General features: G+C 46.9%; 1 protein-coding gene across 1 annotated transcript; it reads left to right on the top strand.

The window, feature by feature from the left end:
• The first annotated feature begins 143,268 nt into the window (after positions 1–143,268).
• On the top strand, positions 143,269–514,800 carry LOC138497352 (protein THEMIS3-like). The gene is made up of 4 exons (XM_069620751.1): positions 143,269–143,559; positions 200,049–200,186; positions 423,730–424,182; positions 512,385–514,800. Exons 1-4 carry the CDS (start codon positions 143,469–143,471, stop codon positions 513,461–513,463), a joined length of 1,761 nt encoding a protein of 586 aa, XP_069476852.1. The 5' UTR covers positions 143,269–143,468; the 3' UTR covers positions 513,464–514,800.
• Positions 514,801–576,716: the final 61,916 nt, after the last annotated feature.

The following is a 576,716-nucleotide window of genomic DNA, read 5'->3' as shown; positions in this document are numbered from 1 at the left end:
TGAGGGTTCTTAACCTCTTAGGATACTGGGAAGGGGTCTTCCCGAGCCTAGCTATCAAAGCTAGTTTCACACTTTCGTAATCCTTCTTATCCACCTCCCCCAACTCCATTACCACATCAGTCGCAACAGGGGGAAGCCTAGAGAACAACCAGGGAAGTAACTCATTCCCTCTGATGTCCTGGAGCCCATGATTATATCCAAACAGTTTTAACTAATCCAACACATCCAATCTAGGTTCATACATACCCACTAATTCCTTAGGCATCCGGGGTCTTTTGGGACTGGAACTTCTAGAGGAACCAGAGGAGAGAGAAGCATTTTCCACAGATAACTTTTTCATCTCTAACTCATGATTAAGTTCTATTTCTCTGAGCCTTAATTCAGCTTGCTTCTGCTCAGCCTGGGCATTCATCCGTCTGAACTCTAGCTCTTGGTTTCTTTCAGATTGGGCTAAAAAACGCTTGTATTCTAATTCGAGCTTCATTTTTTCAAGTTCAAAATAAGCAGGGTTAAATGTGGGACCTGGTATGAGCCCCGTAGGTACAGTAGGTAAGGCAGACAGAGGCTCAGAGTGGCTAACTTCATTAGGTTCACTTTCCTCTTCTGACTCATTATCAAGACTTTGATTCAGATCAATACCATCACTGTTTTCTACATTCACTGGAGAAGTTGGTTCCTCTGAACCAGTACCCAGACTTTGGTTTTCCAGCAGTCTCGCTATCAGTTGTACTTTTTTGCCCCTTACAGAAAGATTCTCTTGTCTACAGAGAGATCTCAAACTCTCAGTGTTTTCACCTGACAAGGACTTTTGACTGTAAACTTCCATAGTAGACATGTTTTTGAAAGTTGCTTTTTAGTGCTAAGCTTTGTGGTTAGTTATCCTAAAGTGTTGAAAAGCACTATAAACTGTATACTCGATACAAATTCCACCGGTGTACACCAGTGTTAAGCGGAAACCTGTGCAGTTCCCTCTGGGACCACTGCAAAAGATTTAGGCCTACAGGTGTTTGGCAGTAAACCCACTTGGTAGCAGTCTGTACCACACAGATTCACTTGTTAGCTGATTAAGACACCTCACGCTAACCGTCACAAGGGAAGCCAGGCGGACACGGTACCTTGTATGTGGAGAGACAGCTCCGGCGGGGGCAGCTGTTCCTGGTGGTGGATGCAAGTCGGGGCTTTGCCAAGAGATGAGATGATCTCGTCGTCGAAGGAAAGTTGAAGACCGTTGCACCACCAGGGAAGAGACCAGCCGCGGAGTGCTCCATCACAAGGCACCACCTTTTGGTTGCGGTACGGGCTAGTGGCTATCCGGTTGCCGGGGTGCTCAGCACGGGCAATTCCACCACTACGCCCTGGAAGCGAAGAAAAAGCAAAGGGACTGGTTGTTCCCACCAGTCAGGGGAAGAAGACTCTCCAGCCGGGAGATCTCCTCTGTCGTTGGGAAGTGGTGAGACGGTTCAGCTGGGCTCCACCGGAGGTGTCGTCGTTGCAGGTCGGCTCAGCTTTACCCTCTTCGGATTCTTAGGTCCTGTGGCGACTTCTGAAGATCCAGTCCCAAAAGCCCTGCTTTTATGCACGAAACCCCCATTCATTCAGCCTAGCTGTCAATCAAAACATGCTAAGTGGTGAGCGGGTAGGCTCACCACTTGGGCCAATCACACCAGAGTGTGACTTGAGTTGGCAAGGCAACTCAGTCCAGGGTGCCTAAACCCCCTCCCACACCCCCTGTGGTACCCAGACAGAATGGCACCACTTTGGAGGGCTTCTGTGTAGAAGCCTGCCAAAAGTGGAACAAAGGGCTCAACCTTTGGTTCGGAGTTACAGAGCGAACACAGATGCCATTTTAAAAACCGAGTACTGGCAGAAAATACCAACCGGCAGATTTATTTAAGACAAATAAACCGGCGGTATGTTAGAGACTAACAGGAAAACGTATTAGCCTCCAACATTGGGAAGAATCCCATAGAATTATATTCAGGGTCGAATATAAGAAGTAGTTTCCACTGCCACCAGCCAAAACTCGACGAGGGGGGACGGGACAGTGCCCCCTCGAATAACAGACCCAGGGGTAATCGAATTACCCCTACTAGTACGTCCACAATAGGATGATTTGTATTAGTTCTGTTAGTAAATTTAGGTCTAGTAAAGCCAATGGTGACTTCACATGCCCTGGGAGACAGTAGTCAGTCCCAGGGTATGGAGTCTATGGTGGGGATCCTCTAGGACGCCCCAGTGTTACGGCATGGAGGGTGCGGTGTAACACACATAGTAAAACATATGAGACCCTATGGAGTAAAAGACCCCATAGCCCATAGAACACATTGACATTCAAAGGAATTAACCACATTCATGTCCAAGAGTGGGAGAAAAAGAGTCTCACTCTTGGCAGGATGGACAAAAACAAACTCCAGAAATACAGCAAAGCTGCTGGGGGACTCACTAGGTTAGGAAATTCAGCCTAAACAGAGAATTCTCCCTAACACTTTGTTCCCCCCCTTGCCTCGTCGCTCCTTGAATTACTTGTGTATAGGCGCATTATAAATGCCATATCATATCAGAAACACTGTGGACAATATCCTGTTAAAATAAGAAATCCAGCAATCCACAAAGCGATATAAGGATTTTGGAATCCGAAAGACAACACAACCAAGGGGGCTGGGAAGAAGAAAGGCCCAATGGATTTGTTTACCAGCGCCCAAGCAAACCAGATACAGGGAGAAAACTCGAACACTATAACAGGAGAGACACGTGAAGGCCAGCTGATGGTAGCAATGGTAGCAATGCAGAGTGGCTTCATGTCCATTAACGTTAAGCTGGATGATATTGTGGCAACAATTAGGTCCCTCAAATCCAAATTGGAAAAGGAGACGGCTCGTATAAACGGAGCAGAAACCAGAATCGGTGAGGTGGAGGACAAGGTGGGCCACCACACTCGTGACATTGCAGAACTCAAAACCGAACTCACTAAAGTACGTGGCAAGTGTGATGATCTTGAGTCTCGCTCGAGACAAAACAACCTACGTATCGTTGGTATGCCGGAGGTGGCATGCAAAGGACACATGGAGATGTTTATCGAAAGTCTACTGATATCCATGTTTGGATCTTACAAATTCTCCACACATTTCTTGGTTGAACAAGCCCACCGTACTCTAGCTCCATTGCCGAGAATAGGAGCCCCTCTGTGGACGATCATAGTGCGACTACTTAATTACAGAGACAGGGACCTCATCCTAAAACTCTCCAGGGAACAACGCACACTCGATACGAATCAGCAATGTCCATATTTACCCTGACTTTGCTGCCAGAGTACAGGCTCTAAGACGTTCATACGATCCTGTGAAGAAATGACTAAGAGGCTGACGTGTTCCATATGCCCTTATATTCCCTGCTAAGCTACATATTCAGCATGGGGCAGGCCGCACTTCTTTGAAAATCCTTCAGCGGCCATAGCCTATCCGGAGGGGATGATCCCTCTCCCACCCAGTGACCAAGGGTGCGATCAAAATCCTGGTCCAGAAGCAGAAGCTGTTTAGAATGATATGGGTGACTGAAAGGGAAACCCCGGATGACCTCAAGATGACGATATTTGACTCAGACATGTTGATTGGTTACTTAAAGCCGGGCACACGGCTGTAGAATGGACTGTTGCAAGGGATGGCTGCTTATGGCGGTCCCCGGGAAAGTTCAACGGATGTACAAGGGAAACATCATTGAGTTGGGGTGGATGGCGAGGGCGGGAGGAGGAGGGCATGGTAGGATGACCTCAATACGGTAGTTATCTAGAGAGGTGGAAGGGATGGGAGTTCAGGGATATTTAAAGTTAAAAAAGGTTGACTGACAGGTTGGCAAAACAAAGATGGTTCCTACGAGAATTATCTTTACTTTGAACAACACACAGATGTATTAAATCAATGGTCAAATAATAAATGGGCAAAGCAATAGGATTAATTTAATGGAACGTTAGGGGCCTTAACAACCCCATTAAAGCCAGGAAGATACTTACATATATTGACCGACACTCACTCAAAATAATGATGCTACAAGAAACTCATGCTCTCGGGCCGCTTCATGAGAGCTTTGCCACTAAATCGGGAAAACAAAGATTCTACACCTCTTACTCATAACAGGCAATGGGGGTGTTGACATTGGTACACCGGTCACTGCCCTTTCAGTCCAAAGAAGTCGAAATAGACCCAGAGGGAAGATACATAAAAGTAACGGGAGAGATAATATTGGTAACCACGTATGGGGCCAATGTAGATGATCCAGGCTTCTACTATGGGATTTTTGAGAAACTGGTGAGGTAGGAGGAGGTACCAATCATTTGGGGGTGAGGGGGTGGAGGGTTTAACACAGTCCTGGACGTGGTAAGAGATAAATCCAAGACTAGACACACAACAACCAACCAATGCAGCTGAGATGATCAAATAAATTATGGATCAAATTGGGTTGATAGATGTATTGAGAAACGAACATCTACAGAAGGCCAAATATACATATTACTCAATGGTATACAATGCTAGGTCTCGAATGGATCTCTGGCTGATATCAGCTGAATGGGCATATAGACTTCAGAGTAGCAAAATACTGCCACGTACCTTTTCAGACCACTCACCAGTGGCAATGACCCTACTATTGAAGGAAAAACGGAGACCCCGCTCCATAAGGAGAATAACAACACTGAAGCTACAAGATGAATTACTGGTCACGTTCTTACAAGAAAAAATAGAACGGTTCTTTAAGGAGAACGAGGGAACAGTACCATGATATGCCACAATATGGGAAAAGTTTAAAGAATGGCTACGGGGCACAATGCCTTCTACGACCATAAGGGTATTGAAAGCATGAGACGAGATATATGGGAAATTGAGAGGGGGCTCTGAGACCTAGAGAACCAATAAAGCATAACTAAGGACATGACTCTTTTGGGAATCATTAAAGGAAACCTGATAAAGTTCTGCGAATTGGCGGACCAGGAAGTGTGATATATTGCTACACCGGTCCAAGCTCGAAGATATGGTGAGGGAGACCATCCTGGGAAACTACTGGCAGGAGTGGTTAGGGGCGAGAGGGGAGAACAAATTATCACTGGTATCATGGGGACCTCAAGCCAGTTCATAACATCATCGGAGGCAATAAATTAAGAATTTCGGAAATCATACATGGCATTATACGCAGATGCTGATGCCAGTACAAATGAAGGGATAGAACAATATCTAAATGAATGCCCTTCCACAAACCTCCCATCAGGAAAAATGGAGGACCTTAACAGGCCAGTTAAGCTAGAAGAAATAGAAGAAGCAATCAAATCATAGACTTTTGGTAAGGCCACAGGGCCTGATGGACTTGGTATATAATTGTATAAGGTATATAATGAAATTTTGGCCCCGCGGCTCATTCGAGTCTGGGAGGAGGCTCTCGAGAACGGACAGCTCCCTCCTTCGCTGTCGGAGGCCGTCATTACAATATTGTGATAACCAGGTAGATCCCCGAACAAAATGGCCTCCTACCGCCTGCTATCTTTAATTAACACAGGCACCAAAGTATTCGCCAAAGTAATGGCGAATATATTTTTACCACGTATGCAGTGATTAGTGCACCCAGACCAATCGGGTCTCATCCCTACACGATCAACATCCCTGAATTTATGATGCCTATTTGGCATTCTTTCACAAATTAACCCAAAGGCAGAGGCAGAAGCAGCGTCTTTAGATGCCGAGAAGGCCTTTGATTTGGTTTCATGGAAATTTCTGTTTGGGGTTCTTAAACACTGTGTGCTGGGGGACAACTTCAACAGATGCGTCTGGCTACCATACACTAACCTGACTGCCAGAGTCTGCACCAACGGGATGCTGTTCCAGGACTTTGCATTATGCCGGAGTACGTGACAGGGGTGCCCCCACATTATTTGCACTAATGATAGAACCTTTTTCCTGTAGAATGCGCAAGCGTCTTGCACATAGAGGTATACATATAACAGGAGCCCCTCAGATAATCTCTTTATATGCAGACGAAGCACTGTTATATTTACAAAATCGTGGGGTAAACCTTACACCGGTGATGGAGGAAGTGGCCGTATTCACAACACACTCTGGATACAAAATAAATAATGTAAAATCTGAATTTTTCCCGTTGCCTGACAACACAACTGCACCCACTGATTTAATGGGATTCAAATGCGTCCAAACTAACCTTAAATACTTGGGTATGATAGTCTCCCGTAAACATCAGATGCTATATGAGGACAACCACGAGACCTTTTCTCAATGCGTTGGCGACCACACTGTCAACATGGACTCGACTCCTGCTATCCTTTTACGGGAGGCTAGTGGTACCCAAATGACTATATAATTTTACCACAATCCTGATATGGCCTGGACGCAAGTTCTTCACTAGGCTCAGATCCATGGTAATACAATATACATGGGGAAACGGAGTGCTCAGTATGAGTTGGGAGGGACTGACAGAACCATATCAATGTAGGGGATTGGCCACACCAGATTTTGAGCTGTATTACATAGTAGCACAAGCACAATATGCGGGACATTGGTATGCACAGACCCCGGGCCCAGCCCACCTGGCACTGGAACATTATGGTGCAGCCCCCTCGGATCTCAGGGCAGTAATCCTGGAAGATAGATACACAGAATCATGTGCATTTGACACAGTACACACGACAGTCCACGCATGGGCACAGGCGTTCAGGCGCCTGAATGTAAACACACCATACAATGGCAAAATAATACTATCGAATTTCCGGGGCTCTCCTGACATATGATCCAGATTTAAAGATGGCCTGGGATCCCGAGTGGGAGATGCGGCTGAGCGACTCATTTTCGAGAGGGACATTAGTGACTCAAGAGTAGTTTATAGAGAAACTGGGTAACATCCCTGTTAGACTACTGCAATACGTTCAAATGAGAGCAGCAGTACGCGGTAGATGGCCCTCATTCCCACAGGAACCGGAGTCAGACAGATGCGTAGATACTATAATAGCAGAAGAGATACTGAGGGGGATAGTTTCCAAATTATATAGGATAATACAGGCAGGTCAGACACAGCAGAACATAGCTATGGTTAAATGGGAAAGAGATTTAGCAGTAAAGATTGATGAAACCAAATGGCAAAGGTATTGTTTATTGACGAGGGAAGTTTCGCTCAACACACGTCTGCCACTCATAGGGCCTCATTACGACCCAGGCGGTAAGGGGTTTACGGCGGCGTAAACAGCGCCGACCCTTACCGCCTAATTCCGAGGTCCCTTAGCGCCATGGAGGATTTAACACCTGCTTCTAGCAGGTGTTAAAATCCATGGCGCTAAGGGACCTTGTTGTTAATTACGCCACCGTAATTTACGGTGGCGTAATTAACGCCTTCCCCACTCCCATTATGCCCTATGGGGCAAAAATGGGAATGGGGAAGGGTAAATGGGGATTGGGGACTTACCGCCCCGCCAACCTCGGAATGGGGCGGTAAGTCCGCCAACCACGTTTACGCCATGGTGGTAAAGGTACGACCCAGGCGGTAACTTACCGCCTGGGTCGTAATGAGGCCCATACAGTTTAAAATAAAATACTGAACCACCTGCACTATACACCGGCAAGAATCTCGCGGTTCTTGGCTGGGTCATCCGATGAGTGCATAAAATGTGGCAGCAAGGAGGCAGACCTAATGCACATGTATTGGAATTGCCCAGCAACAATACAATCCTGGCAGGATGTGGCGGAGATACTACATGATATAACTGGAATTCCTCTGGCACTCTCGCCATTGAAATATCTATTGGGGGACAAAGGCAAAGTATCCACGAAGGTGCGCAGACTATTCAATATGGGATGTATACATGCCAAGAAATGTATCACGATGAAATGTAAATCCAAAGGCGCACCAACTAGTCAGGAATGGCTGAGAGAGATGACTTTTGTGAATGAGATGGAAGAGAAATAGATATATAACAACAGTCAATGCAACGAATAAGCCCAAAGACATATGTACCCCCTTTAGAGATTACCACGATAAAAGACGATCGGAAAATGTTTACTGATATACAGTACAAAGCATATTACTGGCGTGCTAAATGCACCACAGGCGATATTTAATTGCTGATCGTACTGTATGAACCTAGCGCCGAATGTAGCCTGCTGACTTGTTGTTTAAATAACGTTTTTAAAAAAAGAAATAGAAATACCTGCATCGTTTTAGTCTCGAAAACAAAAAAACAAAGCAACAGAAATGGCTTTCCAACCCCACAGATGGCATTTTGTCACAACATCCTCATAATAAAATCTTTATTTTTGAGACAAGCGCCATAAAAGTACTTGATGCATAACATTGAAATATGAATCTTAAGCACCTTCGGACTAATCATGCATACAAAAATGAGTCATCATTTATGAAATCATTAACAGTACGCATAACGAAAATGGGTGCATACAAATAGTTTACAAATGTGTCTTTCATGTGTAACACTGATCAAGTACACAAATCTATAGTGGCAAAATCTTTGCGCGTTTGAGTAATGCAATGGTGAAAATCTTGCTGCGCAAAAACATGAGCACATCGGTCAAAAACAGAAAGAAGATCATTATGTAATAAATGCAAATTGCATTCAGGGCACTGGCAACCTTAGCACATAGGTGCTGTTGCTTTCCCTGCATGCAATTTTGACCATTTACAAAGCAGAGTGTAATTGCGAAAAGTAAATCAAGGCAAAATTACCTTTACTCTTCACTTTTAAGTCGGATTTTGTCCAAAAATGAGATGCTACCTATAAATTACACTTTGCAGGCAGTGTTTTATAATGGATTCCTATGGAATCCGACTTCTATTTACTAGGTGTAAATGCGAGGCGCATTCCATTGGATCCATTTGTTTTATGCCTGCCTGATAATCTCATGCAGGCATAGATGCAGGAGGAAATGAAAGTAGAAATGCAAACTCTGCTTTGTGCCCCTCCTACACCTTGGAAGGGAATGAATATGAGCTGGAGTACACAATGGAAGTGGTAAAGCAATACGCCTTGCTTTTACGCTTTCATTTTACAAGCCAAAAAGACTCCTAAATGTTATAAAGCAGGTCTGGGCTATCTAAGGTCTCTCTCCTTAAGCATTGGAAGCAAGTAGTTTAGTTTAGTTTAGTTTATTATTTCATAATGCGCTCCAAACCCAGGGGTAGCCGGGCGCAGCAGTCACAAGAATACTTAAGCTTAGGTTACATACATACCAAGGATATATACAGAAGATGCATTATATGTGTTATTAACATATATACAATACAAATATACAAATATACAAGAGATACATACAAGATATGTGTCCCTCACATCTTGAGGGCAATGAGATAGTTTGTAGTCCTGTATTGGAAGAGTCAAAGTAGTTAGTTGTCATTGATCCAAAGCCAACTTTTCACATTACATCTGAATCTAGAGTAAGGTAGATTAGCTCTCAGTGCAGTAGGGAGTGCATTCCAGGCACAGGCAGCTCTAACAGGGAAGCTTGCTCCACCCCCCGCTTTAGTTAGTCTAAATCTGGGAGTTTCAAGTAGGGAGTGGTTGGAGGCTCTAGTGTGGTGAGTAGAGGATTTTCTGGTCAGTCAAGCCGAGATGTATGGGGGCGCAGTGTTGTTCAGTCCTTTGTGTGTGAGCGATAGCGTTTTAAGGAGAACTCTGTCACTGATTTTTAACCAATGATGGTCTTTCCTGATGTTGGATATGTGAGCTCTGCGGGGTATGTCCAAGGCTGCTCTAAGAGCATTATTCTGCAGTATTTGCAATTTGTTTATGACAGTTTTATTAGCGCCCGCATATAGGGCGTTACAGTAGTCCAATTTGGACATTACTAAGGCATTGGCTAGTTTGATACAATTGGTTTTGGACAAGTAAGGTCTGCAGGCTCTGATTAATTTGCAGGTATAGGCTGTGGAGGAAGCCAGGGAATTAACTTGTTTTTTGAGGGATAAAGTGGAATCGAGGTAGAAACCTAGAGTTTTTACCTCGGTTGCCACTTTGATTATATTGCCATCTATATTGAAGGCGAGATAATTAGGGCTGAGTTTTTTGAGGTTAGAGTCGGAACCCAGGATCACTATCTCAGTTTTGTTGTCGTTCAGGCAGTGGGAGGCCATCCATGCCTGAATGAGGAGGTAAATCTTGTTTACTAGAGCTGTGTCTTCAACAAAGTTGCCATAAGGGTATGAGGATCTGTGTATCGTCCGCATAATTGGTATAGGTTACCCCAATCTGTCAAGTTTGTCGAAGAGTGGCTTAGTAAAGATGTTGTACATTGTGGGGGAGATACATGAACCTTGTGGGATGCCACATGTGATATGTATTCGGTCCGCTGAAGCTAATGGGGAGAACACTCTCATCGTACGGTTGGCTAGGAAGGATTGTACCCAGGCTATAGCTTCACTTGAGAAATGGGCGGCAGACGCTAGATGGTTGCATAACACTGCATGGTCCACTAGGTCGAAGGCCACCGATAAGTCAAGGAGGAGGAGCATGGCTGTTTTAAGTTTATCCTTCAACTCGTCGATTTGTGTCTTAAGGTCGATTAGGGCCGTTTGAGTACCATGTAGTGGTCTGAAGCCAGATTGGCGTGATCCTAGTAGTTGGTTTGTCTCCAGATAATTTTGGATCTGGAGGTAAGCTACTCTGTCGATGATTTTAAGGAGAAATGGGACTGTGGTGATGGGCCTATAATTGGTTGGGATGGCTGGGTCAAGGGTCTGTTTTTTAAGGAGAGGAAGTACCCAAGATTTTTTGAGGTTGGTAGGTACAGTGCTGGATCTGAAGGAGAAATTTATTAATTTAGAAATGAAGGGTGCTAGGTCTTTAGCTGCATCCTAAATAACTTGTGCTGGGCAGCTGTCACCTTGGCAGTTGGACGGTTTCAAAGATAATATTGCCTTTTCAGTTTCCAATATGGATATGTTGGTAAATCTGAATGGTTTGCAGTTGCTTTGAGTGACTGTTCTGGGTGTATCTGTCATGTGGGAAGTATCGGTTCCAGTGGGGTTCAGGGATGCTTTCTTCTTTGCAATTTTGGATTGGAGGGTTGTGATTTTATTAGTTAAGGCGTTTTGGATGCTGGTGCACCATTGTTTCTCCTTGGGGACATTATCTGTGGGAGCAATCGGGTTTTCCATTTCCCAGAGGATGGAAAAAAGTTCTTTGGAATTAGAGTTGGCTTTACTAATACTCTCATTAAATGTGTTCTTTTTAGTTTGGATTATTTCCTTCTTATATTTTTTAGCAAGGTTGTCAAGTAGAGTTTTATTCTCAACTGAAGGTGTATGCCTCCAAATAGCTTGGAGTTTACGTTTTTGGATCCGTAATTCTTTGAGGTGAGGGGTGAACCATGAGTTGAGATGAGATTCTCGATTGCTTTTGCGCAGTTTGATAGGGGCAATTGTATCCAGGGCTTTGGACATAGTGTTGTTAAATGTCTCAACTAGCATATTAGGGTCAGAATTAAAAGCGCTAACAGTGAGAGCTGGTAGGAGGAGTGTGAGTTGTTTTTCAGCCGTTATTTCTTTTTTGCTTCTGGTAGGCATAGGTGGTACTGTTTCTAGCTTATCTAATATAGGAGGCTCTATGGTGGATGAGAAGCAGATGAGGTGGTGGTCGGTGCATGTTTGTGGTAAAATATTAGAGATTGTGAGTGGCACAGTTTCGATTAGCTATCCAATCTAATGTCCATCCTTTTATATGTGTCGGGGCTAAGACTTTTTGGGTAAGGCCATGATCGACTAAGATTGATTGGATGGAGTGGGCCTGTTTGTCTTCATCGTCATTGAATCCCAGATTAAAGTCAATTAGTAGAAGGAGCTGGGTGGAGTCCTTGATGATATTCGTGAGGAGGCTAGATAGGTCTTCCTCAAAGTTACCTAGTGGGCCTGGTGGTCTGTACACCAGAAGGACAGTTAGTGTACTGTTATTGGAGATAGCTATTTTAGCATAAAGAAGTTCGCAAGATGTGATGGCTGGGTGTGGCGTAAATCTTACAGCTAACTTAATTTTGGCGATGATGGCCAGGCCACCTCCTCTAGAGTTGGGCCGATCGACTCTTAGTATATGTAATTATCTTGTATAGCAATCATGAGTGCGGGGCCAGCGCATCATGGAGCCAAGTCTCAGTAATAGCTAGGAGATCAAGGTTGTCCATGGCTAGTATGTCAGCAATTTCCGTGTTGTGTGCTATGAGGGACCTCGCATTGATGAGGGCTCCTGATAAGGTAGGGGGAGTGAATTTTTTGGGGCGAGTGTAGGATTTGGAAGGGTGGGTCTGTTCTGGTTGTGAAAGAGGTCAGTGTGTATTTTAGGGCACCTTTCTGCAGCTAGGGCAAAAGGGTTAGGGTCAGAGGCAGTTAGAGTTAATGTAGAACCAGGGGGTCTAGTTCTTTTATTTTTGAGATCGTATAGACATGGCAGTCTCGCTCTAAGTCGCATATTTCTCTCGTGCAGGTTGCAAGGTGTTGCGTTGGTGTGGGCCATTATTGAGGTGATAGTGAGGATAGTCCAGAGTAGGGAACAGAGTATGTATATAAGGCCAGTCTTAGTAGTGCACATGTTGGGAGACAGGTAGCAATGGCACCTGCGTGTGACAATCCCAGCAGTGACTAAAATGCGTGGAACACAGAGGCACCTAAATACAACAATCCCAGCAATGACTAGAATGCATACAACAAAGAGGCACCTAAGTGCGACAGTCCCAGCAGTGACTAAAATGCATAGAATAAGGAGGCACTTGAATGCAACAATCAAAGCAGTGACTAAAATGCATAGAATGAGAGACACCTAAATGCGACAATCACAGCAATGACTAAAATGCATCGAATAAGAGGCACCTAAGTGCAATAGTCCCAGCAATGACTAAAATGCATAGAATAAGGCAGCACCTGAGTGTGACAATGAAAGCAGTGACTAAAATGCAAAGAATAAAAGGCACCTAAATGCGACAATCACAGCAATGACTAAAATGCATAGAATAAGAGGCACCTAAGTGCAACAGTCCCAGAAATGACTAAAATGCATAGAATAAGGAGGCACCTGAGTGCGACAATGAAAGCAGTGACTAAGATGCATAGAATAAGAGGCACCTAAATGCGACAATCACAGCAATGACTAAAATGCATAGAATACGAGGCACCTAAGTGCGACAGTCCCAGCAATGACTAGAATGCATAGAATAAGGAGGCACCTGAATGAGACAATTAAAGCAGTGACTAAAATGCATAGTATAAGAGGCACCTAAATGTGACAATCACAGCAATGACTAAAATGCATAGAATAAGAGGCACCTAAGTGCAACAGTCCCAGCAATGACTAAAATGCATAGAATAAGAGGCACCTAAGTGCAACAGTCCCAGCAATGACTAGAATGCATAGAATAAGGAGGCACCTGAGTGTGACAATCAAAGCAGTGACTAAAATGCATAGAGTAAGAGGCACCTAAATGTGACACTCCCAGCAATGACTAAAATGCATAGTATAGCTACCTTGAGGAAAGATATGTAGTGGTGCATATAAAGGCAAGTGGGTGCATTTACAGTATATTTACAATGTGAGTAGACGTCTAGTCAGCAGTACGAGCAGCATGCTAGGTATCATGTTCTATCAGTGCACGACACAGAGGCATACAGTCTATTGTGTCTCAGTGCATGACTATGGTAAAGCATGTAGTTAAGCGAGTCAGAGTGGGTGTTCTTAAGCACTGGTGATAGTGGACTTGGGCTTCGATGCGCCCGATGGCTCAAATAAGATATACCATATCGGTAATTGATCAGGGCGATAAGTAATGAACATGGCAGAGTGTCAGAGGTTGAAAGCATGAGACCAGGAGGCGGCAGGGAATTTGGATCACTGTCTATATCTGGTAATTAAGTGGTGAAGGAGGGACAAAGTACTCACATGGATCCGGGCTCAAATCAGGCAGGGGATCTGGCCGACGGCACATACGGCCGCGGACAGGCCAGACAGGCCCTTTGGCTTGCCCTTCGGCTACCGCCTATCGGTGAGCTGGAGGGCGGGTAATTGTCTGTAGAGTAGCAGAGCTACCTTATATTCACCCATGGGTGCAGAATAATATAAAATGCATTAGAGATACTATCGCACCTGACCCACAAGGCCACGTTTGAGATATCTCAGTCAGCTCAGATGCTCAAAACGGTATCCAGTCATTGCATCGAATACAAAACATTGAATGCCAAAAGCATCGAAAAAATGCATCGAAAAAAACCCACCAAATGCATTTATTTCAAAGGTAAAGGTTTTATTTTAAGTACAACAGGTTTTAAGGGGTAAAAAACAGGGGTTGAGGGGGACCCCATTGAAAAAAGATGCATTCGATGCTTTTTTTCGTTGCTTTTTTTTAGATGCTGAGGCTTTCGATGCAATCACTATAAACCGCTCAAAACAGACTACAAAGGACGCGTTTAGCATATTATAATGAGTCTGCCACCTTCAGATATGAAGCAATAGGCCAAAACTGAAATGTCCTCTTTCTTTTCGGAGTTACATCCTCTCTCTTGGTGCTTTAAGCCCCCGCTGTATTCATAAAAAGCATGGGACTTTGTTAGTAAAAGAACACTGGAGGTTATCTTTTACTATGGCCGTCGTCCAACTTGCTTTAGAGTCTTTTGCAAATGGAAGCTCAAAGATTCACAGACTAATGGCCAGTGATGTCTGTCAAGAAAGGCAAGTTCACTTCTGTGTGCACATTGAAGGAAGACGTCATCCGGGATACCTCTAGGATTCGGGACAGGAAATGATTTTCCAGCGCTTGTGATCCGTCGCCCCAAGTAGCTCCCTAATCCATGCCAGACGCAGCTCTTGTGATTGACTTTGTTCCTGTAACAGGTCAGTGGAGGAATAGGTGACCCCGTTGGCCTGCTTGAGGATTCCACCATTCACAGAGGACATGGTCAACGTCTGTTTGTGGAGGTAGGTTTGCCGGGAAGAACACCTGTTCAACCTCATACATACGTAATCGTAGCAATTTGATAATTCCAGCTTTGTTCCACTTAGCAAGATATCCCTACATGATTTACTCCGTGAGACAACTATCACGTGTGTTTCGCTAACGTTTTGCTCATATATTTGGAATAACAGTCATTAATATTTGCAGAGAAGCTGGAGGTCTTGCCATTAGAACTGCGTCATAGAGTCCAAACCACATTGTTCACGGTACCTCTGAAGTTGTGAGGTCCAAACTTTCACAGGTTGAGTTCACATACAGATTCAAAAGGAGGGCGACCAAGACACACCCCGGGTGCAGCCCTTTAGCAACCCCAAACATTCTAAGTATTCAGCTGTCTGCCCTCCACCCTTTTTCTAAAGTTGGCTGATGCCAGTGGGAAGTGGCTGACAGATCATGGGATTTTAGAAGGGCTTTGCTTGATGATTTTCTGTTGAAGGTACTTGGCACCTACTCCCTAATAGACACATAGAATGGTGGATAAGGTTTCAAAAGCAAATCGCCTTTCTGCCAAAAGCCAATACAAGAACTGAAGGGCCCCAGTGACATCATCTCTGGGTTTCACGCCCAGTATTTGCCTGCAGGCCTTGTTTCGATTACTTGTCATTGATGAACCGGGCTTTTTGGGAGACCAATTTAAGAGAGGACGAAAGCCGTTGGTACCCCCTATTTTGTGGGACATGTGTAGATTGGGGAGGTGCAATCGTGAGTTCCTAGTAATGCCCTGTATTTGAGAGGCAAAGAAAAGGAGGCATCAAAGGTTATGCCGAAGCTTTTTGCAGCGGTCACAAGAGTAGGGCCATCACCCACGGCAACAGGCCAAGTGAAGGGCGGAACAGGTGGAATGGGATAACCAAAGTAAATTATCTCTGTTTTTGAAGGACTGAAACACAAAGAAATGTCGATCATTTGGTTGTTAATACTTGCATGACAGACTGAAATAGTGAAAGCGATTTCAATTAAAGCAATCCGGTTATCATTGGCATAGGTCTGGAAGGATGTAAACTAGGAAACCACCAGGTCTGGGAAAGGCTTGAGCCAGGCCTTAAACAGCCACAGTGCGAGGACAGAGGGATGGGGCACCCCACAAATGTGGACAGCAATACTGGAGAGGAAAGACACTTTCCTTAAGGGTTCTCCTAGCAATTCTAGCAGCATCTTTGAGATGCCTGAGTAGGGTGGTGGGATTTACAGTGTCTGACGCTGCAGACAAATCCAGGAGAATGAGGATCTCATGAGTACTATTGCCCAGTGAGTGCAAGAACTCATTATAAATAGAGATGGTTCCACCCCTCTGGCCGTATGAAAGCCTGATTGATGGGCATGTAGTACGTTTATAAACTCACTGTAGCTTAACAGTTGTCGCATGGCAATCTTCTCTATAATTTTCCCAAGGAGCCTCGTTAATGGATTTTGGCTTCTAATTGGACATTGTATTTTGGTCTTCTGATGCCTAGTTTAGGAGGGGGCTGATGAGAGTTTTCTTTAGGGCCTGAGAGAAGCATCAGAGCTGAATGAGCTATTGGCTAACTAAGCCAAGTGAGGGGCCAGACTGTCAAGGTTCTCTTCAATAATAGTAGGTGGGCAGGGAAAATGCTTTTCCGAGGAGCCCCTCAGCTTCTTCACAGTTTTGACAATCTCTGCAGGGGGACATAGTCAAGTGAGTCGAAGATGGAATTTGGGTGGCCATAAGGGGCATTAAGGCAGTAGAGAGGAGGTGGGTGACAATACTTTTTTAGATGGCCAATATTTTTTAGTGAAAGAAGGCTGATAGGTTTCAGCATGAGCAAAAGCCTTCTGCAGATGGTGGCAACTCTTTACATATTTTAAGCAGTATCCCTCAAAAGAGAAAATCGAGTGTGAGAAAATGCCGAATTCGGCACCGAAAAAAACAAAAATGTCGAGTAAGGCGAGCGGGGGTTTCAGGGGTGTCCCCCCACTCTCCTTATTCAACAATAATGGATGGCATGGGTGTCCCCTGCTTCCCTAAAAATGAATGCTGGGGACAAAATAAAGTTTTAAAAAAAAGAAAAAATAGCACCCTGCAGCGAAAGTTCTGCTTCTCCATGGGGATGCGGAACTCGTGTTGCAGGTATAGAGCCGTGCAGAGGAGCAGCAGATAAGTTGGCCACAGAGGTAAGTATGGATGGTAGGGAGTTGAAGGGTGGGGGATAGCGGGTGGAAGTGATGTGTGTTATTATTTCAATGCTGCCATGTCAAATTCGTGATTTTCGAATTCGACATTTTCGTTTACGGAATAATCTTGTACATCAACATGTATTTTAAGCACTTTGGCTGTCATGTTTGAATCCTACCCCACCCCTATACTTACCTTGCCTAGATTTGTGGATTTGAAAATGTTCCATTTTCACCTTGTGTTTGTCACAGGTCCCCTTGCCCACGAGTAAATGGTGAAAGCCACCAAGCAACATAAATGCAATTGAATTGAGACAAATATTTCCACTAGGTTTCCTTTGTTGGTTGATTCATTGCTATCAAAATGAACATGGTCACTCTACTTACCACTGTCATCCTGTTTAAACTACTCCACCATGCTATGCCTCATTCTGAAGCGGCCTGTGTGAAACCTCATAGAACCTTAAAATCCCATTTAATAAAGGAGGATAGGCTTTACCCAGCTTCAAAAGAAGTGGTTTCAAATCCTTCGCTCCCCTGGTATTTATAATGATCCTTTACCTATTTTCTTATTTAGATATTTATTTAGTTTGTTCGTTAAATGTCTGGTTAGCTTGTTCATTGTTCATTAGTCTCATTTGGTGATATGATATAACATGATATTTTATTTATAGCGCGCCTATGCACAAGTGTTTCAAGGCGCGAGTGAGGAAGGATAGCTCTGGGGTAACGCGTTTGTCTTGGAAGCAAGACAACGCGATGCAACACAGGTTCGAATCCCGATCCCGTGCTTAGAAACCACTCGCTGGTATTAAGTGTGTTAGAAATGAACAATAAAAAAATGAGAAATATTTATTTTAGGTATATACATATCATGGACCTAAGCGGTAGCAAACTGCTTCACAGTGTGTCACATATCTTCAATGGCAAGGGAAAACACATAAAACACTAAAAAAGTCAACGTGCAGATTCTGGAGAAGATAAAGCAAACCATAAATTTGCAATGTGATGGAGAGAGTTGAGGGTTATAAAATGATATGATAGGTGAGGAGCAAGAAGGCTTTCAAGCGTCTAGGGAAAGTGTCTGAAGAGCATTTTCTCCAGTCTCTTCTCAAGATTAGCAATGAAAAGGAGAACCTTATTTGAAGTAGCAACTGTCACAGAGGTCACAAAAATCACTTCAAGTTGCAGAGATGGTACACTGGTTGTAATTGTTGTCTTTGTGAGGTCTATAGTCGTCCCACTTTCTCTTGTCTTGTTATGTCCCTCTTTACTAAAACCAGGTGTCTATAAACCATGGTTAGTGCTATCGAATGTTGATCCATATTGACTAAACGCTGGCTTGTGCTAGAGATGATGCTCTAAACACCTTTAGGGACTTCCTAACTGTTCCTACTCTATCCAGATGTTAGTGATCTAATGCTTTACAAATACTGATTGATTCCGGCTTTGTCTAACATGCTCACTCTTGCCTCTCTCTTTACTGCACTTTCCTCTTGTCCATTCTGCTTCACTCCTCCACCAACTCTTCTGTCTCTTTCAATGTTCTCACTACTACTAGATCTTGCATCGACCCTAGGATGTTAGTCCTTCCTCCACTATTACTAATACCTCCTCCTATGCTTTTCTCTCCTCCACACTACTACCCATTCCGCCATTCTACTGCTCCTCCTTCCAAACTATTACCACTCCTCCAACCCACAGATTCTCCCTTCAAACGTCTACTGCTGCTCCCTCCACTACTCAAACTCCCCCCTTTCACTCAGTAACAATCGCTTCACAATCACTCTGTGTTCTTGTCTACCCACTTGCCATACAACCATACACAGTCACATTGCAGAACCACTTTCATGCCTTAGCCAATATCTCACCTGCCCCCAAATTGTCTCCCAGCTCTGCTGCTCCTTCCTTCCTCCTGCTGGTCTCTTGGTCATCTTCCACCTCCACCTCGGACCTCACCCAAATAGCCCAAACTTCTTGCTTGGTGTCCCCGATTTATATCCCCCTTTCTCCTTCAGGATTGTATTGCTCTCCTTGGCCAATCTGGCCCTAATATCCCTATCCAAGGCATGTGTGTATCAAAAAGTCATAAGAATGGAGCTAAGCCCCAACCATTTTCTCAACATCGGCTTGCTACATAACAAAGTTGCCGGCCCCAGAAGTCAAATGTTTGTTTGTGCTCTGGGACCCAGTCCCATGGATCTCCTAGTAAGTCTGTTTGGGGAGTATGGATCATACACCGCGTTGTGGCCCTACGGTATTGCTACACATGGAATTGGAGTCTCTCTTCCTGTCACGGGTTATGGATTTCCTGTCGGCAGCACTGCAGTATATTTGTCTCTCCTATGGGCAGTGTTCTCCCTCTGTGCGGATGGTCACAATTTTGCTTGAATGGTCTTTCTGCTCTCTTCTCATAGATTAGGTCCTTATGGTGCTTCTCCCTTCCTTGCATAGATGTGGGGTTTCTGAAAGAGATAAGAGAAGATTGGCAAGCAACTTGAAGAGGCATGACATGATTTGGCAGTGGTCTGAGCACAACACAAGAGGGGGCAGAAATTGGGCTCTCTCTGCTGCCACCATCCACCTTAGGGGTAGGACTTGCTCTGTATTTCTCACTGGTAGGCCTCCCACCCCTGAATGAGAGAGGTTAATGTCCCCTCTTGATAAGGCCAGATTGTTGGCCTTGTCATGCCAACTCAATCCATAGTCCTGCATTTGTCTTTTAGAAAGGGATCATTGTGGACTATCCCCTAATGTTTGGGTCTCCAACATACTGCAAATCTGTCTGCCCTAAAACAATTCAGTAGGCATGGTTTGTCTGGTCCAATATCTGCAAATGTGTTAATGTGTCCACATTCATTGTGCGGGGCGACCACATTATAAGAAACCTTTAGTTATATGAAGTAATCAGTAATGTACGTAAGAGCATATAAGATGCAATAGGGATCAACACACCTGGTCAGTTTTGGGGCAAGTGTCATCCTCAATCATTTGAAGTCATAAAACAAATCATGAGTTTGGGCAAAGGCAATTTGTGAAATATATACAAGTGCGGGATTTGTCATCAAGGACAACCTGTGGATGATATTGGCAGTTATCAATTTGATACTGTAGAGATTTTGACCCAACTATCCCTTGTTATGTAGCCAAGTGTGGGGCACAAAGGGACTCAATACAAAAATATCACACATGAAAAATAATGCATGAAATATCAGGATGGTCTCTTCCCAGGGTCACTCCCTGGGTTCTTAGTCCCAGGCTTAAGGGCTTTCCGTGCCCTTCTCCCCCTACCAATGGTTTTTCCAAGGGTTCGTAAACTCAGGTTTACTGAAGTTACTGCACTCTGCTTCTCCAATGTCCTTCCCCAGGTTACCAGTTATTGGCCCGCATTCCGAGCTAGAAGGTAAGTACCGGTACTTTCCGGCATGGCGGAAAGTACGACACCGCCCTGGCGTCAGACCGCTAATTGCGGCCCATTCCGACCTCGCGTGTAATGGACGGTTGTGACATGCCATGCCGGAAAAGTACGGAGCGGCATTCCGCTAAACGACCCGCAAAACCCCCTACCGGCATGCTGCGACACGTACATAACAACACCGCCTTGGAAGCAGCAGTGTCTGTAAATAACGGTGACCGTAATTTACAGATCCCGTAAATTACGGTCACCGCAAAACAACGGAACTGGAAATTTCGTCATCGCACAGGAACAGGAAGGAGTGCGGCGGCCATCTTTAAAAACACAATCCATTGCCATCCTCATCAGCCAGCACCCTTGGGAGCAAACTGAAGTCGGGGAAAGGACCACACAACAAGGAACAATGCAAAAAGCCCCAAAGAAGACTGCGGACCGGCTCCGCAAGAAGAAATTCAGCCCTGAAGAACTGCAGGCCATGGTGGACTACCTGGCAGAGCATGCTGATGTTGTGTTCAGCCCCGACATGCGGAGAGAGTCCATCATCCGCAAAAAAAACATCTGGGCATTCATCGGCCAGAGGGTGAGCGCTGTAGGCACCACCCCCCGCACCCCTAAGGACTGCAGCAAGCGGTGGGATGACTTGCGGGTGCGGGGCCTCCTCTCCGCCAACCGGGGTCAGGCGATGCAGACCGGAGGGGGCCCAAGTTCCCCTGTGAGACTTGAGCCATGGGAGGAGACATGTGCTGCATTGATTGGTACGGAATCAATTGAGGGTGTCGGCAAGATGGAGTGTGGGGCAACATCGTCTGCCGAAGGAGGTGAGTGTCCAAAGTCTACACTGCCAATGGCCATTGCATGATTTAAACTCCCCCAAGGACCATCAAAGGCACCTTCTCATGTTGCCTTCCCCCCATCCAACTAATGCAGAGCCAACTGCCACGCAATCAAGGGCCAAGTGCAAGTACATAACGCACATCAACCATAGTGCATTAACTTGCACATCCCATCATGCACACTGTGCAGCCGGTTCGGCAGTGTGCCAGCCAGACTGCACATTACCAGGCCAGGATGAGTCACTCCAAAACCTGCATACATGTCATACTCATGCACATATACCACTGTTGTTGCTACACCCAAAAGGCCACAAACCCCAATTGACGGAAATGTGAATGCAGCCATGCATGCTATTAGGACATCATACAATCACTCATGTTGGCCCTCTCTTCTACCCCCACAGGCACTGATCATGACAGCGGTGAGCCACAGACAAGCCGGCCAACCACCTCCTTGGGCAGTGGCAGGGTCCGGCGTATTCCAGCACCAAAAAGAACACCCAGCCCGGCTCCTGAAAGGTCAGTGGAGGCTGCACCACCCCAATCCCTCCCAGCATCGGCGCCTGCCACAATGCCCACCCCAACGTCGGCACAGTCCATCATTTCTGTGGAGGTTGCAGGTACAGGCCCCGAGGAGAATGTGGACAGCCCTTCATCCATTTGTGGGGCGTCCGAGGAGTTCCATCCCACAGTCCACACCCCGGAGCCCAGCAATGTCCCCCTGGCCTCGTGCAGTGACTCTGGAGATCCACAAACACCTGCCCGCAGTGCTCCTACAGACACGCAGGGGTATGATGATCGTGGGCCAAGTTCACCAGTACAGTCCTCGCCAGAGCACGTAGGGCCAAGTCGCTTCAGTGATGGATTCCCATCATTTGGCAGACATTGTGCAAATCAGCTCACTGATCTAATCACTGAGTTCATGGAGGTCAACCGCCGGGAAATGCGCCAGACAGTCACTGACAGCACCAACAGGTTGTGTGAGACAGTTACTGACAGCACTAACCGTTTGTGTCACGTCCTAGGACGCATAGCCAATGCCCCTGAGGCTGCACAATCAAATCCGCAGCATCATCTGGAGGACACGCCCTCATCCAGTGGGGCCACACCAGCAAGCCCACCAAGACGCACTCTGCGTTCCAAGCGGCGCAGGGACATGCCTCCCCCGGGCCCCGGGAGCATGAATTAATCATCAATGCTGCCACATGTGGCCTTAACGTACTACATGGGACTACTGCTGTGGAGTTGGGGGGGAGGGGGTTGGGGGGTGAGGGTTTGTTGTGGAGTTGGGGCGGAGGGGGTGGGGGATGGTTTGTTGTGGAGTTGGGGTGGTGGGTGGGGTGAGGGATTGTTGTGGAGTTGGGGGGAGGGGGGTGGGTGGAGGAAATGTTCACGCTCATCCCTTTTTTTGAATACACTATTGGTGTTGCAAAGTTTAAACGTTGTGGACATTCATCATAGAGCATGTGTATTATGACGTCTGACAGTGCATGGTCTACAAGTATACACACACCCAGTGCCCTGTGTGCCCATGTAATGCCACCCTCTGCTGACTTGTGTTCTGGTTATTATGTCCAATCATTGTTTGGCACACGACATGTCCCTCAAGTGCACCGCCTCTGAGGTCACTCTCAATTATCCCAAAGTCAGGACAGCCAAATTTGGAGGCACAACACTGGATGCTCAGGGTCCCCTTTTGTGGAACACACTTCCAGCAGGTATACGGCAGATCCAGAGTTACACCGCGTTCAAACGTGCCGTAAAGACTCATTTATTCAACTTGGAATAATGCCCTGACTCATTTCTCCTCTTCCACTTTCTTGTTTGTCCTCGTCTTGTTTGTTCTATGTGCGCCCTGAGGCCCACGGGCATGTTGGCGCGTTACAAAAATTCAAATAAATAAATAAATCAATATAAATGGTGTCAAGGGACAGCCACCAACACCTCATGTCTAGCCAATTAAGGTAAGTGTTTGAACTGTCACGGTGGAGAACTGAACTTGGCTGACATGGCAGCGTGTTACTGATAGGCATACGCTCATGTCCATGGATGCATTTCGCCCATTCATGGCCACAATATGTGTCCACTTCAATGGAATGTTGTAGGGGGGTGCGTCTACAAGATGGTCCATGAACAATGGCACGGACATCTCGTGGTACATGCTTTGTTGATGCATGCAGCAGTCCTGATGTTATATCCATGTAGTGCTGTGTACTGTGTGAATCTGTAGTTGGGTGTGTTGGAAGTAGTCAGTGGCTCATAATCATCATACTGCTCTGATCCATACTATGGTGAATTCCAACACTCCTATGGGTGTGCCAAACCGGTGACCTGGTGTGGTATCCCTGCTGCCCTCAGTTCAATCCACTCCCAGGGATGAGTCTCCGGTGTGGTGCCATGCTGGGGGCAGCAGATGTTGGGAATATTGTGTTTTGTGTGTGCCTTACTCCATTGATGTGGGAATCTGTACTCATGTGCTGTTGCACTGGTTCTGTGGCAGGGTGGTTGGTGGGGTGAACATCGTGCACTGGCTTCATCATTTCGACCCAGTTTGTTCATGCAGGCACCCACCTCATGGCACCAATGCATTGGCATGACACAGTCAGACGACTCACCAGGCAGCCAGGCACGTCATCCTGCATGTCGCCCCATGCGGCACGGTAGTGTGGTGATCAGCTGGCCCATTGAGTCATGAGTTGTTCCTTGATGTCGGGCCCACCCATGTGTGATGTTCTTGGTTGCGTTGCATTCCATCTGCACGTAGGGGGAGTGGTATTGCTTGCAGTTGCTATCCGCCACCTGCATGCCATGCTGGTGCACCTAGGACATGTGGGTGCTGTCAGGGGCACCCATGTCATTTGGCATGCCTGCCAATGCATGGGGGCCAAATTTAGTGTTGTATATCTCCTGGGTAGTCCATGTTAGGGATTTGTAGCCCCTTGTGTGCTTGGGGACGTGAACCAGCACCAGTCACAGTCAAGCTGGTAGGGGGTGTGTATCTGCTCAGGGGTTTCCTTGAGGGACCGGACATGTTGCGTGGGAATGGGGGCTGCTGGGTGGTGACTGAGGCTGCACTGGTGCTGCATGCTGGGCCTGTCTCCCCCTCCTTCTCCCCCTGTGTCTTCTCAATGGGGGGGGGGGCTGGTGTTGTTGGTGTAGTTATTGTGGTTGTGCCCTTGCTGGCACTATTGGTCTCATCTTGGTGTGGGAGGGGGTGTGGTGTGTGGGTGTGTTCCTTTTCTGCTGTGGCAGACTCCATTGCCTCCACCTGTGCTGATTGTGCGCACCTGTGGCTCTGGGAACCACTGCTCAGGGTTCTTAACTCCTTCTCTGAGATGCCTGTATGTACTCCATGCCGGTAAGGTACTTTACGGCCTTAAGGAGGCCGTTATTTATGTGTGCTCCTTACTTGTGATCAGCACCGGTTTACGCCATGCCGCTAATTACGGCATGGTGGGGCGCGCGCGCGACCCAAGACCGGTATTTACAGCATCGTAGATTACGGTGCCGTAAATAGCGGTCTGACCGGTCGAATGGCCCGTAGCGGTAAGCGATGCTGGTAATCCTTTACCGGCATCGTTTTTCCCTTTACTCCAACCTCGGAATAACCCCCATTGTCTCAGATGAGATATATACACCTGTGGTTCTCCTTCCACCTACTGTACATATCGCTCAGTCTCCGCCACAAGCTATATGTCAAACCCGGGATTCTCTTCAATGCCCCGAGTCAACTAGGTTTGACTTTCCCAGTCTTCCCTGCATGCTTAAGAGGGCTTTATCACCTGTGTCCAAAAGTTGTGATCACTTCCTTCTGCACCACCTCTCTACTCCCGCACTGGTCATGATCTTACTTGATGCCACACTAAGTGCTTGTTCCCCCTTCCTTCATAGCTTCAAGACTTAATATTGCCTATCTTTGACCACTTTTACCCTCTTATTCCTTCCTGCTGCTGCTATCTACCACCTTGCTAGCATTCTGTGCTCCTTTGGGATTCTTCCTTACAACCTCCTTCTGTGGCTCCTATCACCTCCTGATGTTCGTCTCCTCTAATCTCCTGAAGTTCACCTCTGACAACTTACTGGAGTTCACCTCCTACAACCTCTGGATGGTCACCCCAACCACCTCCCGAAGTTCACCTCCTACAACTTCCTTCTGCTCACCTCCTCTTATCTCCTTTCGCTCTTGTCTCAAACCACTTCTTCGATCTCCTCCTGACTTTCCAAACCCCTTACACCACCCACTTAAAATGTTACCAATTCTCTCTGACCACGTACCACAACCTCCTTCTCCAAATACTGACAACTGACATTGCCTGACGGGGACACAGGAGTTATATAGCCCTCTAATCCCACAAGCTTGGGATAGGCTTTCTGTGAAGGTCTGCAGCTGTGCAGGTAAATTGGAGAGGGGCTGTGATTGGCTATCTTTAATTAGTTCACCTGTTCCTCAGTTGGGCTTCTGAGGCTAGACCCTGCCTTTAAAGGTCTGGTCTGTCATTGTGAATTGTACTTTCCTTACCTGAGCAGCGCCTGTCTGTCCACATGTGTCTTGGAACATGTGTTTATAATATATTGAATTAGTTAGTGAAGGTGAACATAGGAAAACATTTTTGATTTTGCCACTTGTTCCATGAATGAGTGCTGGCGGCTTGTGCTGCAGGCAAATGAATGCAGCATCATAGTGTCCAGCAGGCTTGTGGTGTGAGAGCCACTGAAAATTGTAACATTTTTGTGAAGTCTACAAAGACTCAAGCTGCAAGTTGTGTTGAAAAATTCAGAAATTCAGAGTGTCACTGATGTTTGCACGTAGACCCATAACCAGTGTTGGGGAACAATTATTTGTACGCTACATGTTTTCCATCCCATTTAAGGGGCTGCGTCAACAATTGTATCAAGAGCCTGATTGCACAAAATGCTTAAGCTTAAGGAAAGGTGAAACTTTGTATCAGTGCCTTCATTCATTTACAGATGCCCCATTGCATCTTTAGTCTCTCTTAAGCATGCAGAGTCCTCAAAGGGTTTCTTGTCACATTCCCTTGCCTTATTACTGTGATTAATTTGGGGTGACCATAGACACTTCCTCATACCACCAAACGGCCAATCATCTGTTCGCTTGGGGAGGCACCTGAGCCTCTTGGTCACCCCACAAAATATCTCCAGAGTCAGGCAGGGAACTTCATCACACCGTGTGGTATCTCTGTCCTTGGAAGGGGGCACTGGTTGCCCAGGCTGCTTGGAACGCAGGCTTGTACCATACAGCACAGCCCTCATTCTGAGACTCTTGATTGGCCAGCGCCCCCACCCAGGGGTGTAATGAGGTGCTATGGTCTGAGGATATGCTCCGATGCAGCAGGCCTACCATGTCTGTAATGGCCTGCTGCCCAAGTTAAAGGCACGAGCAAAGCGAGGGTCCCTAAACGAGGGCAGCAGTGCCGTTACTGGGAGGATTGAGGACCAAGCGATATATTACCATTAGCACATGTGTAGTTCACTACACAATGGTGTCTTTTAATAAAAAAGTACCTTTATCCCGTGGCTCGATTCTGAGTAGTGCTGCTTGTCAGTGAAGTCCATTTTCAATGTTGATGACTTTGATGTCATCAACATGAAAAAGGACTTCAATGACAAGCAGCACTGCGCGGCACCAGTCAACGGGATAAAGGTATATATTTTTTAAAAGACACCACTAGCACCCGTGTAGGAAACTACATGGGTGCTAAGTGGTAAAGGGGAAGTGGAGAAAGGAAGGGGACACTGGCTGTCCAGGAAGCTCAGGAACGTGGGTTTGTACCATGCTGTACAGCCAATATTCTGTGCTTCCTGACTGGCTCACACCACCAACCAGGGTGCTAATGTTTCATGATAAATGCATTCTAAGAAATAGCTGTATTGTAGGTGCTAATGAGCAAACTGATAACCCTGTTCAGAGTGTACATTGTATGTAAATGTTCAAAGCAGTAAAATTGCATCCAAATATAAATTGCAAAATTCCAAACCCTCATATGGTTTATACTATAGCCCACAGAAATGATATAACTGGATGCTGGCTATGGACGCTTGAGGCCTCAGATCCTTTAAGGATGGCAGTAATAGTAAACATATATTAACGGACAATAGAAATGTGCAGAGTTACCAGTCAGATACCCTCAATGTGTTGGAGAAAATGTACTATTCTTTACAGAGTTGGGATGCATATGTAAATGAATGAGCCTCATCATCCAGCAAACCAAGCACACTCACACTTGAATTTCATGTTGTTGAGAGGCAGGAGAATACATCATCTATAGCTACTGCCCCATCCCCAGCCCAATGTCACACAGGTGAGACACGTTACCCACTAAGACAACCGTACCACCCTTATACCAGGCAGGTACACCAGAAGATGGGCATGTGCATGCATTCTACACAAAGCAAATGTGACTTCAACATGAAGAACGCACACACTAGGTAATACATGCATTTATACATGAAGAATATTAACATGGCATCCATAAAACATGAAGAATACTAATATAAGCAATGTTTAAGCTGAATGCAACATGAATTACACATGAATATAGCTCACTAACATAGAAATGCAACAGTAATGAGCAGCCATCTTTCCAAAATGGAAGCGACAACATGCTTCTAAGTAAACAAAAGGTCTTAAGGCTTCAAAAGAATTCAAGATGCTGAAATAACAAAATACAGATCTGTGCAGAGCCCAGGCAGTAGCTGGTAATCAGAGCCAAGGTTACTGAGAAATTAGGGAGGGTTGGAACGTTGCAGTGAAAGCACGAGGCAGCAATTCCCAGGACATAAGAACAATATTCCCCATCTAATTAAAGTCTGGAAGAGCACATCCGACCATTGTGAGCCAGTTGCAAGCAAGCCATAAACCTAAGAAGACCCCACAATAAATAACACACGAGTGTCCCCAGTGGGAAAAGGAACCATAACACTTGCACTGAAATTAGCTAAAATCCCAATAAATGCAGGGTGAATTATTTCCAAATGTGATCTCATTACATGTGACCCATAATTGAAGAACCCTGTCTATTCATTAGCAACTAACACAGATAGGACACCTGCCTCACTCCTCACACATATCCCTGGACACGACATGTCACACAAAGCCAACTACAAAGGGATTGCCCTGGCTCATAGCCTAGAAGTGAGGGATGGTATTTTCTTTAATTGAAGGGAAAGCAGCCCATGGACCTCTATCCCCCTACTCCTGTCTGGCTTATGCCTTGATGACCAGTCAGTTGCCCAAAGTTGGGTAATACGAAGCTAACCAATGAAAACCTCTGTTGCTAGTCTGTCCAGTACGTATTATGCCAACCAATAGCTTATTGTAGAGATTATGTCTTTTTACTCTTATCAATTTAGAGGTGGTCTCAGGAGGAGCCCTTAGATCGTTATAGCCAAATTCAATATTTTACACGTATAGAATGTATAAGTAGTCAATTCCCTTAACCAATCCCTAGTCCTCATAAGTGTTGAATTCAGAGATTATATTGTGATGTCAGCAGGGACGATTTTTGAGTATTTAATCCATTGTTTGTATTGAATTGAGAGCAACAACATTCTATGCTTGTATGCTGTCCCTGCTATATTTGGATGTTAATAAAGCTGGGATTTTCCTTGAACTTTCTCTTTTACCGTCATTGAGTCTGGCTTGATTTGGCTCCAGAACCTCCGTGCAATTTTGGTACTTTCCAGATGGCAGCAGAGGATGGTTTGCTTGAGTCCTCGGATTGTCGAGGGTTCTCTGCCAGGGCCGGAAGTCTACAGAGGGGACCTGTGGAAAGCAGAGTATTGCACGTGACAGAGGTCGACAGGAGCCCCCTTGGATAAAAATCCTGTTTGGTCCCCGCAGAATGCCCCGTAGAGCAGACGGCAGCTGGCAGTTGAGGGAGACTCGATACCGAAGACCCTCAGTGGATCAATGGATGTAAGTATGATATAGTCCTGGCAAAACGAGGGGGAGGGATTGTTTTGTATACTGGGCGATTGTAATGAGATAAAGAGATCAGAGATAAAGAGATATTGAGGTCGGGAAAGAGCATGTGGTACATCTAATTACAGGGTAATAATAAGAGAAGGATAACCTCACCAGGAGTTGGGAAGATGGTCGTAGTGTATTTATTTGTGTAGTAGTTGCTGGGCTCAGCCTCATATTGTAAGGCAGGTTAGGTTTTGTGACAAGTTAACTTTTTGTACATATTGGTATATATTGCAGAGGACGTGAAGTTGTGATGTGGACGGAGGAGTGTGGCTCGATGTGAGCAGCAAGGTGGGGCTGCTCAGAGTGTGAATGACAGTTGTGGTGTCACTCAGAAGGATTGGAGGGAACAGTCTGGTCAGAGCGGATAAAATTTGTGGTGCTGATCGAAAGAATTGGGTGAAAAAGGAGGCATAATCTAGCTGAGAGACATATAAATATTAAGTACAAGAGAAATATTATTGGGAAAATGTGTGAAAGAGAGGTAAAAGAGAGTGAGCAAGAATTGAGATAAAATTTGATAAGTTTTGGTAAGTTAAACTGTGAAGTGTTATCATGGGAGACACTCCCTTCATTCATCTCTGGAAAGCATTAACCCGGTACAAGGGAAAAATCATTAAGTACCACACTCAGTGAGGCACACTGCGGGCAAAGTGTTGATACCCTGTCCGCAAGAGGGCACTCATTCAAAGTCAGTACTGCAACACATGTGCACATACTTACATGCTGCATACGAGGGGCAATAGTTGCAGAATCGACTAGCCATTCTGGAACTGTGGAAAATGTATGGGGAAGAGATAGAGGAGCCACCGGTGAAAGAATGGATGCTCAATCAGTATGACGAAGGGGACATAGCACCCACAGCTCCTCTGCCTCCTCTTCCCCAGAATAGTGATCCACCTTCGAAAGCACAGAGAATGTATACATTACGAGGGTTACAATATACAGTGGTGGGGTAAATTAATCCCATGTATGCACCACCCGCATAAAGCAGTGACGACATTATAAGTGAAAAAAAATAAGTAAGGAAAGACCTGTGTCCACACATGTGGAATGTGACGAGCACCACGATTTACAGGTAACATTAACCGAAGCCGAGGAGGACCTTCAGAGAGAAAGAGGAAGGCAGTGCCATAAAAATGAGATGAGGATCGTGTCGAATGAATGTGTAGGACAGATAAAGCTCAAATTAGATGGAATGGGCATGGATGATTTTAAAGAAAGAGAAAGGGAAGTTAGAGAAAGGCAGGAGAAAAAAAAGAAAAAGGAACAGGAGTGGAAAAGAGATGAGAGAGAGAAAGAAATAAGAAATTAAAAAGAACAAGAATGAGAAAAGAAGTGGGAGGCAGATAAAGGGAGAAGAGACGAGAAGAAGAACGAGAAAGGGACAGACAGAGAGATGTAGAAAGAAAAAAATAAAAGCAAAAGGAGGAAGAGAGGGACAGTGAAAAACAACGAGAGACAGAAGTAAGCAGGGAAAGGTGAAGAAAAGAAGTTGATGATATTATTAGCGGATGTGTACTCCCAGACAAAGAGAGAGACCGAAGACAAGAACAGAGAGAAAGCGAGAGGCGCATAGAAAGACACCACAAGGAAGTAGATGAGATTCTTAGAAAACATACTCTTCCAGATGAAGGAGAGGAAGGGGCCATACGAAGAAGGGTTGGTAACCTGTATACAAGCAGGATGGATGGCCCTAGCAGCATGATGGAGAGTTGAAGAGGGTCTCTGCAGGATGGAGAAAGAATGTATTGGAGGAAGTGGTGAGTGGAACGTACAGAACGAGTCCCCTTAGGGGACTAGATTTTGAAGACAGCGAAGGCGATGAAGGGGAAAAAGTGATGATACTATGTTAAAAGATGAAGAGAGGTGGCCACTAGGGGGCACAGACATAATGGCAACCTGATCACTTCGCTCCGTCCCCTGCCCTGATTGCAAGCAGAGAATTTGCAGAGTTGTGCGATCGAGACCCACAGCAAACGGGTCTCTGATCGGGGGAGATACTCGGGCACCAGTGGTCCGACAGCGACACCCACCCCCTGTTCCTGAAATCGGGGAGAAAAATCAACTAGTTGGCAGGGGGCCACCGCTGGGCCGTTGGTGCTGAGACATTACGAAACCACATCAGGGCGGATCCACAGTGCGGCCTCCCCAGGGACAGTCCAGCACCCCTGTCGGCGAGCGAGCAGAGGCCCCTGCTGGGCCATGACTGGAGGTGTAGGAGAACCAGGAGTGGATCCGGCCGACCTGTGACTTGGGCTTGCGGCTGCCCTGCATCAGGAGACAGAAAGACCCCAAGTACCACACAGGATGGCGCAGTGCTTGCAGGAGGAGCGGCTGTGAGGGCTCCCCCTCCCTATAGGAGAGAAGAGGTGAAGAGAGCGGGGCTGCAACACAGCAGGGGACCCTGCGGAACCCCAGGGGCTGGGCTGGCTGTGGCAGGGAAGATACCACGGGAGCGGGAAGAAGACCCTGAGGCGCACACCCAGAGCCCGGTAGAGTGCACGATGGAGGACTGCGGCTGGGTGCATCTGCCAGCCACCGCTCTTACAAAAGCTTTTGCACATTCAGTGAGGCCTAAATGGTCTGCAGGACTTAAATGGTCACGTCTCACAGTGTTTTGGAACTTGCCAGGTGGAGACACTGAAGGAGGCACTGTGAACCCTAGATGGAGGTGGCCCTTCTCCAGGTGGTGATACAAGGTCTTATGTTTTGAAGACACTGGATGGGTTGGAAAGGGAGCAGAGCAGCACGACCCAGAGAATAGATCGAAGTGGTCTGAGGTGTAGAACAGCCCACTGGTGTGACGTAGTAGGAGTGGGAGGACTGGCCCAAGACTGAGAGTTCTGAGACCCTGCACAGATAGTGCAGTAGGGGGGCTGGGGAACCCTGTGGCCTTGAGTGGTTAGGAGCCTTGCAAAGGAAACTGGGGTGCAGCGACAGGGGTGAAGAGGCCCCCATTGGAAGTGCAATTGGAAAGTTGTAGAGGAACAACACGACTGGGGGTACAGGCCAGGCGGATGAGTTAGAAAGTGGGGCTGTCGCAGTTTCAATTCCCCGGCGTAGGCGACATGGCGTAGGCTAAGGGAGACAGAGGGCAGCACCCCAGCTCTGCAGAGATTTGCACCATCCAAAGCAATATGCAAATGATCCTGGAGGAAATTTCGGGAATGCAAAATGACATTGGGGCTAAAGTGGCAAATCTGAGAGCAAAGATGGACACTTAGGAGCAAACCAAGCCTCCTCATGGTGATGGAATCACAGGTTGAGATCCGTCTCCGGGAATTTGAGCGGAAGGAGGAGGAAATAGCCCTGAAAATGGACGATATGGAAAACAGAGTGAGGTGCAATAACCTCTGTTTCTTTGGCCTAAAAGAGAAGGAGGGGTTATCAATGACTGGACTGGAGAGGAAAATCCAGGAGATCATTGGGATGGCCCTAAGGTCAAAGGAAGGTTAGCAAGTGGCCCTGGCCCGGGTGTAGTGGGTGGACCTTGTGGGTGGAGGAAACAACGGGCCCGCTCGGTACTGGCCAGGCTGCACTACTACCGTAACAAGGCCAACATCCTGGAGAAGGCAAGGCAAATGGGGACTATGGACTATGGAGACTCTAAAGTGGCAATATTCCAAGACCTTTCGGCCCAGATCCTCATGAGGAGCAAGAAGTGTGACGCCCTTACTAGGTGGCTTCAGGAGAAGGGGGTGTGATATAGGTGCAGATCCCCTTTTGTGAACCTATTTGAATGGGGAGGATAGATATATCATTTGGTCTCGGAGGAGGACATTAAATGGGCCACGGAAGACCTTACAGGCCCCCACCAGGACCACCACGGAGGGAAGGGCCCAGTGGAAGGGTGAGAGCTTCGGGCCCGTAGACTGAGCACAGAAGACACAAATTGACAGGGGACAGGAAATTTCAGAAACGTAATACCCCCTCTGCAGGAAAGGGGGTACATGAAGAGGGGAGGAAGGGCCAGGCCAAGGGCTGAAATGTTATTTGTGTTATAGGGGTCATTGGACCTCGAGCCCGGTATTCGGTTGGACATATTTAGTGGTACTATGGGGATAAGGAGAGGAGAACATGGGAGATGCAGAATGATTGAGTTTGGGGGGGACCGTTCCCTAGTTGCTATTAATCTGAGCTTTACAGGGTGTGTGTTGGGTAAAAAGGGAGAGGTTTGGTGAATTGGTGGGAGGGGGAAGACCCACCAAGGCCCCCGAAAGAGGAATGAGATGGAGGGGGGATAGTGGGACGTCACAGGTCAAGGGGGATGCAGGGTATCCAATTGGGATGGGGTAGAGACCAATACCTCGATGATATGATTGACAAGTTTGAAAGTCGGATCTGGGGGTAGCTGATTTGGGTTGGAGGGACAGAAGGGCTGGTAGCTTGGGACCACAGGTGGGAGCGAGGGGGTGAGCGGAAAGAGGGGATACTAAACAAGGTAATCAGGGCAGGGGCAACATCCCTCATGGTTCAACACTCAAGGCCAGTATGGCTGGGATGCATGGATGGGCACCTCAGCTGCGGGTGGGGGGGCAGGGAGGGATCGAGGGGGCATCAGGGGGAAATCCATGCAGTGGCTTTGGAGGACGGGACAGATGAGGTACCAGTGGAGACATGAGAATGGCATTTTGGGGAAAGGTGAGGAAGGAGTAGGGCTGAGGTGAAGATAGCCACCCAGAATGTCAAGGGACTAAACTCTCCAAATAAGAGATCACTGACCAGCAACATGTTCCGCAAGCAGCAATTTGCAATCCTCTTTTTGCAGGAGACCCACTACAAGCAGGGGGCGGAATCTGTAATAAAGGGTAAAGATGTTGGCATGAACTTCTGGGCTTCCCACAGGGACCGCAGGAAGGAAGGGGTGTATATTCTACTAGCGAAAGCCTTTAGGTTGACGGATTCCTGGGGATAAAGGGATTTTTGAGGGAGTGCGAATCACATTGGCTACCCTATATGCACCCAACGTGGGACAGTTGGAGTGTCTTTACCAGAGATTTGAAATGCTGAGAGTCTGGGCATGGGTGCCACAATTCTGGGGGGAGACTTCAACCTGGTTGCGGACCCACCGTTAGATTGGTGGTCAGCAAAGGGGGAGGGCCAAGAGTGGTGGGTCTATAAAACATCGCTTTCCGGAATCTCCTGCAGGACTATTATTGGCCTGATGTCTGGCAGGGTTACTTTCTGTGATCAGGGGTTTATACATTTTTCTCCACCCCACACCAGACCTATAGCATATTTACCTGCTGCTACTCCTGCTAGACAGGGAACGAGAGGTGGGGGCACCCAGAATTGAGGTGGTCACCTGGTCAGACCACGAGTTGGTGGTGGCAAGGTGGAGGGTATCAAAGCGTCGGCGGCATTTCCGCTGGAGCTGTAACGACACCTTATTGAGGGACCAAGTATTCCGGGATTTCCTGGGGAAGGGGTGCAGTCCTATTTTGACATCAATGATAACAGGGAGACAGGCTTGGCAATGATGTGGGAGGCAGCTAACACCACGTTTAGGGGACTCCTCATTGCTGAAGGTTCACAAAAGAAGAAGGAAAGGCAGATGATTGAGGCCAGTATCTGTGGGGAGTTGGCAGCATTGCGTACCCAACTGGCTCAGCAGGGAGCTGATCGAGAACAAATTCTGGGTGAGATGAGGGACAAAAGGCAGGAACTAAACACGGCACTGATAGGGGAGTTGGTAAAGAGGCTAAGGTTTGCACGACAGAGGTATCATGAAGCGGAGACACCGCAGGGGCGGTTCTGGGAAACAGGGTAAAGGGCTGCAGGATGGAGCGAAGAGTGGATGGTGTGCGGGGCACCGACAGAGGTATGGTGGATAGACGAGATGATATTGCGGCCCGGTTTGCAGGTTACTATCGGGAGCTATGCATCAAACCAGCAGAGGTGGGAGTAGAGAAGATGCAGGATTGTTTTGCCAATCAACAACTCCCTAAGCTTACTGGGGTGTAGAGGGAGGCCCTCGAAGGGGAGGTGTTGCGAGTGATCCAACCACTAAGTCGGAAAGGCCCCAGGGGAGGCCGGATTTACCGCATACTTTTACAAGTAGTATCATTCCCTATTTTTGACTTCCCTGGCAATGTTATTTAACTCTATTGTGAGGGAGGTCATGTTGCCACCAACGTTTCTCCTTTCTTTGATAACGGTTATCCCGAAGCCAGGGAAATATATGGCCGAGTGTGGCTCATACAGGCCAATCTCCCTGCTCAATGTATCCAAAAGGTTTTGCTAGGGGAGGGGCGTGGCTAACTGGCCATGGAGTAGGTCGTGTCTAAGGAGCTGCTCCTAGAGATCCGACATTGATCCGGCGATCGCACGCAGAAAAACAATCCACGGCACTCACAAATGGAGGCAAGGATGTCGGAATGTGAGCTCTGCACTGGCTAGAAATTACACAGCAATTGGAGCGATCAAACAAGGAATAATAAGCTTTCGGATGGTGGCCGTACTGCGCTATTAGGACACAAAATGGCGCTAACAAAGGACTTGTGCCCAGCAGAGAGGAAGCTCCCATTCTGAGCTGAGCGGCAGGCTGCGGAGGCTGGCAAAGCAGACCGGAACGTTCGGAGGTGGCTGCTCTTTGAGCTGCGCTCCCGCTGCAGTGCACATTGTAATATTGCGAGCAGGACGCTCGGCGCCGCGGACAAGATGCTCGCGGAGCGAGGGTGCCTGAGACCAGCATCTGGAGGGACCGGAGTGCTCCGAGCAACAGCAGTGGGGAGGTGTCCGGCCTGATCGGCACTCCGCAGGGTCCTGGCGAACCCAGTGCGGTCTGCATGAGGCGCCTCAGCTGTGGACGCGAACAGCTGATAAGCGGGAGCTGAGAAGACAGATACATTGTTGCAAATGCAACGAAGGATCCACGCTGTGCGAAGGAGCCGGCGCGGACCCACCATTGATGATTGCCTGAACCCGGCGAACTGGAAAGAATGAAACTTACACTGCAGCCAGTCTGGGGAAAGGAAACGTAGCCCTTATGAACAAAGGGCAATGAAAACAGGGGAGCATGGTGCGCATCATATCTAAGCTGCATGTTAATAATGGAGAGGCCAGGCACATTATGAGCCCTGTGTTCCTGACAGCACAACAGAGGTGATCACTGCCCCGGAGTGACTAACGAACAGGAAGGGAGTACCCTGGTGATTCCCCTAGATACAGAAGCACGAGAGGAGGCGCTGGCCGGGGGCAAAGTGAGGTGCATGCACTAAAGGGGGTCACGTAAAACCACAACGCTGCACTGCACGCATAAGACAGTGCCCGGAAAACTGCACCTGGCCCATCTTGAGCAGCAAAAGGACAGTGGCATATATTGAATAAAGGTGCCTGTTTAGTGGGACACGGACATTGCTGATAAACCCACGCCGTGGGGGATGGTAAACTCTATGACCCAGTGGAAGAAAGCCTAAGCCACTGGTTGCCACTGTGGTGAAACTAATAGAAGCAAGGTGTGCAACAACACTGAGGATATCAGATACATGGGAGGACGCAACCCATTTGAGACACAACTTCACTCACGGCGCCGCCTGGCTGGGAGTAGTGCACGGGTGGCACAGCAGGTCAACGAAGCAGAAGTGCCACGCAAAGGACCAAGTGACCTAAGGTAGATAACTAAGATCTTGTGATGACGGGAAGAGGAGCCAAATGCAAAAGCAACAACCCACGATGGAGGTGTTTGCCAGGTCGCAGCATTCTCCGGCGGTGTCGACGCAGTAGGGAGCGACCGCACCCATGGAAAGCATATCGGCGACTGAAAATCACCAGACATTGACAGCTATAACAGAGTTGCGGGACTCTTGGGGAATAGCAATGGCGGACCTGCGAACCTCCTTGGAGGCTAAAATAGACGCTGTGGGCATAGACGTCACCCTGCTGCGACAAGATGTCAGGGCGTTGGCAGATAGAACAAGTAGCCTGGAGAGTGCAGTGAAAACCAACACAGACACTAGCACCACTAATGCAATGGAGGTCCACATATTAAAGCAACAGATGGCTAACCTGGAGAAGCGTGCGGAGGAAGCTGAAGGGAGGGCGAGAAGAAATAACATCCGTGTGGTCGGCCTGCCGGAGGGAGAAGAAGGCCAGGACCCTACGGATTATGTGGAGAACATGATCCTACAAGAAATAGGGGCTGATAAACTCTCGCAGGGATTCACAGTGGAGAGAGCACATAGAGCCCTCATGAGGAAGTCGAGGCCTGGGACCCCTCCCTGTGCGATAATTGCAAAGATATTGAACTATAAAGATCGCAAGAAGATCTTGGAGTACTTCCGTAAAGGCGGAATGACTGAAAGAGCTTCATCCACCATCACGGCGTATCCTGATTATACAATGTTCGTCCAGAGGCAACGGTATAGCTACGTGGCTGTTAAGAGGAGGCTACGCACAGCAGGAATCAAATACATGCTTCTGTATCCTGTGAAACTGAAAGTGTTGCATAAAAGCAGAATGTTCTTTTTTGACACCCCAGAGGAAGCAGCAACATGGCTGGACCTACAGGGCTGCCCGGAACGAGATGCAGACCAGGCCCAGGAGGAACACGATAAGTGATGGGGAGGTTATGTATATTGAAGTGACACAGTGCGGCACACCCTGGTAGAGACTAATATAGAGATAATGATGGTGGGGTGTGGATGGACAATGCTGATATTGAACTGTGATATCCTTGGGTTTGTTGAACTTAATGGACTGGAATATAGAATGCCGACTACATAAGTAAATTGAGTAGCAATGCGTGGTCGAATTGAAGTGGATTGGAGCGGCAGGACAAAGACACCCTGCCCCCCCCCGAGTAGAAGTAGTAGTAGTAGGAGAGCCACTAGGGCGACCTCACCCTGCTGAGCTGCGAGTACAGGCTATTGCCAGAAAGAGCTAGATGGAGGGGTGACTGAGATCCAGGGATGAGCTGGGCAACAGTTGGAGGTGGGGGTGATGTTGGGGATGGGTAGGGAGGTGGGTGGGAGGAAGGTTGGGGAGTTTGATGTGTTTTTAGTTAAGGGGAGTTTAAATTGGGAAACAAGCCTATATAGTCTGAGATGGAACCTGGAGCTGGCCTGCACTGATGGGGGGCGGAGGGGAACTCTAACAAGCCATGGGGGACCTTAAGGTAGTTACCTGGAACGTTAGGGGCCTTAATAGCTATTTAAAGAGGAACAAGGTCATGTTGTACCTGCATAAGCAAAAGATAGACATTGCTCTGCTGCAGGAGACCCACCTAACACGCGATAAGATGGAGACGATTGCTAAGAAATGGAAGGGGGTGATGGTGGGATCGTCATACTCTGCCGATGCCAGGGGAGCGCTTATATGGGTGGCGCTGCATGTCCCTTTTCAGGGGTTGCAGGAGATAGTTGAGAAGGATGGGAGGATGGTCATACTGAGGGGATTAGCGGAAAATAGGGAGATAAGCATTGTAAACACGTACGCCCCGAATCAGAATACAGCAGCGTACTTTAGAACGTTATGTACTGATCTTAGCAGGTGCATGGGGAGCGCAGTGATCTGGGGAGGGGACTTCAACTGTGTACTAAACCCTAGGGTAGTTAGATCAGACGGGAAAATGGATAGACCCGCCCCAGCTGCTAAAGTGTTGCAGACTTTGCTAGATGACCTTGGTTTGGGAGATGTGTGGAGGATGAGACACCCTCAGGAAAGGAAATACTCGCATTATTCCAACCCACAGCAGTTACATACGAGGCTGGACTATGTTTTTGCTACACCAGAGGTAATAACAGAAGTTACACAAGTATAATATAAAGCAGGAGTCCTGTCGGACCACTCGCCCTTGATCCTCGGATGGCAATACTGCCCCCCAAGAGCAAGGATCCCGACGTGGTGCCTCCAAGCGGAAACATTGAGAGACCACTTTTTAGGGAGGATATGAGGGAGGAGATTATAGCCTATTTTGAGACGGATACCGGCAGTGTGGACTCAGCGGGCACACTGTGGGAAGCTTTTAAGGTTGTGATGCGGGGGGTGGCCATAGCAAAATCAAAGGGTCTGCAAAAGGGGATCCTGGCTGACCTACGGGAGACAGAAGGGGAACTGAAAAAGGCATTGAGAGGAAGAAATACCACTGAGGAAGAAATGGAACAGATACTCGAGCTACAGCAGAAATGCGCAGTTCATTGGGAAAGACTATGCAACCTAAACTATAAGAAATATATAGAGAGACAGCACATGGGGGGGGATAAACCAGGAAGAATTTTGGCGTGGCTATATAAGAGCGAAACCCCTAGACCCACGATTAGAACAATAACAAGGCAAGACGGTAGTGTAGCTGACACTCAGGAGGGAGTGAATCAGGAGTTTGCAGACTATTATAGGCAACTATATGGAGATGATGGGGAGAGTAGTCGCAAGACGACATTGGAAACACTGGAGGATATAGGATTGCCAAAGATAAGCGCGGAGGAAAGAGAGGAGTTGGATGCACCGATTACACTGGAGGAGCTGGAAGAGGTGGTGCAACAGTTGCCCACTAGTAAGACCCCTGGAGCTGATGGACTCCCAATTGAATTTTATAAAGTCCATAAAGAAGAGGTGCTTCCCCCATTGCTAGAAATGCTGAATGAAGCATTCAAGCTGGGAAGATTGCCAGAGTCACTTAGAGAAGCGATTGTAATACCGCTTCCCAAACCTAACAAACCAGGGCATAGCTGCGGTTCCTATAGACCCTTGTCGATGTTGAACCAAGATAGCAAGATATTGATGGTGGTTTTGGCAAATAGACTGAAACGGGTTATTGTTAAATTGATACACCCTGATCAGACCGGTTATGTCCCGAATAGGAATATATCCCATAATCACAGGTGACTCCAACGGGTCATTGAGTTCGGGGGCGAGAACGAGGGTGAAATGGCAATTGTATCTTTGGACGCGATAAAAGCCTTCGATTCGGTCAGGTGGCCATGGCTGTTGGCGTCTCTGTGGGCTATGGGATGAGGCCTGGATATATACGTTGGGCGAAAATGCTATACAGTGAACCGCTGGCTAGAGTTAAAACTGGAGCAGTGATATCGGAAAGATGGCAGCTTCAGAGAGGCACTAGACAAGGATGTCCGTGGTCTCCAATGCTCTACATATTGGCTCTCGAACCCCTAGCAATATACTTGAGACAACAATATGACATCATAGGCATCGAGGTGGGAGGGGAACGGCATCTGATCTCCTTATATGCGGATGATACGCTGCTGTACTTGCGGCACCCGGAAGAAAATCTCCAGTATATTTTAGAAGTAATGGAGAGATATGGGTTGTCTGCTATAGCGTGAACCCCCAGAAGTCCAGCATGTTTCCACTGGGAGGATATAAAGGGATCCTAAAGGAACAATTACCGGTGTTACAAGTACCATGGGTAATTAGCACATTTCATTACTTAGGAGTATATGTATACCACACAGCAGAAGAGGAGCATAGGCACAACACGGAGGTAGCCATTAAAAAAATTGAAAAATGCATGAGATTCTTGGAGAAGTTGCCTTTGGCAATGATGGGACGGGGGCAATGCTAAAGATGGTGGTCCTTCCTAGGCTCCTGCACTTTTTTTGGAATATACCACATTTGATTCCCAAGACGTTTTTCATTAAACTGAACAGTATGTGTAGGGATTTCCGGTGGCATGACATGCGAAACACAGTGGCACTATGGAAGCTACAGAATTTTTATGAGAAAGGGGGGATAAAACTGCCTAATTATGAGGTCTATTATTTAGCCAGCCAACTGCAGTATGTTGCCAAGTGGCTTTTGGATGAAGTGACCTCCGAATCCAGGTTGTTTGGACACGACTGTGCCCCATTTTACCTGAAAGAGATGGTGTGGCTGTCCAAGACAGAAATGGAAGGGCACCCCAAGATGATGTTACTTGGGTGGAAGATGTGGCATAGGGCATGCCAGATGATGGAGAGCCCATCCCCATGTTCCCCGCAGATACCATTAGTTGCACTAACCGGGGGAGATAAGCAGCTAAGGATGATCATTAGGAATCACTGGAAACCGGTTGGGTTGGCAACGATGGGTGATATCTGGCGAGAGGGCTCCATCGTAGATTTTGAGGTGTTGGGTGAGGAAACTGGGTTACACACAGGCCAGTATATTACGTATCATAGACTGGTGCAGAGAATTAAGAGAACATGGCCCGAAATTGTATTGGACGAAGAACCAGATGTCACCATAGATATAATATACGATATAACGGAGGGAGGACATGAGATATCCAGAATCTATGAGATGATGATGTCTAAGGTTGGGAAGGAGGTAACACAATTGAATAAAGAGAAGGGGTACCTGTTTTAACGTCCCTAGTTCTACAGGTCAAACTAACAGAAATACCACAGGGTTTGAACTAGTAGACCAATACAAAGATGACGGCGTACACAAGTAGTTGGAGCTCGGTTTACAGTTCCCAAGCTTATTTTCTTTTATTCAAGCAAATATGCTGTATCAAAAAATATATTAAACAATTCATATAACTCTATGGCCCATGCTCTTAATTCATTCGTTCACATTTATACTTTCCTCATCAATCACTCATTCTACACTTCATTCTTTGAAAAAATGGTCTGTATATAAAAAACAGTAAAAACATCTGTTATCTCTAAATATGTTTACAATCCATTGTGAAAACATCCCCACCAATTTGGGGTATCACACAAGTCTGTGTTCTGTTATTCCCACAGTTCTCATGTCGACACGTGTTTCAGTTGCTCTCAGCGAGCATCATCATTAATACTCTCTCTGTACGGCAACCTTCTTCAGGACAAAACAACCCTTATTCAGGCACATATATTGACATGGGCCACACCATCTCCTATCCGATGGGGTCAGGAGGAACAGTTGGAATCTGGAGGCAAATTGTCCTCTGGTTCAGGGTAGCAACAGCCGCAGCTTCCAAAGCGGATTCGTGGGAGACGTGATGTTCGATGGACAAAATATGTGTAAAGAAGGCTTTTAATTCCAAAGCTACCCTTCTTTCATCACCTTCCTTCTGGTTCATGAATCCGATTATCGGCGTCTCCGATTTTTCTTTCCTGCCTGCACCACAATAACGCGCAATGCAGCCGGCGGGGTCGCGGATACCGTCAACGCGAATCCTCGGATACCAACGGAGAGGTTCCAAGGGACTCATTGCGAGGCTGTAAAGGTCGATTCTATTGGCGGAACCCAGGGACCCACTCCCAGTCAGGGTCAAATGGGGTCATGATTTGGGGAAAGGACATTGATGATGCATTATGGGTGCTGATGTGCAGAAAGGTTGCGCGCTCTACGATCTCCCTGTAATACAGACATCAGGCCTTGAAGCTGTTACACAGATGGCATTACCCGCCAGCTGTAATAGCCAGGATGTGCAAGGGCTATGACCCTCATTGCTGGAAATGCCACAGGGGAAAAGGGGACTATATTCACATGTGGTGAGGCTGCCCAGAAGTACAGCTATACTGGAGGGGAGTTTTATCGTGGATAAAAGGGGTATGGACCCAGAGGGAGCTCTCACCATGGCCCCTCCTCTTTGGGGTATAGCTGGTGGAGGAAATGGAGCCGGAAGAGGGGCACAGGTTGCAGAACATGCTGGTGGCAGCTAGATGTTGCCTAGCCCAACAATGGAAAAATCCACGCATGCTGGTGGGAAGGGAATGGGTGGCGAAGATCAGCGCAATTTATGGTATGGAATATCTCACGCACCTTCTGCATGAGTATCGGTCCAACACTGATTGTCTATGGCTTTCCTTTTTTGAGAAGTATGGAAGATGAGGGGTAAGTGGGGAGGAGACCCCGAGGTGAGCGGTTCGTGATGATCTTATTGGTTATGACAAACCATGTTCTACTTGACATTCTGGGAGTTTACAGGGGAAATGTGACCCATTGAGAAATGGTTTTAATGCAGGCTTCATGGCCCTCAAAATGTCGAACCAGAGAAGGGGTGATACCCCTGGCGTGTAACTTTGGGAGTTTACTAGTGCTCACTGCATGGGGAGGTGTAGGGGGGTGGTTGGGTGTGGGATGGAAACAGACAGGAGGAGGGTAGTTAAGGGGATTTGGCCTTGGAGAAAAGGTTTCACAATGGTTTGTAATGCAATATTTGAAATGCCAATAAAGTTTAACTTTGAAAAAAAGAGTTGGAGAGAAGGAAACAGAGAGGTGACCACCACAAGAGCCCCTTCTACAAACATATGCATAAGAAACGAGATAGCATGGTTAGATTTGGAAGTACCAGTGATAGGGCCAGACCCTGTTGAATTTCCCAGACACCCAAAGATGCTATCAAATAATTTAGAAGAGAAAATGCAGTACACAATCAGACTAAGGGATTTACCAGGATGGAAGAGAATTAGTATGACAGATGCTCTGACAAAGACAGAGGGTGCCGCTGCACTCGGAGAGGGCGCAGGATTCACATAATTCCCCTTATTAGAGAAAGGAAGGACTGCTGCAATATATTCGTGGTCACAAATGGCCAAAAATAATGTAATTTGTAAATTGCCATCACTGGCATCAGTGGCAGGTAAATGGATTTATGAATTAGAGAGAAGGACAGCTGGGATGACCTTAGCAGTAGGTGACATGAAAAGCTTGTACCCAGACTTGTCAAACATGAGCACCATTATGACTCATAAAATGAGAGCGGACAAAGAGCCGACAGCGAATATACAGGATAGTCAGGAGAAATGGGGGTTAGAAACCAGAGAACCATGGGACAAAAACATAACTATTTTTTACCACATTTTATACCAGGGACTTCCTAAGGAAGTGGAAAGACCATTGCAAAAGATTGTGGAAATGGAAGCGAAGCTGTGGGCGGAAATTCAACTGTTCACTATTGTCGGTTAAAGAAAGGGAAAGACAGAAAGAAAATTGAGGAAAGGATTGACTGAGGAAGCAAGATTAGTTCTGAAAAAACTGTCAAAATTCTCAGTGGAACCGGCAGTATTGATAAGCGAAGGGGAAGGTTTTAACACGCAAGGGGCACAGCAGGTACAGCCAGCAGTGAATGGAAATTTTGCAGGAAGGGGAGAATATAATTATTCCCCACGAGGATGAGGGTTCACAGCCAGGGGCAGAGGGTTTGGATTTCAAGCTCCGCAAAGAAGAGATTTTAATGGGGGGCAACCTAGATTTGGGGGACAGACACAGCAATGTTGGCCATGTGGGAAGATGGAGCACATTTCATGCCAAGGCAGAAGCAGGGGAGGAATACAACAGAACTGACAAGCAGCTGATCCAAGAGGGGGGACCACATACCCCCACTATATAGCGCAGAGCCACCTGAATATTATGTCCAAGATCACACACAGTATCAGACACAAGTGCCAACAACACAGCCGATACAAAAAGGGATGCCACCCCAAACTCAGCAAGCACCAATGCATACACAACAAGCCTAGATGAAGATACAACAAGCACCAATACAGACACAGGTACCACCACAACAGAATGCAGTGACACCAGGGAATGCAAACATATTGCCACAGGCATCTAGACCTACAATAGGGAGTGTGACAGTAGTGGGAGTGAACCCGTTCACTGGCACAGGACTGGTCATGTATCCACAATAGAACAACCTACAGAAAGACTTGATGTGTTCCATCCTATCGATTACACCAGACCCACGAGAGGAACGGAGGATCGGAGTGGCCATTGGTGACAAAACATTCTCCTTCCTAGTTGATACGGGGGCAACTCCATCCTGTGTTAAAGAACACAAATTCCCAATGTCTGGAATTGCCATGAACGCACACAGATTTTCTGGGGTGACATCTACAGTTCCTTTTACAGACACTTTACCTATTATCATTGGAGAGCACAATATGTTCATGCCATTATTATATGCCCGCAAGACACGAGTAAAGATATTAGGGAGAGATTTGATAAGCAAGTTGAACATGACAATATCATTTAGGGAACAGGGGATAATATGTACTACACCAGGGATTCAATATGTAAATGCACAAGAATTCATAACCGCAATTTATGGCCAGGAAGCGTAAAGAGGGGTGCCATTAATTCCAGATGTGTTCTCCTCACGGAGGCCATAGCCACCTTAAAAGAACTACACACAGAAATGGTGGAGGGGTGGAAGAAAATGAAAATGAGGCCTGGTTTAGCTACCTGTTTTCATGTATACCCACATGGTTGGCTAACGCATTCAAATTTGTACTGCCCTTTCTAGTACTATTTACCATCTGCATTTTAAGAATTGCAATAAACGGCTGCAAAAAGGCTACCAAAGGGGCAGTTGGAATGAAAAAAGTAATACATTTGGATGCTCACATGTATCAGCACACCCAAACAGATAACCTACCTTGTAGCCAGGCATTGGACAGTGCTATCACCCTTCCAGGATCAATGTTTAAGTAAACCCTCACACTTACAAAGACCATTGGGAATATTTTGATTCTAATGAGGAATACTGCTGTATGACCTGGAGTGTGGACGAACATGTCAGACACATTGGCACCCTGAGGGGGTGAATAAAGTATGGCTAACCAAAGAGCACTTCATGGGGTAGGGTATGAAATGGGATGTGGTTGAGGACTCGACCAGAGAGGTCAATGTTAAGATGCAGATGAATACGTCGTCCATAGCTACTACCACTACCACAACATCGCACAGGCTAGAAACATTACTCACTAAGACAACCATTCCCCCCAAGGCAGGTACAGCAGGAGATGGAAACGATCTAAGATGAAGATGGCACAAGTAAAATCAAGCTAATATTGTGACAATAAATGTGCATGCATTGGACACGAAGCAAATGTGCACTCAATATGAAGAACGCAAACACTAGGTAATACATGCATTTACACATGAAGAATATTAACATGGCATCCATAAGACATGAAGAATACTAACATAAGCAATGTATAAGCTGAATGCAACATGAATGACACAAGAATATAGCTCACAAACCTAGAAATGCAACAGTTATGAGCAGCCATCTTTTCCAAAATGGAAGCCATAATGGAAGCCAGTATTTAAGAACTCAGCAATATCAATACCACAAACATTGTTTAGGCAAGAGGGGACTATTAGGGAACCCAAGGCTTGCTACTCATATGGTAAAACCATATGTCACATAATACTGCCTGATAATGAACATTGGCCTAAGCACATTCGCATTGCACTGAAAACCACATCCGAGTGAACTTGAATCAAAGCGGACTACGCCACCATTTTAGAATCATCCGCCATTTTAATGAAACTCCTGTTTTCTGTCTCATGTTGAACTTTTTTCGGTTCGAGCTGAGGAAAAATTAACTTTGCACTGTGTAAACATGTTGTGACTGCTGAGAGCAGAATGTTTGTCCAGCACCAAGAAACCTTGGAGCTGAACTGAACCTCAATCTAGTTGTTGTCTGCACCAATAGCTTCATCCTTGTTCAAATAGTGCAGCTGAATGCTGAATAGCTGAAACTGTGTGCCTTTGCAGAAATCCATTGTGGTCATTCTTGAAACTGGACTTACTTTAAGTCGGAAGACAAATGTCACCATTGTATTCTGTGTACAGACAAATATGTTGAATGTTTGAAGACAACATCGAACATTGTATAAGTTATTTGATTCTGTATTAGCAATGTGAACTGGGTATGAGCCCTAGCCAAACGGTAACCTGGAGAAGGGCTGGACGATGTAACCGGGATTGTGTATAAAAGATGCATGCTTCGTAATGTCCAGCACTCTCTCTCCTCACGGTGTCTGCTGGTACACACTGCGTGGTGCTGAGAGCCACATAGCTATCTGTATTTGCATATTAAAGAATACACTTATCTCTGAATTCGAGATTGGCGTATTTCATTTTTGGTGGAACTAAGCCTCGATATTTCGTTTGGTATTTCAGATGGCGCCCGAATAGGGACACTCAAGATTGATGTTGCATCGCTGAAAAAGAGACACAGCTACCGGACTAGGATCGAAGAGTGAAGGGGCCCCTGCAAAGCGAGACGCAACTCTTCAGCGGACTGCGCGATCCGATCCCTGGACGTGAGTAAGCGGTTCAGGAGGACATCTTGATGAGGGTCCCCATATCGAGGCAGTCTCTTTACCGAAATCGCCAGCCATGACGATCCTTTGTAATCCGATCGGACCCTTAGTATCTTTGAAATCAGGTGAGTCGTGCCCCGATTCCTAAGAATCCTGATATCGATTGCAGATTTGTAATCGCAAATACAAATGACGCCAGGTAACACCAGTAATCTGACATGCCTGGGAAATTGTCACAGACTAGACATGTTTCTGACCTTTAGTGGCCAGTCTATGGCAGTTTTGAAATTGCCCGCCTAGAGTAATTAGAATCTATATTGTTGAGGAAAAATGCTAGGCCTGCAGCATTTGATGCAATTAAAGTTTGGAGAAAGGAAGCTATGCAGCAACTTAAAAGTAAAGAAAAGCATGCACTTAGACACATGACAAATACTGAAAAATACTGAAAAAGCATTATTGCATGATTAGCAGAAACAGTCTGAATCTATCAGAAGTATGCATAGGGCTATCTCACTTGATGTGCAAAAGATATATCCGTCTCAGGATTTTCATACATCAGATGAACTAATTAACAAATTGTTGAATGAACTTAGAACTGTGGCAACTGCACATCCTCCCTATGTGCCTGCCCCCATTGTTGTGGTTCCTCCTGTTGTAGTTCCTCCTCTTCCTTTCGTTGTTTCTCCTCCTGCACCTCCACCCTTACCGACAGCTGTTGTCCCCTTAATTCCATCTCCACCACCAGCGGTAGTGTCTCTGCTACCTATTGAACAAGATTTGTCTGAACTTCCTTTACCAAGTGGTTCTGCTCCACTTGTAGTAGTTGAAGGGACAGGTGCTGATTCAAGAATAGTGACTCGTGGTACAGTATCTAAGGCTAGAAAAAGAGAATTGCATACGTCTTCTAAAAAGTACATAGAGGAAGGTGATGAATCGGCTGTTTTAGTTGCAATTTCTGTCCAAGAAAGTATTCCTGAACAGACTATTTTGATAGATGGAATGGGGACGCATTTAGCTGAGATATGGAGTGATTTGACGTACATGAATGTCCCACAGAGGTTGAGGGATTTGAATGTCCTAGCCCCCTCAAGGGACACTGCGGAGAAAGTACATGAGCATGCTGAGAAGGTATTTGAGTTTAAGAGGGAGCTAGATCGATTACAGAAAAATGACATGGATGGTAATGGACGGGAAGCCTCCTATGTGCAGAAGCGATTTCTTCCTCCATTGAAACTGATGATTGAAGAAATGCGCATTTGCACAAGAGAAGCTCTTAGATGGATTTCGGATGTTTCAATTTCTCCCATTGAAGTGCATGACACGTTTAGTCAGCTTGCTCCGGCAATGCAAAGGAAAGTGTTACAGGTGATGGTAGAGTATCTACAAAATGAGTTTATGAAGAGAGAGGTGTGTTGTCCTGCAGATTTGATGGTCAAGAGAGCATTTCCGCCCAATACTGCTTTAACTACTTTGTCAATTGATTTAGCATTGTTGCTTAATAAGGGTTCAGATTTGCCTATTTTACAATTTCCAATGAGGGAGGTTCCTCCAACATTTGTTCCGAAAGTAGAAATTCCAGCTGATACCGCTGCAGGAACGTCTGCTACTACTATTGAAGCACATTATGTTTCTCAGTTTGTTCATGTTCCATTTTCTAGACAGGAAGTGAACACCATTATACAAACAATTCCAGATATTAGGAAGAATCCAACAGGATTTTATAAAGAAATTGAATCTGTTTTGCATTTATCAGTTTTCATACTGGGTGATATAGATTTGTTGTTTCCCGTGAACCTTCCTGCTGATTTATGGAAGCAGATTAGAACTGTAGATGATCAGTCAGGGATGGGTGACACATAGGTTAACTTAGTACGAATAGATGGGGAAAGGAATGCTGGTGAGAAACCGCCACAAGTGATACTGATGTTGCCAGACAGAATAGTAGCCAAATTGAAAACTTTGGTTCCTGAGAAAATAATCATATGGGATAAACATACTTTTTTTATTTTATTTTTTAATTATTTGTATATGGTTCAGCCGTGAACCTTTACAAAAACATCGACAAAGAAATTATAACAATATAATAATGCCAAACAAAAAATAATACATCCAACTTGCACCAAGCAAAAAATTACAACTAGGAAAAGAAAAGAACACACTTGACATATTACAACCATAAATTAATCTTAAAAATAGAAGAGCACTAAAACTTAGGCCAATGTGAAGTCATTATTCCATTATTATGTGAAGTTTTAAAACACAAACTACTGAAGCTGTTAAAGCAACATTATATCCAGAAACTAAATTGTCCCAAAAATAATCTGCCATAAACCCTTCCTCACAAGGCACAAATCTCCTAAACTGCATAATTCAAACTGCCCAGGTTCCCTCACACTCCGTCAATAGGTGCCTTAATGTTTGGTTTGATGGAGTATCACAAACATTACACAATCTTATAGCTTTGTCTCCCTGTTGACGTCTTACCAACACTTCTCCGGTCTGTACCAGATTCTACCCAATCCTTAAGAAATTATTCCTTACTGCCCTGTCGGGAAACTTCAAAAGGTAACGAGAAAGACAACCAAGTTATTTTTCTACCAAAAGAAACGAGTTTATACTAGAGGACTCCCTTACCTTTACGATTGTTTCTATCCAATCACAGATTTCAAGCTTTTGCTTGACTTTGAGTGGGTTTGTTAAAAGAATGCCGACATCTAAGTCCACGTTCTCCAACAGCACTCTCACTCTTCTCTCTAGGTCAGTCAGCATGGGAGATTTAGCTTTTTCTAGATGACATCTACACCAAAATTCATAGAATCCAGCGCACAAGTGACGCACGCGGCTGGCGCACAGTGTGCGCGTGCGACAGTCTGCGCCAGCCGCGTGCGCTAAAATCCATTTCCGCGCATAGCGTATTCATGGATTTTAACATCCAAAGCCAGCCGTGGCACAGAGTGGCGCATCGACCCTGCAGCAGCGCCAGTTACGCCCCCAACCCCTTCCCGTGCACCATGCACAGCGCCCAAATCCCGTACATGGCGCACAGGCCCCCAACCACGAAAACGCCTGTAAACCTCCCCGCGCACCCCTCTGAATACATGTACACCCCGGCGCGGGGAGTTTCACAAGCGATTGACCCTGTGCGAGCGGGAGACGTGTATTACTGGGGTTCGTGGGAAGTTTCACACGCGATTGGCCCTGTGCGAGCGGGGTACATGCATTACTGGGGTTCGCGGGAAGTTTCACACGTGATTGGCCCTGTGCGAGCAGGGTACGTGTATTACTGGGGTTTGCGGGAAGTTGCACATGCGATTGGCCCTGTGCGAGCGGGGTACGTGTATTACTGGGGTTCGTGGGAAGTTTCACACGCGATTGGCCCTGTGTGAGAGGGGTACGTGTATAACTGGGGTTCACGGGAAGTTTCACACGCGATTGGCCCTGTGCGAGCTGGTACATGTATTACTGGGGTTTGCGGGAGTGTCACATGCGATTTTGCTGTCAGAGCAGGGTACGTGTATTTCGGGTGTGCGCGTGAAGTTTCACACGCGATTTTGCTGTCAGAGCGGGGTACGTGTATCCAGTGTGGTGTGTGGGGAGTCCTACACATGAATTGGCAGTGTGGGTCCTCCCAGGTGTCCCCTCTACCCTCTCCACAGCCCCTGCAGGCAGCCCACACCACAGGGGACTACCCTGCACCCCTGGGCATGCCCCCAGCCAAGCAACATGTCACATTGCAATATGATCACCAACTCATATCCCCCTGCACCCCCACCCCCCAGCAGTGAGGGGCACCTGCCAGCAGGCCCCCACTCATGTCCCCCTGCACCCCCAACCCCCAGCAGTGAGGGGCACCTGCCAGCAGGCCCCCACTCATGTCCCACTCATGTCCCCCAGCACCCCCAACCCCCAGCAGAGAGGGGCACCTGCCAGCAGGCCCCCACTCATGTCCCACTCATGTCCCCCTGCACCCCCACCCCCCAGCAGTGAGGGTCACCTGCCAGCAGGCCCCCACTCATGTCCCACTCATGTCCTCCAGCACCCCCAACCCCCAGCAGGGAGGGGCACCTGCCAGCAGGCCCCACTCATGTCCCCCAGCACCCCCAACCCCCAGGAGTGAGGGGCACCTGCCAGCAGGCCCCCACTCATGTCCCCCAGCACCCCCACCCCCCAGCAGTGAGGGGTACCTGCCAGCAGGCCCCCACTCATGTCCCCCACCACCCCCAACACCCAGCAGTGAGGGGCACCTGCCAGCAGGCCCCCACTCATGTCCCCCAGCACCCCCACCCCCCAGCAGTGAGGGGTACCTGCCAGCAGGCCCCCACTCATGTCCCCCACTACCCCCAACACCCAGCAGTGAGGGGCACCTGCCAGCAGGCCCCCACTCATGTCCCCCAGCACCCTTAACCCACAGCAGTGAGGGGCACCGGCCAGCAGGCCCCCACTCATGTCCCACTGCACCCCCACCCCCCAGCAGTGAGGGGCACCTGCCAGCAGGCCCCCACTCATGTCCCACTCATGTCCCCCTGCACCACCAACCCCAGCAATGAGGGGCACCTGCCAGCAGGCCCCCACTCATGTCCCCCAGCACCTCCAACCCCCAGCAGTGTGGGGCACCTGCCAGCAAGCCCCCACTCATGTCCCTCAGCACCCCCAACCCCCAGCAGTGAGGGGCACCTGCCAGCAGGCCCCCACTCATGTCCCCCAGGACCCCCAACCCCCAGCAGTTTGGGACACCTGCCAACAGGCCCACACTCATGTCCCCCCTACATGAAATAAAGATGCACAATCATGGCCCACTTCTACACCAAAATACCACAGCAAGCCACCCCATTCTTGAGACGCAATGATTTCCCAATCCACCCCACACTGACATGCCTATCTCAAGACACAAACCAAAAGTCAACTATGTACATCAACACATGTCCGTCACACACACACGCTGGTTGGCATTGATTGTGTAAACCCACATTTTCACATGCATTAACCCAATGAGCGAATCCCACACATGGAACTAAAATATGAAAATGTATTATGTACAAAAATAAAGCAATGAAATGAAAGCATAACAAAATAGCAAACATGAAATGTGCAGAAGATGAGTAAATGAAAAGTATAACCAATCCAAAGAAATCCGACAGAAAAATAGTCCAAACTCTCCCTCTACCAACGCAAATCCAAAGGAAACGTAAAAAGAAAAATCCATTGATCCATGGTGAAATCAAAAGAAAAAGTTCAAATAAATCCATTGTCCAACTATGTACAATCCATTGTCAAGGGTTCATGAGCCCAACGAAAGAAATGAAACCTACCTAAGAAACTACCTAATAAAACAACTATATACAAATGTGTGTGGCATAGTCCATTCACCACAAATCAAAGGAAAAGGAAACCTAACTCTAAAAACTATTTACAATGGCAGCGGGCTAGTCCGATGGCTCACTTCCCGATTTCCCAGGCCAGGGCATCATCGAACTCCTGCGCGATGTCCCGGAGGCGGTCCTCTTCCATGGCCCCGAAGGTTCTCAGGGATGATGACATGTGGACCTCCAACTCCCTGCGAATTGCCTCTAGGCACTTGGCCCGCCTCAGAGCCCTCCGCATGGAGTTCTCCGCCCTGACCATTGTGAGCCGTGCCTCTTCCACCCGCTGCGGCTTCGCATCTATGGCCAGGCCCAACCGCTGCCACAGAGAAGACACTTCCAATCCTTGGTCCACCTGCCCTCTGGCCGATGCCTGCCCCTCCGATGTTGAAGGCCCCGAGCCATCATGGCTCCCACCTTGTTGCTGCTGCTGCTGCTGTGCCTCTGCCTGTGCCCTGGCTCTTGCTGCCTGCATGTCCCCTTCCGGTTGGGGTGCAGTTGTTGAGGTGGCCACCCCTGTTGGATGTCCGACTCCCGACTGTGGCAGGGATGTGTCCTCCACCAGCAGGGCCGCAGGGTCAGAGGCAGTTCTACAGGGTACCCAGGTGATACATGGGTGGGAAGATGGCATGGATGACGACTGGCGCATAGGGGGTTCAGGGGAGCAGGGGGTTGGAACCAGGTCCAGCAAACTGAGGAATCTGGCCCTGGTGACCCGTCCCAGTAGGTCAACGCGGTCAATGAAGCATTCGAGATGACGTGCAGTGTCCTCACGAAAACACTGCAGGTCACCTCGCATGCCCCATTGACGCAACGCCATCCCACTCAGGACAGGCTCAACCCGGTCCCGGATAGCCACGTCCGCATGGAGAGGAAGGCCAGTTGTTGTAAGCGGATCCCCTCCCTGAAAATGGGTCTGGACGTAGGCATCCGTGCTGGTGCGGGATGATGCAGTCACAGGATCGGGGACAGGATTACACACAGGCACCTCCGCGGCGGGCAGTGCTGCCTCCTGTCCCTGCCCCTGCACTGCACCACTAGCACCAGTGGAATCCCCACCTCCAGACCCCGTGTCTGTCCCTTCCACTGCCTCCTCCTCCACCAAACCCCCCACCCACCTGGATGACTCCATGCCATCTTCCTCCGTCGGACCCTGTGGGGTCTCAGTTGCCCCTTCTGCTGCCGAGGAGTCCATCTCCAACCTCCGCCTCTTGGACCTACCCTCGGCAGCTGCGGCCTGGGATGTGGCACCAGACTCCTCACTCCCTGACGAGATGACAATCTGAGAGGGGAGCCGGGCCTTGCGTCTCCGGCTGGTGGTGCGATCCCTGCCGCTTTCCTCCACAGCACCCTCTCCACCGTCAGTTGACGCTGCAGACAGGGAGAGATAGAACACAGGCATCAGGGCACTGTACAATGGACTGATACACACATGACAGTTGTACATGAGTGGCAGTGACAGACTTCAGACATGGCATCACACTCCCCAACACACATGTCATTTCAACTCACACACATGAGCAATTCAACAGCAATGTTGCACCAGGCAGCACCATCCATACACAAACAACAGCACCAGCAGCCGAAGGTGAGCCTGACGTCACATGAAACACAGGGAGTGCACAACACATGCACACACGCCACCAGACTTACATGCATGTGTACCTCTCCACCAACTGTCGCAGTGATGAGATCGCCATTCATGTCACATCTGGCATTCAGCCTTCTACATGTCAGTGTCACATACATCCATGTTGCATCACAGTTGCACACTTGTCAAATACACACACATGCACATGTTCACAGTGCGGATACATGCAGCAGGAACCACCATCCATGTGTGACACCACAACCATGCCAACGTACATACACAGAAATTCAAACATGTGTGCTCCCACACCTGCATTTGCCCCGCATGCTTACCAACACATACACCATCGATGTGTCCCACACCTGAGAGGACTCACATGTGGCAGCCACACGCCCCTGTTCATACACATTCCTACATGGCCCTACAAAACACTTGTGCAACCTGCACACTACTGGGACACCACAACACGCACATCGTCCAATCAGTATGCATGTACACTTACCGCTCGACTCCAGAGGGGTCTGCCTCTCAAGGACCTGGACGTGGAGCGCTGGACATATGCGTTCCAGGACCCTCATTTGGTGGTCGGACAGGTGGCCCCGGTGCCCCTTGGCATCCGCTGCCTTCAAGAGGTGCTGGGCCTTGTTAAGGGTCCTGGACCTGAAGTCCTCCCAGCGCTTCTTGACATGTTGTAAGTCGCGGACTGCCACCCCCTCCGCATTGATGGCAGTCACGATGTCCATCGAGATCCTGGTCCGTCCTTCATAGTCGGCGCGCAAACTTCCAAAGAGGGCATCATACTGCCCCAGGACTTGCTCCACCAGGACACCAACTTCCCTGGCAGTGAAGCTGGTGGCCTTCTGCCTCTCTGGCTGGGGGTTGCCAGTGGTGCCAGATGGTGTTGTGTCCGACATGACAACCCCAGAGGCAGGAGTGGGTGGGCAACTGGGTCCTGGGGCTGGGCTGTGGAGCGATGGTATCCCAGTCGGGAGTCTTTGGTTCCAGCAGGGGTGGTCACAGCAACTGCACCCCTGGCTGACGTGCAGGCAGCAAATAGCAGGGCACGTGGGCAGCAGGCAGTCAGGCAGCAGCAGATGGCAGGTGGGAGCGTGCTCGGGGCTCTGGGGGGCAGTAATTCGGCCTTCTGGGCAGGAGCGTGGTCTTCCGTATGTTGTTGCGTGGCCAGCTTGATACGGAGTTATTTGGCACGTGAAAAAATTGCACGTCAGCGTGTAATTGGAGGAAAGGCCCTTAGCGCGTAAGCACGCCAGCACACGTACGCGATTTCATTGGACCAAAGGCCCTTAGCGCGTAAGCGCTTCTGTGACGTTACGCGCGTGGACGTTTCCCTCGTGACGTGGGCATAGTGGTTCAGCACGTGTGAAAAATCTGCAAGTCCGCATGTGAATGCGTGTAATCTGAGGAAAGGGCCTACGCGTGTAAGTGACGTGACGCGCACGGGCGTTTCCCTCAGCACGGGTTAAAGGTGAATGGGGCCAGCAGGTCGCTGTACTGCCTTTCGTGGAGACCGACGTGTGTTGCTGCTTCGTATTGTTTCGCGTGCCATCACAACTTCACAGCTATCAAGGATGTATCTCTTCTTTTGGCGGGGGTATTGGCTACACGTTTTTTTCTGCATTGCGCTAGTCAGACGGTGAGTCGCGCACGCTATTTTTCCCACTGCGCGTGCCCCTGTGTATTGCATCCGTTTTCGAGGTCATAGTAGCCTGCGTGTCCCACACGTACGTGTATTTCGTATTACTGGGTGCCACTGCGTACTGCGGGAGGTTGATTCCACGCACGTAGGCTGCAGGGTTGCGTGCACGGTTTTACTGCAGTTTTGGGGTGCCTGAGCATTGCGTGACCCGTCACTACATCACCGGGGTCACATACAGCCTTGCAGGTGCAGGGGGGCTGTTAACATCTTGCATCCCACCCCCTTCACCCCAATTGCCCAGGTCAATTGTGGTGTACACCTCCATCTGTGCGGCACTACTACATCTGTGCCATGGTTGGGAGGCCACCAAAGGGGAGGGGTGCCTCAGCTGGGCATCCTCCTCGTGGTGGGTGTGGTCAGGGACATTGCCAGGGTGACCAGGGAGTAGGGGGACTCCAGGGTGTCCAGGATGGCCGCAGAGGGGGAAAAGGCAGGGGTGCGCCACTTGAGCACGATGTTGTGCCACGTGTCAGTGCAGTCATGCCACCACCCCCTGTGGTTCCGGGAGATGCAGCTTCTGCATCTGGCACTGGCGCCCGTGTGATCCGGCAGTCCGTTTCATCGACTGCCACGGGCCAAGGGTAGTGGTAACTGCAGGTGCAGCTGTGGACACCACCACCCAGGCTCAAGGTCTGCCAGCACAGGCTGCGTTGGCACTTGAAGAGCCCTTGGAAGATTTCCAACAGGCCAGGAGGGAAACCGTAGGGGCACTCAGGGCTGCCCTGACCAAGACAGACACGTGTCCCTGGGGCAGTTATGTCATCTGCTGCCCCGAACAGCCGGGTGTTGGCAAGTGCAGGGGCAGATGCACCCAACAACACCCCGGTTGTCAGTCTGCCAACCAGGACAGTTGCGGTCAATGACCCTGCCACAGCGGATGTTGCTGCGCAGGGTCCATTAGAGGGCACCCAGCTGCCACTGACACAAGTCAGGCCTTTGGTCGTCCATCTACCTGCCACTCCCTTGGCTGAATTCACTGAACCCACTGGCCATACTGATCAGGGCAGCATTAGCCAGCCAGGTTCTGCGCCACAATCCAAGAGGAGGAAGGTTGCACCTGCAGCACAGGCTGGGACCCCACACACAGCCACGACCTCCTGCACCTCGAGGAAGAAGCTTTTCTGCAACCAGGAACTGGACTTCCTCGTGGACTACGTGCAGGACCACAGCCATGACATGCTAGTGGGTGCTAATTGTCAGACTACGGCTGCCCACCGTGATCCCCACTGGAAGCAAGTTGCGGAACATGTGAGTGCATTAGGCCATGAGGTGTGCACGGCGCAAGAGTGCAAAAAGCATTGGAATTACCTCAAACACAGCGCTAAGGCTAAGCGTGCCTCAAATTACAACTTGACTCTGGTGACTGGCAGTGGGCCTGCACCAGAGGAAGAAGACCTCACTCCGCATGAGTCACTCGTTGCGGAGTTCATACCATCTGAATAGGTCAAAGGAGTAGGAGAGATGCCGGACTTTGATGCCCAATCCAGTGAGTGTTGATGCGTGTTTGTTGAGGACGTGTGTGTTTTACTTGTGTGATGTGTTGTGCATGACTGCCACTACATGTCACGTGTACATGGTTCTGATGTGCAAGTAATGCAATGCTTCCCTGATGCATGTCTGCTCTGCTGGATGGTGGACATGTGGAGCAGACGGGGACTGTCCGCATCACCACTATTGCACCCTACTCACATGCTGGTTACCAGTATGCCCCTCCGGTCCATGTTCCAGCTCACTGGCCCTTCTGCATGTAGCATGGGGTGACCGTCCTCTCAGCCCAGGGACAATGTCATAGCATGACTGACATGCATGTGTCCTCTGCCTGCATGCGGGTACTCCATGTAGGCATGCTCCCTTACCCCTCCACCCCCCGCTCTGCACCCCAATTCCACCTTTGCACTGGTCTGCTTCAATATTGCCTTTGGGTACTTCCCTGTTCATGCGTCCTGTGTACATGCTAACTTCCAGCGGCCAATCTGGCAGACATATGCTATGTGGTACATCCTTAGTACTTGATGCAGGGTATCTCACTTGTACTGTGCAGAGGTCAGATGCCCCGCAGGGACATGAGTGCCCATTCATGCTCCATGTGCATTCCATGCATGCCCCTATGTGTCCTTGACTGGATGATCACTGTAATACAAGTCCTGGGTGACATACATTGCATGGCATTTCATCAACCTTCCCATGTCCACTGTGGCTCAGTACTGCGTTGCACACATGTTTAGGGCCTGACAGTCTGTGTGGGTCACAGGCCTCAGCCTGTTTAATGGCCAATCACTCTGTCCAACTGGTGTAGTGTCTTCTTCACAAGTGGGTGTACTCCAGAGGTTTCATCATGTGTCCTGCTTACTGTCCCATCATCATTTGCTGTGTTGTCACTTGATTCACATGATGCTGTTGATGCTAGTTAACACTGTCTGTCAATACACAGTTCTATGTTCGGCCTTTTGATACCATGCTAGGCATCCCCACATTTGCACTTGGGGGGGAGGGGTGGTTTGCTTGTAGACATGCTACCCATTGAATGCACATTGCACGTGATGCCTGAAGTTGACCTTGCCTGCACTGCCTTCACATTTTATGACACACATCATGAAGTTCTTGTACATGTAGATAGTGAGTAACGTACATATTTGCTGCACTGCATTGACCCACTTCAGTGCAAACTGACACCTTTTGACATGCCTAATCACAGAAGCAATTTCAAGTTGACCCAGCATGCATGGCAAGTTCTATTTTATGTGTGACATGCCTGCTTGATGTGCTTGGTGTCTGTGTGTGTGTGTTGTGTGCTTCTAACATGTGTAGTGACCTTATTTCTCTCTACTTTTCAGATGATGACGCAATGGAGCCAGAGGATGGTGTTGTCATGCCAGGCACAGGGTTGTTATCACTACAGCAACCCAGCACAAGTGGGGGTCGTGGGGTGGTAGGCCACGAAAACCCACATGTGCTACAGTCCATCTTGTCTCTGGCTGGCAATGAGTCCAGCCCTGATGACCACTCTGACGTCCATGTCGAGTTGGACGAGCATCAGGTCCATATGTCAGGGATGAGTGATTCTGATGTGGGCACTCCTCTGTCCGCGACACCTGCACTGAGGGGTCAGACAGTCTTGGAACCTACGCCTGTGGTGGATTGGGACGCAGGGTCACCCTCCACACCAGTCACTGATGTGCCTGGGCAATCACGTCGACGGGGGCATGTAGTCGTGCAGCCGTGGGCGGTGCCAACACAATGAGGACACCAAGTCCTTGGGTCCCGCAGGACTCAAGACCAGCAACGCGGTCGCTGTGCGCAACCGCAGTATACTGAGTGGGAGCAAGACATGACTGCCAATTCTGAACGGCAGGGGGCAGCAATGGAGAATATCACTGAGAGCATGTAGCGTGTGTTCCAATCCGTGCTCCCCCCTGCTAGGCAGGTGCTTCCCCAGCAGCAGGTGACACGGTCCACGGCCCGCTCGCTCAGGCTGGGCATGGCAGCCTCAGACAGGGCACGCCAGGCTGAAATGTTGTCTCTGCGTAAAGCAATTGCTGCTCACGCAGAGGCACACATGGAGGCCCTGAGGCAAGAGTATGCTTCCCTCAGATCCACTCTGGGTGTCCTTATGATGTCCCAGAGGGAGCGGGCAGAGGAGAGGTTTGCGCAGCTTGAGTGTACCATCTCGGCTGAGCTACATGCTTGCTGGGAGGTGCAGCAGTTGTCCAGCCAGGGCTTGCAGGAGTAACTCCGTGTTACACGTGCTACCTTGCAAGAGGAAGCACGTGTATCACGGGAGGTTCTGCATGCAGACCTACGTGTGATCGCCGCACAGAACCAGGCTCACCCGTCTGGCAGACTTGCTGCCGACGAGGGGCAAGCTGTGGCTAGGTGTGGTCAGGCTTCTGTGCCACGTCCTCCTTTCCAGGAAGAGCCAGACTCGGACGACTGTCTATCTCCCACATAGGTCGGGCTGTGCAGGCGTTGAGCCATGGAGGTTTTTTTTTTCTCAACATCATCGCATGTGGGTGTTGAGCAGCACCCTGTACCTCTCCCCTCCTGGGTGCCCCTCCACCCCCCAGGTCGTATGTGAACATTTTTGATTTTTCTTTTAGTTTAGTTAGTTTAGTTTCAATTTGATAGTTAGTTTAAATAGGTAATGTAGGTTTTTCATAGTTAGCGTAATTCGCTAATATAGTTTGAAATTGTTTGTCTATTGTGCTTTCATGTGACGGTGTGGTGCTTTGTGGCTTTTGAGAACATCCACTGTCTGTTCCAGCTGGGCCCTTCAAGCTTGTCTTGTGTATGTGTTTGCAGCTTGGGGTCCTTGACTCACATATGCCACTCCTGCTTCCCTTATCCATGGGCTTGCAAGGATGGTTCGGTGTAACAGCCTATTACACAAGGGCTCTGGACTGTCATATCTGTGGCATGTCTGCTGCTGTGAAACTTGTGTTAACACCCCTAGTGGGGATGATAGGGGTGTTATTGACCACTGTTCTTCATTCGCTAGATGGGGGTTTCATGATTGATGTGTACATTCATTGCTATTCATTGTGTAGTATGTTTATTATCTATACTGTACATGTGCTTGTTGCAATTCATGGCGTAGATGGTGTGATCAACAGTTTGCCTGTGAAAGACGGACTGATGGTGTGATTTGTAATGTACGTCTCTGACATGGTCCAGTCATGTAATGCCTGAAGAGACACACACAGATGATTTTAAAACATTAATCATGTGTTTCATGCACTTTCTGCAGGGAGATGAGCCTCCAGACCACCTTTGCCAGCAGACATGGGCCATAGGACATCTGGAAGCTGGACATGTTTGGTGGTGCCGACATGTGCATGTGTGCGGAAGCAGAGGCACAGGGATTGCGCTCATGCATCCGAAAACAGCTGATGTGTTTCAAGGGACTCCAGGCAAGGTGAGCAGCACAGGGGGGCCACAACGCCGCAGACCTTCCACCTGGCCAGTTGCACATGCATGCTTAGTAGCAGCACTGACGGTGGGCTTGGACAAATATTGGTGTTGAAGCGCACAATACAGCTGAGATGCGTTGGTGGACCAATGGCTAGTTGATGGGTAAGGTGTCTGGGGGACCTGCAGGGCCAGTGGCACATACCCTCCGGTCCACCATGGTCCATTGAGGGACTTGTATTAGCCATGTAGCATTGCAAGACATGGAAAGAAGCAGCTCACAGGGACAGACAGCAAGGGACAGACTCATGTGCAGTGCATTTCATTACCATGTAGAATTTGACACATGCACTACCTACTTTATTTGGGTCATGGTGGAACACAACTTGTTCTGAAGTCATACCTTGCTATTTGCGTCTGGCTGCTTACCCAGGGAACATTGCATGTTGTGTGATTGGTGACACATTGGTCTTCCATTTGCAATGCACCCAGCGACGCATGACTTACTGCATTGACTGTGTATGAACCATCACAGGGGTGATGTTACGTAGGGGTTCGAAGCATCCACACCAGATTGTTTGTTTGTAGAGTATTTTGTTACTTTGGGGCATATATGGTGGTGTGTTTGTGTGTTATGGGCACGCACAGATTAGTAACTGTGGCTCTCTCTGCAGCATTAAACTGCTCCTATTAGCAGACCTGAGAGTGCACAGGCAGGAGGCCAGCACTCACCCCAGAGATAGATTTCTCTTTGTCTTCCGTTTGAGTAATTTGTTACTATGTGCATGATGATCAGGTTTGGTGTACTTGTGTATGTGTAAATGTGAGGAGTACAGTTGTGTGCATTTCCTACTTTCCTGTGTGAATCCTACTCCCCTCTCCTGCCCCTCATTCCGGTTATCCAGTATAGCAATGCCTGTCCCGACTGCATATCCCTGACCCTCCTTCCCCACCAGGGTCTCAGAGGCCTGTGTGAGTTTGACCTTGCAGGCACCCCGACCACGGTGGGGGTGGTTGGTTCGTGCCACTCCTGCACCTGTACAAGGGAGCTGTGACAGTACACATCAGTTTGTGGTGCATTATTCTGTGTTGTGTACCACACATGGTACACATCCTGTTGTGACATTGTTTTACTGTGCTACCTTGGTTGTTACGTCATTGTGGTATTACTTCGGCTTTGTGACGTAATGCTACTTCAAGTCATCTACTGGAGGCTCTTCTAGTTTGTTTTGCTGCCTGCAGGCTTTTTGCTTGGCTTCTGTGTTGGCCTGCTTTCAGTTCTCTTTGATTTGGTGTTTTTGCAAGTCAAGGTGGCCTCTGAGGGTGCTGGACACTTTTTGTACACAAGGTGGGAGATGTTGACAAAGGGGAAGGGTGATCCTGTGGCCAGGTGAACTTCAAGGATGAAGGCTACATAACACAGGTGCTATTGTTCAGTGGGTCATGGTGATTTGTGAGGGAGGAAGGGGTGTTTTGTTGTTGACAGTTGCCTTGCCCTACAGTGTGATGCGCACCCTGACATTGTAATTGCGGTATCCTATGTGCATGATGTATTCTGCTGATCAATGCCTGTTCATGTGTTGTGTTTAGCTTTCAGGTGTGAGGTAATAGTTGTGGCTTGACATTCTGGGGTGTACACATGGTGAATGTTCACATGTGATGTGTACAGGACACTGATGGTCACTTGATTGCACATGCATATATTGCGTGCATGCCCCTACTGACCCACACACTCGCACTATGATCCACTACATGTACAACCACCCTTCCATGTCCACATGTACACTCTGTTTGCCTTCTGGTTCCCACTGTGTCCCTGCAGCACATGATCTATGACCAATTGTGGATCCTGTACATGCGTATTTTGCTTTTTGATGTAGTTTGTCGCTTAGATCTGATGCTTAGGGTGTGCGTCACACACAATGGCTGTTCACTATGCTGTGCGCTGAGCAGTGTGTTGCATGAGGTGGACACGGCACACAGAAGGTGCAGTGTTGATTTTGCTATGCACAATGTGCATGTAGGCAGTCATTCATTGTTATGTTACAACTACAACTGTTGGAATGCATTTGGGTATGAGTTTTTTTGTGTGGGAGGTTGTTGGTCCGTCATTTCATCTGATTCCTTGTCAGGCATCATTGTCTGATGCCACTTTACATTTTTCACATGTCAATGTGCACCTTATTGGTACTGTGTTGGTCTATAGCTATTGCTTGCCATGTCCTGTTGGGGTTTGAGAGGGTTTGGGTGACATAACAGTGATAGTCATGGCCTGTTTTGCAGGTCTGTGTGATTCACAACTTGCATGTGTGCCTTGTGGTCATACAGGATTGCTTATGTTTAAGTTGCTAGGGATGCACACAATGTGGCCCTTCCATGGCAACATTCTCAGGGTGGTAAGGTTGTGACAGCTGACTGTCTCTTTGTCATCGATTGTCACCTGGTATGTGCCAGGCCTGTGTGCACTCCGCAGGGGTGGGAGTTTAGGTGAAAAATGTGGCCACAAGCTGGGTCCGGGCTTCCTATCCACGTGCCCTATCCCCTCCCATGGACAGCGTGTGTGCCTGTGGTTGGGGATGTGGGGGCACCACCATGTCCACCCGTACGCCCTGCCGTGTTGCAACATTTCGCAGGACATATGCTGCCATAATGATCCTGTACACTACTGGGGGTGCATAGAGTAGCTGCCCGCCAGAGCGGTCACGGGAGCGGAAACGTGACTTGAGCACTCCGCATGTGCGCTCCACTATGGCCCTGGTTGCAATATGGGCCGCGTTGTATCTTACCTGGGGTGGTGTGATGGGATTCCGTATTGGTGTCATCATGTGGTTGCTCAAAGGGTAGGCACTGTCCCCTGGAGAGGTGATGATGGTTGTGATTATTGGGGTTTGTGTATTTGTGTGCGTGTGACATGCATGCATGTGCACGGGCATTTGTACTCACCTAGGAGCCATGTGTCGCCATGCTGCCCAGCTTCCAGGGCCCGGCTCAGGGCGGACATTCTGTATATGAAACTGTCATGGGTGGAGCCAGGGTAGTTTGCATAGACAGAGGTGATGATTCCCTTTGCATCGCATGCCACCTGCACGTTGATGGAATGCCAGTGCTTACTGTTTCGGTAGATGTGCTCAGTGGCCCGAGGTGGACGTAGGGCCACATGGGTGCAATCTATGGCACCGAGCACTTTGGGGAAGTGTGCCACCCTGTAAAAGTCATGTATATGTGCCTTCGGACTTAGGGGCGTGCAGTGATGATTGCCAACACCTGATGTAGGCAGTGTGACGCGTGGCCTGTGAGAGCCCCCCCACTATGGCAGTAGTCCGCTGAAATGACCCAGTGGCCAAAAAATGTAGGACATTGAGCACCTTCTCCAAGGGGCTCAATATTTGGGAGCAGAGCGTGGGGATGTAAGGTCATCTTCCCACTCCCTGACCAGGTCTAGGATGATACGAGGTGGAAACCTATACCCGCCGTAGGCCTGGTCGTCAGGCATCCCAAAAAGGCTTGTCCGGTGTGAAAATATGCGGGCCCTGGCTATTCTCCTCCTCCTGCGGTGTCCCACGATCAGTGCTGCAACAAATGGGGCATTCATCGTAGCTGTATATATGTGTTTGTTGTTTGCACGCCCTTTTATACTGTGCGCGGGATGCTTCGGCCTGCCTTCGTGTGGCGGACGCGTTGATGCCTGTGCGCGTCTTTTGATGTGCGCGGGTTTCCCGTATTCGAATCCATGAATACAGGTTGTTCGCGTGCATGTGGGCGTTCCGTGTAGTTCCCTGCAGTACTTCCTGCAGTACGCCTTCTTTTTCACGCGTTATTCCTCATTCCACGTGTTACGCCCACTGTTCCGACCACTTTTGTTGGTGCGCCACGCTATGTGCGCTTTCCCTGTGCGCGTAGCGCACGCTCTTTGATGACGTGTGCGCCCGCATGCGCCATGCACGGATTTGGCGCACAACCAGTGGAAAACACTCGCAGCGCCTTCCTTGAATCGCACACGTGCGCGTACGCTTGCTTTCTCACGCTTGCGCCAGCTTGCGCTCGTATTTTCGGCGCACATTTGTTCCATGAATCGGCCCCCTAATATCTCCATAAAGCGTCAATCTCTGATCGGAGATGATTTCCCAATGAAGTGAGACCAGTTTGACAATTTGCCATGCATTCAAATGATTTTAGACCTAGCTCAAATCTGAGGCTCCAACCCGGAGTGCAAGAAGGGAGTCGACCCTCCACTTCACTCCAGTCCATGGGCCAGATATGGGACTTTGCCTCCAAACCATAAAGAATTATAGTTACCGCTTTTGCCAGATAAAATTTTATAAGCGGTAAAATTGAAAACATGCAATTTAATTTAAGCATTTGTGATGCAATCTGTGAAACTTTTGCAGCCACATCTGCTTCCGCTTTATAACAAGCCGGAGAGGCATTGACTAAGGAGGTCATTCTGAGGTTGGAAGTAAGGGATAAACGATGCCGGCACTTGCATCGCTTACCGCTCCGGGCTATTCCGACCAGCCAAACCGCTATTAGCGGCATCGTAAATAACAGTGCCTCTAATAGCGGCATGGGCACGCGAGCCATCATACCGGCGATAGCGGCATGCCGTAAACTGGAGGAGATCACAAGTGAAGCAGACATGCAGATACCGGCATCATGAAGGTGTTAAAAGTGGTTTCCAGCAGGCCGTAAATACCGGCATCTCTGACCAACCGTAAAATGTCATGTGCAGTGTTCCCAACTGCCATAGGTGCACACCATCAGCACAGGTAGAGGCAATGGAGTCTGGGCCTGACCAAAAGGAGCACACCCACACACCACACCCCTTTCCACACCAAGATCAACCCAATAGTAGCATCAACAATTCAGCTGGAGGACATGCACCCATTGCAACACCAGCAACAACACCAACAGCAGGCACCACACATGAGACACAGCAGGAGAAGGAGGGGGAGAGAGGCCCAGCACGCCCCACCAGTGCAGCCAGAGTAACCACGCATGCAGCCCCCAATCCCAAACATCAGAGCCAGTCCCTCCAACCCAACCCCGCAGCACGACACCCTGTACCGTCTGGACCGGGACACCATCAACACCATTGTGGACATGTTACACGATTGTCACCCTCATTGAAATACGTACAGCCATCACCCCTCTACTGAAGGTAGTGTCGGTGCTCCATTTCCTTTCCACAGCCACCTACCAGCACACAGTGTGGTACATGCATGCAAATCACCACCCTCATTCACTTGCATCCTGAATCAAGTGCTGGATGCCCTCCTCAAGCACACAATGGAATACATATCCCTACCACGGACTCCCCAGGAGATTCTTTAAACAAAAGGTGGCCTCCATGCCATGGAGGTTGTTTACCGCAATCACAAACTATACCACTACAAACAGGTGCAGATGGAAGGCAACGCAAGCAAGATCATTACACATTGTTGTGCCCGATATCCCGGATCAACCACAGGAATGCTGCATGTCACCATGGGTAAAATCAGCACAGAATGCCTAACATTGCAGAGCCTACTGCCAATGCTCCCCATCAGAAAATCCTACAGAACACAACACATCACTAAATGTACACAAACACAGCTGTATGCGGACACACTGCATGAGCTACAATACGGCAGAGCATACCGTGTATCATCTTGAAGATGCAACCCACACCATTATTCCGTGGCACAGGACACATTGAGGGCCTAAAAAATGGCGTCCATACAACCAGGGACATGTGCATGTGACCAACGATAATTTGCCAACATGTGTGACTAGTACAGCTGTCCATCATAAATCGACTCGCATATAGCTTTTAATGCCTCACATGTAGGTGACAGTGGCTATCCCTTGATGCTGTGGCTCATCACCCCTGTCCGAAACACACAGAACAGGCATGAGGAGGGCTACAATCGATCCCACATCCTTACACGTGTGGTCATTGACCAGACCTTTGGCCTGTTGAAGGCATGGTTTTGCTGCCTTAGGCTGTCAGGTGGGGCACTCCTCTACAGGCATGAGAAGGTGGCCAAGACCATCATGGCATGTGTTATGCTGCCCAACATGTTTATCTGACGCAACGTGCCCCTGACCCCTGACATTGAACTGCTACCACCTGGTGATGATGAAGGGGATGAAGAAGTGGCTGCACATCATTGCGGTGCCGATGCACAGGAGGGACGTGCTGTGCGTCAGTCAGTGATTGCACAATATTACTGACAGACATGGCTGCAGAGGGTGACATGATATTCTTACAGAGGCCGCTGGGTGTGTGGGTACATGCACACTATGCACTGTATATGAATAAATGACACATGAGCAATGATGAATGTCCACTCAGGTCTTGCTTTTGACACAACGGGTGTATTAAATATAACAATGATAACGATAGTGCAAAAACCCTCCACCACCCTCACCCCCCTCCGCCTCCCCCCACAACTCCCCCACACACCCTCACCCCCTCCCCTCCCCCAAAACTCCCCCACACACCCTCCACCCCCTCCCCCCACAACTCCCCCGCATATGTTCCATCAAGTCTCCAATGCCTACATGAGGCTGCCCAGACTGTCAATACGCACTCCCTGGACCAGGTGGTGGCATGTCTTGCCGGCGCAGTGTGTGTGCTGACCTGCGGAGCAGGCTCGTCTGGGTCAAGCTAGACGATGACTGTGTGGCCGCTTGCTCGAATTGGGTAGCCGGACGCCCTGCCTCCATGGCATCGGCTATGCGGCCTAGTACCTGGCGGAGGGCAGAGACCTCCTCGCAGAGGCGGCTAGTGTTTTCAGCAAATATTTTGCCCATGAAGGCGATGTTCTCAGAGATGGACCTGCCTAGAGAGGCGATGTTCTCCCACCACTCCTGCCTAGCCAGTGTATTGTCCTCAACGAACTGCCGCACAAGGGCAGTCAGCTGTTCTTCACACTGCGGCCCTGCGGGTGCACCTGTGGAGGTTGATGGTTCCTGGCTGTCCTGCTCAGCCTGCTCAGCCTCAATATTCGGCCTATAGGACTGAAGTGCCTTTCCATTTGCTCCTGACCAGACTGCTCCGGGGTGGTGGCGTCGTCTGTTTCAAGGGATGATATTTGGGGGAATGCCGGTGGACTGGGCGTGCGGAGCGGTTCTAATGCATCGTCCTCAACGGGCAACCATACCTCATCCTAGTGGTCCTCCACAGCCTGGGGTGCTGTGGCTGCCACCTCCCCAGCCAAACTAGACTCCTCAGAGTGTGGTGCCTTGGCTGATTCCTCAGGCTGGACAATGGGTGTTGGTAATTCGGCCTCTACGGCCCTTGGCGGCACCAGTGTACTGGCAACCTGGGGTGTACTACCTGGTGGTGCACAGTGGCGGCTGGGTTGTCCCTTCGAGGTCGAAGGGCGGTTGGCGTCATCCTGGGACCTCTTCCGGGGTGTGGCCTTCGCGGGGGTTGCGTCCTGCCCATTGCTGTCATGGTCAGAACCTGTGGGGGTCGAAGAGAGGGACGGCATGAGTGATGTTTTGATAGGCATCATACATACATTTGGACAATTGATCATCCAGACAATTGAGGGTAATAGGCATTTGAATTTGGATGAGCACGTTGTTTGATACATGGGTGGGTAATGCAGGCATACATCGCGGTCACTCATGTTGGCCAAGAGCTATGCTATCTGACATGCATATTTGTTGGGAACTGCATGTTGTGTGACTTATGGCATTTACATCTTTGTGTGGTATGTGTCAGGTATGCCATTGCCTTGCTGCAGGCATCTGCATGTGTCTGTGATGCGTCCGCCTACTTTGCTGGGAGTGTGTGTGCGTTGGACCATGGCTTGCCTCTTTGGACTGACATATTGGTTGACTTTCTTCAGACTCTGCATTACAGTGTTTTGTTAGGACACTCACCTCCATCGGCCGATGTTGTGGTGCCACATTCCATCTCGCCGACACCTTCTATCCCCTCCATTCCGATCATGCTGGCGCAGATGTCCTCTCATGGGGTCAGCTTGATGGGTGAGCTGGGACCTCCTCCTGTTGCCATTGCCGGGCTCCTGTTGACGGAGAGTATGTTTCTCACTCTGAGTCGCAAGTCGTCCCAGCGCTTACGGCAGTCTTTGGTGGTGCATGGGCTGTTTCCAACAGCACTAACCTTCTGTGCAACAAGTGCCCAGATCTCCTTTTTTTTTAAGATGGACTCCCTCTTCATGCTGTTGGCAAAGACAATCCCAGCATGCTCCTGCAGTGTCCCGGCTAGCATCTCCAACTCATCCTCGTTGAATCTCTCCTTGCGCTAGCGGGCAGCTCCCTTTTTAAGGGCCTTGGGCATTGTGGTGTGTTTGGAGAAGGTTTTCTGACAAACAGCAGAGTCCCACAGGTCCTGTGTGGTGAGGATGGCAATGGATTGTGTTTTTAAAGATGGCCGCCGTGCTCCTTCTCATTCCTGTGCGATGATGCTACTTCCGTTTCCGCTTATTTACGGTGACCGTTATTAGCTGCTAATGCCGCATTGGTTCATGCCGGTAGTGCTATCTGCGCTATGCATGATGCTGCTAAGGGCATTTTTCGGGCCTTTAACGACATGGCGGTAATGCCCTTACCGGCATGGTGCAAAGCTCGTGCCCGCAAAGTCGTAATAGTCCTCTATTACTGGACTAATGACTGCACGGACACGCTATTTACGCCATGCCGTTAAGGACCGTTACTTACCTCCAACCTCGGAATGACCCCTAAGTATCCTAAATACTTCACCTCCTCGACCCTGTGAATCAATTGCCCCTCTAGGGACTAGTTCGAAAAATTGAGTTTCTTCTGTGGAGGCTTGAAGACCACAATCCTTCACTTAAGAGGGTTTATGGTGAGATCATTTAGTTCTGCATATTCACCCAACCTTGACAAGAGAGGCTGCAGACCAATAGCTGTTCTGTCCAGCAAAACAATGTCATCTGCATAGGCCAACCAATGGACCCTCTTTCCATTTATCATTGGGCTGGCCACTGCAGACGACTCCAGAAAGATGCCCAGGTCTGCCAGAAAAAGATTGAAGAATAATGGAGCCCCCAGGCAACCCTGCCTGAACCCCCCTCTCCACCCTAGTAGACTCCGATAGATGACCCTGCTCATCTAACCTGACTCTTATAGAGGTGTCTCTATGTAATTCCATTAGCATGGATAGTAGCATAACCCAATTCTTAAGTTTATTCAACAATAGGGTTCTGTTGACTTGGTTGAATGCTTTTGACAAGTTCACCCACGCTCCATATAATGGGATCGCCCCCATGGTCATTGTATGTTCACTAGCCAAGTTCAGTACTAAACCATTTAAGGTTTTTGACAGACCTCGTCTGAAGCCAGTCTGATGGGAAAACAGGATCATCTGATGGTCAACCCAGGCTGAGATTTCATTTAGCAAAAGCTTCATGAAAATCTTGCTCTCAATGTCGAGCAGAGCAATTAGGCAATAGTTTGCTGCTGCTCGACGATCGCCTCCTTTAAAGAGAGGTATAATCAGGGCTGTTTTCCAAGAGGGTAGAAAAGTGTGACTCGCCAAGATCTCTTCAAAAATAGAGAGTAAGCAGGACCATAATAAAGGCTCACTTTTGAGAACGTGATACGTGGGGCCATTTGGTCCCGCTGCTTTGGATACAGAAGACTTAAGGATTATTTCTTTTATATCCCCCTCATTGAAGGTTAATGTCCAAGGAATACTTGAGCTTTGACTGGAATTGAAACACTTTGGGTCTCTGAAGATCTCCGTTAAATGCTCTACCCACCCCGACTCAGGGACTAAATGGCAGTGGGAGCTATTGGCACCAGATTCTGATTGGCCCACTATTGACCAGAAGTTCCCAGTGTTCTTTTCTCTTAGGAGCTCCAGCATATATTCCCCATCTCTTTGCATCCTGGATGCTCTATGGGATAAACTTATGGCTTGCTTACAATTGAAGTCAGAGGGCGCAACAGAGTTTTTTAACAGATTTGAGCAAGTATTTTTTAGATTTCAGTGGTCAAGACTTAAGTACAGAGTGAGGAAAAAGGCTATTTGTAGACAAGTTTGTACGCGGATTGTTGCCTGAAATCGAATCACAGATTATGGCTTCCGAGAGTGCTTGGCAAGTGAAATTACAATATCAAGTATTACATATGGCCAAGTACTATGAAAATAGGGTTAATACAAAGAACAAGACAGAAAAGAAGAAGGGAGACTTGAAAACTAAAGTATTATTGCAGCAGATCGCTAGAGGAGCCAGAGGTGGGAATACACAGTTTAGAGGCCAATTTACATCACAGGGTAATGCACAACTGGGTCCTGCACACATTAACCAATGTGCATATTGTCAACAGGAAGGTCATTGGCGACCACAATGCCCAATCCTTCAGCAGAGATCGAATAGCACATATGGTGCCATGGGTAGATGATCCAGAGGCTGTCCTGGGATAGGGGGTCTTGGTAGAAGTCAGTTTGCACAGAATCAACAGCCACCTTCACAAGATAATCAGCAACAAATTGTTAATAGGGGAACATTTTCGATAATCCTTTGACTGTTTATTTTTCTGAGGATCTTGCATTTGATGATATACTGTTCCGTTAGGATAGCCCGAAGCAGAGTCTGGAACCAATACCTATTCCCGTCGCTCAGAAAGGGCCCCACGTTGAAATGAAGGTGGGAAGTAGGGAGTATCTATTTTTGATAGACACAGGAGCACAGAAGTGTTCTATTGATCATCCACGGGTTCCAGATATTCCACTGCCAGGGCAGAACAACATTTCTGTATGGTTTTCTGGTATGCCAGTGGTTAGTCCGGTCTCTCTGCCGGTACCGATTTCACTGGGGCCATGCACTGATTAATGTCCATTTCTTTTGATGACAAATTGTTGCAAAAATGTGCTGGGATTAAATTTACTAATAGAATTGAATGCTGTAATTTACTGTTCTCTGGATGGCATGCACTTAATGATTTCGCCTCAACAAACTTCCATTCCACAATTTTTGTCTTTGACCTTTACCGCCTGAATTGAATAAGGTTCTGACATGTCTATGGGCAGTTAATGATAATGACATTGGCATTTTACAAATTGAAGCAGTTAAAATAGTGTTGAAACCATGTGTTAAATTGCTGCATATTCCACAGTATAATATTTCGGTTGAAGGTGATCAGGCTTTGAAAAGTATTGTTTCTGATTTTATACACATTGGCGTGATTGAGGAAATTGCAGGGAGCATGTGTAATAGTCCGATCCTACCAGTTTAAAAGAAAGGGGATAATGCGATTCCTTTTCATTTTTATTATTGACTTGCGCGCCATTTGCTCCACAGTTTCCGATTGTACCAGATGGTCCTACAATATTGACCATGATTCCAGCTACGGCTACACATTTTAGTGTTGTGAATTTGAAAAACGCTTTTTTCAGTATTCCTGTACATGTTGAAAGTAGATATTTGTTCGCAATCACCCTAGGGGACGCTCATTTACATTCACTTGTGTGCCACAAGGGTACACTGAGAGTCCAAGCATCTATATTAGAGCAGTGAAAGAACAGCTTGATACGCTTGAGTTACCTTCTACTTGCACGTTGTTGCAGTACGCAGACGATTTGCTTCAAGCTGCAGATTCTGAAGTTGCTTGCAAGGAAAGCACTGTGTTGCTACTTATTCATTTAGCTGAACATGGGCATAAGGCTTCATTGAAGAAGTTTCAATATTGTCAACAGGAGGTCGCCTATTTAGGCTATCTCCTGTCGAAGGAGGAAAGAAGATTGACACCTGAACGGATACAAAGCATCTCTAGCATGTCGGTCCCAAATACACAGAAAGAGGTCAGAGCTTTAATAGGCATGGCTTCATACTGTAGACTGTGGATCCCAATTTTTTCATTAATGATAAAACCTATGTTGGCATTGACAAAGAAGGGAATTTCTTAGCCTTTACCGTGGAACATGGATTGCCAGAATGCTTTTGATCTGCTCAAGGCTGCGTTGTGTTCAGCACCAGTTTTGGGCACACCAAATTACGAAAAGATCTTTGTGTTGTATGTGCATGAATGTGATGGATGCGCTTTGGCTGTTTTGACACAGGAATATGGGAGCAAGAATAGACTGTGCGGTTATTTTTCCTCCACGTTAGACCCTGTTGCATGCGCTTTGCCGAGATGTTTGAGAGCTGTAGCTGCTGCCGCTGCATCTGTGAAGCAATATGAGGGTATTGTTTTAGGTAATTCTTTAACCATGATGGTACCCCACTCCGTAGACATTCTATTAAACAGAATGCAGATGCAACATCTCACATCAGCATGACTAACAAGGTACAAGCTGATTCTATTTGCTCCGCATATCCAAATTAAGAGATGTTGCTCATTAAATCCAGCCAAACTATTGCCTCTTCCGCAAGGAACTGATTGTAGTGACAAGAAGTCACATGACTGCCTCCACACCCCAGAACAAGAAACTAAGGGCAGAATTGATCTAAGTTATACACCTCTAAAGAAGCCACAAGGGGAGCTGTTTTGTGATGGCTCCTGCTTTAAACTCCCAGATGGTACATCTACCGCTGCTTACGCAATAATCACATTAAGCACTATTGTGGAAACCAAACGAATTCCGCATAACTCTGCGCAGGCCGCAGAGATTATTGCGTTGACTAGAGCTTGTGAAATATCTGAAGGGCTTAGTGTAAATATATTCACAGACAGCGAATATGCGTTCGGAGTGGTGCACAACTTTGGTTGACTATGGGCTGAGAGAGGTTTCTTGACCTCTCATTGGAACAAAGATTCAGCATGGTACTTTAATAGTTCGGTTACTTTCAGCACTTGTGCTTCCTACGCGGTTAGCAATAATGAATTGCACCGCGCATCAGAAGGTGATAATGACGTAGGAAAAGGAAACGCTTTTGCTGACAGAATAGCCAAACATACCGCCACTGATTTACATTAAAAAATGTATGTGTTCAACCCAACAAAAGGGGTCACTGATATTTGTATGATATATGAAGGAATTGGTTGTATAAAAGAAATTCAGGTTGACGCTACTTCAGATGAAATCAAACAGTGGGCTGAGGGTCCAGCGAGTTTGGATGATGAGGGTTGTTGGGTAGACAGTGAAAAGCAAAGATGGATGCTACCCAAGGACTATGTTACCGCTATGGTGTCAATGGCTCATGGTCCAACACACATATGTGCCAAAACGATTTGCAAACTGTTAGATCCTGTCTGGTATAATACTAATATTCAAAAGACTGCTGATAGAGTTGTCCAAAGTTGCATGATATGCTTGCATCATAATATTGGAAAAGGAACACACCAAAGGGTAGTTTTGCCCCCCCTCCATGCCTTTTGAGGTTATACACTTTGATTTTATTGAAATGGAGCTTTATCAGAACTATAAGTATGTTTTAGTTGTCATCTGTGCCTTCAGTAAATGGGTTGAAGCTTTTCCGCTAAAAGATGCCACAGCAATGTCAACGGCGAAAACCATGCTGAAGGAATATTTTCCTAGGTTTGGTTTGCCGTGAGTCATTTGGTCAGATAATGGTCCACATTTTATCGCTGCTGTCATCCTGCAAGTATGCGCGGGATTACAGATTGATAAACGGTTCCATTCGGCCAGGCTCGCTCAGAGTGCCGGACTAGTTGAATGCCATAACGGAATATTAAAGAACAATATAGTAAAGGTCTGTGCACATAGCAATTTGAAATGGCCTGACGCCTTACCAATAGCCTTATGTGAACGACCGCTCAATCAAAGACAGGGCTCTCCCCCTATGAAATTGTCATGGGGATGCCACCCAATATATGGAACATACTAAAACCCAAACTGTTGAAGAATGCCGAATATTCGCTTCTTTTTGACTACTGTGACCAGTTAACTCAAAGCTAGTATTTGATTCATCAACAGGTGCGAGAAGCCCACCCAGTAAAATGCAAGGGTCCAGGTCATTGACTCCGACCTGGCCAAAGGGTCTTGATCAAGAATTTTGAAAGAGCCTCCTGTCTCGCACCTCGCTGGAAGGGACCGCACCAAGTCCTTTTGGCCACGCAGACCGCTGTACGAGTGGCAGGCAAGAAGAACTGGATCCATGCAACGCATGTGGAGAGGATTCCTTTTCCTCTGCCTTATGACAAAGGAGAGGAGAAGGGAATTGGTGATCTTGACGCTCACAATGAGCCTGTTCTCATCGACACCGAGGGTGTCACAGAAATCCTTCCTGAGCCCGTGGGGCCTGGGCAGATTGTTGCTTCTTCTTCAAATTCTTCTTCACCATTGCTCAATCCTGCTTCTGCTTCTTCATTGTCTTCAGGAAACAATGACACTTTGTTCACGGATCACACCTTACCTGAAGTTTCAAGGTACGATCTGCGACCTCAGAATCGGATTTAGATTTAGAGTTGCTGACATTTACGTTAATGTAAATAGGTTAGGGAAGTGCAACAAGAGACCACTGTTGAGCCAGTCCCTCATCATTCCTCTGCTGCATCAAATAAGAGGCAGGGACTGGCAAAGTTACATTCAATCAACATGGGCCACGTGGTCAGGTGCCACCGACGGATGAACTAAAAAAGCCTAACAGTGAGGCTTCTTAACGGACGCTGAGAAACAATGCCCATTTTGAAAGCCACTAGTACTAAAAAGGATTTTGGTCACTTGTTTGATGATGAATCTGCCCATCAAGGGTCATTGTCACCAAGGACCAAATGGTTACTGGTTACAATAGCAGTATTTTTTATAATTATATTGACATTTGGGTTCTGGTATCTAGAAAATGTACATACGCTTGATCTCTTGTTACCGACTGCAAGTATTTCCACTGTGTCTCCACCTTATGTGCATCTGCACACTCTTCCTCCTCAAGACCTCCAACACAGAGGGGGTTATCATAATAACACTCTTTTAATGATCATGAACGCTACCCATGCCATTCTAAATAAGACGAACTGCTGGATCTGTTCACATTTGCCGCAACATGGGGAAAAGGGAATGGGGTGGTACATACATCCTCTTCCTTTAACTACTACCTCTTATGCCTCGCTTAGGGCATTTTTCTTTGGCCGTTGGAATGATAGTGTCACTGGGAATTTTGACGGGACTAATCTTAATGAATTTGAAAAGCGAGTTTTAACACCTTTAGGGTGTTCTTTGTTTGCAAATAGGTGCAAGCTGACTATTGCTTCTATTAGGCCTTCTGACAGACTCTCTAGACCTTTTCAATCATTGATTTCCTTCAAGAGGGCTCCCGTAGGCAATAGGGATGCCATGCCTCCTTCCTATATTATCAACCATAGTCCAAACTCTGTTCCATTCTGCATACAAAGGGAAGGTTCTCAACCAATGGGTACATTTGAGGGATGTACAAATATTGCAGATTTAACTACTGAGGATAGACCCTTGTATGTAGGAGATCCTGTTTGCTTTGTTTGCGGCAATGAGGCCTAACCGTGGTTACCCAGAGATTGGGAGGTTACTTGTTATTTGGGTATACTGCTGCCAGGAGTAGATGTCGCCACCACTGCCGAAGTCTCTAAAATCCGTCACAGGCGGGATGAGAATGGTGATACTCCTTCACAAGTCTTGGGTGATGTTGCCAAATCCTTCGTGTCATTCTGGGGACAGATAATGAATTCCGAAGATATTAGGAGATTGGTAAGAGTATTGGAAAAAAACATGAATAGAACCCCTGACATTTTGTATAGCATGGCGTTAGAACTGAAGGCAATTAGATTAGTGGCTCTCCAAAATAGGATGGTGCTAGATATCATTCTAGCTGAGTGTGGTGGGGTATGCAAAATGGTGGGATATGTATGTTGGGCTTTTGTACCCGACTCCTCCCCCACCATATTTAAGGCAATTCAGAATCTATATACCCTAAGTACTGAAGTATTTATTTATTTATTTATTCATATTTTTAAAGCACACAACAGCCCAGAGGCATTGTGGCGCTGTTACATATATACATTGCTGGTTACAAAGGAAGGGTTTAGTAGTTACATTGATATTTGCATTTACTGTTCATCTTGGAGTAGTTACATTGATATTTGCATTTACGGTTCATCTTCGAGTAGTTACAATGCTATTTGCATTTAGGGTTCATATTGGAGATACATAGGTCAGGCAGGTAGCAAAAATGTGCATACAGGTTCATCATGGGGATATAGGGGGTTAGCAGGGCAGAGAGGGTTTGGGTGCCCTGGTGTAGTGAGGGTTATATGAATAGTATGGTTTTGAGGGATTTGCGAAATGCGAGTAATGAGGGTTCCTCTCTTAGTGCATTGGGGAGGGAATTCCAAAGTTTTGGTGCTGTGTGTGGGAAGCCAATGCCGCCGGCATTGGCTCTTTTTATGGGGGGTACGCAGAGTTGGTTGGCAAGGTGGCTTCTTGTGGGGCGGGAAGAGATGTTTTTGGATATCGTTTCTGATAGGTAGGAAGGGGCGGAGAGATTGATGCATCTGTGTGTAAGGGTGAGGATTTTGAAGTTGATCCTTTCCTTGACTGGGAGCCAGTGGGCTTCGCGTCTGGCTTGGGATATGTGGTCACTTCTAGGAATCAGAAGAGTTGCGCGGAGCGCGTTGTTCTGTGTTATTTGCAGTCTATTGATGTTTTTAGTAGAGGTACCTGCCAGAAGAGCATTGCAGTAGTCTAGGCTGGCTCCTAATGTGGCTGTGGCTATTGATAGACAATTTTGAGTGGTTAGAAAGGGTTTTATTGCACTTAGGAGTTTAGTGGTGTGGGCAGAGGCAGAAGAGATGGTGCTGACCTGTCTTGCCATTGAAAGTGTAGAGTCTAAGTAGACTCCATATTAGTGTGGTCAATTGTGAAGTAAGTGTATTTCGTGTTGCGTTTGGAAAGAATTTCCTTGGGGCCTAGGATGATAATCTCAGTTTTGTCCCCGTTAAGGCAGAAACCATTGAGTGCCGTCCATGTTTGGATGGTGGCATATATCTGGAGGAGAGCTTCTGAGTCGTGGTCATAGTCTCCAGTAAGGGGGAGAAGGACTTGGGTGTCTTCGGCATAGTTTGTGTAAGCCATGCCGAGCACATCCAACATGTCGAATAGAGGTTTGGTGAACAGGTTGTAATGGGTGGGTGCCGTACAGGAGCCCTGTGGGACTCCAAAGTTGATGGTAGTTGGGGCTGCATTGGCTTGGTCAGAGTAGACCTTCATGGCCCTTCCTTCTAGGAAGGATGTTATCCAAGAGGTGGCTTTGTCAGAGAAGTGGAAAGCGTTGGAGAGGTGGGAGGTGAGGATATCGTGGTCAACAAGATCAAACGCGGCGGAGAGATCGAGGAGCAGGAGGGAAGGTTTGCCAGTATCCATTATTTTGGTGATTTGGTTTTTAAGATCTAGGAGGGTGGTTTCTGTGCCATGGCCTTTGCGGAAGCCTGATTGTCTTCTGCCTAGGATAGCATTGCATTCCAGATATTGTTGGATTTGGATGCGGGCAGCTTTATCCAGGATTTTGAGGAGGAATGTAACGGCCGTTATGGGGCGATAGTTGTCGGGCAAGTGGGGTCTAGGGTGTTTTTTTAATGAGTGGGCGAACCCAGGCTTCTTTTAGGCTTTGTGGTATGATACCTGAGGCGAAAGATGCATTAATGAATCCTGTGATGATGGGGGTGAGTGGGTCTGTGCATTCTTTGATGATGGTAGGGGGCAGATGTCCCCTTTACAAGTAGAGGGTTTGATATTTTTAAGAAGATTGGTTACTTCTGACTCAGTGATGTCTTTGAAGACGAAGAGAGGTATTGGTGAAAGAGGTTTAGGAGGGTGGGGCGGTTGTGGTATGTCCAGATTGCGAGGGCTTTACGCTGAGCTATTATTTTTTCTCTGGGACAAGTAAATGTCCCAGAGAGAAACTTGGATATTAGCACATGGTCCTGGGACTTATTGGGATCCTGGGGTTGGAAAATCTTTGCAGTTCCTATGATAATCCTTGGAGTTATACTGTTCTGCTGTTGTTGCATACAATGTCTGCTGTCATTTGTTCTGTGATAGGAGGGAGTTGCGCACAGGCAATAGGTACACTAGGGCCCAAGATATATATGCCTGAAAAAGCTACCAATGTCTTAGTAATGAAGATATTACCATCAAGGAATTAATGTCGATTGATATTTCTGAAACCAGTGACTCAGGTTGCTCTGACAATGACACATGGTCTTTATATAGTGAAAATGTTTGAGAAATGCTCTTGGCTTAGGCCAAAAGGAGGGTTTGTAAAACCATATTTCACATAATACCGCCTGATAATGAACATTGGCCTAAGCACATTCGCATTGCACTGAAAACCACATTCAAATGAACCTGAATCAAAGCTGACTACGCCACCATTTTAGAATCATCTGCCATTTTAATGAAACTCCTGTTTTCTGTCTCATGTTGAACTTTTTTCGGTTCGAGCTGAGGAAAAATGAACTTTTCACTGTGTAAACATGTTGCGGCTGCTGAGAGCAGAATGTTTGTCCTCCACTAAGAAACCTTGGAGCTGAACTGAACCTCAATTTAGTTGTTGTCTGCACCAATAGCTTCATTCTTGTTCAAATAGTGGAACTGAAAGCTGAATAGCTGAAACTGTATGCCTTTGCAGAAATCCATTGTGGTCATTCTTGAAACTGGACTTACTTTAAGTCGGAAGACAAATGTCACCATTGTAGTCTGTGTACAGACAAATATGTTGAATGTTTGAAGACAACATCGAACATTGTATGAGTTATTTGATTCTGTATTAGCAATGTGAACTGGGTATGAACCCTAGCCAATCGGTAACCTGGAGAAGGGCTGGGCGATGTAACCAGGATTGTGTTAAAAGATGCATGCTTCATAATATCCAGCACTCTCTCCCCTCACGGTGTCTGCTGGTACACACTGCGTGGTGCTGGGAGCCAGATAGCTATCTGTATTTGCATATTAAATAATACATGTATCTCTGAACTCGTGATTGGCGTATTTCATTTTTGGTGGTACTAAGCCTTGATATTTCCTTTGGTCTTTCAATATTTTGTGAAATGCAGATCACCAGTTGATATAAACATACATTGCCAAAAGCAAAGATATAAGCAGAGTGATACTATATCCTAGTAACTATTTGGTTGTTGGTGCAGAATGGAAAGGAAGGTGGCAAACAGGATGCCCTACTGGAGAAGATTATGCAGAGGGTGAAGAGCATAGATGCCAAGGAGTCCTAAAGAGCTCTAATGTGAATCTTTGTTTCCCCAAAAACGGTTTAATGTTAAATGCCAAAGAAATCTTGTGAAGTTGGCGTTGTTCTGAGTTGGAAGTTACCACTGAAGCACACTTAGTTCTTTTGTGAAGCATTGCACAGGCAGGCAAGTATACCTGTATGACAAGTTATGGAAGTAGAAGGCCTGGTATAGGCATCAACGGGTAGTTGTCGATAAGTGCTGAACTGTGGTTCAACAAAGACAACTCAAGTTAATTGTAACATTGAAAGAAGGATTGTGTAAACCTATGGTGGAGGAGTTACACTTCTTCAGAAGCAATTGTTGATTTGGAGAAGATAAACGTGAAACGTGTTCTCACTCCAGGAGAAGCTAGAACATACTATTTCTTTTGGAACATTTCAGAAACCAAAACTTGTACTCATCCCAACCAAGACAATTGTTAGTGGTTACGTGAAGAAGCCAATGTGAAGCGTGTTCTTACTCTAGGAGGAGTTGGAACATACTATTTCTTTTGGTACATTATTGAGTCAACAGAACCTTTTGTTATCAAGTTTAAAATCCTCAAAGACTGTGTTTGAACTTTGTGGCAAACCAGGATTTCTTTATTTTCTTTTGAACTGTGAAACAAAACTTTGCTCAAATCTATGGAACCGGAATTCACCAAGATTATGAGAAGAGATGATGGTCATATTGTGAATTTGATTACATACTTTATATATTTGCTGAATTGAACTGCCATGCATTTCCTTATTCCTTAATTGAATGTACAAGTGTGAGGGACAGATATCCTTTCATTACAGTGTTTCCTTTAGTTTATTTTAGGCAGGGAAATCCTCATCAGGGTAGGGATATTGAGGTGTCTATCCAACCTTTTTATTTAATAAAATGGCTAATTTTGAAAATGCTACAAAGTTGTCTGCCTCACATTTCTGATCCCTCACAGTCCCCGTGGTAAAAGGAACCATAACATGTGTACTCAAATTAGCTAAAATCCCAATAAATGCAGGGTGAATTAATTCCAAACGCAGTCTCCTTACACGTGACCCATAATTGAAGAACACTGTCTATTCATTAGCAAGAACACAGATAGGCCACCTGCTCACTCCTCAACCATACCCCTGGACACGAGACACCACACAAGGCAAACTACAAAGGGATCGCCCTGGCTCATGGCCTAGAAGTGAGGTGTGGTAGTTTCTGTAATTGAAGGGAAAGCACTCCATGGACATCTCTCCCCCTACTCCTGTCTGGCTCATGTCTTGACGACCTTGTCAGTTGCCCAAGGTTGGGTAGTACGAAGCTACCCAATGAAAACCCCTAATGATAGGCCGCCCAGTACGTATTATGCCAACCAATAGCTTATTGTAGAGATGATGTCTTTTTACTGTTATCAATTTAAGAGGTTGTCTCAGGAGGAGCCATCAGATCCTTATAACCCAATGACATTTTTTACACTTATAGAATGTATATGTAGTCAGTCTCCTTAACAAATCCCTAGTCCCAGCAGGTTTTGTATTGAGAGACTATATAGTGATGTCAGCAGTGATGATTTTTGAGTATTTAATCCATTGTTTGTTATGAATTAATTGAGAGTGACAACATTCTAGGAGTGTATGCTGTCCCTGCTTTATTTGGATGTTATTAAACCTGGGGTTTGGCTTGCACTTTGTCTATTTCCGCCATTGAGTCTGGTTTGATCTGGATACAGAACCTCTGTGTAATTTTGGTAATTTCCAGGCTGATTTAACAATGTTAATAAAGAATAACCAGGATACATATTTCAAACTCATAGATGGATGAGTACGCTCAGAGCGCAATAGCCTGCAAACGTGGGAACTTTATCATTATTGTTTTCTAAATGAGGAACTAAACAGTGGCCACAGATGGCCAGAGACATTTCCGACACTATGGGGCAGGTTAGAGGGCTACAACTGGGCATGCCTAACTAAGGTTTTGTGATTATCTCCACTCCTTACCCATATTTGAAGCACAGTGTTGTTTGAGGTTCACTTTTGGTTATATATTGCTTTGTCAAATACTCACAAACATGATGTCTATTGATCAGTGTTTAGCCTGTCAAGATTGTCAGCAGTGTATGAGCACCCTTTCTGCCATCAATAGGCCTGAGGGCTACCACAAATCCAACTAATCCATTAGTAGTCACATTTTGGACAGAAATCAGTGGGAACAGTGCTCTGGGCCTTGCAAACCTGCTTGCTCACAAAGAAGCCAGAGCATTGCTTATGTATTTTACAAACTGTTCCCTCAAATGATTTATCAGGTGCTTGTGAAAGCCTTCTCACACATCCCCCCTTCACCTCCACAAAAGGCAGCCACAGGCTGGTATCCTAGCCCTCATCTGAGATGCGGGAGCACACCCAAAACAGCTTGGCTACTGATGGGGGTGCAGAGCACCTGATAGGAGGCACAGTCATACAGCTGTTTGTGAACATATGGGAAGCCCCTCAATTCTGGTCCAGAAGCCACGTGACCAAACCCCACTAACTCCCTGGGTCACATCCTGAAAAGGGGGACACTGCAAGATAATAGAACTGCTGAGGACACTCCCAGAAGGATAACAGTAAAGTCCGGAGCTGATGTGCTGGACAAAGAGACTGTGTACCGCCTGCAGGGCTTCCTTAACCACCCATGGTGCGCAAGGTGGTGGCTAAGCACGCACAGTTACAGTGATAAATATGACTCTATGGACATATTTGCCTTTTTTTTAATTGCATGTGCATGGAGTCAAATGCTCTTTCAATTTTAGTTCATTTCAGAAAAATAGTTTTTTGTGAAAACCAGGATGTTGCATGGTCTCATTGCTACTCAGTGAGTGAGCTTAGATAGCTGTTGTGTTGGTGTCCACCTCACTCACGCTTGCTTTTATGGAGCTGGGGTCTACAGGCCCCCATGTGGTGAGGATGGCCAGTCGTGCAGGGCAGCCTAGTAGGCCCATGCTCTGTGCGCAGCGCCGCAATGACTGCACATACACAGCTCCTGGTGGTGACTGCCGAGCGGCAGCCCATTCAGCACCTTTATTGGTGCCGGTCACATGCATTGCATGAGAACCATAAGATGTGACTTGGCACGTGCCCTGTGGCTCGTAGCCCGTGTCGCAACATCCCATGCCAAGGGTAAACACAAACATTTCACAGCATAGCAATAACTTCACACGGCAGACATTACAGTGACCGCTGCAACTCACATTGCACTCTGGGTCATTTAAGCACACTGCTATACACACTCTTTACAGGGAGTTCAGTATCAACACTTGGGCTGCTCAGTTTATTATCACGCAAGTGATGGTGCCAATTACTCGACCCATTTGCAGTTCCGTCTAGCACCGATGACAAGCTACTTTACTAGGCATGCAAGAGACAGGAAAGCCATACGCAGGATCACAGCTTCAGTACCCATTACTACAGAGACCACTTTAAGCGTAGCACTTGGTGGTATCACTGCATTGTCAACATGTCTCGCTGTCAGGATAACAATTCACACACATATACACATTGGCGTACAACACACACCTTTGAAACTCCAAGACCCCCAAATATTATTAATCCGACAAGAGAGTGGGGATCACTCCACTGGCCGGAAAAGCCGCACCGGGGATACCGGGGCCACATCGGCAGATGATTGTCGCAGGGCAGTCCCTCTTTGTCCGTTTACCCAAGGTGGAATGAGCTCCACTAGCCGGCAAAGTCACACCCAGGGATACCGGGGGCCCCATCGGCTGCGGCCTCACAAGCAAGTCACTACACTGTCGGTGTGGAGTATGCAGGCCGCCGCTACAGAGCCGGTGGAAGTTTCTCGCTGCTCCCGATGCTGCAGGATGGACCTTCCGGCCGGACCTGGGAGGTCCTTCTTCCTTAAAGCAGACAGTTTAGAGTCTTTTGAGCTCCCTCTCCCCCATGAGGATAAGGGCAAGGGGAGGATGCTTTTCTTGAGTCCCCCACCAGGTGGGGACCAGCTGGCCGCAGCAGGCAGGGTCGCACTGGGGTACCCCCATGTGGGAGTTCTTTCTCACTACTGCATTGGCGGCAGCCACACCGCATTGAAGTTGTCTGCTGCAGGAGCAGTCACAGGCGGCAGGCAGGGCACGGCACATCTTCTCTCTCTCTTTGGCGGCCACACTCACATTGATGCGGCAGCGGCAACGGCCTTGCTGTGGCCATGCTCCTTCAGACAGGAGTTGATGGCAGTGCACTTGGGCTGCCCCGTCTTTCCTGGCTCGCCTTTTGCCTGGCCGCACAAGCCCCCTCTCAGCGGAGAGCTGCGGCCGGGCCATGTCCGTTGTATCGTTAGTTGCCTCCCCCAGGCAGGAGTGCCTCTACTTGAGACAGTGCACTTCTTCCCCAGACTGGAGTGCCTGTTTTAAGTGTCCAGAGGGCCAGGGTGGTCCTCTGTCTTCTGCCCCTGGCAGGGGTCTTTTCGTTCCAGAACAGCTAAGTCGGTCGTTGCTGCAACTCCATCGTCGACTTGAGTGGCATCGTGTGACTTGAGTGGCAGCGTGCCACTTCTTCTCTCCTCCAGTCGGGAGTTCTACTATTCACTACATGTGGTGGTTGCGGCAAGGGCCGCACCACTCACTCTCCCCCTGGCAGGAGCACTGAAAGCTACTGCAGCGTCATGGGCCACCTGCTCTCCCCTTAGGCAGAAGTACTGAAAGTTACTGTACCAGCATGGGCCTCCTGCTCTCGCCCAGGCAGGAATACTTAGAGTTTCTGTAGCGGCATGGGCCACTTGCTCTGGCCCGGGCAGGAGTACCTTGGCTGCATGCTGACAGGACAGACTGTCTCTCTGTCCTTCTCTCCCAGTCAGGAACTTACCCAAACAATGTGGCGGCAGGAGAGGCCTGTACTAGGTGTATTGTCCTGCCCCTCCCTGGGCGGAAGACTTGAATGTCCCTTATTTGTTTTTCCTGTTGGCAGCGAGCGTGCTACCCTCTCTCTCCCCTAAGTTGGAGCTTGTTATAAATGTTTTTCTTCATGGCAAGGTGCCCACCACTTTCTCTCCCCTCCAAGCAGGAACATGTATTCATAAAACCTTGTTTTCCCCCTCTGCAGCACTGGCAGAGGCCGTGCCACCGCTCTCTTCCCCAGAGAGGAGATTCACATCACTGTGGCAGCAACCCTAACTCCACCGCTCACCCTGGAGGGCAGTCCAAACCTAATTTTGTCATTTTAAGATGCGGCGGGGGCTGCGCACACCATATCTCCCTCAGGCGGGAGTTCTTCCCCTCCATATGGGAGACCTGGTTCCACTTTGGCGATGCATCCCGCAGTGAGGGGGCGGGCGCTGCTTCGCTCCCCTTTTGGGACCATTACTTTTTTCTTTTCTTGCATTTGGGTGCAGCGCACATCTGCTTTGCCCATCCCTGTGTGGTGGACTACAGTGGCCTGATGCCGGCGCTACAGAGGGCTCCCTAGGGTGCCGGGTACCGTACCCAACAAGCTGATCTGAGCCTGCACTGTGCAGGCTCGGCTCCCCCCATCCCCCATCAGAGTGTCATCGATCTGACTTTTATTTTCCGTGCTTGTCCTTTAATTTTTGGTCCCCTACCAGGGGCAAGAGAACCTCGCCGCCATTTGTTAGGGGTGCAGGGTCCCTGTCCCCCATGTGGGGAGGATGCCCTGTCATGAGGATGGCCTAGTAGGCCCATGGTCTGTGCACCGTGCAGTGTGACAAATACTGCGCAGACACAGCTTCCGGTGATGACTGCTGTTGCATGGCACCCCTGTGAGGGGCCATGGTACATTCCACGGAGTTGTGTGGTCACATGGTTACCCATGTGACCAACCTAATAAAAGGTCCGAGCCGCTTCCGGCTCGGCAGTCACGAGTGAAACTGACTCCGCGTGTGTGTGCTGTGTTGGTGCCAGGATGGTGCCTCGCCACGTGTGCTGGGCCCAATGACGGGGCCCAGCTTGAGGACGGTGCCCCTGCCGGGCAACGCCGTCCGGACGGTGCCCCTGCCGGGCAGCGCCATCCCTGTGGGTCCCCCAGCCATGTGAGGCGGGTTGGGGATGCGACCCCGGCCTGGGTGCCCCCAGAGCCAGGGCCGTGGTGGCCAGGTGGACCTGGCCACGTGTGCGGAGCTCCGGTGCTCTGGAGCGGGGCGGGCAGAACCCCCACCTCTGGGTATGCGGCATGGGCGCCGCCGAAGTGTGTATGTTGTCGGGTGCCACCCGACCCGAACACGGGGCTGCCCGGTGATCCGGAGCAGCCCCCAACAATGGCGACGAGGGCTGGAGCCCTGCGTGCGAGGCGGCGCCAGCCGCATGTGGGGAAACGTCTGCTTCCACCACCACCAGGAAGGAGGGAACTCCCCCCCCTTCCCCGCGAGGGAGCGAGAGTGTCCCGCGGCGGCGGCCGCACAGACGAGGTGCGGAAAACATCGCCGCAAGAAATCAGAGGATGCGGGCCCAGTTGGAAAGGAAAATGGTGAGGCGGGCCCAACGCCAACTGGAGGCGGAACAAGTCGGCGGCTGCCCCACGAAGAAATGAGGTGGCACTCGGCAGAGGTGCTGCTGCCCACCCGTGTGGAGGAGGACCAGCGGCGGCGGCCACGCGAGCGGATGCCTTACCCTCTTCCATCTGAGGGAGATTGCTCTGCGGCCTCAGCCGCAACAAAAAAAAAAAAGAGGCCACACGAAGAAGTGCTGGCGGCTGGAGCCGAAAGGAATACCCGGCCCCCCCGTGGCCGCCACAATAGGGTGGGCCCAACAACAGCTGGGCCCGCAAGAAGGAAATGGAAGGGGAGCGGCGTCGCCGCATGAGCAAAACGAATGCGGCCGCGGGAGCGCCCCCATGGCTGCAGCATGGTGAGACCCTTTTCCCCCCCTGCAGCCAAACAACGGGCGCGGCCCGAGCGTGGACAGCATCCGCCAATCCAGGAGTGTGAGGCGGGCCCACTTTCACCTAGGCCCGCGATGGAAAAAAAAAAAAAAGAATGTGATGAAGCGGGCCCACCACCAACGGGGCCCGCAAGGACAATGGGGCGCTCGCTCCGAGGAGCGGGCAGAGTGGATGCCCGGCGTCCCTTCCCGAAACACAGAGTTGAGCTGCCTGCCCCTCCCCCACGTGCAAGCTGCCGGAAAGTAAATGAAAACACTGGAGCCCCTGCTACGGCCTGCTGCATTGGCCGCGTGAGCTGCGGCTGCCCCCATTGGCCCACGACAGAGGAACACATGAGGCGGGCCAAAAAAAAAAAAAGACCAGCTGGGCCCGCTCGAAAAAAAAAAAAGGAGAAAAGGCGATGATGCAGGCCCAAACCAAACGGGGTTTGCCAATGGAACAAAGGAGACGCTGCCCTACCTCAACCGCGACACGGAGGGGAGCTGCCTGCCCTCACCCCAACAGAAGCCGGGCCCATCCCAATCCGGGCCCACAATGGAAAAGAGGGGAGTGGATGCTGGCCCACCACGGACTGGGCCTGCAATGGGAAAGGGAACAAAGGCAGCGGGCCCAACACCAGCTGTGCTCGCAAGGACACGGCAGAGGAGGCGCCCGAAGGGGTGTTGCCCCCATACAAATGGACCTAGCCGATGTGGCCCCTGGGCCTCCCCAGGTGCGGCTTTGCCGGCCCCTCTTTGTCTCTGGTGAACGGGAGGCAGGACACAGACGGTGTCCAGACACGGAGATGCAGAAGACGGACGTCATCATCACCGTCCTCGATGAATACTTGGGAGGGGCCTGCAGATAGGGCACCCTACCACCGGTGTTTGCCTGCCGCCTGCCCCTGGAGAGGAAAGGAGGCGTACGGAGGGGGCCTCCCCCCGAAGACTGTGGACTTGGCCGATGTGGCCCCTGGGCCTACCCAGGTGCGGCTTTGCCGGTTTGTTTGCTGTGAATGTCCTGACCGAACTCTGGTGAGGGTGCGAGCTGGTTTCCGGTGACTCCATGCGCACGGTGGACATTATAATTGCCATTCCCCCGGAAGACTGTGAGCCTGCAGACACGGACTTGCTTAAAATGGTCCAGTTAGTGGGCAATGTTGTGTGGTGCGCACCTGTAGACTCCGAGTGCTTTATGTGGTGCCAGTAGCCCTCACTGGTGCCGTTCAGGGACGTGAGAGCCACTCACCCAGGTTAATAAAGGGTGTGTAAAGTAGTAGAGTGGCTCCAGTAGTAGTAGTGGTAGTTATGGTGGGATTTTGGAGTTTTGTATTTTGTTATGAAAAAGGAGGAGTGTTGCATGGCACCCCTGTGAGGGGCCATGGTACATTCCACGGAGTTGTGTGGTCACATGGTTACCCATGTGACCAACCTAATAAAAGGTCCGAGCCGCTTCCGGCTCGGCAGTCACGAGTGAAACTGACTCCGCGTGTGTGTGCTGTGTTGGTGCCAGGATTGTGCCTCGCCACGTGTGCTGGGCCCAATGACGGGGCCCAGCTTGAGGACGGTGCCCCTGCCGGGCAACGCCGTCCAGACGGTGCCCCTGCCGGGCAACGCCGTCCCTGTGGGTCCCCCAGCCATGTGAGGCAGGTTGGGGATGCGACCCCGGCCTGGGTGCCCGCAGAGCCGGGGCCGTGGTGGCCAGGTGGACCTGGCCACGTGTGCGGAGCTCTCTTGCATGTGACCCATAACATGTGATTAGGCACGGGCCCTGTGGCTCATAGCCTATGTCACAACACTTGTTGTGTGGCACTGTGAGGCCCTGTGATGTCCCGTGAGACCCCTCCCTCTACAGACTCACACCAGAGCCGTCTGCTCGGTTCGGGCTCCCCGGTTGCTCTGCCTGCCGGGACACGCCCCCTTTATTTAAAGGCACGCTGCGGAGTGCAACGTCACTCCACCGTGTGCTGAAGCCCTTAAAGGGGCAGCACCACACTCCTACTTTTTCATGAGGACAAACAATAAACGATATAAACATACTACTCCGATAACATAACCATCACATCAACGCAGAACCCTACTGGACCCCTTTAATCACAGCCACCCGGGGCCCCTTACCGCTAGCGCACCCCACCGGGGTCCCTCGGACTCACTGTTCCAACACATAGGGCCTCATTACACGGTAGGAGGTAACCATGGCGCTATTAGCGCCATGGCTACCCCTTACCGCCTTCTGGGTCCGGGTAGGCGGTATGGGGACTTACCGGGACATTCCGACCCTGGAGGACCCGGTAAGTCCCCATGCCAATTACCATACCCCATTCCCAATCGAGCGCCCATAGGGCTCGATGGGAATGGGGAAGGAGCTAATAACGGTACTGCTATTACTGGTACCGTTATTAGCTCTGAAGTCCCCAGCGGGTCCCGTCCTTAACGTGTGGTCTGACCACACGTTAAGGACGGGCCCCGTTGAGGGACCTCCTAGTAGGGCGCTAAGGGATTACCGGCACAGGTGCCCTTACCGGTGTCGGTAATCCCTTACTGCCTACCATGTAATGAGGCCCATAGTCACTGAGGCAAACAGGTTTCCCTCGCCCTGTCCTCAGGGTGTACCTCCTGCTCGCCTCCTGGAGCGGGGATCCCTCGACGGCCGTCACACTAACCGGAGAGCAAGGGAGAGGGGCCACACCCCCGCTCTCATCAGGAACCTGCATGAAGTCCTTGTCCGGGGTCACCTCCGCCCGAGGTTCCCCCTGTCTTTTGAAGAAGCTCACGTTTCTAGTGGCCAATGCCTTGCCATCCGAGGCCGTCACCATGGACCCATTTACAGCCACTATGTCCAATGGCTGAGGTTCGTACATCAGGGATAACTTCCCATGTGGGTGCCTGTTTCTGATAAGCACCTCATCACCAGGCACGAGTTGCTGAGGTCTGAGCCCTCTCCTCTGATTCTCTTATTCAGTCCTCAGCCTGCGGTCATGCTCCACCTGTTGATCTTCAATGACCGCAGGCTCCTTTTCCCCGACCTCTGGTATCAGTCCTCTCGGGCAGCATTTGAATAGGGCTTCCGCCGGGCCACTCCCGTGGATGTGTGGGGGGGTGGCCCAGTAGATACGTAGAAACTGGTAGAGCGCCCTTTCCAGGCACCGGCCTTGCTCTTGCGTGATGCCGAACACTTTGTTTAGGGTTCGCATAAGTCTCTCCTCCTCCCCGTTTTCCCTGGGCCACAGTGGGGTGATTTTCCTGTGCTGAACCCTGTAGTCCTCCATCAGGGCCGCGAACCTCTCGCCCTGAAATGGTGCCCCATTGTCCGAACACAGAATCCTGGGGAGTCCATGAGCCGCGAAGATCTTTTCCATGGCCACCACCACATACACGAAGGCCATCGACTCAATGAACCCAATATCAGGGTATCTGGACCATTCATCAACCACCACCAGGAAGTGGGTGCCCTGCGTTGTGGAGCTATGTCGGCATGCACCACTTCCGTTGGTTGTGTGCCTCAGGGCATGGCTTTGATGGAAGTCTCTCTCTGCGCTGGGGACACCGCCTGGCACCACACACACAACGCCACAAACTCCTTCATGCGTTTCTCCAGCTCAGGAAACCACACCCTGAGGCGCAGGCGGGCTTTGGTCTTAGCAGCCCCTTGATGACCTTGGTGGGCCAACCCGATGACCACCTGGACCTTTGCCTGAGGGACCACGATCCGGTCGCCCCTAAGTAGGAGGCTGGACCCGGAGAATGACAGTTCATCCCTCACCTTCCACAACTTCTCAAGTGCCACCTTTGCGTCCTGCGTTCGCATCGCCAGAGAATCCAGCACCATCTTCCAGGATCCCTGTTGCATCGCCGATTTCAGGATGCGAAAACACTCGTCCTTGGCCGCAGCCGCCTCCAGGTAGTCCAACGGCAATGCGTTCAAGGTCGCCACCTCTACTACCAACCAAACATGGGCCTCCGCTTCCTCTGCACAGACATCGACCTCACCCTCCAGGTCCCCTCTGGGATGGCGAGACCGGTAGTCAGCCGCATTGTTGCTGCCCGGTCGATAGACCAGCGAGACCAGCGAGACCCCATATTCGAGCTGCTCCAGCATTCACCATTCGATCCTCACCGGTGGTTTCGAGGAAGAACCTGCCAAGATGGGCAGCAAAGGCTTGGGGTCGGTCACGACCGTCACAGGTCGACCCAGAATGTACAACCGGAAGTGCCTGCACCCCCACAGAACAGCCAGGGCCTCTCACTCGATTCTCAGACAGCGCCTTGCTGGTATACGCCACCGGCCTGACACTGGAATCGGTGCCGATCTGTGTCAACACTGCCCCCAGACCAAACGGACAGGCATCCACTATGATTTACGACTGGAGGGCAGGATCAAAAATTGCCATGGTGTCCTCGGCCGTGAGGGCGCTCTTGATGTCCTCAAAAGCCGCCTGTTTAAGTGGACCCCACTGCCACGCTGTCTCTTTGTGAGGGCTCGCAGGGGTTCTGACCGAGAGGCCAAGTTCTTTATGAAGCTGCCACAGTAGGTCACCATGCCCAAGAAGCTCCTTACCTCCGACACATTCTCCGGTGGGCGAGCATCCTTGATGTCCTTGACTTTCCAGGGGTCGGGGGCACACCTCCCTCCTTGAACATGAACCCGAAAAACTCAATGGTAGGTTTCAGAAATTCACATTTCTCAAGGTGGATCATCAGACCCAGGGACTGAAGCTGTTCAAAAGTCTTAGCGAGCTTGTGCAGATGTTCCGACTCCGACTTTGCGAACACAAGGATATCGTCACTTAAGTTCAAGACGCCGTCGAGGTCCACCAGGGCACCACGAATTATATTTTGAAATACCTCTGTTGCATGGGACACCCCAAAACTCAGTCTCTTGTACCGATACAGCCCTCTGTGAGTGGTGAACGTCATAATGTAGCGGGATTCAGGGTGCAACACGACCTGGTGGTACCCGGCCCTAAGGTCCAATTTTGAAAAGAATCGGGCCACCTGCAGCTCAGTGATGATGTCATTTATGGTCAGTGTCAAATGCCGCTCTCTCCGTATTGCCTTATTGGGGAGCTGCATATCAACACAGATTCTCACAGAGTCTGGTTGCTTTGGTTTTCGTGCAACTACAATTTTGGACACCCGCGGTGTTGGGCCTTCAACCTTCTCGATGATATCAAGTATCAAGGTGGACGAGATTGTCCAGTTCTTAGTCCACTAACTCCCATAAGTGGAAATGCACCCGGCGGTGTTTGAGAGCGACTGCCTGCACCGAGTCATCGATATGCAACATCACCGGACTGCCTGCCATCTGCCCAATCCCTTGGAATAAACGGGAGTACTTTTACAATAATGTGTGAATGTCTTCCACATACACTGAGTACCCGAAACTCACAATCCCTAGGGCTTTCGCCGCAGCACAGCTCAACAACGTGTTGGTGCTAACAGGTGTTACATAGAAGCAGGCCCTTATTTTTGAATCACCATGCCCGACCTCGGCTACAAGGCACCGTCTAGGGGGAAATGGCTGGGATCCCCAAAAGTCAAGATGCGGGCCCTGGGGGCAACCAGTTTCGGGGGGGACTCAATGGCATCGTAGTGTTGCCTGGACATCATGTTGACAGAGGACCCTGTGTCCACTAGCACCGGGACAGATGATTTGTTGTTGCCGTCTGTTCTTTGATTTGAGGGCCTCGACGCTGGATACAAAGAAAATGTTCTCCTCTTCCTCTTCCTCCTCCTCGTCCAGTTGTGCACCTTCATCACCCTGATCGACCTGGGCGACATTGACCGAACAGGACCCCTCGGCACCATCACTGATAGGGATGCCCTGAAAACCCGGGCGAAGTGGTGGGCTAGGCCACATTGACCACATGCTTTCCCCGCTGCTGAGCACTCAGCAGGGTGGGGCAGGTCATACCCGTACTTCAGGCATGCCTCCCCTGGCTTTCCGCCCCTGTCACAGAAACTACCTGCTGGCCTCCTGGCACCTCTGCCACCACGGCCCATGGCACAGACCATCCTGGACGCACATACCTCAGACACTTCTTGGCAGCGACCCAATTCGAGTATACGAGGCAAGGTGATTCCAGGCTCCCGCAGCACCTGTCTGCGTAGTTTCCCCGATGAGCAACCTTGTATCAGCTGATTCCTGACCTTTGCATCAGTATTGTCCCAGGCACACGCCACTGATAGCTGCTGGAGACGGCATAGAAGGTGTCAAGATTTTCATCCACTTTCTGACGGGTGGAAAGCATCACAAAGCGTTCATAGTCCGCATTCGCTAAAGGAAGGAAGTTGTCATGAAGAGCCGTCTACGCTGCACCATAGGAGGCCTCTGTTGGTTGGAGAGAGTCAAAGATTTAATGTACCGGAGGCCCCGCAGAGTACAATAGGGTCGCCAATTTGCTGTCCTCATTGGTCTCCATCGTGTCCCTGAAGTAAATGTCGAGGTGATCAATCCACCGCTTCCACCTAAGCCCCAGGCTGGACAGGGGGCCAGAGACATCAAACTCAGGGATTGGCTGTAATGCCCTGGGTGGTCTCATCTGGGCCATAGCTTGAGGCGCAAGTAGGGGTAGAAGCTGGATCACAGGTGGGGGCTGGACCTGGGGCAGCGGCTGGGCTATTGGCTGGGCCCCAGCTTGATCGACCTGATCATTTATGGGTTAGGCGCACAAGCACCCCTCCTTGGATGATGATGGGGCCGCAACTCACCCAGAAAGTCTGCTTCACAAAGGAGGAAGAATTCTGCAGGCCTTCTTGATCTTCAAATTCACCACACCAGTCCAAAATACAGTACAGGCCACACTCATGCTCCAGTCTCTAGCAGCCAGCCAGTATGAGGTAGTATGGACTACAGGCAAAAGCAGGAAGTGTCCAAAAATTGAGCCAGGGGGGTCTAGGGGACCAACAAAAAAACAGCAGGCCTCCTCCAGGACCTCACCTCAACTCGACGAAATGCTCATCAAAATCGAAATTTCCACCATCTGATGGGCTGCGCATGCAGAAACAGCTGCACGCTGTCAATATATCAAAAAATTGGACCTGGATGGCGTGTAGGAGCCCCTCCAGAACGTCCTACCCATCCTAGGCCTTATCAACCAAATGGCCCCCAGCCGCGTGGTCCACACCCTCTCCGTGGCATAGAACGAGATATTCCAACACCTCGTCGAATTGAAAAATTAATGTTGCTTTCACCACCGGGCCCGGGCGTGACTCTTGTCTCGTCACCACTGTTGTGTAGCACTGTGAGGCCCTGCAATGTCCTTTGAGCCCCCTCCTTCCACAGACTCACTCCAGAGACGTCTGCTCGGTTCGGGCTCCCTGGTCACTCTGCCGGTCGGGACATGCCCCCTTTATTTAAAGGCACGCAGCGGAGTGCAACGTCACTCTGCTGCGTGCTGAAGCCCCCAAAGGGGCAGCACCACAACACTCACCATGCATAGACATTATAAAAACTCAGCAACATAAGGAATGTCTATCTTGCATCCATTTTAAATGGGGACTGTTTCTCTCCTTGTGATGGTTAATTATTTTAGAAATGCTAATTTACATGAATTGCACACCACAGGAAGAGAAATAATCTCATTAACATTTGATGTTTTAAAAACCTGACCACAGATTTTTGGTACCGAACAACCATTAAAGTCTGGTAAAGGAGTGCCACTTGAATTGAATAGACATCTTTATTTTTTACAAAAAATGTGAAAATCCCTCTACTGAGAACAAACATGGCCAAATAACCTTTTCTGTGGGATGGTGCCTACTCAGAAGGGCTAACAATCTTGTTTTAGCTCAATGCGCTTTAACAGAGGAGAAATTTCAATTTGCACATCAGTCTGGTCCTGCGCTCAAGAATAGTCCAGCAAGGCTAGGCAATTCTAAAATTGAGAGTACAAACAGCAGCCCAGACACATGTTTCTGCCTCGGTCCCCACCTATAAATAACCTATCATATCATATCATAACATATCATATCACCCCATAGAATAGGTTATTTGGACATCTTTCTTCTCACTAGAGGCACATTTCTGGCAAATGTTGAAACACTCAGGCTTTCCCCCTAGATTAGTATAGGTAATCCGGATGTCAATCGTTTTCTCACTGTGCCTAGAGGGACGCTACACCCTAGCTGTACGACGTCCTCCATTAAAGCAGAAACCCCTCGGGTTGCTGTTGGTATTCTTGTTCTGAAGAGAATTGCCTAACATTTCATTGCTGGACTGTTTTATGGGTAGGACTAGATGGATATGAAACGGTATCCCCCCCACCCACATTTCGCTGCAGCCATTTCACTGAGGATCCATTTTACTCCTTTTACCTTGGAGGATATACGGCAGATAGAGTGATAGAGAGTGGTAAGAAATGGGGTATGGTGGTGTGTGGCAAATGGGGTTGGAAGGAGGTAGGATAGGGCTATGGATGGTTGGCCCGCTCTATAAGGGCCAATGTAAACTGCGGTAATTAGGGGTGAGAGGTCCCAATACCCTAGAACAAGTTATTAAGTTATTTGGCCTTTTTCATTCCCAATAGGGCACGCTCACATTTATGGCTTATCTTTATGTTTTTATGAGATGTGAATGTTAATGTTAAAAGACATTAGTACCGCGCACTATCACCACCGGAGTGGTCCCCGGGTGCTCTGGCGTCTCTGAAAAGGGAAGGGGGAGGGTTAGTGGGAGTAAGTGGGAAACGTGCAAGAGAGCAGTGATGTGCCGTTGGCAGCCTCAACCCAGTTAACTCTGTTGGCTGGGCTTGGTGTGTTCTCCGGTCGGTAGACGTTGTGTGCTGTTGTGTGAGTCCATGTGTGGTTTGTTTTGTTGTTGCGGTGTAGTGACGTTGGTGCGGTTTGTTGTGGTATAAGGTTGTGGTTGTGTTTGGTTAAAGTTTGAGAGGTGTAGGGAGAGGGGTGAAATTGTTAGTGGATTGGTAATTGGCATTGCTCTCTATAAGCGATGTGCTGAATTTCCAAGTTCTTTCTCGGGGTGGCGCGCGAACATCACTGCATGTATGTCTAGCTCCGGCATCAGCCGAGATATTAATATACACTTATATACCAAGGGAGGGGTAATTGCGGGGTAATGATTGCAACCAAGTTATGGCTCCCGGTGAAGACGAGGGCCATAAGTCGAGAAAAGGGTCATTATCCAAAGTGATAATGACCCCTGTCGAAGCCTATAAGTGTTTTAGAATAGTGATTGTAGCAATACATGTTTTGATGGCGAAGTAAAACCCTTACTTTAATACGAAGTAAGGTGTTAGACAGTTGAATTAGTAAAGTTAGATAAACGTGGTATTATTTTATAGTGTTTAAATAACAAGTTAGTCTTCATCAGTTGAGCAGCCATGCGTTGAGGCCGCAGACACAGTGAGCTCCTGCACGGATCCTAAATTGCTTTGCCTTTTACAGTGACCAGGCTGACATTGTAATCACGTACTTGCTGTGTAAAACTGCAGGGAAACAGCAGAAGTGGCCGGTGGACAAAGTCCTTGTTGCACGGAGTGCCTTTGATCCCAAGTCGGAAGACCCAGCAAAATGGCAGGCGCCTCTGCGATGCCTAAGTAGGTGTCTACACCCCTCGGAGATACGTTGCCATGGGCGGCAGCAGGAAGAGGCAGCAGGAAGAGGCAGCCTGCGGACAAACAGTGGTGCGCTGCCGGGAAGAAGACTAGTGCTGGCCCGCTTGAAGCACCAACGAGACAGGAGTTCGTGCTTGTGGCCTGTGCTGAGGTGCAGTGTGAGCAGACGACACCGGCCCAGCTGCTGAGAGAACATGCCTGCCTGTGGGGTGTGCTGTGGCTGCGGCAGCCTTGCCTGGGCTGCAGAGGCTGACGGAGCGACATTGGGATTTGTCGGTAAGAGGAGTGGAGAAGGGTGTGGCCATCCATCTGGAGCCTGCTCTGCCGCAGCGAGCAGAAGGCCCATTTCATTGCAGACCCACCTCAACAACAATAAGGTTTGCTGCTTCTGTCCCACTTTAATAAGGAGTGAAGAGAACACCAGGTGGCAATTATCAGCTGGGGGAAGACTACACCAGTGACGCTAAAGTGACTTGCTATGCCATTGTGTGGGCAATTCTGAATACTATAACCCTGCAATGTGGCATTTTGCTTTCGGGTTGTCCACTTTGTGAGCCACAGGCTACAGATTGTATGGCTTGCCCCATTTCCAGTAGCCGTGCTGGCAACAAAGACTGAAGTGTTCCCACCGCCTGACTCTCACAAATGCTCAGGCATACGCGTATACCTCCTATAGTTCTGCAAATATCACATACGGGTGGGCATCACCCTCAGGAACTCGAGGGCATCACCCTGTGTAAAAGCAAAAGAAATATTGAGGCTGAGTACCACAAAGGAAATACACCAAACACGGGCTATAAAGATTCACAGATCTTTTATTCTGCACAGTTTACAAAGAAACATAGGTACAGATAGCTATCTGGCTCTCAACACCCCACAATGTGTACCAGCCTGTCAAAGAGAGGGGAGAGAGTGCTGGACATCTAAACATTTGCACTTTTATGCAGTTCTTAGAAATATTGTCTAGCCCCTCTACATGTTAATAATTCGTGGTCTAGAGTTCGTGCCTAGTTCACATACAGCTTATACAATAATATGCAGACGGATTACATGAGTTTGCATTTCCATCAAGTCACAATGGTGATGTATATTCTCAGATCCCGCCGTAAGCCTTAGTCTATATCCCTTCACAATGTAGTTCAGCCTGTGTCCACGCTTGAGATTTACTCTGTATTGTCCCAGATGTGTATTCGAGAATGAGGCTTGTTAGCGTAGACAATGCTAGGACAACAGTTCATGTGTAGTACAAGACCTCATTACTTAGTCTAAACAGTCGGCTCTTGGACATCCTAAACATTAACAGAACTCAAAGGTCGGGAGGCTTGGTTACAAGTTGAAAACACAGTCCACCATTTTAGAACAGAGAATCATACGAACAGCAATCAAAATGGCAGATGACTCTAAAATGGCGGCAAAGTCGATCCAAAATTGGAACTTTGCAATGCGGTTTTCCCCATAGAGCAACTAGGCTTAGGCCAATATAAATCAAAAGGAGGCACTATATGATTTCCGTTTAACAAACCCTCCTTTTGGCCTTTGCCAAATGCTAAACTAGAAATTAGTTGCTTCACGAGTAACTCCACGTTTCAATATCCATAGATCCTGAATCACATTCATCAGATATATCAATTGCCATAAGATCTGCGGTGGAAATTTCCTTCATTACAAATTCGTTGGTCTTTCTTCCTAACTGGTGTGTGTACCTTTGGTCCTAACGTTCCCATAGTCTGTGCACAACATCCTCCTAACATTGAACATATGGCAGGAAGACATTGTATACAGCAACAGCAAAACAACAGAATACCCAGAATTATCAACAAGACCGAGAGAAGCTTCCATCCCCAAGATCATAAGAAGTCCCAGAACCAAGTACTAAGATCCCAATTCCCCTCGGGAACGTGTACTTCAGAATTTAGGACATGCAGATTTTGTATTGCCTTAAAGATGGTCGGGGAGGAATCTGGTACGAAAACGCAGCAAGCGGATCCCACTAATTTGCATACTCCACCACGCTCAGCCAAGATGACATCTAATACCATCCGGTTTTGTAGCGCCACTTATCCAATTGTATTCTGCTCTAGAGTCATGTTATAGAGTATGTCAATGGTCCAGTTGATGGTTTTCTCCAGTACTCTCGCTAGTCTTCTAATGTTCTCGGAATCCATAATCTGCCCCCAAAATGGTACAAAAGATTTTGCTACATCACCCAGAATTTGTGGAGGAGTATCACCGCTCTCGTCCCGCCTTGGACGAGCCCTAGAGATTTCAGTGGTACTGCTACATATACCCCTGGTAGCAGAATCCCCAAATAACAAGTTCCCTGCCAATCCCTAGGTAGCCATGGAAAAGCTTCATTTCTGCAAACGAAGTAGACAGGTTCGCTTACATACAAAGGTCTGTCCTCACTGGTCAAGTTTGCAACATTGGTGCAACCCTTGAAATCGCCCATTGACTGAGTACCATTCCTCTGTATGCAGAAAGAAACAGAGTTGGGGCTATGGTTAACAGTATAAGAAGGTGCTGTGGCATCCCTATTACCTATAGGAGCCATTTTAAAAGAAATCAGAGATTGAAAAGGTCAGGACAGTCTATCAGAAGGCCTAATAGAAGCAACATTAAGCTTGCTCCTATTTGCAAAGAGTGAGCATCCCAGAGGCGTTAAAACATCGCCTTTCAAATTCATTCAAATTCGTCCCGTCAAAATTCCCTGAGATACTATCATTCCACCGGCCAAAGAATAGTGCCTTTAGAGAAGCATAACATGCAGTAGTTAAAAGCAAAGGATGACTATACCAGCCCAACCCTTTTTCCCCATGTTGTGGTAAATGAGAGCAAACCCAGCAGTTTGTCGTATTCAAAATGGCATGGGTTGCGTTCATTATTAACAGCAATGTATTATTATGATAGCTCTGTCTATGTTGAGAGTGTCTAGGAGATAGAGTGTGCAGGTGCACGAAAGGTGTAGATACAGTAGGAACATTCTCAGTAGGCAAGAATGTTTCAAGTGGGCGTACTTCTTCCATATACCAAAATCCTAAGGCAACTAATACTGTGAGACTGGTTAACGTAATTACAAGAAAACAACACATTTTAAAAGACCATGGGCCTCATTACAAATCGCCCGGTATGGAAACAACGGTGGCGGTAAACCCGCCGCCACTGTTGTTTCCATGCCGGGCGATCACAACTCCTGCAGGCGGGAGGTCTGACCTGGCGGGTTTAACACCGCCCGCCTGCAGGCGGACGAGGAAACACCGGCAGCATTACGAGATGCTGCCGGTGTTTCCATGATCCTCATTCCCATTGAGTCCCAGGGGACTCAATGGGAATGGGGATTAACACCATTCCGCCTCCGTGATTCCCGGAAAACCGGGGTTGTAATGCCCCGGTAATTCTGGGAATCACGGAGGCGGAATGGTAATACGAGTCCGGCGGTAACCAGGCGGTTTTACCGCTCGTAATGAGGCCCCATGTATTTGATCATCCATTGTCACTGTTGGCCACACAGTCACTTGTTTGTTCCGCACGAGTAGAGACAATAACAGGCATTGTTCCTTTGAAGCTGTCTCTCCTTTTCGAAAAGATTCCTGTGAAAACTCCATAGTCTATTTGCTGGTGATCTACTAATCACACGTTTTCTTAGTCTTTCCCTATCCCCCACCTACTTTCCTTCAGATGCAAAAGATGTGGCAAAGGACAAGCCCTTCAGTTGTTCCCCTGTAGGCACAGCCGAACCGTGCAGTAAGTCTAGCTCCGTGGATGCAGATTGTACCTTGTGACTCCTGGTACAGTGTGATCTGTGAACAGTGTGTCATTGCTTCCTGATGGAAGTGATGAATTTCCAGCAAGACCAGACAAAGGTGCAAAATGATCTGTAGAAGAGTGTGGAGACGAAGCAGCAATTTCCCTAGGTCCCGCGGGCTCAGGGAGTGTCTCCAGAACACCCTTGGTGTTGCTCAATGCTGATCGATCGTTGGGAACAGAGCAAGTACGTTTCTCCTTATCTTCTTCGTCGTGTGGCAAAGGGAAAGGTATCCTCCTGACATGCGTTGCATGCACCCAGTGTTTCTTTCCAGCTACTCGTTTGGCAGTCTGTGTGGCCATTAGGGCCTGAAAGGGACCTCTCCACTGCGGTGCGAGACAGGATGCTCTCTCAAAAGCTTTCGTGAGCACCCATTCTCCAGGTCGGATGCTGTGACCTGGCCCCTCGTATTTGGCTGGGAGGGCTTCTCGCACCTGTTGATGAATCAAATACAGATTTTGAGTTAACCGCTCACAATATTCAGAAAGAAGTAAATGCTCTATATCCCTCAAAGCCCTAGGTTTAGGAAGATTCCAAATGTTAGCTGGCCTACCCTTGGCCACCTCATATGGGGAGAGCCCAGTCCTAGTCTGCAGGATTGTGCGCATAGAGAGTAACACTATCAGTAAGGCGTCCGGCCATTTCAAATAGGTGCCGGCACACGTCTTAGCGAGTTTGTTCTTTAAAATTCCATTGTGACGCTCTACCAATCCAGCACTCTGAGCATGTATGGCCGAATGGAACCGTTTATCGATCTGTAATCCCGAACATATTTGTAGGATCACAGCAGCGATAAAATGTGGATCATTATCCGACCAGATGACCCTCGGTAAACCAAACCTAGGAAAATATTCCTTGAGCATGGTTTTCGCCGTTGTCATTGCTGTGGCATCTTTTACAGGGAAAGCTTCAACCCATTTACTGAAAGCACACATGACTACCAAGACGTATTTGAGGTTATTGCAATGCTCCATTTCAATAAAATCAAAGTGGATTGCTTCAAAAGGTACAGATGGTGGACCAAAACTACCCCTTGGTGTTGATGTACCCTTCCCCACATTGTGCTGTAGACAGACCATGCAACTCTGGACAAAACGCTCTGCAGTTTTCGGGATATTAGCATTTACCCGGACAGTTTCTAACATATGTGGGTGGGACCATGAGCCATTGAAACCATCATAGTGATCTACGCACCTGGCAACATCCATTTTCCTTCTAAGTTATCCACCCAACACCCATCATCATCCAACCTCGCCAAGCTTAGTTTCCTCTAGAGTGGCATTGGCTTGAATATTCTTTATGGAATTAATTCCCTCATCTATAGTACAGATGTTTGTGGCTTCCCTTGTAGTGTACATATCTGAATAGAGATCAGTAGCAGTCTGTTTGGCTATGTGGTCAGCGAAAGCGTTCCTTTTTCCTACATCATCTATGATTTTCTGATGTGCCGCGCATTTCATAATTGCTAGCTGAGTGGGAAGTGCAAGCGCTGAGAGTAGCTGAACTGTCAAGGTGCCATATTGAATCTTCGTTCCATGTGAGGTCAAGAAACATCGTTCTGCCCAAAGTCTACCGAAGTTGTGAACCACCCCAAAAGCATACTGACTATCAGTATATATATTCACTCTAAGCCCTTCGGAAAGTTCACAAGCTCAGGTCAATGCAATAATCTCTGCGACCTGCGTGGAGTTATGCGAAATTCTTTTGGTTTCCACAATCGTGCTTAATGTAGTGACAGCATAAGCAGCAGTGGATGTACCATCCGGAAGTTTAAAACAAGAGCCATCACAAAACAGCTGTCCTTGTGGATCGCTTAGAGGTGTATCTTTCAAATCAATCCTGCCTTTAGTTTCTTATAAAGGCAGTCATGTGACATTTCGTCACTGCAAGCGATATCTTGCGGAAGAGGTAATAATTCAGCCGGATTCAATACACAACGGCCCCCATTACAAGTCAGGCGGTGGACCATGGTGCTATTAGCACCATGGTCCATGCCGGATTCCGCCATGGTGGATGGTGGAATTACCGCCCCATTCCAAGGTGAGTGGGGCGGTAATTCCCCATTCACCATTTGCCCTTCCCCATTCCCATTTTTGCCCCATAGGGCATAATGGGGATGGGGAAGGTGCTAATTACGGCACCGTAAATTACGGTGCCGTAATTAGCACCAAGGTCGCTTAGCGCCTTGGACTTTAACGCCTGCAAAAAGCAGGCGTTAAAGTGTGAATCAGGCGTTAAGGGTTTAACGGCGCCAACGCTCTTTACGGCGCCGTTAACCCCTTAACGCCTGACTTGTAATGAGGGCAAACATCTTTGAATGTTAATATGCAGTGAAAACAAGATTAATTCATATCTCGTTAATCATGCGGAGGTAAGATGTTGTGTTTGTGTTCTGTTTAATAGAACGTCTACAGAGTGAGGTGCCAACAAGGTTAGAGCATGGCCTAGGACCATTCTCTCGCTCTGTTTTACAGACGCAGCAGCAGCAGCGACAGCTCTCAAACATCTCGGCAAAGCGCATGCAACAAGATCAAGGGGGGAGGAAAAGTAACCGGACGGCCTATTCTTCCTCCCATGTTCCTGCATTAATGCAGCCAAAGCACATCCATCACGTTCATGCACATACAACTCAAAGGCCTTTTTATAATTATGTGTGCCCATAAATGGTGCTGAACACAGTGCTGTCTTGAGCAAATCAAAAGTTTTCTGGTGTTCCAAGTTCCATGGCAATGGCAAAGAAATGCCCTTCTTTGTCAAAGCCAACATTGGTTTGATCACTAGTGAGACGTTTGGGATCCCCTGCCTACAGTAAGAAGCCATTCCTATCAAGGATCTGACTTTCTTCTGCGTATTTGGGACAGACATGCCAGAAATTATTTTAATTCGTTCAGGTGTCAACCTTCTTCCCTCCTTTGACAGGAGGTAGCCTAAATAGGCGACCTCCTGTCGACAATATTGAAACTTTTTCAGTGAGGCTTTATGTCCATGTTTTGCTAGATGAATAAGCAATAACACAGTGCCTTCTTTACAAGCACTTTCTGATTCTGCACCCAAAAGAAGATCGTCAACATATTGAAGCAATATACAAGTAGTAGGCAACTCAAGTGTGTCGAGCTGTTCTTTCAAAGCCCTACTGTAAATGCTCGGACTTTCCATGTACCCTTGTGGCACACGGGTGAATGTAAACAAGCGTCCCCCTAGGGTGAACGCGAACAGGTATCTGCTATCCTTGTGTATAGGAATGCTGAAGAAGGCATTCTTAAGATCTATGACACTAAAATGAGTAGCAGAAGCTGGGATCATTGTTAATATCATTTTCACATCAGGCACAATAAGAAATTGTGGAGCGACGATCTTATTGATAGTGCGTAAATCGATAATGAAATGGAAAGGAATTGCATTATCCCCTTTCTTGTACACTGGTAAAATCAGACTATTGCACAAACTACCTGCAATTTCTTCAATTACCCCATGGTGTGCAAAATCAGAAACTGCACACTTCAAAGCTTGCTCACCATAAATCGAAATCTTATATTGAGGAATACGTGGCAACTTTACTCCATGTTTAAAAAACAATTTTAACAAGCTCAATTTCTAAAATACCAACATCGTTGTCGTCAATTGCCCATACAGATTCCGGAACGTCACTAAATTCCGGCGGCAAAGGTCTAGTCAGAAACTGTGAGGTAGAAAATTGTTGTGGTGAAATCGTCAAACGCACTCCATCCGAAGAACAATGAATTACTTTATTTAATTCCTTCAACAGATGCAACCCCAACAAATTCTCACCGCAGTTTGATGTCAAAAGAAACGGACAGTGATTCGTGAATGGACCCAATGAAATTGGTACCGGCAAAGAAACCGGACTAACCACTGGCGTACCAGAAAACCCTACAGAAACATTAGTTTGCCCTGACAGTGGAATGTCTGGAACCCGTGAATGGTCAATGGAACACTTCTGTGCTCCTTTATCTATCAAGAATAGATGTTTCCTATTTTCCACCATCATCTCAACGTAGGGACCTTTCTGATTAACGGGAATAGGTGTAGGTTCCAAACCCTGCTTTGGGCAATCCTAGCGAAACAATATATCATCGAAGGGAATGTCTTCAGAAAGATAAGCAGTAGAAGGATGATCAAAAATATATCTATTGTCCACACTCAGTGGCTGATTGTCTTGCGAAAAGGACTGAGAATTCTGAGAAAACTTGCTTCTACCAGGACCCCCTGCCCCAGGGCGGCCTCTGGATCGTCTACCCATGCTACCATATGTATTATTCGACCTCTGCTGGAGGATCAGGCATTGTGCTCACCAATGACCCTATTGTCTGCAATAAGCACATTGGTTCACGTGTTTAGGACCCAACGGTACGTGACCTTGTGGAACATACTGTCCCCGAAACTGTGTACTACCCCCTCTAGGTCCTCTAACAATCTGTTGCAACAATACCTTGGTTTTCAAGTCTCCCTTCCTTTTCTCAATCCTTTCCTTCTCATTATTTACTCGGTTTTCATAATAATGAGCCATATGCAACACTTCAGACTGAGACTTTGCTTGCCAATGAACTCTCAGAGGTCATAATTTGTGACTGGATGTCAGGTAACAATCCATGCACAAATGTATCCACAAATAATCTTTTTCCAGACTCTGTGCTTAAATCCTGTCTGCCAAAATCTGAAAATACTTGTTCAAACCGATTAAAGAATTCGGTAGCACCCTCAGACTTTCCTTGGATACAAGCAGTGAACTTATCCCAAACTATCTTTCTTTCGGGAATTAAGGCTTTCAATTTTGTCACTATTCTATCAGGCAAAGTCAGTATTACCTGCGGTGGTCTTTCACCAGCTGGCCTATCTTTATCTTGTCTAGTCAAATTATCCCATGTGTCCCCTAACCCTGGCACAGGAAATAACAAATCTATATCACCCAGGGTGAATACTGATGACTGTAAGACAGATTCTATCTCTTTATAGAATCCTGGCAGATTCTTCCTAATATCTGGAATAGATTGACTAATGGTATTCACTTCCTGTCTTGAGAACGGGATGTGAACAAACTGCGATACATAATGTGCATCAATATCATAGGCGGCAACGCCTGTTGCGGCATTAGCCGGAACTTCGACTTTAGGGACGAATGTCGGAGGAACCTCTCTCATAGGTAACTGAGTAACAGGTAACTCCGAACGCTTATTGAGCAACAAAGCTAAATCGAGCGCTAAAGCAGCTGAAGGAGTGTCAGACGAAAAAGCTCTCTCATAGATATTCAATAATTCTGTGGGACAACAAATCTTTCTTTGTATACATTCATCCTGTAGGTACTCTACCATTACCTGTATCGCTTTCCTCTGCATTTCTGGCGTATACTGACTATATATGTCATATATTTCTACGGGAGATATCGACATGTCTGAAATCCATCTAAGTGCATCTCTTGTGAAAATTCGCGTTTCTTCACTCATCGACTTACTAAGAGGAAGGAACCGTTTCTGTACAAAAATAGCACCCAAACTATCACCATCTATTTCATAATTCTGTAACTTTTCCAACTCCCTTTTTAAACTCAAATACCCTCTTGACGTGCTGATATACTTTCTCCGCAGTATCTCTTGAATATGCTAAAATATTTAGGTCCCTTATCCCTTGAGGGATATCTACATCATTCAGTCTGTTCCACATTACGGATAAATGGATTCCCATCCCTTCAATAAAAAAAGTTTTCTCAGGAAAACTTTCCAGATTAGAGAGTGTAGCAAACACATCAGATTGTTCACCCTTCTCCATGCACTGTCTAGCCCATGCCTTTAGATCTCGCTTTCTTTCTTTAGAAACTGTATTGCGAGTTACAATCTTCGATTCCGCTCTCTTATCAACTACAAGTGGAGCAGAACCACTTGGAAGAGAAAAAATAGACAAATCTTGCACATTAGGTAATGAAGGTGCTATCACCGAGGTAAAAGATGAATCTACCGGACCCATGGCAGCAGGCAAAGGTGGGGTACAGGTGGAGGAGCGACAATAGGAAGTAGAGCAATAGCTAGTAGCGGAGGAGCAATAGGAGGAGTAATAAGAGGTACAGGAATTACTGCAGGAGGAGGAACAACAGCAGGAAGAGGTAAAGCAGCAGGAATAGGTACATAAGGAGGTGGCGCAGTGGCACCAGGCCTTCGTTCATTTAAAAGCTTATTAATTAGTTCATCTGATGCATGAAAATCTTTAGACGGGTATATTTTCTGAATGCCAAGTTGAAAAGCCCTATCCATGTTTCTGGCTGACTCTGACTGTTTTTGTTGAGCGTACAATAACGCTTTCTCGGCGTTCGACATATGTCGGCGTGCATGTTTCTCTCTGCTTTTAAGTTGCTGCATAGCTTCTTTTTTCCAATTTTGCAACATATCAAATGCTGCAGGTCTAGCTTTTTTCTTTAATAATATAGATTCTAAATATTCTATACGAGAAATTTCAAAGCTACCATTGACTGGCCACTGAAGTTCGGAAGCATGTCTGGTTTGTCTGTGCCATGTATCGTTAAACACTATACTACCAATGCCGTACTTACAGTACATAGTATATGCCGGCGACCCCTCCTGTGGTGCCAGACGGCCAAATTCCAAAGATAGTCTGTCTCTGCAGAATAACGCCCTGAAACAGGCAGACAATTTCTCAGGCATGTCAGATTACTGGTGTTACCTGGTCAATAATTGTACTCGCGAGAACAATGCGCCAAATCAAATATCAGGATACTTAGGAATTGGGGCACGACTCACCTGATCAAAGGACAAAGGGAGGTCCGTTCGGATAACTAAGGACAACAAAGGACCCTCTTGGTTGGTGATTTCGGCAAAACTGCCCGCCTCGATATGTGGACCCTCGTCAAGATGCCGTCTCGTATCACGTGCTCACCATCTGGGGATCGGGCCGTGCAGTACTGTTGAGGTGTCGCGTCTCATCCAAGAAGGGGCCCCCTTTCTCACCATCTGATCCCGGTCCGATAGCCGCCTCAACTCTTCAACGAGATGGCATCGATCTTGAGGGTCCCTATTCGGGAGCCATCTGTAAAAGCAAAAGAAATATTGAGGCTGAGTATCACAAAGGAAATACACCAAACACGGGCTATAAAGATTCACAGATCTTTTATTCTGCGCAGTTTACAAAGAAATATAATTACAGATAGCTATCTGGCTCTCAACACATGAGTACCAGCCCGTCAAAGAGAGGAGAAAGAGTGCTGGACATCTAAACATTCGCACTTTTATGCAGTTCTTAGAAATATTGTCCAGCCCCTCTACTTGTTAATAATTCGTGGTCTAGAGTTTGTGCCTAGTTCATATACAGCTTATACAATAATATGCAGACGGATTACATGAGTTTGCATTTCCATCAAGTTACAATGGTGATGTATATTCTCGGATCCCGCGGTAAGCCTTAGTCTATATCCCTTCACAATGTAGTTCAGCCTGTGTCCACGCTTGAGATTTACTCTGTTTTGTCCCAGATGTGTTTTCGAGGATGAGGCTTGTTAGCGTAGACAATGCTAGGACAACAGTTCATGTGTAGTACAAGACCTCATTACTTAGTCTAAACAGTCGGCTCTTGGACAGCCTAAACATTAACAGAACTCAAGGTCGGGAGGCTTGGTTACAAGTTGAAAACACAGTCCACCATTTTAGAACAGAGAATCATATGAACAGAAATCAAAATGGCGGATGACTCTAAAATGGCGGTGAAGTCGATTCAAAATCGGAACTTTGCAACGTGGTTTTCCCCATAGAGCAACTAGGCTTAGGCCAATATAAATCAAAAGGAGGCACTATAAGATTTCGGTTTAACACCTGTTTACTGCAAAAGCCCACACACTATTGTTTGCATCCTACACTTAGGCCCTTTAACTCTTTTACTTTATCACTATAGAGTTAGGGTGGTGATAACAGCTTTCCGGGCCTTGTCCGTCAGCGGTACCAAGCTTTCTGACTGGAAGAGCAGCACTGTATCACGGGTGACTGGGGCACCGCAGGAACTCACAGGGGGCCTGTGTGACCCCACGCTGGAAAGCACAGGACTGCCCTGCATACTGATAACAGGGGCAGTGCAGTGGCTGAGACCTAAAGGTGCTGGAAGACAGAGACCTCCATAAGAAATATAGCGGGGTGTACCCTGGAGAGTGGACAGTTCACATGTCTGGTAGGGGCAGTAAGAATTAAAGCAAGCAAACCAGAATGGAAGCCTGCACCAGCAAGGATGTTGGCAAGTCTATGCCTGCAGTGGGGGAGCGGGCACCGCAGGCACATGCCTCGTCGGAGAGAAGGGTCAGATACTGGCGGCCATGGCTACATTGCAAGCATCTGTAGAAAGGAAGATAGACATTGTTAGGCTGTATGTTGGCCTCCTCAGACAAGAGGTGTGAGCATTAGCTGACAGGATGGGCACCATAGAACACAGGTCAACGAAAAGAAGACGTGAATCAAAACCGTGCAGACAGACACGCAGGAGCTGCTGGCGAGAGTGTGAGTTCTGGGAAATCGGGCTAAAGATGCAGAGGGCAGAGCAAGAAGGAATAACATAAGGATACTGGGTCTGCCAGAAGGAGAGAAGGGAAGCGACCCCACTGCCTGCATAGAAAATATTCTGCTGCAGGAGGTGGGCGCGGGCATGCTGACACAGGGCTTCACAGTCGAACGAGCACAGAGATCCTTAACCAAAAAACCTCCACCAGGGCCCCCCTGCCGCACGACCTATCACCCCCAGGATTATGAACTATAAAGACAGAGATTGCATATTAGCTTATTCCAGAGAGGGGCGGTGGTCATCCAGAGAGCGTCTGCAAGACTGGCTGTGTACCTTGATTACACTTTACAGATCCAGCGATGGAGGGCTCAGTTTTGGGCACACTAAAGAGAGGTTGCGGTAGGGGGACTACGATATATATGCTCATCTACCCAGCCTGAGTTAGAGTTGTGCACAAGGGTAAATCGCTCTTTTGTGATAGCACAGAAGAAGCAAACTCACACATGGACATGTCATAAGTGCCCCTGCTCAGAGATACGTAGGATCAAAGAATGCAGAAGTCATAAGGGCTGGCTATCCAGAAGGTGTCTTGCTCGTCCTGTTTTGTAAAAGGATACAATGACAAGCTTTGTGGCGGGAGACCGCGAAATAACAAAGGAAGAGAGTCATTACTTGAGTATATAAGGCTGCGGTAACCCCCATGGAAGTTACTATTGGGGCACCAGTTGTTTTTCTTTTCTTTTTAAGATGACTGGCTGCTGCATACTGCACAGGAGAATTGGGAGGTAGGGTGGGAGGGAGAAGCAGTGAAAGCCGAACATGTCATGTGCTATTGGGCTGTTATGCATTTTAAGTTATGTTTGGGTTATGTTGTTTGCTATACTGTTACACTGACGTGATTATGACTGTAAAGGCTGGTGCCCTGCTATTCATGAAAGTTACTATAGAGATGTAGCAAATGGGTTAGAAAATGGGGCGGGTGCAGGCAGTGCCCACTATCAGGATGACGGAGCCAGGTATATCGAGATGGCAGGAGACCTGAAAATTGCAACCTGGAACATAAGGAGGCTTAATACCTTCATCAAATGCAAAAGAGTACACACTTACCTGTGCATGAAGGGGGCTGGGTTAGCTATGCTGCAGAAAACGCATCTCACAGCAGACAGACAGACCACTATGGCTAATAAGTGGGGCGGAAAAGGTTATGGCCCCATCTATTCACAGTATGCCCGAGGGTTTTCACATGTATTGCTCCGTCTGTGCCTTTCCAATTGATAGAAACAAAACAGGATGATGAAGGACAGATGGTTATATTTCATGGCTTTCTGGAAAGCAAGGAGATATGCATCATTAATGTTTATGCACCGAATCATGATGCCACTGTCTTCTTTAAATCACTATACCCTAGACTGTCGCTGCACAGGGGTGCCATGTGGCTATGGGGGGCAGGGATTTCAACTGTACGAATGATCCAAAAATAAACAGGTCCGACACCAAACATAAGAGGGCAGCCCCATCGGCCAAGTTGCTGGGATCCTTACTTTTGAACCTCAGACTGAGAGATGTGTGGAGAACGATACATGGGGAAAACAGGGGCTATTTGCATTATTCACACCCACAGGGCGTGTACACACGCATAGATTACTTATTCACTGGGGAACAGAGCATAGGAGAATTCATTGATGCAGACTATGGGGTTCGAATCCTTTTGGAGCATGCACTGTTGAGGGTGACATGGTATAGGAAGTTGAGCAGGCAGTCGATTCCGACCTGGAGGTTGCGAGTGGAAGCACTCCTGGATGGTCCAGTTAGGAACCACATAGGGGAAAAGATAGAAGAATTCTTTGAGTTTAATAATGGTAGTGTCAACAGTATTGGAAACACATGAGAGGCTTTCAAAGTGGTCATACGGGGGAGGCAAGTGGCCAGATGGGTGGTGTCAGGAGGGATTTGATCGATAGGATTGGTAAGACTGAAGAAAAGATATGACTGGTTGAGGGATCCCAGGCACGGAAGGGGAGGGAACACAAGAGGCTCATGGTATTGAGGCAAGAATGTACCGCTGACTGGGACAGGTTGGGCAAGTACGACTACACCAAGTACACCGAGAAATTACATGAAGGTGGGGGTAAGCCTGGCAGGATGCTAGCATGGCTGTGCAGAGGGGACATGAGAAGGGCAATGATTACGGCCATTAAGGATGAATGCAGTGAAACTGTAAGGGCACAGAGTGCGATAAATGATAAGTTCAGCAGGTATTATGAACTGCTGTACGGCATGAAACCGGAGGGAAATGCACAGGATATAGAGGAGGCCCTGTCCCAGATTGCATTGCCCCAATTAGAGAGGGAGCAAATGGAACATCTGGATGACCCCTTTACGGAGGATGAGCTGAAGGCATTCATAAGGTCACTACCATTTGGTAAAAAGCAGGGTATGGATGGTCTCCTAGCGGAGATCTACAAGGAACACGTTGCAGATGTGACACCAAGATTATTGGAGATGCTGACAGAGGCATATGAATTGGAAGTGCTTGCCAACAGCATAAGAGAATCCCTTATTGTGCCAATAATAAAGGCAAACAATCCCCCACTCCACTAGAGTGCGGCTCGTATAGGGCGCTCTCTATGGTGAATCAGGACTGCAAGATCTTGATAGAGCTACTTACGAACAGGAGAGTGATTGATACCCTAGTCCACACAGATCAAACAGGTTGTGTCCCAGGCAGTTCTACCTCCTGGAATCTGTGGAGGCTACATAAAAGCATAGATAGGACCAGAGCGAACTAAGAATACTATGTTGTGGCCTCCCTGGATGTCATAAAAGCCTTCCACTTGGTCCGATGGGACTGGTTATATGCCGCAGTGCAGCACTTTGCTATTGGGGATGGGTTTCTGAGGTGGGTTAGGCTAATCTATACAAACTCGGCAACAAGAGTGAAAACTGACAAGCAGGTATCGGACAAATGGGAATTGAGGAGGGGGACTAAACAGGGATGCCCACTCTCTCCCTTGCTGTTTATATTGGCCCTGGAGCCCCTAGCTTCTTTCCTGAGAACAGAATACGCAGATGCAGCTGTACCTGCGAACGGGACGGTGTATGTGGTCTCGGTATATGCTGACGACATGCTGCTTTATGTGCAAAACTCGAAGGTAAATGTTCTGTATATACTTGAGAGCTTTGACAACTGCGCAAAACCTTCGGGCATCACTGTCAACTGAGACAAATCATGCTTGTTCCGATTAGCTGGGCTGGAGGGCATGAATCATGCACTTTTGCCTGGCATGGAGTTAAGTTGGGCCACTGACACGTTTTGTTACCTTGGTGTCAATGTGTGGCATGATTTTAGAGCTTCACATGGGAAGAAGACATTGGAAGCGCATAAGGGGGTCATAAAGTCAATTGACTTTTGGTCTAGATTGCCTCTGTCTGCTATAGGAAGGGTGGCCCTTCTCAAGATGGTGGTTCTCAAGATAGGGGTACTCCCTTGCCTGTTGTACTACTTTACGAACATACCCTACGAGGTTCCCAGAGCGTTCTTTCACACATTGGATTCCACGGTGAAGGGATTCAGATGGGGTGGGAAAAGAAGCAGGATAGCGCAGAGCAAGCCATGCAGAGATTATAAAAATGGGGGCATAAAGCTGCCACATTTTGAGTTATATTACCTGGTGCGGCAACTGCAGTTTGTATTGCAATGGCTGGCAGATGAGGCAATGTTTGATACTACCCTCTTGCAAGCTGCGGTCGACCATATCACTTGAAATAATTATTGTGAGTAGACGGGGGCCTGGCCACAGAAAAGCCTCACTTGGTAACGTTGGACGTGAGGTTATGAAAGAGAGCCTGGAAGTCACTGGGCACTGCAGACCCCTATTCCTAGGAGATACCGAAGTGATGTGGGTGCGATCAGGAAGCATTGGGAGAGTAACGAGGGTGATCACACTGGGTAATTTGCTAACAGCGGGTAAGCTGGTAGAGTTCTCAGTACTGGTGTCCGAACAGGATATACCCAAGGGCCAATTCCGCACATCCATGTGCATAGTGAAGGCAGTTGGAAGGCGGTAGCCGGTAAGTTGTGAGAGCGCAGAAGATGATCCTAGGCTGGAACTCATGTATAGTGTGTTGGAGGGGGGTCATGCAGTATTCAGACTGTACGAGATACTGCTGAGCAAAGTGAACAATGACAATCTTAGAGTTAGAGCGCAATGGGAGTCTGAACTGGGCAAGGCATTTACGGATGTGGAATGGCCTAAAGCACTACACTACATGAAGAAAGTGTTGAGGAACGCTAGATTCAAACTTTTTTTTTTAACTTCTTTTTATTGGTTTTACAACAAAGAGAAAGAAGAACCAAGAAAGAAAAGGCAAAAAAGGAAAAGAACCATTACCCAACACCCCCCCCCCGCACCCCCTCTCCCTCCCTCGAAGGCAGCAGCAGTATGTCTGTGGTCCATCACCTCTTAGGACCGGTTCACAACAGTTGTCAAGTTTATGGTGGAGAAACAGCCCTCGAAGCTACCCCCTTCTCTTCCCTGGGGGTGTCTTCTCCTTTGTCCATGAGTGTATGTGCTGGCACTTCCAAGTAAAATCTGCGTTGTCCATTGTCCGCGCTGGTCACGGCCAGGCCTTCTCCTTTCCGGTTGTTTGCCCTTCTCTGGTCTATATATTTCCCCCAGGCGCGAGCGGGTCAACTTCTTCTTTTCCTGAGTCGTCTGGGTTGCTCGCGTTGTCTTCGTCTCTGTTTCGGAACAGGTCTTGCACCAGGGTGTTCCATGCCAATGGTCTGGCCCCGCTGTTGCCTTCTCCCCTCTGCGTGGCTCTCGTCCAGACTGCTGTTTCTGCTATCGCCCATTTTTGCAGGTCGGCCCACCAGCCCTCCTTCGAGGGGCCTTCGCTCTTGTTCCATGCCATCGCTATGCGGCGCTTCGCTAATATTGTCATCAAGTCTTTCATCTTTGCCACGTGCGACATCTGCTGGTCTCCCCTCGGGAACAGGCCCAGAATATAAGACGCCGGCGACCCAGCTGGCATGTGAAATTCTGCTGTCATCGCCCTTTCCTTTACCATGTTCCAGAAGTCTATTATCTTCGGGCACGACCAGAACATGTGCAGCATGTCGGCTTGTTCTTCTTTGCAGCGCGGGCAGCACCGGGTCTGTCCATCTCCCATCCTCGACATTCTCTTGGGAGTTAGATATGCTCTATGTACTATATAGATTTGCAGTTGCCTGAACCTAGCGTTCCTGGAGACTTTTTTCGTGTACTGGAGGATCCTGTTCCATTCCCCATCTTTGAAGGGTTGTCTAAGTTCCTCCTCCCATTTCGCTCGTGCTTTCAGTGTCTTTTTGTTGGTGGTTCCCAGTAGTTGCTCATAGAGTCTGGACACGGTGTGTCCCCCTTCAGAAACATCGTACCATGCATCCAACGCTCCTTTGGTGTCCTCTGTCTCTGGCATGGTGTCCCACCTTTTCTTTATTGCTTGCACTAGGCTATTGTTCAGGATGAATTGGCCTTTGTGTACATCCTGTTCGTCCACCAGGGACTGGAATTCGACCCACTGTCCTTCATGCCACAAGTCCCCTATTTGGGCTACTCATTTGTCTTCCCATTGTGTTCTATACGTGGTCAGGCTCGCCACTCGGGTATCAACTAATCCCGCCAGGGGGATCTGTCTTGAGCAAGGGTCCTGCGTGCCTTGTGTCTTCCAGGCTCTTTTCCACAATGTTCGGCCTAACTGGGCCATGTTGGGAAGGTCTTTGGCTTGGGCGGCTTTTAACCATAGGAGTTCTCTCAGGTAGTATTGCTGGAGTGTTGGCCGGAAAAGTATTGCATCTATGGAAATCTCTTCCCCCAGCCATCGTACCACAAATTGGAGCTGTGCTGCTAAGTAATATTACTCAAAGTCCGGGACCTTGATGCCCCCCCACTCATTGCCCCTTTGTAGTGTGTTTAGTGCCACCCTGTTTCTCCCCCCTCCCCACAAGAAGGTTCTCACCATGGTGTGCAGGTGTTTAAAGAAGGCCCCTGGTATGTTGTAAGGGATGTTTGTGAAGTAATATAGGAGTCGGGGCAGGACCGTCATCTTTAATAAGGCTGCTCGGCCTATCATACCCAACGGTAAAGTCTGCCAGAATTTCATGGCGTTCCCGATTTTGTCCAGGGCTGCTTGCGTGTTGCCTATATGTGTTTCCGTGGTGTCGTGATAAATATCCACTCCCAGGTATTTGAAGGTGGTCGGGGTCCATTTGATGCTCAGGCGTGGCGATTGGTCTGCCGGCATTGTGCGCAGGCCGGCCAGGGGGAACAGTGAGGATTTTTCTCTGTTAACCACAATTCCTGATAACCTACCAAACGCACTCAGCGCCTCTAGCAGGTCCTGCAGGTGGGTGCGTGGGTCTTGTACGTAAAGCAATATATCGTCCGCGTATATCGATATCTGGTGTGTTTCCCCGTCTATCTCTATGCCCGTGTCTTTGTAGTTCATTCTTAGGAAGGCCCCGAATGGCTCCAGAGCCAAAATATATAGCATTGGGTACAGGGGGCACCCCTGCTTCGTACCTCTCTCTATGCCCCATTCCCTGGAAACATGTCTACCTGTCTTGACCCTTGCTCTCGGGTCTTTGTAATGTATCTTTATCCATCGTAGAAACCCCTTACCTATCCCAAAATGGGCGAGCGCCCCCAGGAGCCATTCCCAACCCACCGAATCGAATGCTTTAATTGCATCTAGTGAGGCTACAGCGCACTCCCCCTTCTCCTGGTTCGTCCTATCGATGACATAGTGGAGTCTTCGAAGGTTCCATGACGTATTTCGTTCCGGTACATACCCTGTCTGGTCCGTATGGATCAGGGTGGGTATCACCCTCTTAAGGCGGTTAGCTAACGCCGCTGTCAGGATCTTGGAGTCCTGATTTATCAGGGAGATCGGTCTATAAGACCCACATTCGAGAGGTGGTTTACCTGGTTTAAGGATCGGGACTATTATAGATTCCGACATACTGTTCGGGAGCCTTCCCGTCTCATATGCCTCCTCCAATGTTTCCAGCAGCCTCGGGGCCAGGACATCCCTGTACTGTTTAAAAAATTCCCCCGGCAACCCGTCGGGCCCCGGAGACTTCCCTGTCGGCAGTTGGGTGATCACTTCCGCCAATTCCTCCACAGTAAGGGGAGCGTCCAGCATTCGGGCCCACTCCTCCGTTAGTTGTGGGAGCCTAATTTCCGCAAGGGCATCCTCCAGGTCCCCCTCCTCTGCTTCCTGGACTCTGGAGTATAAGTCCTCGTAAAATTGCGAGAACACCTCATTTATACCCTCCTGGGTCCTTATCACCTCCCCTTCACTGTTCTGAATCGCATTGATCGGTTCCCGCGTGGTCTCCTGTTTGGTTAGCCAGGCCAGGAGTCTACTAGGCTTATCCCCCTCTGCGTGCAGCTTCTGTATATATTTCCCATAGTCAAAACGCCCTAGTCTTTCCCAGGTCGCTGCACATTGTTGTCGCAGAGTGGTAAGGTTGCCCTGTTCTGCCCCTCTCTCCCCCGCCTGCCCCTCGGCCTTCTCAATCTTCCTTTCTAGCTTGTCCAGTTGTGCTAGGGTTTCCCGCCTGAGTCCTCCCATCTTCCCCATTGCCTCTCCCCTGCCCACCACCTTGAAGGCCTCCCAGACCGTCCCCGTGCTATCCACACTACCCATGTAATGCTCGAAGTAATCATCTATTGTGTTTTGGATGTGTTCCTGGAAGTCCCCGTCAAGTAGTGCTTCTGCCCTTAGCCTCCACGTGGGTATGGGTGCTCCCCTGTGTGTATGTGCCCATGTAACTCTCAAGGGGGCGTGGTCAGATAGGGTTCGAGCGTGTATATGTGCCTCAGTGAATTCCCCCAGTGTTTCTTTGCCCGTAAGAAGGTAATCTATCCTTGTGAATGTCCTGTGTGGAGCACTGTAATGCGTGTATCCCCTTTCTTCCCCATGTACCTTTCTCCAGATGTCCTCGACCTCGAGCTGGTCCAGCAACTGCCGTAGCGCCCTTGCTGGTGGCGCTGCTCTTTTATGCTTGTCGTCCGACCTGTCCAGCCGAGGGTCCAATGTGCAATTGTGATCTCCGGCCCAGATTATTGTAGCGTTCCTGTACGGGGCCAGCGGGGGTGGGAGCGACCTATGGGAGTTCGCCCAGTAGCCTTGCTATGAAAAATTTAATTTAGAAGTTCGCCCAGTACCCTCTCTGGGAAAGTTGCATTTAGAAGTGTGCTCATTGAAAGAGCATATAACCCATCATATCACACCACCACGCTTACTCTCTCCTTACATCACCACTCAACTAGAACACAGAGATACTATGACACCATTCGGTATAACTGTTCTCATACCAACATCCGCCGCTTACTCCACATCATTCTATGTAAACACTGCTGGTATCACACCCCCAGCCAGGCATTTTCCTCAGGCCTAACGCAGCCACATCCGTTCCGGATAAATCCTGCCAGAACGAACACATTCTCCTGATCTCTAAACCACCACATCTACCGCTAAGAAGCAGCTATTACACGAGTACCGCACGAGCTGCACACATACCCGGTGCTCACACGCACCTTTTTGACTCTCCGTTCTCTCTCTACTGATCTGAACTTCGGTTCCCAAGGGCGTTCAACCTACCAGCGCCTTCAGACCATACCAATGGTATATAAGGCGCTATATAAGTGCAAAATAACATAACATAACATAACATAAAGAAGGCTGTCGCGTCATGGTTGGGGGCGTAGGTGTTCACCAGGCACACCTCCCGATTCTCCAACATCCCATGGACAATCAGGACCCGACCCTCGGCGTCCTTTTCTTGATTGATGAGTTGGAATGGGATGCCAGGGGCAATCCAGGTCATCACTCCTCTTGCGTAATTGGAGTATGTTGAACTATACATCTGACCTCCCCATTTTTTTGTAACCTTGGCTTGTTTTTCAGCCGTCAGGTGTGTCTCTTGCAACATTGCAATGTGGGTTCTCGCTTTGTTCAACCAGGTATAAATCCTCAGCCTCTTGACATATGTGTTCAGCCCTCTTACATTCCACGTGACGATCCTCAGGTCATCTCGGTCTTTGTGGAGGTTAGCGCTAGCGGCCTGCTCTTTCCCATGGGCTCGCTTACTGTCATATTCTCCTGGTATATCGCTGTCGGGGATTTATATCCCGTCCCCTGCTTGCCGAATTTTAAATGATTAGTTTGTCCTCCTTCCCAAGTTGCTCTTGCTGCTATTGGCTTCATTTCGCTGTTGACAGTCTTTCCCCGTGCTCTCCGCCAGTCCCCTGCGTTTGGGTACTGCCCCATGTGATTATCTGTCGTGCCATCTCCCTGTTTACGCCAACTGTTATGTCCGCTTCCTCCTGTGCCTTCTTCCTGCAAGCTTAACCTTAACCTTCGAACTGCTTCAACTGTTAACCACAACAACAACAAACGTCCAGCCTCCCTCCCCCCGCTCGGGCTCCGCCGCACTCCAGGTACCGCCTTCCTCTCCTCCGGCGTACTTGTCGCGGCGTAGTGTCTCAAAACTGACAGTGCAAACATTGTCTCTACTGGGGTTTTTACTGTGGGTCTTGGCGGTTCCGCTTCCCAAAGTCTTGTGCTCCCATTTCAAGTCTCTAGTTTAGGCCTTTGAACTTTTCGGCTGTTGATTATCCTGCTCCGTCACGTCTCAGCAGGGTGTCTCTGTTGTCTTATTGCTGCGGTTTCGGGCATGCGTATCGTGCTTAGTCTCACTCTCTACCACGCCGGGGGGCGTTCCTGTTCCGCTCATTCCCCTCCCTCAGCTGCGGGATCCCCCGTTGGTCCATCCACTCTTGGGCATCAGTCGTTGTCTCAAAGATCTGTGTCCTCCCGTCTTGCAGGACTTTAAGTTTGGCTGGGTACAGCAGCATAAATTTCACACCTGCAGCCCAAAGGCGCTCTTTGGTCTGCCAGAACTGGGCTCTCTGTCTTTGCACAAGTGCCGTGTAGTCTGTATATATTGTTATCCTGGCCCCATTTCGCGTTATGTTTCCACCTTCTCTTGAAAACGTCAGGATTTTTTCCCTGTCTTTAAAGTTCATGATCTTTGCGATCATTGGTCTCGGTGGTGCCCCCGGGCGGGGCTTCTTAGTTAGCGCTCGGTGTGCCCTCTCTACTGTGAAACTCTGAGACAGGGTCCCTGCTCTGACCTCTTGGATCAGGAGGTTCTCTACATAGTTCGTGGGGTCTCTGCCTTCCTCCCCTTCCGGCAGCCCCACTATACGTACATTGTTGCGCCGAGCCCTGCCTTCCGCGTCCTCGGCTCTGCGTTCTAGTGTACTGATTCTCTCCAGCGCCTCTGACATTTGCGATCGAGAGGTGGTCATGTCCGCTGTATTGCTCTGTACTTGTTGTTCCACCGTTGTTATCCTCTCCGCCAAGTTCCTCGTGTCCTGTATGAGGAGCCCCACATCCACAATCACTGCGTCCAGCTTGCCTTCAATCGACGTCTTCAGTGCTTCTATGGCCTCTTGTATACTGCCTTCCACCTGTCTGATCTCTCCTTGCGTGGCGTATGGCTCTGGTGCATCCTTCTCGCCTGCCCCAGGCTGCTGATCATCACATTTGCGGGCGAATGACTCCATGACTGTCTGCCTCCCCCTGCCTCCTTTTTGCTTGTCTGGCATATCGACGCCGGCTGCTCCGTGCCTGCGTGTGGATCTTGCTCGTTCTGGGTCTACTTTGCACTGCAGTGGGTTTGTTCGCAGGTTTACCCTTTTGGTTGTGCTCCCTCTCACAGTTTCCTGCTTGTGCTGGCCCCTGATGGGCGGTCTCTCCCCGTCCTCTCTCAGCGTTATTCAACCGCCGTGTCTCTGCAGTACTGCTTTCACACGTACCCGTGGGTGCGTTGCTGCCTGTCTCACCGTGGGGTAATATTCCCCCCGGGCTATTGCTCCTGCCTTGATGTTGTAGGAGGGGGCTAGCCGCCCATGGGAGCCCTTTCCTCGATCGTGTTACAGCCTAGTTGTGTGGTTCGTGGCGTCTATAGGAGGCCTTTTACTAACGACCTGGGTGCTGCTTGAGTGGGTTATTTTCTCCCATTGATTGTCCTTTGATCCCCGGAGCAGCTGACTGGGCTGGGGTCAGACTCCGTGTATGCCTCCACTGGCCCCCTCTCCAGCCGCTCTGTTGATGACCGCCACCTGTCGTATTTTCAAGGAGGAGGCTGGCCACCCATGGGGCAGTGTCACCCCCCGCGGTGCAGTCCGTGTATTCCCGCTTCCCTTGCTTGGCGGTCGGCGCTGGCCGTCCGGGCGCTGCCCTGGTTAGATTGTGTCTCACCTCCCAAGCTCGGTAGTCCTCCGTTTTGCCTCCGGGTCTGGGGCCTAATGCCTCTCGGTCTCGGGTTCCCCCGCTGCTCCGCTGCGTCCTCGTGATGCTCTGGTCGTTGGCCTCCGTTCCGGTGCAGCTTCTCTCGGTCGCACTGGTGGGAGGGGGGCTCCCGGGCTCCCGCGGGCCCCTCTCCGGTCTGGTCCGCGGACCGCCTCCCGTTCCTCACGGCCGCGGGTCACCACGTCGTCACCCGCCTCGGCTCAGCGCCCTGGCTCAGCGCGGCGGCGCGTAATGCTGTTCGCGGGCATCTCTCCTCTTCCGCTGGAGCCGGTACCCCACACCTCCGCCTCCAGGGTGGTTTCCTAGCCTTGCCTGGATGCTGGTCGTCAGTCCCTCCAAGCTCTGCCTCCCGCCGTCAGCGCTTCTTCGCGTCGCAGGGTGCGGGCGGTGGTTTCAGTGAGACGCGCCCGCCATTTTGTTGACGGCTCCGCGAGTCTCGCGCACTTCACTTTCTCTGTTTTCGCCCTTCCGGCTTCCGATTTTTTTCGGGTCTTCCCCCGTACGTGCTCTGGGCTCTCCGGTGCCTCTTCCCAGTGTTTGTTCGGCCTATCAACGATTATTTCAGTCTTATATCAGGATCAGTTGTCGGATCGAGTGGGAGCTCCTCTGAATCAGCTCACGCTTGCATGGCCGCCAAGCCACGCCCCCCAACGCTAGATTCAAACTTATGCAACTTAAAGGAATGGTTCGGTCAGAAATATTTATTGGCCCTACGGGTCGGCCATGTGTTTTTAAGCCTAAGTCGCTCGATATTAGAAAAATTTCCTATGGACCTTACCCGAGTTTTCATCCATTAAACGCACGCGAAAGCAGGCAGCAGGGCGCAGCCATTTTGTGATAATCCTATCACTTGCCCCATCACCGTGGGTGACCTGCTTTTGCGGCACTAAATCATATCCCCCACCCCTGAGCCTAACATTATCAAAACATTCATATTCCCTGCCTCTGTCCGTGACGTTACTGTGCTGCGTAGGCAAACGCGCCCAGTCGTCTTCTACGCGACTTCACACAGAACCCGGAAACCAACACAGATCAACTCACAACACAGCACGCCACAATTCGGAATATGAAACTGTACTTTAAAATCAAACAGCAATACGTTACATTTGGTAAAGTACATTTACTTGACATTAAATGTTTAGAGAATATTCAGCAATTGGCATATTAAATCGGAATGGAATTTATTTTCTTTGCTCTCGATCCGCAAATCCTCTAAAGTTTATCGTGAGTCACGCGCTGTTCCTTTATGGTACACAGGGTGTTGATTTTCGTTAAAAGAAGCACTTTGGTCACACGGTGAATCGCAAGGCTGTTCCATCAACTAGGCACTAGGCCACCGTAAAGGTTGATATGTTGCTTCTAGCCGCTAGTACTGCGTAAGGGCATATGGGCCCTTGGCGATCGTCCCATAAGATAGTCAATGGAGTGCAGTTGTTTACAAGAAGCTGCAGCTGGCGATTGAAGAAACCATCGGCCGGGGTCTGGAATAGGTGGAAGTCGCAGTACGGTAGGATGTACCTGTTTTGAAAACATAAAAATTGAAATTAGTCTCTCCAGCCAATCTTTATTACTATTATTAATTTTATTTATTAGGGCAGAGGTGAAACTATTTGCTTGCGAGGATAGTGCAATGGAGTATGTTCGGCTCTAAAAGCAATGCAAAAACTGACAAAAGAAATCAAGGTTAACACACAAAAGGCCTCATTACACGGATGGCGGTAAGGATTTACCGGTACCGGTAAAATACCGGTACCGGTAAATCCTTACCGCCTTACTACGAGGTCCCTTTGCGGGGTGGGGGATTTAATGCCTGCTTTTTGCAGGCGTTAAAAACCAACCCGCAAAGGGACCCAGGGAGCAATTTGCGGTACCGTAATTAGCGCCTTCCCCATTCCCATTGAGCCCTATGGGGCAAAAATGGGAATGGGGAAGGGCAATGGTGGAAGGGGGAATTACCGCCCCGCCAACCTTGGAATGGGGCGGTAATTCCCCTTTCCGCCAAGGCGGTGCCGGTATTTTACCGGCATGAACCATGGCGCTAATAGCGCCATGGTTCTCCGACATCCGTGTAATGAGGCCCAAAGTAATGATTTATTAACATTGAACCACTGAGAAACGACTATTTGTCTACATGCATGTCAAATGGGCAAATGCATGCCCATGTGCCCGGTAGAAAGACGATCCCACAAATGTTTTACTTGCTCTTCATTTTAATATGCCACACAGAACGAACAAGTACAACTTAACCTGTCTTTAACTGAACGCTATTGTTATTATATTCCGGTATAACATTGTCTAAAAAATTACTTACATTATATTTGCCATTTCTATTGTCTGAGTAATGCAGTCCATAAATTGCACTCTGTTTGTGGCAACGATTTTTCATATACTGAACTAACATGAAACTCTGTGTAGTTTCAGAATTTTCAGCCTTATCGTCTCTTACGTTTTTGCACCCCTCCTTCAAATGAAGTCCTTTCGGCATGGTCCCTGTCTCTCAAGGTCAAAAAACAATAGAACCTTATACTGCCAGTGCGAGTCGTCGGCCTCTTCAGCCCGCGAGCAAAAAATCAAAGCCGCTGACCTTCACTCTGCATGAGCATACATTCTTACTTTGCAACATCCCGTGTAAAGCCATCTGTGAGAACTTGAATTTTCGACTCCATCTTTCTACTAGGCCTCAATGTGCTAATGCAAACTGGCTTCTCTCCCATCTGCAACGCCTCGCTTGGCACGTTCTAAGGCCCCCAATTTTGTCCTCGTTGTCCGCGAGCTTTGCAGCCCAGGAGAACCATAACTATGGAGACATTGACTTTTTGGGGGAAGGTCGGGAAAAGTATAAAGTACCCGAGGAGTTGAGTTGAAAGTGAGATTTATTGTTTGTTTGTTTTATTATTTGCAATGCGCAAGCCTCCCCTCAGTTAACAGTACGCAGCATTTACATGAGATTGTGAAGCTTAGTTAAAGCAACAAAAATATATACATACACATATTGACAAGGTCAGCAATATGAGGTGAATAGAGAGATAAGTCAAAGATGATACTCAGGTTGTTCGCCACCCAGGATGGTGAAGGGAGGGGTTAGGGTTAGCATACTTTGTATGTACACTGGACAATAACATTTTTTTCAAAAAGACAATCAGATTACAATGATTTAAACCGGGATTTGTACTTCTCAACGAGCTCTGCTTTGGCTGGACATGGCACAGTGGCAATGTTTGGTGGCAATGCATCAGTGCTCTGCACAGAATCGCTCGAAATTCCATGTCTGTGCTTCTCTAGTACATTAACAATAAGGACTTTAACAAAGTCGAACTCCATTTCCTCATATACTGGTTTCACCACCCATTTCTTACTTCTTTTTGCAAAGGCCGTAGTGTAGCTAAGCATCCCTACATTTGTTACACTCACGAAGCGCTGGTCCCTTTGGTCTAGAAGCCGGCTCTGCGGTTCCGTTCGGAATGGTACCTCCAAGATGGTGGATCGCAGTACGAACGGTTCCGCTATTGCCGTTCCAGTCCTCTCACGTTCGCCAGAGGTACGGCGTACCGCTCACGTGACTCTTCATAGGCCATGGAGACTTCCAGCTCTTCGCGTCGCTACTGTGCTAGCGGATGCTCCGTGAGTTCGCAACTAGGCAATCTCAATCCTTCGTAAAGCCTCTACCTCTACCATTACTAACCCCTCTTCTCTTGACCTTCCAGATCCTCTATCCAGCATTCTTGGCAGATACATATTCCCCGGATTCATCTAGCGTCTCATTCTGAAACGCTGCCTCAGAGTTCTCGAGTTACTGCATTCTGGGTATTAACAAAAACTCTCGTCCAAGTCCCTTCCTTCTTCGAGTATTTTAGGATCTGATTCTACTTACCTTTACTTTCTTCTTACAGACTAGTGTTCCAGTTACCACTCTCTGTGTCCCGTATTCTCGGCTTCTCTCCTGGTATTTCTAATCCGGCTGGTTAAGAGGTCAGGGAAATCAGTCTCCTGCCTGTTTTTACCCATTTCCCTTCCTGTACTGCTACTATTCATCTCTTCGCTTCTCATCTCTCCCCTCTCCAGAAGCAGTCTTCCGATACTCAACGCCATGATCGAATAGGAGTCATCAGCCTGCGAACCACACTCAAACCACACTCCAATCTTCGGATCCTGCGCTCGACCAGGGTTTTCTTCCCCAGAGGGTTTCCCTGACTGGTGCGTACCTCTCACGCTGAGTTTCCCTACCGGTTGAGAGGTTGACGCATTGGTCGGGGAGATTCTTGAGCTCAGCATTTGCTTTCCCGTTGAACATATCAGTCTGCTCAGGTAAGACCTCCAAACCTATTCAATCGGGAGTTATTGTAACTAGCCTAAGGTTCTAGTATTGCATAACAGTTAGCGACGCCAAAAATAAAAATATAAAATAAGGCTACGGCAGACTGTGATTCAATGGAACAGCAAATGCAACAACTAATTGCCGCCATGCAATCAATGTCCCTAGAGATACAAGCTCTTAAACAGGATAATGCCCAATTACGACAACAGGTTACTCGTGCCTTCTCAGACTCTCCTCCAGTATGTTTGAATACAGGCAAGTTTGACGGAGACCCACACAAACTCAAGGAGTTTCTTGATAGCTGCACTGTGCAATTTACCTTCAAGTCCCGCTTCTTTCCAACAGACAAAGATAAGATTGGCTTTGTGATTTCTCATTTGGCCGGACCTGCTTTGGCCTGGGCTACACCTTTAGTGACCTCTAATAATGTGATCTTGGACTCTTATTCTGCTTTCACCAACAGTTTGAAAGCAATGTTTAGTAGACAAGAGATCTCGGTATCCACGCAAGAAAGACTGTTAGATCTTAGACAAGGTAACAAAGACCTACTTACCTATATCACTCTCTTCAAACAGCTTTCCTCTGAGTCAGGATGGCCAGACGATGGGTTGCTCACCTTATTCCGACGAGGACTTTCAGACGAATTAAAGGATGAGGTAGCTAAGGTTCCGCGTCCGGCAAATCTAGCGGATATGATCACACTCATCATGCAAATCGATTACCGCTTACATGAACGTTCTTTTGAAAAGAAGAAAACTAGAGGCATACGATCTCAACTCGATTATCCCCCCGTAACAAATAAAGCTATCACTTCAGACGAGCCTATGCAAATAGGAACAGTGAGAGGGCCCCTTTCGATAGGTGAGAAAGAGAGAAGGAAGAGTATGGGACTATGCATGTATTGCGGAGCTTCGTCTCATAAGTTACGAGATTGTCCTTTAGTTCCCCCCCGACGCACTCCAGCCAAGGGGTCGGGAAACTTCAAAGCCCTACCGCAGGGGGAACAACGGTAGGGGCGCAAGATTCTGATTCCCCGAAGAGAATCCCTGTAAATCTGGACTCAGTAGCAACCACTCAAAACATGGTTATTATTTCTGTTACTCTTGTTTTTCACACTCAGATGGTACAGAACATACCTGCTCTGATAGATTGCGGTGCTGCAGGGAATTTCATTGATGACCAATGGGCCAATAAACATGGAATTAACTGTATACCCAAAGCGATGGTCACTCCTATTCAAGGAGTGGACGGACATCCACTAAGTTCTGGTCCTATCCGAGAACAGACAGAACCTGTTGTCTGTCAAATTGCCTCTCATAAAGAGACCTTATCTTTCGATTTAATCAAGGCAGCCCATTTCCCCATTATATTGGGTCTCCCCTGGTTAAGGAGACATAACCCCTTTATAAATTGGACAGCAGGTACTCTTTTCCTCGGCTCGGAATACTGTGTCAGCCATTGTTTAGCCAAGGAATCAGTTGGCATCTACATCCCGACTGAAAACTCGATCCCTTCACCAGTATCCTCAATAAACAACTTGGAGATTGTTCCGGAATGCTATTCTAAGTATCAGTCTGTCTTTTCCAATCCCCAGTTCCCTACTCTACCGCCTCATAGAAGAGATGACTGTCACATTGAACTTCTTCCGGACAAACCTATCCCGTTTGGGAGGATGTATGTCCTTTCCCAACAAGAAAAGGTAGTCCTCAAAGAATATCTCCAAACCAATTTAAGGAACGGGCTCATTACTGAGTCGGTTTCCCCGGCCGGAGCCTCTCTCTTCTTCATTCCAAAGAAGGAGACTAATGAACTTCGACCTTGTATTGACTACAGGGGTCTTAACAAAATCACAGTGGCAGATAAATATCCTATGCCTTTAATCCCTGACATCTTGGAGGCAGTCCGAGGAGCTTCCTTTTATACTAAACTGGACCTTCGCGGAGCATACCATCTCATCCGGATTGCCCCTGGAGACGAATGGAAGACAGCATTTCGAACCCCATTTGGGCATTTTGAGTATCACGTCATGCCTTTTGGATTGGTGAACGCACCTGCTGTGTTCCAGCGTTTCATGGACCATCTGTTCGCAGATATTCTATTCCATTTTGTAATCATCTACTTAGACGACATCTTAGTATACTCCTACTCTCAAGAAGAACACCTGATACATGTAGAAACTGTACTCAAACGACTGCAGTCAAATCAGCTGTACTGTAAAGCATCTAAATGTGAATTTCACCAAAGACAGGTAACCTATCTCGGGTTTGTGATGTCAGCCCAAGGCATTTCCATGGATCCAAAAAAGATCTCCGCTGTGGTTGATTGGCCCATACCTTCTAACGTTAAGGAGATCCAACGGTTTTTAGGTTTTGCTAATTTCTATAGGAAATTCATCCCTAACTTTTCGGATATTATTCTGCCCCTGACTCGACTGTTAAAGAAGGGAATTCCGTTTGTTTGGGATAAATCCACCGATTCTGCATTTCAAACACTTAAATCCTTGTTCACTTCTGCATCCTGTTTGATTACCCCCGACCAGAATAAACAGTTTTTTGTGGAAACTGATGCATCTCATCATGCTCTGGGCGCGGTCTTACTCCAACAAACCGACCAAAGAGATGAAAGACCAGTTGCATATCTTTCTAAAACCTTCAATGCTTCGGAACAGAACTACTCTGTGCTCGAAAAAGAATTGTTGGCTATAAAAAGGGCGTTTGAAGAGTGGAGACACTTGTTACTAGGTTCACCCTTTCCTGTAGTGGTACGAACAGATCATCAAAATCTCAGGGTCCTACAGAATGCACATACAACCAACAGCCGACAAGCACGTTGGGCGTATTTCTTCCTTCCATTCCGGATCGAATTCACTATTCTTCCAGGAAAACAAAACCAGAGGGCGGATGCTCTCTCTCGTAAGGACGTTCCTGTCTCCCAATTCAGCTCTGAACAATTGTTCCCCAAAGCAAGATTCATCGCTGTCATCACCGACTTCTTAAGCGAATTGAGGACTGCATCGGTTTCTAACCTTGACGCCTGCAAGAAGACAGCCAGTACTTACCATCTTTCCCAGGACGATTCCTTTTTCTTTCACAAATCGCAAGTCTTCATCCCTACTTCAGAGTTGCAGCATGAAGTATTACGAATGTGTCACGACTCTCGGGCCGCTGGGCATCGAGGCGTTCAAGGCACTTTGACCCTAGTGCTAAGATATTTTTGGTGGCCGGAAGTCCGCAAGGATGTACAGGACTATGTAGCAGCCTGCATCGTTTGTTCCCAATCCAAGAATCCCAGAACTCCACCTTTGGGGCTGCTCACCCGGATGCCGATTCCAGAGAAACCTTGGCAAGTGATCTCTACCGACTTTATAGTAGATCTTCCTCCCTCACGCAACAAGACCGCCATAATGGTCACCATTGATTATCTTACGAAATTGGCACATTTCACTCCCATGAACAAGCTGCCTGGGGCTGGGGAAATGTCTAAGATTTTCCTTTCTGAAATTTTCTCCAGACATGGCCTACCGGACACAGTGGTCTCCGATAGGGGCCCTCAATACACCTCCAAGTTTTGGGAAAAGGTTTGCCAAGTCTTAGAAATCAAGCGGGCTCTCAGCTCGGGATATCACCCACAGACGAACGGACAGACGGAACGCCTTAACCAAACCTTGGAGGCCTATCTACGGTGTTTCACATCAGCCGCCCAAGACAATTGGTTGGACTTGTTGCCTTTAGCCGAATTTGCATATAACAATGCCCTTCATTCGGCCCTTCATACTAGCCCTTTCCATTGTACTTATGGATTCCATCCTTCCTTTGTTCCTTCTGTCCCTTTATCCCCTTCTAGTTGTCCAGGAGTGGATGGCCTTATTTCCGAAATACAAGAAGGACATAAATCGGCTAGAGTCTCATTACGAATGGCTCAAGATAGGGCCAAGCGGACTGCTGATAAACATCGCCAAGACGTCCCACCTTTGAGCCCGGGAGATACTGTTTGGTTGGCTTCTCGCTTTCTTCCCCGGCATCTGGTCCCTTCCAAGTTATCCCCTAGGTTCTTCGGTCCATTCAGGATCTTATCGATGGTGGGTTCTGCGGCAGTCAAGCTCGATTTGCCCTCGTCATGGTCCCGGATTCATCCTGTTTTTCACCTCTCCCAGATTCGGTTGACAGTACCGGATCGATTTCACCGGTCGGATTGTACCCCTCCTCCTCCTATCTCTACCGATACTGGTCCAGAATATGAAGTCGCCAGTATCTGTGATTCCCGTTATCGGAGGGGGAGGCTACAGTTCTTGGTGGACTGGAAGGGGTACTCCCCTGCAGAAAGAACGTGGGAGCCGGCCTCTGGAGTTCATGCTCCACGTCTGGTCCGACGATTCTTTAGGTTGCATCCAGGGAAACCAGGGTCGCCCCCCAGGAGAAGGGGGCATACTGTTACACTCACGAAGCGCTGGTCCCTTTGGTCTAGAAGCCGGCTCTGCGGTTCCGTTCGGAATGGTACCTCCAAGATGGTGGATCGCAGTACGAACGGTTCCGCTATTGCCGTTCCAGTCCTCTCACGTTCGCCAGAGGTACGGCGTACCGCTCACGTGACTCTTCATAGGCCATGGAGACTTCCAGCTCTTCGCGTCGCTACTGTGCTAGCGGATGCTCCGTGAGTTCGCAACTAGGCAATCTCAATCCTTCGTAAAGCCTCTACCTCTACCATTACTAACCCCTCTTCTCTTGACCTTCCAGATCCTCTATCCAGCATTCTTGGCAGATACATATTCCCCGGATTCATCTAGCGTCTCATTCTGAAACGCTGCCTCAGAGTTCTCGAGTTACTGCATTCTGGGTATTAACAAAAACTCTCGTCCAAGTCCCTTCCTTCTTCGAGTATTTTAGGATCTGATTCTACTTACCTTTACTTTCTTCTTACAGACTAGTGTTCCAGTTACCACTCTCTGTGTCCCGTATTCTCGGCTTCTCTCCTGGTATTTCTAATCCGGCTGGTTAAGAGGTCAGGGAAATCAGTCTCCTGCCTGTTTTTACCCATTTCCCTTCCTGTACTGCTACTATTCATCTCTTCGCTTCTCATCTCTCCCCTCTCCAGAAGCAGTCTTCCGATACTCAACGCCATGATCGAATAGGAGTCATCAGCCTGCGAACCACACTCAAACCACACTCCAATCTTCGGATCCTGCGCTCGACCAGGGTTTTCTTCCCCAGAGGGTTTCCCTGACTGGTGCGTACCTCTCACGCTGAGTTTCCCTACCGGTTGAGAGGTTGACGCATTGGTCGGGGAGATTCTTGAGCTCAGCATTTGCTTTCCCGTTGAACATATCAGTCTGCTCAGGTAAGACCTCCAAACCTATTCAATCGGGAGTTATTGTAACTAGCCTAAGGTTCTAGTATTGCATAACAACATTTCCCGTAGTCCTAGATTGTTCACGGCACACATTCTCGTTATGCGCCAAGACCGCTAGTAGAGTCCTATGTTTCATGCCCTGTATGCCGAAATGCAATCACTTTGGCCTGTACTTTAGGCACATATTGTGGAACACCTCCAAACCTCCTGTGTGACAGAATTCTGTCAGTCCCCTAAAATCTCTTGATAGAGTTTTATCAAAAACAATCTTCTCAATGGCTTTGTGTGTAGGTGAAGATGGAATCAACCACTTCTTCCGTGCCTCCTCTGGGGACAAGGGGCCATGTTCACATTGGTGGAAATGGTGCATCAGTAACCGCCATTTTTCAAGTAGGATTTCCACTGACCCTTCACAAGTTTTGGAGCTCCACCAAAGATGGTTGCTGATAGACTGGGACCACTGTGAAATACTTTCCAAACCTTTTTTTTTCCCTACAGCCGAGATTTTCTTATTGATTGATTTAGCAAGATGCCATACGTCAAATTGATGTTTAATATGTGGGAACTGCTCTCTCATTGTCTTGGCTATTGAAACGTGTCTGTCCGTGGCTATCAGGTCGATGCGCATTCCCCTCGATTGTAGATATTCCAATGATTTTATAAATCCTAGTTTCTCCATGGCCACTGAGGATTTACATTGGGACACCTGCACGACCATCAAACTCACAATTTTCTTACTATCCATGTCCTGAAAGTGGTAGGTGCAGTACTTGGCAGAAAATCCAGGGCTGTCGCACTGTCCATCGCCAGCTAGCCTGAATCGTTTGCCTTTGAATGTACTTTCTAGAGACAATTGTTCAATTTTCCAAGCATCACTAATGGCCGGAAATAGATAATCATGTTGGAATTTGTAGTACTGCGTTTTAGAAATGAAATGGAGTCCCACAAACTGAAAGAAAGACTCTAACTTTCTAAAACTGGTCCCACTAAAAAGTGAGGAACTGCACACAGTAAATTGCCTGCTGGCAGTTTCCCCAGCATTGGTTGTGCAGACCATGAGAACGTATGATGTAAGGTACAGGCGGCATGTATTTTGACATTACTGCCTTGTGTTTGACGAGTCACATGAATCAATGGCTTCCCACATACTTCCCCTCTAACAGAATGCCCACATTTCAGCATACTTATAATATCCATCAAACAACTGTTGAATACTATGTATTTGCCCTCTTTCATTAGACTGTCATCCTGCATCACAGTTGTTTCGGACTGCATCGTTGCGGACATATCACCAGAATTGAAACTAATATCGCTGATATCAGGTTTTGATGCGTCGGTGAATAGTGCTGCTGGTTCATTCTCTGTCATTTCAACATCTGTTACTTGAACATTGATGGGAGAACACAACAATGTCGACAGCTTTTTGGGTGCCATTTTTTTTGCTGGTGTAGATTGTGTCAATTGATCTGCGACAACTTCAGAGCTATCTTCAATACATACAGTATCATCTTCTTGTGATGGTGCAGTCGGACTGTAGCAATGGTCCAATAAAACTTTACTGGATTCTCCGAACACATTCAATTCACGTTCTGGCCATTGGGCATGAGCATCTCGAGTCTGAACACGCCGCACCTGAATTAATAGTTCCTCCATAGTGTAAATGGTCTGGTAAGCAACATGTCTCCTTTGCTTCACTGTCTGTGTATGTATAGTTTGTACATCCACGGGTAACTAGAGGGCAGATTGGAAAAGGGATGTTCAGTTTAAACACAAGATAAAGTATAGTACAATTGACAGAAAAAAAACATAATATAGTCCACAGCACAAAATGATTTCTAAAAATATGACCTGTTTGTAACTAACCTTATTTTTGTTTCTTTTCTTTGCAACTTTCTTGACTCGAACTTCAACATCTGCACGCTGTTGCTCCGATTAGTTTCTGCATGTCTTCCCTTCCTCTTGCGCTGCAACGACTATATTTTCTGGATCCACATAGACAGCACGGAATGACGCTCCATCGACTCCCTGAAACATAGTACTTTCATTAGTATGTATCACAATATTGAAAACATAAAACACATGTGAGGACGACCACACAGGTACATCTCAATAGCTAAACACGAATTCAACATTGTGTAGAACAATCAAACGACAAGCATTCAAGCTCTGATGATCTAGTTCGATGGAACTGGCAGTATCCATACCTCTGGCTCTGCATAGACTGCCATGAATGATTTTATTGGAGAGGGCGCCTCAGCAACTCCCTGAAACACAGTACTTGCATTAGTATGGTTTTCAATATTGTAAACATAACACACACTTGGTGTCGACGGCACAGGTACATATAAAGAGATAACCACAAATGACGCATTGTCTAAAAGAATCAATGGTTATCTAAATATGATCCGATTTAATCGACTTATTTCTCCGATTTCTTTACATCTGCATCATCTACAAGGGATGTTGTGATTGTAGAGGAAGCTCCGTCGTCTCCCTGAAACACAGTACTTGCATTAGTATGGTTTTCAATATTGGAAACATAACACACACTTGCTGTCGACGGCACAGGTACATATAAAGAGATAACCACAAATGATGCATTGTCTAAAAGAATCAATGGATATCTAAATATGATCCGATTTAATCGACTTATTTCTCCGATTTTTTTACATCTGCATCATCTAAATGGGATGTTGTGATTGTAGAGGAAGCTCCGTCGTCTCCTTGAAACACAGTACTTGCGTTAATAAGGAAGAAAGTATAGCAAATGGAATCACGTTATATGATCACGCTCGATGGAGCTGTCAGTATCCATAGCTCGTGCTGCTGAAGAATATCTATGGATGTTGTAAATGTAGTGCACACTTCCGAAAGCTGTTACGCCAATTCGTATACGCATGATCCCGCTTCCACTTCCCCTGGAATTACTTGAATGTCAGGCTCCGCATCAAGTGCAAGGGTTGACGCCCCATCTACTGCCTGAAACATAGTACTTGCATTAGTAAGGATTACAATATTGAAAACATAACACACACTTGGGGTCGACCGCACAGGTACATATCAATGGCTAAACACGAATGAAACATTGTGTAGAACAATCAAACGACAAGTATTCCAGCTCTGATGATCTAGTACGATGGAGCTGTCAGTATCCATACCTCGTGCTGCTGACGAATATCTATGGATGTTGTCAATGTGGTGGACGCTTCAGCATCTCCCTGAAAGACAGTACTTGCATTAGTATGGATAACACTAATTATAACTGAAAACAAACACCAGGGGACGACAACTAAGGTGTATATCAATTGGAAAGCACTAACCAAACATTCGGTAAAATAATTACACGATACATAAAAACTATTACTTGACATGCATAAAACAAGTCTGTAGCGGAATAGCTAAGTAAGATTACCTGATATGCGCTAGAAGTGGTTGATAACTGCGGGCACGTCACGGATGTAGAATGTTCTTGCTTCAGATTCAGTGGATAGTCAAGCAGTTGTAAAGGTAAATTATTGTTTGATAATGAAATGCCAATATTAAAAATTGCCATGTAAGCCAACAGAATACTTGAGAATAATGCTATTGAAAATGCGCAATATAGCACAGTTCCCTGTGCCCATAAATAGATTTCCTTTGGGGGTTATAAAATCGAAAAATAATTTATTGATAAATGTCATTATTCAAAAAGCTATACACTCATATCAATATCGAAAGTATTACAAGGGACACAACACCTAAATATCAATTAATCCATTTGGCTAGCTACACACTACCGCAAGGCCTAAAGCTAAATCCGGACACTTGACTCACCAGTGGCGGAATGTGGACGAATAGAGTTGGAATAGCGTTTGCGAGCAATTTTCGGGTCGTTCGCGGTTTATTCTTCTTCTTTGTTACCCAAGATGTGGCATACATGTCCGAGGAAAAGTGCCGGCTGCAGATGCGGTATCGATCACCCCTCTTGTCTTGTTGGACTCTACATTCAAGCTCATCCAGTGGATATCCGCAATGTCTGACCCATTCTCTTATTCGATCAACAGTTTTAGGGAATACATGCATTGTACTGCCTTCAGATTTAGCATGAATCTTCGAAGGGCAACCGCTTATCGAACAGGCAGGCATTGTTGAAAATTCTGAAAAGTAAATATCAAGATTATTACAAAACCTTGATGAATAAAAACGTCATAAAAAAGTAAATGAACCATACCATGTTCAATGCAAGGTTTGTTTTGGTCGCCGGAACTATACCAGTTCATCAAGTGCGGCTTAGTATTTGCATTACTATCACAAATTAAAAAACGATGGAACTAAACTCTGAACATGTGACTCGTCCCTTGGATGCACTGTCTTGCACGAGAAGGAAACATGCTTACATTATAGACACGACCCGCGAAGGATGTAATTCGATGACAATTTACACAGATGCAAATAAATAGATCTATTGATAGCATAAAAATTGAAACTCACATCAATAGCAATGAGACCAATGAACATAGCACTATTGAGTACTCTACTCGTAAATAGATAGAAATTTAAAAATGACCGAAATATGACTGTGATACATGGCCTTACCTTGACCAACAAACAGTTAGATTCAGCAAGCCCAGTAGCTTGTGGCAGGAGAACAGGTAGATGGCCGCAGCTAGCACACTGACGAGTTTGCTCGAAGCGCTCACAGAAGTTCACAGATAGCACAACGACGAGCAGATTAGCATCGATCTCAGTGGTTCTCAGGTAGCACGTTCAGGAGTTGACTTGCAAAGCACAAAGATGTTCTCATGAGACATATCAAGTGGTTTATAAAGTATTAGAAACAGGGGTGTGTTTGTGAATGAATGGCGTGTATATGTCATGGTATTATGTGGTTTGCCGGGGGGCGGCCAGCGTGAGAGGGGGATCCTGGCCGGAGACACGGGGTCTGAGGAGGCCATGTGAGCAGTGGCCCCTGGGCGTGGGATACCTTTTGAAGTGTACATGGTGTTTGGCACCTTGGCCGTTTGCGCCCCTGACAGCCCCCCATGGCAGCGCGCATCCACTGGCACGAACCGCCTTTGATAGAGGGGGGGTGGTATGGATGGGCCTGGGGCGTGCAGATAAGGCACAGGAAGACTGCTGAATGGAGCCACACTTATGTGGATTGCAGGGGGGCGGCCAGCGTCAGGCGAGACCTGCCTGGAGACACGGGGTCTGAGGAGGCCATGTGAGTGATGGCCCCTGGGTGTGGGATACCTTCAAAATACATTTTGAAGTGTACATGCTGTTTGACACCTTGGCTGTTTGCGCCCCTGACAGCCCCCCATGGCAGCGCGCATCCACTGGCGCGAACCGCCTTTTATAGGGGGAGTGGATGGGCCGGTGGGCATGCAGGCAGGGCAGAGGAAGACTGCTGAATGGAGACACACTTATGTGGATTGCAGGGGGCGGCCAGCATGAGGGGGCATCCTGGCCAGAGACACGGGGTCTGAAGGTGGACATGGGAACAATCACCCATGAACGATAGACAGCTTTGAAGTGTACATGGTGTTTGGCACCTTGGCCGTTATCGCCCCTGACAGCACACCATGGCAGCGCTCATCCCCGGGTGCGAACTGCCTTTGATAGGGGGGTGGATGGGCCGGTGGGCGTGCAGGCAAGGCACAAGAAGACTCTTGAATGGAGACACACTTGATTCATTTAAAAAATCGAAATAACCATTGTTAAAATATATGTGGTGTTTTATTTTGTTTCTTATTTTGATGGCACAAAAATACAAAACTTTACACATTGTACAGGTCAGGTTGCAGCACAGCGAGGGAAAATCCCCTGTACTGACCGCTGTCACTGGGGAAAGTTTGTCTTATGGCAGCAACGGCACAGGTGGGTATTACTCTTCGAACGCGGTGTCCAAGCTTCCCGTGAAGCCACCATGTAAAGGAACGATAGGCCACCAGCCTGTACCACCTGTGAAAAAGAATGATACAAACTGTTTTTAAATGAACAAGATAAGTTTATTAAACCTTTGTTGTCAATAGGCCTCATTACGAGGTTTGCCGGTAAGGCAAAAACGATGCCGGTATGGGTATGCTAATATCGGCATCGTTTACCGTCGCGTTGCATTCCGACCCGCAAACCCGGTATTAGCGGCACCCTAAATAACGGTGCCGCTAATAGCGGCATAGGCGCGTACACGCACCCAAGAAGGGAGCAAATACTGGCATGCCGGTAATAGGGGGAAATCCCAACCTACGCAGACATGCAAATACCGGCATTGCGAAGCCGGTAATCACGGGCTGCACGATGCCGGCCATACAGGCATCGCGGACCACCCACAAACAGCAATCAGGATACAAGGCAGCTGCCACAGGTGCACACAATCCCCACATGTGGAGTCAATGGAGGCTGTGCGAGTATAAACTGTGCACGCCCCCCCACCACCCCCCCCACACACAGGTGGAGGCAATGTAGACTTGCCCAGTACAAAAGGTGCACACCTACACACCACACCCCTTCCTACACCAAAATGCTACCACTAGCAGTTGCAATCATGGCTCTGGAGGACATGCCTAAACTGCTACAACTACAGCAACAACAGCAACAACAACAACAAAAACTACAGCAGCAACAACAGGCAGCACAGAGGAGACTCAGGAGGAAAAGGAGGGTGAGACAGGCCCAGCAATTACCACCAGCGCAGCCACCAGTGCCTCGTAGGCAGCCACCAATCCCTCGCACCAGACCCAGCCCATTCAACCTAACCCCTGAGCAGATCCACACCCTGTACCAGTTGGACCGTGACACCATCACCACCATAGTGGACATGATACAGAATGACTTTGCCAGCCACATAGAAATACGCACTGCCATCCCCCCACTACTAAAGGTGGTGTCTGTGCTACACTTCCTGGCCACAGGCACCTACCAACACACAGTGGGCCAGCTGCATGGCATTTCACAACCACTATTTTCACGCATGCTGAACCAAGTGCTGGATGCACTCACATATTCCTACCACGGACTGCCCAGGAGATAGCTGAAACCAAAGTAGGCTTCCATGCACTGGCAGGCATGCCCAATTGTGTTGGTGCCATCGACTGCACCCATGTGGAATTAGTAGTCCCCCATGCCATTGAGGCGGTGTACCGCAATCGCAAGCAATACCAATCCATCAATGTGCAAATGGTATGTGACTCCAGAAAGATCATCACCCATTGCTGCACCCGATTTCCTGGATCCACACATGATGCCATGGTACTGCGCAACTCCATGCTACCCCGTCACATGGAGCGACATGCTGGACCACATGCCTGGCTGCTTGGTGAGTTGCACAACTCTCCCAAGGCCATGCTGTGGGGTACTGATGTGTGCGGATGCAGAAGCGGGGGGCTACTGCACCTGGGTGGGAAAGTGGGCGGGATAGTTCACCAGGGTGGGAAAGGGGGGGAATAGTGCACCTGGGTGGCAATAGCCAGTGAGCGGAGAATGCATGCAGAGCTAAACACAGCTCACCTGAACCAGCCAAACGGAACATGACACATCACTGGGCCACATTTCGCAAATAATGCATATGGATAACAAGTAAGAGGCACAACCAGGCCACCATGGTGATGGCAAGCAATGCATGACTGAATAGGATGGCAACTGTGGCAATGCGGCTAGTGTGACTATGCATAGTAAAGAATATACAGCATTAATTAGAGGCTAAACATAGTCGCACTACCACAGCACATCTGCCTCAGCATGCATGATTACACCCTGCATCATCTATTAAACCCTATCCAGTGTACCACACCTCATCACAGTATACATTGCATCTAGGTGACTATTTTGTACACGTACAGGGACATGTGCATGCCCACACCAAATAGCTGCTGCCAGGACTGTGCTCCCTGAAGGTGGCAGTTCAGAGTGACACACACCTATTTGTATCTGCTTGCAGGTGATGGAGGATATCCCTTGAGGCCGTGGCTACTTACCCCTGTGCGGAACCCACAGAACAGCCATGAAGAGGAGTACAATCGTGTGCACACTCGTACCCGTGTTGTGATTGAGCAGACCTTTGGCCTGTTGAAGGTGCGGTTCTGCTGCCTAAGCAGGTCTGGTGGGGCACTCCTATATAGGCCTGAGAAGGTGGCAAAGATCACCATGGCCTGTGTCATGCTGCACAACATGTGCGTCCGGAGGAATGTACCACTGCCACCTGACATTGACATGCATGGGCCGGGTGAGGATGAAGGGGATGGAGACGGAGGCGAAGGAGACCCCCTGCCAGTACACGATGCACGGGATGGCCATGCTGTACGCCAAGCACTAATTGATGAATATTTGTGAAACGCAGGGACCATGAAAGTAATGTGCCAGTTACACACTGGCTGCATGTGGACATGCACACTTGTTTAGTTAGAAGTTCCCCACTGTACACCATCACACATTAAATGTACATGCACAAAAAGAAGTATGTCCAGCCAATGATTTTCTTGCACACAACGGGTGTATTTTCCAGACACGTGAAAATGTAAACATATTCCCCTCACAACCCCCAGTGAACTCCCTCACCCATCCTACAAACCCCAAAAATACCCCAGTGAACTCCCTCACCCACCCTACAAACCCCAAAAATACCCCAGTGAACTCCCTCACCCACCATACAAACCCCAAAAATACCCCAGTGAACTCCCTCACCCACCCTACAAACCTCAAATGTCCCCATATGTACAACAAACACTGTTCCCTTGACCAACGTCCATTTGTCCAATGGCATTGTCTGCCCACTCTACTTCTTTGGTATTTTGGGATCGGGGGTGCCATGTCCAAGCGCCGTGCACTCCTCCGCGTCATCCGCATGGGGCTCGATTGGGCTGAGGTCGAAGGGGTTGTGGCAGTGGAGGTGTCGGTGGCCGGTCCCATTCCTGCCCCAAGGTGTGGACACTGCATTTGAGGCAGGTTTGCAAGCAGGGCTTGCGTAAGTGCCCCCAGACACTCCCTCATGGCACTTGTGGATGCCTCAACAGCAGCAGTGTTGGCAGCGATGGCTGTGGCAATGGCCCTCATGGAGTCATTACCATCGGCTATTTGTTGCCGCGTTAGTTCAAGCATCGACTCCTGTCGTGCCTCAACCCTTGACAGGCGAGTGTCGAAGGAGTCGTTGGCTGCAGAAGTGCTGGTGGCCAGGGTGGTGGTAGGCAGGGTGGTGGTAGGCAGGGTGGTGGATGGCACTTGTGTGGGACCCACGTCCAGGGCACAGTCCTCCTCAAAGAGGCATATGTCTGACTCTCCAAGGTCCGAGTCATGGAGGCAGGGATTGTCGATGCTCTCTGCCTCTGTAGGGGGGGGGCTGGTAATGGGGCTTGGGGTGGGTGTGGCGGACATGACCGTGTCACCCTCATTCTCCACTTCAGCATCCACAACGTCTGCAGTGCTTTGCAGAGCGGGAATGGAAACGCCTCCCACTGTTGTGGGTGGCTGCTGCTGGACTGTGGCTGCATGTGTTTCCTGCTGGGTTACTGCCCTGTGTAGCACACTGTCTGTTGCTCTGGGCAGTTTCTGTGGCTGGGGGTGGCCCTGGTCCCTTTCCGTGAAGTGGATGCACTTGCACCCCTGTCCTGCCTGCCATCTTCCTCATCGGTGCCTAGGGAATAGAAGAGATGCAGGTCATCAGTGATGGTGTCACATGGCAGTGATAATCTATTGCGCTGTGATATGTTCATACATTCATGCATCAAATTATTACAGGGGTGTGGAATTTGGTGTTCTGAGGGGGCATGTGGGCAATCAATGCATGACTGATGGCATGGCATTGGTATGGTGTCTGTGTGGTGAGTTACATGGGCACGGTTGAGTCATGTTGCACTTGTGTTGGGATTGGGATTGGCACTCAGCATGCATTTGTGTGTGGCAGGGTGTGGCACACATTCTTGACTGGATATGTTGATGTGGGCCTGGGACATGCATTGCCTTGCCTAGTCTCACTTCAACATCACTTGTGCCGCATCAAGGTTTAGCCTACAGGGATGTGATGGGTCACTCACCTTCTTCTGTGGATGATGCGGTGCCCACCTCCTGGTCTCCAATTCCCTCTATGGACTCAGGATCTATAAAGGTACTGGCTGTCTCCTCCCATGGCGTCAACTTCACTGGGGAGTGTGGGCCCCTGCCTGTTACCATGGCGGCCCTCCTGTTCTCTGCCAGAATCTTCCTCACCCTGAGCCGCAGGTCATCCCACCGCTTGCGACAGTCGCGCACACTCCTTGGGGTGGTTCCCACTGCCAACACCCTCTGTGCGACCTCCTGTCAGACTTCCTTCTTTTTGGTCTGGGCCGCATGCTTCATGTCGGTGCTCCTGATGGTGTCCGCATTCTGGGCTAGGGTGTCAGCGAGCATACTTAGCTCAGCATCTGATAAACGCTATTTGCGCTTCCTGGAGGTCGCCTTCCTGGTAGCCTTGGACATCCTGGTTCTTTTCTGCCACTGCACAACACAAAAGGACTGGTGGTTGGGGAGGATGGCAATGGATTGTGTTTTTAAAGATGGCCGCCGGCCCATTTCCCGTTCCTGCGCGATGACGTAATTTCCCGGTCCGTTTTTTGCGAACACATTATTACCATGCCGGTATTACCGTGCCGGTATTTAGGGGTTGTTATGAGGCGGTACCGCTATGGGCGGGTCCCGCAAAGCCGGTATAGGGGAGTTGGAGGCCCTTTAGCGGCATGGCGGTATTGCTACTACCGGCATGGGGGAACGCGTGTGCTCATATGAGCACGGACCCGCTCATTCCGGCATGCCTGTAATGAACCCGCTTTTACCGGGCTACTCGTAATGAGGCCCAATGACAATTCTTGTAACTAATGGCATTCTGCTTGGACCAATGCTATCTAGACACTGCACACTATTAAACGACTTTCATGCGTTACAAGGAAATGTAGGTGTAATTTTGAATATAGGAGACGACCATGAAATAGTAGCGGCATCACAACCAGAGTATACTTACTCGTTACTCGGATTACGAGGACGAACAGTTGCGCGAAGTTCGTGCATAAGCACCATCATTATCCTCAACACGGACCGCGTAAGGCAGGCTGCCCTCAAGTCTGGCAGCTCGGTGATGCTTTGCGGCCGTGGCTCACCTTCCGAAATGTAGGCCACGCATCCCAAGTTTTCACAGCAGCAGCAGTTCTCGTCCTCGGTTGGCATTAGCTCGCACCGATTGCATGTGCACCAGGTGGAAACACTGTCCATGCGACTAGGTCCAGTGTCTTCATCCGTTGATTCGTCCTGCCAACTGCCGTCCGAAGCCCCATCGTTTTCGCATTTTTCCCTTTCCAGTAGTTCCTTCTCTGAATACTCGGGCTCGTAAATGTAGGGCATTATTGTAGCCATTGTGTGGTAAACAAACTAAAATAATTTATAGCGATGGTACAGGTGTTCACACGGGCTACAAGCGGCGAAGGTAGCTGACCAGAGCACAGAAACGAGTCACAGAATACTCAAAGTAACACAGAGAGAGGAATGGAATCGAAAATCTGCTGCTGTGTGTTGTCAAACGGTCTGTTTATACTTATTGAGTAAAGCCATTTCCATGGCGACACGTCATTAGCTGAAGTGCAGCGAATGTTGACACGATACGTGCTTTGGCGTTGTGAAATGGGCGGTACGCGTCTGCTGATGACAGGCTCAGGGGCGGGGGATATGATTTAGTGCCGCAAAAGCAGGTCACCCAGGGCGATGGGGCAAGTGATAGGATAATCACAAAATGGCTGCGCCCTGCTGCCTGTTTTTCGCGTGTGTTTAATGGACGAAACCTCGGGTAAGGTCCATAGGAAATTTTTCTGATATCGAGCAACTTAAAAACACATGGCCGACCCGTAGGGCCAATAAAAATTTCTGACCGAACCATTCCTTTAATGTGATACACAGAGTGTACCTGACACCATACAGAATATCTCACTTCAAGGGTGCAAAGTGCACAAAGGTGCACTAGGTGTGACGATCTTCAGGCTGACATGCTGCATATGTTCTGGTCCTGCCCGGTGATTAGGGGGGATTAGGGCTTTTTGGTCTGGGATAGCGGATAAGGTTGCCCGGGCAGGCATACAAGGCATGCCTGCTGGGGATGTTCCTGCGCAGTCAGTCGACAGCCCACCTGACTAGAATGAAGAACCTAATTTGTATACTGGCCAAGCGGAGAATAGCAATGGCGTGGACGAAGGCGACAGGCCCAAGACTGGAGGGATGGTGGGGAGATCTGGAAAGGTGGTCAGTAGTCTGGCACAGAGCAGTGTATAGGGGTCAGAAAGAGGCAAGGGTGGAGATAATGTCCCGGAACACTTTGACGCTCGCAATGTTAGCGCCCTCGGACACAATGCCCGCCTGAACGGAGGTATGTGAGGATTCCCCACTTGGAGAAGCCGGCCATAGGCAATGTGCTAGAGACAATTGTCCACAATGATGCAGGGGTGCCAAGCGGCCTAGTAGGAGATGCAGAAGTAGTATTAGCACAGCTGCAGAGGTTCAATGTGTTTGTGTTCTTGTCAGGACTATTGACGCAGATATTTCAAATGGGCGAGCATTAAAACTATTTTGTTTGATTGTGGTCCTGTTTGTTGTGATAACATGGAAATTAAATAAAAAAGGTTTTTAAAAAAAAGTTTGTCTTCATAAGTTACGTATTATAATTGTAAACGTGGTTAAACTGGAGTGGGTTTAACATGGGCAATCATTAGTCCTCATGTAAAAGTAAACGTTTTACCTATCAGAAACTGAAAGCATATTCCCATGTTTTAGCTTTTTCTCTGGTGAGGTAAATAGGATGTTGCTGCCAAATTGCATTGTTATGGTTTCCCTATCTGCTTTTGAAGTTGGAATGTTCAAAATGAAGTCAATATCAGTAGTTATCGACTGCCCTCCGGACATTCTGATTGGTTGAGAGTGTCACTAACGCTCCTGGTGCTAATATTACTGAATAAGCATTTCTTGGTTTCTCAGCACAGAGGTAGCCATTTTGTTTCTGTGGGGGTGTAAAGAGGTGGGTATATGGATCATAACCCAAACTTTACGTATGTTCTATCTAGTGTCCAAACTGTTTTGCATATGTGTACTGAACATATTTCTTTCTGCTCATCAGTAGAAAAAGGAGTAATCACCACACACTTAGACACCACATGTGGCTGAAGAGTGTGTGGATCAGTGTGTAGAAACCAGAAAAGTGGCTCGATATGGGCCCTAAGACTAGCATAAACTTTGTTCATTGCGTTATAAAACCATATCACAAAGAATGATATAGCCCTGCCCAGGACATTGTGTTTTTATGATCTAATCTGTTTAGAGCAATGTTGACCTACACCAAAGTGAGATGTGTTAAATACAAGTTAATCAGTAATAAGTAAACACTGAACTTTAAATTCAGACCAGAAAAATATGCTTTTACTTCCTCATAGGCAGCATCATAAAGACATCAACACAACAGTACTAGATCATTCCGCCCTGCAGGAGCCACAGAGAGGATAGAACTGCAGGACACCGTTGCCAATTGCTTTCTGAAATTTCGCTCCTCGTATTGGATCATTCCAACTGCAAGATTCAAAGGCACAGATGCTTGAACCCTTGATCTTTACTGATTTGTCATCCAAGCGATTGTTCTCTACTTATCCTGTGGATTTGTGCTTTCTTTGAAGAAACGGAAACGCGGAATCGGAAGTGACATGGAGCAGCCGTGGGATACGTTTATAAACTCTTTGAGCCCGAACTTTGTAAAACGCACTGTGCAGGTCACCAGTGGAAACTACATCTCAGGTAAATTGGTGTGACAGAAATTTCGATGTGCTGCAAACACAAAAGAAGGACAGGAAAAAAATGTGATTGATGCGCTCTGAATGGGGGGCCCAGACGGGAAGGCACCATTTCCTGCATGCCCAGGCAGGTTGGAACGAGCTGAGCACATGATGAGTGGTGTCAGATGTATGTGATGCTAAGTGTAAACCCAATCTACCTAATTGCCAGCCAGAGTCCCTTAACAATCCGGTTTTAAGCTACTTTGCCATTTCTATGATATGGAGAAATCCGAGCTGGTAGCTGGAGGGATTGGATTGCATTGCAGGCGGGTCATCTTGCTCAGACACTATATAGGGCCTGGTTATGAAGTTGGTGGTAAAGGTAAACCGTGCAGCATTTCGAAATTACAAACACTTTACCTGTCCACCAAAATACGAGTTCTGTTACTGAAATACGCCTTTACGGCCTGCTTTTGTGTGGTGGTAAATACATAAAAGCAGAAAGTCATGCGATATTACGGCATGTGGTAATGTGGTAATCCTCCATGCAGTAATGTGGCATTTCCCAATTGAGCCCTAATTCCCTAATTCCCTCCACCCTATAGACCCCAAGCAACTTTGCTGGATTTTGAGGACGTGATTTATTTAACTTGGAGAGAGTGTGACCCTTTTTCCCACTCTCATGTATTTTTGTGTGAATTTTACCTCTGTGTTTCTTTTGGTTGTGGAGGCTGACAAACTCCACAGGCATCATATTTAACAATTGTGTCAAACAGCACCTTCAGTGCAGTGACACAAGGAAGTCTTTTAGATTTCCCAAGGTTTAAATACCTTCTCTGGGATAAACTACTGTTTCCCAGAGCAGTAAAGTGAAATTGACTTTACTTAGCACTGTACTTGCTAGACCCAGCACACCCTATCTTACAATATAGTGCTGGAGGGGTTACTTAGTATTCCATAGTTACCCCTTTCCTCAGAGAATGGCTGGTGGTAGTGGTTTCTTTCCGAATTACCATGGTTTGCATTTACTGCGGCTGTTCCCAGCTCCGGTAATGCTAACCGCAGGAACCATCTTTTTCAAAATGGCGCAGAGACATCTTTGACAAAATTGTCCGCAGTCTTCTTTTTTCGCCATTTCTTTGTGGAAAGGTCCTTCCGGAGAGTTTCTCTGCGCGCCAAACCAGGTTTGGTCTCTTTGTTCATTTTGCCTTTGGCGGGCTTCAGGAGTGAAACCTGGCTCTGGCTCCAGAGTGTCTGGGGTAGGCAGGAAGTGAGGGAAGTGCCCGAAACTCCCTGTTCTTAGTCTCCTAGAGGACCCGAATGCACTCTGTGGTGATTGGCTGGGTGACTGTAAGCTGGCCTAAAGCTTTTGGAAGATCCTCCGGACTCCCACAAAGCAGGACTGACCAAGCCTGAGGCCCCTCAGCAGAGTGCGGGACCCCAGAAGCAGGGACAGTCCACCTTGACAGCCAGGAACCGCGTTGTTGCTATTTTTGATAGCTGAAACGCGAAACAGCCACTGAAAGTGAAGTTTGCCGGTTGCAGGTTTTGACAGTCCCAGTGTATTGCAGGAGTCCCCCGACATCCTCCCTCTTGTCCCCACGACTGAGGCCCAGGAACAGCGAGATTTGCAGAGGTGCACAGGAACAGAGGTCATCACCTGCATCTTTTCTTCTTTACCAAGGTACTGTAAAAAAAGTCTAAGAGAACTTACCCCTTACTGTAGAAGTGCTTGTAACTTCCACAACTCACAAGTCTAATCAGCTTGTGGCCCTACATTTGATTCTTCTTTTCATCAAAGACTCCTAAGAACTTGTGCAAAGACTTTTCCATTGATTTACCAGAAGTGCTTTATCCTATCCAAGACTTTTGCCCATTGACTTTGGCTTAGCCCATTGAATTGAATGACTCTTCTAGTGAACTCTAAAAGTTCCTGCACTGCTTAAGAATATTTGTGGTCTAATAACTAACCTTTGCCTTTTACCAACTTTTTAAGAGTGTTCTGAATGCCAACAGTAAGATATTGATTCCCCCAGTACCCTTGTTACTGAAGTCACCTGTGGGTGTAGGTTGTGTCTGTGGGCCATCCCAAAAGGGTCTTGTCTGATTCAGAAACTCAAAGTGTACAGTATTGAAGTATATTTGTGTGTTACTATTCTATTGCTCCCTTCTGAAGAAGGCTTTATAACTGACTGATAAATAAATGAATAATTGTTTATGCAAGAAACTTTGAGTGTAAGAGTTTATTTGAATACCTGTAACTGAATCTTTGTGTAACTCCACTACAGCTCACATTTCCCTTCTTGAGCTAAGCCTGGCTGCTCAACACGCTACCAAAACTGTGCAGTACAAGCTTATACCAAAGGTTGGGTGGCCTATACCTGTAGTCATAGTTGTTTGTAGTGTTCCCAGAGGGTACTGCATTCAAACTTTGCCCAACACTAGCCCCATGAGACTCCAAAATGGGAAACAACGGAAGGGTCTGCAAGACTCTGAATCATGCAGACTCTTCAAGTTACCACATGCTTACCACATGCAGTAATGGTAATTAGGTTTGGCTTGTTATCAGATCCCATATTGTTTGGAAGGATGTTTTACATTCATCTTTGGAAAGTGCAATATAGGAAGTGTGGCTGGAGCCCCTACCCTAGGTACGCATATCTGCATGTTTTAGGTAACTCCTTGTCAGTATTGTCTATTGGAGTCAGTGAATCATGTCTCTATGCTTGTGCATGCGTTCACAAAGGTGTGCAATTACTGTGGGAAATGAGGACGTAGACTGGTCCCAGCAAGAACCAAAATAAGAACCAAATGTAGCTCCTGACACACGTACGCTAGCGCCTAAATGCAAGTCAACCACACCAGCTACATGGACATTGAATGTGAATGCCCTCTGCAAGTGCATCCTTGTGATCAAAGATTCAGTTCACTTCCTGGTAGAGCAGGGGTCTGTAGTCATTGGTTCTACAGGTGTTTTGGACTGCAGATCCCATCAGCCGTAGCCAGCATAGTCAATGGTGAAGGATCATCAGAGATGTAGTCCGAAACATCTGGAGAGCCACATGTTGCAGGCCTCTATGCTAGAGGAAGTTAAAGAATTTCATGCTTAGAAATGCAGCAATTATTCAATGTTTATGGAATTCAAAATACTCCCATTCACAATTTTAGAAGGTTGGGAGCAAATGGCTTCGATGGTTAAAAAAGTGAAGTGTATAATCGCTCTGCCGCTCTTTATCAATTTCGAGAGCAAAATGGAAGACAAATTAGCAACTAGATTTGCGAAAGTCGCTATCTGGCCACAAGGTGTGGAGGAAGGAGCTCCAGGAGACGTGCAAGGATAAAAATAAGAAAAAAACATCAGCAAATTTAAATATACTTCTCAGGCTCCACAACTGTAAGATGCGTTTTGAACACACTTCAATACATAGAAGTCTTTGGCTACCTGAGTCCTAGTTTATAGATTTAGTTTGCCTTTTCATGGACTGAATCACTGTGGTGTTTCCAATTGCATGTGATAAACGCATGTTGCCACTTTATTTATTTCTTTTTTATTGGACATTTTTATGATGCCTATAAACAAGGGTTTCCAGGCGCCCCAAGACAAGAAGGGGGGAGGCGGGAGCATGGGATATCATAAAAAAACAGCAACAAGAAAAAAGGGACGGTTATATTGGCCTTGTGACAATACTACTGTGCAAGTGTTTGAGGAGATAAGTGCAAGGGGGAGTGTGTAGAGGGAGAAGTCAATAGTGGGGGGACTGCATGGGGGGGGGCAAGTGCTGCAAAGGCCAAGGCGGCAAGTGCCAGGGGAAAGAGGGGTGAGGGGAGGCACAGTGCAGTGGGCAGGCGGACTGGGTGGGGGTAGTCCGGGAAAGGGGGCCCAAGGGCAAGTGCTGGTGATGGATGTTGGGAGGGACTGGTAGGGGGTGTGGTCTGGTCCCTGAATTACTCAGAAAGGACCAGACCCCAGTTGTAGCTGCAAGTGCAGAGCTTAGCAAAGGAGGGGGAGATGGAAGGCAGAGGAGAAAAGGAAGGTCTTGAGAAGTTTCCAGAACTTAAAAAGATCCGGCTCAAGTCTGACAGGGAGAGGGAGGCTGTTCCAGAGGGAGGAATGTAACGATACAAGCAATACAAACCAGAAATGTCCATTATAACATCAACAACAAATAAAAGAGTAAGGACACGAGTGCTTGAGGTGAAATTAACACACATGCACAGTTTGTAGAAGAAGGAGGGACCTTTTTAATGGTTGCCTTCATGCAGGAATCACAAATACAACAGGGGCCCTGACAATATGAAGAGAAGGGGAAGATGAAATAAAAGAAACTCAAAACTTCATATTGCAATCAAATAATGACCACATTAATTTAAAACACATAATTCCTCAGTCAGTGGCAATAAGCCTACTTAATTAATTAACAATGTCCAGCGGCTGGTGTCCACATCGCATTGTTTATTCATTAGAGAAATGGTGAGACACATGATACTACTACGCAAATGAAACAATAAACACACATGTATAAAGTGCCAAAAGTGAATAGCAAATTACATAATGCAAATATGATTAGCATGAAAACAGATGGCCCATACCAGCATGCAATCGCGAGGATGGCACAACTGTATGGTCATCAACCGGCTAACTAGTTGCCCATAGACCAAAGATAAGAGTCAAACATATCTAGAGATACGACCACAATAACCGTAACTTTGTGAACAACGCTCTAGAATGACTATGGGCCTCTTCAGGGGTTGGGCGGAGCGGTAAAAATTTGACTGTATTAAGTTACCGCTGCATTACCGCTCTGCACAATCCCAAGTCTTGGCGGAAAGTTGGAGATTTACCTCCAGCTCTGAGCTGGAGGTAACTCTGGCCACTTTCCACCCATTTATGGTGCTATTACCACAGCAATATTAGCGCTGCGCTAATAGTGCCTGAAATGCCCCATTGGGTCCAACAAACCCAAATGGGAATGTGGACTTACTGTTCGCTCTGCAATTCAGGATCTGGCCCTAATAGCTCCGGACCGAGTTGCAATAACGCAATTTGCATTGGGCGATATCCCGGCACATTTACTGCCAGGAAACCACCCAACATCTGAGGCCCTATGACCCAGACTACTGAAAATGAAAAAGATGTTGCATGATGGAGTTAGAATTTAGTGGGGGGGGGATCCTAGTTTCGACAGGGAGGGGGGCATAACTACGTCCATGTCTTCACCTGGGCCGTAGTAGTGGTACACTGAATTATAACATAAAAAATATGTGTCAACATTGGAGAATTGGACAGGCAATCTGTGATGAATCAACTTCCTGGGAACAAGTGGTCCAGGGATGAATATCAGTTTTTAAACCATCAAACATCCCCACACCTGTAGAACACCAGAAGGGATCAGAACAGATTGGAAACACAAGCAAATTATAAACCTCCTTGTCCAATTTTGGGGTATCAGGTAATAATGTCCACATACATAATGGTCACCATGCATAATGTCACCGGAAAAAGGTTGTGGCGACATAATATATGGTGACCATATATATGGGGTCAACAGGAGCGGGTGTTGCAGGGGTGGCCCCGGTTCTCTTGAAAAAAAGGGGGTGTCCCCCGCTTGTTAACTGGAATAATGTCCCCTGCAAAAAAACGGCAATTTTTTGTGACTTTTTTGCCAGGTGACATTTTTGCAGGGACAGTATTACATGGAACCAATTTTGGTAACTTGGACGGAACTGCATGCTTATCTCCGAAAGGTTGTGGATTGAGGAGTGTGTTGCAGGCATCTACCTTGTCCTTGGTTTCGCGTTCAGAGACTCTCTGCCACTTCCCACCTAGGAAGCTTGCTGCAGAGCCTAGCAGGGCATGCTGTGTGCTGGCTGGGTGCTGGTTCTGGAGCTGCTGGAGGGTCCTCTGGTTTCGATATCTCCCTCTGTTCCCTGGGATATGTTTAGGGGAGGGATCTTGCCTCCCTCTTGGAGATCCTGGCCTTCCTTCACTGGTGGAAGATGTAAGGCAGTCTGTACCTTCAGCTAGGTGAAGCCTTCAGATGATCTGCCAAAAGAGGGTCTCGGCCCTCTTTTAAGGCCAAATGGACTGCAGGGATTGGTGTAGGTTAATTGTACCTTAAGTAACCAATCCTGGGTCCCCACCAACAATCTCCTGTATGTGTGAGGTCAAAACCAGAGTGCTTTGGAACAGAAAAGGTAAAGGGGTGAAAACATGTAATACCAAGTCCGACCCATCTTCCTGTCTGTTGTAGATCAAAGGGTCCCTCTGGTTAGTGGAGCTCTCTGTGGTTCCTGATTAAAGTGGCAGGTCTCCCTTGAAGCTGCAGCGAGACCATACTTTCTGGCTCCGTCAAACCACATACTTGTACCTTCTGAATGGGGTCCCCCTGCGGGGATGACTACTGTAAACACGCAGTCCCAGACATGACATTTCACTGTCAAATGATACTGAGGGCAGGAGCTGGCTTCAGGTTGACACAGTGCATATGAAAGGGTGTTTGGGTTTCCTGTCTCCTTTGTTAGACTCTGCAGCCAGGCCCTATTTGGGCCTGTTTGAATAACTTTCTGATTAGTATGCAAATTGCTCAACAAAAGGACTGGGCAGAGCCTTGGTTAGGTAATTAGGCTGGCCATGGCAGGGTGAGGGTCTGGCCCTCTCCCTTCTCGAGATGCATTGTGTACTCCTCCTGTCATATCCCAACTAAGTATAACAGGGGGGACTGGGGCTGTAAACTGTGTCCACCCAGATTACACAGGTCTATGCGTATGCTGTGCCGTAAGCATAGGAAAATGTGTGTGGATTAGCCCCACACATTTTCCGGAGGTTGGTCTACCATCGTTCAATTTCATTTAAAATTTTTAAAAAAGCCCAGGTGAGCAAACACCCACTGTGCGGATGGTCAAGTTCCTCACACCATCTCTGGGCAAAAATAATGTATCTAATTTTATTCAATTCAAATAACCTGCAAAGTGCCATGTTAAATGAACTAGAACTGTGAATGGATTCGTCGTACAGGCATACATTGCCTTCGGAAAAAAAGGGGAACTAAATTACCCTCTACAGCTTTACTTACAAATTCTATGAGAGGTATGTCAAAAACAGAAAGAGACAGAAACAGTGGTCATACATTTGTAAGCTTTTACAGGTACGAGCTCATAAGCACATGCATTGATCAAGGACTACATATCTTGATTTAGAAGCATGTAGAAGCGCGTAGAACGCTGCTAGAAAAAAAATACATTCCGTTCAGGATAGTAATGTCCCTCATACCAGGAACTGTTAGCCATGAGTTAATTAAGCCAATTGCTCCAACAATTATAGTACCTGAATTCGCTGCACTTCGTGGGTTATGTGAGGATCTGCTATTCTGAAGACAGGAAGCAGGAGTAGTGTAACCGTATACAGTTAAATCTGCCGGCGTCTTCGTTCAGGCCTGGCTCCAGGAGGGGCGGCAGTGGGGCCAGCCCCCCCGAGGCCAGCCTCTGCCCCCCCCTAGAAAGCAGGTCCAGACTGGGAACCAAAAGAGGCCTGGGAAAATTTGATCAAAGTGGTCCCATATTCCGCTGCACGAGCGAACAATATTAGTGCACAGGAAAATATTACTACACCAAGAGGTACTAATGCAAAATAGGACTGGTTGATTCCATCATATTGAAAACAAGCATAGGCATGGGAAGAGCACTTTCCAAGCACCGCTGTATTGGTATTAAACGGCTATTAATGGTAGCAAGTGCAAAACGGTGTGAGTACCTGCACACCTATTAGCAGTGCCTGGCAAAATGCCTAATACTTATACACAAGCCAAAACCGTTGGCTTTATCAATGTTTATTTTTAACAGCACTTAAGTGAAGGGCAGGCATAGTGCTTATAAATCGAGTGGCTAAAAGCAGACCTCATGAAGACATTTGTATTACACCAGTAGTGGGTTTACGACTCCAATTAAGTTATTAACTCTCAGAAGGCTGCTTCGACAAAACACTGGCAGGCACTTTGAGTGCAAAGTTTGATGGTAAGGCTTGATTAAAGCAAAGTAAAATAGTTCTCTGGAGGAGGTGTTTTTGGCAGGGAAGGGACAAGAACTGGGTGCGAATAGCCATAGGCATTGCCATGGGCAGTCAATGGGTGGGCAAGTAAACAAACAACACCTACACACTGGGTGTCCCTCCTCATAGCCAATTTCTCCCTATCCATACTTTAATGCGATAGTTTTGGTTTATACCTGGTGCAATCACCATCTGGAAGCCCGAACTAATAAACAAACAGCACAGAGATGAGGATAAGAGAGTGAGTAGTGAATATTACAGCAGAGGAATCTCACAGCGTGGAGGTGTGATGGCAAATGTGATTGTTAAAGCAGAGGGTGACATATTACAGCACAAGGCTGGAGGATTTTGGCGCAAATACATATTATGTCATGGGTAGGCCATGCTACAGCACAGGGCTGGCTTTATGCAGGGCTATGGGATTACATAATATGGAAGGGGATTTTTTTAATGTGGGAGAAATATTACAGCATGGGGCTGGGGATTTACACACCAGGGGAACCATCGAGCAGTAGTGGGCTGGAGGATTACACAGCATGCACAAGCTGTGGGGTGGGGTGCTCAGAGCAGTGAGAAGACAACTGCACAGGCAGGCAGGCATCCATGAATCAGCCAGGCAGATATGAAATTACCATCGGAGTCCGGAGGATTGGGGAGGTGGAGAGGAGGACAGAGAGTGTGTGGAGCAAGGGGGTGGGCAGGGCATAATGTACTAGTCAGCAATTGCTGAGGAAGGAGAGATTTAGTGCACATGTTTTTGGGAAATCACACCACACTGATATATTATCACACACAGGGTGGGACATTAGAGTGCAGGAAGAGAGGTGCACACCACACAGAGCGACTGTACCAGCAGAAGAGGCCAATGTTACAGCGGGAAGTGGATGGTGCAGCAGCCAGTGAGAATATTACAGCACGTGACTGGAAGAGTACAGCACTGGGAGAGCACACTACCCCCACTGAGAATGTACAGCACAAGGGGGTAAGCACCTTGCTAAGTGCCACCTGCGGGCCCGAGCTGTCATATGCACGCTTGCTGGTAAATATGTCAACCCTGGTCCTAACAACCTTGGTTTGAATCCAGGCTTCTGCACCTTATAAAGCAGTCTAAGAGACTAAAGAAGTTAAGGGCAAATTAAGAGCAAATGGATTTTTTAGATCCAGGAAGACATTTTTTGCTAGACCACGAATCTGAGAAAAGTTTGGCCCCCCTGATCACAAACCTGGCCCACCCAGATAAAAATTCCCAGAGCCGGGCCTGTCTCCGATGCAAGGCTGACATACAATGACCACTAAGAAATGACTAGCGTGAGAGGAAAGCTGTAGGTGAGGTTACTCTGACCATACTATCATGACAATCCATTCAAATTAATGAGTAATACAGTATTAAAAAGCTCAATGCAGAAAATTTGTACTCCAGAATTAAACCAATCGAATGAAACCTCAAACATATGAGACTATTTTCAAAAAACATTAGTTCCTTTAAACAAATTGGTTAAGAAATTAATATAACGTGAGGCATATGAATCACACAGATCAATAACATTCATGAAAATACATGCACTCAAGTTGGACACAGTGCAAATCTTTTCCAAATAAAGCACCTTATTGGTGGGTCACAGACACTTCATGTTCAACAATTTAATCATATTGTCATCAAAACACATCGGAAAAGAGTGTCCCAAACAACTGTCTTCATGTATGACATACAGCAATTTTTAATTTGGCATATCAGATTTTGTGACATGAATACATTGACTATATCCGACTTTAAGATTTACTATGAGATCCAGCCAAATTGAAACCCTTTTGTGGATGTCTTGATCCATGTAGTGAATGGATCCCGTGAGGTGACCCTCTTCCTCAAGACCAGAGATAGAAATACCACATTACATTATACTAGCCAGCATTCTGTGAGTCTGAAAAGAAATGTGCCCTTGAATCAGTTTCAAACAGAGCTGCGGGGTGCAAGTCAGACCACCTAGACGAATTGTAGTTTACCTCGGCTTTACCCAGTTAGCGACCCGGTTTTGACTCACACAAGTCGATAATGGTCTCACACTTAGAAGGCCAGAGCTCTGTCTCGCCTGAATATACAATTGCAGCAAAGCAGTGGGGAGGTGAGGGAGTGAAGTGTGCATAGGAGAGTGTGTCACAACAGCAATAAGGTAGAGGGCAGGACAAGAGAAGAAGGAGATAGAGGGAATCAGAGGAGAGGTGAAACAGGAGAGAGAGTGGGGAGGAGGAAGACAGGAGCAAATAGAGATCCGAGACTAGAGTTGGCGATACCTAGAGCCTAAACTGGGAAGGCTGTGTGACTAAGTAGGAAGGAAAGAGGAGAAGTACCCCAGGGCCCACGTGAGTAGGCTGTATTTGGCTTCTGATCTCCTTCAAATAACCTAAGTTTGGCATCTGGAGCTCAGTCTGAGAGGACCAGCGTGAAAGCCAGATGACCTACACAACCATGAAGGACGCAAGACAAAAACGAAGAGCTTGGCATCACCTTAAAAACCCCAAACACTGTGAGTGACTATTTGTACCGCTTTGGAGGTGACGTTGAATGAAGTGGACAGAGAAGGACTGAGGACCAAAGTTCTAAAGAACTCTTCCACGCCTGATATAAGGAATCAGTAACTGGAAGACACAGAGGATCGTGTTAGCTCAACTTGATCTTTATTTCTCTCTGCTTCTTCCTCCATGAGGCTCCTCCTCTTCCTTCTCTCTCTACATGCCTCTTAAAGAGGCACTGTCACATTTCCCTCACAACAGCGGCAGAGAACCCCACTGCCCAATGACACCTCACTAATTATACAATCCGCATAAATACGTAGGTATTCAAAATGCAATCGCTCACGTTAATGATGAGTGATACATTGTAAGACTTGACTAAATAATTTGAAACGCAATTTACATTAAATTGTTTTAAACACAAAGAAAAACAAAAGACTCTCTTTTTTCCTTCATCTATAGTGTGAGTTCGAAGCATGAAGGATGTTTTGTACAGTGACAATACAACATTATCCAGTAGGCATTCCAAGGACTGTACTTGATTACGTACTGTAGGGGAGGCATGGTACGACAAGTATGACACAATGGCTACAGCTTGTTAAACCTTTATTGGAGTTGTTGGGGCTGGATAAGCTCCTACTTTACTCTATAAGTAAGATGGGAGTAGTCTCAATCATCAAACGATAAACAAAAAAGTCAGAGTGGGGTCCATTAAATCAAAAATGTCCTATGCTACCAAAACCTAATGCCTGCCCTATCTCTGGTACAAAAAGTATATGTAGGAGAAATGTATGCAAAGGAAAAATCAGTATTCAAAAGAATATATGTGGTTGAACCAACTCTCCTCCCGAGTTAGAACTTAAGGAGTAAGGCTGTCCTTGTAGACAGGATGACACATTCTGGCTTGGTTTTCAACACAATAAACAGTTCAACAACGTGGATCGAGACCCGCTTGGCTTTCCACATTAAAGTCTCTTTTCCTGACTTCCAAATAATGTTTCAACAAAAGTTCACATAGGCCCCCCTCTGTTGGGCTCAGACTTTTCACGACTAAGTTCAACAAAAACTGGCAAGGGGGCTCCCTTCCCCAAGCTTATTACACTTTGGGTCTCCCTTTGTCGGGCTCAGACCACTTTCGGATGTCGAAGATTTTCGAATGTGCATGGCTTTCTTTACAGACCACTGCAGAACCACTTCAACGCAAGGTTCAAGGGTAAACCTTTACTCACCCTTCTTTAGGCGTTAATTTTTGCCAGTCATTCTGTTTATCGCTTCAAACAATGTACCTTTCACAGAGACATTTGGGTGGGCTACTTCCTTTTGCTGGACCACTCTGTTACTTAGTATTGCTGATTTCACAGCTGTCCTTACTTAAATATTCATTCACAGGTCAGCCTTTCTTTGCTTCTCTCAACACACGTGTGCAACCTTCACTTGCGATTTATTGTTGCTACTTCAAACTTTAACACACACAGGTCTCTCAAGTTGCTTGCCAACTCACCAGCTGTGTGTGCTTCTTTCTTGGTTTTACGATTTCCAATTTATGAGTCAAGGTAAGTGCCCCAGGCTTGACCTTGCCTTCCCAACTCTGCCGTTCACCTGGAGGGTCGCTGGCGTCCTCGAAACACAATGCAGCCTTTTGATGTGGGATCTGGCCTTCTCCACATGTCTTTCACAGCATATCGTAGGCAACGACCTCCAGTAGGGAACTCTTGGGGATTGGGACCCGCTGCTCTCGTCGCTCTGCTCCAGTAGGTTAAACTTTTCCCTGGAAGTTCTGCTTGTATTCGTGTTCCGTCTTGCACAAAGTTTGTCTTTAGAGTCTGCCCTTTATTCGTGTGAGAAGAGCTAATTGGTATCAGGTGAATGCACTTGGAGTCAAGTGCCTGACTTTGCCTAACCCGATTAGTGGGACATGTCCAGTACGATGTGTGAAAGTTAATTTGTTACTCTCAGTCACCCTCTTCCTCAATCCAGTGTTAGTGTAAAAAGGGGGTGGGGGGAGAGGGGACTTCGGAGAATCCTAAAAAATAGGATGGGTCAGGTAAACAATATAGTGGGGAATACCGCGTCTCACCATCGGCTGCCTCACCCCTACTCCCTTGAGACCCCACACCCAGGTGATCCTCCCGCACAGGTCCATCGCCAGGGTCTGGATCCAAAGGCGATGGCTGGGCCCTTACCCCCTGAGAGAGAGATCCCCGGGGACTAGTGGGTGAGACACCCTCTGGTTCCTCACAGTATGAAAATAATAATTTGGAGCCAAGTAATCACGCTGTACACAGGGGTGGAATTCATTAACAAGGCTAAATTTGCCAGCCTCTCACATGGCTGTCGTGGGAAGCAGGAAATATGTTTACCTGTTCAGGAATTTTTACAATATAGCTGCTGCTTCAAATTTCATTTAAAACACTCCCTTATTTACTCTGGCTATGTAATCTGGTCATGCACACAGAATTCATAAAGATCTCCAAACCTTTGAGCAATATCATGTGATGTTTCATTTATCTGGATTGTCTCCAGAAGCAGTGGTCTCTGAAGTGTTATATTGCAAACTCATCCCCATAGCCTTAGGGTTAACGCACATTATTATTATTATTAATATTATTATTATTATTATTGTATTTATTAAGCACAGCCCTAGCTTTGAGAAGCAACCGGGTGCTGTTCATAGGTATATAAAAATACAGATATATAACGGGGCGCTTTACAGAGGTGTTCAACGTTACAGATATACAGGGGGGTAGGATACACAGGGGCACAGAGGAGGGGTTACAGCTGTCGGGGTGGCAAGGCAGAGAGGGCGGGTTGCGTCTAGCATGGTAGGTGGCACGAGGGGCGATGTGATGGCCTAGGTGTTGAGGAGAAGAAACTCTGTGAATAGGTCTTGAGTTCTTTTCAGAATTGTAGGAGCGTGGGGGCGAGTCTTGCATGTCCCAGCGGGCTTGGAGGTGCACATCTCTACTTGAAGTCAGCATCCACCCTCACAGGCGGGACCCTGTTCAGCCCCAAAACTGGCTAGGATCCTTCTGGGTCATGAAGTATTTCGGATCTTATAAATCAATGAATTGCACCTGGTTTGGGATGATTCCCTTTTTGCTAGTATGAAGGGCATCCTTCTCTGGATTGCTTTTTCATGTTGGACCTGATCTGCTGGTGCTCGGCCCTCTTTTGCTATGTGCAAGAGTTTATGCGAATCACTTGACTTGTGTGGATTCTAGGTGGCAAGATCCTACTGCATATCAGAAATATAGTTATTATATATCTTTATCATTCTTCCCTCTTATCACATGATGGCCTCTGCAGGATTTCAGCTACCCCTAGGTTTCCATGGGTAGAGAGCGGTGTAATCCCATTATATAGGCAATCCTACAAATCTCCAGACCCTACTTCCATCCCTCTGAGAGAACCTATAAGATCATTTAGGCTTGTGTCCATGCCCACCCTTTCAATGTAACATCAAAAAATAATTTTTGATCACTAGTGTTTATGTGCACACACACACACTCGTACATCATTTAATTTGAATCAACCATAGCATCTGTGTAACATGGCATCAGCTAATTGTATGCACAAATTAAAATATTGTCCACTCTTTACAAAATTAATTTCAAAGCACAGTGCTTAAAGAGCAGCCATGGAAAAGTGTCTGTGGATTTGGTTGAATGCTCTTAGTTTCTGAACTACAATCTTTACAACCTATGCATCTGTTGGCTCTAAAATGTGCACTCACATTTAGCATTTACACAAACATTTTTGCATTAAGTGATTTTCCTTATATATAATACCTGTGAATTACCCTTATAGTTCCATGCATGAATTTGATAATCTCACTCTACCATCAGTTGGTATGCAGTGATATTCAAACTGTATCTGCTTGCCATTTGAGAGCACTGGCTAGGTTTGCAGGTGTAATTTCCCTCACCGCCCAGCTATAAGTTAGGTGGAAAGCTGGAGTATTCACATCCAGCTATGAGCTGGAGGCAAATCCGTCAACTTTACCCACAATTCCACCAAAATCCCCCATTGAGTCCAGTGGACTCAAATAAATGGCGACTAACACAGGCTACCGCCACTTGTAATCCGGCGGTAATACTGCCAGATCAAGTGACAGTAACGGTAATACCATTTGGTGGTATCTGGGCAGATTTTTCACCCAGATACCATCAAACTCGTAATGAGGCCCATGTCTTTCTGCATCAGAATTGCAATTTCATGTACGTTTCCGGCTCTTCTTTGCACAAGAGGATACAAGAGCCTCAGCTCACCAATCTCCTGAAAATTCAATATATAATTGCCAATCCAGCCGATGGATGTTTGATGTACGAGTAAGATACTGTTGGCCTTGACAGTACACTTTAATGTACCGCCCAGTCATTCGATCTCTCCCAGATCAAGCATTAGAAAGAAGGCCATTGTCGTATTCTGTCAGAACTCTGGCCTGGAGTCTACATCAATCCAACCCCCAAGAAGGTAGCAAGACTTCCTTCCGGCTGATCCCCAAAAGAGAAGCTAATATAACCCCTGTGAGGAGGGAACAGACAAAAAGGTGGGCGAAAAGTTGCAGTCCTCTAGTCCTGGCTGCAAAGAAACAAATGACAACTGGTTAATGCAATCCTAATGCAGATCCTCCTCAACATGCTCTATTATACTCGAACCCCTCAAGGAGTCAGCAATATACTTTTGAGAGAGCAAATTTAATCTGTGAACCTAAGCTTGCAAAATTCTCCATGGTGAGAAGCCAGAGTCCATAGATCAGGGAATCCCACCTCTCGAAGGTTGACAACCAACAGCAAATCTATGCAGGGGGCATAACCTGAATGGCACAACGATTGGTTGAAGGAGGAGCAGAAAATCTAGGGAGTGATGTCCAAACAAATCGCAAAACAAAATAAGAAAATCCCAACAGGCAGTGTGGAAAAATAGATGAAAGTGATTGGACGCAGAATTCACACAGGACGGATGCTCTGAGGCTTCCCTAATCAAGCATTAGAGTGTCCAAGAGTTTTACCTCAGGCCAGGCACAGAAAGGGACCGATCAAGAGCCGTATCAGAGCATACCAAATTTCAGCATATCGAATGCCAGACAGCAAACTCTGAATGGACGATCCAGAAGCAGAGTGAGAGTAAAATGAGGTTCTAGTACCAGCAGGCAGTGGTTCATTAAAAGGGCAATGCAGAAGCAAGGTAAGTCCCAGGCACAGGTTAGGGATTGAAGATAGACAAAGGGCAGAGAAGAACGCTACTCGATATAGGACAGGCCGAAATGAGAGAATTGGAAAGCTCTGCGGGAAACACTGCAGGTGTACTTATTTCCAGGTTGTGAGTAATTGCCTTATTGTTGCATGCGCTGTGATGATGTAATTGTGGGCTGATGTTGCCAGGAAATGAAGTTCCTCACAGAATGGGCCGCACCTGGGAAATTACAAGTCTGTATAAACAAACTAAAGGCATTTTGGAACTGCAGATCCATTACAGCCACAGTCCTAGAGGCCTAACATGACATTCAAGTGGAAACCTAATTATTCTGGCTCTTGCATACACAGGCATTTAACCTGAAATTGAGTCTAAACAAAATGGAGTTTACTCCATTTTACAACAAGAGTGGGTGCCTTAACACTTATATTTCACCTTATGTCTGGTCCTGGGCATTCTGTGCATGACTATTCATTGAGCAGTAATATCTTGTGCTTGAAAATCTCTTGATCAGTATTTAACCATGATCTGTTAGATTACAACTGTATGCGTCCTGTCAGAATCCATTTCTACACACATGGGTTGCAAAAGGATGCGCTTAGAGTTTCTGCAGTGCACTTTTTTTGCCTCTGCCCACTTTAAAACAGTCTGATATTTTCTTTTTGTGTAAACCCTGTGCACCATCTGAGGGTCCTGCCTACAAAACAAAGCTCCATGGGCCTACAATACCCAGGACTCTGCCTGCAAGTGTGGAAGCCATCTGCAACACTGTGGCTGGCTCCCAGCAGGACATATGACACATTGCCTCCCTTATTCAGCATCCCCTGTGCGTCCAGCCCGGGTTTCTGCATCAAAAGGCCAAAAGCAGCAAAGGGCAGCTCCTGTTGGGGCCTGATTCGGCGTAGGGTCAGAACCCCTGCTCAAGTCAGGACTTCACCAACCTCCCACTTGTACATGCACAACATTTGAAGAAGAACACTGTTGGGCTTGCTGCCCGTGAGTGAACATTTTAGATGTGGCAACTGTCCAGGGTGCCCACTTACTAAGAATATGAAAACAATAGATTTTAATGGTGTGAGTTGGGAACTGGGACAATACACGAACTGTAAAAGTTCAAATGTAATTTATGGCATCAAGTGCCCCTGCAATTTGCTCTATGTGAGAAAAACCAAAAGAGAAGTCTGTCAGAGGATATGTGAACACAGATCCTGTATTTCAAACAAAGTACACCACAAACTATTGATTGAGCACTTTATGGAGCATAATCATGATGTCAGAGATATATTCTGGTTTGTGATACAATCTGTCGCAATCAACAAAAGACAGAGAGATGTAGACGCCAGCCTTGGCAAGGAAGAACAGCAATGGATCAGGTGGCTCAATACAGTTTACAGCGGTTTGAAAGTGTATACTGAATGGAACATGCTTCCCCCAGAGTATAAAATAAGAAGTATTTTTTCTTTTAAATCTTGCGTGGCACAAATCAGCAGGTCTTAGATATAAAAAATCTTGCATAAAGGACTGGTCCTTAGAACAAGATCATGAGGCAGCATTGTATCCAGAGTGGATTTATACTAGATCTCCTTTTGGGATCTTGGTTCTGTACAGTATGCGTGTTGACACTTGTGTTAATGACTGTATTAGAGCAGTATTGCTGTAGTGCAAATCTGTTCATTTACAATAAGGAGAATAGCGCCGAATAAGATGCTAACATTCTAGTGGTTGTAGACGTGATGCATCCATTTGACTACACAATGGACCCACTGCACGCCGAAACACCACGTTATTAAAAACACTGGAATTCGCGCCCGATAAGGCATTCCTCCTAGTCCTTAGATGGGAGCAGCTACGAAAACCTCTACGAGTTTTCCTGCTTAAGATGAAGGGTGCAAGACTGGGTTTATATGAAATGTGATGAGGTCATATTCGGGGCTCGCCTCTTGATTGATGTGCGTATAATGTGCGAGAACATGGTTTGAAGTGTGATGGGGGTTTTGCACTTTTGTCACAATAGTAGGTACTTAGATGGAATAATGGCAACTTGTTACAAGTCATATTGAGTTAGCTGCAGTTTACTGTTCTCTGGACCCATTGACAAGTGGCGGTCAGTCATATAGGGTTACGCTGTGCCCATTTAATTGATAATTGAAGCCCTCTCTGGTCTAGTTTTGCTTTAGGAGGGTATGCCCCTTTGAATGAATTAGCATACCAATTTCAGAGAAGAGAAACAGACCGCACGCTGGCACAGGGTAGTTAGCAGTCTTGAATTGACTTACTCATATCATACGCCAAGCGGGGCAGATGAGTCAGTTAGCGATTTTATCAATTGTAATATATCATGAATGTATCTGAAGTGAGTTTCCTTGAGTAGTGAGAGACGATTGTTCCCTGAGACTTGTTTTGTCTAAATCCACGCAGTTGTGGAGACACAACTTACTGTCAGGATTTGGTCCATCTGCGTGATTTAATTGATGCAAAGCAAAACATCTTTAAGGTCTTGCAAACAGAATTAATGAAGCACAAGCAAGGGCAAAGTGAATGCCTATATAATTGTAAATATGTTTTCTTACCTCTTGGGGTACAAAGAAAATATTAATGACTGATATGTTATGGATATTTTTACAGATTTCTAAGCACAATACATGTTTAAAACAAAGGGGGTGCATTTGGTGGTGCAAGAATAAGCCTGCCCTCTTGGTGGCCGTGTTGAGGAAATGATGGCACAGAATTTGTCTTGCTGTACCCTGAACGGTGCCCGAAACACAGTGTGTCGACAGATGATGATGTTGTTTTGAGAATGTTCTGAACTGACATTGAGATCGAGTATACCCCAACGGGTGCAGATTATTGTTACGTTCACCTGGTATCCACGGGGGTGCCACACGATACTGGGTGGAGGTCCAAGCGATATCCCTATCTGCTTTGTTATGTGCTAGACGTTGGGTTGTGCCTATAACAGGAGAATGGAGGGTTAAGATACTGGTTCTGTGATGGGTGGACTCCCACCTACCTCTGGTCCAAATCCCCTCCCTTGGGGTTATTGCTCACCTTAGGTTTTTGTGCATTGAACTCTCTGTCCTCCGTCTCTGTGCAGGGGCGCGTAGTTGGTGCAGGCGTTCCGTGGACCTAGTTGCTTCACTGGTCAATGTGCCCTTATGTCAGGTCCAGACCGGCTGTGACTCCGACTCTGCTTACTGCCTTCCAGGTGAGTTATAATGTCTTTTCCGTCTTTATTCTATTTCTTTCCCTCTGTTTTCTCTGTCTTCTCGGCATCTTGCTCCACTACGCTGTTCACTAACAATGTCTCTTTTATTTTCACAGGGATGATTGCGATCTCGGAGTTGCTGCGCCGATGGCAAAGACCACTGTGAGTTATTGATGCGCGGAGCGCTGTGCTGTTTATTGGTGTTAATTGCTAACCTGTGTTCTCTTCTCTTCTTTGTACAGGTTGTGGTGATGTTCCGGAGTGATGAGCGATCGAAGCGCTGCTTGCCCAGGTAAGTGCTTTGTTAATGCTGACCTTATTCCTTCTCCCTTGCAGGTTGGTTGCGGTGAAATCCGGAGATGGGCGAGGTAAGAGCAGCTCAGGGTGTTGCCAGGACTCGCTGCTTTCCCGGGTAGGAATTGTTATTATTGCTGTCCTTGTTTCTTTACCTTTGTAGGTTGCGGCAAACTCCAGAGATGGGCGAGGTAAGCAAAGCGCAGGATGGATTCAAAGCCGGTTACTTCACAGGTAAGTGTTCTCGCTCGCTAATGCTGTTCTTGTTCTTCCAGGTTATTAATGGAATCCGTATCTAGGGCTTCAGGATCGGGCCGCCGGAGAAGCAGATGAGCAGGAGCTGGACACGGTGAGAGTTACGGTGCAGGAGTGCAGAATAACGCGAAGCGTGTTCTGCTGCTTGGGTGTGGTTTAAATAGCCCAGGTAAAGTAATTCCAGGCCAAGTAGTTCCAGGCCCAGCCACACCCAAAACACTAGACTGCATGGCTTGGTTCTAAAGAACTGAGCTGTGTAATAGGCCTCCATGTTGGATTAAGGTCCAAAACTGGTATTACTTTATTCCTGATAATGAGCCTGGTGCCAAATGCGCCAGGACTTACTCCATGTATGTTTCTGATGGAGTTTTAAGACCCTTGGGGCCAGTGTGAAGGGCTTTAGCCCCACTGCTGCCAGGGGGTTGTTATACCTGGGGGATCAGGGGCATGGATCGTGACAATTATTGGTCTGTGCATGCTGAGAAATCAAGTTGATGCAATAACTATGTCATTTTAATGTTAGACATAACTGGTTGTACAACAAGCGTGAACCAATAGGGAGACCAATCTTTGAGTGTTTTATAACAAAACAAGTTTTATTTTTTCATAACAACTTTTAGGTAGAAAAAGATATGTATAAAATTGTGCACTTCCTAACCGCTGGAACACTATTATGATGAATCAAGCGTGTTTGTTTTGATTTATATACCTTTGTATTGAATAAAAGAATATAAAGAGGCTAGTGTGTGTTTGTGACCCCAAGACAACAAAGATCAATCACAAAGATAGATGTTTTAAGTAATGCTCCTCTTTGGTGCACATTTTTGGAGGGCCTGCTCGGACCAGAAAGGCTTGGAACTTCTGCTCAAGCCAGCACTCCACCAAGCTCACCCTTGACCTGACTTCTGCTCCCATGTATAAAGATCCATCCACCCATTTACTATGCATGAACAGCAGAGCTTCTGTTGCCTCCAAGGAGCTTTGCAGTTTTGGGTCTTTTAACTGTCATTTGGTTACCTACAACCTAATTCTACCCAAACCAACTCAAAACACCCACCTGCTTCTTCTCAGCCAATCACCCACCTATTCCCTTTCTGCTCCCCCACCTCCCCTCCATCTCTATTGGGGTACGCCCTTTCTTCACTATCTTCACTTGCCTATTTCTTCTACCCTCCATCATGCACCCTTTCCCCTTCTACTCTCTCTTCTCTTTCCCTTCTCTCATAGACTTCAGAGTCAACTAGGTGTAACATCTGCATCAATCTCCAGCCTCCCCATCTTCATCCTTGCCCCTTGCACCACACCCCTCAAATTTGACACTCCCAGGATCTCCAGCCTCATTTAACCCCCCGCCTACCGCACAACATATGCTCATCTCCCCCACCTACTGACACTCTTTCACTTTCTTTCTGGAATGCACAGTCCCTCTGAAGCAAGTCTTGATACATTGCTGACCACTTTGACTCTTATCACCCTCAACTTTCCCTTCTTGCTATCAAAGAAACCTGTATCTCCCCTCATGACTCTGCGACGCCAGCAGCTCTAAACACTGGCGCTGCTACCTTCTCTCATTATTCCAGACATGTTGTGAAGGGCAGCTGTGTGTTCTTCCTTATCAATAAATTCTCTGCACTGGCCCTCTAGTCCCCTCTGACATCAACTCTTCCTCCATTGAATATGCCACAATTCCACTTCTCCCTCCTACTCCTCTCACTGTTCTGGCTCTCTATCGACTCACCTGGTCCTCTCAACTCCTTCTTCCCTGATCTGACACTTCTTCTTGAGTCACTTCCTACCGACATCCGCATTGTCACGCAGGGGGACTTTAACCTTCTGAAGCCCTTTGCAGCTACCTGTCTTGAACTTAAATCCCTCCTTCCTGACCACTGCCTCTAGTTCCTCCAAGAACACCTTAACCACTCTGACTGGAACTCTCTTGACCATGCCCTTCTCTCTAATTCACTCTTCTCTGACCCCTCAATTGACCTCTCTCCCTCTGATTACTCCATTGTTCACTTTAATATCTGTCCCTCCACCTACTACTCCTCATCTCCCATCTTCAGTGACAAAGAGGACATTCAGACAAGACTCCTTTGACTCTTATATTGATTATGTGAGGACCTCTCTCCTGTCTATTTCCCCTGTTCATGTCTTTTCCATTGCCTGTGTTTCTCTAAACCTTCACTAAGCACTCATGACTCCATTTGACCAATACCATCCGGCTGACACTTGCACACCTTCCCGTCCTCAGCCTTGGATCACCACTGAAATTCAGACCCTCAAAACAAACATGCGCCGTGACTTATGACGGCGCAAATTATAGACACCTTCCCTACTCCTAGCCTACAGAATTTCCCTTGCTGCGCTAACCTCTGCACTGGACTCTGCTAAATCCTCCTATTTCACAAACCTAATTTCCTCCCTTTGTAATCACCCCTGCTAACTTTAATCTACCGTCTAATCTCTGCTCACACCTCCCAAGACAATATCCATTGCCTCCAATCTTTCTGCTGATAACTTTGCTCACTACTTTTAATCTCGAAATTGTGTCACACTCTCACAACTCTGCTCTCTCTCATTCCTCAACCCTCTTTCTGTACACCACCTCTCCCCTACCTCTTTATGCACTCAGACACTTCTCTCCTGTAACTCTTATTGAATTAGGCCCCATACTTCGCAGTGCCAGCACATCCTGCACTCGCATCAACCCATTTGCTCCCCAAATGGTCAAATATTTAATCTCAGTCACTTGCCCATATCTTTCTGAGCTCTTTAATCCCTCTCTCTCTCTCTCTCTCTCTCTCTCTCTCTCTCTCTCTCTCTCTCTCTCTCTCTCTCTCTCTTCTCTCTCTCTTTCTCTTTCTCTTTCTCTCTCCTGGACTCTTCCCTGCCTCCCTCAAAACTGCAACTGTCTTACCCCTATCAAAGAAACCCTCTGCAGACTCAAACATCCCAGCAAACTATCACCCTTTTTCTGACCTTCCTCATTATTCAAAAGTCCTTGAGCGGTTGGTCTTTGACCGGATCACTAAGTACTTTGAGGATAATGGTCTTGGAGGTCCACTTCAATCTAGTTTCATTAGGAAACACTCACCCGAGACTGCACTCATTCATGTCTCCAACTTTCTCTCTAATGCTCACCTTTCCAAGCTCTTTTCTATACTCATCCTATTGGATCTTTCTGGCACATTCGACACTGTCGACCACTCCTCTCTCCTCCTTAGTATCCAGCACCTTGGGATTTGCAAATCTGCTGTTGCCTGTATCTCCTCCTACCTGTAAGGGTGATCCTTTAACATCTCTTAGAACTTGCAAACCTCTGGCCCGACCCCTCTCCCTGTCCATGTCCCCAAAGGATCAGCCCTTGTACCTCTGCTCTTCACCCTCTATGCCTCTGCCCTAAGAAGACTCATATCATCCTTTGGCTTTAACTATCACCTTTTTGCTAATGACACTCAAATATTTTTCTCCCTTCCCACCTTTGCCCCTCCTTCGCCCCAGCCATCTCGGAACAGATTACAAACTGTTTCACTGCAATTCATCACTGGAAGTCATCTTTCTCCCAGCTTCCAATGGCATTCTTCCCCTCTTCTATCTCCTATTTCCTTGCCGACTCACCGTCTTGGCCCCTCACCCAAGGCTCGCTATATTGGTGTCCTCTAAGATAACAACCTGCAACTGCGACAATTCATCACATCCATGCCTGTACTGCTTGTATTAACCTCCCCAACATTAAGAAAATCCATCCTTTTCTTAATAACCACTCTACAAAAACTCCACTCTTTTGCTCAGCAAACTGAACTACTGCTTAAACCTACTCCTTCTCCTTCCTCTCTACTACTTCTTCCCTCTAGACAAAATCCTCAACTTTGCTACCCACACTTTCTACAACCTACCCAGATCCACCTTCACTTCTACCCACTGACAACATGCTGGTCAGCTCTACATGCCCAACCCCTCTCTTGTTAAGTTCCTTCTCCTAGTCTAAAATGCTATCGATGGTCTTGCTCCTCAGTACCATTGTCTCTGAGTTTACTCACCATCTGGTTCCCTCTGATCCTTCTCTGCACTCAACCTCACCATCCCATGCCCTCCCTGTGCCTCCTCTTGCGTCCACTCTTTCCCCCTACTTGCACACTTCCCTGGAACCCACTGACCAGAACAATCACAGCCAGTCCAACTGTGGATCTCTTCAAAGCTTGACTTAAACTTCACTTACTTGCTAAAGAAGGCGCTCCCTCTGCCATCTCCCACATCTTCCCTACCTTACCCCGCCACTGCAACCATAGATGCTTATTAATGTAAATTTGTATATTTAATTAATACTCCTCTGTAGTTTGAAGCACTTGCCACCTTAAGATAATGCTACCTTTGTTAGACACCTTGTTAATATACATTTTGTTTCTGCTTGTTTTATTTTTTCCCTGATATATGTCCTAATATTTGTACACCCTCATAAACTGGCTCACTACTTGTTCTCATCTATGTGATATTGTACAGGCATCCCTCGTGGAAAGGCTTCCACCGTCTGTATATCTGTTATTGTAAGTCATTTCTTTTTCGAAACTGACAACCTTGTTCTTCACATAAATACAAATACAAAATTTAAATGTGCTGTCCCATTTCAAATGATGTTTTGTGCATGCTAGTATGCCTCTTTATAGTATTTCCATTGCTGTTGCATTCATTGAACCTAAATTGCTACAGCTCGAAAGGCTTAGATAACTAATGGCATGTTTCCTCCAGGCTTTGGAAACGCTGGCGTGCAGGAGGGATGCCGTTGACGCAGAAGTTGCTTTCACCAGCAACCGTTGGAATATTATGTCCACCTGGACGATGACAATAGAGTTCAGGAAGAGGTAGTGTGCAAGGGGACAGGAGGTCAGGGTGTAAGGTGGTGAAATAACAGCATGGGGGTCAATCAGAATGTTAGTAGTATCCTTTGTGTCTAAATGTTTAGAATGAGGGTCCAGTTCTCTTTCATGTCCCAGGGACCACTGCTTCTCCAAAGAGTGAAACAAACACGGGCACATACATATAACTGAAGATTCTTCAAATAAAAAGGAGGGCTGAGCAGTGAGTGCTGTTCAGCTTTTAAACGTCATTTGTACCCTTCACGTTTGTGGTTGTTGTGTTCTGCACTGTAAAATAAGGCACTGGAAAGCAGGGTTGAGACACAGCTTTTTATTTTTAGACTGTATTGAAAGGCATACTTTACTTAATAAAGCATTGTTATAAGCATACGATTTGATTTATTGTATAGCTGTCCTGCAGTTGAAAGGAGTGTTCACCCGCTCCATGCTCCCCTGAGTGAATGGTGGCAAGTGCCCCGCTCCTCCCGTGCTGCCTCTGTCTCTCAATTCCACGGGACGGGCCATGCCTGCTCTCGTGAGATACCGCATTTCTAATTACCTCCTTTTCTTGAGCGAGATGACATGGTTCACTCCATCACAAAATCTTTGTATCACACAGATGTTTTCCTTTCTCTACTAGGGTGAATGCTTTTGGATATCTCCGTTGCTCTGGTGTTTTCATCTTCATGTCTTTGTTCCTCAGTTCTGTTTTGACTGCCTCTGTGCAGTTGTGTGTGTAGTTCATTGTTATCTCCCTCAAGGTTACTTTCTAGTTCCTGAGACCTCATCAGAACTGTCCATATGTCTGTGCTGCCATCCATCCTCTGTATCTCTGTGCTTGGTTATACAAGACTGTCATTGCACTGCACCCCCGTCCTTTTTCTTTGAAAAGATTGCAACTGTTCCCAGTTCTGCATCCCACCATCTTGTGTGCAAATCTGATTAGTCACTGCCTTCGTTACACTTATCAGTTGACTTCACGTGTATCCTACAATATTCTGCTTGTGTGGCATTTCATCTTCACCTTATCTCCTTCCTTCACTCAGTCTTGTTCTACACACTGTCCTGCATTGATTGTACCAGGTCTTCATTGATCTTTATTTTTATTTACTCTCCACACTAGATTTTTTATGCCTGTGATCAGGCATTCCCCTACTGAGAATGCGAAAGGAGGATATGCCCGAGACTGAATTCGGTGTTAGTCAATGTGCTCTAATTGCTTCCAAGGTGATCTTGTATTGGTCCATGCCTGAGGCCGTTGCCAGTTGTAAGGCTCCTTTTATAAAGCAATTAGCCATTTCAACTAGCACATTGGCTTGGGGGTGATATAGTGGAGCCTTTGTCTAATGTTGTGCATCTCGAAGAACATTTCCTTCTGCAATGAGGTAAGTCGCACTCCGTTGTCAGTTACCATGTCTCGTGGTAGTCCTTCTCTTTGGAATATTGTTTTTAAAGCTCTCATCACTGTCTTCATGGTGATGTCTGGCATGAATATTGCTTCAGTTTTTTTTGATGAATAATCCACCGACACTATGCCGTATTTATTCTCTTGTCACATGAAAACCACAGGGCCAATAAAGTCCATTCCAATTCTTTCCCATGGTGCTGATAATGTTACAGGAGGCATTATTAGAGCCTGTCTTACTCATAGACATGTATTGACAGTTTTCTATTGCAGAGTTCACTTCTATGTCCATGCGTGGCCACCAGTATGACTCTGATTCTTCTCTTGGTAACAGTAGCGCACAGATTGCCTGAATGCACTCTTCCTATTATCGTGTTTCTCATGGTTTGGCTTGGGCCCACTATGTTGTTCCTGAACATCAACCCATTTTCTGTCTATAATTCATCTACCACTTTCCAAAACAGCTGTAAACTCTCTGGCATTGATCTTTCATCTGGCCATCCATTAATTATCCAACTGGTTAGGTGTGGCATTGTGCTATCCTACGCCATCTCCTCCATCCAGTGTTGTTCGCTCATCTCCATTTATTCATGCCATCTATGCAGAAAGTATTGTCTTCTGCATCCTTCACTGGCATCCGTGAAATGCAGTCCTCTTGGGAGTTTCTCAGTCCTGGTGTGTGCATGATGTTGCATCCTTTCTATGCAGTGAAAATGTTGCCAACAAAAATGTAGTGAAAAGATTGTGGTGGAAATAACTCTGCTGTGAAAAAGACGCCTAGCAAAATGTTGTCTAAAGAATGCAGATGAAAAGTAGCCAAAAATGCAGTGTTTCTAGGTTTTACTGGGTTTGTTGTTGCCTGGTTTAGGGTTACAATAGGTGCTAGGATAAAGATAGGGGTTACAGTTAGGATAGGGATTTCGGTTAGAATTAGGGTAAGGGTTACAGTGAGGGTAGTTGTCGGAGGGCTGGTGATGTTGGGGTAGATTAAGTATCAGGATACGTTTTAGCGTAGGAGTTATGGTAAGGCTAGTGCTAATAGAGTAATGGTTTTGAGTACGTGTTAAAGAGATAGGTGGGCTGGTGATGTCATAGAGGATGGGGCTAGGATAAAGCTAGTGGTTAGGGTAGAGTAAGGATTAGGGTAATAATAATATATTGTCATTTAGATAGCGCTTTTATCCATAGTGCTTTACACAGAACATTTTATATACATGTAGTATTACCCAATCAAAATGTGTACTAATTTTATTGACCTTGGACAATGAAACGCTGAGTCGACTTTGCTGTAATTCAAACCTGCAACATAAAGATCACACACAAATTGCTGCAGCGAGCACTTAACCCACCAAGCTATCTTACCTGCTACAAGTAAGTGTTAGATCTGTGGTTAGGCTAAATTTAAGATTAGGAATAGAACAAGGGTTTGGGTTATGGCAAGGGTTATGTAATGTGTGGATAGCTGGTAATGGGGGTACGGTTAGGTTCACTGCTCATTTTCTATTTATTTAGTGTTTGTATTGAGGCCCATGCAAATAAAATGCTTAAGCGCACTGAAGGGTTAGTGTTCGGTAAGGGTTCAGGTTGGAATAACGGTTGTAATTAGAATTAGGGTACGGTTTAGGAATGGAGTTAGGGTGATTGTGGAGGTTTCATTAGAGGATTGAGTCATTGTTACGGTTACAACCTTGTATTGTTGTATATTTAAAAATAGCTTTTTTGGCGACCTTATTACTGGCAGCATTGTCACACTTTGCATTGCTTATATTGAATGACTAAATTTTTTAAAACAACTTTATACTGGCTACTTTTTCACATGACTACATTTTCCTGGGGACATTTTCACATAGAACCAAACTGGTATCCTCAAGCTATTCCTTAAGCTTTGCTGCAATGTGGACCGATCTGGGTTTGGAGGTTTTTGTTCCTCCCAGACTCAACATCTGTATCAATAGTTTACGGTCGATGATCAAGTTAGATTTCGTTCACCATACATAAGTTCTCAAATATTCCACAGCTCAAGCACAGGCTAGCATTTCCTTTTCGCTGGTGGAGTATGTTAAGGATACCACTCATATCACACTCATATCACACCCGTCTCAAAATACTCCTCAGGTCACAGTGGACCAGAAATCCGGCGAGTTGGTAAAAGTAAATATATGTTTATTTATTTAATATTCAAATCACACATAAGTTTTAATGGGCGGCAATCACCAAGTGGTGACAATACAATTCAAAAAATAAGTAAATCAATTGAATTCACTTATAGTAATGTAGAATAGAAAACACAGGGAAAAGAACAGTTTTGGTTTGTGAACAGATAGCGTTTAGGATAATATTTCCCCTTGCAAAGTTCTTAAGGCACAAATGAGCAATCCTACACAGATGTCATTAAGCGGCAGGTATTCAGGAATGAAAGACAGTGTCTAGAGTTTGAATACAATATTCCCTCCCCAAACAATTGACACTTTTAAAATGACAGGTGAAAATGGCTTTGTGAAACAATGCAAAAGGGTGCAAAAATGCTTAAATTGATCAAAATTCTTATGGGAGCAACACTTAACAGGTCCTAAAATGCATGAGCTACAAGATAAACAACAGTACACACTTTAGATCAGGATGGGAGTTTAAGAAACACTTTGAATGGGAAAAAGAAACATGATAAACCTTCGAAAAATGTAAATTCGTGGCAAAATTTCACTATGTGATTTTTGATAAAAATGGGTCAAATACACTGTTTTTAGTTGTGGATGTAGTTAAGGGTCTTAGGTGTAACTGAGAGTTGAAATTCCGTTTCTATCTATAAAATTGAAGAAGAAATGGAAGTTTTAGTGGGAGGCTTTTTGAAAAAAATAGAGCAGAGAAAAGCAGAAATTCGGTTTTAAAAATGACAGATTGGGTTTAATTAAACTATATTAATGACTATGAAAAAGAGAATACCACCCGTGAACCTCCACAGTTACGCACGGCCGCTTGTAACTCTTCACGTGTGATACTCTGGTTTCCGTTCAGTATAGGAATTACTTTGTTTAATCCAAATCACTAATGGGTTATGGTTTAAAGAAACAAAATGGGAAAAATCAGCGCAAGAATTGTTCTGACAATTTTAGAGTTCTGAAGTTAAAGATGGGATAGGTTGAGATTGGGATAAGACAAGACAATATACTATGGGGTTATTATTATTCCTGTTGATACTTACAGTCCACTGTAATTAAGATTAGACTGTCAGGGTTCTGGTCATCAGATCGGGCCTACCGGAAGTGGGGCACCTCTGGCAGGATGATCAGCGGGCGGTTCTGGTCAATTGGAGTGGCACCTCAACTGGATCTGGAATGGATTTGCCCTTCTGGTCACTGGACATGGTAGATTAGCATGATGGCAAGTTTCAGCAGGCAAGCATGATGGTAGCAAGCCAGACTGGATCAGAATTAAATTCACTTAAGTTTGGGATGATTGAATTTGGGCCTAGCTAAAAAGAGTTCAGCAAATGCTGGGCCTTGGTTTTTGCAAAGAAGTCTGGAATCAGGACAAGATGAAGAAGTCAGGAACAAGATGAAGAAGTCAGGAACAAAGCGCTGCGCGGAAATCAGGATGTGGTCAGGAAACAGCGTGTCCCTATGTGTGGTGAAGTTCCTATATTTATCCTACCAAGTGACATCACAAAATGTATGGTATGGGCAGAATTTCAAACTACCCCCCCACCCAAGGCTGTGAGTGGCCTTGTTCTGGTTGGAAGTCAGAAAGAGCTGCCATCTTTATGATGGGATTTAGGAACTCTCACATTGATTTTGACCGAAACTTAACTTTTGCACAAATGTACATTTCTAAAATTATGTCCCCTAATAAAATCAGACACATACATTACATATTTGAAGGGTTATTTTTACATTCAATCCCCATCTCTGTGGGAGCTGTCTTTGTCATTATGTGGAATTTTATCATTTTTAATCATAACAGTTTGGACTAATGATTTCTAATTCAGTACATATCTGGGCGATTATCACTAGAACATGGGTATAGTATCAGACTTGCAGCATTAATAGTTTTGCTACAATTAGGGCTTTCCTGTAACGTTGGTTCCTTAGGTAGTACAGGGTTCATTAATGTCTTCAAAGCAAGGGCCTAAAATTAGATTAACATCTACCAATATTTAGATTTGTCCTCCTTCAGGTTGCACAGTTAAAGAGTTTCAAACTTAATCACAAATAAGTATTTAAACACCAAACGTTATGGGCAGTTTTTTTGTAACTTTCCTTTCAACAGCTGTCCCATCCCTTTGATCAGGGAGGTGTGTCCTCTTCCTTGAGAGGGAAGCTCCCCTGTAGAGATCAGTAGGCAGCCTGCCATTGTCCTGGACTAGGCCAAAGACGAAAGTCTGCTGAGCTCTTTTTTGTCAATATTCGGGAGCCTCCAGCATCCATTAAGGCTTCCTGTAGCAATGGAGTGGCAACTGAAGTGTCATTTTTCCCAGGCTGGGCACTGTCAAGTCAGAATTAAGTATTTACTTAACTCCAAACTGGGTTACTTTAAAATTCACTTTAAGGTCTTTCATTTAAAACATATAAAAATAAGCACAGTTTAGAAGGGATTTGGACATTTACAGAATTAAGCCATTCACAAACATGCTGTTAAATAGGTGAATTTTGCAATTTCTTCAGCGAAAAGAAACACATTTAAACTGGGTTTTTACATCTCATTTTCTTATGCAGCACACACACATTCAACTCAGCATTATTCTGTCTTTGAGTGCTGAAAAGTGTTTGCAATCTGGAAGTAAGTATTCAGTTTATGCTTTCAGTTTTCTCTGCACGGCTGAAATTGATATGTTCCCACTTTTAGCCACATTTTTTCTGTGTAACTGAAAACAAACTGTTGCTGGACTGGTGTTTCATAAAATACATTTCTTCACTAGATGATCTGTAGTTTCAGCACACTTTTCATTTCAATGGTTCACTTGGAAAATGACTGAATTTAGCATAAAAACAGCACTTTGAAGGTTGCAATGGATTGGGAATCTGCACTTTGAAGGGCATTTTCAGTTTTTAGCCCACTTCTGTGGTCTTGCTTCATGTGACATGTAAACAGCACCCACTGGCATTCTCCTGCAGTGAGTTCTGTATTGACACCAACTTTGACTGTGTGTGGCAGGGGTGTGCAGCCTTTTGTGATTTATGAACCATGCACAGTTTTGCAGATTTGGCATGCACAGGGGTTAGCGCATCCATTTTTGGCAGATTCGTCCCTCATTGGCAAAGGGGTGCAGTGGGACACATTGGCATGGGTAAAAATATCCCACAAAGCCCACCCCGACTTCGGCGTGACTTCCAGTCATGGGGAAGTCAAGCACGTGGGATTTTTCTTTCTGTCCATGTGAAGAAATCCGGTTGCTTCTCCCGTCAGCGATTGATGTGACACGCTCTCCTTGCTGGTTCTGGTTGGAAGTGTGGAGCGACACTAAGGATCTCTTGGGTTTTTTTTCCTCCCGGTCCCCGAGGAGGTCCTCCTTGTGATTAGGTGTACTTGGTTCAATACTAGAAAACAGACATAGCACGGTTATGAAAATGTTCCCACTACTGTTCTCTGGGGGATTTCAGCAGTGGGATAGATGCATGCATTTAATAACAATTGTCAATATTACCCGCATATATTCAATGATAATTTACCAATTTCCTCACATGTAATCAATGAACATTTAATAATTTTCTAGAGGTCCAGATTTCCCCCCTCTGGGTTTCTGGTAGGCTCTTCTATTTGCTGCAAAGTATGCCCGTGATGGCAACTCTTTAGCTGGTTTATCTGGACCCTCTTGTCTTCCCCTTCTGTCAAATTTCCGTTGGGGATGCAGATTCTGTAGGCGACTGGGGATTTTCTGTCCACAATTTCAAAAGGATCCCACCAGCTTGGCAGGAATTTGTGCTCCTTGGCTTGGTTCCTTTGGAAATTGTACAAGTAGACCCTTTCTCCTACTTGATATTCCTTTTTAGTTGTCTTAAGGTCATAATGTGTCTTCATACTGTCTGCAGATCTTTCTAGATTCTGCTGAGCATAAGTAAAAGCATGTTGAAGGTGTTTTCTCAGATTCTCAACATACTCATGAGTTGTGGAGGCATTTATCAAGGTCTGCTCTTGGGTTCTGTAGAGCAGATGCTGGGGTAGCACCATCCTTCATCCAGCCATCAACTCAAATGGAGACATTTTTGTTGCAGAAGAAGGGGTAGATCTGATGGCATCAGGACAAGGGGTAATTGAGTATCCCAACTTGGCCCAGAGTCTGCCACAAACATTTTTAATATGCTCACAATGGTTCATTTGTAACGTTCTACTGCACCAGAAGAGGCTGGCCGGTAAGTAATATGTAGCTTCCTTTTTACCCCAAGTATCTCCCACATCTTTGTCATCACTTCTCTGGTGAAGTGACTACCTTGGTCTGACTCAATCCTTTGGGGTAGTCCAAAACGTGAGAAGATGTGATTGATCATCAGGGCAGCTTCTGTTTCTGCCTTGCAATTTGGAGCCAGGAGACATTCCACCCATTTGGTAAACAAGCATGTTACGGTTAACATGTACTTGTTCTCCCTAGAGGAGCGAATCACGGGCCCAATGAAATTGACTTGCAAATCTGAGCAAGGCAGTGTCATCCCCCTCTTTTGGAGGGGAGCACGGTGTGTGAGTGATGTTGGCTGAAATTGTGCACACACGAGATACCCCTTCAAGTATTGGCCGAGGTCCTGCCCCATGTGTGGCCAGTATGCAACCTCTCGCAAGATTTCTAATGTCGTATGAAACCCCTGATGACCGGCTGTGGCCGCATCATGGGTGTGACTTAGCATTAGGCTCCCGAATGAGGTGGGGACCACCCACTGGTCACAGCCAGATATGGATCTCTTCACCAACAAACCATCTTAGATTCGGAAAATTTTTGGACATTTCATCAACACTCTGAGGTCCTCTTTCCCAATGCAGTCGTTATCCATCAGGGGAAAGTTCTCAGGGTCCTCAGTGTGTTGATAAAACTTACCAATTATTGGATCCCCCTTTTGAGCCATGATTAAATCAGCATCTGGGGTCTCCTTACTCCACTGAGCAGTTGAGAGTTCATTGTGAGCATTTGTCTGGGACCTAGTGATAGCAGTGACATGGATTTCCCCCAACAGGGACTCGATCTCAAGTAGATCCCCTTGGAGAGCTCTGGTTTTGGCCAGCTGATCAGCTAAGTAATTTCCAATTGTGTCTGTTCCCTCTACTTTAGAATGACCCTTGATCTTTTTTCAGTAGATGGTCATCCCACTAGAGCTGGCCAGATCATCAATATTCTCTATTAGTTTTCCATGTTTTAGTGGTTTATTGTTAGCACATAGCATGTCTCGGGTTTTCCAATTAACCAGGTGCTCCACGAACCCATTCCGGACATAATCCGAATCAGTGATTATGACCAGTTCGTGGAGTTAGTGTTGGACAGCAGCGAGGATGGCTTGATGCACAGCCATCAGCTCTGCCACTTGACTACTACGGGGACCGATTTTGTACCCAGCGGAGGGTTCTGGGGCATCCTTCACCCAGGCATTACCCACGCTGGCCACAAGTTCTTTTTCCCCGTTGTCAGCATGGTAGGAGCACCCATCCACATAGACAGTGCGCATTCCCTCACACTTGTCTTGTTCATAGACTTTTTCTGTTGGGAATTGAGGTACGCCTCCATGTTGTCCTTGATATTAAGACTTTCGTCCTCGAGACAGTTTTCTCTGGCACAATCATGCAAGTCATCCAGACCTTGCGCTAGGGGGCTCTTCTTGTTTTGGCCATATCTGACCTCCACAGGAAAGCCTTGCATTGACAGAATCCAGGAAGTAATTCGGGAATTACTCACATTTCTGGCCCGGATTCTGTCACTTTGAAGATATTGCAGAGGCTGGTGTGGAGTCTCCACTATGATGTGTTCCCCCTGGATGAACGGGCAGTAATTCTTCAATGCCCACACCGTTGCCAGAAGTGCCTTCTCACAATTGTTGAATTTTTCCTCCACAGAGGATAAAGTCTTACTCGCATAGGAGATTAATTTATTGACCTTGTCATGCTTTTGGTATAATACTGCAGTCAAGCATGTATTTGAGAACCCTGTCTCCAAGAAGAACTCCTTGTTTTTAACAGAGTAAGTTAGGCAAGGCGCTTGTGAGAGGCTTCTTTTGAGTTGTCTTACTGCCTCGGCTTGTTCTGGACCCCACTCCCACTTGATCCCCCTTCAACAGATGGATCAGTGGTCTTGTGATCTCTGCGTAGACCTCAATGAACTTTCTACTGCAATTAGTCAGTCCAAGGAGGCTCCTTAGCTCCCACAGAGTTGTGGGGTCTTTTAGTTTCAGAAGTGCTTCTACTTTTTTTCCTGGGGACAGAGACCCTCAGGAGTTATCTCATGCCCCAAGAAATTGACACGGGTCCTGCACCACTGTGCCTTTTGGAAAGATAGTTTTGCTCCAGCAGCCCTCAACTATGTCAGAACATAACGGATCTCTGCGATGTGTTCCTCCACAGTTGAGATTTTGATCAGAACATCATCTACATAGGACAGGTTACCCCTTTCACCCAAGTCGGCATGGCCTTATGCAAGAAGATATTAAACTCATTGCCGGAGTTGATGTATCCAAAGGGAGTCTGGGTCCAAGTGTACTGCTACCCCCCAAAGGTAAAGGCCAGCTTGTATTGGTCCTCCCTACTGACCAGTACGGTCCAGTACCTATTGGTCAGGTCAATGGCAGTGTATACCTTTGACCCCTGGATCTGGGCCACCCCTTGGTCAATGTAGGGAAGAGACCATTGGGAAGTGTGGACCCGTTTGCTTAGCTCCCTCAGGTCAACACAGAGTCTTCACTGGCCGTTTGGTTTCAAAATCCCCAGCACCGGATTATTAAAGGTGCTGTGGATTGGACGAATTATCCCACGGGACTCAAGGTTTTTAATTATTTCTTTGAGGGACTCCATGGATGCGAGAGGCAAGCAGTATTGCTTCACAAACACTGGAGTCATACTAGGGTCCGTGGGAGTTGTTCTATGGATTTCGGTGCGACCACAGTCATATGAGTCCACCGCAAAAAGATCCTGAAAATCTAAGAAAACTTGTTTGATCTTTATCTTTTGCTCCAGAGTCTCATAGGCATCAGCTAGGTTGACTCTCTCTTCAACCATTTGCCTGAGGCCCGGAAAGACTTCTCGTTTGGCTGTCTCAGCAGCCTCCTCCAGCTGGGTTGAGAAGTCCCTGGTTAAAGTACTGACTTGGACTGAGGGCTGCAGGTGGGGAAGGCAGTCCTGGTGGACTTGAAAGATCACCTCATCCCTCCTGAAGTCACAGGTCACCTCTTCCTTACCATAAGGGCAGGAAGAGAGCACCAGAAAATTCCCCCCATGCCAGGTGAAGATCCTGTCTGGTGTTGTGTCCTTGTCTCTATCACTGTCAAAACAGTCATTGCGGATGGGTCCGATCAGTTCATTACCTAAATCAATGGAAAAATGTCAGCCATCGACTGCCATTCCAATAATGGTGCTTGTGCCCAGAGTGATACTCCTAAGGTCGCTGTTATCCACCACTATTGGAATGGTGTTGTGTTCTGTTTTGACTAATGGTGTTGGGTTTAACCCCAACCCTTGCTGTTGGAGATGGGCGTTGAGGTGAACATATGTGTCAGGATTTTGCAGTTTCTGTCCTCTTTTAATTTTTACTTCAAGTGGGAATAGTCCGGTCCGTTCTGGGATGGTGACTTCCTCTTCACTCTGAACTTCAACTGCATATGGCAGCAGTTGAGCTGACCAAACTGCTTTCTCTGGATCATCAAAGTCCATGGGATTACCCGCTAATCGGAACCAGGCTTTGAAGTTTATCAGGTCCAAACAAATGGCAAAGCGATTGAGAATGTCACTGCCTAAATAAAATGCAGCAGGGACATCTCGCACGACCCAACAGTTATGAACTATACATTTGTTGCCTATGGAAATTCTGAGCATACACCTGCTAGGCAGGAGGTGTTTGGAATTGGGAGTTTCCAGGTCCATTTGCCATTTGTCTATAAATTTAAAGGTGGGAATGGCTGGATCTTTTGGGAGTTTTCGGAACATGGCTTCGCTGATGAGGCTCTTACCGTTGTTCACACACACTCGGGTGAGAACAGAGTCCTTCCCCTCATTTAACTGAATAGGGATGAACAACTGTTCTCCAATTTTCTGAATGTCAGCTAAACTTTGAGCTGGTTTCTCATCATTCTGGACTATGGAAGTGGGATTTTCTGATTGTAAATTGGTATAGAATTTCAGAGTGTTTCCCTCCAGTGTGGAATGCCACTTGAGACTGGAAGGAAGGTTGATTTTCAGAAATGGAGAGGAATTCCCATCACCAGTTTGTTGTCCTAATGCAATTACTGTCACGTCAGGGATTTTGTTTTGAAAATGGAATTCAATATGATCCGGTTTTTATTCAACCATGTAGCATCTGCCATTTAAACTAACATGGTTGACACTAGGTTTTAATTTTATTGGTCGGTTAGTCTGGGTCCAGACGTCCTTGTTTACACAATCTATTAGGGGAGACAATCTATGCAGGATGTCATTCCCCAGTAAACATGGTGTGCCCTCCGGAGTCACAACTATGACCGGGTGTTTCACTTTGTGTCGCCCAATTTTAATTTCCAAATCCGCAGTCCCCTCGACAGGAATTTCATTGCCATCGAAGTTCTGAAGTTGTCCAGGAAGAGGGGTGAGAGGGATCTGGTATCTCTCCCCCTTCCTGCATTCAGCTGATTAAAGGCCCTCTTTGACAGAAGGGTGGCTTGGGATCGAGTGGCTTGGGATCCAGTGTCCACCAGTGCCAAAAATGTACATTGTCCTTGTATTTGGACCGGGGCACAAAATCTTCCCTCCTTCTCCTAAAGGAGGCAAAGATAATGTGCATTTTGGGCCAATTGGTAGGTTAATTTCTTGACTCTTGATTCTGACACAAGGGTAGTTTGGGCAGGATTCTATGTGGAACCTTGGGAATCTGTAAGAAAAATATAGCAGTTGGATATTGGGGGAGTTTTGGGCTCCCCTGGTTCTGATTCTGGGTCACCCACCCTTTTTGGAGGCAGTCCCCAGAATATGTTTGAGCAAGGTAGTTTTCTGGCTGATCATTCTGGGGTTCAATGATGGGCGGTTTTAACTCAGTCCCGACATTTAACCAGTCTTGATTAGGGTCTCTCGGGTCCCATTTTTCTTTGGGAGGAGCTCCCCCATCCCAGAAGGAGATGATCCTTTTCCCAGAGTCCTCTGAGGACCCCTCACCTTCAAATTGGAGGACACTAACCTCCTCCACAAAATGGGTCTTTTTAGGTCCTTTATTTCTCCTACCCGCCCTCTGTTCCTTAGGTTGCAGACTTTCAGGAGCAGGAGATTTTGGTTCTGGTTCTGATGTTTCCAGGGGCTTTTCTCAAGTGGGGAAGGAAGCTTCCTCTAAGGCTTTACACCCTCCTTCCCCCGTGCCTCCTCCTTTGGAACCGGTGAGTTATCAGGGTTCTCTACTCGTCATTGCACTGGAGTACCAGACCCTTGATTTGTGGAGTTCTGAGCCGCCATGTTCATCCGAGGGTTCTGCTGAGCCCTCAACATGCGACCCAGATTCTGTGAAACGTTCTGGACCTGGCGCTCCAGTTGTTACACCCGCTTTGGCTGGTACGGGAGTCTCTGGTCCATCCTAGGAGGATCATGGGAAGGGTAACTGTCCCTCCTCCCATAATAACCTTGGTTGGGATAGTTCTGGTAACCCTACACCCTTGGCCTTCCCTGCCCCTGATTGGGTTGTCTGGGCTAAGGAAAGTGGGGAAAGACAGGAGGATTGTTCTGTGGGTTGAAGTTTGGCAACTATTGAGGAGAGAAGCTCATCCCGGCATTTGGAGATTAATGCCCCCCTGGGGAAAGTTAGGAGGGAAGTTTCCCAGGGTGGTGCCTACCTGGTTGGATCCCCCCCTTCCGCTGGGGTAGTCCACACATACCCCAGGATGGGTTTGTTGTCCTTGTAACGGGGGCTAATATAATCAGGGGATTTAGGGGTTCCATTTGTGGGATTACCTCCCTGACTACCTGTTTGCGATTGGCCTGAGGGCCTTCTGATTCTTTGGTTGGAAGATGGATTCTGTACAGGAATATTTGTAGGCCCCCCCATCTCCAGATCTAAATTGGGGGCAACCTTCACCTCTGCCACCTTTGCAGCAGCAGGGGTGTTGGCTGGTTTGGGGTTTTTATTTGTATTTATATTTTCTACTGGTTTCTGCACTTCATAAATACGGTTGCCTGTTCAATGGGCCAGTCTAGTGATCTCTTCTCGTGAAAGTCCCTCACCAGCTGGGTCATGATGTATTTAGGGAGTGCATGGAAGAAAGTATTAATGAACTCCCTACTGTCTGTGCGCACTCTCCTGGTGGTCTGCGCAAAGGCATGTTTTAGTTCTTGCACAAATTTTGTGGGGCCTGGTCTTCCCCACACTGCAGATTGTAGGCAGCCTTGCGGGCCTCTTGGGGGTTCCCATGTACAGAAAAATGTTTTAAGATGGCCGCCCTGTAGGCGGACCATCTTGAGTGGTTCTGATCCTCCAGCCCCGCAAAGAAGCTGGAGTACTCAGGGGAAAATGTCCATTTGACATATGGGATGCAACTCTGGCTATCTTTCAGGTGGTAAGTATCCATCATTTGCTCGTATAACTCAAGGTGCTCCCAGACTGAATACTTGGCATTTTTGTGATAGGGAGTTATGACACTCCTAATGGCCTTGATCTATTTTGGGGATCTTTTACTAGAGCCCTCTTAATTTTGTTGGCCTTTTTGTCTAAGTCACCCATGTCCACTTATCCTCCGCCTCAGAGGCACTAGTACTGCAGGTGGCTATCTGATCCTCTAGGCTCTTCCTGATTCTGCGAGCCTGAGAATGGCTTGCAGAATGTGGGGGCCTAGTTTCTTGATGCTTGTGGCACTCAGAAGAGCCTTCTGACTCTCCCCTGCTCCCAGGATTGGCTGAGTACCCCCCTCCCACTGCCCTGGCTGGGAAGAGGTATTTAGGATACTCTTTGTGGGCATGCTTTCCTGGAGTTCCCCACCAAATTTGACAGACTGGTCCTTTTGTAGGCGGTATTTTTGAGGATCCAATTTCCAATTCCCTGATTCTCCCCTCACAGGAGTCTTCTTGATCAGAGAGGATAGCCCTAAAATTTGGGAATCTGTACTGAGACGCCCATCCATCCATTTCTGGGAGGCGCTGATCTGTCAGTCCCATGTTGCCAATTCTGCTGAAGTCTACCATCCCCATGGCCCTTGGTTCATATGAGCCAGTGGACATGATGCTGGCAGAGTCTGTGGTACTGAAGGGGTTAGAGTCCCTTTTTGCAGGTGTCCTGATGTTATGCTCAGGGGTTTCTCTGTCCCTTCCTACCTCTTCTCTTTCAGCCCCTATTCCCTGGCAACATGCCAAAATGTGACTCTTTTGCTCCTCTATTAAGGCCTACTGGTCTCAATGATTTTCTCTTGTATGGCTATTTGTGGAGCCTATCATTCTTTTCACAGAGGGCCTCATTGTCTCTCTGTGCTTCCTGCCTGGATTGGAAATACTGGGCCAATTTCTGCTGCAGTATACTCACCTCCCGAGTTTTATCATTATTGGTTTGGGTGTTCTTTTCCAGAGCATCCTCCACCCGCTTGGTGTGCTCTAGTAGCTTCTCATATTCGGTTTTAACTTCACTAAGCTCCTGGAGGGCCAGCTTTCTTTCCTCTAACTTAGTTTTTAATTGGCTGACTTCCTGGTCTAAGGCGTCCCTTTCCTGACTTAGAGTGCCCCTCTGTGCAGCCAGGTCGTCCATCTGTTTTTTAAATGCGCCAGACTTCTGGCACTCCTCATCAAATTAAGCTTGAGATTCTAGGTCTTTAATGATACATTTATTATTTTCCTCTTTCAAGGATTCTATGTGGTTCGGTAAGGTGACTATCTGTTCTGCGCAGACTCTATTGTAATTTAATTGGTGCACCAGTTTCGGTTGACTCTGTTGTAAGAGTCAACCCTTTCCTGACATTCCTCTTGCAGTATCTATATTTGGGTGTCTAGCTCTGCCTACTCTTGCTGTAGGAGAGCCAGATCTTCCTTTTTTTGTCAAGTACTGCCTAGCTTCTGTCTCTGATTCTTGGCTCTTCTGAAGCCTTTGCTTAGCAGAGTCCAGATTAGTTTGGATTTTCTCTAGTGTTTCCACTTGCTTCTTTGCCACATCTATGTTTTCTGCATGCTTTTCCTGTATTATTCCTATGTGGAGGTACAGGTAGGCCGCTACTTTGGCAATTTTACACTGCTCCTCTTTTAGTTTTGGGGCCATGTACAGTTCACTAATCGCTTGGTGTAATGGGCCCTTGTCCTGCCATTTATCTAGGTCTATGGCAGTGACCTGTTCTTTGATTTCCTGCAGCCATACCTGTTCGTTTTGTTCGGGCCACTCACCCCTGACAAACAGTTTGTGCAGCAGGTGTTCCCTAGCCATATTAATCTCTACTGGGATTGCCATTTTGGAAATATCAATTTCCTTATGTCTTATTTCAGGGTTAATTTACTTTTATAAACAAGCCCGATTTTTTGAGTATTTATTTTGAGAGGTGCTTGTACAGTGTAGCAGAGTACATCAACCCAGCAAGGTATTTGTACCCTGCAGGCTAGTATGCTGTGTTAGACGGTCACAGGTGGTATCTCGAACTCAGAATCACGGCATTAGCCCCCAACATCTGTTAAGGATTTCAATCAGGCACACACCCGTGTCTCGCCTAGCATGTAGTGTGCAATGAAATACTTATTTATTATGTCTAAAGGTTCAATATTCTGAGTGGCATACCACTCATATCACACCCGTCTCAAAATACCCCCAGGTTACAGTGGACCAGGAATCAGGCTAGTTGGTAAAAGTAAATATTTGTTTATTTATTTAATATTCAAATCACACATACATTTAGAAAACACTGGGTAAAGAACAGTTTTGGTTTGTGTACCGATAGCATTTAGGTTAATATTTCCCCCTGCAAAGTTCTTCAGGCACAAATGAGCAATCCTACACAGATGTCATTAAGCGGCAGGTATTCAGGAATGAAAGACTCTGGGCCTCATCACGAGTTGGGCTGTATTCCCGGCTGTAATACAGCCGACTGTAATAGCCCTAACACCGAGCAGTCCGGTGGTATTACCACCGGATCACGAGTTGGGCCTTAACGGTAAATCCCCATTCCTGATTGGGTCCATTGGATCCAATGGGGAATTTTCGGCGCTAATTATGCAGGCTAATACAGCCGGCTGTAATACAGCCAAAAACAGGGATTTTCACCTCCAGAAAAAAGCTGGAGGTAAAACAGTCGATTTAGCGCCCACTCGTGATAGGACCAGCTCTTAAATGCGTCTGTAATACGTTTACCACCGCATTTAAGGGCTACAGCCCAACTCGTGATGAGGCCCTTTGAATGCAATCTTCCCTCGCCAAACAAGAGAGGAAACCGTTTTGGAAATTGACACTTTTAAAATGACAGGTGAAAATGGCTTTGTGAAACAATGCAAAAGTGTGGAAAAATGCTTAAATTAATCAAAATTCTTATGGGAGCAACACTAAACAGGTCCTAACACACATGGGCTACAAGATAAACAACAGTACACACTTTAGATCAGGATGGGAGTTTAAGAAACACTTTGAATGGGACAAAGACATGTGAGAAACTTTTGAAAAATGTAAATTCGTGGCAAAATTTCACTATGCGTTTTTTGATAAAAAAATGGGTCAAATACACTGTTCCATGATGCGTGATGATGTTTATTTGTGTGGATGTAGCTAAGGGTCTTAGGTGTAACTGAGAGTTGAAATTACGTTTCTATCTATAAAACTGAAGAAGTTATGGAAGTTTTAGTGAGAGGTGTTTTTGAAAAGAATTGAGCAGAGAAAAGCAGAAATTCGGTTTTAAAAATGATAGATTAAGTAAACTATATTAATGACTATGAAAAAGAGAATGCCACCCGTGAATCTCCACAGTTACGCACGGCCGCTTGTTACTGTTCACGTGTGATACTTTGGTTTCCGTTCGGTATGGGAATTACTTTATTTAATCCAAATCCCTAATGGTTTATGGTTTAATTGAAAAAAATGGGAAAAATCAGCACAAGAATGGTTCTGACAATGTTAGGGTTCTGAAGTTAAAGATGGGATAGGTTGAGATTGGGATAAGACAAGACAATGTAATATGGGTTACTATTATTCCTGTTGATACTTACAGTCCACCGTAATTAAGATTGGACCATCAGGGTTCTGGTCATCGGATCGGGTCTACCGGCAGCGGGGCACCTCTGGCAGGATGATCAGTGGCGGTTCAGGTCAATTGGAGTGGCACCACTACTGGATTTGGAATGGATTGGCCCTTCTGGTCACTGGACATGGTAGATTAGCGTGATGGTAGCAAGCCAGGCTGGATCAGAATTAAATTCCCTTAAGTTTGAGATGATTGAATTTGGGCCTAGCTAAAAAGAGTTCAGCAAATACGTGGCCTTGGTTTTTGCAAAGAAGTCTGGAACAAGATGAAGAAGTCAGGAACAAGATGAAGTCAGGAACAAAGTGCTGCGGGGAAATTAGGATGTGGTAAGGAAGCAGTGTGTCCCTATGTGTGGTGAAATTCCTATATTTATCTTACCAAGTGACATCACAAAGTTTATCACAAAGTTTATGGTATGGGCAGAATTTCAAACCACTCGCCCACGGCTGTGAGTGGCAAAAGGCACTTGCCTTGTTCTGGTTGGCAGTTAGAAAGAGCTGTCATCTTTATGATGGGATTTAGGAACTCCCACATTGATTTTGACCAAAACTTAACTTTTGCACAAATGTACATTTCTAAAATTATGTCCCCTAATAAAATTGGACACATACATTACATATTTGAAGGGTTATTTTTACATTCATTCCCCATCTCTGTGGGTGCTGACTTTGTCATTCTGTGGAATTTTATCATTTTTAATCATAACAGTTTGGACTAATGATTTCTAATTCAGTACATATCTGCACAATCATCACTAGCACATGGGTATATAATATCAGACTTGCAGCATTAATAGTTTTGCTACAATTAGGGTTTTCCTGTAACTTAGGTTCCTTAGGTAGTACAGTGTTCATTAATGTCTTCAAAGCAAGGGCCTAAATTAGATTACCATCTACCAATTTTTAGATTTGTCCTCCTTCAGGTTGCACAGTTAAAGAGTTTCAAACTTAATCACAAATAAGTATGTAAACACCAAAGGTTCTGGGCAGTTTTTTTTGTAACTTTCCTTTCAACAGGCAATAGCTGTCCCATCCCTTTGCTCAGGGAGGTGTGTCCTCTTCCTTGAGAGGGAAGCTCCCCTGTAAAGATCAGTAGGCAGCCTGCCGTTGTCGTTGACTAGGCCAGAGATGAAAGTCTGATGAGCTCTTTGTTGTCAATATGCGGGAGCCTCCAGCATCCATTAAGGCTTCCTGTAGCAAGGGAGTGGCAACTGAAGTGTCATTTTTCCCAGGCTGGGCACTGTCAAGTCAGAATTAGGTATTTACTTAACTCCAAACTGGGTTATTTTAAAATGCACTTTAGGTCTTTCATTTAAAACATATAAAAATAAGCACAGTTTAGAAGGGATTTGGACATTTACAGAATTAAGCCCTTCACAAACATGCTGTTAAATAGGCAAATTTTGCAATTTCTTCAGGGAAAAGAAATACATTTAAACTGGGTTTTTACATATCATTTTCTTATGCAGCACACACACATTCAACTCAGCATTATTCTGTCTTTGAGTGCTGGAAATTGTTTTCAATCTGGAAGTAAGTATTCAGCTTATGCTTGGAGTTTTCTCTGCCCAGCTCAAATTGATATGTTGCCACTTTTATCCAGATTTTTCCTGTGTAACTGAAAACAAACTGTTGCTGGACTGGTGTTTCATTTCTTAGCTGCTGTTAGTCAGTGAGGCCTGGGTTCTTCTGACTGCACTGGATAATCTGTGGTTTCAGCACACTTTTCATTTCAAGGTTCACTTGGAAAATGACTGAATTTAGCATCAAAACAGCACTTTGAAGGTTGCAATTGGTTGGGAAGCTACATTTTAAAGGGCATTTTCGGTTTTTAGCCCACTTCTGCAACCTTGCTTCATGTGACATGTAACAGCACCCATTGGCATTCTCCTGCAGTGAGTTCTGTTTTGACACCAACTTTGACTGTGTGTGGCAGGGGTATGCAGCATTTTGTGATTTATGAACCAATGCGCAGTTTTGCAGATATGGCGCGCACACGGGTTAGCGCATCCATTTTTGGCTGATTCTTCCCCCATTGGCAAAGGGGAGCAGTGGGGCGCATTGGCATGGGTAAAATATCCCACAAGTAGTTTCTCTCCAAATCAGACAAGGATTTCAATGCAAAGGCCACTATATGTTCTGTGTCCCCTTACTTCTGTGTTCATGTTGCCCCTATTCCATATGCACTGGCATCAGTTATGAGGTAGGTCTTCCACTTTGAATGAAATGGTTTGAGGCATGGCACATCTACTATCTTATTTTTTACTCCTTTGACTTTTACTTCCTGACTGACCATGTGAAGTTTGCTCCCTTTTTCAACAAGCTTCTCATATTCACAGTAGAGATTGAGAATTGGAGAACAAACTTGGGATAGTATTCCACCATACCAAGAAAAGAAAATTGTTCATCTGTATTTTTCAGTGCTGTATAATTGATAATGCCACGCAGCAGATTCTCCTTCGTTCTGATCCCTTTGGGTGAAATGGTATATCCCAGATACTCTGCTTCTTTTTGTTTTGATTTTGTATTTTTAGTGTTTTAATTTCATTCCTACACTCTGTAGTTTCTCCAAGACTTCTCTCAAAACTCTGTCATGTGTTTTAGTCCTCAGCATACACCAGGACATCATCCTGAAAAGACAATATGCTCCCAATGCCACTCGATTCCCAGTAGAGAATCGATCATTCTTTCAAACAAGGTGGCTGCCGATGATAGGCTAAATGGCATGCGTGTAAACTGGTATGTCCCTAATGGAGTGTTAAATTCCATAAATGGTCTCGACTGTTTGTGCAGTTCAGTACAGGGATATGTTTTTCTTATACCTAGTTGAGAAAATCATTTGGTGTCTTTCATCATTAATATCAATTTGTTGAAACTGGGAAGGTGATAACTATCTGTGGTAACCTCTTGCTTCCGGAAGCAAAGGTCATCGGAGATTCTCTGGTACTCTGAGTGCAGTTCCTTAATGAGGACCAATGGGCTTAGCCATTCAAAAGATTTTACTGGTTTTATGATGACTCCATATAACTTTCTTCAACTGCTCATGTAATGCTCATCAGGCTGTCTCTGGTACTGGGCAAACTCTGTGTTCACGGATCCGCATCTGATTTCATCTGAATTCTGTGTGCATACTGTTTAACACAGCCCAGCGATTCAGAAAATAGTTCTGAAAATTAATTGTTGGAAAAGATGTTTCTTTCACTCTTTATTGCCAATACTCGATCCACTGTCTTTGGGGGCCAACTGTATGTCTAATATCGCATTGTTGTCCCATCCCAATACCACAGGACCTGTTTTTGAAAAGTATACCTTTGTTCTGGCTTTTCTCTCCTTGTATTCTCACCAGCATCTTGTGCAACTTAGCAGGCTCACACTGCTGCCACCAAAATGTTGGTAACTATTTGTTCTTACAGTGATATCTTGTTTCCCTAACATCTGTTTGTATGTGTCCACTGGGACTGTGGTTAGCTGCAATCCTGAATCAGACATTACTCTTCTTTCGCCACAGTCACTCTTTGTCATACAGTGACGCTTTTCTCTTGTCTGTTTTTCTGGGCTCACCATCAATATTCTGGGGTGATCTTCTTCTGACGGACCATCAGTAGTCCTTTTACTACAGACATCTACTGCTAATATCTTGTTTCATTCCATCCTGTAATCTTGGCGAAGTAGTCTATCCAACCACAGTTCATACATTTTCTACCTCTGGTAGCAAAATGTCTGTCATTGACCAGGTGTTATAGGCTAGCACATCAGAGACATCTCTGCGTTTGTTTCCTTCTTTCTGCGCCTTCTCTACTGTCATTGTACGCTCTTGTTCTTCTTTTGATTTGTAATGCATGAACGTAACATCCCAGCTGGGTTTCTGAGATTTCTTTGTGCCTTATGTGCTTTCATTTGCTGACATAGCTATTTGAATCGCATTATCCAATGTGTTTGTTTGCCACTATCAATTTGTCCTGTATCGTTTTGCTGTTAGTGTGTACCGTCTGCATGTTTCTGATCATATTCTCAGTGCTGGTACCAAACTCACATAAGGCAACCATTTTCTCCTAAACTGATGACATGAGAGGTGAGGCTGCTCCAGGAGTTAGTAATTTTAAAGCCACTCTACTTGTGTGTCTGTGATCTTATTTCTGCTGCTTGAAATTGCGTTTTAAACCATGTTTTAACAGTGCTTATTAAGTGACTGCTGTGTTGCTACTAAATTTATTTACTCTCCCTCGTGGAGCTGCTCTTCAGGACACCGCTCGTACGGACAGTCCTCTTTCTGTATCTCTGAGGAGGCAGGCCTTAGCCTCCCCTCCCTCCACACTCCATTTATGTGCAGAGCCTACCGTCAGCGCAGCGGGCACGCCGTCAGCACGCCAAAGGCATGCTTAAGGCAAGCCCGTCTGTGCCTGTCCGTGCGAAGGGTGTGCAGGGGGTTCCTTCTGGCATGTTTGATCGCCAAGCTCTCCTATCCATGGCAACCCCTGATACTAACTGGCACACAGGTTTTCTTAAAGCCTCCATTACATCCTCTTCATCTAGAACCAATAAAGACCAATCTGTTTCTTCTACATCTAGCTCAGGGTTGCTCCACTGTGGCCTGCTTATTATTCATTCCTTGGTCGCGCACGCCCCAGACTGCCATGACCTCATGACCACTTCCCAGCTGGACCTTTTGTTTCAAACTGAGACCTGGCTGAGCGACTCCTCTGGCCCTTCCATTGTGAAAGCTCTTCCATCCAGCTACAGGAATCATGTATAAATCATCCTATAAAGTCATATGCTCTGTACCAGAGTACTTATTGAAGATGGAATGTCTACTAGCCACTGTCTCCATTTCTGCTATATACACAGTCTCTGTCCTATTGGTCTATCGCCCCCTGGAGGTGATGCTTCCTTCCACACTGCCTTTCCTGATTTTGCATCTGCACTTCAGGTTACCCATCCCAGTCTTTGGGTGGTAGCCGATTTCAATCTACCTGCTAACTCTAATACTGCTAGTCAGGTTGAAAACGTTCACTCTTTAATGTTGGACCTTGACCTCCCAAAATGTATCCATGAACCTACACATCAGTTGGGTAACATGTTAGACTTTTTCTATGCCCCTAAGTCAGTGATCACTATTACTTCTATTTTGCCAGTCATCTGGTCCGATCACTTTTTGATTTCTTTTAATATCTCCACCCCAGGGCCCGCTAAGTGCCCCCCTAAGCTAACCAGTCTGAAAAGGGACTGGCGCAAGATGGAAAATCCTGTGTTGTCAGCTTCTCTTCTCTCACATTGTGCTCGTCACATAATGCTGCACACTAGAGACATTAGGCACGTCCTTCCTGGTGGTGGCTTATCAGTTAGCGCCAGCCAAAACTGTGTAAGCCAAACTATGTAAGGAAGGTTACATGGCTGCCAATAGAACTGTTTTTCGCCATGCTCTAACTGTCTATCAAAAAGCAATCTTGATGACAAACAAACCTTTTTGTATTGAAAAAAGTGAGCATGCGGTGAATAGGCCCAAAGCACTTTTTGAGCTAGTGCAATCCCTCTCTACCCAGACTAAGACAGGGGTCTCTATTGAGCCCTTACAAGCTCTTTGCGATTCCCTTTCTTCCTTCTTTCACTCGAAAATTGCTGCTATCTGCAAGGACATCAGAGATAACCCTGCCTGGGCTGTGTCCAAGCACACTACCTCCGAGCCGCCTATTGTAAAAACTCCATGGCTCTCCTTTCCTGTCTTTTCTGATCAGGACACCTCCAAAGTTATCCATGGTCTTAAATCAGCGTCGCCTGCAGATTCTATTCCATTGGATGTGCTTAAAAATATCTCTACAGATCTGATCACCCATATCACCTTGGCAGTGAATCTATCCTTCAAAGAGGGGTTCATTCCTTGCTCCCTGAAGCATGCCTGTGTGCTTCGTTAGTGAAGAAGCATTCTCTGGACTCTGGCAACTTTTCGTCCCATTTCCCTTCTTACATCTTTGATGAAGGTCCTTGAGGCTTTGGTCTCTCCCCTCCTGTCATCCTTTATGGAAACGTCTGGGGTTTTTGATATCTTTCAGTCTGGTTTCAGACAAGGGAGCGGAAACGAATCTGTTCTGAACTCTGTTTTTGATGACCTCACCCGCCTAGTTGGGCGCGTTCGACACAGAAGATCCTCCTATCCTGATCTCCCCTCTGTTGAGCGTGGGCCTTGGAGGGCAGGTGCTGAACTGGTTCACAGCCTTACTGGTTGACCGGTCCCAGTCAGTTTTCCTGCCACCTTTCTGCTCTGAACCCATTTCACTGTTCTGTGAAGTTCCACAGGGATCTGCACTCTCGCCAATTCTTTTTAACATCTATATTCGCCCTCTTCTTCTTCTTGTCATGTCCCATCGTTTCCGTTTTTATTCCTATGCAGACGATACACAGATCCTGGTCCACCTAGATCTCTCTCGACCTGAGACGGCAATTCGGCTGAAGAGCTGCCGAGAGGACTTGGGCGCCTGGATGGCAAATAACTCTATAAAACTCAATGGCAGCAAAACAGAGGTCCTTGTGGTGGGAACAACTAGTCCGCTCATTTACTGCACCCCCGATTTTTGGCCTGTTTCTTTTGGCCTCTTCCCCTCTCTGTCCCCCGTAGTGAGAAACCTGGGGGTAAAGTTCTCATCGCCCTTGGCTATAACCAAGCAGGTGGGTGCAGCTGCAAATCTGCCCACTTTAAGTTGCGCATCCTGCGGAAGGTTCTTCCCTTCATTCCTGGTCACTTTCATGCCCCAGTGGTAGCAGTGTTGGTTCTCAGGACAGTTGATTACTGTAACTCATTATACCTCGGCCAACCATGCTACCTAATCTACTGCATTCAAATGCTTCAGAATGCGGCGGCCAGAGTGGTCCTGCGCCCCCCAGGATGCACGCATATGTCTCCGCTCCTGAAACAACTGCACTGGCTGCCGATTGAAAAGCGAATTTTGTTTAAATCCATGTGCCTGGTGCATCATGCTTTCTATAAACTACGAGCTGAATATTTTCAAGAATAATTTGTCCCTTATGTTCCTGCTCGCCCCCTCCAGTCCCAGGCTGCCTTACTATTATCTGTGCCCCATGTTAGACGGAGCGGGACTGGCGGCCGTGACTTCTCTGTGGCTGCCGCCACTGCCTGGAACCTATTGCCTTGGGCACTGTGTGTGACCTCCAACCATCTGGCCTTCCGGCGTGCCCTGAAGACCCTTTTCTTCTGATGATCTCCCTTCAATTTATCTGTTCCGGGCCTCCCACCTCTGCTCAGTGCCAAGATGCCCTAGGGAATACGTGCACTTTATAAGAACATATAACATAACATAACATCAACTGGTTCTGTGATTTCTTGATTTCTTGAATAGAACCTTATTCTGTGCAATATTATGTTTTCTTAGTTGGAAAAACTCTTCTCTACACTCCTTATCGCTATTGTATATCCATCATCTTACCCATCCTCATTTGGTTCTGGATTCAACCAGCCTGTGAAGATTCTTTGTCCTTCTACATCAATGGCATCGAATAACATCTCCTTCTTTCTCCCTGACGTGTAGTCTAATCTGTCCACTGCTTCGACATATGGGGCCACAATATTTCTGGCCTAACTGGCATCAGCAGAAAAAGTGGTAGAGGTGTTGCTCCTTGCATTATGTTCTTGTTACAAAGTGTAGGGTATCCTGTCCCTAATCGCCAATTATATTGTGTTCTGCACTTTAAAAGAAGCACTGATAAAGAGGTTTGATGCACAGATCTTTATTGTTAGACTCCATCAAAAGGCATACAGTACTTAATAAAGCATTGTAATATGCATGAGTCTTGATTTATTGTATAGCTGTCCTGGAGCTGGAGTGAGCCCCCCCCCTTCCCCATGTTCCCCTCAGTGAATGCCACAAGTGCACCACTCTTCGCATGGGCTGCCTTTCTCAATCTCGCGAGATCGGGCCGTGCCTGCTCTTGCGAGATTACGCGTCTCCACGGTGGTGTAATTAGCGTGAGAAACACTCATCCACAAGGTCTAAGAGCCAAGTGTCAGGAGTGGGGGATTTGAATGGATTTTGAACACTGGAATGGCACAGAAACTCCCAGGTGTATTCAGCGGAATCATTTACTCGGTAAGGGACAGATGGCTGATCAAGCAGAAACAGGGGAAAGCAAGGGATGTCTTAGAAGATGCGACTCACCGATTTAAAATCCATTCATTTCCTAATTAGGATTTTGACATATAGTGCATGAATCAGTGGTGCTAAAGAATTCCCTCTCTCAGATGTGATATTTCACTTGAAGTGCCACCCGGAGGCAATGGCTCCGAGGTTTAGACTTTTGGAGGCCAACCACTCCAGGAGAAACGATGACTCAATGCTGTTTTCGCGCTCAGAGCGGAAACGTAATAGAAGTAAATCCAATAATTCACTGGGGAAGTAGCTTCATGGACAGCAGATGCAGCACAGATGTTGCTCATGCCTGAAAGAGTGTTGCATGCGGAGAATGTTACTGTAATGAAAACCTGTTGCATTGTTAACCAATGAGGTTGCTATAGGCTTTCCTGGGTTTACTTCACCAGAAAAGGGTTCGAAATATGTGGTACGTTACAAGTGCATGCGGTAAGTCTGAGGAATAACAAGTCATTGCATAATGCAGAGTACATACTTTTTGGGGTGCAGGCTTACCATGGCACAAGATCGCCTCCTGAACTGCGCTCACATTTTCAGTTCCTTACCTTTGCCCATCACGGGGAAATGCAAGAGGTTGGTGACATTGAAAGGGAAAGGGAGGTTCTCCATGAGATCCGAATGGGCCCAATGAGGACAGCCACTCAGGAGCATATGTGGCTACAGCCTCAATCAAAGTGCTGCGAGGAAACACTAAAACATGTGACCCTGTAGGCCCACGTACCCACCCTCTCCTGGCTCGGTTGCAGAAGTGAATCCTGAGGCATTTCCAGGGGTGGTGGGAAGTTGGGACCTGCCCAGTACCTAGATTTGCAGGCAGCGGATCTTGGGTAAAGATAGATTGTTGGTTAATCTATTCTATTCTAGTCTGTACAAAATACGGGTAGTTGGCAGGCACAACGACCTGACGGGTTCTCAGTGCTCCGAAGACCATCCGAAATTAACAGAAAGTAATACAAATAGGAATACACATTAACACAGTAAGGTTGTGAGTCAAAGAGAAATGTTTTTACTTTTTTCCGAAAGAGAAAAGATTATAAATTTCTCTAAGAGGGGGGGGGACTATTCCACGAGGTATCACCCAAAACAGTGCTATATCCTCCAAAAGCTCTAACATTCTGGAATATGGGAATGTACAACTTCAATTGTTAGAGGATCACAAAACTCTTGAAGTTGCCAACTGAATTAATATATATTTTTTTTTACATAGCTCGTGGTAGAGCCATGTATTGCTCTATAGACCATCACCAGTAGTTTGAACGCTATCATGGCATTAACAGGAAGATAGTGAAGATGCTTTCAAACTGGGAATATATGATCCTATCTTTGTCTCTTAGCAAGTATACAAGCTGCTGTGTTTTTAAGGACCTGGGGCCCCAATATGAGTTTTGCGGTATTTCGGCAGTATAACTGCCGAAATAACACCAACTTGATTACTACCCCACTTGATCCTGCGGATTTACCACAGTATTTCAAGTCATGGCAGGGCGGTGTAAATACCCATTTTTAGGATCCAAGGAGATTTTGGCAGAATTACCGCAAGCAGTAATTCTGCTGCAGCAATTCCACCAATTTGTGGAGATTAAGTGGAGGATTTACCGCCAGTTTACTGCTGCAGGTAAATCTTCCACTTCTCTGCCGAACTCGGAATTTGGCGATGCAGTAAAAACAGCAATAATTCTGTTACTGCCAAAAAAAGTGGTGGTAATGGAATTATCACCACTTTTTTACCACACTGCTGAACTCATCTTGAGGCCCCAGGAGTCGTTGGATCTCTTGTTTAGTTCAGCCAATGTAGACACTTGCAATAATCAATCTTAGATGCAATGATGGCTCTGACCAGCGTGGCACAATGGTTTTTCTGACAATAACGGGCTGAGTTGTGTAAGGACCATTGGATTATAATTAGTAGAGCTAATAAAAGTACTAATTTGGCAGCGTCTTATCCAGAATTAAGCCTAACGGTTTCACTTCATCTGCAATTTTGATAGGAGAGTTAGCCAGACATAATTCCAAGGGAGGGCATTTCTTTCCATTTCATGGGTTTGGGAGGAATCTTAGTTAGCAGCCATCCAGTTTGAGATGCTTTGAAAAGTATGTTGGATAAGACTAACACTATCCTGTGTGGATCCCTTCAAGTGAAATACTATTTGGGTATTGTTGGCGTAATTTTGAAAATCCAAGTCTAAATCCACCAGAAGGTCATGCAAAGGTTTACATTGATGTTGACTAACAAAGGATAAATGCACAATCCTTAAATTATAGCACAGCACTGGTGAAAGTCGCAGGGTATAAATATAGGGCTGTACGACAGGTCCTATCAGCCTATGAGGCTTTGAACCAGAGGCCCACCAGATCCAAGACTGAAGCAACCTCCTTCAGGATTTTTATTAAAACCTGCTGATCAAGTGTGTGGACTGTTGCTGACAAATCCACCAACATCAAGATCCCTATGTCCCCCTCATCATATATTTCCAAGAAAGTATTCTTGATGTCGAGTAGCGCCCCTTCTGAATTTCTCCCTCAGTGGAAGTCAGATTGCGTATCTCCCAGTATGAGATTAGATTCAAGATATTCTTGGAGCTGTATTTTTGCCGCCTTATCCATGATTTTTAAGCGAAAAGGGACGTTTCTGATGGGTCCATAATTGCTGAAGACATTCTGGTCCAGTGAGGGCTTCTTCGAGAGGGTTGTGATCCATGAATCTTTTAGACATTTGGGAATTCATAATATGCAACACTTTACTAGACAATACCTCTGCACAGTCCTTTACTATTTGAGATTGGCATGGATGCCCTGGACAATTAGCAGGGTTTAAGCTCAGGATTTCTTTTGCATCTGTCGGAGACAACTCTTTAAATAAAAATAGGGGGGAGGAAGCTTTCTGACTATGCTTGGAAGCATTATGTAGCAAATTAGTTGTTTATGAAAATGGATTGTAAATCATTGCACCATTCAGTAGTAGCATGGTCATTATTAACTTTGTGGGACAGGTTTCTGTGTTCCTCTAAAATTGTGAACAGAGCCTTTGATGAATTAGCTGCTTGGTCAATTCTTTTGGCTGAGTATTTATGTTTAGCCTCCAGAGTCGCTCTTTTATGTTTAGCACATGCACCTTTTCGGGAATGACAGTTATCCAGGCAGGGATTTCACCTCCAGCTGTGTACCAACCTTCTTATATAGGTCTTTTAAATGAAGAGCTCTTCATTGAACCATAACATTACCTATATGTTTGGCGTTAAAAGTCTTGATTTTCAAAAGCAGAATTATATCTTTTATTTGGCTGCTAATATTATTATATAGGTGCACCAAAGCATTAACCGAATCATAGTTCGTATTTAATTCTTGAAATGGTATTATTATTTTTTACTCTGAGAGAATTGGAATAAATGTATTAGGTTATTATAAGATATGTAACCTAACTATTTATTGCTGTGTCATCAGAGGGTTCACCAGCCTTTATAAAAATGGTTTAATTACAGGAATATTACATGAGGCGGAATGTTTTGTTGTGAGTCAATCACTGTAGCAGGACCACTTTCCAATGTGTTGGGTGTAACGTGCGGATCACATACACCACCCTATGTCTAATATGAATACTATCAGTGGAGTAACTTTGCGAAAATGTTGGGGGGGGGACATAACATCTGAAAAAAAGGTGCCCCAGCCAAATGAATGGGGACAAAAGGGTGTGCCATGAAAGTTGGGGGGGGACAAACCCCCATGTGCCCCCTACAATTACACCCATGAATACTATCCTCCAAATTCCAAACTATTCTCCTTCCATCCTTCAATTCCATCTTCCAGTTGGTACACTGTCTCCCTCAAACTTCTTCAATCTTCCACCTCCAACCTCCAGGTCTCTCCTGCCATATTCCCAGTACACCTCAAATTTGACAGTCTTCACTAAAAGCCTCCCTCCACCTCCTTCTCAAACATCCCGCCTTGGCAGACTGAACTGGCTGCTTTCTAATAGGGTGGTCCCCCTCCCCCTCAGTGGTCCCTAAGGGTATTGGTTGCAACTGAGCTCAGTTGGATTGGCCGTTTTTTGATTGGGTAATGTGATTAGAGTCATGTGGGCTGTAAGGGAGATCGTCCAACCTTATTTCAAGTTCTGTTGTTATTTTGAATTTTTGAACAGTGCACGGTATGGACGAGGACGCCATTCCTCCAGCAGGAAGCTGTTCCCAGTGCCTGATTCGCCCTAGGCTCTTCTGTTGTTGAGCATGTGAATTACAAGTCAGAAAGAGCTCTAGAAAAGGCAGTGAGCCTGCCTTGTGAATTTCTGACTTCATAGTAGCATGAGAGTTGCAACCTTGAAATTCTCGCGACGTTACCTGGAGCGGGAACATTTGATTTGTTGATTATCCCTTCATCAAGTACAATGCAAGACATTTTCATTTTGTTTACATGCAATTTGGAATCTGTGCAATACCCCCGACCACCCTGCTCAGCGTGAGCATGACTCCTAATTGCAAATGTTTCTATCAGCGTTGTTGCGGAGTTAAAAAAAAAATATTTCCCCACTTGCTGCTGGCTTTGATGCGTTCCAGGTTTATGTGATTGCTACCTGCCTTGGTCTGTGGAGCTAGTTGGAGTGGTTTGTGGAGACCCTGTATACATCCTCTGGGTCCAGTATCAAATAGTTTGGGGCCGCCCCTTTTTTGATCAGCCCACTGTTGATCCCCAAGGAATGGCAGGGGTCTTTAAACGGCATCATTATAAGTTGGTGGTATCTCAGCAGTAAATCCTCCAAGATACCACGAAACGGAATTACAGTTACTGCCACTTGGTCCGGCAGTATTACTGCCGTATAGCAAATTACTGACATACTGCAAGTGGTGGTAAGCAGTGTTAGTCCCTATTAATTGTAGTCCATAGGACTCCAGGGGGGATTTTGGTGGCATTACCGCTTGCTGTAATTTCTCCTCCGGTAATACAGCCGATTTGGCCAAATCTGGGCAGGAAGACGGAGGAATTACCTCCAGCTTCTTGCTGGAGGTTTTTCCTCCACCTTGTCACCAAACTCATAGTTGGGTGGTGGGGTAATGTGACCGTATACGGTATTACTGCTGTATTACTGCCACTTTTTATCGCACTGCCCAACTCGTAATGAGAGACTTTGTCACAGTATGTATGTATCATGTACAATGAAAAGGTGTGCAATGAAAGCCACAAAGGCCAAAGAATCGCACAACTCCACAAAAGCACATCAAATAGGCTTTCTTGAGTAGCGAGATTGCAAGGAAAGCACAGGTTGCCTCATTCGCAAATGTGACCTGCACATTTTTCAGGGCAGATGTGCCAGTGCAAAACGTGTGCTGGCGGCCTCTTGAATACATTAATGTTGGTTAAACCTAATATTGGGCGAGTAATTTGCGCCATGGCAATTAATAAATCTAAAACGTTGCACTCTTCCTTCAAAAGGATTTAAACTCCTGATTACATTTTAATATATTATTCGGAACGTAGGCACTTGGAGCTAAATATACAGGGTAATGCCAAGTCCAAAGTCTGTGGCTAACTACTAATACCTAAATACTCTTATATTGTACAACGCTCCTGTCATATCTAAGTAATTATTGTCAATCTTTGCATAGTTACTGGAAACTAACAAAATGTTTTACTTCTCAAAATATACTTTGTTATAAAACCTTTGTCTTATAAATGACCTTTGCAAATGCTTTTCGACGTGTAACAATGACATATACAAATGCTCTTAGGTATCTGCCTGTTGATTTAAGGCGTCTGCTGATACATGGCACTTGTTTCGCACCTGTGTGCTTTATCAAGGCTACAATATTTTCTGGATAGTTTAAAGTAAAACCTTCATAGTGGCAGTTGGCTTAATTTTCATCTTTCTAGTTTACCATATTCTTCAGCAATTCCAGTTAGCATATAGCCTTCAGGTGAGATTTATCTGGTAATGTTTTAGATTTCATCTGAGTTCTTGTGGTCAGTCCAAATGCTTGTAAGAATATTGGTGTACCCTGATGCTTGATTATTTAATGGGTATGAATTTCTTTCAATAAGGCTACCTAAACTAGCAAGCTCCAAAATTAATCCAACTGGCTGCTTGAGGATGTCCCGGTAAGTCGTACTAAAATTGCATTGCCTTGATAAAGTGCCAAGTGAGTGAAACATTGCCAATAATGACATTAGGGTTTTCTTCTCAAGCAAACATGGGTTGTGTGAATCCTGTGGGAGTAGTGCAGCTATCTGATGGTAGAACAAAGTGAAGGCAGCATTTGTAAAATTGCCATTTACTGTCTTTCAGAGTCATTGAGTGACCTGTCATTCTCCAATGGTGATATTATCACCATAGTCGATCTGGTAACAGAAATCAAGGCTGATGTGTACGAGCTTGGAAGTGAGAAAAAGACGAAAACCACCACTATACCACCAACCTATAAAGGTACATCCATCAGTCATACATATGCAAACGAGCAGTGTTATCGCACAGGATTTGTGTAACACTTTGTATGGAATAATGTACCCTCAACTATACATTAGAAGGATGTTAGACGTCACCCAGGAGTTATGTTTCATAGCAATGACTGGGCCACATCTAGGAGACCTTTAATCAGGATTTTAACTCTGAGGTGGCTTTTAACATCATTATGGTGTCCTTTTTGGGGGTGGGTTTTTCTTATTAATGCAAACAAATGTTAAAGTATTAGTGTCGAAAATAGCAATGTAGCATTTTACCTGTTTCCCAATTCGGTGCCCAGTGAGGGGCAGCAATGGACCTTGATTAGAAATGAGCTTTGGGGAAGATATGGGCTTTGAGCAGTGATGGGCCTTGGTCGGAAAATGGATTATGGAGTGAGTGGGTATTGGCCTCATAGCCTGAATGGGCATTGGGGTTGGACAAGCCTCGGAGTGGGTATAGATCACGGTGAAAGCATGGATTTTGCAGCACGGATGAGCCACACATCAAGCTTGCGTCTTGGGCTGGGGATGGAATTCCTAGAAGGGACGGGCCTTGGAGAGGTTATGGTCCTCAGAACAGGGATTAGTCTCAAAGTGAGAATGGGTATCATAGCACAATGGGCCTTCACTCCTAAACCAAGATGGGTCTCAGGGAAGAGAACAGCTTCAGGGGGTAGAGGGGTGGGCTTTAGGCCAGGGCTATACCTTGCACTGGGGATGTTCCACAGAGAAGGGATAGGCATTGAAGCTGGGATGAACCTCAGTTTAAGAATGGCCTCGAAGCAAGAATGGGTCATCTAGCATGGATGAGCCTTAGGGCAGTACAGGGATTGACTTCAGGTGATGAGCAGGATGGTTTTGGGGTGAGGTGCATGAACAGTCTTAAGAAGGATGTTTGGCAAGTTTAAGATTAACTTTGAGTAGGAAAAACAGAGAATCAGTGAATCGGCTTACTCTGACGTGATTGCTAGTTAATTATATGATCATCCTGAGCTGCAAATTATATAGGCTTGGGGGCAGGGTTGCACTTCATATAAGGAACAGAATGGTTATCGGGTGAGGTACAAGTACACCTTTAAAAATAACTTTTGGTAAGTTTAAGATTAACTTTTTCTGGGAAGGACAGTGAGATAGTGTATTGGCTAGTTGGCGCCATTACTACTTAGCTATAAGATTATGTGTAACTACAAATTGTAGGTCTATTATGTTACATTGGGCCTCATTACGAGAATGGCGCTAAAAATCTCCCATTACCGCATACCGGTAATAACATGTCCGTGTAGGATTGATCCCGCAAACAGCGGTTGATCATGAATGTGCGAGCACGCGCACCCCTACATGCCGGTAATGGCCGTACCGGCATGTCGATAACGACCCTCAAACCCCCAGATAGCGGCATCATCAAATGCGTACATAACAACTCTGCCATCGGCAACCCCCAAATAGCAGTACCAGTATTAACATAGTGGTATGAATGGTCCCGTTATTACCGGACCCGGAAGTAACTTTATCACGCCGGAACGGGAAATGCATTGGCGGCCATCTTTTAAAACACAATCCATTGCCATCTTCCACAGACTGGACCTTCACAGGCAAAACTCCAAGCAGACCACAGACAAAATGTCAAAGGCTACCCAGAAAGGCACTGCCCGTCTGCGGAAACCACGATTTAAGGACGAGGAGCAGAACATGCTTGCCAATACCTTGTAGGGAATGCAGATGTGGTTTTCTACAGTGACCTCGGGCATCCAGCACAGCTCAGAAAGAAGGCCATCTGGGAGGAAGTGGCAAGGAAAGTAAATGCAGTTGGCACCACCGCACGCACAGTGCACAGTTGCAAAAAGCACTGGGATGACCTGAGGCTGAGAGTGAGGAATATCTTGTCGGCCAATCAGAGCCAGGGGCTGGCAACAGGTGGCGGACCTCAGTCACCCATCAAATTGGCTTGATGGGAGGAAACTTGCAGCACATTAATAGATGTGGAGTCCATTGAAGGAGTCAGTGGAGCAGAGTTTGGACTGCCATCATCGGCAGATGAAGGTGAGTGTCCCTACAAACACCTGACAACCAATCATCACAGTTGACCACCAAATGTAACAGCGATGAAAGCCAAGACATGGCCCATCATACACACATAGACATATCCCTGTCCACATGCTGGACCCACCACTATCACATCCAAATGCATGCTGCATGCCGCTCCCATACACAAATACACACCCGACACACAGATGACCTGCACGTGTCACACAGCACGCAAGACACAATACACCTGTAGGCTCCACAGCAGACACAATGGTGAAAATGTGAACACCTGGGGGATTGCAATACTCACCTCCTAACCTTGCACGTACCCAGCCCAAAAAGCAGTCAGGCAACTGATCACATTGCGCCAACTGCACAAAGACCAATGCATGCATGATGCAAGCACCACCATCACTGATGCCCTGCCACTCTCTGTCCTCCACAGGTACGGATGTAGACACAAAGAACCTGATGGAAGTGCACAAGCCATGACACCAGCCAAAAGGCCCAGGGGCCAAGATGATGACACCAGGCCATCAACATCGAGGGGAACAAGGATGGTCCAATCGGCACGCAAGACAGCAACCAGTGCCCAACCACCCACGCAGCCACCTACACAGGACCAGCAGACACCTGCCCCTGCACCCCTGGAGACACACCCCACACAGTGTGAGTACACATATGCTGATATGGAGAATGAGGGCACACAGTCCGCTGCCACAAGCTCAATAGGGGAGACGGCTGCATGGGCACAGCATAGTGGCGATGAGGAAGGGGTCCTGAAGACAACACCAATGCAGGAGTCCTCCACTCAGAGGTTGTAGGTCGAACCCCAAGCCCACAGGTCACCCCACAGGGCACCTCTCACCAGGATTCAGTAGGACAGGGCAGCCATGGAGAATGGTCTCCAACATTGCACAGCCCCGTATTGGCTGCAGACACACCATCAAACCCAGCATCCACCACCAACACTGCAATATGGGACCTTGAAGGATGTCTGTCCAGGATGGAGGGCCGGCAGGAGGAGATGCATGGCTATGTAAAACAGTACCTTGCAGAAGACGAGGTAACACGCCGTGTAATCTGTGACAGCACTGCAGCCGTTATCAAGGCCATCAACCGTAATGCTAAGCAAGTCCATGATGGAGTCACTGCTTTGGGCCAGATCCTCACCAGGATTGCAGACAGTATGGAGCAGCTGCAAACAGCGGCTTTGGGGACACAACCATCTACCTCATCTGCATCTACCACACCAGCAAGTTCCACACAGACCAGCCCCGTGCGCAGGTCCCTGCGAAGCGCACGGCACTCAGAGATGCAACCCCCACCTCCGATGGGGGGTCCACAGTAGCAGGGCCACCCTGCACATTTTGATTTGCACCGCATCCGGACACATGTTGTGCCATTGATGTCTTGTGGTGTTAGAGGGAGGGTGGAGGGGAGGTGTAGTACTGGGAGTGTGTGGGGGGTAGGGGGGTGGGGGTCTGTAGGGGGTGTTAGGGGGAGGGTGGAGGGGGTGCAGTACTGGGGGGCGGGGGCATGGGTGTGTGGGGTTGTGTCAAGGGGAGGGAGGAGCGGTGTTTGGGGGTGAGGAGTGTTAAATCATATTGTACAACCATCACTTGAATACACCTGTTGTGTAAAAAACCTCACATAAGTGTACATTGCTTCTTTGGTGTGTGTCAATGTATTGCTTCATAGTGCACTATGCCCATATACCCCCACACCCAGTACCCAGAGTCCCACATACACGGCACCCTCTGCATCCTAGTACATCAGAATGATAGGTCTATGACCGATTGGCGCACTGCGCGTCCCTCAAGTGTATCTCATCCTGGCCGATGTCCAACATCTACTCCTTCCTCTCCTTCTACTTCACTGGGTGGGGGCAGCTCCATGTCAGGTGGCCGGGGTATGTTCCGCCGGATGCACATGTTATGCAGCATTGCACATACCATGATGATCTTGCCCACCTTCTCAGGCCCATAAATGAGGGCGCCACCCGAACTGCTGAGGCAGCGAAACCGTGTCTTCAACAGGCCAAAGGTCTGCTTAATGACCACACACGTGCGTGTATGTGCACAATTGAAGTCCTCTTCGTGCCGTTCTGAGGATTCCTGACAGGGGTGAGGAGCCACGCCTTCAGGGGATAGCCAGCATCACCTGCATGGGAGCAGAAGGAGGTATGTGTAAGGATACTGCAGTTACCATAGGAGCTCAGCCTCTACATCGTTCATGTTCACATGCACTATCCCGTCGATGGCAGCCACATCTACACAACTATCTGCCCTGTACAGTGCTTGCCAATCCATGGTGCTAGCCTTGGGTGATGTACATGACTTAGGGGCCTTGACATTGGAAACACCAGCCACCCCGAAGCATTGACCAGGTCCATTATGGCCCCCCCAACCCTCTCCACCTGTGCTGATTGTGTGCATGCTACACATGTGTATGCATGTAGGCCCCCCCAACCCTCTCCTCCCATGGCCCAGAAGGCATTCCCCTTGCGTATGCATGTAGGCCCCCCCAACGTCTCCTCCCATGGCCCAGAGGTCATTCCCCTTGTGTATGCATGGTGCCCCCCAAACCCTCTCCGCCCATGACCCAGAGGGCAGACTCACCCAACAGCCAGCCACATCTTACAACGTCTCCTTCCATGTAGCGGGGTAGTGAGGAGTTCTTCAGCACCATGGCATCATGCACGGATCCTGAGTATCTGGTACAGCAATGTGTTATGATCTGGCTGGCATCACACACCATTTGCACATTGATGGAGTGGTATAGCTTTCGATTGCAGTACACCACCTCCATGGCATATGGGACTACCAACTCTATGTGGGTGCAGTCGAGGGCACCAATTACATTGGGCATGTCTTCCAGTGCATGAAATGCTATTTTGGTGGCATTCTCCTCCTGTGGTGTCCGTGGTAGGGATATGTAGGCCCTTGCGTGCTTTAGTAGTGCATCCAGCACTTGGTTTAGCACACCAGAGAAGCATTGTTGCAACATGCCATGCATTTGGCCCACTGTGTGCTGGTAGGTGCCTGTGGCCAGGAAGTGGAGCACAAATGCCACCTTCAGTAGAGGGGGGATGGCTGTGCAGATGTTGATCAGGCTGACCAGGTCTTCCTGTATCAATTCCACTATGGTGGTGATGGTGTTCCTGTCCAGGATGTACAGGGTGTGGATCTGTGCTGGGGTTAAGTCGAATGGATTGGCCCTTATACGTGGAATTGATGGCTGTCTGCGGGGAACAAATGCCTGCACTGGTGGCATATGCTGGGCCGGTCTCACCGTCCTTCTCCTCCTGCGTCGCCTGTTGTTCTGCCTGCTCAAAGAGTAGCAGCTCCAGCTCCAGTATGGCAAGGGCAAGTGGTATCATTTTGGTCTTGGAAGGGGTGTGGTGTGTGGGTGTGCTCCTTTTGTGCAGGGCCTGGCTCCATTGCCCCCACCTGTGCTGATTGTGTGCACTTGTGGCAGTTGGGTGCACAGCAGTTTCCGTTAATGTGTGATCTGCAATGCAGGTATTGAGGGCATCATGGTGGCTTTTTCTTACTGGTATGTGCATGTCCGTGCGACTCGTGATGTCCTCTTCCTCGCAGCATGCCGGTATTACGGGCACGGCGCCCGCAGACGCGCGCGCATGAGGGTACGGTGGTGCACGGCCATAGCGGGTCCTTGTCGATGTCGGTAGGACTGGCGTATAGGGTCGTAATACTACGGCCCGGTAATGGATGCCGGTATTGCCTTACTGGCTCCATTATTACCGGACTGCCAACCTCATAATGAGGTCCGTTGGGTATTATATATATGTATATATTCCAGACATGTACACAGAATACAAAAAAGCATATGCCTAGACCCTTACCGCCTCTTGGCCTTCTGTGGACCCCTGCAGCCCGCGATGGAGGTCTGCACCCACTTTTCAGGGACCCTTATTCTACCCACACCTTTTGTGTGTCTCTTGTAAACAGGACTCTCAAGGGCCCCTCACAAAATTTTGAAGGAGACCGTGTGATGGTGTGTTACACTACTGACAGCCCCCTCAAATAAAGAATCCTGGCACCCATATAGAACCATTTTTTGGAAGGCAGGGAAGGAGGCCAGTGTCCCACGAGGGCATGGCAGACTTGCGTAAGAGCCTGGTCGTGCTCTAGCTGTGTGCGCCCAAAGACCAAAATGTCATCGCTATAGTTGAAAGATTGTCTAATGGGGAGCAGGATACGCCAGATTGTTTCCTGGAAGATTTCTGCGGTAGAGGAGATACCAAAGTTCAGACGCTTGTACCTGAAAAGATCCTGGTGAGTAGCAGATGTCGTAATGGGTCTAGAGTGAGGGTGGAGGGGCAGCTGGTGGCAGTCTTGATTCATATCTAAAATGGTGTTTTCCCTGGTTAACTCGCGATTCCGTTTTGGGTGAAAATAATTTTAATTTTCCACACGGTTTTTGTGTTTTGTGCTGTTGCAAGATTTTTAATTTGTCTTGTATTATAGTGTGGACTCTTAGTCTCAATAAAAGGTCAGCCTACGCGTGTTTCGACCCGTGGGTCTTTTTCAAGGCTATGAAGTTGGGTTTCTTGTCCCCTGTGGGGTCCTGTTGGCTTGGTGCGGCCAGTCCTGTAATTTTACAGCTGGGCTCTTGTTGGGCCTTTGTTTGATGTGAAATTACGGCATGGCTACGTCCTGCTCCCGGGAACCCAGGACAGGGTACAAGAAACCCAACTTCATAGCCTTGAAAAAGACCAATGGGTCGAAACATGTGTCGGCTGACCTTTTTTTGAGACTAAGGCCCTCATTACGACCCTGGCGCTAAGTAACGTACATTACCGCCATGGCGTAATTAACGTTTCCGTGCTGGGTTGAAGCCGTAAAAAGCGGGACATTACGACCCATCGGGCACGAGCATTGCGTCATGGCGGTAATGTAAACAGGGCCATGGCGTTAATGCCCCCAAAACGGCACCTACCGGCATCGCATGCCGCGTAAGGTGCACTACCGCTATCCCGGCCACCGATCTTAGCACTGACCGTAATTAGCGGTCACCGTAATTAGCGGTGACCGCTAGTAAGCGGAACCGGAAGTAGCGTCATCGCGGCGGAACGGGAAAGAGCACGGCGGCCATCTTTAAAAACACAATCCATTGTAATCCTCCACTACCACTGCACATCTGACCCCGAGTCCTTGCAGAAAGCTACAGCCACATCCACGCATCCCCACAATGCCAAAAGTTGTTAAAAAAGCCTGCGATCGGCAGCGGCAGGACCGCTTCAGCAGGGAGGAACTAACAATGTTGGCTGAAACGCTACAGGAAAAGGCGGACATCGTCTTCTGCGCAGAAATGACAAGACCAGCCATAGCCCGCAAAAAGGCCGTATGGGAACTCGCAGCACAACGGGTCAGCGCTGTAGGAACCACCCCACGCACCTCAAAACAGTGCTGCAAAAGGTGGGAAGATCTCCGGCTCCGAGTAAGGAGCATACTGTCGGCCAACCGCAACATGAGCATGGCAACTGGCAGAGGAGCAGACTCCCCAATTAAGATGCAGCCATGGGAGGAGATATGTGCCTCGAGGATCGGCATGGAGAGCATCGAGGGGTTCGGTGGAATGGAGAGAGGAGCCCCGACATCAGGAGACACAGGTAGGTGCCTCTAATTTAGCCATGCGAAACCCCCTGAATTCCACTTACATGTGCATCGCAATGTTGCCCTATAGGGTTAACGCAACACATCAGCAGAAGACCTACACCCTGCACACATGCAGCATGCACACTCCACAGCAGGCAGCCACATTCCTGCATGTTCAACCCACCCAAAAGGGAGACAACTTATATGTCACAGCCTACAAAGTGCACCATCTATCCATCAAATTCATGGCAGTCATCACAATGCCTGCTCAATGTCCGCTGACCCATCAATAACACTTTCCCTCCTCTGCTCCACCACAGGCTCCCAATCGGACACCAGCAGGGACGAGAGTGGCACCACACCTGCCAAGAAGGCCAGGCCAGAGGCAAGAGCACACCAACCCTCCACCTCTGCTGGACCCAAAGACAAACCACAGCAGCCAAAATTGCCTGTCGCAAAACAGCCCAGGGCCGCAATGATCCCCGAGGCAAGCAGCATGGCACCACCCACAGAAGACACACAACAACTTCTGCCCACTGAGGGGAATGTGTCTGCGGGGAGCAGTACAATTGGGGAGACTGCTGCCATCAGCCTGCTCCGACAGCGATGTGGGGAATGAGGAGGATGACACAGAAGGTCCCCCCACTGCCCACCTTCATTTCCCCCACCTGTCCCTAAGTAGCCTGCACGGAGACGGCACATAGGGGCTATCCCCTGAAGAGTCATGGCCAGCCACTCCCAGCCCAGTGGGAGGAGGGGAGGAGGGGAGTAGCCCAATTACCCCGGCAATTGCAACATCCAATGCCCCAAATTTCCAACAGTCGCTGGGCCAAATAATGACGAGGCAACAACAACTGTCCTCACTACTCACGCAGCATGTGGCTGATTGTGGAGGTGCCAGTGCAGACATGGAAAGATGTGCTGAGACTGTCAAGGCAGTCATCCAATCCGCAAGCAAAGACATATGTGCGGAACTAGCCGCGGTGCGAAATGTGCTCGGTGAGCTTGTACAGACAATAAGGGACACGCGGCGTACCGAGCAGCCCAGTACCTCCTCCGCTGCCAGTTCTGCGTCAAGCAGCCCCGTCCGCAGGTCAGCCAGGAACCTGCGGAATACAGGCAGGGGGGCCCCAGGGGCCAGGAGAGGGGGATGCCAATAGTGGCCGCCCAGTGGACGAATGGAACATTACCCACTTCATCACGGGCACCGTCACACCTTTGCAGGGGGTTCAGGGGGAGGGGGAGGGGGGATTGGGTGTGTTGGGGAGTTCAGGGGGGAGGGGGGATTGGGTGTGTTGGGGAGTTCAGGGAGGAGCGGGAGGGGAGGATTGGGTGTGTTGGGGAGTTCAGGGGGGAGGGGGGATTGGGTGTGTCAAACCTATTCACATTCATAATACACTTTTTCCTTTTGCACAAATCAAATGTGTGGACATTGCTCATTTTGTATGTGTGCTTTATTGGTGTACAGTCCACAGTGTGCATGTCCCAGACACACACAGTGCCCCAAGTGCCGTCTCCATGTTACACACACCAGCCGTGTGTGCTAGAAGCATTGGTCAATGATATTTTTACGCATTTCACGGCCCTCCTGTGCATCGCTGCCTCCATGAGGTGCTGCCCCATCCACACCCTCCTCATCCTCATCGTCAGGTGGTTGCAGTTCAGCGTCAGGCGGCAGGGCCACATTTCGTCTGACGCACATATTGTGTGGCATGACACATGCCATGACGATCTTTGCCACCTTCTCATGGCGGAACAGGAGTGCCCCACCAGACCTGCTGAGGCAGCGAAACCGTGCCTTTAATAGGCCAAATGCCTGCTCAATCACCACACGGGTACGTGTATGTGCACGGTTGAAGTCATCCTCATGCTGGTTATGTGGGTTCCGGACTGGTGTAAGTAGCCACCTCTTCAGGGGATAGCCTGCATCACCTGTATGTGGGCGAGAATGTATGTGTCAGTCATGACGTCAAACTCAAAACTTGACGTGCCACCATGGCTTGCATCCAACTGTTACTTCGGACCACTTTGAAATGCACTAATTGATTCACACTATGCGACAGGAATATGCTCATGGCTCTTATGGACTGTTGTGCATGCCATCAACCAATGTATGCAGGGGGGTCATGTGCCTCCTTCGTGCGCAGTTATGGGGGACAGGCCTTTCAGTTGATGGTGTTTGGTGACGTGCATGTAGATGCATTTTGTTGAAGTCATTGTGGTCTGAATTGGTTCAATGCACTTGCAGATGGTTGTGTTATGGTTGGGGCACACCTTCATTCACATGGTAGGGCTGCATACATCAGGCCTTAGGTTTACTGGTGTCAGCTGAGGTTTGTGATGCATTAGGGTATGATCTGGCTCCGTTGTCTTTGCTACTCACAGCCAGGTGGAGTATGCATTGGTACGTCGTTCGCCTACCCACTTCGCAATTCCATGGTCATGACATTAGACTCACCGAGTAGCCAGGATCTTGGGCCTGCATGTTGCTCCATGTAGCGTGGTATTGTGGAGTTCCTCAGGACCATTGAATCATGGGTTGCTCCAGGGAATCGGGTACAACAATGTGTGAAGATCCTGTTGGAGTCACAAACCATTTGCACGTTGATTGAGTGAAATAGTTTACGGTTGCGGTACGGTGCCTCCATGGCATGTGGGACCACCAATTCCACATGGGTGCAGTCGATGGCACAAATGCAACCAGGTATGCCGGCTAGTGCATGGAAACCCACTTTGGTGTTTGCAATCTCCTGGGCAGTCCGTGGTAATGAGATGTGGTTGTCTGTGTGCTTGAGGAGGGCATCGAGCACTTGGATCAGTGTACGAGAGAATAATGGTTGTGAAATGCCATGCAAGTGCCCCACTGTGTGCTGGTAGGTGCCTGTGGCCAGGAAGTGGAGTACAGACACTACTTTCAGTAGGGGTGGGATGGCGGTTGGTGTTTCTATCATGCTGACGATGTCGTTGTGTGTCATGTCTACGATGGCGGTGATGGTGTCCCGGTCCAAACGGTACAGGGTGTGGATCTGCTCAGCGGTGAGGTTGAATGGACTGGCTCTGACGCGTGGGATTGTGGGCTGCCTGCGTGGTGCCACTGGCTGTGCTGGTGGGGCTTGCTGGCCCTGCCTTGCCCTCCTTCTCCTCCTGCGTCTCCTCTGTGCAGCCTGTTGTTGTTGTCGTAGCACTTGCATTGCTATCAGGTCCTCTAGCCCCAACATTGCTAGTCCTATTGGTATCTTTGTGGAGTGTGACTGGGTGTGGGAAGGGGTGGGGTGTGCTCTTTTTGTACTTCCTGAGTCTGTATTGCCTCCACCTGTGCTGATTCTGTGCACCTGTGGCAGCTGGATTCACTGCACATGGCCATTTACGGTTGGTTCGCGATGGCGTAATTAGCACCATGGCGGTAAGGTACTTAACGGGCTTAGTGATGGCGTTAGGTGCATGTCCGCTTGGGTCGTGATCCGCGCACCTTTGCACCATGCCGGTATTTACGGCGTGGCGGGTCACGTGCACGTGACCTTGTTGCAGTTAGCGGCAGCGTTAACTACGATGCCGCTAATGGCATCGTAGTTAACGGTCACGGGTCATGATAGGACCTAGCGGAAAACGATGCTGGTAATCATTTACCGCCATCGTTTTTCGCTTACCGCGAGGGTCGTAATGAGGGCCTAAGAGTCCACACTATGAATACAATACAAATTAAAAATCTTGCACCAGCACAAAACGTAAAAACCGTGTGGAAAATTAAAACTTATTTTCACCCAAAACCGAATTGCGAGGTAACGGACTGCATTGTTAAGTCTAATGATCATATCTTCTATGCTCTAACCCAGGTGGCGATCTCTTTCAGTCACGGTATTGGGCACAGTTTCATGTCCACAGACAGCCTAATCCTTCCTCCTTTGTGTACCACCATGATCGGTGACACCAAGGGGGTGGGTCCTGTGGCCGACTCAATGATGTCATCCTTCAATGACCTTTGTATTTCCTCCTCAACTTTCCCTTGTAGGTGAAAACCAACCCTCCTGGGGTGTTGAGGGATGGGTCACACATCGGGCCTCATTCCGAGTATGGCGGTAAGGGATAGCGGCCACCGCTAACGAGACCGGTGGCGGTAATCCCTTACCGCCATACTCCGAGGTTCCCTTTGCGCCCTCGCCCTTAACGCCTGCTTTGAGCAGGTGTTAAAGTCGAGGGCGCAAAGGGGCCTCCAAGCCAATAACGGTGACCGTAATGAACGGTCACCGTTATTTGCATCTTCCCCATTCCCATTGAGCCCTATGGGGGCTCATTTGGGAATGGGGAAGAGCCTTGGTGAATGGGGAATTACCGCCCCGCCAACCTTGGAATGGGGCGGTAATTCCGCCATCCACCAAGGCGCTGCCGGTCCGGGTACGGCGTCAACCAAGGCGTTAATAGCGCCATTGGTTAGCGCCGTACTCGGAATGAGGCCCATCCTCTTTGATGTGGAGCTTCACTGTGGGCCTTATTAATTTTCCCAGGCTTTGAGCAATATCGGGGAACATCTGCTGGATGTCGTCTTTGGATCGGAGTGGTACTACTGGGGTCATCTGCATTTCTGTCGTCATACTGTATGTTAGATATATGAGTCCTAGTTTTGTCGCTGAGGTGAGACTGAGAAGGCACCAACTGACCTTGGATGTTGAGAACATAGATGATGGCTAAGAGTGTGTTGTTTTTATGGTGGAGCCTATGCATGGCAGGAGTTGTGATGCGCCCCACTGGTAGATCCAATCTTTGGCCAGCTGTAGGCTTGGGGTGGTGCCAATTTGTGGAAATGCTGTGCATCCATGATGTTGACTGTGGATCCTGTGTCAATCACAAATTCTACTACTTGTTGGTATATTTCAAGCTGGATTTTTGGGGAAGGGGCCACTGAGATTCATCGGTTATGGGGCGTAAATATTCGTCTCGTGTTTTGTCTGTGTTGGCTCCAATTGATATACGGCCTTGGAGTTTGGGCGGGTAGTTCACCTCTTCCATCAATCACACATCTCAGCATTGGACTTCTTTCCCTTCCCCGGGTCGGGTGGAAACGTCTGGGTGCTCCAGCACACAAATTGGAACTTTCCTGTCCGCTTGCACTTTTTGCAGGCTTGATTGGGTGCCAGACATTTGTCTCTAGTGGAATGAGAATCCACAGCAGTAGCACAACCAAACTACTCTACCGCCAGAGCTCCAGTGGTCTGCTCTGCCTCTTTTGGTAGTTGTCTGTCTCTTCCTGGCATCACCCTTCAGCTGTCATCCTTGAGTGGCTGTGGTGGCTGCAATCATACCTCCACTGACCTTTGGTGATTCAATTACAGCTATCTGCATGTCCACCCTCTCGTAGATCTTCTGTTGCTCCAACAGCTCTGAGAGAGGCAGAGGGTTTTTGAGCAAATGCTTACCCATCGATTACTCTTAGTCTAATGGCCTGTTCCTCTGAAAATCGGTCAAATAGGCAGCACGTGGCCTGTTTCTGTAGTCACAGCACGTATTCATCAACTGTCTTGTTAACCTGTTGGTTGCACTGGTTGAATGTGTACCTTTCAAAGTCTCTGTTACTCTGGGCAACAAACGGGTTCTTTAACGCTGCGACAAGCATGTTGTATGTGCCTTTTTATGCTTGTGCCAGGGTTTAATGACTTCCCCCACCTCTGTCCCGGCCAGGTTGGTAAAAATCTGGATTTTCCCTTCAGTGTCATAGTCTTCCATGGCCTGGATAAAGTGGTGAAATTCTTCAAGCCACTCTGTGCAACCTGCTCCTCTGTTGATGCTAATGGGTAAGCTCAAAGGATTGTGGCTTTTGGAGGAAAATGGCCCAGTGGCTGTGAGCCCCTCCCTCTAGGGTCATCTCATTGCATTATGGTATTCCCAGTGGCCAACTGGGTGCTGACAGTAGATTATCCTCTTTCACCCTTGTATTGTGTGCACATGGTGCTGTATGTCACTTCCTGGTTGTGCCCAAACTGTACGTGGTACTGTATCTACTCGTTATAGTGTGGGCCAATTCTTCTTAGCAATGATTTATGTCGTAATGTGTTTCCCTTCTTTGGGACTGGTAACATGTTCCAGGCACTGCAGGCTTTTCACCCTGCCCTGTCGATGTGTGCGTCTGCCTGAGGATCTTCGCGCCTGTTTACGTAAGTGTGCCACTTTTCACAGCTGGCCGTCGCTTGTGTGCTTTTGGCTAGACCTAGGATGAGTGGGTATCTGTTGGGCCCAGGCTGTATATGGTTGACTCTGGGCCATTCTGGGTCCCGCTGGTATGTACCTTTATATGGGATCCACGCTGCGTTGTTTGCGTGGGCTCATGTAGCTCCCTTTTGGTCTCTTTGCATAGGAGGTGGGTGCCAGTTGCCCATTCATGACCATAATTCCTGACGCTTGGTCACCCTCGGGCATTGGCTGCCTTGACGGTGTATTTGCTAGTAGCCCTGGAGTTGGGTCGATGCTACTTCGCTATATGCAGCCAATCGCCGCTGAGTCTGTTTTTTTCCATATGCGCACGCACATGTGGCGATGCACCTCGCTATTCGCCGATTGTTGTGTACACGACTCTCCTCTGTGCAGGGCTGACAGCCGCTTCAAATACCTTAGACACACACAGACCCAAGTGATGATACGACTCGCTTGGAAAATACAACCTTCTTTATTTAACTCCAAACTGGAACTAACTGTAATCCCCTTCCCCTACCCTCCTAGGTTCATCCCGCCACAAAGGCTCTTCACTGTCTTTGCCACGCCCCCTTAAAGGGGTGATGCCTGTGTGGGGACACAACAGGCAAGATGAGCAATTATAGAAATAGGTTTGCCTTATGAAATAATGAGGTCCTTAAAGTATCAACAAGTTGAGTGTTTTGTTCCTTGAACCTCTAAAAATAAGATGAGCCCATCTGTTTCTGTTATTTTGCGTTCCTTGTGAGACACATGGTTTCCACAATGCCCATTTAGTTGAGAAAGTGTGTCTGTCACTCTGGGGTTCAGTGTTTACCCGAGTGAGTGAGTGAGTGAGTGAGTGAGTGAGTGAGTGAGTGAGTGAGTGAGTGAGTGAGTGAGTGAGTGAGTGAGTGAGTGAGAAGATGTATATTCTACCTTGCACCACAAGGTGTCTGTGCAGTTGTCCAAGACTAGAAGGAAATGTGCACCTGTAATGCAATATAGGGGACAGATGCACAGACACACAGTATGAATGCATAGGAAATGTATTGAAGGTAACAGGTCTTAGTTACTTTCTCTTTCCAAACATCTACGTTAGGGGTGGTACCTTTTACATTGGTTCCTCTTCAAAAGTGCAGCGGTTGGGCCGGTGTACGAATGCCCATCTGTAGGTGTCTGGATTCTCCTCAGTACTTACGGGAATCAAGAACAACTACGTGAGGAGTCTGCTTTATAGCCCACTATGTCCCCTGGGTTGGGTTTCCATTGGTCTCCTGTACAGGTCCCTCTTTTATTGGCCTTCCTCAAAACCCGATGCTGAGTGCCCCCCTTATCCCCCCGTTCTGTAATGGTGTTCCCTGTTCCTCTGTGGTCCCTTTTGATTTGTAGCAAATCACAAGAGGTGATGGCTGGAAGGTTTAGAATGTACCTTGACCTCTGGCATTGCTGTGGGCAACGCTCCAGGCCATCGTTCCTCATCTGCTGAGCCATTACAAAAGGGAAAGACAAAAAAGGTCCATCCAGTCCAGACTGCTAGCTCACATGCCTTCTACACAAGACCACAAGCATCACCAGACATGTTTTGGCCTTGTTGGGCCTAATCAGTGAGGAGTAGCTTGGATTTCGAGGCCCAGCAGGCACGGGACCCATGTCTGGGCATACCAGTACCACTCGGGGGGTGGGGGGATTATAGCAAAACATAAAAGGCATTAACACAGGCATTGCTCTCGGCAACCCTCCAGACCATCATTCTTCACCTGTCAAGCCATTACAGAAGAAGAAAGACATTCTGAAACATGTCTGGAGATGCTTGTGGTCTTGTGCAGAAGGGGTGTGACCTAGCAGTTTGGGCTGGACTGCCCATTTAAGGGTGAAAGCAAGCCTGATTTGCAGGTGGTATTTCCCTTTTTGTAATGGCTTTGCAGGTGAAGAATGATGGTCTGGAGGGTTGCTCAGAGCAATTCCAGAGATTGACTGGTTTGGGTGTCTCCAATCGTCACATCTGCCAGCTCGGCTCTGATGTTTATAGGGTGCATTACTGCATACTCCTTCCATTCTGGTACTAGTAGGATAATAAAAGCAAATTGCCCATGCCTTTTTTTTGCAGGTTGATGTGATAGGTCTGCTTTAGGCCTTTTATATCTACTTGTAGGTCCTGGGGACAGGTGTCCCCATACAGTATATGGTCTGCAACCACCTGGTCTCCTAGTTGGCAATCCTCAGGTGCATTCCATGTTTGTAATACTGCTATTCTATTTTCTGGGTCTTATTGAGATTGTGGGATGCAATGTGTCTGTATGTAGTTATGCGAATTGGCAACATATTCCAGAAGTGGTTTCTCGGTTTCCGGACTGTTGATCCCATTGTTCTTAAATCATGTCTTGTATGATCATCAGTTTACAGACTAAAAATAGTTTGAATGGTTTGAACCCTGTGGCGGATTGTGGCATCCCCCTTAAATCGAAGACTATCAATAGATAGATTGTTTTCCTAAGCATTTTCTTTTGTTTGATGTTATTGTCCTACTAAACCATCGGTTTGTGGATGGTAAATGCTGCTTTGTACATGTCATGTCTGCAGGGAGTGGCACACCTGCTTCATCACCCGGGACATGAAATGTGTACCTTGGATGGTGACTATCTCAGCTGGGAAGCTCACTCTAGCAAACGAGGGAATGAGCAGATCACACATTTATCTTGCTGACTTTCCTCTCATGGGCAAATCTTCAGGGTAGCGGGTGGCAATAAAAAGAATGTGGCAATGTCCACTTCTGGACAATATCAAGTGCCATATGACATACATCCCTATTCATTGGAATGGTACCTTGAGGCAGGCTTTGTAGGGTGCTCTGGGGACTGTTGACTTGTTTTTTAATTGGTAGGCGGTGCCTTGGTGGTGCTGGTGGGCTACTTCACCTTATTTTCCCATCCAGTAAAACCATGGATACTTACTGTGTTTTCTCTGTGCCTAAGCTACCTCTTCCCACGTGGTTGTGGGCCTATTTTTACAACAAGGACTGATGTACAGAGAAGACTAGAAGCTGGTATTTATCCTGATATGCATTGACCTGGGTGATATAATAGTATAGGCACGCCTTATTGCAAAACCATGATCGACTCAGGGAGGTGGACGAAATCCCTCAGTCTGCTTGCTCCTGAGCATTTCCTGGAGCCCCGTCTGTCAACTGGGTGGTTCCGAAACTTTATTCCCATGTCACTAGCTTCCAATCAATTAATGAAGATTGGCCTGCCCCCATCAACAATCCTTTCTGGGCCTCTCATTTTTCCTTTTGCATTTTGGTGGGTCGAGTCGGGGTGAATGGTTTTCGGATTTGTACAACCAACAGCAGCCAGTTCCAACCACTTCAGTTGAGCCATTTTTATCAAGTTTTTCAAAGTGAGGCATATCAGTTCCAATGACTACCAGGGCAGGAAGAGAGAGGGGTGTAGCAACCCTTACCGTTGTCGTCTTGTTTGAAATCATAGTTGCTATCTTTATTTGGGTTAGTCTTGACTTCCTCACGTGTACAACAAATCTGAATTAGTGATGAACAGGGCTCCTGTGGCATGCTGAACCGAGTACTCACAGCGGTTTGTTGGCTCCCACTGTCCAGTAGAGCTTGGGCAGGTTCCACATCCACCAACGCACGTGTAGGATATGGGTGGGATCTGCTGGAGGCTGTGTCGTCTGGTCTTTCCGGGGGAGGGGAGATGATGTCTTTTGCTTCTTCTGGCTTCTTCTTTGAGCAGAGTCCTGCAATTTCCATTCTCAACATTCAAAACATTGATACGTTTTTTGAGTTGCCCTGCGGATTTCATTTAGTGTTCCCCATTGGAATTGCTCTTCATCTCCCAAGGGCACCGTAGTGAGGAACGGCACATTCCACCTGAAGGGTGTCTGTGTTATACCGGCACCTCTGATGCCACGGCCATTCATCAGCAAACTTCCTGTTACACCTTTCTGATAGGTCAGGACTATATTGATGGCTTAATTGGGGGTAGGTGGGTGGTCATGCCGGACATACCTCTGAATCTTATCCATGATGTTGTGGATAGTGGTTATGGCTGGTTATTTTTTTTATTTTTTCATTTGTATTTGTAGAGCGCACTACAGCCCACAGGCATTGAGGTGCTTTGCATGAAAATGTAAGGAATTAATTGTGATTACAGTGATACAGTCTTAGTTACAGGCATGTTACAGAGAACAAATGATAACATGGAATTTAGGATTAACAATTCAGACAAATAGCCTGGTTTTGATGGCTTTGCGGAATGCCAAATGGGAGTCAATCATCCTAAGGTGCACAGGAAGGGAATTCCAGAATTAGGCAGCCATGGATGGGAAGCTAGTGCCACCTGCCCGCACTTTCCTACTTTTGGAAGTGGAGATCAGGTTGGTGTAGGCCACCCTAGTAGGCCTTAGAGAGGAGAGTTTCTGAATTTGGGTGGCCAGGTAGGGGTGTGCTAGATCATGGAGGCATTTATGCACGAGTGAGAGAGTTTTGAAGATGATCCTTTCTTTAACTGGCAGCCAGTGCACCTGCCTCCTTGTTTTGGAGCTATGATCCTTCCTGGAAATCCCAGTAGCAGCCCTGAGGGCATTGTTCTGGACCACCTGTAGTTTGGCAATGTTTTTGCTGGAGGACCCTACCAGGAATGCATTGCAATAGTCCAGTCTTGATCCGATGATTGCCCTGGCAATGGTGAGGCAATTGGGAAAGGAGAGGCAGACGAGGAGACAATGGCGCTGATTTGTCTATCCATGGTCAGGTCTGAATCAGGGTAGACGCCAAGTGTTTTGAACGTTTGGGAGACCGCGATGGGGATGTTATCGACAGCGAAAGAGCAATATTGATTGTCCAATTTGCCGTGGATGGAGGGGGACCCAATCAACAGAAGTTCTGTTTTTTCACTGTTAAGGCATAACCAGTTTTGTGCCATCCATGACTGGATCTTGGAGTAAATTGAGTTGAGGGTGATGCTGTCAGCCTGGTAATCACCTGAGAGGGGATAAGCACCTGTGTGTCATCTCCATAATTCGTATATGAGATGCCGAGGGCATCCAGTAATTTGAACAGGGGCCTGGTGAACAGGTTGTACAGGGTGGGTTCAATGCAGGACCCCTATGGGACTCCGCATTTGATATGACTCTGGGTGGCGCAGGCTGAGTCGGAGAAGACTTTCATGGCCCTATCTTGTAGGAACGAAGTGATCCAGTCACATGCCTTAGGGGAGAAATTGGCCAATTTGGCAAGGTGGTGACAGAGTGTGTTGTGGTCAACCAAGTCAAATGCTGCCGATAGATCAAGGAGAAGGAGGAGCGCTGGTTTGCCTCCATCTCTAAGGTCGTCCATTTGATTCTTTAAGTCAAGTAGAGCCGTTTCAGTGCTGTGGTGAGGACGGAATCTAGACTGCCGAAGGCCCAGAAGGCAGTTGTCCTCAAGGTGTTTCTGAACTTGCAGGTAGGCTGCTTTGTCCAGAATTTTCAGGAGGAAGGGGACCGTAGTGATGGACCTATGGTTCCCTGGGACCAGTGGGTCGAGGGACGGTTTCTTAAGGAGCGGGCGGACCCAAGCTTCCTTAAGTCCAGTTGGGACATGGCCGGATTGGAAAGAGGCATTAATGAATGCTGTGAAGAAAGGGACCAGGGTGGAGGCACAGTCTTTAATGAGCTGTGCTGGACACGCATCACCTTTGCAATTAGAGGGTTTAATCGTTTTGAGGAGGGCAGCGACTTCAGTTTCACTCATTTCCTTAAACTCAAAAGGGTTCTGCCTGACTGCCTGATAAGTGGCTTGCATTGCTCCTGTTACGAGGGGCTCGGTATACTAGCTCCATCTCTCCTCCGGCCACCAGGCATTCCTGGCTACCCTTTTGAAATTAATGAAAAAAACACTGGGTCCCCCTCTGGGGGAAATTTCTGCAGGACCGATGAAGCAACGGTGGAGTGGGCTCAGGTCAAAGCGATAACTTTTGGCAGCTGCACCAAGACTTCATGGTGCTTGTCCTGCTCTGCGGCTTGTCATGTCGCTTGAAGCTGGATAGCCTGCTGGCTCTGCAACTGGAGGAGTTGTTGCGGTGTTGGGATTTTGTTACTGCTTACAACAGGCCCTCCATTGCTTGTATATCCCACCCCTGTCACCACTCTAATGCTGCTGATGGGAAAAACGCACAGTATGAATACTGGGAAAATGTATTGAAGTTAAGGTCTAAGTTCCTTTCCCTTTCCGTAAATCTAGGATATGGGGTGGTGCTTTCTCTACTGGTTCTTCTCATATGCATTGGTTGGGCCAGTGTCAGCATGCTCATGTGTATGTGCCTGGGTCCTCCTAAGAAAAGCATGGTATCTACGGGAATCACAGACAACCTTGTGAGGAGCGAGCTTCTGCTATATTGCATCTTTCACCCCCTGGTTTGGGTTCCATTGGTCTCTTGATTAGTCCCCCTTTCATTGGCCTTCCCTAGGGCGCAATGCTGATGTAGCATCACCTTTCTGTACTGGTGTTCCCTGTTCCCCTGTGGTCCCATTAATTGTGCCATATCTATGTATGTTTTTCCAGAAAGATGAACCAATATTCACAGGTTGGCTCCCCCTGGAGAATTGTAATGTAAGGTTGTGAGTCGTTGGTTAGTGTCCTCTCTTAATGACAGAGATATCGGCCAGTGAAGCATCTGACGAGGCAATAATCTCGGGAACCTAGATGAGGCACACTCTATTCTCTCTTAATCTAGCCCACCAAGGAGTAGAACGCTTGATTGGGGAGTTCCCAGAATCCAGGAGCGCTAATGGGCACATATCCTATTTGATGGATCATATACAAGTCCGCAAGTTGTAGGAAATAGAAAGAAAAATATTATTAAGGATTGATGAGTTCTTTCCAAAAACCCTCCCTGCAATATAAAATGGAATGCCCTTTACCTGTATCGCATGAGGACTCTTCTGGAGACCTAATTATGGTGTAGTATATATCACTGACCACTCTCTAAACAGGTATGAAACCTAGAAAACACAATAGACAAGACAACATAGCTAAATACCTAGAAGGCTTGCCACATAACCTTCTGCTTCTATAGTGTGGCAGAGAGACTCCAGCGTCCTCGCGCTGAGGAAGTACTCAAGGAATTAACCCTCTGCCGTGACTGACATCCTCCCACATTCTGCAGATGTCAGGGAGAATGTCCATGAAAAGGACCTGCATCAGTGTCAACATGTGTTTAGGTTACCCAAAATCAGAGAAGCAATTGAGGCTAAGACTCTTGCCAGCCGCTCTGAATCACAATTTAAAATTGTGACAAACTCTGCAGCTATAGAACATGCTTCTATTTCCAAACTTTAATTTACATCAGTTTCACCAGTTGAAGTGGTAGATTTTTTAAGAGGGATGAAGAGAACATTGTGCGACTGATATGTGCCATGGAAAAGTTATAAAAGACTGTGCCAATGCTATCTCTAATATTGTTAATGAATCCTTTGCCACCAGCATCATTTCAGACTCCATCGAGAGCACTTGCATTACACCTATTATTAAAAGAAAGGTCTCACTAGACCCAGGCGATCCTGCAAACTCCCAGCCAATCACAAACATAAGTTTCATGTTGAATATATTGAACAAAATTGCTCACTCACAACTACAGAAATGTGTGGTTTCCCATAACCTCCCAGGGAAATACCAATCAGGTTTTCATCCAGCCCATCAATGTTGGACGTCAAATCTGATATATTTGACATTCTTGACAAAGGCAAGCTCAGACCTTTGATGTTTCTAGAGCTTCCCACTGCCTTTGACGTTTTGGACCATAACATCATACTAGCAAGACTGTCAAAAACTCTTAACTTGAATCAAGAATCCTTTGATTGGATCGATTCTTTTTTACGGAATAGGACAGCTAGGGTAGTGCTGGGCCAAGCATCATCGTACATATATTCCATTACACAAGGAGTCCCACAGGGAGCATGTTCATTGCCTCTATAGTTCAATCTATACATCAAGCCACTACACAATTTGTTGGTTGACAGCAGTATTCTTTTTCAAAATTATGCTGATGATAATCAGCTATTGCTTACTCTATCTGGGAATAAAGATGCTGACACTGACACCTTGTTGATTAATGAGCTCTTTGACATGGTCAGTGTCTCGATGTGAGACAATGAAGATTACTCAGGCGTACAGCGCAGGTAGTCTTTATTCTATTAAAGACACGGAGGCGAGCATTATGCTTTCACTTCTTTAATGCTACTATCCAGCAGCCTTCAAATCTCAAATACAATTTTTATAAACAAATGTTTAAACACCTTTCCAACACATTTTTCTTTTTTTAATAAACTAAAAACTATTCCTGAAAAAAATAAATTTCCCATTAATCCTTTCTTGCTATAGAAGTTTCTTCTCTGAGTTCCAACCAATCAGTACCTTGCATGTTCTCCCATGTTTTGTCCTGCCTGGATCTCTTCCTCTTCCTTTTGATGAGTTAAGTCCAATGTCAAACCAAGCAAGCCAAACAAACAATCCACATCACTGTAACAAACATTCCGGAACGGGCAACCACAACCTCGCTACTCCCTAGTAGCACAAAAACCAATCCCGCCACTTCTGCGGACACCTCCACATCGCCACACTCCTGGCTCATGCAAACTCACAGTGGCATCTCCTGCAACAGGGAACATATCATTAGGGTGGGGAAATACGCCAGAAAATGTAGCACACCTGTGATATATCCCACACTTGCTTTCCTCACTGTAATCATTCCACCCCTTTGCATATTTAACTGGGCTGGATAATGCTTGCCTCTGTGTCCTTAATAGAAGGGAACAAGCTGGTAATAACACAACCCCCCTGCAGGTGTCTGATCTTTAGCTTCTTGATAGCCCTGAAGTGCAAAAGGCCTGGGGAGATCACGTGTATTAAAGATGCTAGTAGGCCCACTACTCTGCCTAGATTCTGAAGCGATAAATCTGCTTCCGTAGCACCACCTCAAATCACCCTGAGTTTGGTAGCTGGAAGTTCCAGCATGGCCTTGGCAGTGTCTATGACGAACCCTGGGAACTCCATACACCTGCTGGGGATGAGATCTGACTTCTCTTGGTTTATCAAGAAACCCAGAGATGAAAGGAGACTGCTTGCCCACTGTACTTTTTCTAGCAGATGAGTCTTGTTTTTTTTTTTTAACTTCTTTTTATTAGGTTTTTCCAACAAGAAAACAGCACAGGTACACATTCATGATCAGCAATAGGAGACTCAACAGCAGGAACATAGCACGTGACATTGCAGTTAGTAGTGAGTCCCTCAACAGGAGGGAGAAGGTTGGTTCAATACACCCTGAGGCGGTTTGAAGTGTGTCCAGGCTCTTCCCGGTTCCTGGTACTGTTCCTATTCCTCCCACTTCCCCCATATTTTCTGGAACTTCTGGGGGCACTGCCTTGCCATGTAAATTCGCCTTTCCAGGGAAGCGCACCTGTCTGTTTCATTGGTCAACCGGTCAATGCTTATCCTGTCCGCAGAGCACCAGATGCTTGCCATTAATCTTTTCCCCAGCCCTAGTATCACGCTCAGGAATGTTTTTTGCATATTTGTTAAGGTCTGTTTCTCCCCCTATTCCCAATAGAATAAGTTTGGGGTCCTTTGGGATTGGGGCGCCCAACACTCTGGAGAGGCGCGATAGGCACGTTATCCAAAAGTCTTGCAGTACCCCACATTCACAGATCATGTCGTAGAAGGTGCCCTCAGCCCTTTTGCAGCGGAGGCAGGTCGTATCGTCGTCTCCCCCCCATCTAGATATTTGTGTTCTGGGGTAATAGGATCTATGTAGGATTCGGAGTTGTATCAGTCTGATTTTTGCGTCTATGCCAATCTCTCGCTGGGACATTAATGCCTCAGACCATTCTTCTGCTTCTAATGCCCCCAGGTCTTGCTCCCATTTTCATCTGAGGAGTACGAGTTCCCCGGAGCCAAAGGAATTGATCACTTGGTAGAGGGTGGAAGTAACCTTGGAGGGAATCTGGTTTGGGAGGGTATTTGTCTCCAGGGGTGAGCATGCAGGTATGTCGGTGAGGCTCTGAAATTGGGCACTGATAGCATGTGTGAGTTGGAGATACCTGAAACGGTCCATAGGCATTAGTCTGTGTGTTGTGTTCAGCACATCGAAGTCTCTCAGTCGACCCTCGTGAACAATATCTGCCAGTGTGGATATCCCTCTGCTCTCCAGGTGTCAAAGTGGCCCATTCACAGGATTTCGGGGACGTGTATGTTGTGCCATAAGGGTTGGATCAGGGTTGGTTTGCCCTCCCAGCCAATGTGAGTATGTATTTCCTTCCAAATTCGACGGATATGCAGGGACCCCTTGGGGACCCCCTTCAGATTTTTATTGTCGTCATAGAGTATTTGTAGGGGGGGCGGGAGGCCGGTGTCTTTTTATTTCGACCCGGATGTGTGGGAGTGTTGGGTCACCATGCAGCCATTCATTTGTCACCCCTGCTTGTGCAGCCCAATAATAAATACAGATATCGGGTAGTCCTATGCCTCCCTCCCAAACCGATCGGCAGAGTGTTTTGTGGGCAATGGGGCCTGTTTCCCTCCCCAGAGCAGCGTGCGTAGGGACTTGTCGATATATTTGAATGTGGCTGCCGGAATTGGGAGTGGGGCATTCTGGAGGACGTATAGAAATCTCGGGAGTGCCAACATCTTAAATAGTGCCGCCCTGGCCAGTAGTGAGAGTGGGAGAGTTTGCCAGTGAGAGACTTCATTCTCGAATCTTTCCACTATTGGGCGTAGATTAAATTCGAGAAAGTCACCTGGTGCTGCAGTTATGTGTATACCCAAGTAGTTAAAGCCTTGGATTGCGACTGAATACATGTATGGCTCTGGGTTCGCTTTGTCTCCTCCTTGGACAGGGAAGTATATCGTTTTTTGTGTGTTAACGCGAAGGCCCATGAAGTGTTGGTATTCCTCCAGGGTCCTGGTTACTATCGGGCAGGAGGTTACTGGCTTGCTCAGGTAAATCAGGAGATCATCTGCATATAGTGAGACGCGTTCCTCACCCCCCTTTGGCCAGGCGAACCCCGTCCATCGTGTATCTGTACGTAGTCTGATTGCCAGAGGCTCGATTGCTAGAAGGAATAGCAGGGACGAGAAGGGGCAGCCCTGTCTGGTCCCCCGGCCCAGCGGGAATGACCTGGATGATTTACCATTCACCCGCACCGATGCTACGGGGAGGGTGTAGAGAAGTTTGACCCATGACATGAAGTAGCTGCCAAATCTCATACGCTCCATTATATCCCATAGGGCGTCCCACCCCACCGAATCGAAGGCCTTTTCAAAATCCACCGCCAGGAGGGCCAGCAGGTCTTGGATCTCAGCCACTCGGTCTAGGGCCACCCGGATTCTGCGGGGCTTCATTCGTGTAGACTTGTCTGGCATGAAACCACACTCGTCCGGGTGGACCAGAGACCCGATCACCGTGAGCAGCCTGTTTGCCAGGACTCTAGCTAGTATTTTACCTTCCCTGTTAATTAATGATATGGGCCTGTACGAGGCACAGCACTCTCGGGTTTCCCTGCTTTGGGGATGACTACTATATTTGTTCTCCTGAGGTCCGGGAGGAGAAAGCCCTGTTCTCTGCTGCGGAGGAACATGTTATGCATGTATTTCGTCGTCGTTCCGCTTAATCGTTTCCAGGTTTCCACAGGGTAGCCATTGGGGCCAGGGGTCTTCCCCATCTGTAGCTGTGATAGGGCTTCCCCGATTTCTTCTTCGGTGATGTCAATGTCTAGTTGTTCTGTTTGTGGTCTGGAGAGTTGGGGGATCGTGATCATCTCAAGGAAGTGTGGGGCGCTTGGTGTGGGATCCTCTGTTGGTGGGGAGTATGGTTCTTAATAATTGGCAAAGGCCTCCACGATATCGGAGTTGCCCGTTAGCATTTCCCCCTACTGGGTTCGGATGGCCCGTACTTGCCCTTTACTCTGTTCCCGTCTTTCTAGCCAGGCCATGGTCTTGCCTGCCTTGTCTCCCCATTCATATATATGGCTTCGAGTTTGCCACTGGGCGGTTCGGGCGGTGTCTAGGGCCCTGTCCTTCAGGATTGCCTGGACTGTCATTAGGACGTCTTGTGCCTCACGGGTTTCTGCTGCCAGCAGTTGTTCGTCCCGCCGGGTTACTTGGGCCTCTGCTTCAGTGATTGCCTCATTGTGCCGTTTTCTGTGGGCAGTTACCAAGGAGATTGCCTGTCCTCGCAGGACAGTTTTGTATGCTTCCCAGTGCACGGTTGGGCAGGCAACCGCTTCTTCATTTAGGTCGAGGTATTCTGATGTTTTATTAGCGAGTCCTTCCATTATTTCCGGTATTCCCAGGTAGCAGGCACTAAGGCGCCAGGTGGGATCCTGCTTATGTTGTATCCCTTTAAGTTTGATCAGTAGGGGGGGAGTGATCTGAGATCCCTCTTGCCAGGAATTCTGCAGATATTAGTTGGTGGGCCATGTTCTTTGGGGTGAAGAAATAATCAAGCCTAGAGAGGGATTTATGCACGTTATAATAGAACGAGTAGCCGTTCTCTGATGTGTGGATTGTCCTTCACATGTCAGATAGTCCAATTGCGTCCGTGAAGGTGTGCAGCTTAGTCGGGGTATCTGCGACCCTGTTTCCCCGTGTGATCTATCATGCGCTATTTCCATAACCTCGTTAAAGTCCCCCCCAATTGCCCATGAGTCCACCCGTTCCTCTAGCATTATGGCTTGGAGCTTGGTGAGGAGCTCCGCCGTCAGCGTGGGTGGTGCGTACACTGCAATAAAGCCCCAGGTCTCCCCCCACATTTCCCTGAGTACCATCACAAACCTGCCCTGAGGGTCTGTTTTCACTTTGTTGGTGTTAAATGGGACCCGCTTATGCAGGAGGATCATAACTTCCCTGGAACCTCTGGAGAAACCTGCTAGGTATGTCAGTAGGTAGATAGATTTCCTGAAGAAGCTGCTGGTGGTACCTATTAGGTGAGTTTCAGTGATAAATGCGACATCCGGGGAGTGCGGGTTGAGGTATTGGAGCACCAGTTTCCATTTTATTCCCGTCCCCAAACCGTTCACATTCCAGGTCAGTAGGGAGATCTGCCTCCTTTGTACTACGTCTGCGTGTATTCCATTTTATGCTGTTTCTGAAGGATGTGATGCGTCTTCCGTGTTCCTGACATGTGCATTGTTTTGTTCCATTCCGGGCTCTGGTGTCCCTTCTCGTTGTGCTTTCGTTTTGGTGTACTTCATGTGCAAACCTTGAAACTTTTAACTGTGAACTTAAGGCCGGCTCAGTTTGAGTATGAGTAAAGATGCATGGGCCCCAAGGAGTGGCATACCTATTCCCTTTATTTCTGCAACGGGAATGGTTCCGGTTTGTTATATCACTGGCCTGGGGTGTCTTTTTTGTCTTTGAGATGTGTCTCTTAATAACTAGAACTCCGGAACTCCCCCCACCCTGCACTTCCCCCCAACTAGAAGCACCTGTCACCCAAACCAAACAAACCATAAAGCTAAATTGTGTGGGTGGTCTGAAAGACCACCTGCACCAACTTGTGCAACTTGTGTCTACCCTGAGTTCAGGTAGAAGAGGGGGGGAGGCGCTGCGTTCGGCTCCTCTCCGCCTGGACCGCCCGGCCTTAGAGTTTCTTCTTGATTCCTATGAGTCTCGTTTCTGTAAAGCTGGGTTCTCATGTGGGCCCCTTTTTGGCCGTTCTCCCGGTCATCTCGTCTGTCCCCCTTGGAGGTGTAGACTGCTTGGGGGGTTGGTGGTTGCCCTCGTCGTTCCTGCGGGGTGTGTCTCCTTTCGGGCTGGGTGGGTGTGGGTCAGATAGAACCTGTGTTTAGAGCCAATCCCAGGTCTCCCGGGGGTTGTGGAACACCTGCACCACCTCTTTGTGGTACACTTTGAAGGTTGCCGGGAAGAATAGTGCATATTTAATGTTTAGGGACGCCAGCTTCTTTTTTACGGAGTCATAAAATTGCTGTGATTTCTGGACATCCCTTTGTAGTCAGGGAAGAGGCCGATCCGGTTGCCATTATAGGTGACTGGGCCCGTTGCCCTCGCCATCTGGAGGAGTTTGTCCCGGTCTCTATAATTCATGAGTTGGCGATCACTGTGCGCGGGGGGGGGGGCCCGGGATCCAGTCCGCCCGTCGGGACTCTGTGCGCTCTTTCAATGGAAAATAATTTTGAGAGTTTTTTAGGGGCCATCAGGTCTGCTAACCAGTCTTCCAAGAAGAGTTCCATAGAGGGTCCCTCTTCTTTCTCGGACAGGCCAAGAATATGAAGGTTGTTGTTGCGGGTTCTTCCCTCATTGTCCTCTGCTCTGTCTTCCAGGAGGGTGATTTATCATTCCATTTGTTCCAGCCGGTCCCCTAGGTTTTTAACAGTGTACTCAGTATCGGATATTCTTTGTTCTGTGTCTCCTACCCTAGAGGTTAGGTTCCTCAGGTCCTGTCTCAGGAATGACACCTCAGAGGCCAGACCATCAATTTGTGCCTCCACTGAGGTCCGGGAGTCGCTGATAGCTGCCATGATGTCTGTGAGTGACAGTGCCAGGCCCGTAACCCCACTCCTGTCATCGTCTTCCCCCTTGTTTATTGGTCCGGGGAGCCTTGCTGGGGTACATGTTGTATATGTATCTATCTTGTGCTGCGTCGCCCCTCTACGGGGTAGGTCCTTCCCCATATTTAGTTCCTTCGTGGTTTCTCTCTCGGGGTTTTCCCCTGGATCGTGGGCCGTTGTGTGCCAGGTCTTCTTTGCGGTATGGTCTCTGCTTATCTTCCGTGTCTGAAGGGTTTCTTGTGCAGGGTGTGCGCCTTTTCCGTGGGTTTGATTTGCTGGTGCACCCCCCTCCGGATTATTTGCAGGGCTGTGGGTCTTTATGTCCTAGATCCCCGGTTGGGGGTGGGGAGTCTGTGCAGCTGGTGCGTCTCCCTCCGAGTTGTTCGATGGGCTCCGGGCCGCTATGTATTGCGTTGCTGCCTGGCTTCCGTGTCTGGAGGGTTCCCCGCCCCTGCCTACCAGACTATTCTGCTAGTGTTCGTGCGCATTTGGGGTGATGGCCGCCGGTCTTCTTCTGTAAGGCTGGGGTCCCTCCGGGCAAGGGGTAGTGCGCCAGACAAGTTTTGTCAGCCCGGGTCCCCAGTGGTTCCAGTGTGGGTTTCTTTCTCCCAGGTCAGCGTGGCGGATGCCTCAAGTTCTATGCCTGTCTGGGGTGCCGGTCCGGTGTTTTGCTGGGGTGGGGTGGCCACTGTCTTCGTGGGATGCAGCAGTGTCTAACCGCCAGGGTTGTGGGACCGGCCCACCCCCTTCTCTGCTGCCCGCAGGTGTACCCTGCCCCTGTACTCACCTCCACCAGTGTATGTACTGTCAGTTGGGCACCTCTCAACCCGGGTGCCCACCCGCTCGCTCACAGCACACACGGGTGGTGCCGGGGAGGGGGAGCCCCACGTATCAGCTGCCTGCCAGGGTTCAGGTTGTCAAAGCTGCTGTCCATTTGTTGTGGGTTTTGGTCAGTTGTGCCCCCACCGCAGTGTTTTTAGTCACTGGATGGCCCCTGTTGGTCCAATATGGGCCTCCAACCGCCGGTCGGGGATGGGTGGCGTGGCCCAGAGGCTCAGTGCTCCCCGTTGCGTCTTGTGGGAGGGAGTGGGGAGGGTTGCACCGGCAGGTATGGGAAGCCCCCGCTCCTATCTCCACCGGCGCTGGCACCGCCCATGGGGCACCCCTCGACCCGAGCGCCCAGCCACTCACACACAGCGTGCACGGCGGGCGCCGGGGAGGGCCCCTGAAGTGGCAGCGGTATATCGGGACTTGCCGAGTCAGAGGAGGGGGGAAGAGTTGGGGTGTGCAGCGCACCCAGCCCCGGCGGGTAGGAGAGGCCTGGGGTCCTGTCTCTGCTGCTGCTGGATGTGCCCGCAGGGCACCCTTCAACCCGAGTGCCCAGCCACTTGCACACAGCGCACACGGTGGGTGCCAGGGAGGGGGGGGACCCTTGCAGCAGGGGTGTGTCGGGGCACAACGAGTCGGAGGAGGGGTGGGGGAGCCCCTTGTGTCGCTGGCTCAGTGGATCCCCGGCACGGCGGCCATTTTCTCACGGCGGGTCTCACAGTCAGCCGCAGTGGATCTTGAGGAGGGCGAAGCGGGCCTTAGACGGCTCCGATTTTTGTCGGGCTTTGGAGGGGGCGGTCGTGGACACCGTCCCCTTCATGATTATAGTGTTTTCAACGATGTGTGCTCCAGGAATACCGCAGGATTTCGCAGGATGCGGGTGGCCCCGGCGGAGAGACGGGGAGTTAGACCAGCGTCCGACGCCCTCTGGTGGCTCCTCAGATGAGTCTTGTTTTGACCTAGGAATAGAATGTCGTCCCGATACACTATCATTGTCACACCTCTCTCTCTCGGATTGCTGTAGTGACTGGTCTCATGAGCTTGGTATAGGCTCAAGGAGCTGAAGACAGCCCGAAAGCCAGAAATTTGAATTGCCAAGCTTGTCCCTGCCAGAGAAAACATAAAAAGGGGCAGTGCTTGTCCGCGACTGGTACAGTGAGATATCCGTCCTTGAGATCCAACCTAACTAGCCAGTCTCCTTCCCTGAGAATGTCCCTCAGGAGATGGATCCCATCCATCTTGAAATGGTGGTATATAAGCCAGCTGTAGGGGCGCTTTAGATTTATCACTGGTCTGACTTTTCCCTTTCAGTGGACTAGGGAACATAGTGCTGTAAAACTTCTACTTTTGGGGGCATCCTCTCTATATTACGCCCTTCAATCTGAGTTGTCCCAGCTCTACCTCTAACAACTGCGCTTTTGCTTTGGAAGATTGCACTGGCCGCGGGCGCTGCGCTTGCTGTGGGAAGCCCAAAATTCTAGCCTGAATGCTACTACCGTCTGCAAGACCCAGGCATCGACCGATAGTCTGTCCCAATTCCCAAAATATTGGTGTGTTCTTCCCACTCACTGAAGAGTATACATGTAGGACTGTGCACCTTGGTGTCGGTAGGAGCCTCTGCGACCTCTGGAATCTCTTCCTCAGAATGGAAAGTAGGTGTCCTGCCGCCTTGTTTCCGAATATTGGGCTGTAGGCACCCGAGGCCATCTCTGCTCTTGGAATTGACCGGCCGGTCAACCTCTGTAGCGACCGGCCCCGACAAAAACACAACCAGGGAAAACCTTCCTTATAGAGGATTGCGCTTTCTCGAGCAGCGTAAAGGTCCCAACAAATTTATTCATCTCTTTTGCTAATATTTCTCCGAACAGTAGGCTTTGTGCAGTCTTGCCTGCCTCATAGGGGGCCAAGCAACACGCTCCTCCTCCTTTCTGAAGACAAGGCACAATTTGCCTTGCCCAGCATGTAAACTACTCTTTCACCTAGTTCGTGAGTGTTTGAACATCGATAGGCTCCTCCGTGCCGGTAGTTCGGGTCTGGGGCACTGTGCTTTCATTCAGTATTTTGCCTCCTTATCCAGAGACTTCCTCACTTGCTGGGCCACCTAAGTGGTCACATTTGGGGATGGAGACCACACCGAGGATGTAGGGTGCCTAATGGCCTCCGGATCAAGCATGTTGGGGATCTCCTCCTCCTGCTCCACATGCTTCTTAGGCCTTTTGGAGGTACCTGCTTCTAATGATTGGCTGCATCCAGGGCCTGTGGCCTCATCCCCTATATTTTTCACCCCTGGGGTAGGGGGTAAGAGGCTGGGCTTTCCCGATTTCAGTAGGAAAGCTTCCTTAAGCTTTTGAAATGTGTTGGCTGCCTCCTGGGCTTCTCTCTCATCTCTTTGTCATGACCTAGGGGAGTAGAAGAGCCCTTCCTCTTCCAGGTCGTATTACTCCCATGTTGTTCAACCCTACCTTGCATGTGTAAATGGGATGGTTCTTCTCCTGGACTCTTGTCTCCCTTCTCTCTGCCCATCTTGTGCCTGGACTGGCCTTAACTGGCCTTTACTGCCCCCAATCTTTAACCCCTTGTGAAACTGCTTGCTCCAGCGAGTCTCCTAGGACCCTTTTAAAACTGAGGGCTAGATCATCATCATCTTCCTCACAGAGGAACTCCTCTACTTCCTCTGGGGCCTTGAAAATCACCTCACCCTCTTCTTGGCTCTCCTCTTCCTGGGTGCCCTCACTCCTGGAGTCTGCCATAATCCAGCCAGGCACTGTGCCCTCAACCTTGTGATGACACTAATTCACAGTGACAGGCTGTTCTACATGTACACTGACTTAACTGTTGTAATACTAAATATATATTATTAATTTGTTCTTTTTGCTTTTCGCCTTATGTTATTTGCAACAGTTTGTCAGGCAGGTGTGGCAGTTTGCAGTTAATTTGGGTGCTGGCCAATACGTAGTAGCACTTGTATAGCCTCTGTAGATGCTTCTGTGAAAGCTGCGCTGCTCTGTGTGATGAGGAGCACGAATGCCGGCTTGCGTATGAGATTGCACACAAAATGAATGGTGCTTTCCTTTAATAACGCGTGTCGGTGTGCCGAGCCACATCATTGCGATGTCGCACTCGGGCACGCCGAACACGTCTCAGTCAATGTGGCTTCTGTCTTTAGTTGGGAAGGGTCGCGTCTCCTGTCCCTAATACTCACATGATTGATTGATTGATTAATAGTTTATTTGTATAGTGCCTATACACACATGTGTTTCACATGCACACGTTGTGTCAGCCGGTCCAACTGTGTGAACCAGCGCTGAAATGCTACAATGAAAAAACATGAATAGCGACGAGAGTTAATAAATAATGAACTCGCACTGGCATGCTGCCACCAATGAGTTCTAATAAATGATGAGCCTGCACTGCCGTGTTGCCAAAAACAAACGTATAGATGAATCAACGTGCAAGCAGACAGTAATGCGACAAAACAACATTAGGTGCTACAACATGCATTTAACAGCAAACAAATTATGGAGCAAAATTAAAAGGAACATATCTGCTGGAAAGCAGCAAAAAGAAGAGGAAGGGACCCATGCAGAACATAACGTAGAAGAGCCTGGAAGGCCCTGATTGGTTGGAAATTAGAGGAGAAGAAAATACTATCGCAGGAAAGGGCACATGGACAATTTAGTTTTTCCTAGAATAGTTTCTACTTTCTTTTTTTTAAAATTGTTGGTAAAGTGTTTAAAAGTTTGTTATACAATTTTTACTTGAGATGTGAAGGCTACTGGATAGTAGCATTAAGCAAGCAAAAAACAGAGCTACTAGTACTAGCTACGCCGGCCATGTCAAAAAAGATTGGGAATACTTATGATATACCAACATTGGGCACACACGTTATCACGATCTCAAGGAAAGCTAAATCATTAGGCATTACTGTCAACTCAAATGTGAACATGATTGATCACATTTCATCTGCAGTCAGTGCCTTTCACTACTATATTAGATTGCTCAGGCAGATTATGCCATTCATCACCAGTTCTAATGCTGTAATTATTGCCAGAGCAATCATAGGAAGCAAACTGGATTATGGCAATGCATTGCTATTGGGGACCCCAGCATATGGAATAAAATGTTGCAGCTAGAATAATGTCCAATATGGGTCGTCGTGAGCACATCTGACATCTGACCAGTGCTAAAATAACTGCATAGGTTCCCAATCTCCCAATGGATTAAATTAAAAATATTAACAATAACACACAAATGCCTATATGGCAATGTGCCGGTATATTCCAAAGAGCGTCTCAAGTGGCACAAACCAACCCGTGAATTGTGCTCGGGATTCCAACATCTTATGTTCTGCAAACGCACCAAATGCACTAAACACACCAGTGTGAGTGGTAAGTCATTTCAGGCATTAGCACCTGCATTGTGGAACTCTCTTTCCACTTCCATGAGGTTTGAATCTTCCCTCCTATCCTTCAGGGAAAAAATTGAAAACTCTCTCATTCTCTGAAATCTTTACCTTAAGCAACCCTTTGATTAGTGACGGATTTATATGTTCTGCTCTGAATTTTACGCATTGCTCTTCAATTTCGGTCTTGCCTTTCCCTTGTCTGTTTTGATGCTCTGGAATTGCACACAATAAATAATTAAATAAAATGAACATGGAGCTGATGCTGTGCAGGACAGGACCTCGGTTTGCCTGCCCCAAGCGCCAAGGAAAAAGGTGAGTGCCTGCATAATATGCCGAGAAGGGCTGCAAGGTCCTAACAGTATGCACCCGCTCAAGTCCCCCTACAGGATTAGGGGCCCACATGAGTACAGGACCAAGCTTATTGGGATTTCTAGAATGGAATTTCCTAACCAATTTTACCCAAGATCTATCCTCTGGTCTATACCCTTTCCAGTGTACTAAATGTTGTAAGGTAATCCTCAGGATTCTAGAATCGAGGATTTTTTGGATCTCAAACTCTTCCCGAGAGCCTACCACTTAGTCTCTGAAGGCTAGATGGTAGAGAATCAGCAGATTTTTGTAGGGAAAGATGAAAGACCGGGTGAATCTTATAACTGGATGGGAGATGACGTTCCACTGTGACAGGGCTGATGATTCGGGAATCACAATAAGTCCCATTATATTAAGGTTTGAATTTACAAGAACATGCAGGAAGGTCTATGTAGGTTGTGGACAACCAAACCTTGTCATTAATTTGGTATTATGGAGCAGGAACCCTTCTTTTGTTGACAAAATACCTCATTTGTTCTGTAGCAGTTTCCAGATACTTTTAAGTGGACCTGACACCCACCTGGATATTTGGGAGCATATCTGCAGCAGCAGGAACCCTGGATTGTACATCCATAACAGGAATGGATTTTGGATGTCTTCCTAAAGATAGGTGAAAGGGTGTATCTTGCAGGGTGGTATGAGAGGAATCATTGTAAGCAAATACTGCTAACGTTAAATAATACTACCCAATCTGTTCTTGTTCCGTCATGTAATAATGGAGTTACTGGCCGATAGTTTGGTTTACATGTTCTCTTTGACCATCACTCTGAGGATGGTAAGCTGTGGGAAATTTCATCCAAACATCTAAAAATCAACTGATCTCCCTCCAGAAGGTGGATACTAATTAGGAGCATCTATCCGTTACAATGATCTTGGGCAGTCTGTGCAGTCGGAAGGAATGTAGCAAGAAATGACAATCAAGAATGACAGATGTAGGTACCGTTTTTTAAGGGTCTGAAATTAGCCAGTTTTGAGAGGTTATCAACTATGGTCGAAATTACTGTGTTACCCTGTACTTAGGAAGATCAGTGATAAAGTTCATGGAACAGTTTTGCCAGCGGTGGTCAGGAACAGGACGCGGGTGCTATATTCCCATTGTTTGACACCAAGGTGTTTTAGCTCTATCACATGTGTTACAACCTTGGATGTAATCAGTTAATCCTTTGTCTTAGTGCTTCACCAGGCATATCACATTATCTTACTTAATGCTTTCCATATACCAAATGACCTGCACTGGGAATATCATGGCACCATCACAGAAGGGTGTGTTGACTTTCTCTCATAGGGAGCAATAATTTGTAATGATGGGAAACAGTCCTTTTTTCTTATATGAAGTGTTTTTCTTGTGTTGGGGCACGCATCCTTTTAAGGATTTCTTCATAAGTAAACATAAGGGATTGAGTCACGAGGATAATTTTCTCTGGTGGAATAAATGGCATACCTTCAGTGCCTTCCATATCAGGTTTGTTTGCTCTTGAGAGAGGATCTGCCTTAGTTCTACCTTAGTGTTCTGAGGTCCAGGTTTGAATGTGACTATAAAATCAAAATGAGAAAATAAGTGGCTCCATCTATTCTGCTCTGATTTACTGCTGTGGCTGTTTTAGGAATCTCCCATTTCTGTGGTGCTTGAACACTGTAATAGTATGTCATGCTCATTCCAAGATGGTTGTCTCCGGGTAACCGACGTGTCTTTGATTGCTAGTAATTACTTTTCGAATATACTATTACTCCTTTTCGGCTAGAGTAAAAGTAAGTGAATGATATGCCAATGGATGAGGTTTCCTGGTGTCAGGATCTGTTTGCAAAAGTAGGGATCCCAAGGCTTGGTTGGGTGCAGCTGCTTCTATGGTATATGGTAAACTATGATCAGGAATGCACAAGATGGGGGCTATAGTGCATACTTATTTGGGGTGCTGGAAGGCTGTTTCCGTGGACATGGTCCATTCATAGATAACCCCTTTTTTGAGAAGACGTGTAAAAGGAAGGAGTACCTCGGAGCATTCTAAAATTAAGCACCTGAGAATCTGAGGAAGCTCTGGAGTTCTATAATGGAACAGGGGGCAGGCCATTCTAGGACAGCTGAGATCTTCCGGGGATCCATTTCCATCTTCTTTGGTGTCAAAGTTTACCCAAGATAGAATATCTTGGGTACATTTTGATTACAATTTTATTTAATTTGATTTAATTTAAAAATAAAAATTCAATTATTAATTTGCTTGCATTTAAGTTGATGAAATTTAATTTTATTAAACAAGCACTTAGAGGCTTTAGCGAATAGACGATTGGTTCATAATCTCTGAAGTATTTCTCTAGCATTTTGTACATGTTCATTATTGGTCAGAGAGAAGATTAGGATGTTGTGCAAATAAATCACAACAAAAATATACAAAATATCCTAGAATACGTCATGAAGGAAATACTTGAAAGCAGCAGGAGCATTGCAAAGCCCAAAAGGCATCACCAAATACTCACAGTGTCCAAATCTTGTACTGAAACCAGTTTTCCATTTGTCTCCCAGCGCAATCCGAAATAAATTATAGGTCCCTTTAAGTCCAATTTGGTGTAGATACAGCTGGTTCCTGCCTGGTCTATTAAAACTTGGATGAGAGGAAGAGGATATTGATTCTTGACAGTAATGGCATTGAGTCTCCTATAGTCCACACAAGGCTGGAGTTCACACTCGTCCTTTTTGGAGATCAAGAAAATAGAAGCCCCAGCTGGTGATGTACAATGCCTGATAAAACCTTTAGCGAGATTCTCGTCAATGTATTTCTTTAGTATGGTGTTTTCTTTTTCCCAAAAAGTGTATGGTCTTCCAGAGGAATTTGTGCTCCAGTTATTAGCTCGATTTCGACAATCATACTCCCTATGGGGGGTAGTTTGTCAGCTTGTTTAGGTTCGAACACATCGGCGTAGTCTCGATTTTCTTTGAGAATTTGGTCCTTTACCAAAAGGATTCTTTGGTGTGATTCCCCTGGTTCAGGTGTAAGAAGAATACATTTGGTACAGGAGGAAGGACTTTGTGTACCTTAAAATGAAAGTCTATTTTCTTCCCAATCAATTGTAGGATTGTGGAATCTTAGCCAATGGATTTCCAAGATTATCTGGAAATGAGGAACTGCAAGGGCATCAAAAGAGTTGAGCTCATGATGCATCTTGGCACAGATCATCACTAAGGGTTTGGGCTGTACAGCTATTGGGGCAGAAACAAGAGTGGCAACATTTCCTGATAATACAGGTTCAAGATTAGGTTTCAAAATAAGAGGGATCCCTTCCTTGTGAGCAAAAACAATGTCTACAAAATGTCCTGTGGCACCACTACCTATCAAGGCCACAACCCTTTCCCAGTGATGGTTGATCATGGAAAGATCTACCTGGATGAACACATGAGAAGCATGACTAGGAACAATATGGCAAATCATCATTTGGGAAGGATGGGGATCTATGCTCACCTGTAGCCTCCATACTGGTGGTGAGCAGTGGCATTTCCAACTGGATTTGGTGACCGACAAGGACAAAAGCACACAGAGGGCTCATTATCTCCACAATAGTAACCTAAATTGAGGTTCCTCTTCCTTTCTTGTTCTTCAAAGGGGGGGGGGACCACAAGTACTTCCTAATTGGGAGGGTTCCAACGCTGAAGTCGGGAGTGGTTCTTTGTATATGCATATACTAGCTCTTCAGGGTTCATGCTGTCTCCTTTCACCTCTTCATTATTACATTATTACATAATTATTCACCTCCTAGCACTATCTGGTACCTACGACATAGACGTCTGCCGGATCAAGGAAGTCTACACCATCATTCAGGCATGGATGGCCACCCATGGCCTTTGTCTGAATGATGATAAGACTGAGCTGCTCATAGTCGGATCACCCAACAACATACTAAAACTAAGCCCAACTACACCAGTATCCATATAGACGGGAACAACATACCTATAGCTAAAGTGGTAAAAACCTTAGGGTTCTACCTCAATGCCAATTGCAACCTTACTAAACAAGTTAATATGACTGCCTCAGCCACTGCCTATACAGGTAAGTTGATCAGGGCTTGCAGACCCTTACTGTCTGCAAGCCCTTGAGTCACCTTTCTTGGCTTTTTTCACTGTCCCATGTTTTTTTGTCCTCCTCCCACTTGACTTCCTCTGTACCAGTCTGTTACTTCGTAAATGTTTCAAATTGTTCAATCTCCTTTTCTTTCTTTTTACCTCACTCTTTTTCTGCCCCCATCTTTTCTACTCAGAATGTTCCACTGCCCACTTCCTCCACTTCTTATCCCCCTCTCCAGGGCTTTCGACTGAGGAAATTTGGCTCTACTTGAAACCATTAGATCAACATTAACTTACATACCCATAAACCTCTGCCATGACTCGAGAGTATCCCTGCGGTTCCTTGATATCTGCACATTTCTACACAATGCACTGAGTATGAAGGGAGCTGTTAGAGACCAGCGCTAGAGACCGGTGGTTGGTGGGGAAAGGACCCTCAGGAACTTGTACAATCCTCTGGCCGCCAGCCCTGGGGTGAACAATGCAGGATGCCGGAGCAGCACTTACCATGCTCAGTCCGTCCTGGTAAACACTTCAGCAGAGCAGCGAGGTTGTGCAAAGTAAATCTAAGACATTGCTAGGACCCTGCTGCCGTATTATGCCAGCTGTTTCTGTGTAGCCTGAGGCAGGCAACGCGAGATCTGGTCCCACTAGCAGCGGCTCCATGGGCATGTTGACATGGACGCAGTGTCCTTTTCATGGACATTCTCCCGAAACATCTGCAGAACGTGGGAGGATATCAGTCATGCTAGAGGGTTCTTTCCTCAAACCCTCCCTCCCTCAGCACGAGGATGCTCACATGTTTCTTCTGCACTATAAAAGGAGGATGTTATCTAGCAACAATGCATTCTCACAACGGTCCTCTTAACACAGAACTACTTGCCACACCACAGATGTCTCCCTTTTTTGAAGCCATCTAGGTATTTAACTTTGTTTATTTTATTTTAATGTTTTTTTATAACGTGCCTAATACCGTACCTGAGTTTGGTTTCTAAGCACGGATCCAGGATTCAAACCTCTCTCGGTCTACGTGGTCATGCTTCCTAGACCAGAGCGTTGCCCCTGTGCTATCCTCAATTCCTACCTGTTGTTTTGTCTTTTTTGTTTTCTCGGTTTCATTCCTGCTCACAGTGTAGTCATTGACATCTACTACACAACAATCATGTTTCAAGGACAGTCCTTATGTGTTACAGGTAAAGGGCAAACCGTTTTATATTTACCAGAAGTGATCTGGAGGGAACTAATCAATTCTTAATAATATTTTTCTTTCTATTCCTTAAAGCTTGGGGACTCGTATATGATACATCGATAGGGTGTGTGTCCAGTAGCGCTCCTGACTTCTGGGAACTCCCCTACCAAGCATAGATTCTGGAGAGTAGTGAGTGTACCTCATGCTGGTTTCCCAGAGTATTGGCTCGCCAAATGCCATCGCTGACATATTGAGAGAACCTTTTATTCTCCTGGGCCATGGATGTGGTAGTCAATAATTTGGCCTTAGCAGTTCAGAAATTGCAAGTTGAGATGGCTACCACTAATCAAGACAATGCAGCTTTTTTGCATTCTATGATGTTCCTACAGGGAGCCGTGGAACACTTATCCAAGAAAGCCCCGACCACCAGTACCTTGTCGGCAAATGTAATAGGGTCAAGTAACCCAATAGGGGTTTGTGAGCCTCTTCAGGTACTGAATCATGTCCTCTCCTTACACCTACTACTTTACCAGCTCCCGACCAAAACCACAGTGTTCCTTTCCCACCTATGCCTTCTAAGTTTGGGGGAGAACCAAAGGAGTTAAAGCCTTTCATTAACCAGTGGCAGGTTCTTTCTTTGTGTCAACCACAAATCTATGCTTTGATCATGCCAAGGTTGCTTTTATCATATTTAATTTGGACAAGACCGCCTTAGCTTGGGCAGCCCCACACATTGATAGCAATAGTCCACTCCTAAGTGATTATGATGGGTTTTTACGAAGAATTCCAAGCCATGTTTAGCTGTCAACATGCAGTGCAATCAGTTAGGAATGAGTTGATTGAAATAAGTCAGGGTGCTTGCAACCTCTTTTCATACGTAGCTCATTTCCGTGGTGTAGTGACTCAGGCCACATGGCCTGACGATGCTCAATTGATCATTTTTTATCAAGGCTTAAAAGACGATTTGAAAGATGTCTTAAACCATGTTGTCTAACTGCCTGAAACACTTACAGAGTATATCGCTTTAGTAGTAAGAATTGACCAATGTTTGTTTGTTTGTTTGTTTATTTTGCTTATATAGCGCACCATGACCCAGGGGTATCTGGGCGCTTGCAGTACAAATATTAGTTACATATGGTTACAGGTGGGCAACAGAAACATAGTACAACCGGCCCTATACATATACATATACATATACATATAATACAGATATGAACATAATACAGAGGTATTAGGTCGCAAGACAAATGCGTAAGTACAATATACAAGTGATCAGTACGGGGTGTGACAATGATCTGCAGGCGTCATAGAGTTAGACAGTTTTAGGTTTTTTTTGTTTAGTAACCATGAGATGACATGACTTCTGAATTCTTTAGGCGATTGTGTGGATTTGATGTTCTGTGGAAGTGTGTTCCATAATTGGGCGGTGAGGACCGGGAAACTAGTTCCGCCTGCCTTTTTAAGGTTGTATCTGGGCACCACAAGGAAGGAAGTGTTGGTGGATCTGGTGGTTCTAGCTGACGATTTGTGGGTAAATTTATCTGTAATATACGGTGGGGCTCGATGGTTCAGAGCTTTGTAGGTAAGGCAGAGTGTTTTAAGGTCAATTTTTTCTCGAATGGACAGCCACTTACAGTGTTTTCGAATAGCCGAGATGTGCTCTCTTTTCGGAATGTTTAGTGCTGCCCTTAGGGCATTATTTTGCAGAATCTGCAGCTCATTGGTTATTGATTTGTTGGCACCTAGGTATGAACTATTGCAGTAGTCCAACTTGGATTGTATAAGTGCTCTGGCCAATGTAAGGCAGCTGTAAGAGGCAAACCAAGATGATGCGAATTAAGGGGAACTAAGAGATGAAATGACGAGGAACTGAATGTTATGGGGCATAGAGGAGGAAACAAGATAAGACAAAAAAGTTTAAATAGAGTAGACAAGATTTTTTAATTTTATTTATTGGGTATTTATAAAGCGCCTTTACAGCAAATGGTGTTTCAAGGCGCCACAAGACAAAAGGGGGCGGGGGGGGGCAGGGATGTGAGTAACAAAAACAGTCCTACTGGGCCTTGTGACATCCGATCGTGCAAGTGCAGTAACAGGATGTGCCTAGGTGGGAAAGGAAGTGCAGGTGTATGTGGAGAGATGCAAGTGCTGGGGGGTGCCTGGGCTAGGCGAGTGCTAGGGAAGGCCAGGAGGACAAGTGCCAGGGGAATGCAGGGAGTGCACATAAGGGAGGTCCACATGCTAAGTGCGAGGACAGGGCGGCCCAAGCTCAGTAAGGGTGCAGACCCCGCCAGGCTAGTACAGGGGGAGGGAGCCAGGAAGGGCAAGTGCAGAAATGGCGGGGATCAGGTCAGAACGAGGTGAGGAGGTTGACAGCGAGGCAGGCCTAGTGTTGCGTAAGACTCAGATGGAACCAGACAACCAGTCAATGCAGCAGATATGGACATTAGCAGGGGAGGGGAGAGGAAAGGAAGAAGAGAAAAGGAGGGTCTTGAGAAGCTTCTGGAACTTAAGGAGATCCGGCTCAAGCCTCAGAGGGGCAGGGAGGCCATTCCTGAGGGAGGCTCCTGCGGAAGAGAGATATTCCCCCCCACTCTCTGCTTGGAAAAGCATCTGATCTGCAGAGAATTGGACCAAGAAGACCAAAGGGCTCTAGCAGGGGGGTTTTGGGGGAGAGAGAGTTGGATGTAGTGGTGTCCCAGGCATTAGAAAGATGTGTGTATAATGCAGAGGGTCTTGAACTTGATCTTTGCAACACCCAGGAGCCAGTAGGGGGATTTTAGGGCTGGAGAGATACGGTCCCTGGGCTTGAGGCCAAGGATAAACCTTGCAGTCCTATTCTGGATTAGTTGAAGGGAGCAAAGGGAGGATTTGGGCAGATTGAGGAATATGCTGTTACAGTAGTCCAGCCTAGCAAGGGCCGGAGCTCTGGAGACATTGGGTTTCTTGGGGGACAGTGAGGAAAGGGAGAATACCTCTGTGGGGGTGCAGCTGAAACATGGCCTTCTTGGCAAGGTCCATGATATGAGGAGAGAAAGAGAGAGAGGACTCGACCATGACACCAAGGTTTTTTGCCTCACAATATGGTGAGGGGAGCAGACCCATGGAGTGGGGCCAGAGAGGAGGAGGGAAGGAGGGAGGTGGGATCTCAATGAGATGGATCTCAGTTTTACTGGCATAAAGGCAGAGATCGTTCACAGTGCACCATGCCTGAATAGCAGACAGACAGTCAGGAATGAGAGAGGAAGAAAAGGAGGCAGTGGAGGGAAGCTTGAAGCAGATCTATGTGTCATCAGCATAACACTGGAAGAGAGGAGAGAAGGCAGAGATCAAATGGGCCAGAGGGGCAAGGTAGATGTTGAAGAGCCACGGCGAGAGGATAGAGTCTTAAGGAAAGCAACAGGTGGAGTGGAGATTTATAAGGGTGGCATGGTTGACTGTGTCAAAGGCAGAGGAAATATCAATAAGGATGTGAAAGGAAGGAGAGCTGGAGTTCGGATTAGGGAGCAAGTCTTCATGGTGTTCAGGAGTGCAGTTTCCGTGTCTCTGACTGCTCTGAACTCAGACTGATGGCCGTGGAGACAACCAACAGATTCAGTGTGGTGGATCAACTAGGAGATGACCAGCTTCTTCAAGAGTTTGCCCAAGAAGCGGGTATTGCAGATAGGGTGGTAGTTAGCTGGGCAGGAGGGGTCGACAGAAGGCTTTTTGAGGAGTGGGTGCACAAGGGAGAGCTTGAGGGGGAGCGGTAAGGAGCTAGTGGCAAAGGAGTGATTGCAGGAATCAGCCACGGCTGGTGCAAGGGAGGCAATGTTGTCCTTGATAGTTCTGCAGAGCAGGAGGCACCTGTTCGGAGGAGACGTTCATAGAGAGGACATGTCTAGACACCTCATCTGGTGCTACAGGCGAGAAAGAAGCGAGTAGGATGGAGGTGGGAGGGGGCCAGGGGAGGCCTGAGAGTGGGTGAGGGTGAAGGGAGGGGTGTAGAGAAGAGTGAGGACAGGATATCCTGAGTTTTGGTATAAAGTGAGAGACCAGTGCAATGCAGAGGGTTAGGGAAGACAGAGGAGACGTTGAGACTGCTGCAGGATTGTCAAGTTCCTTGCAGATTTTGAACAGTTCAGTCGTGTTGTTAGTGGCCCCAGAGATGCGGGTTTGGATATAGGCCTTCTTCTTCGAGTGGATGGAGAATTTGTATTGCTTTTGGAGCAGGAGGCAGGCCAGTCTGTCAGAGGATGTGCTCGCAGCCTGCCACTTCTGCTCAGCAACTCTGCACTTGTGCTTCACAGAGGCTAGATCGGAATCATACCAGGTGTTGCACTTGCAGGCAGGCTTCATGCTGATCCTCATGACAGGGGCAAGGGTGTCAAGGGTGTTGGAGATGGAGTGGTGAAGGTTAGCAAGGGCTGTGTCAGTGTGAGAGTCAGTGGCCAGAGTGGGAGGGGGACTGAAAGTGTCAACAAAGGCATCAACTGACACTGGCTTCATCGGTCGAATGTCAGAGATGCGGGCATAGGATTAGCCGGGAGACCCTAGAAACCCAGGTGAGAGGACAGGACAGCATGGTCAGACCAGGAGAAAGGTGTAGTGAGAGGGTTGGAGATGGGGATGTCTGAGATGAGAGCATCCAAGGTGCGTCCGGCTGAGTGTGTCGGACCAGATGGAAGAATGGTTAGGAAAAGAGAGTCACTGAGGCTGCAGAAGAGACCAGAGGCTGCATCGGGAAAGTCAAGGTGAATAGTGAAGTCTCAGAGGAAGAGAAACTTGGAGGTGGAAGCCAGAAGAGAAGAGTTGAGGCCAGACCACTCTGAGAGGAAGAGGAAGACCAGACCAAGGGTTCCTATAGATGGTGGTAAGAGTCAGCAAGAGGATTGGAGAGACACCAAGCTTGTAGACGAGGCAATCGAAGGAAGAGTAGGTCTGAGGGGGTATTATAGTAGCAGGGACCCATTGAGGGGAAATCCAGACCCACTCTGCCCCCAGCCCGGTTAGACACGGATTTAGAGAGGTTCTTGAGGATCTTGAAGCCCCCCAGGAGGAGTGTGTCAAAAGCATTGACAGAGCTGGCAGTGAACCATGTCTCAGTGAGAGTGAGGACGTCAAGGTCTAAGTCTTCAAGGGGGTGACAGATGTCAGAGGAGTGTTTAACGGCAGAGCGAGTGTTGATGATAGCTAAGTGAAGCCGGTTCCCTCCTTTAAAGATCTTCCAAGGAGGGTTACAGAATTGTGGTACTCCCATTCGTGGTGTCGAAGGAGCCAGAGGGGAGGAAGAAGGAGGAGTGGAAGGAGAAGGGAGGGAGTTGATGAGAGACAGAAGACACCTATCAAGAAGGGGGAGGTTGGGCTGAGAGCCCTGGACCATGACAGTGCCATTCTGGTAGACATTAATGATGCCCCTTGAGGATGGGAAGTGTGCCAAGAGTACTTCCCATTTGGTTCCACCATTAATGGGCAAAGAGGAGAAAGGGGAGAGGACTGAGACCATATGGGGGGTCCGGAGAGGGAACGACAAAGAGGATGTCAGTGACAGTCTGTCTGGAAGAAGCTTTGACGTAGGTGTCAGCGATTGACAGACCTGGATTGGAGACCACGAGATCTTTCTTGAACCTTTTCCTACCAGACTTAGAAAGAGATATAAGATGGTTGATAGAGTAGCAGTTAGAGAAGATAGGGGAGATGAAAAGTACCATGGAGGGAGAGAGCAGGTAGATGGAAAGGGAGTGAGAGAGAGAGAGAGGGACGGAGAAACTGCACAATGCATGACAAACTCACCAGGTGGCCTCGCAGAAAGACAGGCGCAGACGAACCAGGTACACAAGGGGGAAGTCCAGCCCAGTGAAGAGAGTCCAGCGGCAGGCAGGGCCGGACTCTGCGAGGAGGCTGAGAGACTTGATCCTTTGCCAGGTGATACGGGTGGCCAATCAGGCTGTGATGTGTATAATCCAGTATGCCAATGCAAGCATCTCTAGCAGCAACACAGACGGGCAAGCCAGAATCACAGAGGTAATGGAAGCACAGGCAAATATACCAGGCCATAGATCAAAGACCCACCTTCTCCAGACTGGCGCAAATATAAATCCAGACTACCGCTGCAATGTAAAAAAAAAGCAGACACCAATTGCTGCCAGGACCAGCCTCCAATCAGCCATAAACAGCGGCCCAATCCAGGACCACAGCTCAGCAATGAATCCCAGCCAGGATGGGCTCATGGGGCCAAGAACTGCACCAAGCATCCTATGCAGCAGGCAAAGCCTCTGATCGCTTCAGCACTGCAGCAATCACTGCCACATTAGAAAACTCAGGTGGCCTGTGTACATCTCCCGATTACAGCCGCACACAGTACAAGAATTACTTTCTTGGCCACCTTCAGTACAGCGAGATTGTGACCCCAACAACAGTTACCCATGCTTATGTGCTCCCCTATCCCCTCTGGCAGACCACGGGGGACTGAAGTCAGAGCCACACAGCAGTCCTATCGTAAGGCAGAGGGGGGTGATAAGAAGGTGGCAAAAGTGGGTCTGTTGTGGCCAGTGTTGCCGCCGGGATCAGAAGCTGCCAGGCATGGTGCGTGTCCTCAACAGCCTTCTCACCTCTACTATTGCGACTTGATGGGTCGCGTCAGGCAAGGGCGGGCTACGGCGCGTTTCAAGACTTCATGGACCTAAAATGGCAGACCACTGCATCTGCCAGGATCAGCCATGTCGTATTAACCAGGGCAGATGTTGCAGTCAGGCACCTGACCTGGAGTCGCGTGTTGCAACAGGCGAGTTGTAGTGAGTTTTTTCCTGGAGCTCCGAGTTTCAACAGTTTCACAGGAAAACTGCCAGGGCTATTACCGATTCTACGGCAGGAGCCGAAAGATGGCTGGAGATGATGCAGTGACTCAGGCCGTCGGAACGCACATGATGGATTTCTCAGGAATTCGAGGTCTGAGCAATCTGCAGCTCGGTCACCCTCCACTATGCCTCTTCATAAGCCATCAGATATGAACAGCTTCTCAGTTCTCAGCTTCACAGTCAGGCAAGGGCGGACTACTGCATGGTCCAAGACTCCATGAACCTAAAATGGCAGACCACTGCGTCTGCTGGGATCAGCTTTGTCATATCACTGGGTCAGTCATTGCAGTCAAGAAACCCAGGTTCCGTGTTGTAGCAGGCGGGTTGAGTTAGTTTCTGGAGCTCCAGGTTTCATGGGACGGCTATCAGGGCTATTACCGTCTCTACGGCAGGAACCGACTGATGGCTAGAGACGATGCAGTGACTCAGGCTGCTGGAGCGTATCTGATTTCTCGGGCATCCAAGATCTGAGCAATCTGAAACTCGGTCAACCTCTGCTATGCCTCTTCATAAGCCGTCCGGTGTGAACAGCTTCTCAGTTCCATCACTCAGAATGGGTTAAAAGCAGGCACCAAGGGGGGCGTAGCCAGGCAGCGTGTGGAGCAGATGCAGCTGCTGTGAGCTCCTGCTGCCTGGGGCCTAAATCCCCTTTTCCCCTACGAAGAAACGTATCCCCAATGAGGAAGGAGAAAGACTGGTGACCCACCCGGGACCCTGAAAATCCACCCAGAACAAAAGGCAACCCTTGAAATCTTCCCTGATGTGGCACCCCTAAAGGCCCACACAGATTGTGTGACAGATATGGCGGATAGTGGAGCATCCGCAGCACTGGAGCAGCTCTGGCTTCCCCCTCCCATCTGGGGGAACTGTGGCACAACAGCGAACCGGGGGGCCGAGAGATCCAACCTGGCCCGCGACCGGGCAGCAGAAGTGTCAGCCACATGATGCCTCTGATTGCCCAGACTCTCAGATGAGGAAACAACTGAATTAGACAGACCAATCACGGCTCTTGAGATGGACACTGTCATCAGAAACCTCCCAAGTGATAAAGCCCCAGGACTGGACGGGTTTCCCAACGCCTTTTACAAAAGCTTCCAGGCTCAATTGGCATCCCAGTTGGTGAAGATTTTCTACGCATTTGGGAAAAGTGGAAAGATCTCAGGGACGATTGTGGAATCTAGGATGATTCCAACAACAAGGAGGATGGGGGAAAATATTTATACTGCTCACCCAAACTGGCCGCTTGGCTTAGGTAAACCTATATACAATATACATCGGGTTTGGTGATCAGTGTATTGTCACAGGTGAGACATCTACCTCCCACTGCAAAATGCCACAGTGGAGAGTTACAACAATCTTAAATGTTATTTGCTGAATCAATTTAGACAGTGAGCTTACCACTATATCATACACCATGGGCAAAGTATTGCCATATACATTTTATGTTTACAATTAACAATAATTAATAGTCACTGGTTAACAGGACAGAGCACCTTCAAACTTTATTACAATTCATCGACAAGTTACGATAAAAGTTGCAAAAACAGAGAAAACACAAGAAAAAGCACACAGGGATATAAAGTGTAAATAAACCAAAACATCTAAGGTTTAAAAACAAAAGAAAGTAAAAAAGTCACTATCTAGAGTCAGACTGAAATAAATGGAGTTGACCGATTTCAAACTATACAGTACTCAATTCAACACTAAATCTCACACTCCTTCACTCCCATTCAACCCAACATGTTTCATTCCTCACTCATTCAAAACACACAGTAAAGATAAATTCATCAGGTGCATGCACTTATATCTAAAAACAATTCAGACAAATATTATTTGTACATTTTTGAAGGGCTGTGAAAAATACTCAACCCAACCACACGCTATTGTTGTCGAGTGGGGGTTAAACACTGAAGTACAAGAGCAACTCTTTTCCTGCTCTGGCAATCAGCTTGGTGTACACTCCAGCAGGGGGTGGAAAGAACACACCTGTGAACAAACGAAAAATCAAAAGATTCATAAATAATTCTTCTACATATACAGACTGTAAAATTACATAGTCCGTGGAGCTCACAAATAACTCCTAGTTCACGCATCAAAAAGGCTCACTGGTACAAAGAGCTCATATTAAAAAAAGGGTTACAATGATCAAAGAGGTTTATGTGATAGAACACAATTGCTCTTTCTACTAGTTCAAAGGCCATCGTACAGAGATTGCTCACCTTGGGGGAGAGCAACCAATCACGCTAGCTAGCCCCTATTGCCAGATATTAAGTTAGCACTGATGGAATTGAGGGGAAAAAGGAAAGGCGAGCCACATAATGATATCATTGCGCTCAATTTTCTTACCTAAGTGGGTTGTTTGCACCGCCTGAGCACACAGGGGTGGGAGACTTAAGCGGGCGTGTCACTCAAAAAGGAGAATAACAGCCAAAAGAAGAATCACTGTAAAGATCCTCCCTCGCCGGTCAGTTGTGAAACCTGTTTTCAAAACACAGTATATGCCGTTAACAGAGCTTAAAACATCAGGGGGCTTCAAAGTATGCATTAACTAGTACAACACCCGTCCCTGGACCGGCGGGTGGGACTCCACAGTTCATATCTTGTTCTAAGTTTCAGACAGATGATCTATGCTGATCCTCTACGGAGGCGGTCACCTTCAGTTGTCAATCACTGAGTTTACAATGGATAGACGTCAGAATTTGCTAATAAAATGATACAGATGCAGATTAGTCCTATCTTTGCAGGACTGGGTACACTTCACAGCACAGGATTTAGTTAAAAGCTCAGTTTGGTATGTACCTGTAGATGTGGCTGTGTCCAGTCTGCATCTCGCTGTATCACGCGGTTCACGGTGTCCGTTATATGGTCTCGCTCTTCGCCTGTTAGTTCCACAATTCACTGGCTAGTCCATCGAAGAACCGAACATAGTGCCTGTCAAATCATAGAAGTGCACATGCTGCAATTACATCCCCTTAACTAAACCATGCCGCCAGTTGCGCCATCAAGTAACAATTGCCACATTTTAATTATCAAGCACTTGGAGGGCTTGAACAGGTAAGCGTTAAAAATGTCACGAGCTAATGATACGCTGCTTAACGAAAAGTAATGTTGGGTGAACCTGGCGCGGGGTTGGGTATCCGTGACTCCTCCTCTTGTCCGTCTAGACTGAGCGTGCTAGCCAACTTACTCCTAGTGTTGGAAGGGAAGAGTGAACCTGTCATTCTGCCTCCAGGTAGATAAAGGGTAGCCTCTCAATTACATAGCTGTACAAGGGGCAGCACTCAAAGGCTAAGGGAATTGTGAACAGGTGTTCAAAGTATCGCCAATGTTCACGGTAGTTGAAGTCTGCGATAGTAAGTTGGTGAAACAAAGTGTATATTACACGTTCCGACTAAACGCGGCACTCAAAGCTAAACGAACAATACTGGTCTGCAGGCGCAGGATGCATCCATAAACGTAGTGAATAATCTAGTGATAATCTCGCACTTGATACCGGCAGTCAATAACTCACCAGGCCACATATCAGTGAAAAGAATCTTCACCACTAGAAATAGGGAGCCAATTGGAAATGCTCTCCATTCGGTCATCCATACGGAAAGGTCAGGGATAGGGAATCTACCCTCAGCTGACATTATATACTGAATATTCCTATGGCAGCAACATTAAGCACTGTAATGCAGCACCCTATCAATTGTTCAAGCATCCAAAAGAGGGTATTTAGTTTAAAGGTGTAACTGGGATCTAAGTGATCATGAGAGCTGGTAGACTCGCTATGACCGAGATATGGGTGTAGACTATCCCATAATCTGGATCAGGGAGAAGAATCAAGGGAACCATAAGGGTGGACCTGATGGTCTATACACAAAGAGCCAGGAGTAGTGGACGTATGGCCGGAATCTAAAGAATCTTCAGAACCTGCAGGTACATCCTTGTGGGAATAATGATGTAAGCTAGCCCGTCTGGCAAAAAGAGTTGAGAAAGAGAGGTTACCATGGGCCTGGAGCTTGCAGTCTAAACACAGAAAGCCAGGGGTGGTATCTAGTGGGCGTCTATCAATTAGGAAGCAATTAGATCGCCCACTCTAATTTGGCATTAAGTCCAATATCTGAACTTTTAGTTAGAAATATTAGACGTTGTTCCTTCCGTGGGAGCTTGATCCTGCCTCGGATATTGTCACCAGATGGACTGATTTTACAAATGATACTCCAATGTAGGTCCTCAATTTTATGTACGAATTCAACCCAATGGTCTACCAAGGGGGCATTCTGTGTCCTATTTTGAATGCAGCTCTTATGTTCACCAAGCCGTATTTTCACCTTGCGTTCGGTTTTACCAATGTATAGCCGGTCGCACGGGCACCAAATTCCATACACCAACATGCTCGAATTACAATTACTGAATTGATGTTGACGCCACATAGTGTTTAGACCCAAGTTCAGTTCAGTGCTTTTAGATGTTGAACTGCAGCACAAACAGTGTCCACACGCTGAATGGCCTATGAGTCTACAGAAACCCCATTTTTCAGGGAAGGTATTCTGTTTCAAAGGTCTCAAATTCACGTCATTTTGTGAGATAAGCTCTTTCAAATTGTGACTTCTTTTAAACGCCACAATAGGTTCGTCACATGGTTTGAGGCTTTGTTCTAAGATATTCCAATTCTTGAGCATGATTTTTTTGATTTTATTTGATATATGGCTGAAGGTGTTAACAAACACCATTTTCTTGTCATCTCGTCATTGTTGGTCTTAGGATGAGTTCTATACTCCAGTAAAGCTTGCCTGTTGTTGTTATGGGCACGTTTCTTCGCCAGATGTGTGAGTTTCTCAGGATAACCTCTGTCAAGCACTCTCTTACTCAAAACGTCTGCTTCTTTCTTGAAATCTTGTGTGAAAGTGCTATTTCTTTTCAAACGCAAAAATTGACCTAATGGCAGGTTATCCCTCACATGCCTGGGATGAAAACTCTTGTTGACCCCTATTCTGAAACCAGAGAAGGACCTGACCGAATGCTCTTCTTACAGACCTTCAGCACTACTTAATACTGATGTAAAGATTTTTACAAAAATACTGGCGAATAGGCTAGCAGATATTCTACCCAAGCTAATTGATGAAGACCAGACAGGGTTTATACAGGGCAGATCTACATTTGACAACATCAGACGGGCATTGAATTTAATAGAGGTGGCGAGACGTACCAAACAGAAGGCGGCTGTCTTGTCTCTACATGCGAATAGGGCCTTTGTTAGGGTAGCTTGGACTTATTTACGGGAAGTACTAGGCGAGTTCGGATTTGGCCACAATACTGCAGATGGATGTGTCGAAACTCCGACTTGCCCACCTGTATGTGGACTCGACCCCCCTGACCTTCGAAGAGGGTAAAAACAGATTTCAAGTAGAGGAAAGAGAACGGTTCAGGTACGGCCAAATCCACAAACATAGAAGTGAAGAATAAGGTTGTGCAGTTATAATGTCGACTGCAAAAAGTCGAATGACAAAAATGTTGAAAAAAAATTGCTGACATTTTTTTTTTCAAATATGTCATTTTTTATTTTACTTGTTTTTTTTGGCTTTCGTGCGTTTAAAAAAAGGTTTTTAAAAAAGGGGGGGTGGTAGGGGAACACCCCCATTTCGAACAGAACATTTTGAAAAAAGGACATTCGAAAAAAAAATTCGGACATTTTTTTTTCGACATTTTGACTTTCGACATTTTGTAATTCGACATTATCACTATAAACCAAGAATAAGGGGAGGAGGGACTCTAAGGGGATAGAGCCAACTTTGGTGGAGGGCCTTAAATTAAAACGCACAGCAACATTCTACAGGTTGCTTGATCCAGTGAACGAATCGGAGATGATAACCTACATGGTAAAGTGGCAGGCCAAGCTGGCAACAGATATCCAACCGGAAGCATGGTCACATATATGGGAAAGGGCTCATAAAGCATTGCAGTGTACAGCTATGAAGGAATGTGGGTATACAATTCTGTGTAGATGCTAGATGTCCCCCAGTCGCTTACATGCTATCAACCCTGAGTTCTCCGATAGATGCTGGAGGGGATGTGAGGAGAAAAGAACGTTGGGTCACATATAGTGGACCTGCCCCCGATCGCAATTATACTGGAAAGAGATCCTCTTACACATTAGAGAACTCACAGGAATGAATCTCCCATGGAATCACAAGATAGTGATTTTGGGGAACTCTGCCGAGGAGGAGGGATATGCACTGCATGGTCCACTGGCAAGGGGCGTGACACAACTCCTAATTGCCGCCAGACTCACTGTGGCCATGTCTTGGAAACAGGCGGAAGGCCTGATAATCACTCAGTGGTATGTCAGAGTTTGGACTCTAGTCGCATTAGAAAAAATGACTGCGATCCTCACTGATTCATATCAAAACCTTTATGCAGCCTTGCTCCATATTATACAGTACCTGGGTTCCAAGGCACATTGTACCCATAAACCGCAAGTTCTTTGGCATTATGAATTGTTATAATGAAATTACAATGTACTATCCGCTTTGACACTGATGGCACTTTATTAAGGTTGTGTTTAGTTGTTCACAGAAAATAATTAAGTAATTGATTTATTATCTAATTGATGACCAGCCATTTTCTTTAACTGGTGATTAAAAAATGAAAAAATGACAAATAAAGCTTGTTAAAAAAAAAAAGCAGGCGCCAAGCTTGTCAGTGCAGGAGCTCAGTCACCCCTGCAGCCACCCTGCCGCCATCTTCCCATCAGGAGGTTAAGGACACTCCTGACAAGGAAGCACTTGAACACCTAGTGGTGTCAGTGGAATGTGGTGGAGGTCAACATCATCACCATTGGACTCACACCAGAGGCTTCCCAGGCCCAGTGAGATCTATCAAAGCTTTACACAGGCATGGCACAATATGAAGCAAGCCGCGGCCGCTCGAGACAGGCATTAGCACCCAGATACTCCGCATTCTGATCAAGATGAAAACAGAGGAAAGAATAAACCCATGCCATGATAGAAGTGCAGCGATCATTAGACGACCCACAGCCCAAGGGCACTGATAAACAAACTAAAACTAACAGACTATATATGGGCTCAATACAAGTTGGGAGTTTCGGGCAAAATACGGCGGTATTACTGTAAACTGCCACATTACCACACCGCCCAACTATGCGTTTGATGGAAAGTTGGAGGGTTCACCTCCAGCTATAAACTGGAGGTAAATCTGAAGATTTTCTGCCACATTTTGGCAGAATCACTGCAGGCAGAATTACTGCCATGATAATTCCGCCAAAATCCCCCATTGAGTCCTATGGACTCAAAATAAATGGGGATGTATGCCACCTACCGCCAATTGTAATCCGGCGGTAATAAAGTCATACGAAGTGGTGGTAACGGTAATAAGTATTTTAGTGGATTTACCGTTGAGATACCACCAAACTGATAATGAGCCCCAATCCTTAAAAAACTTGGAATTGCTTTTTTTTAAAAAAAATGTTATTTTAAAAAAACGAATTCATTTACTGTGCTCATCCCGAGCCCTCAGCTTATTTCTGCAGTAAGATACGCCTTTGTGTGCCCTGCTTTAGGAGTCTCGTGTTGTCTGTTGACCCCGGCGCCAGGCACGGACAGAAAACGTCATTGACTCCAAACTACCAGAGTATGCCGGCGTGATATTCTGGAAGGTAATGTTGAAATGGTATCTCCCAGCAGGGAACAGCTACTTTGAACGCTTCCCACAGAGCTTGGCTACTGCCCGAGAGTCCTTGCCGGGCAATCCTGTCGCCATTCCGAACACGCCCTTTGAATAATCATCAGATACATGTGCCTATATTGGATCTAAATGGGTCGTTGTTCGTCATTATTCAGAAAATCTGACTCTGTGAGGTACTGGAGAACCATCAGGAGGTACTCGGCCTAAAGAGACGCCTCCCTTGTAAACCTAATGCCCAAAAGGAGACTGGGAAGTGTATCCCTTCGCAGCCTATTAATATGTTCCGTTGGTCCCACTCTAGCAGTCGATTGGTCAAATATGACATTCAAAAACTCGTGCAGATAGACTCTCCATTCGGGGCTCACTGCAACACCGAGGAATGGCCAATCAATATAGGCTCTCTGTGTTTCGATTGGAAGGCAGTTATCTGTCGTCAGTTTGCCTCTGGTGATCTACGTCCCCTCACCTCAGACTAGACCAGAAAGTGGACCTAAGCCTGATGGGAAATCCGGTAGCCTTCCATTCCAAGGCCAAATGCAGTACAATAATAAAAAAAAAATGAAATCACGTCAGATATCTGCATAGCTCATGTTCTTGGAGGCCTAACATGAGTTTCATTTCGATTGGGAACACTGCTTACCACGCGCTTGCATGTCGGGGAGAGTTTAATTTCAAATGGGAGCATGCAAGCAGGCTTCCAATGAAAAGTAAATGTTTGTTCAGCGAAGGGGGCAGGCCAGCAGGGAACATAGTTCCACCACTTGTGTAAGGCTTTCACGAATTTTGCTTATGATGGGCAACATTTTAATTCATTTGTATGGCAGAGGGGAGGGGTGGAACGCAACTTGTGTTTCCGCTACCCTCCTTCCTCTCTTCCATACAAATGCTCCTGCATTAGCACTGGCATGCATTTTCATGCCAGCGCAAATGTTGGAGATCCCTGTGGGATCCGCCAGCTCTATGCACCAGCATAAAGCAGGCAGACCACATAGGCATGCATTGTAGACAGCGTTCACAAGTAAAATGAAATGCTGTCTGACATGCTTGCATGTTGGGCAACGTTTAATTGTATGTGTGAACTCTGCTTACCATGCACGCTTAATAAGCAGAATTCAGAATGAAAAGTAATCACTGCCTGGCATGCGAACATGCCAGGCAGCTACTCGTGTGCAGGGTGGAGTGCAAATGTGCAGTGCAAAAGGCAACGTGCACGCATGTATGCTGCCTTTTACCCTGCACATTTTTATCCAACCATGTTAATGGAGAACGTTTGGCGGCAGGGACCTGACTACGCCTGAGTGCAAACGTACCAGGACCCTGCTGTCAAAATTATGATTCGAAGCAAAATGAGCTCTATTAGACATGTATTGAGGTTGTTAATGTCTTGAAGGCCTGAACCGAGTATGTCGTGACTTCCAACCAACCAATCCGTGCTTCGTGAAAGCTCTAGTACAGTGCAATAAGCCGTTACTGCTACCTTCCAGCTCTTACCTGTCCTCTACGTCTACCAAGCAAAAAATAAGCCTAGCCTTCTGTGCGACATAACATGGTCAGCACAGGATAACTGCCCAGGGAGGTCACTGTCATTCGCACCTCCAACTCAGTGGAGATTTGGTGGGTCAAGTTGATGCTATAAGAGGTCACGGCCGACACCTGTTCCCCTATTGTGACAAGACCACACAGACCAAGAAGAATACAAACCCACGTCTACACACTCAACCCGAGAAGATGGAGTAATGAGGCTCAAGCCTCGGTATCCAAAAATCACTGCTGACGATAAAAGTCTATCAGCAAGAAGAAGAACAAGCACTGTGGTACACATCAAGGCAGAGGTTGTGCGACAAGTATTCCTTAAAGTGGTTTTCTTTGAAACAATGGAGCTCGTGTTGCAGGTTGGGTAATGTGAGCAAGATGCGTAAAAGGCTTGCGTAAGGCTTTTACGCATTTTGCGGACGCTATGCAAAATGTTCATTCATTTATTACGGTTCGGGGCAAAACTAGCCCCATTGTGTTGTTTCTACGACAGGCGGCAGATGGTGCTGTGGTAGAAGAAATGCTTATCCGATCAAATTTCATTAGAAATGTCATTAATTAAAGAGAGAGAGAGCGCCCGTGTCAGTTCGTGTGTGTGTGCGCGCATGCACAATCTCAATGAGTTATTTTCTGTAGCCTTTTACCAATGACTGCCCTGCCTTAGGTTTGACGGTTTGGCTGTGTATTGACCGGTCTCTGGAATTATGAGTGCGACTTGGGGCCAGTAACTTAGTTGGAAAAAAGTGTAGTTACTTCCTCTGCACTGCATTAAAGCATGCACTCTGTGTGTTCCTTGTTAAAGTTCCCGGTTAGGAGCTGAACAATATGTTACATTATGGTATAAATGCTTACCAGGCTTGAATTCATAGTTCCAAATGAAGTTTCCAATCACTGTGATAACATCCAGTACCAGTGCTTAATTTGTAAATAAATAAGTGACAGGGCCTAAACAATTTCTAGAACGTTTATGCAACATTATGGCAGCAACTTGTCCTCCACTGTCCCACACCGCACTCACAATGTCACATTTGGAGTTGCAGCTGCAAGTCCCACCAGCTCATTGCGGGGTGATGTACGCACCACCCATGCCAGATGTATGATTTATAAACACAAATTAAAATAACACAACGAAGCAATGTAACGCATTAGTTATATCTTACAAAAATCTTGGGCAGAAGTGGAACTTTATCTGCAAAAAAGGTCTCTGTGACCCAACCTAGCGGCTCTGCCCAGCTCCACAGTCCAGCCATCCTCTCTGTGGGCCAACCTAGCGGCTCTGCCCAGCTCCACAGTCCAGCCATCCTCTCTGTGGGCCAACCTGGCGGCTCTGCCCAGCTCCACAGTCCAGCCATCCTCTCTGTGGGCCAACCTGGCGGCTCTGCCCAGCTCCACAGTCCAGCCATCCTCTCTGTGGGCCAACCTGGCGGCTCTGCCCAGCTCCACAGTCCAGCCATGCTCTCTGTGGGCCAACCTGGCGGCTCTGCCCAGCTCCACAGTTCAGCCATCCGCATGTATTCACGCACTGAATACACTCATTGCGCATAAACAGTGATGTTATGGACAGTGCACCGAAAATGTCTTAGCGCCAGTATTTAGCTGGAGTGAAATGAAAGAGAAACATCTAAACTGCATGTGGAATGATACAGAGGTCTCCTGTGGTGGTGATAGGGTAAGAGCATAGGCCCCTGTCTCCTATTGCTGATGTGAGCACTAAGAGCTGAGGAGTGCAGCCATCATAACATGCAGCCATCATAACACACGGTGGCAGAGACAGCAGAATGGGAAAAGATGCTTTCTGCAAACATGCAGCCAGTTCCACTTCATGGGGAAAGAGACAGAGAAAATGGTAGGCCACATGTTAAAATGGGGACAGTCACCTAAGGCTGTGAGGAGAAAAGCGGTTAGCATTGAGCCGGTGAAAGGAATGCAGTGGGGAGGCGCCATTTCGGTGTAAGCCTAGAAGGAATGATAGGGTGAATCATACAAAAATATAATGGCTGTCGCTAAGGGAAAGGATTATACAAAAACACCAGAGGAAAAAAAGGAAACAAAATAAGAAAAAATGTATGAAAAAATGAGTCTGGCAAAAGGGTGAAATGTAAGGGCTAAACAAGAGATTAGATGGGGCAATACATGTGACCCAGCCACCAGCCTGGCATGTGCCTGTGTATTGCTGCATGTTATGTTATGTTTATTATTTATAATGCGCGAGCGTACCCGAAGGTATCAGGGCGCAACATTTACAAGAATTTTCAAAGCTTAGTTGCAGTCATCATATAAAATACATAGGGTAAAACAGTGTTATGTACAAAGCAGATAGGCATTATATACATGTAAGCAGGTAAGCACACGTGGTTACAGTGTGTGCGGGTAGTGCGGCATCTAGTTGTCCTAGTGGGTCTCCGTTTGCAGCCAAGAAACTACCTTGGAGCGGAAGTTCTGGTAGGGCAGGTCCATTCTGAGGTTAGGGGGCAGGGAGTTCCACAGTTTGGCTGCTTTTACCGGGAAACTGTTTCCCCCTATGGTAGCTCGTTTGTAATTGGGAACTGATAGGCAATCTTTATATGCAGTTCTGACGGGTCTTAAGGAGTACTGTCTGTGAAATCTGTTGATCAGGTATGTTGGGGCAGCGTTGTTAAGAGATTTGTGGGTGAGTGATGCCGTTTTCAAAAGAATTTTGTCTTTAGTGGGAAGCCAGTTGTTCTTTTGGCTGATTCCTGTTATATGCTCTCTTCTGGAGATACCCAGAGCTGCTCTAAGAACATTGTTCTGGAGAGTTTGTATCTTGCTCATGGTGGCCTTGGACGATCCCAGGAATAGGGCGTTAAAGTAATCAAGGCGGGACAGTATGAGGGCTCTAGCGAGTGTAAGGCACCTAGTGTCCGATAGAAATGGTTTGGCTGCTCAGATTAATTTGCATGTGTATGCCGTGGAAGATGCAAGGGAGCTCACTTGCCTTTTGGAGGAGAAATTGGAGTCCAAGTAGAATCCCAATGTTTTGACATCCTGACTGACTGAGATGTTGTTCCCGTCAATCATAAAGGAATTGTAGGCCGGGAACAGTTTCCTTAGGCTGGATGTGGTGCCTAGGATGAAAGCTTTGTTTTATCATCATTCAGGCATAGTCTGTGAGTGGCCATCCATGCCTGGATGATGATGTATACCCTATTTAGCAAGGCCAAATCCTTTTGATAATCTCCAGAAAGCGGAAGGAGGATCTGGGTATCATCTGCATAGTTAGTGTAGGTGATACCGAGATGATCCAAATCATCGAAAAGGGGCTTGGTAAATATGTTATATAATGTGGGGGAGACACAGGTGCCCTGTGGTACACCACATGTGATGGGCACGGGGTCTGCTGCAGCTGTAGGGGAGAAGACCCTCATAGTTCTGCCATTAAGGAATGATGTGATCCAGGTGATGGCTTCAGTAGAGAAGTGTGCTGAGGAGTGGAGGTGTGAACATAGGACAGAATGGTCGACCAGATCGAAAGCTGCAGATAGGTCGAGGAGGAGGAGTAGGGCAGCTTGTCCATTGTCTCTAAGCGTGTCGATCTGAGCTTTCAAGTCAATGAGTGCGGTTTCAGTCCCGTGTTGAGGACGGAACCCTGATTGTCTGGATCCTAGGACGTGGTGATCTTCCAAGTGCTTCTGTATTTGTACATAGGCGACCTTGTCCAGGATTTTTTGTAGGAAAGGGGCAGTTGTTATGGGCTGATAATTTGTAGGTGTGGCTGGGTCAAGTGTAGGTTTTTTCAGTAACGGACGTACCCATGACTGTTTTAAGTTGGTGGGGATGGATCCAGTAGCGAAGGAGGCATTGATCAGTTTTGTAATGAAAGGGGAGAGGTCACGTGCAGCGTCTCTGATAAGCTGTGCTGGGCACAGATCTCCCTGGCAGTTGGATGGTTTCAATGACAGGATGATTTTTTCAACTTCAAGTGTATTGACTTTGGAGAACTTCAAGCAGGTAGTATCTGTGGGCGTAAGCTTGTCTGGGATTTTTGGAGGGACAGTGACATTGAGGGAGGCTTTTTTGCTGGAGATTTTACTTTGGAGGGTCGCTATCTTATTTGCATCGCAAGCTGGCTGCATAACAGATGAAAAAGGGGAAATGGCAAGCTCAAAAAGGTCCTCCATGTGTCGGCTGAGTAACCCATCTGCAGAGGCACAGCAAAGAATACATCATACTGATAATGGCATATATACACGGGAGAGCCCCCCTGCCTGATGAAGTAGTGACCACATGCCCGCGTCACCTACACTGCTGCTGAAGTGCTGCCAATTATTAAAGTAACAAAGCAGTACCAAGGTCCTGTAGGTTGAGTATGTGGAACCACAAGCACAAGCGGCCTGCACTGTTCCCTTCTTGTTCATTGTTAATCATGAAACTGGATAACTAGTTCAGCAGCCCATACGTGTCAAACACTGGTGTTGCTTGTTGTGTGACTAGCACTCATTGACAGTGCAATTGTGATGTTGTGTTATTGCAACATCACTTTTATATTAATAAGTCTCAGACAATAAGTGTTGGTGCCAAGAAATAAGTGCTGGGACTCAGCCTTGCCAAATATCCCAACACAATAAGCACTGTCCAATACAATAGTTAAACATGGCTCAGTCCTAAGCCTTTATGTTAGTTTTACCAAAATTGTTCACATTCCCCAAAACAGTGTTATGTTCCAATGAGTCCCCATTCTCTGCTTGGTAACATGAATTGTGAGCTTCACATTACAATCTTCTCTTTATGAGTGTGGTGGTGACAGTAGAAAATGGTGTCATTTGCAAATACTCTGTTTTACCCCCTGCCATAATATACCTATGGGCAGTGCTTAATTTGTAATAAAAATAAGTGTTGGGGATCAAATATTTTCTAGCAAGTACATGACACGTCGGGATGGGCAGCTCCCCACCCACTGTTGCCACCATCCACGGATGGTCCCCATGCTGTCAACATATATGCAGTTAAAGCTGCAACTCCCACCAGCTTATTGTAGTTGACAGATGTATTCACTGCGGCAGAAGTGTGATTTACAAATGCCAATCAACATACACATAAAATAACATACACGTCGTGGCTTGACATGACTCACGTTTACGTGTGTCTTTAAACACAATCATCATTTACTTTTTGTTCTGATTCTACAGGTGTTTGTTATGTGACTGGTAGTTAAAATAATAAAGTTGCCAAAACATCACATTATAATCAAACTATGCCTGAGACAATAAGTACCGGGGTTCAGAAATAAGTGGCACGGCTGAGCCCTTGCAAGCACCCCCACAAATTAAGCACTGCTGCTATTTCATAGGAATACCTCACGGGGTAAGTACTGCCAGGTTATGGGAGGTAACAGCTCATATTCTTCCAATTGTTACCTCCATCCTGTAAACTTCCCCTGAGGTTTATAAAAGTTGTTTTCATTCAGTGTTCAAAAGCACAAGCGCAAGCCCTTTCCTTTGCTGCAGGAAAACGATGGGCCAGATTCATGGAATTATTTGTGCATTAATTGGGGAATTAGCAAGACAAACTGTGTGCAAATTCCCATTTGTCGATTCATGGAATTGACTGTGTAGCACTTTTTCGTACCTTGCGGGAACTTTGCGCAGGCTTGGCACGTCTCTGTGAGCGGCCGAGTGCCTTGCGCGAGAAAGCGCGCAGAGCATAGGCGTGGCTTGCACAGAGGGATGAGAAGGGGGCGTAAAGGGTAAAATGAGGAAGAACAAGGGAAAATGTGGGCGTTACGAGGGATGGCCCGCAGGCAGTCCATCGCACGCCGACTGTTGCACAGAACGATACAGTAGAGGTGGAGTCAAGTACCCCCACCAAAAGCTCCGCCCCCATGTTACCTATATGTTGGGAGCCAGAAACTAAGACATGTGCAGTACCATTGAGGATACCTATACCGCAGAAAATCTTGGAGCCAGGGTATACATTGAGAAAACCCTATATGCATTCACAAAGAAGTGATAGCCTTTTGGACAAAGTCCCGGAAGAAGTGTGAAAATAAAGGAAAATGAAGACTGATGAAGTCATGCGCAGTAGAGCTGACGCACCTAGAAAAGATGCACGAGGTAAAGGAACATAGGCATTCTATAAGAACTGAAGAGGAGGTGTCAAAGATGAGCAACATTTCAGGCTCAAGATGAAGATGCTCATGCTACAAAAATGCTGAAGAAAATGCAAATCATTTTACACTTGTACAGATGCAGTAAAGAAAGTAGACAAAGTGATCTTAAGGCTGAATACGTAGTGAATAGTTGTGGCGATGCGCCAATGTACATGCATAGGAATGTATAGAACCTGGATATTCCACAATGCACTTTAGCAGGGCCTGAAACTCTGTGATTGGAAAGAGTTTTCAGTTTGGCGGAGTTGGAAAATAACTGATGGCAGAGGAGAAATTCAAGAAGGGCTTGGCTGGCCCAGCACCAAGAAGTCAAGGCCACCGTGGGCCTGGGTGTCCATCCAGTAGTAACATGAATGTGAGAAAGAAACAAACTTCTGTTTGAGGTGGAATGGAAAAACACTGAAGGCGTCAAAAGTTCATCATGTATTAGAATTAAATGCAGCAATAAGCACAAAAACGCAGTCTCCAGTCACATGGTCAGATCAAAATAGACATTGGGTCGAGCTACACCGAAACCACGAAGATACTCCCTTTTATTCTCAGGCACAGAGAACCTCTGCAAGGCCAAGTTCAAAAGTCTTAATTGACTAGCAGACTGCAAGAGTGTTGATTGATGTTGGGCTAATTGGGTGGGGAGGCATGATCACGCCGACCCTCCCTGCACCTGGAGTGGTAGCCTGCGTGCTGCTAGCGTGTGGAATATCCCAGAAGGTTACAAGGGTGCCAAACCAAATGGTAGAGGACCATGTATCAAAGAGCCCTATAGTTTGTGTAACCAATAAACTGTCAACTATTAGTATGACATGGAAGATGACTTGGACTTGGGATGGGCTTAGTTGCCCACCTGACAGTAGAGACCCAATCACTTCCCCCGGCAGTATGGAACGTATACCTAGAAGTTCCCTGAAAACCTATCACATCCCCAAGTAGGTTTTTGTAGTTTGCCAAGTAGTGTGACGTCGCTAATGACGAGTTTTGACTATAAGAGATGTGGTTTTTATAATATGCGCTGAGAGAAATCGAGCACGTGTCCGTTGATGTCCATTGTAACACCCTATTTTAAATAACTGCAAATAAAACAGACCAAATGTTGCCAACTTCCTGAGTTGGTTTGAGTATTGATGTTTGAGTAAATTCTTCATTGCCATCTATCTCTAAGTAATGCTACCTCGTCTTAAAGGGCCTTAGGTCTATGGGTTCAATACGTATTCATGGATCCAATCGCGCAAACCCTCGGCAGGGAAATGGCCAAGCAAAGACCTCATCCGATCTGCTGCCCAAAGGCAGGCATACAGACACTTGCATGGAGGTAAGAACGGGTGTCGGATTCAGGGGTGCGTATATGCAGCCGGGGTTCCGAACTAACATAGGGGTGTGCGTACGCAGTGTAATGTGGTGCAGCAACAGTTTACAGGGGTTCACAGACAGATTTTACCCAAGTTACGATAAATCGTACACACGTTGTCGTGGTGCTAGTAACAGTTACGGGGGACACCGCGAAGGGTCCCCGAGATGGAGGGCTGCTTGCGGGGGGACCCCCTGCACTGTTTGAAGGGTGCGTGTATTCACGGCTGTGGGAGCACACAAATGTAGCTGTTCTGGCCGTTTTTGCTTTGCATGGGGGCGTGTCGGGGTCCTTCCGGCTGCGACTTGCATATACGGTTACTTTGCACAGGAAATGGCATGAATATGCAGGGGGCGCATCTTTTATTCTGCACGCAAGCTCGCACAGTGTTGTTCCCGGCAGGCAGGCTTTGCGGGATAAATGCGCACTGTTCCATGAATCAGGCCCTAAATATGCATTTGGAAACATCACATGGACATCTTTGGGAGGTGCTTGCGCACTTGAAAATGTCCGAATGCTGAGAAACATGAAACATTTACAGGTAATGGAGGCTATGTTGCAGCATGTGCTCGAATTCATTGCTTTTCTCGCTTAATGCATGAGTGAATGCTGGCAAAGCCAACACATAGCAGGTTTTCCAAATATTGTGGGTGGCAACAATAAAGGGGCAGGTGAACTGCAACACCCACATCTGTCAAACCCACGGCTGTGACCATATGCTGGATTTGAAGCATAACTCCAAGGTCCTGTGCAACTGCACTTTACCACATCGTGTGTTGTCAAACAAGAGTAGACCGTCCTGGTTTCTCAGTTTAGAGTGGCATACCACTATTGACTCACATTTAGTGCTCCCTCTATAATTATTGCCCACCCCTGGTACCTGCACAGCTCTCATCATTCTATCTTCACAACCAGCCTCATCCGGTGAGTGACAAAATATGACACAAGTGGCATCCATGCGCACTGAAGTGCCCATGTTTTTGGGGAGATGTGATGCCAAGAATGCCTGTATTGTATATCCTTTGCCCCGGCAAGTGCTAATATGATGTATGTGTGTTGCATGGCAGCTTGCACGGCCGAACTCACATTTCATAGATGACATGACTCATAATATCTGATACTGCTGTGACTGCTGACAACCCCACAGGAAGTGCAACACAACACAACCGGATCAAGACTTGCAGCACTGTTAAGCACGCATTTCATTGTCAGCAAAGGAACGTTGGAGACGGTTGGGAAGTGAAGGCCTTTGTTGTGCCGCATGCTGTTTGTGTCAATTGTGTCCTTTCCAGAAAAGGAGGATGTGGGAAAGGACAATAATGATGATAAAGATGAAGCAGAAAAGTACCCATCTGCCCATCCATTGTTGTTGAGGGAATACTCAGCATAGAGAGTATATTAATCAAGTAACTTTATTAAGAACATATATGCATGCCTGATCAGTCACACCACTTCACTAACCAAAACACACCCATCTGTATCCCCAGCAATTCCTCCCCCTGCAGGCGTCTGTCACCTGTGGCTTTGTGTTGTTTTGGACTACAACCCCCATGATCCCTCATCGTTGACTATGCTAGATAGAGCCAATGGGAGTTGTAGTTCAAAACATCCGGAGGGCCAAAGGTTGCAGATCCATGCGCCTAACAAAACATATCCACCAGTATCCCGAGCAAGCCTTTGCCATCAGTAACAAAACACATTCACCCATGTCCCCAGCGATCCGCCCTCATTACCCCAACAACCATCACTAGCCCCAGCAACGCGAATCCCCATCTCATGATCTTTGGGTGGTATACTGGACCTTGAAGCTCTTTTTAAACATATGTACATCACACTAGCCCCCCACCTTACGATGTGGGGGAAGCAGCTCCAGGAGCAGGGTCAACTGCGGTTACAACCATTATCTATTTATTTATGTACAGGAGGAACAATGCTCTTTTAATCACAAAAGAACCTAAAATAGATAAGAAATCAGAATTGATGGGAAGCAGTGAGCTGCTTACAAGGGGGTGAGTTTGAGGAACATACTGACCAGGTTGTGGAGGGGAGTAAATGAAACAATCACAGAGACAATACATAAGTGGACATACATAGAGTAGGGACAACCAACATTGGACATTTTTAAGAGCAGGTAGTCGGTATGGCCAGCTGTGTTCGGGATGTGACCATGATGAGTGTAGACAGAGGAAGATAGGGACAGAGGCAGGTTAGAAAATGTTAGCTAGCAGTGTCATGACCACTGTGAGGGGGCACAAGTTGTGCAACAAGCAGGCTCCCATCAGAACCCTGAGGGTCTTAAAACCACTGCAAAAGGGCTCCTGGAGCCAGTCCTGGCACTTTTGGCACCTGGCTCATATGTAGGAAGGAAGAGCTGTTCAAACTAGGTCCCATGTATGTACATGGGCCTTTAAATCCAACATGGAAGCACCCACACAGTCTAGTTCTAAGAAGCAAGCCATGCGGTCTAGAGTTTTGGGTGCGGCAGGCAGGGAACTACTTTCCCTGGTTCTACTTTACCTGGGTTATATAAACCACACCCTGACTGCCGAACATGCTTCCTGTTATTCTGCAACCAGCAGGGTGACGGTCACCGTGTCCAGCTCCTGGTCTTCAGCACCTTCCTGTATTCCTGCAAGTACAAGAACAAGATTATTCTGTTTTATCTGAGAAAATACCATCCAGCACTCAGCATCTCAACTGGGCTGCAATCTGTGGAAACCGAGAAGAAGAAACATCACTTACCTGTGAGTACTATCTTAAGGACTTCTGGCGAACCGCTACCACAGCTGCTGTTCGTACATTGCGACCTGTAATAACGAGAAAGGGAAAAACAACACATCGAATTCCATCAGTCTTACCTGAATTCCATCGCGCTATGCCACGCTTCCATCCGGAGCACCACAACAACATCTGCAAAGGAAAAGAGACATATTCAGGTTTGCTTTCAATATTAAACAACCGCACAGCGCTGTACTACATTAACGGATTCCGGGGGCCTGTTTTTCATCGCACTCTCATCCACTAGCAGCACCACAGCAACCTGCGAGGAGAAGAAGAAGAAGACACAGGTTAGCTTCAAAAGACAATAAAGGCGCTGCACTTCGTGCTTTCTCTTACCTAGAAACGTGTCTCTCCATCCAGCACGCCAGCATCAAGACCTTCGCACCCGAGAAGAAGGAGATAAAGACATAAACGAATTCCCACCATAAACAGAACAAAGACTTACGATTAACAAACCTAGCTGCCTACCAGCAGATTCGGGGTCACAGCAGGCCTGGGCCCAAGGAAGGCGTACTGCACTAGTGAAGCAACTCGGGCAGCTCGCCAACAAATGTTAAGTACCCCTGCACAAGAAACGCAGGATGAATAGCTTACCCTACAAATAACTAAGGTGAGAAAAGAACCCAGTTGGAAGGGAATCGGTTAGAGGGAGGTGGGAGATTCACCCATTAGAGACAGTTATCACAAATCCTCCCTTCTGTAATTGCAGATTCATTATTCAGCACTGGGCAACTACGCATCCAGGGTTCCAGATCTCAGAGCCTTCCAGACACCCCAGGGATATCAGGTGAGCGTAACAAGCAGGCAGATGAGAGGTAGGTTAAGAGGATAATTCGGAGGCGAGGAGGAAGGCTTTTAGTTTGGTTTTGAACAAATCTGTGTGGGCTGTTTCTCAGATGTCCGGGGGATGAGAATTCCATGCAAGTGGAGCAATAGTTGTTGTTGTTGTTCTTTGTACTAAGTTGTTCCATTGTACAGCGCCTTGGTGTAAGGCGCTCCATAAATAAGTAAATCAAATCAAATCAAATCAAAATAGGAGAGAAAGGCCCTCATTACACGTGAGCCGGTCCGAAAATAAGGTGTCAGTACCTTTTCCAGACCGACTCACTCCATTTATGCCGGTAGGGGCAGTGAACCAGGTGTAGACCTGACCTACCGGTAGTTTAGGCCCCTACTGGCAGTAAATTCACTGAAGCACTGGCACCGTTCACAATGGTGCTGGTGCTTCAGTGTTCCCATTCCCATGGAGTCCTGTTGGACTCCATGGGAATGGGAACTTACTGTTCTGCCACTGCCCGCAACATCCTGGTTATATTACTGGGATATCAGGCAGTGGAAATGGTAAGCCGAGGCTCCCGCTAGGCCACTGGTACTACCGGGGGCCTATCAGCAACCTCGTAATTAGGCCAAAGAAAGGAAGCGGGAGGAAGCACAGGGAGGGAGGGTAGTCGAGGAGGCGATGCAGAGATTACGAGAAGGCTTGTAGAGTTGGAAAGAGGAGGATAGATACAGTGTTGCTTTACTGTGGATAGATTTGTGAACCTGGTGAAGAAATGTACATCTGGCCATGTTTTGCATGGTCAGCCATCCACCCTGGTGATGGTGCGAGGAAGTAGGTGTGAAATGAGGGAGTTTGAAGAGAGTCATGGTAGCAAAGTTATTGATCTTGTCGAGAGGACAGAAAGCATGGTTGGGGAGACCAAAGAGCATGCTGGCATAATAGTCCAGTTTAGAGAAGACAAGAGTGGTTAAGAGATGCTTGGTGGTGTTGAAGGGAAGGAGGTGCCTGAGTGTCCTAATATTTAGGAGGTCATCTTTCCTAGCATCACCTCACATCACTCAGCAGGAGAGTTGATTGTACAGTACTGCTGCATCAAAGGCACAGCACCAAGTAAATGAATAATTCTATTAACATCTAATGAATTACTGCTTTAAAAACCTTAACACAAATTCCTAATTTTTAATGCAATTAATTCATGCAACATGAGCAGTAATACATTTCAAACTTCCAAGAACAAAGAAGTCATTGCATCATAAAATTATACAGGCCATGAAAACGTAATACGAAACATTAAACATTAAACATACTGCAATCTATATTGGCTCAATCACTTGCCAGTAATCTTCATTACACCTAGTCCCACACCTAGTCCCACTCTTCCTCGTCCCAATACTTAAGTCGTGACAGCCAGCTGCCTTCCCATAGAGATTCACAACTATACATTCCAGTTTTTACTTTTAGCCCAATACCCTGATAAGGAGGCTGCTTACCTCCAAACATCCCTGCATACCAAATTTGTCTAGGCGACTCCCTCCGTGCTGCGAGTTGCAAAGGAGTACGTAATCAGGTGATAACCCCTACTTCCCTCTTCCTTGTCCCAGCCCTTGCGTCTTGAAGCATACCCAAGAAGGAGCACATTTGAAGTGAAATTTAATGACAAAGAAAGTGCATGTACATTGACACAGCTTCCAAAACAGCCTGGACAAAAACCCCATCCATTTAACCATCACCAGTAATGATGAGTGTATGTCAGAGGGGAGGCCCACGTGGCTTCCCGACAGATGTCCAAGATAGAGGGGCCCCTGGCCTCTGCCAAAGAAGCCAATATCCCCGTATTAGAGCATCCGTGAGAAGACAGGGCAGGTGGAAGCCTTTCAGGGATTACGCCAGAGAGAAAGTGCGCCATGACCATCAGCTGATGGTGAAAGAGAAAACTAGATGAGCTAGGGCAAGTGTCTCATCAGGAGGGAAGTCCCTGGGAAGCGAGGGAACAACAATTTTTAGGGACATATTAAAGGTTGAGACAACCTTCGGTCTGAAGGTCAGGTCACAATGAAGTGTAATTGACTCTGGAGAAACAATTAGATCTGGGGAGAGCCTAGAAGGGTGCAAGCTGATTAATCTGCCTTACAGAGGATTGGCGATCGTTTTCCAGCTGAGAAACTGTATTTCTGTTGACTCCAAGGGGACAAACAGGGATGTCTGTAGTGCCTTCAGAACCTTGGCCAACTCCCAGGCAGGAGAAACAGATCTGACACTTCGACAGGCTGTTGCAAAGCTTTTCAAGATTCTGGACATGATGAACTAGTGTCCCCAAAACCCCACTCCAAGGGTGTTGTTAGCTTTCATAGCCCCCCACTGAGCCTGCAGGGAAGAAGGAGCTAGGCCCAAATGGAGCCCATCCTGTAGGAGCTGGGCAAAATCAAGACAACTGCAATCCAAGAACCTCATGAACTCTACACCAAGAGATGAAAGACCTGCAGTGGCACACATAAGAGCGAAGGATTGAGCCCTTAGGGGAGGCTTGCAAGGATAAGGAGATCACGCTGTCCAATCATTTCCACAAAAGCTCTTGCCTTTCAATAGTCAGGCGACCCAATTCAACTGTTTTCGAGCTGAGGGGTGCTGGGGGGAGAAGGCAGGGGGAGGAATCAGAAGGAGGACTAATGGAGGTGCTAGTGACTAGTTTTTGGATAGGGGAACAAGGCCTTCCTGGGCCACCAAAGAGTGACCATAATCATGTTGGACCCGCTGCAAGAGATCAACTGGATAATCCTAAGAATCAGAGGGACATAGGGAAAGGCGTAAGGTAAATCCCCTGGCCAAAGAAGTGACAGAGCATCTACCCATTTTGACCCATCCTCCTTGGTTCGGGATCAAAAGAGTGGCAGGAGGGCATTCCCCCTGGATGTGAACATGTCTATTCTGGGAAGGCTCCAGGTTTACATTATCATGGAAAATACTTAGGTGAGAGCCTCCAGTTTGCTGATGATGCAAAAGATCGACTGAGAGCAATCCACCTGCCTGCTGTCCATTCACCTCAGGTGCTCCTTCCTGAGGGACAGAATATTGGCTTCTGCCCAAGAGGCCCAGGTTCATGCAATAGCTTCCAGATGATGGGATCTCCTGCCTCCTCTCTGCTCACGTAGGGAACAGCTGAGGAATTGTCCATCATGACCAGGGCTGCCCTCCTGTAGAAGTCCTACTGGAAGATACATAGAGCTCTGGAGATGGCTTCCAACTCCTTGCAATTTTAGCACAGTCTCTTCTCTGCTGGTCACCACCTACCCTGGCAAGACCTGGACTCCATCAGGGTCGCCACCCCAAAACACTGGCCTCCGTGGTGAGGATCATAAGGAGAAGGGTCCAGAGGAAACCTCTCATAAGGTGTTCTGGGACCAACCACTATTGTAGCAAGGTGGTGAGATTGTCTGACACAGGGATCTGTGTTTTGAAATTCTTGGAACGAGAAAGTCACCTGCTGCGGAGATGGGACAACAGGGGGAGAAGATGAAGCTGAGCCCATGGGGCGATGATGACTGTGGCTGCCATAGAACCCAGGACTCTCAGGATGGATCTGGCTTCGGGGAGCTGGCAAAGATGGGAGATCACTGACCTGAGCAAAGTCACCTTGTCGCTCAAAAGATGAACCAAGCCATCATTGGTGAGAAATACAGCTACGATAAACTGTAACTTCTGCATCAAAGCCAATAGGTCACAGGTCTGTATGATTAAAACCTCCACCTTTTGCTGGGAGATCACCTGGATCAGCCAGTTGTCTCAGTACAGATAGTCACGCCCCTGCCTCGCAAAGCAAACCCTCAAGAGGGGCTGTAGCCTTGACAAATACCTAAGGCGCTGATCGGAGGCCAAAGGGGAAGGCCACAAACTGGAGGTGCCTGGACCTACCACAATTCGAAGGAAGTTATGGAATACCAGGTGGATCCGGCTATGCACGTAAGCGCCCATCATGTCCAATGATGCAAGCAAGTCCCTTTGGATATCAGAGGGATGATTCATGAAAAGGTTTCCCTCTTGAATGGTATTTGTTAATTCACTCTTTTCAAGTCTATCACCAGTCTGAACCTCCCAAGGTTTTTGACACCAAAATAATAATGGAGTGGCATGATATCCCCACTTCTTCCAGCGGAACCTCTTGAACGGCTCCCTTCAGATGAATAAGCTTCATTTCCTCCAGAAATGCAAGATGTTTCACCATGTCCTGATAAATAGGGGTGATCACAGGACCAGTTTCTGAAAGGAATTCGAAATCTATATCTGGTATCCCAATCAGACCACCAATAGAACACACTGGTGAGAGACACCTTTTGATTGAGACAATCTTGCCCCAACTTTGGGGAGGCAGCTCCAGTCAGGACTGCTATGGCTTTGAAGGGGCCGCCGGATTGGTTTGTGGTGGCAGGCGCTACGTCTCCCCTTAAAAGCAAGATGACCTTCACCAGCCAAGGCCCGGTAGCAAAGCCTACATTTATTGTCCAACTGCACCTTCTGGAGATGGAAGCAAGTCTTGAGTGGTAGAGTATCCTACTTGGGGACCATATCCACTCTATTTTCCAGATTTGTCCTAAAGAGTTCGGCCACCAGGAAAGGAAGGTGTAAAGCCACTGATTTCGGAGCACTGTCAGTCTTCCAGTCATAGTCATGACCCTGGAAGCTGGCTGGACGCCATCAAAAGCCAGGTCTAATAAGAAGTCTTCATGGAGATGCATTGCTTTGATTTGACCAGAGCAGTCTTCTCCAGCCTCCATTGTATCATACAGACATTGGAAGTCTTCAAGGAGTGACTTTGCAGAACGGAGTGTAGAACCTATAGGCACACCTATGTAGGATAAGAGTGAAGAATAGTATATGATTGAATGAAAGTACAGGAAATAAGAGGTAAACTTAAGGTGCGGGGGGGGGAGAAAAATTCAACCTTGGCAACTAGGTTGGAAACAACAAGACAAAAAATGGTTGTTCCGAAAGATTTTGGGAACTCCCGTCCCATGCACACTATCGATCATCTGTGACAACAGAACAGTAATTTGTTTGCAATTTTATAATTAGTTCCATAGATCATGTGCGCATCATTTTAGAATCATTTGTTATTACAAAAAAACATTTCTTTAGACAAAGAATTTTTCCAAAATTTGAACTAATTTATTGTACATAATATATATTAAAAAAAAGTGCCCAATGCGTTTCGAGTTATGCACTCTTTTTCAGGGGCAATAACACAATTTCTTACATTTCTAGAGAAAAACAGAAAACATGATAATCATAACTTAGTAATATGATCCATAATTGACTCAGATAAGCAAATTTTTTAGCAACATGTTAAGTAAAAGCCGGATAAGGGGACTTTTTTTCGACCTACGTAGCCCATAGAGATTAGTGTTGTAGCTAAAGCTGAAGCCCATTTATTGTACATGCTAGTCAATCATTATTAAATTCAGAAAAAGTATTCAAGAAATATGCATCATAGGGATGTTAACAGAACTCACCATCTAAAGGTATGTAGAAGTTGAAATTATGCAAGTGGAGAATCATTCATTCAGTCTCCCTTTTTGAGGTGGCTTTGCAGAATCAGATCCATAAATGCAGGACATTTTGGTCTAGTGTGCGCTAGCGAAACTCTTCTTTCGTGCCATTTCCACCGTGTGATACATTGGATCACTCACTGCAACCTCTTCTGCAAACATAGAATGCCTTTCTCTCAGACTAGATCTCAAAGAGTCAACTTCTATCACAAATGAGAGCCACTTTTGTTCAGGATCCACCCATTCTTTTAGCAGCTTACTCCTGATTGCTGAAATAATAGGTAGACCCCTCTTTATTTCTTCCTCGAATTGATGAACTGTGAATCCTCCATTTCCTTCAATTTCATCCATCTGCTACATTAGAGAGGACCTTTGACACCGTCTTTTGATCCAGCAGCTTCCCCCATAGGTTTGAACGGTTCACTTAACCCATAGTTATATCAGGGACGGCAATTCATCAAAATGCCAGGGGTAGCAGAAGTGACATCACACAAATCAATGACATCACAAGAAGTTTTGTCACATAACCTTTAACCCCAACTACATCACCCCCAATTACCTAACATGAAATAACATCACATATGTTACCCTGATGACATCACCTGAAGTGACTGGGGACTTATCGTACATAAGCTTACATTTCATAAAATACCAAACAGGGACTAAAGCAGACATACGATCTTTTAAGATACCAACCAGACTTTAAGTAGGCCTCTGCCTTGATATGCCATGGGGGAGGTCAATGTATGACAGGGTTAGACCCAGTAGAACCAACATTTGCCAGGGGAACTGCTGTGCACATGCCACTACAGCCTCATATGGGTATTTTCTGCTATCTTATACCAATGTAGGTTCACATGTCAGATCTAGTAATCGTATGGCAAGTAAAGCCACACATTCCCAAGTGCTGCCATAATATCATGTGCCAAATGTGTAGCCTCCATTTGTGGATGCTGCAATCTTATGTCTGTTATAGCCTTACAGCCTAGGTACGTTACACATGTGTAAGTTACAATTTTATAAATCCAGTTTCCTCTTTCATATGCCAAGTACATCCGTAAATGTCCAGTAATGCATCATATACATGGCATGGTCATCATATGTAAGGGAGAACCTCACATGTCTAAATGCTGCCATCATATGTGTAGTCACCTCAAATGCCCAGCAATGCAATTCAATGCATTTTATGGATGTATACGGTGCCATATTTACAGTCGCAGGCGTAAATAATTCCATCATGTGCCGAACCTGGCCTACAATTATCCAAAAAAGCCACATAGTTACTTAAATCCATGGTATCTTTACCATGGGTGATGTGCAGCCTCCAATGTCAATGAAAGCCCCATGCAAATGGCACATGTAACGTGCAGCCTCATTCCCAGTTGCTTCGGCCAAATGCAGCTTCCGTATATTCATGCAATCTTTACCATCAGGGGTCTGCAGCCTGTAGCTAATCAGGGGTGTTGGCCTATAGCTCCCATGACCACTTACAGTTGACTATGCTGTATAAGGCTGATGAGTTATGTAGTCTAAAACATCAGGAGAGGCAAAGGTGACAGGCCACTGCAATAGATGATGTACAGCCACATATGTCCATTTGCTGCCACAAAAACCGAAAACATACCGACTTCCTCACAGCTAATCCAGCATCACCCGACCCCGCCCTCACCTGTCAATCCTTATGTTACTATCATGTCCTGAAATAATTTAGTAACTTCCTTCTCATCCCCACCATTTGAACTTTTAAGCCTTGTAAGGCGCTCTAGGTCGCTCTGCTTATGTTAGGTGTAGAAAGCATGGACAAGATACCATATGGGCTGGGGGGCAGAAGCGGACAGTGGTGTGTCCAGGAGTTATATTTAGGGATGCTAACAATAACAGCACGTTTGCTTTATATATATTTGTTCCATTGCATTCATACCCCAGTTTCATTCAGCTTCAGACATGACAGTGTTAAATAAGATTTACACATACCTCATGGAAGCCAAGAAAAACCTTTAAAAGTGACACTGATTTGTCCCTAGTGTCTCATTACGAGTTGGGCGGTATTCTGGCAGTAAATCCACCAGAATATCACCCAGCTGAATTACCGTTACAACCACTTAGTCCGGTGGAATTACCGGCGTATTACAAGGGGCAGTGACATTGTAAATCCCCATTTTTTTAGTCCATTGGACTCAATAGGTCTTTTTTGGTGGAATTACCGTGGAGGAATTTCCGCTGCAGTAATTCCACCGAGTATGCTGATTTTTCTACAGTGAGTGGCAGTATTTACCTACAGGATTTTCCAGCAGGTAAATCTTCCACTCCATGGCCCGACCTTATAATTTGGTGTAGTGGTAAAATTGATAGTAACTCTGTTACCGCCAATTTTACCACTTACTGCCATACTTGTAATGAGGCCCATTATTGTGAACCTATGCTTGGATTAATTGATGCTAATGCTTAGGCATTTATAATAATCTTTTATTTATGTAGCGCTTTTGCCAAAGCACTTTACATAAACCACTCTTCTATAAAAATGTGTTCCCCTTCAACCGGAATTAATACTCATTTGTTGATCTCAGAAGGATGAAAGGTTGAGTTGACCATACAAGGACGTACACCTCTGACGTGCAGAACACGTGATCACAGCAGCTTAACCTGCTGAGCTATTTTACCAGTTTTATCTGCTTAAATATGAATATGAGTGTTTGGTAATGCATTGGCTCTGGATGTTACATTTCTTTTTAACATAACCCATATTAATACAGTGCTAAGAAGCAGGAGGAGTATGTCATTTCCCACTAGTAAACATAAAAATAGTACTGTTACCTTTTTTTTTAAGGCCTGGTGTGCACAGGATAGGGTGGTTGGTAGATATCCCAATAAATATTTCTTTTTAACTGCACAATTGATTAAAAAGCATACTGTGCTACAATTGGATGTCTCAGCAAATTAAAAGCTCAACTCTGACATGTGCCAGTCTCCAATGACGCAGTCCTTTATCCTTCGGAGGTTGATACATTGGGTACTAGTACATTTCGTAGTGATGCTGCCTATTTTTCCCAGCACTTCGGAAGGGAGGAATCGGGAATTAAATATGAAGGACTGTGCATAAATATATGATATAATGCCAACTATTTTACCTAGGTAGGAAATCTAGGTCACAGGAATATCAAAATGTGAAGCATTTTTGCACAAATGACAGACCTGAGAAACATGAAACTCTTAACAAGAAGCTCTGGGTATGGGGCATCCAGTCTGCCTGGCCTACATCAATAATCACCAATCTCCAGCTGCACCTTTGCGCAGAAAGTACATTAGAAAGCCAACACTTCACGGGGTGTTTTCCGAAAAGTAAACAGGTTTCTGGAAATCGCTTTATTTCTGTTTTACACACTGCCTCTGCATTCCTTGACCAGGGGTCGCAGAGGCAGTGCCACAGGTCGGAGGAGAGTCAACAGGGGTCGCAGCTGCTATCCCTGGCAACCCCCAAATGATATCCATGAGTTCTGTCTTTTAGTAGCCCCACAAGGAACAACAGGGGGTGGCAATGAACTTCTCATTTAAATAGTTCCTGTTAGCATGGAAATTCAGCCGTGGAAGGCACCATTCAGGCCCAAGATGCCTGCCCCGGACACACCCCATCGAATTCTCCACTGAGAAAATTGGAGGGTATGGAGATTTGACCCTGTTAACAAGGTGTCTAAACCACTCCTGTACTCTATACGTCATGCCCTGGTGCCTGAAAACACAACAGGATGTTTTGGAGGTAAGCGGGCTGCAGGGGGAGGGGCAAAAGTATAAGAATGGAATGGATTGTGGCTTACCTCTGCTTGAACGCGGAGACCTTCATGACGTGAAGGACTGGGATGAGGAAGAGGGACAGGGATGCTGTGCCTATGGACCTGTGCCCGTATCTAACACATCACGTACAAATGACTGATCTTTAACGTCGGCCCTTCCTTATGGCATTGCCCCTCACTTTCCAACACCCTATCTCACACTTCAGAGGGACCTCCAAAATATCTAAATATGACAAAGGGCCTATCTAATAATTTTGCATTCATCCTGCAAGGGTCCTTGATCATGAGGTTGTGGGGAGTAACACAAGTTGTATGGTGTGCTATGTGCACATTCGGAGGTTTTGCTGATTGTTGTATGGCCAACAAACAGGCTATGTTTGTTGATCAATGTCTTCCTCCAGTCCTCCCTCTTTTTCGGACAGCCCGGTAGTTGTGAGAGTTCAGGCCAGCAAGAGAGCGCTGTACAGGTGAGGAGTGAGAATGCATTGCGGAAAGAAGGGAAAAGGGTGACGTAGTAGCTGGGGAAAGAGTCAATTCTTTGAGCTTGGGGGTAGGAAAGGGAAGGTGCATGTGGCGGGGTGGCTGGCCATAACATCACATGGTGTCTGTGGGGGAGGGTCCAGAGTGACAGAGCATATTGATACATTGTTGATTTCATTCCCAGCCACAGTTAGAGGTTTTCCAACTCAGGGTTCTTAGTGTCAGAGGAAGCTCGGGTTTCGCTCTAGTTATTTATTGCACATTTGGAATGATAGAGTGCCCCAAATGCAAACATTTGGCAGCAATGGAGGACAGCAGCACAACCAGGAGCAGGTCATTGGGCACTAGGTGCATGACGTGGAGAGGCGTCAGAGTTCATGGACAATGATGCGGCAAGAGTGCACGACTTGGACACACATGTGCCTGCACTTGCGAGGTAGTGTGCCAGGAAACCAGAAGCAAGAGAGGCGACCAAGAGGTCGGGGCTGGGACCATGATTGAGGGTGTGCCAAGAGATTTAGGGTGGTCCTTAAAGAGCAGAGCCTTCATCTCCCTCCTGAGAGTTACCTTCTGTGGTGTGTGCATGAGTTGTTCCGGAGACCGGGTGCACAGCGTGAAAAGGCCTGTCTCCTGATTGTTCATGTTTTACATTTGTGGTCGTCATTCTAGCAATGGTGTGGCTTCTGGTGCTGTGCTGTTCCCCAGAGATCCTGAGTTTCTCACTCAGGTAGGAGCAAGTATATCGTTGAAAGATATCCTAGGGGCACATCCCTAGAGGTATCCTCCAGCAGCTAAAGGTACCAACTGGTAATCGGAGCATTCGGGCTACCTGTGTGTGTGCCTTCGGATGCCAATGATGGCAGCACCCATTCTGATGATTCCTAAAATCCTTAAAATCAGTGAGATCACTTATTTGGAGACCCAGATTAGTTTGTTCCTGCACCCTGTTAAAGCTCCTTCTCCAACAAGTGTAGATCGTTTAACATTGTACTTCGTCAGTCATTTTTTGTATTTTTATTTCTCCCAAAAACATTTCACGAAAAAACTAATTGAAAAATATTTAATGAAAAAACTCATTGAATAATATTGGGGGGTGTGTAAGGCTATTTAGGGATAGGGGGTGGGAAGAGGTAAAAAAAACAATTAGGATGGGGTACCCCCAAATTAAAATTTAAAACATTCAAGTTTAAAAAAAAACATTTTTGGGAACAAACCCATCGAAAAAAAGACTGGCGATGCAACAACATAGAACCGTGAAGATTTAATAAAGGGCTGCGATGCAGTGGAAATGTTTGATCTGTTGTCCACCAGACACCTGCTTTCTCAGGATTATTCACTGTAATTCATCTTCATGGAGCCTAAATATTTGTGAGTGGTTCGCCCACCATAAGATTATGGGACTTCATTGGTAGTCCTTATGAGATATTTGCCCAAAGAAATAATCATCTTCATTAATTAATGTGCACTACTAAAGAGGTCTGCATGTTAGCAGCTTCCTTTTTGCACAAATTGCTCTCTTTGAGCACCTTAGGTAGGCGCACACCTTAAATGATATTGATATCTATAAACTTGCAGACTAACCTTGGTGTGAAAGGTGGTTTAACGCAAGCAGGAAAGATGCCATACAGAGGGTTCATACAGGCTTCCTCAAGGGGTCTCATACAGAGAGTTCACACAGGCTTCCTCAAAGGGCCACATACTGAGAGTTCACATAGGCTTCCCCAAGGGATCTCATACTGAGAGTTCACAAAGGCTTCCTCAAAGGGTCTCATACTGAGAGTTCACAAAGGCTTCCTTAAAGGGTCTCATACAGAGAGTTCACATAGGCTTCCTCAAAGGGCCTCATACTGAGAGTTCACATAGGCTTCCTCAAGGGATCTCATACTGAGAGTTCACAAAGGCTTCCTTAAAGGGTCTCATACTGAGAGTTCACACAGGCTTCCTCAAGGGATCTCATATTGAGAGTTCACACAGGCTTCCTCAAAGGGCCTCATACTGAGAGTTCACACAGGGTTCCTCAAGGGGTCTCATACAGTGAGTTCACACAGGCGTCCTCAAAGGGCCTTATACTGAGAGTTCACACAGGCTTCCTCCAAGGGTCTCATACTGAGACTTCACACAGGCTTCCTCAAAGGGCCTCATACTGAGAGTTCACACAGGGTTCCTCAAGGGGTCTCATACAGTGAGTTCACACAGGCGTCCTCAAAGGGCCTTATACTGAGAGTTCACACAGGCTTCCTCCAAGGGTCTCATACTGAGACTTCACACAGGCTTCCTCAAAGGGTCTCATAGTGAGAGTTCACACAGGCTTCCTCAAAGGGCCTCATACTGAGACTTCACACAGGCTTCCTCAAAGGGTCTCATAGTGAGAGTTCACACAGGCTTCCTCAAAGGGCCTCATATTGAGAGTTCACACAGCCTTCCTCAAGGGATATCATACTGAGAGTTCACACAGGCTTCCTCAAAGGGTCTCATACTGAGAGTTCACACAGGCTTCCACAAGGGCCTCATACTGAGAGTTCACACAGGCTTCCTCAAGGGATCTCATACTAAGAGTTCACACAGGCTTCCTCAAATGGTCTTACTGAGAGTTCAGGATCTCATACTGAGAGTTCACACAGGCTTCTTCAAGGGATCTCATACTGAGAGTTCACACATGCTTCCTGTAGTAATGGCGCGCTCGCGCCTATCTGTGTGTTAGTGATTGAGGTGACGGGAAGGGGTGTGGGGAACGCAGTGTCCGGCGTCCTATCTGTGTCATTTGTCTTCCCCTGGAGGTGCTGAACTGTGGACAATAAAGCAGGAAGTGTTTACCTACATGATAACGGCGTCCCTGCTTTAATTACCACACTGGCTATGTGGATTGTAATGGGCTGTACGGGTGCCATCCCTGCTGCGGGGGGTGAAGCTTGTTGGACACCGTCCCCCCATGGTGGTGTTCCCCACACCCCGAGGCTAATGGAGGCTACTCGTCGGCTTTGCTAGCCGGCCAGACAGCGCTGCTCTCCCCTGTTCGTGCTGTTTCCCCTGTCCTTAGGGGAGAGGCGGAGACTGGGAGTTACGGTTGATGTGCTGCTGTTAATCGTTGCTTAGAGACAGCAAGCAATTGTTCCCCACCCAGTTGTGATCTATTTTGGGGAGGGAAAAAAGCAGCGGAAGTCTGGTGTCTTCGCTGTCAGTTGGAGGAGAATCAAGCGTGGGCCGTACAGAGACGTGTGGCTCAGGGTAGCGTAGTTCCTGCTTCTGGGAGTTGTTTTTTCCCAGTGAGCTCTGGGACTTGAAGTAGGGAGGATATATTGCCCCGAAGTGGATTGAGAGATGGGTCTGGAGACCCTGCGACTTGTGGAAGACCCGCGTTTAACTGTAACTTTGAAGGAAAGGGAAGTTGCGGTGAACTTTTGGATTTGGGGCATGGAGGCTACGTCCGGAGGCGGCCTGCACATTGGGCAGGGGGACTCCGTGACTTGTTGATCAGTCTGCGGGGAACTGAAATTGAAGTATTAAAGAGCTATGAGGTAAATCACAGGGTGCAGCACCCGGTGTTGGTGATGTCAGCCATGAAAGAAAGAATCAACAGGTGCAGTGGAGGTGATTCACATGGTGGTTTGGGTCGTAAGCTTTTGGTCCAATGGTGCCCTGAAGATCCTTGGTTTTGGAACAGTTTCGGTGACATACAAGTGTGGCGTGGGATCCTGGAGGAGGCATTATCGGTATATGACTCCTCAAGTGACTTCAGGGAGGTAGGTGTTGTTCGGGCCTTGGTTATGTTGGTATGCTTGGTCTGTATTACTGTGTGTGTGTTTATGTTCGTGTGTGGCCCGGTTGTTTAGGGGTTAGGCATTTCGGTCCTGGGGTTCGGGGGGGGCTAGTTGTGGCAGCTGTTGTCGTGTCTGGATGCCATGTCTATGTTGTAGCCGCGGGGGGTTTAGGTCCTGTGTTATAAAATAAAACGCATACTGTATGTAATGTTCATTTTTCAGGTTTGGGGTCGGGTGAGGACTTTACCTGAATTTCGGATGAGTTTATGACTGTTTATCCGGTTTGGGTTCCAAAATTTGGAATAATTTTGTTTATGCATTTTGGGGGGGGAGCTTCACTAAGGAGGCCAGGGTTTGCCGAGGCTGCAGTCGGCGCTGGGGTTCCTGGAGGGGGAAACACACTGGGGATCGGTGACAGTGTTGTATTGGTCTCTGTCAACATTAAGGATTAATGTGCAGAAGTAATGCATTTTCCGTGGTATGAGAGTCACGGTTTTGGGTCAGATATTGGACATGTGGTCGGGGGGAGGGTTCACGATCATATGCATTTTCATGGGGGATTGTGTTGAATACATATTCCTAGCCTGTTGTGCGGCGTGCAGGTCAGCGTGGAGCAGCTTGTTGGTCAATGTATGAGTGCTCAGCTTTACGGGGTATGCTGCATTTTTGGTATGGCTGGTGCAAGGGGTGTGCCAGGTCATGTGGTGGTTGGCAGGTTAGAAAGTGTTTGCTGAGGTGTTCGCCATTAAGGTTTTTTGGTTTGAGCAACTGTGGGTTCGAGTTATGCTACCCAGGTGTTTTTATTTTTGTTTTGGGTTTGTGGTGGAGTACAGTGGTGGTGGTTTGCTGTTTCAGGTGTAGGGGCTACTTGGCAATGGTTCTGATTTCGCGTTGTGGCATCTTGTTGTTTGCTGGAAATGGTTGGTTATTATTATTGTTGTTAACAGTTCCTGTGGTAACGGGAAGTTTTGTCATTACTGCGAGTTGGCTAGTAGTATTGTGTATTTTGATTTGGTGGGTGGATTGTGAAGGTGTGTCATGCTACTCTTATGGGAAGGTGTGCGGATATCGTATTCCTTTATGGTGTCTGGACTGGTTACCGGGGTCTTAAGTGAATGGCGACTCCAGGGGTTGGTAGTTTGAAGCCTGGTTCCCGGTTTGACGTGGTGGGAAGTGCTGGGTATGCTCGAGGCAAGCTGGTTTGTGCTTGGGCGTGGCAAGCCTGAGGCCCTGGCGGGCAGACTAGGGCGGAAGGAGCAAGGTGCTTTGATGGGTTAGGTTGTTAGTTTGGTGCCCTGTGTGGGGTTGTGGAGCGTGGCAGGCCTGGGGTCTTGAGGTAGAGCTTGAGACCGGTGGTTGTTCTTTGTTTTTTTTGTTTTGGTTCTTGAGGGTCCATGTGGTCCGGGACAGATTGGGGGATATCTAGGTCCTTTCTTCAATTCGGTTGGTCTTATCCCTGTTTAAACTTTATGGTTGGCATGGTCAAGGGTTGTGTTTGGCTTATTGTGGAGGTTGGCACGGTGTGTTTCAGTTAGTTGGTTGAGTATTGTGTTAGTTAGCTTATCAGTGGTCTGTTTGTGTGCCCAGTGGATTTTTGGGGAACGATGTTGCAGTTTGTATACTGTGATACCGTTTTGTGGTGGGTTGTGTGAGGTCTGGGGTTGGTTCAATGAGGGTTGTCTGTTCTTCCTTTGTGCTTTAGGTCTATTACCTGGTTGGCCACTTAGTGATAGGTCTGGTGTGTTTTGTGTTGTCGTGCTTTTTGGTGCATTGCTGGACAGTGTCCCTCACATCTGTTGTGTTGGTGTGTATAAGGGAGGAAGATGTGTCATAATCATATGCGTGGTGTTGGGCTTGTGTTTGATTTGTGCGCAGGCGGTTGTGAGGTCCTTGGGGCTGGAGCACGATACGTCAGTGTGACAGTTGGAGCTGGGAGTGAGCGGAGGTGGCTTCAGGGGTGTGGGGAGCAGGTGTCTTTGTCGCCCTGTATATCTTGTCTTTGACCTGGAGTGTCGGCGGAATCAAGAACAATAAAACGTATCAACTGGGTCCGGGAGTACTTCTTTGGTTACGTGACTTCCTCAAAGGATCAGAAGAGCATTCGTTTTGGAGGGCGCATCAGGGTTTATTCCATCTTGGTTTGCTTAAGAAAATAATCTGTGGATTTCGTTCATTTTTTGATCGAAAAAGAGTAGCTTTTTTCTAAGGCAAGACAAGTTATTAAAACAATGAGTGAAGCATGATTACTACATAAGCGACAGCCTTATGCGGCGAAGTCAATGCCAGTCATATTTGGCCATGCTACAAGCGCAATGAATGAGAAGTGTGTATGTGACTGATTGGTTGTTATTGGTTAATGAACAATTGTGGATTGAGTAGGGAATGAAAAAAGTCACTGGGCCTCATTACGAGCATGGCCGTAGCCATTCCTGTATGGCAGGCACGGCTACCGCCATGCTTGCTACCAGCACTGCCTCCCGCGATTGGCCAATAACCGGCCCATTACGAGATGAGTGGGCCAGTTATTGGAGGCGGTAATGCCGGGCTCCCGATCTCCATTCTGCCCTGTAGGGCAGAATGGGGGTGGGGAGCATTGATGCACCGTTAATAACTGTGCCAGCGGCATTACGAGTTCTGCTTGCGGGTGCCGCACAGCCCACCAGGTAAGACCTTACTGGCACCGTTCATACCGCGGCCAACAGCCTCATAATGAGGCCCACGGTGTTCTCTGCGCTTCCATGCCCCACACCTTTCCACAAAATAGGATGACGGTAGGTGAGGAGTGATGTAGGAGTAGTGGGGACCAAAGGATGCTTGGTGGACAAACAATGCAATTTAAAAAACCACGGGTTCCTAGGCAACATCACAGTGTAATTTAAAACAATCACTTGATCCTAGGCAACCAAACAGTGAAATGTACAAATATCACAGAGTCCTTGTCGACCAAAAAGTGCAATTAAATAAATTCACAGTATGCTAGGCAAACAAACGGTGATATTTTGAGTTCCTATGTGTTTTGAAAGGTGCTGTTGATACATGCATTGCTGGAATTTTATAACAGCGATCGCACAGGTTTAGAAAATGAAACTCGCGTGGTAGTTCTGAGTTGATGGGAAGCTTCCCCACAGCAGCTCCTCGCATCTGAAACTCACTCCCCACCCACCTTAGCAACAAATCCTCCTTCCCGTAGTTCAAGAAGCTACTAAAAACCTGGTTGTTTAACAAACACTAACAGCGCAAGCCTGTCCCATTATATCTCCTCATTCAGTATGATTCCTAACCTGCTTGTACCCCGCTTTTTTGTGGAACCCACCTATACTGTTTTATCCCTATGCAACTGTGCAAGACGCCCTAGACACTATGTAACTGATCAAGATGCCCAAGATGTTATGTTACTGCACAAGATGCCCAAGATGCGTGACACCGTGACACCCAAGGAGTTGGTTGTATAATTAAATGCAATAAATAAATAAATAAATAAATGGATGGACTGGGAAATAGGACGTAATGGGTAATCAAAAGACTGTCCAGGCTCTAACAGAAGCTTCCCTTGTCTGTCTAGGGCTGAGAGGATTGCTCAGGGGTAACACGCTCGCCTTGGAAGCAAGACGACGAAGCTCAGCAACACAGGTCCGATCCCCGGGTCCGCGTTTAGAAAACTCTGGGTATTATATAAATAACCATTTGAAAAATAACTGTCTGTGGATGGCAGGGATGGATTTGGTGGAAAGCACTTGGGTGGAAGGGTGGGCCAATGAGAGAGCTGCCTGATTCCAAAATGTCACTCAGCTGTGTCAGAGATCAGTCACAAAGGTAATCCGAATGTAGAGGTCTTCTTCAGCTGAACTCCATTAACAAAAGCGAGGGAACAGGGGCTGTTATTGCTAACAGCAGGCTTGTGGGTTTTCAGCGCAATGACTGCTTCAAGGCCAATGCTGATGAAACTAGACCAGCAGGCATAGAATCACACGGGAACTGCCATTCCCACATTAATGTTGCAGTGCGTTAGGCAATTGGTCAGTAGATGCAATACCAAACTATCGGCGTGCGTGTGGTGTGCGTGTGGTATGTGTGTGTGTGTGTGTAACATTGGAAAACATTGTAAGATGTTGGGTCTCATCTGCCCACTTGCCTCTCCCACTTTTCCCTGCATGATTCCTTATTCCCCCATTCTTGCTTGACCTCATAGTGTTTGTCTGTCAGTCTGTTGTTGGTGAAGGACCTTTCCACCACCCTAGGGACCGTGACAATTTTAATTTGTGTAAAATAAATGTATGAATCCTATGTCTGGCTCCTGTCATTTAGTGGCACACTCTGGGTAACCCTAATATTGGCAACCAGGAACTGCTTACCATGCATGGCCCCAGTTATTGTTATTGTTATTGTTATTTTGCACTTATATAGCGCCTTATATACCATTGGTATGGTCTGAAGGCGCTGGTAGGTTGAACACCCTTGGGAACCGAAGTTCAGATCAGTAGAGAGAGTAGAGAGAGTCAAAAGGTGCGTGTGAGCACCGGGTATGTGTGCAGCTAGTGCGGTACTCGTGTAATAGCTGCTTCTTAGCGGTAGGTGTGGTGGTTGAGAGATCAGGAGAATGTGTTCGTTCTGGCAGGATTTATCCGGAACGGATGTGGCTGCGTTAGGCCTGAGGAAAACGCCTGGCTGGGGGTGTGAGACCAGCAGTGTTTACATAGAATGATGTGGAGTAAGCGGCGGAATGTTGGTATGAGAACAGTTATACCGAATGGTGTCATAGTATCTCTGTGTTCTAGTTGAGTGGTGATGTATAGGAGAGAGTAAGCGTGGTGGTGTGATATGATGGGTTATATGTTCTTTCAATGAGCACACTTCTAAATGCAGCTTTCCCAGAGAGGGTGCTGGGCGAACTTCTTAATACAATTTTCCAGAGAGGTTACTGGGCACACTTCTAAATTCAATTTACCAGAGAGGCTATTGGGCAGAGGGCTATTGGGTACACTACCAAATGCAAATTGGTAACACAAATCCATGCATTCTTGACCTGTGCAGTGTGTAAATGCCTTGACCCCCTCTTCTAATTGTCAGAGAGAAGCAAAGATCACTTCTGCTGAAAGCATCCCTTTCATGTTAGAAGTGGCTACCAGAGCATGGTGAGTGATTCCCCAAGGCCAACCCCCGAGCCACTCACCAGGTATGCAGGGCTGCAAATACTAGTGATAGCCGCAGCAATCAGTAGTGTTATGTCAGAGGAAGGAAGATGGGAGACACACACCGCGTGAATGAACACTGATTGCATCACACAACAATGCTTCCAGCATTGCTTCAATTGAGAGTCCTACCCACCAATCAGAATTCACTAAGAGACCCTGCGAGCCAACCACCTCATTACCCGGGAGTCGCCAAGAGACCGCGGCAAGTCAGATACTGCATTATCTTATAGGGGACTTATAGGGGACAACATTGCAATGAAGACTGTTTGAATCTAAAGTGAGAGGTGCCAAAATGAGGATGGAAGTTTCAGCAGGTGATAACAATGACTCACACACAGGAGCTAATGTTAAAGGAGGGGTGCAATATACAATCGTACAAATAACCTGGTTTTAATAGCTTTACGGAAGGCTACATGAGAGTAAATCATCCTGATGTGCGCAGTTAGAGTGTTCCAACGTGAGGCGGCCATAGTGGGGAAACTGGTACTGCCTGCTCAAACTCTATGGGTCTTGGGAGTGGCAATCCTGTTGGAATAAGCCGTTCTAGTGAGCCTGGAGGAAGAATTCTTGGTTATTCTTTGGACGAGGTACGGGGGTGCCTGGTCATGTATGCATTTGTGCGTAAGGGTGAGTGTTTTAAATATAATTCTTTCTCTAACGGGAAGCCAGTGACCTTTCTCCTCACCTCAGAGATGTGGTCCCTTTTAGAGATCCCTGCGGCGGCTCTGAGGGCATTGTTTTGGACCAGTTGGAGTTTGGCTATATTATTGCCAGAGGTCCTCACAAAAAAGGCATTGCAATCGTCCAATCTGGATCCCATGTTTGCGCTTGCAATGGTAAGGGAATTTTTTTGAGATAGGAAGGGTCTAGCTCCGTTAAGTAGTTTGGAGTAGTATGCTGCGGAAGAGGCAATAGCACTCACCTGTCTGTTCATGGTCAGATTAGAGTCAAGGTAAACACCCTGGGTCTTGACTGTTTGAGACACCATGATAGGTATGTTATCAATGGTGAAGGACCTATGCTGACAGTCTAGTTTACTCAGAGAGGCAGGGAATCCAATTAACCGTCCAGCATGTTAAACAAGGGCCTCGTGAAAAGGTTATAGAGGGTGGGCGCAATGCACGAGCCCTGTGAACTCCGCATTTGATGTGACTAGGCATAGCACAGGCTAAGTCAGAAAAGACTTTCACAGCCCTTTCCTGTAGAAACAAGGTGATCTATGCACATGCCGTAGGGGAGAAGTTAGCCACAGTGGCGAGGTAGTGGCATAGTGTCTTATGACCCACAAGGTCAAATGCAGACAATAAATCAAGGAGCAGAAGGAGCGCAGGTTTGCCTACGCCTCTGAAATCGTCTATTTGATTGTTTAGGTCTAGAAGGGCCGTTTTGTTACCATGTCATCGGCGGAATCCCGACTGCGGAAGGCCAAGAAGCCGGTTATCTTCAAGGAATTTTTGGACTTGCAGATAAGCTGCCTTGTCCAGGATTTTCAGTAAAAAAGGGATGCTAGTGATGGGTCTATAGTTCCCTGGAACCGTTGGGTGAAGGGAAGGTTTCTTAAGGAACGGGTGTACCCAGGCTTCCTTAAGGCCAGTAGGGACATGGCCAGACTGAAACAAGGAGTTGATGAAGGCCGTGAGGAAAGGGGAAAGGGTAGGGGCACAGTTTTTAATGTGCTGAGCCGGGCAGATATCCCCTTTACAGTTGGAAGGTTTAATGGAATTAAGAAGGGAGATGACTTCAGATTCGCTCATTTCCTTGAAGTCAAAGGGCAGGGAGTCAGCAGGCGTGGTAGCTGGAGGCGGGTTGCTGTGAGTGTCAGCTATTAAGTGAGTCAGGGCCTTTTGATGAGCTATGAATTTGGCTTGAAGAGTGTTAAGTTTATCAAGCATGGCAATTTGAATGTTATTACACCACTTTTCATCCTTACAGAGGGTAGAAGGCGGCGTGGAAGGATTTTCCAGCTCTGTAAAGATGGCGAAAATGTCTCTGGTCCCTGATTTTGCCTTTGCTATCCTTGAGTTAATGGAGGCGGATTTAGCCCTAGTTATAGCAGTTTTATATTCTTTAGAGATGTCCTTGAACGATGCCTTTGAGGCGCCATTAGGATACTCTTTCCAGGATGAAAGTGCTGCTCTTTTCTTAGAGCGTAGTTGCAGGAGCACCTGGTCAAACCATGTATTAGAGTGTTTAGCTCTCTTAGCTTTTCTCAAGGTGAGTGTGGCTATGGCCTCAACAGCTTGTGTAATGGTGAGTTTAAATGCACTGGCGAGTGCTTCAGGGTCATTGGAGAAGATGGGCTAAGGGCAGGCACCATCAGGTGGGGCGAGGTATTCTCCTTGGTAAGCTGACAGGCACTCCTGGATAGAGATGCAGGCAGCGGGATGACAGTCTTAGTGGGCCCTTTAGATGTATTAAGGTCAAATCGAATGTAGTGCTGGTCAGACAACGGAATTGCGGCAATGTCAGTGACCCAAATAGAGCAGTTATGATGTGCCACCCAGTCCAGAGTGCACCTTTTAACATGGGTTGACTCTGAGATGGCTTGAGAGAAGCCTAATATTCAGGGCAGCTGCATGGGCATCGTTAGGGTCATAGAGTCCAAGATAGAATTCTCCCAAGAGCAGAACTTTAGAAGTCTTTTTCAGATTGCCTTAGAGGGAGTGAATCAAAGCGTCATGGAAGTCTGTGACTGGGCCGGGGGTGTCGATAAACGATATGAATAGAGATGGTGCAGTTAGCAGTGAGACTGATTTTAAGACGAAGGTAGTCACAATTCTGGTCAAGTGTCCCTTCAATCTTCTTAATTGCGAGTGTCTCTTTGGAGATGAGAGCAACCCCTCCACCTCTCTGGAGGGTGCGGTCTTGCCTATAGATTGTGTAGCCTGATGGAATGGTGAGGGTGAGGGCTGAATCAGACGTTTCATTTAGCCAGGTTTTACTGAGTATAAAAAGGTCTATGTTATCCTTGATAATGGGGTCATGTACATCTAGGGCATGGGCAGGGAGGGACCGAGCATTGCGCAAGGCACACTTAAGGAGGCTGCTGGGGAAAGGTGGACTGGTGGACGTGGGACAGGGGATGGTCACCTGTGAGACACCTGTAGCACCTATGGCAGAATGAAGTAAGTTTGAAACAGCGTTAACAGCTAAATTAACCCTGTACAGATAATTAATCAAAGCGTGAAGTGCCCAAAGGCCAATTGTGAGATGTGCCGCAGTGTTGGGTTTATGGGCATGGGGTCCGGTACGGTGGCAGGGTGGCAGTGGCGAGTAGCCAGTAGTACAGCAGGAAGTTGGCAATGGTGCTAATATAGTGCATCTTGAGCAAGTTCGGAGTTGGCAGGTAGGTGGTTGTAGTCCGGGGACCTCGTTGGCCTGGGTTGTGTCATGACCCCTGGTCCCGAGTAGTGTCAGGAGTGGGTGCTTGAGATGGATAAGCACCAACCTGGGGAGTAAAAATTAAACCAGGATGTGTTGCGCAGCCATGTATGGTGTATGGCTCAAGGTGCCAGGTGGTACACAGGTTAATATAACAAAAATATGAGTAGGCGATTGCTAGGCAGTGTACTAATACTCTGAACAGAATGGTAGTCCAGGGCGCAAAGGGGATTTGCCCGGGCCGTAACACCCATGTTTTTAAATACACAACAGAATGGGGGGCATCCAGGCTGCATCCAAGGTAATTGCAGATTTGTTAGGGTGACCAGGGCATGATAGGCAGTAGGCATAAGAGGGGAGAAAAGTCAGGGAAAACCACGTCAGAGGAAAACATTGAGTTCATGGTCAGTGTTAAGGCCCAGGCTATATTTGCAAATCAATTTTGCCTCGCGTTGTCTGAGTCTCAATTCTCTGTCTCCTCCCCTCGGGTCACTTTTGATGAGTTCTAGCCCAATTAATTGGATGTCTTCCTTTCTCTCTGTCTGATGTTTTTGCTGCTAGAGCAGTGCCAGGGGGTATCTTGCGTCCTGTGATTTCAGTAGTTCCAGGTGTTCTCTGATCCTTGTTCTTAGCTCTCTAATCGTGCTTCCTATGTACCCAACTATACAATGGTTGCGATTGCCCATTAACACAATAGATTTGGCATTCTTAGCATGCGGGCACATGGAGCAAGTACCACATTTGTAGAAGCCCATTGGTTTTGTTGACGATAGCCAGTTGTCTCTTGTGCATCTCTCAGGAGACATGTAAGAGGGGCTCAGGAGTGTACGCATGGCGGGTGCCTTGCTATATGACATCTGAGGTTTGTTGGTTATCCATGGTCGTATATCCTCGTCAATGTTAAGTAGGTGCCAGTCTTTGCCTAGAATTTTCTGGACCCTATGGCTGTCCTGGTGATACCTGGTAACATTTCTGATGGTATCATCCTTAGGCCTCAATCTGGTTTTGGGAGTCAGTAGTGTTTCACGTGCAGTATGTTTAGCAAGACTGAGCGCTGATCCAATTATTTTCTTATTGTAAGCCCTCTTGAAGAATCTGTTGCATAGAAGGTCACATTCTGCTTCGAATGCTTCTGCACCGCTGCAATTTCTCCCTGCTTTTATACATTCACACTTTTGGATGTTGTCGATAACAGATCTACAGTTACAACTGGTTACAAATAGAACAGAGTTCACTTCCGTGTGTTTCCTGTATGTGGTGGTTCCCAGGGTTTGGTTGTCCACTGTGATTTTGATATCCAAGAAGAAAATCGTATGGTGGCTGTGTATCCCATTTAGTTCTATGCCGAACTGGTTAGTATTCATATATGCTTTGAAGGATGATAGTTCCTGTGGGGTTCTTGACCAAATCATGAGCACATCGTCAATGTAACAAAACCATTGTGTATCAGATTTGTAAAGTAAATGTTAGTAAAGCATGAACCTGTTCATAGTGGTTCAATAGATTAGCAAGCGAAGGGGCATAGTTTCTCTGTTCCCTCTTTGCTAACTTGATTTCTTTTGCTCTGCTATCTCTCTCTGCCTCTCCGCCTTCTCTATTTCTCTCTCCCTCTTTTCCCTCATCTGCCTAACCACTCTCTTCCTTTCCTTGAGATCCCTTTCTATTCTTTCCTCACGCTCCTTTTCCAGCTGCTCTTTCTCCTCCTCCCTCCTTCGCTCCCGGTCCTCACACTCCAGTTTCTCCTCTGTCCTCCTCTCTCTGTTCTCACATTCTAGCCTTACTTCTGTCTCCTTCCCCCGTCTGTCCTCCTTCTCCAATAGGTCTGCCCAGTCAGATGTTTCGCCGGTTGTCTTCGTCTGTGCCTTTGCCGTCAAACTCTGCCTTCGCGTGCTGCTGTGACTCGCTGCTTGGCCTTGCATCACTGAGTGGTGAGTGGCTGTCCTGTGCCCTTTGGCTTGTCCTCTCTGGTGTATGGTGGTGGTTTGTAGGTCAGATTTGAATACCCCTCAGCTTCCCTAAGTTCCCTGACAGGGTATGTCCCTTTTTCATCATCTGTGTCATCAAATATCAGACTTAGAGCGGGAGATGGAGGTCCGGAAGGGTGAGACCCCTCTTCCTACACCTCATGCAGGTTCAGCATCCACTGACGCTTTGCTGTTCCCCCTCTCCCTCCTGAAACATGCGCCAAAACTCAAAAATAGCCATTTATTTGGTCAATTTCTTCCCCTTACAAGTGCCCTTTGTGTTTCTATAGTGATTGCTGCATATCTTTGGAGAAACTGCTGCAAGGCGGCCATGGCTTTGTTAGTTTGCCTTCCGTGTTTTTGGACCACTCTATGCTGTACTTGCAAATCTTCTCTTTGTAAGGAGGCAATGACTTGCACAAATGATGAAGGGGAGTAGGTCCCCCACTAGTTCCCTGATACATGTTGATACCCTTTTACCTGACCTCAAGTCGAGGCTTTTGATAATCTGCTCTTCAGGGGATAAAAGTCACTATGCAATGTTAATACGTTTCAGTTTCTACGAGCCTCTTTGGCTCTGTAGCTTATCTAGCGTGCTCCGCGCACAGCCCCTCCTTCACAATCACTGCCTCATCAGGCACACCCCCACAATCCTGCGCATGCGCCTTTCATGCACTGCCACTGGTTCACCTTGTCTGCCAATCCCAAGTTCTCAACAGTAGCTCCTCACCGTCAAAACGCTGTGTCCTATGTTGAAACCTAAGGGTGGCGTCACCAAGCTAACAATGCAATATAGGTAAATTGGAAATTACATGCACCACAAGTAACCCGTTACTTCCAACCCCACACAAAACTCCCGCTCTCCAGGGCAGAGTATACTAATATTCTTTTTTGATCGAACTGCACTCGTTGCGTCGCCTAACGTGTGAAACTCCTCTCTCCAGGAGACTTAATCAGTCAATTCACGTTCCGCAATCTAGGATAGCTCCAGCTAACCCTCACGGGAATACCATCATCTATGACCCGAGCTAAAATGCCCAATTCACAGGAATACTTTCATTACAAATCTTCTGTCATCCAAGCCTTCTAAGACCGAATATGACCTACACATAGAAAAGGGCACTCCTACCTCCGCTCCAGTCCCTACTCACAACAACGATACTAGACAACACTAAGACACACTGCAAGACAATACTTCACTAGTATTTAACAATACTCACTGCTATACTGCACAATACTCAGTACCCTCCCTTACCCCACAATTATTGTCAGTTTGGATCAATACTTAAGTTCTGTGCTCCACTGGCGCTGCTCGGCTGCCGGTTCCACCATCAAGGCACTTGCCGCCCGCTGTGGTCTGCCTGGACACTCACTGATTCTGGGCGGGATGATTTCCAAATGGCTCCTGGTGGCCTTTCAAACGGGTATGCATTTCCCGTTCTTCTCAAAATACACGCAAGGGTCCCACAGCCTCTCAGGTAGAGAGGCGAAGGGGTCGGCTTGGTGCCGGGCTAGCGCAGGCAACCATCCCTCTGCTACGAACTTGTTGAGATAAAACTCCCAGTTAAGTTAGGGGCTACTTGGAGTTCGCGAACCCAGAACTCATGGAAGGCTCAACTCCTTCCCTTCCCAAATGGAACGTAGGCCCAGACAGACAGCAAGTTCAAACTGCGGTTTATTACAGCCAAAACCAACAGGGATCAGTAAACGGATAGAAGAAACCAGGAACTTCTCAGTGAGCTCTGGCTCGCAGGACAGTTTTGTCCTAAAGTTGTGTCATAGTGACATCACAACCTGGGCCCCTCTCCAAAAACCTATCACACTACTGGATTGGGTACTGAGTAATAGTCCACCTATAGTGGACACTATACATGTTAGTCTACTGGCTCTCCCATGTCAGATGACAGGCCTGGCCTATCCCAATATTGCTGTTACTAAACAATGTTTCAGTGTGAGGGTCTGATCATTGGCTCTTGCCCGTTGCTACCCATGCCTATGGTCCTGAACTGTGATTGGCTAGAGCAGATGTCCGCAGGCCTGGTACTTGAATCGGTTCTCAGCTTGAGGTTTACCTTGTCAAGGTAATAGGAACACTATGTGTCTGCGTTGTAACATGAGTACACCACCAAAGACTATGAGAGTGCCCGCTCATATCATGCAGCATTCGGCCTCTTCTGTAACGACTTTGTTGCGAGCCATTGTCTGGCGGCGTGAGATAGCTCCTCTTTCCCAGCTGCTACTTACGGTTCGTCATCTGCTCGGCCGGGTCACGTGTCCAGAGACCATGTTTTCGAGCTATAAAGCTCTGAATTAAGGGTAATTATTTGCATTTACTGTAGCTGGTGTTAGTGCAGTTCAGGGAATGGAATGTCACTTGTATCTTAGTGGCCTTGGGAGCAGGCCCTGTCCGACACATAATCTCCTCTGTGCAGCCTGAATTCGCTCAGCTCAGCTCCTGACGAGGGTCTGTGGTCTCTTGTAATTTTCCTAAACCACAGCATGGTTTCTACATTATGCTATTCGAAGGCATTGTGTCCTCCGACGTATTCCTCATCTTAGATATCTCCTTCCAGCTCTGCTGGCCTCGGAAAATTTTTTCTCTCTAGAGGGCGCTGCGCGTCGACGTCCTCCGAGTCGATGTCCCTCGACAGCCCCCGTATCGACGTCGACGTCATCCTGCCTATAAAGGCCGCGCGCAGCGTCCGTTGCTCAGTTCCATTTTTCCGCGCTTACTCAGTGCCTCGGAATACCGTTGCTCAGTTCTTAGTCAGATTAATCCTATTTACCTCGAGTCATTCGATCCGTACTCGATGGCTTCCTCGTTGGAACCGACAACTCCTCGATCCGGCTTCAAAAAATGCCAAGATTGTGGGAAAAAGATGTCGTTGACTGACCCTCACAGAGTTTGTCTGTGGTCTTTGGGAGCTGAACACCATTGTTCAGAATGCGAGGACTGTATTTCCATGACAGCTAAGGCCCTGAAGGAGCTTAGGGGGAAGCTGGAGAAAGGTAAGACTTTTAAAGCTTCTTCTTCATCGACGAAGTCGAGACACTCGTCTCCTCGTCACCATTCGCGCTCCAGGTCTCGGAGTGGGTCCCATCACTCGAGATCGAAGCACTCGAAGAGGAGACGTCGAAGATCCCCTTCTCCGTCTTCCTCTTCCTCTGTTTCGCCAAAAAGAATCCCTTGCCCCACGAAACATAGTTCCCGGGCTGAATGGGAGGAATTCCGCAAAAATATGATGAGCGTCTTCGAGAAAGCGGTCTTGACCCCCTCGAAGACTGCCGAGAGCGATGCTCTGGTCGAAAGACCCGAAGGTCAAAAACGCAGCGAGTCGCAGTACCCGGCGAAGGAAACCTCTCGAGTGCGTCTCGAACCCTCGAGTAGGACTATGACCCCCAAACCTTTCTCGAAGGTTCCGTCAACGCCGTCGACGAGGGTTCCGTCGACGCCGAGGTCGGTGTCTTCGACGCCATTGTCGAAGGGACCTTCGACACATGGGTCTGTCGACTCGACGCCAGCTTCGACACCTGCGTCGACGCCAAGAAAAGTCACGGTTACGACACACCCAGTGACTATCCCCAGGTCCTCGACGTCGATGGCTACGAGATTGTCGAGTAGAATTCCAATTCTGTCGAGGTCTTCGAGGCCTCCGCCTTTGTTTTCGACGCCACGTTCGAAGCCTTCGACGTCGGCGTCGACGACATCGACGTTTTCGAGGCCGATAATGACAAGTTCGTCACCCTCTGCCTTGGAAATGGGATTTACTCCCTTTATGAGTTCAGAACAATTGAGAACTATGCCCTCAATTTTGGAAGAGGGTGAATTGTCTGAACAGGAAGACACCTTTGAGTTGCAGGGACCTGTAACCCCAATTAGAGAGGAATTTTCCTCTGAATAACGCAGGTTAAAGGATCTTCATGATTCCTTACATGAGGCAAGTGGGTTAGACATTTCCCCTGAGGTGGAGTTTGCTAGGCCAGACCCGGGGGAGCATGCTGAAACCCCGTATAGAGCCTTAATGGCCAGGATCACAGAGTTCATGGGGTGGTCTGCACCTTCACAATCTTTCCAACAAGATGACCTCACGGATATTCTTGACAAAGGCCCACAGGAGGATCCTGTGGTGCCTTTCATAAAGCTCTTCAGAGGAAGATCATGACAAACTGGGAAACCCCAGATGTAGTACCAGCAGTAAATAAAAAACTGTCTACAAAGTACAGGGTATCTTCTACAGACCCGGAGTTTTTGTCTAAACACCCATCCCCAGAAAGTCTGGTGGTACAGGCAGCATCCTCTACCGATGTCAAGACGGCTTATCCTACCGTCCCACAGGACAGGGACGATAAAAAATATGATGCTATGGCAAAGAAAGTCTTTTCAGCATGTAGCATGGCGTTAAAATCTGTTAATGCTACTTGCACCCTTGCTAGGTTCAGCCATACACTTTGGGAGTGTGCTTCTACAGCGGCTGACTGCATCCCGGAGGGAGAAGAAAGGGATGCGTTCCTGAATATTATACAGGACGGTAAAGACGCTATGTGCGAATCCCTCCAGACGGGCATTGATTCGGCTGACAGTATCAGCAGAGCAATGGCGGCAAGTACATCAACTAGGAGATTCGCTTGGTTGAGAAAGTCTGGTTTTGCCCCAGATGTGCAAGCCAGACTCTTGAACATGCCATTCGATGGCTCTTCTTTGTTCGGGAAAAAGGCAGATGACAGTTTAGAGAAACTGCAAACTTCAAAAGCAGCAGCAAAATCCCTAGGAGCTGCAATCCGTCAGACTCCCTTTCGTCCCACAGGAACCTCTGCGAGGGGCAAGTCCTTTCGCTTCTACTCCGCATTCGGAAGAGGTAGAGGACGACCGGCTCAAAGGGGACAAAGAAGATCTACCCGAGGTGGACGGGGTAGATATTCAAAAGCCGCAGCAACAGCAGGTGCCTCTTTACCATCGGCATCTGCATCAGCCGCCCCAAAACCACTTTGAGGACTTCCCTCACAGGACACCTGTAGGAGGCAGGTTGACTCAACATCTGGCGGTATGGCAGGCTATCACGTCAGATGCTTGGGCATTGGAAACAGTTGCCCAAGGTTACTGCCTGCCTTTCCTACGTATACCTCAGAGTCATCCACCGGGGATCAGCTCTCAGAAAGCTCCAGATCCGCTCCTCTTGCAGGAAATTTTGGACCTGCTAGAGAAAGGTGCCATAGAACCGGTACCTGTAGCGGAGAGGAACAAGGGCTGGTACTCCCCTTACTTTCTCATTCCAAAGAAAGACGGAGGACAGAGACCCATCTTGGACTTGCGAGAATTGAACAAATTCCTCAGAAAAGACAAATTCAAGATGGTCACTCTTTCTCAGATCCTCCAGGCCCTTCAGTTCCAGGACTGGTTGGTATCTCTGGACCTTCAGGACGCTTATTTCCATGTGCCTATCCATCTCAAACACAGGAAATACCTGAGGTTCGCAATTGGCAACTCTCACTATCAATTTCGAGTGCTGCCATTTGGGCTGACCTCTGCCCCGAGGGTCTTCACCAAGTTAATGTCAGTAGTGGCTGCAATTCTAAGGAGGGAAGGCATTCACGTCTACCCCTACCTGGACGATTGGTTGATCAGGGCTGTTTCTTCGGAACAAGCTCAGATCCAGCTAAATCACGTGTGCCACTCCCTTCACAGACTGGGCTTCTCCCTCAATTTAAAGAAGTCACAAATGATACCATCGCAGAGACTCCAGTTCATAGGAGCGATCCTGGACACTTCCCTGGGAAAAGCCTCGCCACCAGAGGTGAGGGCTCAAGATATTCTACAGATGGTTACCAAGTTCCAACATGCCCAACGTCTCCCAGCCTTCGACTTTTTGAGGTAGCTAGGCCTCATGGCATCCTGCATTTTCCTAGTGCCAGAGGCTCGCCTGAGAATGAGATCCTCCAGTGGGCACTGAGGACTCAGTGGTCACAATTCTCAGGGAGAATGACAGATCTTCTTCAGGTTACCGGCAGGGTGGCTCGAGACCTTCAGTGGTGGGCCTGTCAGGAGAACATTCTGAAAGGAGAACAGTTTTGGCAACCCTGGCCGGAGATAACAGTAGTCACGGATGCCTCACTCACGGGGTGGGGAGCCCACGCCAACGACTTGACCATCAGCGGTCGTTGGTCTCCATCGGAGTCCAGACTACATATCAACCTGTTAGAGCTGAGAGCCATCAGACTTGCGCTGAAGGCGTTCCTGCCAGCTGTACAAGGGAAGAACGTCCTGATAATGACGGACAACACGGTGGCCATGCATTACCTCAACAAAAGAGGAGGCGTAGGATCACTACCCCTGTGCAGAGAGGCGATGCAGCTCTGGTTTTGGGCAATCCAAGAAGGAATCTCTCTATCGGCAGTTCACCTTGCCGGAGAGAAGAACTTGACAGCGGACGCTCTGAGCAGGCAGAACACAGTCTCCCACGAGTGGGAGCTAGCTCAGGAAGTCCTTCAAGAGATCTTCGCCCTTTGGGGAACCCCTCAGGTAGATCTGTTCGCCACCAGCCTAAACAGGAAATGCGACCTGTTCTGCTCAAGGGAATTTCCCTCGAGAGGAGCTCTGGGAGACGCGTTCATAGTGGACTGGGAGTTTCCGCTTCTGTACGCGTTCCCACCGGTCCCTGTCATTCCTCAAATGATCAGGAGGTTGAGAAGATTCCGGAGAAACATGATCCTAATTGCCCCGGATTGGGCCAGGAGAACGTGGTGCCCGGACCTTCTAGACTTGTCCATCTGCCCTCCAATTCGACTTCCACTCAGAGAGAACCTACTCTCACAGAAGGGAGGTCAGGTTCTCCATCCAGACATCAAAACCCTCAACCTTCACGCTTGGCTTCTGAAAGGCTGAGGTACAAGGATTGGGACCTCCCTGATGATGTTATGGAGGTGTTGCTTTCGGCAAGGAGGCCAGCAACAAAGTCTTTATACCGCTGCCGTTGGAACAGATTCTGCAGCTGGTGTAGAGAACAGAATATCGACCCTTTTTCATGTGGTACACCAATGGTTTTGTCCTTCTTACTATATTTGGCAAATTCAGGCCTTCAAGTTGGCACCATCAAGGGCTATCTCGCAGCGCTATCCATCTTTAAGCGTACTGCGGAAGAACCATCCTTTTTCAAATTACCCTTTGTAATACAGTTTCTAAAGGGGTTAACCAATGTTTATCCCCCAAGACCATTCCAAGTTCCCCTATGGGATTTAAACTTAGTACTAACTTTCCTGATGGGCACACCTTTCGAACCTCTCCATTCTTGTTCATTAAGATTCCTTACCCTTAAAACTATTTTATTAATAGCACTTACATCTGCTAGAAGGGTGAGCGAATTACAAGCTCTTTCTTGTAAACCCCCTCACACAATATTTCACAAAGACAAAGTTGTCCTGCAAGTGAAGCCTAATTTCCTCGCAAAGGTGGTTTCTGAATTCCATATCACTCAGAAGATTACTCTACCATCTTTCTATCCTCCTCCTCACCCGGGGAAAGAGGAAGAGAGGTTACACAGGCTAGACCCTAGGAGGGCTTTAAGTTTTTACATCAGTAGACTAGCCAGGATAAGACAGGCAGACCAGCTGTTTGTAGGTTATGCAGGTCACAAGCTGGGGTTACCAATAACTAAGCAGACCATTTCCAGATGGATCATTCTAGCCATTCTGGAATGTTATAAACTGGCAGGGAAAGAGCCCCCTCAAAACCTTAGGGCTCATTCGACCAGAGGTATTGCAGCTTCATCGGCCCTCAAAAGAGGCGTGCCGGTTAAAGACATCTGTGCGGCCGCTACATGGTCGTCTGTCCATACCTTTACAAGTTTTTACAATTTGGATTCCTCCTCCAGTCAAGAGACTTGGTTTGGAAGGGCTGTACTGCATTCTATTCATCAATAGAAGACAGCGTGAAGTCAGTACTCCCTCCTCCGATAATAGAATACTGCTATGGGAGCCTATCTAAGATGAGGAATACGTCGGAGGACACAATCCCTTCGAAGAACAAGTTACTTCTTACCTTGTAACGTTCTTTCGACGGGATGTTCCTCCGACGTATTCCTCATCGACCCTCCCATCCATCCCCGCAGTTCTACTTCCCTTGTTGTTGCAGCTTACGCTCCTTCAGGGTGATTAGTTTAGTCCAGAAAGTATTATTGTGGGCTACAAAACGGAACTGAGCAACGGATGCTGCGCGCGGCCTTTATAGGCAGGATGACGTCGACGTCGATACGGCGGCTGTCGAGGGACATCGACTCGGAGGACGTCGACGCGCAGCGCCCTCTAGAGAGAAAAAATTTTCTGAGGCCAGCAGAGCTGGAAGGAGATATCTAAGATGAGGAATACGTCGGAGGAACATCCCGTCGAAAGAACGTTACAAGGTAAGAAGTAACTTGTTCTTCTATATCGTCCATAAGTTAGTTGTATATGGCTCTGTCAGGTCCCATGGGCGCTCCTGCAGTTCCATAGGGTTAAGTGCATAGAAGCATCTGCAAGCTTGCTCAGGATCTCTTGCTTCTTGCGGTTTCACCGTTACTGCGGTAAAGCTAATGGCACAATAATAAAGGCAAGGACAGTATGTAGGTGTGTCTGTCCTCTAGCTTATAGAACTGTACGCATGTGTTCTTCCTGTATTCGGGTGAGTGATCGTGTCCCGATATGCGGATGGCACGTGTGCTTCATGTCTAATGCTGCTATGTCATGGTGGCTCTGATGACGTCATGCATGGCTTCTTGGTGCTTTAGTCGAGACTGTCAACGGAAGTATCCTTAGTTGCATCCTGGGGTTTCTCATCCAATCTGGGCAATGTTTGCAATGCTCCTGAGCTGTAGGGTTGGCTGAGTGTGTACCTTTCAACGTACTTGTCTATCATAGGAGCACTGGGAATCGGTCCAAAATGGTTTGGGTGATCATGGTGCCTTTGGTTCTTCTTCCGGGCCAGGTGCCTTGTGGGAGGGGGAGCAGGGGTGGAATTTAACCAGCCCTCTTCAGTCCTCCCTCTGGTCGACTTGTCGACCACATCCCAAAATGTGCAATTCTTTTCGCTGGGCCACCATATCTTCTTTATTCCTCCGACGTGGCCATAATAGTTTGGGTGATCATTAAAGGACCAGTATATGTATCAGCACACTCCTTCGGGGGTTGCGCCAAACCCACTTCCCTTCTTACGTCCTTCGATCACAAGGATTGTCCAGCTTTATTGTCCCTTGCGGAAATATGTCACACAGTGTAATTCTCTCCCTTAGTTGGCCTCTCGCTCTCACAATTTTATCTGTTGCTCCCCATATGTTCACATCCATCATTATGTGCATTCTGATAGCTTCTTCTGCCGTTTTCTTGCACCTTCCAATGCATATCTTTATCCCACATACTGACACTGATCCTAATATGAGTGCTACAGCAATCACCTTCTGCCCATCAAACAGCCATGATGGCATCCATGACGATAGATAGGCTATCCAACTCTTGTCCTTTCCCCTTCCACATGCTTCATCTTCCATCTTTGCATGCATGTGTGCCAATTGTGCAACTGCGTCTGAGAGAGTTCCATTATCTTCATCATTAGCAGGTATGAATGTGCAAAATGAGCTCACTGTTTTGGCGCAAACTCCTCCTTCCATTGCTGTGAGGAGATCCAGAATGTACCTGTTCTGGAGCACCACCAACCTTATTGCTCTGAGCATTTCTTTTATGGCGTTGAACCCATTCACTGTTGAGTTCATCGCTACCATCAGCTCCCAGCGAGTGATCTATTACCATTTGGTGTTTACATATGTCTGTACTCCAGGAATTAGCGATGCAAAGAACATTTGTGTTCTGCTAAACAGTCAGTGCTATGTTGGCATTTTGTTCAATGCCGCTTCTGATTTGCCTGAGAAGTAATTCCCCCATCTTTTCACCCTTCTCAATCCAGCCGGCTCTTCTGTTTTATTCGTCTCAGCAGTTGGTGCTCCCTCAACCAATCTCTTCTTCTGTCTGTTATTCTCCATCTTCTGAAACTCATCGAGCTTCAAATCCTTCATGGGTGCCACCAAAGAAGGCAGGTTGATGTGTACCAGGCAGCATACCCCTCCACAATCTGGTGGTAGTTTTTTGTACGCCTTCGATCCGCATACCCAGTAGTGTTCCATCAGTATTGCCATTCCCACGTTTATGGCTGGAATTTGTTCAATTGACTTACATCCTACATTCTCACCAACTTTGACATCACCATTGTTCTGGTAGCATATGGCTGGTGTCTTCAAGGGAATTATTGGCATCGGTCCAGCTTTGTTCTCCACCCATGTCAACAAATTTGCGCTAGTGCTCCAGTCCTTCAGGCACTTGTCGTTTTCTTCCTGCACCTTGTTCACTGCTGACTGGGCTAATGTCAGTGCCTTGCTTCCCACCACTCCATCTTCCCATCCGTTGTTGGTGTAAACTCATCCATAGATCAATATCTGTGGCCTTTCCCAGCATCCAAGTTCTCTTCCTATCTCCTCTACCCTCGTCCAAGGACATGGTATCTGATTCAGTGTGATTGTCTTTGTTTCTTGCTTTTCTGGACCCGTCAGTTATGTACTGCAATCCCTCATCTAGATGCCAATAGTTGTGTTCCTTTAGACATCTATCTCAATGTTGCTGTGTTCCCTTGGAATCTTCCTTGCGCCTGAACCATTGTGAGATACATCAAACATTGTGCTCTTGCTGCGGGTATTTCAATTGCGATTAACGTTCTAGCAGCACTCATGGCATAGGGGATTAAAGAGCATACGTAGCAGCTCTCCCCGGTGGTTTCCATACCCACTTTGGACATGTGCTTATACCACATGTGGTTTGTGACCCATGCTGTGTCTGTGAGACACATATCAACTCCCTTCATGTCTGTATCAACACTGCGCTTACCTCTCCTTACCTTATCAGCAGTGTCTCCTCCTCCATCTGACATGGTAGTTCCTCCTGCTTGAGTTAGGGGACTGTTAATAGGAGGTACAGCAATAATTATAAACATTAAATAGAGCTGTCAAAAGACCACACCTAGTATACCACTGACAATCAATAGATACACCACAACAAGTGTAATTTTTATTATCTCGGCCTGACCACTTACGCTGCTGTATCTTTACAGCTGAAGACGTGATAAAGTTGCCCGCCAGAAACTCGTGAAGAAAAGTGTTAGTGTATTAATATGTGTCAGTACCTCCAAGCTCTGCTGATCCCTGATGGCAAAAATAAAGATCTCATCCCAGACCTTTCTTACTGAGGGGTCTCTCAATGTGGGTAGGACTGGGAAAGCACTGTGTTCAAGTTCTGGAAATGCTTGTGCTAGGTATTCAATGAAAACAAGGAAGTATACTTCGGAGGGATTGGGCTCTAAATCGTCTGGGTCTCCTTATATAGCGCACACATTGATTAGAGAAACTCTGTGGGTCTTCAATGGGAGGTAACATCAGTACAATTCCCTAGGCGATTCTAACAACGTTCGCATCAACCTGCATGTGCGGAGGAAAAGAGAAACAAACAGACAATGGTTCAGATATCAATGGGCACAAGTAGTCCAGTTGCTACTTCAGCTGCTTGGGGGCGTTGCACCATAGGATGGCCAGGTTTCCCTAATTCAGTAAGATCTGCACGCACTTCAAGCTCATCAAGATCTGCAAAGTTGGCCCTATTGATTACTGCTACTCTGTTGCCAGGCGAGGCCACCGCTTTGTAGGGCTTGATGTCCTGGATGTGGTTCCAAACACTTTTCCCTTCAAGCCGCACAGCTCTGTCTCTGAGGCTGTGGAGAGCTGAGAATCTGAGTGAGTTCCATTTATGGTGAAAGTTCTTAAAAGAGGAATAGGTCCCCCACCTTCGCTGAATGTTCATTTACAGTGTTTGGTACTGTGTCATTAGAGTCTGTTGCTTCATTGTATTCAGACCTGCCCTAGGTCCGCTGTATCTGGCGAGAGATAAAAGAAATGCTAGAAACCAAGGAATTTATATATTCAAACATTTCTTGACCCAATACTTCTGCACTTTTTTCACAATCCTTTAATGCCCTTGTGGGAGGAGCCAGGGGAAGGTGCATGCGCCGGCCTGTCACCACTTTGTGGGGTGTTAAATGGTGGTCGGGCCCTGGCTTGTTGCGGCAAACAGTGAAGCCAGTTTTTCTTGGTGCTCTGCTGAGTTTTGGCAATGCACTCCTTCAGGAGGCCATTGATGCGCTCACACACTACCTTTGCTTGTGGGTGGTACACACAGGTGAATTTGTGGCTAATGCCTAGCAGGGTTGTGATGTGTTGGAACAGCCCACTGACGAAGTGAGGGGCATTGTCAGACCGCAGGACCTCATGCACGCCCCATCTTAACTTCCCAGACCAGAAATTTAGCTGCCCTAAGGGCGTCAGCATGTGAACAGGGTCCAGCCTCTATCCATCTTGAGAATGGGCAGACAGCCACTATCATGTAGCGGTATCCTTGACACACCTGGATCATGTCTACATAATCCACATGGAGGTGCAGAAATGGGCCTATGGGTCTTGGTATGGCTCCTCTCACAACTCTCAAAGTATGTCCTGCTGTGAACTGCTGACTATTCAAACAGTTGCTGATGAAGTTAGCTACATGTTCATTCTAATTCGGGCAAAACCACGTTTCTCCAATGTGTGCATCAATGACATCCTTCCCTAACTGTGTGTAGGATAGTGCAATTGTGCCAATGCTGTTTTCAGTAGTGCCAGTGGCATGACTACTTTCCCTTTATTTTTCTGTCACTATAAGACGTCTGTGGGAGACATGGAGCTTCCTCTTTTCACCCAGAGTTCCCTCTCTTGCGGTGGTTCAGCTCCCTGCAGTTCCATAATCTGAGTTTCTGGTAGGCAGTTGTAGCCTTCCCTCATTACCATGTTTCTCACCCCTCCCTGAGCCTTTGGTCTCTCTTCTAGCTCCCAGAGTTGTTCAAATACACTGCACACATAGCCTCATCGTCTGCTGCCTCATTCCCCCTTGGAATTGGGTCCTCCCCATTCATGTGGGCCTGGCACTACATCAACGTCAGTTCCCTTGGGTATGCAATCACTTCAATCAATTTGCCTAGCAATAACGCATGCTGCACTGGGGTCCCATCTGCTCTTGTGAACCCTCTCCTGAGCCATCGCGTCAATCCTGAATGTACTGTTGATGTGAAGTAAGCACTATCAGAATATATCATCACGCTTTTGTCCACACTATGGTCTAGTACTATTATAAGAGCCACTAGTTCAGCTGCTTGTGCTGAGTAATGAGATGGTAATCGTGCATTCACAACCACCTCACTTGTCCAGTCCTCCTTCAGTCTGATTACAGCAGTCCCAGTCCTTCTGATCCCATCCGTCTGGTCAATAGTTGATGAACCATCAATGTACAGCACGTCTCCCCCCTCAAGTGCAGCGTCCTCAACCCTGCGTGTGTTACTAAACAATTCTATGTTCTTTGTACACTTGTGTACGTAGTGTCCTGGTTGGCAGCCATCTCTTAGGAATAGCGCTGGGTTAACTGTCCTGGATCTTACTATCTTCAGCCCCACATTCGATAGTAACACTTTGTATCCTGATGCCCTCTTTGTAGTCAGTGTACTCTTGGGCTTGTTTAGTATTGCAAAGAGGACATGCTCCATGTAAAGAGTGGTGATGCACTCCATTGTCACTGCTGATGACATTTCCACTGAGAAGGCTGTTTCAGCCAATGACTGTTTGCATGGATAATGCCCTCTCATCACTGGGTTAAGCTGTCCACTGTAGTAGGCAATTAGCTTATGGCCAATGCTTATTTTCTGTGTCAGTATTGCCTTCATCACTACACCGTCAGTATGTGAGAACAAGAAGAACTCCCTTTTGTAGTCTGGGGTCCCTAACACTGAAGCGGTACATATTGCCTGCTTCAATTCCTCGAAAGCAATCGTCATTTCTCTGGTCCATGTCAGTGTCTTTGTTCCCCTTTGAGCCTCTTTCAGTGCAGTCAAGAGTGGCCTGGTGTATGTGCCGTAGTCAAAGACCCATGCCCTACAATAATTGCACAACTCCAGGAACAGCTGAATTTCCCCTCACTGTCTTGGGCTGTGGTGTGTGGAGTATTGTCTGTGCTCTCTTTTGGGCAATGTGTTTCCTGTCCTTAGATATCATCTGTGCAATGTACAACACCTCCTTTTGACAGTACTGGAGCATGGCCTTGTCCACTTTGAACCCCTTGTCTGCTAACACTGTCAGCATGTGCACTGAGTCTGTCCTGCATTGGTCCTCTGTCTGACTGCAAATCAGGATGTCATCTACATACTGTAGAACTGTGCTCTCTGTCTCAATATTGCCTAGATCCATCTGGCTCAATCTGTTAAAGATAGGTGGTGACTCACAGTACCCTTGTGGCAAAAAAGTATGTTTCCACTTCTGGTTGCGGTACATAAAGCTGGTCAAGTCCTGTGAGTCTGGGTGTAGTGGTACTGAAAATGCGTTTTTTAGATCAATGACTCTGAAGCATGTGGCTTCCACCGGAATGCCGCACAAGATTGTCGCAGGAATTACTGCTACTGGATACTCTGCTTCTACAATGTAAGTCAGAGGTCTTAAATCGTGAATAACACGCTATGACCCCTCATTGGCTTTGCGCACGGGGTACACTGCGGTGTTACATGGAGATTCTGATGGTCCCAAAATGCCTCTCTCAATGAGGGTGTTGATTGTTTCATAAATGTTCTCATCTGCCTCCTTGGTCAGGGGATAGTGTTTTACTCGTGGCAGAATTGCTCCTGGTTTCAATTTGATCTTCACTACCCCTATGCTTTTTATGCAGCTCACATCATAAGGACTGATGGTCCACAAGCTGTCAGGTATCTTGGACATGTCTTCCTCCCAGAATGAAGGTGGCGCCTCCAGCACCATCGCCATTCTCTGTGGCACCTCTCTGTAATGAATCTGTAACCAGAATGTTACACTCATTTCGAACATCATCTCCACTTCCAGTCTCTCTTCCCCAAAAAGTTCCTCATCTGTCACCGTTGTTAGCCTGCACCCTTCTGCAACTGCAATGATTGATCTTCACGCCCTTCCTGTGTCATCTGTTGCGTGCACTGCAATCCAATCCTTTCTTGCCAATACTGCCCCGATCTCTATGGACACTATTGTTCCCTCTGGCTCATCCAATGGTGTGTCTGGTCTGAAAAGGTATTTGTTTGGTACTCGCCAAACCTTCCCTGCAATACCTGGCATCCATGCTATGGCAATGTCTGTCCCATAATGAAACATCTCTGGGTCCAATGGCACCCCCTCTGTACTGTGCTCCCACAATATGCTTGAACAATCTGTTTTACATTCAACATGCACATGCCTGGTGTTGAGCATATTATGCCTTTGTCTGTGAATGATATGGTCATGTTTAGTCTGCTCATGATGCCATGTCCCAATATATTTACAGGTGTCTGTCGAGAGTAAAGTAAAGGTAGTGATAAGTTGTGATCTATAGATAGTGAGATGTTATAAGTAAAAGGAGCCACTTCCCGAGTCCCAGAGAATCCTTAAGTGTTCATGGCATCGCCTAACAACGCAAATGTCCCTTCCCGGATGCATGACCTAGTCGTCTCAGTGTCAACAAGAAAGTAAACGTTTTGTCGCCTATCACCACCCCATGCGAGGTTCCTCCGCAGGTTTGGGTGTGATAGACAGGATGGGACACATCAAATTTGTCTGTGGGCTGTCCTATTGCTGGTACAAAGATAACCTGTTCCCTGTGAGGGGGTTGTTACCCACCATAGTAACCCCTCCAAGTCATCTGACTGGTACTGTCGCCACTGTTTCCATGTGTTCCGCTGGGTCACCGTCCTGTATTTGTGCTAACTTTTGTGTATTCCCTCTGATTTGTGATGCTTGTAAAGTACTGTGGTAACAGTGCTGTCATTTGTGGTGTTTGTGTCTGTACCTGGGATGGTGCTGTTGCTTGTGTTTATGCCTGTGGCATCTGCTGATAGGTGCTTGTATCTGTCCTTATTGCTGTGCGCCTTCAGCATTATAATCGTCCTGGCTCTCTTGATAGATCTGCTGTCCCTAACCTCCCCAATTCTGTTGTGCCCCTTTGAATCGGCACACCCTTGAAATGTGTCTTAACTGCCTGCTGGTTCAGCACTGAAGTGGCTCCTTCCCTTGTCCTGGGAAGCCCCCTTGGAAGTCTCCTGCCCCCTGCTGCACCTGTTGACTACATCCCCGAAACCCTCCTTGATTGTGAGGTGTTTGTAGTCCGAAGCCACGCCCGCTTTGAAATCCTCCCCTTTCTCGGAACCCCAGCTGGACCCCGCCCCACACCATGTACCCTCCTCCGATAGGCGGTGCGTACTGTTGTGGTTGCTGATACTGCTGCTGTGGTGCTGGCACCTGTGGGGTGGGGCTGGTGATAACTGCCCCTTCCATTGCATACTTGGATAACTTCTTTTGAACTAGTTTGGCCTCATCTGCCTTCCTCTCTTCTGCCTTCTGTTTAACCTTCTCCTGCCACTACAATGATGCACTATTGTGAGCTGTATTTCTGGCTATCCCTTCGCTTTCATCCCCACCAATTTCATCAAACATTTTTGTACTGGCTCTGATAGTCCCTGCACTAAAATATGATGAAAGATTGCTATCGTTTTGTCACAATTCTCTCGAGTTTCAAGGTGCCAAAGCTCTTGAATCTCCTGAATGTATTGAACAGGGTCCTCATCCTCCCCGATTTTGCATGACATAATTGCCCCAATATTTGAAGTGTCACGGTATTGTGTTCATAGTGCTTGCCAAACTGCTACTCTGCAATTTGCAAATGGTGACCCATTGTGTGCTGTGTTGTGTATCGTCACCACTGGGAACCCCGCCCTCTTCCCTATGTCATCAGCTGGGTCACCTAGTATGGATATTAACAGCCCTTTTACGTCACCCAGTGCCAACCAGTGTCCTGTTGTCAACTTCTCCATTTCATAAATCCATTTCCCCGCTCCCGCACTTGTTGAGGGTAATCCTACACTTCACATTTCCTTGTCTGTGTGTTTCCAAGGCACATACTGAGGTCTCGATCCTCCCCTTTCTAATAAAGGCATTTGTGAATATGCTGCCCTTTTCTCTGGTGCCCTTCGATACGGTCTAATCTGTATGGACCCTCTCTCATCTTTAAAGTCGTGCATATATCTACTGGCTTTAGGGTAGGTACTTGTTTGCTTTCGTCATAAACTCTGGACAATCGTCCCCTCGAACATACTATCGCTGTCTCCTCCCTCCTGCATCCTGGGAGATCCCTAAGCCTATTAACATATGTGTTATGTGCGGTGCACCTGTTGTTCACCTACTGTGCTTGTTCTCCTGGCTCAGCCCCTCCTTTCCGCTGTCCGTGGGGCCTGCACTCCCAGGAGGCCCACTCGTCTGTCCCTAAGGATTGGACTCTGCCTTACTCCCCCCTCTCGTCACCACTGTCTCTGCCGCCAATGTCAGACCCCATGTCCATGTTACTAAAAAAGTAATCTGCAAAACCTAATCTCCTCGATGTCAAGACTGTGTTGGGGTTCATGCATAGATCAATGTCTATTAGATTGTATTTGCTGCCTCCGGCCCAGGCCCCTAGACCTGCTCCGCTGTCCAGTGGCTGCGCTCCTGCCTCGTAAATTGATACTATCTGGCTCTACTCATTTTTATTCCCCACGTTTATTTCTCTCCCAGTCTAGAGCTACCTGCGTTTTTGACACTCTTTTTGCTCACCCCTCTTCCTCCTTGTGCGCTCGTTCTCTAGCCAACCTATCCAACTGCAACTTTCTCTGTTCCCTCTCTGATAACTTGCGCTTCTCTTGGTCTACTATCTCTCTCTGCCTCTTCGCCTTCTCTATTTCTCTCTCCCTCTTTTCCCACATCTCCCTCGCCGCTCTCTTCCTTTCCTTCAGATCCCTTTCTATTCTTTCCTCGTGCTCCTTTTCCGGCCATTCTCTCTCCTCCTCCTTCCTTCACTCCCGGTCCTCACGCTCCAATTTCTCCTCTCTCCTACTCTCACTGTCCTCACGTTCTAACCTTAATTCCCTCTCCTTCTCCCATCTATCCTCCTCCTCCATTATGTCTGCCAAGTCAGATGTTTTGCGCTCCCTCTCCAGGCTCTCAATCGCCTTAGTCGCCCCTTCTGCCTTTCCCGTTGTCTTCCCTTTGAGTTTCAAGAGTATCTGTGCTGCTGTCCATTTGTCCATGCCTATGCCCTGAAACTCTGCATTTTGCGCGCTGCTGTGACTCGCTGCTTGGCCCTGCATCACTGAGTGGCTGTCCTGTGCCCTTAGGCTTGTCCTCTCTGGTGTATGGTGGTGGTTTGTATGTCGGATTTGAATACCCATCTGCTGCCCTGAGTTCCCTCACAGTGTATATCTCTTGTCCATCATCTGTGTCGTCAGATATTAAACTTGGAGGGGTAGGGGGAGGTGCGGAAGAGTGAGACCCCTTTTCCTTCACCTTGTGCTGGTTCAGCATCCACTGCCGCTTTGCCATTTCCCCCTCTGCCTCCTGAACCATGCGCCACAACTCAAAAATAGCCATGCGTTTGGTCAATTTCTTCCCCTTATAAATGCCCTGTATGTGTGTCAATAATGATTGCTGCACACCTTTGGAGAAGCTGCCACAAGGCGGCCATGGCTTTGTTAGATTGCCTTCTGTGTTTTTGGACCACTCTATACTGTACTTGCAAATCTTCTCTTTGTAAGGAGGCAATGTCTTGCACAAATGCTGAAGGGAAGTAGGTCCCACACTAGTTCCCTGATACATGTTGATACCCTTTTACCTGACCTCAAGTCGAGGTTTTCGATAAATCTCTATTCAGGGGATAAGAGTCACAATACAATGGTAATACGTTTCAGTTTCTATGAGCCTCTTTGGCTCTGTACATCATCTGGCATGCTCAGCGTACATCCCCTCCTTCACAATCACTGCCTCTTCAGGCACACCACCACAATCCTGCGCATGCGCCTTCCGCGCACCGAAACCGGTTCACTTCGTCTGCCAATCCCAAGTTCTCAACACTAGCTCCTCACCGTCAAAACTCTGTGTCCTATGTGCAAACCTAAGGGTGACGTCACCAAGCTAACAATGCAATATAGGTAAATTGGCTATTGCATGCACCACAAGTAACCCGTTACTCCCAACCCCACAAAAAATCCCACATCTGTCTTCACGCTCTCCAGAGAATAGTATACCAATATTCTCTTGTGATTGAACTGTACTCGTTGCATTGCCTAACATGTAAAACTCCTCTCTACAGGAGATTTAACCAGTCAATTCACCTTCCGCAATCTAGGATAGCTCCAGCTAACCCTCACAGGAATACCATCATCTGCGACCCAAGCTAAAACGCCCAATTCACAGGAATACTTTACTTACAAATCTTCTGTCATTCAAGCCCTCTAAAACCGAATATGACCTACACATAGAAAAGGGCACTCCTACCTCTCCTCCAGTCCCTACTCACAACAATGGTACTAGGCAACACTAAGACACACTGCTAGAAAATACTACAGTAGTATTTAACAATACTCACTGCTATACTGCACAATACTCAGTACCCTCCCTTACCCCACAATTGCTGTCGGTCTGATCAATATTTATGTTCTGTGCTGCACTGCCGCTGCTTGGCTGCCGTCTCCCCTGTCAAGGCGCTCACCTCCCTGTCGTGGTCTGCCTGTACACTCGCCGATTCCCTGCTGGATGATTTCCAAACGGCTCCCAATGGCCTTTCAAACGGGTACGCGTTTCCCGTTCTACTCGAAAGACACGCGAGGGCCCCACAGCCTCTCAGATTCAGCGGCAAAGGGGTCGGATTGGTGCCGGGCTGGCACTGGCAACCATCCCTCTGCTTCCAACTTGATGAGATAAAACTCCCAGGTAGGTTAGGGGCTACTAGGAGTTCGCAGACCTAGAACTCATGGAAGGCTCAACTCCTTCCCTTCCCAAAAGGAACATAGGCCCAGACAGACAGCAAGTTCAAACTGCAGTTTATAACAGCCAAAACTAACATGGATCAGAACACGGATAGAAGAAATCCAGGGTCTTCTCAGTGAGCTCTGGACAGTTTTGTCCTAAAGTTGTGTCATAGTGACGTCACAACCTGGGCCCCTCTCCAGAAACCTATCACACTACTGGATTGGGTACTGAGTAATAGTCCACCTATGGTGGACACTGTACATGTTAGTCATATGTCAGGCCTGGCCCATCACAATAATTCTGTTACTAAACAATGTTTCAGTGTGAGGGTCTGATCATTGGTTCTTGCCTGTTGCTACCCACCCATAGGATCCTGAACTGTGATTGGCATGAACTGATGTCCCCAGGCATGGGACTTGAAACGGTTCTCAGCTCGAGGTGTAACATGTCAAGGTAATAGGAACAACTATGTGTCTGCATTGTAACATGTGTACACCACCAAAGACTATGAGAGTGCCCGCTCATATCATGCAACACTGAGCCTCTTCTGTAACGACTTTGTTGCAAGCCATTGCCTGGAGGCGTGAGATAGATCCTCTTTCCCAGCTGCTAGTTTCAGTTTGTCATCTGCTCTGCTGGGTCACGTGTCCAGAGACCGGGTTTTCGAGCTCTACAGCTCTGAAATAAGGGTAATTATTTGCATTTACTGTAGCTGGTGTAAATGCAGTTCGGGGAATGGAATGTCACTTGTATCTCGGTAGCCTTGGCAGCAGGCTCTGTCCCACACATTTGTCTCCTCAGTGCAGCCTGAATTCGCTCAGCTCAGTTCCTGCCGAGGGTCTGTAGTCTCTTGTAATTTTCCTAAACCACAACATGGTTTCTACATTATGCTATTCTATATCATCCATACGTTAGTCAAATATGGCTCTGTCAGGTCCCATGGGTCCTCCTGCAGTTCCATAGGGTTAAGTACATATAAGAATCTACAAGCTTCCTCAGGATCTCTTGCTTCTTGAGGTTTCAGCGTTACTGCGGTCAAGCTAATGGCACAATAATAAAGGCGAAAAAGTATGTGGGTCTGTCTGTCGTCTAGCTTATAGAACTGTACGTATGTGTCCTTTGTGTATTCGGGTGCATGCTTGTGTCCCGATGTGCGGATGACACGTGTACTTCATGTCTAATGCTGCTACGTCGTGGTGTCACTAACAACGTCATGCATCGCTTCTTGGCCCTTCAGTCGAGACTGTCAATGGAAGTACCCTTAGTTGCATCCTGGGGCTCCTCATCCACTATGGGCAATGTTTGCACTGCTCCTGGACTGCAGGGTTGGCTGAGTGGGTACCTTTCAACATACTTGTCTATCATAGAAGCACTGGGAATCAGTCCAAAATGGTACAGGTGATCGTGGTGCCTTCGGTTCTTCTTCCGGGCTGGGTGCCTTGTGGGAGGGGAGCAGGGGTGGGATTCGATCATCCCTTTTCAGATTGAAGAAAAGAGTATTAAGAAGGAGGAGCCTGAAAGGGAGTAGAAGGACTTAGAGGGGCTTTCAGAGCCCAAAGGGGTGATAAAAAGAAGACTGAGGGAATGAAGACTCAAAATAATGGGGAAAGGGATGGGTATGACATGGGAGGTTAGAGTAGGTCACAAAGCTCTCTTCTCCCATCTCTATCCACCTGAGTGCTTACACCTAGGCATATAAAACCTACCCAGCACTGTTAAACCATTTTGAGAAGCATGGTGCAGAATCCCCTAACCTGATGAATGTGTTACCCAGGGGATATCTCTGGAGAAAACTTTAAAACATTGTTTTGCGATGCCCCTCAGCCTCACAAGGAATACATTATTTCTGTCAAATGCATCTCATTTAGTCACAGGCCAACCACCTTTCTCGTTGAAACATATGGCACCTTGCATAGACTGGGGAACCCGATAGTAGGAGCACTCGATTTGTTCCATTCCCTTTATTATTTTGCTCACTTTTTGTTATTTTTCCCTTATAAATTGCTTGTATGTTAAGTAGATGTCAGGCCTGGTCATTGATCCCGGCGCCCACCCAGACAAAACACAGTAACACAACTGATAAGGTAGCTCAATCGCTAAATACACTAATGGCAGATATCTGTGTGTAGCTGGAAGGTCCCATGTTTGAATCATTGCAGATTAACTAAGCCTGTCATTGTTCTGAAGTCAATCATGTGACAATAGAAATGCACAATCTGTTGTTAACTGTGCAATAGTGTAATCCAACATGAAATCAGGGGTAAACAACAACAGAAATGTCAAGCACTTTTTCACTTTTCTGATTGCTCCCAAACAAGTACAGGCCTCAAAGTTGTAACCATAACATACGTTTAGAAGTGTTTGAATGGATGGCCCTGCCATTTCTAGTACAGTAGCTGCTGGGCATTTAAGAACTGTAAACATTGTTGCGAAGTGCACTGAGTGTGGACACATGACAAGACACATTTCTGGGGTTAAACAAAAACGGATTAATTCGGAATCAAAGAAAAATGTAGTTCTGATGCATGAGTTGGGGGAATCTAAATAGAACTGCAAGAGGAACCAAAACAAGCTTTACCTTAGCAGAGGACACAGTTCTGTCAGGTATTCACAATTGCAAACCCGGGGAAGGGGAGGGGGAATGGTCGAAAGAGTGGTGCTGAATGTAAAAAGCTTAGTCCACACAAAGTCTCTGAATCCATTTCAACTGAAAAGGGGAAAACTCAGTTCCTCAGGAAGATCTTGGTTTGGGTTCTATGGCTGTAATCTAGTGTTCAGCAAGGTCCCTTACTCTTTGTCTTCAATTTGCAGGTTTTTTAGTTCTGGAATCTTTTTCTTTGGTGATCACAGTTGGGGTTCCTCCAGGTGATCACAGTTGGGGTTCCTCCAAGTCATTGCTGGGTCGACACAGACTCAGGCCTTACTCTAGAAAACTGGTTGGGTAGGGGATCCACTGTTTATGCACTATAGGATTGGGCTCGGCTGGGTCTCTGGTCCCTACAATAATTCCTGCTCTTGGGTCTTGAGCTCCAGGGATCAGTACTTGACTATTCTTGGCATAGCCTTCTCACCCCTGATGAGGTTACCCTGTCTTGTTCCTCTGTTCACTTGATTTGCCTGTCCTGGGCCAGCCTAGCCTGCTAGAAACTCTCTTCCCTGATTTCTCTGGCTGAAGGGGTTGCCTGCTCATCACTCACCTTCTAAGGATGAGTAGTGATATCTACCCCTCTAGTCTGCTAGCCCCTAGACAACAACCTCTTCTTTGATTCTAGGCTTTACGCCTAAAATGTTATTCCTATTCCTCCAATAATCCTCCTCCTCAATAACTCTCCAGAAGATATCCTTTCTCTGCCTCAGAAAGCTATCTCTCCAGATGGTATCCCCCCTCCTCCTCCTCCTTCTCTTCCCCTATAACTATCGCTACAGATGGTATTCCTCACCCTCCTCCAATAACTCTCTCCCCTTAGCCTCTAGCAATCCTATTCCATCTAATTCCTTCTCAAATAACCATTCACTTGCCAATCTCCTCCAACCACCTGTCTCCGGCTCCTTCTTGAACACCCCTCCTTAGATTGAAGGAACTGGCTTTTATAGTCTGGTGCCTCCTCCCCTAAGGTGGTGCTCTGCATCATGGATTGCATCTATGAAGAGCAGGTTGAGCTAACATGTAATCGGACTATGGGCCTCATTAGAAGTTTGGCGGTAGCCTTGCCGGTAAAACTGGCATGCTGCTGCCAAACTTCCCAAAATTTCCGGCACCCGTGAATGGGCAATTACAGGGTCATTACGGCCCTGCCGGACCCGGTAATTGCCCATTTGCGGACGCCGGAAAAAAAGATGTTCTGCATTCGGACCCAAATGGCTGAATTGGAATGGGGAGGTTAGATTCACCGGCACCGTTATAAATGGTGCCAGTGCATACGACATGCTATGCTCGCGGGTGCCTTTCTGCCCGCCAGGTCTGACCTGGCGGGCAGAAAGTCACCCGCAAGCACAACTCGTAGTTTGCCGGTCCGGGAACTATGGTAACTGCATGCTTACCGGTACCGTATTTCCCGGACCTGCAAACTTATAATGAGGCCCCTATGTGTCTGTGGTCATGTGTGCTGAAAAGGGTATAGCCTGAGGTTATGTTAAGGCCTGATCTCCTTTTAGATTTCCTAGTGGCCTTAAACATATGGGTGTTTTCCCCTTCCCCTCTAAAGCTTTGCTGACACTCTGTTACACTGAGCGTCACGTTGGCACTGCCTACCTATTCGCAGGGGCTCTTGTTTAAATCTTGAGGCCAGACTGCCAAAAGTGGAGTTGAGAAGATGATGTAGAGCAGGGAACCAACACAACACCCTCCCCTAATTCAGGAACAGGGGTCAGTGCTGAGTCGGCTCCCAACGCCACGGGATGGCGCTTTCCTGATTTGCATGGAATTGGAACAGTGCAAGCACTGACAGGGAAGTCCACAGCGAATCCGTTGGTACAAGTAGGCAGATGATCTCTTCGGTAAAGCCGGAGTAAAATGGTGGGCAAAACCAGAAAGGGCTCCACAGGTACACTGGCAGATGGAGGAGGCAGGCTAGGTGGGTACCCCAGGCAGTCAGACAGACAGATAACCAGACAAAAGTCTGACCTGGCAGACAAGAGGGGAACCCCAGGACAAACAGGGAACAGGCAGAAAAGAGGATCAAGGCAGGCAGAGCAAAGGGGAACCAAGGGACAAGGCTGGCCAGGAATCAAGAGGGAGCTGTAAAACAAGGAAAAGGCAGAAGCCAAGCAGGGCAAGGCAAAAGGCAGGGGCCAAGCAGGGCAAGGCAAAAGGCAGGAACACAAGGAGCGTAAGAGTGCGGCAAACGGACTAGCCGGGAACCTCATTGAGACGCTCTGAGCCAACAGGCTCGGTTCCTGAAATAATGCTGCAGGGCAAAAGTGAGGAATGAGGGCAAGCGGAAGCAACTGCGTAGCCCTCAGGGCTGCGCATTCGCGGAACGACGAACATGGGCATCTGCGCATGCGCAGTGCCAAGATGGTGGTGACTCCCTGATGAGCGGAAACCACCAGGGTTCCGCTATAGAAAAACCACCATTGCGAATACGTATTCGGACGCTGACCCTACAAGCCCCCAGTCACTGCACAGATTGGCAGGTAAGTGGCGTGACACATGCCCTGCTTAGGACAGTGTTCCCCTCCCTCCCCAGTGAGTGAATCAGGAGCCCTCGGTAAGCAGAAGACCCATGTCTATGGTTGCTTGGTAGTGTTTGCCATTGGAAACTGTCAATATTGAATTCCCTATGATGCTATCAGTAGCAGGGAAGTAATGTCTGTTCAGTAGTCCTTCCACTCAGTATACACAATTAGGTTTCCTGTTCTTTAAAACGCTTAAAATGCAACTGTTTGTGGGTGTCCCGCAAACCGCACTTGGGTTTATGCCCACAAGTGACTGGTGAACTTCGCTTGTGCTTGCGAGCATTCCATGAACGTTGCCTGATTTCGCAGGAGTGCTCCCAGCTATCCTGGCATCATTGATTGGTTTGGTTGATTTCCTCTGTTCCCACACTGTAGAGGAAAATGGCGCTCAACACATGTGCCAGTAAATCTAGAGTGCTGCAACCCCACCCTCCACTTGAAGGGAAAATACTTGGTTTTCCTGGAGAATGTTGCCTCTGAACGGTGGGGTAGGTTAGAATGCCCTGACTGTCATTACTACAGGTAGTGTTGTCCAAAATGGGTGTCTGGCTAGCCCCCTTAATGCAGGTGGGGTGGTGGGTGTATGAGTGCTCCTGTGAATGCCCCCTGCTTCAGTGAGGGGACCCACTACAAGCACCTCCTATGAGGAATCCCCATTTGGATATGAGGAAACCCCAGGAATGCCTTCTATGCCTCCTCTGGGCATCGACTACCACAGGATGGCATATGATCCCCTGAACCAACCGACTTGGTCCCCAAAGTTAGGCAGGAATCTGCCACCTAGACAATCCTGAGCCCTACTGCACACCCCATTCTGATTCTCCATGCATTAGTGCCCTATGCGAGCAGAACAGAGTTGTTGCCAAGGACTCTGATAGGGATGTTTTTATCCTAACATGCCGCCCTCATAAATGTCTCCAGTTCCAATAATTGTGCTTCAATAGGTGGTGCTAGTGAGACATCTATGAGCCAAAACTAATTGTTCTGGTGAAAACTGCCATAAAGCTGGCCCGAGAGAGCTATGCGGGGCTAAAAGGAGCAGGGACCCCATTAAGGCCCCTCCAAATGATAGCATTGGAATGTTGGTGGGTCATTGTAAATAAAATGGTCCTGCTGGTTTTCGAGTGGATATGGTAAAAAGATCACCATAAGGTGTGGGTTGAACAGTTTTATAAAGACACAATATCCCCGGAACAGTAACAGTGAAGCATCTATGATGAGAGGGGACTGTTAGGTAAGGAAACTATAAGAAAGTTCTTCTGCATGTCTTTTTTTCTTATAGCACTTGGTTTTGTACTAATTACCTGAAATAAAACATATAAAGAAAAAGAAGAGGGCCATAACTGCTGTTACAAGGCCTGTTGCTGCCTTCCTCCCATCGAACCCCATAAATACTCAGTGACTCCCTTCCCTGACATTTTACCTTGAGAACACTGACTGCAAGGCTGCACACACTTTCTCCACCTGTTTTTGATTGATTGATTGATTGATTGATTATAGAACTTATAAAGCACAACGTTTTGCCAAGGGTATATAGGCACTAAGCAGCACCGCAGGGCACTACCAGAGGGCAGCTCAGAATCGAAAGAAATGGTTTTTCAGAGAACGCCTAAAGGATAGGTGGTCCTCAATGATACTGAGTGACAGGGGGACACATTTTAGCGGCAGCGGTAGAAAAGGCGCAGTCGCCAACCCGGGCAGGGGCATAGTGGTTGAATATCTGTTGCAGATATACCGCACCCTTGCCCTAGTAGACCCGTTGGACCAGGCATCTCATCTGATGCTTGTCATCCGGGACTGAACCATGTGAAGCTCAGTGCCATCCTACCCATGTCATAAATGGTGCTATTGCCCAAAGGGAGTTCTGTGGCATTTGCTGCCATCCCGTTCCCTCCTCATGCACTGTCAGCTTCACCCCCAGGCCATGACTGGGTTGCATGCTGACAACACGTGTTACAGGCCTGTGCACCTGGCTGTAACACAACGCTATCTGCCAGCATATGCCATGCTATGTCACCAGAAGGGCACCTTTGCAGTGAGCAAGGGGAGTGTTTCAGAAGATGCAGCAAGAAAGTAAGATAAAACCCCAAATGTCCTTGTGTTTGAGTGGATCATACAAATCGTAACAATACATTGTTAATTGGCAAATTGATCACTTTTTTGGTGTTTCCTGAAGCATATATGATCACAAACGTTCTTTCTATATTGGGGAATAATGTTCCACAACTTGTCTGCCAACTGAATAGGATCTTGCACCCATTTTCCCTATCGATTTATTGGAATGTGTCTTTTTCCCCAGAACACAGGGCCGGCCCTGGCTTATACTTAACCCAATTTGTATAGAGGACACATGGGCCATTCTCAGAGAATCCTTTATGGGTAAGGCAAAGGGATTAGAGGTTTGTATATTGTGCCATGGAAAGCCAATCAAGTTGGTGCAGAGCTGGAGATGATGTGTGCCTTTCTTGGCCTTTAAAAATCACACTACTTGTTAATGGGTTGTGCGCACAGGCCAAGTAAACCGAATCGCAGTAGCATAATCGTTCTGCTATGCAGTGCTGGCCCCAGGTCTACCAGCGCCCTGTTCGGGAGCCACCAGCTCACACAGTGTAAAGCGTCGACACTTTACATTGTGGTAGCTGGCGGCACCCTTTAAGTGACACTGGGGGCCTCATTAAGACCTTGGAGGTAACCAGACCTTGGAGGTAACCAGACCCTGGAGGTAACCATGCCGCTTTTTGCGGTATGGCTACCCCCATTCCGGGTACCGGGTCCTGGTTCCCTGAATGGGGAAATACCGGGCCATTCCGACTTTGGAGGGCCCGGTATTTCCCCATTCAGGGAACCCGGACCCGGTACATCCCCATTCCCATTTGAGCTCCCATAGGGCACACAGCGAATGGGGAGGGCGCTAACAACGGCCCCGTTACTGACGGGCCCGGTGTTAGCATCCTGCTCTGCTCGCGGGACCCGCTAAGGACGCCTGGTTTTACCAGGCGTCCTTAGCGGGTCCCACGAGCAGACCTCGTAATGAGGCAGAAGGGGGTTAACGGGCCGGCAGCTCTACCGGCCCCGTTAACCCCCTACCTCCAGGGTCGTAATGAGGCCCAATGTCTTTCTATTAATTAGTGACAGAGGCATGGCGCAGGAGCTGGCGGTGCCCTTTATTTGCGGGACCACTGTGTGACCACACCACTTGATCGCCCCTTGAGCAGACTCTGCTGCTATGAAACCATTAAATATAGTCCCTTGCCGAGGAAAGGAGAAAAAGAAAAGTAGTTGTTTAAGCAGTGTTAGATTGACAGATATAGCCAATAATGCAGCATTACAAGTCTTTTGCCCTTGTTAATAGGCCCAGGAGAAACTAGGGCCTTAGGACTAAGGGATGTTGCTGCTTTGTAATGAGCTGGGGAGGGGCCATTATTGCCATTAGCACACGGGCCAAAGTCTTAGGTGCCATGGGATTAGAAGTACAAAATAAACCTGAGCGACAGCAAGCATGCGGCCCACGGAACCAGGAAAGATACATTCAAAAACCGTCTGCAATGGAATTGAATGCAGGGCTGCTGGCAGAGTGCCTTTTGAATATTCCAGCTAGCAGTGAGCTGGCATAACCCACAAGGCCTTGGAGGTGAGTGGCCACAAACAGGAGTGGTGGAAAAGGTGATGGGAAGGTAACTAAATGTGGGGTAGGCGGGGAAGGAGGCCATGTGTCGGGGGGCAAGGATGGACAGCAAAGCTCATGGGATGTGGCAGCCACAAGCATGAATCATGTGCAACTGCCTCCCAAGGCAGCTGATTGGCTGCCCACAGATTTCCAGGTCCTGCGTTTGCAGAACCTTGTTTATTTAAGGCAAAGGACAATTGATTGTCCACAACAATGCTCAGATTTGTAATTGCCAATATAAGGGTCCACGGGGGCCAGAATCATTGGGCTAGATTGTTGGATGACAGTTTATTTCCTGTGGTCCACTCAACATGGCTTCACCCTCTGATGCCTTCGATTAAATGAGTCGATTTCTGGGCCTCCTTCATGCAGATGCTGACTTTGGAGTTTGGGATGACTCGACCACAGAATAGGTTAAGAAAAAGCGGTAGGACTTCCTTATATGTGTTCGATTTACTTTCATCCACATTTATCCAGGGGCTAAAGATACAGAATGAATATTAATGCCAATAGTGCCAAGGCCCAGAGAGCAGACACCACATGCGCATTTTTTAGGTTGTGGCTGAAATCTTTCTAGAGACAATAGCCCTCATTCCAAGTTTAGCAGTGTAGACAAAAAGGTGGAGATTTTTCCGTTACCGCCACTGTTTTTTTCAGTAACAGAATGACCTCCATTCTTCCCTCACCGTCAACTCACACGTTTTGACAGAATTATCGAGAGGTGATCCCATCTATTTTCAGAGGAGAAGTGGAAGATTTACCTCCAGGAAGTAAATCCTCCACTTTTCCTCTGAAAATCAGCAGAATTACCACTTGGTAATTCAGCTGTAATAATTCTGCCAAAAACACCCCATAGGACTCCATAAATGGGAACTAACACAGCCCTACCGCCACTGGTTAAAACCACAACACCAAGTGGTAGTAATGGCATCCAATTTTGGCAGTAATTCAATGCAATTACCACCAAATTACCGCCAAACGTGGAATGAGGCCCAGTGTCTGTGACCATGCCAAGATAATACTAGATCAAGTTCTGGGTTATGTTGGTGATACAATGCTGTTGTCAATGGTGTCAAGAGCCACAGAGAGCTCAACATGCACAATAGTAGCTAATATGGCCTCTTGCCCTTCAGTTATGTATCATTGGAAAGAATTTTGACAGGAAGTCATTCTAGTCGGGTAATTTCCCATTTTTTAGGGAAGTCATCATTACGACATATCCTTCTTATCAATGCATTTATTGGATTTATGTGACATGATGATCTACTAGTTTGAGACACAGGGTTTGTATAGCTCTTTTGATAATTTTTTTCCTGAACTATGGATTGCAACAACATTTCTTCCAATATTCACTCTGTCTGACATCAATTAAGCCATAATTCAATTGCTACACAATATTTCACATGGCAGAGGAGCAAGACCGATCCAACCCTGCACTCTCTTGCTCTGATACTAATATGTTTAATTTGTAGTGCACGCTAAGGGGGTTTACCCCAAAATAGAGGGAAAAAAAGTAGAATGCTCAATTAGGGCCCGGTTCATGGAAAAGTGTGCATTTATCCCCCAAGGGCCACACACCGAGAACGACACTGCGCTAGCCTACACTCACAGTAAAAAATGCACACTTCAAGTACTCATGGAATTGTTTGCGCAAAGTAACCCTATACGCAAGTTGCACCCCGGTACGCGCCCGACATGCCCCCACGCAAAGGAAAAACAGCCAGAACAGCCACCTTTGCTTGTTCCCACAGGCATAAATTGATTTACCCTTCAAACAGTGCATGGGGTCCTCCTCAAGCAAGCCTGCATCTCGGGGACCCTATGCGGTGTCTCCCGTAACTGTTACCGGCACCCCGACAACATGCATAAAACCTTTGTAACTCAGGTAATACTTGGAAAATCTGCATACGCACCCCTGTAAACTGTTCCAGCACCCCGCTGCACTGCCTATGCGCACCCCTAAGTTAGATCAGACCCTGGCTGCGTACACGCACCCCTAAACCCAACATGTAAACCCACCTCCGTGTTGCGATTCCTATATGCAAGTGTCTTTACGCCTGCCTTCAGGTGGCAGAGAGATCGGGGACTTGCGTGGTCATTTTGCAGGCGAGAGGTTGCACGGTCACATCCATGAATACGCTTTGTCGTGCGCTTTTGTCGGCGTGCTATATACTGCCTGTGGTGCATCCCTCGTAACACCCATGTTTTCCCTTCTTCTGCATTTTCCATGTTCCGCCCCCCTACTCTGCCTGCTGTGCAGGCAGAGTCCACGCTCTACGTGATGCCTCGTGCAAGGCACTCGACCGCTCGCAGAGGCATGCCGAGCATGTGCGAAGTCCTCGCATAGTAAGAAAAAGTACTGCGCAGTCGATTCCATGAATCGACAAAGAGGATTTCACGCGTGGTTTGGCATGCAAAATCCCCATTTTCCACACAAATAATAACATGAATCGGGCCCTAAGTGCACATTCAGCCAGGTATAAAAGAGCAAATCCCATAATACCGAACAAGGGGAGTGGAGGTTGCAGGAGTGTTCCCCGCTCCCCTAGTTCAGTATTATGGGATGCAGGGGTTGCAGGGTTGTCCCCCACATACATTAGATGCCCAGCGGGGGACAAACAACCAAAATCTGAAAACGCTTGAATTACAAAATGCAAACAAGTGGGCTCTGCAATTTTGTAATTCAAGCTTTTTGTATTCAATTATTTAACAAAGATCCACGCTAAAGACTTCATTTTCATGGGATCATACCAAAACAGAGAATGCCCAACATTTCGAATACTGAAATTCGAGACCCCCTTTTACCACATGTCTATGTGGTTGGGGGGGGGGTTGGTTAAGTAAATACAAAAAGTTGAGGGGTATGGGTGCATATGTATGCGGTAAAAGGGGTAAAGAAAATCAGTATACATTAATTTTTCACAGCATTCACATAGATCCGATTTCATTACATGCTGCCGCAGAAGTGAAACATTAGGTGCCATGTTGGGTGTGTATTGAGAGCATACATCTCAGGCCACTGGAACCGGCTGTAGCCAATAGTGAGCTGGAGATGGCACGTATGGAGCCTGCCTGAAAGCAACAGGGTATCACTGTGGGGGTGGAGGGCAACACTGTGGGGGCGGGGGGCATGTTGATAATGCATATAGACATTTCTCTTTATTCAGTTATGGGTTGGGTTGGTGGATGAGAAACATCTAACCCCCAACCTTTGCATCTGTTCTTTGTCATGGTAAAGAGGTTTGCAGGGGTGGAGCGCAGGGTGTGACTGTGTTGGTACTGTCATAAGGACAATGGCTCAACAAGCAGCCAAGGTCACAGAGCCATGCAAAACCTTTATTTGGATTCAGGTAGATGATGGGCCAAAATAATGTAGGAAATAGGAAATAGGTTTAAAAAAAACTCAGATCCCCGGGTCTCGGCCCCCTGGGCTACCATCTTCTGGGTTGGGTCTTGGCTACCTAGTCTTCCACCTCTTTCGAGAAAGGCTCCCAGTCTCTGTTTCTTGTTGGTTTCTGGGGTCCGGACGCTTGCGGTCTGTAAATGTCCCTTGTGGGATGCTGACCTCCCTTTCCCTCCCAAGAGATTCTCGGTCTTTCGGGAACATGGGGTTTTCACAAGTCCTCTTTGTCTCCCTTGTCTATTAAGCCATAATATATCCCCTAAATATTGGCATGCCATTCTTTTCCAGCCTTTCTCCTTTCTTCTTTCTTTGAAACTGAAATATTGTCCATTTATGGGCGTATTCTTGTCTCCTGCTCTCAGACCCATTCCTTCCTTAGCTGCACCATCAGTGCCCACCTATCTGCTTATACATCCCTCCTTTATTGTCTTATGTGCAGTGTTGTATCTACAATGTGTACACCTTTTGACTGAATTTTTTATTTTACCTTCAAGTTATGAATTTTCCCCTTCATTTTTCTTTTTTTTTGTTGCAACCTGCCCCTTTTTAAGTTGTATCCCTTATCTCCCAATGCTGCCTTATAATTGAATAACCGCGGCTTTGGCACTGCCCAAGGAGAAACACCAACCCTCACTAGCAGTTTGATGTAAACTAAGTCACCTTCTACAAATGGCAGGAACAAGAAGGTATGTTTACATGTAAGTTTATTCTCCGGTTGAGATGTACAGGAGAAATGCACTGGGACATCCACCCAGCCCAGCTCATCAGGCCCCAAATGTCCTCCGTGGAATCCCACTCACAGCACATACCATAACACTCCACCTCCAGTGACATCAGTCTGCATTCTAAATTACATCACCCACCAAACTCACAGATCCAATTATAACACAGTTCTCCTCTAAAACCTCTTTAGAGGTTTTAGTTGGGCCGTCCACCGATCTTTTTTGTGAGCACAGGGTCCGAAGGAAAGTGATGCACTACTCCTGGTACTGTCTCAGCTCGACATGGTGAACCTGAAGCATGATGGCACCAAATGTTGAAACCCGCAGCTCATCACCATATTATCCAACAGAGTTAGGCCGCAAAGGCAGAGACAAGGTTTATTTTCATACAGATGTGCAGACGTGGGTGGGGGGGGGTTGAACTGGAATAGTATCCCCGTCCCTAAATATTGACCCACAAGTACAGAAACCTTTGGGTTCAGAGTTACACAATGGTCTTGATTGATAAAGGCCAGTATTATACATTTAGTCTGTTCCATAAACAATGGACTAACTAACAGAACATCCTGGTGGCATGGCGGTAAAGGAAAGACCATCCAAGCTTGTTGCACTACTGCTCGGCCCACCGCCATGACATAGACCACCTCCTCCATAGGAGCATTCCATTACACCTAGCAGTACAAACAGATGGCTCAGCATTCACATGACAGTCATTAGGGTTCTCAGACAGCCGAACCCGGCGTCATGACTTAATGTGGGACATGTAGATGGGTGTATCTGTGCCTCAGATGACGACATCGCATCCTCGCAATGCCTTATCGGGAATCGTGCAATTTGCCAACCAGTGACAATTCATTCCGCGCCACCACGCCTAGCATGGCTGATCCTCCTACAACATGGCCACAATTATGGCTGCTATACAGCACCGCCTGAGTCTCATGTATGCCCGCAGATCTAAAATAAAATACACACATATCAAACACTTGACATCCTAGACAGCTGCAGGGAAAGGCCACGGTGCCATATCGTGATGACCAGTTGGATCTAATTGGATGAGGCAAAGCTGCCTGCAGATTTCACATGGGAAACCCTGTGGTGGAATGTGTGCACCCATACTTCCTGGATCATTTAATTGCTCAGGTGTTGATCATTGAACCCATGTGTTGATAAGACTTGTTGGACTAAAACAAGAACAAAGTGAGACATTAGAGTGATGTCACTGTTGTGGAGTTTTCCCTGCGAGCTTATGATACCAGTTCTGGTACAATAAGATAATCCAGCAACATTTGCATACGAAAAAAACTCCTGTGTACAACAAAGCAATCAGTCAAAGGTAATGGCATGAAGATAAGCTCATGAGTCACAGGAATGCCCACAATGGGCAGGTCGCATGCCGTGAGCTTCCTGATGAATACAACCAAATGCAAGTAAAACATGCACAAACCTACTTTATTTGAAATACATGTTAAATCAGCTTAGTGTGCCATGTGCAAGAGACTGGCTAAATGATTTGTCTTCCCTGTAAATATGACATAGTGAACAAGGAGAAATAATAAGCACATAATGTTTGCTTCAATGAATAATTAGATTTTTCTATTGTATAGTTTGCAAAGCTATGGTGTTTCGGTTCTATGTTCGTTCATCGGCCATTTTCTTTTTCCGCAACACTTTTTGGCCAAAATGTTTTGCTGGAAAAAATAATTGAACTTTTTTTTATTGTGTGTCCCCCCAATATCTCCCGCGCCTATTTATTCCCTATAGACCACCCTACCCCTTACATGCCCTCCCCCCCATATTTTTCTGTGTTTAAAAAAAAAACATTTTCAACAAAAAGTGCTGCGAAAAAAAAAACTGACGATGAATGAACGTTCTACTGGTGTTTCGACATGAAACGCTTACAAAGATAGCCAAACATAGCAGAGATTGAAGGAATCTCAGGATTGATTACTTTACAGTAGATAGTAAGCATTTGAAGCTATGAGGATAAGAATAGGGAGGAATCTTTATATATATATATATATATATATATATATATGTGAATACGCAACAGGTGAGTTATCACACGCGTTATGTGTTCACTCCTTATCCATTTTTAAACCATTAGGAAACACGAATAAAAAAAGGACTGTGTTAGTTACTATACTTGGGATTGCTATTTTGATTTTGAGATCACGGGTACAGTCCAAGGTATCTTTTTGCCTTATGAACTTCTAATATATATATATATATATATATTGCACTGCCTGCGGTAGTGACTGTGTAGTTATGGTTAAGCTGCTCAACTCTTAGGGAGAGCTTTTTTGGGGGGCTTATAACTTTGGCAACATTCGAATCCTCACCAAACTTTGCAAAAAAGGTATATGGCAACCTGGAAATGATGTTGCGAAGTTTGGTGCAGTATTGTGAAGGGGGAGCAAAGTTGTAGGAGGGTCCCAAAACGTGTAAAATCCACATAGATATAATGGAAAAAAATGTGCTCACGCCGACAGCCTAAACCCCTGAACGGATTTGCACGAAACTTGCGCGAGGAGTGGCGCGTTGGCCCCGAAAGCTTGATTTAGAAAAGTTGGTGTAAATCCATCCAGCAGTTTTTTAAAAAATGACCAAAAAGTAGGTAAAAATAAATTAAAATATCTGCGTCCGGTCGGAGGACTGATTTCCACGTTCAGTGTGCGCGGTCACCTCCAAACCAAACAGAGGGCGGCATGGTGTTCACGGACATGAAATGCACACGCTGATTGGATGTTGAAAAATGTGAGCTGCGTCATATTTTTTTAAACGGTCGCCGTTTTGGCTCCTCGTAGCACGGCTTTTGTCCGCGGACAGCGTGGTGAGGAAACACTCTGGAAAATACATTTGGAGTTATTTTGGCACTGAAAGTGTGTCTACGTAGGGTTTGTGAGTGGAAAAAGGTTAATATGGAATCATTTTTATAGGTGAAAAAGGCTGTGCATGTGCTTATGAGTCTGCAGTCAATTTTACTGTCCATGGTCCTATTCCAAGTCGCAGACATGGACATTTGTCCGTGGACATGGACATGTGTCAACAGCCTCTATTGGGATTCAAGGGGTTCTGGGTGGGTCATGTTATTTGAAGGTGTATTGTGCGTATTTATGATATGCTTAAAATTCTATTGTTGTAGTCGTGACCAGTGGCCATTTTTTTGGGGGCATGGCCAATTCGGTGCTGGACTGCCCTTGGGCAGGACAAAGACTGATATGTTGTGGATATTTCTCTTCTGTGAAAGGGATAGTAAGCAAAGAAATCTGGTTGAGACTCCCCCGCCACTGAGGCCAGTAGAGAGAAACTCCCAGAACCCCCCTGTGTTACATTTAAACCAACTACTTCTTTTTTTTGACAAATGCCGTATAGTGGCCTGCAGAGGTTGTGGCACCAGTGTGGTAGATTATGCCTACTGTTGAAGAGATACTTGGCTGTGTGTAAAGCTATTGAACTCAGTTATTTTTGGTATCATCTGCATTGTACCTTAGATGCATTTAGCCATGTGAGTTTATTTCTATGCTGTGTGAAGGCATCATGAAGTAGGCACAGCCAAATGAATAAAGTGTGGGCTAAAAAGTTTTATTAAATCAAATGTAGGGTTGGAAAAAGGCCTAACTTGCTCTGTGCTAAGGTGGGATTTCCCTACCTAAATAAAAAAAGGATAGTCTGAGCTGGCCAACGTCGAGATATTCACTTTTACGATTTATCCTTACATCATGCATGCGCAGAATGAATTTGCAGCTTCTATACGAACTTCACACATATGTGTAGAAGATGTAAATTATGTGCATACATGCTACTATACCTATGAAAACAAATAGGAGTGAAACTGGTGGTACTGTCATATGCATATGATGTAAAGGAGGTGTACATTGCATAAATGTACAAAATGAGAAACTCCTATACGCCTCCTGTATGTGTTGCAAATTCACATCAAAGTTAGAGCTTATTTTAATGGGAGCTTTTCTATGTATAGGATGCATATAAGACATGAGCTAAATTACTGCACCTCCTATAGGCTAACTGTACACACACATGTAGGAGATGTACATTTTGTACATGTACATTAATATATACTTACATATGAAAACTCACATCGAAGTCAGAACTGGCTTTGATGTACATTTTCAGCAGATGTAAATTGTATATATGTCCCAACTCTTAAACACATCCTGCTTATGACACAGGCTCTTATACCACACGCTCTTGACACATGCTCTCGTGACACACACTTTTATGATACACACTGCTATGACACACAGATTTACGACACACACACTTGCAATTCATATGCACCTATTCCATATGTTCTAACGCCACGTGCTCTTACAGCACAAATAACTCTTACAACACATGCTCTTATGACAGACACGCTTATGACACACAAACACTAACACCACATATTCTTCAGCCACACACATGCCATGTGCTCTTACAACACACGCTATTACAACACACGTTCACAATCAATGTACATCTTATATATAAACTCTTCATGTAGAAGATGTACATTTCATACATGTGCACTAATAAACATGTAAAACTCCCATCAATGTGAAGACTGACTTTTGTCTTTTTTCATATGTGTTTGAAACCGGTAGAAGTTGTTAATTGCATGCATGTGTATCCCTCCTAAACCTAAAAAAACACAGCAAAGTTAAACATGACTTTTATGTGAGTTTTAATAGGACATGTGCATTTCATTTGGCTTCACACCAGACACCATATGCTACTAAACATCTCACAAACATGCCAGATACTTACACACCAAAAACGTATATCCCTTACACCACACAATCTTACAACATACACGCACCTACAACACACACTTATGAAAACACATGTTCTGCTGTTGCCGAGAGTAGGGATCCAACCCGCTCAAAGACTTCCCTGTCACAGGTGCGTCGGTCGATCCCTTTTGATTTCCTCTTCACTGCGTCCATCTTCAGGTTCCAGTTGAAGTAAAACATCATTCAGGTGATGATCTTGCCATCTTCATCTGTACTGGCCTAATTTGAGCCACATTCTGCAGCACCGGTATCTCATCATTCCTCTGGGAGGGCATATTCCCTTCCATAATTAGCTTCTGTGGGCTCTGTAGCCCCAGTTTCTACTTGGCCTTCACCAGTCATTCATCCCACATCTTATTGGCGGCTCTGTCCCATCTGAACCAGACTACAGGGTTCTTTATGTAGTCTGGCCGGATGGGAAAGGGCAGCAGAATTGTGTATGGTGTTCCAGTCACCAAAGGGAATGGTTTCCAACTTTGTGTACTTGATCTTGACTCCTGATGCTTTGCCTAAGTCTTCAAAGGTCTTCCAGTGCCCTCACAGAGGGTTCAACTTGGCAGAAGACTGAGACATCATCCATAAATAGAATAGTATGTTCAAGGTGCAGCAAATACATACTCACTTCACATGTAGAGATGGCGATGGTCCTGTGGTGAGGGATAATGTGGTGGTATAGTGCAGGCCCCTCTTACAGGTGTTATGTTAAAGGTCACATGGCTCAGTGGGTGAACCACTCATTGCTGTAATCTGTTTTTAATCTGCAAATTGCAGGTTCAAATCCCGGCAAGGCCAACACAGCCTTTCATCCTTCCGAGGTCGATAAATGAGCGCACTTTTTCGATTGGGTAATAATAGTAATGTATGTAAATATGTCCTATGTAAAGCACTTTAGATTAAAGCGAAATACAAAAAGAATAATTCTTATACCTCACACTGTTACCACCTGCTAATTATTTTTGACAGAGTTAACACAAACTTGGTGTTGCTGGACTTATCGGCAGCGTTCGATCTTTTGGACCATGAACGCTTGCTCCAGACACTGAGCAGTACCGCTTCACTTAGCCCTAACTCCATCACATGGGTGCACTCTTTTCTGTCCAATCGAATGTCTACAATTTGCTGGGGCAACGCTTCCTTCCTGCCTCTACATATTGTATACAGCGTTCTATTGGGGGCCTGTGTGTCGCCACTCCTGTACCTTAAGCCACTGTGTGACTTGCTAGAAAGCTTCAGGGTCTTCTTTACCAACTATACTGATGACACTCAGCTGGTCCTGGAGCTTTGTGGGAATTATGAGCAGGACTTAGCGAAACTCAATGACCTTTACTTCCTGGCAGAAACCTGAATGAACCAAAATTGAATGTGACTGAACTGCAATAAGATGGAACTCATCATTTGCGGCTCCTCCCAGGCCCAGGCCAAATTGGATACAAGATACCAATCCTTTAAAATCCACGATTGTGGCATCCCAGTTGCCAAGAAAGTTAAGACCCTTGGTTTCCACCCTGATGCCTCCCTTAATGCGGACGTGCACATCAATCAGGTTGTAGCCAACTGTTCATACTATCTTCGGCTTCTAAAAGATATCCGTCCAGTCCTATTTGAGACTAATAGTGCATCTATTGCACATGCAGTAATCCTCCCAAGCATCGATCACTGCAATGCCTTACTGGGAGGCACAACAAAAAAGAATCTACAAAGACTCCAAGTGGTCCAAAACGATGACGTCTGCATTGTCAAAAAGAAAACTAGAAAAGTGCACATTACAGAATGCAGGCAAACATTGCACTGGCTCCCTGTTTCCACTAGGGTGCAGTTTAAGACAGCTACACTGGTTCATAGATGCCTGTATGTCTCTAGACCCACAAATCTCAAAAATGCATTATGCCCCTACCAGCCCTCAAAGACACTGCACTTCTCTACCTTATCCCTAGTAAGCCTGATTAGCTATAAGCGATCACATGGCCTTGGTAGATTGTTCCCTGCAAAAGCGACTAATCTATGGAGCACCTTTCGGCTTGAACTTAGACAACAGAAAGATCCTAAAATCTTTCGCACAAAACTAAAAACACTGCTATTTTCAAAATACCCTCCTCCTTGGTTCTTTGACCCGTTCTTGTTCTCCCTCTGCCCCCCCTTTTCTTGCTCTCCCTATTGTCCTGTTCACCTAATGTCGCTGTGTGTGTGTGTTGACGCCCTGATGCCTTTGGGTTTCGGCACCCTATATATAAAAATGTTTACAAAAATAAAAAACTGTTGCTGCATGGTCTCTTGGCGCTCTGTAATGCAAGGAGGGTGCGGGTATGTTAGTAGGATTGAGCGGCGGAAAAGAGCACGAAAGCTGTGATGTGCTGTTGGCAGCTTCAGTTCGGATACACTGGTCACTGTCCGTCGGTGTGTTTTGCAGTTGGTGGCCAGCATGTGGTGTTGGGCGAGGTTGTGTGTGGTTTGGTTTGTTGTGGTATTGTGAAGTGCATGCGGTTTGTGGTGCTGTACGGGTATAGTTGCGTTTAGATCAGAGTTTGAGAAGTGTATGCAGAAGGGTGCATTTTTAGTACGGTTTCTTAGTGGCGGTGTGTTTCCTACCACTCCTAGGTTGAGGAGAGGAACCTTACGACAGTTTGAATGAAAAAATGCTAGGGATGTCTTTGATTTCGGGGCACACAGCCTTCCAATTGTAAGGGGCCTTGAGGGTGAAGGAGTGGAAGAAAGCTGATTCAGAGTGTGGTTGATGGCCACAAAGGTTGAGAAGGGTGCAAGAGCAGAGAGCCAGAGCAGGGAACTACCAGGAGGGATAGAAAGTCACATTAGGGAGTAAGGCCCTCAAATTAATTAAAAACAAGGGGAACATATTTGAAGAGGGACTAGTTTGCATTAAGAGCCAGCCACATGGACATCATTTAAGGCTAGCCAGGGGTACCAGGTGCAACCCATGAGCTTCAGCTTGATACCCCAGGACATTGATTGCAACACCCGTGCCCAGTCAATAAAAGTAAGGGAGTAAAGGTCAGGCACAGAGTGAAGATGAAAATGATCTCAAGAATAGTGTGTGTATTGTTTGAAAGTACATTTTAATGAACAACACACAAAATGTTGTTGTATGTGATTTTTAATTATTGGTTTGCTGCGAATTCATTGCAGTTGTGCATTTGATAACATACCACGTGAACTATTCAAGTCCCTGCATGTTTGAATTATTTAGACCTTAGCTAACAACTGTATGTTTCGCTTGGGAACCATGTGTTCATTGGGACATGTGACACAGCAAATGCAGCCTTTGAGTTCACTGAGAATCAGACAATATCCCAGTTTATCCTTTTTTAAATTAAGATCGAGCTTGAAGCGTGCCAAAGTTGCCGGGCTCAATGAGATCTAGCTGGGCGTTCTCAATGTTAACGTGTTACGTGTGCCGGGATAATCTCTGGGGGCGTGCCTTTCCATGGTATGATATGCAGAAGTCACATGGCACCAACAATGGAATCAATGGACATTTGGATGCTATGTTCCAAAATATTCACACTATGAAAACTCCTCAAAAACAACAGCATGTCGCAGGGATGTCTGTGCCATCGTCACAATGGGACTTGTAGAGATGACAAAGTCAAACAACATTTAAGCATGAATATTTGAATGACATATCAAATTCCAGATGGACATAGAGAAAAATGTCCTCAGAATCAAATGTATTTTCGGGGAACTATCCTCACTCGATCCATCCCACATGGATGTAATGGCATGCTGACCAACCACCACAGCCCCATGCAGAACTCATCAGTTTTACTGCTCCAATATTACTTCCTGTGATGTTATTCCCACCAAAGTGCATCAGATACAACTTCCTATGCAACTGTATCGATAGACATGTGCTTGGTGTGTTGGAGGAAGGCATGGTTTCCATCTACAGTGGCCACAATCCTGAACACCTACTGAGAGCCTTTCCATGATACTTCATGCTCTGTTAGTAACGAGTGTCCAGGGATCCCCTGTACCGTCATAGACACCCTTGAAAAACAACATGACGGACACAAACTGATTTGATCATCATTTACCCTCAACCTGTAGTGTTCTTTCCCAGCCCAACAATCAGCTGAGAAGTTCTTTCCCTTCACCGTGGATGCACTGCATCGCCCCGATTTCCCGTTGCTTGAGTACAAGCCAGTATATGTGGACCTGCTAGCTCTGCTACGAAGCCCAGTGTCAATGGTGTGGCTGCATCTATGATCTTGCCAAAAGAGAAGCAAGGAGCGTGATCATCTTCTTAACTGCACAAGAAGCCTGTGGGGATCCCCTGTGACTAGAGACTGTGTGAGACCCCATCTCGCACAAAGGTTGCATGAAATCTACAGGCATGACAGGAAATCATCTGCCCCATACCATCATTGCGGTGGCATTCATGCAAGTGGCAGGGCTGCTTGCAGTGCTATGACTTATGAGTTGCACCTCGACATGCCTAACAGTGAGGCAGCAACTTCTCCTGTGCGAGTGGTGTTATCCCTGCTTTCCTTTCTCAAGTAGTGTGCCCCACTCCATGTGTATACAGATGCTTGTTCAAAAGGTCCTCCCTGTAGCCCCTTCTGTGTACTCCCACTCCAAACTAGCACTCCAGGTTAGCATCTCCCGGAGTTTCCTGGACTCCCTAAGACATATGTCAGATTTGCATTGGGCTATTTATTTATTTATTTGATTTTATTACATTTGTTACACGCCCAGACCCTAGGGTATCACGGCGAGGTTACAGACAGCTTGTTAAACATTGGTCAAAGGACAAAAACAGCATGGATATAATGATACAAAATATTTCCAAACGCATTTAAACACAGTATACAGCAATATTTAAAAATTCAGAATGTGCAGATTTATTGGTATTGGTTAAATAACATGGTTGTTAGTATTTTAAAACCAGGGAAGGTTTCTTCTTTTTGATGCTGAGTGGGAGGGAGTTCCAATGTTTGGGAGCTAGGTATTGGAAGCTGCTCCTCCCTGCTCTGGTATTCCTGTAGCGGGGCATTGCCAAAAGTAAGTGGTTATTCGATCTTAGGGATCTAATGGATTCTTTTTTAGCTATGGCATTATTCAAGTAAATGGGAGCTTTTTTGTGGTGGCATTTGAAACGACGCATAGAGTTTTGAAAATTATTCTGGGTTAGTCCACCCATGATGCTATGCCTCTCCAATGAACATTGCCCTTTGCAGTAACTTTGATCAGAGATATCAGTAGGAGAGTAGGGAACGGAGGAGAGTGTGGATGTATGGTAAGTGGCAGTGGTAGCCATGGTGGTCAGTATTAAAGGCAATGGCTAAGTCAGTGACCACCCAGGTGCTGCTAACCCAGGGTTGAACTTACCACCAATGAGGATCTTTAAGGGTCTTCGTTTCCTTAGCCGACATCTAAATTACAGTGGCATCCAATGAGAACTAGAGGTGAGGAGGCGAGGGTGTAAAGGGTTGGTATAGCCACCTACCGCGAGACTACATAATTGAGACCTCAGTTCCTCATCTCATGCCCTGAATCGCACACATTTTCCCATAGGTGCGTCTTTTTAGCTGGCGAGGGCAGGTGTGCAGTGAGCTCTTGATGACCTTGAGATCTGAACCATTGGTTGGGGCCTTGAGCAAAAGACCTAGGTAAAAGCCAGAGGCACCGGCCTCAGTCATTAGGATTGTACCTGATATACCTCGACCGCTTGAATCTTCACAATCCCTAGAGAGTGTGTGTATCGTAGCCCACACACATGCCAGAATCTATACTCAAATATATCAATATATCTTCGAACTCCCCTAGTTTTCGACACCCGCAGAGGGACTGTTTTGAACAAGTTGGACATTATACATGCCCCTGGCCTCAATGGTCACCCTTATGTAACGAACTGCGAAGATGATGTAGCATGTGATACTACATCACTCCTCTTACCAGGTGATGTGCTGCCGAACCAAAGAATACATGTCAATGGTTGCCAAAATCATAGTGTTACGCTCACCTGCTATCCACGGGGACGCCACCCAGGCCTGGTTGGACGATTTGCACTCTCGAATCCTCTGCCAGTCCCTTGGTAAGGCCTCTGGTTAAAGATGGTTCTTAATATTGTGAAAGGTGGATTCTCCGTCCTGCTGCTCGTGGCAGGGGCGCGTAGATGTGGTGGGCGAGCAGTGACTAAGTTACTTCACTGGTGCAAGCCCCCCTGTGGGAATCCAGGCCTGCTGCGAGCCCGTAGGTTTGCTGCTTTACAGTCTTTATATGCAGTTCTTATGTTCCTCTTAGTTCGAATAATAATATCTTGCTTCTTTCCTTTTAGGTATGGAAAGGTATTTTGGTGTTGTCATGCAGTTTGAAGATGAGCATGGGCCGGTAGGCGAAAGCGCGGTGTGCGCGATGCTGTCCGGTGAGTAATGCTCATTGTTAACTCATTGTTAACAGTAAGGCCACACCAGCCAATATCCTAGCTAACAGTACCAACTTAACTAAAGTTGGCCACATTTCCTCCAACCCTCACCTTCCCAATCCATTAGACCACATTGCCTACAACCCTTACCTTCCCAATCCATTAGCTCACTGCCCCACAATCAACCCCACCCTCCAGGACCGCAATAACAGACTCGGCGCTAGACTCCCTACCACATCTAGTAAGTTGCCTACCACACCTGTGCCCAAGACCACAACCACTAAGGACAGCGCTAAGGCCACTAACGCGACTTCTCTAAAAGGTGCACTACTCAATGTTAGATCTCTAGTAGCCCACCCCACCGAAATTGCCGACATTATCCTCTCAGGAGACCTCGACTTCCTTGCTACTACAGAAACTTGGTTACATGAAGCAGCAGGACCCTACCTCACTCTTGCCATCCCCGACAACTACTCTATCCTCAGAGCAGACAGACCTAATGCTCGCGGAGGAGGTGTAGCTATCATTTTCAAATCTTCACTCGACCTCAGACTAATCACCTCCCCCCCGCTAAAGTCCTGCGAGCACCTCACCATCAAAGTACAAACCACCCCTAAGAGTACCATTACTTTGCAACTAATATATAGGCCCCCAGACCCCACAGGCTCCTTCGAGGAAGACATTACCACTCTCATAGCAGAGAATTCCAAGCCCCACTCCCAAAATATTATTCTAGGAGACTTTAACCTAGGATTTAATGACCCTAACGACTCTCCAGCTGCCTCCTTGGCTAACGCCTTATCCGAGCACGACTTCACTCAAGTCGTTACACTACCTACCCAGCAGAAAGGTAGAACCATTGATTGGGTCGCAGCCCAGAACTGCAATATCACCTGCAAAGCCCCACAACCTCCTGTATGGACTGACCACGCCCTCATATTATTCGACATCAACCAAAATAATCCTAACCCCAAACAGCGCCCCTATGCACCAGCCTGCCTGACTAGAAACAAGCGCAACATCACTGCGGAGACCATCACACCTCTGATCCTCCCCCTTCTAAACACACTCCCAGCCACCGCCGACCTTAACCTTCTAGTCAACACCTACAATGATCCCCTAACCAGCGTCATTGATGCCGTTGCACACCTAAAGGAACACAATGGCAAACCCATAGGCCACTTGAACCTTTGGTACACACCGGAACTCAAAACTCTAAGAAAAAAAGAAAGCTAAGATGGAAACCCTATGGAAAACCAACCCCTCTGCAGAAAATAAATCCAATCTCAAAACCATTTCCTCCTTCTAGAATAGAAAGAGATAATCCGCACTAAAAAAGAAGCCTACAATACTAGAATAAATAATGCCCAATATTCTGCTAAAGAACTCTTCACCATCCTGAAGGAATTAGAAAACCAGAACCCTCCAACCGATACCTGCGTGAAGGACAAGCCATGGTGCACCAGTATCCAAAATGCCCTGGCCAACAAAATTACTGGTCTCCAAAACAAAATTGAGGCCAAAAGATTACAACTCTCAAATAGCAACGCCTTCATACCTAGCACACCCACCCCGACCAGCAACACCTCCGGCTACACATTCAAACCGGTTACTATACCCGAAATCCAAAAAATCATAGCATCCCTTAAACCTTCTAATTGTAAAGGGGACAGCTGTCCCGCCCAGATCATCAAAGATGCTGCACGAGACCTAGCCCCCTTCATCTCCAAACTAGTAAACCTATCCTTCTCGCCCAATTCTGTACCCAACAACCTGAAACAGTCCTGGGTTCTCCCCCTCCTAAAAAAACAATCTCTCGACCCAGCCATTCCCACCAATTACAGGCCTATCACCACGGTCCCCTTCCTGCAAAAAATCCTCGACAGAGTTGCCTACCTGCAAATCCAAGATTACTTGGAGACCAATCAACTGTAAGGCCTGCGTCAATCTGGCATTCGTCCTCAACACGGAACAGAAACTGCACTTGTTGACCTCAAAAGTCAGATTGATGACATCAAGGACAAAAACAAAGCAGCTATCCTACTCCTCGTAGACCTCTCAGCAGCCTTTGACCTGGTTGACCACACAATACTCTGCAACCACCTCTCTTCTGCTGCCCACTACTCACCCTCTGCTGTCACATGGATACAATCCTTCCTAGCCAACAGAACCATGAGGGTTTTCTCATCTGTGGCTGCAGCAGACCCCATCCCCATCACATGCGGTGTCCCACAAGGGTCCTGCGTCTCCCCTACCCTCTATAACATCTTTACAAAGCCTCTCTTTGACAAACTGGACCATCTGGGTGTCACCTACACCAACTACGCAGATGACACCCAGATACTCCTCACCATCACTGGCAACTACAACACTGACGCCACCAGGATTAACGAAATCTTCGCCATCATTCAGGGATGGATGGCCACACACGGCCTCTGCCTGAATGATGAGAAGACCCAGCTCCTCCTGGTCGGGTTCCCCAATAACCTACAGAAACTCAGCCCCGATTATTCCAACTTCATCATAGATGGCAACATCATTCCAGTTGTGAATAATGTGAAAACCCTGGGCTTCTACCTTGATGCCAATACCAACCTTTCCAAACAAGTTAATATGACCGCCTCAGCTACCGCCTACACGGGAAAATTAATCAGGGCTTGTAGACCTTTTCTATCTACAAACAGCTGCCTCATTCTGGCGAGGGCCCTCATACAATCGATGCTTGACTATTGCAACAGCCTCTAGCTTGGTGCCAACCAAGCTATAATCAAGAAACTTCAGATCCTCCAGAATAATGTGCTGAGAGAAGCATTAAATATTCCCAGGAGAGAGCACATCTCCCACATAAGAATATCTTGCAAATGGTTATCTATTCAACAAAAAATCGACCTGAAAACCCTCTGCCTCACCTATAAAGCCTTAAACCACCTAGCCCCCCAGTACCTCACCAACAAACTCTCCCTTAAGCCAAACACAAGAATCACCAGATCATCCAATACTCTCTGCTTCACCGTGCCTAGATTCTCTGCCAAAAGAGCGGGGGGCTCGAGCTTTACTGTCCTCGCCCCTCAACTCTGGAACACCCTGCCACTGAGTATTAAACTGACCAAATCCTTCCAATTGTTCAGAAGACTAGTCATTAGTTGGCTTCTGGAGAAGGCAATCCTCAGATAGACTAAGCTCAGTACCAACTGTATATATTGTACATACTCTGGAATGTTTCCTACGATCTGCCTGTACATACTATATATGGCATATTAACGCCACAATTGTATAACTGCTTATATACTGTAACTATGTAACCTGTTCTTAAGCGCCCATTTACCCCTGAGTCTGGGGCGCTATACTAAATAAAACAAACGTTTATACATTTGCAGTCTCAAATACAATTGTTAGCGAATTGGTCTTTGGTTGACAGTGTTTTTATTTTGATAAAGGTAATTTGGGTGCTGCTTGGTGGTGACTAGTAACACTCAGACTGCCGAGTGTGTCACAATTTATGAAGAACAGAATTTTCAAGTCACCTTCTAGCGCACCTAAAGTTAACGCTTACTATAGGTTAAATGATGTTCCAAAAATCATGTTTGTTGTATCATGAGGCTTTTTTATTCCAAAAATGATCCTCCAAAAATTGTTCTTAAATAGTAGTGCCCTCTACACGTGTTTCACCAAATCTTTTGGCTCATCAGGAAGGATTTATAACAGAAAATTAAATTCAAATTCATTGATTAGATATAAACATGCCTAAAAGAAAACAAAAAAAAATCATATATATAACTGATGTGCATCTCTAGCACTGTGAAATCAAAGGAACAATATTTGTATCACAAAAATAACAATTGGCGCAAAATTAGGTTCAATCTTGAGAAAAACAGGCAGTAAATTCATTTGAGAATGTTGTTAGCACATTTCCTTGTTATGCATAACATTGGTAATCTTACCTAATGATTAAATATTTTAATTCATATAGAGAGCTTGGTCCATGTTTAGATTCCAAATTAGTTTGAAATTGGAGTGGTCTTAGTAACCTGTGTGTTTGGGGTTTCCCCTGTGCTGTTTTACCCCAATAGGAGTTTCTATGAATTCATAAACACTTCAACATTTTACCAAGCACCAGACCAATCATTAACAGCATAGGATCCATAAAAGAACCAATCCCAGCATATATTGAGACTCACCTGCAACCACTGGTACAAAACTTAACCTCCTTTATCAAAGACACAAAAGATGTGATTCAGCAGCTAACTTTCATAAACTGGAATAAAAAATAAAAAAAGCCTCATGATACAACAAACATGATTTTTGGAACATCATTTAACCTATAGTTAGCGTTAACTTTAGGTGCGCTAGAAGGTGACTTGAAAATTCTGTTCTTCATAAATTATGACACACTCGGCAGTCTGAGTGTTACTAGTCACCACCAAGCAGCCCCCAAATTACCTTTATCAAAATAAAAACACTGTCAACCAAAGACCAATTCGCTATTAATTGTATTTGAGACTGCAAATGTATAAACAATAACTGACTCCAAGAGAGTCTTGGATGAGGTTTTAAGGCCTTTGACCTGGCCCTAACTGGAAGGCTGACTTGCCAGTGAGGGCCAGGGGCAAGGGTCTTGACAGCATTCTCCCCCAAGGCCCCTCTCACGGTGGCACTTCTGACTGGTCCTGGTTTGGCTGGGTAATTCTGATGGAACTTTTTAATTAAGCGAGGTGCATGGATGTATTCACTAGGTTCCCATGATCTGTCTTGAGGGCCGTATCCCTTCCAATTAACTAAGTAGTATAGTTTGGATCTGGTGTATTTTGAGTCTAGGATATCCTTTACTTCAAACTCTGGTTCTCCGTCAACTAATACTGGTTTTGGTGGTGTTGTAACCCGAGTACCGGGGTGTACCATTTTCAGGAGTGATACGTGAAACACATGATGAATCTGCATAGTGGGTGGCAGGGCTAATTTAACTGCCACTGGATTGATTATGGATTCAATAGAATAAGGTCCCAGATACCGGGGACGAGTCCCTTTCATGGGCACATATTTTGATGCTAACCAGAGCTTGTCTCCAATTTGATAGTCGGGGGCTTTACTACGATGTTGGTCAGCAAATTTCTTTTGTCTGTTCTTGGCTTGGAGTAAATGTTCTGCTGCTTCTTTGAAGGCCTGGGAAATAGTCGTATGTAGGGTCTTAACCGCTGGCATTTCCAAAGGGGTTGGGAGATCCAAATCTGAAGTACATGGATGTCTACCATATATAGTGTACAAAGGGGTTTGTCCAGTGCTGGTATGTAATGAATTATTATAGGCATATTCAGCTATCCATAACAAGTCCTTCCAATTTCTTTCCACTTGATGTAACATGCAACGTAAGTATTGCTCTAGGGTTTGGTTTGTTCTTTCTGTTTGGCCATCTGTTTGAGGATGGTGACTTGTGGATAGTCGAATGTCAATTTGGGCCATTGAACAGCATTTCCTCCAGAAGTTGGATACAAACTGACTACCTCGATCTGAGATCAAGACTGATGGAAAGCCATGTAGCCGTACGATTTCCTCCAGGAATACTTTTGCTAAATTGGATGCATTTGGAAGACCCTTAAAAGTAATAAAGTGTGCCATTTTAGAGAACAAGTCTACAACTACTAAGATGGTGTTGAATTCTTGAAAGAGAGGTAGATCTGTAATGAAATCAAGGGACAGTGTGTGCCATGGTGCGGGAGGAATTTCCAATGGTTGGAGAAGACGAGCTGGTTTCTGCTTTTGGGACTTGTTTTGTGCACACACACCGCAAGATTGGATAAATTGTATGATGTCTTTACGCCCTGTGGGCAACCAATAGTTTCGTTTTACTTTAGCTAGAGTTTTGGCAATTCCACGATAACCTTCAATCAGGGAGTCATGATAACCCAAAATACCCTGCTCTTATAAATCTTTACTTGGCAAATATAGACGGTTCCTAAAATATGGTAACTGGTATTTCATGGTGTAATGTTCTCCTTGAGTACACCACTCTTGTGAGAAAGTGGGATCCATTAAGAGTTGGATCTTGTTTTGGAGTTCACTGTGTGTCAATGTTGTCATAAGACCTATGAGCTTGTCTTCTGGAATGATAGCTACTGGATCTGGAGTTATGTATACCTTTTCATCAACACCCATGAGGGACAAGGCGTCACCCTTCCGTTTCGGACTCCTGGCCAGTTGGTGATCACATAGTCATATTCAGCGAAGAAAAGAGCCCAGCGCAGTTGATGGGATGATTGAGCCTTTGCTGTTTTTAGGTATTGCAGGTTTCGATGATCAGTTATGAACGTGACAGTATGTCTAGCACCAAGGAGATAGTGTCACCATCCCTTGCAAGCTGATTTTATAGCCAAGAGTTCTTTGTCTGTGATAGCATAGTTGAGTTCGGGAGGTGAGAATTTTTCGTGACCAGAAGGCCATAGGGTGTAACTGCCCAGTTCCTGGGTCCCACAGCCATGGTAGAGGCATCTGTTTCAGCTATATAAGGGAGGTCTGGGCGAGGATGCCGTAGAACTGGAGCAGAAGTGAATCTTTTCTTAAGTTCTTGAAAGGCCTTCTCTGCTTCTTCAGTCCAATGGAACTTTTTATTGTTTTTTCTCAATAATGATGTAATTGGATGCACTATTTGGGAATAATCTGGGATGAATCGGCGGTAAAAGTTTGCAAAGTCCAACATACTCTGGATTCCTTTGAATGAAGTTGGTGACAGCCAGTTAAGAATGGCATTTACCTTGTGCCTATCCATTCTGATACCTTTTGGTGTGAGGATAAAACTGAGGAACTCCATTTTGGTGACATGAAAAGAGCATTTTTCAAGTTTAGCATACAGTTTATGCTGGCGGAGTTTAGTAAGGACGGAGCGGACATGCCTGACATGGTCTTCTTTTGTAGCAGAATACACTAAGATGTCATCAATGTAAACCAGGGCGCAAACGTCGATTAACTCCCGCAAAACGTCATTCATAAAGTACTGGAATGCGGCAGGAGCATTGCAAAGTCCAAAAGGCATTACCTGGTATTCATACAAGCCGTATTTGGTACGAAAGGTGGTTTTCCATTTGTCTCCTTTCTTCATTCGAACAAGATGGTACGCCCCCCTAAGGTCAAGTTTGGTATAGATTTGGGCGTCTTTGACTTGATCCAATAATCTGGGACTAAGGGGCAGTGGATAACGTTTTTTTACTGTGATCTGGTTTAATGCGCGATAGTCGATGCAAGTCCTCAAATCTCCTTCCTTCTTTGGTACGAAGAATAAGGGACTGGCTGCCGGTGATTTAGATGGACGGATAAATCCATTTGCCAGGCACTGATCAAGATAAGATTTCAAATGGAGGTTTTCTGGTTCAGTAAGTGCATAGATTCCGAGCACAAGGAATTTGCACACCAGGTATGAGGTTGATCTGACTATCGTAGGGCCTGTGCAGTGGTAGAGTATTGCCTTGTTCTTTCTGGAACACGTCTTGAACATCTTGGTATTCATTTGGTAGAGTACTAGTTACACCTAGTACAATCGCCGCCGTACTGGGAGTAGCAGATGTACATAAGTCTGTTTTCCCCTTTTCTTGGTAATAACAGGTGCGAGCACAATCATCAGAGAAGGCCAACTTCTTGGCCTGCCAATCTATTCGATGGTTGTGAGCTACCAACCATGGCATCCCTAAGATTAGTCAAAACTGAGGAGCTTTGATGGGATCGAATGCAATAGATTCTTGGTGTCCATCCTGGCACAGTAGGGTTAGTGCTGCTGTGCATTGGGTTACTGGTCCGGAAGCTATTTCTGTCCCATAAACAGTAGTAACTTTTTCAGTAGTCGACTTAGGGCATAAGGGAAGCCCCATCTCTGCTGCCAGATCTTGGTATACATAATGCCCAACTGCTCCGCTTTCTATGTATGCTTCGACAGCATGCATCCGAGACGGTTGTCGGTGATTGATCAAAATTACTGGTAATGCAAAGTGTGAGGTCTGTGGCTTATCCTTCTCGCTAGACAAGCGGACCTCTACGCTTGCCGGGCTTGGTAGTTTTTCGACTCCTTGTTATTATCTTCCTTCCCTGTGGCTCCAACAGTTCTCCTTGATGGTTTCACTGGACATTCTTTGAGGAAGTGGCCTGATTTTCCGCAATATAAGCATAATTGCTGTTGCCTTCTCTTGTCTCTTTCAGTTTTAGTTAAAGGGGGCCGTACACCCCCGATTTGCATGGGTTCTACCGTGTTTTCCAATGTACGTGGAATATTATCCTTTGACCGGACATACACAGCTCGAGTGTCTCACCTTATCCGGTCTGCTTTTCGGTCTTGTAATCTGTGATCTAATTGCACCACAAGGTTGATGAATTCTCCACAGGGTTAACCACTTGAGCAAGGACATCCTTTAGTTCCCCGCGTAGACCCCGATGAAATAGTGTGGTCCTTTTTTTCCTCAGGCCACCCAGCTTCAACCGCTATTCTGTTAAATGATGCTATATATGTAAGCAAGTCTTGACTTCCTTGACGGAGTGACAAAAGTTTGTTGTCTAATGCTTGGCCTTGGGTATGACGAGCAAAGAGTTTTTCCGTTTCCATCTGGAAACCCCCAAAGTCATGTAACAATGGGTTATCCTGACTTACCAATGGTATCAACCAATCCACAGCACTGTCACTCAGATATGACAAGACAAAAGCAACCCGCGCTTGGTCGTTAGGAAAAGCCCCAGGTTTGCAAAGGAAATGAAGACGACACTGGTTCATGAACTTTGCGTACTTCTTGGGGTCCCCTGTAAATTGTCCAGGTGGAGCTAAAAGAACTGCCCCAGGAAGGGTTATTTGTACTGGATTGGTGGAAGAAGTTGGTACAGGTGCTGGCGGAATGTTACCAGGCAATGGGACTGTCCTGCCTGTGATTGGAGCAATTGTCTACTTATTTTGTCAGTACGATCCTTAGTAACAATCAAATCCCTCCTAAGAGCGTTGGTTTCTTGTCTGGCTGAATGTACATCAGCGCGTAATTGTCCCAACAACTGAACTAACTGGTCAGTCTCTGAAGTCTCCATGACGCCCAGGTGGATAATATTATTGAGGCTTTGCATTCTGTTACGCTCACCTGGTATCCACGGGGGCGCCACCCAGCCCTGGTTGGATGATTTGCACTCTCGAACCCTCTCCCGGTCCCTTGATAAGGCCTCTGGTTAAAGATGGGTCTTGATATTGTGAAAGGTGGATTCTCCGCCCTGCTCCTCGTGGCAGGGGCACGTAGATGTGGTGGGCGAGCAGCGACCAAGTTACTTCACTGGTGCAAGCCCCCCTGTGGGAATCCAGGCCTGCTGCGACTTCGTAGGTTTGCTGCTTTACAGTCTTTATATGCAGTTCTTATGTTCCTCTTAGTTCGAATAATAATGTCTTGCTTCTTTCCTTTTAGGTATGGAAAGGTATTTTGGTGTTGTCATGCAATTTGAAGATGAGCATGGGCCGGTAGGTGAAAGCGCGGTGTGCGCCATGCTGTCCGGTGAGCAATGTACGATGCGTGCCGCTGTTTTGCCTTTTATATTGCTAACCTGTGTCTTTTCTCTCCTTGCAGGTTGCGATGTTCCTCGCCGAGCGCCTATGGGACTCCATGGAATTGAAACTTACCAATGTTGCCAGCACCTGTAACATCCTGGTAACCCTGGGGTATCAGGTGCCGGTAACGGTAAGGTGATTTTGCCAGTGAGCCGCCGGTCATACCAGCGGCTTTCCAGCAAACTGTTAATGAGGGCCTTAGTGTCCTCTAAATCTGTACCTATTATTGACTTGAGTTCCTCCCAGTTGAAGGTCTATAAACCTCAGGTTTTAAGAGCATGGCTCATAAGAGGTGTGAGATTGCAAGTCACATCCAAGTCTGCAAGCAAGCCGTGAGCTTGGGGATGGAATATCTAGTAATTGCATCATGAAATCTTGCCTAATCCAGCCAGTGGTAGGCCAGTATTACTTTTGTTCTAATTGACCTAATAATAGTGGTGGTCCTAAATGACCTTCTGCACAATTGACCTTTACCTTTATTTTACTTTTATATATATGTGTGGTGTGGGTTTGGTGTAATAAATAATATAATGGGATTGGGTAGTGGTTTCCCCCTGCATATATGTCCTAATTGACCTTCATTTCACAATCAATTGTAAAAAGGTCAATTCTCCGGCGATCAATTGTGAAAAGGTCAATTCGTATACATCCGATAGGCCAGGTCATCCTGCACAATATCACTCACACATTTCTTTTACCAGGCGTCTATCCTTTTGCGGGCCCAAATAGACTGTGCAGTTGCACAACCGGGTACCTTGGGAAATAAAGTGAATAACCTCTAAAATGACAATCTGAGTTTCCCCCATTAGCACACGAGTACCAAGGATCAATGGAAGATTGTGTAAACAAGGTTTTGCATTGGTGCTAGGAGAGACACTGGTGGTGGTGGTGGGTTGTCCATTGTGATCTTGTGAGTACTAGGAGTGGCTAGACAAAGGTCCAAAGACATTTAGAGGGAAATGCTTTATAGTTTTTCTCAAAGACTCTCTGGCGACAAGCAGAATCTGGCACTTGGATTGGTTAAGGGATTACAGAGTCAGAACATAGCAATGATGTCTTGACCTCAGGGGATAATGCTGAAGGGCCCTGGTTGAGGATAGCACAGAGGGTCACTGTGGAAGTGCAGCATTCATGTACAGATGTGGCAGATGATGGACACTGGTCATGATGGTAGGGTTGCCCTCCACCAGGGTGCTGGGGAGCAAACTGATGGAAAGACAGCTTCCTAAAGCAGGTTGAACCCCAAAGACTGCACAGTCACTGGGGCTGAGGGAGATACAAAGAATTAGGACAATTAGGTACAAAGAAGACATGAGAAGAGTAGTTCCCAGCAAGGCCATCGGAAAGAGTGCAGTGCAACTTCAAAGTAATGTGACCTACATCCATCTCTAGAGGAGCAAGAGTAACAGGGACCAGGGACCAAATGCAAGAGAAGGAACATAATGACTCAGTTACTGAGCAGTGCATTAAATATTGAGCTAGATATGTATGGTGTCAAGAAGCTGTGTTGTGTGAACTGAGCATGAGCATTTGAACGGAGGAGAAGTGTTGCTGTTGTGTTGAAGTGCATGCTTACTTTTTATCCAAAGGGCCATTTCATTTTCACCTTCGCTCTCCGCACCGATTGTCTATGTCAGTATTAATCATGTGTGCCATGTTCCTATTGACTTGTCAAGTCTTGCTGTCTCCCCAGTTCCTCTGCCTCCACGGCTCACAACACATGCCATCTCCCCTGTGCCTCTATCCAAGGGTAGGCTTGTGCGAGTAAAGTTGCATCTGCACGAGAGTGGGTCTGCAGCTGAGTGTTGGGGAGTGGCTCTGAGTATGAATGCATGTGAGTCTAAAACGGGGTCTGGGAGCAAGAGTTGCTTGTGCTTGAAACCATATCTGAGTGCGGGTCTGTGAGCAAGAGTCATCTGAGCTTGAGAGTAGATCTGTTAGTTAAAGTTGTGTGTGCACAAGGGCAAGATTGTGCGTTGCGAGTGGTGTTCAGTTACCGCGGGGAAGCAATCGTCAAATCGTGACAAGGGGTCAGAGGTTTTGGGGCACACAGCCGTGCGCCCTTCTTTCTTTTTTCTTAGATTCATTGCAAGGCTCACCTCATCTGACAGATAACCACGAACCTTCGATTGAGCTATCTAGTATATCCTGGTCTGTGTATTTCAAATTGTCTCCCAACAACTTCCACGTCCGCAATCGACTGACAAGATTGCTGCTTGGGGGCAGTAGCCAAATTTCATCCTGATCCCAACCCAAGAATCATGGGGGCCCCATTGACCTGACAGTCAGACACAGGGGTCTCCCCTTAACCGCCTTGCCCCTAAATATACTGTCAGGAATTGTAGCAGGAGCATCAACAAATGGAAAGAAGTGGAAGGATCGAGCTTCTTGGGTGAATAAAACATGGGGTATATAGTTACTGGTGTGTCACTCTTCCCTCTGGCAGTAAAATGAGAAAAGGGGTGTCCCACAGGGGCTGTTAACTCTGGTATCAACCAATATAAGGGCTAAATCATCCACCCCTCCAATCTGGTGATCCAATAGTGTACTGTGTTCAGTTGTTCAGTACGGCCTAACACCAATCAGTTTATTTAATTGTAAAGGCTCTTCTGTGGGCTCAGAGGCTCTCCTTAATCTTCCATCTTGGAGAATTTAGGTGGGTCTTATTCTTAACATTAATGATGACTTTTAAAACATATTAATTCAGCAAGACATTTATGCTACAGATAGCACATTTGTAGGACTAGAGCAAGATAAATAATTAGTAAACAAATATCATTGTTATCATATTTCATCTAAGAGCAGGCGATGAAGCTAGGCATCTTCCTAATGTAGGTATACTACACAGAGCATCCCACCACATCTTACATCTTCGCGCTCTGAAACACTTGTGTATGAGCGCGATATAAATAAAATATCATTTCATTTTATTTGATATTAATGAAATGTTTCCAGTTAGTCATAATTGTCTGAATAGCCATTAAAATCATGAGGACAAAAAGAGAACAAGTAGCCCTGTCACCTACGCAATCGAGAGCACAACTTCACAGTAACAAGTATTGACATTTCAGATCATGTTTTATCTTGAAACTGTGTTGCAGTACCTTCCATGCTTGACACCAAAATTATTCAACACTTTTACATAATTTCTAGACCTACCACGAATCTGTTTTTACTTTGTGTGACTATGTTTACAGTATGTGATTACTTGCGTTTCTTTGCACAATGTCAATGTCTATGTACATAATTGATTTCAGGTCTCTGTATGTATCATGTATTCCTTTAAGCTCTGTTGTTAACGACATTTTTCTTTTTATATGTGTTTATTTTTAAGATATGTTACAATGTGTCCCGTAAGAAATGGGGCACCTAAGTTTATTTGTTTGTCATAAGTGCTCCACCAATGTGACGGTGCAGAAAATAATTTCTTTTGTAAATCATTAATTTATAATTGAGGTACTAGAGACCTCACAGGTGATTAAAACACCTATTCAATACCTTTGGCTTCATTCCAGTGCTTTCGAAAGATCACATATTTTTCCAGGCAGTCATGCCAACCAGATAAAGAGTTTATATATTCATTGCTAATGAACTGTTTTGTTAGGCCAATTTCCGTGTTAAAGCATTTTACAACCCCAGGCCCTGACAATTGTGTATTTCCTCTCGTTAACCTCTAATCGTCGCAAGCCCACACATCCCTTCTTCTTTATGCGGGTGATAAATGGGTATCACTGAGTAAAAATAACCCTCTGGTATTTACCCCTGGGAGGATGACCATGTGCTCTGTAAATGTAGCTGTAATGTCACATGCCCCCAGCAAACTCTGGGATTTTCATAAGGTAATACACCTATTCTATTTCAATGTTCTAACTCTCCTTCAACTACTCTTGTATCTTCTATTCATGTTCTCTTTTCTCTTCCTTCTCGGTCCTCTATTACAGCTTCTTTACTTTCTGTATCTCTTCTTCTTTACCATTTCCTTCCCATTCTCTTCAAGTGTATCCATGGCCTTGCCCCTCTCTAGCTTTCTTCACTTATCTCGTTGTATACCCCCATGCTCTTCGTTCCCAAAACCAGTTTCTTCTTTCTCTCCCAAAACCCCCATGGGCTTCTTCTCGTATTCACTCCTTTGCCCTTCTTGCCCTGAAACATTGGAACTCCCTTCCCCGTTCTATCCGGTCTTCCTCTTCTCTTTGTATCTTTCAACCTAACCTTAAAACCTATCTCGTATCCCTTCTTTCTAACAATTAACTCTCTCCCCTCTTCTGTTTTATTCATTTGAAATCTACTCCTCATTTTTATTGTACCGTTGTTAATTATTTTGCATTTGCGCTTCTGGCGAAAAGCGCTTTAAAAATTCAATACAAAATAGAAAAATACAAACTTCCTGCATCTGCCTACAAGATACTAAGAAATGTACTAAGAAATGTGCCCAGCTGCCTCAGGGCTCGGAGCGCTATACAAATAAATACAATACAATAGAATACAAGACTGATCACAAACTCCAACCATGCATGCCTATACATAACATGTCATGCAGAGCACCCCCCGAAAGCGTGGTATGTTCGAGAAATGTTAGTTTGCCCAAATCAGTGGCAATTTGAGTGATTCAGAGTTTATACAAATAAGTTCACCGAAGTTTAATAATGAACCATGAATCACACTGAAGTCATGATGCACACTGTATGCATGAAGCTCACTGTCTACAATGTACAAGGTAGCAGGTATAATCGTAGTTGCTAAATAGACATAACCCAGGTTGGGAGCTCCGATAGAAGTTACTTCGTCCAACAAGTGTACAACCGTTCATTATTCAGTGCATGTATCCATGAAGGGAATGCATGTTATAGGCATGTTATGTTATGTTAGTTAACCTCATTGGGGGCAACTAAGACCCAAGGGTATCTTGGCGCTATAGAATCCGAAGCCAGCAGAGAAGTGATTGCCAAAGAGAAAAGAGAAATCAGAAAAACAGAGGAAAGACTTAGCTAAAGATATGTTTTTAGTGCCTTTCCAAAAGGCCAAGTGAACATCAGTGGCACACAAGGTCAAGGAAAGAGAGTTCCACAAAACCGGAGCTGCGACCAAAAAAGTGCGACCCCCCGACAGTGGCTTTCGAAAATCAGGGAACCCGCAGAAGTAGATGGCGAGCAGGTTCCATAAGGGGGCCTGCTTAATTAGTTTCTCACATAGGTACCGCGCCCCAAAGCCATAATTGGCCCGATGAACGAGACTCAAGGTCTTAAATTAAATTCTAGCCACAAATGACAGCCACTAGAGTCTCAGAAGTACTGGGGAGACATGGGTGAATTTGGGAAGACCAACAGCTAGTTAAGCAGGGGAGTTCTGTACCATTTGTAAATGCTGTATTAAGAACTTATGCTGGGTGAGCAGTGTAGCGTTACAGTAGTCAAGGGTCCCTGAGACGGATGCCGAGACTACCAGACTCCAAAGTTCTAATGGAATGTACACACACATTTTCTCAGCATCCTAAGCTTTGCGCGGCTCAGGCTGCATCTTGCCTTAACCTGGGGTGATGGCGAGAGAGATGATGCTATTTTGACACCTAGGGTTTTTACCCCATGGACCGGAATAGGAAGGGGGCCGAATGACGACGGCCAAAAATCATTAGTCCAGAGGGCCTGTGCAGCTGGAGAACGGCAGAGATCCATAACCTCCGTTTTCTCTACATTGAGTTTCAGCCAATTCATGTTCATCCAGCCGCCAATGTCCACGGGACAGTTTTTAGGCTGCGAGGCCATCATACCCTGTTCTCTCTCTATTCTAAGAATATGTTGAGTGTCGTCTGCTTAGGCGTAAAAACAACACCTGTGGGAGTGAATAAACTTATAGAGGGGAGATGGCTGACCCCTGCAGGACTTCTTATATCAAGGGAGAGGCTGCAGAAAGAAAAGGAGGAAGAGGCAACACCTCCGTCTGATTGGTCAGAAAAGACTTAAACCATTCAGGGACTGAGACGCCAACACCAATTTCTTCCAGACGTTGATATGATATGATATGACATGACACAAAATAGAATAGACAATTCTGTAAAACGCTGCAGAGAAGTCTATAAAATCAACAGACCCACTCTGCCCTGATCCAGCATCATATTCAGGTCATCGAGAACAGAAGTTAAAACCGACTCGGTTCCCATCGCAGGGCGGGCGAAAGCCTGACAAACACATCAAGTTAGTCCTTGTACAAAATGTTAGTGCTCGCCCACACCCCTGGGGTCCTATCACGGGAGGCTGGTTTTCTAAGGAGCACACACGCACAAACACACACACGCAAAGCAAAAGTAATGACTAAAGTGGGCAAAATGTCTGAAAATCTCTCTGCAGAATTTTGGGCAAAATCTACCCACTTTGCCATTACCCCGACAGAGCGAACTCGACAATTCCATCTGTTTTCCTGCTGCAAATTTAGAATTGTTTCGGGTGGTTTTGGTACGAGCCAAATATTTTCACCAGTTAGGGAACATTGAACCATTTTGGTCCCCTAACTGACTGAAATATATGTCGCACGGAGCCAAATTGCTAAAAATCGAAGTTCGCAGAAAAGCAGTGAAACAAGTGATAACTCCTCTCTGCAAAGCAGATTGGGGGGGCGTATTTTGCCAATTTCGCTACACTGTCAATAATTTTACCTACCGCAAGTAATAAAATGGCACAATCCCATAGGAAAACGTTCTGTAAATCAGGCCCTTTGACTATAATATTCCTCCAACCATCTTAGTCGGAGCACAAAACAAGCAAAATGGCCCCATATAAAAACTTCTGCTTCCACAGACCATCTAATACCAACTTCCTTATTTAATCTGTGCCTTTACACCTCTGATTCAAGGCTTTCAATTCTGATTACCCAGACAACTGCTAGGCCTTTCGTCATTCCTGACTTTTATGTGTATTGCCTCCCCATTTCTGCTAAGTGCGTGTGTGCATGTGCGTGCGTTAGGTGGGGTGGGGGAGGGGCGATGTTAATTTGACACCTGATTTGCGCATAAGAAAGATTAATATTGTTCTCAATCATGGCCAGAATGAAAATCATTCCCTTTATCGTTTCCGATTTACCAGCAAATACTATTATTAAAAAAATATTTTCAGTGTGTTCAAAACCCGAAGTGATTTGGAGATGATGGTGGCCAGCTCAGACGGTCGAGAAATATTTCTGTTGTTTTACTGCCATCTAGTGACAAGTTATACTAGTCTCAGTCAAAGGCGGTTTAATTCTGAGCAGACACTCAATGTTAACAATTACCCAAGTTATATGATTTAAAAAGAAAAACATTTAAATTCGTTACTGCAAAGAAGAATGGATATAAATCCCTAGATTACTTACTTGAATCCTTAATTATTCCTAGTTCAAGTCTTCCCTGTCCCAGTACTTACACTGTTTTTCTGCAACACATCATGAGCTGCATATTAGATAGATTCTACACTGATTATATGGATCAGCAAAAAGAAGATCCCTTAAATTAGATTAAGCAAAAGGCCAGGCATTGATAGGGATGAGTGTCTGTTGCCATGTATTAAAAGGAATAAAATATCCTCGGCCGTACACACCTCCGAGCTCTGTGACCTTATAATGGAACTCTACCTTTGAACACGGAACTCCTTGGTGGCTTGGAATATCCTTAAAACGTATGGTGGGCTTACTGTATCCCATGTATTAAATTGAAAACCCAAAGGTCATTCTATGGTGGTGGCCTCCAAAACACCCTGGCCCAGTGAAAGGGTCCTATGCTCCTAAACCTGCAATTTGTGATTTATGGTCAATGTCAAATGATTTGCCCATGTGGCTGCCCTGCTAATTTCCTGCATGTGGTCTCGGTGTCTCTTCCCATGAAATGGCCATATCCTTCGCTGACCTGCCCTGATAATCATCTCGTACCTCCAGACCGGAAAATGCATAGGGTATGATGGTATCGCCAACCCATCTGCTTAGTGAAAACACCCAAAGGTATTAATTGACTCTGCACGAGTGGCATTGGCGCAGCCCTTGCCACGTATTTGAGCAAAGCCCTTGCCACATGTACAGTGTGAAGTTGTACCTCCTCTGGGGAGCTTGGGCGAGGACCGAAAGAAGGAAGAATGGTTCCATGTAGTCCCGGAAGATGACCTCTGGCCCCACCGACAGGTCACACCTGAGTATTATTGATTCCTGGTCGAAATGCAGAGGGGCACCTACTTCCCCCAGCTTCCTTGCGGACATGATGCATTACAGTACTACCGACTTCCGGGTCTGCAATTGCTATTTATGCCACTGAGAACATTAAGGGGGAGTGTCTCAAGTTCCTGGCGTCACCTAGGGACGCCCCAAGTTGACCGAACTTCCTGCAGGGGGTTGTAGTCTGAGGAAACCTGGCAGCCAGCTGGTCGCTTTTCTTATGCTCCCTCGATGCCTCCATAGTTGTCCACTGTGATAGAGGAGTGGTCTTACTCCAGGTGGAAGCCATCTTGGAGGAACAGGAGGAAGGAGCGACCATGCAATTTACTGGAGAAACCTCCTTTTGTGAAAACCAAGAGTGGCAATCGCTGAACTGCCTTTCGTATACCTTCAGGGTAGATGGCGTCTTTTTTTGGCGTTTGGGGTTGCTGAACGGTGAAGGCTGGTTCTCTGCACAGGCCCTGGTGCTGTAAGCACTGCCTTTTGAGAAGGAGGAAAGAAACCGTCCCTGAGGGGAAGTAGAACCTGCACGAGTATCATGCTGGGTGTAATGCCGACTTCAGAAGAGGGAACTAGGTCCTACAAGGCCAGAATGGTACCACCAATATGACCTCCACCCTCTCCTGCATAAGCTTGAGGACGACCCTGCCTCTGAAGCAGTGGCGTCGCTGGAGGGAGGGAACGGGGAGCCCAGGCCCCTCCTCTGAAATCCTGTGCCACCCTTCGGCCCCCCCCCTAAAATGGTGTACTGATCAGGGGGCAGGGAGGGCAAGACCTGGATATTTGTCAGTGGGACACTTCTCCCATTAGGCACCTCAATGAGGGTGCCTAACGGAAAAGCTGTCCCGCTGGCATGACAATGGGGGTCATTCTGAGGCGGGGGGCAATGGGTTACCAGCCCCGGTACAGATGCCGGTGCCGGTAACCCCTTACCGCCCTAATCCGAGGTTCCCTAGCGCGACCCACTGAAAACGTCTGGTCAGACCAGACGTCCTTAGTGGGTCCCGTTAGGGGACCAGGGAGCAAATACCGGGGCCACATAGGTCAGATGTCCCGGCAAGTCCCCATTCCGCCTACCCGGACCCGAGTTTGGAGCTAATAGCACCATGGCTGCCTCCAAACTCGGAATGACCCCCAATGTTTGCTAAGCAATTTTTGCTCAGCACGCTGATTGTCCTGGCAGCAGGACATTTTAGCCTTTCAGAACGGGAGAGGTGTCCCGCTACCAGGACAATGGGGGTCATTCTGACCCTGGTGGTAGGGGGTTAATGGCACTGGTAAGGATGCCGGTGCTGTTAACCCCCTACCGCCCTATAACGAGGTCCCTTAGCGGGTCCCACCAGGGCTGGCTGGTTTCACCAGCCGCCCTTAGCGGGACCCATTAAGGGACCATGGAGCTAATAACGGGCCCGCAATTTGCAGGCCCGTTATTAGCTCCTTTCCCATTCCCATTGAGCCCTATGGGGGCTCGAATGGGGAATGGTTTTCGAAATGGGGACTTACCGGGTCCACATAGGTCGGAATGTCCCGGTAAGTCCCCATTCCGACACCACAGACCCGGATCGGATTCATCTTGGAATGACCCCCAATGTCCCAAGGAGCTCCGGCCAGCAGAGCATTTCAATGTGAGCAATTAGGCACTGGTGGGAAAGTGTGGGCACTATTAGCAGAGACTTTTGTCCCATCATAAATGTGAATGGGAGGGAGTGATCAGAAGTGAGAAGGGTGCATAATGTTGCATGCTTTATGGAACTACTATGGCTTTAAAATCCAAGGGGGAGTTGTTAGGCTCAAATGAATCTACAAGATACTATTGTGACTTTGCATGCAGGATGGGGAGAATAAAACTAAATCTATACTCTTATTGCTCAACATGACAATGGGCCTCAATGGGCCTCATTACGACCCAGGCGTTAAGGGTTAACGCCGTCGTTAACCCTTAACGCCTGATTCTGATTTTAACGGCTCCTTTTAGCAGCCGTTAAAATCCATGGCGCTAACCTGCCATGATGCTAATTACGCCACCGTAATTTACGGTGGCGTAATTAGCGCCTTCCCCACTCCCATTATGCCCTATGGGGCAAAAATGGGAATGGGGAAGGGAAAATGGGAAATGGGGATTTACCGCCCCACTCACCTTGGAATGGGGCGGTAAATCCGCCATCCACCATGGTGTAAACGTAGTTTACGTAGTTGGCGCAATTAGCGCCTGGGTCATAATGACCCCCAATGTAAATAGTCTATAGTTATTTTACTATGAAAGGATAGTGTATTATGTAATGTGGTTTGCTTCCAAGGTATTGCTATAAAATATTATTTAAGCACATGAAATGCAAAGCAAAACCTTAATAAATATCTATATCAAATAAACCTGGGAAGATGCTTAATTTGTCCACATCCCGGTTTCACCATTTAACCAAAGTGTGTGATTCTGGACACATATTGGGGTCATTACGACTTTGGAGGCAGCTATTAGCACCATGGCTGCCTCCAAAGTCGTGTCTGGGTCCGGGTTCTCAGAATGGGGACTTACCGGGTTATTCCAGCCTTGGAGGACCCAGTAAATCCCCATTCTGAAAACCATTCCCCATTCCCATTCGAGCCCCCATAGGGCTCAATGGGAATGGGAAGGAGCTAATAACGGGACCGCAAATAGCAGGCCCGTTATTAGCTCCCTGGTCCCTTAGCGGCTCCCGCTAAGGGCGGCTGGTAAAACCAGCCGGCCTTAGTTGGACCCGCTACGGGACCTCAGAATGCGGCGGTAAGGGCTTAACGGCACCGGCATCCTTACCGGTGCCATTAACCACTTACCGCCGCCTCGTAATGACGCCCACTGTGTCTTATCTGCAGCTCTGTAAGTTATTCACTTCATACCATATGTTAATATATCATGCAGTTATTTTAAAAAAGCCTAATTACTATAGAGTTGTTCCATATATAATAATAGTGCAATTTAGCTATTTTGCACCACAAAGTTATTTGCCACTTGGCTTACTTATAGCAACTTATTCTAAAGACACTTCCATGGTGCCTCCACCTATCAAAGACTGATGATGCTCCTTGCAATGTCAATTTCTGTGAAGTCATTTCTGTTGGTGCAATCCATATGCACATTAGGAGTTTTGCATGTATTTTGCCCAAGAGGGCCTGGACAGAGCTCTAATAGATGTGTTTCCAGCGGCTGTTATGATTCTAGAGTTTTATTTTTGTTGTTGTGTTAAAATGGCATCTGCCACTAATGTTACCATAAAAGTAGATTGGGGCAGGGGTGGGTGGTTTAGGGGCGCAAATGAGACTGTATGGAATTGTGCATACTGCATTTGGGGGGAAAAGTAGAAGGACTTTTTTGTGATGCCCCCCCCCCACTCTTGTAATACTGGGTACTCCTCTGCCCTGCTACCTGGACTACTCTCTCTGCAGTGCTGCCTGTGGTCCGCCCACATGGGGGACACACAGGGCCGTTATGCTGCCACCAAAGATGGCTACGGGCACAGCAAATGTATTGACGAACGCACCATGAAGATGCACACAGAACAGTGGCAGAGGGGTGATGGTCAGCAGTCGGGGTCCAGGGCTTGCCATTGCTACAGCATGCCTGCGCATGCATGCACAGCTAGGTGAAAAGGCAAGTCCTTCCCCCTGCCTGAGGGAGTGAGGGCATAGTAAAAAAAGACCCCAATTTGAATTTCAACAATTGGACAGATCCAGCCGTCGATTGTCAAAATTCAAATTGGGAGTCTTGGCGGGTAGCTCGCCCCTGTCAAGGGTTTCCCGGCTGAGCCCCCTGCTTCACTGAGCAAAGCAGGGGGCTCAGTGATCTAATCTGCTGCCCTCCTTTCCCCAGCTGTCATTTGCATGTTTGCATGCTTTTGGCTTAGCCTATTTATTTTCTTCTAGCCTGAAAGGGACACACTGCCCTCGAGATATCAGAGTGGCTCCATCTCTGCAGAAGACACTGCTTTAAAGGATCATATCTTGTCGCTGGTTGACCGCTGTTGTAGCGCACACACTGACACACACTGTGCTCCTCTAGTTCACATGCATGACTGGATATTCTCAGTGCTCTTGCTACATTTGCACTATAAAATGTCCACACAAATTCCAAGATGGCCGCCGCGGAGACGGGACGCGACTAAGCCGCGCTCGATCCGGGCCGCCAAAAACAGCACAAATCGAAGCGAAGCAGCGCAGCACGGGAGCGGATCGCCGCTCCAATCGCCACCAGTAAGCTCCAGGCGACAGGGGGCTCGACTGCGGGGCGCCGAACGCCGCGGACGGCACTCTCGGGGAACTCTCCCCTCCCCCATCGGGTGATTCCCGCCGCCGAGCCGGCGCCTCCACACAGAGAAGCGGAGGGGGCGGACGGACAGCAACGGAACCGCAGAAGAAGGCATAGAAGAGGGGGCGACGCCGAGGCATCCCCCCCTCCAGAGGGAACCGGACCACCGCTGGCGGCAGCAGCGGGAGGGGGAACGATCAGGACCCCCCCCCCCACCCCCGGCGCCCCTCCCAGAGCAAGAGGGACGCAGCGAAGACGCCCGGAGACCGGCACCAGAGGCACTGGGACACCGAGACACTAGCGAGACCCCCAGGACCAAGGCGCAGTAGCGGAGAAAGACGGTGAGCACCACGGAAGGGGGAGAGAGTGAGGAGAACACAGTAACCCAGTGAGAAGAGATACCCCCCACCCAAGAAGGGACAGGAGCAGCGTGAAGGAGGGGTAACAAGTAGAAGGATACCATCAGGCGCAGCCACACCTAACGGCAGCAGGGTGATATACAACCCTCTCAGACAACACAGACTCCAAAGGAAGAGCTGGAGCAGGGCCCCACAGACAGGGGACACAAGGAGAATAGACCCAGCAACAAGATATAGGAACCCCAGCCGAGGCCCAGCCGAGTGTTGGGACCATAGGAAAGAACCCCCGAGGCCAAGACAGGAAAGCTTCGCAAGGAAAGGAACACACCCGGGGAAGAGAGGACCCGCCTGAGCAGACCCAATGCAGGCATAGACATATTGGAACAGGACGCTCAGGGGCGAACCAAGAAAGCACCCACTCGAGTTACAGAGGGGGCACAGCACTAAAACACACAGCACAGGGGACCATAAGAAGCCCCCAATTATACCAAGTGACAATCATACCATGTCAAGGGCAAAAAGTAAAAATAGTGCCTCCCAGCAGACCACGCTCCCCTCGAAGCAAGACGCAAACATCCTGCAACTGTGGTCGGCGGACTCCACGCCACAAGCGAAGGGAAGGTTGCAAGACAATCAACAAAGAGAAGAAATGGCACAGGCGACCCCCGCACAACCCCCATCCAGGGATGACATGCAATCATGGTTTCAGGAACTCCAAGACAAATTCATGTCCTCCGTACAGGAACAGTTCACGATGATGAAAAACGACATGAAGCAAGCGATCCAAGACCTCAGGATAGATGTAGCGAAACTGGAGGAAAGAACCGATATACTGGAAAGAACGCTCCAGGGGATAGATGAGGAAACGCAGCAGACGAGTGAAACCCAGGAACACTTGACGAGACTCACCCATAACTTAGAGATCCAGTGCGAGGACTTGGAGAACCGCTCCAGACGCTCCAACATCCGCATCAAAAACATGGCGGAAACAGTACAGGACAGAGACCTAATGTCGGCAGTGAAGGAGGTGTTCAGCAACATCATAGAAACAGCGGAGCCGGACGCAATCGGAATCGACAGAGTCCATAGGGTCGGCCCAAAACGATCGGGGGCGCCGGGGGAGAGACCGAGGGACGTCCTTGTGGCACTTACCTCCTACCCGCAAAAAGAACAAATCCTGAGGAAAGCCAGAGATATGGATCACATTAGAATGAACGGTCAAGAAATACAACTGTACCAAGATCTGGCATTGAGTACACTGCAGAAGAGAAGGGCGATGGCCCCACTAGTCAAGGCCCTACAGGAGAAAGGAATCCGATACAAGTGGACGTTTCCATTCGGGCTGATGTTCACATGGGAAGGGAAACAGCGGAGAGCTACCACTTGGGAAGAAGGCCTCAGCATAATGGACCGTAGGGGTGACACGGAGGAAGTGGAACAAGCAGCCCCCAGCGGAGAGCAGAGGAGAAAACCTAAAGGATGGGAAACGATTAAGCGCAATAGACCAATCAAAGGAAGAGAAAATCCGGGGAAGTAGACATGAAAAGAAGAAGAAAACCCACGGAGACAACGGAGGACGCCAAATGACAACGCATCTGACTCTGGGGAAGGGGGCGGAAGAGAACACAACAGCTGCACAAGAACTGAAGAAGGCGGCCCGGGATGGACCAGGCTGCTTGGAATCGGGTAAGACAAGACTATTATGTGGGGTTTAGGAGCCCCCACGCACACATTCCCCGAGAGGAAGGAGGGCAGGGAGCCTCGGGCGCAACGCTCGGGCATCAGTAGGAACCCGTGCCCTACTCGGGGACAACAAGTTTGGTTTAGTTCTGGTTATCAGTTGGGGGGGGGGAGTTGAGAGGGTGGGGGATGAGGGATCGGGACAACAGCCAGAGGGCAGCGGAGAAGGAATGGACGACAAGTACTCTGAACATTTACCGAACAAAATGGGGAAGATACGCATAGTGACCTATAACATAAGAGGGATGAATCACCCCGCAAAGAGGGTGAAATTGGAGAAATTTTTCAAAAGGGAAGGAGCGGACCTCCTTCTTATACAAGAAACACATATAAGAGCAAAAGACAAACAAAAGACAAGAATAAGGGGATTTACAATATGGGCTCAGGCTAACGCCACAAACAAGAGAGCGGGAGTCTTAATAGCTATGAGGGACGGAAGGGACGCCGTACTGGAGAACTCTGTCACAGATAAGGAGGGGAGGTATGCGTTTGCAAATGTGCTGCTGGAAGGACAGAGGATTACCCTAGCGTCAGTATATGCGCCCAATGTGGGACAGGACAGCTTTCTAAGAGACACCCTGGACAAATTAGAATCCTTTGCAAGGGGGGAAGTGATCCTGGGAGGAGATCTGAATATGGCGTGGGACCCACAAAGGGACAGAAGTACCGGAGGGGCATATAGTCAGGGGGCCCCATCGAAGAGTCTTAAGCAGCAAATGGATCAGATGACCCTGAGTGATGTATGGAGGGAACTCAGGGGGGACCAACAAGGATACACGTACTTCTCTCATGTCCACAACTCGATGTCACGAATAGACTACCTATGGGCTTCGGTAGGCCTCATGGGCAGAATTCAGGAGGTGGAAAAGGGGACAATCGCACTATCGGATCACGCACCCGTGTGGCTTGATATGAAACTACAAGGGAAATCTAGGGGCCTGTGGAGGTGGAGATTGCCGGAGGACATAATCCAGGACATGGTCATGGGGGAAACTATAAGGGGAATGATAGATGAATACTTTATGGACAATGACACTGGGGAAGTATCTATCTCCACAGTATGGGAGGCGTTCAAAGCAGTGATCCGAGGGAAACTAATGGCACTAAAAATGGCGAGGGAGAAACAGAGGTCGGATTGGGAAAAGGAATTGGAAAGGTCAATCACTGAGATACAAAGGAAAATCTTGACACAACCCTCCAGGGAACTCCAGAGGACCCTTAGACACACGCAGGGCCAGCTGGAAACGCTGCGCACTAAGGGAGCGGAAAGGAGCCTTCTATACCTAAGACAGAGGTACTACATCAAAGCAAATAGAGCAGATAAGTTGCTGGCGAGACAACTGCGGGCCAAACAGAAAGACATAACAATCAAAAGTATCACAAACATGAAAGGGGAACACTGTACACGCACACAAGACATAGGGGAAGCCTTCAGAGAATACTATCAGAAACTGTACACCACAGACCAACCGGGAGCAGACGCACAGGACACTTATCTGAAAACCCTCACATTCCAGCAAATCTCACCGGCAGACAAGCAGGCCTTAGATGACCCCATAAGGGAAGAAGAAGTAAGAAAAGCTATAAACGAATTACCGAAAAATAAAGCCCCTGGACCGGATGGCTATACGGCCCCATTCTATAAAAAATATGCGGTCCAATTGACCCCGGTTCTAACCAGATTATTTAACACCTTTAAAGAAAGTGGCAATGTGACCCCCTCCATGAACGAAGCGAAGGTCCTGGTATTTCACAAACAAGGGAAGGACCCTTCTTCCCCGGCTTCTTACAGACCAATATCACTGATAAATATAGATGCCAAAATATACACCAAGATTTTAGCAGCCAGGCTCTCCCCGTTACTCCCTAACCTAATTCACCTAGATCAATCAGGCTTTATCCCAGGGAGACAAACCCATGACAATCTCAGAAGGGTCATCCATCTGGTGGAAAAGATTGGTATAAAACGAAACCCAGCAATACTCCTGGCACTTGATGCCGAGAAAGCATTTGACCGGGTGGAATGGTCCATGTTGTTTAAGACATTTCAATGTATGGGATTTGGGGAACATTTTATTGCCAGAATAAAAGCAAATTACAATGCCCCAACCTGCAGGGTGGCCATCAATGGGGAGATATCGGAAAAGGTGTACATTTCTCGGGGAACTAAGCAAGGGTGTCCACTCTCCCCCCTATTATATGCTATATTCCTGGAACCACTACTGATGAAAATTAGGGAAGCTGGGGATGTTAAGGGGATAGCGATGGCAGGCATGCAGCACAAGATTACCGCATATGCGGACGATATGCTGTTGGCACTAGAGGAGCCGGATAGATCACTAGCAGCAGCAATGGGAGAGCTAGAAACTTTCGGAGCCATTTCGGGGCTAAAAATTAACAGAAACAAATCGGAAATACTAATACTAGCAGGCGACGGGGATAAAATTAAGAGAGAAGCAAGGGCACTCAACCTAAAGATAGCAACGGAGGGTATTAAATACCTGGGAATCACTCTCACACACAGGGTAGACCAACTCTACAGCAGAAACTACCCGCAGCTACTTGCTAACGTTAGAAGAGACATAGAAAGATGGAACCCACTGCTAATATCATGGTGGGGTAGAATTCAGGCAGTAAAGATGACCATACTCCCAAGGCTTCTGTACCACTTCCAGGCCCTGCCGGTGGGGATTCCCCGATCATTCTTCAGATCACTCCTGAGGGTAGTCTCACACTTTGTGTGGAATGGGAAAACTCCGAGGCTATCTAGGGCGGTCTTAACCTCGGCAACTGGGGAAGGAGGGATGGCACTGCCCCACTTTCAAAAATATTACCAAGCGGCCCAATTGAAGGTGCTCCGGGAATGGCTGGGAGATGACCCACAACAATTATGGGCCGCACAAGATAGGGCGGTGGCTAGAACCCCACTAGTGGAATTACTCTGGAAGCAGAAACAACACAGAGACCCCAACACAGGGATCAGCGTTATACTGAGCACGACCCTGGAGGCATGGGACACCCAAACAAGAAAGGGCACAATGACCAACACAACAGGCCCATTCACTCCATTATGGAGGAACCCGCAGTTTCCGCCAGGGCTGGAGCAAGGAACATCAGACAAATGGGAAGAGGCGGGCATAACAAAAATAGGGGAAATGTTCTGCAACAATGAAATTATGCAATACGAAACATGCCTTGCACTCCCAACAAGAACCACACGGAACAGATATACTTATGAACAACTCAAGCACTGGCTAAAAACCCCCGAAATAACGAAGGCGGCCACGAGAACCCTAACCCCATTTGAGAAATACATCACAACCAACTCGGGGGCAAAGAAATGGATCTCGACACTATACTCCTTTATTAACAAACAAGATGAAGAGACCAAATGGGCATATATGCGCAAATGGGATAAAACGCTGGGAAGGGAACCAACGAGAAAACAGTGGGAGGACATTTGGGCCCAGATCCCTAAACTGACGAGAGCGGTGCAGATGAGAGAAATGTGGATAAAAATAGTGACTCAGTGGCACTACACGCCTGAGAGGCTACATACTATGTTCCCAGGAACATCTAACCTATGCTGGAGGGAGTGCGGAGAAGTAGGGACGTGGAGACACATCTGGTGGGCCTGCAGGGGGATAGTGCCGTTCTGGGAAGAAGTTAAAGGAGAAATGGGCAAGATTTTTCCAGATGTGGGACAACTAGATGAGAGCGTATGGATGTGTGGCATGGGAGACGACACTACAAGAAGCTACACGAAAGCACAACGGAGAAGCTTTATGGGACTTCTCATCGCGGCATGGACAACAATTGCGCAAAACTGGAAAAAGAAGGATACCCGCTAATATTTATGTGGCTTCAAAAAGTATGGGCGCAGCTGGCAATGGAAAAAGTCACCCACATAATCCAAGGCACTAGGAGCAGGTTCTCCGAAGAATGGGGCGGGGTTCTGGAACACCTGCAGTCAGACTTTATGGAACAATGGTGCCCCCACAACATAAAGGTCACAGACATTTTCAATGCATAAAGACGTCCACGAATTGAGTCCCAAGGTCCCGGGGGGGGAGGGGGGAGGGTGAGTTGGGGGAGAAATGTTGGCACGAATTTTCTCTGTTTGTTGTGTTATGACTAATGAAAATAATAAAGATATGTTAAAAAAAAAAAAAAAATGTCCACACAAAGAGACTGCTGAGAAAGGAAGCCACAGCCCCAATTTGCGATCTGCACAGCCCTTCCAGAAAAGCACCCGCAGCCAGATGCGAGATGCACAAAAAGGCATTGCGAACCATGAGTATTAATACCACACTTGTGAAAGGCCCGCTACAGCAGATGCGATCGGGACACAATATGGACACTGTATCATTTCAAAGTGCATAAAATGGCAGGTGTCCATTACCAGCCAGTGACCACAGGCAACATCTTAACTAATTGCCCATGAAGGCCCGATACCAGGAGTGAACTTAACTGGTGATGTGTGTGTGCTGGGTAATATATCGAGTTTTGGAGATATAGCAATATATAATCTCCATATCGATATAGGATGAGACAATATTGTTAACATCAAGATATATACATATATATACAACAGAACTGCTTGCTGTATAAATGCACAATTTTTACCTCCCCCGGACTACTTTGGACTACTTTGCCCACGTCAGTTTGGGAAAAGCATACACATTGCCCTTTTATAGGTGGCCCCCTACTTTGTCTGTGGCCTCCTCTGTGCCCCCCTGAATTTGATTCCTGTAGATGCCACTGCTCTCAGGGCGATGGACGGGAAGTCATAAAACATGTGGCATGCTGTTTAAGGCATCCATGTTCCTCTCGCCCCACTGTGGGAAACGGATGCTGAAACTGGGAAGATGGGTTTTTGATGGAGCCACAAACAGATCGGCTACAGGTGGGCGGAGCCTCTTGCATATCTGGTGGAAGACCCGTGGAAGGATGCGCATACCCTGAGAAGTTGGAAAAACTCAGCTCAGGCGGCGCACTTCTGAGCTGTCCTAACCTCCCCTCCCCGTTCCGCTTAGGTGAACAGTGTTCAGTAATAATATGTGAATTTACACCCATTCATCCCCAAGCAACCTCCACTTCATACACCCATCTGTTCATATACCTGGACTACCTGGACTACTCTCTCTGCAGTGCTGCCTGTGGTCCGCCCACATGGGGGACACACAGGGCCGTTATGCTGCCACCAAAGATGGCTACGGGCACAGCAAATGTATTGACGAACGCACCATGAAGATGCACACAGAACAGTGGCAGAGGGGTGATGGTCAGCAGTCGGGGTCCAGGGCTTGCCATTGCTACAGCATGCCTGCGCATGCATGCACAGCTAGGTGAAAAGGCAAGTCCTTCCCCCTGCCTGAGGGAGTGAGGGCATAGTAAAAAAAGACCCCAATTTGAATTTCAACAATTGGACAGATCCAGCCGTCGATTGTCAAAATTCAAATTGGGAGTCTTGGCGGGTAGCTCGCCCCTGTCAAGGGTTTCCCGGCTGAGCCCCCTGCTTCACTGAGCAAAGCAGGGGGCTCAGTGATCTAATCTGCTGCCCTCCTTTCCCCAGCCGTCATTTGCATGTTTGCATGCTTTTGGCTTAGCCTATTTATTTTCTTCTAGCCTGAAAGGGACACACTGCCCTCGAGATATCAGAGTGGCTCCATCTCTGCAGAAGACACTGCTTTAAAGGATCATATCTTGTCGCTGGTTGACCGCTGTTGTAGCGCACACACTGACACACACTGTGCTCCTCTAGTTCACATGCATGACTGGATATTCTCAGTGCTCTTGCTACATTTGCACTATAAAATGTCCACACAAAGAGACTGCTGAGAAAGGAAGCCACAGCCCCAATTTGCGATCTGCACAGCCCTTCCAGAAAAGCACCCGCAGCCAGATGCGAGATGCACAAAAAGGCATTGCGAACCATGAGTATTAATAGCACACTTGTGAAAGGCCCGCTACAGCAGATGCGATCGGGACACAATATGGACACTGTATCATTTCAAAGTGCATAAAATGGCAGGTGTCCATTACCAGCCAGTGACCACAGGCAACATCTTAACTAATTGCCCATGAAGGCCCGATACCAGGAGTGAACTTAACTGGTGATGTGTGTGTGCTGGGTAATATATCGAGTTTTGGAGATATAGCAATATATAATCTCCATATCGATATAGGATGAGACAATATTGTTAACATCAAGATATATACATATATACAACAGAACTGCTTGCTGTATAAATGCACAATTTTTACCTCCCCCGGACTACTTTGGACTACTTTGCCCACGTCAGTTTGGGAAAAGCATACACATTGCCCTTTTATAGGTGGCCCCCTACTTTTGTCTGTGGCCTCCTCTGTGCCCCCCTGAATTTGATTCCTGTAGATGCCACTGCTCTCAGGGCGATGGACGGGAAGTCATAAAACATGTGGCATGCTGTTTAAGGCATCCATGTTCCTCTCGCCCCACTGTGGGAAACGGATGCTGAAACTGGGAAGATGGGTTTTTGATGGAGCCACAAACAGATCGGCTACAGGTGGGCGGAGCCTCTTGCATATCTGGTGGAAGACCCGTGGAAGGATGCGCATACCCTGAGAAGTTGGAAAAACTCAGCTCAGGCGGCGCACTTCTGAGCTGTCCTAACCTCCCCTCCCCGTTCCGCTTAGGTGAACAGTGTTCAGTAATAATATGTGAATTTACACCCATTCATCCCCAAGCAACCTCCACTTCATACACCCATCTGTTCATATAACACACTGCTGTCATGTTGTCTCGCCTTACTAGTACTGAACAGCCCTGTGTTTCTGAGGTAAAGAGAACAAGGGCTCTGTGGCTAGCTGCCAATTCCCTCCAATTGATGGAGGAGCCTGGCTTTATTACTGTTCATGTCCCCTGAAGGTGTTGCGTCCCAGAATTAACCCCCACCCCACTGGAGCACCAGAGTTCATAGTTACGATCTTGGGATCTGGGCATTTAAGGAGAAACCTGTGTAGGATTATTTTGGGCACTAGTTGCCATCTCCAGTCTGACCTAAGTTCATGCAGAACTGGCAGGAGTGATTTGTACTCCTAATAGTCCAAACGCCAGTTTTCAGTATGTGTTTGAGGAGGGGCTTGACATACAGGATTTGGCATGTCGCCTCCACATGCCTTACCAGAAACTCCCTCCCTGATGCCTGGATCAGCCAGTCGTTTAGGTATGGGTAGATCAATATACCTTCCAGGATTGCAACAATTCTGGGGTTCTGTTGAGCCATAGTGGAAGAACCCTGAATGGGAAGTGCAAGTTAATAACTGTGCATCGTAGGTACTTGTGACAAGATCTTCTGATGGGTGTATTATGATAAGCATCCATCAAGTCCACTGATGCAACAATATTAAGGGAATATCTGTGGAGATCTTGGGAGGAAAGCTCTGGGGCAACGCGCTCGCCTTGGAAGCAAGATGATGTGGAGCAATACAAGCTCGATCCCTGGGTCCACGCTTAGAAACCTCTGGGTATTAAGCGTGTTATAAATAAACAATTATTGTTATTATTATAACAATGATGCATTGCAATGTCTTCTTTTTAGAATTCTGGTTACTTATGAAGGTTTTAATGACACTGCATCCAGAGTAGCAGCTGAATTCCCCCTGATGGCTCTGGCACCTTGAGAATGATGGACTAAGGACCCAAGTCCATCGGTTTATCCAGCATCATTCTTCCCCTGGTATGCGAAGGGAAATCCATAAATTCATACTCGTAACTCATCCTGATCACTCTGAGTGCCCATGGGTCATAGTGGTATCCCGTCCAGTATCTCCCAAAATGTCAAAGTAGCCCACTAAGGACTATCTCCCTTTTGTGGCATAGTCAGAATCACTATGTCTTAATCCAGCTACGGGGTGTATGCCTTGTGTCCTCCTTGAGCTGTCCTTAGCCTGGGATTGTGTTTCCCTTAAAATGTCATAATCTGAGCTGCGCAAGAGACTTGATAGTGGACTGGTGCCCATGCATTTAGAACAGTGGTTTTATTGTCTTTTTCAAGGCCCCAGCACTTTTGTCTTCCTTTTTATGAAATAATATGTTCCCAGCAAGAGAACATCGAGAGATGTTGTCTTCTGTGAAGGCCCTGTTTCCTAATCTCTTAGGTGAAGAGATCTATGGTCTGTCGCCAACCAGCCCATGGCAGGCAAAGAGGCCTGTACACCGTTCAATGCTAGGCCTGACAAGAGCTGTACCTCATTATGCCTCTCCCTCAGGATCACAGCTCATTCGGCTCCATCCTCACTGGCTTTAAACAAGGCCTGAAAGCCAGACTCTAAAGCTTGTGATATAAGTAGCGTAGGTGTTGGTCCTCAAGGAGGAGTGTGCACTGGGATAGACTTTCTTGATTGCTGCATCAGCCTTCTTGTCCACTTAATCCTTGTTGTCCTCCGCTGAAATTGATGGGATATCTTTCAGGCTGGGGAGAATGCAACCTATATGCAGCGTGGTTGGCAGCAAAGCCTCCTCTGCCTCCAGGGGGTATATTTACGTCATTAACCTTGGGAATGAAGTACACTTTGGGCCCTGCCATTCTCTCAGGATTTTCTACTGCTGACATTATGGGAAAGCCTAGATAGGGTTCCTGAGCCTACTGAGCATACTACCATAATGTGCCCATAATGTGGCTTCTTCCCATGAGCACAGTTCTTGGCTCACCGCCTACCGTGTAATGAGGCCCATTGTCTGAGAAAAATGTGCAATGATGTATAGAAAAAGATGACCTAACGAGGCCTAAACTCATCATGAGTAAATGCTCTTGCCATGACCCACAAGCCTGGCAAGTAAACATCCGCAAGTTGGAAAGCAGGAAGCTCCCCGGTATGGCTACGGTGCGCTATGCTCCCTTATATGTTGCATAGTGTGGATAGAGGGGTTCTTTGTGTTAATATCCCTGCCAAAATATCGCGATACAAAAATAATGATATATTTTTGCGGCGAAATTGAGCCATGGACCCTGCGGGGGACACCCCCGCAACCCCAGCATTATTTTTAAATGTGCGGGGGACACCCCCACAGCCCCCGCTCCCACAAATGATCCCCCTCCCAAAAATATTGCCTATGGCGAGACAAACGACCATATGTACGATGATATTTTTGGTGGGGATAATATGTAGGGATACCGGATAGAGGAGTAGCAGATTCAGTAACAACAGTTCTGTGTTGTTGCTGCTATTTCTTTCCAAGAAGCTTACTTTGAGTTTTGTTTTAACAATGTTAACTTTAATTTCCACTCTTCTCTGCATTTATGAGCGATGTATTCACCCCATACCAATCCTACCCCCTTTCTTCTGTCCCTTAAAACAAAACTCAGGCAGTGCATTTTGAAGAGTGGCAAAGGACAGAGCCAGTTTACTGCATGGAAACACAACAAAACAGACACACTGCCGGAACCTTCTAACCTTCGGGCATAGCAAAAACCTTCACCCATCCACAAAACCCCAAAATGTAGAGATTGCAGAGTGGTGGTGAGAAAGAAACCAACCCTTAAGAAAAGAGACACACATGTTGGCCTTGACTATCCATGGGAGGAGGCCTTGCTCCGATTTGGAAGTCCTTTCTCAATTTCTGGACTTAGTGTGCAGACCATATGGCACCTCTCAGAGCTCTGGCCTCAAAGAGCAGTGTCAGCATTATTTAATGCCAGCTATGAAGTGATGAAGGTGCTACCAGTTCTAACAACGGGGGTCTTATAAATTGTACCTACAACCCTAATGTATCTAATGGACCCTAGTGGTACACAGTTGCACTAGTGTCTACAAAATAGCTGACCCTGTAGCAGAACGATCACCGTGATGCCCTGCTTATGCATTGTAGAAAAGCTCATTTACACTAGGGCCACTTTGCAAACTGCTACAAGAGATCTGGCAGATAACTGCAGCTTTCCCTCACTGCACCTAAACATGCATGTAGTATGTTAAATATTTGCTCTACAGCTGCTGCAAATGTACATCTAGAGCCAACCAGGTATGCACTCTGTTTGCTTTAAATGAGCATCCCTTTGACACACTTTAAGCAGTATCTACCATATTTAGTGGCTTGAAATAGTACTGTAATCCCACTCCTTCCTGGGTCATCAGCAGCAGGTATGCCAATACATCAAGCTTCTGCCCAGTCAAACTACTGCTTCACTGCTCTATGCTCTGCCGTTTAACACACTCATTTGTTATTAGAATTAATTCTGGGTTCCTTTCTAGCAGTGCTGGAAATAGAAACAATGTACTGTGCCATGCGGTTGGGGGCGGTGCGAGTCAGGAGCATGACTAGCAGTAGAGCAAGCAGTGATAGGCTGTGCAGGAGCGGTGGGCACATCCATGGCCGGCAGATGCCAAGCTTTCCCCGTCTTTTAAGGGGGAAAAAAAAGATAGGGGTCTCTAAAGTTGTTCTATATACAGGTATGGCACGTGTGTTAAACAGGATATCATATTGTGCCTCCTTTATTGTATATATTGGCCTAAGCCCAGTCGCTCTGCGAAGAAATCCGCATTACAAAGAACTGACCTTAGATTGACTTTGCCGCCATTTTAGGTCTATCCGCCATTTTGATTTCCACCTCAAAGTCATTCTGTATTCTAAAATGGTGGAGAGTGTTCTCCTGCTCGTAACCTTAGCCGTCCTGACCTTTACACAGGTTAATGCCTAAACTGCCTGTAGGCTAAATGTTTGGGTCGTGTAATAAGACCATGTCCTATATTTGACCTGAAGATCAAAGGATTACTCGCGCCAACAAGTCTGATCCACGGGCATACATTAAATACAATGTTGTTTAAATACTAAACGTGAACACTTGTTGAACTACATTGTATAGGATGTGTATTAAGGCTTAATGTCAAATTCTAAGATACACTGTTGCCATTGTGACTTGTTGTTTTATAAACTAGACGTAATCCACATGCATATAGTTGGACTAACTAGAGGTGAACTCGGCACGAACCCTAGACCGAGAATAATTAACTTGCAGAGGGGCTGGACATTGCGATTGAGAATTGTATAAAAGATGTGAATATGTAGACGTCCAGTACCTCTCACTTCTCACACCGAAAGGGCTGGTATTCTTTGTGATGTACTGAGGGCCAGATAGCTATCTGATACTTTGTTTCTTTGTAAACTGTACAGTCTTAGAATAAATATTTGTGAATCTTTATAAGCCTGTGTTTGGTGTATTTCCTTTTGGTGGTACTCAGCCTCGATATTTCTCTTTTGCTTTTACAGATGGCGCCCGAATAGGGACCCTCAAGATTGATGCCAGCTCGTTGAAGGTTGACGCGGCTATCGGACCGGGATCGGACGGTGTAAAAGGGGGCCCTTTCTTGGTTGAGACATGATGCCTCAGCAGCGCTGCACGACCGATCCCTGGACGGTAAGCCTGCGGTCCGAGTCGGCATCTTGACAAGGGTCCATATATCTAGGCGGCAGATTTGCCAAAATCACCAACCACGAGGCACCTTAGTTAGAAAAATGTGTATTCTGATCAGACCTCCTTAGGATTTGATCCGGTGAGTCGTGACCCGATTCTTAAGTATCCTGATAATTTGTTTTGGCGCATTACACTTGCAAGTGCAATTATTGACCAGGTAACACCAGTATTCTGATATGCCTGGGGAAATTGTCTGCCTGCTTCAGGGCGTTATTCCGCAGAGACAGATAATCTTTGGAATTTGGCCGACCGGCACCAATGGAGGGGTCGCCGGCGTGTACTATGTACTGTAATCACGGCATTGGTAGTATAGTATTTAACGATATTTGGCACAGACAAACTAGACATGCTTCCGAACGTCAGTGGCCAATCAATGGTAGTTTTGAAGTTCCTCGTATTGAATACTTAGAATCTATATTATTGAAGAAAAAGGCTAGACCTGCAGCATTCGATGTATTACAAAATTGGAAGAAAGAAGCTATGCAGCAGCTTAAGAGTAGAGAAAAGCATGCGTGCCGTCATATGACGAACGCCAAAAAAGCATTGTTATATGACCAGAGTAAACAGTCTGAGTCAGTTAGGAATATGGATAGGGCTTTCTTACTTGGTATCCAGAAAATGTATCCTTCTAAAGACTTTCACATATCTGATGGACTTATCGATAAACTGTTAAATGAAGGAAGGCCTGATGCCACTGCGCCACCTCCGTATGTTCCTTTTCCTGCTGTTATTCCTCCCCCTGTTGTTCCTCCTGCTCCTCCTATTGCTCCCCTTGATGTTCCTCTTCTTCCTACCGTTGTTCCTTCTCTTGTCGTTGCTCCTCCACTTGCTCCCCCACCTTTGCTTGCTGCTATGGGTCTGGTAGGCTTGCCTGCCGCGCCAGCGATAGTACCTCTGTATCCGGATGTTCCAAATTTGCCTACTCTCCCTCTTCCAAGTGGTCCTTCACCGCTTGTAGTAGATCAGGGAGCGGGTTCAAGGGTTGTAACTCGTAATACTGTATCTTCAGAGAGAAAACGTGAGTTAACTGCTTGGGCTAAGCGTTGCATGGAGAAGGGTGACCAAGCTGATGTTCTTGCCACACTTCATAATTTAGACAATTTTCCCGAGAAAAACGTTTTTATTGAGGAATTAGGAATTCCTTTATGTGTAATGTGGAACAGACTGAGTGATACAGATCTCCCACAAGGGTTAAGGGATCTGAATACATTAGCGTTTTCTTGAGACACTGCAGAGAAAGTACAAGAGCATGTTGAGAGGGTTTTTGGGTATAGAAGGGAATTGGAAGGGCTAAAGAATGAAGATGTAGATGGTGATAACTTGGATGTTATGTTCATACAGAAACGGTTTTCTCCTTGTCGAAAGTCGATAAATGAGGAGACACGAATTTGTACGAAAGATGCGATTAGGTGGATCTCAGATACATCAATAACTCCCGTCGAAGTATATGACACGTATAGTCAGTATACGCTAGAAATTCAGAGGAAAGTGATACAGGTAATGGTAGAGTACCTACAGGATGAGTGCGTAAAAAGAAAGATTTGTTGTCCCACAGAGTTATTGAGTATTTATAAGAGGCTTTTTCGTTTGACACTTCTTCAGCTGCTTTAGCGCTCGATTTAGCTCTGTTGCTTAGTAAGCGTTCGGAGTTGCCTATTTCTCAGTTACCTATGAGAGAGGTTCCTCCGACATTTGTCCCAAAACTTGAGGTTCCAGCTGATGCCAGCACAGGTGCAGCTGCCTGTGACATTCCTGCACATTATGTGTCGCAGTTCATTCACGTCCTGTTCTTGAGACAGGAAGTGAACACCATTAAACAGTCTATTCCCGATATTAGAAAGAATCCGACGGGGTTCTACAAAGAAATAGAGTCTGTCCTACAGTCTTCAGTGTTCACCTTAAGTGATATTGATCTGTTGTTTCCCTTACTCCTGCCCATTGATTTGTGGAAACAGATTAGGACTATAGATGATGTACCAGGGTTAGGAGATTCATGGGATAATATGACTAGACTCAATAGAGAAAGACCAGTTGGTGAGAAACCACCACAAGTAATACTAACTTTGCCTGATAGAATAGTTGCAAAATTGAAGACTATAATTCCTGAAAGAAGGATTATTTGGGACAAGTTTACGGCCTGTGTCCAAGGGAATTCTGAGGGTGCTACCGAGTTCTTCAACCGGTTAGAACAAGTATTTTCAGATTACAGTGGACAAGACCTAAGCACAGAGTCTGGAAAAAGGTTATTTGTGGACAAATTTGTGCATGGATTACTGCCTGACATCCAGTCACAGATCATGTCCCCTGAGAGCGCTTGGCAAGCAAAGTCTCAGTCAGAAGTACTGCACATGGCTCAGTACTACGAGAATCGTGTCAATAATGAAAAGGAAAGAGTTGAAAAGAGAAAAGGTGACTTAAAGACAAAAGTACTATTGCAGCAAATTGTTAGAGGCCCTAGAGGGAGTAATTCGCAATTTAGAGGTCAGTACGTTCCACAAACATTAACCAGTGTGCTTATTGTAGACAAGAGGGTCATTGGCGTGCACAATGCCCGATCCTCCAGCAGAGGTCAAATAACACATTTGGGAATATGGGTAGACGATCCAGAGGCCGCCCAGGGGTAGGGGGCACTGGTAGAGGTCAGTTTTCACGAGATTCACAGCAACCTTTTTCGCAGGACAATCAGGCATCAGGTGTGGATAATAAAAACATTTTTTACCATCCTTCTGCTGCTTACCTCTCTGAAGAAATTCCTTTTGATGACATTCAGTTTCTCATGGATTGCCCGAAGCAGGGTTTGGAACCAAAACCTATTCCCATTAATCAGAAAGGTCCCTACGTTGAAATGTTTGTGGGTAATAGGAAACATCTATTCTTGATAGAGACAGGGGCACAGAAGTGTTCCATTGACCATTCACGGGTTCCAAACATTCCACTGTCAGGGCAAACCAATGTTTCTGTAGGGTTTTCTGGCACACCAGTCGTCTGTCCGGTTTCTTTGCCGGTACCAAATTCTTTGGGTCCATTTACGGACCACCGTCCATTCCTTTTGACCACGAATTGTGGAGAGAATTTGTTGGAGTTGAATCTGTTGAAGGAATTAAATGCGGTAATTCATTGTTCTTCTGACGGAGTGCGTTTGACGATTTCACCACAGCAGCTTTCTGTTTCTTAATTCTTGACGAGACCTTTGCCGCCGGAATTTAGAGCTGTTCCGGAGTGTTTGTGGGCGATTGACGACAATGATGTCGGTGTTTTGCAAATTGAGCCTGTTAAGATTGTTTTGAAACATGGAGTGAAGTTGCCACGTATTCCCCAGTATAAGATCTTGGTCGATGGTGAGAAAGCCTTGAAATGCATCGTCTCCGATTTTGTGCATCGAGGGGTGATTGAGGAAATTGCAGGTAGGTTGTGCAATAGTCTGATTTTGCCAGTGTACAAAAAAGGTGATAATGCAATTCCCTTCCTTTTCATTATTGATCTACGTGCCATTAATAAGATCGTTGCTCCACAATTTCCCATTGTGCCTAATGTGACAACAATATTGACCATGATTCCGGCTTCAGCTACTCGCTTTAGTGTTGTGGGCCTAAAGAAAGCCTTCTTTAGTATCCCTATACATAAGGACAATAGATACTTGTTCGCGTTCAGCTTAGGGGGACGCTTGTTTACTTTTACCCGTGCACCGCAAGGTTACACAGAAAGTCCTAGCATCTATAGTAGGGCTTTGAAAGAGCAGCTTGATACCCTTGAGTTGCCCTCTACTTGTACACTGCTTCAATATGTTGACAACCTGCTTTTAGCTGCTGACTCAGAGGAGGGCACTGTGTTGTTGCTTATTCATCTAGCTCAACATGGACATAAAGCTTTGCTTAAAAATGTCAATATTGTCGACAGGAGCTCGCCTATATAGGCTATCTCCTGTCAAAGGAGGCAAGAAGGTTGACGCCTGAACAGATAAAAAGCATTGCTAGCATGTCTGTCCCAAATACACAGACGGAAGTTAGATCCTTGATAGGAATGCCTTCTTACTGTAGGCAGTGGATCCCGAATTTCTCCTTCGTGATTAAACCAATGTTGGCTTTGACGAAGAAGGACATTTCTTCGCCATTGCCATGGAACTTGGAACACCAGCGAGCATTTGATCTGCTCAATACTGCATTGTGCTTGCCACCAGTTTTGGGCACACTGAACTATGAAAAGGCCTTTGTGTTGTATGTGCATGAATGTGATGGATGTACTTTGGCTGTATTAACTCAGGAACATGGAGGGAAGAATAGGTAGTGTGGCTACTTTTCTTCGGCCATTGATCATGTTGCATGTGCTTTACCAAGATGTTTAAGAGTTGTCTCTGCTGCTGCTGTGTCCATTAAACAGAGCGAGGTAATGGTCCTAGGCCATGTTCTAACCCTGATGGTACCTCACTCTGTAGATATTCTATTAAACAGAACACAAACGCAACACCTCACCTCTGCACGATTAACGAGATACGAATTGGTCTTGTTTGCATCGCACATCCAAATTAAGAGGTGTTGTGTCCTTAATCCGGCTGAACTTCTACCTTTCCCGCAAGGTACTGCTTGCAATGACGAAGAGTCACATGACTGCCTTTACACCACAGAACAAGAGACTAAAGGCAGAATTGACCTAAAGGACACTCCTTTGAACAATCCGCTAGGGGAGCTGTTTTGTGACGGCTCCTGTTTCAAACTTCCGGATGGTACATCCACAGCTGCTTACGTAATCACCACATTGAGCACGGTCGTGGAGACCAAAAGAATCACTCATAACTCTGCGCAGGCCGCAGAGATTATAGCATTGACCCCGAGCTTGTGAACTTTCCGAATGGCTTACTGTATATATATATATATATACTGACAGTCAGTATGCCTTTGTGGTGGTTCACAACTTTGGCAGACTTTCGGCAGAAATAGGGTTCTTGACCTCACATGGTACTAAAATCCATCATGGCTCCTTGATAGTACGGTTACTCTCAGTGCTTGCACTCCCTACTCAGCTATTATAAAATGTGCAGCGCATCAGAGAATCATAGACAATGTAGGAAAAGGTAATGCTTTTGCTGACCAGATAGCCAAACAGACTGCCACTAATCCCTCTTCAGAAATGTATACTTCAAGGGAAGCCACAAATGCCTGTACTTTGGACAAGGGTATTGATTCCGTAAAGAATATTCAAGCCGATGCCACGTTAGAAGAATCTAAGAAATGGGTGAAGGCTTGGGAAAATTGGATGATGATGGGTGTTGGGTGGACAAAGTTGAAGGGAAATGGCTATTGCCTGATGCGTATGTTATGATGATGGGAGTTATGGCTCACGGTCCCACCCATATTTGTGCTCATAAGGTTACCAAAATTTTTCAAAATGTGTGGGTAAATGACAAAATCCCTAAAGTAGCAGAACGATTCGTTCAGGGATGTATGATTTGTTTACAGCACAATGTGGGAAAGGGAACATCAACTCCGAGGGGTAGTTTTGGTCCACCTTCTGTCCCCTTTGAAGTGATTCATTTTGACTTTATCGAAATGGAGCGTTGTCATAATTTCAAGTACGTATTAGTTGTCATCTGTGCCTTTAGCAAATGGGTTGAAGCTTTCCCCGTCAAAGATGCCACAGCCATGACTACAGCAAAGACCATGCTGAAGGAATATTTTCCAAGATTTGGTTTGCCAAGAGTCATCTGGTCGGACAATGGTCCACACTTTATCGCTGCTGTAATACTGCAGATATGCGCAGGAACAGATCGATAAACGATTCCATTCGGCCAGCCACGCACAGAGTGCTGGACTAGTAGAAAGACACAACAGCATCATCAAAAACAAGATTGCTAAGACGTGTGCCGGCACCAAACTAAAATGGCCGGACGCCTTACCGATCGTATTATTGTCTATGAGGATGACCCCTCAAACTAAGACTGGGCTCTCTCACTTTGAGGTGGTCATGGGTAGGCCAGCTAACATTTGGAATGTCCCCAGGCCCCGTTCTTTGCGCAAGGTCGAAAATGTACTTCTTTCTGACTATTGTGGCCAGTTAACTAAAAATCTTTATTTGATTTAAGACCAGGTGCGAGAGGCTTTTCCTGTGAAATACGTGGGCATACGGCCGGGTGACTGGGTCCTTACGAGAGCATTTGAGCGGTCCTCTTGCCTCGCACCTCGTTGGCGGGGCCCGCATCAGGTCCTCCTGGTCACACAGACGGCGGTGCGGGTAGCAGGAAAGAAGAATTGGATCCACGCATCACATATCAAGAGGATTGCACACCCTGTGCCACACGCTACAGAAGATGCAGAACCCCTCACCAGTACTGCAACCAACGATCACGAAGCAGTAAACAGCATCGAGAGTGCATCAGAGACTCTCCTTGAGCCCATGGGGCCTGGGGAAACAGCCATTTCACCTCCACACTCTCCAACAGCGTCATCTTTTGAATTTGTTCCGGATCTTGCATCAGATCTCGCTCTTGATTCGTTGCTTCCATCGGGAAGTTATGACACGTTTTTTTTCACATATCACTCAGTACCAGGGATCACAAGGTACGATCTGCGTCCGAGGAAATAGACCTACTGCACGGTTCGGCTGTGCCTTTGAAGAAGAAAGAGTCTTCAAGGGCTTGTCTTTTTGGCCCGATTATTTGTGCAGAAGGGGATTCTGTTGGCTAGGGTTTGTGAAAGGACTAAGAAGACGCTCGGCCTGGAGGTCACCAGCAAAAAAACATTGGTGTAAATCATTTGAAGAAAAATGCCTGCAACCGCTCCCGCTCGTACAGAAAAGAAAAGAGACTGTGTGACCAGCTACGGAAATGGACATTCGAATGTGTGGGCCCCGAAAATGTATGTTGATTGGTTTTACAATAGTCATTGCATTAGGATTTTGGTATCTGGAAGAAGTACATCCGCTTGAAAATATGTTACCCACTGAAAATGTACCCACTGTTTCTACTCCTTTCGTGCATCTGCATACTTTATCTCCGAGAGACTCTCAGCACAGACAGAGTTATCACCACAACACTCTATTACGCATCATTAACACTACACATACCATTCTTAATAGTCTAACTGTTAGGTTTGTTCGCATTTACCGCAACACGGGGATAAGGGGCTGGGTTGGTATATTCATCCTTTACCTTTGACAACTGCTTGCTATGCTTCTCATAGAGCACTATTCTTTGGCCGATGGAACAATGGCATCTCAGGGAACTTTGATGGGACGAACTTGAACGATTTTGAAAAACGTGTTCTGATGCCCCTGGGATGCTCACTCTTCGTGAATAGGAGCAAGCCAAATGTTGCTTCTATTAGGCCTTCTGACAGACTGTCCCGCCCTTTCCAATCTTTGATTTCATTTAAGATGGCTCCTATAGGCAATAGGGATGCCACGCCGCCTTCTTATACTGTTAACCATAGCACCGATTCAGTTTCTTTCTGCATACAGAGGAATGGTACTCAGTCAATGGGTGATTTTAAAGGTTGCGCCAATGTTGCGAATTTGACTAGTGAGAACAGACCTTTGTATGTAGGCGAACCTGTCTACTTTGTTTGCGGTAATGTAGCATTTCCATGGTTACCCAGGGATTGGCAGGGAACTTGTTATCTAGGGATTCTGTTACCCGGGGTATTGATTGCCAGCACTGTAGAAATTTCAAAGGCTCGTCCATGACGGGACGAGAATGGCGATACTTCAGCACAAGTTCTGGACGATGTAGCTAAATCCTTTGTGCCATTTTGGGGGCAAATACTGAACTCAGAAGATATCAGGAGACTAGCAAGAGTACTGGAGAGGACCATCAACCGGACCACTGACATACTCTATAATATAACGTTAGAACAGAAAGCAATAAGATTAGTGGCACTTCAGAACCGGATGGCATTACATGTCATTCTGGCTGAACATGGTGGGGTATGTAAATTAGTGGGGTCCGCTTGCTGTGTTTTCGTGCCAGATTCCTTCCCAACGATTTTCAGAGCAATTCAAAATCTGCACGTCCTTAGTTCAGAAGTGCATGTTCCCGAGGGAAATTGGGATCTTAGCACTTGGTTATGGGACTTTTTGCGATCTTGGGGTTGGAAGCTGCTCTCGGTCGTGCTGATTATTTTAGGTATTCTGTTGTTTCTTTGCTGCTGTATACAATGCCTTCCCGGTATATGTTCGATGGTAGGAGGATGTTGTTCACAAGCGATGGGTGCATTAGGGCATAAAGTATACGCCCCATAGAAGATCTCCAATGAATTCGTGCTGAAAGAAATCTTAGTATCCGACCTCATGGCAATTGATATCTCCAATAGTGATTCAGGATGTATGGACATTGAGACGTGGTGTTACTCGTGAAGTGACTAGAAGTAGTTTAGCGCTTGGCTTAGGCCAAAAGGAGGGTTTGTTAAATGGGATATCATATTGTGCCTCCTTTATTGTATATATTGGCCTAAGCCCAGTCGCTCTGCGAAGAAATCTGTGTTACAAAGTTCTCACCTTAGATTGACTTAGCCGCCATTTTAGGTCTATCTGCCATTTTGATTTCCACCTCAAAGTCACTCTGTATTCTAAAATGGTGGACAGTGTTCTCCTGCTCGTAACCTTAGCCGTCCTGACCTTTACACAGGTTAATGCCTAAACTGCCCTTAGGCTAAATGTTTGGGTCGTGTAATAAGACCATGTCCTATGTTTGACCTGAAGATCAAAGGATTACTCACGCCAACAAGTCCGATCCGCGGGCATACATTGAATGCAATGTTGTTTAAATACTACACTTGAACACTTGTTGAACTACATTGTATAGGATGTGTATTAAGGCTTAATGTCAAATTCTAAAATACACTGTTGCCATTGTGACTTGTTGTTTTATAAACTAGATGTAATCCACATGCATATAGTTGGACTAACTAGAGGTCCCGTCGGCACGAACCCTAGACCGAGAATAATTAACTTGCAGAGGGGCTGGACATTGCGATTGAGAATTGTATAAAAGATGTGAATATGTAGACGTCCAGTACCTCTCACTTCTCACACCGAAAGGGCTGGTATTCGTTGTGATGTACTGAGGGCCAGATAGCTATCTGATACTTTGTTTCTTTGTAAACTGTACAGTCTTAGAATAAATATTTGTGAATCTTTATAAGCCTGTGTTTGGTGTATTTCCTTTGGTGGTACTCAGCCTCGATATTTCTCTTTTGCTTTTACACATGAGCAAGCTAATTTAGTATCGGCAATGTTTTTGTACAGGGCCGGTCTTAGTTCGGGCAGCGCCTGGGGTGAGCAAAAAATATGTGGCGCCCCCGTCCACCTCCTTCCCCGGTCATGGCCCATGGGGTGCCTAGCAGCGGTGATAATGATTTACTCCCTGCTCCCATACTGGAACATTGAGTTAATCACTTCAATAGGGCGCCGATGCCAAAGCAGCGTGGGACAGCCTTTCAAAGACTGCCCCATGCTGGATTAGCCTCAGCGCCCTACTGAAAGGAAATGCACCCTGCTCTCGTGCTAGTGAAAGCGGGGTGCATATCCTTCAGTAGGGTGTCTTCACCTCGGCGGATCCCTTAAAAGACTACCCCAACTTGGCATGGCGAAGGCCTATTGTGGCACCCCGGGCGATCGCTGAGGTCACCCGGGCCTAAAGCTGGCTCTGTTTCTGTATATATGAGCATACAACTAAGTGAGGAAAGACTTGGGCGTAGCTCTATAATGCAAGCTGAACTACCCCAACACAATTTCAGGCACAAATGGATGCCCAGCTTTTTTAAGTTCATGTACTGTACAAATTGATTCTTCTATATGGGTTATTGATCACTTCACACCAAAGTTTGTCAGATTAGTGAGTGAGGCGGCACAGGATTACAAGGTGATTTGCCCGTGATCACTCCATTTTAGTGATGAGGGGAAGCTTGGATTTTGAACCCAGCTCTCCTGATTTCCCATTCTTCATTTCCTCCTACAACAGTTTGACAAAACATGCATTTTCAGACCATCCCTCCTGCCCAAATATATCTGACATCTGCCCGGGCCGCGGCAAGCCGGCTCACCACCACGGGCAAGTGCATCTCCGACACATGAATAAAGCTGGACGAAACCAGCATGGTAAGCGGGCAGTCACAGGTTGAAGAGGAACGGTGGTTGTGGAGCTGGAGAAAGTACAAGGTTGTGGGGCTGGAGAAAGTAACGGGGCTATGGGAGCAGAGTAACGGGGCTTTGCAGCCCCCCCTCACTATGAAAGTGAGAGGGGGCTGCAAAGTGTCATATCGTAGTTCCCAGTCTTTCTCTGTCGGTCGGTATGCCTGCTGAGATAGAGGTGTGGTGCCAGCCCCCTCCGGCCGGTCTCTATACCCTCCCGGTTATAGAGCAGTACTATACGCTTCATCTAGCCATTGGACGCTGGGTAGAATTGATCCCATTCATATCCTGGTTTACTCTGAGGACAGCGTGCTGTCCTTCCGAGCCCCAGGCCCCCGGAGGGAGGGCACACCCATCCAACATGCTAGTGCATCATTTGTTTGACTTCTCTATGAAAGGAGCATCGCTGCCAAAGGATGGGGCTGTCATGCGTGATTTAAGTGATGCTGTAAAATAGAAAGAAAGGAAAACATCGAGTGAGTGTCTTAGAAGTTGCAAAACGGAATGAAATAAACCTTAAATCCCCCATATCGAGAGGGATGATTCTACGTCATAAAAGCAGTGAGAGTACTTGTGCAAACAGCCTCCCCTCTCTGGGGAAGATGGCATTGCTGCAGGAGTTTTTGCACTTGAACCTTAAAACCATTGCAAATGAGCCTGTGTCTGAGGATAAAGCAGTGAGAAGAGATCGGCAAGAGGGTCCAGCAGGGGGGCTTGTCACCTGCTAATACAAATTGGCAAATATATGACAGTTCGGGGTCATACTTTTTGAGGGATTGGGGAGTGGGAAGGGCGGCATATGTGTATTTGTTTTATACTCGTTTGTTGGCATCAGCACCCAGCCCTCACTCTGCCCACATCCCCAGACTTTCTGACGCACTCCTCACCAGCTGGACGAAAGGGACTGAGATCCAGCAGGGAAAGGGGTTAACTGTCGATCTTGTGTCGGTGATGCGTATGGTCTCCATAGAAGGGCAATCTGATGAGACAAGGTTTGTCGGATCGCAGTTCCGGAAGATCGAGCCCTACGCCTGCTCTCCTTTCCATAGTTTCGAAGGCTGCAACCAGCATCAAGAGCACTATTTTTCATAGAAAAACAGATGTCTACCTCTTCCTACTCAAACCTAGGAATATGGAGTAAACCCAACAAAGACAGCCACAGGCCAGAGCATTTGCCGGCCTCTATATTCACATAACATAGCACACACATCCGGACATTTCAGTGACCTGACGAGTTTCACACATGAAATCATAAACGTTTAGGAAATAATTCATCGACCGGAATCTGTATCTGGCGCTCAGTGTGAAGCTGGCACACGTAGGCGGGTTTGCTCTTGTGGGGCCTCCAAAACATGGCCAACATTTCTATCTCTTGTCTCATTCTGCCAGCGGCCAAGACATAGGGCCTCATTACAAGGTTGCCAGTATCCTGGCGGTGTCACTGCCGGATACCAGCAACACTGTTACTGGCACTCAGTCTGGCTGAATTACCATCGGATTACAAGTGCCGATAAGGGTGCTAAATCCCCATTCCATGGAGTCCGATAGAACTCCAGGAGGGGATTTCCCGGTATTACCGGCACCAGTAATACAAGCTAGTTTTGCCTATAGGGTGGTGGAATTACCTCCAGCTCTTAGCTAATTCCGGCCACCCGACTGGCAAACATGCCAGTATACGTAAACACCAGCACGTTAATTCTGCACCGGCAAAGTCATAATGAGGCCCTCCTTTTTACCACTTTTTACCAGAGGGTAACACTGTAAAGGGATGTCTACCCCCACACCAGGAGAGTTCCTGGAGGGCCTCACACTCTAAGGGAATTCCTATTCTCAGCTCTAGAAAATCCCAGGAACAACTTTTTATGAGAGATTAAGGCTCTAAGGGAAGTCCCACCGAAAAGCTCAGCCCAGACCACTTCTAAACATCTTAACAAACGATTCACTCAAAAACGGGTTGCATGAGAACTTCCTCACACTGCGCAACTCTCTGCTCTCAGACAGGGAATCTCGTTCTTGCGGGGCACCTGTCACCTCTCTTGAAACCGAGCTGGGCTTCACTCACTGGTGGACATAACACCGTCCTGAGGTTGGCTGACAGTATGGTGGTTTTCCCGCTCAGCGATCCATGTCAGGTCTGGGCACAGCACCACTTTGAGGTTTTGTCTAGTCCAGCTTTACTCTCCTTCAATCCCATTGTTAGATGCACTGCTGTCTCAGTGGACACAAGATTGTGATTTCACAACAGAAGGAATCCACCATCTCTTTTGGACTATATATTGTTACTGATGCAGAGGACCTATTCGGTCACATAACATGAAACCTTGGGGTGCACCTAAACAGAAGAACATGCAAATAATATTTTATGAATTAACAGTCATGTCATGCAACGACCATAAACCTTTTATGCAGCCTTTCCAGTGCTCAGTACTGGCCCTTGTTTCTGAGCACCAGCACGTATTGTCTCAGGCTCAGTTTGATTATGATACAGTGTTCTGGCCACTTCATTTTTTTACTAGTCAGTCACACAGCAAGCAACAACTGTATGCATGGGCCAAATGTTGGGCCACATTTCTGTGCATCCTGGGCCAGCTCATTTGTTATTCTTGAACTTGATGGCCCGCGCTGGCACAGCACTGCACACTATCCATTGTTATGATTAATGATGAGTTAGATGGTGACAATGATGGGTACTCGTGCTGGACATGCTCACACACTGCCCCCCGACTCAGCTTGCACCCCTTTGCTACTGCAATACACAGCAGAACTGCCAAAGTGAGATGGGTGGTGTTGGCATGTGGTGCAGGAAGCAGGTCGGCAGCTGTGGCACAATGAGCAATTAACGTGTTCAGCGAGCGGGCAGGCATGTGTATGGTTGGCACATGGCACGCACAGCTCTGGCTCTGTGGCCTCCTATGCAGGCGGAGCACTCAGCATGTAAATGCAGGTTCTTGATAAGCTGGGCTCTGCCCCTTTCTCTTTTGGTATGCAGTAGCATGGGGTTCGCCGATATTGCATGCACATGTCAGGCTGCAGTCTCACTGAGATTTAAGACACACACATTTAGCTGGGTTGGGTGCTGCTCTGTTACCACCGCCACTTGTGTGGTAGAGAGGCACCCGGCACAGAGAGGACAACAACAGGATCGTTACCAGCCATAAGCACTACGGCAGGGGCAAGGCTATGAAAAAGGCCTCTGCCGAGGGGTGCATGTGCTGAGTACCAACCTATACAAAAAGATCTTGCTGCAGTGTTTGACTATCAGGTTCATCAGTTCAAGAATTATTTTGTCTTTATTTATCCATCAATTTAATATAGGAGGAAGGCATGATTGATCTAATGTCTGTGGATACGAAGTCAATATGTCCCACTTACCACCTATAGAATCAGAGCAAAATGGTAACAATGCTAAGATTTTTATAGAATGACTTAATCAATTTTTGACTAATTTCAAATTGCAACTATTATGTTATGGTATGTCTTGTTATGTCGATTGGTATTTCTGAATAGCAGATCCTCCATAGGCAGTGCATTTGTCATCGACAATGAACCGGCTGGAGTTGGAGCTGCCACCCCACATATGTTGACACTCTGGGGTGCAGCAGTGGGTGGTGGCAACAGTGGAGTGAGAGCTGTCTACCATATTGTGGTACATGCGTGCTACAAAATATTTCACGTGCATGTTACCAAATATTTCAGCCCTAGCACTTATTGTTTTAAAAATTAAGTACTGAGCCCTTTGCTGAATTTTGGAGAGTGAAATGTCAGTAAGGTTGACAAGACTGGTGCTAAACTGTCACCAAAAGTGCACTGGGGCATTTCCCAATGCATTTTCATTATTCCTTCGCCCACACTATATGCCAGTATAAAAACATTTTCATGCTGACTGTGCCCATACATTTCCATGCTAGCTGCACAAATGTATGCCGGTATTCCTATGGAACAACATACTCAGGTTTGCTTTGCGCGTAATGCAAGCAATGATACTATAAGAGTACATGTCTACTTTGACTCTGCCAATATATAACAGGTCCCCATGTAAGAACATACTCATGTTGGCTTTGCCTTTAAAAATGACATGCCGCAATAAAGAAATCATGCCCACGCTGGCTGCAAAATGTAGGCCAGTCTACACACGTAATAACACTTATCATGTATGCTTTGCCATTGGTTCCCAGTAGAAACAACGCCATGCCAATGCAGCAAATAGCTTGAGTGGCTGCATCAAAAGGCCAGTCTAGCCACATAATAACCTTCCTTGGTTTATCATAAATATCCAGTATAAAGTGTCATGCCACAATAAAAAATGACTAGAATGGCTGCACTAAAATGCCATTCTAGCCACACAATACCACTTATCACGCTTGCTTTATCAAAGAAGCCTAGAAGAAATGTCATGCCACAATAAGAAATGGCTTGACTGACTGCACCAAAATACCACTCTAGTGACATAATAACACTTATCACACTTGCATTATCTAAGAAGTGTAAGTGATTTCAACCCGGCACTGCACCTAAGTCAATGCCTAGCGTGTGATGCACAGCCGAAACCCTTAATTATTTATTTATGTCTATAAGTTCTTTTATTTCTGAATGATGTACCACTTATATCACGGCCCTCTCTTTGAACCCCCCCCCCCCGGTCACACTGAACCAGGAAGAAGGCTGGTTTGCAAAGTTAAAAATATTTATTTATGATTTGCACCATATATATATATCACACTATTTTAATGGTTATACAATGATCACCAATGGGGTGATGTCACACTAACAATCTCTTTAATCTCAAGGAGTAATGAAAGGAAAAATAATGCAGCACAGAGATAATACTTTTGTGTAGGTTCAATCAAAATACAATGTGATTACTCTTTCCCCCTGCACACTACTCAATCTCCCCAATATGCAATATAAAGAGTTAGAAGGAGAGAGAACAGGTTTCAGGAATACAGAATTCAACAAAATAGTATCAATCCCAGTTTCCCCCAGCAAACACAGAGAGAAACAGGAATGATTGCAAACTTGTCAAAAATGGTTTTAAAGTTGGCTTTGCATGAATGGTAAAAACACTGAAAATGGATTTAATCACTAAAATTGTTGAAATTCTAATGGGAACCGCTTTGTATGGATTCAGACAAACACTATCAATGATTTAAGAGTAACTAGCAAGTTGAAAACTTAATTTTGAGGTTGGGTGCAATGAACAGCTATTTCTCACGTTATAGATTTGAGCCAAACGAGAAATCTCCGGCAAACATTTCCGCGCGCAGTAAGCGCGACTGCGGAAAAACTAGAAAGAGTTGAGATGTTTGGGTTCATTAGAAAGCTTAGGATGGTAGCTTCAAGTAGACACTTACATTTTGTTTCTAGCATAAATGGTGAAGAAGCTATGAAGGTTTTTGTGGAGGTTGTATTTTTTAGAAAGAGGGAAAATTGCAAAACAAGAATGCACTTTTAAAATTGACAAAGTTTCTTTACACTAGGGGTAGACTATGAAGATGCAAACTACACAACAGCACAGCCAGCAGCCCAGGATATCTCTGGTTGGTTTCGCCTGCCGAGACGCTCACCTTTCTTCAGAAAATATATATCAGCGCAAAGATGATTTTAACACCACTATTAAAAAAGGACTATAGAATAAGAGAAAGTGTTCAGGCAAGACAAAAATAATTTCTAACAATGCAGTTCTGGATATAAGAGAATGGGTTTGGATAGGGATGACTTATGGACAATACGTATGCTAGTGACAGTCCTATACTAAGGATACTCACTACCAATGTTTGGACAGAACCGTGAGGGATTCAGGTTAGTCAAGATTTTCTGATTTGTCCACAAATGTATACATATGTGCGCATGATATCTGGGCATAATCATATGAAGTTTCATGCTTCTGACATCAATACAACTGCTACAAAACCAGATTTTTCACTACGCCTTGTTAGAACATCGCACAGAGTTCTGAGTCCTTTTAAACTGTGCACCTAAAAATTCACATTAACAATACTGTAATTTTACAATTTTTACAAATTCGCACAGTCCTTTGTCAGTCCTTTTCAAAGGCATACTTTCTGTGCTTTAAGACTCAACAAAAATGTCTGTTCCCGCCCCCAAAGTTTCTGGTGGCTCAAAAGCAATCCCCACTGTCTTCCTCTAGCAGAGGCTACTGTTGACACTTGCAATCTGCATATCCTTTCAGCCAAGGAAGTCCTTTGTCTCTTCCCGGAGCAACAGCCCAAATCTCCTCTCCTCTTCATCAACACCTGAATGTGATTTCCTGGCTTTTGGTGGGAAGCAGGAGAGGCGCCTTTTGTTGGGGCAAGCTGGGGAATTTGCTTTGTAGTTTAGGCTGCATCAGGCTGACATTAAAAATCACTTTGTTAAGTTTTTCTTTGATGAAAATAAACTTATAATTTTAAAACAGGCAAATAAAACTCTAATTCTATTCTCTAAAACAATGAGATTAAATAGTTGCAACCTATATTACTTTTGATAGCAAGTCACTTAATTCCAACCATTTGATTTTAACTGCACAAGTCTAAGCTTGTAATGCATTTACTGACAGCTGTCATACAGGCGGCCGGTGGTACTGCGCCCATATTTTGACAGATTTTCACGGCCAAGCACACTTTTTTAATGTGGATATTCTGATGATAGATTCTGCTTTTCCTGGCATTGTGTGCTCATATTGATTCCTTAAATGAAGTGGCGGGTAACACCCAGCAAGGATGTTGGATATTTTCTGATGTTTTGAACCATTATTTTGCATTTTCAGGAATCAAGAAAAAAGGATTCCAGAGCAATTTCTGGGTTTCCTGCAATGAAGCCTTTCATGCAGCTTCCATGTTCACTTTGTGGGCAGCCCAGTGACAGGTTTCAGCAGTGTGGTCTCCTTCCACTACTGACACAGGCAAAGTAGATTGGCAGCCATCTTTTCCGGTTTCAAAGTGCAATTTTCATAGGTTTAGCGCACATAGGACTTTTGCAGACATTTTGCTGATTGTGGTGCCAACAGCACACAGGGATGTCGCAGGGCAGAGCCTAGTGGGTTAAAAGATCCCAGAAGCCCCCCCTCGCAATTTGACTTTGGACTGCCCATCAAGGGGAAGTCGCAAGATTGGGATGTTCTGTTTTCTTCTTCCTGGCCCAAATGGCAAAATTCATCTGCCTCTCCCATCAATGGTGGATCGACAAGTTCTCCTTGCCGGTTCCTGATGAGAGTCTGGAGCGATACCCCGGGCCCCTTGGGTTTTTCCTTCCGGTCCCTGAGTGGTCCTCCTTGATACTTAGGATCCATGGTTTCAAATTCTAGGATGACAAAGCAGAGCATATTTGTAGACATTTCCCCACCACTATTCATGTAGTGGGGCAGATACATACATTTTGACATATCAGGACAATGTTTTCTATTTGCAATTTATTGATTCTACAGATAGAATCGTTTTATAGTTGGAATTCTAGGGAGCTGGACTGTCCCCCTCTAGGTTTCCAGACAAATCCTCTAGTTGCTGCAGAATGTGCCTAGGATGGCAACACTTCAGTTGGTTGATATGGACCCACTTATCTTCCCCCTCTGCCAAACTGCCTTTGGGAATACGGATTTTGTAGGCGACTGGGGAGATTTTGTCTACAATTTCAAAAGGACCCCTCCAGCTAGGCAAACATTTGCGCTGGTTGGCCTGGTTCCTTTGGAAATTATATAAGTATACCCAGTCTCCTTCTTGGTATTCTTTTCTAGTAGTCTTAAGGTCATAGTGGGTCTTCATGCTGTCTGCAGATCTTTCTAGATTTCGCTGAGCATAGGCAAAAGCATGTTGAAGGTGTTTTCTCAGATTTTCAACATACTCATGAGTTGCGGAGGCATTTATCAATGTCTGCTCTTGGGTTCTGTAGAGCAGATGCTGGGGAAGCACCATTCTTCGTCCAGTCATCAGCTCAAATGGTGACATTTTTGTTGCAGATGAAGGGGTAGATCTGATCATCAGGACAAGAGGTAGTCGGATGTCCCAACTCGGCCCAGAATCTGCCACAAACCTTTTTAATATGCTCACAATTTGTCTTGTTGTATCTCTCCACTGCACCACTAGAGGCTAGCGGTAGGCAATGTGTAATTTCCTTTTGATCCCAAGTATCTCCCACATCTTTGTCATCACTTCGCTAGTGAAGTGGCTACCTCGGTCTGACTCGATCCTTTGGGGTAGTCCAAAATGCGAGAAGATGTGGTTGATCATCAAGGCAGCTGCTGTTTCTGCCTTGCAATTTGGGGCCGGGAGACATTCCACCCATTTAGTGAACAAGCATGTCACAGTCAACATGTACTTGTTCCCCCTAGAGGAGCGAATCACGGGCCCGATAAAATTGACTTGTAAATCCGACCAAGGCAGTGTCATCCCCCTCTTTTGGAGAGGCGCACGGTGTGTGAGGGATGTTGGCTGAAATTGTGCACACACAAGACACCCCTTCAAGTATTGGTCGAGGTCCTGCCCTATGTGTGGCCAGTATGCAACCTCTCTTAAGATTTCAAGTGTTGTATGAAACCCCCTATGACCGGCTGTGGCCGCATCATGGGCGTGACTTAGCATCAGGCTCCGGAATGAGGTAGGGACCACCCACTGATCATGGCCAACTAGGGATCTCCTTATCAACAAACCGTCTTGGATTCGGAACATTTTTGGACATTTCATCAACACTCTGAGGTCCTCTTTCCCAATGTAATCGGTATCCATCAGGGGAAAGTTCTCAGGGTCCTCAATGTGTTGATTGAACTTACCAATTATTGGATCCCCTTTTTGAGCCGCAATCAAATCAGCATCTGGGGTCTCCTTACTTCATTGTGCAGTTGAGAGTTCACTGCGAGCATTTGTCTGGGACCTAGTGATAGCAGTGACCTGAATTTCCCCCAACAGGGACTCGATCTCAAGTAAATCCCCTTGGATGGATCCGGTCTTGGCCAGCTGATCAGCTAGGTCATTTCCAGTTTTGTCTGGTCCCTCTACTTTCGAATGACCCTGGATTTTTTTCCAGTAGATGGTCATCCCATTTGAGGTGACCAGATCATCAATATTTTGGATTCATTTTCCATGTTTCAATGGTTTATTATTAGCACATAACATGCCTCTGCTTTTCCAGTTAACCAGGTGCTCCACGAACCCGTTCCGTACATAATCCGAATCTGCGATTATGACCAGTTCCTGGAGTTGGTATTGGACAGCAGTGAGGATGGCTTGATGCACAGCCATCAACTCTGCCACTTGACTACTTCGGGGACCAATTTTGTACCCAGTGGAGGGTTCTGGGGCATCATTCACCCATGCATTCCCTACGCCGGCCACAAGTTATTTTTCCCCGTTGTTGTCAACATGGTAGGAGCATCCATCCACATAGACAGTGGGCATTCCCTCACACTTGTCTTCTTCAAAGTCTTTGTGTGGGGGATTAAGGTATGCCTCCATGTTGTCCTGGATTTTAAGACTTTCGTCCTCGAGACAGTTTTCTCTGGCACAATCATGCAAGTCAGCTAGACCTTGCGTGGGGGACTCTTCTTGTTTTGGCCATATCTGACCTCGACAGGAAAGCCTTGCATTGACAGAATCCAGGAAGTAATTTGGGAATTATTCACATTTCCGGCCTGGATTCTGTCACTTTGGAGATATTGCAGAGGCTGGTGCGGAGTCTCCACTATGATGTGTTCCCCCTGGATAAACGGGCGGTAATTCTTCAATGCCCACACCGTTGCCAGCGGTGCCTTCTCACAATCGTTGAATTTTTCCTCCACAGAGGATAAAGTCTTACTCGCATAGGACATCACTTTATTGACCTTGTCATGCTTTTGATATAATACTGCAGTCAAGCATGTATTTGAGAACCCTGTCTCCAAGAAGAACTCCTTGTTTTTGACAGGGTAAGCTAGGCAACACGCTTGTGAGAGGCTTCTTTTGAGTTGTCTTACTGCCTCGGCTTGTTCTGGACCCCACTCGCACTTGATCCCCCCTTCAAAAGGTGGATCAGGGGTCTTGTGATCTCTGCATAGTCCTCAATGAACTTTCTGCTGTAATTAGTTAGTTCAAGGAGGCTCCTTAGTTCCTGCAGATTTGTGGGGTCTTTTATTTTCTGTAGTGCTTCCACTTTATTTTCCTAGGGACAGAGACCCTGATGAGTAATTTCAGGCCCCAAGAAATTGACACGGGTTCTGCACCACTGTGCCTTTTGAAAGGAGAGTTTTGCTCCGCCAGCCCTCAACTGTGTCAGAACATAACGGATCTCTGTTATGTGTTCCTCCACAGTTGAGCTTTTGACTAGAACATCATCCATATAGGCCAGGTTACCCCTTTCACCCAGGTCGGGCATGGCCTTATGTAGAAAAATTTTAAATTCATTGCCGGAGTTGATGTATCCGAAGGGATTCCGGTCCATGTGTGCTGCTGCCCCCTGAAGGTAAAGGCCAGCTTGTATTGGTCCTCCCTACTGACAGGTACAGTCCAGTACCCATTGGTCAGGTCTATTGCAGTGAATACCTGTGACCCCTAGGTCTGGGCCAGCCTTGTTCAATGTAGGGAAGAGGCCATCGGGAAGAATGGACCCGTTTGTTGAGCTCCCTAAGGTCGGCACAGAGTCTCCACTGGCTGTTTGGCTTCAAAATCCCCAGCATCAGATTATTGTAGGTGCTGTGGCCTGGACGAATTATCCCACAGGACTCTTGGTTCTTAATTATTTCAGTAAGGGACTCCATGGATGCGAAAGGCAAGCGATATTGCTTCACAAACATTGGAGTCATGCCAGGGTCCGTGGGAATTGTTGTTGTGTGGATGTCGGAGCGACCACAGTCATATGAGTCCACCGCAAAGAGATTTTGAAAATCTAAGAAAACTTGTTTCAATTGTTGCTTCTGCTCAGAGTCTCACAGGCATCAGCTAGGTTGACTCTCTCTTCAACCATCTGTCTGAAGACTGGTAAGACTTCCGGTTTTGTTATCTCAGCGGCCTCCTCCAGATAGGTGGAGAAGTCCCTGGTCAAAGTGTTGATTTGGACTGGTGGCTTCAGGTGGGGAAGGCAGTCCTCACGGACTTGGAATAACACCTCATCCCTCCTGAAGTCACAGGTCACATCTTCCTTACCATAAGGGCAGGAAGTGTACACTAGGAAATACCCCCCATGCCCGGTGAAGATCCTGTCTGGTGTTGTGTCGTTGTCACTATCACTGTCAAAACAGTCCATGGGGATTGGTCCTAACAGTTCATTACCTAAATCTATGGAAAAATGTCGGTCATCAACTGCCATTCCAATAATGGTGCCTGTGGCTAGAGTGATACTCTTTAAGTCGCTGTTATGCACCTCTGTTGGAATGGTGTCATGTTCTATGTTGACTAGTGGTGTTGGGTTTACCCACAACCCTTGCTGGTTGAAATGAGCATTAAGATGAATATAGGCGTCAGGGTTTTTCAGTTTCTGTCCTCTTTTAACTTTCACTTCCAGGGAGAATTGTCAGGTCCTTTCTCGGATGGTGACTTCCTCTCCAATCTGAATTTCAACTGCATAAGGCAGCAGTTGGGCTGACCTAAATGCTTTCTCTGGGTCATCAAAGCCCATGGGATTACCCACTAATCGGGACCAAGCTTTGAAGTTTATTAGGTCCAAACTAATGGCAAAGCGATTGATAATGTCACTGCCTAAGTAAAATGCAGCAGGGACATCTCGCACGACCCAACAATTATGGACTATGCTCTTGTTGCCTATAGACATTTTGAGCATACACCTGCTAGGCAGAAGATGTTTGGAATTGGGTGTTTCCAGGTCCATTTCCCATTTGTCTATCAATTTAAATGTGGGAATGGCTGGATTGTTTGGGAGTTTGCAGAACATGGCTTTGCTGATGAAGCTCTTACCGTTGTTCACACACACTCGGGCGAGAACAGAGTCCTTCCCTTCATTTACCTGAATAGGGATGAACAACTGCTCTCCAATTTTCTGACTATCAGCCAGGCTTTGAGCTGATTTCTCATCTTTCTGGACTATAGGAGTGGGATTTTCTGATTGTGAATTTGTAAAGAATTTCAGAGTGTTTCCTTCCAGTGTGGAATGCCACCTTAGACTGGAAGGAAGGTTGATTTTCAGAAATAGAGAGGACCCCCCCATCACCAGTCTGTTGTCCTACTGCTATTACTGTCACATCTGGGATTTGGTTGTTCTGGAAGTGAAATTCTATTTGTTCAGGTTTTTGTTCAACCATGTTGCATGTGCCGTTTAAATTAACATGGTTGACACTCTGTTTCAATTTTATTGGTCGGCTAGTCTGGGTCCAGAGGACCTTGTTTACACAAACTATTAGGGGTGACAACCTACGCAGGATGTCATTCCCTAGTAAACAAGGTGTGCCCTCTGGAGTCACAACTATGACTGTGTGCTTCACCTTGTGTCACCCAATTTTAATATCCAAATCCGCAGTCCCCTCGATGGGAATTTCCTTCCCGTCGAAGTTCTGAAGTTGTCCAGGAAGAGGAGTGAGATGAATTTGGTAATTCTCCCCCCTTCCCGAATTCAGTTGGTCAAAGGCCCTTTTTGACAGAAGGGTAGCTTGGGATCCAGTGTCCACCTTTGCCAAAATTGTACACTGCCCCTGTATTTGGACCGGGGCATAGAATCTTCCCTGCTTCTCCTCAAGGGGGCAAAGATAATGTAAATTTTTGGACAACTGGTGGGTTAGTTTCTTGGTTTTGGACACTGATAGAGAGGTGATTTGGGCAGGATTCTGTTTGGAGTCTGGGGAATCTGAAAGAAAAAGGTGACAGCTAGATATGGGGGAAGTTTCGGGTTCCCCTGGTTCTGGCTCTGGGCCGCCCCCCCTTTTTGGAGGCAGTCACCAGGATAGGTTTGAACCAGGGGATTTTGTTGCTGATGATTCTGGGGTTGGATGATGGGCAGTGTTAACTCAGTCCCCCCATCTACCCAGTCTGGATTTGAATCCCTTGTGACCCAATTTTCTTTGGGAGGAGTTTCCCCATCTATGAAGGAGAAGATCCTTTTCCCAGAATCCTCTGAGGACCCCTCTCCTTCAAACTGGAAGATTTGTATCTCCTCCTCAAAATGGGTCTTTTTGGGCTCTTTATTTCTCCTAACCCCCTCTGCTCCTTGGGTTGCAGACTTTCAGGGGCAGGAGATTTTTTTTCCAGTTCCTGGGTTTCCAGGGGCTTTTTACAAGTGGGGAAGGAAGCTTCCTCCAAGGTTTTACACCCCCCTTCCCCTTGAGCCTCCTCCCTGGGAACCGGTGGGTTGTCAGGGTACTTCCCCCGTCATTGCTCTGGAGCACCAGGTCCTGGATTTCAGGCATTCTGCGCCACCATGCTCATCTGAGGGTTCTGTTTGAGCCCTCAGCATGTGACCCAGATCCTGTGCCATGTTTTGGACCTGACGCTCTAGTTGTGACACCCGCTCTGGCTGGTACGGGGGCCCTCATTTCTCCCCTGGGCTGAACCCGGGAAGGGTAGCTATCCCTTCTCCCAAAATACCCCGGGTTGGGAAAGTTTGGGTACCCCTCCACCCTTGGCCTCTCCTCTCCCAGATTGGGTTGTCTGGGCTCAGGAAAGTGAGGAAAGAAGGATGGATTGTTCTGGGGGTTAAAATTATGCGGGTACCTTAGGAAGAAATTCTGTCCAGTATTTGGGGAATTACGGCCCTCCTGGGGGAAGTGAGGAGGGAAATTCCCTGGGTTAGCTGCTGTCTGGTTGAATCCCCCCCTTGGGCTGGAGGATTCCACACATAATCCAGGATGGGTCTATTCCCCTTGTAGTGTGGGCTGATGCAGTCAGGGGAGTCAGGGGTCCCATTTGTGGGACTACCTCCCTGGCTCCCTGTTTGTGATTGGCCCGAGGGCCTTCTGGGCTTGGGGTTGCTTTGATTCTGTGCAGGCAGGTTTTTAGGCCCCCCCATCTCCAAATCTAAAATGGGGGCAACCTTCACCGCCGCCACCTTGGGAGTAGCAGGGGTGTTGGTTGTTTTGGGGCTTTTTGGAATATTTTTGTTTTCCACAGGCTTTTGCACCTCATAAATGCGTGTGGCTTGTTCAATGACCAAGTCTAGTGATCTTTTGTCGTGAAAGTTTCTCACTAGCTGGGTCATGATGTACTTGGGGAGAGCGTGGAACAAAGTATTTACAAACTCTTTGCTGTCAGTGTGCACCCTTCTGTAAGTCTGCGCAAAGTCACGCTTTAATTCTTGAATACATTCTTGTGGGGCCTGATCTTCCCCACATTGCAAGTTGTAGGCTGCCTTGCGAGCCTCCTGAGGATTCCCGTGCACAGAAAAATGTTTCAAGATGGCCGCCCTATAGGTTGACTATCTAGAATGATTCTGATCCTACAGCCCCGCAAAGAAGCTGGAGTACTCGGGAGAGAAGGTCCATTTCACATATTGAATACAGCTTTGGCTGTCCTTCAAATGGAAAGTCTCTATCATTTGTTCAAAGAGCTCAAGGTGCTCCCAAACTGAATATTTTGCGTTCTTATGATAGGGCGTGATGACACTCCTAAGGTCCTTGATTTGTTTTAGGGGATCCTTGAACAAGGCCCTTTTGACCTTGTTGGCTTTTTTGGTTCGGGTGACCCTGGTCCCTTCCTCCTCTGACTCAGAGGCACTGCTACCTGAGGTGCCTGTCTGGTATTCTAGGCTCTCCCGGATTCTGTGAGCCTGGGGCCGGCTGGCAGAATGTGGGGGCCTAGTTTCCTGAGTCCTGCGGCACTCAGAGGAGTCTTCTGAGTCCTCCTTGCTCCCAAGATTTGCTGAGTAGCCCCCCCCCCACTGTCCTAGCTGGGCAGAGGTTTTCAGGATGCCCTTAGTGGGCCTACTCTCATGGAGTTCCCCACTAAATTTTACAGCACTTGGGAACCCATACCCAGATGCCCGCCCATCCATTCCTGGGAGGTGCTGATCTATGAGCCCCATATTCCTCATTGGATTGAAGTCTGCTGTCCCCGTGGCCCTTGGCTCATGTGCGCCAGTGGACATGGGGGTGGCAGAGTCCATGGATTGGAAGAGATGAAGGCCTCTGGTCTAGGGTTCCTGGGGTTATGCTCAGGTGTTTCCCTTTCCCAGCGAACCTCATCTCTCTCAGCCCCTGCTCCCTGTTGCCATGCAAGAACCTGACCTTTCTGTTCCTCTATCAAGGCCTTGCTAGTCTCTATCAATTGTTCTTGCATAGATACCTGTCTGTGGAGCCTGTCATTTTTCTCACAGAGAACCTCATTGTCTCTCTGTGCTTCCTGTGTCATTTTAGAGTATTGGGCCAGTTTTTGCTGCAGGAGGGTTACCTCCTGAGTCATGTCCTTACTGGCTTGGTCCTTCCTTGCTAGAGCATCTTCCACCCTCCTGGTGTGCTCCAGCAGTGTTTCATGGTCTTTTTGGAGGTCACCCAGTCCTTGAAGGGCCAGGTGATTTTCTTCCATATTCTCTTTTAAATAACTGACCTCCTGGCCTAGGTGTCCCTTTCCTGAACAAGAGTACCCCTCTGTGCAACCAGTTCGTCCCTCTGTCTTTGGAGTGCACCAGTTTTCTGGATCTCCTCATCAAATTCTGCCTGGGTGTCCAGGTCTTTTAGGATTAATTTATTATTCTCTTCCTTTTCTTGGTCTAGGCAGTTTTGCAGGGTGACTACCTGCTCTGCGCATGCTCTATTAAAGTTTATTTGCTTTTCCAGCTTTTTCTGGCTCTGCAGTAGAGAGTCCAAACATTATTGGCACTCCTTCTGCAGGGCCAGCACTTTGGTATCCTGCTCTACCTTCTCCTGCTTCAGGATACCCATATCTTCTTTTATTTTTATCAGGTACTGCCTGGTTTCATTTTCTGATTGCTGGCTACTTTGTAGCCTTTGCTCTCTAGAGTCCAGGCCAGTTTGGGCTTTTTCTAATGCTTGTAGTTAATTATTTGCCAGATCTAGGTTCTCGGCATATTTGTCCTGTATTGCTCCAATGTGGAGGTACAGATATGCCGCTATTTTGGCGATCTTACTTTGCTCTTCTTTTACCTTAGGGGTCATATACAGTTCACTCAGTGCCATATGTAATGGACCCAGATCTTGCCATATGTCTAATCCTGTTGCAGTGGCCTGTTCCTTAATTGCCTGCAACCAAACATTCTGATCCAGCTCTGTCCATTCACCCCCGACAAATAGTTTGTGCAGTAGGTGTTCTTTTGCCATATTGATTTCTACCAAGGTCGCCATTCCGGAAATATTAATTTCCTTTCTTACTTACAGGAGTTTATTTTAGTTTTGCAAAACAGACCAATTCCTTAGAGCGTTTCTATTGAGGGGTGCTTTTCACAGTGTAGCACAGTGTGGTAGCCCAACAGAGTTTATGTACCCTGTTAGTTAGCATGCTCTATTAAGCTATCACAAGTGGTATGTCTAATTCAGAAATCCCGGACACGAGCCCCCAATCTTGTAAGTGATTTCAACCCGGCACTCCACCTAAGTCAATGCCTAGCGTGTGATGCACAGCTGAAACCCTTAATTATTTATTTATGTCTATACGTTCTTTTATTTCTGAATGATGTACCACTTATATCATGCCCCTCTCTTTGAATCCACCCAGGTCACACTGAACCAGGAAGCAGGCTGGTTTGCAAAGTTAAAAATATTTATTTATGATTTGCACCATATATATATCACACTATTTTAATGGTTATACAATGATCACCAATGGGGTGATGTCACACTAACAATGTCTTTAATCTCAAGGAGTAATGATAGGAAGAATAATGCAGCACAGAGATAATACTTTTGTGTAGGTTCAATCAAAATGCAATGTGATTACTCTTTCCCCCTGCACACTACTCAATCCCCCCAATACGCAATATAAAGAGATAGAAGGAGAGAGAACAGGTTTCAGGAATACAGAATTCAACAAAATAGTATCAATCCCAGTTTCCCCCAGCAAACACAGAGAGAAACAGGAATGAATGCAAACTTGTCAAAAATGGTTTTAAAGTTGGCTTTTCATGAATGGTAAAAACACTGAAAATGGATTTAATCACTAAAATTGTTGAAATTCTAATGGAAGCCGCTTTGTATGGGTTCAGACAAACACTATCAATGATTTAAGAGTAACTAGCAAGTTGAAAACTTAATTTTGAGGTCGGGTGCAATGAACATCTATTTCTCACTTTATAGATTTGAGCCAAACGAAAAATTTGCAGCAAACCTTTCCACGTGCGGTAAGCGCGATTGCGGAAAAACTATAAGGAGCTGAGATGTTTGGGTTCGTTAGAAAGCTTAGGATGTTAGCTTCAAGTAGACACTTAAATTTCGTTTCTAGCATAAACGGTGAAGAAGTTATGAAGGTTTTTGTGGAGGTCGTTTTTTTTAGAAAGAGGCAAAATTGCAAAACAAGAATGCACTTTTAAAATTGACAAAGTTTCTTTACACTAGGGGTAGACTATGAAGATGCAAACTATACGACAGCACAGCCAGCAGCCCAGGATATCTCTGGTTTTTTTCGCCTGCCGAGACGCTCACCTTTCTTCTGAAAATATATATCAGCGCAAAGATGATTTTAACACTACTATTAAAAAAGGACTATAGAATAAGAGAAAGTGTTCAGGCAAGACAAAAATAATTTCTAACAATGCAGTTCTGGATATAAGAGAATGGGTTTGGATAGGGATGATTTATGGACAATACATGTGCTAGTGACAGTCCTATACTAAGGATACTCACTACCAATGTTTGGACAGAACAGTCAGGGATTCAGGTCAGTCAAGATTTCTGGACAGGAATTCTGTGAGGCACACCAGACTGGATGCAAGGCACTCTGGACACTGCACGGTGGGACTGAACTGGATCTCACAGGCTCTGGTTCATAGCTATCTGGTCACAGCTCGGCTCCACTGGGTTGGATCTTTGGATTATGGCAATCATTCTTAGCAGGAAAGCAGCTACAGCACAGCCAGGCTGTTCTTTGGTTCCCCCTAGATGTCTGGGGTAAATCTGGTTTCTGGATTTTTAAAGGCCAAGCTAAGAATGGTTCAGCTTTGGAAATGGGCCTTTCTGCTTTCAACGTTTCTTGAGTCTGGAGTCTGGAATATTGATTTCTCCTGCGAAGTGCTCCGCCAGCAATCGGTTGGTGGGTGAATGTGTGTGTCCTTCTGGGTCCTAAGCTGTCTCTATTTATGTGTTTATTAAATGGGTGGGTATGCTGAATTATCCTAGGCACACCCCCTAGGTAGTCCATTGGCTAAGGTCTTTTCTCTCCCTTGATTGGAGAAGAAAACAGAGTGTCATCATGACAATGTGTTTTATGATCCAGGGAGAACCACCCCTTTGTTTTTGCACATGATATCTACTTTTCATATAATACACATTTACAATTTTACAAACTTGATCTCAATAGCATATCTAGATCCCATATTTTGTGGAGCAAGTATTCATCCAAGCCCCGTTGCAGTGAGAGCTTGGGTCTGGATTTGGCAACTTTTTGCACTTTTGTCCGGGACACAATTGTATGATTTGTCCACAAATGTATACATATGTGCGCATGATAACTGGTCATAATCATATGAAGTTTCATGCTTCTGACATCAATACAAGTGCTACAAAACCAGATTTTTCACTATGCCTTGTTAGAACATCGCACAGAGTTCTGAGTCCTTTTAAACTGTGCACCAAAAAATTCACATTAACAATACTGTAATTTTACAATGTTTACAAATTCGCACAGTCCTTTGTCAGTCCTTTTCAAAAACATACTTTCTGTGCTTTAAGAATCAACAAAAATGTCTGTTCCCGCCCCCAAAGTTTCTGGTGGCTCAAGAGCAATCCCCGCCTTCTTCCTCTAGCAGAGGCTTCTGTTGACACTTGCAATCTGCATATCCTTTCAGCCAAGGAAGTCCTTTGTCTCTCCCCGGAGCAGCAGCCCAAATCTCCTACCCTCTTCATCAACATCTGAATGTGATTTCCTGGCTTTTGGTGGGAAGCAGGAGAGGTGCCTTTTGTTGGGGCAAGCTGGGGAATTTGCTTTGTAGTTTTGGCTGCATCAGGTTGACTTTAAAAATCACTTTGTTAAGTTTTTCTTTGATGAAAATAAACTTATAATTTTAAAACAGGCAAACAAAACTCTAATTCCATTCTCTAAAAGAATGAGATTAAATAGTTGCAACCTATATTTCTTTTGATAGCAAGTCACTTAATTCCAACCATTTGATTTTAACTGCACAAGTTTAAGCTTGTAATGCAATTACTGACAGCTGTCATACAGGCGGCCGGTGGTACTTCGCCCATATTTTGACAGATTTTCACAGGCAAGCACACTTTTTAATGTGGATATTCTGATGATAGATTCTGCTTTTCCTGACACTGTGTGCTCATATTGATTCCTTAAATGAAGTGATGGGTAACACCCAGCAAGGATGTTGGATATTTTCTGATGTTTTGAACCATTATTTTGTATTTTCAGGAACCAAGAAAAAAGAATTTCAGAGCAATTTCTGGGTTTCCTGCAATGAAGCACTAACTTTCATGCAGTTTCCATGTTCACTTGGTGGGCAGCCCAGTGACAGGTTTCAGCAGTGTGGTCTCCTTCCACTACTGACACAGGCAAAGTAGATTAGAAGCCATCTTTTCCGGTTTGAAAGCACAATTTTCATAGGTTTAGCGCGCATAGGACTTTTGCGGCCATTTTGCTGATTCTGGTGCCACCAGCACACAGGGATGTCGCAGGGCAGAGCCTAGTGGGTTAAAACATCCCACAGAAGCCCAGAAGAAATGTCATGCCACAGTAAGAAATGGCTGCACTTGCTGTTCCAAAATGCCCATCTAGGGATGGTTGAAACTCCTCTATAACAGTCCGATGATGCGAGTGAAAATTGGGACCTGGGTATCTTCATGTCCGAGGCTGGGATGGGGTACAAGACAGGGCTGCCCAGTATCACCCATACTGTTTTCAATGGCAATGGAAACCTTCACTAGATTTTTTCAGATGTATAGTTGTGAGACGGGTATTTCAGTGGGCGGTGTGTAGCATAGCATCTCGTTATATGCAGATGATATCTTATTATATGTGACTGATCCCCTGCAGAATATTCCGATCATCCTAGAGGTGTTGGGTAATTTCAGGAAATTGTCAGGATTTCAAATTAATAGGGAAAAGTCAATCCTGTTTCCCTTGGTGGGGTTACATGCCAAGGATGGCGAAGACCTCCCAGACTGAGGAGTTAACTGGGAACCAGAATCCTTTATATACTTGGGGGTTCAGATATTCCACAAGATAGAAGAGACATTTGTATAGAACACGGGACGAGCGATGTCAGGGGTAGGGGATGCAGTGCAATTTTGCAAGACACTGCCTCTTTCTCTGATGGCAAGGGTGGCTTATGTAAAATGGTGGTTCTCCACAAGATGCTGTATATTTGTTCTGTATTTCTATACATAGTTATACTAGCAACAACCCTATCTCTTGACTGAAAAGAATAAATCGGTTATATAAGACCAAATCAGTTTAATTTTTGAAACACAGTGGTCCTTATTACAGTTTTGCCGGTATCCCACCAGTAATTCCAGTGGGATACTGGAAAAACTGCCTTACCGTTTTCACTGCCTGGTATCCTGGTATTACCGGGATATTGCGGGCGGTGGAGACACCGGTAGGTTCTATTGCTGGAATTACTGGCACCGGTAGTACCTGTGCAATTGATTCCAACATTTATTTGCCAGTAGGGTCCTGAACTACTGACAGGTCCGGCCTGCCGTTAGATCACTGCCCCCACCGCCAAACTTGTGTTTCCCCAGTCCAGAAGAAATGCTGGTGTAGGAATTACTGGCATTTTTTCCTCGCATTATTTCTGGACCGGAGAACTCACAATGAGCCCCAACATCTCAATTTATTAAAAATTACTATTTACTGCACTAATGAGGATTATTGGAATTCCATCTCGATGTTTGTATAAAACAAAGCGCTTTCCGGATGTTTCAGTGGACAGACAAATATTGCCACCTTCATCAGGACAAAACATGCACTTGACCCTGTGACAAATGATAATGGTACAAACATTAGAAATAAAAGAATCATGATGAAAAGAAAAGAACAAAGGGTTACCACTACTCCCATAAGTCGGGAGACTACCCATCACCCAACAACAACTACCCAATCTGGAGAAAACCTGTCGGGTGGTAGTGTGAATAAAAAAAGGAGCTGGACAAGACCAGATAAAAACTCTCCCAGAGGACGACGGAGGTAAAAGCCCGTGAATTTAAAAGAGGAGCATGTTGTAGGTAGAACATTATCTTAGCCTAACGCTAGAAGTGACTTTATGCCATACCAAGGAAAACGACTGTATCAGGCTACAAATGTGATGAAGGCTCCCTGAAGAGAAATGAATAGGAAACACAGTGACAACCTGCTGCCTAATGTTAATCACCTAAATTTTGTAGGGTCTGAATGACTTCAAAAAACCTCAAGTCGATAGTACCTTGAATAATCAGGAAATAACTGCATTTTAAATGCACCGCATCCTCCTGGGAATGCATGATGTTCGCTTTCAAATACTACAGAGAAAATTAATGTGTAGTTCCATTCTGAATGTTTGTTTCTTGAGTCTTGGGTTTTAACAAGGCTTCACTCGAGGATGAGGTGGAAATATTCTGATTGGGGCCTGGATGGTCAAAAAAAGAGGGGCCCCTCAAAATAGCTGCAATGTCTTCCTCACTAAAACTGAGGGTGGCATTCTCTGCCATAATGCCATTGTGACTCATCTTGCATCTGAAGCACTTTGTGTGTGCTCTAGCCTTCAGGCCTTGTGTGTGGCTGGATTATGCTTTTTCTGCCCCGCGCTACATTTGTATTTTGTCTGCAACCTACCTGACTATGGGCCTCATTACGAGTCTGGCGGTTGCCGTGCCGGTAAAACCGGCAGGCTGCCGCCATACCCATAGTTGTTTACCGGCGCCGGGAATGCCAGATTAACCGAGGCATTACAGCCCCGGTAGTCCGGTAAATCGGGCGCCGGCAATTCTGTTAATCCCCATTCCCGTGGAGTCCATTAGGACTCCACGGGAATGGGGAGGACGGAAGAACCGATACTGTGTGCAACAGTGCCAGTGCTTCCGTCAAAGTCTGGGGGCGGGACGGCTCCTGCCCGCAAAACTCGTAGTTTGCCGGTCCAGAAACAACGGTGCCGGTTTAGCTTATCGGCACCATGGTTTCCGGACCGGCAAACTTGTAATGAGGTCCTATGAATTATCAGCCTTGCGCTGTAAACATATCTTGCCTGCAATTTATCTGATTGCTTCTCAACTTCGTGCTGCACATGTATTTCACTTACAACCCACCTGACTATGACTATTCAGCCTTGTGATGTGTACGTATCTTGCCCACATCCTACCGGATTTTGTCTTTTCAGCCTCACATATTGTGTCTGAACCTACCTGACTATGAATTATTAGCCTTGCGCTGCATATGTATTTTGTCTGCAAACTCATTATAAGTTTGCTGGTCCGGTAGTAACGGCACCAGTAAGCTACCGGCGCAGTTACTATCGGACCGGCAAACTATGAGTTGTGCTCACGGGTGCCTTTCTGCCTGCCAGGTCTGATCTGGCGGGCAGAGCGGCACCCGCGAGCGAGCACATCCTTTCAGATGCACCGGCACTATTCATGAATGGTGCTGGTGCATCCGACCTCCCCATGGGGAGTAATGAATACTAGCACCCGGCAATGCGGACGGAACCGGTCCACCGGGATCGGAATTCCCCCGCACGTCCCCATTGCTGAGTGGCGGTAATTTCACAAGTTTTACCGGCGCGGCTGCCGCCAAACTCATAATGAGGCTCTATGACTTTTCAGCCTCGTGCTGTATATTTACTTTGCCTGTAAAACCACATTCTACCCCTAGACATCCTGTAACACCATTTCCACTGTAATTAGTGCGTACATGCCTCAGGGCTTTGTGTGCTGCTACAAATACAAAAATAAACACATTAATTAATTAATTAACAATCAATGTAAAGCCATCAAAGTTCGAGTCCAGCCAATGAGGTTTGTTGACCAAATAGTATCTGGCCACACCAAATGAGAAGCATAAACTATACATGTATTGTAGAGGAGGAGCCAAGCACCCCTACCTCAACCGTTCTGCCCCTTTTACCTGCATGCTGGAAACCAGAGTATGTGACATACACAGAACAGTTGAATCAACCAAGGGCACAGTATGGACTCTGTGCAGTATCAGTGAAAATACCAATACCTAAGGGAATCTGGGAGGCAAGATACCCATTGAGAAAACCATACCTACAAACAATAAAATATGATGACCATTTGAATGAAATCCCTGAAGAAGCAGAGCCAATAAACGGCAAAGATGAATGGTAAAGTCACGAACCATTGCTAGTACACATCATGCGGAGCTGAGATGGCGTACCCAGAAGAGATGCAGAGACCAGCAAATGCAGATATTATATAAGGCATCAAGAAAGTATCAAGGTTAAGTGAAATCTTGGGATCAAGGTGAAGAAGCTTATGCCACAGAAAGAGATGAAGACATGAGTCATTTTACATGTGTACATTTGCAAAAGAAACGCAAGCAGACAAAGTAATCCTAAGGCTGGCTTTATAGTGAATACATTGTGGCAAGTGCCTATATATATATATATGTCCGGATTAACTTTTTGGGAGAAATAAAGAGTGCTGCTCAGTTTTACCTGATACCATCCGTGTGAAGAAAAAGGATATATATATATATATATACATATATAATATATCAGAGAAAAAAAAGAGGAAAAAAACACCATGTAAATGGACAGTTCAACCTGCACTCCAAGTCATGTAAAAAAGCAGCAGGGTCCCGTTCGTGCATAAAAAGAGCCAGAAACTTGAAACAAATTACTTTCAAATTTATTGAAGATACAAAAAGTGCATCATGTTAAAAAACCGCCATAGACCCCAAACCAGAGGCAGGACTCCCAGAGAGCAGTCCTGTATGGACGCGTTTCGTGCTATACACAGCGCTTGTTCACCAATGGGGGGAGGGGCTCAGCATAGTAGAAATAGCAGGTTTCTACACATCGGCAAGTGGATACCTGTATAGGTAAAACCATGGCAGACATCTTGTAACGCAATGGCAAAGTGCTAGTGCCTAAAAACAAATGCATGACATTAGGACACAACCCGATCACAAAAACGCAGGGGTAACAGAATAAATAAAATTACCCAAGCTAAAATTTGGAAAAAAGTCAACCTTTTTCATACAGTTGCATAGGGTATAAAACATACAGTACAAACTCAAACCAAACAGTGCAAATGCTGAATGGCAATGAAATAATTGCAGAATGCAACAGCTTCAGTATGACATCAAAGAATTGTTAAAATGAGCTAAAATCATCCACCAATTGTGTTGATCACGGTATAAACAGCACAAGATAAAAGCAAAGTGCAAGTGCTTAATAGCAGCATATTGTTGGTAAAGTGCAAATGCTTAATAGCAGCATAATGTTTAGCAAAGTGCATAGCTTTGATAGCAGCTTAAGCATAGCAATAAAGTCCAAGTGCATATAAATAACTGAAAAATTCATCAGTCAAGATAGCAACCTGAAACAACAGTTAAAGCGCAAGTGCTTACATACAAAGCAGTAATCGATAACATTGATGGATGATAAAAAGATCAATAGGCTCAAGAAGTACAAATGTCAATACAAAATTTAAAACCTAAAGAAGCAAAATTGCAATTGTATTGCAGCAACCGGACTAGATAGGCAAAAGAAAATGACGGGAGGGTCCAAGGTCAAAAATGGATAACCCTTCAACAGCAAACAGAATTGTGATGCTGTTATAGGATTATAGCAGTGCTGGACAGTAGCAAGAAGGCCTCATTTTTCTTATGTCGAAGTTAAAAATCAAATTGAATTACAAAGTAAATCTCAGCAGACGAGGCTGGGTGAGCTAAGAAGCAAAGGTCTCATCAAACTGGAGTGAACTGACATTGGATACAAAATCGTGAGAAAGAACAAAACTCCTGTTCAGAAGGCATGAACATAACAAGGAAGACGTCAAAGGTTTATTAACAAATAGTATTAAATGCGCGAAAAGGCTTGATTCCATGGTCTCCAGTCACATGGAAGCATGAAGTTGGACGAATGAAATAGTCACACCTACGCATGAGGGCAGACCATGCTTATCACTCCCTAAATTTCTCAGAGCTAAGAACACTCTCAAGGCTGAGCTTCAAAGGCCTAACTGACAGTAGACCACTGAGGTGATGATGGATTGATATGCTAATTGGTGGAAAGCAATGGTTAAGGCGAACTCAGCAGCACCTGAATGGCCAGCCTGCATGCTGACAGACGTAGATGGAAAAGTCCTGACAGAGATTAGAGTGCCAACCAATCGTAGAGGACCGTGTATTTAGGGGTCCTATAGTTGTGTAAACCAATGGGACATCATGTACTTAGTGAAATTCGTAGGAGTAATTTTTAGGGGAAGGCTTAGTTGCCCCACCTGATGTTAAGTTACCAATCACATAGTTACACTTTTTTAGATTAGTATGGATCATATACTTAGATATTCACTCTGAGCCAATCACCCATACTCGTAGGTTTTTGTAGTTTGCCACGTAGGATGACGTTAGTACATGCCTAGGTTAACGCCATTGATGACGATTCTTCCTTATAAAATCTCAGTTTTTACTAAAAATGTTTGAGTAAGTGGATCGAGCGAGTTCGATGATGTTCGTTATGCTCCCTGTTTTGGATACTTGATATTAAAACAGTCTTCCTGTTGCCAGCTACCTAATTCGTCTCTATTATTGATGTATGAGTAAAATCTGCATCCCCTTCCATCTCCAGGTTAATTGCTACTCAACAAAGGGGCTGGGGTATCCAGTTCAGTATAAACACGCCGATTGTTGGCACTACAAGCAGACAAAGCTGCCAAACACATATAAGCAAAAGGGAAAAGTGCTGACACAATTGGGAACTGGGAAATAACAGTATTAAACTAAGGAAGTTGTTCCCACCAGGAATGATTATGAACTGACAGTATATGTAATGACTCATTTAGAACGTGTGCTGTATCTCTCTACACAGCTATTCTAGAAACAACCCTACCTCTTGATTGAAACATTTTGAACATTGTCTTATGTTTCATGTTAGGTTCTAATTTACGAGATTCAGTAAATATTCATTTTTAAATAAATTGAGATAATGTGTTTGAAAAATGTAAAAGATTTGGTCTTATATAACCGATTTGTTCTTTTCAATCAAGAGATAGGGTTGTTGCTAGAATAGCTATGTAGAGAGATACAGCGCATGTTCTAAATGAGTCATTACATATACTGTCTACATATAGGGCCTCATTACGACCCAGGCGGTAAGTTACCGCCTGGGCCGTGACTTTACCACCATGGCGTAAACTACGTTTACGCCATGGTGGTTGGCGGATTTACCGCCCCATTCCGACCTTGGCGGGGCGGTAAGTCCCCAATCCCCATTTACCCTTCCCCATTCCCATTTTTGCCCCATAGGGCATAATGGGAGTGGGGAAGGCGTTAATTACGCCACCGTAAATTACGGTGGCGTAATTAACTCCATGGTCCCTTAGCGCCATGGATTTTAACACCTGCTAAAAGCAGGTGTTAAGTCCGCCATGGCGCTAAGGGACCTCGTACTCAGGCGGTAAGGGTCGGCGCTGTTTACGCCGCCGTAAAACCCTTACCGCCTGGGTCGTAATGAGGCCCATAGTGTCAGTTCATAATCATCCCTGGTGGGAACAACCTCCTTTGTTTAATACACGTTATATATGACACCAGCGACATTACATATGATAAACCCCTCGATATATGATAATATTGGAGGAATCCCGGTTTTGCACTAATTGAGCAAATAACAAAGTGCTGTCTCTATCTATTACCGGGAGCGAGCACATTCAACACATAATATTGAGATAGAGACGGTATGGTGACAGTTCAAGACACTCAACGATTTTTGGTTAATCAATCAGCATGTATAAAATGACATTTTAGTACAAATACTGAGAAAATCAAAAAACCAAGAGACCCAGCCAGCAGATTGCAAGAAGCAAGACTACTCAAAAGTATTCCAAACAATAACTTCCAGCGTAGTTCGCCCCCGCAGAACCAGTTCAGGTCAAGAGTGAACTAAACACTTACCAAAACCCGGTGATAGTTAAAATCACAGTGATAGAAAGTAAATATATGGTGAAATCTCCTGACGAATGTTCGCTACTTGCCAGAGAAAGAACAGAAACATGTCAAGACCATAACCTATGTACTAGCATATAGGAACCAGACGAGTTAGAGTATAGAACACTAACCGATAACCGAGTTCTTAATTTCTTGAACCGGATACTAGTTACTGTTTCAAACATGCTGCCAACTTCCTGTGTCGTAATGTATCTATTTCACCTATGTAGATTGTTGAAGTATGCTATACAATCCCCAATGCTTTGCTATTTTAGTATATATGTATGTTTTAGAGATTGTGTTTGTACTATAATACATTCATTTTATAAATGCTGATTGATTAACCAAAAATCTTTGAGTGTCTTGAACTGTCACCATACCGTCTCTATCTCAATATTATATGTTGAAACCCCTCGAAATCACATGAATGCCCACAATATAAGGCGGGTTCGTTAGGTTTTTGGCATATGATCTGGGAATGTCCGGGGATAACTGGATATTGGGAGGAGGGGGTGGTGCACCTTAATGTTTTATTGGGTAGTAACTACATGCAAACTCCTGCTGTTTGCTTATGGAGACTATTTTCCAGGAAAATGAGACATAAAATACGGAATAGAGTAGCGCAATTCATGATGGGTTTAGCTAAGCGTTCAATCGTGATATCATGGAAGCATTCTAGTGGACCATCGATAAGGCAGTGGCTTCAGGATGTACATCGATGGGGCTGAACAGAGGGACCCGGAGGGGGAAGGAGGAACTGGAGTACATTGAGGACAATTACTAAATGAACTGCCCTCCTCCCCGGATCTAAAGCCACCTTGAGATGGTTGGAAATTGGGGCACATGGAGCTGGACAATAGGCAAACGAAAGGCAATGAGAAGAGGCCTTTCTATGTCGGGGTGGGTGGCTGCTGGAGGAAGCGAGTAATTGTAGGGAAACAAAAAAAACGGCATCTTTGGGGAATGTAGGCAGGAGGGTGGAGGGAAAGGTATTTAAAGAAGTGAGCTGCGTACCCAGGGTGGGATGTTGATATCTAAGTATTGTTGGGCGAGGGTTTGGTTTCAGGATCCGTTGCCTCTACAAGATTGTTTGCACTAATTGGTCCTGGTGTGTTATATTTCCAAAATTGAATAAAAATATATTTTTTTTAAATGCCCATCTAGCTACGTAATAAATACCACATACCATTGTTTTTTTATCAACAGCATTTTATACTGGGCATCTAGGATAAAGCCACTCCCAACCCCCCCATGCCCCCCCCACTCTCACTTAGCTTGGACAGAAACCAGAAAGCAAAGAGCGTTTCCTGCACATGCTCACAGGAGCTGGATTGTTTCTGATGCGGGCGGCACAACAATCCATTTCTATGTCCGGGGAGGAACAGGAGCCCACTCTCGCACATACATACATAAAGTTTGCCAGCGTGCAGCCAAATGGCCATATATGGCTGGGGAAGCAAAACGCCGCCCAGCCTTGCATGGCCCATTGGTCATGCACTCTGGGGAACTAAATTGCTAATGGAAACCAGGTTTCCATTTGACAGTTTATGCCACCCCAGGAGCGCTCCCTCAGCTGCAACAAGCATACAGTGGTATTTCTGAGCGCCTTGCTTGGGGTAATTAAAATCTAACAAGGGTGCAGCTTAGTGAGTAATTTGGGCGGGTGTTTCTGAGATTTTCCCAGCAGAGCATGCAGTATGCATGACTGAAATGAGGAGCGCAGTAATTTAGGAACCAGCACTTTATTATGCCCTCTTACATGAAACATTACGTTGGCTATATTTTACTCTGATTGGCGGGGTTTTATATCTTCTGTGGTAGTGCCTGTGTTTGTTGGAAGTATCTAATTCATAATGTCATCCTTTTATGCCCCCAACCGGAATTCTGCAGGTTCTGCATGGTACTTTTCAAGCCCCCCACCCCGCACCGCCCCCACATCACACCTGCAAAACGTTGCAGTATCATTTTTTTCACTTCATCTACAAGGTGCGAACCATGGCTCGCAACTAACGTATCCTTCAATGAAAGAAGAGAAATGCCCACCTCCAGGGCGCACTACGGAAATAGTTACTATTGTTATAATATACAGCGCAACACGGTTGGGTATCCAGTAATTAAGTCGGCTGTGAAAAGGTCGGCAGGGGATGACATTTCCCCATATTTGCTTTCCCACAGAAATCAAACACTTTCCCCAAATATTCTAGGACTGGTGTTAGGCTTTTAGGGGTGCAGGGAAAATAATCGCCTACCTGGAGACTTTTTGCCAGGGGGCATTTTCACATAGAACTCCCTGTTGTCAGTGAAGCCATAGATGAATGTGTCTCTTTGTGCTGTACAGACCTATCAGAATCACTTCTACGAGAAAACGAGGTTTCAGTTCAGGAAAATAATGCCCAGTGATACATAGGGATTTTCCCTAGAATAAAGAGTTTTATCAAGTGGGGTAGCCAAGAATTGTGCGAACATTTTGTGTTGGCAATTTGGATGGTATGCTACACTGCCACCCTGGTGTCCACACCTGTAGTATAGCTCAGTGGCAACGCACGCTCTTGTCTTGGAAGTAAGATGTCGCAGAGTGCAGAACAACATAGGTTCAAATCCCGGGTCCGCATTGGTACTAAGTGCTTTATAAAAAAAATATTTATAATTCCATCTTCAGGTTTGAATCAACATATAATGATTTCTACCCATTTGTCGTTACAAAAACGAAACTAGTACTATGGGCCTCATTATGAGACCGGCGGTAAAACCAGCACAGCTGCTGCCGGTATCATTTTTTTTCTGGCACCCCCGAATGGGCAATTACCGGGTCATTACGGCCCCGCCGGATCTGGTAATTGCCCATTCGCGGGCGCTGGAATAAAATGCTCCCCATTCCCATAGGGCTCAAATGGGAATGGGGAGGTCGGATGTGCCGGTACGCCCGCCAAGTCAGACCTGGCAGGTGGGTAATGCACCCGCGAGCAGAACTCTTAGTTGGCCGGTCTGGTAACAACTGAACCGACAAGCTTACCAGTACCGTTGTTACCGGACCGCCATACTTATAATGATGCCCTACGTGTTTAAAAAAAAAATCTGGCATGCAAAGCCCCAAACCACATGATTTTAAACCTGCCAAGATATAAGAAGTCTGTATAAAAACATTTTAAGTAAAACAAAAGAGTCAGATTTATTCTGAAAGAAAACAGAGTGTAGAGAACATCTTCCTGTAAAATGAGTGCAAGGCAATCCAGGAACGGGTTTGGATTAAAGGCATCTCTGTCATTCTCCCCCGTAGAGTCAGATCACAGCATGATAAACAGCTGCATAGTTGTTACAATTGGTGACTTTGATAGATTTCCCATGAGAAGTCGACAACCTTGCTAAACAAAAAAAACATACTTCCACTTATCATGGAGCGATTAGTCTGATTTGTTTAAATGTATCCAGCTGCATGTATCTTAACATGTAACACAAGGGGGCACTGTTGAGCCACAGACGCATGAGGACGTGAGCACTAGGAGCTCCGTCTGGGCCGCCGGTATCCTGCAACATATACTCTGATTCCTGGTACTGAGGGAGGCATTTTCGACCGCACTGAACTGCGGAATACACCATCTCTCGGCCGCTGCATTCGTGGCTAGAATCGGTCCAGAGGGACTGTTTTGTGCCGCCTCAAAGCCGGGATGCCATCTTGGGCCGCGATGTGCCACGCAAACTTTGGGAAGCACCAAGGAACCCTCCTCCCCCAACTTTCTACAGTGGGAGACTGTGGGCAGCAGTGAGAATCCAGACTGCCTCCCCAAAGATTGGGTCATCAGACACAGCTGCTCCAACCCTGCGAGCACCCGAGGTAAGGAGAGGCACCCTCAAAAGACGGCTACAAGCCACAGGGCACTGGGGCTGAGGCACAACCGCCAGCCACTATGGGGGAGACGGAGAAGCCAATGTTAATGCCATCGGGCCTGCGATGTGCCGCATAGATGCTGGGAAGCACCAGGGGGGCCCTCCCCGCCCATCTTCCTACGCCGGGATACTGCAGGCGGTGGTCGGAATTCAGTCTGGGCCACCATTGGGGCTGAGGGACACCCACCAACACGGGGAAGACAGAGGAGCCAACATCAGCAACACCACCGTATGTGGTGCGCCGGGAGCATAGAGGTGCACCTGGACCGCTCCCCCTGCATCGGCCACCATCGTAGGGGGCACAGGTTTCATGAAAAAGTGGCCCGTTAAAACGGACAATGAGCTGCCACACTTCAACACAGGGCTTGGAGTGCCTGAGTTAGGTTTGAAGTGTCTGGTTTGAAGTTTCGTGGCCATTTTTTCAGTTTTATGTAAGATCTAATTCTTAGTCTGAGAATTAATTTGGAGTAAGGCACATCTACTTTGATTACATTGAGCCAAATATGGTCTCACGACCCGACATTGAATCTGTGCTTTCAGTTGGCAAGTTGTTTTGTATTAAGCCGTGCCTTGAAGAAGACCCACAGTGATCAAAACACGTGTCGGCATAGGCAAAGACAGATCATTTCTTAGTGGTTTAAGTGGAGTATTGTGATTAAACATGTGATTGACATTCGTGTTATTCATTTTCAATCTGATTTGAATTTTTGTGACAGTGCATATACCATGGAGCAATAGCTTGTTTTGAACAGTGCAAAGTCGATCAATTTACAGTGGGGGCCAGTCACCCGCTCACAGCTTTGCCTCAAGAAACAGGAAATGTGGAGGAAGAAATGGCAGACCACCAGCTCTCCCTCCGAGATGTCATGAAGGCCATAAGGTACTCCGGCACCACAATTGAAGTCAAAGTTGATAGCCTTGCGGCAGAGGTATCCTTCCTGCGCCAGGATCTACGGAACCTGGCAACAAGAGCAGGCGATGTCGAACAACGCGTCTCTGACACTGGAGATGCAGTCCAACGATTGGAGAAGCAGCTAATGTTTGTCACCCAAAAGCTCACCCAGCTGGAGAATAGGGCAGAGCTCAGTGAAGACAGAGCACGGTGTAATAACCTTCACATTGTCGGTGTCCCTGAGAAGGAGGAGGGCCCCAGCATGGAGCTTTTCCTGGTGGATTGGCTGGCAGATCTGTTTGCAACAAAGAGACTTTCAAAATAAATTCTTCTCTGTGGAGCGGGCACACCAGGTCCCAGCAGGCCAACCCACTCCGGGAGCGCCCCCATACATGATAATAGCAAGACTGTTGAACTATCGCGGTAGAGACGCCCTTCTCCAAATCGCAAGGGCCAAAGGGCCCATCACCTACGATGGCCACAGGGTGGGCTTCTTCCCAGATTACACCAGGGAAGTGCAAAAGGCAGAGCAGTCATACGACTCAATCAAAAGAAAACTATGTTCGCTTGCCATCATATACGCCCTTTTCTTCCCGGCCCAACTCAAGGTGCAGCATGGAGGGTCCATTCATCTCTTCTACAACTGTAGGAGGCATGGTCTTGGCTAGAGACTCTGGTCTTGTCGGGACCAGGATCCCAACTGACAAGCGCAGTGCTGCAAGGTGAACAACCACGGGCTACCCCTTCTCAGTCTTTGTCTCAGGGTTCAGGTATTTGGGCATACATTTGCGCCTGAACCAGAAGAATACCTCTGACTCAATCTCACCCTGCTGATGGACCGGTTCACGTCCGATGTGATGCACTGGCAAACGCTCCTGTTGTCATTGATGGGCAAAGCGGCGCTCTTTAAAATATTGGCTCTCCCTAGATTCCTATACGTGCTACAGAATGCTCCTAGGGCAATCCCCAAATCTACCTTTCGCACAATCGAGAACTCCTTAAGGGGGCTGCTGTAGGGAGGGAAGCAACCACGTATCGCTCTTAGGAGGCTCCAGCACTCGGTGTGGAAGGGGGGGTCTGAGAATTCACTGCCTGCAATGGTATTATTGGCCGATGCAAATCTGCACTTGAACGACTGGCTGCATGGGGACCAAGGGATTCCGCACATGGAAATGGATGGGGGGAGGCTGCCTGAACAGATACTGTACAGGGATGAGGCCACGGATGCGTCCCTCCCTTGGCTGGTTAAGCACACCAGACAAATGTGAGGTGAAGCACACCAGGACATAGGGTGGGGAAAAGTTCCACATTGGAACAGCCTCTATGGAACAATAGACTCCTCCCGAAACTCAGGAAAATGGGACACTTCAGACAATGAGAAGAACTGGGGGTGAGAAACCTCCGGGGCATGGTCCAAGATTGGGCACTTATCCCCTTCACGAAAATGTAAGATACATTTGGATTGCCGGGGTCTTCGGACCGCCCGCGACTCATTCAATGGACTGCAGAAATGGACAGATGTATGTCTCTCGAACGACTTAATGCCAGAGGCTGCGCACGGAAATTTCAAAAGGTGTTTGGCGCATGGGCGGGAGAGGGTGACAAACCGGTGTGGGTTGGGGGAGGTGTCCCACATCAGACTGGCCGCAGTGGACTATGCCTTTATGATTAACTTTTACAATGTCACATATGATTCCCATGTATACGTGATTGAGGAACAAATGCTGACACTACCCAGTGTTTTTGTTTCCTGTTATGTTACCAAAATAAACATGTAACACAAAGGGCCTGATTACAAGGTTCGCAGAACGGGTTAACGGGCTCCGCTAATGGAGGCGGACCCGTTGAACCCGTTCCATGAAATTACCAGGCGTCTTTACCGGGTTCCGCGAGGGGAAGAGGGAGCTAACAACGGGCCGGTCTTAATCGGCCCGTTGTTAGCTCCCTCTTCCATTGAGCCCTATGGGGCTCAGATGGGAATGGGGAAGGTCCGGGCCCGGGTTCCCAGAGGGAGGAATTACCAGGTAATGGCCTCGAAGTGACCCAGTAATTACTCATTCTGGGAACCCGGTAATGGAGCCCGGTTTGGCGGCAGCCATGGAGCTGATAGCTCCATGGCTGCCGCCAAACCCGTAATGAGGCCCAAAGGCAATTAGGGCAACATAGCTCAGTCGGATGAGCGACTGCTGCAGAAATGTTTGTGACCTCTAAGTGGCAGTTATGAAATGAACCTGGGTAGAGGCCACTTGGTGTTTTATTCTTCGGAGGTCAATAAAAACAATTCTCATTAAATCAATTAGTCATGTCTCCTATTAATGACATGCAGCTACAAAACAATTGGGGCTTCTCTTTATGCTCCGGTGCATTGATTGTATTATCAGTGATTATGTATTTACCACCTGTGTGGTGTATGATATCCAAGCTACTATGGTCTATAACCTCCCTTTTCACCTACCTCTGTTATTAATTCTAAAGTACTTGTACAGAGCTCCCGTTGTTTCTTAGGTAGGTTAGCGCTATATAAACCCAAATCCATATACAAATAAAGGTTATCTGATTTGTTGTGAAGCATTATGTGGATACAACTGCATTTTAGCACTTGTCAAACTGATACATTTGCAAATTAGTATTTAGTTGATCTTTTCTTTCACAAACTAGCCAGTTGTGAAAATCGGTGAAAACAGGGCTTTAAATGGCATTTGCCCCATCACAGTTAATGCCAACATTAGTACTCATCCTGAAGATTTATAAAGGATCCGATGAAAAGGGTCACTGAAGATGAAGTTGACCCCATTCCCCAATTAACATTAACTACACTCTGTAGGGAAGCCTTTCACTGTCCTCCAAGGAAATTGACGGAAAGAACCTGAAACTCAGAGCAAGGCAGGAGAATTTGAAGAACCCCAGTAATTACATCTTTGGTCCAAATACACCACAACCACCCGATCCAACAAAATGTACTTCTCCCGACACCAGGCTAGACATGTGGGGTGCAGAACCCCTTACCCACACAACCTGAGTGTATGCCTCTGCTCCTCAGGGTTGACTCGCTGTCGACGGGCAGTCTACACTAGTGATTTCAAAGGTTTCCCAAAGTGACAATGGACTCACGCTGCTCTTCTGCTAGATTTCATGGTCTTCCGGAATGTGAGGGCCTCATCTCCCAAGGTCCTGCCTCTGTAGTTTGGTATTTTAAATCCTCATTGATGGAGCACAGTAAAGTTGGCTGACTGTAGATTTGAGGCTGGAATGCAGTTTAGTGTGACAGACAACCCGGTGCTTTGTAACAGTAAGCCTGTAATAGGGCAGGGTACCTTGAATTTAATTAAAGAACCCCAACCGGTTCGAGTAGCATGCGCCTTCACGGTGGGTGTCACCTGGTCTGGGGTCTGGGGTTTAAGCACTTTTTCTAGTGGTGTGATTTTGGAGTCTGTGTAATCTCGCGATTCATTTCTTAGCCAGCCCAGTGTAGACTGTTACCCAGTAGTCTGTGCGCAACATCTCCAGGACTCTGGTCCACGCTTGCTGATAAACAGCATGAAGGAGAGTTTAACTTAGCTTTTCAGGGATACGCACTGGCTCCCAGTGCGTGACCATATCTCACTGCGCACGCTATTCATCACGCATAAATGCCTGTCAAACTCAGCACCCAAATACTTGGCTGACAAATTCTCCAGGAACCAACCTTCCAGACCCACAAGATCATTCTACTCACACTGTCTCAACATCCCTAAGTACAAACTGAAAACCGCAGGTGGGTCTACCTTCCCTGTGCTACCTGCAAAGTGCTAGAACTCCCTCCCTACAGCCATCAGGGCTGAACCTTCTTTTTGGACCTTTGGATCTAAAGTGAAAACCTAGATCTTTGCCGAGTAACATTAAACTTAACTCCGGCCGTTTCAACCTCTTATATCCAACTACTGTTCCCAGGTTGTGCTGATCCTACTATTTTTATTTATTTGGCTTGTTTTAGGCTAGTATTTGTGATCCTAATTCTGGCTCTAGTCCCAATACTGTGGCTTCAACTCTTTGCATGTGCGTCGTCTAGTTTGCAACCATTGTTGTCCCATCATATCTTTGGATCTAAGGCCAACTGTGAATTACTCTTCAGCTGCTGTAGCCTTACTGTATCTATTCCTGATTTTGGCACGTTGACCAATCTGTAACTTATGTCAACAAGCCATTTGTCAAATGTCTCAATGTATATGGACTTGTAACAATTACATATGGTCAAGCTCCCAGATACCTAAGGGTTTGGTGCGCTCTACAAATAATAAACTAAACTAAACTGCAGTTAGACCTGAAGTGATGGAGGCCTGAACCCTTAATGCTAGTCTGTGAGAATTCACCATGACATTCCAAAACACCCCGGCGGCCTGCGAGAGGGCTGGAGCGCTCGCCCACCCTGGACCCATCATCCTGCAGAAGAACAGATGCCCCCACCCCTCGCCACATTTTACAGAAGGCTTTACTAGCCCAGACATCTCCTACTCCAAGGTAGGCCTTTGTGCCACTTTACACCTCGGTAGCATTTATCTGCTGACATCTAGCTCTATTACCCCCTTAATGAGCTCCTTCCAAAGCATCACTGCACACTGCATGAAGAGCACCGTGCATCCGACCATCTACTGAAAATGTGTCACACTCCAAAATGGCCGTGCCATTCAACGCACACCTGTAGGTGCACCTTTGCCTTTTCCTTGCTGGTCCCTGATTGGGCCACACAGCAGCCAAAACCTATTGGCCGAGCCGGTAGGCGGAAGCTGGCATCTTAGCCGAAGGGCTGCAGCAAAAGGGCTGCAGCAAAAGGGCCTGTCTGTGCCTGTTTGCGCCCATTCCACATCACCCCAGCTGCCTGCGAGAGGGCTATAGCCCTCTCCCATCCTGGACCCAACATCCTGCAGAAGAACAGATTCCCCCAAGCCTCGCTGCATTCTACAGAAGGCTGTACTAGCCCTGACGTCTCCTATTCCAAGGTAGGCCTCTGTGCCACTTTACACCTCGGTAGCATTTATCTGCTGACATCTAGCTCTATTACACCCGCAATGAGCTCCTTCAGAGCATCGCTGCACAATGCATGAAGAGCACGTGCATCCGATGTCTACTGAAAATTCGGCACACTCCATAATGGTCGCACCATTCCATGCACCCGAAGGGCCGCAGTAAAAGGGCCTGTCTCTGCTTGTCGGGGCCGTTCGTGCCTTCGCCCAAAATCTCTGTCCTTCTGCCTGACCAACTGTAAGTACCTACACTACTTCTGCTGATCCCCGGAACAGTTTAATCTTGCAGCAACTACTGCTACTACTATTGCATACACTGCAGCTTCCCACAACCCCTCTGGCATTTATTGGAAACTCTAACACTTCAGTCCATGCACCAGCGCTACCATTCGGCTGCTGGAGTACTCAGCTGTCTTAACGTTTAATTATGCGCGCAAGCATAACTACCTTGTTTAGTCTTTCGAACCCATGCAACATGCTCAACTATGTATTATCCACGCCCATCCACGTGTCTGGCGACCCACATACCTGGTTATACAACTGTATTGCCTGTACTTACTGTGCTGTACTAAAGGCTATGCAAATGTACTGCATGTACTTACTGTGCTGTACTAAAGGTTATGCAAATGTACTGCATGTACTTACTGTGCTGTACTAAAGGCTATGCAAATGTATTGCCTGTAATTACTGTGCTGTACTAAAGGCTATGCAACTGTATTGCCTGTACTTACTGTGCTGTACTAAAGGCTATGTAAATGTACTGCATGTACTTACTGTGCTGTACTAAAGGATATGCAAATGTAATGCCTGTACTTACTCTGCTGTACTAAAGGATATGCAACTGTAATGCCTGTACTTACTGTGCTGTACTAAAGGATATGCAACTGTAATGCCTGTACTTACTTTGCTGTACTAAAGGATATGCAAATGTAATGCCTGTACTTACTCTGCTGTACTAAAGGATATGCAACTGTGTTGCCACCTCTCGCAAACGTAATCCTGGCTAAAGGTCTGCACGTACTATGCTGCCCACGCACTGTTATTCGACTGTAGTGCCAGAAAGAATCTTTGATCTTAGTCAGGTAGTAGCACGCCCTGTCAGCCTCCCCAGAGCTGCTTGAACAAATTCGCACACCTAAGTTACAACCCATACCCTCCATTCCTCCGACTATTGTCTAAAGCCTCTCACCGTCCGCCGTTCAACTGTCCAAGAGACTACTATTCTCTATCACCACTTACTCCCAGTGTCCCAGCGTATACACGCTGCTCGCGTCTAGCTTTGTCTGCCGCTCTGAGGTATCACTGCCCCATCGTGAGTATTTACTAACTGTTGAATCAGCAGTGTGTATCCCATCAAGACATTGTTGCCCTGTAATATATTTATGGCCTTTTATCTTGCTTTGCGCAGTGTCGTTCAACGCACCATGTCTGGCCACATGATATGTGCTCTGCTTAACTCCCTGCGTATTCCTGAACTCCCTCGCCCTTACACCAACCTCTGTGAGGTCTCCCAAGAGTTGGATCCGTTCTCCCTATCTCCTGCTATCTGTGCTTGATTTACACTTTTGATCCCGTGTTGTATCCTACGCTAATCTCTGAATTAGCACCTGATTCAGGTAATGCCCAACGCAAATTACTGTCTCTGCCGAACGCTAAGATCTGCACTTGCACCTGATTGTGTGGCGCCCACTATTAAGTGTTGTTTCTACCTCATGTTCATATTTGAATCTGCTCTTGACTTGCCTGTAGCGTACCCTTTGCCAACTCTCGAATTTGCTTGTGACTTTTGCGATGCCCAGTCCTAACTGCTGATTCTTCCTAATGATCAGTTCTGATTCTGCTGTGACTCGAATTTGTGGCATGTCCCATGAAAATTCTGCATCTGACGCGTGTAGCGCCCACTCCAACTGCTGATTCTGCCCAATGTAAATATCTGTTTTTGTCTTTGACTTTGCCTGACAGTGTGCCCAATGACTTTACCTGAACTGGTGTGTGCTTTGTGTTATGCCCATTGATAACTGCTGCCTCTGCCCAAGGCTAATATCAGACCTTGCTTTGCCGTGGGGCCTGTGCACTACTGAACACTTGCATTGCCGAATTACTGTGTCCCAGCCAACCACAGTGCCTGTATAAGTGCATTATGTACACCACTACCTACCTGTCACTAAACTGACTGTGCGCCTTACTAGCATTTGGCCAATTGGCCATAGTCGCTAGCTGCAACCATACAAATATTCATTATCTAACTATGGAGAACACAACTGCACACCTATAGTGAGTATCAAACCTACCTTAATCCTGCACCTGCTGCAATCTAGCCCCCAGCCTATCAAACCTACTAGATTTCTACCTGCGCTGATTGTAGAAACTAAACCCTTCCAACCTGACCAATCTAGCAGCTCGGGCCAAGACCACCTGACACCTGTCAACCTCAATTTAAACCATGGTCTCTTCAAAACGAATTTACCATGCTCCACCACTATGAGAAATACTAGACTCTGCGCTAGATTAACCAGACTCTATTAGACAAAACACGTCCTTCCATTGGGAATTATCCAATGGCGATAAATAACACCAGAAACAAAAATAATGCCTCACCCACCTTTCACACTTCTAAGACTAGTGATCTCACCAACAAAAAACTATGCCAGGGTAAACCTTGCACCTCTCTTTCTATCAAAAAATGAAGCCAGGGTAAATCATCCTCTACCCGATTGTCTAATAATAACACCCCCAACATCAAGTGTGCTCTAATCAACTCCAGATCACTGGTGGCACATGCCACCGAGATAGCCAACCTGATCCGGGCTGAAGACCATGGGCCTCATGATAAGTTTGCCGGTCCGGGAACTATGGTACCGTTAAACTTGCCGGTACCATAGTTACCAGACTGGCAAACTACGAGTTGTGCTCTCAGGTGCCTTTCTGCCCGCCACGTCGCACCTGGCAGGCAGAGCGGCACCCACGAGCACAGTATATCCGATGCACCGGCATCGTGCATAAAGGTGCTGGTGCATCCGGCTTCCCCATTCCCATTGAGCTCTTTGGTGCTCAATGGGAATGGGGAAGAATTTTTCCCTGCGCCCAGGAATGGGCAAATACCGGGTGCGCAAAGGCCATAATGACCGCCAGCCTCTTAAAGAGGCCCTCTGACTTCCTAGCAATAACAGAGTTATGGCTCCATGCAGCTGCAGGCTCCGCCCTCCTACTTGCAGTACCTGACAATTACACCATCTTTAGAGTAGATAGGGTTGACTCCAGAGAGGGAGGCATAGCAGTCATTGCCAAGTCTAATTTAGCTGTGAGACTAGCCACATCTCCAGTGGTCAAATCCTGAGAAATACTTACCATCAAATTAGCTATCTCTGACTCCAGAACTCTTACAGCTCACCTTATCTACAGACCACCAGGACCCATTGGCTCATTCGAGGAGGATATCTCAATAATACTCTTTGACAACACCAAAGCTTCCTCTCAAATATTATTGCTTGGGGATTTTAACCTTGGTTTTAATTACCCCATTGACCAACATGCCTTAGCAATCTCCAGTGTGCTCACTGAACTCGTTTTCAGCCAAAGAGTGACCCAGCCCTTCCATGAAAAAGGCTGCACCTTAGATTGGGTGGCAGACATCAACTGCAATGCTTCAATCACCTCCATTACTCCTCAACATTGGACAGATCACTTCCTTCTGTCTTTTTAGACATTATTGCCCCTCTAAAAATGCGGAAAAGTAAACCCAGAGCTCACCTGAACTCCTGGTTTACTCTCCAACTTAAAACGATGAGAACCGAAAAAAGAAAACTAGAATTCATGTGGAGACACACACCTACCGAGGAAAATAAAACCAACCTGATCAATAGCTGTGCCCTATACAAAAAATAAATAATGCGCTCTAAGCAAGAAACATATAATGACAGGATTCATCAAGCTAGCTCAAGCACCAAGGAGCTATTTGTTATTCTAAGGGAGATGGAAGCCCCCATACCACCAACAGACAACTGCATGAAGGACAAACTCTGGTGTACTAGTATCCAGAAGACCTTAACGGGCAAAATTGCCCTTCTCCACAACTAGATTGCGGATAAAAGAGTGAACCTACCTGACCTCGACAAGCAGGCTAGTACCGCAACACACCTTACTAAACCGCCTCACTGCTTCAGATTCTCACGAGTCTCAATCCATGAGGTAGAAAAAATTATCCTATCTCTTTAGACATCTAACTGTCAGGGGGATAGCTGCCGTGCCCAAATTATCAAAGATGCCGCCAGAGACTTGCCACCTTTCATCTCCAAATTAATTAACGCCTCATTCTAATCCTGTACCGTCGTGAGTAATCTCAAGGAGTCATAGGTCCTAGCCCTCCTTAAAAAACAATCCCTAGACCCCATCATCCCCACCAATTATAGGCCAATTACCACAGTACCATTCCTTCTTAAGATCTTAGACAAATTAGCCTACCTCCAGATACATGAGTACCTAGAGACCAATCACCTCTTAGGAGTCCGCCAATCTGGCTTTAGGCCACAAGACGGCACCAAAATGGCACTGATTGATCTTAAAACCCAGATCGATGAACTAAGAGACAAGGGGAAAACAGTCCTATTTCTCCTCCTTGACCTATCTGCTGCCTTCGATCTGGTGGACCATAAAGTGCTATGTAAACACCTTGACTCAGCTGCCCACTTTTTCCAGGACACTATAGCATGGATCCAATCCTATCTGAACAATAGAATTATGAGAGTCTTCTTGCCTTCAGCGACTGCAGACCCGATTCCAATTGTGCCACAGGGCTCCTGCGTCTCACCAACCATGTATAATATATGTACAAAACCACTGTTCAAAGACCTGGACCATCTGGGTGCCACCTACACAAATTATGCAGATGACACCCAGATCCTTATTCCGCTCACCGGGGACTATGACAAGGACACAGCACTAGTAGATAAAATGTAACTAATCATCCAGGCATGGATGGCCGCCCACGGCCGCTGCTTGAATGACGATACAACCGAGCTCCTTATACTCAGCACAGCAGTCAAGCTGAGCAAACTCGGCTCCAAATATACTTCTTTCAATATCGATGGAAATACCATCAAAGTGTTAAAAGAGGTAAAAACCTTAGGTTTCTACATAGACTCTACCCTTACATTAGGCAAACAGGTTAATACAATGGCCTCGGCCACAGCTTCTACGTGCAAGCTGCTCAGAGCCTGCAAACCTTTTCTCTCCGAGGACACCTGCAATATCACAGCCAGTGCCCTCATCCTCTCCAAGCTGGACTATTGCAATGCCTTGTACTTGGGCGCAAGCAAACATCTCATCAATAAAATCCAAATCCTCCAGAACAATGCTCTCAGAACTGCACAGGGCATACCTAGAAGAGAACACATTTCAGAAATAAGTAGACAGAACACATGGCTATCCATCAGTGACAAAATCCTGCTTAAAACTGTCTTGCTAACCCACAAATGTCTCAACAAAGCCACCCCTCAGTACCCCTTGGAGAGAATCATTAGAATATCTACAGCATGCCCCTGCAGGATAGCCAATTCCTTCTGCCTGGTTGTACCTAGATTTAAACTAAGAAAAGCTGGGGGAAGCAGCTTCCCGCTCATGGCAGCACAGCACTGGAACACCCTCCCTCCATCCTTGAGAGCAGATCAAACCTTCCCTAACTTTAGGCGCAATATCCTAAACTAGCTCATAGCCAAGAACCACTGACACCCTAAATACCTGACCCTACCTGTACTATATTGTATGATCCTCTGTATCTTAATGTATATAATTACTGTCATTGTCTGCATGTTTGCTGTTGCTTCTATGTACATAACCATTGCAATTCGTCTCTGTTGTCTATCTTGTTGTAGCCTTGTATTTTTTTAATTTTTTTTGTATTGCTCAGCGCAAGATAACATCTGACGGGTGATAGACCTGATCTCCCTGGCTCTGAAGATCCCGGGGAGACTAGCCAGTTTATCTTTAGATGCCCATAGGGCTTTTGACAGCATGTCCTGGGGATATTTGAGACTAGTGTTAGATGGCTATGGGTTTGGGTCCAAATTTTCTAAATGAATATTATCAAATTTTCGCTTCCCTTCAACAAGAGTCCGGGTGAATGCACGTTGGACCCCTTTCATTACCTTAGGCAAAGGGACGAAAGTATACTCATAACTTCTTGTAAATTGCGCCCAGTTACCTTCGGGTTCAGTGCGCCATAGAAATAAACAACAAAGAAACATGTAACTTATTGAAGGACAGGATTTGAACAGGCTATGTAAAGGGGAAGTGAATGTGACTCTAGGCCAAGCCTTTGCAATATCTGGAAAGCATGCTTAGTTTATCTGACCAAGCTTCCCTACTGTTGCTGCTTCTCCGAATGCAGGCCTTTTTTTCAGATCATAATGTGTCATGGAGTTAATGCCACTGTGCTGCCATTGAATTCTTGCTGCTTGAATTGCAGGGTTGTTCCAGCTGATACCAGACCCAGAGCCGTTTGTGACCGTTGGGGACCTCATGCAGTGCGTGCGGGTGGCCGAGAAGAAAGAGATGTGCCCCCTCTACAAGAACCAAGTTTCACTTTACTCGGCTGGCAAGAAATTGGGAGTTAAAGAGATGGAAACTCTGGCTCTGGTCAGCATCGAAGAAAGAGGCAAGGAGAAGTACCTGCGATGCAGGCTCACGAAAAGGCAGCTAGCCCCCTTTGTTACCCTTCCCGCGAGCTGCGTGGGCATGTTCTGTGAATGCCAGGATGATGGGCATTACAACATTGATACCATCGCCAGGTGGAAACTTGTGAAGGGTCGAAAAAGGAGGATAAAACCGTCTGCAGGATTTCACGATTGCCGCATTATCCCGCACGCCAATGCTGTTTTAGTGCTGCACCCAAGCTTTGAAGTGCACGCAGTTTTAGAAGGTGAGTAATCATGCTAAGGTTACGCTATATTGAATGAATTGGTATGTGATGAGTAGGAATGGAGTGCTTGATGTGTTTTACTGTATTTATCCTTTTGCACAGCACTAAACACTTGATAAAAAGGAGTGGAAGTTTTCAACTTGTATGCTTCCCTTGTACAAACTGTCTGCTTTTTTGCACTGTGTAAACCATATATATTTTAATTGTGGCTTTGTAAAACCGACCAAATTTGTCCTGTTTTCTTTATTTTTTATCTGTGATTTGAAATTAGTAAAAACTATGAAATTATTTGTTGCACCGAGTGTTGGTAGGGTGCTTTATGGTTCTCTGGCCATTTTCTTGGTGGGTGGACCTCGCATGTAACAGATTAGTTCGCTCCCAAGCGTCTTGTTGTGTGTGCCTAAAGGTTGCTCAACCTATTTAAGGGATCGCTTTGGGGGTAGGATTTCCCTCACGCCTCTTATAATTGTTGTGAGTAATCATGCTAAGACATGTGTAATGTATGACGTGGAGAATCAACAACGCACACAATACAGCTCATTACGAGTGTTCCAGTCCGGTAAAAAGGCCGGCTACAGCATTTTTACCATATTGGAAAACACTCTGAGTCTACCGGTAGGGGCTTTGATCCACCGGCAGGCCTGACCGGCCGGTAGTTCAAGCCTCTAGTGCAAATAATTGCCAGAATCACCAGCACCTGTCCTATTGGTGCCTGCGTTTGCGGCAAGCCCATTCCATGGAGTTCTATGGCAGACCATGGAATGAGAATTTACCGCAATTGCCGCACCTGGGATATCAGGCGTCAGTAACGGTAAGGCAGGTTTTACCGGTAACCCAGCAGAATTACCGGCAGGTTCCCGGCAAACCCATAATGTGCCCCAATGTGTTAAAACATTGTAATATGGTAACACTTTGGAAAGTCATGGAGCATTTACGTTTTATTTGACACTGTAATATGCCCAGGCATTGAGCAAAGTGACGCTTCTCTGGCCTCCACTGCAAGTTGGGTTGTTATTGTCCCACTGACTAGTTACACCTCAAGTAACAAGACTGCGCATCAGTCAAGTTACAAAAGGTAGAAAGATGGAATACAGAACCAAATGCATTTTACTTGTCGTGTTGCAAAAATGATTGTTTATTTTGGTATAAACATGGTTCCAAATTGTCTGCATCACAAGATAAACCATCATTAACCAGAGAACCAAATCGCACCTGTCTCGAGTGTCAACATGAATAAGAAGGTTAACTGAGGAGCAGTCCTTCCAGACAAGGAGATGGCAACCTTTGGCTCTCCAGATGTTTTGGAATACAGCTCCCCTCAGTCCTAGCCAGGGTAGTCAATGTTGCGAGTCCAGGCAGCCAGTACCCGAAGGATGAGTACAGCAGGCTGGGTGTGGTGGTTTTGTGGCCATGGTCCTCGTTACGAGTTTGTGGCAAATGGTAAAACCTGATACAGCATGCAGAAAATACTACCTAATTATGTATTTAAAAACCTCATAAAACGCTTCATATTTTTACCTCCACTGAAAAGGTGTAGGTAAAAATTGAAGAAAAAATAAAAGTCCGTATGTTTTTAAAAATCGCTTTGCATGGAGACATCCAACGAGGGTGGGCAGGCGGGCACATCTGATGCCGCCTTCACATCCCCTGCACCATTCAAACCATTAAATGGTCAGTACCAGTACTTTTGTACATTGACATTTTTTAAACACTAGCAGTATACATTGCTGCAGTAAATAGTCAATTTCCATTCTCAAAATGAGCGTGCAAAAGGATTTACAAGAAATAGAAAAATAATGCAGATCTCCAGCAAAACTGCAGGCATCTCTTGTCCCCAACCTGGAGGATTTCCCCTAGTTAGGCAGATCTCCAGGCCTACCAAATGGAAATCCGTCAAACCTGTAACGGGTCCCTTTCTTCCCTGGGGAGCTGGTAGCCTTGGCCAATCTTATTAGCTCAATGTGGTTTAAAACAAATATTTTGCCCCACATTTTCTCAACAATACATCCCTTATTACTTCTCATGAGCAGCCACTAAAGGTGATTTGCGAGTGTAGACCACTTTTAGATTTTGTGCCTGGACCTAATTTATTTGTCCTAGTCCGAACCTGTCTATCTCAACTGCGAATTTGCCATTCCACTTGAAATTGCTGATTTCAAGAGACAAGTGCGAAGAAAAGATATATAGATTTTTTTGTTTAGTATAATAGAGACGAAAGGTCTTTTTTTTACATTAAGAAGCAAAAATAAAACACAAATATACACAATCGAAGCAATTCATAAACATATTTTCATTAAATAAAAAAAGATAATTTGTCAATTTAAGATCATAATAACCTCATTCCACACTCCAACTGCACCGTAAATCAGATCAATGCTATTACCTTCTGTAATTTGTGCCCATACCTGTTCTTTTCTTTCATTATCAGACAGTGGTAGACAGTGCACTTTAAAGTGCTTCATATGAATTGACATGGTCTGATTACAATGTAGTTTTAAGTGCCTCACTATCTCAGTTCGTCCAGTGCTACATAGGCAGCGTTTTCTGAATGCTGTTGCTATATTTTGCCAAGCCCCAATCACTTCCATAGTCGGGAGTTCATTGATTTTAGACATAAATAAGTTCTTCTAATTCTTATATGGGGGAAGGCATTAACGGGATGAGCTAGTCCTTTTAATAAGGGATAATGAAGCCAAATCCACAATGGACTGTTCATGAGCGGCCTCTTCCAAGAGGTTCTTGATGGTCTGCTTAAAGCTCAGGTCTGATCTATCACACGTCCTATCTGGTTGCGTCACCATCCAATGATTATCACAACTCTATGATTATAAGTGGATTGCAAATGACCCAGAGAGGATTTTGGATGGTACGCGAATCTCAGTGGTCAAAGGGTACGAAAGGAAGTAGTGGAATTATGTTCCCTACTGGTCTGCACCCGCTTGCAAAACCCCCAGGGAGCGTGTGCCAGCGTGAGCCAGCCGTGTGCGCTAAACAGCATTCTGGCGCACCAAGTATTCATGGAATCCCAAGCCATTTTGAGCGATGGCACAGAGAACATCCTGCAGCGCCAGTTACGCCTCCAAGAACGCCCCTTGCGCAAGGAAAAGGCATTGAAATCCCCAATGCAGCGCAAAGGGCCGCGCTAACCCTGCACCAACTTACAGGGCCGGTACATGGTAATCGCGTGAAAATACTATGCGCACCTCGCTCACAGCTCAATGTGAGCGAGGTGCGCGTAGAAGTGTGAAAATGTACTGGGGCACCCCTCGGAATACGCGTACCCTGCTTGCGCCAGGTAAATTGAGTAGAAAAAGCACCCCCCCTGTGGTGTGGGCTGCCTGAGGGGCATGCCCAGGGTGAATGGGCTGCCTGCGGGGCATGGGCAGGGTGAGTGGGCTGCCTGCGGGGCACGGGCAGGGTGTATGGGGTGCCTGCGTGTATTTCGGGGGTGCGCAGGGAGTTTCACACGCGATAGGCCTTGGGCGAGAGCGAGGTACGTGTATTTGGGGGGTACGTGTGGAGTTTCACACGAGATAGGCCTTGTTCGAGCGGGGTATGTGTATTTTGGGGGTGCGTGGGAAGTTTCACACGTGATACTCCAGGTGAGAGCGGGGTCTGTGTATTTGGGGGCGTACGTGGGGATTTTCACACGTGATAGGCCTTGTGCGAGCGGGGTACGTGTATTTGGGGGGTGTGCAGGGAGTTTCACACGCGATAGGCCTTGTGCGAGCAGGGTACGTGTGTTTTGGGGTTGCGCGAGAAGTTTCACACGCGATAGGCCTTGTGCGAGCAGAAGTACGTGTATTTTGGGCGTGCGAGGGAAGTTTCACACGCGATACTCCAGGGGAGAGTGGGGTACGTGTATTTGGGGGGTACGCGTGGAGTTTCACACGAGATAGGTCTTGTGCGAGCGGAGTATGTGTATTTTGGGGTTGCGTGGGAAGTTTCACACGCAATAGGCCTTTGTATGAGCGGGGTACTTGTATTTTGGGGGTGCGCAGGAAGTTTCGCACGCGATACTCCAGGCGAGAGCGAGGTACGTGTATTTGGGGAGTACACATGGAGTTTCACACGCGATAGGCCTTGTGCGAGAGGGGTACGTGTATTTGGGGGGAATGCGGGGAGATTCACACGCGATAGGCCTTGTGCGAACGGGGTACGTGTATTTGGGGGGTGCGTGGGGAGTTTCACACATGATAGGCCTTGTGCGAGTGGGGTACATGTATTTGGGGGGTACGTGGGGAGTTTCACATGCGACAGGCCTTGGGCGAGAGCGAGGTACGTGTATTTGGGGGGTACGTGTGGAGTTTCACACGAGATAGGCCTTGTTCGAGCGGGGTATGTGTATTTTGGGGGTGCGTGGGAAGTTTCACACGTGATACTCCAGGTGAGAGCGGGGTCTGTGTATTTGGGGGCGTACGTGGGGAGTTTCACGCGTGATAGGCCTTGTGCGAGCGGGGTACGTGTATTTGGGGGGTGTGCAGGGAGTTTCACACGCGATAGGCCTTGTGCGAGCAGGGTACGTGTGTTTTGGGGTTGCGCGAGAAGTTTCACACGCGATAGGCCTTGTGCGAGCAGAAGTACGTGTATTTTGGGGGTGCGAGGGAAGTTTCACATGCGATACTCCAGGGGAGAGTGGGGTACGTGTATTTGGGGGGTACGCGTGGAGTTTCACACGAGATAGGTCTTGTGCGAGCGGAGTATGTGTATTTTGGGGTTGCGTGGGAAGTTTCACACGCAATAGGCCTTTGTATGAGCGGGGTACTTGTATTTTGGGGGTGCGCAGGAAGTTTCGCACGCGATACTCCAGGCGAGAGCGAGGTACGTGTATTTGGGGAGTACACATGGAGTTTCACACGCGATAGGCCTTGTGCGAGAGGGGTACGTGTATTTGGGGGGAATGCGGGGAGATTCACACGCGATAGGCCTTGTGCGAACGGGGTACGTGTATTTGGGGGTGCGTGGGGAGTTTCACACATGATAGGCCTTGTGCGAGTGGGGTACATGTATTTGGGGGGTACGCGGGGAGTTTCACATGCGACAGGCCTTGTGCAAGCGGGGTACATGTATTTGGAGGGTAGGCGGGGATTTTCACATGTAATAGGCCTTGTGCAAGCGGTGTACGTGTATTTGGGAGGTGCGCGGGGAGTTTCACATGCGATAGGCATGTGTGAGCAGGGTACGTGTATTTGGGAGGTACGTGGGGAGTTTCACACGCGATAGGCCTTGTGCGAGCGGGGTACGTGTATTGGGGGATACGCGGGAAGTTTCAGATGCAATTTGGCATCGTGGGACCTCCCGGGTGTGCGTTTTACCCCCTCCCCATGCCCTGCAGGCAGCCCACACCAGAGGAGACTACCCTACAACCCACCCCATGCCCTGCAGGCAGCCCACATGGCACCATGCACTTGTGAGCACACTTGTGAGCCCTGACTCATGTCCCCCTGGACCTCCACCCACCGAGCAGTGACGGGCACCTGCCATCAGGCCCTGACTCATGTCCCCCCACCCACTCACCCACCCAGCAGTGACGGGCACCAGTCAGCAGGCCCTGAATCATGTCCCCTTGAGCCCCCACCCACCCAGCAGTGACGGGCACCTTCCAGCAGGTCCCGACTCATGTCCCCACCCCAACACGTCATCACGATCCACACTCATGGCCCTTATGGCCACCCAAATCCCACCCCACGCCACCCAGTCCAAACACCCAAACAAGTATTCCATCCACCCTACATTGAAATCCCCATGTCATGATAGATCCCAAATGGCAAGTATGCACATCAATACATGTCCATCACACACACAATGGGTGCAAGTGAATGAGAAAACCCACATCGTGACATGCATGAAACCAATGACAGAATAGCACACAAATGAAGTATGAAACCAAAATGTATTAAATACAAAAGCAAGGGAATGAAAGAAAATCACACAACAATAAAAATAATAAACAAAAGCTGCATGTCCAATATAAATGAAATAAAATATATGAATGCTGCATCAAAATAAATCCAAATGAAAATGTCTCCAAAGGGTTTGTCCATCAAACAAAATCCAAATGAAAAAATAAATCCATAGCTCCATGGAAAAAAATGAAAAAAATGAAATCGAATCCAGTCTTCAACTATATACAATTTCCAAATCCAGGGTCCATGAGCCCAACAATCCAAATGAAACCTACCAAAAACCCTACCTAATAAACAACTATATACAAAAAGGTGAGGCATAGTCCATGCGCCCCAAATGAAATGAAAATGCAAAGGAAACCTAACACTAATTAACTATATACAATGGCGGCAGGCAAGTCCTACGGCTCACTTGTTGATTTCCCGGGCCAAGGCATCATCGAACTTCTGTTCTAAGTTCTGGAGGCGGGCCTGTTCCGTGGCCCCGAGGTCTTGCAGGGATAATGCCATGTCCAGCTCCAACACCCTGCGAATTCCCTCGAGGCACTCGGCCCGCCTCAGCGCCCTGCTCTTGGAGTTCCCCGCCCTGACCATAGTGAGCCATGCCTCTTCTTCCCGCCGCCGCTCCGCATCTATTTGCTGACCCAAACGCTTCCACACGGAAGACACTCCCAATCCAGGGTCCTCCTGCCCTCCGGCCGATGCCTGCCCCTCTGATGTTGATGGGCCCGAGCCATCATCGCTCCCACCTTGAGCTTGCTGCTGCCATGCCATGTGCCCTGCCTGTTGCTGCCTGCACGTCCTCCTCCTGCTGCGGTCCAGTTGTTGTGGTGGCCACCCCTGCTGGACCTCCGACTCCGGACTGTGGCAGGGATGGTACAAGGTCCAGCACACAGAGGAACCCAGCAGTGGTGATCCCTCCTTGCCAGTCGATGCGATCAACGAGGCATCTGAAATAACGTGCAGCGTCCTCACGAGAACCCTGGACGTTATCCCGGATGCCAAGTTGACACAACGCCACCCCAGCCAGGACAGAGGAAGGCCAGTTGTTGTTTGCATCCCCTCCCTGAAAACGGGTCTGGACGAAGGCATCCCTGCGGGTGCGGGATGATGCAGTCACAGGATCGGGGACAGGATTACACACAGGCACCTCCGTGGCCACCTGTGCAGCCTCCTGTCCCTGCCCCTGGACTGCACCACTAGCACCAGTGGAATCCCCCCTCCAGACCCTGTGTGTGTCCCTTCCACGGCCTCCTCCTCAACCAAACCCTCCACCAACCTGGATGACTCGGTGCCATCTTCCTCCATAGGTCCCTGTGGGGTCTCAGCTGCCCCTTCTGCTACCGAGGAGTCCACCTCCGACCTCCGCCTCTTGGACCTCTTGGACATACCCTCGGCAGCTCTGGCCGCGGATGCGGCACCAGACTCCTCACTCCCTGACGAGATGACAACCTGGGAGGGGAGCTGGGCTTGCGTCTCCGGCTGGCGGTGGGATCCCTGCCACTGTGCTCCACAGCACCGTCTCCGCCCTCTTCATCAGTTGACGCTGCAGACAGGGAGAGACAGAACACAGGCATCAGGGCACTGTACAAAGGTCTGATACACACATGACAGTTGCAGATGAGAGGCAGTCTCAAACTTCACACATGGCATCACACTCCCCAACACACATATCATTTCAACCCACACACAGGAATGTTGCAGCAGGCAGCACCATCCATACACATACAACAGCATGAGCATCCGAAGGTTAGCCTGACGTCACATGCAACACGGGGAGTGCCAAACACATGCACACACGCCACCAGACATACATGCATCTGCAAATTTCCACCACCTGTCGCAGTGAAATCATCGGCATCCATGTCACATCTGGCAATCAGCCTCCTACATGTCGGTGTCACATGCATCCATGGTGTATCACAGTGGCACACATGTCAAATACACACACATGTACATTGTGCACATACATGAAGGTGGAACCCGCATTCATGTGTCACACCACAACCATGCCACAGTACATAGACATAATTCCAAACATGTGTGTACCGACACATGCATTCCAACACATACACCATTGATGTGCCTCACACATGACAGGACTCACATGTGTCAGGCTCATGTCCCTGTATATACACATCCATGCATGGCCCTTCCAAGACATATGTGCAACCTGCACACTCCTGCCATCCCTCAACATGCACAGCGTCCAATCAGTATGCATGGACACTTACCGCTCGAATCCAGATGGGTCTGCCTCCGAAGGATCTGGAGGTGGAGCGCTGGGTGTATGCGTTCAGGACCCTCATCTGGATGTTGGTAAGGCGGACCCGGCACCCCTCTGCATGCTTTGCATTCAAGAGGCGCCGGGCCTTGTTGAGGGTCCTGGAACTGAAGTCCTCCCAGCACTTCCGACGTGTTGCTTGTCACGGGCTGCCACCCCCTCCACGTTGATGGCAGCCACGATGTCCTTCCAGATCCCCTTCCGTCCTTCATTGTCGGCACGTAAACTTCCAAAGAGGGCATCATAATGCCCCAGGACTTGCTCCACCAGGATGCCAACTTCATTGGCACTGGAGCTGGCAGCCCTCTGCCTCTCTGGCTGGGGGTTGCCAGTGGTGTCTGATGGTGTTTGCCCCGACATGGCAACCCCCGAGGCAGGTGTGGTTGGGCAACTGGGTCCTGGGGCTGGGCTGTCGAGCGATGGAATACCAGTCGGGAGTCTTCTGTTCCAGCAGGGGTGGTCAGAGCAACTGGACCCCTGCAGATGGCTGACATGCAGGCACCAAATAGCAGGGCACATGGCCAGCAGGCAGGCAGACAGCAGCAGATGGCATGTTGGAGCATTCTCGGGGATCTGGGGGGCAGGAAAATTGCCTTCTGGGCAGGAGCGTGGTCTTCCGTGTGTTGTCGCATGGCCAGCTTGATTTGGCATGTGAAAAAACTGCACGTCAGTGTGTAATCCAAGGAAAGGCCCTTAGCGCATAAGCGCGTCTGTGACGTAACACGCACAGGCGTTTCCCTCAACATGGGTGCATGTTGATTGCACACGTGCACAAACTGCATGTCCGGGTGTCACTGCGTGTAATTGGAGGAAAGGCCCTTAACGCGTACATGCATAAGTGACGTCGCAAGTGTGGGCTGGCTTAAAAGGCACGCGTAGGACGCCATTTTCTTGTACGTGCTTTTTGTGGAGAGCGTGCAGGTGATTCTTGTACATCTTGTCGGTTCACACGCGATTACTTCACAACGGTTCCAGTTCATACTCCTTGTATAGTCAGACGGCGTTCAATTCTTCTTTTGGCGGGGGCATTGCTAACGACCACACTCGCATCTTTTTCACATTCTTTTTCCAGGCAGACAGTGAGTCGCGCATGTATTTTTCAACTGTGGTTGCCCCTGTGTGTCGCGTACCCATTCAATGGTCATTGTAGCCTGCGTGTACCACGCGTATGCTTATTTTTGTGTTTCTGGGTGCCACAGCATAGTGCGGGTTCTTTATTCCACGCACGTGGTCTACCAGGGGTCGTGTGCATGTTACATTTTGTTTTCGGGGTGCCTGAGCGTTGTGTGACCCGTCATCTTCCCCCAGGGGTCACAGACATCCTTGCTAGAGCACTAGGGTATGTATTCCATCTAGTACCCTACCCCTTTCACCCCAATTGCCCAGGACAATTGTTTACTGCACCTCCCATTTGCACAACAACATCAGTGCCATGGTTGGGAGGTGACCAAGCAGTAAGGGAGGCAAAGGTGGCCAACCTCAAAGAGGTGGCCGTGTTAGGGGATGTGGCCAGGATGTGCAGGGTGGCCCAAGAGGCCATTGTGTGGAGGACCAATCAGAGACACCTATGCCCCCCCCAATGGGTTGGGGAGATGTAGCTGACACCATCCCAGCTGAGGCCTTGTTAACCCGGCCCATATTGTCATCCGGACCAGCACAGGATGACTCCCAGGCTGACTTCCGTGTCACCATATCAAAGCCACGTGTGATGGTGAAAGTTGCTGTCACCAGACCACGTGGATCTGGGGCAGCAATGTCATCTGCTGCCCGAAGACGCCAGGGTGAGGAGGCTGCAGGGGCAGCTGCAGCTCAATCCACCCCAGTTCTGAGTCTCCCAGCCGGGACAGGGTTAGTCCAAGTCCATCACACCGAGGTTGGTCCTGCCAACATCACCCAGCAGCCAATGCCTGCAGTGAGACCTTTGGTCAGCGTGCCTTTGGCTACTTCCAGTGCCCAATCCACCTGTGCTTCAGCCCCTACCAACCAGAGCGGCATAAGACACACAGGGTCCGCACCACCTTCCAAGAGGGAGAAGGGTGCTCTTGCAGTACAGGCTGGGACCCCAGACACGGCTACCCACTGCGGCACGTCAATGAAGAGTAGTTTCAATGATGCAGAACTAGACCCACTTGTGGGCTACGTGTCGGCCAATGGCCGCGAAATGGTAGTGACTGCAGGGTGCAAGACTACGACTGCTCAACGTAGGGCCCACTGGCAGTGCATCGCAGACCAGATTAGTACCCTTGGATTTGTGAGGCGCACAGCTGATGATTGCTCTAAGCGGTGGAATGACCTCAAACGCAGAGCAAAGAACAAGCTGGCTTCCAATTATGCCTCTACTCTGGTGACTGGCAGTGGGTCTCCACCAGAGGAGGATGAACTAACAGAACATGAGGCAATCGCTGGAGAGTTCATCGCAGAGGATCAGATCCAAGGTATGGGGGACCTACCAGATCTTGAGGCAATGTCCGGTGAGTGGCCATGCATGTGTGTGCAAACCATGTGTATGTTGCTTGGGTGATGTTTTGTGATTGAGTGCCAGGTGAGGCTGTGTAGTCATGACTGCTATGGGTCACCCATGTGGTGCCTCCAAACCATACCCCAGCCTTGGGTTAGGGTTTTCAAGTATCACTTCTGACCGCAGTAGACAATTTGCACCACATTACTGCACTTGCCCTTCAACTGTCATCTCGCCACAACATTGTTCATACTATTTTCCTGTTCATTCTGCCTGATTGATGAAATCCTTAGCATTTTTACCACACATTTTTGTGCCGTACTGCCCCAAATGTAATATACTTCAGTCATAGATTACACCCCACAATGGCCCACATTTGTTACCTTATTGTGGGAATGATTTCACCAATCAGGCTGATTGAGTAATGTGCACCTACACATGGCCTGCACACAATCATTTCGGGGTCCTGTTTGAATGTTGAACATGACAATTGTCTTCTGTCATGTCGAAGTGACCAACCATTGATGTATCCATGTGCCTGCCATCACTGCGTCAGTGAACACTGGCTTTGTTGCAGCGTGTGGCACATGCATGTTTTGTCACACTATTTTGCATGTTCTATTTCATGATGTCCATCTCACATGGATGGGTGACAGTACTGATTTGCTACCATCTGGATGTCCTTATCAAATCTGCCATGGCTATGCTACGTGCCATCTGTGTGCTGGCATGTGTCATGTATGTGGATTATCCATGCCACTCAATGGCTAATGTGTGATGCCAGTGCTATCCAGCATGCAGCACATGTGTTGCTTTTCCATCTTGGAGTCCTCAGTGTCTGCTTTTTGCTTCCCCTTCCAGCTCATTGACAGTGCATGCATGCCAGAGTTATTGTCATGTATGACATGTGTCATTTATGTACTGGATGTCTGCCGCGTCATGCCTATGTGTGTGGGCTATCGTGCTCATGCCTGTTTTTGTTACTTTTCTTTTATGTTTTTGCAGGTGATGAGGCACTTGATGCTGTTGAGGAGGAGGAGATGGCGCAGAGCCAGGAGTACTCACAGCCACAACCGGGCACCAGTGGAGGACGTGGGGTGGTGGTGGGTGAAAACCCATTACTCATACAGACCATACTGTCCACGGGTGTCTCTGGGTACACCTCCGGAGATCTCTATGAATCAGGTGCTGAATCGGACATTGAGACATATGTCCCGTCGCAGGTGAGTGTTTTTGGCAGGGATGCTGTTCTGTCCAACCCACCTGCACTGGGGATAGACCCCCCTATGGGGCATTCAGTGTTGGAAAGTCTGCCTGTGGCGGTTACGGATGCAGGGTCACATTCCACAATATTTTCCACAATATTTGCTCCTATTCCTGGGCCAGCAGATCAAAGGAGGAATGCAGTCCTGCAGCCTCAGGCAGTGCCAGCACAGCAAGGTGCACATCACCTTGCCCCAAACAGGTGTGGCGCCCGCCAACGCGGTGGCCATGCGCCACCAGACAATACTGTGTGGGAGAATTCCATCTACACTATAGCAGCACAAAAGGGGGCATCGTGTGAGATGATGGCTCAGGCCATGGATAGGGTGGCCACTTCGATTCTCCCCCCTGAAAAGCAGGTGGAGCTCCAGCAGCAGGCAACAGAGTCCATTTGCCACTCACACATGGAGGACATGTTGGCGTCCGACAGGGACCGACGAGCTGGACTGGACACTCTGCGCACATCCATATCTGCCGAGTCACAGGCCCACAGGGAAGCCCTGAGGTTAGAATACAGGTCCCTCAAAGATACTCTGTGTGAACTTGAGGTGTCCCGGAGTACAAGGTCAGAACAGCAGCTGGAGCAGGTGATAAGCACACTCTCAGCTGAGTTCCAGGCAACCTGTCAGGAGATCCGGGCATCACGCGAGGCCATGCAGGCAGAAATGCTTGCTAACGGTGAGGTGCTGCATGGGGCTCTCCGTAGCATCATCCTGCAGAACAAAACCTTTCACACCCGCATGGGTGGCCTCCCCCCCCCCCTGGTCCACACATGGCCATTTTTGATTTTTTTTAAAAAAATGTTTATGTTAAAGTGTGTTGCTTTGTGTGGATCCCATAGGCATCCACTGTGTATTCCAGCTGGGCACATGCAGGCTTGTCCTGTCTTTGGATTAGAAACTTGGGTTCCTGACACACACACCCCTCCTGCTTCCCCTTTCCATGGGCTTGCAAAGGGTGTGACCAAGTGACAGTAACTTACACAGTGACATTGGGCTCCCATAGGTTGGGTGGGCAGTCTGAAGTCCATACTGTGTATACCTCCCTAGTGGGGATTGTTGTTCAATTCTCCACTGCATGGTGGATTTATATATGGTTCTACATCCATGACTTTTTCCTTATATATATGTACCTTCTTCATGTCTTAACAACCCCGTCTCCTTTGCAGATGCAGTTCATGTTGTATGCAATACACTGATACATTTGCCTACCAGCAAGGCAATGCAGTTGGAAGGGGTCGATGTGCTGCCTTAGTCAGGTTGTGACACTTGCACTACTTTAATTTTTTACTGTCATATGTTGCCACTGTTTGATCCTGTACTGATGTTTTGTCTTGCTGGTAAGTATTTGTTCATGTGTGTTGTTTTTTATTCATTACTGAGAGGAAATTGTCTGTGGCCTGTTTCCATTTGGGACAGTGCACTTTGTGACACTTGTGTCATGTGTTGTGCATTCATTTGGTTGCTTTCACATTGCATGCATGCCATGGTGTGTTGGGTAGCTCAGATGGGGAGGGGTTGGGTGACATGCCACTATTTTGATGTGGTATTTTGCAAAGGGGTAGTCCTTCATGCTGCATGAATGTGTGCCTATTACTGACACTTCATTGAGTGTCTTTAAGTAGTCAGGGATGCACACAATGTAGCACTTCCAGGTGAACAATCTCCGGCTGGTATGGTTGTGACAGTTGACTGTCCCTTTTGTCATCATCATTGATTGTCAGCTGGTATGTGCCAGGCCTGTGTGCACTCCATAGGGGTGGGATTTTAGGTGAAGTAATTTTCCACAAGCTGGGTATGGGCTGCCTCACTACTTGCCCTTTCACCTCCCATGCGCAGCAGCCGTGCATGTGGTTGGGGATGTGGGGGCACCACCATGTCCACCGGCACGCCCCGCCGGGTTGCAGAGTTGTGCAGGACACATGCTGCCACTATGATCCTGCACACTAGTGGGGGCGCATATAGAAGCTGCCCACCAGAGCGGTCAAGGAAGTGAAAGCGTGACTTGAGCACTCCGAATGTGCGCTCCACTATGCCCCGGGTTGCAATATGGGCTGTTTTGTATCTTATTTCGGGTGGTGTGGTGGGGTTCCGAATTGGCATCTTCATGTAGGTGCTCAGAGGGTAGGCACTGTCCCCTGGGGAGGTGATGATGGTTGTCATTAGTCCGGTTTTCACATTTCTCTGTGTCTGGCATGCATGCATGTGCAGAGGCATTTATACTCACCAATTAGCCATGTGTCGCCATGCCGCCCAGCTTCCAGGTCCTGGTTTAGGGGTGACGTTCTGAATATGAAACTATCATGGCTGGACCCTGGATAGTTGGCATATACTGAGGTGATGATTCCCTTGGCATCACATACAACCTGCACGTTGATGGAATGCCAGTGCTTGCGGTTTCGATAGATATTCTCAGTGGCCCTGGGAGGACGTTGTCAGATGCGAGTTGCCCACGTCGCGTAGCCGATGAGTTCTTCCTCCTGATGGAACCCTCTGGCTCCAGGAATAGACAACCAGAGCGATCAATCAGAGGAAAGAAAGGATGCCAGATGAGACCCAGACGACCCAGATGATGACACGTGCCGCAGGAGTTGTTATCGGTGAAGCCAGGGTGGTACGAGTGGCCGAGGACAGGCGTTGGATCTGCAAGTGAGGGGTTAACACAACACAGAATGTATAACCAACCGCCCTTCTGACCAGACCCGAAAACAACAGATTAAGAATGCAATACGTGTTTGTCAAATTCCAATAACAACCCCCTTCCCATGCGAGACTATGGCTTACCGTGTTTTTGTCTTAATCAACGCCGGGGAGAGTCAGGTGGAAAAAGGCAGGGAAACAAATCCAAATCCGAAATCCACAATCCAGAATCCAAGAAAAGCCCAACCACCTATCCCGCCGGCACGAGGACGCCTAATACACACTTGGCAGTTTTGAGTTAGTGTAGGTAGCAAGGAAGTCTAAGTTTCAAGTTTCAACAATCCAAAAGCTCGAAGAGTTCCAAAGTTTCAACAATCCAAAAAGTTCCAAAGTTTCAACAATCCAAAAGTTCGAAAAGTTCCCAAGTTTCAACAATCCCAAAAATTCCCCAGACGCAATCCAGGTGAGTGAGGATCCAGAAGACAAACGAAGAGCAACCAAAACAAATGGGCGAAGGCAAAGAGGTCCGTGAGCAGTCCGAGGTCGAAGCACGATACAGGCAGCATACAAGAACAAGGCAGTCCAGAATCAAGGCCAGGTAACGGTCCGGGTCGGGGAAACGAGGGAATCAGGAACACAGGAGGGAATGGGGAGGAGGAAGGGTACTGCAACAGGGGTTCAAGGGAACAGGATACAAAGCACAAGGTACAAGGCGCCACCAATTCTCAATCAGAAGCACCAATATGAAGTGAAGGCGGTGCCTAAAAAGGAAAGGTCACATGACAGCGTTACGCGGAATCCGGCGTCGGCCGTAGGAAACACTGAGAGGTCGCCAGCGTTGCCATGCCAACTTCCAGGCACCTGGTTGCAGCGTCCTTAAAGGGTTATGCAGCCGTTTCTTAACACTGCTTGCATGCCCGTACATGACAGTATCCTCCCTCAAAGGCGGCCTCACCCCCCGAGCAGACCAGAAACGAGACAAAAGGACCGGAGCATGGACGTTCCCCGCAGATTCCCACGTACGGTCTTCAGGTCCATAGGCCTTTCAATCGACCAGATAGAGACGCCTGCCCCTTTGAACTTTGGTATCCAAGATCGCACCCACCTCGAATTCATCAAACCCGCGCACCTTAATCGGCGGAGGACGAGCAGGTAGCCTGGTAGATGGGTGGCATGGTTTCACTAAAGAGACATGGAATACTGGATGTACCTTCCATTTGGTAGGAAGGGCCAGTCGGACGGCAGCAGGGTTAATAACCTGCAGAATGCTGTAGGGACCCACAAACCGAGGTAACAAGGCTCGTCGACCAGGCAAGCGTAGGTTCTTTGTGGACAGCCAGACCTTCATACCCGGTCAGTAGCTAGGAGCCGGGGAGCGATGTGCATCTGCAGAAGACTTAGTACGTGTCTGGGCCTGTAGTAACTGGTTCTTGACCATAGCGTGGGTATCTGATAGATTCCTAAGACAACCAGAGGCAGCCGGATTGTGTAACGGCCAATCAGCAATACTGGGCAAAGAACGGGGGTGTTGGCCATACAAGACAAAGAATGGAGATTCACGTGTCGCCGTGTGCAGAGAATTGTTATAGGCGAACTCCGCCAGTGGTAGAACGGAAACCCACGTATCTTGGCGTTGGAGGGTAAGACATCGTAGATACTGCTCCATAGTGGCATTCAGCCTCTCAGTTTGCCCATCTGTTTGTGGATGGTATGCACTGGAGTATCTGCCGTCTATATCCAGCGTCGTTGTCAACACTCTCCAAAAGCGGGAAGTGAACTGTGGTCCCTGGTCAGTAACGAGAATGGAGGGCAGACCAAATCTTCGGTAGACGTTCTTCAAGAACAACTCTGCCAAAACAGGAGCAGAAGGAATCCCCTGGCACGGTACAAACAAGGCTGATTTTGTGAAGTAGTCCACGACCACCCATATAGTGTCGTAGCCGTCGACTACTGGAAGCTCTACTATGAAGTCCATAGAAACCATTAGCCAACGTCTATCTGGTATAGGCATGGGTTGTAGTAGGCCCACAGGTTTGCCCAGTTGATGTTTGCACTGCACACAAGTGGCACAAGAGACTATGTATTCCCTAACGTCATGTGACATGGAGGGCCACCAGCACCACCTTCTCAAAAGGTCGATAATTTTCCCGGTACCTGGATGTGCAGCTACCGCTGAATCGTGACACCATTGTATGGCTATGCGTCTTGTGTCGGAGTCAGGTACATATATTTTACCCTTTTTATAAGGCAATGAATGGATGATCTCCAATCCCAGGCTAGCAATCTCGGAGGGAGTGGTTCTCACCCACTCTTGGATCCTTGCCTTCAGAGAGGGGCGCAAGGTACACCCACACACCACTTGATTAGGTAATAGAAGGGCGCCCTTGAGCTCAGATGGTTCAGGAACCCCATGGATACGGGAGAGAGCATCCGCCTTTGAGTTCAGAGACCCAGGGCGATAGGTAATGGTGAAGTTGAACATGGCAAAAAATTCATGCCACCTGGCGTGGCGTGCCGTGGTACACTTCACTGATTGCAGCGCCAAGAGGTTTCAGTGATCAGTGAACACTTGAACCGGTTCGGAGGACCCCAAAAGATGATGTCTCCATACCATAAGGGCGTCCCTCACCGCTAACAGTTCTCGTTCTGTGATCGTATAGTTCCTCTCATAAGAGGTGAGTTTTCTGGAGTGATACCCAACAGAATGTAATCCAGTGGACTCTGGGCAATGCTGGGACAAGATGGCTCCTAGTGCAACATCTGATGCATCTGCTTCTACAATGAAAGGCAAAGACGGATCCGGATGTTGAAGGACGGAAGCAGTGGTAAAAGCAGACTTTAAGGTCTCAAAAGCCCGTTGAGCGTCCTCGTTCCATTTAAACAAGCATTTGGTGCTGGTTAGTTTGGTAAGTGGAGAGGCAATGGCCGAGAAGTCTTGGATAAACCGCCGATAAAAATTTGCAAAGCCTAGAAAGGATTGCAGGGCCTTCAAGGTACTGGGACAAGGCCACTCCAATATCGCGGTAACCTTAGACTGGCTCATCTGCACTCCCCGGCTAGTAATATCATAGCCTAGGAACTCCACCTCAGTTTCATGGAACCTGCATTTGTCCAACTTGGCATACAAGTGGTTCTCCCTTAAACGTTGCAAAACGTTAGAGACATGGACGACGTGAGTGTCAACTGAAGGAGAGTAGATCAAGATGTCGTCTAGATAAACGACTACATATTGGTCTAGCATGTCATGAAATACGTCGTTGATAAAGTATTGGAAGGTCGCTGGAGCGTTACACAGGCCAAAGGGCATAACGCAGTATTCGAAGAGGCCATATTTGGTTTTGAAGGCAGTCTTCCACTCGTCGCCTTCGCGAATCCGTACGAGATTGTAGGCCCCCCTCAAGTCCAGTTTAGTGAACACCTTAGCTGCACCCAATTGGTCCAATAAGACTGAAATCAGAGGTATCGGATATTGATTCCTGATCGTGACTGCATTCAATGCACGGTAATCGATGCAGGGACGCAGGTCCCCCTCCTTCTTAGGGACAAAGAACATGTGGGAGGCAGCAGGTGAACGGGAAGGACGAATAAAGCCAGTACTCAAGGATTTCTATATTCCTTCAAAATCACGTCCTCCTTAGGGGTCAGTGAATATATACGCCCATACGGGATCTTGGCTCCAGGAATCAGTTCAATGGGGCAGTCATAGGGCCTGTGTGGCGGAAGTACCTCTGCCCCACGTGCGTCGAATACGTCCTGATATTCCCTGTACACCATAGGAAGGACAGTGTTGACTACTGCACCCACAGTACGGGTAGTTTCAGCGAGAGCATGACTTGGACTGACGGTCTCTGAACTGATAGTTAGGCACTTATTTTCACAGTATTCCGAGAGAAAACATACCTCCCCAGAATGCCAATCCACAGAGGCATTATGCAATTTTAACCATGGTAAGCCAAGAATGAATTTGAACCGCGGTGCCGCAATGAGATCAAAATATATGCTCTCTTGATGACCGCAGTCTGTGATCATGGTGAGAGCAGTGGTCCGCTCCGTCACTAACCCAGAGACCAAGGAAGAGCCATCCACTGAATTCACCACTTCAGGACATGTCTTAGACACAACCGGAAGACCCAAATCCCGGGCATAGGCGGCATCCACGTAGTTCCCTGTGGCTCCTGAGTCCAAGACCATCATCACGGCCCATTTCTCAGAACTGGGGAACGACAGGGAAACAGACAGACAATAAGGGCTGTAAACTGTGGGATCTATCGAAGAACCACCCGGCACCTGGACCCCTTCAGTCACCGGGTTTTGGCGTTTCCCTGTTTCTTAGTGGGTTTTTTGGTACATTCTCGGAGTAAGTGGTCTGACCCTCCGCAGTAGAAACATAAGCCGTTCTTCTTCCGGTGTTCCCTAATTTCTGCCGACAAAGGAGTTCTAAGTGCCCCGATCTGCATGGGTTCCGTGGACCCAGAGGCAGGTAAAGGAGCGGAGAGAGAAACAGGAGGAGCCGTTCTCTTTTCACCCCTCCGTGCTGCTTGTCGGGAATCGATTTGGAGAACCAAATCCAATAGTTCCGAAAAAGCTGTAGGGATTACCGGGACGGTAGCCAGTGTGTCTTTTAGGGAGTCGGATAGCCCCTTATAGAAGAGAGAGGCCTTCTTTTCTTCGGGCCAACCGGTCTCCGCCACCAGCTGATTGAACTTGGCTAGATAAGACAAGAGAGGCAAACTGCCTTGTTGGAGACCGAGCAGTTCCAAATCAGTAGCTTGTGTGGCGTAACGTGTGTCGAACACACGACTCATAGCCTCAATTAGGGCATCACAATTGTAAAGAAGATGGCTGCCATCTTCCAACAACGGATTGGCCCAAGCAGCCACGGTACCCCCTAAATGGGATAACAGAAACGCCGCCTTGGTAGTGGAATCCGGAAAAGAGGCAGGACGGCACAGAAAATGCAGTCTACATTGGTTCAAAAAGGTCCTATAGGTCTTGGGGTCTCCATTGAACCGTTCCGGCGGAGCCAAAGGGAACTGGGCAGTCATATAAACTGGTTCAGAACCCTGTTGGGGAGGACCAGCACCTGCCCCAGAGACACTAGCCAAAGGAGGCGCAACTGCCCCAAGGGGTTGAAAGCCTGCTTGCAACTCATCAATGCGTCGCTGCGTGGCTGAATGAGCCGCAGTCATGTCATTGCGTAAATCAGCCACCAATTGTAAAATATTGGTCAACGTCTCATTGGCATCCATATTAAAGGCTTCTGATTATGTCAGATGCGAGTTGCCCACGTCGTGTAGCCGATGAGTTCTTCCTCCTGATGGAACCCACTGGCTCCAGGAATAGACAACCAGAGCGATCAATTAGAGGAAAGAAAGGATGCCAGATGAGACCCAGACGACCCAGATGATGACACGTGCCGCAGGAGTTGTTATCGGTGAAGCCAGGGTGGTACGAGTGGCCGAGGACAGGCATTGGATCTGCAAGTGAGGGGTTAACACAACACAGAATGTATAACTAACCGCCCTTCTGACCAGACCCGAAAACAACAGATTAAGAATGCAATACGTGTTTGTCAAATTCCAATAACAACCCCCTTCCCATGCGAGACTATGGCTTACCGTGTTTTGGTCTTAATCAACGCCAGGGAGAGTCAGGTGGAAAAAGGCAGGGAAACAAATCCAAATCCGAAATCCACAATCCAGAATCCAAGAAAAGCCCAACCACCTATCCCGCCGGCACGAGGACGCCTAATACACACTTGGCAGTTTTGAGCTAGTGTACGTAGCAAGGAAGTCTAAGTTTCAAGTTTCAACAATCCAAAAGTTCGAAGAGTTCCAAAGTTTCAACTATCCAAAAGTTCGAAAAGTTCCAAAGTTTCAACAATCCAAAAGTTCGAAAAGTTCCAAAGTTTCAACAATCCCAAAAATTCCCCAGACGCAATCCAAGTGAGTGAGGATCCAGAAGACAAACGAAGAGCAACCAAAGCAAATGGGCGAAGGCAAAGAGGTCCGTGAGCAGTCCGAGATCGAAGCACAATACAGGCAGCATACAAGAACAAGGCAATCCAGAATCAAGGCCAGGTAACGGTCCGGGTCGGGGAAACGAGGCAATCAGGAACACAGGAGGGAATGGGGAGGAGGAAGGGTACTGCAACAGGGGTTCAAGGCAAGGAAACAGGATACAAAGCACAAGGTACAAGGCGCCACCAATTCTCAATCAGAAGCACCGATACGAAGTGAAGGCGGTGCCTAAAAAGGAAAGGTCACATGACAGCGTTACGCAGCCGTTTCTTAACACTGCTTGCACGCCCGTACATGACAGACGTAGAGCCACATGGGTGCAATCAATGGCACCTAGCACTTTGGGGAAGTGTGCTACCACGTAAAAGTCCTGGACGACATCCTGCCTTTCTGCAGGTGTTCTGGGCATGTATATGTGCCTGCGGACTGAGGGGCGTGCAGTCATGATGGCCAACACCTGGTGTAGGCAGCGTGACTGCATGGCCTGTGAGACACCCCCAACTATGGCACTTGTCCGCTGAAATGACCCATTAGCCAAGAAGGCAAGAACATTGAGCACCTTTTCCAAGGGGTTCAGTTCTTGGGAGCACAGGGTGGGTGATGTGAGGTCATCCTTCCACTCCCTGCTTCCACTCCCTGACCAGTTCTAGGATTATTAGTGGTGGAAACCTGTACCTCCCATACACCTGGTCATCAGGCATCCCAAAAAGGCTGGTCCTGGGTAATAAAATGTGGGGCCTGGCTCTCCTCCTCCTCCTGCAGTGTCCCACGACCACTGCTGCGAGGAACGGTATATTCATCGTAGCGTATGAGCTTGTTTGTTGTTTGTGCGCACTTTTATGCTGCATGGGGCCGCTTACGCCTGCTTCCTGCTGGCGTACGTGTTTCCGGAATAGCGCGTCTTTTTTGGTGCACGGCTTTCCCCTGTTCGAGTCTCCATGAATACGTGTTGTTAGAGCGCATGTGGGGGTTGCCAGCCTTTACCTCCGGTACTTCCCTCACATTTTCACGTGTTGTTCCCCATTCCGTGTGTTACTCCCTGTGTTCCACCCACTTTTCTTGTGTGCGCTACATGATGTGCACTTTCCCTGTATGCGTCGCGCACGCCGTTTAGTGACGTGTACACCCACGTGCGCCACCCACGAATTTGGTGCACATTCCAGGTTTCACAAGCGCAGCGCATTCCATGAATCGATGAACGGCTGCGTGCGTGGCTTTAGCACGCGTGCGCTGCAATTTTCACACTTGTGCTCCCCTTTTCGGCGCACATTTATTCCATGAATTACCCTGTTAAACACTTGGGGTTGGGGGGTTGATTCACAAAGATGTTACTATGAATACCTCTATCTCACCGTGCTCCTCAATTACCAGAGGTAACAAGGAGGAAGTCATACTGGGACTCAAGGAAACATGTGGAGGGTTAATTCAGAGTAGCTTCTTTGTGAATCAGTACCTTAAATTATACTTAGTTAATTCTGTTTGCATGTCTGTGTAATAGCTTTATCTATAGAATATGTTTCAGTTTTAAAGATTCTTTTTACAGAGAAATTTACCCTGATCTTGCACCCTCCACCTTAATCCAATCCCAAAATTCTGGAACAAGAAACAGGCTGGTTTTATCTGAATATCCTCTTCTATTTCAAATAATACTTCAAAATTAAAGGTAGTCACCTAACATTGATTACCGAGGAATTCACATCCAATATTTCATACGAACACGGGCAGCTTGTCTACAGAAAAGAATCACAACCTGCCTATTATCTCACTAATGTTTTACATACACAATGCACACAAACATCCACTTGTATAAAAGCAAGTCTGCATAACTATTCTTGACCATAAACGTGATGGGTGGAAGGTTTCGAATGAATCTAAATGGCAATTGCTCTGGGAAACCTTCCACTCCACCCTTTTTTAGCCCGTCTGCGCCATTGCAAAAGGGGACCAGCCATGTGCAAATCAGTCAGCAGCTGCCGCCACCGAAGGTAGCAGCCCAGCCCGAACTGCTAGGCCAGGTCCCCTCTGCACAGAAAACCAAGCAACCCCAGACATGTTTTGGCCTTCTTGGACCTCCTCAGTGAGGTGCAGCCTGGTTCCCTGTGGCTCAGCGAGCAAGGGACCCACGTCTGGGCATACCCTCTCTCACAAGGAGAAACAAACTGACCACAAAAGTGATGGGTGGAATGTTTCAAATTAATCTAAACCACTGGCAATTGCTCTGGGCAACCTTCCACACCACCGTTTTTAGCCCGTCTGCGCCATTGCAAAAGGGGACCAGCCATGTGCAAATCAGTCAGCAGCTGCCGCCACCGAAGGTAGCATCCCAGCCCGAACTGCAAGGCCAGGTCCCCTCTGCACAGAAAACCAAGCAACCCCAGACATGTTTCGGCCTTGTTGGACCTCCTCAGTGAGGTGCAGCCTGGTTCCCTGTGGCGCAGCGAGCAAGGGACCCACGTCTGGGTATACCCTCTCTCACAAGGAGAAACAAACTGACCACAAAAGTGATGGGTCGATGGTTTTGAATGAATCTAAACCACTGGCAATTGCTCTGGGCAACCTTCCACACCACCGTTTTTTAGCGCATCTGCGCCATTGCAAAAGCGGACCAGCCGTGTGCAAATCAGTCAGCAGCTGCCCCCACCGAAGGCAGCGGCCCAGCCCGAACTGCTAGGCCAGGTCCCCTCTGCACAGAAAACCAAGCAACCCCAGACATGTTTCGGGATTGTTGGACCTCCTCAGTAGGGGCAGCCTGGTTCCCTGTGGCGCAGCGAGCAAGGGACCCATGTCTGGGCATACCCTCTCTCACAAGGAGAAACAAACTGACCACAAAAGTGATGGGTGGAAGGTTTCGAATGAATCTAAACCACTGGCAATTGCTCTGGGCAACCTTCCACACCACCGTTTTTTAGCCCGTCTGCGCCATTGCACAAGGGGACCAGCCATGTGCAAATCAGTCAGCAGCTGCTGCCAATGAAAGTAGCAGCCCAGCCCGAACTGCTAGGCCAGGTCCCCTCTGCACAGAAAACCAAGCAACCCCAAACATGTTTCGGCCTTGTTGGACCTCCTCAGTGAGCTGCAGCCTGGTGCCCTGTGGCGCAGTGAGCAAGGGATTCACGGCTGGGCATACCCTCTCTCACAAGGAGAAACAAACTGACCACAAAAGTGATGGGTGGAAGGTTTCGAATGAATCTAAACCACTGGCAATTGCTCTGGGCAACCTTCCACACCACTGTTTTTTAGCCCGTCTGTGCCATTGCAAAAGGGGACCAGCCATGTGCAAATCAGTCAGCAGCTGCCGCCACCGAAGGTAGCAGCCCAGCCCGAACTGCTAGGCCAGGTCCCCTCTGCACAGAAAACCAAGCAACCCCAGACATGTTTCGTCCTTGTTGGACCTCCTCAGTGAGGTGCAGCCTGGTTCCCTGTGGCGCAGCGAGCAAGGGACCCACGTCTGGGCATACCCTCTCTCACAGGAGAAACAAACTGACCACAAAAGTGATGGGTGGAAGGTTTCGAATGAATCTAAACCACTGGGAATTGCTCTGGGCAACCTTCCACACCACCGTTTTTTAGCCCGTCTGCGCCATTGCAAAAGGGGACCAGCCTTGTGCAAATCAGTCAGCAGCTGCCACCAACGAAGGTAGCAGCCCAGCCCGAACTGCTAGGCCAGGTCCCCTCTGCACAGAAAACCAAGCAACCCCAGACATGTTTTGGCCTTGTTGGTCCTCCTCAGTGAGGTGCAGCCTGGTTCCCTGTGGCGCAGCGAGCAAGGGACCCACGTCTATTCTTGCATAACTATTCTTGACAAAAATGTGTGATCTTCTCCAATATGAACATTCAAATTATCACTAATGAGCATTATGTCAAATAAATCACAAAATATTCTCATCATAAATGCATAATATATATTTCACTTAATTTTCTCTAACACCATTGACAAGTGTTTGCTTCAGAGAAAAGATTCATACTTAACTTTCTGATTCGAGGGATGATTCACTCTAGATACAGAATATTGTTGGTTCCTAAATTGGATATGTATATAAAAATAAAGGGTATGGTATGTTTGGCTTTATGTCTACAGGTGTGTCTAGGATGAAAACCTATTTTTGGAGATCACAATAAATTGATTCATTTCAAGGGTACCTCAAGCTTGAGGGTATTCGTTTAAGATAGAAAAGAAATCAACACTTCATTTTAATTGACAGTAGAGGATTTCCTCTCGCCTCATCCAGAGTTATGATCAAATTGGGCTGAAATCTATGTCTTTATGATAATTTCATGAATGGTGCTACACTAGTATAGAGGCATGTATATTCAAAAATGCAAAACAAATCTGAATTTGTGGACATCCTTCATGCCCTTCATAACTGCTAATATTAGAGGTTTTGAAATAGGTACATTTATTAATAATTTGCACATGTTATATTGGGTGTATAGGTGTGTGTAATATGGAGCATTTTGCTGAATTCAAATCGGTTTTCAGATTTGAAATCAAGCAAATCATTCAAAAGTTATAGCCAATAATGTAATTTTTATTTTGGTGCCCCCTAAATTCATTCTATTTACTTTTTCAAAAGCAGTGCATTGCATATTTTACTAGAGTTAATCAAGAACAAAAAGCTAAACACATAATGTGAGACCGCCATGCCAAGAAACAGACACATAATAGATAATGGTTGATTGCTGTGCCCCAGATCAATGGTGTCAGGGTTTTATGGAGATCTGGTCTTTTGAAGCAAGGTTTTACTAAAATAGAAGCCACATAACTTTTTTGACTTAGTGTCCCTCATAAACTATAAAGCACCATGAACGTGCATTTTTTGGAATACAAGGGCTTACATTTCTTGTGTTTTTAAGGTGGAACAAATGTCCTAAATACTCACAGCTGTGTCTATTCAGCTCAGCTAATGGATTAGTTACTGATTAATAGTGTGTCTGTTCTTCCACAAAGCTAACTTCTGGACCTTTGGTCTTGGTAGCTGATCTATGAATCAACATAGGCCAAATTTACAAAATTCCAAATGCATTTACCATTTAAAGTAGCATACATGCAAATTGAAAACAATGGTCACGTTGTACTTCTCAGTAAACAAGAACTTAATAATGTATGCTGTGGTAGGTCAGAAGGAGGTGACTGACCAGGTTTTGTCATTTCAAGATTCTTTATTCAATAATAAAGGAACAATGCCTTGCTATCCCTAATCTATGGATTTCCCTGCCTAACCAAACTAAGGTGCTCGTTGTCTTTTGTGAAGTCCAAAAGAAAACAGTCTTTCCTTCATCCAACTCTAAGCTACTCTGTCCCTACCACTAATAGAAAACAACAAAAGACCAGGAGAATTACTCCCTTCTCCTGGATAAACCTATTTGGCTTTAGTATGCAATCTTGAGATATTGCTTGGCTATCTCGTGTAGTAATTGGTTTAGTTCTTGTAGGGGACCTTTCCCAGACCTGGATTCCCCTGCATGTTCCCTTGGCAGGCCTTTCCTCCTTAGTGTGGTTTGCTTTGGAAATCCTGTATAAATATCTCTTTTCAGTCTCGCTAAAACGCTTTCTCTTCCTGCTTCCACCAAGGAGACTGATTCCCTCTTTGTGGGATTCTTATTCTAGCTGTTGTTACAGTTCTTTAACTCTTTGTGCATAAAACAGTTGATTTCATATTCCCTCTCTTCCGGTTCACTGTCTTCCTCCTTGCTATTCTTATTGTAGAACCAATAGTAATTATCTTGTCCAGTTCTCATCTCACTGTGATGAGTAGGATGGGTTTCACAATGGGTTTTATCTTCTGACCGTTCACTGGGATGAGTAGGCTGAGCCCCAGAGTGTCTATCACTCTTCTTAACTTTAAACCACTCAATGGGATGAGTAGGCAGTGTCCCAGAGTGTTTTTCACACTTCTTAACTTCAGGCCCCTCACTGAGACGAGTAGGCTGCGTCCCAAAATGTTTGTCACACTTCTTCATTTTGGGTCACTCACTGTGATGAGTAGGCTGACAGTATCCTTTATTGACATGCTCCCTCCCAGGTCTTCCACTCTCCCTGTTACCTTGCTTTTCGAGGGTTGACATAACCAGTCCTGTTCACAGGAGCAGGACTTCTTGCATTGTCAGGATAGCTTGGTTTGTCGTTCTGTCGACTTTGCATTCTTCTCCGTACCTCTGCGCAACCAGGCTCCAACAGTCTTGGCATTGTTGTCGGACTGGCCAGTCCACGAGACCTGCTTCTCGTTGGGGTTTTCTTCCCCTCTGCTTCTCGAACTCTGACTTCCTCGATGCCTCTGGCCGAAACCACTTTCTAGTTTTTTCCTTATGGCGGTTCTCACATTCTCCTTCTCCAGTCACAACTTAAAGGGTTTGAAGCTCCCAGGCTTTGTTCCTCTGTCTCACCAATCAAAATCCTTCCTCCCTTTTTATTACAGGTTGCTGGGTCCTCCCAACGGAGGATCCTCTCCGTTTGTTGAACACTCAAAGGCTCCCCCGTGTGAGTGACTGAATCCTGTGATTTGTCACAATGTCTTATCAACAAATTGAATTCAAGCAGCATAATATATACCGCATTGACTCATTTTTTCTTGCAGTATACTAAATTACATGGGTTATTTATGTAGCCTAGTTGCACAAATAAGCACTGTTTTCATCAAGCTTTGTCTGAGATATACTTCATTTGGGAACATTTGAACATTATGAAGATGTTAAACCATGCACAATGGATCTTGTTTAGTGAGATATGTTTCAAGTATATTTAATAAACTTGACATCTATAAATGGAGACATGATCATGTCTAGTGCCGCTCTTATCCTGAGACCCGTGAACAACTGTGCAGGAAAAAGATCAGTAAATTCCCTCCAGACATCCAATAGACCCCATTGGTGTAGCTGATCTCTCAACCATTCAAGATGAGAAAGGATCATCTAGGAAACCTTATTGTGAAAAAAAATGGAAGGGATAGCGCATCCGTGCTTACCAGGATTCGTCTGAGCATGCATCCATGGGATAATGGAGGATTCTCATTGCTATTAATGTGTGCCATTTATTGAAAAAAAAACACCTGCAAATCGGGTGTAAGATGTCACGCAATATCAGCAGTGTTTGTGTGTGTAAAAATAAATCTAAATAAAAAAAGTGGTGTTACTATAAAAATAAAGAACACATTTGCGTGTATTGAAAAATATAGGTCTGAAGAAATAGGTAAATCTAAACCAATTGTTGTATCTTACGTACTGTCATCATATCTTAATCTCTTGCCTACGAGCAAAAAGTGGTCAACCATAAAAATATATACAGTTATGCGGTTAAGCAAAGAAAAATGAATATACCAAGATATGAATATGAAACCACTGGCTACTCATTGGAAATAGGTTTCTTTCCCACTTCATTACTCTTCATGTAGCTTACATCCCAATCTTCAAAAAAATAAAATAAACGGGGGAATTTGAGACCAAACCATCCAGCAAGTATCCACTGCCTTCTAAACTCCTTAGGAAACATACATAGTACAGAAAAAGGGAAGAGTAATTCAAAAGGTGGCAGAGGAGGGGAAAGCCTATCTGGAGCCAGATTATCTAACCTTTGTACCAGTGCTAAAAAGTGAGCTAAAAATTGAGCAAATCCTTTTAGCACCTGTCTTGTGACTTAGGTAATACAGAAAGGACCAAAACAGTGTTGCCATATTCTAAGAGATGCAGTGAATTATGCTGCATGAGCTACAGTCCACTAAGCTCTTTAAAGTTATACGTCTGAACCACAGCTGGCGTAATGTACTGTATTGAGCTCGAGCCGGAAGCAGGGCAAAACAGAAGACAGTGTGTTAGAGCTCCATTGTAAACAATTGCTATAAAGAGTGTTCCTATGGGAAGAGAAACTCCCACTACATAGAAGTCATGTGGATGGATAATCATAGACTTTTTGAAGTATAGAGACCCTTGTGTATGGATTTAAAGAATATAGAAGCCATGGACAGTATGCATGGCATGTCCAAACACATGTCCGACATCACGCATTGATACATAGATGTAGTATACAATATGCCTGTCGGAGGCCAAAGTGATTATTAAAAATCGTCCGTGAGTAAATATAGTCAGGCTACAAAACATATGCATAGGGCAATATGCGACAGTAGTAAGGTTTAAAGAAATGTGACCGTAAGTTATGATAAAGCAACCAATGCAAAGCTGTTGATTCAATGTACATGACCCTTGATGAAGTTCCACTAGTAAGATTGTGTTAAGGAACAAAACATGTTGGGTTTAGGGATTGTACTTATTGTTGATCTGGATTAACAAATAGTATGAGACAACAAAGAAGTTTTATAACCCTATGTTATGAGTATAAACATGCATCAATGATTTACTCTTGAGTGTTAGTAATGTGATTGTTTCAAAAGGATAACTAACGTATGGAATGAGTGAAATGATTAGATGAATTGTGAGGGTTTGTTTAAAAAAGTGTGGTGATGGTGTTGTTATGAATATTTTTGTATCAATGTTTATATAATACTGAATGAATAAGATATATTGCTGAATTCGCACTTTAGTAGTGTAACTTGCATGGTTAAAATATTTTGACTACAAATCAAGGTATTAAGCCATTCCACTTCGTAGAGTGTGAGTGAATGGGCTCCTTTGGTGCATATAAATTGACATTTTCGAAATCCTTTAAAAAATGTGTGGTAGGGCAAAAATGTATTAGAATTCTTTTAATGTGTTTGCTATGCAACAGAAAGAGAAATACTCTTGAAAACATGTATTTCTACATTATGCAGAAAACCTAGCAAAAACAGTCTGCTTCGTTTTTGCCCTACTGAAAACATCTGTAAAGATTATTAATTGGGGCAAAATGTATTCCCTCCAATTTCTATTATACAAACAGTACATTTGGTGCTAAATACATGTACTCAATGTTTTGCACAAGGACAAAGTTTAGACGATCTGGTCCCAGATGGGCTTAGCATTTAAGAAACTGATTTGCATCTAGGAAATCACTTAAGCATGATAGAGTAGTACATACATTCCAGTTAACCTCAGCAGAAAGAAGGCAGAATTTTATAGATTGGGCTAATTGGGGGAGATGCCACTGCCCCTCTTAATCCTAAACCCACAAAGCAGAATACACTGAGCTGGAGCTCACTACTTACTAATGGCTTGTTACTGGCATGCGTTTTATATTTCAGGAACACCTTGGACCAAGAGATAGCACTGACACATGAGCATGTATAAGAACACACCCCGAATGAAATAAGGTTCTAACTGCACCCTTTGTACACATTTCAAGAGCAGGTCACCAATTTACGATAAATCCTTGTTCACAACAACACAATATCATTCATTTCATATATTCTTGCAAACTACCAAAATAAACAACATAAATGGTGATATGTGAACATTGCCTAGCTTATATGTATCCAAGAACATGTAGCCTCAAAGTATCAATATGCAAATGACTGTACAATTAAATAATAAACAGAGAATATACAAACAACATATCTTATAATGTGAAACGTGCTTGTCACACCTTTTAGGACTGCACCTCTAATATGAGTAGTTCATTCTCTGGTAGGGTGGAGGGCTGCTGACCCAGAGAAATAGCCGACAACATCAGGCTAGGGAAATTAATTAAAAATGGTATTGTATCTCAAGGTCAAGTGCTCCTCTATTCCAAAGAAATGTCCTAAAGCCAATGGTCAGCTGTGGTATAATATATTTAATTGTCTGTACAATGAAAAATATGCGAAAACATTTATGAGAACTAATCTCTGACACATAAAGTGTATCTACAATGGGTGTATTAGTAAAAAGTGACAAATTGCAGACTGTATGCCCAGCAGTTCTGCCCTGACTCAGGCTTTTCCAAGGCACAATATATACACTATTAACTATGGACAACATAACATGATTGTTCAATAGTTCTTGATAGGTAATTCATAAGAGAAAAAGTGAACAGAAGACCATACGATGAGCATCAATTGAAGTACCATAAAAGGGATTCAAATAAAAATAGAAAGTAAAGAATAAAATAGAAAGAAATCCATCATTAATTCATGTGGATATATTCAAGATTTCAGAGTGTACATCAGAGAACATAAACCGGTGTTTGGTTATAATCTTGCTATGCACTCCCCTTACATTCAGTTTGCATTATAGTCACATTCTAAAATGCTCCTCTAAAGTACATTGCTAAACTTCATTATTAATGCTCTTGTGACCTCATATGACCTAGCGGTGTGGTGTTAAAGAATATACCAAATAATTACCTACCTTATCAAAGTTCTGTAATGTTCAGTTGTGCTGTGTTAGGATGGACATTTTGAAAAGCTTCAGTAATCCCAAAGTCCTCTTGTACTTGCCTACATAAGTGAAAAGTGGGTAAACATTATTTTGTATCTCCATGTGGTAGGCCGCAGTAGGTCTACTCCATGATACAATTGTGTCTTTAATCTCAAGGATGGTTCCCATATGAAAGACTACCATTCAAGGCCCACATCGAGGCGCTGTCTGCTCCCTGTCCACTTCAGGTGTGCTTCCCCCCGCCCCTCCTTGGTCATCTGTGATGCTGTGTGTGCCTCCCACCCCTCCCCTGGTCATGTGTGATGCTGTGTGTGCCCCCCACCCGACCCCTGGTCGCCTGTGATGCTGTGTGTGCCCCCCAACCCTCCCCTGGTCGCCTATGATGCTGTGCGTTCCCCCTACCCCCTCCCCTGGTCACCTGTGATGCTGTGTGTGCCCCCCACCCCCTGGTCACTTGTGATGCTGTGTGTGTCCCCCACCCTCCCCCTGGTCGGCTGTGATGCTGTGTGTGCCCCCCACCCCTCCCCTGGTCGCCTGTAATGCTGTGTGTGCCCCCACGCCCTTTCTTGCTCTTGATGTTATTTCCCTCCCCTGACCCCATTCTTCCAAGCCTGATAGTGCCCCCTAATTAATCTTTGCATTTGCATGCTGTTGCCACCCTGCAGCATGAAGTAGGCACCATGCATTTGCCCACTGTTTGACCTTCGCATCTGTGTGCTGCTGCTGCCCTGCAACATGGGGTAGGCACCAGGCATTTGCCCACTGATTTTATTTTGCATCTATGTGCTGCTGCCGCCCTGAAACATGGGGTACGCACCATGTATTTGCCCATTGCTTGACTTTCGTATTTGTGTGCTGTGGCCGCCTTGTAACATGGGGTCGGCACCATGTATTTGTCCACTGTTTGACTTTCGCATCTGTGTGCTGCAGCCCTGCAACATGGGGTAGGCACCATGCATTTGCCCACTGTTTGACTTTCACATCTGTGTGCTGCCGCCCTGCAACATGGGTAGGCACCATGCATTTGCCCACTGTTTGACCTTCGCATCTGTGTGCTGCTGCCACCCTGCAACATGGGGTAGGCACTATGTATTTGCCCACTGGTTTAGCCTTCGCATCTTTGTGCTGCTGCCGCCCTGCAACATGGACTAGGCACCATGTATTTGCCCATTGCTGGACTTTCGCATCTGTGTGCTGCTGCCACCCTGCAACATGGGGTAGGCACCATGCATTTGCTGATTGTTTGACTCTCGCATTTATGTGCTGCTGCCGCCCTGCAGCATGGGGTAGACACCATGAATTTGCCCATTGTTTGAATTTTGCATCTGTGTGCTGCCGCCCTGGAACATGGGGTAGGCACCATGCATTTGCCCACTGTTTGACCTTCGCATCTGTGTGCTGCTGCTGCCCTGCAACATGGGTAGGCACCGTGCATTTGTCCAATGATTTGACTTTCGCATCTGTCTACTGCTACCGCCCTGCAACATGGGGTGGGCACCATGCATTTTCCCACTGATTTTGACTTTGCATCTGTGTGCTGCTGCCGCCCTGCCACATGGGGGCAGGCTTAATGGATGTGATCCCCATGTACTTCTCTTTTGCACTTTGCCTATGATGTATGCAGCTGCAGGGGGTCTTGTGCCCCGTTCTCAATGGTGCTGACCAATGGCAGTATATTAAAGTTCTGGCAGTCAGCACACATGTTGCTTCATTAATAACAAGATGTTCCAGGGTGGGTTGTGAATAATATTTGGTACCACATGGGGAGGTGAGGTGATGGGAAACTATTGAACTGTTTGCTCTATTGATGCTTTCACTAATTAATGTAACTACTGAGGAGGATGAGGAGATTGCAAACCAATCAAATCCTTGGGAAGCACTGAAAATACCAATCCTCCAACTTGCAAGTGTTTCTCCTGACTTCCGACCATTGTATTTCTTGTTATAAAACTGCTGTTCATAGTCCATTCAGATTTCAGCCTCTCGATCACAGCTAATGTTATGTTATGTTATGTTATTTTGCATTTATATAGCGCCTTATATACCATTGGTATGGTCTGAAGGCGCTGGTAGGTTGAACGCCCTTGGGAACCGAAGTTCAGATCAGTAGAGAGAGTAGAGAGAGTCAAAGTTGCATGTGAGCACCGGGTATGTGTGCAGCTCGTGCGATATCCGTGTAGTAGCTGCTTCTTAGCGGTAGGTGTGGTGGTCAGGAGAATGTGTTCGTTCAGGCAGGTTTTATCCAGAACGGCTGTGACTGCGTTAGGCCTGAGGAGAACGCCTGGCTGGGGGGGGGTGAGACCAGCAGTGTCAACTTAGAATGATGTGGAGTGAGCGGCAGATGTTGGTATGAGAACAGTTATACCGAATGGTGTCATAGTATCTCTGTGTTCTAGTTGAGTGGTGATGTAAAGGAGAGAGTAAGAATGGTGGTGTGATATGATGAGTTATATGATCTTTCAAACGTTCCTTGCATTCTTAACCATGCTATATACGTCACGCAATTTATGCGTTCCAGTCCGTACCATGGACACCTATCCATTCTATGCACCCCAGTCTGGTCCAATACACTCTGGTCCGCCTTGCGCGGTCTAGTCTGCTCTGCGAATGCACTCTTGTCCGCCACACGACTGTCCACTTGTCTGCACCACGCATGCCCTCTCGTCTGCCTCACGCATGCATTTTTGACTGACCCAGGCGTGCACTCTTGACTGTCCCAGGCATGCACTCCTGACTGCTTCATGCTCTACGCATTCAGTAGCTCAACGTACTCATCCATTCTACGCACTCATCAGTACTGGATGCGTCAGTGCTCGTTCGTTCTAAGTACTCGTCGGCTCTGCGCGACACGTCAGTTCACTCTGGGCACTCGATCGCTTCAGGCACTCGTTCGCTCCAGGTACTCATCCGCTTTATGCCCTCACACGTGCTATGCGTTTACCTGTTTTACGCACTTACCCCCTCTATGCACTCACCGCTCTACGTACTCACCCCCTCTACACACTCACCCCCTCTATGGACTCACCCCCTCTATGGACTCACCCCCTCTACGAACTCACTCCCTCTACGGACTCACCCCCTCAACGGACTTACCTCCTCTACGGACTCTCCCCCTCTACGGACTCATCCGCTCCACGCACATTAACCGTTCCACGCACTCATCCTCTCTGCACTCATCCGTTTTAATCACTTGTGATTTTCACGCATCCAGCAGTAATATCTTGTTCTATATATTCATCTCTACACTCACCTGTCCTATACCTTCATTTACTCTGAATATACATCCACTTCATATATTCATCAGTTCCATACGCCTATCTGCTCCATACTCCCCTCGGCTTCATACACTCAACCTCTCCATGCACCGATCTGCTGGCTGCATCCCTTCATTTACTCTGAATATACATCCACTTCATATATTCATCCGTTCCATACACCTATCCGCTCCATACTCCCCTGTTGTTTTTGATTTGTGCTCCCCAGCTGTAATTAACAGCGTTCCTTCTTGCCCGGTTTGTGCTCCATTTTTTGAGTATATGTTTTTTATTATGCACTAATTAACGGACCACTGAGTTCTTTTTTGAAGGCTGCAGCAATATATCTCAGTCCTCCCCAGACTACTGAGGGTATCGAGGCTGACCTCCAGGGAACACAAACCCGCGATGGGAAACATCTAAACTAGATTAGGGGAAAGCACAGGGGAAAAAGAGGGACAAAGATAGGAGATACATACATGGGGTCAAAGAAGATATCTAGTAGACATCCAGAAGAACACGCCTCAGCAAGTCTATGGGTTGTTCAGTGAAGCAGAATGGGTGATCGAAGAGGAGGTCAGGAGGAAGGACAAAGGGGAATGAATATTGGGAAGAATACAATTCAAATTAGATGCAGAGGACGGATAAGGGGAAATGGGAAAAGACAATGAGGGGAACGAGGAAGACATAGTGTCAGATGAACGGTTAATAAGAGATTAATGAAGTGATGGGAACAGTGATGAATGGACACTAAGGAGAAGGCGAAGAAAGGAACAGAAACAACATGACAGAGACAGTTGTGGTAGGGATTGGTCCACCTCCTCATGCAGTAGGATGGGGAAGGTAATAATGGGAATAACACAAGTTGTCAAGGAAGGAGGGGCAGGACCAAAAATGCAAGTAATGCCATTATTACAGAAGGGACGAGGGGGAGCCCATTATGTGCCCTTGCAAACATTGTACCGGGATAACCTAATATGTTGTTCACCTTATCTCGTGGTGGGGGCTAGTAAATGGATACAGGCACTAGAAAAAAAGACAGCAGTGGTGACGCTGACCATAGGGGATATGAAAAGTTTATTTGCTGCAATCATACGAGAACAGGCAGACAAAATTTGGTATCAGGCAGGCTACAAAGGAGTGAAATTGGGCACTGGTGCTCATGACGGAGATCCATTAATTAATTGTCAAGCATTGAACAAGTACAGACTCCTCTAGAGATGTCTGATGGCTGCTGGCAATGGCTCCTGGTAGCCTTTAAAGCCCACTTTCACGAACAAACGAATCTAGTGTTATCTTGGAACACCAGAGGTAATTCCCATTATACAGCTGAGGAAGGACTGTTAGCAAATATGCACTTGTTTGCAGTAGTAGTGCTACAAGAAACGTGGTTATGCAAAAAATGTGATATTGATGGACGACACACCTTCCAAAGCTTAGCGATACAGGGTCCTTTAGGACATCCTAAAGGCAGCCTATTGACTTCCATACGTGATCCATGGACAGGTGAAGACTCTAAAATGGTCAACTGATATGGTATTAGCAGTGTGGATTCACAATATAAACCTTTCTGGGCTAACTATGCTAGTTATTAATCTTTATAATACGCCGAATGGCAAATATAATAAAAGAAATTCTCAAACCATTCGACTGATTTTAAAGGAATGTAATGATAAATACCCAGTTATTTTGCTAGGTACTTTTTAACACAGTTTTGGCTAATTTCTCTAGGGAGGACGTCATAGAGTATACGTCTGGGCCTCATAATGGTGTCATTGGTAACACACAGGCTAAGATTGGCAATTAATTGATCTGTCGTTTTAACTTAAGTGTGATGAATGGGTCATATCCGAGTGACAAAAGACAAAATCCTACGCGCAATGGCAGAGTGAGTATGTCAACCATCGACAATTTTGTGATCAATGAATGTGCAGAAGACATAGTATGTGAAATGACTATTGGTTGCAGGGAAGAGAGCAACCATCTTCCCCTTTATCTATTAATGAAGAATGATAAAACAAAGGCTAACAAGTATGATCTAGTGGGAAACATTGAAGTTAATAATGCTGGTAATCGAATAAAGTGGAATCCCACTAACTGACAAAGGGTAATCTAATCGTTCAAACTGAACTTGGGAAATGTATTGAGAAACATCAATTAAGAACAGAGGAGAATGTCGCTATAGTCTTGATTGACTTTGATAGCACTATAGTCGCAATTCAGAATATGACTGCACAGAAGCGTAATTATATATCAACAAGTGAACGATGGAACTTGTGTCCTCAGAACAGACCCACATATGATCTTGATATTCATAGAGCAAAATAATCGCTTAGTCAGAACATTGTATCCATTATCAAATCTTATAGCTATGAGGTGCACCTGAAAATTAAGTTGGCCAAAGGTGAACGCTGGAAATGGCTTCAGCAACATATAAGTAAGAAAGCTGATGAAATTCGGTGGACTTTGGCAGATTTAGCCATACAAAATAACAGTCAATGCTTTTGATCGATTGTAAATCAGAAAACAAAGAAAACAATTTCGGTAAATTGTGTTGCCGAAGTAGAATGTTGCAACCATGTTGGAAAAACTTTAGGTGCAGTTGAACCTCCAGAAGAGAGCGCTTTAATGGTATATGATGAATGGAAGTGCAGTTTATCGGTCAAGAATATTAAAAATCTTATTGGTACTCTCACTTCCTCACGAGCAATGGGGCCAGATGACATGTAATGCCTTGTTGAAATTAGCACCTGACATATGGGCAAATGCGCTATACATACTGTTTACATGGATTGGAAAAAATATGAAACCTGTGAAAATGTATGTGTGGTCAGAGTACGATATGTGAAAGACTATAATAACAGCTATGATCTCAATAATATGAATGAGATATGGGAAAAATTGCTACAAGGACATGATCTTAATATTATTTTTCACATGATGATTGTTTTGAAGCTTTGTTTGGAAATTCTTGAAGAATTATCTCAAAATGTTTTTTATATTATTTAAGTGTGTTGTTATAATAGTGGAATTTTATAAACGGAATATTTTAACGTTGTTTTTTAACAAAGGATTAAATGATTTTAAGATAAACTATGTTAAGTCAAATTATTTTAAGAATGTAAGAATGTAATCTGTAAAGCCAAATATGGTGATATGCATATTAATAAATAAATAAATAATTGTCGAGCACATGTCTGGGAAGTTCTAAGAAGCATGTTTGCAGACAGATATGACCTGGAACAGTGATGACTCACAAAATGAAAGGAGAAGACGACCCGGCAGAATATATAGAGTTCAGGATTTATGGACTCAAGAGACACGAAGGTCCTGGGATGAATGTATACCATTTTTCTATCACATACTACTGAAAGGATTGCCAACAGAAGTATAGGCATCCTTAGACAAGATGGTGGGAATAGAAGCTGAAAGCTGGCTCCAAATACAAGCCACAATAATACCCTATTGTGAAAAGAAGCAGGAAAGTGAAAGGCAGGCAGCGGAGAATGCTGTGAAGGAAGAAAGCAAATAAGTACAAATGAAGCCGGCTAAATACACCATGGAAGGAGTACTGTTAGTTCCAGATGCTGCTGCCATGGCACCAGCACCGCAGGGAGCGTTCCCCATAGTAAAAGCACTACAACAAGAAGGGTACATGCAGCCCATTATGGGCCACAATGGGGAAAACTACCACAGACGAACTACATGCATGGGGGATACTTCCCTTTGGGAAGAGGGTTTTCACCACGAGGAAGAGGGGGTAATTGAGGAACAGGGTACAGAGTCTTTGGACTGTGCTACATATGTCAAACATGGGGCACGTAGCATGCATTTGTCTGTTTCTTCAACAGGCGCAGGCATACCAAATAGTGCAACAGCAAGGACTCCAATGGCAGCAGATAGAGTCCTCCAGTGCAGGTACAAGCACAGCAGGGGGGGTGCAGCCCCAAGGAGTGACAACTGACAGCTGGGCAATGGTCCCAGCAGTGACTGAGTCACTCACAGTAGCACGGGGAACCACAGTGGCGCTAGGGCAAAACGTGGTGCCCCACTACACAGGAGTCAGCATGGTAGGTGTGAATCCCTTTCCCTTCCTGCCAAACAACACACAGCAATAGGGTGGCCCACAGTAAGTTTGAGTGTGTCCAGTCCTAGTAGTAACTGACGACCCCAGAGAGGAACCCAAGGTGACAGTGAAAATAGGACCCAGAGAGTTCTCATTTCTAATAGATACAGAAGCAACCAAATCCAGCATTAGAGAGGGGGATTCCCACTATCTAACAAAGTCATCTATGCGCAGGGGTTTTCAGGGGCAGTGGTTGCGGATCCAGTAACAAAATATGTACCATTAACTATAGGGACGCAACATCTCGTAGCTCCCTTACAATACTCCAAAAACACACCCATCAACAAATCGGGGAGAGATTTGCTCAGTAAATTGATTGCAACTATATTGTTTACAGAGAAAGGGATTGTGTGCTCCACGCCCAGCATTTACTATACCTCGGTAGCAGCTCATCTCTTTGCAGCACATGTGCAAAGCACCTTGTGAGCACAGCCAGTATAGATAGTATATCAGAGCATGTTACTTTACGGGGTCTAATTTCTGCTAGGATGGGTCCCTGGAATACAGGGGAAGGTGTTCTGACTGGCTTCAGAATTCCTAATTCAGACCACAGTGCCAGAAAGATGACTTAAAGGGGGAAAACAATGGTGTTACAGTTGGAATAAGTAGTAATATGCAAGGACATGGTGATTCTGTGTGGCACAGATGATGAATACATGGAATGGCGAACAGTGCTGTACATTGAACCCACCTTGACAATTACAGGTGTGAGAAACCTGAGGCTATTCTTCCAGTAAGACCACGTGAATTTCTAATTCAGGTGGCCAGGACACGGCTATCGCTGTTGGATCCAGTTCCCGGGGATGCATGGGGGAATACCCCAGGTGAGACGCGGTACCATCATGGGGAAGATGGTGAGGGGAATGAAGTTTCTGAAGATTTTATAAGCTATTCCCGCTCACCACTCCTTCCACCCATTGAATCTTCCTTAGCCAAAGGTAAAGCCAACAACCCCTTCACATTTGGTAAACTTGTTAAGAGCCACATCTCCCAGACTCCTGCTTATCCTGGTTCTTATCCGGATACTCCCAGATATTCTTTTCCACATTCCTCTGATTATTTTGCCCCAAACACCCAATCTACTAGGACAGAAGACTACAATTCCCACAAAATCCTCTTTGTTTATTTCATGATCCTAACTATTCCCTTTACCCCGCAAACCCTACCGATTCCATCCCTCTGATTATCATTTTTCGAATTCTCACAAGCCCTTCTGCGTATGTCACAAATCCTACAAAACCTACCCTCCCAAGGTCACTACAAACCCTCATCCTGGGGGTTATAATTCCACATATCACCTATTTCCCTTCCAACCCTGTAGGATATCTGGAAACTCTACCACCCGCTTTCTCCAACAATCGAACCCCTTTCTTTTCTGACACAAAAACGTTCTCCAGAGACACAAGACAACAGACTTGTAATAGAACTGTTTACTTGACATGTCCCAACCCTAGCATCAGGCAAAGTCAGGCAATTGACCTAAATCACACACACCTGGGGGCCCTTCCTTTTCCCTGCAGGGATAAAAGGTGGAGCAAGAGAGTTCAGTACAAGAAAGGCGAGCACGGCAGACAGCACGACGGCACAGCTAGACAGGTGCAGCAGTTCAGAGAGAAGGAGAAAGGCGACAGGAATTAAGAGGGTGGCGAGGTGAGAAGTGACCTTGCCCATTTCATCCCAGACCCATGGAACCTTTGTGGAAGAGAGCCTAAGACTGTGAACAATCGCACAAGTGTCTTGCAGCAGATGTCAACAGTACATGGGGCAAGCTTATGTCCATAAGCAGGAGCGAGGGATGCTCCAGTGCTCGTTTAACTGGCTTTGACTTCAGAGAGTTGAGCAAAATCCACATACAATCGAAAGACTTTGATCTACAAGCACTGTGAAAGAAAGGGAAGTGAATACCGCAAATAGTTTAACTGTGTAAAAAGGAGAACATTGAAAGTAAAGAGGGATCAGCACCCACAGAAGGGGATTAAGGGGTGACCCACTATCATCCTGATCGAGAGCCACAGTAAACCCAGTGAAGGGAGGCTAAGAATCGAGAATGGCCGGAGTCGGCAGAGGGGAATCCAAGGGTGAAAATGTGTCACACCCAAAGAGTGAGAAGAGTGGAAGCAAATTCAAGAGACAGCAAGAGTGAACCTGAAGGAGGGATGCCAGAGAAGAAGGGTCTGAGCCCGGCAGAGGGAGATCTAGGGATGAAGCTATCACCCAAGTACTAGCAGTCAAGAGAGATGCAAGCCCGATGGAGGGAGATCCAGGGGTGAAGCCATGACTCGAGTACTGACAGTCAAAAGGTGTCCAAGCCCAATGGAGTGAGATCCAGAGGTGAAGCTATCATCCAAACTTCAAGTAAATAGAGAATTGACAAATAAATGTGTGGAATCCAATTGAGAACAGTCAGCGCCTGGAAGATGGGGACCCAGGGGTGAAGTCATCATCCTACATGAACTGTGGTAAACAAACTAAGAAGGGTCAGCGCCCAGCAGAGGGGGACCCAGAGATGAAGCCATCAACCAGCGAATATTGGAAACAAACTTTTCTTTGTTAAAAAACTTTTGTTTTTGTTAGCTGAACATGTCAGGCCCTTGAAGGCAAGAGACTTTCAAGTGAAACAAAACTTAGCCATTGACGGTCCTGAGAAATGCCAATGGAACTATGGTCTTGTGCTAGAGAAGCTCAAGGCTGTACTGTGCTCCAGACTCTCATCATACCCCGTGCACAAAACAGAGGGAAGGGAGACCCAGACTACTGCATCCTGACATATCATTTGAGAACACTTCTTTCCTTTCTTTAGTAATATCCCACACCCTTTTTGTATTAGGTGTGAGGTTTGGCAATAGACTTCATAGTGTAGGTCCTTTTTATTTGACACAACACCACTAGGGCTTCCTTATTTTCATTTTAAGGTCAAAGCTTGCTCCCATATTAGATTTAGGTTTAGACTCGGCGTTTTTCCAACCTGCATACATAATTCATTGTTCAATAAACACCCCTGAACTGTGATCACTTGTGTCTGTCTTACTTGTTGTCACCATGAGTTTCTCACAAGGAGTGTTGGACGAACAACTGTTCACCGATGACAAGGAGAAGGGAGGGATGATGTTCCAGATACAGATACCATGCCCAGTTCAGGTAGTGGAAAAACTGGTGCCCATTCTAACACAGTTAGTGAAGAAGAAAAACGAACACACAGAGGGAGATCTCAAAGAGGTGCCAAATAAGTTATGGACAAAGGGACCTTATGATGTAGGGGTACTGGAAGGGATTGGGTCAGTAAAAACTAAACTGAAACAAGGGGCACAACTGCCCCAGACAAAACAATACCCATTGACCAGAGGAGCAGATGAGGGGATATATTCCACTATGCACATATTATGGCAATAAGGCATCATTCAGACATCATCCTCCAACAACAATTTACCCAATAACGAAATCAAAAGGAGGATTGTGGTATTTCATTCAGGATTTGCATCCCCTAAATATAGTGGTAGAAAGCAGAATTTCCTGTAGTTCCAGACCCTCCCACAATATTTTATTTATTTATTTATTCGCATTTGTATAGCGCACTTGCAGCCCATGGACATCGAGGCGCTGTTACAAGTAAGTGTTGGATTCTTAATTCAGCAGATATGCATGAGAACAGAGGTCTTATGGATACAAAATTACAGGCATAGTTGCAGGTGTATATTGTGTAATATACCAGCAAAGGCAAAATACTTCACAGTCATTGACGTAAAAAAATTCCCTTTTCTCTATACTCTTGCACCCAGATTCAAGATACTTGACAGCTGTTAGGTTTTGATCTGCCCCTGTCCATTCTGTGAGCATGTGTTGGTGCTGTACTGAGTGTGTTGTGGAATGTTTGGACAGGACCTTGCATGAGTGTTCCACTGCGCATGAGGGTTCTAAGAAAATGAGTTGGGACCTGGCACTGAATGGAAGAGGGGGCCGGTGGATGTCTCCCCCTGCCTATGTTACTTACCTTTCTGCCCTTATGTACTTGCCATGAGACTGAACCCAGTAAAGACTTATGAAACCCACGAGCGGCTCCACCTGTGTATATTTTGACTCTCCAACCTTAAACTTAACACTGGCGACGAGGATGTACCAGAGACCGTCTAATGGTGAGAGTGAGCAGTATAAGGTTGGAAAGCTGCACTTCAGGAGAAGGAGTCCAGTGACAGAGGGCACATGCAGCAAGAAAAGGAGGCAGAACACCAGAGGAGCAGAAGACATCCACCGGCCAACCCAAGCTGTCCCTTGGCCATAAGGTGAGCGGGCCCCGTTTGCCAGAGCCGGCAATAGACTGCGCCAAGTATTCATTTCATGGGGGCTGGCGCTTGCACCTTAAGGGGCGGTGAACTGTAACGGACCCATATGGCCGTAGTATTAACCCTGTTAGACACCGTTATGGTGCGGGAATTACCCTCAGAGGAAGCGCTACTTACTGCGTGTGAGATCTGGCCTGGGGAATGGTCTCTTACCCTGAATGAATGGCCGCACGGGAGCTTGCAAGTGTGCCAAATGCCAGCAATGTTTGGCTGGTGGCGGTCCCAGCGCTCTACTAGAGAAATAAAGCAGGGCGGCCGGTGCTCTCCGTACAGGGAACAAGATGCCAATGCACTGGCACGTACCTCCTCATTAGTGGCTGCTTTGTTGTTGGGCCGTGGAGTGTGCGGTCCCGGCGACGGCATTATCAGCAGTGCCCATGCAGCGCTGAGATGGTCCTTGCTAGCTTCCCCTGTCTGGCAGCGAGAGGGTGATGGTTGGAGCGGAGCCATCTGTCCGTGGCCGCACTTCCAATCCTAATGGTGACGTCACATTCATGCTGGGGGTATCAGTGATTGTTGCCAGGCATAGATTGTTCGTGCCGGCATTCGAGGACCTGACAGCGCAGTGACTGCATTACGAAGAGATTCATGAGGGTCAGAGAAAAGGACCTTCCATACGTGGGATACGTGCTCTGCTTCCGTGTTTATACGGAAATACAACGTTGAACATTGAATGTTCTGGCAGCCAGTGCTGTATAAAGGATTTATGTACTGCAATCTGATATGGAACTATGTCTACGTGAGTTTCCAGGCTGTGAGGTTTAAGGAGCAGGACGTTGTCTTGAATTTTTTTCTTCTGTGGATTTTGCCGACGAGAAAAAGAAAAGAAAGGTATTTTTTCTAACACTCGTGTCAGTGCTGGGATCAACTCAGACACGTTGCAGAGTCGTGGGGAAGTGTCGGCAAAGACAACGTCTAAAATGGAAGTTTAGTGGCGAACCCGGACATGCAGTGAGGTGCACAATCTGTTGGAGGAACTGCATTTTGAACTTAAGTACTGGAAGTTATTTATGGGGGTCGCAGTGATTTTAACAAATCTTATGGTCAATCCATTAATTGATTGAGTATTTGCCACTGCTGGTGGAGATGTTGTTTTGGGAAACTTTGGTAAACTAATGTACTGCATTCCAGATTGAATTATCATATGTGTTAACTTTGCATTCTTTTTTTTCCATGAACTTATCAGTGGGGCTCTGAGGACTTTAATGCTTGGATTTGGGAGGCATTTATTTTTATTTTGCATTATTTCCACTTTTAGGTCTGATTCGTTCTACTGATATATTATGGGAAGGGCAGAGTGATGTACCAATTAGAAGTTAGCATGATGATGTTACAGAGTGAGTCTGGTTTGGAAGTTCTGTGACATGCTTTGGCACATCAGGTGCCAGTGGTCTGGCATATTAGATGCCATTGGTTAGGCATGGATTGTGCCATTGTTGGCATATTAGATGCTATTGGTTTGGCATATGTTGTGTATTAGTGCACTAGAAGTGCCATTTGACGGCATAGTTGTGCCACAGTTTGCTTTGGTGATGCCATTGTTTAGCATAGTATCTACACAAGTTGCATTGTAGATGCTTTTGGTTGGGTGCATGATGTGCACATGACGTCACTGATTGGGCTTTAGTAGTACATTTGAAGTGTACAATTTATGCCTTTGGTCTGGCATAGGATGTGCATTGGAGTTGCATATCAGATGTGTGCATGCCATTATGGGTTTGTGCTAGGCGCAATGTTGTGTAACACATCAATAGTAATGTGTTATGTGTCGAATTGACCCATGAAAAGGAAATGTAAATGAAATACTTGTCATGCATGGTATGTTAACAAACTATTTTTTCCACAGGTACACACAGATGAAATGTTTGTTTAACCTATTAATATCTTTGCCACATATACGCACAGTATCTCTCTGCAGGCTTGAATTATGGTTCTATTCCGGGCGCATATTTTGTGTTAATGTTCACCATATTTAATGCTGAATTCGAGGCTGTGTGGAGGTGTGAGTGGAGTTGGTTATGGGTTGTGTGTACTGGACAAGGGTCAGTCATGTTGTTAAAATGTGGAAAACTGTTGATGGGGATAGTCCCGTCAGCTTATTTGTTTGCGGAACAAATGTACTCCTGGCGCGTGTGCTAGGTTTTGAAGATGTGTGTCCACACCTTGTAGTTGGAAGTTGGATGATTAGATTGTTTTGCATGTAACATAGTGGTTATGGTTGCCTGGTGAATGAGGGCTGGTTCCCTGTTATTTGACGTCTGTGGTGGGGCCCGCTGCAGAGTTGGTGTTTGTCTATGGTTGGTGCTTAGCTGTTTAGAGCTAGAGTAAGGTAAAGTGAGGATAGCACATTTTTCTCTGAGCTGTAGCTTGGTTAGTCAGAGTTGTATTGAAGAGGATTTTTCGGACCTGACCTCTGTGGTCAGTATCAATTCTTTTTTTGTGTTCAGAGCAATGTTGCATCTTCTCCCTGTGTTTTATCCTGTTGTTGTCTGGTTATATAGGGGGAAGATGTGTTAGGTTTTGATCTGCCCCTGTCCATTCTGTGAGTATGTGTTGGTGCTGTACTGAGTGTGTTGTGGAATGTTTGGACAGGACCTTGCATGAGTGTTCCACTGCGCATGAGGGTTCTAAGAAAATCAGTTGGGACCTGGCACTGAATGGAAGAGGGGGCAGGTGGATGTCTCCCCCTGCCTAAGTTACTTACCTTTCTGCCCTTATGTACTTGCCATGAGACTGAACCCAGTAAAGACTTATGAAACCCACGAGCGGCTCCACCTGTGTATATTTTGACTCTCCAACCTTAAACTTAACAACAGCCTTCATGTATCACAAAATCAGATTTGAACATACTGTTTTGCCTCAAGGGTATTATGAATTGCACAGCGCCTTCAATAGAATAATACACATGGATCTATGCAACATGCAAACATCAAGCATAGTGATTCAATAAGTAAATTACCTGTTAATATGTAGTGAGACAGAAGAAGAGTGTAGAAAAGACTCAGTACACATTTTGTCACTACTCACAGAAAAAGGATACAAGGTGGATAAGGAAGAATTACAGTACTGTCTCAAAGAGGTTGTGTACTCGGGCCAAAAATCCCTATTGAAGGGCAAAGAATAATGCCTGAATAAACACAGGCCATTCATTCTACCGCTCGCCCATGAACGGTGAAAGAAATACAGAAGTTCCTAGATGTATGCATTTACTAAAGAGCTTGGGTACTTGTTTATGCCACATTCACTAAACCCCTAATGTAGAGCCTTAAGGAAGCGCAGAAAGAGAAGAGAGACATAAAATGGACATCTCACATGAATGAGAGTTGCACCAGTGTTAGCAACAGTAAACTATACTGAGAAATTCTATTTGTTCTCGCATTCAGATGGCCCTGTGATGATGGCTGTCCTCACACAAAGAAGCTGCAGGGACGTCAACCAATAGCTTACTACAGTGGACACTTAGGCCCAGTAATGCAAGGACACTTCTCTTGTGAACAATTGCTCGCGGCTGCAGCGTTTGCAATTGAGAAGGCATCAAAGATTACCATGGTATGTCCCGTAGAATTTTAGGTGGAACACTCATTATTTGCAGTTCTTGAGAAATCAAAAAGAACATTTACCACCAAAAGGGTATCAGGATATGAGGTCACACTGACAAACCCAGCCATACAGGTGGTAAGGTGTCGAAGTGTAAACCCAGCAGTCTACCTAGTAGGACCAATAGAGGAAGGGTATTACATACATGACTGTGCAGCACACATGGACAGGATGGAAGGGGGCGTGCAGGTAAAAGAGGAAGAAATAGCAGGGGCAGACATGGTCTATATTGAGGGATCCTCAAGTATTGACCCAGAGACAGGAAGGAGACATACTGGTGTGGCAGTGGTATGCTGCATAAATGGGGAATATGTAATAGCATCCCAGCAACAGCTACCATCTTATTTTTCAGCACAGGCAGCATATTTGGTTGCAATGATACGAGCACTAAAAATGATGGGAGCATGCAGAAAATATCTTTTCCATTTCTGCCTATGTCACATCAACTATCCATTCCAGACTGTCACGGTGGGAAAGGAGGGTTCAACATGCAGAACTATTAAGGGAATTAATTGAGGCATTAAAAGCTCCAGAAGAGGTGTCAATAATAGAATGCACCACCCATACAGGAAAACAAGACACAGTATCAATGGGGAATGAAATGGCTGACAGAGCAGCAAAAGTAGCAGCATATTTACCATAGGAAGGGAGAGTGGGGAGGAAGAAAGGGAGGAAAGTTTCAATATGATCCCCATATTACACATAATAGAATTACAAGGAAAGGTCGCAAAAGAGGAAGAATTATCAAGGATAGACAGAGGGTGTTCACTGCCACCAACAGACCTGATTTGGTAGCAGAATAGCAGAGGGAAGCCTATGATGCCCAAATAATTGTTGAATGTAGCTTTAGAACAGCAGCATTTCTCCACACATGCATCCAAAGAGAGCATAGCAGCAGCGCTGACTGAGGGATGGTATGTTCCAAACATACATGAGTGAGTAAATGAGTTTGTGGGAAATTGTATGGTTTGCAAACTGTTTCTGTCTTTACGGTTGGAAGGACCATTCAGGCACTTGCATATCGACTATGTCGACTTGCAAGAGAGATGTGCCTTCTACAGGTACCTAATAGTAGTAGTGTGTCCATTTTCATGTTGGCTTGAGGTAGGACCCTGTGCAAAGAATGATGCCAAATCCACTGCAAAGTTTCTAGTGAGGGAAGCATTCCCAAGATGGGACGTATGTGACAAGATAAGATCAGACAATGGTCAGCACTTTGCCAATTATCTCTTTGAGGAGATAACAGGTCTCCTGGGAATTAAACACAAACTTTGCACAGTATGCACTTGCGCGTTCTCAATTTCACTGTGCCTAGTAAGATCATTGTTTTTGTTCTCCCCTGTTCCCCTCCCTTGCCTTGTTGCTCTCTCAAACACTTGTGTATGAGCGTGCTATAAATAAAATATCAATATCAATATCAGTTTACCGGCCACAGGCAAACAGGCTTGTGGAAAGGATAAATGGCCTACTAAAAGAGCACCTGGCTAATCTAGCAAATACCATGTTTCAATTTCAGATGCTAACACTATCTCAGAAATCCTTGGAAAGGAAATGAAAAACTATCTGACTGAGATGGCAAATGTGCGTCGCTACATTTCCCGCCAGGTCCAGCAATCCACAAGCAGGCATCAACCAACATTGAAGAGAGTGTACAAACATTTTCACAAACACAGCCACTCGATCCGGCGGACAAGGTCCTCATTCGAAACATAGTGAGAAAGTGGAAAGAGCCTCGGTTTTGTGGCCCGTTTGAAGTAATCTTCTCAACACCCACAGCAGTGAAGATAAAAGAACGTTGTGCATGGATTCATCACATCAATGTTCAGTCTGATACCAGCAGCACATTGGAAAGAGGAGGAGTGACTTGAAGGGAAGCATAACCCAATTTACATTAACATTTTGTACTACAATAAGGTGTTACAGGAAACCCACAAAGAAGATTGACGATGGATAATGAAAAAGAAAAGGTGCTGGGATTGATGAGAAGTGTGGGACAAAAGTAAAACAAATGATCTTTGTTTTCTGTCTTCTCTTCTAATCTGATATTTAGCACATAAAGATAAATTGAGCCCACCAGCTAGTGATGAGAGGGGAGCATGCACTAAGAGAAGAGTGGCTAGCACAGTGGAATTAATAAACACTGCCGGGGAAGGAGTAGATCTGGCCTCAGAAAATATATGGTATGGGAAAATGAAGAAAGTGGGACAGAGCGCACAAGTGAAACCTTCTACGTGTGCTCACTGATTCCACACCTCACAGTAACGCCAAAGCAATTCTTGCCACAAGAGATGACAGCAGAAGGGGGAGGGTGTCTGGCACATCTGGCCTTGTGCAGAACAGGAGTATGTTCCAGGTACAAATGGTAGAAGTAAAGTGGATTGATGAGGGGGAAGAGGCGTACGAGGACAACTTTATACAACTGGAAAGCATGGTCCAGGAAGAGAAAAAGTATCACATGGTTCTGGAATGTATAAGAGAGGGGCCCCAAAAGGGAAAACAGGTGGCCACTGTGCATAAAAGAATATATAGTAAAACCACCACTGGGAATGATCTAACATGGTGCCACACCAGGCCCTTGATGCTAATCCAGAGTTTGGTGTTACACAACGGGAAATGGGAAAGAGGGATGGCACAATGCCATACAGAAGGTTTGGTGGGCTTTGAAGAAAGGGTGGTTAAGAAAATTAATGGTAGATGTAAGAACATTTGGAACAGTTATATACATGCTTTAACGTGGATAGACAAAAACACACGTTCAGAAAACATAGAAACCACTGACACAACATTTTCTATGTTTTAGGGCCAATGGAACAAATAATGCTGGGGATGAATACCAGCTGCAGGAGGACGATGGACATTGTGTCATCGCAGAAGGGGACTGCTGCTGTGATGGACACGTGGTGGGCGTGCGGTACAGGAGCATACGCTCAACTACCACCAGATTGGAAGGGAAATTGTGAGCTGGTGACTCTTCATAACCCGACATTAGTGGTGCCCTGTGCAGACTCAATACCACTCAATGGGTAGGCAATGGCTAGGGAAAAACGGCAGCAGAAAAACAAACGAACCAGCATAAGGTAACAAGGAAGAAAAGATCCGGTAGTAACTATATCTCGGCAGAGTCCACTAAGAGCTTAGAGAACATTCCATCTCATTTGAAACTGTTCAGTTCAACATCTGTTTTCTTTACTTCTCTCCTGGTAACCAGATTGCAAGCTGCAGCCAATGCAAAATGGCTGTAGATTACCCACTACGTACGGCTCCAATTGGTAAATGCAACTGAAAAGGGACTCCATGCGGTGCATGATGAACCAAGGGCTCTAGAGTTGGTGACCCTCAAATACCGCTTCATTCTCGATTTTATGACGACAATGGAGGGAGAAGCGTGTCATAAGATAGGCAGCTCATGCTGTACCAACTTTCCTGCCTATGACGCTATGAATGGAACAATCACAGAGGCAGTAGAGGAAATAAGACCAATACATGAGAGAATGATGAAAGAGAAGCAAGACATTTCATCAGTATCCTGGTTGGATTAATTGTTCACCTGAGCAACCAACTGGCTTGTGTCTATGTTTAAGATAACTGTCTCTCTGCTAGTCCCAATCCTTATCGTCACCTGCGTTGGTTGTCTGATCCTTCAGTAGTGTAGTATGCAATGGCAATGCAAAAAATCCAGGTCAAGGAGGTATTAGGTGAGGAACACCCCAGTGAGAATGAGATTGAGAGTGAAGAAGAAATCCTATTCTCAGAACCACCACAGACTTAGAGAATTACCATGCATTATGTGTGGTGTGTTCGCCTGACGGGACACAAATATAGATGTTTGGCGAATACTTGGACGGGTGCGAGGAAGAGGGAGACATGACATGGGTAACAAGGGTGTGAGTGTGTAAGGAAAAGGAAATGAAAGGGGCAGGAGTATTGATCTAAGGATTGATAGAACGGGGAATGTGTTAAAAGTGGTAATTCAGCACCAGATAGGGGGACGCACCTACCAACTATGGGAGAAAAGAAGATGCACAGTCAGGGTGGCCACATGGGGAATAACACAGATACCCTGAGCCCCAGACACACAGTATAAAGGACTTCACCGGGAATGGTAGGAGGGTAACAATACATTGGATGTAAACTTGGACCAACACATTTCTCTATGATTAGCTAAAGGAGGAGAGGGAAATACATTAGAGCGGGCTGGATCTGGGTACTTTTCCATTTAAAACATGTTACCACAATGACAGGGATGTGCAAAGTGGGAGGAAGCTAGATTTACTCATTTTATGGGATTTAAGACAACCAGAACTGGGTGAGGTAACTGCAGGGTGGTCAGCCAAACAAGCTGCCATGCACGGTAGCGGGGTGGGTGGCTCTGTGCCAGTGTGCTGGTCAGATGACCACTGAGGCCCATGAGAAGGCGGCAGTGGGAAAGGAACACTGGACGGGGTGGCGTTCCTGGGAGGACTAATCTGATGGCAAGTTCCTAAGGTCTGACGAGGGGGCCATCCCTCAAAGTATCTACCACAGAGTCCACAAAGATCATTATCTAACATGCATTTTGTGAATGTCCCCTTTCCCACCAGCTACAGGGCGTCTTGTGTCCCATTCTCAATGGTGCTAACCAATGGCAGTATATTAAAGTTCAAGTAGTCCACATAAATGTTACTTCATTAATAACAAGATGTTCAAGGGTGGGTTGTGAATAGTATGTGATACTACATGGGGAGGTGATGGGAAACTATTGAACTGTTTGCTCTAATGATGCTTTCACTAATTAATATTACTATCGAGGAGGAACAGGGGATTGCAAACCAAACAAAACCCTGGGAAGCACAGAAAAAAATGAATCCGCCAACTTGCAAAAGCTTCTCCTGACTTCCGACCATTGTATTTCTTGTTATAAAACTGCTGTCCATAGTTCATTCAGATGTCAGCCTCTCGATCAGAGCTAATCAACTGTTCTGTTGGATTTGTGCTCACCCAGCTGTAATAAACAGCATTGCTTCTTGTTCGGTGTGTGGTCAATTTTTTGAGTATGTGGTTTTTGTTATGCACTAATTAGCAGACCCCTGACTACAAGTCCATAGGACTCTATGGGGCATGTTGGGCACTATTAACACCAGCGCTAATAGCCCTGCGGTAATAGCGCTGCAAAGGGCAGAAAGTGGCAAGATTTACCTCCAGCTATAAACTGGTGGTAAATCTGTAAATGTCTGCCCAATCTCGGGATCAAACAGGGCAGTAATGCAGCGGTAATAGCATTAGTGCTGCATTTTTATCACTTCACCCAACCCGTGATGAGGACCTGTTCTCAATTTGAGTTGACGGAACTAAAAACCTTCAACGACTCTTCATCATCTATGAATCTGAAAACTTCTACAAAAAGAGAAATCAACCGGACTCGCGAGGCAGAACCATCAGCTCAGCCGGTCTCAAACCATCTTTCAGACTTGAGTCTCTCTTCAAACAAGAGATTAGCAAAGGAACAGACCAGTAAAACCTGAACCAACAAACCGCTCTTCGTACGGTGAGTCAAGACACGCCATCTGTTCCAGAGTAAATCATCTCCTTCTTCTGTGACTCAGTCCAATCCAGACAGACGCCCTAGTGGACCACTGCTAACTGTAAGGAGAACCATCACCCAGGATGTGGGTGCAAGACCCTTGCTATCTGACAAAAAGCCTGAATCATCTCCAAATTTCCAACTTTGGACTTGGCTTCCAAAAGTTTTATTGGCACGGCTCACAAAGTAGCAACTCGCTACTGCAACGACTCACCATCTAAGTTTGCCATCGACGACTTTGTCTTTGGGCTCCTAGAACACCCGGGGCTTTCTTCATCTTACAGCTCCAGGCACAATTGACCTTGTGCAAACAGATCATCACCAACCACCTGGAACCACCATCCGTGAAGCTCGAAAACACAAGAAACCCAAGGAGCTACATCGGGAAATGGGTATACTGCACACCTGGAGGAAGCTGTGTGTATATGTATTGGTCATTTGAAGACCATGTCAACCACTATGGACACCTGGGAGGAGTAACTAAAATATGGAGAGTAAGAGGCGATAAGGAAAAAGATATGTTTGTGGTCGACAAGTCGACCAGAGGGGGGACTGAAGTGGGAGAATGGGACAAAAGACTCCCCCCAATCCCCTCACGCCCCTGGCCTAGAGGATCGCGGCCCAGAAACCCGCCACGAGAAGAATTTGCCTATCTACCAGACGACCAAATACCCTGGTACAGGAACATACGGATGTGCCCACCAGCCTGCCCACCAGCCTTCCCTGCTCAAGCCGACACCTGCGGCATGGATGAACTCGACTGAACCATTCAACAGTAAATAAATACATCGTTAGAGATGCCATGACGACCTAGCTAACGGTCAGATAACCCGTGCAACCATGCACACTGGACACTCCCACACCAATCCACACGAAGAACATACTCAGTGCTATGACGTAGGTGACGGACACACCCACTGACGCACATCTTTATTATTTTTCACATAGGGTTTTCAAAATGCAGAAACGCAAGACGCACAAAGCACTCATCTAAAATGCTTGCTGACGCTTCTCCTAACCCATGCATTGTGATGAAAAATGCAACGAAGACATGATACTGGATATGAAGCAATGTGATACCGTAACTTAAAGTGCCATGCATCAAACATCCCCCCCTATGCACCAGGCCCAAGTAGGCCGCAAACAAGAGCCTCCACGAACATTGAACGAACAAGAGTACAATTGCTGATCCTGCAGAATGAGCCCAGCCAGAACTGACAGCCAAGGGGGCAATGTTGCAACTCGCATGCCACAAGCCGAAGCCAAGGTCACACCTGCAAACTAAGCCAGACACGCAGAGGCAAAATACAATTTTAAATGTGCAGAATTCTGCCTCAACCACGGTCCCTCCTCACGTGACCAAGCCGAACCTGACAGGGTGCCAGACCCAGGAGGGAGAAGTCGCCTGGATCCCACGTTTTGAGACACAGGCTGCAACAATGAAATGACCCAATGGACACCTACGGCGGTGGGAATAGTCTGCTCTCAAGCATATGAGCAAATCCACGCATTGTCTGCACAAACACATAGTTACATATTGTTGCAAATGACAGGTACACCGCGAGCTGGGAACAACGATGGTCCCAGGCTGGGAGGCTCGCGAGTGGACCAATCAGAACATGGGGCACTCATCACTGACGCCATTAAAATTAGCCAATCATCAGGGGTCTTCGTGTAACAATTTTCATGTATCTAATAGAAGGGACAACCCAAGTATACCACCTGACTGACCCTTAACCACTAACAATCTCCTCTATACATGTGCTATACTAACCCTACCACTCGAGGAACCAATCCAGAGTGGCAATAGGTTTTTTGCTAACTTTCCCAGGTGACGCAAGTAGCGCGTCATACTGAGACAAAAAGGGCCTGCGAGCCCCACGAATTTCGAGAGTCAGGACGGACGCGTACGATCCTAGACCCATCCCTGCCGTTGTTTAATAAACAGCAGAACCACCTTGCTTCTTGTGTGTGTCTCATACTCATTTTTGGGATACGCGGGAGGAGTTGGGGCCTCCCTGCCCGGAGGTCCGCGGACGGCCCAGCTGACCCCGGGAGAATTTCCCCCCGACAAGTTGGAGGCACCGCTGAGATCTGTTTAAGATCTGCTTTTATTTTATTTTTCCGAGTGCTCTCGTTGCGAGGAGGCCCGGCGGCGCAGCCCCCTCTGCCGCTGCCCCCTTTTGAGGACTACAGGACCATCGCGGAACTGCGAGAAGACCGGACAGCGCAATCCAGATATTGGCCTTCAGGAGCCGGTTGAGAAGTATCCTGCCCGCGGTTGGCGAGTGTCCAGACGTGGTCCAGACGAGGGGAGGTGGCGAGCCGCTTGGAGGGGTGCACACAGTCGAGCGACCCCGCATCAAGAGAACTTGGTGAGTATGCCACGCCCAACAAGCAATGTGAAATTGTGAGGGAGGGGCGAGGAATAGAATACGGGAGGTGGGAGGTGTTACACAGGTGCGAGGCGAAGGTTTGATAAATTAGTGTTGACGGTGAAGTGAATGGTAGCTGAACAAGTGCGAGAGCAGTCCGCTACGTTACGAAAGAGGAGGGGGCGGAGCACGAAAACATCACGTGCGGCCGCTGGTAGACACTGATTGGCCTAGGTCGCGACCACCTGTAAGGGCGTGTGTGTGTGCGGTTTCCTACGATTTGGTGATTATTGATCAATGAGTAGATGAGGATCCCTATTGATCGAGCAGAAAACTCGATAGATAGATGACGTTTCCCTGTAGGCGGTAGCTAGCTGGTTGCCTAATACGGAAGATAAATGGCTGGTTAAGCCCTCCTGTCGAGGGGCGTATCACACGCGAGGCGACGCAGCGTGCGCAGTCTGATTATATTGTTGATTACCTTGTTCCAGGCGTGACAAGAGGACAGCTGTGGGGTTAACGGGGGTAGATTGCAAACTTATTTCAATTTTTTAAGAACTTACCGGTAGTTTTGGAAGTGGTCGGTGACGTCACCAGTAGGGCTTTCATAGGATATCTCGAATACAAGGCATTTTTTGGAGAGTGGTGGGGAAGAGAATAATGGTAACGGAGATAAATGGTAACGAATAGATCGGGGCAAGGTGAAGAGGGGGACGTGGCCGCGCACGGAGAACGCCGGCCACGACAAGTGAAGAAAGAGGAGGAGGGGTAAAATAAAGTGGGACTGCTGTATAAGAACGTCACACAGGGCACGCAGCCGCAGGGGGCTACGTGCGCCTCGGCCGTAGGGGGCCGTAACGGTGTTCGGTGAAGGAAGAAAAGAGAGAAAAGAATATACAAATGCAAATGCTATATTTTACTATTTTGTTTTAGCGGACAATCGCAAGTCCCCAAAATTACGGGGCCAGGTAAAGATCTGAAATTGTATAGCGTACACTATTAGCAAGATAACCGCTACCATATAGAGGGAGGATAACAATTGAAGTGCTACTATGTCATACGGGACAGGATCGGGAGGGTGGGGGAACACCCTCACTACCCCGCTACAGCATATATGTAAAACACTGTCACCCCATAGGGAGAAAGTGATCAAATACAGCATAGAATGGACACAGGGGACGGACAACAAAATGACGACACCATGGCCGCCTAATGGCAGTTTCGATCCATATACCCAACACTCACTGTTAACCCATCTGCATAACACATACAAGGGGAAGAAGTTGACACACCACGTGGAGGTGTTTAACTTATGGAGGATGTTCCAGGGGTCCCGACCAGGACCAAACGGAATGTTCACTGTGGGGGAAACAAAGGAAGAGAAGAAGATTAAGGAGGAAGAAGAGAATGGGGAAAAAGAGAGTGAAGGCACACAGAACACGGGGAACGGACAAGAGGGAGGAGAAAAGAGTAACAACATAAACGAAAAAGAAATAAAAAAGGAACAGAGCGACGATATGCCCCTAGCGAAGGTAGTGAAAAAAGAGGAAGGGGGGTTATATCCTTTAACGGAACTACGAGAAATAGTGAGAGAACAATTAAGGGCGGCTGAGGGGTACTCGAACCCGGCATACAGCCCGCCACCATATACAGCTACAGGTGGCCACATGGGAGGGGAGCAGACTAGTACGACGGGATCAACTTATACGAAGATGCCCGCAGGGGAGGGGAGGACTAGCGAAGAACAAATCGCAGCAATAGGACATGATGAGTGGGTAGCTGCGCAGGTATCATTAAAATTACGAGGTTCATTAACAGGAGAAGAGAAGGAGGTAGTAAGGAAAATGGACGAGGATAATGACAGAAAGAGCGAACTGAAAGGGGAATGGGGAAAAAGAAAGGAGGAAGAGCTGTCACGACAAAAGGAAGAGATTTTGGAGGAACGATTAGCAGAATTAAGGGATGAGCAAAATGCCCTGATCAAGCAGCTTGAGAGAGAGGAAAGAGAGAGAGCACGGGAAAGGAAAGAAAGTAAGAATGAGTTGGAAAAAATGAGGGAACGAACTGAGGAGCGAAAGAGAGAAGCCGAAAGGGTAAAGGCAGTAGCAGAAAGGGTATCCAGAGCAGCACTGCGTGACAAGAAAAGAGAGGAAGAAGAGAAAGAAAAAGAAATGGAAATATGGAAGAGGAGAATACTATCAGAAACGACAAAGAAATACAAAGAAGGGAGGATGATAGAGAGTATATTAGAGCGGGAAAGAGAGAGATGGGAAAGGAAGAGAGAAGAGGAAAGGATATTGGAAAAGATGAGTAGTGAAGTAATGGAGGAATTAATAAAGAAAAGAGAGGAAATTGGTAGAGAAATAGCGGAGAAAAGAGAAGGGGAAAAAGAAGATAGGAAAGGGGAGAGTGAAGTAAGGAGATATGTACGCAGAGACACAGAAGTAGCAACAACATCAGCACAAAGGGGAGCAATTGGTAAAGAAGAAACGGGAGGAACGGATTTAATAGACTTAAAAACAGTAACGATTAGGGGGAAAAAGACAGATTGGGGGTTGTCGCTCCTGGATGACTTTTGTAGTGAGGAAGAAGAAGGAATGGAGAAGGAAGGAAGAAATAGGGAAAGGGAAAGCCTAGATAAATTGTACATCACCCGGACAAACAGGGAATCACCATGGGCCTGCAGGAGAAAGGAAGAACTGGGGGGAAGTGAGGGGGAAGAGCAAGGAATGGCGGGAAGGCAGACACTTGCAGCTACACCCTCATCATCCCGTCCAACATGCTCCACCACCCCACACTCATCCCGTGCAACATGCCCACCTACACCCGCACCCGCCCCTCACAAACACACACCCTATGCAGGCAGGCTTAGAGACCTCCCTGGACGCAGGCAGGAAGAACGAATACACACGCCTACATTAAATAAAGGAAATGATAAAAGAAGGGGTAGAGATGGAGGAGAAACAGTTGCGAGCAGGGGAAATATGGACACAACAGACGATGTAGACGATACGGAAGAAGAGGAGGGGTACACGGACTCGACTCTGGGGAACCCAGGGGGTCAAACAGGACACAACCTAATGCCACTTCTGGAGAGGGGAGGGGTTAGACCACAATACGTCCCTTGGAAGCATGCAGACAAGGAAAATATAAAGTGCAGGCTCCCATCATTAAGTGGAGGTGCGGGAAAATGGATATATGAAATGGAAAAACACACCGCAGGACAGAAACTAGCAGTAGGAGATGTAAAGGGCCTCCTAATATCAATATTGGGGGATGCGGCAGATGACATCTGGAAAAGAGCAGGCTTTCCCGGGGTCACAATAACAAACACATCACACGACGGGGCACCATTCGCAAACTGCAGACATGCATTATGGCAAGCGCTGAGGGTACAATACCCAGACACATCAGACATAGGAGCGTTTACATCACGCAAGATGCGTGAGAATGAAGATCCTGTTGATTATATCCAGGAAATTCAAGAGAAGTGGCGTATGGAAACTAGAGAACAATGGGACAAAACACCAGCAATATTCTATCATATACTAATACAAGGGCTCCCAGAAGCAGTGCAGAAACAATTGAAGAAAGTAGTGGGGATGGAAGCAAAAGCATGGCCAGAAATATAACTGACGATAGTACACAATTGTAGGACATGGCAAGAAAAGATGAAACAAAAGGAAGAGGATAGAAAAGCGGAAGAGGCTAAATTGGTGCAGAAAAAACTTACTAAATACACGATGGAAGGTGCACTGATAACTACACCTACAACAATGACCCAAAACCCCACACAAGTAGTGGCTGCACAAGATCCCTCCCAAATACAATCACCACAGATTGTAGCACAACAGCCGCCCCCACCATATACGACTAACATGGGAGGAGGATACTCAACACCAGGAGCTGGATATTATAATTATAACAGCGGAAGCGGAGGAATGATGAGGGGGAGGGGATACGGCTATAACACACAACAGCAAGGGGGAGGATTCAGAAGTTTCTACCCCACCGGGCAACCGGTATACCAGGACAATTCAGGGAGTTTTCCATGGCAGACCAGGGAACCACCGGTATGTTGGATTTGTGGATTACTAGGACACATATCACGCACATGTAGAATGCGACCCGGCACACCAGCATGGGGAGAACAGGGACAACAAGGGCTCACAAGGGAACAGCAGGGCCACCAACAACAACAGGCACTGCAACCGGGAAATGTGCAGCAACAACTAGCAACACAACAACAGCCACAGACATATTCACCACCACAACAACAGGTAGCAATGACACAACAACCTCAAGGGCAGCAAGTACAGCAACCCGCTCAAATTCAAGACCATAAAGTAACGTCTACCAATTCACAGCTACAGCAAACACAACTGGGAAGGGTGACGGTCCTGGGACACAACCCTTGCACAGGAAGTGGTCAATCATTATACCCACAATAGGACAGCCCACAGACGGCCTTGGTGTGTCCCATCCTGTCGGTAACATCTAATAGTGCGGAGGAACCACGCATAGAGGTAACGATAGGTGACAAAAAGTTATCATTCCTTGTCGACACTGGGGCAACCCGGTCTTGCATAAGGGAAGGTAAATTTAAGATGTCAGGTGAGGCCATGAACACCCAAGGATTCTCTGGGGCTAGGGGGTTGGTTCCCTTTACTGATAACATCCCCTTATCAATAGGGGATTATGACATGTCCGTCCCGCTTCTATATTCAAGGGACTCACCAGTAAACATACTTGGTAGAGACATAATGAGCAGGTTGAATATGACAATCTCCTTTATGGAGGACGGCATAATTTGTTCCACTCCAGGAATTAACATGCTCACTGCACGGCAAATTATGAGAGCATACTGTGGACAGACAGTGATTAGGGCTGAGCCAGTAGATGGCGAACTGTTCCAGTACGGAACAGACATGGCATTCGCATGGATGCCAGGAATAGAAGGAAAGATCTGGAGGAGGCCAACAGCCTATTTGTTTAGACCAATGAACCAGAAGGAAAGGTGATTTCAGTGAGCATGGAGAGCATTATAGCAACTGCTGATTATATCGCAGTACATGCCCAAGACAGGGAAGGAAGAGCATGGAGGGCAGTGATAGCCCTAGCTGAGGGATGCAGGCTCACCCAGGTGTCAGACGAGGAGCTCCTTTCAGAAGAAAAGGAAGAGGGTGAAATGGTATTTATGATGAGTGTAGATATATGGCTAAGAGTGACATACAAACAAGTGGCACAGAAAATTGCAATGGCACTTGAAGCACCCACATCCACCCCAGTTCATTTTTTTGAGGAGGATATGGCAAAAGTCCCAACATCATTATGGACTACTAGTCCCTATGACGTGGGGTGCATAAAAAGTATAGGGGGAGTAAGAATAAAATTGAAAAAAGGTGCAATACTCCCTAGAGTGAAGCAATACCCACTATCAAAAGAGGCAAATGAGGGCATATATGAAACAATAACGGCCCTTATAAATAATGGCATATTGGTACCATCAGAATCACCATGTAACACAGCCGTATATCCAGAGTGCAAAGCTAAAGGAGGGTCTTGGCGTTTCATCCAGGACCTCAGGCCCTTGAACAACATAGTGGAAGCAGAATACCCCATAGCAGCAAACCCAGCCACAATATTGTGTGGCATTCCAGCAGAGGCATCACGATTTACAGTGATTGACCTCAAAAATGCCTTTTTCTCAATACCCCTGCATCCAGATTCACAAGATCTGACAAGCTTCACGTACAGAAACACAAAATGGAAACACACCAGAATGCCACAAGGGTACTGCGAGTCACCCTCAATTTTCAACAGAGTAATACAGATGGACTTGGGAAACATTGAATTGGAAAGCACAGTGTTGCAGTATGTTGACGATATAATAATTTGCAGCACAAGCGAAAAAAAATGCAGGGAGGACTCATTGAAGATGCTGACAATATTGGCTGAAAACGGTTACAAGGTAGACAAAGAAAAGTTACAGTACTGTCAGGAACAGGTACTATACATTGGTCAGCTGATATCCCAACACGGAAGAAAGATTGCACCACAAAGAGCACAGGCTATATCAAAAACGCCATTGCCACAAACAGTGAGGAAGCTGCAGCAGTTCCTGGGATTGTGCAACTACTGTAGAGCATGGGTATTTGATTACAGCTCATACATAGGACCCCTACTTGAAGCATTAAGAGAAGCTAATAAAGGGGAGAAAAAATTGGGGTGGACAATGGAAATGAAAGAGGCCTTTGATGAAGTGAAAGACGCAATATCAACTGCTCCGGTACTGGCCACCCCAGATTATGAACGACAATTCTTTATATTTTCACATTGCGACTCAGCAGTAATGAAAGCAGTGTTGGCTCAAAAAACAAGCATGGGATACAAACCAGTAGCATTTTACAGCGGTCACTTGGATCCTGTTATGTTAGGTCATTTCCCTTGCGAACAAGGTCTCGCCGCAGCTGCCTTCGCGGTAGAGAAATCATCATCTATTACAATGGGGTGCCCAACCACACTATTTGTGGAACATGCACTATTTGCAATTTTAAACAAGCCTAAATCCACACTAACCACACAGAGGGCGTCAGGTTATGAGATCATCTTATCTAGACCAGAATTATCAATTATCAGATGCAGCACAGTTAATCCTGCAAGGTTTATAGCGGAAGTTATTGAGGAGGGCGACTATGCACATGATTGTACGCAGACTACCGAAATGTACTCATGTACCAGAAAAGTTGAAGAGGATGCGCTGAATGGATGAGAGCTCTTGTTCATTGATGGGTCATCAACAATAGACCAGAGTGATGGGATAAGGAGAACTGGGGCAGCAGTGGTAAAAATGACAGAGGAATTGGTGTGTTTGGCAGTGAAATGTGTACAATTACCACAACATTACTCTGCTCAAGCAGCAGAATTGGTTGCACTAATCTTGGCGTTGAAGGAAAGCTTTGACAAAAGAGTAACTATATATTCTGATAGCGCATATGTCACGTCTACTGTCCACTCAGGATTGACAAAATGGAGGAGAAGAGGGTTTAGGAGAGCTGACGGCACCCCAGTGCAACATGCTCTCTTATTAGCTGAGTTAATTGAAGTAATAAATGATCCCCAAGAACTAGCTTTGGTCAAATGTATCGCACACACTAATGGAGAAGATCATATCTCAAAAGGAAATGCAGCAGCAGACGCACATGCGAAGTATTCTGCATATTTTGGTGAGATATGGAACCCCCCAGAGTCAGAGAGAGGGAGAGGGAGGGGGATAGCTAAAGAGATGTTGATGAGAGAAGGGTACACCTACCTCCCAGCCACACAGATAATGGAGTTACAAGCGGCTGCACCAATGGCAGAAAAAGAAATATGGGTAAAAAGAGGATGTACAATGTCGCCAACTGACGCACTATGGCGTCAGGGTAACACTGGAAAGATGGTAATGCCATTGGCACTATTGAACACCGCCCTGAGCCAACTCCACTACCCAGCTCATACAGGCAAGGAAGTTATTGCAGCACGAATTAGGGAAGATTGGTTCTGCCCCGAGTTAAATTCCCATGTGACAAATTTTATCAGCAACTGTCTCACATGTCAACAGTTTACGGCCGGTCACACGCTGCAAGTGATAAAAGGTACTATACCCCGACCAGAGGGACCATTCCTGCACGTCCATATTGATTACGTTGATATGATCAACGTATGTCAAGGAAATAGGTATATGATTGTAGTGGTATGCCCATTCTCCAGGTGGATTGAGGCAGGACCCTGCTCACATCCAGATGCATTCAGAGCAGCTAAATTTCTAGTGAGGGAGGTTTTCCCCAGGTGGGGAGTGTGCGAGGTACTGCGGTCGGATAATGGCCCGCATTTCGCTAATGAAATGTTCCAGCACATCACATCCTTACTGAACATCAAGCATAAATTTGCATGTGCATATCACCCGCAGGCCAACGGTTTATGCGAACGCCTGAATGGCCTACTGAAGGAGGCAATTGCAAAGATACAGCAAACAACAAAGAAGAGTTGGTTGCATTGCCTTCCGCTAGCTCTATTTGAGCTGAGGAATAGACCAGGCTCTGACCACCACCGCACTCCTCACGAGGTGGTGACCGGACGTCAAATGCGCCTTCCTCTCACGCCAACATCAAGAGCATTCACAGACTATGAAAACACTGCAACTGTTCTTGGTGATAAAATGTACCAATATGTGTCTTCTTTGATTACTAGTGTAGCGTTTGTGTCTCAACAGCTCGAGCACACGCGGGGCGGGTCTAAGAGTTATCAACAAGAAGACGCGGACAAAGAATTGGAAAAGGAAAAACTGTGCAAAATCGCTAAAGGTGACCACGTGCTACTCCGCAATTTCAATCGAAAGTGGAACAGCCCACGCTTCACTGGTCCCCACCTTGTAGAGGAGGTATCTACGAGAGCAGTAAAGTTGCAGGATAAGCGTGCTTGGAATCACCTACACGACGTGAAGATCTGCAAACTCCAGACCCGCCCTAGCGTCACCGACAGGGCCATTGGAAGAACAGCATCACCCACGGAGAAAGAGACGTCTACCACAGCTGACGACCTCAGTGTCTCCATACCCTGCCACCCCCCAGAATCCCCAGAGACAACTACTGAAATAGAAACTGGTAATTCCCATACTGCCCACCCCATGGTCACACGATCAAAGAGTAAAGAGACTTCCGCCAGTTGAGCCCCAAACCCTCTGCCCACAAACCTCCTACCCATTACAGCCACCACCCAATTGAAGGACATTGTCTTGCCCATATACACATGTAAACACTTGTATGTTTTCTTTTTCTTTCTCGCACATGCAGGTACCGCGTATTATTGTATTGCTGAGAAAACAGATAACTAACAGCGTACATTGCCCAGGAGTAGATGCTACCCTCAGACGATAATTACCCTGAAGCCCTAAAACACCAATTTGTCTATCAAATAAAAAGGCCAAAGTACCTTAAAAGAAGGAGGGTACGTGTTTACTACACAGCATTTATCTTGGCCATAGAACAATCAATGCCCCATCTTCACCAACACTTGCCTGCCCTAAGAGACAGATCGCTTAGATTGGCGTGGGAACAGCTCTTCGCCTGGGCACTGAATGACTACTTGATAGGGAGAGCTTGAAAACAACAACTAAGACTAATAACAAGCTTATTGAGAATTTTCAGGCGGGCAACTTTAACGTCGCAAGAATAAGCTGCCGGACTGCAGCAAGGTAAGAGCAAAATGCCGGTGAGACTAGCTTCTGTAATAAAGATGATAGGGGTTTTGATGATCACTGGTTTTTTGGCTGCCTCTGTATGGCAGAAAAGTTATGCTATCAATATTTTGGCTGCACCCAAACCTAATGTACCCCCACCCACGGCTGCAACAGGTGTTACGTCAGGTGGTACTAGCAAGCCTCCACATAAGGGAAATAGAGTTAAACGCAGCACATACTCAGATAATAAAGGCATTGATAATTACATAACAGATTCAGCACACGTCTTGAACAACATGTGGTACCAACACATGACCCAAATAGGTAAGCAGACAACAGAAGACAGCTGCTACGTCTGCTCATTGAACCCATACGCCATGAGCGCTTCTCGAACATTCGTTGCCACAGAAATAGATGAAAAGACAGCACGATGTATAATATACCTGCCACTATTCCAAACGAGAGGGCGATTTCAAGGGACGGTGGTGAGACTGGTGTGGAAAACACAAGACACATATCCATACGAAAACAACTTCCTCAAGACTTATTTGAGTTACCACAAGAGCAGTTTGCATGCTGAAGCATTCAGATACATGACAAGCGGTCCTGAAAAGGGAGAAATGAAGAAAGTAACACTACAATACCTACCATGTGACTGGTACGCCACTGAACACAAGGATGTTGGGAAAGACCACTGGTAACAATAACAGGGAAGGTGTACATGGACAACAAATGGGACATAGGAGTGATTGGCAGCAACATGGTACCAAGAGAAAATATTACAACTATTGATGAACACAATAACAGATGTTGGACGATTTGGGGCAAGTACGTACCCATGCTGACGTGGATGGAGAAGGATGAAGACCCAATGAGCATACTGCCGCTGTCTGCACCTAAAATATGCTACCAACATAGAGGAGAAGTGGACGTGGGATACAATACCAACTGTGCAAGCGTGATAGAGTTACCTGAGGGGGGAGCAGGAACAGCAGTATTAATGGACCATTACTGGGCCTGTGGAAACAAGGCATACCACACAGTGCCCCCTCTGTGGAATGGTATATGCACAATGGTACACATTAATGTACCATCACTAGTGGTGCCCCAGAAACATGTGAACATGGCGAACTTCCCTAAAATGGATGAAGGAAACAAGAGGAAGAAGAGATCTGTAAAACCTCAGAAGGGGTCAGAGAACGAAAACAACAACAACAATGTCCTGAATAGAAAGAAGAGACAAGGAGAACCTCTGACAGAAAATTACCTATGGGGAAGGTCGGAAACAGCACTCACTTCAATCCCACCAGAACACAGACTATTCAGCAGAGCAGCAATGTTCTTCTCGTCAATAATACATCCGGTACTACAAGCTTACGCAAACGCAAAATGGCTCCAGATAACGCGATGGGAGCTAATGATGACAATTAATTCTACAGTAAATGGATTCAACGCAATAAAAGAGGAACTGCGAGCAGTAAGGATGGTAGCACTGCAGAACAGATATGTATTAGATCTGCTTACAGCAATGGAAGTAGGAGTTTGCGCAAAGATAGGACAATCATGCTGCACATTTATTCCTGCTAACGATGCTGACAATGGTACACTGACAGAAGCAGTATCACAACTGGCTCAGATGCACTCCAAAATGATGGAAGAAAGTAAAGGAGTGAAGAAGGATGACAGCTGGTTTTCAATGTTATGGTCATGGATGCCATCATGACTGTCGGACGGACTGAAGATTATAGTTGGATGCATAATACTGGCTGGAGCTGCACTGATCATAATAAGGTTTTGGAAGGCCTGGAAAGCACGCACTACAGACGAAATGATCGAAATGGTTGGTATGCACCCCTTGATGCCGACGGATGATGGCCAGCACACAGACACAATAATAAAAGAAAGAGAAAAACTGCGCAAACAGATCATCACCAACCACCTGGACCCACATCCGTGAAGCTCGAAAACCCAAGAAACCCAAGGAGCTACATCGGGAAATGGGTATACTGCACACCTGGAGGAAGCTGTGTGTACATGTATTGGTCATTTGAAGACCATGTCAACCACTATGGACACCTGGGAGGAGTAACTAAAATATGGAGAGTAAGAGGAGATAAGGAAAAAGATATGTTTGTGGTCGACAAGTCGACCAGAGGGGGGACTGAAGTGGGAGAATGGGACAAAAGACTCCCCCCAATCCCCTCACGCCCCTGGCCTAGAGGATCGCGGCCCAGACACCCGCCACGAGAACAATTTGCCTATCTACCAGACGACCAAATACCCTGGTACAGGAACATACGGATGTGCCCACCAGCCTGCCCACCAGCCTGCCCTGCTCAAGCCGACACCTGCGGCATGGATGAACTCGACTGAACCATTCAACAGTAAATAAATACATCGTTAGAGATGCCATGACGACCTAGCTAACGGTCAGAACACCCGTGCAACCATGCACACTGGACACTCCCACACCAATCCACACGAAGAACGTACTCAGTGCTATGACGTAGGTGACGGACACACCCACTGACGCACATCTTTATTATTTTTCACATAGGGTTTTCAAAATGCAGAAACGCAAGACGCACAAAGTACTCATCTAAAATGCTTGCTGACGCTTCTCCTAACCCATGCATTGTGATGAAAAATGCAACAAAGACATGATACTGGATATGAAGCAATATGATACCGTAACTTAAAGTGCCGTGCATCAAACATCCCCACCTATGCACCAGGCCCAAGTAGGCCGCAAACAAGAGCCTCCACGAACATTGAACGAACAAGAGTACAATTGCTCCCTGCAGAATGAGCCCAGCCAGAACTGACAGCCAAGGGGGCAATGTTGCAACTCGCATGCCACAAGCCGAAGCCAAGGTCACACCTGCAAACTAAGCCAGACACGCAAAGGCAAAATACAATTTTAAATGTGCAGAATTCTGCCTCAACCATGGTCCCTCCTCACGTGACCAAGCCGAACCTGACAGGGTGCCAGACCCAGGAGGGAGAAGTCGCCTGGATCCCACGTTTTGTGACACAGGCTGCAACAATGAAATGACCCAATGGACACCTACGGCGGTGGGAATAGTCTGCTCTCAAGCATATGAGCAAATCCACACATTGTCTGCACAAACACATAGTTACATATTGTTGCAAATGACAGGTACACCGCGAGCTGGGAACAACGATGGTCCCAGGCTGGGGGGCTCGCGAGTGGACCAATCAGAACATGGGGCACTCATCACTGACGCCATTAACATTAGCCAATCATCAGGGGTCTTCGTGTAACATTTTTCATGTATCTAATAGAAGGTACAACCCAAGTATACCACCTGACGGACCCTTAACCACTAACAATCTCCTCTATACGTGTGCTATACTAACCCTACCACTCGAGGAACCAATCCAGAGTGGCGATAGGTTTTTTGCTAACTTTCCCAGGTGACGCAAGTAGCGCGTCATACTGAGGCAAAAAGGGCCTGTGAGCCCCACGAATTTCGAGAGTCAGGACGGACGCGTACGATCCTAGACCCATCCCTGCCGTTGTTTAATAAACAGCAGAACCACCTTGCTTCTTGTGTGTGTCTCATACTCATTTTTGGGATACGCGGGAGGAGTTGGGGCCTCCCTGCCCGGAGGTCCGCGGACGGCCCAGCTGACCCCGGGAGAATTTCCCCCCGACAGTTCATTCAGATGTCAGCCTCTCGATCAGAGCTAATCAACTGTTCTGTTGGATTTGTGCTCACCCAGCTGTAATAAACAGCATTGCTTCTTGTTCGGTTTGTGCTCAATTTTTTGAGTATGTGGTTTTTGTTATGCACTAATTAGCAGACCCCTGACTACAAGTCCATAGGACTCTATGGGGCATGTTGGGCACTATTAACACCAGCGCTAATAGCCCTGCGGTAATAGCGCTGCAAAGGGCAGAAAGTGGCAAGATTTACCTCCAGCTATAAGCTGGTGCTAAATCTGTAAATGTCTGCCCAATCTCGGGATCAAACAGGGCAGTAATGCAGCGGTAATAGCATTACCGCTGCATTTTTCTCACTCCACCCAACCCGTGATGAGGACCTGTTCTCAATTTGAGTTGACGGAACTAAAAACCTTCAACGACTCTTCATCATCTATGAATCTGAAAACTTCTACAAAAAGAGAAATCAACCGGACTCGCGAGGCAGAACCATCAGCTCAGCCGGTCTCCAACCATCTTTCAGACTTGAGTCTCTCTTCAAACAAGAGATTAGCAAAGGAACAGACCAGTAAAACCTGAACCAACAAACCGCTCTTCGTACGGTGAGTCAAGACACGCCATCTGTTCCAGAGTAAATCATCTCCTTCTTCTGTGACTCAGTCCAATCCAGACAGACGCCCTAGTGGACCACTGCTAACTGTAAGGAGAACCATCACCCAGGACGTGGGCGCAAGACCCTTGCTATCTGACAAAAAGCCTGAATCATCTCCAAATTTCCAACTTTGGACTTGGCTTCCAAAAGTTTTATTGGCACGGCTCACAAAGTAGCAACTCGCTACTGCAATGACTCACCATCTAAGTTCGCCATCGACGACTTTGTCTTTGGGCTCCTAGAACACCCGGGGCTTTCTTCATCTTACAGCTCCAGGCACAATTGACCTTCGGATCTTCAACATTTAATGTCTACAGGAACTATGGCTGACTGATAAACCAAGTCTGGATGGTTTCTCTTTGGCTTTCACTTTGGCTAGAAAAGGAGAGGAAGGCCGACCTTCCTCAGGCCTATTGACGGCCATACGTTCGGGTAGCGGCCTACAGATAGAAAGAGTAGTGATGGCTGACTTTTTGCTTTTGACAGTCCTTCTGTCTTGGTCAAACGTCAAAGTTGCGACTGGCAAACTCCACTCTACACCAATCGTGATTATTAACATCTACTGGAACCCCTGTGATGTACAATCCCTTATTAGAGAAGGTCACTAACCAAATTGACAGTGCCTATCTGGACCATCAAGACGCTCACTTGATTATTTGTGGCGACCTAAACGCCATCTGTAGACCCATAGGCCCATGAAACAAAGTGTCATCTAATGTCCATTTGGCACAGAAAGGAGGAAAAGCCTGGCTTAAATTGATGACATCAAGAAACCTTCTTGACACAGCAACCATATTGCAGGAAACCAATGACATACCGACGTGGGAGAGAGGACCCTCAAACGCCTTAATTGATTACATCTTTGTCTCACAGTCCTTAATCCCACATATGAAAGTTGTAAAAGTTATAAAAACATCACAAAGCGACCACAACTTGTTGACCATTGAATGGTCTTCACTGTACTATGCAAAGTCCAGCTTTCCATTAAACTTAGAACCCAATAACCAGGGAAACTGTTTGAAGTTGACGGCGCAAAACATTCTGAAGTTATCAAACTATTACAAAGGACTCTCATACATTTGACCCTCTTTTGGTGGCCAAAAGAAATGAAGTGCGAAAAGCGAGAAGAAGAGCTGCTCTAGACGACACTACACAAAATAGAGAAGCCGCCTGGGAAAGATCGAATTAATACAAGTCCTGGCTAAAGTTTCATCGGCTGACATTATATCAACGTGATTCCAAAGAAATGTTGAAACACGTTAATAATCGGAATTCTCGTGACCTTTGGACACTAATAAGATCTATGGGAAAACAGGCAACCAATGCCTTGACAAACGGCATCCCTGAGCATACTTGGGTTACTTTCTACTCAAATCTGTTCCAATCCTCCCACTGCCAACTCAGGATCAGTTCAAAGAACAGGACTCACCTTGGGTAGATCGCCACAATAGGGAATCCATTAGGTCAACAATCTGTAAGTTAAAGAACTCGAGAGCACCCGGCCCAGACAGGATTTCTAAAATCGACCTAAAGAAAGCACCAGAAGAATGGTCATCCTTTATAAGTCTTGTATACAAGAGATGTGCTGACCTCAAGAAAATTCCATCATCTTGGACTGAATCCGATCATAGTCCCGATTTTAGAAAAATGCCGTAAGGATGATCCTCGCAACTTTCCACCAGTCGCCTTACTAGACGTCATTGGGAAGATCCATGGAACACTACTCCTGAGCAAATTTCAAACATGGGCAAGTACCGCACCATGCGCCGAACCTTTGCAATCAGGCTTCAAGAAGATCACAGGGACAAGCGCAAACATCGTGCTTTTGAGCATCATAAAAGCTAAGATCTTCGAAGGGGGGGTCCCGGGTCTTCTTGGCTTTTATAGATCTTACCCAAGAGTTTGACTTAGTCAATCGAGTCAAACTGTGGCAGAAGTTAGAAGACTGGAATTGTCCATCGGGAATTCTAGGACCATTGAAAGCTTTGCATACTGATACCAACGTATATGTACGGCTAAACCAACAGGGATTGCTCTCAGCTGGAATCCGCACTAGTAGGCGGGTTGAGAAAAGGATGCCTTCTGGCACCAGCTCTTTTCCTATCGTACTTTGGTGACTACAAATATGTGGATCTCTCGACAAGATGCTTTCCTCCGTCCATTGGTCTGGAAAAAGTCCATAGATTGCTGTATGCAGATGACTTGATTCAGCTCGATCAGACAGTCATCGGGTTACAACGGTAACTAGACAACCTCTCCAAATACACACTGTCCAATAACTTAGAAATCAATAAGTCAAAAACTAAGATTATGATCCTTGAGAAACATAGTAAGAAAGGGGAAAACTTGAAATGGTATCTGGATGGGAATTTGATAGAAAAGGTAACTGAGTTCACCTACTTGGTAGTATCATTAGACAGCTCGTAAATGGAAAGCTCAATGCAGCAGACTCTCCACAGAAAAATAAGAAATCTGACTTCGCAAGCCAAAATTGTGGGAAGAAAATATGGCTGATTTTCACTCCTACCGACAATCAACTTTTATAGAAACAAAGTCGTACCTACCATCACCTACGGAGCAGAAGATTTACCTCCTATCCCTAAAACCATATGGCCAACTTTGGAGAGCTTCTTCTGGAGATCTGTTTTAAATCTTCCAAAATCGACACCAATTGCCCTAATTAAACAGGAATTGTCCCTGTCTTCTTTAGAGGCATTCGTGGAGCTAAACACCATCATGCTCTACAGAAAAATTGTGGACCCGTCTAGTCCAATGATATTTACACTCATAAGGAAGCGAGATTGGAAATGGTTGCTGTAAAATCCTTGACCATTGGGAAAAGGACTGAAAAGATAAACATGTGGCAATCAGAAGTTCGATTGATGAACTGATCTTAATCCCACCAAAATAAAAAAGAAGTTGGATGAATCTGATTGGATCTTTACTTTAGACAAAGCTATAAAATACAAGCTCACATCACATCTACTGCCAGCAGCAAGAAAATTGAATGAAACCCAGCTTTTCTTGAAGAAACCCCCAAGCAGACAAGTTTGTGACACTCTTTTATGAGCAAGGTTGAATCTCCTGTCCTCTAATGAAAATTTGATGATCAGAAGCCTCTCGAAGACAAATAGCTGTAGATTTTGTGACAACGTTCTCGAGATTGAATCAATACGCCACATCCTCTTGACGTTCCCAGGCACAAGCAGTGAGCTCCCTATTTGAAGGAGCATTTGGCCGTAACACAAATCCATGAGGAAGAACTTTGGTGGACCCACCTGATTGGTGGGGAGAAGACCTCTTGGACAATTGCAACGGCCCAAAATCTTCCATTCAGATAAAACGACTACTTAATCATCTTCTGCTCTTTCTGTTTAAACTAGAAAGTTGAACTAAAAGATGACTTTCTGAGTGGAGTAGTTTTAATAATCTCAAAAACTTGGATTTACTTCTTGCACTACTATCTTGTAAAAATTGCTAATGTAATAAAATCTCATAATACATTTTTTTTTTAAATGAGAAATGTGTGTGAATTGCAAAATGATCACAGTTTTCATAGTGCTAACAACAAAATAATCTCTCAGAATAAAGATCCAATGCATTACATGGCTGGATTATCCCCAACCCACTCACAAGTAATGTTTCCATCAAAATAATGCATTCTTCTGAAGTACAATGTGGCACATAGCACATTCTGATTACAAGCAAATGGAAAATGTAAACTGGAACCCGCAAGATACATACAAATTGCATAAAAACCAAGAACCCAATTTGTAGACTTTACTTGGCAGGTCTGCCTAACAGATGAGTCTGTTTCTTTACTCTGCAAAGCATGCATATTAATGGTGGACCTTTTATTCGTCTGAAATGGGCCTAATCCTGTATAATAGTGGAATTGTTCCCTTGTTTGTTCCAAAAAATTTCAGTTTTGTGTGCAGGAAATCTCCACACATTGCCAGAGGTTTTTGGCAAGTTTTTGTTTTGAATTTGGTGGTGTGTTAAAGTGATTTGTAATTGCATTGCTGCCACATTTTTTTCACCACCACCAAACTCCAAATAAAGCCCCATGTGTGCTTCTGCTGCATCAGACTCTAGAAGCCTTCACTCAGAATTGCTGTGCCTACCCGAGTGTGATGCTGAACTGAGTGTTCTAGCTGCTAGCTGTTACTTTCCTTCTTAATGGCCGCAACTGGTTGACCAGTGGTATTGGAGCCTCAGTCACAGAGGTAGGACTGCAACTATTCTGATTGGTTGACAGTCCTAATGTTGATATGATTAGATTCTGCAAACGCAGCACGCCCACAAGGACCTCGAGAAGAGGCTGCTGCTGATGTGGCACATGCACAGTGCATTTTTCCCTTGTGCCGCAAGGCTGAAAATAAGACAGTTGAGTGTGGTTCATTGAACAGCAGTGAGTGTTGCTCTGATTACATCACCCAGACATTTTCCCTTCTGTCATTAATGTTTACCTTGCATCATGCAGGAGTCCTGTGAATATCTTTGACCACCAGTGGACCAACAAGAAAGCAACTATATGACATTTTGCCTCAGAACAAGTCCCTTTGGAGAAGGGGGTTTATGAAGAATCTAGCAGGGAAATGGAAATGTTAAGTTATGTGGTCTTGTAAAGCGCACTGCTGCCATTTGTGTGGTCTCTTGGCACCCTGGCGGATCTGCAAAGGAAGGAGGGCTGGGGTTGCAGGGGTTGTTGGTGGTATAGAGAGGGAAAAACGCAGGAGCTTTGATGTGCTGTTGGAAGCTTCAGTTCGGAAAAAACTGCCACTGTGTGCTGGTTTGTGAAATTTGGTGGTTGTTGTGCTGTGCTAGGTGTGCAGATTTGTGTCTAATTTGTGTGGTTGGCTTTTTTTCTTATTTGGTGTTGTGTGGTTTGTAGCTCATTGTGGTATGTGATGGCCTTATGTTTTGTTGCGGTAGAGGTATGTTTTATATAGTTTTGTGTTTAGAGCAAGTAAGCAGAATATTTGAGAGTTGGAGAGTTGTTAGTGGTTCGAAGATAATTGTATCACGTTCTTCTCAGTTCAGTATATTGGTCACCTCCACGCTCAGTTAAGTCCAAACATTTGCTACCCTCAAGATACATCAGAATTCAGTGCCATTGGCCACCTCTGAATTACATCCAGACTCCACACATTGGTTATCCTTGAATTATGTCCAGGACCAACACATTCATCATAATAAACCATATCCAATTTCAACACATTGGACACCCTCGTGTTTTGCCTCAGCTTTTGCCTCTGGGCATAATAAAACATAATAGCTGTTTTTATTCCTGCTTGCACACTACAAGAATCTCAATATTCCTGCATATTTCTTTTTAACCTGTATTTTAATATTTTTCCAAATGTGTCATGTCTATCTCAAAAACGTTTGTCAAATAATGTTTTTTCTCATATATTACTGTCACTTTCCATAACTTATTTTACTATTTTTGGTCCAAGTACCATCTATTAGCACATTGGCCTGCTTTTTACTGTATTCTACACATAAAAACACAATTTAAATCTCAGCTACACCTCTCTCAAATTGTGTGCTCCTGGGCACCTTTTTTCTGACTTCATGTCCACAACACATGTTCCTTAAAGTCAAAAATGGCATGCCTTTTTCCTTGAACACTTTTAATGCATAATGCCACATAGCCTACCATCCTTAAAACACAGCACACATATTTTCTAACACAGTGTTCCATCGATACAGGTTTTCTCATTTTAAAAAGACATCAATCTAGTCAACACCTCAGTTCATTTTAAAAGGCTAGCTTCGTATTGAAACAAAAACTGGCATTACTTTCTACTGCAGTGCCACCCACACCTCTGCTTTATCTAATTTCCACTGCGTATATCGTTAAAACAGATTAATTCCTTTAGCATCGGATGTCTTGGATTTTTGCCAAGCTACGCACTTCATAATTTTAAACCTTTTCTCTGCTCAGGAACTCCTCTAAATCGAATGCGATTCTATTTTATTCAAAGCCTATCAGATTCCTAAAGGGTCTGACCTCATTAATGTAAAGAATTTAATCATCTGTCAGCTTTCAATTTTCTACCGTGGGGCTTTTCAAAGTGCCTACACATTTGTCAATAGTAATTCCCCTTTTACTTTTACATAGGAGTTGATTCGCATACTTGTAGCTCCCTATTTCATAGTTCTTATCTCTAATTTGAAAGAAACTTCAATGCGGTTTTATGTTGTTTGGACACTTCTTTTTTCAAGCCCTAGAGATGTTGGCATCATAAATATGAAGGATTTAACCTTCTGTCTTTGGAATTTCCTCTATCGCATAGCTTTCAAAGTGCCCATGCATTTTTTTTTAAAAACTCCACTTACAGCCTTATCTTTTAGCTACTTTATCTTCATCAAATTGAACGTGGTTTTGTTATCGTATGGGGTGCATATCATAAATCCTGTTGCCTAGTTTCAGCAAATGTAATAATTTACCTATTATTTGCTGGATTCTAATTTTTTACAAAGGCTCAAAAAGAAGGAGTTTCTTCCTTGTTTTTTCTATTTATTTTACTAAGTTTTATCAATATAAAAACAATACAAATCTGTTTACTTTGACCTATAGTATCTACTTATTTCAGAATTGTTTACAATTAATCACTTTTAATTCTTGGCTTAATGCCAATTTTATAAATCAAATTTAAAATGCATTTTTTCTTTCTCTTAAGTCATAATCAGTAATGTACAGTGCACACATTGGGACATAAAACACAACACATAAACAAAACAACAACAAAACCCACTCGGCCGGCCACATATATGTGGACCTCACGATCCTCTCATAAGACTCGTCTTACCCTCCAAAATCTGCTCCGAATGGAACTTAAGCTAATTCCTTTAAGAATGTCTTTAACCACTATTGTCTTTTATATGTCCCACGTAAAGGGGCTCTGAATTAAAGCTTCTGCTAGCACTCTTTAAAATCTAGGAACAGGGTGTGTCCTCATAGCCTGGCTCCACTCACAAATATTTTTCCTTATATATTGCTTGGCCACACTAAAGTCAATATCTCAATAACTCCTGAACGCTCAACGTCTTGAGTTAATTCCCATTCTCTGTTACATTTTCTAAAACTGCTTATATTACACTTAAAAACATTACTCTTTAAAAACAAAATACTTAGGGAGAATCCCTACAATTAGTACATCTTGTGTTTGAAAGACTTTCAATAGATAATCTCAAAATACTTTTTCTAAGAGGGGTTCCCCATGAGTGCTTTAAAGTGGTTTCTAAAAGTTGTTAAAACTTTAACTTAAAAATACATTTCTAAAAGTTATCTCTCAATAGATTTCTAAAAATGGCCCCCCAAAAATGGCCCAAAGGGGGTACCCCCACATTTTTTCATGGGGGGTACCCCATTAATTCTGGGGGGGTACCCCAATCATTTCTAGGGAGTACCCCAATATTTTCTAGAGGTGTACCCTGGTAATTTCTAGGGGGTACCCTATATTTTCTAGGGGGTACTCCAATATTTTCAAGGGGGGTACCCCAATACATTCTAGTGGAGTACCCAACATTAGCCTCCCCAATCCACAGATGATAAGGCCCTCTGTCATGCTATCAAGCCTGCAAGACACTCAGAGTTTTACTCATTTTTACATTTCTTGGAAATTTGCCAAAAATAAATAGTCCCCTTCACTAGCCTAGTGCCAAGGCCTTCTGCCATACTGTCCTGCCTGCATGTCCCTTCTCTTCTACTGGCTAGGGCAACTGCAGTATGCCTTCCCCCTATCTGTCTTCCTAATCCATTCTTACCCCCCATCCAGGCAGGACAGTATAGCTTACCTCATTTTCCCTTGGTCCGTCAGTCCTGGAGACATTACCTCAGGTCCTGGCTTGGCTCGCCAAATGTATTGGAGGTCCCAAAAAACCCCAGTCTGCTGGGCCTTGCCATCTCTAGGGTCAGGAAGAGACACTGGAGCAAACAGGGCACTCAGGCTTGGTTTAAGAAGACATCAGGCTTTATTTCTCAAGCAGTCTGGTACACTTCATACATCTTGAACATCTCTGGGACCCTGCACTCAAGTTATACAATTTCTCTCCTCTCATATTCTTTTTGGTTGGCTCAGCTCCCTGTCTATGATGCAGAACACTCTCATTGTTTCAGGCACTCCAAGACAAGCCCTTTCGAGCTGACGAGCTGCCAATTGACAAATGCTCCCATGTCATATCCACATCTGTTACTGATAAGATTGTGTTTGTTGTACTTTCCCTTTTAAATGGGAACATTTACTGACGTCTGTCCTAAGAAAATCTTAGCAACTGCATCATGGTTTCCTGTACCAGAGGCCCAGATATGGGCATCAGCTTTATCCTCTCTGCTAATTGAAGCAGCTGAATGCGTCACCCACTATCTTCCCTTGACTCCCACTATCTTACCTTGCTCCCACGGCTCGTCACTGTCAAGATTAGAGATATGAGGCCAACCGTCATGTTCTTGGCTACTGAACTCTCATTGAACTAGCATGAGATCATTCTTTCTTCATTTTCAGCATGGTTCTACAGAAATTCACTTAACTAAATGCACAGCATCCATCTTAGGGTGCCTGACTTGATCCTGAATCCCAAGATGGCTGCCCACATTACAAAATGCTTGACCTTATCATAAAATGGTGGATTACCCTATTTCTAGTCATATCTTGACACCTAATCCATTTCATGTCTAGTTTTTTAGTACACTATACTTAGCATGAACTACTTAACAAGCTTTCTATTATTGAAAACATTCTAACCTTATAACCATAACTCGGTTTTTAAAGCACTTTTGCTGCAAAGCACTATGAGTTCTAGCTTTCTGGACATTTGAAGGCATTAATCACACCACCAAGTTTTCTATGCTCAGTTTAAGGGGGAGGGGAGTCTTTCTCCACTACATTCAGTTTAAGAGGGGGGTTAGTGATTCCTATTCATGTGTACTGTACTCTACACCGTGCATACTTTGCTTTTCCATATTTATCAAATCTAGCCACAGTCAGTGACACCGTCTTTCCTCTTTCTCTCTAGTGGAGCTAACAGCAAGCTGGGAACACACAGAAAATCTGAGGGGACATAGACGTGTAGGGTTATGTGAAATAATTATGTGAAAACTATTACTCGGTTAAATATGCTGGATCCCTCACAGTACCCTTGGAGCATTCCCATGTGTTCAAATCTGGTCCCCCGATATGTAAACGCAGTGAGGTACCTGGAGTCTGTATGCAGAGCAATGGAGAAGAAAGTATTCTTCAAATGCACTACTCTGAAGTAGCGTGCCTCTGCTGGGATGCTGCAGAAGATTGTTGCAGGATTTGCAACTAGTGGAAATTATGCTTTGGTGACATGGTTAAGAGGGCAGAGATCCTGAATGAATCTCCACACCCCACCGTTTGATTTTATGATTGGCTATATTGCTGTATTGCATGGTATAGATTCCTGTATGATACCCTGCTGCCATAAGGCATGCAGTGTCTCATAGTTACCCTCATCTGCTTCTCGTGGAAGGGGGTGTTGCTTCACTCGCTGCAGCAGTGCTCCTTCCTTTATCTCAATGTGCACTGCTCCCGCCCTCCAATATTCCCACATCATGTGGTCCTTTAGTCAATGGATTCTTTGGAACTTTTTCCAAATCCTCCTGCATGTATTTTGCATCTTTTTTCACCAATTGTGTCATCTGGGGCACTGCTCTTTCCTTTATCTGTACTGGACAGGGTATGCTCAACTGAAACACTACCTCTCTCTCCTCTTCATCTTGTGTTGCAACCAGTCTGTGCCTATCAGTGTTAGTGTGGGGGGGGTGTGATTTGACAGTCGAAAGACCTTTCCTTGTATCTCTGGGACCCATCCTAGCAGTACTTGCACTCCATACAAGAACATCCCTGTGTCAGTGGGTATCCCTCTCAATGTGCTGTGTGTATAGTACGCTTGTATCAACACTACCACCCTGGCTGGGTACATCCCAGGTGTGGTGCACACCATCCCTTTCTCTGAAAATGAAATAGTGGCATTCATTTTACTTCACAAATCTCTTCCTAATATGTTTATAGGTGTGTCTTTTGAATACAATAATGGTGCTACAATGTGTTGCGTCCCAATTGTCAGTGGCAAATCTTTTGTTAGAGGAACAACTTGGATGGTCCCCGAAAAGCCTTGCGTGTCCAATTTCTTGTTGGATAATGGAAATCCCCCTTCTTTTATACAGGATCTAGTTGCTCCAGTATCTATTAGAAAGGAAAAGTCCCTCTGTCCTATTTGAACTGCTACCTCAGGCTCCTCTTCGTTGTCTCCATTTACTGCTATGACAGGAGACACTCATACTTCCTGTGCCCCCCCCCCTATTGGGAAAACATATTGATTGAAGTTATGAATGGATTTCCACCCACCACTGCAATCCCAGTGTAGTGGGGCACATCATTTTGTCCCAATATTGTCACCTATTCTTGTGGGTGTGTCAGCCCTAGTGCCTGCAGTAATCTTACAGTACCCTGTGATCCAGCTAGCATTCCCCTTTGTGCTGATACTTGTCCCTGTATTGGAATGACCTGCATCTGCATAGGCTGTAGTTGCACCTGTTGAAGTGGTATCATTTGCATCAGCTGAGGTTTTGTGGATGTCTGCATATATGGCTGCTGTTGCTGCACTCCTCCTTGCTCTCCTGTTTGCTGAATGAGTGGGCATGCTCGGGCATAGTGACCAAAATTGCTGCCAACAAAGCACTGTCCTCTGAACTGGGGCCCAAGACCCCTATATCCAAATCCCCTTCACCTTAGATAATACCCTCTACCTGTGTGATGTTGCCCCATGTATGTATCTACTCCTCCTTCATTTGTAAATCCAGGTTGATGTGTATTCACATATCCGGGCTGCTGTTGCATTTGTTGTGATCCCCATTCTGTGTTATATGGTGCTTGTGTATATCCCCCTTGCTGTACTACCGCTGTTACTGGAAGCCCCCTTGTTGGGCAGGTAGAACGCTAACTGGTCCTGCAAGCACTGCCCCTGCCATGCTTATTTTGGCCGTTTTTTCTGCACTCATCTGTTTTCTGCTTTTACCGCCTCCTTGTCTTTTCCTGTTTTCTTTTACCATAATGTACAATAGTCACCTTTATCTCAGGCCATCCTTTTGCTTCTATCCTACTAGTTTTTCTAGGGAATTCTGCACAACTGTGGGGAGTCCCCGTACTAGAACGTGATAGAACAAAGGTATTTTATCATCCCATGATTGTTTATTCTCTTGTGTCCACATTTCTTGTATTGATCATATGTATTCTGCAGGGTCCTCATCTGGCTTCATTTTACACGCTAATATTTATCCCATATCTGACGTATCTGGATACAGCTCTCTCAGAGCTTTCCACACGTATGCTCGGTAATTGTTTAACGGTGCTCCATCATGTGTGTTGGTGCTTAATTTTAACCCTGTACACCCTGCTTTCTGCCAAATCTCATCAATTTGGTCCCCTACCAAAACTGCCAATAAACTCTTGCTGTCCCCTATGGCCAGTGGGATCCCTGCTGTCTCCTTCTCGAATACATATATCCACTTGCTGGCCCCTGCCATTAGTGAAGGTAAACTGTAAACCAAATTATCCATCTCCATCGTCTGCCAGGGTATGTGATATACGTCTCTTTTGCCTTCTGTGGAAGGTGCAACTTTGTGCTCTGGGTTTATCCCTTTATTGTGGTCTTTTTGCTATTGCCATCCTTGCTTTCTTACTTTGAAGCCTATTTCCCCAACCCCCTGCCCTTCTATTCACCTCCTTCCTCTACCTACACTTGTTAACTCACAAGGGGCGACATGGTCATCCTGATTGTCCTCATCACTGCTATCCTCCCTGTCTGATGCAGTATTATCATCTTCTTTCATGTCTGGCTCGTCCTCTTCCATATCCTGTCCCCAGTCATCAATTTTAAATTGTATACGTCCTGCAGTCCATCCCTGCTGGTCCTCTCCCTTTCCCGGTTCCTTCCCTTTTATCTCCATCTCCCTCTCCATTACCATTTTCGCTTCTCTAAACATTGAGTCCAGTTGCTTCCGTGTGCTCCTCTTAAAGTCCGCCAAATATGTCTTATTCCCTTTCTCTTTCTTATCTTCTGAATGAGGTTCTGGCTCTGCCTTATTTTTCTTTGTCTTCTACCTGTCTGGAGATGCCCCCCGAGGATTTGTATATCCTGCAGCCAGCTTCAATAATGGAAATTATCCATAGGGAGAGGGGGGAGCACTAGCTTTTTCTCTTCCCCTTATACACTTTTTTCTCTACTTTAGTTTCTCCGTAAAGTTTCCAGAAACATAAAATGTCCTGTATCTGTTTAAGCTTTGCACCTTTATGTTGCTAACAGATATGAATACATATTGTCAATTATATCCTTTTGAAATGTTCCCTTTCCGGGCCATTCCTAATAACACTTTCCCACTGTGTCATTCACCCACTGAAAGTTATATTTGAATATTTTATCGTGATATTGGGTCCGTTCTTTACACATATAATCAAGGTGTACGTCTATAAAATAGGATGACATTATTGTGACTTTTCCCAATTCTTAGAGTACTTTCCCCCCCTTCTATTCTTGGCCCCTCTTACTTATATCTCAAAAAATATTTACCTCCTTCCTCACTCAATCCTATACTTACCATTTAACTCATTCACCCTATTTTGTTCACACTGGCCTTCTCCTCAGGTCCCTCCCTTCCACATCACTTACACACAATGGTCCTCTGCAGAGGACCATCCTGTCAATTTCAGTTAATACACAAATGGCCCTCTCAACAGGCCCGCCACCTTAACAATTATGCCCTATGTTAATGTGCCTAGGGTTTGGTTGCTCCTCCCTTCGTCCAAACGTGCCCCGTGCAGGTGCTACACAGTTCCTCCAATATTTACATATTAGTTCGGCTCTGGCCCTTCTGTGATTTCCACAGCCACAATGAACATAAAACACAGTAACTTCACTTTGTCAGAGCAAACGTCCACTGTTTCAACAAAACACTGATGCATATGCCTTTTCTCCTTCTCTTCACAACTTCAATACTTCTTAACCCGTAAAGTAAAAAAGACGCAACTATACGCACTACGTGCAACTCTCGTCTAACAATGTCCGCCACTTAATGCACAACCCTCTGCACTAATGCATATGTGCCACCACCCACTCACTCCCTATCAGGTAAGTGCACCTAAAATCTGTGACGTCTATGGCCAACATCCCTCTATTACTTGAGGGTGTGTCCGATACACCATATAAATAATCCCTCCCCCTGCAGGTTCATACACTGGTATACTCGTGTATCTTTCCTCACAGATTCTCGAATCTTCTCGATCCCAGAGTTTTCCTTCAAAGGCCAGCACCCCTTCCGAGTGCAGGGAACATTTCGACCAGGCAGACCTTTGCAAACTCTGCGTCTGCTAGGCTTCCCCAGTGTTGAGCTCTTAGGACTGGTCTGCAAATGCTGTCCCGCACTCCTATAGTTGAGAAAGCTAATTGTCCCTGTACGGGCCACCAAAAATGGGCCACCAAAAATGGACAGCGGGTTGTCTCAGAACTCACCAAAAAGAAATTACAAAAGTAATCCAAAAAGGGGTGTACACCAAGCAAGAAGTAACGCAATTTATTCTGGGTCCAGTCACAGCTGGGAAAGCAAGATTTAAACAGAATGTGCAATAGAACTGCATGAAAGGCTCTGTCAAAGATACACCCCAAAAACAAAATCTTTCAAAATCGTAGAAACTAATTAGCATTAAACCACATTGCAACAGGTTAGTTCTCCAAGTGAGGCTGATAGGTAGAGCTACGTCATTCCCCTATAGTGGGATATACATTATTCTTCAAGGATTGGGTCCCAAAGACATTGCCACAGCACCCTCGACCACGACTGTGACATCACAGTCCAACCTACAATTCCCATATCATAAACAATGAGGCATTTGAGATGACCAGCGGATCTTTATTCATCTACAGCTGGTCATCTACATCCGTTTCTCATGGGAATACAACTGATCATGACACTGCACGAGCTTTGAACCACGTTTTAACTTCTTCCCACGCTGAAATGTGCAAGGGGGCAATTTGAAATCGGCATAGGATATTTTGAAACCATCTGTAGACCAGTTTCATGAACTAATATGCCGAATTATGAAATGAATGGGCACTCACTGCTATTCCCCGGAACCCATGAGCTTCGCTTCCTGACCTCGAAAGTATCAAAAGGCTGTTCCTTTCTTACCGTATGATCCTGGGAACGTGTACTTTACAATGTGCTACTAAGCAAGTTAATAAAAAGGTGAATTCATTTTTAGTGAAAAAGCATGCTGGGAGGCCTGTTTATGGTGCCTCTGTCTAACATTAAATCATGTATACTTACCTGTAACCGAACTTTATCGCCTATATGTTATTTGCTTGAAACACAGTTATTTAGGGCACTCTCCAGCCTACTGCATAGAACTTTGTGGTCTAGTGCATAGAACGGTGTGGCTATCAACAAACCCTCTTCCCCTTTTAGCCGGCTAATCCCGCAGCTGATAAATTCACACCTTTTTGCCATACTGAACTTGCATTTTTACCACAGCTGCATGCTATTTTAGTGATGTCTGAGTGTTGCCCACTCAGCTGCTAAAAGACATTAATAAGACTTTGATCACATTCTTTAAAAAAAACTGGGTTCTATGTGATAGCCCTGCCATGAAAAAGTCACCAGGTAGGCAACTTTTTTTTCCTGACCCCTAAAATTGGTTCCCCAATATTTCAGGAGTGGTATAATTATGTATTATTACCTCCAATCCTAGAATATTTGGGGAAAGTGTTTGATTGTCTGGAGGGTGCATTTTTAAGGCAATGTTGCCACCTGGCTGCCATTTTCACGGCGACATTATCAATGGATACCAACAACTGTATGTTATTCTGTCTTGGTTTCACAGTAACTACTCATGTCTCTTGCACTTTTATTGCAGTGTGTAATGTCTCCCAAATAGAGGCCGGTACTAAGAATGATACCATGTCCCAGGACAGTGGTCTGTGGGCTCCCAAGCCGTGCAGTGGTGAATCTTTGGGCAGTTGACTATTTGTGCCTTGTGATTTATAGATGAGGCCTGCTCCAGGTACAGGTGGACTTACAGGTGGACTACACAACAGAAATCACTGAGAGGACATGCACTGTAAAACTGAATGTGGATGAAAGGAAAACGTATGTAAAATGTGCTTTTAAATAACATTGATTCCTATGGACAGCCATTATCTTCTATGACACGCCTTTAAGTGCAGCAGTGACAACTGGAGGTCTGCTCTCTGCTGGCCCATACAGCAGGCATTGTGATGTCACAACTGAAGCATAATATCTGACTAGAAAGCAGTTGTGATGTCATTTACTTATCTAAGGTCACATGTGATGCCACAGCTAGCCTGTGATAAGAACATTATTTCCAGGCTTTTTTTACAGACATTGCAGTCCACCATTTATTATAGTCCAACTATCTTCAGTTACAATCACTAGGGACATGAGTCAATCTCCTGAGCATGCAGTGGCTAAAATTGATTTGTTTTCCCTGTCCTGTGGCAGCAAAAAAAGGTTTTCCAGACATTGTTTATTCTTTGAACAATTTACCTAACTAAGAAGCTAAATGTATCCAAATCAGTAACACAAAATATCATTTTAAAAAGCTGACTAAATTTAAATTTCATAAATGAGAAGTTCAAAAAAGCCCTCCCTTGATCAGTAATTGAAGACCAGCGACCATCAAGACATACTGGAGATGATACACAAACTCAACATATCCCGCGCCCCCGGCCCCGACGGGACCTCGAACGCAATGATCAAGAAAGACCCACAATCATGGGCCAACCTCATGAGCAACATCTTAATACTAATAAACAATCTCAATCAGATACCCTTATCGTGGAAAACAGCAACCATAGTATCCATCCACAAACAAGGTCCAAGAGACGATCCGGCAAACTTCTGTCCAATTGCCCTACTAGATCCGCTGGGGAAGCTGTTTGCATCCATCCTCCTGAAGAAACTCAATCAATGGGCAACCGCGACACACCGGTTCGCAAAAAGACAAACTGGTTTCACTCCAAATGTTGGCACAAATATCAATCTCCTCCTGCTGAACTTGATCAAGCATGAAGCAATCCACAACAAAACAACCATATATCTGGCATTCATAGATCTACACATGGCTTTCGACAGAATCTCCAGACAAAAACTATGGGAAAAACTTGAAACATGGAAATGCCAAATGACATTCTCGGGCCGATCAAACAACTCTATTCAAACACTTCGATAACAATAAGACTCACCAGGGAAGGCCAAACAACATCGAAAATTCCAACTTCCAAAGGACTAAAACAAGGTTGCACTTTAGCAGCCACCCTCTACAACCTCTAAACAGCGGACATTGAGACACATATTTAACTGGATGCCCTGAACCCACCACAGATCAATTCAAAGCCAGTTAAAATCATGACGTACGCAGATGACATCATCCTCTTAGATAAAACACCTTTGGGCCTTCAGAACAGTCTCTCACAACTAGACCTTTACATGAACATCAACGAACTCACAATCAACTCAAAGAAGACGAAAGTCATGCAACTCAGAAGAATACTCAACAAAAAATAAAAACCATTAAAAATGTGCCTAAACGGCAACCAACTAGATGAAGTAAGCACATTCAAATATCTGGGGATCACAATAAACCAATCCAAATCTGAAAAAGAATGGACCAGGAAACTGGAAGAAAAAACTCATCACTGGCGAGGCAAGGATGCGTAATACAACGAAAGTACGGAAAATACGCTTTCAAACCGATAACAACATACTACAAACAAAAAGTCATCCCCACCATAGTCTACGGAACGGAAGCGCTGAAGAATGCGACCCCCTATGACTGGACAAAACTAGAAGCCAGCTTCTGGCACAAGATCCTACAACTACCATCCTCCTTTCCAATGCCCAGAATAACACACGAAGTAGCAGTGCAATCACTGAGCTCAATCATCCTGTGGAAACATCTCGACCTCTACCGCAAGCTGGTAACAGACGAAACAACACCGGCCATTCAAATCCTAAGACCTCATCCCAGCGCAATGAACAACACAACCCTCAGTAAGTGGAAAAATAATCTCGAACAACTGATGATCACTGAGGAGCTCTCCCACGAAATGCTTACACTCCGTCCCCAACACGCGTAAATAAAGCTGATGAGAACTGACTGGATTAAAACGAACAATCAAAAAACAAAATACAACCTGAACATACAATATAAAACAGACACAAGAGCAATCAATGAACTTCCAGTCTACCTGGCTATCTTCCCGGACAACAAAATCCGAGCAACATATCTGAAAATACGGATGAACATCATACCAACCCGCTTCTATCTAGCAAAAACAAGGCAAATCCCCTCAACAGAGCAATTCTGCTGTTTTTGCTCAGACACATCGAAACCAGAAACACTACACCATCTTCTCATGGAATGCACCAATCTCTCAGAACAAAGAACTCGCTTTGGTGCTTTCTACAAGATCACAGATCAGACAATGGATACAGAAGAAAGATGGAAAATGATGCTCAATGGCAAATCATACAAACTAATACTCACGATCTGTCAATTTCTGCAAGAAATACTAAAACTTGACAAACACACCACAAACTGAAAGGACAAAACTCTGCAAAATTGAGACAAATGAAAAGTTAAAACAATTAAACTATAACATTTAAAAAAAAAAATTGAAGACAAAAATTGAAAACTGTTTTTGCATCTGTTTACTAGTCCTACAAGAACTACATTTGCTTCTCCTTGCAATTGCTTCTGTTTACAGGCATATCATTGATTACTATGTGAGCTCCTGTGTACTTTAATATCTGTAACTCGTTTGATAAGTGTGAAACTAGGACTGCAATTGAAAACATTTTATGATCAATCAATCATCCAGAGGGCCAGGCCCAGATGCCTGGCTAACGTAGCGTTGAAAACCATGTCAGTAACCTGGTCCTAGCTTACATTTCCATCTGTCAAGCTGGGCTTGGATGAACTACTGATATGGCAGTAAATTGTGCTACGTTGGTTCATTTGGCAGGCACAGTTGTAGTTCATCATAGTGTCACTGTATTGATTATCGAAAAGCGTTGGACTCAAACAAATTGAATACTTTCTGGAAAACTATTTCAGCAGAGGGTATTCCACATGGGCCATTATCCAGAGCATGGTAGAATTGGTTCAAAGTGGTGGTGTCAGATTTGCCAATACTTGTATAATTGAGCCATATTCTGATCTTTGTAGAAATGTATAGGAAAATCCTTCAGCCAATGTTTAGAGGTATTTGATCCAAACCCTAATGGTGTCTAATGGGGCTGTAAAATGAAGAATTACAATGATTTGGCCCACCTCGTAATTTGGCTGATTAACTGCCACAATTGGGGGCAGTATCAGCGTCCAAGTTCTTTTGCCAAACTTGTAACTTGGCCCATTTCATATTGCTTTGCTCTTTTCGGATGCCTGGGTAAGCATGAGGATAATTGACCAAGGCTATTGTTCGTGTAGTTACTAGAACATCAAATATAGTTGCCTGAAACAAGATAGTATTCTCAACTATGTGCTCATTAATTTATGCACATCTGACATATCTCAAACATTAAGCTAATTTCAACCCCTTTCTTCTAAGCCAGTCTCTAGTCACTTCCTTGTTCCAACCTTCACTGTCAGCGCTGTCCTATTTGACCAATTTACAAAGCCTGTACGATGCTCTGAAAGACATTTGGTAATGTATTTTGCCACTTCAACAAGTAAATATGAGTAGTGGTTAAATAAAACTGGTTACAGATGTACATACATATTTGGGTCTGATATTGGATTCATAATTATGTTGGCAGCAGGCACATTTGATAATGAATGTGTCTGTCACAGTATTAAGTACATTTCATGTAAATGTTGGCTGTGATTCATTGACTTTCAAAATTACTTTTGACTATGCTTATGGTTTTTCTTTTTGGGCGTGGGTTGCTATGCCAGATTTGCAGTTTCTAGAGGTCAATGTATGGTACATAACACTGGAACCAAGACAATCTAGTTTGATTTAAATAACTAATACGTTTATCACATGTATATCCAGGCACTGTTTTACTTCAGCCACCAAATTACCTGTGGTGTCACCCATTTGACAATTGTAACAATTTCCCAGTTTTTTATCAATCCTTCCCAGCGAAGAGAGCAGAGAAACTTTATTTTACTCCTCTAAAAAAGACTAACAAACATATTTCAGAGTTTAAACTTTGACATACTGCAATTGTGACTAAACTCACATGTAATCATTATGCTTTCAAATAGGGAAGAGCTTGCTGTTTCTTCTTCAGGCTCTGAAAGGAGGAACTCCGTGCGTTTCTGATTTTCTCAATCACTTGTGGTTAGTGTGGAGGATGCTTGCACATGTCTTTTGATGGTTGTTGACGATATTCCCTAGGAAACAATATACCATATCAGGTTTGTCTTTTGAATAACAAACTGTTCTGACCTTCAACTGTTTTATTTCCTGGTATCTTTGCTATTGATTGATAGTCACTATAAGGAAGTTTGCAATTGATCTATTTTGATCAGATTACAGGCATTTGTTGAATACTCAAATTCTTAGCACACTTTATTAAACTTCAACCGCCTCATTTCACCTAAATTGCTTGCTAAGTGTATATGAGCCGTTTGTTGTAAAGAATATATGAATTATAAACATGTTTATTAACTGTATTAGGATCTCTGACATTACATTCCCTTTGCTACAGTCACCGAGATAGGTTAAAGCAGCTGATATCGCTCAGTTTGCGGTCTATAGTGGTTAATTTACTCTAGATTTATGTTTTTAGTAATACCTATCTTGAAACCACCCCCAAGTAATATCTTCTGAAAGAGGAAGTCAGTCTCCTTTGGCATATAGACTTTCAAACAATTAAAGGTGGAAAATAGCTCTCTGGTTGAAGTTTACTTAGGGATTAACTTGCAGGAGGGATTTTGTGTTGACCTATATAGTATGCCCGGTGAACAGCCTAGCCAACCCACAGATGTTAAATTCTACCGACTGTAGGTATTGCCAAAGAAAGCATAGTGAGTGATCAAGAAAGTCACACGGAAATTAAAGTTGTGATAATTGCTTTTTTCATGCTGTGTCATGAAATGAGTTGGTTTATGTCCTGAATCTCACCAAGTAACATGCACATACATATTGTACATACATCTGTATATTAAAGGACGGAAAAAAGGAATGGTATTATTTGTTTAGTTTTATTGTTTTGATAGTGAATCATTAATGTTCATCTAAGGAAGAAGAATATAAGTGTGCATGGAACACTTTTCATTAAACATCATTCCTAAACTGAAAGACATATCAATTAATTTTGCCAAACCTCTATTTACTGCATTCCTCAATGACTTTCAGTCCACCCCCAGCTCTGCTGCCATTAATCATAAATAATTAGTTTATTTTGCCATAATAGTTTACAAGCTTCTTGACACTCAGTCATAATATTTATTGTTTACTTGATATTCTTCTTTTTCTCCTTTTGTAGGTGGCGAGGAGATGTTCCTTCCTACTGATCTTGATATAAGTGTTGTGGATTTTCCTGGTATTGCAACTCCCCAAGCACTGCCGGAAGCAATTAATTTAAATGAAATTTACAATTTGCCAGAAAAAGCATTTCCATTGTCAGTTAGAATTGTGGATATAATGGACAATTCCAGCGGTCACTGGCTTCAGTCATTGAATGGTCAATGCCTGGAAATTCTTAAGAAGGAAATTGTGCAAGGATATTTTATATGTGAAGAATCAGAGATGCCCCACAAGAGGGGATGCTTCTTTGTCCCTGATACCTACCAGGGAATGGTGAAGAAGCGGGTCAGAGATTTTAGGTTTGTGTATGACGTGGTTCTCGCGATTACTGCTGGAAGGCAAATCCACTTCATGGCCTTCAGAGACTATCGATCAGAACATAGTCATTTTCATTCCTTTCGATCAGGAGATACATTTCGAACTATCAAGACTGAAAAGCTGAAAGTGCGGGTAAAAGACAAACTACAGAATACTGAAGCACTTCTATGTGAACATATTAACACCAAGTACAAAGTCTGGCTCCCATTTCATGCAGAGGGACAATTCAAGGAACTCCTCAATGACAGGACGCCTTATACAATGATGCAGATTGCCTCAATGTACCCACTTCCTTGTGCTATAAAAGTGGTTATGCCGGATCCTTCTTTGCCAGATGATCCCATTTGTGGCATACCAAAATTGAGAATTGATAAAGCATCAACTGAGCCTTGTTTAGTTGCCCAGCACATGGAGTCATCAGGAGATGGCACAATTAGATTACTTGTGGACCAGTTCAAGATGCAGGTGTGCATTGCTGACATTGGCACCAAGAAAAGTAAATTTAAAGTGGCGGCAAGCTTGCCTCCATTCAATATCATGGAAATCCCGGAGACGCAATACTTGTCGGTTGTTCACTATGAGGACATTGAATTACCACCACCTCTGCCTCCAAAGAACTATCATTTGTCTGGTGGGAAAAAAATGATTTCCTCAGATCACTTTCCTTTTCCTCCACCTATTCCACCACATTCCTATTCGAGATGGGAAGTACATGAATGATCCATAACCCAGGTGATGTAGGAAGCATTTTGGATTGTGTGCATTTGTCAGTATATTTATATATTGCTGACAAGATCATAAAAAGAGGTTATAAACAACTTAAAAACTGTCAGCTTACTAATGCCAGCTGGGGCTGTGCTTGGAACCTTGGAGCACCTAACTCTCTCGCTAGTCTCAAGGAATCAGTTTCACTCTCATAGCACCCCAGTTCAATGTGTTCATTAAGGAAAAGATTTCCCTTATTTTATTAACTATGCATTCTGGATGTCTAAAGCCTTCAGAGATCCATAATTGCTGTAGAAAAGCCGTATTATAATGAAGCTACATAGTGTTTTAATTTTAATTCTCAATCATAAAGCACACACACCTTGTACTATATTCCCTCTTTTGAAACTATAGCTTGTAAACATGGTTCCTCCAAAATCCTTTTAATTTCTATCTGAGGTTTAAATTTGTCTAGATACTCATGGGTCATTGTATTCATTTTTGGTCTGACTATCAAAGGTCCACAACCGGTAGGGACATCATTCGGCTTCACGAAGCAACGCCAGGCAACATCTTCCTTTCAACCTGTCCACTTGCTCACAAAAACCCTCTCAAGTAACCTGGTTATGTCTTGGGAAAGACCTCTCCATTCAGTCCCATCTGGAAAAGGCCTTTTAAGGAGATTTCCCATCACCTACTTCCAGCTGGTATCTTTTCAATACGTTTCAATATTAATCAGCCTTTCTCCTGTCGGACAAGTTCTCCTGCTTTTCTGCTTTCCCATAAAATTCTCTTCTTCCTCTAGCATTTGAGATTAAATACCCAGTAGATTCCACCCATTCAGCATCATTTGACATGTCATTTTTGTGTTTGACAGAGGATGTGATAGTTACCGTTTAATTATAAAACACCTCCCGAGGAATCGTGCATTCAGTGGATGATTGAATTATTTGTGTCATAAAGCGACGTGATAACTATGAGTTAGCCCTACCCTCAGGAAAGATAAATCAAATTGGACTGTAATATACATGTTTATTTTAATTACCTACATACCTCTGCCATTTGTGAGAATAATATTTTCAGATCCACAAGAATATTAAGAATTCTGAGACATCCTTTATGTTTCTGTCACTGCACGATTAACAGAGTTATTAAAATATGTGAATGTATGCATAATTCAAACACTTTTATATACCATATGTATGTGTGTGATATGTGGTGTTGTGCTGAATTCAAATATATCTTTTGTTTGCAAATCAGACACAAGGTTCTTAAGTTATAGTTAGTTATGTGTGGCTTGCATTTTTAAAAGTGACTTTGTGTTCTCCATTCTCGATGGCCTGCATTTCATTTGTGTGTGGGCTTAAATCAATTTACCTGGCCCATTTGCTGTCTTTAAAGAAAAAAAACATGTGATCATCTGCGCTAATGGAACAGATGCACAACCTCCCTGGAGCTTTATTACTCTACCAAGTTCAGAGGTTAGGGTCTGTTCAATGCATCTGCTATTAGCATAGCAATATGAGTCCATGGATTTGGGTGGACCCCCAATATAAATCTTGCAGTTAATGTAATTTTATTTATTTGGAAAGGCCTTTAGCTTCCAGTAAACACATAGGCACCATTGGCCTGTTTAATGCCTTGGTGAAAGTGAATTTGATGGGGTCGGAAATTACTGGTTTCAAGAAAGCTGATAATTGCATACACTTACAGCTTTGGGTGAGTTGCTATCTTCACAGTTCAGGTTCACAGAATGTCAAAGCTACATAAGATATATTTTGTCTTGTGTAACAGAAGTGTACTGTGCACATTGTATTTACTCATAATGTCAGTCTGGCAAAATGTGGGTTCTGGTCTCAAATATACTAGAACTCTCATGTGGCTATTGATAACTTTCTGTGTGCCATTTTCTTGTAAAATGCTAAAATTCAAGTTGCACTTGTTTGTTGTATTTCCCTTTCACATGGCAACGAACATGCAAAAGCACATTTAAATGCCATATTTATTTAATTAAAGCCTACAACATAGCCAGGGTGCACTAAACAGCATTCTGGCGCACCGCGTATTCATGAAATATCCAAGCCATTTTGAGCGCTTGGGCAGTGAACATCCCGCAGCGCCAGTTACGCCCCCAAGAACGCCCCTTGTGCAAGGATAAGGCATTGAAATCCCCAATGCAGTGCAGAGGGCCGCGCTAACCCTGCACCAGTTCATAGGGCTGGGACAGTGCGTTTGGGGGTGCACGGGGAGATTCACACGCGATAGGCCTTGGGGAACGGGGTACTTGTATTCCAGGGGTGCGCGTGGAGAATCAAATGTGATCGGCCTTGTGCGAGCGGGGTACATATTTTTCGGGGCTGCGCGTGGAGAATCACATGCGATAGGCCTTGTGCGAGTGGGCTACGTGTATTTTGGGGGTGCGCATGGAAAATCACACGCGTTAGGCCTTGGGGAGCGGGGTACGTGTATTCCAGGGGTGCGCGGGGAGTATCACACGCGATCGGCCTTGTGCGAGTGGGGTACGTGTATTTCAGGGGTGCGCGTGGAGAATCACATACGATAGGACTTGGGGAGCGGGATACGTGTATTTCGAGGGTAAGCGTGGAGAATCACACATGATAGGCCTTGTGCGAGGGGGGTACATGTATTTCGGGGGTTCGCATGGAGAATCACACGCGATAGGCCTTGTGCAAGCGGGGTACGTGTATTTCGGGGGTGCGCGCGGAGAATCACACGCAATAGGCCTTGTGTGAGTGGGGTACGTGTATTTCGTGGGCTGCGCAGGGAGTTTAACATGCGTTTTCGCTGTCACGGGAGGGGTATGTGTATTCCTGGTGTGCCCCAACGTGAATTGGCAGTGTGTGTCCTCCCAGGTGTGCCCTCTCCCCCCTCCCCAGGCCCTGCAGGCAGCCCACAACACAGGGGACTACCCTGCACCCCTGGCCATGCCCCGCAGGCAGCCCATCCACCCTGGCCATGCCCCCCAGCCAGCCCACATGTCACCATGCACAAGTGAGCACCGACACATGTCCCCCTGCACCCCCACCCACCCAGCAGTGACAGGCACCTGCCAGCAGGCCCCGACTCATGTCCCCCACCCACTCACCCACCCAGCAGTGACAGGCACCTTCCAGCAGGCCACGACTCATGTCCCCCCACCTACTCACCCACCCAGCAGTGACAGGCACCTGCCAGCAGGCCCCGACTCATGTCCCCCCACCCACTCACCCACCCAGCAGTGACAGGCACCTGCCAGCAGGCCCCGACTCATGTCCCCCACCCACTCACCCACCCAGCAGTGACGGGCACCTGCCAGCAGCCCCCGAATCATGTCTCCCCACACACTCACCCACCCAGCAGTGACAGGCACCTGCCAGCAGGCCCCGACTCATGTCCCCCCACCCACTCACCCACCCAGCAGCGACAGGCACCTGCCAGCAGGCCCCGACTCATATTCCCCCACATGTCATGACGATCCACAATCATGGGCCTTATGGCCACACAAATGGCACCCACGCCACCCCAGTCCAAACACACAACCAGGTATTACATCCAGTCCACAATGAAATCCCCATGACATGACACATCCCAAATGGAAAATATGCACATCAACACATTTCCGTCACACCCACACAATGGGTCCATGTGATTGAGAAAACACACATCATGACATGCATGAAACCAAAGCGAGAATACCAGACATTGAAGTAGGAAATAAAAATGTATTGTACACAAAAGCAAGGGAATTAAATGAAACATAAAAAAATTGAAATAAGTAATGAAAAGCTGCATGTCCAAAATATTAACCAAAAATGCATGAAAGCAAAATCCAAATCAATCCAAAAGCACATGTCCAAAGTGTCAGTCCGGCAAAACAAATCCAAAGTTCAAAAACAAGAAAAAACCATTGATCCATGGAAAAAAAGAAATAAGAAGCCAAATCCATTGTCGAACTATTTACAAAGTACAAATCCAGGGTCCATGTGCCCAATCTTTTAAATGAAACCTATAAAAAATAACCTACCTAATGAAGAACTATATGCAAAAACGTGGGGCATTGTCCAAGCGACCCAAAATAAATAAAAACAGAAAGGAAACCTAACACTAACTAACTATATACAATGGCGACGGGCAAGTCCTACGGCTCACTCTGTGATGTCCCGGGCCAGGGCATCATCGAACTCCATGTCGATGTCCTGGAGGCGGACCTCTGCCCTGGCCCTGAGGTCTCGCAGGGATGCAGTCATGGCCTGTTCCAACTCCCTGCGAGTTGCCTCGAGGCACTCAGCCCGCCTCAACACCCGGCGCGTGGAGAACTCCGCCCTGACCATGGTGAGCCGTGCCTCTTCCGCCCGCCGCCACTCTGCATCTATCCGCTGGCCCAACCGCTGCCACACGGAAGACACTCCCATTCCAGGGTCCTCCTGCCCTCTGGCCGATGCCTGCCCCTCTGATGTTGATGGCCCCGAGTCATCATCGCTCCCACCTTGAACCTGCTGCTGTTGTCCATGTGCCCTGCCCGATGATGCCGGCACATCCTCCATCTGCTGGTCTCCAGTTGGTGTGGTGTGCACCCCTGCTGGACCTCCGACTCCCGACTGTGGCAGGGATGGGAGCTCCACCAAGCTGGCTGCGTTGGTCGGGCCAGGTCCACAGGGGGCCCTGGTGGAATCTAGGCTGGAAGACGGCTGTCATGATGCCCGCTCCCGGGGAGCCGGTTCAAGCCCTGCGTCCCCGAAAGCGGACATCCAGTCCCCAAGGAAGGACCCAGCAACCCCATATAGGGGCCCTTTGGACAGTGTCCTGGCGCCTATGGCGCCAGGCTCATAAAAGACATCAGTCCTGGCGCCATAGGCGCCAGGCTCATTATGGAAGTGCTTGGGTGCACTTACCTGATGCAGACCATGCTGCAGGATCCCGGCCTCCTTGAGGCCTGAAAGGAACTACTTTACCTGTGGGACTAATTTACCATCCGGGCGTGGTCAGGGAAGGATACATACCTGATTGGAGGAAGGATACATACCTGGAACTTCTTCCAAGGCTATTTAAACCCCACCCGAACAGCCACACGTGCTTCGCGTTGTTCTGCATCTAGCAGCTGGACGCTCACCGTGTCTGCATCTCCTCCATCCTGACTCCTGCCACGCCTGCCAGCATCTTGGTTCACCTGCAAAGGAAGAGAAGAAGAGAACAGAAGAAGGAAAAGTCCTTACCTGCTAAATCCACATCCCGGAGACATCTCGCCGACAATCCTGAAAAGGAAGACTTTTATTTAAAAGCTCATTGCGTCGATCGCTGCAGCGCCGCATTCCACTCACCTTTACAGGGCGCCTCCATGTTCAGCAGCGATCATCCGGATTGGCAGTCATGCCCCAGCGCCTAGGGAGAAAAAGACCAGAACAAAAGGTGAGAGAGAGAAGGGAATAAGGAAAGCTAAATCTCCATGTTAAGACTTACCTGTTGATTCAATTCCTCTTCATTTCGGGTCCGCGCCGCATCCTGGCGTTTCCGGACCCCGGCCCCTAAGGGGAAAAAGAGACATCAGCGTTAATGAGCGAATGAAAAGACATTACCAAAAAAACGCTCATTAAAGACTTACCTGATTTCTACAAGGATTTCACCTCTCATCTCGGGTCGGTGCCTGTTCCCCGGCATTCCGTACCCCGGCCCCTATGGGGAAAAAGACACCAGCATTAGTACATTAATGCGTGGATATCAAAAAACGTACTTGGAAGCCAAGCAAGTTTGGTTCTCACCAATCCGAAAATCCAGTGAAGTAACTGGATACCAACGCGCCCCTGCATCAGAAGCAGGATGGAGAGCTCGTCCTTCCAGACCCTAAGGTGAGACGCTACGAGGAATCACAGAAGGGTTTCGAGGAGGGTGAGAGGGGAAAGTGGGAGGCTGATTGCATTACCCCGCAGACAGTTAATCCCCTATTTTCGCCTACAGAAGGATACTTCTGCGAGCCAGACAAGCCAGATTTGGGGGCCCGGTCCAGTCCGTCTTCCGAACCCTGCGCATCACCTTAGAAGAGGTCACAGCAGCGCGAACCAGGCCAGCGCCTACGTGGGAGTCAGGTGAGCGTTACAGAACGCGAAGCCTTCCTACAAATTCCCACCCAGGCGCTATGGAAAGTTCTGAGACTGATCAGTTGGCCCAATTACTGGGGGAATTACGGGCCGAAGTACATGCCGCTCGTCAAGAGACTAATGCCCTCAGGCGGAATTAATAATATCAAAGGAAAAACTGATGACCTGGCCAGACAGCTTTTGCAAGGTCAAGCTGGGCAAACTCCTCTACCCGGTTCCGGAGGGAACCCCGCTCCTGTGGTTTCCAGTAACCCTGTGCAGATTAATCTACCTGGAAACATGCCGCTGGCCCCACCCGAACGCTTTGCTGGGGACCCCAAACGATTCGCCGTATTCATGAATCAGTGTCGTTTGCACTTCCTATGCAGACCTGGGGCCTTCCCTAATGATCAGACCAAGGTAGCCTTTGTATTGTCATATCTCAGCGGCTGCACTGCCGATTGGTCAGTTCCACTGGTTACTCAAGATGACCCGATTCTCCGTGATTTTCAAAGGTTTCAAGCAAGCATGGAAAGGTTATTTGCTCGACACTCTCAGGGGCAGGCTCTGGATGACGAACTTCTATCCCTGCGACAGGGCAATCAGGACCTCCTATCCTATATTGCAACCTTTAATAGACTAATTGTGGAAACGGGATGGCCAGAGGATAAAAGAGTCACGTTGTTTTATCGAGGCCTACGTGGAGAACTTAAAGATGTCTTGGCCCAAGTTGTAAATCTGCCCCAAGAATGCACAGAGTATATAGACTTAGTGGTCCAATTGGATCACAGACTTCAAAACAGAAAAGCAGATCGGTCCAGGTTTGAGACCCGGGTGTTGGTCAAGACCCATGCTAATCCCAAGGGAGTTGATGTCTCTGAGCCTATGCAAATTGGAGGGGTTAAAGGACCCTTAACTCAAAAGGAACGTGAAAGGAGGCGGCAGTTAAAATTATGTCTTTATTGTGGGAATTCTGGACACTTTCTACGAGATTGCCGGGCAAAACCGCCCCGAAAGGCGGTAGGAGCCGCTGATAAAAACCATAAAGACTCTGTTTCGGGAAACGACTCTGCCCGACAAGTGTAGGGGTCCGCTTGCCGAGCTTGAAAACTAACTCTCAGACCTCGCATTTCATTGTGCCAATGGTTCTCGTAGATCCAGAACAGCCTAAGCGGTTGCATGCAATAAAGACATACATCGATAGTGGGGCTATTGGAAACTATGTGGATTGTGAATTGGTCTCTAGGATTAACCTCCCTCTCCGACCTAAAACCAGCAAAGATGTCATCACCACAGTTGATGGAACTGAAATTGCCTCTGGACCGGTAACACATTCCACTAATGAGGTGACTCTTATTGGTCCCGCCGGCCATCGGGAGGGTGTTGTGTTTGATGTAATCAAGGCTCCACAGTTTCAGGTTATTCTTGGAATCCCTTGGTTAGAGACACATAATCCTCGAATTGATTGGCGAGCTAAGAGAATAACCTTCCCGGATTGTACACAAACCTGCTACCCAGAAAACCTGAAGATTAATCTAGCATCTGTAACCTCTGCCTCCATGCAACTACCTCCGAATACCAAGACTTTCAGGACGTCTTCCAAAAGGAACAGGCCAAAACCGTTACCTCCTCACAGATCGTACGATTGCCAAATCGATCTGGTGCCCGGTGCACAACCCCCTTGTAGCTGGATTTATGCCCTTACCGAACCTGAGAATCTGCATTTGAGACAATATTTGGATCAATACCTACCTAATGGTTTTATTCGCCCGTCCAAGTCCCCGGCATCCTCGGCTTTGTTCTTCGTGCCCAAAAAGAAGGTGACCTTAGAACTTGTATCGATTACCGCGCATTGAACCAGATAACGGTTAAAAACCGTTATCCTCTGCCTCTGATCCCTGAACTCCTTGAACAGGTGAAGGACGCTTGCATATACCCCAAGTTAGATCTCCGGGGGGCTTATCATCTGGTACGAGTTAAAGAAGGCGACGAATGGAAAACTGCCTTCCGTACTAAATACGGATTATTCGAGTACCAGGTGATGCCTTTCGGATTGTGTAACGCGCCGGCTGCCTTCCAATACTTCATGAATGATGTCCTTCGGGAACTCATCGATGTTTGTGTTGTCGTATATATCGATGACATTCTGGTGTACTCCTCTTCGGAATCTGATCACAGAAAACACGTCAGGGCAGTACTTGAAAAACTGCGCCAACACAAACTATTTGCTAAATTGGAGAAATGTGTTTTCCATACCACAGAAGTCGAGTTTCTAGATTTCATCCTGACACCCAAAGGAGTCCGAATGGGCTCAAGAAAAGTGGATGCCATCCTCAAATGGCCATCACCTAGCTCTGTAAAAGGGGTTCAAAGCATGCTCGGCTTTGCCAATTTCTATCGCAGGTTTATCCCGGAATTTTCACGCGTGGTACAACCCATTACTGCACTCTTGAGGAAAAATAAATGTTATGAATGGTCTGAAGAAGCCGAGCAGGCCTTTCAGGATTTAAAAGCTAAGTTTACCTCCGCACCTATATTGAAACACCCGCGTCCAGATCTCCCTTATGTCGTCGAGACTGACGCATCCAGCCTAGCCATGGGAGCTGTCCTGTCCCAAAGAGATCCCGAAACCAACCAACTGCATCCCGTAGCATTTTGGTCCAGAAAATTCTCAGCACCCGAGGTTAATTATGCAATCACGGACAAAGAACTGTTAGCCATTAAGTCTGCTTTTAAAGCCTGGCGGCATTATCTGCTTGGCGCTCGACATACCATCACAGTGATCACTGATCACCGGAATTTACAGTATTTGAAAACCGCCACGGCTCAGTCATCACGGCAGCTCCGATGGGCTTTGTTTTTCGCTGAATTTGATTTCGTGATTACCTATCGACCTGGCTGCAAGAATGGCAAAGCAGACGCCTTATCCCGAATTGGAATGGGAGAATCTGATACAAACTCAGAACCAGTACCAATAATTCCCGAACAGAGGATTCTAGGCATGACTTCGTTACAGACGCTTGAAGACATTCAAGCCAGAGTAAAACAACTTCTGGACCCTACAACCTTACAGGATTGGATACAAAAGGGATCAGACTTTACCATAGACAATGGTTTACCTTATTTCCAAGGACGCTTATTCCTGCCACATAAGGAATTACACAAACTAGTTATTTCCGGTTATCATGATGCATTAATAGAGGGACACCCCGGTATTGCCAAGACAGAGTAAAAGGTTAAACGACAATTTTGGTGGGACTCTTGGCGAAAAGATGTTAAATCTTTTGTGATGTCCTGTGGTGTTTGCACCCAAAATAAAAGTCAAAAGAAAAGACCAGCCGGTCTCCTTCAACCTCTAGACATACCGCCAGCACCCTGGCACACCCTATCAATGGATTTTATTACGGACCTGCCTCCTTGTTCGGGGTACAATACTATTCTGGTAATTGTGGATTTGTTTTCCAAAATGGCCCACTTTATTCCTTTCAAAGGTTTACCTTCAGCTTCTGTCCTAGCCAAAGAATTCCTCGAAAATATTGTTCGGCTACATGGATTCCCATCTATACTAATCTCTGACCGGGGAAGCCAATTCATTTCCCACTTCTGGCGCAAATGTTGTCAAATGGCGCAGATCGACGTAAGATTATCGACCAGTCACCACCCTCAGACCGATGGTCAGACCGAGAGGACAAATCAGACCCTTGAGCAATACTTACAGTGTATGTTACAGCAATCTGAAAGCAACTGGAAAGACATTCTTTGGATAGCCGAATATGCATATAATAATTCGGTACACTCTGGAACTGGCCACAGTCCTTTTTATACTTTGTTTGGGCATCACCCTCGAACCTCAAACCTTGACACACCTAAGAACCTCGGAATGCCTGCAGTAGAACATCTGCATTCTACAATTACCCAAGCCTTCAAAGAGGCAACTACGCATTTACAACAAGCCAAGAGAAACTACAAGGAGAATGCTGATCTACATCGGAGTGAAGCACCTCCGTATCAGATTGGGGATCAAGTGTGGTTAGCTACCAGACATTTACCACTCAAAGGGCCTCGAACTTTTAACCCAAAATATCTGGGACCTTATTCTATTACGGCAATAATTAACCCAGTGGCTGTTAAACTTGATTTACCAGCTAGTATGCGAATTCACCCTGTTTTTCATGTGTCACTTCTGAAACCAGTGGTACCCGGAACCCGACTACTCAAACCTCCAGAACCTATTTTAATAGATGGGGAGCCCGAATTCGAAGTGAAGAACATTTTAGACTCAAAAATGTTTAGGTCAAAACTGTTCTACCTAATTGATTGGAAGGGGTACAGACCTCAGGAGAGGTCGTGGGAACCCAGCGACCATGTGCATGCACTTCGATTAGTCAGGAAATTCCACCGACTCTTCCCAGACAAACCAAAACCCCTGGAGGGAACAACCTTGGGAGGGGCCTTGGGGGGGAGTGCTGTCATGTTGCCCGCTCCCGGGGAGCTGGTTCAAGCCCTGCGTCCCCGAAAGCGGACATCCAGTCCCCAAGGAAGGACCCAGCAACCCCATATAGGGGCCCTTTGGACAGTGTCCTGGCGCCTATGGCGCCAGGCTCATAAAAGACATCAGTCCTGGCGCCATAGGCGCCAGGCTCATTATGGAAGTGCTTGGGTGCACTTACCTGATGCAGAACATGCTGCAGGATCCCGGCCTCCTTGAGGCCTGAAAGGAACTACTTTACCTGTGGGACTAATTTACCATCCGGGCGTGGTCGGGGAAGGATACATACCTGATTGGAGGAAGGATACATACCTGGAACTTCTTCCAAGGCTATTTAAACCCCACCCGAACAGCCACACGTGCTTCACGTTGTTCTGCATCTAGCAGCTGGACGCTCACTGTGTCTGCTCCTGCATCCTGACTTCTGCCACGCCTGCCAGCATCCTGGATCACCTGCAAAGGAAGAGAAGAAGAGAACAGAAGAAGGAAAAGTCCTTACCTGCTAAATCCGCATCCCGGAGACATCTCGCCGACAATCCTGAAAAGGAAGACTTTTATTTAAAAGCTCATCGCATCGATCATTAACGCTGATGTCTCTTTTTCCCCTTAGGGGCCGGGGTCCGGAAATGCCAGGATGTGGCGCGGACCCGAAATGAAGAGGGATTGAAGCCTTCCTACAAATTCCCACCCAGGCAAGTTCTGAGACTGATCAGTTGGCCCAATTACTGGGGGAATTACGGGCCGAAGTACATGCCGCTCGTCAAGAGACTAATGCCCTCAGGAGGGAATTAATAATATCAAAGGAAAGAACTGATGACCTGGCCAGACAGCTTTTGCAAGGTCAAGCTGGGCAAACTCCTCTACCCGGTTCCGGAGGGAACCCCGCTCCTGTGGTTTCCAGTAACCCTGTGCAGATTAATCTACCTGGAAACATGCCGCTGGCCCCACCCGAACGCTTTGCTGGGGACCCCAAACGATTCGCCGTATTCATGAATCAGTGTCGTTTGCACTTCCTATGCAGACCTGGGGCCTTCCCTAATGATCAGACCAAGGTAGCCTTTGTATTGTCATATCTCAGCGGCTGCACTGCCGATTGGTCAGTTCCACTGGTTAATCAAGATGACCCGATTCTCCGTGTTTTTCAAAGGTTTCAAGCAAGCATGGAAAGGTTATTTGCTCGACACTCTCAGGGGCAGGCTCTGGATGACGAACTTCTATCCCTGTGACAGGGCAAACAGGACCTCCTATCCTATATTGCAACCTTTAATAGACTAATTGTGGAAACGGGATGGCCAGAGGATAAAAGAGTCACGTTGTTTTATCGAGGCCTACACGGAGAACTTAAAGATGTCTTGGCCCAAGTTGTAAATCCGCCCCAAGAATGCACAGAGTATATAGACTTAGTGGTCCAATTGGATCACAGACTTCAAAACAGAAAAGCAGATCGGTCCAGGTTTGAGACCCGGGTGTTGGTCAAGACCCATGCTAATCCCAAGGGAGTTGATGTCTCTGAGCCTATGCAAATTGGAGGGGTTAAAGGACCCTTAACTCAAAAGGAACGTGAAAGGAGGTGGCAGTTAAAATGATGTCTTTATTGTGGGAATTCTGGACACTTTCTACGAGATTGCCGGGCAAAACCGCCCCGAAAGGCGGTAGGAGCCGCTGATAAAAACCATGAAGACTCTGTTTCGGGAAACGACTCTGCCCGACAAGTGTAGGGGTCCGCTTGCCGAGCTTGAAAACTAACTCTCAGACCTCGCATTTCATTGTGCCAATGGTTCTCGTAGATCCAGAACAGCCTAAGCGGTTGCATGCAATAAAGGCATACATCGATAGTAGGGCTATTGGAAACTATGTGGATCGTGAATTGGTCTCTAGGATTAACCTCCCTCTCCGTCCTAAAACCAGCAAAGATGTCATCACCACAGTTGATGGAACTGAAATTGCCTCTGGACCGGTAATACATTCCACTAATGAGGTGACTCTTATTGGTCCCGACGGCCATCGGGAGGGTGTTGTGTTTGATGTAATCAAGGCTCCACAGTTTCAGGTTATTCTTGGAATCCCTTGGTTAGAGACACATAATCCTCGAATTGATTGGCGAGCTAAGAGAATAACCGTCCCGGATTGTACACAAACCTGCTACCCAGAAAACCTGAAGATTAATCTAGCAACTGTAACCTCTGCCTCCATGCAACTACCTCCGAATACCAAGACTTGCAGGACGTCTTCCAAAAGGAACAGGCCAACACGTTACCTCCTCACAGATCGTACGATTGCCAAATCGATCTGGTGCCCGGTGCACAACCCCCTTGTAGCAGGATTTATGCCCTTACCGAACCTGAGAATCTGCATTTGAGACAATATTTGGATCAATACCTAGCTAATGGTTTTATTCGCCCGTCCATGTCCCCGGCATCCTTGGCTTTGTTCTTCGGGCCCAAAAAGAAGGTGACCTTAGAACTTGTATCGATTACCACGCATTGAACCAGATAACGGTTAAAAACCGTTATCCTCTGCCTCTGATCCCTGAACTCCTTGACCAGGTGAAGGACGCTTGCATATACACCAAGTTAGATCTCCGGGGGGCTTATCATCTGGTACGAGTTAAAGAAGGCGACGAATGGAAAACTGCCTTCCGTACTAAATACGGATTATTCGAGTACCAGGTGATGCCTTTCGGATTGTGTAACGCGGCGGCTGCCTTCCAATACTTCATGAATTATGTCCTTCGGGAACTCATCGATGTTTGTGTTGTCGTATATATCGATGACATTCTGGTGTACTCCTCAGGAGAGGTCGTGGGAACCCAGCGACCATGTGCATGCACCTCGATTAGTCAGGAAATTCCACCGACTCTTCCCAGACAAACCAAAACCCCCGGAGGGAACAACCTTGGGAGGGGCCTTGGGGGGGAGTGCTGTCATGAAGCCCGCTCCCGGGGAGCTGGTTCAAGCCCTGCGTCCCCGAAAGCGGACATCCAGTCCCCAAGGAAGGACCCAGCAACCCCATATCGGGGCCCTTTGGACAGTGTCCTGGTGCCTATAGTATGCGAATTCACCCTGTTTTTCATGTGTCACTTCTGAAACCAGTGGTACCCGGAACCCGACTACTCAAACCTCCAGAACCTATTTTAATAGATGGGGAGCCCGAATTCGAAGTGAAGAACATTTTAGACTCAAAAATGTTTAGGTCAAAACTGTTCTACCTAATTGATTGGAAGGGGTACAGACCTCAGGAGAGGTCGCGGGAACCCAGCGACCATGTGCATGCACTTCGATTAGTCAGGAAATTCCACCGACTCTTCCCAGACAAACCAAAACCCCTGGAGGGAACAACCTTGGGAGGGGCCTTGGGGGGGAGTGCTGTCATGTTGCCCGCTCCCGGGGAGCTGGTTCAAGCCCTGCGTCCCCGAAAGCGGACATCCAGTCCCCAAGGAAGGACCCAGCAACCCCATATAGGGGCCCTTTGGACAGTGTCCTGGCGCCTATGGCGCCAGGCTCATAAAAGACATCAGTCCTGGCGCCATAGGCGCCAGGCTCATTATGGAAGTGCTTGGGTGCACTTACCTGATGCAGAACATGCTACAGGATCCCGGCCTCCTTGAGGCCTGAAAGGAACTACTTTACCTGTGGGACTAATTTACCATCCGGGCGTGGTCGGGGAAGGATACATACCTGATTGGAGGAAGGATACATACCTGGAACTTCTTCCAAGGCTATTTAAACCCCACCCGAACAGCCACACGTGCTTCACGTTGTTCTGCATCTAGCAGCTGGACGCTCACTGTGTCTGCTCCTGCATCCTGACTTCTGCCACGCCTGCCAGCATCCTGGATCACCTGCAAAGGAAGAGAAGAAGAGAACAGAAGAAGGAAAAGTCCTTACCTGCTAAATCCGCAACCCGGAGACATCTCGCCGACAATCCTGAAAAGGAAGACTTTTATTTAAAAGCTCATCGCGTTGATCGCTGCAGCGCCGCATTCCACTCACCTTTACAGGGCGCCTCCATGTTCAGCAGCGATCATCCGGATTGGCAGTCATGCCCCAGCGCCTAGGGAGAAAAAGACCAGAACAAAAGGTGAGAGAGAGAAGGGAATAAGGAAAGCTAAATCTCCATGTTAAGACTTACCTGTTGATTCAATCCCTCTTCATTTCAGGTCCGCGCCGCATCCTGGCGTTTTCGGACCCCGGCCCCTAAGGGGAAAAAGAGACATCAGCGTTAATGAGCGAATGAAAAGACATTACCAAAAAAACGCTCATTAAAGATTTACCTGATATCTACAAGGATTTCACCTCTCATCTCGTGTCGGTGCCTGTTCCCAGGCATTCCGTTCCCCGGCCCCTATGGGGAAAAAGACACTAGCATTAGTACATTAATGCGTGGATATCAAAAAACTTACCTGGAAGCCAAGCAAGATTGGTTCTCACCAATCCGAAAATCCAGTGAAGTAACTGGATACCAACGCGCCCCTGCATCAGAAGCAGGATGGAGAGCTCGTCCTTCCAGACCCTAAGGTGAGACGCTACGAGGAATCACAGAAGGGTTTCGAGGAGGGTGAGAGGGGAAAGTGGGAGGCTGATTGCATTACCCCGCAGACAGTTAATCCCCTATTTTCGCCTACAGAAGGATACTTCTGCGAGCCAGACAAGCCAGATTTGGGGGCCCGGTCCAGTCCATCTTCCGAACCCTGCGCATCACCTTAGAAGAGGTCACAGCAGCGCGAACCAGGCCAACGCCTCCGTGGGTGTCAGGTGAGCGTAACAACGGCAGAGAGAATGACTGGCGCATAGTCTCCACAGAGGAGAGGGCCGCCAGAGTGCTCGACACATGTAGGAACCCTCCGACCAGGACCCCTCCCAACTGTGCCACGTTGCCACGCAGCTCTTCATGATAGCTTGCGTGGTCCCCCCAGGAAGCATGCACGTCATCACGTCACGAATGACATGCGTGCGCAACGTGACACCAATCAGGACGGAAGCCATACAGTCAGGGGTCTCCTCATCCGCAGGTAGTGGAGTGCCAGATGACGTGGGCCTCCCCCCTACCTGCGGACAGGCCTGGGACGGGGCATCCCTGCTGGTACATGGTGGTGCAGTCACAGGTTCAGGGACAGTGACATGCACAGGCCCCTCCGCGGCGACTTGTGCTGCCTCCTGTCCTTGGACCTGGACTGCACCACTTGCACCAGTGGTACTACCCCCACCAGGCCCCATGTGCGGCTCAGTAGCGGCCTCCTCCTCCTCTGTGTAGACCACCAACCTGGTGGCTCTGCACCGTCTTCTGCCATTGCAAGCCCCTGTGGGGGCTCACCCGGCCCTTCCGCTGCAGCCGTAGTGGCAGACGCGGCACCAGTCCCCTCGCTCCCGGATGATGGCAATTCCTGGGAGGGTGGCTGGGCCTTGCGTCGCCGCCTGATGGAGGCATCCCTGCGCTTTGCTCCACAGTGCCATCTCCGCCCTCTTCTTCACTCGACGCTACGTAGAGGGAGACATACAACACAAGCATCAGGGTACCGTACAATAGTCCCCTAGACAGGAAGCAATAGAACATGAGTGGCACTGTCAAACGTTACTTCCATTCTGTCCCTCCACAACACATGGGTCAATGCAGGCAACACACATGCAGAAACAGGCACGTTGCATGCAATCAACTTCAGCATCCATGTACAAAAGCCTCTATTGACATAAATGTTGGCTTCAAACTCACATGCATCATGGCATGGCATCATGATCATGGCTCATACTGATTCCATGCACACACATCACCGGAGGGTCATGCGTCAGGGCTCGTACACCACAGACACGGTGGATACAAGGATGACTAGACTGCATAAGTGAATCAACACATCGTCACGGACATGTGTCATGTATCCATGGCGTTTCAAAGTCAGACAAACGCTACTCAGACACACAGACATGCACACCATGCATGTCCATGACAGCAGCACCCATCTCTCACACCCCATCCATGTCCAAGAACAGAGACAGGCATGCATTCGTGTGTGCATTCCGCATGCTGCTCCCCATGTTGCATTGGAAGACATCCACCATCCATGTGGTTCACGCATGACTGGTCCCACATGAAGCACCATGATGTCCCTGCACACACACATCCATACATGGCCTATGTCACACATACAGGCAATTAGCTGACTACCAGCACACTGCAACATGCCCTGTTTCACACAGCAATGCATGGCGGGTCTGCCTCTGAAGGATCTGGATGTGGAGCGCTGGGCTTAAGCGTTCCAGGACCCTCATCTGGATGTTGGTCAGGCTGACCCGGCACCCCTCTGCATCCTCTACCTTCAAGAGGTGCCGGGCCTTGTTGCGGGTCCTGGACCTGAAGTCCTTCCAGCGCTTCCGGACATGTTTGATGTCGTGGGTTGCCACCCCCTCCGCGTTGATGGCAACCACTACGTCCTCCCAGATCCTCTCCCGTCCTTCCTTGTTGGCGCGCGATGGTGTGAAGAGGGCACCATAATGCCCCAAAACTTGCTCTACCAGGGTACCAACTTCCTTATCGGTGAAGCTGGTAGCCCTCTGCCTCCCTGGCTGGTGGTCGCCAGTGGTCTTGGATGGTGTTTGCCCCGACATGGCGACCCCCGAGGCAGGTGTGGGTGGGCAACTGGGTCCTGGGGCTGGGCTGTGGAGCGATGGTATCCCAGTCGGGAGTCTTCTGTTCCAGCAGGGGTGGACACAGCAACTGGACCCCTGCAGATGGCTGACGTGCAGGCACCAAATAGCAGGGCACGTGGTCAGCAGGCAGGCAGGCAGCAGCAGATGGCAGGTGGGAGCGTGCTCGGCGATCTGGGGGGCAGGAAAATGGCCTTTTGGGCAGGAGCGTGGTCTTCCGTGTGTTGTCGCGTGGCCAGCTTGATATGGAGTGATTAGGCATGTGAAAAAAGTGCACGTCAGCGTGTAATTCGAGGAAAGGCCCTTAGTGCATAAGCGCGTCTCTGACGTTACGCGCACGGGCGTTTCCCCATGTCTGCGTGTTAATGCGTGTAATAAACACGTCCGGGTGTAAACCAAGGAAAGGCCCTAAGGGCGTTTCCCTCAGCACGGGTTAAAGGTGAGCGGGGCCAGCAGTTCGCTGTACGTGCCTTTCGTGGAGACGGACGTGTGTTGCTACTTTGTGTTGTTTCGCGTGCTATCACAACTTCACAGCGGATCAAGGACGTATCTCTTCTTTTGGCGGGGGCATTGGCTACATGTGTTTTTCATTATCACACTAGTCTGACGGTGAGTCGCGCACGCTATTTTTCCCACTGCGGGTGCCCCTGTGTATCGCGTACCCGTTTTCGAAGTCATAGTAGCCTGCGTGTCCCACGCGTATGTGTTTTTCGTGTCCCTGGGTACCACTGCGTACTGCGGGAGGTTAATTCCACACAAGTGGGTTACCGGGGTTGCATGCACGGTTTTACTGCAGTTTTGAGGTGCCTGAGCGTTGCGTGACCCGTCACTTCATCACCGGGGTCACATACAGCCTTGCAGGTGCAGGGGTGCTTTTAACATCTTGTATCCCACCCCCTTCATCCCAATTGCCCAGGACAATTGTCGTGTACACCTCCCATTGGCACTTCTCCATCTGTGCCGTCACTACTCCATCTGTGCCATGGTTGGGAGGCCACCATAGGTGAGGGGCGCCTCAGCTGGGCGTACTCCTCGTGGTGGGCATGGTCAGGGACGTGGCCGGGATGACCAGGGAGTTGGGGGACTCCAGGGTGTCCAGGGTGGCCGCAGAGGGGGAAGAGGCAGGGGTGCGCCACTTCGGCACGATGTTGTGCCATGTGTTGGTGCAGTCATGCCACCACCCCGTGTGGTTCCGGGAAATGCAGCTTCTGCATCTGGCACTGGCACCCATGTGACCCGGCAGTCCGTTTCATTGACTGCCATGGGCCCAAGGTTAGTGGTAGCTGCAGGTGCAGCTGTGGACACCACCACGCAGGCTCAGGGTCTGCCAGCGCAGCCTGCGTTGGCACTTGAAGAGTCCATGGAAGATTTCCAGCAGGTCAGGAGGAACACCGTAGGTGCACGCAGGGCTGCCGTGAACGAGACACGTGTTCCTGGGGCAGTAATGTCATCTGCTGCCCCGACCAGCCGGGTGTTGGCAAGTGCAGGGGCAGATGCAGCCAACAACACCCCATTTGTGAGTCTACCAACCAGGACAGTCATGGTCAATGACCCTTGCACAGCAGATGTTGCTGCGCAGGGTCCATTCTAGGAACCCCAGCAGCCACTGACGCAAGTCGGGGCTTCACTCCATGTTACACCTGCCACTCCCTCGGCACATTCCACCAGCGCCACTGCCCATACTGGTCAGGGCGGCATTTGCCAGCCAGGGTCCGGTCCAGCGTCCAAGAGGAAGAATGTTGCACCTGCAGCACAGGCTGGGACCCCAAACACAGCCACAACCTCCTGCACGTCGAGGAAGAAGCCTTTCTGTGTGCAGGAACTGGACTTCCTCGTGGACTACGTGCGGGACCACAACCGTGACATGCTGATGGGGCCTAATTGTCAAACTATGGCTGCCCATCGTGATACCCACTGGAAGCAAGTTGCGGAACATGTGAGTGCATTCGGCCATGAGGTGCGCACGGCGCAAGAGTGCAAAAAGCGTTGGAATGACCTCAAACGCAGAGCTAAGGCAAAGTGTGCCTCAAATTACAACATGACTCTGGTGACTGGCAGTGGGCCGGCACCTGAGGAGGAAGACCTCACTCCGCACGAGTCACTCGTTGCGGAGTTCATACCACCTGAATTGGTCGAAGAAGTTGGAGAGATGCAGGACTTTGATGCCCAGTCCAGTGAGTGTTGATGCGTGTTTGTCGAGGCCATGTGTGTTTTACTTGTGTGATGTGTTGTGCATGACTGCCACTACATGTCATGTGTACATGGTTCAGATGTGCAAGTAATGCAATGCTTCACTGATGCATGGCTGCTCTGCAGGATTGTGGACATGTGGAGCAGACAGGGACTGTCCCCATCACCACACTTGCACCCTACTCACATGCTGGTCACCTCGATGCCCCTCTGGTCCATGTACCAGCTCACTGGCCCTTCTGCATGTGGCCTGGGGTGTCCTTCCTCTCTGCACTGGGACTATGTCATAGCATGACTGACGTGGATGTCTCCGCTGCCTGCATGCGGGTACTCCACGTAGGCATGCTCCCTTGCCCCTCCATCCCCCCTGCACCTCAATTTCACCTTTGCACTGGTGTGCATAATTTTGCCGTAATGCAATTGCATGTTCATGCCTCCTGTGTACATGCTAACTTCCACCAGCTAACCTGAGAGACACATGCAGTGGAGTACATCCTTTGTCCTTGATGCAGAGTGTCTCACTTGGACTGTGCAGATGGCAGATGCTCCGCAGGGACATGACTGCCCATTCATGCTCCATGTGCATTCCATGCATGCCCCTATGTGTCCTTGAGTGGATGATCATTGTAGTATGTGTCCAGGGTGACCTACATTTCATGGCATTTCATCAGCCTTCCCATGCCCACTGTGGCTCAGACCTGCGTCCCACACATGTTTAGGATGTGGCAGTCTGTGTGGCTCACAGGCCTCACCCTGTTTCTGGCCCACTGACTCTGTCCAACTGGTGTAGTGTCTTGAGCACACATGGCTGTACAACTGAGGGTTCATCATGTGTCCTGCTTACTGTCCCATCATCATCTGCTGTGTTGTCAGTTGACTCAGCTGATGCAATTGATGCTAGTCAACTCTGTGTGCCAATACACAGGTCTCTGGTTATCCTTTTGATACCATGCAAGGCATCCCTGCATTTCCACTTAGGGGGAGGGGCGGTGTGCTTGTAGCCATGCAACCCATTGCATGCACATTGCACGTGATGCCTGAACTTGACCTTGCACTGCCTTCACGTTTTCTGATACACATCATGAAGTACTTGTACATGTAGATAGTGAGTAATGTACACATGTTCTGCACTGCATCTACCCACTTCTGAGCCATATAACACCCTTCTACATACCTAATCACTGAAGCAATGTCAAGTTGACCTGGCATGCATGGCAGGTTCTCTTTTGTATGTGACATGTCTGCTTCATGTGTTGGCTGTCTGTGTGATGTCTATGTATGTGTGTGTTGTGTGCTTCTAACATGTGTAGTAATCTTTTTTCTCTCTACTTTTCAGATGATGACGCAATGGAGCCAGAGGATGGTGTTGTCAAGCCAGGCACAGGGTTGTTATCACTACAGCAACCCGGCACAAGTGGGGGTCGTGGGGCGGTAGACCACGAGAACACACATGTGCTACAGACCATCTTGTCTTTGTCTGGCAATGAGTCCAGCCCAGATGACCACTCTGACGTCCATGTTGAGTTAGATGTGCATCAGGTCCATACGTCAGGGGTGAGTGATTCTGATGTGGACACTCCTCTGTCCGCGACACCTGCACTGAGGGGTCAGACAGTGGTGGGACCTCCGCCTGTGGTGTATCGGGATGCAGGGTCACCCTCCACACCAGTCACTGGTAGGCCTGGGCCATCACGTCGATGGGGGCATCTAGTCATGCAGCCGTGGGTGGTACCAACCCAAAGAGGACGGCCGGTCCTTGGGTCCCGCAGGTGTCAAGCCCAGCAACGCGGTGGCCGCGCGCCACCAAGGTATGCTGAGCGGGAGCAAGACATGACTGCCAATTCAGAACGCCAGGGGGCAGCAATGGAAAACATCGCTGTGAGCATGGAGCGTGTGGCCCAATCCGTGCTCCCCCCTGCTAGGCAGGTGCTTCTCCAGCAGCGGGTGGCACAGTCCACAGCCCACTCGCTCAGGCTGGGCATGGCGGTCTCAGACAGGGCACGCCAGGCTGAAATGTTGTCTTTGCATCAAGCAATTGCTGCTCATGCAGAGGCACACATGGAGGCCCTGAGGACTGAGTATGAGTCCCTCAGATCCACTCTGGGTATACTCTTGATGTCCGAGCGGCCGCGGTCAGAGGAGAGGTTTCAGCAGCTTGAGCGTACCATCTTGGCTGAGCTACGTGCTTGCCGGGAGGTGCATCAGTTGTCCAGCCAGGCCTTGCAGGAAGAACTCCGTGCTACACGTGTTACCTTGCAAGAGGAAGCACGCGTATCACGGGAGGTTCTGCATGCAGACCTACGTGTCATCGCCGCACAGAACCCGGCTCACCCGTCCGGCAGACTTGCTGCCGATGAGGGGCAAGCTGCGGCTAGGCGTGGTCAGGCTCCTGTGCCACTTCCTCCTTTTCAGGATGAGCCAGGCTCAGATGACAAGGTATCTCCCACACAGGTCGGGCTGTGCAGGCGTTGAGCCCATGGAGATTTTTTTTTTCCTCAACATCATCGCATGTGGGTGTTGAGCTGCACCCTGTACCTCGCCCCTCCTGGGTGCCTCCCCCCCGGGTCATATGTGGCCATTTTTGATTTTTCATTTTAGTTTAGTTAGTTAACATTCGATTTGATAGTTAGTTTAATTAGGTAATGTAGTTTTTTTTATAGTTAGTGTAATTAGTTAATATACTTTAAAATTGCTTGTCTATTGTACTTTCATGTGACGGAGTGGTGCTTAGTGGCTTTTGAAAGCATCCACTGTCTGTTCCAGCTGGGCCCTTCAAGCTTGTCTCGTGTATGTGTTTGCAACTTGGAGTCCTGACTCACATAGGCCACTCCTGCTTCGTTTATCCATGGGCTCGCAAGGATGGTTTGGTGTTACAGTCTATTTGACAAGGGCTTTGGACTGTCATATCTGTGGCCTGTCTGCTGCTGTACTACTTGTGTTAACACCCCTAGTGGGGATTGTAGGGGTCTTATCAACGGCATTTCAGCATTAGAAATGGGTGGTTTCATGAATCAGGTGTCCATTAATTGCTATACATTGTGTTGTATGTTTATTTTCTTTACTGTACATGTGCTTGATGCACTTCATGCTGTAGAGAGTGTCCGCCACCCTTTGCCTGTCAAAGTCACACTGATGGTGGGATGAAATCTGAAGTACGTCTCTGACATGGTCCAGTCACAACCAGCATGAAGAGACACACAGAGGGGACTTTCCAGCATTAATTCTGTGTTTTGTGCCCTTTCTGCAGGAGAATGAGCCTCCAGACCACCTTTGCCGGCAGACACAGGCCAATGTACGTCTGGCAGCTGGCCACAGGGCTTGTTCTCATACATCTAACAGATTCAGACGTGTTTCCAGGAACTCCAGGCAGGGTGAGCAGCACAAGGGTCACACACCATAGCCAACCTTCCACCAGGCCTGTTGCACATGCATGCTAAGTAGCGCCACTGACAGTGAGCTTGGACAGTTATTGGTGTTGAAGCGCGCAGTACAGCTGAGATGAGTTGGTGGACACATGGTAAGTTGCTTTCCAAGTTGTCAGGGGCACATGCAGGGGCTGTCGCACATATCCTCCAGTCCACCAGGCTCTATAGAAGCAGATGTATAAGCCCAGTAGCGTTCAAAGCCAGAAAAAAAGAGCTGCCTACAGGGACACTCAGCGAGGGACAGACTCATGTGCAGCGCATATCATTTGCATGTTCAAATTGACACATGCAGTACCTCTTTTATTTGGGGGATGCCAAAACACTACTTGTACTGAGGTCGTACCTCGCTAAATGCCTGTAGCTGCTTATCCAGGGACCATTGCATGATGTGTGAATCTTGACACATTGGTCTTCCATTTGCCACGCGCCCACGTGCGCTTGACTTACTGCATTGACAGTGTATGAACCATCACGGGGGGAATCTTACGTATGGGTACGAAGCAGCAGACAAGAGTTTTTGTTTGTGGAGGAGTTACTTGCTTTGGGGCATGTAGGGTGTTGTGTGCGTGTGTTATAGACACACACAGATTAGTAACTCTTACTATCTTTGCAGCATTGAACTGCTCCTGTTACCGGACCTGAGAGTGCACAGGCAGGAGGCCAGCACTCACCCCAGAGATAAGTCTCTCTTTGACTTCCATTTGAGTCAATGTGCATGATGTACATGGTTTCTCTGATTGAGTATGTGTTATTGTGAATAGTAGATTTTTGTCTTTTCCCTACTTTCCCTTGACAATCCGACTCCCCTCTCCTGCCCCTCTTTCTGGTTATCCTGAATATCAATGCCTGTCCAGACAACATTTCCCCGACCCTCCTTCCCTACCCTGGTCTCAGAGGCCTGTGTAAGTTTGACCTTGCAGGTGCCCAGACCACGGAGGGGGTGGTAGGTTCGTGCCACTCCTGCGCCTGGACACCGGAGCAGTAACACTACCCATCAGTTGGTGCTGCATCATTGTATATTATGTACCAAACATGGTACACATCATGTTGTAGCATTGTCGAAGTGTGCTAACTTGGTTGTTCCATCATTGTGCTTGTACATGTGCTTTGAAATTTACTGCTACTTCAAGTCATCTACTGGAGACTCTTCAAGTGTTTTTTGCTGCCTACAGGCTTTTTGCCTGGCTTGTGTGTTTGGCTCCTTTGAGTTCTCTTCGATTTGGAATTTTTGCCAGTCAAGGTGGTCTCTGAGGTTGCTGGACACTATTTACATGCAAGGTGGAAGATGGAGACAAAGGGGTAGGGTGATCCTGTGGCCATGTAGACTTCAAGGAAGAAGGCTACATACCCCAGACACAGTTGTTCAGTAGCTCATGGTGATATGTGAATGAGGGAGGGTGTTTGGTTGTTGGACAGTTGTCTTGGCCTACAGTGTGATGGGCACCCTGACATTGTTATTGTGGTGTCCTATGTACATTATGTGTTCTGCTGGTCAATGCCTGTCCCTGTGTTGTGTTTACCTTTCAGGTGTGAGGGGATTGGTGTGGTTTGACATGCTGGGGTGTGCACATGGGCAATGTTCACATGTGATGTGTAGAGGACACTGATGGTCACTTGATTGGACATGCATGTATTGAGTGCATGTCCCTACTGACACACACAGTCGCACTATGATCCACCACCTGTCCACATGTGCACACAGTTTGCCTTCTGGGGACCACTGTGACCCTGCAGCACATGATATATGACCATTTGTGGATCATGTACATGTGTCAATTGTTTATTTATTTATTTATTTAGTCCTTTTCATGTGATGCTCAAGGTGTGTCTTTGACACAATGGTTGGTCACTATGCTGTGTGCTGAGCAGTGTGTTGCAGGAGACGCACACAGCACACATATTCAGGAGTAGGGATTTTGCCTTGCCCAATGTGCATGTGAACAGGCATTGATTGTTATGTTCATGCTACAACTGTTGGAATGCATTTAGGTATGACTTGTTTTGTGTGGGAGTTTGTTGGTCCGTCATTTCATCAGATTCCATGACAGGTGTCATTGTGTGATGCCACTTTCCATTTATCACAAGTCACTTCGTATATTATTGGTAATGTGTTGGGCTTTTGCTCTTGCTTGCCATGTCATGGTGTGTCAGACAAGGGTGATGTGGTTTAGGAGGGTTTGGATGACATACCAGGGATTGTGATGGCCTGTTTTGCAGGGGTGTGTGATACACACCTTGCATGTGTTCCTTTTGGTCACACACTATTGTTTATGTTTTAGTAGCTAGGGATGCACACAATGTAGCACTTCCATAGCAACATTCTCAGGGTGGTAAGGTTGTGACGATTGACTGTCTCTTTGTCATTATCGATTGTCACCTGGTATGTGCCAGGCCTGTGTGCACTCCGCAGGGGTGGGAGTTTAGGTGAAAAATGTAGCCACAAGCTGGGTCCGGGCTGCCTCGCCACGTGCCCTATCGCCTCCCATGGGCAGCGCCTGTGCCTGTGGTTGAAGATGTGGGGGCACCACCATTTCCACCGGTACACCCTGCCGTGTAGCAACACTGTGCAGGACACATGCTGCCACAATTATCCTGCACACTACTGGGGGTGCATAGAGTAGCTGCCCACCAGAGCGGTCAAGGGAGCGGAAGTGTGACTTTAGCACTCCAAATGTGCGCTCCACTATGCCCCTGGTTGCAATATGGGCAGCATTGTATCTTACCTGGGGTGGTGTGGTGGGGTTCCAGATTGGTGTCATCATGTGGTTGCTCAGAGGGTAGGCACTGTCCCCTGGAGAGGTGATAATGGTTGTGATTATTGGGGTTTGTGTATTTGTCTGTGTGTGACATGCATGCATGTGCACAGGCATTTGTACTCACCTAGGAGCCATGTGTCGCCATGCTGCCCAGCTTCCAGGGCCCGGCTCAGGGTGGACATTTTGTATATGAAACTGTCATGGGTGGAGCCTGGGTAGTTTGCATAGACAGAGGTGATGATTCCCTTTGCATCACATACCACCTGCACATTGATGGAATGCCAGTGCTTGCAGTTTCGATAGATGTGCTCAGTGGCCCTAGGTGGACGGAGGGCCACATGGGTGCAATCTATGGCACCAAGCACTTTGGGGAAGTGTGCCACCCTGTAAAAGTCCTGGACTACGGCCTGCCTTTCTGCGGGTGTTCTGGGCATGTACATGTGCCTGCGGACTGAGGGGCGCGCAGTCATGATTGCCAACACCTGGTGTAGGCAGTGTGACTGCGCGGCCTGTGAGACCCCCCCGCTATGGCAGTAGTCTGCTGAAATGACCCAGTGGCCAAAAAATGCAGGACATTGAGCACCTTCTCCAAGGGGCTCAATGCTTGGGAGCAGAGGGTGGGGGATGTAAGGTCATCTTCCCACTCTCTGACCAGGTCTAGGATGATACGAGGTGGAAACCTATACCTGCCATAGACCTGGTCATCAGGCATCCCAAAAACGCTAGTCCGGGGGGAAAAAATGCAGGCCCTGGCTATTCTCCTCCTCCTGCGGTGTCCCACAATCAGTGCTGCAACAAATGGGGCATTCATCGTAGCTGGATATACGTGTTTGTTGTTTGCGTGCACTTTTATACTGTGCGCGGGGTCGCTTACGCCTGCCTTACTGTGGCGGACGTGTTGACGCCTGTGCGCGTATTTTTGCATGCGCTTGTTTCCCGTATTCGATTCCATGAATACGAGTTGTTCGTGTGGGCGTTCCGTGTATTTCCCTGCAGTACTTCCCCAGTTACGCCTTCTTTTTCACGTGTTGTTCCCCATTCCGCGTGTTACACCCCGTGTCCCGCCGCCTTTTTCGTGTGTGCGCCGACGTTGTGCGCTTTTCCTGTGCGCGTTGCACATGCCGTTCGGGTTGTTGCAATGACGTGTGCGCCCGTGTGCGCCACGCACGGATTTGGCGCACAACCAGTGCAAAACACGCACAGGCTCTTCCTTGAATCGCACGCGTGCGCGTGCGCTTACTTTTTCACGCTTGCGCCAACTTGCGCCAGCTTGCGCTAAGATTTTCGGTGCACATTTGTTCCATGAATCGGCCCCAGCATGTTTTCTGAATATTCTCTTTTGTCTATTTCACATTAATGACTTGATATTTCAGTGGAAGATAAAATCCTGAGCTGGCATTATTTAACAGAGTGCATTACATTTACTCAAATAATATATAACATAAGGATGGTCCTTGGCCTTTACCCCAGTATTGCGTGGTAACAATGGATATGAGGTTTGTTAGCACAAGCCACAGGGAGTAGTGCTAAGTTATAAGCTTTCATTTACTGAATTGTACATGAGAAGAATTGAGGTTGAAAGAAGAAAAAACACTCAAGGATGAAAGCAGAGAATCGGACGCTAGGCACCCCTGTGAACAGAGTTCTTTCTTAATTTTTTGTGTGGCCATTAGGAGGAAGTGCGAGAAGATGGAGCCGTGAAGGATGACAGGAGCATAAAACAAGACAATAGATGAGGAACTTAAATTTTTATTATTATTATTAGGATATTTATTGAGTGCAGAACTAGCTTCAGAAAGCAACAGAGCGCTTCATTATCTTAGGGGAAGAATAATGTGAAAGCATAGAAACAAAGGAGTGGGGATCTAACAACAGGGGAGGGAGGACGTTAGTTAGTAATGGATCTATAAGTAACCAGGGGAGGAAAAGGCGGGGATCAGTTCACCCAGTCTCAGGTAAGGTGGGGAGTGGACAGTGTCTGGGCCTAAGTGTTAGGGAGGAGCCATTCCTAGAAGAGGAGGGTCTTGTGCTCCTTCCTGAGCCGTGGAAGTGAAGGGGCAAGTCAGATTTTTACTTCCACTGCCCAACACATCATTGCTTAATAAATATGTAAATTTATATTAATATCCCTAAATGTGCCTGTAAGGGATTTGGTGGGGAACCATGACAGAGGATCTACTACAGGGAAAGTGCATCTGGTTGCCTGTCACTCCAGTGTGAAGTTCCGAGCTCTTTGTAATCTCTTTCCACATTCCAGAGCGGAAGTGACATCCACTGCTGTTACCCTCGTCTGTGCAGATCCAACTGAACATTCTTTATGCCTCTCTACCCCATTCTATAAATACTTTTAGCAGTACAGTTCTGCAAGTAGTACATGTTCTGGTCTCATTGCACCACACGTACCAGAAATTTGGAACACTTTCCATAGTAAATGTACAGCTGGAAAAATTCTAGGCAGAAAGAAAATGTGGTTTCTTGACACGCAGAATTCTGCTAATCTATTGGTAAATAAAAGAAAAAGAAAGGTTAGACAAGGAAATATAATTGTTAATTATTCAAAGGAATTAATCATAAAATATAGGAAATAGAACTGCATTCTAAATCAAATAATAAAAACTAATAATATGCAGTACTTCTTTCCTCATCTCTTCCACTTCTAAATACTGTGACAATATGGCATTATAGCTCACACCTGCATGCTATGCTGGCTGCTAAAGGCCCATAGGACTAAGTTAATGTTCTGAGTCAAGAAGGGGTGTCAGCAAGGACTGTGTTCTTTAACAGCGTTGCAGTCTATAGGTGTGGGCTTTGAGGTTATTAGCAGCAGGCATGAGGGTTCAGGTGTTGAAGCGGGCCACAAAACAGGTGTGACAGCTCACTTTGGAGCACTCCGAGCATCAGCGAAGGAAAGAAATGTGTAAATAAGGTAATCAGGGAAAGATAAAACAGGGGCTCTGCCAGAAAAGATGCCTCCCCCTTTCACGTTCCAAGATGGCTGGAGTGGACGAGGGGAGTCGCAGGCATACAGGGATCCCGCAAGTGTTGAGGATACAACCAGGGTGCCACTTTATCAGTATATTAGGGAAGAATGTGTACGTTTATGCGGATTCACTGAGGAAAAGTGGGACTGGTCTTGTGTCATCAGAAATTATCAACTGATTCATAATTTGAATGGTGTCACCTTATTGTGCGTGGTGTGTAGGATTGCTGACATTATCAAGATGGCCACCAACAAAGTTCATTACAACTCTGTTATTTGTGGACAGACTTTAATTTTTGGGATCTCTTTTGAAATATATGTTCAGGGCCAAAACATGTATTGGTCCTAATGAGGTTTTCTCAGAAGTCAATGGTGTCCCAAAAATACCAATATTTAAATTACGAAACTTCATGCTGCAGGAAAAGAAAAAGTATCAATATTAAATTTAAGCAATTGCTATGTTATTTTAATTTCTGAACTGTCATCATATACTAGGCCACTAGTGTTGAAATTACTAACCTTAACATAACTGTATAGCATCCTTTAGTAGGTCACTAACTGTGATCAACATCATCTTTGCTGAAATCATCTTCACTGTTAGGGAAGATCATAAGAATCATTACAGTTCAGTTTCTCTCACACTCGCATATGTGTGCCCAAGGTATGTTGTTTGCTAAACATTAACATCGGGAACTCTGTCTGTTTTTCACACAAATCTCATCGACAGCCGAATGGAATTTCAAAGGGTAAGGGAGCTATTTCTCCATCCTCCACACTTCATGCATGTCCAATGGGAGATGGAAGTATTGGTTTAATTGGTCATCTCTATTCCAGATCATGACAAGGTAGTTGACTCTTTTCATTGCAGGTACGTAAGCACCTCTTGCAGGAAGTAACATTTCTCAGCTCGTCTGTAGCTTGCTTAGATAACATAGTCTAGCACATCCCTTCAAGTTTAGTTATTCTGGTTCTGGCCTGAGAGACTTGGTACATCAATGCTTCCAGTTTATCCTGCACCGGTTCTGGAATGTTTTCTTGTGTTCCTGCCAAAAGAGTATCTTTGGGCACTGTAGCTTAGAAAACAGTCTAGCGCATCCCTTCAAGTTTAGTTATTCTGGTTCTGGCCTGAGAGACTTGGTACATCAATGCTTCCAGTTTATCCTGCACCGGTTCTGGAATGTTTTCTTGTGTTCCTGCCAAAAGAGTATCTTTGGGCACTGTAGCTTAGAAAACATAGTCTAGCGCATCCCTTCAAGTTTAGTTATTCTGGTTCTGGCCTGAGAGACTTGGTAAATCAATGCTTCCAGTTTATCCCGCACCGGTTGAGGAATGTTTTCTTGTTTTCCTGCCAAAAGAGTATCTTTGGTCACTGTAGTGAATGCTTGCCAGTATGACATTTGACCTTTCTCTGACTAAGTATCTGTGCAATCAGATACAACAAGGCATGAAATGCAAGTCCTGCACAGGACTTCAAGGACATTGGTGATTGTTATATCTCAGCAGAATGTGTTTGGAAATAGTAACAAAGTGAGACCGAGGAGAGAGTTTTGGGTACCTTTTTATAGCAAGAATGAAAACATATGTGTCATGTGAACAAAATATAGAGTGTTGTAGCTTCTCTTTCTGTAGTATTGATGGCATGAGTGTCTGCCTCTTCTTGTAAATTACCAATGCAGTCCAAAGAACAATGTGAGGTGGCATGTATGCTATGCCACAACATAGTGATTTATGCATCGGAAGCATTTTATAAGGTAGGTAAGCCCTTGGTTCATCTTTGGTGTTAATGTGTGAAAGTAGCTTCTTCATAGTAACGTTAGTTATGTTTGTGCTGTTCATGACTTTGTAGGGAGTTGGCACACTTTTCTGGAGCTTCTTTTGCCAAATAGCCAGTCAGATCCTAGACAGTAATGGTTACAAATCTCTAGTGACCATCTTGGGGTTAGGGATACCTGTGCTAGAGAGAGCCAAGCCCAAGGGAGAGGGTAGAGAGAGGGATGACACTTATTGAGCTCCTTCTCAAATATTTGTCTTCAAGATTTGGTGTGTTCTTGAGGCCATCTGTGATAAATGTAATTTGCATGAGAACCTTTTGGATTGATGCACCCACTCAGCTTCAGTTTACATTGGCTCTTTTCACCCAAATGCACAGCATCATACATCTTCTGACCTGCAACCTCAGTGCAAATAGAGTTCAATTGATGTCTAGTAGCTGCAAGTCTATTGCAAAAGAAGCAAGAAGGTTTTTGTACTTGTGTACTGCTACTTTGGGAACTTGTCTAGTGCAGCTCCTTTGCGGCTCACTGTGCTCTCACCAGCATCTTCGTGTGCTGCCATTTGTGTTTTTGCATCTGGCCTGGAGTCTATCAAGACTACTTTTGTGTGTGCTCGTCTTGTAATAGAACAGATGTTACCTTGCATTACATTTGTTCATTTCTTCTGCAGTTGTATTTTCTTACAGCATCAAGCAGTTTTTCAGAAGATTTTGAGTTGTGAACTCAAGCCTCCTTTTGATGGCGTTGACACAATAAACACAAATGAAAGTATTTTCCACTCAAGCACGACGATGGTTGATTACTTCTTCCATACCTTCAGTCAAATGGTTGAACCTGAAACATATATTTAGAAAGTTTTGCTATACTGTTGACTTTACTGTACGTGTTGTTAGGGCCACTTTTTAGGCCTGAAAATATCTTTCAAATATGATCTGTGACAATGTCCCCTGCCTGTCCTTGGGTGCCGAATGTGGGGTGATTAAAGGGTCTGGAGAACACCTAATATTAGTGGATGCTGGACCTAGAGAAACTCTGTGAGGGATCCAACACCCACCTGAATCCCTACGCTAATGTTAGCTGAAGTCAAAGGAGGGATCACATCTTTACCCCTCTGACAGACACTGAAGGCACTCAAAGAGGATGTCACAGCAGTGCTCACATCCTTACCACCTCTGACAGACAACCAAGTTACAAATTCCCAGCCACAAAGGCATTGAAGAGAAACAGGCCGCATTTCTCCTAGTAACCTGAAGATTGTGTAACTCAAAAATCACACATTGAGAGAGCAGAGCGACCAGGATTAACAAAGGCATCAGCAGTTGAATTCAGCGAGGAGGAGAGGGGGCCCCACGCCTGTTCATGACCTCAACGAAATCAAAGATAGCGGCAGGCCTTTATGAACCTCAGCCCAGCTCCACTCTGGACCACATGACCACTAGCACTCAGCCCAATCATGGAATAGTACAATCCGCAGTAGACAGGGGATCTCCATACCCTTGCGAACAACCCTAGGAGAGGGGAAAATAGTACAAAAAGCAACCAATTCAGTCAAGCAGGGAGGAGAGTTCTAGTGGGGCTGGAGAAATGGGTTTGACAGGGTGTGAGTACTAAGAGGAGGGAGAGCAGGAAAGATAGTTGGATGTTGGTGAGAGAGTCTGAAAGAGGTTGCGGGAAGAAGGACTGTCATCCTGGGAGACAAATGGAGGTTGGGGAAGTGAATCAAGGAGGATAGAAGGAGATGCTTGCATAGAGGAGAAGGTTATTTTTTAATTAGAGAAGAGTTGTTGGAAAGTTGAGAAAGTAGACTATCAGAAAAAGGGAGAGAGTTGTCAGGAGATTGGAGAAGAGTTGATACATTCTGGAGAAGAGGGAGTGAGGAGGCTGGAGGAGAGTTGATATCATCTTCTGAGAAAGTGTGTGGGAAGGTTGGAGGAGAAGAACCATCAGGAGACCAACAGACAAGGAGGTAGGCAGGTTAAAGCCCTTAACATTGGTGGCAGAGGGAGAATAGACAGAGGGGGAGATACAGCTATGCTACTAGAAAAGAAGTAACACCAGTACAGGAAGGGATGTTCCATCAGACAGGTTGTTCCATGGCACAACCTAAAAACGATGGACGGAAGTATGAAATAGTGCAATCTTACTAGTGGTCAGAGATTGTACCATAGGCCTGGTCCAAAAGGGAGTGTGCTGATTCTTAGGACCTAGAACAGGAAGGTGGCCAGCAGTCAGGAACACCCTATGCTTGACTCTAAGGCCTGGGGAAAGTGAAAGAGGGCAGCAGACATATAACCATCACCTCATCTTCCTGGAGAAATTCTTCAGACTTTAACGAAGCCTGGGGTTTGTTGTCCATGGAGGACCTGAGCATCGTACTCAACCGATGAGGGTTCGGGAATCCAAGACAAAGACAGTGGTCATTGATTGGACATTTGAGTGGTGACAGACTGAGCACATAGTGAGTCTGTTCTTTGTTTTGACTTTCACTATAAGAATGTGCTGGAGAAGCGCCTTGAAACACTTGTGTATAGGCGCTGTATAAATGCCATATCATGTCATATCATATCATACGTTTCTTTTTAATGCCCACTTTGGAACCTTTCCCCCTTTTCCTGAATAAAGGACTTCTACAATGACGGGTGTGAGGCTTGATTACTGAAGAGAGCTCAAGAAGGCGTCCCCGGTGAAGCAAGCTGATTTTTCTTTTCTTTACTGACCCCCTTTCATTTTAGTTATTTTCTGCACTTGCCTTGCTTAAATCACATTATTCACAATAAACATAATACAATCTTAGGTTTAGAAGCAACACGTGTCTTGTCTTGTGTCACACACTATGAGACGGGCCTTAGAAATGAAAATACATCCATAAATAACAGAGATATTGTAGGTTTTATGTACTCCATAGGCAGCCATCTTGATGACATCATCAGTACCACGTGCCACACAACTAAGAGTAATATCAAGGAAATTATGATTCCATAGCTAGTTTCTGATACCATAATACCAGTCCCTTTTCCTCAGTAAACTTCCACATAGCATGTTTTGCTACATGTGCTCCTGTAAGTAAAGTGAGGAAGATGGAGTTGCCCAGACCTTCTGAGAGAGTTCGGAATGTGGGCCAACCAATACTTCAGTTAATGCACTTATTGTGAGCCCCCTGTTTGTGGCCAGTAGGTCTGATTCATCGAATGTAATGGTACTCAATGTATTGTCATCAGAAGGCTGATGGTTTGAGTTAATACTGTTGGGGTAAAACTTGTGAGCGCAGGTTGCACTCCTCGCTGGAAAGAAATGCCTATCTTTTATTATTACTATTATTATTATGGTATTTGTTTAGTGCGGAACTGGCTTTGGGAGGCAACGCCTGTACGTGTACCCCGGTTCTTCCATTGCAGGCGTCTGTTCAGAGCCACCCTGAGGGACGGCATGGCACTCCTGTGCAGCTGCACTGTTTAACGACGTTTCCATGCTTGCTAAGCAAGCCAATTCGCTACAATAAGGATACATGCAGCAGGGCCTGAGGTACCTCTATAGGAGCATGCTGAATGTGTCCACCTCATCTGCCTGTCCCGCACGTACCTCGGAGGCCTCTATCTAGATTACTGCATGCCACAATTACAGGTATCTCCAACCATGGACACCCTTCTCTTCACTACTCAGTTCCACACCCCGGCACTGATTCACCAACTGCCTCGCGTGCCTTTGCTCAATGAATGTGCATAAGCCTTTCCTGCCAACCTTACCTCTCAATTAGTGCTTCCACTCTATTCTGTCTGACACGCACTATTACCACACAGTGCACGGGTTCAGTAGGCTTTCGGGCTCTAACCTCCCTCTAGCACTGTGTTCACCATGCTCTCATTGGGGCATTTATATTTGTTATTTTCTCTCTTACCTGCACATAAGTTTAATTGCAAGTCCAGACATTATCTAAAATTAGGTTTTGCCGTCCCTTTGTTTTTATTTTCCTCAGGGGTCAACACACAAGTTCAGTACACTGGTCCTGAGGAAAGTGGTCCAACAGTTCCAACTGCCGAAACGTATTCACTGTGCGTCCTGATTTACACACGCAAGCGGCCTGGGCTACATCAGATGTACAGTGGCGCAATACGTAGACCCCTGAACTAGAGAATCACTAACAATTCAACACACACATTCTGTCTGCAAAACTCATAGGGGGTAATTCATGGAATCAAGTGCAGAAGTGGCACATGCGGCTGGCGCACAGAGTGAGGATGCGCCAGCTTGCGCCAGCCGCGTGCCCCAAAACCCATTTTGACACATTGCGTATTGATGGATTTAAACATCCATAACCAGCCGTGGCGCAGCGTGGTGCAGCGACCCTGCAGCAGCGCCAGTTACGCCCCAACCCCGCCCTCTGCGCCAAAAACATCTGCACAAATCCCCTACATGGCGTAAAGGCCAGTGGACCAGCATACAACCCTGCAACCACGAAATCATGCTAAAAATGCCACACAGCCCTCACGCGACAACCCAATCACGTGTAAACCTCCCCACGCACCGCTCGCACCAGCCCAATCGCATGTAAAACTCCCCGCGCACCCCTCGGAATACGCATACCCCATTCGCGCCAGCCCGATCGTATGTAAAACTCCCCGCGCACCCCTCAGAATACACGTACCCCGCTCGCACCAGCCCAATCGCATGTAAAACTCCTTGTGCACCCCTCAGAATATGCATACCCCACTCGCGCCAGGCAAATTGCATGGAATAAGTACCCCCTGTGGTGTGGGCTGGCTGCGGGGCATGGCCAGGGGTTGTAGGGGTGTCCCCTGTGGTGTGGGCTGCCTGCGGGTCATGGGGAGGGTGAATGGGCTGTCTGCGGGCATATCCAGGGGTGATGGGCTGCCTGCGGGGCCTGGTCAGGCTGAATGGTCTTCCTGCGGGGCATGGGGAGGGTGGATGGGCTGCCTGCAGGGCATGGCCAGGGTGGATGGGCTATCTGCGGGGCATGTCCAGGGGTGATGGCCTGCCTGCTGGGCATGGTCAGGGTGGATGGGCTGCATGTGTCACACCCCAACCAAAGCATAGTACATACACTGAAATGCAAACATGTGTGCGTCTCCACCTGGAGTTGGGCATCATGCATTGGAACACATACACCATTGATGTGCAACACACATGACTGGACTCACATGCAGCACGTGCATGTCCCTGCACACACACATCCATACATGGGCCATGTCAGACATATATCCAAGCTGCACAATCTTGCCACACCTCAACATGCACTGTGTGGAATGGTATAGCCAGACACTCACTGCTCAACTCCAGACGGGTCTGCCTCTCTAGGATTGATGCGTTCCAGGACCCTCATCTGGTCGAAGGTAAGTTGGACCTTGCTCCCCCCTGCATCCACTGCATGCAAGATGCACAGGGCCTTCATGAGGGTCCTGGACCTGAAGTCCTCCCAGCGCTTCTGTATGTGTTTCAAGTCACGGGTTGCCACCCCCTCTGCATTGATGGCAACCATGATGACCAGGTCCTCTTCCATTTATCCTTGTTGGCGCACGGTCATCTGAAGAGGGCATCATAATGCCCCAGGACTTGCTCCACCAGGATGCCAACTTCTGTGGCTGAGAAGCTGACAGCCCTCTGGCTCTCTGGCTGGGGGTTGCCAGTGGCCTTACATGGTGTTTGTCTCGACATGGAAAACCCCCAAGGCAGGTGTGGGTGGGCAACTGGGTCCTGGGGCTTGGCTGTGGAGCGATGGAACAGCAGTCGGGAGTCCCCTGCAGATGGCTGATGTGCAGGCATCAAATAGCAGGGCACGTGGGCAGCAGGCAGGCAGGCAGCAGCAGATGGCTTGTGGGAGGCTGCTCGGGGCTCTGGGTGGCAGGAAAATGGCCTTCTGGGCAGTCGTGTGGTCTTCAGTGTGTTGTCGCGTGGCCAGCTTGATGCAGAGTGAATCTGCACGTGAAAAACAGCACGTTTGCGTGGAAATCGAGGAAGGGCCCTTAGCGCGTAAGCACGTAAGTGACATAATGCACGCAGGCATTTCCCTCTGCATGTGTTGATGGTTGAGGGTCTGCAGCACGCTGTACGTGCTTTCAGTGGAGACCGACGCGTGTGTTTTTCCTACTTTGGGGTTCACACGTGATTACTTCACAGCGGTTACGGTACCTATGCGTATTTCTTTTCCACGCAAGGCAAAAGGTGAGTTGCGCATGCTATTGCACGCTATTTTTCCCACTTCGGGTGCCCCTGTTTGTCACGTACCCCATTTATTGAGGTCATAGTAGCCCGCGTGTTTATCGCGTATACTTTTTTGTGTTCGTGGGTGCCACAGCGTACTGCGTGAGTTTTTTTTACACGCACGTGGGCTGCAGGAGTTGCATATACATTTTTCTTGTATTTTCGGGGTGCCTGAGGTTTGCATGACTGTCATTTATCCCCAGGGTCCACAGGCAGCCTGGCAGGAGCACAGGGGTGCGTCTACCATTGGCATTAGTACATCCATGCCATGGTTGGGAGGCCCCCAAAGGTTATGGGGGGGCTCAGCTGGGCATCCTGCCAGTGTTGGGAGTGGTCGGGCACATGGCCGGGGTGACCAAGGAGTATGTGGAGTCCCGGGTGGCCAGGGTGGCCGCAGAGCGGGAAGAGACAGGGGTGCACCACAGGTGCAGGATGTCCAGCCACGTGCTGATGCAGCCACGACACCACCCCCTGCGGCTCCAGGTGATGCTGCTGTTGCATCCGAGCCTGGCACCCTTGCGACCCGACAGTCAGTAACATGTGCTGACACGGGCCCACCGGTAGTGGTAGCTGCAGGTGCAGCTGTGGTGACCACCACACAGCCCGCCACCCGCCAGGGTTACTCGTAATATGGTGGTACGGTATGGACGTGCCACTGATGTACCGCCACCATCTATGGCGTACCGCTATACTCATGATGACCCCCTTTGTATGTGTGGGAGATTTTTGCCAAGTGAGTTTATCAGGATCCATGTCAGGTATGAATGTCTTGTGCCTGTTTACATTTCTCACGTTGCACTTAATGACGATAGTGCCGTGTGTTGTGCATTTGGTTGGCTGTTTAGGTGTTGCATGCCATGTCATTGCATGGCGGACAGGGGTCACGGGGCTTGGGAGGGTTTGGATGACATACCAGTGATTTTCATGGCCTGTTTTGTAGGGGGGTGATAGGATATGCACCTTGCATGTGTTCCTTTTGGTCACACCGGATTGGTTATGTTTAAGTAGCTATGAATGCACACAATGTAGCACTTCTGTGGAAACATTCTCAGGGTGGTAAGGTTGTGGCAGTTGACTGTCTCTTTGTCATCATCGATTGTCACCTGGTATGTGCCACGGCTGTGTGCACTCCACAGGGGTGGGAGCTTAGGTGAAAAATGTGGCCACAAGCTGGGTACGGGCTGCCTAGCCACGTGCCCTTTCCCCTCCCATGAGCAGCGCCTGTACGTGTGATTGGGGATGCGGGGGCACCACCATGTCCACCGGTACGCCCTGCCGTGTTGCAACATTGTTCAGGACACATGCCCCCACAACGATCCTGCACACTACTGGGGGTGCATATAGTAGCTGCCCGCCAGAGCGGTCAAGGGAGCGGAAACGTGACTTGAGCACTCCGAATGTGCGCTCCACTATGGCCCTGGTTGCAATATGGGCTGCGTTGTATCTTACCTGGGGTGGTGTGGTGGGGTTCCATATTGGCGTCATCATCTGGGTGCTCAGAGGGTAGGCACTGTCCCCTGGAGAGGTGAGGATGGTTGTCATTAGTTGGATTTGTGTATTTGTCTGTGTGTGACATGCATGCATGTGCACAGATATTTGTACACACCAATGAGCCATGTGTCACCATGCTTCCCAGCTTCCAGGTCCCGGCTCAGGGCGGACATTCTGTATATGAAACTGCCATGGGTAAACCCAGGATAGTTTGCATAGACAGAGGGGATGATTCCATGGGCATCACATGCAACCTGTACGTTCATGGAATGCCAGTGCCACATGGGTGCAATCTATGGTACTAAGCACTTTGGGGAAGTGTGCCACCCTGCAAAAGTCCAGGACCACAGCCTGCCTTTCTGCGGGTGTTCTGGGTATGTATATATGTCCCTGCAGACTGAGGGGCAGTCATGATTGCCAACACCTGGTGTAGGCAGCGTGACTTTGTGGGCTGTGAGACAACCCCAACTATGGCAGTTGTCTGCTGAAATGACCCAGTGGCCAAACAATGCAGGACATTGAGCACCTTTTCCAAGGGGCTCAGTGCTTGGGATCACAGGGTGGGTGATGTGAGGTCATCTTCCCACTCCCTGACCAGTTCTAGGATTATTAGTGGCATCCCAAAAAGGCTGGTCCTGGGCAAAAAAATGCAGTGCCTGGCTATTCTCCCCCTCCTGCAGAGTCCCACGATCACAGCTGCGAGAAATGGGACATTCATCATAGCTGTATATACGTGTTTGTTGTTTGCGCACACTTTTATACTGCGCGGGGCCACTTCCACCTGCCTTCGTGTGGCAGAAGTGTTTACGCATGTGTGTGTCTTTTGGTGTGCGCAGGCTTCCCCTAGTCGAGTCCATGATTACGTGTTGTTCGCACGCGTGTGGGCGTTCCGTGTATTTCCCAGCATTACTTCCCCAGTTACGCCCTCATTTTCACACGTTCCCCATTCCGCATTTTCCACCCCCTTTTTGGTGTGTGCGCTACACGTTGTGCGCTTTCGCTGTGTGCATCGCGCACGGGGTTCGGGATGTCGTAGTGACGTGTTCGCCACGCACGGTTTCGCTGCAGCTCCCAGGAAAAACACGCGCACAGACTTCCATGAATCACTTGCGTGCGATTTGCATGCGCGTACTGGATTTTTCTTGCTTGCGCCACCGATTTCGGCGCACAATTATTCCATGAATCGACCCCATAGTGTTTTAGAAATAACACACCAGCAGCGCTGGTATCCAGCCAGACTACCTTCAGACTATGTGTGCGCTTGAATTATAACGGATTGGGATAATTTTTTGTACACCGTGGGCCTCATTACGAGTCCGGCGGTAACCGAGCCGGAAAAACCTGCAGGTTACCGCCGGACTCGTATTACTATTCCGCCTCTGTGATTCCCGTAATTACTGGGTCATTACGACTCCGGTGATCTGGGAATTCCGGAGGCGGAATTCTGTAAGTCCCCATTCCCATGGAGTCCCATAGGACTCCATGGGAGTGGGGAAGTGGAAACACCGGCACCATGGTGTAATGGTGCCGGTGTTTCCATGTCTGCCTGCAGGCGGGTGGTGTTAAACCCACCAGGTCAGACCTAGCGGGAGTGACACCTCCTGCCTGCAGAACTTGAGATCAGCCTGTCCAGAAAGAACGGTGGTGGCGGATTTACCTCCACCGTTCTTTCCAGACCGGCTGACTCGTAATGAGGCCCCATGTTTTGAAGATGTTTTAGCCGTAATGTCACCCAAAAGAAAGGCTGACAATTTACTGTATGTTTTGATGTACTGTTTTTAAACTTTGATGTTTTTCTGTTGGTTTTTTGCTTCACTTACACCCAGCGTATTTCTATGGGTAGCACATTTCTTGTATGTATTTTCTTTATGAGATTGCTTTGCGTTTTATTGAATAAATGTGAAAGTGTATACACATTTTGGAGATTTAGCACAACAAGTACTATGTTCTAATAAAATACAGAACAAACATATGGACTCAAATGTTATTGTTTTTTGTCTCGATTCCTCTACTTATACACTGATTTTTTACACTCTAAGGCCCTCATTACGACCCTGGCGGAGAACCATGGTGCAATTTGCACCATGGTCCATGGCGCTAAGCTGCCAATTCCGCCATGGTGGTTGGCGGACTTACCGCCCCATCCCGACCTTGGTGGGGCGGTAAGTCCCCAATCCCCATTTTGCCCTTCCCCATTCCCATTCTTGCCCCATAGGGCATAATGGGAGTGGGGAAGGCGTTAATTACGCCACCGTAAATTACGGTGGCGTAATTAACAACAAGTCCCGTAGCGCCATGGATATTTCCGCCTGCAAAAAGCAGGCGTAAAATATCACCATGGGGCTACGGGAACTCGTAGTCAGGCGGAAAGGTACGCCATGCTCTACGACGGCGTAAATCCCTTTCCGCCAGGGTCCTAATGAGGCCCTAAGTCATTTCTTGGTTTTTTCCTGTTGGGACTCTTTATGTTATATATTGGGAGGCAACAGAGTATTTTACAATCATAGTGGGGAAGAGCACAGTTAGGGAAGCAGGGAAAAGGGGAGCGAGGAGCTAACAGGGGATGGCGGGCAATTGGCAGCAAGGGATCTACAAGCTACCAGGAGATGAGGATTCGGGAGAGGAAACAGTGAGGAGCAGATCACAGAGTCTCGGGAAGGGTGGGGGGTGGAGGGTGTGTGGACCTAGATGCGGGCTATCAGTGCTGCATCACACGGTAAGGTTTTGTTTCAATACTATCAAAAGTAGCTTCAGAGGGACACACAATTTCTGTCACTCTGAACGAACTGAGTTAATAGAGGTAAGTCTACAGTGCCTTTTTAATATCGTAGGCAGATAAGAAGTATATGTCTTTGCAAGGAAAGCTAGATTGGAAGAGGTCATTTACATTCTGGGGGCAAAACGTATTTTCCTAGGTAAAATCAATACATATTTAGTAGGCAGGTACCAACTTTAGAATTCAGGAAACTGGATGCAATTAGAGTGTTAAGATTAGCATCTTATGTTTCTAAACTGCATCCCTTAAATCTATATGGTATGCTTTTTAATATGCTGTGTTTGTGTTCTCCATGTCCCGGAAGCTTACAAATAAGATAACCTGATATACCAGTAGAAAGTAATGCAATGCGCCTTTCATCTTTGCCGCAGAGGGTGTGCGTGTCCTTGCTCTGCAGGGCTTAAAGCGAGATGATTATGTTGACAGGCCCATAGCACTTTAAAAAAAACAAAAAACGATCTCCTGAAATAAATAGCGAGAAGCATAAAAATGGCTCACCTTATTAAAAACTCAGTTAATTGTGTCCTTGGTCAAGCAATTTATTGCTTGTCAAGAAGGATACAACCCCAAGGTGACTCAAACTCCCTGTGCTTGGCAGATCTATGTGGATCCAATGTACTATTAAATAGAGTGTTTGTGGTGTGGGACCTACTCGCAAAGGCTTTTCCTTTGTAAGTATGGCATATGTCTCCCTGTCAAGTTTCCCAGTTCCATGCGTGACACCTCGAGGAAGTCTTGGTTTCTGCTTCCAATTGCATGCTGGAACTTGTAGTTTTGTTTTTCCCATTGCAAAAGTGGGTCTTAAAGTCCCATATTGCAGTGTGAAAAAAACAGGACTGGCTCAAAGATTCCGCAAGGAACTGGGAAACTTGGCAGCTATGCTTATGTCAGGGAAAAAAACATCATTAAGACACTCATAAATTGACTACAATCCAGAAATGGGGATTGCCATGTTCGTAAGTGTAATTTTCAAGGGCCTAATGCATGAATGCATTGCCCACACCAGAACGGCCTAAGTGGGCGTTGCCACAAAATTGACATCATGGTAGTCAGGGAGGACAATGCAAATGTTGGTTTACACACATAAACATTTACAATGCATTTGCCATATATGTGCAGCTACCGTCGAAATTATTTTGTACTGCAATTGTGCCCCGATGTAATGTAAAGCCAGGGAGGCAATGAAAGTTAGCATGTCCACTCCTAGACGGAATTGTGAAAGTTAGCATGTCCACTCTTGGATGGAATTGTGAAAGTTAGCAGGTCCACTCCTAGACGGAATTGTGAAAGTTAGCATGCCCACACTTAGATAGAACTGCGAAAGTTAGCATGTCCACTCTTAGATGGAATTGTGAATGTTAGCATGCCCACACTTAGATAGAACTGTGAAAGTTAGCATGTCCACTCTTAGATGTAATTGTGAACGTTAGCATGTCTACTCTTAGATGGAATTGTGAAAATTAAGCATGTCCACTCTTAGATGGAATTGTGAATATTGGCCTGCGTCGCATCTAGATGGAACTGAGAATGTTAGCATGTGAAAGTTGCATTTAGAAAGTGTGCCCTACAGCCTCTCCATCAAGCTTAGAAATGTGCCCAATAGCCTCTCTGGCAAATGGAATTTAGAAGTGTGCCCAAGATCCTCTGTGAAAGTTGTATTTAGAAGTGTGCCCAATAGCCTCTCCGAGAATTTTAGAAATGTGCCCAATAGCCTCTCTGGTAAATTGAATTTAGAAGTGTGCCCAAGATCCTCTGTGAAAGTTGCATTTAGAAGTGTGCCCAATAGCCACTCTGTGAAAATTGCATTTAGAAGTGTGCCCAATAGACACTCTGGAAAGTTGCATTTAGAAGTGTGCCCAATAACCTCGCTGTGTATTTAGTAGTGTTCCCAATAACCACTCTGTGAAAGTGCATTTAGAAGTGTGCCCAATAACCCCTCTGTGAAATTTAGAGGTGTACCCATTAGCCTCTATGAAAGTTACATTTAGAAGTGTGCCAAACAGCCACTCTGTGAAAATTACATTTAGAAGTGTGCCCAATAGACATTCTAGAAAGTTGCATTTGAAATGTACCCAATAGACACTCTGGAAAGTTGCATTTAGAAGTGTGCCCAATAACCTCGCTGTGAATTTAGTAGTGTTCCCAATAACCACTCTTTGAAAGTTGCATTTAGAAGTGTGCCCAAAAACCCTCTGTGAAATTTAGAAGTGTACCCATTAGCCTCTGTAAGAGTTACATTTAGAAGTGTGCCCAATAGCCTCTCTGGTAAATTGAATTTAGAAGTGTTCCCAATAGCCTCGCTGGAAAATTGAATTTAGAAGTATTCCCAATAGCCTCGCTGGAAAATGGACTTTAATAGTGCGCCCAGTAGCCTCTCTGTGGAAAATTGAATTTAGATATGGGCCCAATATCCTCTGTGAAAGCTGCATTTAGAAGTGTGCCCCCTAGCCACGCTGTGAAAGCTGCATTTAGAAGTGCTACCAATAGCATCTGTGAAAGTTGATTATAGAAGTGTATCCAATAGACACTCTGGAAAGTTGCATCTAGAAGTTTGCCCAATAGCCTCTCTGGAAAATTGAATTTAGAAATGTGCCCAGTAGACGCTCTGTGAAAATTGCATTTAGAAGTGTACCCAATAGCATCTGTAAATTAGATGGTGCTGAACAGTCGGAAGCGGCCGCCCAATTCTCTGACTGACTGAGTGAGAGATTGCTATTGCGGTGCGGCTTGACTGTCTGCCGGCCGTTAAGAGAGGTTCTTTCCTCTAGTCCTCCAACACTCGCATCCACCAGCTCCCAGAGGGTTGTGGGGAAGCCAGGCGCTGGGCGCTGGGCGCCGGATCGCCGTCGGAGCGACCTGCAGGCTGCCGGGGGACGGGGGAACCCGGTTAGAGAGGCAAGTACACGCCACGAGTAAGGAGCCGCGGGGGGCCACTACCGGCGATCGGTGGTCGGCCCGCGCGTAGAAACCACCCATACACCCCGAGACGGGTGTTGCGAACCCGTGCTCCCCCCCGAAGAGGCGGAAGCGCGGGAGGAAGGTGCGGGTGTCCTGGCCGGGACCGCTGAACTTAAGGAAGTTCAGCGGCCGTTATATCTGGTGCCTATTGGTGCCTATTGGTGTCCCTGCTCCACCCCCTCCCCCTGGCACATTACAGCAAGCTGCACCTGTGGTGCAGGGGACACACTAAGACTTTGTTGGGGTGGTGCTGGAACTGTAAGAGAGGTGGGAAGTACTCCCTGTATCCCCAGTGGAAGAGGCCCATTGGACCCCCCCCTTCTTTACTTAACCCCTCCTTTTTATGTTTGCACTTCACCTGGGGGTGTGACAGACAGGCGGCTCCATAAAAAACAGTATTACTACCCTCCCTCTAATTATTTATTCATTTGAATAACTTAAAATGCCTCCGGGACAAAAGACAGCACAAAACAAATATAATTTACGAAAGACGCCGAAAGCCCGAGAAGCAGAGGCATTGCGGAGTGAGGAGAAGGGCAGTCCTAAGGAAATTTCCATGAAGAAGCTCAAAAAGTCCACCCTCCCAGGTCAAGGGAAGATTACTGGTTTCTTCCCTACAAATTCTATACCTGAAATTAATTCAACGATCATAGAGGATCCAACATACATTGGAGGGGGTGGGGGGGACTGTACGAGTACCACTAACTTCGACGACATCGATAATAATTCTCTACTTGATCTATGCCTGAACATACAACGTGGGATGACCCCCCTGATACCCAAAAGGCAGGACGATAAAGATCTGACACAGGGAACGCATCCTGCGGCTTCTCCTGTCATTATCCCGGGCTACTCTGAGCAGGGGGGCAGATTATCAGCCTCCCCCAACCTAGTAATGGTATCAATGGAGGACGTCCCGGACAATGAGGGTGTGGACCCTTCTATCCCGTTTCCTGGAGCAAATGAAATAGCAGAGATACAATCCTCTGTAACTTCTATCCAGTTTGCCCTAAAAATTCTGCTCCAAATGACCGGACACATCTTAGCCAATACCACCGCACCGATCACTCCCCGGACTTATGAAAATCCTGTGGAAGATGAGGCAGAAATCAACTTAGCGGAGGCCATTGATATAGCTGAAGAGATAAATGCCATGCCCATTAAAGAAGCATCTGCAAATATGGACCAGAGCGAGATGGTTTTTTACTCTCGCAAACAGCGCAAACTGGCTAAGAAGGCTCAACAAAACAGGAAAAAACTGTCAGAGTGGCCCTCAGTAGAAGAACTTGTGAAAACCGGGGGCCGCTCAAAAAAAGCAAAGAAAAGGGCTGCCCGAGCTAAGAAAAGGAACAACATAGTAGGTGGTTGCCTGACTAGCTGGCTGATTACAGACCAAGATCAGAACAAGGAACAGTCGAAGAAGCCGCCAATGCCTGCAATGGAGGATGAGGATACTGACGCTAAAGGTACATTGACTTTGGATGACCTAGAAGCACTGGACGAAGAGTGGGAACAACTTGAAGTCGATGCTCAGCTACCAGAGGAAAGGTTATGTAGGTCCCCGGAGAAACCATCCCATCCTCTGCTGCCTCAGGCTAAAATCATCCATCCTCCTAGCAAACCAACGGAGGAGGGTTTGAGCACTCCGTTCAGTAGGATATGTCGGATCAAGAACCTTTATAATAACGGCGGGCGTAGATGGCTGTCTCGGTCAGAACTCTTAACCCGATTATACTCCGTTCCGGAATTGCGAGTATTGCAATCTGATGACTTCCAGTTTGTGGAGCCATTGAAGGGGCGGAATTCGTGTGTATCTGCCCTTCATTGCAAGTTTCTTTCAACCGCACAGCTGATCAGGAAGTATCGAGATGAACTTTGGGCAGTTGACGTGGAGATAGATGCTGACTTGGATGAACCTGATCCCTGTGTCGATAACGGCGAAACAAGTGGTTCAGCTGATTTAGATGTATGCCCGATTGTACCTAAGGGAAAGAAAGTAGAAGTGGCAGAAATACAACACGTGTTAAAATGGTTGGCTGAAGCGCTTCCCGAAGCTCTATCCAATCATTGAACCTGGTCATTACTTTCGTGGAATTGCAGAGGCTTTGCGCATTTGCTGTCCTCTGAGGGGTCAGCAAACTTTGTCGCCAAACATGAGCTAATATGTTTACAAGAGACCTGGGCGATGGACCCTTTATTACTGGATGGTTTTGTGACTTATCAGTCTTTCGCGAAAAGGGGAGAGAAGGGTAAACCATTCGGCGGGTTGCTTACTGGGGTGGCAAGCCGTTTGATCTCGAAACAGATACCCTGTAGTCTAGACAATAATCTGTTGGCAGTGGAAGTTAAATACGGGCCTAAGGGTAAAGGAGTAGGTACTGCTGATAAATATATATAATCCTCCTTATGCCCGTATAAGTGAACCACTTCAAGCAGCCCTTCAAGAATTGTTGGCATCCTGGTCAGCAACTCAGGGAAACGGTGCGGTTATGGTAGTTGGCGATTTCAATTGCCGAATACCGGGGGAGGGAGGGCTACACCCACAAAACTCTAGGCTAAGAAACATGCGGTTACTTACGCATAGCAAAAAAGATACTGAAGGCCCGCAATGGCGTCTCTTGTTTGATGACTGGGATCTTGAGATGGTGAATGGTTACACTGTTAGTGACCATCCAGGAAAACCAACGTGGGCTAACGGTTCTTCTTCCAGTACAATTGACTATATATTTATGTGCCCTAAAATGTTGCTATGTGTTGTTGACCTAATGGTATCTTTAAATGAATGGAGTGACCACGCTGCACTTCAGTGTGTATTAAATATTGTCCACACTAAATCAGAAAAGAGTAATCTGGGTACAATTCAGGTAAACAAAGCGGGCTCTAGCATCAGGTGGACTGCCCAGAACATACACTTGGCTTCCAAAGAATTAAACATTGAGAACTGGCCCCTATTACCCAATTTCAACGATATGTCTATAAAAGCCATAGAAACTTGGATCAGTCGTTTTTCTAATACTCATGCCTCAACCCCTAATCGGAGTATGATTAAACCAGAGGGTGGTATACCCCCGTTTAACAAAAAGATCAGAGACACTAAGAGGGAATTTAGAAGGGAGCTGCGCACGATCAAACAAAGGAGCGAACCTTTAGAAAATCTCAGGGTGGCTCTTAGGAAATGCAAGAATACATATAGAACCAATATCAAAAAGCTACGGCTTACCGAAAGAACTCTGGCATATCAGAAATTGATTCACACCATTTGCTCGAAAAACACTCGTAGCATCTGGGCACTGCTGCGTGAAGCTAGAGAAACTACCAAGGGGCAACTTGCAAACCCTATTGGTGCAAAGGAATGGGAGGATTTCCTGTTGAATCGTAACGCCATCGTGCAGCCAGAGGAGAGTCTTCCATCGCTTCCTCCAAGATCTAGTATATCATTTGATATGTCATACACAGCGATACTCTGTAAGATAAAAACTCTAAAATCCTCTAGAGCTCTGGCCCTAATGGCCTAGCCAACATAGTTATCAAAGCCCAACCTGAGTTTTGGGCAGGATTGTTGACAATTATGTTTGAGAAAATTCTGAACCAAGGGGTGATACCTAAATCGTGGCAAACAGCCGTGTTGATCCCGGTATTTAAAAAGGGAAATCGGCTAGACCCGAATAATTACAGACTCCTCTCTATGCTGGACACGACAGGCAAACTGTTTGCCGCTCTGTTGCTCAAGGACCTTCAGACATGGGTAGATGAGGCCCATATATTATCCAAATTCCAATGTGGTTTCAGAAAAGGCTACTCCACCGGGTACAATTTGATGGTAATGAATCTACTAAGAGCAAGAGCCCGTAAAAGAGATGAGCCACCGTTGTATGCACTATACATCGACTTTAAAGCCGCTTTTGATCTGGTACCTAGAGAACGCCTATGGTCTAAACTGGCTGCTCTAGGCTGCCCTGCTGGCGTACTATATTTTCTCAGATTGTTACATCAGAATACCTCAGTCAGGTTAAAATTGGACCAGGAGGGACATCTGACCGGCAAGGTATATCAAAATAGGGGGGTCAAACAGGGCTGTGTGACTGCCCCCCTAGTGTACAATCTGTATGTGCATGATATCCCGCTTGCTCTAACTTCTACTCATAATTGCCCCCCCAAAATCGGGGACTCCGCCTGTACCGTCATGGCATATGCTGATGATTTGGTAATTTTTTACCACACTATTAGTGGCTTACGTAGATCAGCCATTGCATTATGGGAGTACGCCGAATCTAATGGTCTCATTATTAACCTAGACAAAACTAAGGTACTGAGATTTACTAGCAAAAAAGTGTCCCGTGTGAACCTCAGGGTGAATAACAAATTGATTTCATACGCCCCACTCTACCGTTATTTAGGTATTGATTTTGAGCCCAATGGGGACTATGTGGCTCTTAAGCTCTCACGTACAATGCGAGCAGCACAAGTAACATCTTTAATAGCCAACTTTACCAATCAGCAAGGAGGATTTTCACTCTGGGGTACGCGCCAATTATACATGCAGGTATTTATCCCTATGATGACTTATGGTCTAGATTCACTTCTAGACTTAGATCTTAGCTGGCTTCAAATCATCGAGGGGAAGTTCTGGCGTCGCATACTTGGCCTGGGCCCGTGAGTCCCGATGGCAATTATTCGATTAGAACTAGGGCTACCCTCTATGAAGGCCATCGTCATGAAAAGAAGATTGGGGCACTTTTTGAAAATGCGCAGTACAACAGCTAACCCTCTCCTGCTTACCATCTTCCAAGAATTGTGCAAGAAACAAAAACCTCAGTCTCCATCTGCGACGATGATAAAATTTCTTGCTACCATTGGATGGACCTGGCGAGCTGGCCCATATACCAAGCAAGTTCAAAATGCACTTGATAAGAGGGTAGAAATGTGGGATTGGCTAGAGAATTTCGCTCACCTTAGCGCGTTGAAAAGCTACGCATTTGTTCAGTATAGGTTGCACTCATTCTTGCAACCCCAAGGGTATCTCAATCTATGTCCCTCAAAAAAAACTGCGACGATTTATCCTTTTGTTAAGGATGGACCAACTGCCTATTCTCTTGGTCACGGGCAGAAGACAGCAGTTACCACTGGAACAACGCACCTGTCGGCTGTGTGAAGGAAACAAAGTATTAGAGTCAGCAAGACATGTTTTGACAGAATGTGGCACTATGATTGACGTAATCCATTGTCATCTGGGAAAGTTTTCCCATAATCCAGCATCAATTGGAACGTCATTATTCTGGCATCACTGCATGAACTCTGAGAGCATGCGAGAAATGATAGCTCTCTTCAATATCTGGATTAAGATAGAAGAAATATTGAATATTCAGATCTGAAATCAGTACTCGTAACCTATAACTGTCACTGCCCCGGCCCTTTGTTCTTCTTCTTCTCAGCACCTTCTCTATTTTTTATTTTATATGCTATCTGAGCTTTGAGCTTTGAGATTGATTTTATATGTGTAAATAGTTTATTATCATTATATTGTTATATTATTGTTATATTGTTACTATTCTGCTCACGGAAGTTTAATATATATATGGTGCTTACTCATTAATATGTGTAAAGTTTATTAAATAGACTGTATCACATTAAATAAATAAATAAATAAATAAATAAATAAAAAATAGCATCTGCGAGAGTTACACTTAGAAGTGTGCCCAGTAGCCTCGCTGATAAATTGAATTTAGAAATGTTCCCAATAGCCTCTGTATGGAAAATTGTACCTAGAGGTTCGCCCAGTAGCCTCTCTGTGGAAAATAGAACTTAGAAGTTCGCCCAGTACCCTTTCTGGGAAAGTTGCATTTAGAAGTTTGCACATTGAAAGAGCATATAACCATTCATACCACACCCCACGCTTACTCTCTCCTTTACATCACCACTCAACTAGAACACAGAGATACTAAGACACCATTCGGTATAACTGTTGTCATACCAACATCCGCCGCTTACTCCGCATCATTCTATGTAAACACTGCTGGTTTTACACCCCCAGCCAGGCGTTTTCCTCAGGCCTAACGCAGCCACATCCGTTCCGGATAAATCCTGCCAGAACGAACACATTCTCCTGATCTCTCAACCACCACACCTACCGATAAGAATCAGCTATTACACGTGTACCGCACGAGCTGCACACATATCCGGTGCAAACACGCACCTTTTGACTCTCCCTACTCTCTCTACTGATCTGAACTTCGGTTCCCAAGGGCGTTCAACCTACCAGCGCCTTCAGACCATACCAATGGTATATAAGGCGCTATATAAGTGCAAAATAACAAAATAACAAATAACAAAATAACAATGTTTTTGATATGATAATGACACTGTTATCTTGGACCGCAATTGACATTTGTGATGTATTGCTTATAGTGCTGGAAGCACACCTCTTCGAGAGCAATATCATATCATGATTCCACCAGGTTACAACTCCAGTGCAGCCCCTTCCATAACAAGCACTGAGGGGAATGGCTGATTGTGTATGGTAATCCTCATTACTTGAATCTACCCTCTCAGCATAGTCCTTTCTAAATTAAGACTCCTTGCCTTCCCAGACAGAAACCAATGAAGTTGCAAAAATGTCCAAAATGATCCCCTACTCCCTAAGAGGAGGATAAAGCCCCAGGCCTCCTTGTCTTCTACCTGTGTTTTTACTATCCTTAGGCCAGGAGGCAGAAGAACCCAGGGTGAGGACGGAGGACAGGTGGACTCGAGTAATGAGGATTACTCTATGAAATCGACCATTACCTCTGCGTCCACCCTTGTCTCGTCATAATCTTTGCTAAATAAAGATATCGCAAGCAGTACACTATCTACTTCTGCATAGTAAACTAGTCATACGTTACCCACAAGTGTTAGAGGAAGCAATATACGAAAAGCACCTTATTAAGGGACTGCACGATGAATGAATGACCCAAGCATTTGTGAGGGATCCTGTAAATGATATCTCCACCACAGTCTGAATATATGTAGATCTACCCACGCATACTGGTAGATACGTTTGAAGTCTTCAAAGAAAATTGTCCACGGTGCAGCCCTACCTGTGGCATGCACGTCTGTAGAGGGATGGCAGCGCATCAAACACTCTTAAAATGCGAAAGAGACATTAATTCAATGAACGCCATTCATAAATGACCAGTTCACCTGATTTCTTCTCGTTCTCTACTTGAGTTTTCCCCTTTAGTTTTTGTGCTTCAATGTGTGCTTGCTTCATTGTTTGTCAGCGCCCTTATTCCTATGGGTCCAATGTTGCGCTATACAAATAATTAAAGTAAAGTAAAGATCGATCAGCTGCCCGGGGTAGGAGATCATACTTATTGAAAAATATCCTTACCACTAAGGAGCCATCAGCTGTTTCTCCTGTGATAATTAAGGTATAACAAACCATTCAATGAGGTCCATTGTCCACCGAAGCCATGAGTGCCTGGACTGGCCACGGCATGACCCGGGGAACCAGACAGTCTGAGATGAAACCTAAAGTCTATGTGTACCCCTGACAGTTACCAAGGATGGTACACATGCATATGGATATGAAGGGTAGCCATGGGTGTCCAAGCAACACCTTCAGAATGAATTCATTAACTAGGCAGTCTGATAAAGAATAAATAAATAAATGACAATGATATGATACATTAGCCACTTCTGGGCGACCCACAAGTTTCCGTGTAATTGGTGTCAAAAGTCATTTAGCCTAAGGAGAGACAAAGGGGGTAATTCATAGAATTTAGCGCATAAGTGGTGCACGCGGCTGGCGCACAGTGTGCGCGTGCGAATCCCTGTGCCAGCCGCGTGCGCCAAAACCCATTTCCGCGCACAGCGTATTCATGGATTCCAGCTACCAAAACCAGCCGTGGCGCACAGTGGCGCAGCGACCCTGCAGCAGCGCCAGTTACACCCCCAAGAACGCCTCTCGCGCAGGGAAAAGCCGTCAAAATCCCCAATCCAGCGCAAAGGGCTGCGCTAACCCTGTACCAGCACGGCAAGCGGGTTACGTGTATCACTGGGGAGTGCGCGGGAAGTACCTCACGTCATTTCAGCTGGGTACGTGTATTTCAGGGGTGCGCTTGAAGTTCCACACGCGATTCCATCAGGGTACGTGTACATCAGGGGTGCGCGGGAATTTTCACACGTGAATTTAGCAGGGTACATGTATAACAGGGGTGCGCGGGAAGTTCCACACACGAATGTCCTGGCTACGTGTATTTCGGGGTGCGCGGGAAGTTTCACATGCGATATCAGCAGGGTACGTGTATTCCAGGGGTGCGCGGGAAGTTCCACACGTGAATGTCCTGGCTACGTGTATTTCGGGGTGCGCGGTAAGTTCCACACGCGAATCTCCTGGCTACGTCTATTTCGGGGTGCGCGGGAAGTTACACACACGAATGTCCTGGCTACATGTATTTCGGGGTGCGCGGGAAGTTTCAAGCGCGATATCAGCAGGGTACGTGTATTCCAGGGGTGCGCGGGAAGTTCCACACGCGAATGTCCTGGCTACGTGTATCTTGGGGTGCGCAGGAAGATTCACACGCAATATCAGCAGGGTACGTGTATTTCAGGGGTGCGCGGAAAGTATCACACGCGATTCCATCAGGGTACGTGTATTACAGGGGTGCGCGGGAAGTACCTCACGTCATTTCAGCTGGGTACGTGTATTTCAGGGGTGCGCTTGAAGTTCCACACGCGATTCCATCAGGGTACGTGTACATCAGGGGTGCGCGGGAAGTTCCACACACGAATGTCCTGGCTACGTGTATTTCGGGGTGCGCGGGAAGTTTGACAAGCAATATCAGCAGGGTACATGTATTCCAGGGGTGCGCGGGAAGTTCCACACGCAAATGTCCTGGCTACGTGTATCTTGGGGTGCGCAGGAAGATTCACACGCAATATCAGCAGGGTACGTGTATTTCAGGGGTGCGCGGAAAGTATCACACGCGATTCCATCAGGGTACGTGTATTACAGGGGTGCGCGGGAAGTACCTCACGTCATTTCAGCTGGGTACGTGTATTTCAGGGGTGCGCTTGAAGTTCCACACGCGATTCCATCAGGGTACGTGTACATCAGGGGTGCGCGGGAAGTTCCACACACGAATGTCCTGGCTACGTGTATTTCGGGGTGCGCGGGAAGTTTGACAAGCAATATCAGCAGGGTACATGTATTCCAGGGGTGCGCGGGAAGTTCCACACGCGAATGTCCTGGCTACGTGTATTTCGGGGTGCGCGGGAAGTTCCACACGCACATCTCCTGGCTACGTGTATTTCGGGGTGCGCGGGAAGTTACACACGCAAATGTCCTGGCTACGTGTATCTTGGGGTGCGTGGGAGGTTTTACACGCGAAGTCAGCAGGATACATGTATATCAGAGGTGCGCGGGAAGTTCCACACGTGAATGTCCTGGCTACGTGTATTTCGGGGTGCGCGGGAAGTTTCACACGCGAATGTCCTGGCTACGTGTATTTCGGGGTGCGCGGGAAGTTTCACACGCGATATCAGCACGGTACGTGTATTCCAGGGGTGCGCGGGAAGTTCCACACGCAAATGTCCTGGCTACGTGTATCTTGGGGTGCGCGGGAATTTTCACACGCGATATCAGCAGGGTACGTATATTTCAGGGGTGCGCGGAAAGTATCACACGCGATTCCATCAGGGTACGTGTATTACAGGGGTGCGCGGGGAGCACCACACGTGAATTGCACGTGTGGGTCCTCCCAGGTGTTCCCTCTACACCCTCCACGGCCCCTGCAGGTGGCTCACACCACAGGGGCCTACCCTACACATGTCCTGCAGGCACCCCATCCACCATGGCCATGCCCCCCAGCCAAGCCACATGTCAACTTGCACTACTGCCCACCAACGCATGTCCCCCTGCACCCCCAGCCACCAGGGGCAGCCTCCACCAGGCACCCACCCATGTCTCCCACCACCCCCACCCCCCAGCAGTGCAGGAGCAGCCTCTACCAGGCCCCCACCCATGTCTCCCATCACCCACCAACAGTGCAGGGGCAGCCTCCACCAGGCCCTCACCCATGTCTCCCACCCCCCCACCCTCCAGCAGTGCAGGGGCAGCCTCCACCAGGCCCCCACCCATGTCTCCCATCACCCCCAGCCACCAGGGGCAGCCTCCACCAGGCCCCCACCCATGTCCAACTCATGTTCCCCACCACCCCCACCCCACAGCACTGTGGGGCACCTGCCAGCAGGCCCCCACCCATGTCCAACTCATGTTCCTCTGCACCCCCACCCTCCAGCAGTGCAGGGGCAGCCTCCACCAGGCCCCCACCCATGTCCAACTCATGTTCCCCACCCCTCCACCCCCAGCACTGTGGGGCACCTGCCAGCAGGCCCCCACCCATGTCCAACTCATGTTCCTCACCACCACAACCCCAGAGCACTGTAGGGCACCTGCCAGGAGGCCCCCACCCATGTCCAACTCATGTTCCCCTGCACCCCCACCCCCCAGCAGTGCAGGAGCAGCCTCCACCAGGCCCCCACCCATGTCTCCCATCACCCCACCCTCCAGCAGTGCAGGGGCAGCCTCCACAAGGCCCCCACCCATGTCTCCCACCACCCCCACACTCCAGCAGTGCAGGGGCAGCCTCCACCAGGCCCCCACCCATGTCCAACTCATGTTCCCCACCACCCCCACCCCCCAGCACTGTGGGGCACCTGCCAGCAGGCCCCCACCCATGTCCAACTCATGTTCCCCTGCACCCCCACCCCCCAGCACTGTGGGGCACCTGCCAGCAGGCCCCAACTCATGTTCCCCAGCCAACATGTCATCACAATCTAGATCCCTGGTCCCTATGGTCAGCCTCCAAATACAAAACACCTACCCAGGTATTGCATCCACCCATTCAGAAATGGCAATTACATGACAGAACACCAATTGCAAGTTTCGAAACAAACACATGTCCCTCACATACACCCAATGGGTGTCAGTGAATATCAAAACCCATATCATGATATGCATGAAACCAATGAAATGATAATACACATTGAAGTTCGATCAAAAAATATGTATTAAAGGAAACATAAATGAATTCAAAAATAAAGAAAGAGAAATGGGAATGTACAAAAATGAAAAGAAGCATGTCCGTGAAAAAAAGCAAAACCAAAAATCATAATCCAAAGGAATGGTGTCCAAAGTCACAGTCCACAAAAGAAAATCCAATGAAAAATTATAATTGAAAGCCATTGCTCCATGGGTAAATTGTGAAAGAAAAAGAAAATCCAACAGTGAACTATGTACAGACGAACAAGCCAGGATCCATTATCCCAACAAAAGAAATGAAACCTATCTAACAACACTAACTAATAAAAAAAACTATATACAAAAATGTGGCCCATTGTCCAAAAGGTCCAAAATAAATTCAAAAACAAAGGAAACCTAACACTAACTACATAACTATGTACAAGGGCAGCGGGCTAGTCTGACGGCTCACTTTTGGATGTCCCGGGCCAGGGCATCATCGAACTCCTGCTCAATGTCCCCGGAGGCGGTCCTCCTCCACGGCCCCGAGGGTCCGCAGGGCCGTCGACGTGTCCACCTCCAACCCCCTGCGGATTGCCTCGAGGCACTCGGCCCACCTCAGGGCCCTCCGCATGGAGTTCTCCGCCCTGACCATTGTGAGCCGTGCCTCTTCCGCCCGCTGCCGCTCCGCATCTATGGCGTGGCCCAACCGCTGCCACACGGAAGACACTCTCTGTCCTGGGTCCTCCTGCCCTCCGGCCGATGCCTGCCCCTCCGATGTTGAAGGCCTGAGCCTTCATGGCTCCCACCACGTTGCTGCTGCTGCTGTGCCTCTGCCCGTTCACTGCCTCCTGCTGCCTGCACATCCTCCGCCGGCTGGGGTGCAGTCGTTGATGTGGCCACCCCTGCTGGACGTCCGACTCCCGACTGTGGCAGGGATGCCTCCTCCACCAGCCTGGCCGCACTGTCAGAGGCAGCTCCACAGGGCACCCAGGTGACTGATGGGTGGGAAGATGGCACGGAGGACGACTGGCGCGTAGGGGGTTCAGTTGAGGAGGGGGTCGTAGCAAGCCCCATCAAATGGAGGAATCCGGCCTGGGTGACCTATCCCAGTAGGCTGACGCGGTCAACGAGCCATTCGAGATGACGTGCAGTCTCCTCATGAAAAGACTGCAGGTCACCTCGCATGGCCTGTTGACGCAACGCCACACCAGTCAGGACAGGCTCAACCCGGACCCGGATAGCCACGTCCACAGGCAGAGGAAGGCCAGTTGTCGTTAGCTCATCCCCTGCCTGAAAACGGGTCTGGACGTAGGCATCCCTACTGGTGCAAGATGATGCAGGGACAGGATCAGGGACAGGATTGCACACAGGCACCTCCGCGGCGGCCTGTGCTGCCTCCTGTCCCTGGTCCTGCACTGCACCACTAGCACCAGTGGGATCCCCACCTCCAGACCCCGTCTCTGTTGCTTGCACGGCCTCCTCCTCCACCAAACCCCCCACCAACCTGGATGACTCCGTGCCATCTTCCCCCGTTGGGTCCTGTGGGGTCCCAGCTGCCCCTTCTGCTGCTGAGGAGTCCAACTCCAACCTCCGCCTCTTGGACCTCCCCCCGGCAGGTGCGGCCTGGGACGCCGCACCGGACTCCTCACTCCCCGACGAGATGACAACATGGGAGGGGAGCCGGGCCTTGCGTCTCCGGCTGGCGGTGGGATCCCCGCCGCTGTGCTCCACAGCACCTTCTCCGCCCTCTTCATCAGTTGACGCTGCAGACAGGGAGAAATAAAACACAGGCATCAGGGCACTGTACAATGGACACATACACACATGACAGTTGTACATGAGTGGCATTGGCAAACCTCAGACATGCCATCACAATCCCCAACACACATGTCATTTCAACTCGCACACATGAGCCATACCGCAGCCATATCACAACTGCCAGCACCATCCATACACATACAACAGCATGAGCAGGCAAAGCTGAGCCAGACATCACATGCAACACAGGAAGTGCACTACACATGTACACACACCACCACACTTGCATGCATGTGTACACCTCTGCCAAGTGTCGCAGTGTTCAGATGGGCATCCATGTCACATCTGCCAATCAGGCTTCCACATCCCGCTGTCACATGCATCCATGTTGCATCACTGTTGCACCCTTGTCAAATACACACAAATGCACATGTACACAGTGCTGATACATGCAGCTGAAAACAACATACATGCGTGACATCACAAACATGTCTACTTACATACACATTCATCCAAACATGTGTGCCCACACAACTGCATTTGGCATGCAAGCCTACACACACAAGCACCATCCATGTCTCACACATTACAGCCCTCGCATGTGTTAGCCTCACGGCCCTGTACACCCCCACCCATACTCGACCCCATACAAACAGATGTGCAACCTGCACACTACTGAAACATCACCACACGCACAGCTCACAATCATGATGCATGTAAACTTACCGCTCGACTCCAGACGGGTCTGCCTCTCAAGGACCTGGGGATATGCGTTCCAGGACCCTCTTCTGATCTTCCGACAAGTGGCCCCGGGCCTTGTTCAGGGTCCTGGACCTGAAGTCCTCCCAGCGCTTCTTGACATGTTGTAAGTCGCGGACTGCCACCCCCTCCGCGTTGATGGCAGTCACGATGTCAGTCCAGATCCGAGTCCGTCCTTCCTTGTCGGCGCGGGAACTTCCGAAGAGGGCATCATACTGCCCCAGGACTTGCTCCACCAGGACACCAACTTCCCTGGCACTGAAGCTGGTGCCCCTCTGCCTCTCTGGCCGGGGGTTGTCAGTGGTGCCAGATGTTGCAGTGCCCGACATGACAACCCCAGAGGCAGTAGTGGGTGGGCAACTGGGTCCTGGGGCTGGGCTGTGGAGCGATGGAATCCCAGTCGGGAGTCTTCGGTTCCAGCAGGGGTGGTCACAGCAACAGCACCCCTGGCTGATGTGCAGGCAGCAAATGGCAGGGCACGTGGGCAGCAGGCAGTCAGGCAGCAGCAGATGGCAGGTGGGAGTGTGCTCGGGGCTCTGGGGGGCAGTAATTCGGCCTTCTGGGCAGGAGCATGGTCTTCCGTGTGCTTACGCGTGGCCAGCTTCATACGGAGTGATTTGGCACGTGAAAATTATGCACGTCAGCGTGTAATTCGAGGAAAGTCCCTTAGCGCGTAAGCGCGTCTGCACGCATACGCAATTTCATTGGACAGAAGGCCCCTCAAGCGCAAGCGCCCCTGTGACGTGACACGCAGAGGCGTGCATGGGCATTTAAGCGCGCGTGAAAAACTGCACGTCCGCGTGTAATACGAGGAAAGGGCCCATGCGCGTAAGGGACATGAAGTGCGCGTGCGTTTCCCTCAGCACGGGTTAAAGGTGAGCGGGCCCAGCAGTTCGCTGTACGTGCCTTTCGTGGAGACCGACGTGTGTTGCTGCTTCCTGGTGTTTCGCGCGCCATCACAACTTCACAGCTATCAAGGACATATCTCTTCTTTTGGCGGGGGTATTGGCTACGTGTGTTTTTCTGCATCGCGCTAGTCAGATGGTGAGTCGCACACGCTTTTTTTCCCACTGCGGGTGCCCCTGTGTATCGCATCCATTTTCGATGTCATAGTAGCCTGCGTGTTCCACGCGTACGCGTTAATCGTGTTACTGGGTGCCACCGCGTACTGCGGGAGGTTGAATCCACGCACGTAGGCTGCAGGATTGCGTGCACGGTTTTACTGCAGTTTTGGGGTGCCTGAGCATTGCGTGACCCATCACTACATCACCGGGGTCACATACAGCCTTGCAGGTGCAGGGGGGCTGTTAACATCTTGCTTCCCACCCCCTTCACCCCAATTGCCCAGGTCAATTGTGGTGTACACCTCCCATTGGCACCACTCCATCTGTGCCAGCACTACTACATCTGTGCCATGGTTGGAAGGCCACCAAAGGTGAGGGGCGCCTCAGCTGGGCGTACTTCTCGTGGCGAGCGTGGTCGGGGACGTGGCCGTGGTGACCAGGGAGTAGGGGGACTCCAGGGTGTCCAGGGCGGCCACAGAGGGGGAAGAGGCAGGGGTGCACCACTTGAGCACAATGTTGTGCCATGTGTCGGTGCAGTCATGCCACCACCCCCTGTGGTTCCGGGGGATGCAGCTTCTGCATCTGGCACTGGCGCCCATGTGACCCGGCAGTCGTTCCATCGACTGCCACAGGCCCAAGGGTAGTGGTAGCTGCAGGTGCAGCTGTGGACACTGCCACCCAGGCTCGGGGTCTGCCAGCGCAGGCTGCGTTGGCACTTGAGGAGCCCTTGGTAGATCTCCAACAGGCCAGGGGGGAAACCATAGGGGCAGGCCGGGCTGCTCAGACCAAGACACGTGTCCCTGGGGCAGTTATGTCATCTGCTGCCCCGAACAGCCGGGTGTTGGCAAGTGCAGGGGCAGATGCACCCAACAGCACCCCGGTTGTGAGTCTGCCAACCAGGACCGTTGCGGTCAATGACCCTGCCACAGCTGATGTTGCTGCGCAGGGTCCATTAGTGGGCACCCAGCTGCCACTGACACAAGTCAGGCCTTTGGTCATCCCTCCACCTGCCACTCCCTTGGCTCAATCCACCGAACCCACTGGCCATACTGGTCAGGGCGGCATTAGCCAGCCAGGGTCTGTGCCACAGTCCGAGAGGAGGAAGGTTGCACCTGCAGCACAGGCTGGGACCCCACACACAGCCACAACCTCCTGCACATCGAGGAAGAAGCCTTTCTGTAAGTGGGAACTGGACTTCCTCGTGGACTACGTTCGGGGCCACAGCCGTGACATGCTAGTGGGTGCCAATAGTCAGACTACGGCTGCCCAACGTGACACCCACTGGAAGCATGTTGCCGAACATGTCAGTTCATTCGGCCATGAGGTGCGCACGGCGCAAGAGTGCAAAAAGCGTTGGAATTACATCAAACGCAGCACTAAGGCTAAGCGTGCCTGTAATTACAACTTGACTCTGGTGACTGGCGGTGGGCCTGCACCAGAGGAGGAAGAGCTCACTCCGCATGAAGCACTCGTTGCAGAGTTCATACCACCTGAATTGGTCGAAGGAGTGGGAGAGATGCTGGACTTTGATGCCCAGTCCAGTGAGTGTTGATGCGTGTTTGTTGAGGACGTGTGTGTTTCACTTGTGGGATGTGTTGTGCATGATTGCCGCTACATGTGACGTGTACATGGTTCTGATGTGTAAGTAATGCAATGCTTCCGTCATGCATGTCTCCTCTGCCTGCATGCGGGGACTCCATGTAGGCATGCTCCCTTGCCCCTCCTCCGCCACTCTGCACCCCAGTTCCACCTTTGCACTGGTGTTCTTCAATCTTGCCAATGTGTACTTTCTTGTTCATGCGTCCTGTGTAGATGCTCACTTCCAGCGTAGAATCTGCCAAACATATGCCGTGTGGTACAGCCTTAGTACTTGATGCAGGGTATCTCACTTGTACTGTGCATAGGTCAGATATCCCGCAGGGACATGAGTGTCCATTCATGCTCCATGTGCATTGCACGCATGCCCCTATGTGTCCTTGACTGGATGATTACTGTAATACAAGTCCTTGGTTACATACATTGCCTGCCATCTCATCAGCCTTCCCATGTCAACTGTGGCTCAGTCCTGCGTTGCACACATGTTTAGGGTCTGACAATCTGTGTGGCTCACAGGCCTCAGCCTGTTCAATGGCCAATAACTCTGTCCAACTGTTGTTGTGTCTTCTTCACACATGAGCGGAATCCAGAGTTTTCATCATGTGTCCTGCTTACTGTCCCAGCATCATTTGCAGTGTTGTCACTTGAATCACATTAAGCTGTTGATGCCAGTCAACACTGCCTGTCAATACACAGGTGTATGGTCAGCCTTTTGATACCATGCTAGGCATCCCTGCTTTGGTACTGGGGTGGAGGGGTGCTTGGCTTCTAGATATGGTACACATTGAATGCACAATGCACGTGATGTCTGAATTTGACATTGCACTGCCTTCACATTTCCTGGCACACACCATGGAGCCCTTGTACATGTAGGTAGTGAGTGGCGTACACATTTTCTGCACTGCATAGACCCACTTCCATGGAAACTGCCACCTTTCAACAGGTCTGATCACAGAAGCAATTCAAAGTTGACCCAACATGCATGTCATCTTATATGTTGTGTGTCACATGTCCGCCTGATGCGTTTGCTGTCGGTGTGTGTGTGTGTTGTGTGCTTCTGACATGTGTAGTGACCTTTTTTCTCTCTATTTTTCAGGTGATGACGCAATGGAGGCGGAGGATGGTGTTGTCATGCCAGACACAGGGTTGTTACCACTACATCAACCCGGCACGAGTGGGGGTCGTGGGGTGGTAGGCCACGAAAACCCCCAAGTGCTACAGTCCATCTTGTCTCTGGCTGCCTATGAGTCCAGCCTTGATGACGACTCTGACGTCCATGTTGAGTTGGATGAGCATCAAGTCCATGTGTCAGGGGTGAGTGATTCTGATGTGGACACTCCTCTGTCTGTGACACCTGCACTGAGGGATCAGACAGTCTTGGTTCCTCCGCCCGTGGTGGATCGGGACGCAGGGTCACCCTCCACACCAGTTACTGATGTGCCTGGGACATCACGTCGACGGGGGCATGTAGTCGTGCAGCCGCGGGCGGTGCCAACACAGCGAGGACCCCGGTCCTTGGGTCCCGCAGGGGTCAAGCCTGGCAACGCGGTCGCCGCGCGCAAACGCAGTATACTGAGTGGGAGCAAGACATGACTGCCAATTCAGAGCGGCAGGGGGCAGCAATGGAGAACATCGCTAAGAGCATGGAGCGTGTGGCCCGATCTGCTCCCCCCTGCTAGGCAGGTGCTTCTCCAGCAGCAGGCGGCACGGTCCACGGCCCGCTCGCTCAGGCTGGGCATGGCGGCCTCAGACAGGGCACGCCAGGCTGAAATGTCGTCTCTGCGTCAAGCAATTGCTGCTCACGCAGAGGTGCACATGGATGCCCTGAGGGAGGAGTATGCTTCCCTCAGATCCACTCTGGGTGTCCTTATAATGTCCCAGAAACAGCAGGCAGAGGAGAGGTTTGCACAGCTTGAGCGTACCATCTCGGCTGAGCTACAGGCTTTCAGGGAGGTGCAACGGTTGTCCAGCCAGGCCTTGCAGGAGGAACTCTGTGTTACACGTGCTACCTTGCAAGAGGAAGCACGTGTATCACGTGAGGTTCTGCATGCAGACCTATGTCACATCGCCACACAGAACCAGGCTCACCCATCCGGCAGACTTGCTGCCGACGAGGGGCAAGCTGCGGCTAGGCGTGGCCAGGCTACTGTGCCGCGTCCTCCTTTCCAGGATGAGCCAGACTCGGAAGACCATCTATCTCCCACATAGGTCGGGCTGTGCAGGCGTTGAGCCCATGGAGGTTTTTTTTTTTGCTCAGCATCATCGCATGTGGATGTTGAGCAGCACCCTGTACCTCCCCCCTCCTGAGTGCCTCCCCTCCCCCCTCCGGGTCGTATGTGGCCATTTTTGATTTTTCTTTTAGTTTAGTTAGTTAAGTTTCTGTTTGATAGTTATTTTAATTAGGTAATGCAGGTTTTCCATAGTTAGTGTAATTAGTTAATATAGTTTAAAATTGCTTGTCTATTGTGCTTTCATGTGACGGTGCGGTGCTTTGTGGCTTTTGAAGGCATCCACTGTCTGTTCCAGCTGGGCCCTTCAGGCTTGTCTTGTGTATGTGTTTGCTGATTGGGGTCCTTGACTCACATATGCCACTCCTGCCTCCCTTATCCATGGGCTCGCAAGGATGGTTCGGTGTCACAAACTTTTACACAAGGGCTTTGGACTGTCATATCTGTGGCATGTCTGGTGCTGTGTGACTTGTGTTGACACCCCTAGTGGGGATGATTTTGGTGTTATTGTCCACTGTTAAGCTTTTGCTAGATGGGGTGTTTCATGATTAATGTGTACATTAATTTCTATGCATTGTGTAGTATGTTTCTTATCTTTACTGTACACATGCTTGTTGCAATTCATGCTGTAGATAGTGTTCCACACTTTGGATGTGAAAGACAGACTGATGGTGTGATTTATGCTGTGACTCTCTGACATGGTCAAGTAATGAGATGCCTGAAGAGACACACACAGATGACTTTGAAGCATTAATCATGTGGTTCATGCCCTTTCTGCAGGGGGGTGAGCCTCCAGAACACCTTTGCCAGCAGACATGGCCCATTGGATGACGGAATTCTGGACACGTTTGTTGGTGCCCACATGCACATATGTGCACAAGCAGAGGCACAGGGATTGCAGACCTACATCCTAGACCTGCTGACGTGTTCCAAGGAACTCCAGGCAAGGTGAGCAGCACAGGGGGGCCACAACACAGCAAAGCTTGCACCAGGCGAGTTGCACATGCAGGCTTAGTCACAGCACTGAGGGTGAGCTTGGACGGATATTGGTGTTGAAGCACACAATGCAGCTCACATGTGTTGGTGGACTGATGGCTGT

The sequence above is a fragment of the Ambystoma mexicanum genome, chromosome 5q (genome assembly GCF_040938575.1).
Source record: "Ambystoma mexicanum isolate Mex_15411 chromosome 5q, UKY_AmexF1_1, whole genome shotgun sequence".
Taxonomy (NCBI): domain Eukaryota; kingdom Metazoa; phylum Chordata; class Amphibia; order Caudata; family Ambystomatidae; genus Ambystoma; species Ambystoma mexicanum.
This window is presented reverse-complemented; position numbering and strand designations above follow the sequence as displayed.

Excerpts from the sequence above, each read along its gene's own strand:
- LOC138497352 (XM_069620751.1), top strand. The coding sequence starts at position 143,469 with ATGGAGCAGCCGTGGGATACGTTTATAAACTCTTTGAGCCCGAACTTT. Across the intron at positions 200,187-423,729 it reads TATACCACCAACCTATAAAG|GGTTGTTCCAGCTGATACCA; the intron begins GTACATCCATCA and ends CTTGAATTGCAG. Across the intron at positions 424,183-512,384 it reads AGTGCACGCAGTTTTAGAAG|GTGGCGAGGAGATGTTCCTT; the intron begins GTGAGTAATCAT and ends CTCCTTTTGTAG.